Here is a 576,716-nt window from a genome sequence, read left to right as displayed (position 1 = left end):
ATTTTTAGGGATATTCATACTGATTTCCACAGTGAAAATAAATAGGACTCATTAGTAGTGTGTAAGCATAGCTTTCTACTCGCATTGGTTCAAGCATTTTTGTTTTATTGATGACAGCCATGCTAATTGATGTGAGAAGGAGTATCAGCATAGTTTTGATTTCTCAGATGTCTGTAGATGTTGTATTTCTACTCACGTATTTATTCTTATTTTGTTTCTTCTCTTGAAAAAGATGCCCAGTCAATTCATTTGTCTGTTTACCCATAGGATGATTTGATTTTGTTTAGTGATTTTTTCCTTTGTTTACTTTACTTATTTATGGACTTTAGATATTAATGTTTTATTAAGCATATATTTAACAAAGGTTTTTCCTCTCATTTTCTTCATGATGTTGACCATTTTCTTAGGCAGAAACTCTTTGATTTCAGGTGATCCCACTTGCCAGTTTTTGTGATTATTTCTAACACTATTGAAGCCTTTTTACAGGAAGTCCTTGCCTATGTCTGTATCTCATGGTTTCCTTGTTTTCCTCTAGCAGTTTCAAATTTTCAAGTCATAACTTAAGGAATTTAGCCTATGTATGATGGGTTTTTGAATGATACGAACTAATTTCATCTAATTTCATTATTTTATATGTTCACGTTCATTTCCTATCACCTTATATTGAAAATGACTTCTCTACAGTGAATGGATTTTTTTGCAACTACGTCAAAAATTTGGTGTCCATGACAGCATAGATTCATTTCTGGATCCTGGATTTTATCCCTTCAGTTTAAATGCCAGTTTTCATGCCAGTACCATTCTGGTTTTATTGCCATGGCTCTGTAGTATAAATTTAAAACCAGTTATGGTAATGCCTCTTGCATTGCTCTTTCTAGGATTCTATGGTTTTTCCATATATTATGCTTCCATTTGCACTTTTGGGTTATTTTCTCTAGTTATGGGACTGTCATTTGCTTCTTTTTTCTCCCAATTTATTTTCTTTCTTCCCATTTAATGTGTGTCTTTTTATTATTTCAATATCATGAAACCCTTTCTATTTCTCCTTTGTCCATTTATTCCTCTAAATACTTCTTCTTTCATATGCTATCACTACTAATATTGTCTTCCTCTCCTCCTCTTTTTCTTCTACTTCTGTTATTCACTAGGAGTTCTTAAAGTAATTTTCGTAGTGTTGTCTTGAATTGTTTAGCTTGAACATTTTGTTAAATATCTTCCTTTTACTGTCAATTTTATTTTCATTTGTGTCCGGTGTGTGTATGGGAGTGTTAGAGAGATGGAGTTGGGAAGAGAGAGAGAGAGAGACAGACAGACAGAGAGGTGTACAAGGGTATTCATGAGTGCCATAAGAGGAAGTTAGATCCCTGGACCCACAGTTACAGGAAACTGTGAGCCTGTAAATGCTGGAAACTGAACTTGACTCATCTGGAAGAGTGGCAAGAACTGCTTACTACTGAGCCCTCTCTCCAGCCCTAATTCCTTGCCCCTATAAATTTTAAGAGACGATTTTTCTGGGTTCAACAATATTGGTTGCTATTTATTTAACTTCATGCTTAGAAATATATCATTAACTGTTCTCTGTTGTAAACTTTCTGAGCAGAGGTCTGGTTTTATTCTGATTAGTTTTATTATATAAGTGAATTAGTGTTTTTTTTTCCTTTTAGCTTTTTGTACTGTTTCTTTAGTTTTGCATTTTTACTACAATGTGATATAGACAGAAGGTCTATCTCTTGATATACCTGTTTGGGCTTCTAATTGTTTCATTTGCTTACACGTCTATCTTTTTCCCAAGGATTGGGTAATTTTCTGCTCTATTTTTATCAAGTACATTTTCTACACTTTTAATATTTATCTCAACTCTTTCTATGCTATGAATTTATATGTCTGGCCCCTTGATCCAAGAACTCTTGAATACATTAGTAATGTTCATTTATTTTCTCCTTATTGATGTCTTAATATGTATTATTTTTCACCTTTGTATTCTATTCCTGACATTCTTTTTTCCTGAATCAGTGCATTAGTGATACTTTCCACTGTGTTTTTCATTTGGTTTTTTAATTTGTTTATTTCCAATATTTCCCTTTTAAATATCTTCAAGTTACTTGGAGAATTTCTCTTCCATATTGCTGGCTTCCCTCGTGCATTTCTGACTTTCAAATCTACAGCATGAATTGATTGCTTCTTCAATTATCTGCTTATTTCCTTTTTCAAGTGGTTAAAGTCATTCATTATTTTTGGAAGTAGATCTTTGATTTTGGACATTTCAAACATTCTGGTATCTTTGGATTTGCTAATTGAGAAAATCTAATTTCTTGGAAGCCTTTGGCTGTCTTGTTTTTTCATGGCTTTCTTTCTGAGTGTGTGTTGTAATTTATAATCTGTTGGTTTAGATAACCCTTCTGGTTTTATTTGGGGATATTCTTACTAAAGAGCTTGGTCTTGAGGATTCACCCTCTGCTAACACTCAGAGAGAAGTAAATAACTTTGGGTAAGTTTTCTGCTTTTCCTCCATTCACTGGGAGGCTGGAGTCAAATGCAACTTGTTCCTATTTACTGCATCATCCTTATATTTCTATGTACCCTTCAAGAGTCCAGTTACCAACACTGTGACAACTGATACTTCAGTTATTTATTATTCTGAATTTTCTTATTCACTGCACCACATGGAGGCAGTTATTAGTCTCCAACTTTATACTAGAATCCATCTGTATATAATCAATAGGTCAATTTTTTTTATTTTTCTTTTCAAAATAAGTATGTGAAGTAAAGTATGGTTGCTGTTGATTCTCCCCCTTTCATATCCCAACCCATCTGGATCCACTTTCATGCCATATTCTTTTCCCCTTTTCTCTGTCTTCACCACCACTTTTTCCTACCACCTGATCCCCTTTCCAGTTCCATAGCCTATAACCATGCTCACACCCATTAGTGTATGTATACACATAGATGCATTAAAATATAGGATCTGCATACAAGAGACTACATGACAGTTTTGTTTTTCTGAGTCTGACCCATCTCATTTATAAAACTGCTTTCCAGAGACATCCATTTTCCATCAGATTAAATAGTATTTTTCTTTATATCTGAAAAAAAATTCATTGTACATATGCATCATATTTTGATTATTCGTTCATCTGTGAGGGGCCATCTAGGTTAATTTCATTTTCTTGGTATTGTGACTAGAGTAGCAACAAATGTGGATTTGTAAGTATCTTTGTCTCAGGGTATAGGATCCTTTGGGAATATGCTCAGGATTGGTTAGCTGGATCATATAATAGTTCTGCTTTCAATTTTTAAAGAAAACTCCATAGAGAATTCCACAATGGTTTTACTAGCTTATACTTCCACTAGCACTGAATAAGTGTCCTTATTTCATCAAAAATAATAGCCCCAAATTTACGGTAACTTATATCTTTCAATTTCAGAACGGAAGAACTGATGTCTATGATAACTGACTTCATCAGATCAGACCTTTGACTACATGCTATAAGTTAGTACAACATTCCAAGTGTGATGTCAGGACCAGGCATCATATCAACATCTACCCCCTTCAACTGAGCTCATAATCCATTGAAAATGTCCTATTCAATTCAGAGTAACTTCTTCTTGTTTGAATCTTTCATTATCAATAGGTAATTAATCACCAGGTTCCACCTCACTGCTATAGGAATATTTTCTAATGATTTATTCTACATGATGAAAAAGTCTCCAATGGCATGATATGCATAATGTGCATTTTAATTAGAAGGCAATTTAGATATTTATTTAGGCTTGTGCTCATGTGCAAGTTATTTCTAATGATGGAAAACTGATTTAGTGGAACTAATGATGATAAATTACTAACAGTGGTTGCAAACATTAGGTGTTTATCCAAATTCATCAATAGACCAAAAGCCAAGCTTAGACATAGCTTATAGTGCTTTATATGAACTTTTCACTGGATTCTTAAAAGTTTCCTTATTGCTTCCCTTTTTTTTTATTTTTTAGCTGAGAATGTATCTTCTAAGTGCATTAAAATCTTTTCAAGACTGGCAAAGTTGCTTAAATGTAGAACTAGATGAGTTTTTATGTTATTAGATTTGAAACTGTGTACTTTCCTATAATGTACTTAATTTCAGAAAAAAAATGTGGTGCTAATACAATTTGAACTATCCCAAGAAGATTTTCTCAGAAATCAGCCTTATTTTGGTACAAAAGCTACTGAGCTTGATGGGAATCAGTTAGATAAAAAAATTAATTTTGTAAATTGTTCATTTAATTTCACATTCACTGTCAATGCAAAACTAAAGTAATTTCTATATGGCCACAAATCAAGTACATGAGAAATGTACTTAGAACCATACAAAGTCCATTTTAAAATGGGATAAAAAATGGAAATGTGCTTATGTACTTAATTTATGGACTTATGGAAAGATTGCTTGTTCAAGAGTGAAGCTGCTTGAGGCCTCATCACAAAAGTGCCTTGGTTTTGTGCATTGCTAAGGACTCTATGGTAAGAAAGACTTCCTAGTTTGGCCTGATACTTGAAGGAATAGATCATAAGAAGGAATGATAGCCATTAATACTGGGGACTCAGCCTGTCAGTATGTGATTAAGGTTTGCAGTTTTAAGTGTTTCCTTATCTAAAAAATGCAGAAGACATAACAAGTAATTCAAATCACTTCATGTCCACCACTCATTTTATGAAATAAACAAATCAAATACACACATGAAGCTATACATACAACCTTTTCTGGTTCTAGTTCCTCTTTTTCTAGCCCAAAGTAATCACTATTATAAATATAATGTATGTTATTTCCATACAGTTTTTATATTATGCTTCAAACAAATATGCATATTCATAAGCATAATACAATATTTTTAGACTTTATATTATATGGTATATATTTTTCCTGAAATATTTTCTTTTGTTTGGTTACCACTGCATACTTTTATGCATCAATGTTGCTACACACAGCTCTCACTAAATCTTTTATGTGGATTCCCACAATACAATTTTATTATGTTTATAGTTGCACATTAAGGTTGTTCCCACATTTTTCTTACTATAAATAATTGAACTTTGATCATGTTTTCCTGTAATAATATGCAAGAGTTTCTCTAGTAGTATATGTAGGAATTGGATTATAATAATATTAAACACATATACACGTTTCTTTTCATAGTATACCAATTGACATTCCCTTCAACATTGTAAGAGGATTTCTTTAGTCCTTTTCCCTTAAAAATTTATTCATTTTTATCTCGGCATTATTTGCTAGCTCATTTCCTATAATACTGGTACTTTTAATGTGGTACCAAGCCAGTCATCAGAATTATGTAGGCACCACCCTGAGAACTGAATGAATTACTTCGAGGCCCTACTTAACAGTTCAACATATATCAGGACATAATGGTGAGGAGAGGGATATTTGTCTTTGTTAAATGCTCCACTTCTTTTTCTATACTTTAACCTCTCAGTGCTCTGCTGTCTTGTCTCTGAGCCCCATTATGCTATGACCACTCCCCATTTGTGTTCTAGACAGCTCCCCTTCTCATCACAGCTTACCCGCGCATGGCTTACTCATTTATTTATTCTGTCAGCCACTCCATTATTCACCAAATGTACTGAGTACCTACAATTTCGAGATACTGTGTGGTGGTAAGGTTTAAACAGGAAGAATTGTTGTAGGATTAAAATGAAGGGGAATATTGGAATAAACAAGATATACCTTATGTGCTGCATGTTCTAACTTTCCCTTTTTTATCATCAAATCTCATCAACTGAACCAAAGTAAGAAAGAGCACATATCAATCAAGTGCTTAATATAAGATAATATATCCATGGATGAAAGCGACCTGTTCGTTTGTATATAGCATATTCATGTAGTGATATTTTTATCACTGTTCTAATGCAAAGTGGGTAGAATTTAAAACCAAATTTATGAAATGTAGTACCAATGTGTCCCAAACACAAGATCATTTCCTTTGTCTCTTTCCAAAATAACACTCTCAATCAGATAAGCATTCATTATTTTTTTATTTAGTGACTCTCAAATTCACTTCTTCAACGTCTGGTCCTGAGTGATCTAAGATTCAAATTCTGATCAAACTCTACAAATCCATTGCCACTTAGGGCTGATAGTCGGAATTTCAAACACCATGAGCCAGACAGAGAAAATGAAGTGTTCCACTCTGTTCAGGCCAGACAGACAAGATGTAATTTGCTGGTGTGATATTTGCCAAGAAAACATCAAAAGAATCTTTAATCACTGTGAGTGGGCTAAGGTTCCAATGTCCATAATAGATGGTAACTCCTTCAGGACAAGGTCATGATGCATAAAACTGAATACACTGCCCAGTCTTGTTTCATATCGTGAAAGCTAAGGACTGACCTTTGGATTCAGGTTGCCACAAAAAGTTTTCTCAGGATGTCCTAACAACTGGGAGGACCACAAAAGAAGAAGCTGAAAGGTCACATGTTGTACCTTTTCAATGTGCAGGACTTTCTTGGACTTAGCAGCAACTGCGAAAACTAGGAAAAATGACATCGTGGAGACATCCATGGGACTCAAAAAATGTCAGCTACCAACTGCTCTATTTCTATATGATGGGAGCTATAAATCGGATCTAAATTTACATGGCACTTCTTCTGGAAAGACTTCACTACCCAAGTCAGAACAAATACTTTCCTTATTTACATAAAATCATGGTTTTCCCACACCACAGGAGTGGCAATGTTGTATTACAATTTTACAGCTTCCTATATGTTTTCCCCATAGAGATTGTAAATTCTGTGAGAAGTAGCATCACACTTCTCATTTCATTCATGTATTTACAGATTGACATATTGATTGAGAAAAAAGGAGCATTCAGGGAATATAAGATCTGTGAATTATTGAATGTGTGTTAGTTCATAAGTGGGTTAATGACTGAATGAACAAATGAAATTGGGGTTAAATTTTCCATCCACATTTCTTTTCTGCAAAGTTATTCAAACATGTTTAGTGTGAAAATTTAGAAGATGCATTAATAAACAGAAAGCAGGACCTCATTGATAATCAAAATATCAATAAGCATTAGCATTTACCATATTCTAGGCATCATTCTACTTTATGTTAACCTACTTAGGACTTACAAAAATGAAACACATTTAATCCACAAGGAAACTCGAAGAGACAGAGTCAATGATTCACCGAATGCCATTTTTCTAGAAAATACTAAAACTTGAATCTGAACTAAAACAGTCACAAACTCCTAAATCAGTGTTGTTAGCTACCTGGATAAATCATATTATTATAAAGGATTTTAAAAATATTCTCTATTATTTGGGAGCCATGACCCTTCGCATGGATCTATATTGCTGGACTTAATACATTTTAAGTGTTCAAGGAAAGTAACATGCTACGATCTGTGTACAAGAAGACATGTATTTGAATAATGTTAACATTTTCCTTTGGATAAATTGTCTTAGCTTGAGTTCTGTCATCAGACAAAATGGGGTTTGAATGCAAGCTCTGACATTTACTAATAAAGCCTTGAACACACTGCTTAAACTCTGAAGCCACAGCTATTCTAATAAAGAAATAAGGCTAATGCTACCATCTATGTCAAAGAATGCTCTAGGCACCAAAATTCAGTAGATTCTGTGAAATGATTAGTACAGTGCTTGGCATAGAGAAACACTTCAACAAATACAAGTAAATCTATTTATGAGATTTTTTCTTCTTTTGAAAAACGGCTATCCTAGTACTTTTCCCAGCAGTGCTATGCAGTCTAATGAACCTTGGAGAGACCATATGTGTAGCAACAAGCTAGAGCGTGCTCTTTGCTCCTCTTTGTCTCAGTTTTTCTTCCTTGCAGTCCAGCTTTAAACCAAGCACTATACTAAAAACCATGCTTTAAAAGGTCAGCTATAACTTCCAAAATGCCAGTTCCAATGCTCTTTTTCTCAAACATCCAATTTGCCCTATCTGCTACTTCCTTTTTTTATTGACCACTTCTGTCTTATATTTCTCCTTTCTTGGCCTGTCTAAAATTACATTCTCTTCTTGTTGCTTCTGCTGTTACAGGTTCTTAGACAAGAACTTCCTCTCTTCCAAAGTTTTCAACAGAAAGTTGCCAAGGTTGCAGTTCTGGCACATTCTGGGTCCCACTGAGCTTACCCTTGTTGAGCAAACATATCCATTTCTATGGCTGTCTGAGTTTATTTTATGTGAATGTTCCACAAATTGATGATTTTGTCCTCAAATGAGGTCCAATCCTAAATCTCAGTTTCTTGCTAGATATTAAATTTGACATTTATTCTGTCTTTTTCATATTTAATACCTATTCCTATCTTTCCTTGTCAGTTAATGGCCTTTCCATCCTAGTAAGCCACCGAATCTTGAAATTCCAGTTATCTCTTTCACTTGTAGCCTTTACAGTATTTTGTTTATTTTGCTGCTGTTGTTTAAATTGGGTGATAGCTGCCAAATAGTGACTACCTTGCTGATTGCAGCCTAATTTTGCTCTCCGCCATTCTTCACTTGACCTCAGGTACATATACCTAATAATCCACTTGCACATTTGGGATACACAGGCACTAAAGGAGCAAGTTTAAAGCAATAAATGCCTTAATTGAGCAATATTAATTCAGATTTCCTTACTAACAAGACTGACCCCTTCTAGAGTTAACACTATTGTTCCCTTTAGCGCATACCAATTCTCCCTCTCTTCAGCAAACTTTTTATATTGTCAGATTATTCTGTCTTTAGACTGTCTAATACAAGTCTCTCTTCAAATATATCCACATTTCAATAGCATGTTCCTCCTTTCACCCGCCCTAAAATTTCATCATAAAAAATAGCAATCACCAAAGATTTACGTGGAGTCTCTCTCTTCCTTTCTCTCTCTCTCTCTCTCAGCTATTTACAGCTAGAGGCATAAGTTTTGAATAGCAGGATTTCTGAAAGTATAGTATGATTCTCTTGTTGGATATGCATATATGTATGCTTTATTGTAATTGAGTTTGTGGATTCTGAACATCCAGGATTTCAGAATCTTTCTCAGAAAATAATAAGCCTGAAGAGTCTCATGGGCTTCTTAAATGTATAAATTCAGAAGCCTAGCTAACTCCTCTATTCAGCCCACTGCAGAGCCTGACTATGACACTGAAACCATAAACTTAGACCCCACTATCATCAACTTATAACCGGAAAGTAAATCAGTCATAAAAAAAATGACAATTTGTAGAAATCTTCCATTGAGAGTCTTAGGATCCCACTGGTGTACCTTACAACAAACTTAAACACAGGTATTGACAACTGCTGTCTGCTCATAAAGCACAATGAGCAGCCTGTCATCATGAATTTATCCCTATTAATTCACCCTTAAAATTTCAAGTGACTTAATTATGGTAAGCATTAATAAGTCCCCATATGATAATAGTGATGACAGCACATAGTATATAAAATCTATTGCCCATATTTCAATAACACAGCCTGAATGATGCATTTATAAAGCAGTCTCTTAAGTATAGAAGGAAATAGAAATCTTCCAGTAATAGCAGTTGATAGTAATAACAGTTTAGATCTCTGTGTTGAAGTTTGTTTTATCTGTCTTTTAGCTGCTGAATCTCTGAGTAGCACCATTATGAATGCTCATTTTTCAAAAGTACTGACATGAGATGATCTTACACAATAAAGTTATAACTGCAGAATAGCCAGTTGCAAGACACAGAACTTCTAAAATCACACACCACACCCAAGTTCAGTGACCCAAGGTACCCAAGTGCAAGACATCATAATAACTGATCTATCACCTTCAGAATAGACAATTTAGAAAAATATCTGAGGTGTACCACACAAAAGCAATGCCTTCCGAGTTGCCCTTGGCTTGGATTCTTACGATTAAAAGCTTGGCTTGAAATTTCCCTTTGGCAAGTCACTTAACACCCTTCTTAAAAACATCTTATATGATAGAGGTAGTAACATTCACCTTTCGTTGAAAGATTGTGTGATATAATATGCATAAAATGCCTGACATGGGAATCATTCAATACACAGTAGCCAGTATTCTCATTTCAAATTGTTGCATGGCATAAGTCCAAAATTATAAACTCGATCTTACATAGATCAGAACACATATATGTGGATACATTTTGCAGACTATTTTTAATTGAGCAGGCACTGGGAAATCAATCCTAAGAGGCTTTTACCTTTTAGAGTTCAAAGAACAGAAAGAATCAAAAAGAGACATCCAGTATCAAGTGTCACCCATGTCGTGTTAGATACAAGTACAGGAGAGGTTAGTGAAGGCCTTTTGAAAAGTGTAGGGCCTGCATTTGGACATGAAAGTATAGCTATTGCCATCATAGAGAGAAAATAGCCCTTTGTCAGAAGCTATGTTGTAAACAAGAAATATCTGATTTTTCCATTGTAACAGACTTGACTCCCAACTCCACCAAGTCCCTGAAATAAAAGCAAACCTTTAGAGAGAAAACCATCTACTCACAATCCTGGGAGAATAGCTCAAACCTTTCTGAAAGAACAAGGAACAGGTAGCATTATTGTCTTTCCAATTGTTGTAAAGAGGCATCATGACTAAAGCAACTTATAAAAGAGGCTTATTGGAGCTTATCATTAAAGAGAGTTGGAGTCTGGGATCATCACTGCTGGGGATGTGACAGCAGGGAGGAAGGCGTGGTACTGAGGCAGTGGCTAAGAGCTTTCCTCCTGATCTGCAAGTTGAAGGCAGAGAATGCTAACTGGGAATTGTGTAGACTCTTGCAACCTCGAAATCTTCCCCCAGTGGCACACCTCCAAGATCAAGATCACACCTTCTAATCCTTCCCAAAACATTTCACCAGCTAGGAAACAAGCATTCAAATATATAAGTCCATGGGGGTCATTTTCATTCAGATCACCACAATTATCTCTCTATAATTGGGATTAGCAAATTATTTACTTATCTCAAAGCTCTGTAAAATGCCAACAAACACAGCATTTAATGCTCTAATGGCAGTGCTCTTTTAGTTGAATTTGGGCAATTGAAGAAAATTTCAATTTACTCAGGAGATTATTTTAAGATACATAAAGATTCTGACTGCCTGAGGAAATCACTATGTAAATCAAAAGAAGGAAGATGATTTTTGTCTATTATTGTTTTAATCAGTGGTTTGTAAACATGTGTAAAAGATTTCTAAGATTTCTGTGAAAGTGACTACCTGCCTGTCCCATCAGAAGTGCTCAGTTGAAATCTGGGGTTGCCAGTGCTCTCGACTATTCAATGCTGGCAGTGTGATTTATGGTTATTTTATGAACCTGATAATATTCTGGCTATATTTTGATAAGAAAAGAACTTGTATTATCACTGCATATTTTATTAGGTCTAGAGTTTAGAACATTATGAGGATTATTGTCAGTGTCATCATCATCATCACTAGCAGTATTTCCAGTAATGAGCAAGCATCACCTTAGGTTCTTCCAAATATACTCTTCTGCTCTTGGTATCATGTAATGACCAGAACAAATAGGGTTATATTTTCTGACATGCAGAATGAGAAACAACTATGATTATAACTAATGCTTAATACCATGACACTTGACTAAGCATATGCTAACATGCTTAAGAATAATAATTATTACCAGGTGCATATAATGTGTCTCACTTGGTAGGGGGCTTTCTTACATTGCACCAGGCCCTGGGCTCCATTCCTAGTACCTCATAAGCAGAATGTGGTAGTTAGCAACTACCTGCAATCCAGTCCTTAAGAGTTAGATGCTGGAAGATCTGATATTCAAAGTCCTCGTTGGCTACATAGCTAGTCTGAGGCCAGCCTGAACTACAGTATGGATTCCTATATCAAACATGATAGCTATCTACCTATCGTTACATGAATAAGCCCTAAATATGACTGTATATGTAAATGGAGCTATCAATGGTTTAGTGCAGCTCATTTTTTCAGGGAAAATGAATATTCCACTGGAAAGGTAGTAATGAAATTGGGGCAGGTTATCTTGAATCCAGCTTTACACGATCCCTTATTTTCTATTTAAAACAAAAACTAGCCAACCAATCATTCTACATATCACACTTTAGGATTTTATATTTTTATCCAAAGCTTGTTTCAAGGTCCATGAGGGGAATGTTTCTGCCTGACCGGGTTACCCAGGCAGTCCAGGGCACACTCTAAGGGAGAAGTCTCCTAATTGGCTGTCAGTGAGTCACTGTTGTCTACAGCCTTTCACAGTCTGTTAACATAGCCTTTCAGAAGCAGCCCTGGAGCGCATTGGCAGTATAGGTACAGAGTAGGAATAAGTGGATAGAGAACCACACTAAATTTGAACTTTGAAACTTGAAGGTACTTCCCAAATATTTCCAAAACAAATGTGTTTCAGTCATGTAAATTAAGTAAAAGACTTTGACAACTTTTTGTTTGACTCTGCTCTCAGCTACTGTGATCTTGACCTGATTAGTTAGAGCCTACAGGGATTGACAAGAGTGGAAAGTTCACTAAGACAGTTCTTAAATAGGAAATTCGTGATTTTGAAAAGTAGTGATTAACCCCAAGCACTCACAAGCTGTTACGCAGGGCACCACCACGTCTTACAAATTCAAGAAAGCAGAAGGGTGAAATTAAATATTTGCAGTATTTAAATATGTCCACTCTACAAATACATTTTCTTGTTTTTTTTAATGGAAACAAGCCTTTATTAAGTAACTTTTAATATCAGAAAAATAAAACTCTTATAATTCTCTTTACAGCAAATATATAATATCAGTGCTTTGGCCATCTTAAGTTAAAGGCCCTTTATCATAAAATATATGGTTTTAAACTTTACTCAAATTGAATTTATAATCCCTATGACTTCCCTACATATACATAACAAAAGAGTGTAGTAAAATTAGCAAATACTAAACTATATTGATAATTTATCATTCTTAGTTTGTGGTTTTTAGAAACAGTACACGCACCAAATATATGTCGATTCCTTGGCTTATTAGTTGCAGTGTACGATGCAACAAAATATAAAACACATGCTTGGTGACATTCGTCCATATCTACAAGACGGCAGCTAGAAATTAGGTTTCAATACTGACAATTAACTATCCTACAAGCAATTAGCATTACATCATAATATGCCATCAAGGCAACTTTTTTATACTGAAAAATCAAAATAAAAACCATTTTCTTGTTTTTAAATATGATGTTAGTACTGTCAATTGGAATTTGGACCCAACTTCAAAGTTTGCCTTTTCAATACTTGTGTGGCTTTAAGTAAGATAATTCACCTCCCAATCTTGTGCTCTTATTGTTTAAAAAAAATGTTTGTTTTGTACTTTGGTGGTTTTTGTTTGTTTTTATTTTGAGATGCAGTCTCCAATAGCCCAGACTGACCTTGAACTTGTTATGTTTCTGATTTTCTGACTCGCCTGCCTCTACTTCTCAGGTCCTGAATTATAAACATCGCTAAGCATTCCTGGATAATCAACAAAAAAATGGAATTGTGAATGCCAAAATTTGTTGTGAGTTTACATGTGAAAACACAACATAGGATTATTTGAGTTTCCATATAAAACATCTAGCACAGTAACCAATCAATACATGTTAACTTTCTTCTTTTCCTTGACTAGAATGTTTGATTTATGACTTGCTACTAGTACTAGCAAGAGACACACAACACAGGGAAGCATGTGAAACAAAAATGATCTGCCTTAATCAGTATATCAAACTGGTATTTTCCTATCTGATATTGTTTTACTGATTGCCTCAGACTTACTATTGCTGTGACAAAACATTATTACCGTGAAGTAAGATGAGAAGGAAAAAAAGGTTTATTTGGCTTATACTTCCACATTGCTGTTCATCATCAAGGGAAGTGAGCACAGAAACTCAAACATGGCAGAAATCTGGAGGTAGGAGCTGTTGCAGAGACTATGCAGGAGGGATGATTACTGGCTTGCTCCCTCTGGCTTGCTCAACCTGCTTGTTTTTTTTTTTTTTATAGAACCCAGGATGACCAGCACAGGAGTGGTCCTACCCTAAATGGACTGGGTCCTCGGCTATCAATCACTAAGCAAGATAATGTCTTATAGCAGGTCTTATGGAGACATATTCTCAATTAAGTTTTCCTTCTTTCAGATAACTCTAGTTTGTGGGTGAAGTTGACGTAGGACTGTCCAGCACACTGATTTTCCAAGGGCAATGAAATCTGTCACATCCACTGCCTGTAGAAACTTACCTCTGAGACTTAATACTCTTTGGATCTTCTTGAGCATTGATCCCTGAAGATAAAATACCTAAGTAATATTCCAGCACAATCTTTAGGCTTGCAGCATTCAGTCTTTTTAAAGTTTCTTATCCTGTTGCTACTAACTGACCTTCTAGCACTTAAGTGCTAGCGAATGTCCTTGTTTTTGAAATATCTTAGACTTTCAAATCATATTGCGTAGAGAAATGGAGTACTCAGAGAGGAAATAGGATATGACAAAAATCCAATTGAGCTCATATTTTCTCATTATTGGGGTTGCTATGTGTAGTTCAGATGTCACTAAACCTTAAGATAAAGTTCAGCCCCTTCTCTCCCCCCTCTCCCCCTCTCTGAATCATGTGTATAACTGTACTGTATAACTTTTTGAGCTCTTTTAGGACAGGAACTGTGTCTTGAATTTTGTCATAAACCTATCAGTTTATGCATTTTGTTCACCTAATTTTGTCAAAATCAATAAAAGACAGATTAAATGTTGACAAAAATCACATCTATTTTCAGCACAGCTCTTAAAGTTTCTTAGTTTCCTATTTCATTCCCCAATTACTTTCTTAAATACACTGAATCAAACATGAAAAGATAACACTTTCTCTTCCTCTCTGAGAAAAACAAACTAGTTATTAAATATTCCTGATATGCCAACTGTGCTTGCTGACCTCCAACTAAACACACAGTCCATTATTTAACCACAGGAAGAAAAGAACAAACTGAAATGCATACATTTGGCATCCCTCCACTCCCTGTTGTTCTTCAGGCTGAATATACATTGCCAATGTGCCATTCTTCTCTGTCTGGTTTGCAAGCCAGCACAACTTGACAATGACTCTCCTCACATCCTGAGCCAGCAAATCTGAAGCTGGCACCATCTGAATGGCATTACCTGGGATCCAACAGCCTAGTCAATAGAATGCCTTCCTAGGGCTGTTGAGAACTTCAAATGAGTTAGCATATATGATGCCCCCTACGCAGTCTTCAGCACTCTTGCTTGTGGTGTCTGTGAGCTAACTTTCTCTTGCTCTAAATCAGAGGGCATCAAGTAGCCTTTGTATACCTCTTTAACTTACAGATCAGTGAACCTTTAAAAAACAAAACTCAAAGCAGAATCTTACATGCAACATGCATGATTCTTCATTTGCTGTTGTTCCAATACAGAGAAATTTACTAAACAAACAAGAGCTGTATAAAATGCAAATTCATTCAGTGTTCTGTGTATGTGTGTGTGTGTATGTGTGTGTGTGTGTGTGTGTGTGTAAGTGTTCACATATATACACCATGTGTGTCAATGTGCTTTTGTACTTGTTTGCTGCATGCATGTGAAGGACAGAAGTCAATATTAATGTCTCCCCATCTTTTTTTTTGAGAAAGAATTTTTCACTGAATCTGGAGCACACAGATTTGGTAAACCACAAGGATCCTCTAGAGTCTACCTCCCAACCTCCCCAGTGCTGGAAGTACACTTGCATATTGCCATGCCCAGCTTTTACAAAGATCTTAAGTAAGGAACTCAAGTCTTCATGCTTACAAAGGCAAGCAGTTGATTGACCGAGCCAGCTCCTCAGCCCACTCTTTGTGTTTCAAGTCATGTTTTACTTAGATTTAAAAGCATCATTTCCTTGCGCTTCACAAATTTCATAGTTTTAAATAATTTATTAGACCTTTGCCTTTCTTAAAGGTAGCTGAATTTCATTTTTCTTAAGCACACTTAAAATCATAATAAAAAACAATTATGACAAAGTATTATACAATACCCATTTCTTTGTATATCATAAGCTCATTCCAATAATCCACACCCAATCCACTTGAACTCATAACTGAGCAGTTCCAGACATTACCAATTCACAATTCTATTTCTCTTGGACTCTGTTAGCACTTACTATTCAAATTCCATGACCTCATTCTTTCCAACTCACAATTTCTTTGAGAAATCCAGAGTTTCATAAACTTAGGTTTGTAATTGTCTTCAACTTCCTTTAAATTTTCTCCAACATGTTCCTTTAGGTAGTTCTTGGCACAGAAGAAGGACTTGAATGAACATGTCTTGGGGAATGATCCTTGTAACTGACAGAATTTGGGTAAATGTAGTTACATTCTCTTTGCTGTTTACATACTATAGTATCGATCATCTTACTTCTGATGGTTCCCAGCTTTAGAACACTCTCAATGCTGTTTGATCTGCCTTGGGCAGAACTAAAAAGTTACATCTCTCTTAAACACTGCTCTTCTCAAGGAGATCATCAAGAAGACAAAAAAAAAGAACAACAACAAAAAAACAGGTATTCCATCTCTACATATCTTATTTTTCAATCTGTAAAAAACTAGTAATTCATCAATTAATCCTTTAATAACACTGAAACATACAAACAAGAAATTTTGCTACATTAATGGGAGACACTAAATTTTAATTTAGCTGAAATAGAGTTTTATAGCAAATGATTACATTTGAGCCTTAGGAAAAATAAGCACATTTGGGACAAATGGTGAAAGACAACTGTCACATTATACAGATTAGAAAGCTCCATTGTAAATTAGGCCAATGGTAAACACCATGTTCAAACTAAATACAAATAATATCTTTTGTTTCCTATCTATGTAATGCTATTAGCTCCCATCAGTGTTTCCTAAAAATTCAGTATTCAGCCCACAGTTGAGTTCTGGCTTCAACAATATTGTATGCAATCTCAATGATTCTGGAATTATGGAAGGGTGCATGGCTATTGTGGAGAATCAGCCTAGTTAAGAAGGATAAAAGGAAGAAAAACAATAAAATTATCTCATTTAACATGATCTCTAAATCTATGAAATAACTACTATAATTATTTCTATTCCAGAGAAAAGGAACTAGAAATAGAAAACTCAATGGTCACTAAACGAAAGAAAAATTTCAATATTTAATTTTTGATTTATTTCACAAACTCAAAATACACAAATCAGAGAAAGCCTTTTTATTAATGTCACATAGTTGCTTAGTGGTAGTAGCAAGGTATTCTTTTTCATTCCAAGTCTAGTGTTCCAACCAATGTTTAAACTCATCGCCACAAAGCCAAATTCAATCCTTCCTCTTCACACATTTTTATGTTCACCTTTCATAAGGCCTCAATGCATTTTTAGGGTGTCACGCAAACTTTCTAGGTTGTATTTGCCCATTTTCAAATAGTATATTTAGGTGTCAAAGGCTGTGCAAAAACACTGAAGCTTCAAATGGAAAATGAAACAGTGAAGACAAAGTTCTAATTTTGTTGGCATTATTTGGAATATAATGAGAAACACAGACAATAAACAATCAGCAATTAGATAATTATGAACTATGATGAATGCAATTAAGGAATACTACAGAGGATAAGAATGTATAATAGCAAGAATAATTTGCTTTAGATAAGGTATTGCAGGGAAGGCTTTTGAGTGGGAATGAATTTTAAATACAACTCAGAAAGATAAGTATCAGGTGGCCAAGCAGAGTCCAAGATTGTTATTTGAGGGATTATGTGTGTGCTGTTTTACTTATTCTATAAAATTTAACACTTATCCACTTCAATATTCATATTTCAGAGGTCATTTAATAAAGTATATTACCATGAGGGGTTTCAACGGTGTTTGGATGGTAACTTTGGGAAAGGACTCAAAGTCAATCTTACATGACACAATTTACTGTTTCAAACATCCTAGTATAACTATTACTAAAGGTGTATGAACTTCATGTAAAGTAGGAGCTTAAATTAAGCAAAAATCCTAAAATACTCCTTATATAAATGGTCAAGTAATTTCATCTACTGGGATGCTCAACACTTTCGGTTCCTCTGACATGTATCTCTATCAATTTCATCGTTTTGTCAAGTTTATGTATGATACTGGGTAACTACTACACATAAGATAGATTAAAATCATTTAAATGGCACATTGCTATTACAAATAAAGAATGAAAGGGGAATCTATTCACATGCTTGGCCTGCATACCCTAAGCTGAGATGAATTGTCCTCATTCCAAAAATGAAATAAAATGATTCAAGATTGCCCCAAGGTCAATTGAAATTGTGCTGCACCATAAAACAAGAAAAGGGGAAAGTGAAGCAGGCATTTGAGAAGGAATGTAATTTTGAACAAGATTTACTATAGGAAACAGAAACCAATTTAAAATGGTATATTCTTTGTACAGAACAAAATTCATGGAAATTTAAACTATGGAATACGCATATGTATTATAAGACAAAGCAATTAAATTTAAGAAGGAAATTCTCTAAACAAAGGAATGTAAGAAATCAAACAATGCTGTGACATATTTTAATGGTATTATAAAGTTTCCCAGGGAATTCAATAGTGAATTTGCTCTAAATATCACCGCGTGTTACTTCTATAGACCCATTCAAAGAAAGATGCCTACAAAAAAAAAATAGTCTCCTTACTAGCAAGACATTTATTTTTGAAAAATATATGCTGTGAAAATGACAGGTAAATTCAACTTTCTACAGTAAGCATATTTAAACAACTCTGATATTACCATTGTCCCAAGTCTAGAGGTTAAATTTTACATGCAAAGAGACCTATCTTTTAAAGGTAGGATTTTGTGATGAAAAGATACAGATTACAAACTGATTTAACTTTAGCTGTCCTTTTATTCCACACAACCAATGCTCTTTTTGTTCCCTGAATTTAATTTATAAATGGTTCCTATCAAGTCCTTATATTTACAACAAAGAACATGAGGCCAGATCTTTGCATTCTTAAATGTCCCTTTGCTACAAAGCTGTAGAAAGAGATATGATATCACAATTTACTGAAAAGACATGCAAATGTTCAAACATCTAAAGCAATAGAAAAATGCACATTAAAGTCAAACTGTGACAAAACTGGGTCTTCACGAATTTTCATATTTCTTAAGTATCATTGGCATCTGAAAAGAACATTCTATCATGGGACTGTGGGAAGTAGATCTTTCCTATATGGTTAGTAGAAATACAAGATAATATACTTCTTATTAAAAGGAAACTTGTTTAACCACTTGCACATGCATTTACCATTTATTCAAAAACCTAACTCTAGAACTCTATCCAAAATATACAGCATCAAAAATGTAAAAATGATAAATACCGTAAGTGATTTAAAGACTGGGATCATGTCACATGGGTATTTGTTGAGGAGAGGTTGAATAACATGCAACATTCATACTTGAAAACCATAGGAACGGAATGAAGCAAAGCTTTGAATACTACTATGATATGACCTCAGAGGAGTATGATTTGTAAAACAATATAAAAGAGATGTCAGAGCACTATGCAAAACTAAGCTAAATTCATATAAGAAAATTTGAATGGTTAAGAATTATGGGGATATATATATATATGTGTGTGTGTGTGTGTGTGTATACTTGCTTATATTTTAAATGCACAGCATAAAAGCAAATCAAAAAACTTAAAGCAATGCTTTTGCAGAGGAAATGAGCTAATAATTGATAATAAAAATGTTTTTTTTAATTTTTTTATTGATAAAAGGAGGATAAAGAAAAGAAAAAAACAAATTTCCACCTCCTCCCACCAGCCTCCCATTTCCCTCCCCCTCCTCCCACACTTCTCCCCCTCCTCCCACTCTTCTCCCCCTCCTCCCACCCCTCTCCCCTTCCCCCCACTCCTCTCCCCCTCCCTTTCCAGTCCAAAGAGCTGTCAGGGTTCCCTGCCCTGTGGTAAGTCCTAGGTCCTCCCCCCTCCGTCCATATCTAGGAAGTTTTGAAATGTTTACTTTGTGCAGGTCACTTGAAGGTAGTCACAGTCACTGTAACTTGATCTGTGCATCCGATCTATCATATTCTCCAGATGTTTAAGCACAGACCTCAATTACTTCTGGCTCAAAATCTCCCCACTCCTACTTCACTGATCTTGAGGCTTGTACTTGATCGCTATTGGAGGTGGGAAAGTAAGTTTTCTTCAAGAATGCAGCCCCTCAGACTACTTATATTCCACTAAATGATCTTACCCACGCACACACAGGGAATACTAAGTCGATTCTGAGGAAAACAAGAGGGAGAACACATGAAATTGAATGGGAACAATGGTGGGACAGATAAGGAGGGAAATGGAAGGGAAGGAATGAGGAATGGATTTCATCAACACATGTACATATTAAATTCTAAATTACAAAAAAACAAAAGCCAGTACCAAGAATGAGAATTTTTTTTGCAAACTTTTGGACAGGGGAGTCCAAGAGACTTCCCAGACAGTGGAGGATGTTGCCATTGCCCTTGTTTGCCTCCCAGGACGTAAGTTCCTTTTTCTAAAGACAATATGTACTTCAGATACAGGTGGGGAATTAAAGTTGGAGCCATCGTAGAAGCCTCCTACATGCATATTAGTTTTGATAGTATCTAAGGTACTTTGCAAACTGAAAAGGGAGAACAATAATCTATTGATGCCCATGAAATATAACAATGCCAAATGTGGCAAACTATCTCTAATGTTATAATAGTGGCACTTACATCTTAGGAGCAACTAATAGCTGTCTGATCAGATTTAAAAACTTACTCAGAGTTCGTCATGATCAGAGAGTTCAGTTTTATCCCATGCTTTTTTTGGTAATAGTCCAGCTGGCCTTGGTGAGCTCCCAGTAGATCAGCTCCACTGTCTCAGTGGGTGGGTGCACCCCTCGCGGTCCCGACTTCTTTGCTCATGTTCTCCCTCCTTCTGCTCCTCATTGGGACCTTGGGAGCTCAGTCCAGTGCTCCAGTGTGGGTCTCGGTCTCTGTCTCTATCTCCATCCATCACCAGATGAAAGTTCTAAGATGATATGCAAGATATTCGTCAGTATTGCGCTAGGATGGGGTCATTTCAGGTTCCCTATCCTCAGCTGCCCAAGGAACTAACTGGGGACCTCAGCTTGGGCACCTGGGAGCCCCTCTAGGGTCAATTCTCCTGCCCACCCTAAAGTGGGTCCCTTAACTAAGAATTGTGGTTCCGTGCTCCCCTATCCAACCTTCCTTTATCCCGATCCTCCTATTTCCCCAAGTCCCCCCTCCTTCCCTTCTACCTTTTCTCTCCCCATCTCCCCTTACCCCCTTCCCACCCCACCCCCAAGATCCCACTTTTCTCCCCGGCAATTTTGTCTACTTCCCTTATCCAAGAGGATAACGATATGTTTTTCCTTGTGTTCACCTTCTTACTTAGCTTCTTTAGGTTCGCCAATTGTAGATTCTGTGACCCCTATTTATGGCTAGAAACCCTCTCTGATCATGACAAACAATGAGGGCTGATGAGACGCCATGGACAATGGCACGCAGTTTTGATCCTACGCAATCTGCTGGCTTGGTGGGAGCCTAGCCAGTTTGGATGTTCACCTTCCTAGATATGGACGGAGGGGGGAGGACCTAGGACTTACCACAGGGCAGGGAACCCTGACTGCTCTTTGGACTGGAGAGGGAGGGGGAGAGGAGTGGGGAGAAGGGGAGAGGGGTGGGAGGAGGGGGAGAAGAGTGGGAGGAGGGGGAGGGAAAGGGGAGGCTGGGAGGAGGTGGAAATTTGTTTTTTTTCCCTTTATTCTTTTATCAATAAAAAAAAATAATCAAAAAAAAAACTTACTCAGAAAAGAGGGATTCATGTCTCATGCTATAAACCTAGCCATGACTGGTGAGGCCAGTCTCCCATGATAGGTGAGGTCATAGAACCTAGAGGAGAACCCATTACATCTGATTTCCTATAGCAGTATAATTTCTTACTACATTTTACATGCTTTTCCTTTCACCCATGATAAGTATAGCTCTTACTCATCATCAATGAATCTTCATTTTGCAGTAGATGGAGATGGTTACAGAAATTCACAAGTGGTGAAAAGGCAGAGAACAAGTGACCATGTGATGCACAACCCAAATTGATACATCTACAACACAATTCCTATACTCTAGAGTCAGGGAATATCACAAAAGAAGGGATAGAAAAATTGTAATGGTCAGAGAGCCAGGACATCTATTGCAAGATTGTGTATGCTGTATATGCCAGGAAAGGTATGGTATATCCATGAAAATTAAAAAGTATGGCTACATAAGCAAGACATGAGAAATAACACCAGTTGGCATGCCCATGTGAATGGGAGAAATTTCACAATATTACTTTGAAATTCATACAAAAAATGTAATAAGTTGATAGATGGATAGATCTATATCTATATAAAGCAAGTATTATGTTAATTATAGAATCTAGATGGTAAATAAATATGCATGCTGATCATACAATTTAAAAAAAGAAAAAGAATAAAGCAAGCGATAGCAATAATAGATTAAAAAGAAGGACTTGGAGGTAAAGGCACAGTAAAAGAAAACACAATAAAGGATGAGAGAATGAAAATTATCAAACTACTAATTCTCCCTCCTGTGAAATATTAGTTGAAGATGTGTTACATTTGTTTATGCTGTGACATATTGGTTTAATGATGTGAAAATTTGTTGCATTCTTTTTTTAAAATTTCTTTTATTTTTAAAAGAGAAAACAAACTATCTTTTTAAACTATACATAGCAATCCAAGTTCCCACTCCCTCTCCTCCTCCCATCCCCTTCATCTGTTCCCCCAGCCCACCCCCATCCACTCCTCAAAGGGGATAAGGCACAATGCTTTGGGGAAGTTCCAAGACCCTCCCTACTATATCTAGGCTGAACAACTGATTTCTATAATAAAGAGCTGAGTGGACAAAAGCTAGGCAGGAGAGAGAAATAAGTAGGATTGGCATGCAGAGAGAATAAATAGGAAAAGAAGTGACGGATGGAAGGGTGAGAAATGAGGAAAGGGAAGGATGACAACAGGAGCCAGACACCCAGCAACACAGTCAGTCACAGAGATAAAGGGAAAGAAAGATATATAGAAAGGTAAAAGCCCAGAGACAAAAAATAGATGGGATAATTTTTGTTAGGAAAAGCTGAGTAGAAATAACCCAAGCTAAGGCTGGGCATTTATACATTGGAATGAATCTCTGTTATCTATTTGGGAGCTAGGTGGCAGGCCCCCAAAGAGCAAAAAGTTAAACAACAACAACAACAAAAAGAAGAACTACACACTCTCTCAGTAGTTTTTAGTTTCCTCAGTCAGGGATAGGCCAGTATCAAATTTCTCCATTTACGTTGAGATTCTAGCTGTTGTTATAATTGTTCAGCTCTTTTTTTTTAAGTAGCCATGCTGTTGAAATTTTATGGGTATTTCATCCCTGTCATGGCTAGGAGACACATGTGTACACAATAAAGAGATGAGTGCATTTCTATAATATAAGAATTATTCCATAAGATAAAAATTAAGTAAAGTTCATAAGCCCAAATTGATAACATGAGAATAAAATCATATTTTATATGTTTTCTACTAATAGGATATGAAAGATGATAGCTATATTTTAAGTATTGAAGATACAACACCAGACCAGATTGAATGGCCCAGACAATTTCCAGAGCAGTTCGTAAGAAGGAAAATATAGTGTAATAGCACAGTATGTTGGATAAGTTTTGAAATCTAAAGTCAGTTTCTCTATAATGCAGAATAAATGGGAATAGAAAACAAAAGAATAAATTTAAAAAAATTATATGGAAGATGGAAAATGTAGAGATAGTTTCCATATCTAAAGAAGTGCCTTTGGAAAATAGGGAAAGTTGTGTAAAACTAAGGTTAAATAGCAGATAGAAATGGCTCACTAGATACCAAATGTAAATGGCTTTCAAATGACTAAATACTAAACATGTACATATCTCTTTCTTACCTCTACAATGATAGAGTCTCACAAGTATTCACTTTTTCCCAGAAAGGTGTTCATCTACAAAGAAAATTAGCCTTCTGTCAGCTTTCTCCACTACAATACTGAAAGACTATGAATAAACTACATATCTATTATAAGCAGCAGGTAGAAAAGCAAGTGACTTGGAAATATTAAAAGCATAAGCGTAGGGAAAGGTTAGTCAGGCAAACAGAAACAAAATGAAATCTGACTTGTCAATATTAACATTCAAGGCAAAAAGTTGATTCTAAGGCAAAAATCACTTTCAGAGACAAGAAAGTCAATCTTTGCAGATGACTATTATCCTTGTGGTGTTTTTTTTTTCTACAATGTGCCAAAAAACATGAAACTGGGACAACTAACCACTTAAAATATAAACTACATATTATTTGTATCAATAACTCAACTATAAAATATATGTAACCAAGAACATGTAGAAATATCTAAGGAAAAAAAGCACACAGTTTAAATGAAAAATACAGAAAACAAAATCGAAAATATGAACAAGTCATGTTCTAGAATATGAAAACTTTACATTAAATATATTCTTTTTTTTCCAGATGTGAAAATTTAGTGCAACTCTGATCCAAAATAAATGGACAATTTTCAAACCTCCACGAATTATTTTTGAAGTTTAGAAAGAGGAAGGAAGATGAATTTATGCTATTAGACTTCATATATATTACAGATACAACACTAATATCATCATAGAAAGATTAAATATCAATGCACCAATTAAACAAATTGGAAAGCCTGGGATATATTTAAGTATTAAAGATACATTAACAATGATACCAAAATTCTCTCATAATAGACTATTTTATTTTTTACCATGATTTGGAAACTTTTCTAAAAATGCAAATTTGAATCATATATTGAATAAAAGGAAGAAATATTTTAAAGAAAATTTCACATATAGTTCTTATTTTGGTGGGGAGACTTTATAAACATTAAGAAATAATCTTTAGAGAATGTAATTTTAATTTTATGCATGTCGAATGATACTATAAATAAAATTAAAAGGCAATATGAAAGGCAATATACCAAAAGAGTTTATATATTAGATATAATATGTATTATTAAATATATGGAAAGCAGAAATGATTACTTTATAAATAGAAATATATAAACTGAAACATAAATTTTGAAGCAAGATTAATTTAACACTTAAAAGTCATATCATAATTATTTATATAATTATACCAAGAAATTTAAAGGTTATAGTGCAATGGGGACTTACATAACTATTGGTATGAATGAAATTGTACAATGTCTCTGAAGACAGATTTATTATACGTATTCTTCATTACCTGTTCCCGAAAGTCTCCCAACAAAAAAAAAGCTCAGGACCAGATGGTTTCAGTGCAGAATTCTATAAGATTTTTAAAAAGAACTAGCACCAATACTCCTCAAATTGTTTCACACAATAGAAACAGAAGGAACATTGCACAACTCTTTTTACAAGGTTACAATTACCCTGATACCCAAACCACACAAAGACATTACTAAGAAAAAGAATTACGAACCAATTTCACTCATAAACATTGATGCAAAAATACTCAATAAAATACTGGCAAACCAAATTCAAGAACACATCAGAAAAATCATCCATCATGTTCAAGTAGGTGTCATCTCAGAGATGCAGGATTGCTTCAACATGCAAAAATCTGTCAATGTATACCGCCATATAAACAAACAAGAGAAAAAATAAACATGACATGCTTCAAAAGCCTTCGACAGAATACAACATCCCTTGATGATAAAGGCCTAGAAAGAGCAGGAATACAGGAATAGACCTAAACATAATAAAAGCAATATAGAGCAAGCCAATAGTCAACATCAAACTAAATGGAAAGAAACTCAAAGTGACATCAGGAAAGAGACAAAGTTGTTTACTCTCTTCAAATCTATTCAATATAGTAATTGAGGTTCTAGCTAGAGCAATAAGAAAGCAAAAGAAGATGAAGGGATACAAATCAGAAAAGAAGTCAAACTCTCACTATTTGCTAATGATATTATAGTATACATAAATGACTACAAAAATTCTACCAAGGAACTTCTACAACTCATAAACACCTTCAGTAATGTAACAGACTATAAGATTAACTCAAAAAAGTTAGTAGCCCTCCTTCACACAGATGATAAAAGGGCTGGGAAAGAAATCACTAAGAAAATAATGGCATCTTGAAATTTGCAGGCAAATGGATGGAGCTAGGAAAAATAATCACGTTGAGTGAGGTAACCCAGACCCAGAAAGACAAATATAATATGTACTCACTCATAATTGGCTTTTAAACAAAAAGCAAAGAACAACCACCCTGCAGTTCACAGTCCCAGAGAACCTAGGCAGCAAAGAGGAGCCTAAGAGAGACATACATGGATCTAATCTACATGGGAAGTAGAAAAAGACAAGAACTCCTGAGTAAATTAGGACAGTGGGGATCACAGAAAAGCATAGAAGGGGAGGGAGGAGGAAAAGAGGGTAGCAGAGAAAAATATATAGTTCAATAAAAAAAGAACTGTACCACTTGGGTAATAATGTTACACTTCTTTGGATGATAACACTCCCTCCAGAAACCATATAGTATATTACTGAACAAAAATCCCAGTGCCAGTCTTGGGACCTCTCCATTCTAGTTGATGGTCAAGGGCTCAAGTTATTAACAAAACAACACAGGCTATTGCCATCGCCCCTGGTTGCTTCCCAGAAGTTGAGAGTAAGACCATATTGCTGAAGACATCACACGATTTACACACATTACTCAGAGGAATCAAGATGAAATTTACCTATTCACCTCCCCACTCTGGGAACTACCTCCCAAAATGGGAAACGGTGTTATACAAGCTGCCAATTGTTAAGCCTGAGAATCATAACATTGACTAGCCTGGCAAGAGATCCCACAGATTTGCAGTTGTGTCACTGACATCTTGCAGTTAATCAACAACTATCTAATTTGACTTAAGACCTATTCAATATAGGGAATTTGTTCCTGATGCGGTAAACCTAGTTATCTATCCATGTCTGGAAGGGTCATACACCCTAGAGGGCAAACTAGAACTAGCACATTCCTAAATGAAAGAAGAGGTCATGGATTTGAAAGGGAGGGTCACATGAGTTGGTGGGATAGAGGCAATGGTAAAAATGGTATACATACAGTACTCATTCATTTATTAACAAAAATATTTTTTTAAAAAATCAGGGTCTGTTAAAAAATAAGTACAAATAAAAAGCATACTATCACTAATTTGCCCCATTAGTTTAAAAACGCACTCAAAAGAGATGCACCTATATGAAGATGTTGGATTTACATTTCTTAAGACCCTTACTCAGAGAGAACATTGATATTGCCGCTTGTAGTAAATGGGTCAGCTAGCATATTTTTAAAATGTTTATCACTATTATTTACAGACAATGTATTTAAAAAGAGTTAATTCAAAGATTATATTAAGCAAAAGTCTAAGTAGGTGAATTCAAAGCTTAGCATAAACGGCCAAACGGGAATATAAGAGAGAGATGGTAATAATAATATCTTGGATTTGTACAGCTCTCATCCTCCCACAGCACTTTGTGGATGTGAGCAGCATTTGTAAAAGCCTGGGAGAAATAAATGCAAGTTTAGTTTCTGAAGCCTGGATTTCAAAAGCTCTCACAAAAGAGACAGGTCAATAGAGGATCAAATTCTTAAGACCAGTTTTAAAAGGTCCACCTAGACACATATTTCAAAAATGTCTTTACAATTCTTGTTAACAAAGAAGATTTCTCAAAATGAAGTTAAGAGGCATTTGTTAAAGTGTTAGGAACCAAATAAATAAATAAGAAATGGTGTATTGGTGCAACTGTTCTTCAGACACGATCAGTAAAATATTATCGTGGCCATAGTTTCCTGGATTGCCTGTCTTAAGGTGACTCTGAACACCCAGATGTTTCACACAAGTCTCATGAGACACACAGTCAGCACATCCTACCTGCAGTAATTTGAATTAATTATAAAATTAGTTTCACCTATCTCTCTGAACACCATTGAGAATCACTGTAAGAATCCAATAAAATCCAGATTTGGGATACTTTTTTATCAAAGAATCTAATTTAATTAGTCTTATACTAAAAACCTATGTTTTAATAAGAATTTGTTGTAATCTGGTAGGGAAATTTCAAATCTAGACCGTGTGCCCTTCTGTTAAATAGTGGCAAGGTTGACTATAGCAATTACGGCAATAAAAATGTCAAGTTGACACTTTTCTATGACAGAATTTTAAAGCCCACATAGTGCAGTTTGGGCTTAGTTACAGTTAGGGAAAACTAAAGTAGAACAAAATAGTTACTTGAAAAAAACTAATTGATAATGTATATCCTTAAATGTAGTTATACAATAGTTAAAACTACTGATTCAATGCAATGCCCATCAAAATTGCAGCAAAATTCTTCACAGAACTCGAAAGAACAGTACTCAATGTCGTATGAAAAAGCAAAAAATCAAAGATAGCCAAAACAATCCTATACAATAAAGGAGATTCTAGAGACATCACAATCCCTGATTTCAAACTCTACTACAGAGCTACAGTACTAAAAACAGCCTAGTATTTGCATAAAAACAGACAGGAGGACTAATGGAACCAAATCAAAGATCCAAATATTAATCCAGACACCTACAAACTCCTGAATTTTTACAAAGAAGCAAAACATATAAAATGGGAAAAAAGAAAGCATATTTAACAAATGGTGCTGGCATAGCTGGAAATCAACATGTAGAAGAATGCAAATAGACCCATATCTGTCACCATGAACAAAACTCAAGTCCAAATGGATCAAAGACCTCAACATAAAGCCAGCCACACTGAACCTCATGGAAGAGAAAGTGGGAAGCACACTTGAACACATTGGCACAGGAGACCACTTCTTAAATATAACCCCAGTAGCACTGATACTGAGAGAAACAATAAATAAATGGGACCACCTGAAACTGAAAAGCTTCTGTAAAACAAAGGAAATTGTCAACAAGACAAAAAGGCAGCCTACAGAATGGGAAAAGATCTTCACCAACCCCACATCAGACAGAAGGTTGATCTCCAACATATACAACAACTCAAGAAACTGGTCATCAAAAGAACAAATAATCCAATTCAAAAAGTGGGGTACAGACTTAAACAAGACCTCTAAATAAATGAATCTAAAATGGTTGAAAGACTCTTAAGGAAATGCTCAACATCCTTAGCAACCAGAGAAATGCAAATCAAAACAACTCTGCTATTCCATCCTATGCCTGTAAGAATGGCCAAGATCAAAAATACTGATGACAACTTATGCTGGAGAGGTTGTGGGGTAAAGGGAACACTTCTGCATTGGTTGTAGCAATGCAAGTTGGTACAGCCCAGCATGGTAATTTCTCAGAAAATTAGGAAACAACCTTCCTCAAGACCCAGTAATACCACTTTTGGGTATATATCAATCATACCACAAGGACATGCCCTCAACCTATGTTCTTAGCAGCATTGTTTGCCATAGTCAGAACCTGGAAACATCCTAAATGCCCCACGACTGAAGAATGGATAAGGAAAATGTAGTACATTTACACAATGGAGTACTACACAGCAGAAAAAAAATGGCATCTTGAAATTTGCAGGCAAATGGATGGAGCTAGAAAACATGGTTTTGAGTGAGCCAACCAAGACCCAGAAAGACAAATATCATATGTATTCACTCATAAGTGATTTTGAAACATAACGCAAAGAAAACCAGCCTATAAATCATAATCCCAGAGAACATAGACAACTATGAGTATCCTAAGAGAGACATACATCTAATCTATATGGGAAGTAGAAAAAGACAAGATCTCCTGAATAAATGGGGAGCATGTGGACCATAGAAGAGGATTGAAGGGGGGGGGAAGGGAGGGGAGCAGAGAAAAATGTATAGCTCAATAAAATCAATAAAAATGGATTATGATGTAAAACAACTTTTAAATAATTGAGGATTAATAGAAAACAGAATCTCTATGGCATTCAAAGTTTCTATTCTCTAACTTGAAGAAAGCAAAAATGTTTTGACCTTCAGCATTCTTTCATAGGTTCTAAATTGTGAGAAACAATAGAGCACTCCAAATCTTTAGCTTCAGGAAACTTTTCAAGACCTATATTTCTTCACACATGCCCGTGGGTCAAATATAAAGTCGAAATAATAGGCTTATATTTGTCTTTATAAAAATCTAAAAAGATAACAAAGTAGACATATAACTTGGTTTAATATCTACTGTATAAAATATTCTAAAGTAAATTCCTATGTATGGTGATACCTTTCTCTGTAAAAACCTCTTCTCTTCTCTTCAAAGATACTCTAGTATTGCCCAACCATACAATCTAGTTAATAATATGCCTTAAGATCATTTAAGACTTTGCATTTAACCTGTTTTCCTAATGTGTACTCCACCTGTTTAAGTTTAACCTGCCTTAAAAAAATGACAAAGTAATCAACCTTACGATGCCTTGTATTTCCCATTTTTATAGCTTAAGCTAAAAAGATAGTATGAGTCTTAAAATATGTACTCTTCTATGGCCCTGACTCAGAATATTGTGTGTATTGTGAGTGTGTGTGTGTATATGTGTGTGTGTGAAGAAATTATTTGCTGAAAGCAACAAATAGGTTGGAAAACAGCATTTTAAAAATAGATCCCATGAGCAGTGAAAGCAACATGCAAATATAAATTAAGAACATCTGTTTAAAATTTTGAGAGTCATTGTTGGTCAGTTGAGACTTTGAAGTAATTTATTTCTTTATAAAACTCTCTTAAATATTTCTGCATGAGAAATCTTTCCATCTTCTGATATCTTCTTAAACTTCTTCCTTCAGTGTCTTATTTTTTTTAATCATAGAAGTACATTTACTTGGTTAAGGTTTGCTAAAGATATTTTAATTTTGAGGCTATTATGAATGTTTTTGATTCCCTGTTTTTCTTCTCACATTATTTGTCATTTTTTTATATAAAAGGGTTTGATTGTTTTAGTTAATCTTGTATGCAGCCACTTTGGTGAAAGTGTTTATCACCTGTAGGCGTTCCCTGGTAGAATTTGTAGGGTCACGTACATATACTACCATATCATCTGCAAATAACGACCCTTACACTTTTTCCTTCCTTTTTGTTTTCCCTTGATCTCCTTCATTTGTCTTATTGTTCCATCTAAAATGTCAAGTACTATATTGAATAGTATGAAGAGAGTAAACAAACTTGTCTTTTTCTTGATTTTAGTGGAAATACTTTGAGTTTCTCTTGATTTAAGTTGATGTTGGTTGTGGGCTTATGTTGTGTTGAAGTATGTCCCTTTTTCCCGTAGTCTCTCAAGAACTTTTATCATGAAGGGGTGTAGGATTCTATGAAATAAACATCAAAATTTCAACACAATTCTTTAATTATCTTGACAGGACAATTTTGTACTTCATATGGAAACACAAAGATCCAGGATAGCTTAAATAATCCTGAAAACTAGAAGAACTGCTGGAGGTCTCACCATCCCCAACCTCAAAATGTACTAAAGACCTATAGTAGTAAAACTACATGGTATAAGCATGGAAACAGACACGCTGATCACTCAAATAGAAATAAGGACTCAGACATAACCCCCACACCTATGGATATTTGATTTTTATTGATTTATTTTTTTTTATTTTTTGGTTTTTCTTTCTTTTTTTTATTGAGAAAAGGAAAAAAAAGTATCCGCTTCCTCCCAGCCTCCCATTTCCCTCCCCCTCATTCCACCCTTCTCCCCCTCCCCCAAACTCCTCTCCTCCTCCCTCTCCAGTCCATAGAGCAGTCAGGGTTTCCCTGTGGAAAGTCCAAGGTCCGCCCCCCTCCGTCCATGTCTAGGAAGGTGAACAACCAAACTGGCTAGGCTCCCACAAAGCCAGAACATGAAGTAGGGTCAAAACCCCATGCCAATGTCCTTGGCTTCTCATCAGCCCTCATTGTTCGCCATGTCCAGAGAGTCTGGTTTTATCCCATGCTTTTTCAGTCACAGTCCAGCTGGCCTTGGTGAGATCCCAATAGATCAGCCCCACTGTCTCAGTGGGTGGGTGCACCCCTCGTGGTCCTGACTTCCTTGCTCATCTTCTCCTTCCTTCCGCTCCTCATTGGGACCTTGGGAGCTCAGACCAGTGCTCCAGTGTGGGCCTCTGTCTCTATCTCCATCCATCACCAGATGAAGGTTCTATGGTGGTATGCAAGATATTCGTCAGTATTGCTATAGGATAGGGTCATTTCAGGTTGTCTATCCTCAGCTGCCCAAGGGACTAACTAGGGACATCACCATGGGGTCCTGGGAGCCACTCTAGGGTCAAGTCTCTTGCCAACACTAAAGTGGCTCCCTTAACTAAGAATTGTGGTTCCGTGCTCCCCTGTCCAACCTTCCTTTATCCCAATCCTCCTGTTTCCCCAAGTCCCCCCCTCCTTCCCTTCTAACTTTTCTCTCCCTATCTCCCCTTACCCCCATCCCACCCCACCCCCAAGATCCCAATTTTGTCCCCGGCAATTTTGTCTACTTCCCATAGCCAAGAGGATCATATAGAAGGCCTGGATTTTAGCCCACAAACCTATGAACATTTTCGATAAAGGAGTTAAAAGTATACAATGGAAGAAAGAAAGCATCTTTAACAAATGGTGCTGGCACAACTGGATGTCAACCTGTAGAAGAATGAAAATAGACCCATATCTATCACCATGCACAAAACTCAAGTCCAAATGGATTAAAGACCTCAATATCAGCCCGAACACACTGAACCTGATAGAAGAGAAATTGGGAAGTACCCTACAACAGATGGGCACAGGAGATCGCTTCCTAGGTATAACCCCAAAAGCACAGACATTAAGGGCAACATTGAATAAATGGGACCTACTAAAACTGAGAAGCTTCTGTAAAGCAAAGGACACTGTCACTAAGACAAAAAGGCAACCTACTGACTGGGAGAAGATCTTCACCAACCCCGCAACAGACAAAGGTCTGATCTCCAAAATATATAGAGAACTCAAGAAACTGGATATTTGATTTTTATACAAAGAAGCCAGGAATACACATTAGACAAAAAGACGGCATCTTCAACAAATGGTGCTGGTCAAACTAGATGGTTTGAATCCAAATAGATTCATACTTATCACCCTGCCTAAAACTGAACTCCAAATGGATCAAAGACTTCAACAGAAAGTCAGCTACACTGAACCTGAAAATAAGGCAAGTACAGAATAGTCTGAACTCATTGACACAAGAAAACTTTCTGAACAGAATGCCATTAATACAGGCACTTAGATCAAAAATTAATAAATGGGACCTTATAAAATTAAAAGATGACAAAAGACAATGTCATTTAGACAAAGAAGTGGATTACATCTTGGAAAAATAATTTTACCAACTATACATTAAGTAGATTGTTTGCAGTGATATTTCATTTGTACTTTAACAAATAAAGCTTTTCTAAAGATCAGAACTCAAAACAGCCACATAGTCAGCCATACAGGCCAGGCAGCGGTGACACACACCTTTAATCCCAGCAGCCACACCAGTTAGCCATAGAGGCCAGGCAGTAGTGGTACACGCCTTTAATCACAGCACTATAGAGGAATATATCAAGAAAATAATGAGTATTTATCAGGAAAATAATGAGTATTTTGTGATTTTAGCATAATTCTTGGGGCCTTCCCAGAATCATCAATGAGTCTTAATAATGAGTAATCCCTTTAAACAATTCATGCATGTGCTGTACTTTTCTGTTGTTACTAAATAAGGAACAATGCATGAGCATGTCACCACATGATTCTGCTACATGTCAAAATGACAAAACCGAGGTTTATTAGGTGCAGTTCTTTCCAAGACTCTAAGAAATATACTTTTTCACTCAAACAGCATATTACCTTGTATGATCCTTTAGACTAAGAAACAAATACAGGGGACTGTAAAGATGATCCAATAGTTAAAAGTTAAGGCTACTCTCTTAGAGGACTTGAGTTCAATTCCTAGTATGCACATAGTGGCCTGCAATCACCTGTAACTCCAATCCCAGGGAAGCTGAACCCATCTTCTGACCTTCAGTAACAACAAGAATGTCTGTTGTGTATAGACACACATGAGGCAAAAGACTCATACACATAAAGTAGAATTAGATTAAAAAAAACACTGAAATCAGTACTAACAAGGCTGTGTCCAAGAATGAAGGACATGTGTATAAAAAACAAGGGCCTAGGCTAAGATGAATCGATGGCCAAGTAACTTCTCAAATAAAGAGCTCCCATTGAGAAAAAAGAGACAAAGAGGAGGCATAAAAAGATTGCCTTTCATAAGTCAGTACTTTTGAGTTTCTATTCCTGCCAGATTAGATGTTTTCTTCCTGTTCTCTCTAGTCATCCCTTTAGATACACAGCATCTTATTCTCATTTCACAGATAAAGCAACCACGTTTCATCATACAAAATGAGTAATCCAAATTCAGGCAAACAAAGCCTAGTTCTCTCTGAACACAACTTTAAGACCATCTCTGCAATCTATATTATTTAATCATGGGTTCCTATCTCTACATAAGAACAAAATGATTGAGAAAATCAGCACGCAAACAGCACTTAGTCGGTTCACAGGGGACAATTAAAGGATAAGGAAGGTAAGAAGCAGCAAATGAAGAAACTGGAGGTGTAACCAAAAAAGAACCCCTTCACCATATTATTATAGTCCATTTCCAGAGGGATAAAAACCATTCAGTCAGCCACATTGGAACCTTGGAATGGACTAATAGAGACCTAAGGCAGGTTTCTCAGTACCACTGGCTGGTCACTCAGTCTACATTCAGAACATCTCTGTCAGAGAATCTTCTTCTATAAGCCCCTTATGTAGATATTACTGCAACTGGCATCGCTGGCCTTTCAAACGAGTGAGTAACTAGTGTAAATATTAAATCGGAGAAAAATGGCATTGTATGAACTCTGTGTTTGTTCCTCTGCTGGCCCACTGAACATTGATGTTTGCAGAAGGAGCTGTTTACACCTGCTTACTCTGATCCGCTTGGCAAAGAACATTAGGAGAGTAGTGTTTGTGTTAGGAAGCCACCATATTGGGTCCCTGCAACAAGAGCGTGTGATAAATTTCCACTTTTTCAAGAAAGCTGAGCTGCTTTTGTTTTCAGCTTCTAATTACAGCATTTCACCCTTTCCTCCCTGAAAACCCTCACTTATCCCCCCACTATCCTTCAAATTCCTGCTCTCTTTTTTTGTCACGCATTGTCATACATATGTGTACATGCATAAATGTATTTTCCTAAATACAATCTGGTGAGTCCATATAACATCACTTGTATGTATGTTTTCGGAGATGACCATTCATCACTATACGACTGCTTGGTGTACTCTTTCCTGGAGAAGACCACCTCTCCTGCTCCCAGCGTTCCTCTGTTGCCTTTAGTTCTATGTCTAGGGTTGAAACTTTGTGACCCTTTCCCCATGACTTTGTCATATCCATTAGCATTGTTTTTGTTCAGTTTTCGTTTGGGCTGTCATGTTGGTGAAACTTCATGGGTGTAGTTTTGGACATTACTAGGTAACACAATCTCACAGCTTACTAGGTAACACAATCTCACAGCAAACTCCCTGATCCTCTGACTCTTAAAATCCCTCTTCCCCCTATTACTCAATGATTCCTGAGTCTTACGTGTAGTGGGTTTTCAGATGTATCTATTAGGACTGGGACACCCCCCCCCCATCAAGGAAACTTCTCTTTACAGCAGACCTAGACACCTTTAGAGAAAGAAAAAGAAAAAAGAAAACTTATGGCAAAGATTTCTGTGAAACAACCTGATGTTTACTGGGACTTTATGAATTATAGAAATTAGCTAGAAAAAATGTTTTGGTAAGATTGAACATCCTTTGAATATTTTTGGGATTGAATACCCAAAAGTGGTATTTTTGGGTCCTGAGGAAGGTCATTTACTAATTTTCTGAGAAATCGCCATACTGATATCCAAAGGGGTTGCAACAACATGTACTCTCACCAGCAATGCAGGGGTGTTTCCTTTATCCCACAACCTCTCCAGGATAAGGTGTCATCAGTGTTTTTGATCTTGGCCATTCTTACAGGTGTAAGATGGAATCTCAGAGTTGTTTTGATTTGCATTTATCTGATGGTTAAGGATGTTGAGCATTTCCTTAAGAGTCTTTCAACCATTTTAGATTCCAAAGAATGGATAAGGAAAATGGGGTACATTTATACAATGGAGTTCTACACAGCAGGGAAAAATAATGGTATCTTGAAATTTACAGGCAAATGGATGGAGATAGAAAATATCATATTGAGTGAGGTAACCCAGACCCAGAAAGACCAATACCATATGTACTCACTCATAAGTAGCTTTTATACATAAAGCAAAGAAAACCAACCTGCAAATCACAATGCCAGAGAATCTAGACAACGCTTAGGACCCTAAGAGAGACATACATGGATCTAATCTACATGGGGAGTAGAAAAAGACAAGATCTCCTGAGTAAATTGGAAGCAAGGGGACCATGGGAGAGGGTGGAAGGGGAGAAGGGGGAAGGGGGGAGCAGAGACAAATATAGAGATCAATAAAAACAATAAAAAATGTTTTGTTTGCTTTTTTTGCTTCCTCACAGGGCTCTACATAATCACTCATGAAAATGATTTGAGCCAGGAATTTACCAACTGATTGTGGTAATCTGCTCATTTGAACATAAAATTCCATACTTAAAATCCAATTTTTCAAACTTAAATTGAAAAACATTTTGTTCTCAGTGAAAATCTACTGGCAGTGTACCACTTTCCAGTTAACTCTTTTATTATCTGTATTTTAGCGACTCAAATTTAAAGGGTAAGTCAAAAAAAACTTACAAACATTCAGTCAGATTAATTATGTCTGTGACTCTTCAACTCTGCACTTATACCACAGAAAGAACCATAGACAAAGTGTGAACCAGTGAGTGCGGCAGTAGTCCACTAAAACTCTATTAACCAGGAAACAATTGTAAATCAATGCTGGTTAACCCATGATCTTAATAGAAGTGCTCTCATCAAAGAAGATAAGGCCCAGGGGTAGGAAAGGCAGAAAAAGTTCGGGGTCACAAACTATTATGAGTTCTATAGACAACTGCAATTCATAGAAAAGACCTACATAAAATACACATCTATATTGTTGTGTGGTGTATGCTCTTGAAGGAAAAGAAATATCAGTATCCTTTAGCAGTTTCCCAAATAATGACAACCTCACAATGAATAAAACAGGGGCAAGTATTTACCTCCTCCTCACCTGCCCCTTACATCAATCATTCTTAAAATTTCAATTACCTCCACATCTGCCCTCTCACATCTTTCCATCATCCTCCTAGAGAAATAATTTGTTTTCCATTATATTAATCATTTTAGCCATTTATTTCCTGCCATTAGCTTTGCATTTGAATTACAGATAAACATACATTCACCAGTAATAGGTTGAGTTTAAAATTTTACTAATTTTCAACCCGATCCTGGCTAATGAAAATAAAATGATGTACTTACAGTTAATGAGCCTATTAGTGTTCCACCAGACAAAAAGTCTACTTTTCATCCTCTTATTATGGAAATAAAGTTATTACAGATATACAGTGATACATTGATCAGAATCTGCTTAACTCAAAGACAGCACAACACCAGAATGTGAGAATGGGTTGAACCTTGGGTTTGAGAAGTAGAAGTTCAAGTTTTGGGTTCCAGCTTCAAATCATACAAAGAACTTGTTATCTTTTATACCTAAAATTTGAAAGCTAGAAAAGTAATCAATTTTTAAAAGGCAATTTTTAAGTGCCATAAAAGAGCTACAGTCACAGAGACAAACAACATTCTCCAAATCAGGAGATGCAGTCACATACAAAGACAAATAAGCTTAAAATACCTGGAATAGAAGCCATAGAAATTTCTTAGATGGTATAGACATAGCACAATTAAATCCATTATTTTATACAATTAATACATAGTAATAAAAATAAATTTTAAAGGCCTTTATACAATAATAAAAGGGTTGATTTTCCTAGAAGACAGAGAAAACTTATCAAATTCTTGAGTTAAAAAGTGGTAGAATTGAAAAGCTATATAAACCCATTATTATACTAAGAAACTTCAATACCCCTTTGAAAGCAAATGATACATGAATTAGGCAAAAAAAAATCACTAACTTTATAGATGACCATAATGGCACTATCAATCAACTTGATGAAATTTATATTTATAAGATATTATATATGATGTCACATTATTTTATACTCTGCTTAAGCTTACATGGAACAAGAAAGAGCATAGTCTGGGCTATAAAGTAATGCTTTAAGATATTTGAAAAAATAAAAATCATTGCTGTGTGCTAAGACTAAAACTGATTTAAAATAGAAATCTGTAATAGCAATATAACCTGATAATGTCTAAATATTTTGTGGTTAAATCACACATTTCCCAATAGCCTGTAAGTCAAAGAATAAGTCTCAATAAAAATGCTAAATTATTTAAAAATATTTTACACTTAATAAAAATAGAGACATCAAAATGCATGAAATATAGATGATAGAATATTGAATTAAAACAACTAGCATGAAATATATTAAAATATGTATAATGTTAATACTTGGACAGCCAATATGGAAATCAGTATAGCAGTTCCCCAGAAATACTGGAATCCATCAACTTCATAGATCTACTTATTTTATTCTTGGGCTTATACTCAAAGAAAGCTTCATATTAAAACAGGGACACTTGTTCAACCATATTCTTTGCTGCTATATTCACAGTATTTCAAAATTAAAACAACTTAGATGTCCCTCAACAGAAAAATGTAAAAAGAAAATGTAATATGATGTGGGATTCCCCTCTGTATGCTGTGAATACCACTGGTTAATAAAGGACTGGTTTGGACCTATAGCAGGGCAGAATTTAGCTAGACAGGGCAAGCTAAACTGAATCCTGGGAGAAGGGAGGAGGAGTCAGAGAGACGCCATGTATCCCTACCAGAGACAGACACTAGAACTTTAGCTGGTAAACCACAGCCATGTGATGATACACAGATTAATACAAACGTGTTAAATTAATATGTAAGTGTTGGCCAATAAGAAGCTAGAGCTAATAGACCAATCAGTGATTTAATTAATACAGTTTCTGTGTGATTATTTTGTGGCTGAACAGCTGGACACAAAAAAGCTACCTCCTTCCTACAAATTGGTGTGCCAACATGGTTAACTAAATCCATGTAAAACCTGAGAAAGGTTAAAAAGCAATCCTAGACACAAAAGAACAGAGTAAGGAAGGTTTGGTAGCTGCATTTTCTTGGGTGGGTTCTGTTTCCCAGAAGCGAGCAAGCAGAAGAATGGCACTTAATATGTAACGTAGAAATGATGTTCCTCAGTATCTATTAACTGGTTTGAATAATGTATAACCAAAAATATTACCCTTATCTCAATACCTTCAGAACTGAATGGCATCTGGAAAACTAACTGTGGAAACTTCTTTCATAAGCACTGCACTCTAGTTATAAAGGTGTCTAATGGTGGGGTGGATTAATTTTAGCATTTCTGTATATTCACACTGAGGTAACATAAGACTTTTAGCATTAGAGAAACAGACTGAAGACAAGTGGAGTGAGGATACTCAAATGAGTTATAAGGTAACAGATTAGAATCAATGATGTCAAGAACACATTAAAGATCACATTATGTAGCATAAGAGGTACATAGTTATGCATATATATTTGTTCTTCTTATTACTTTGATGAACCTAGAAGATATCTAAATACAGTAGAGAGCAGACCTAAAACCTAGGTCTTAGTTTCAAATATTATTGTGTAATAAAATATGACATGCCCATTATAAAAATAAAATAGACAAAATAAACGCAAAACATCTTACAACACCAGAGTTTAAGGCAGTCCTCACATACACAAATACACAAAGAGGAGCGTATCTAAAGGGCATACGAACCAACTAAAAGAGTTGCACTAGGTGCACGTGGAACAAACACAGCAACAAAATAAGTGCGTTGACACATTATGTTATTGACCCACACCACCTCAGGAAACAGCTTACTAACGGGAGTGTAGTGTTTATGAAACATATTTTCACAGCTATTCTTACAGAACTCATTCACTGCTAAAAGGACTGAAATCAGGATACTTAGCTCTCATTGTCTTTATAAATGACTTTGAACCAAAGTATCAAATAAATATCAATGAATCCACACAAATATAATTAAATGGTTGAATAACTATTAAATGAAGAGAATAGATAAATATTCCAGGCAGAACTTTTAACTAATATATTCGCATTTCTCAAAAAATAAAGCACTCTACTTCTTCACTTTAGAGCTGTACAAAATAACTTCCTTCTAAACAGAATATCATGGCAAAGGATGAATGGAATATATTTTCCTTTTTATTTTATTTTTATTATTTAAATTTAAATATATTTTGGTCAAATTCTTCCCCTCTCCCAGGTCCTTCCAGATTTTCTCCTACTCCCTACCCATGCAACTTTAGGCTATTTCTCAAAGCGGAAGAATACAACAATAACTCCCTCCAAGAAAACAAAGTAAAACAATGCCCAAAAAGAAAGAAAAAACACCAAACACTAACCAAATAAAAACAAATACATACATTCCACACACAAAAAAAATGTAGAGTCTGTGACTAGACAACTACTTCTGAACAGGAGTCTTGTCTTAGAATGGTTGCTCCATTGGAGAAAACATTCTCTCTTTAAGCAGATATAAATGATAGTTATATTGGTACTTTTTACCCTGGAATAGCAGTTCTGAACCTGTGGGGTTGAGAGTCTCTGGATCGAATGACCCTTTCACAGGGGTCGCACATCAGATATCCTGGACATAAGACATTTACAATTCATAACAACTGCAAAATTACAGTTAAGAAGTAGCAGCAAAAATAATCTTACAGTTAGGAGTTGCTACAAGTTGAGAAATTATATTAAAGGGTGACAGCATTAGGAACGTTGAGAATCACTTCCCTAGTGGCTAGGTATAACAAAAAATACATAAGATAAAACAAAATCTATCACATCAAAGTTAGACAAAAAAAAAAAACAAGAGAAGGAAAAGAGTCCACGAGAATGCACAAGAATCAGACACTCCCTCATTTACACTCTCAGGAAGCCCATTAAAAAATATTAACATGGAAGCCATAATAAAAGGGCAGAGAACCTGGTGCAGACCTGTGCAGGCCCTGAGCCTGCTGCCTCAGTCTCTGTGAGTTCATATGAGCTTTGCTTGTCTTGATTTAGAGGGTCTTGTTTTCTTGGTGTCTTCCATTACCTTTGGCTCTTACAGTGGTTCTGCCTCTTCTTCCACCGGGTTTCTTGATCTCTGAGGGGAAAAATTGATGATGGAGACATCCCATTTGGGGTCTGAGTGCTCTAAGTTCTCTAACCCTCTGAATAATGTCTGACTGTGGCTCTCTGTATTTGTTCCTATCTGCAACACAAGGAAACTTGAAAAGGAGAATTTAGCATGTGGCTTCCTGACAAATCCTTCTACAGTCAGATTAACATGAGCAATATTAAGTTCTATAATAGTATGCACCTTTACATGGCATGATCTTTCTCCCATAAACCCATACCCACACTGTCTGAGGAGTAAATTCTAACTGATGGTAGCTGCATGTTGGTAGCAGAACCTGCGGCTACAAATACCAGTTTGAAAGGATTATGAATGAAAGGTACAAAGTTCCTAAAGAGCAGGAATAAGCTCAAATCGCTGGTGCACAGTGCTGTGCTATTCATTATTGCTAAAAGTAGATTTTAAGTATAATACATTTTAAATGTTCCCATCGCAAGTGTGTCCATTAGTAGATATGCTAAGTAGCAAAATTAAATCATTGTACAAAAGATACAAATACTAAAGTATCACCTTATACTTCATAAAGACAGACAGCTATTATATATGTTAGTTTCTTTTCAGATAAAGTCTTCCTCATAGTCAAAAAAAGTTTGAGCCAACATTGTAAAGCTTATTGTAATCTTAACATGCAGGAGGAGGCTGAGGCAAAGGATCGTGAGAAGAAGGCTAGCCTGTTCTACATGTCGAGACCTTGTCAGAGAGAGAGAGAGAGAGAGAGAGAGAGAGAGAGAGAGAGAGAGAGCTCCTTAAGGAAACCAGGAAACAAATATTATATCTTTGGCAGACTCTAAGAACAGAATGAAAAAGAAATTACACAAAAGCTTAAAAAATCCACATCATATATGGACTTTAGTTAATAGTGATATGCCAATATCAGTTCAGTGGTAATGAGTAATATGTCATAACCTTTATTCCTTTATTTAAATAGCTATAACTTATTCTTAGTTTCTGGGTATTGAACCCAGTATCTCATACTTAACAAGGAAGTGCTATGTAACTAAAGTTAATTCCTACCCCTTGACAAATGTACCATAATAAAATTAACAATAAAATAGGATATAGAGTAACTAATAGTTTTACAACTTTTTGTTTGTCTAAAACTACTCTGAAATTAAATGTTTGCTAAATATTTTTAAAATGCAAACTTTATCCCAAAATGTGTATCCCTGGTCTCAAGTGCCACCATTATAACACAGAGAGTGGGGTGGGATGGGGGTAAGGGAAATGGGGAGAGAAAAGTGAGAAGGGGAGGATGGGGGGAGCTTAGGGGAATGGGATGGTTGGGATAAAGGAAGGGTGGATATGGGAGCAGGGAAGTATATATCCTAATTAAAAGAGCCATCTTAGGGTTGGCAAGAGACTTGACTCTAGAGGGGCTCCCAGGTGCCCAGGGAGATGTCCCCAGTTAGTTCCTTGGGCAGCTGAGGAGAGGGAACCAGAAATGGCCCTATCCTATAGCCATACTGATGAATATCTTGCATATCACCATAGAACCTTCATCTGGCAATGGATGGAGATAGAGACAGAGACCCACATAGGAGCACCGGACTGAGCTCCCAAGGTCCAAATGAGGAGCAGAAGGAGAGAGAACATGAGCAAGGAAGTCAGGACCACCAAGGGTGCACCCACCCACTGAGACAGTGGGGCTGATCTATTGGGAGCTCACCAAGGCCAGCTGGACTGGGACTGAAAAAGCATGGGATAAAACCGGACTCTCTTGAACATGGCGGACAATGGGGGCTGATAAGAAGCCAAGGACAATGGCACTGGGTTTTGATCCTACTGCATGAACTGGCTTTGTGGGAGCCTAGCCTGTTTGGATGCTCACCTTCCTAGACCTGGATAAAGGGGGGAGGACCTTGGACTTCCCACAGGGCAGGGAACCCTGACTGCTCTTTGGACTGGAGAGGGAAGAGGGAAAGGAGTAGGTGAGGGGGAGAGGAGTGGGGGGAGAGAGAGGGAAATGAAAGGCAGGGAGGAGGCAAAAATTTTTTCAAAAAAAAAAAAACTTAGGTCGTATTTTGTGAAGAGAGTCCTCCTGTGAATCCTATTAAAGATTGCTGCTTTCTTGTTTAACACATCAGGAGGGTGTCTTGACACTAACAAGAAAGGCAAATATTATGGGGGCAGATACAGTCAGGGTAGAGATAAGTAGGTTACATTACCAAAGGTTACCAATTCTTAAGACTCAGGCCCTGTGTTTGTGAAAACCTAAAGAATAAATAGCACAAGGAGACAAATTGGAGCAAGTCCAACTTAAGTGTGGAGAGAAGGGTCTGCTGGCCTTTGCTAGTTCTTACCTCAAGGGCCTCAGCATGGAGTCATAGGACTTCTAGAAGCATTCTCTCAAAAGAGTTGACAACATCTCAAATTAAAAGCTGTCTTTCCCTTGTGATGTATTATTTAGACCCTCCACAAGTACTGGTGGAATCTCATAGCGCTTCAATTTATTTTGTCACAAGTTAAAAGAAAGCTGGTAAAAAGGTGTTTAGGGAGTGAGTAATTATAAAATAGGAAGACAAGCTCACATGTTCTGCCTTGCAGACATGTTGCAGCACACATCAGGGCTCAGCTTGGTATGGGTGAATTCTCACTTAGCCAAATCCACAGGCTTGTGAAAACCTCCAGGGGCAAGAGTGAGATAATCAATTTTTATCAGAAAGCGTTTTCTCCTTTGGTTTCCTATCATTTTGAAATTGTTGTATATCCTTATCTCCTATATCCTCAATATGCAATGATACCTCAGCATGAATCACAATTTTCTATTTGCTTCTCTGCTTTCTCTATTAAGGAGATAAATACAAATATATAAGCAATTTAAAAGTAGAAAAGGCTTGCTTTCCACTGTTAAATGTTTTCTTTAAATAAATATTTTTTTTCTGGTTATACCATTATACCCTTGTTTTGCAAGCAAAACATGTATGATATCCTATGGGTTTTCCACAGATAAACATTTTAGAGACAGAGACAGACACTGCTCCCCAACACAAACACACATAAAAAAGCTACCCAAACCAAAGACTTATTGCATCTAAATCATCATAATTTTCTGAATAACTAATTTAAAATGTAATGTTCAGGCTAGGAAGATGGCTCAGTGAGTAAGGGTATTTACCTTGCAAATATGATGAACTGAACCCCAGAATCCTAGAACCTATATAGAGGTTGAAGAAGACAACTAACTTTAGGTTCCTCTCTGGCCTTTGCATACACATGTCATAAGCACCCACAAAAATAGCAATTTTAAAAATATATCTTCAAGTTATACTTTACACCTCCTGACCTTGAGTTTGCTGAGTTAGGGCTTAAGAATCAGTATATTTAATCAGTGCAAAATTGTGCTTGATGTCTTCAAAGCCCAACAAGGGGGCTGGTGTGTTTGAAGTAGTGTGAATGAGAGAGAAGTAACAAAGCAAGTGTATCAATTATTGTGGGAGCATTGGACTTTTCTATGAGTAATACAGGACAACAAGTAGAAGATTTTGAGCCAAAAAGTGTTATAAGATTTATATTTTAATAAGACCACTCTGGCTGCTTTACAGATAATTGGATAAAAGTAACAAAGAAAAAAATCAAGGAGACCAAGGTGAAAGATCATAACTGCCCAGACCAGGGAGAGAGCTTCAAGAAGTTAGTTGTCAAAGGTTATCCTTTTAACAGACAGACCTTGCGTCTTCTTTGGCTGATCTTATTTCATACTATTGCTACTGTCTCTAGCTCATTTTTATTATCAGTTGCTTGCTCTTGCCAAAGCATCTGGAGTCCTGTTCTAGACACAAGGTTTGGATATTATTGAGTGTTTTGAGACAGAGAGAAATGCTTCAGTGGAAGTCTTTTAGCTAGTAATCAGGAACAACAATTGTAGCATGATTAATAAAAACCCAGAGACAGATATTGGGGTTCAACCTGAAAACCAGAAAAGCAAAGCAGTCAGCCACTGGCTCTTATTTCTACCTCATTCCAAAATGGTGATCCTGCCTCCAGGAATCTCATAATGAAACTATGTCTGAGAGCTGTATCTTCCTATGTTATATTTCTCTCTAGGGCTGAGATTAAAGATGTGCACCACTGGGATTAAAGACATGCACTGCCCAGTTTCTATGCCAACTAGTGTGGCTACTGGGATTAAAGGTGTGCGTTACCACTGCTTGGTCTGTAAGGCTGACCAGTGGGTCTGTGCTCTCTGATCTTCAAAAAAAAGATTTATTTTATTAAAATACAAATGAAATATCACTACAAACACTTTTTTCCTAATAAACCAGAGACTAACCCATGAGATAGACACTAGTCACAGAAACTCGGGATGCAAGGCCCGTATCAGCAAACCTGAGTTCCATTGCCTTCTATAGTCCTAACTAAAGAAGTTATTTTGTAACACTGTTGTTTTGATGGCTTGCTATATTGCAAACATTGTGCACAATTTTCTACATAGATTATTTAATGCAAACTGATAAACGAAACTAGAGAAAGTCTACCATTACTTATTTGTGAGAGCTTTTTTATGTTTTGATATAATTAGACCATAGTACTTATTTTTTGAACCAACGGTATTAATCTTTACATTTTTATTTTTACTTGTGGAAATATTTTGTCCAGGCCATCAGCATTTAGGTACATAATTTTTGGCACTGTAACAAGATGAGAGCATCTAAAGCATTCATGCTCAGAAACTGTACAATTATGTTTTTTTTTAAAAATCTCATGCTTTAAATAAGTTAAAAAAATGTTGATTTATATTCATGGATATCCTAATTAACATGCAACCACATGTGACCTACAGGTTGGTTATGCCTAGGAAGGTTTTACGAAGATTATCCTTAATAATAGGTGACCCTTACACAATCAGTTCAGGAATAGTAAAAATAAAGATGAGATTTTCCTAGAGAAGAAAAAAAGTGCCTCAATACTGGAGCCTCAAATCCTGCTTGAGTTTCCTGTCTGCCAGGCAGCCATGCAGATTTCAAATGTGTTACCACCTACAATCACGTAAACCAATTCCTTAAAAATTGTATGTCATGTGTTCTCCTTTTCTTTGAATAACACTAACTGATACATCTTTGATAAAGAGTAGACACTAAGTCTACTTATGAAGCCCTGTATCAATTTTACTTAGACTTCTGTGAGTTTCATTAATTTAATTTCTACTCTTTGTACTACTCTTTTCCAGGCATGCTTTTCAAACAAACAAAAACTATACCGTGTCTTCTTTTCTCTGACTCCATTTCTGGCCTAAGCAGACTCCTCTAATTAGTCTCACCTGGTACAAAATGTCCTCTATTCTGAGACCAAAGTCTTTTTCTTTAAGATATCTTTACAGGTAAAGAATGGGTTATGCTGGGAAGTTGGAATGGTTAAGTTTAATGCATTTTCTCTGTGGCATAAACTCAGACAGAACCACAGGCCTCCAAGTACGCACCATGCAAAATTAACACCAATAAAAAAAAGTTTTGCTCACTAGGGAAAGGAATAAAATGAGTACTTATCACTCAAGATCATAGCTCATTTTAGTAAGTATCTACTGTTTTCTGCTGTGAAGATGACCAGTTTTTTAGACCCTGGATCTGTATTTTGTGTCTCTTCATTTTGTGTCTACTGAGATAACAATTACTGATCTCTGCTCTGCTTGGGCTAACACCTAACACTTTTAGATACTGTTGGCTAAGTTATTAGCAAGGTCAACTTGATCTTTCTTAACTCATTTGCCCATCCAAGCTGAAATGTTTTGCTGATTCCTCTTTTTCCCTTTTTGTTTTATTTTTTGTTTTTTTTTTTTAATTTAAGTCTCATAGGTCTGACTGGTCTTGAACTCACTAAGTAGCTGAGGATAACCTTGAACCTCAGACTCCTTTGCCTTTACTTCCCAATTATTGGCATTATAGACAGTTTTCACCAAACCTAGCATGAGTTCACCATTTATGAGCAAATCACAAGCTTCAATTCCTCCTGTCCATGTTCTGGTCTGGTGGTATATATTCCTTATAGTGAAGATCCTCTTGAATTCTGAGCAAATTCTCTGCTTCTATCAAGAAGCCAGTGTTGGGGGACACAGACTCCTTTTTGTGACCTTACCTAAGCCTATTCTGCCTAGACTTTGTATGAACTTGAACACGTTATTTCCAGTTCCCTACATCTACCATCAAATTTACCTTTTTCTCCTGTCCAGTACCATCAATATTTTCTACTTGATAAATTAACTCATGCTGAGTTGTTGCTTGATTGAAATATTCTGATGATTCATTCTGTACAAAATTACCCTCACTTTAGTTACCAAAGATAAAAATGCCACTCTACAAAGTGCAGAGCAATGGTAAAATGTTCTGGCAATCTAGCAGAATAGTGGAAATTTTACTTGGGATATAAGGATATAATAGTAGTGTCCTCTAGTCTACACTATAGGTGGCCTCCTGCTCTACTTACACAAAGTACCAGTACTTTTAGTTCAGGAAAGACTTTGCTCTAAAAATGAACCAACTAACATTGACCCACTAAGGCTGACTTTGCAGACACACTTTAAATACAGGGACAAATCCACAGAAAATTTGAGGTTTATTTAACAGGCTTCTCATTTTGTCTTTTAAATAAGTGGACAATAGCAAAATACAGAGAAAGGTCTATGACTCTTCCTATTTCAAGTACCAGGATCCTCCAGCTCATTCTTTTCTCTTTTGAAAGAACAATAATGGTCAAATATCAAGTCCCTATGTAATTTTGAATTACCCAAAACTAATCTTAAATACTGTCATCTTTATGAAAAACAAAAAAAATCCAGTATGTATATTTTATACAGCATTGCTTCCAAGCCATCAGGTAGTTAAGTCTTAGAACAATTGCTTGGTAAATGAACTTTTGGAAGTTAACCCATTTTGCATGTTAACCCATGTGCCTATGTTACGCAAGTGGTGGATTCGCAGTTTTTGAAACATTATCCTAGAGAAAATTTAGATAATTTTAAATCAGAAAATAATCCATTTTTCCCATTTTTGCCACCATACAATGAGAGGTATGCACCATCATCTGTTTCTGGGTAGAAGAAAATTTTGATATACAACAAATCTGTCTTTGGTAAGCCAAGGTATTTTGAATTGCCAAAGTCTCAGTGGTCTTCCACATATACACACCTTCCAAAGGGATCTTCCAAGTAATACATAATATATACATGGACTCTTCAAATGTTCAAACGAATGGCAATATAAATGTTACCAAGGGGAAAAATGGACATCCTACTTCATATTTGACTCATAGAAGTTGTGAACACAAAAAGTGATCCCTATCTTCTGTCTTTGGCATCTGTATGGCAGTGGCCAATTATCTCTAGCATGGTTTATATTCAGCCCCAGTTTAGATTCCAAGACTCTTCTCTTTCTTCCCATATAAGAAATGTCAGACTATTTATGTCACCTACTTTGCAGGAATATAAAATGACATTATAAAGATGAGGTATAACCTCCACATCAGGTTCCTAACAACTATGATTTATCATTATCATCATCATTATTATTGTTGTTGTTGTCTTTTCCATGTATATATGTGCATGTGTGTACATGAATAAATGTGGTATATGCACATGCATACATGTGTATGTCTGTGTACACATGTGTGAAGGCCAGAGGTCTGTCAAATGTCTTCCTCTAGTCCTCTCCACCTTATGTTTTGAAACAGGGTCTATTACTAATCCAGGACCTAACACTTTTGATTAGACTGGCTGGCTAGTTAGCTCTCAGGATCCACTTGTAGTGGTTATCCTAGTACTGTGGTTACAAATAAAGGTTGCTATACCAGACTTGTATGTGGATACTAGGGACCAAATTCAGGTCCTCCTGGTTACATGGCTATGCTAATTGAGTCATCTCTTCAGATCACATTTCAGTAAAACCTTTAGTCATATCCACAGACATATTTTTACTTTGTCTATAATATGATATCTTATAACTTCTATATTATGTGTCGAGTACTAATATTGTTAGTTTTATTTGTAGGTCCAATTTTTTAAATTCTTGTTTATTTTAAATATTTTATAGAGTATATTTTGACCACATTCTTTCTTTTTCCCCAGTTCTTCCCAGATCCTCCCTACCTTCCTACCTACTCAAGTATTTTAACTACCTAGCTATACTGAAAGCTAAAATCGAGATATGTCTCTCTTTTTCTCTATGATAATTGCGTATGTACAAGGGGAAACTTCAAAAATATCTCTTGCGTATATAACATTATTAAGTAAAGAATCAGTAATTAGTAATTGATAAGGTGGTAACATGGGAATTAAGAATAATACAATTAAGTAATATGTCTTAGAACTATTATTTTATTGTAGTTACTATTACTAAAAACGACAGACAATGAGTATCTACATAGCAGTCTTCCAGGTACATGACATATATGTTAACATCTTGTCCAACATTGTGCCACTGGTGTTGTGAGCTTCATTTTGCAGATGAGAAAGTTGAGTCTCAGAGAGATTATGTAAATTTTCCACAGTTACATAACTGACCAAGAAGCCAAAATTCAGGCCTAGATTACTTTGATTTATAACACAATAAGTCTACTTTACTAAGGGAAAGCTACTACCTCAAGAAATCAATAGATTTTCAAAGATAACCTTACTAAAGTGAAAAAGTATATATACTGTGTCCAGTATTTCAGTATTCGTGGTTGAAAAAGCAAGGTAGCTGTGGTTCACCAGAGCATTCCAACCCTCATTCACTGCATTTTAATTCTTAATCATCTTTAACTGGAAATCCAATATCTGTGAGGAAAAAAAGGGGCGGATGATCAAGGGGAGGCAGATAGATGGGCAGATGGCTGGAGGAGTACACGGCCATGTGGGAGAGTACAGGGACTGTTGCCTGCTGTGTCCCAAAAAGACTCAGTGTCCATCAAGGGAGGAAAGTGATTGGGAAACACTTAACAGAGCAACATACCAAATGGAATAAGAATCTATTCATCCACTTGGAGCAAGAAAAAAGTAACAGTGCCCACTGTCTGTGTGGGTGTTTTTGGCCTTTTCCAGCAAGGTGTACATTTAAAAAAAGATTAGTACAATAGGGCACGAACAGTCCTATTGAAAACAGCCGCCTGCGTAGACTTGGCAGATTTGTACTGTGGAACAGTTCCGTCTGACATTTAAAATGTGGCAAAACTACTTAAATTCAATTTAAAAATAAGTTTTCTATAGCCCCTTATTTTCTTCTTATAAGCATGAGTTCAATGAAGATGGCATCATGAGCTTTGCATGATGCCCTTCAGAATGAATGCTTGCCAAAGACAAGAATAGGTGGCACTAAGTGATGACAAGCTGATTAGGCTGCTCCAGTTATCAGGCTTGTGATCAAAAAGCCTGCTTCCGCAAGAAAGAAAATTTGTGGGAGGAATTTGGTTTAAAGTTTTGAACTGAGATAAAGCTCCAAACAACTGCAGCCAAATTCACAAAGGAAACATATGACCTGCTCTTCTCTGTGGTAGAGAGTGACTCATTTCAATGAACAAATGAGAGAGTCAATGGAACTGAGAGGGATACCTTCTATAAGGTCACTAAGGAACCATTGGTTTAAGACTACATCCTACTTCATAAAAGTGGTTGAATTGGATGAAGATTATTATGAAACCACAAAACTCCAATCTGATGAAACAGGAAGCATTGCCACTGGCCTGTTCTTCCACAATCTGAAAATTTGCAATGCATTTTGGAGACCTCATAGATAGACTTCTTTTTCTCAAGTAAGAAACTCCTGGCAAACAATGTCCACATTCCCCAGGTTACTTACTGTCCTGCTCTCTACCTGATGCTTTCTACCAGAACTCTGTTTATCTGCTAGAAAACATTGCCACTGTACTTTAAAAGGAAACTCCACCCTTTTCTCAAAATCCCTGCCTCTGTCTACTAAAGGAATGGGATTTGCTGTGCTTACCAGTTAAAGATATACACCATCAAACATGCCCCATGTAAAAACTAGACATAGTCATTTCATAGGCTGTTCATATTTCTGAGTCACCTGAACTTTAGGAAATGGTCTACAGCATTTGTGTGAGCTCAGTGATCTCCCAACTTCTTCTTACATTCCTACCTCAGGACAAACCTGGTACTCTTTTTTTACATTCCTTGTATTTCACTATATGAAGGTACTTTGGTTGATATACTTGAAGCTCTTCTTGAGGTCTGGCTCCATATCTCACTCACTTTCCATTTAACTCTCTGCACCAAGAAAGTACAACTGAATATATAGATCACAAATTTAGAATGGGGGATTAGGGATAACTAACTTTCTAATAGCTTCAAGTTGAGTTTTTTTTTGCTTCTTTTATTAAGATTTTCTGATACTATCGTCTCTAATTTTACATAGCTATCCTTGTTCTTACTCTATCCCTTCCTCCTGTCCCATACTTCTCCCCCACCTCCCATCCATTCCTCATAAGGGGTAAGGCTTCTCATGGGGAGTCAACAAAGTCTGACATTTCACTTTGAGGCAAGACCAAGGCCCTCCCTTCAATATCTAGGCTGAACAAGGTATCCCTCCAAAGAGAATATGCTCCAAGATACCAGTTCAAGTACTAGAGATAAATCCTGGTACCACTGTCAGTGACCCCACAGACTGTTCAATCCTCACAACTGTTCCCAGCTAATGTGGGATTCCCTTCTGTATGCTGTGAATATCATTTCTTAATAAAGGACTGCTTTGGACCTATAGCAGGGCATAACTTAGCTAGGTGGGGAAAACTAAACTGAATACTGGGAGAAAGGAGGCAGAGTCAGGGAGAAGCCATGTAGCCCCACCAGATACAGATACTGAAACTTTACCTGGTAAGCCACAGCCACATGGTGATAGACAGATTACTAGAAATGGGTTAAATTAAGATATAAGTTTTAGACAATAAGAAGCTAGACCTAATGGGACAAGCAGTGATTTAATTAATACAGTTTCTGTGTGATTATTTCAGGGCTGAGCAGCCAGGAAACAACAAGCAGCCTTCTTATAACAAATTTGCATGCCAAGGTGGTTGACTAAATTCGTATAAAACCTTAGAGGGCTTGGAAAGGAATTCTAGACACTAAAAAACAAAGTATAGGGCATTTATTTTCCCAAATAGGCTTTGTTTGCTGGGAGAATGCTGCAGCTCCTTTAAGAGACATTTCCCTGACTCATTGGTAGCAGAAAAAAAACATGTCTCTGAAATACCAGCTTTCTGGGCTGTGCTGCCAGCACAACCTCTGGCTCTTTCAGTAGACTGAGCATTTAAATGGGGTTTGTAAGCAGCATGCTACAAACTGCTTAATGGCTTGATATAGACCTACTGTATACCTGGAACTGGGACAATATGCACAGCTTGCAGAGATAGTGAATGGACTTCCACCATTTTGAACTGGGCAGAGCAAGGAGGCAAGGCCATATTTGTCCTAGCAATGCTGTAATTTAAATTTTTAAGAAGCAGTTAGCTTTTTAAGAAGCACTCCTGAACAATAAAGAATTACAGATACGCAATAGGACAGATTCACACATAAAAGACCTCTAAATGGGTCACAGTGTTGGATAAATGTATGTAGGCTTGGGACAGAGAAGAAAAAGAGTATAGAGAGTTATAAAAGGGATTAAATGGTTTATTAAAATAATTCAAAATTTTATATGCAAAGTACAGTCATAGTTTAAAGGAGTAAAGATAATAAGATAAATATTAAAAAGTAATAGAGTAAAAAATAATAAGCCACATATACATAGAGAGTCTGGATTGTGTATATTATTATGTTTTCTTTGAATTTTTTGACTATGCAGGAGCTAAGTAACCAACATATATACTTTAAAGGTATAGTGACCTCAGAATTTGAGTCTAAGGATATGCTGCTTTGAAAAAGAGATTCTTCTTTTTTTTTGTTTCCACAGAGGATGAGAATCTGTGGAATCCTTCCAGACTAATGTGGTTTGATGGACCAAGACCACCCAAAAAGGTCACCGTAATCACCACCAAAAATTACTTCACCCAACAAGGTCAGAATCATAGATACCTTGGAAGAGCATGCCGTTTCTTTACTTGCCAGTCTGTAAATAATGAATCTGTGTCTCAAAGTTGTCATTTGGGCACTGTACCCTCCCCCCCCGCACCTTTTGGTCACTGTCTTGTTTCTATGACCTTGGGACATTATGATGCCATGGCAATGGCTTAGCTCCCTAATTGCTTACCCTAGGAATGTGCTTTTGGCCACTGAAAAGGTAATTCTTGTAATTTCTTTATCACTTCATGGCTCCTAAAACAGAAGAGTTTTTAAGAATAAAAGAAGAAGAAGCTATAGGAAAAGGCTAAGAGAAATTAGACATAAAACAGGAAAATTAGAATAGAAGCAAAAGAATAAAGAGACTTGCTTGTAAATGCACATGTGAAAGAATTTATTCATTTGCCCTCAGATTTTTCTAATATTTCCCACTTGCCATAGCATTCTCTCTGAACCCCGAGGGAGCATTGAGGCTGGTACTCAAAGGCTCTCATTAAACCAGAATAGACTAATATGCACAGCAAAATTATCTTCCAGTGATTGAAGGAAAAGAAAAATTTTCTATGACATAAACTATAGCCAAAATTTTTTTTATTGTTTCTGACTGCAGAGAGGAATGAGCATGGATGGCAGAGAGGTTCTGGAAACAAATATGAAGCCATCGTGATTAAAACACAAAGTAACACTAAGAAAGCACAAATAACAATGAAAATTAAGAATACAATGAATGTAACTAGCACATATATCTCAATAATAACTTGAAATTCTCTGATCAAAAGACAGAGAGTGACTGAATGGATCAAGAATAAAATCCATATATCTGTTGGCTACGAGAAACATATCTTAACTTCAAAGATAGCTTATAACATAGAGTAAAAAGATAGACAAAATATTTCAAACAAATGGAATGGGAAAGCAAGCAGATGTCACTATCCTTGTATTTGACAAAAAAAAAGACATCAAACTAAAACTAACCCAAAGAGAGAGAAAAAACATTTATTCTAATCAAGGGAGCAGTTAGCAAAGAAGATATTACTATCCAAAACATAATATACCAAACTCTGTGGTGCTAAAAATCATAAAAATTATGCTACAGGATTTAAAGACATCAATTAACAATAGTCCACTAATATTGGGCAGTTTCAATACCCTACTTTCTCCAATAGAAAGGTTATTATGATTTATGGCACAGGTGACCCTGGCTGGTCCCATTGTGGGTGAGAGAAGCCGTGGTGGGTGGGAGATAAACAGATATGCCACGTGGAGAGAACTTGGGTATGGAGTTTATTTAGTGGTTACTGGGAGAGTCTGAGAAGGTAGGGGTATGGGGGCAGAGAGAAAGAGAGAGATGGGAACAGAGAGAAAGGGAAGAAAAAGAAGGGGGAAGGAAGGAGGTAGGGAGCTGCCTCTTCAGAAGAAGAAGAAGAAGAAGAAGAAGAAGAAGAAGAAGAAGAAGAAGAGAAAGAGAGAGAAACAGACAGACAGACAGACAGACAGACAGACAAAGAGAATGGAAACCAGCCTGCCTTGGCTGGAATGAGGAGATTGGGAGTGGGAGGAGTTTGTCTCTTAAAGGGACAGGGTACCCAGGTGATAAGGCAGGCCAATAAAATTATAAATATAACACAGGTCACCTGAACAAAAAATAAACAAACAAACATCAGAAATAATGGACATTGCACATCTTGTGGGCTTAGTATTTTTTCACAGAATAATCCACCCAAACACCAAAGAATATATATTCTGCACAGCAAAACATGGAAATAATTTTACAACAGACAACATCCTAGGACACAAAACAAATCTTTAAAAATTTAAAAAGGTTGGGGTATTCCCTAAATTACAGTTCTAGTGCTGTGAAGAGACACCATGACCAAGGTAGTTTATAAACAAAGTATTTAACTGAAGCTAAATTATAGGCTGAGAGATAGACTGAGCCTATGGGTTTTTAAAACTTCAAATATTACCCCCCGCGAAACATCTACTCCAACAAGAGCATTATTTCCTAATCCTCTGCAAACAGTTCATTAACTGGGGACCAAGCATGCAAACATATGAGATTATGTTGGCTAGTCTCATTCAAACCATCATACTTCTTGTATTTATATGCCCACAATGTGGTACAACTTAAAACTGACAGCAAGCAAATTTCTGGTAAATATACAAACTCATAGAGATTAAACAATTCATTACTTATTGTTGAATGGATCCAAAAAGAAATTGAAAAAGAAACTAAAATTTCCTGAAATTGAAAATGCAACACAACAAAACCTCTGAGATGTACTGAAAGCAATACTCTAAGGGAAATTTGTAACTCTAATTACCTACATTAAAAATAAGAAAAGACACATTTAAATGACTTAATAATGCAACTCAAAAATTTGGCAAAACAAGGATAAACCAAATCCAAACCCAGTTAATGTAAAGGAAAAATAGTAATAAACAGAGCAGAAATTGGTGAAATAGAAACTCTGTCAGATCCCCCAAGAAATTCCTTTTCCTACATAAGGTCAGGAATTTAGACAAAAGCCAGCATTCCCTTCAGGGCTTGAAGAAAGTTCCTACTTTCTTCAATGGTAAAAGGTGCCTTTCTCCTTACCTCTGGCAAAAGCTACACTCTTCAGTTAGCATATGACTGTGGCGCCAATTAGCATGGCAAGGGTTTTGCTAGTATTTAGGCTCCCTCAGACCCCACTCTAGCTCACAGGCTACCTTCCTTGCAAGCAGCCTTTCCACTCTAACCTAGGAGAAGCCTTGCCTCAATTCTGCCTCCTCACTTCTCTCTGCTTTCTCAGGGACAGCCTTGGCAGTTTGGAAAAAAATTTACCTTATTCCCCCATGGTGAGGCTATTTTGGTTTCTTTACTGTGCCTACACACAGGAAAACAAAAACGCCTACAAGCCGATATTCCAGGTAAACATGTTCTCAGTAAAATATTTAAAAATAAAATATAAACATACATCAAAAAGTTTATCAATTATGATCAAGTTGGTTTTATCTCTGAAATGCAGAGTTCGTTGTAGTGTTGGGGGTCAAGACCCAAACACTCTCAGAGACAGCAGTGTAACAAGGCAAAGTCTATTAAAACCAGGCCAATTTTCTTTCCTTGAGAGTAGAAGAAAACAGCCCTCAGCAGCAACGGGGGGGGGGGAGATTTTATATGGGTCCTTCATGACCTTTGCAAGCATGGAAAGTCTAATACAAAAGCAAACGTTTGGTGGTTAGCATTCAGCACAAATACACTGTCAAATGTTCTTGATGTCATTGTGGTTGACCAGTTTCAAAAAGTCCCATTTCTCAAGTCATGTTGACCTAGAGCTTAGAAGGTCTTTGTGGTCTGTTGATTTGAAAAACAGTGTGAGAAATAAGAACATAAATCTCACTTTACCTAAGAAATACAAAATATCAACATCATGGAAACAAGAAAAAGGCACAATGGCATATTAAAATCAATAGTGAAAGCAGAAATTGAGGTGTCAGCCTCCAACAGAAATAGCTGAATATTTGCAAGTCAATAAGTGTAATTGACCACATAAATAGGCTTATAGCCGTTTATTATTTGTGTTTTAATAAAGCATGCCTGAAGATCAGAGGACAAAGCAGCCATACAAGTCAGTCATACAAGCCAGGGAGTAGTGGCACACGCCTTTATTCCCAGGGAGACAGGGAGGCAGAGGCAGATGGATCTCTGTTAGTTCAAGGCCATTCTGGGCTACACAGATTGAATCTGTCTAAAACATAAACAGAGCTCACACGGAGGTAATCCCAGCACTTGCAATCACAAGCCTTTAATTCCAGCACTAGGGAGGTGGAAATGGGAGTGATATGACTCTACAGAGAGAGGAATATAAGGGAAAAGAGATAGGAACTCAGTGGAGTGTGGAGTGTGGGGTGTGGAGTTTTCAGGATTTGTGGAGACGGGATCTTGCCCATTTTCACTCTGAGGTAGAACTTAGAGCCAATGACTGACTGCTTTGATTTTCTGATTTTCGGCTTGAACCCAGTATCTGTGTCTCGGTTTTTATTGTTTGTGCTACATAGACTTAAAGACAAAAATTACATGATCACCTCAAGAACTACAGGAAAAGCCTTTGTCAAAAAAATTCTCTCATTTATTTATGATACATCCTAGTGCTAGAGGGAATATACCTCAACATAATAAAAATTCACATCCGACATCATCCAAAATGGAGAAACCCTTGAAGCAATCCCCCTTAAGTCAGGAATGAGACCAGGATTATACTATTCCCACTCTTTTTCAATATCATGCTAGAAGTACCAGCTGGAAAAATAAGGCAAGAGAAGGAAATTAAGTGGATACAAATAGGGAAAGGAGACATTTTTATAGGAATCTCAATTTGCAGATGGTATGATACGTACATTAGAGATCCCAAAAATTCTATGAGAAAATGTCTATAAATAATAAACAAATTCAGAAATAAGGCAGGATACAGAATCAACAAGCAAAAATCAATAACTTCTGTATATCAATAACAAACGAACAAAGGAGGGACTCATGGACACATTCACAATCACAAATATCCTTAAAGAAAATAAAACATCTAGAAATAAACCTAACCTAGGAAGTGAAGGACTTCTACAATAAGACTAGAAACCCTTGAAAAAAGAGAAATTCTTGATTCTGCCGTGTGAGACTAAGACCAGTACCACGATATACAAGTCAACGTCGAAGCAAGCTTTATTAAATACTAATTAGGATGATGGAAACTAGCCAGGTCCAACCCTGGATTCCTAGAGACTGGTTGCAAAGTATATTAGTCTGGTGCTTATGAGACAAAATCCACAAGGTTATGTACTTCCCACCTTCTTCCAACTGGGGGCAAGAATACATTCTGACAGATTTTCTGCCTATGTATCTCCCACCTTCTCATGATCAAGTATATTCTAAACAATTGAGGCAACCAAGATTGCGAATAAAAATAAAAAATACATGACTTGTTATTTTACATGAACAATAGCCCCAAGCATCCTAGGAAGTTATCTGTCCTTGGGCAAGTGAGGCTTAAAGGTTAGAGGCATTTTTGATTTATAGATCTCTTAAGCACAGTAATTTAAACTTAAAGCATAAATTTAGTCCTTAGTTCCTCCTTGATGTGCATCTTGAGTCAAATCCTTGACTCTGTGGTGAATACCAGTTTATATTGAGATCTAATAACATCAGTTTAATGGTATCCAGATGGGAATTTATGTATCTACTTAAGGCATTAATGATGCAAGGGCCAATAGTAATTAATAGAGGCAGAAAAACCAAAGATTGTATGAGGCTGACTTCAGAAATACTATGAGAATGCGTACTAGTCACTTATTTCATCAAGGTACTCTTTTTCCTGCAATATTTTTTGAGTATAGCCAAATTATCTCTAAAGATTAACGCGTGATTTTGTATAGAAACACCAATTTTCTTTACTAGTCCCATAATATCCTCCTTGCTCTACATAAAGCAGGTCAAGTGTTCTATCATATTGTAGAACTACCTTTTGATGAATCTACCCATTGATAGATTTGGGTCTATTTGATTTTAATATGTTCCTTTCCTGATATGTCAATGGGCACTATAAGTAGCCATTTTGTCCCCTGTGCTAGAAAGTTTCCTTCGTACCTCATAGTTAAGCCTGTTGAGAAGAAAAGCTGACATATGATCTTCTGTACCTACTTCATACTGAAATTAGAACATTATTTTCAGGGCCCACAAAGGCTGAAATATTAGTCAAAGGCTCAGAGGGGATTTAGGCAATGGGACTTTCATTAGAAGCATCTGGCTAGCTGATCCAGCTGAAAAGAAGAGGATCAATCACCTTTACTGGACTGGTTCACATCAAGTTTCAGCAAATCAAGGGTTTTCAGCCATTTGGAGAAGTTTGTAGTTCACAGCTGGATCCCAGATGATACTATCCACCAAATGGAAATTTGGTGAGACAGGTAAAGACTAGGGACAGAAGTTAAAGTTCTGACACGTAAAGGAAAAAAATATATTTGGAAATTTCAGGCCTGTATTTCTGGTAGTTAGGGGAAGGGAGGAAGAGAGAGACAGCGATCATACATTCAAGAATAGGCAAGTGGGGAAATTTATCTGGAGTCTATTGGACATCTGAAAGGTAGGTCTAAATCTTATGGTTCCCTAGATTCTCTAAAGCTTACATGATTTATTTAGTTTACAAAAAGTGATAGAAGTTTTAGATATATTATCCTTTGAGCCATAGCAAGTGATATGGCTTTGGTAGGGGGAAGAGAGAAGGGAGAAGGGAAGGGGAAGGAGAACATGAAGGAAGAAGATGATGAGGTGGGGCAAGGACAGAGAGGGAGAGCAAAGAGATATCTTGATTGACAGAACCGTTATGGGGCTAGCAAGAAACCTGACACTAGGGAAATTCCCAGGAATCCACAAGGATGACCCCAGCTAAGACGCTAAGCAATAGTGGAGAGGGTACCTGAACTGGCCTTCCCCATAATCAGATTGATGACTACCTTAATTGTCATCATAGAAACTTCATCCAGCAACTGATGGAAACAGATGCAGAGATCCACAGTGGAACACTGGACTGAACTCCCAGAGTCCAGTCGAAGAGAGGGAGGAGTAATAACTATGAACAAAGGGATCAAGACTGTGATAGGGATAACTACACAAACAGTTGAGCTGAGCTAGTGGGAGCTCACTAACTCCAGAATGACAGTGGCAGAACCTGTATAGCCCCAAACTAGACCCTCTGAATGTCGGTAACAGTTGTGTGGTTGGAGCAGTTTGTGGGGCCACTGGCAGTGAGGCTAGGATTTATCCCTAGTGCAGAAACTGGATTTTTGGAGCCCATTATCTTTAGAGGGATACCTTCCTCAGCCTAGATATGGGGGGCACCTTGGTCCAGCCTCAAAGTGATGTGTCAGACTTTGTTGATTCCCTATGGGAAGCCTTACCCTCTCTGAGGAGTAGATGGGGGTTTTGGGTAGAAGGTAAACATAGTGGGAGGAGAAGAGGGAGAGAGAACTAGGATTGATATATAAAACGAAAAAAGATTGTTTAAAAATTAAAATTTTTAAAAATAAGTAAATAAATTTTTAAAAATAAATCTTTTTTTCTCTGTACAGAAGGCTGGATATATATGGATCTATATAGATTGGACAGAGATGTTTTTAGCCCAAATGAGAATCATCTTTAAGTCTATACTTACAAGATAAGCAAAGGACAAGAAGAACTTCATGAAACTAAAAAGCTTTTATGCAGCTAAATATACAACCAACAATATAAATAATTAGCTCAGTGAATGGGAAAGAATTTTTGCCAGCTACATATCTGACAGTGAATTAATATCAAAAATATATAAAGAACTCAAAAATCAATTAAAAATCCAAAAATTGGCATGGGACCTAAATAGAATGTTTTCAAAAGAAAAAAAATATTTAAATTATGAAAATGTAAATCAAAAAACTTTGAGATTTCATCTTACTCCAGTCAGAATGGAAAAGATAAAAGATTAACATACAGCCAATGCTAAAGAGAGTAATGGCCAACGGGAACCCTCATTCACTGTTGGTAGGATTACAAATCAGTGAGGAGAATTCTCAAAAAGATAAAAAGTCTACTATATGACCAAACTATACCATTCCTTGGCATATGTCCCAAAGACTCAACATTCTATTCCACATATACTTGTTCAGTAATACCCATTGCTATCCTATCATAATAGCTACGAAAAGGAAAAAATCTAAATGTCCTTCAACTGATGAATAGATAACAGAAATGTGGTACATATACACAAATGGATATTATTCAGGTGTAAGAAAAGGAAAAAAAGAAGAAGTCATGAATATTGCAGATAAATGAGTAGAACTAGAAAAGATCACATTAAATGAGAGAGACCAGATGTTGAGTAGGATTTTCAAACTTCTTATCCAACCCCCAGTGACTCACTTCCTCCAAGAGGCCATACCTATTCCAGTAAGGACATACTTCTCAATCCCTCCCAACCAGTATTATTAACTGGGTACCAAGTATTCAAACCTATGAACCTATGGTGGTCATTCTCATTAAAAAAAAAAAACAACCACAATATCCTTCATTTTGTTGAGGTTTGTTACATCCAGTTCTACTATTTCTAGAAATTTTATCATAAAAGCATAATGGATTTTTTTCAAAAGACATTTTCTGCATCTCTTTTTTTGTGTTTTATTCTTTTTTTTATTAAAGATTTCCGCCTGCCTCCCTTTTCCCTCCCCCTCCCTCCACTCTCCATGCCCCACTCCCCTCCCCCTCCCTCTCCAGTCCAAAGAGCTGTCAGGGTTCCCTGCCCTGTGGGCAGTCCAAGGTCCTTCTGCATCTTTTGAAATTAGTATGAAACTTCTTTTGTCATTAAGTCCAATGGCTCGGGAGGTCCACTCTTTCTATGTATTGCTTTATTAGTTAATGAATAAAGAAACTGCCTTGGCCTGTTTATAGGTAGGCAGGGAAAACTGGACTGAATGCTGGAAGAAGGAAGGCAGAGTCAGAGAGATGCCATGGATCCACCACCGGAAATAGAGATGTTGAAATCTTACTGGTAGGCCATGACCTTGTGGTGATGCACAGATTAATGGAGATGGGTTAAATTAAGATGTAAGAGTTCGCCAATAATAAGCTAGAGCTAATGGGGCAAGCAGGGATTTAATTAATACAGTTTCTGTGTGATTATTTCAGGGCTAAGCTAGCCTGGTAGCCAAGAAGAGCAAGCGGCTCCCTGCAAAAAATTGGCTTTAACACGGTGGAATAAATCCATATAAAACCTGAGAGGACTTGAAAAGAAATTCTAGACACAAAAATCAAAGTTTAACTACTTTTTTTTTCAGCTGGCAGCTTTCCACAGCTCCATTAAGAAAGGTTTTCCTGATTCAGACATTGGGGGGGGGGGCTGCGTGGTTTTGAAACGTGGCTTTCTGGACCATGCTGCCAACACAAACTCTGGCTATGGAGCATCTGAATGGCATTTGTAGGCTCAGGTATTTGTGTGCCCACTCTTGGTCTAGAGGAAAGTAACTAAGACCATGGCTCAGCGCTCCCCACCTGGGCAGGCAGTGGGATCAGGTCTACTAGGTGTGTACAAGCAGGAGAGCGTAGAGGAGTCCTGCCACTATACACAGAGATATTTCCAGGTCACACAGTGTGCTTCATAGAAGATTTAGCTATTTCTCAGATAAAAAGGGTTTATGTGCTACAAACTCATTCTCAGAGTTAAAGTGCTGAGTGAGGCTCCTACCAGACCTGGCAGTAATGATATGTGCACCATTACTGAAAGTGGAGAGAGGTGGAGCCAGCATTCAAAGCAGCTACAACCAAGCTGCTTACAATTTTAAAAGCTCTTTGAGACAGTAAAGAATTACAGAAAATGCAATAAGGACAGATTCAGACGTAAAAGAACTCTAAATGGGTCACAGTGTAGGATAAATGTATGTAGGCTTGGGAGGGAGAAGAAAAAGAATATAGAGAGTTGGAAAAGAAGTAAATCATTTAAAATATTCTCTACAGAGACAAAATACAGATAGTCATAGATTAAAAGGAGTAAAGAAAAATAAGCCATGGAAAATTTACAGAGTCTGGATTATGTATATTATTGTGTTGCCTTTTTTTTCTACTGTGAATGAGCTAAGTACAGAGAGGCTTATTGTATGGGCTGCTAAGCTAAACCACCATGTATATTATAAAGGTATCATGATTTCCAAAACTGGGTCTAAGAATATGTTGCTTTGGAAAAGAGGTTCTTCTTTCCACAGAGGATGAGAATCTGTGGATTGCTTCCAGATCAATATTGTTTAATGGAACAAAATTCCCCAAAAGATTGCTGACAACACACCCAAAAAGACTTTACCCAATAAAGAGGAGGAAGCAGTTTGGAGAAACTATGCCCATGTTTCCAAATATTGTTTATAAATGTTTCTTTATATATAAAGGGGGATATGCTATAGAGATTTGCATTGGTTTATTGATACAAATTTAAGGTCAATTTTGTTATATGTGGATATATCTCTGATCTTGATTAAGGTATTGTGTTTGTGTAGCTCATTTTAAAATGTAATGTATAATTAAGAAATATAAGTTAATAGATACTCATTTATAATAGTCAAGCTTATAGTCATGTTAGTTAGATTTTATAGATGTACAAAGATATATTTCAGTTAAATAGTTATTCTTCAAATCTTTCAGAGACCTTCAAAATATGGCATTTGAAATGTTTTAATAACTTAGGACTTGTCATGAAAATGAGACACATCTGTGTAACATGAGGGACTTGTTGGAGTTTCTGTCCCACATGGTACCCCAAAGCCGGCAAGCCCCCCCCAAAATCACACAGAGATCTCTATCAGTTATAAAGCTGATTGGCCCATCAGCTCAGGTGACATATTAGCTCTTGTAGCTTATATTAACCCATTATTCTGATCTATGTTAGCCATTTGGCTCAGTACCTTTTTCAGCTGGCAACTCACATCCTGCTGCTTCAGTGGTCTGGGCAGGAGTGGGTAGGAGTGGGAAAAATCAACTTCCTCCTTCCCAGAATTCTCCTGTTTTCCTTGTATCATTTCTACTTCCTGTCTGGTTTTCCCACCTATATTTCCTGCCTGGCCAATCAGCGTTTATTTAAAACATGATTGACAGAATACAGACAATTCTCCCACACCACATCTGCTCCTGGCAGCACCAATTATTTTAAGAGGAAGATGGGCATCAAGGAGGCTCCTTAGCCATTTCAACAAAAAACTGCTCTTGCCAGGACTGCTTAACTATACATGCACAACCCACAGAGAAATGACTGCTGAACTTGCCTAAAGGTGAGATGGTCCTTTGGGGTTCTTGCTTCATGAAAGAGGCTGACAGACATTCTGCAGGATAGAGAAGAAAGTGACTGGCAAACCTCCAATATAGGTAGACCTGTATTTGAAATTTCCTGCTACATGGAAAAGTCTGTTAGATACTATGGGCCTGTAAGCTTGAAAATGGATGCCTCAATGGTACAGAAGAACTTTGGGTGACTGGCCAGGTAGCGAGATGTCTCTGTCAATTCTAGAGTTTTGGAAGTTGCTTACAATGTACTTTCTGTTCCTTTAAGTAATAGTGTATCTTTCTGGAGTCTTTGATGGAGTTGAAGAATTTATAGTTATAGTTATTTTTAGTTATGATAAAAGATAAAGTAGATATAAATATTGTAACTATAATTCCAGCTTGATACCTGTTTTGTTATATGTAATTTTACTGTGTTAAAAATAAAGCCTTCCGGGTCATCCTGCAGGGGCTATATTGCCCGATACCTCCTCTGTCTTCCTATCCCACCCAGCTTACATCCAGAACCCCCCCCCCCCGTTTCCCTCCCTCCCCCCTTTGGCTGCATAACATCTCCCAGCTCAGCCTGCTTGGGTGCTGGGACCGAATCTGAAAGGGGAGGGTGGTAGTTCCTTTGTCTCCATAGCCTGCCTGCAGCAAGCAAGGTAGGCCCTTTGTTTACGAGCTACCCAAGCAGCACGGAGATCCGATCTGGGCAACAGGAGAGCCATCCTTGGGGTGAGTGAGTGCGGCAGCAGCTGGGAACAGAGAACTCAGACATTCCTCATCCCTCCTACACTTCCTGGTCATCCTGGAGGGGCTATACTGCCCAATACCTCCTCTCTCTTCCAATCCCACCCAGCTTACATCCAGAACCCCCCCATCTCCCTCCCCCGTTTGGCCGCATAACATCTCCCAGCTCAGCCTGCTCAGGCACTGGGACGGAATCCAAATCGGGAGGGCAAACGGGAGGGCGGTAGTTCCTTTGTCTCCATAGCCTGCTGGCAGCAAGCAAGGTAGGCCCTTTGTTTACAAGCTACCCAAGCAGCACGGAGTTCCAATCTGGGCACCAGGAGAGCCATCACTGGGGAGTGACATCACTGGGAAGGTACATCAGTGGGCAAGAAGACCTGATCCTGTAAAAGAAGATCCATAGGGGAGCATTCAGAGGAAGAGATGGGCAAGTGCCAATGCAAGAATGCACCCAACAATCTGAAAAACAACATGACACCACCAGAACACAGCGACCTCACATCAGGAGGGCATGAAAACCTTAATCAAGAAGAAGTAGAAAAAATTGACTTTATGAAAGTGATAGAGGCCCTTAAACAGCATGTAAAAAACACCCTTACAGAAATGGATGAGAAGTATAACAGAAAGTTTGAAGAATTGAGTAAATCAGTGAATGATACCCTAGGAAACCAAGAAAAAACAATCAAGCAGATAATAGAAACAGTTCAAGACTTGAAAACTGAAATGGAGGCAAAGAAGAAAACACAAACAGAGGGCCAGCTAGATATGGAAAATCTAGGAAAATGAATAGAGACTACAGAAACAAGCATAACCAACAGAATACAAGAGATAGAAGAAAGAATCTCAGATTCTGAAGATAACATAGAGAAAATAAGCACACTGATCAAAGAAAACAGCAAGTCCAACAAACTCTCATCACAAAACATTCAGGAAATATGGGATACAATAAAAAGACCAAATCTAAGAATAATTGGAGTAGAAGAAGAAGAAGTGCAGCTCAACGGTCCAGAAAATATATTTAATAAAATTATAGAAGAGAACTTTCCCAACCTAAAGAAAGATGTACCTATGAAGGTTCAAGAAGCATACAGAACACCGAATAGGCTGGATCAAAAAAAAAACATCTCCTCACCATATAATAATCAAAGCACAAAGCATACAGAATAAAGAAAGAATATTAAGAGCCGCAAAGGAAAAAGGCCAAGTTACTTATAACGGTAAACCTATCAGACTTACACCTGACTTCTCTATCGAAACCATGAAAGCCAGAAGGTCCTGGATAGATGTACTGCAGACACTAAGAGACCATGGATGCAAGCCCAGACTACTATACCCAGCCAAGTTTTTATTCATTATAAATGGAGAAAACAAAAATTTTCCAGGATAAAAACAAATTTAAACAATATGTAGCCACAAATCCAGCATTACAGAAAGGAGTAGAAGGAAAATCACAAACCAAGGAGTCCAACAATGACCACAAGAACTCAAACATCTAGAGACCCTTCACCAGCACAAATCAAAGAAGGGAAACACACAAACTCTACTACTAAAAAAGTGACGGAAGTTAAAAAACACTGGTCATTAATATCACTTAATGTCAATGGGCTCAACTCACCTATATAAAGGCACAGGCTAAGAGATTGGATACGAAAACAGTATCCAACACTCTGCTGTTTACAAGAAACACACCTCAACCACAAAGACAGGCACCTACTCAGAGTAAAGGGCTGGGAAAAGGTTTATCAAGCAAATGGACCTAAGAAACAAGCAGGTGTGGACATACTAATTTCTAACAAAGGTGACTTCAAACTCAAATCAATCAGAAGAGATGGAGAGGGACATTTTATACTCATAACAGGAACAATTCATCAGGATGAAGTCTCAATCCTGAATATCTATGCTCCTAATAAAAAAGCACCCACGTATGTAAAAGAAACATTACTAAAACTCAAGGACTAAAACTCAAGGCAGCCATCAAACCGCACACACTAATAGTAGGAGACTTCAACACCCCTCTCTCACCAATGGACAGGTCAATCAGACAGAAACCTAACAGAGAAATTAGAGAATTAATGGAGGTAATGAATCAATTGGACTTAACAGACATCTATAGAATATTCCACCCAAAGTGGAACGAATATACCTTCTTCTCTGCAGCTCATGGAACCTTCTCGAAAATTGACTACATACTCGGTAACAAAGCTAACTTCCACAGTTACAAAAAAATATTCGTAACCACCTGTGTCTTATCAGATCACCATGGATTAAAGTTAGAATTCAACAACAATGCTACCCCCAGGAAGCCTACAAACTCATGGAAACTGGTCAATTACTGAACCATACCTGGATTAAGGAAGAAATAAAGAAATAAATTAAAGTCTTTCTTGAATTCAATGAAAATAAAGAAACAACATACTAAAACTTATGGGAGACTATGAAATCAGTCCTAAGAAGAAAGTTCATAGCACTAAGTGTCCACTTAAAGAAAACAGAGAAAGCACATATTGGAGACTTAACAGCCCACCTGAAAGCTCTTCAAAAAAAAGAAGCAGACTCACCTAGGAGGAGTAGAAGACTGGAAATAAACAAACTGAGGGCTGAAATCAACAAAATAGAAACACATAAAGCAATCAAAAGAATCAATGAAACAAAAAGTTGGTTCCTGGGAAAATCAACAAGATTTATAAACCCCTATCCAAACTAATCAAACAGCAGAGAGAATATATGCAAATTAATAATTTCAGAAATGAAAAGGGGGACATAACCACAGACACAGAGGAAATTCAGAGAATCATTAGATCTTACTACAAAAGCCTGTAAGCCACAAAACTGGAAAATGTAAAAGAAATGGACACGTTTTTAGATAAATACCATATACCAAAGTTAAACCAGGACCAGGTGAACAATCTAAATAGACCTGTTAGTCGCAAAGAGTTAGAAGCTGTTATCAGAAGCTCCCTACCAAAAAAAGCCCAGGACCAGATGGTTTCAATGTGGAATTCTACCAGAACTTCCAATAAGAGCGAATACCTATACTCCTTAATGTATTTCACAATATAGAAACAGAAGAGTCATTACCAAATTCCTTTTATGAAGCTACAGTTACTCTGATACCAATACCACACAAAGTCTCAACCAAAAAAGAGAATTACAGGCCAATCTCACTCATGAACATCGACGCAAAAATCCTCAACAAAATGCAGGCAAACCGAATCCAAGAACACATTAGAAAAATTATGCATTATGATCAAGTAGGCTTCATTCCAGAGATGCAGGGCTGGTTCAACATACGGAAATCCATCAATGTAATCCATCATATAAATAAACTTAAAGAAAAATACCATATGATCATTTCATTAGATGCTGAAAAAGCATTTGACAAAATTCAACATCCCTTTATGATAAAAGTATTGGAGAGATTAGGGATACAAGGGTCATACCTAAATATAATAAAAGCTGTATACAGCAAGCCAACAGCTAACATCAAATTAAATGGAGAGAAACTCAAAGCCATCGTACTAAACTCAGGAACATGACAAGGCTGTTCACTCTCTCCATACCTCTTCAATATAATGCTTGAAGTCCTAGCAATAGTAATAATACAACATAATGGGATGAAGGGGATTCGAATTGGAAAGGAAGAAATTAAACTTTCGTTATTTGCAGATGATATGATAGTGTACATAAGCGACCCCCAAAACTCCACCAAAGAACTTTTACAGCTGATAAACACCTTTAGTAATGTGCCAGGATACAAGATCAACTCCAAAAAATCAGTCGCCCTCTTATACACAAAGGATATGGAAGCAGAGAGGGAAATCAGAGAAGCTTCACCTTTCATGATAGCCACAAACAGCATAAAATATCTTGGGGTAACTCTAACCAATGAAGTGAAAGATCTATTTGACAAGAACTTTAAGGCATTGAAGAAAGAAATTGAAGAAGATACCAGAAAATGGAAGGACCTCCCTTGCTCTGGAATTGGGAGGATCAACATAGTAAAAATGACAATGCTACCAAAGGCGATTTATAGATTCAATGCAATCCCCATCAAGATCCCATCAAAATTCTTCACAGATCTTGAGAGGACAATAATCAACTTTATATGGAAAAACAAATAACCCAGGATAGCCAAAACAATCCTATACAATAAGGGATCTTCTGGAGGCATTACCATCCCTGACTTCAAACTCTAGCTACAGTAATGAAAACAGTGTGGTACTGGCATAAAAACAGAGAAGTCGACCAATGGAATCGTATAGAAGACCCAAATTTTAACCCACAAACCTATGATCAACTCATTTTTGATAAAGGAGCTGAAAGTATACAATGGAAGAAAGAAAGCATCTTCAACAAATGGTGCTGGCACAACTGGATGTCAACCTGTAGAAGAATGAAAATAGACCCATATCTATCACCATGCACAAAACTTAAATCCAAATGGATTAAAGACCTAAATATCGGCCTGAACATACTGAACCTGATAGAAGAGAAAGTGGGAAGTACCCTACAACAGATGGGCACAGGAGATCGCTTCCTATGTATAACCGCAGCAGCACAGACATTAAGGGCAACTTTAAACAAATGGGACCTACTAAAACTGAGAAGCTTCTGTAAAGCAAAGGACACTGTCACTAAGACAAAAAGGCAACCTACTGACTGGGAGAAGATCTTCACCAACCCCGCAACAGACAAAGGTCTGATCTCCAAAATATATAGAGAACTCAAGAAACTAGACTTTAAAATGCTAATTAACCCAATTAAAAAATGGGGCACTGAACTGAACAGAGAATTCCCAACAGAAGAAGTTCAAATGGCCAAAAAGACACTTAAGGTCATGCTCAACCTCCTTAGCAATCAGGGAAATGCAAATCAAAACAACTTTGAGATATCATCTTACACCTGTCAGAATGGCTAAAGTCAAAAACACCAAGGATAGCCTTTGCTGGAGAGGCTGTGGAGGAAGGGGTACCCTCATCCATTGCTGGTGGGAATGCAATCTTGTGCAACCACTGTGGAAATCAGTGTTTTGGTTTCTCAGGAAATTCGGGATCAACCTACCCCTGGACCCAGCAATACCACTCTTGGGAATATACTCAAGAGATGCCCTATCATATGACAAAAGCATTTGTTCAACTATGTTCATAGCAGTATTATTTGTAATAGCCAGAACCTGGAAACAACCTAGATGCCCTTCAATGGAAGAATGGATAAAGAAAGTGTGGAATATATACACATTAGAGTAGTACTCAGCGGTAAAAAACAATGACTTCTCGAATTTTGCATGCAAATGGATGGAAATAGAAAACACTATACTGAGTGAGGTAACCCAGACCGAAAAAGATGAACATGGGATGTACTCACTCATAATTGGTTTCTAGCAATAAATAAGGGTCACGGAGACTACAATTGTTGAACCTAAAGAAGCTAAATAAGAAGGTGAACCCAAGGAAAAACATATAGTTATCCTCTTGGCTATGGGAAGTAGACAAAATTGCCGGGGAGAAAATTGGGATCTTGGGGGTGGGATGGGATGGGGGTAAGAGGAGTTGCGGAGAGAAAAGTGAGAAGGGGAGGATGGGGGGGGGGGGACTTGGGGAAATAGAATGATTGGGATAAAGGAAGGTTGGATAGTGTAGCAGGGAAGCACAATTCTTAGTTAAGGGAGCCACCTTAGGGTTGGCAAGAGACTTGAACCTAGAGTGGCTCCCAGGAGCCCAAGGTGATGTCCCCAGTTAGTCCCTTGAGCAGCTGAGGATAGGGAACCTGAAATGACCCTACCCTATAGCAATACTGACAAATATCTTGCATATCACCATAGAACCTTCATTGAACAGAAAAGGGAAAATGGTGTGGGAGGTCCTTCTGTCTATATGTTGCTTTTTTTTAGTTAATGAATAAAGAAACTGCTTTGGCCTATTGATAGGGCAGAACTTAGGTAGGTGGGAGTAAATCTCGATTGAGTCCTGGCAGAAGGAAGGCAGAGAGAGAGGTGCCATAGATCTGCCATCAGAGATAGACATGATAAATTTTTCTGGTAGGCCACGACATCATGGTTATGCAAAGATTAAAGGAGATATGTTAAATTAAGATATAAGAGTTAGCCAGTAAGAAGGTAGAGCTCATGGGCCAAGCAGTGATTTAATTCATATCGTTTCTGTGTGATTATTTCAGAGCTAACCTAGCCAGGTGGCCAGGAAGAACAAGTGGCTCTCTGCAACAAAGTCCATTTCTGTGATTTATTATATTTATTGATTTTAATATGTTGAACTGACCTTACATTTTATAATAAAATAGATAAAAATCATGAGTATTTGTAACTATAGCCATCTGATATTTGACAGTTTGACAGAGATGACACATGCTAGAGAAAAGACAGCATCTTCAACAAATAGTGCTAGGAAAACTGGACCTCCACATTTAGAACAACAAATTCGACTAATATCCATCACTGTGCATAGTAAATATAATTGTATGTGTTATACATACATACATATATATATATATATATATATATATATATAATGTTATAAAGTATATATCTTAAAGAAAGTCCTTGAACAGGATAGTTCAAGAGATTTTCCCAAAACCATGTAGACTATCAATATAACCATTGGCTGCCTCCCAAGGGCTAAAGGTAGGCCCACATTGGTAAAGTTACTAGTAACATGCTTAGGACACTGGGCTTCGATGACTCAAACTGCATCTGACATGCAATATGCTTTTTCTGTGGTTCCAGAAAATATTATGAAAAATGCCAAGGGAGGGAAGCAATTTAACATTCCTGCCCAGAGACAACACCTGTGGATCATAAGAATGACAAACATGGCATGATATTCATAAAATTTCAATAAGTGGCACTCACATATCACTGGTAACCAATAACTCCCTAATTCAATTTATGACCAACTCAATAGAAAAGAAAATTATGCATGGTTCTCACCAGTTTCTGAGGCTGGTGAGGTCATGAACCTTAGAAAAGAATCTACTACTGACTCTTTTCTAGACCAGTATAATTTATTAATATAATCTAAATCTTATCCTTATGACCATAAATAATTGTACATATCATTTTTCATCAGAGAAGACTGTCTGTATTATAAGTGGAGGTCATTACTTCAAAACTAGGAATGATGAAAAGATCAGAGGATTTGGGGAGCCCAGTCCCCCCTAATACATCTATATCACAACTCCTGAATCTATGACTCAGCAAATATTGTAGAAGAGGGAGCAGAAGGATTGTAAGAGCCAGAAAACCAGGAAGACTACTGTGAAACAATCTCTCCTGAGTGGCTGCATAAGCATGATGGAGACAATGGCAATATCAATGGTCATGTTAGCATGGAAGAGGGAAAATATTGCAGGGTACCATCACTAGACAAAGAACTACAGGCAATAATGGCTACTGATAGAGCATTAATCATCCTCCCCCATGAATAAATCTCCTAATTAGTTATTCAGTATAGAGTGGCAATCCCTAAAACTACCATAACAAAAAACAGGCTCAGCAAGTTGCATTTATATATGTTTGTACATACACATGCATATTTATGCAATGATAAGAAGCAAAAGAAAATATGTTACCAATTTGAGTCAGACAAGCATAGAAGGAGTTGGAGAGATGGTTTCTGGGAGGGCCAGGAAAGAAGAAAAAGGGGGAGAGGGAGAGTGATGTGATTCTATTTTATTAAAAATATGCAGAAAAATTTTGATATTTGCAGAATTGATAGGCACTGTACATTTTCAGCCAAATTCCTGAGATAAAAATGATGAACACATTACCAGTATAATTTCCTTTCTGATTGTCTTGAATTGATTAGCCTTATCATATTGGAGTTCTTCAACCAGTTCTGCATTCACCTAAAATGTCACCCATAAGGTTCAAACTCCAGATCTCCAGATGTTCAAAAGAAAATATTAACATGTATCAAACAATTATTAGATACTGTTCCATAGTCTTTAGATAAGGTTTTAAATATATTTAATTTATAAAAATGTTATACCTTCATAAAAATAGGTGCTACTTTCATTCTATTTTATAGATCAGAAAAATGAAGTACCTAAAGGTACATTGTGTGACTATACAACTCTTAAGTGGTAGAGCAATAATTTTAAACTTACAAGTCTGGTTCTTAAAGACCACAATCAGTATCTATTCTATCCCTTTGCTTATTGTTGGAGAAATAAAACAATTAAAATCAATTAACTTGATATATGTAATCCTTGATGTGTCCTTACTGGGGCCCTGGGGACCAATACTATATTTTCTTAATACCTGTCATTTATTTCTCTATGAATTGTCTAAAAATTCCACAGAAATTTAGATAGAAATCAATGACCTATCATTTCTGGAATCAGGCAACTCCTTCTTTAAAAATGAAATTATCAGTGCTTTGTAATTTTATTGAGAGAACTTCCATAATTATATTAACATGATATTTTATGACCTATGACTAAGCAGAATGCTTATATATAATTAAAAGTCAACTTCTAGAATTTTACAAATATTTAATAAGTATCCTTGGCAGAAAGGCAGAAATCCTAAATAAAAATCTCAAGAAAGGCTCTAGAAACCCATTCACCAGGAGAGAAAAATGAAGCAGAAGAAAGTTTATATTCAAAGCAGACACTTGTAATTCTCACATCGGACCACGCATCTGTCTAGCCACCTTCTGTTCACAAGATGAAATTAAAACTGTTGGTGTGCCAACTTGCTATTCCTGTTAGCTAAAGTCTCCTATTTTCCCACAGGTAGAGATGTTCTGAAGGGCTATTTCATTTCCCTGACATTTCAAGCAAGTTGAGCAACCCTTCTGATTTATTTCCTTGTACCTATTATGGTCTGTTATAATTTTATCTCCAGAGAAAGCTATTCATTGCTATTTCTTTTTATTGTTATGGTATTTTGCTAAGTTTCCATGGAGTAAGTTTATGTGAATACATGATTAGATGGGAGATGGGAGAAGATAAAAAAGGAAATAAATAGCTAACTTGGCTTTCTGGATATGAACCATAGAATATTTTTGGTCAAAACTGTTCATATCTGTGTTAGTAATAATTTTTGTGATCATTATCAGCTTTACAAGTTTAAAATATAAATTTTGGAAAATGTAGATTATTATTTTTTTATCCTGTATACAAAAAGGTATGCATTCTTATTTTACTTTTAGTTACATAATAGGATGAAAGGTATACTCAAAAATTATGGGACATACAGTTATAAAATATATAATACTCGTAATTTAATAGGTTTAATACTTTCAATTATTTATAGTTTTAAAAATTTATTGTTGCAAAATAAGCAAATGTTTACTAAGCACTCATTGGTCTTCAGGCATTATTACAAAATTCTAAAGAGATGATAATGAATGAGGCAGATATGACTCCTGCCATTATAAACCTAATAATCTTCTGAGTTAAAGAGACAGAAAATATATAATTTAATTACTAAATAGACAATAATTTTAAGTAGTAATAAACGTTTTGAATGAAAAAAAGCAGCTCCTGAGATTGAGCATGCCAGGGGAAAGAGCTGGAACCACTTGCAGTAGAGTCATCAGAAGAGGCCTTTTCAAGGCAGCTATCTATAACGTGGAACCTGTAGACTGCTTCATTACTATAGCAAGGCATAGTTAGGCATAAAAAAACATGGGATGCTGTGAATGTCTGTAGACAAGAAAGAATTCATTGTGTTCAAGGGAAAACATGAGATCCAGTATGGCTGAAGTAGGATATTATAATAAGAATGATGCTGAAAAGAAAGGGAGGGGCCGGCTCATGTAGGAATTTGTAAGAACTAGAAAAAATAAATCATTTAGAGCAGAAAAATGGCTTAACTTCTCTTACATAGAAAATTTGAAATTTCATACCTTAAAGAATTCTACTTAGCACTTTTATCCAGTAGCTTCCAAGCACATTTTATTACCAAAGGTGATTATCCCTATAGTACACATAGCAACATCTTTGATATTAGCATCCTATAACATACCAGTTTAGAAAATACTGGTTGAAATAAATCTGTGTGTCAAATATCCATTATGCAGAAATATAAGAAGTTTGTGAATGTTGTGAAACTACAGATGAATAGAAATGGGTAAAGGCAGCACCACATGTCTTTGCCCTATCTCTTAGACAAAGTTGTTTATTAGACCATCAGGTTGGATTGAGTTTAAAGAAAAAGGAATTAACATACAAAATAACTCTTTTTTGTTTCTGCTCTGAAGCACAGGTATTAGCTGTCAAGATTTTTTTATATCTAGGTTTCTCATTATTTGCTCAAAGAGAGACCTGGCAGAAAAGTAAAAGTGATTGAACCAAGCTTTCCAGAGCAACGCCATTCACTCCACTTGAAAGAATGAATGAAGGCTTGGTATAACTGAGTACTAAAATATGTGGATCTGAAGTCAGAATTGGGTTCTAGGTTCCACTTTCAGTTTACTACGAGTGTTAATTAGACAGTATGGCTGTAGGAGCTCAAACTACTAGGACAGATGGAGAAAGAAAATTGTAGGTGGGGATTTTATCAGGACCACCAGCTCCCCAATAACCACACAGACACTTAATATTAATTATAGATGCTTAGCTAATAGCTTAGTCTTATTGATAACTAGCTCTTACATCAGAAATTAACCCATTTTATCTATACTATAACACATGGCAGTACATATTTTTAGTAAGTTTTTTTATTGATTTTTATTGAGTTCTACATTTTTCTCTGCTCTACTCCCTGCCTCTCTCCTCTCCCCTTCAACCCTCTCCCAAGGTCCCCATGCTCCCAATTTACTCAGGAGATCTTGTCTTTTTACTCTCCATGTAGATAAGTTGTATGCAAGTCTCTCTTAGTATCCTCATTGTTGTCTAAGTTCTCTGGGACTGTGTGTTGTAGGCTGATTTTATTTGTTTTATGTTTAAAACCACTTATGAGTGAGTACATGTGATAATTGTATTTTTGTGCCTGGGTTAACTCACCCAAAATAATGTTTTCTAGCTTGAAACATTTTCCTGCAAAATTCAAGATGTCATTATATTTTCTGCTTTGTAGTATTCCATTGTGTAAATGTACTACATTTTCCTTATCCTTATCTTTGGTTGAGGGGCATTTAGGTTGTTTCCAGGTTCCAGCTATGACAAACAATGCTGTTATGAACATAGTTGAGCACATGTCCTTGTGGCACTATTGAACACCCTTTGGATGTGTACCCAAAAGTGGTATTACTGAGTCTTGAGGAAGGTTGTTTTCTAACTTTCTGAGAAATCGCCACACTGACATCCAAAGGGGCTATACCAGCTTGCACTCCCACCAGCAATGCAGAAGTGTTCCCTTTTCTCCATCAGTGTTTTTGATCTTGGCCATTGTTACAGGTGTAAGATGGAATCTCAGAGTTGTTTTGATTTGCATTTCTCTGATGACTAAGGATGTTGAAAATTTCCTTAAGTGTCTTTCAGCCATTTTAGATTCCTCTGTTGAGAGTTCTCTATTTAGGCCTGTACTCCATTTTGTATTGGATTATTTGTTCTTTTGATGACCAATTTCTTGAGTTCATTGTATATTTTGGAGATCAGACCTCTGTCTGATGTGGGGTAAGTGAAGATCTTTTCCCATTCTGTACAGTGTCATTTTGACTTGTTGACCATGTCCTTTGCTTTACAGAAGCTTTTCATCTTCAGGGGGTCCCATTTATTGTTTCTCTCAGTGTCTGTGCTGCTGTGGTTATATATTTGGGAAGTGGTCTGTTGTGCCAATGTGTTCAAATGTACTTTCCATTTTCTCTTCTATAAATTCAGTGTGGCTGGCTTGATTTTGATGTTTTTGATCCATTGCCAAACTCTTTTTATGAGGCTACAATTACCCTGATCCCCAAACTACAGAAAGACATTACTAAGAAAGAGAATTACAGACCAGTCTCACTCATGAACATTGATGCAAAAATATTAAATAAAATAGTGGCAAATCAAATCCAAGAATACATGAGAATCATCACCCACCATGATCAAGTCAGCTTCATCCCAGAGATGCAGTTCAATACATGAAAATCTGTCAACATAATCCACCATGCAAACAAAGTGAAAAATAAAAAACCACATGATCATCTCATTAGATGCCAAAAAAGCTTTCAACAAAATACAACATCTCTTCATGAAAAAGGTCTTGGAGAGAGCAGGGATACAAGGAACATACCTAAACATAATAAAGGCAATATACAGCAACCCAACAGCCAACATCAAACTAAATGGAGAGAAACTTCCAGCAATTCCACTGAAATCAGGAACAAGACAAGGTTATTCACTCTCTCCATATCTATTCAATATAGAGGTCCTAGCTAGGGCAATAAGACACCAAACAGAGATAAAGGGGATGAAAATCAGAAAAGAAGAAGTCAAACTCTCACTATTTGATGATGATATGATAGTTTACATAAGCAATCTCAAAAATTCTACCAAGAAACTTCTATGACTCATAAACACTTTCAGTAATGTAGAGGATATAAGATAACTCAAAAAAATCAGTAGCCCTCCTGTACACAGATGACAAAAGGGCTGAAAAAGAGATCAGAGAAACAACACCCTTCACAATAGCCACAAATAACATAAACTCTATCGGAGTATCTCTAATCAAACAAGTAGAAGACTTGTATGACAAGAACTTTAAATCTTTGAAGAAAGAAATTGAAGAAGACACCAGGAAATGGAAAGCTCTCCCATGCTCTTGGGTAGGCAGAATTAACATAGTAAAAATGGTAATCTTACCAAAAACAATCTACACATTCAATGCAATGCCCAGCAAAATTCTTCACAAACCTCAAAAGAATGGTACTTAACTTCATATGCAAAAGCAAAAAACCCAGGATAGCCAAACCAATCCTGTACCATAAAAGAACTTCTGGAGGCATCACAATCCCTGACTTCATACTCTATTACAGAGCTTCACTGTTGAAAACAGTCTGGTATTGGCATAAGAACAGACAGGAGGACCGATGGAACTGAATCAAAGACCTGGATATTAATCCACACATTTTCTTTTGACAAAGAAGCAAAAAATATCAAATGGAAAAAAGAAAGCATATTTAACAAATGGTGCTGGCATAACTGGATATCAACATGTAGAAGAAATAAAAATAGACCCATATCTATCACCATGCACAAAACTCAAGTCCAAATGGACCGAAGACCTCATTTTTTAGCACTGAATGTTTATCCTGCTTCCTCTGCATCTTGCTGGCAACCCCAAGTGACTTTGCCCTTCTTCTTTCCAGCATCCTCTCAGTTTGGTTCTCCTCACTATCCTCTTTCTATTGGCCAGTCAGCTCTTTATTGACAATGAGAGCAATACATCTTCACAGTATACAAAAAGTAATTATTCCACAGCAGAAAATACTTCAAATGTCTCTGGATTTGGGAGTGGGAAGAGGAAGAATAAGAGAATTTTTAAAGTTTGTAAAAGGAAATCATACAGAAAAAAATGATTCATGAAAAAGAATTGAGTCGGAATAGCTCGGAGGTAGAGCACATGACTAGCAAACATTATATCCCCTGCACCACACAAGCAAAACCTGAGGTGAGGCTTTATGACAACCTATTCCTTGTCTTATTATCACACAAATGAGATTAGAGTCATATTAAATAGTCACCAATGGCATCTCCTTAAGAAACTTATAGCTACACAGAGTATGTACCTTCACCTTGGATCTACAGTTTCAGAATTTCTCTTAGCCATTCTTGACCCTTTTTCTATTTTTGGCCAGCATCGCTGTCTAAGGCAATGGTATCCATGTGTATACCATTTACTATAGAAAGTGGTACTTTACTTTATTGCTTCTAAACTGCTACTCCTTGTTCCAAGTAATAGTACTTGCATTTGATGGGGTTTAAGTGCTGTAATGATATCCCAAAATAATCCAATGACAAGTGAAAATCCACTTTTTTCTCTTGATAATTATGGCTACTGCAACCGCATTTGATCCTCAGGGGATTACAGGTTATACAGGCTACTATATATTTTCATGGATTGTTCTAACCTGCCTTGAAAACTGAAAACACCCAATTAATACTTACTATTAGGTAATATTTTTGCTTTTAGAAGATCATTACAATCTAAGTGTGCTATATCTAAAACTAAAAGCAGTCACTTAACATTTTAGATCATTATTTTTCCACATTAGATTCTATGGACTTCAGATCATGTCAGTTTGGATTTGAAAAACATATATTGGGAAAGTTCCAAATGATGAATGACCTGTTGTCTGATGTGAAATACCACAAAAAGAGCTGACTCTATAGTGACTTTATACATGCGTTCAGGAAACAAGATATGAAGACAGACATTGAGCAATTTAAGTTCAACAAAATTAAAGTTATTGTCTCCAATACCATAGTACTTTTTGTTGTTTTGTTGTCTCATGGTGGCTTGTCTATGATTTAGGTAAAGAAAAAATATCAACTTGAAGCTTTTTTAACTACCATCACAAACAACTGATTGAAATGATTCATGGATGATAAAGAATGAAAAATAACATTTTATTGGGCTGGTGGTTGTTTTTCTGGAACTTTCTTTGGCCTTTGAGTGTTTTCCAGTCAATCATCTTTATGTGGAGATTTTAAGTGACTCCATAAAGGCCTTTGTTTGGCCTCTTTGACTCCATCTTACCTGAGTCTGTCAGTAGAATACCAATGAATCATTTCATCTAAGACTTACAGCTTGTTAATAACACTCACCTACTACAAACTGAGTCGAAAAGAATAGAGAATGAGAATGCTTGCCATAGTCTTATATGTTTGAATATTTGATCCCACTTGGTGGGACTATTTGAAAGGGAATAGAAGGTGTGCTCTTGTTGGAGGGGGGTGTGAAACTTTTGGTGGTATTTAAGGTTTCAAAAACTCATGTTATTTCCAGTTTGCCCTCTGTCTCTCTCTATCTCTCTGTCTTTCTCTCTTTGTGTGTCTTTGATCTTTTTTAAAATTTATTTATTTATTAAATATTTCCACCTCCTCCCCTCCTCCCATTTCCCTCCCACTCCCCCTACTCCCCATGCTCCTCCCTCTCCAGTCCTAAGAGAAGTCAGAGTTCCCTGCCCTGTTGGAAGTCCAAGCCCCCCCCTTCATCCAGGTCTAGGAAGGTGTGCATCCAAACAGACTAGGCTCCCAAAAAGCCAGTACATACAGTAGAATCAAATCCCAGTGCCATTATCATTGGCTTCTCATTCCACTCTCATTGTCAGCCACATTCAGAGAGTCCATTTTGATCTTTGATTTTTCATATATTTTGTATCAAGCACTAAACTTCCTGCCTCCTTACATTTGCTCCACCATCATGAACTCTAACCTTTTGTAACTGTGAGTTCCAAATAGACTCATTCTTCTATAAGTTGTCTTAGTCATGGTATCTTATCAAAACAACAACAAAACAACTAAGGAACTTAAGGAACTATGTTTTCCATTAGGTTTTTACTGGATACTTATCATATGGGCCTTCAGGAGGCAGGCACAAATAAAAATAAATCCCTATCCTTAAGAATATAATAACTCTCTCTTGTACTGTCTTTTTGTCAACAAACAAAACATACACATATCTGTACAGAAGAAATTCAGTTGAGGAAATACCTCTATAAGGGATATTTTCTTGATTAAAGATAAATATAGAAGGAACCAAGCCATTGTGGTTGGTGCTACCTTAGAGTAGGTGGTCCTCAATTGTATAAGAAAATAATCTGAGCAAATTATAAAGAGAAAACCAGTATACAACATTCCTCCATGGTATTTACTTCAGTTCCTGTCTCCAGGTTCCTTTCTTGAGTCTTGCCCTGATATCCTTCAGTGATAGATTCTAAGCTAAGAGCTGTAAGGTAAAATAAGCCATTTCAAACACAAGTTCCTTTGGTTATATAATTAAATTAAAGCAATAAAATCTTAAGACACTCTTATATGCCATCCAATACTGATTTATCACATTCCCATCATCTACTGTGCCAGAAACTATGTTAGGTATTAGTCAGATGACATCTAAGACAGTTACATTCCCTGACCTTAGTGAACTTTTAATTTCGCAGACGTCTGTGCCTAATTTTGATGTGAGACATAGCTCATCTTGGTTTACTTAAAGTGATAGCTATTTATTTGAATATTGGCTTATGTGTCCTTTATATAATGATTCAATAGAGTAGATGACATTTAACAGTGTCTTTAAAATGTCACTAAAGAAGCATGAACAAGAAGAATTTTAGAAACAAACAACATTACAAGAGTGATGAATGAGTCTGAGATACATGAATAGTTAATTTTCTAATTACAGTAGGATTTATAAGGTAAACAAAAAAATCAAAGCTGGAAAATAAGATTAGAAGAACATCTTCTATAGTTAGAATCTAAAATGGGTTAACAGTTGGGTTTCCAGGATATTATTCTTGGAATGTAGTGTAATCTTTGAAAGGTAAGGCCTAGTAAAAGATCATTATGCGGATGCTCTTAAAGAGGATTCTATGGTTCCAGTTTCTTCATCATCTTTTTCTGGCCCTGAGATGAATAAGTTTTACTCTAGCCTAAGCACTCACTATGACAGGTTGTCTCAGCACAAGTATAAAGCAAACAAACAACCAACCATGTCCTGAAAACTTCAAAACTGTGAGCCAGTAAGACCTGCAGAAGATTGGGCTTGTCAACATTCTATCATGGAAAAGTAGGGGGTTATGAGGTCATCCTTCCTCCCTTAGAGGCTATAGGCAGTTAAATGTTACTGGGGGGGGGGGTCCCAAGGCCATACCTCTCCCTGAAAATCTATGGGTATTTAATGATGGTTGGTGAACATTTTCTTCACTAGAATAGCCACTGGTAAGCTGACCACACTTCTGTGAATTAAACCCTCACCCATGGTCCTATAAATAATCCTGATTAAATTCATTGTTGCTAAAATAAGATATGATATCAAAGTAGAAGGGGAACTAGTTATGAATTGGAAAAGGATATGAGGGAGACAAGTGAGTAAAATATGGAGTGAATGTTATTGAAGTTCATTACATATGTGTATAATACACCATAATGAATCCATTATAATTAATATATTCTAATACATTTAAAAAACAGTGATTCAAAATAAATGCTTTCTCTTTATTGACTAATTACTTCACATGTTGTTTTGTGAACTCAAATATGACTAAAGAAAAACAAAGAGAAACTTGAATCCTAGGCTGATGTGGGAGTGTCATATCAATCTGTTGATTTCTTTGGCTAAGCAATAAAGAAACTGCTAGGCCCATTTGATAGGCCCACCCTTAGGTGGGTGGAGTAAACAGAACAGAACGCTGGGAGGAAGAGTAAGTGAGGTCAGACTCGACAGCTCTCCTCTCCGGAGCAGACGCAGGAGAGACGCCATGCTACCTGCTCCAGGGAAGACGCACGCTATGAAGCTCCGACCCAGGATGGACTTAGGCTAGAATCTTCCCGGTAAGCGCACCTAGGGGCGCTACACAGATGACTAGAAATGGGCTAAATTAATATGTGAGAATTAGCCTAGAAGAAGCTAGATAGGAATGGGCCAAAGCAGTGTTTAAATGAATACAGTGTCTGTGTAATTATTTCGGGGCATAAGCTAGCCGGAGCAGGGGGCTGGGGTTTTGGGGACACAGCCCTGCCGCCGCCCCATATTACTACACTAGGCTGAATACCCTACACATAACTGGGCAAAAATGCTTCAAATATACAAGGTCATATCCGTAATATAGATTTCAACTTTACTGAGCAGAGTTGATATAACTAAATGAAAACCCCTAAGAGAGTAATATGGCATCCTGTAAACTGAATGACTATGATGTGAAGAAAGGCAATAAGCAAAAAGATGTTAGAAGGTAATAATCCAGAGAAAAGATGATAAAGATCTGTACAACACGTCAGTAGGAGTAGAAGGAATGAGTGGTCCAAAAATAAAATCTATCTAATTTAGAAATGACTAATCTTAGGTAGGAGCAATCAGAGGGAGTGCCAAAGGTGGGGTAAAAGAAAGAATTAATTATATTTTGTGTATTAGTTAAGAATTAAGGATTTGTAGTTTTAATTCTAGGACATTTCTGCAAATCTTTTCCTTTCAGCTGTGTTAAAAATGAATCAAGAACTTAGCTAATCCAGAAATCAGTGCAAATGATTAGACTCAATTCGTCATTTTCTCTGCTCATTAAGCAGCCATTACATCCTAAGCTTCCTCCAAAGTACTGGAAGATACAATAACAAAGAAAAATAGGCATGGTGGCTGCTTTCAAACTTCACAGTCTTTTTTACAATTAGACAACTTTTGGTTATCCTTAAGATGTAAGTGGTATTATTGACCATGTGAGGATTTATTTCCTTTTTGGTCATCATGTGGTTAATAGGCATCACACCTGGATAAGACCATGGATTGCTTTTCTCTAATAGAATCTTACAAAGATCTACTAAATAGAAGGGAATTCGTGTCTTAAACTGCAAAACTAGCCAACTGTCTATGGTAGTGAGGCCATGAACTCCAGAGGTAACCTACTACTGCCAATTTCCTAGACCAGTGTAATTTCTACCTGCATTGTAGATATTTACCCTTCTATCCATAGGTAACTGTAGTTCTCATCCATCATTAAAGAAGTTTCTTTTTTGCAGCAGAAACAATTAAAGACAGACACAACAGGTCAAAATGCAGAGAACAAATGATTGTGACTGCCAATAGATACTATTAACGAAAGACACTGGGCAAAATGCAGATAAAAACTGTCTTTCAGGTGTCCAGCTCTAATATATATATATATATATATATATATATATATATATATATATATATATATATATTACAATATTTATTCTTAAGGTTCAGGAAAAATCACAAAAGATGATGTGGAAGGATTGCAAGAGCCGAGGACTAGGACATCTGCTGTAAGATTGTGTCTTTTATTTATGACAGGGAAGCTGACTGTGAAACCTGACTAATACACTAGCCTAAATAAGACATGAGCAATGATAACACCAGTTGATAAGCCACTGAGTATTGTGAAAATTTCATAAGGCCCCATCTCAAATTGAAGGACTACAGGCAATTAGGGATTGCTGAGAGAAAATCTTTTTCTCCAAAAATGAGTCCCCTGTTTATTCAGTACCAGATGATCATCTCTAAAAACCTATACATCTATGAGTAACTGTAAGTGGACTCGGCATGTTGTATTTATATATGTATACATGTAACATTAAGAAAAGAAAGGAGGGTAAAAAAAAATCTTATAATCCTCTGGAGTAAGAAGCTAGAAAATAGTCATTTCTTATTAATTCAACATTTTTCATGAACATATGATACATGACAATCTCTGCTCTATGACCTGAAAACATAACAAATAAAACAGATCAAAATGCATTACTCTTACAGAGAAGTATAAGGATAGACCCTCAACAGAACCCAATGAAATGCTGATGTTAGCATAATGTAAATAAAAACTTAAAACTAAACAAACATCTTTTCTTTATTAATCTTTCAGTATTGAGTACTCAGTTATGGAAAATAAAATGGACTATGACTGAATCAGAAACACTGGAAACAACATATTTCTGTAGTTCACAGTAAGGCTCATTCTTTCACCTTGACGTTGTCAATGACTTTAAGAACTAAGTATCATGGTTTAATTTACAATTTTCAAAGGACCTCTATGTCTTCTGTTCTGACAATAGGCCCTAAAAGAACAAGAGTAAAGCATAGAGACGTGAAAATATTATTGTCTCTCATCTCTTTGTGCGAAAACATTTACTTTGCAGAAGAGAAATAAAAAATATAAAACAAGAAATTCTCTATATTGTAATTTGTGTTTAATATAGAACAATGAAACCACACTTTATAATAAGTAGTATGAAACTATAAAATTGACTATGTATGCAACAATTCATGTGACATACGTGGAAATATGCTAATTAACGTCAAGAACATAATAAGGAAAATGCTGGACATGCTTACAAAACTAAAACAAGTACAGCTTAGCTAGATTCAGAAAGTATGAAAGGAAGAAAGAAAATGTGATGTGGGAAAGAAAGGCCAGTATTAAAATGTACAGTTTCTTAACTATTAGACTTTGAGGATTTGATCATTTGATCCTGTAAATAGAATATGAAGGGTTTCAAATCACAAGGTTAAATTCCAGAATTGGTTCTAGAACTTATCAGTCATAAAACTTGAGAGAATCTATTAAGTGGTAGATATGTGGCACTAGAATGTTTGATATGATATACAAAAATGAAAACTGTAACAAGGAAAAAGTGGGCTCAAATATGTAATATGTAAAAATTTTGTAAGACATTAAAATAGAAATGTCTCATGAACACTAGCAATATTTTGAGGATTTAAACAAAGTATAGTAATGTTAGTATTTTAATTTTTTATGTGTGTCACAGTATAGTAACTATAGTTCATAGCTGAGTGTTAAATATTACTGTGCCATGGCAGAGGCAGATCTCAACTGTCCTTGACACTTTAGTCATCAAAGGTTTAGTAGTAGGTTGCTAAGTTTGTTGGGCTTGATTTAGGCATTCTCTGCTGCATTTCCAAACCATAACATGACTTAGCACTCCCTAAATCTGTACACTTATAATTTGTCAATATATAATGAAAAGAAATAAAGAGCAAGGTTAGAAATACTACTTTGGTATTCAAAAATATAGAACAGGTCTTTAGACTTCACTTTTTAAAAAAAATAAAGAGGAGTAGTAGGCAAAGTTAGTATCTAGGAAAGAATTTTGTTCAAAAATGTTTTTGAATAATTTAGATTAAATTTAAGAACTATAGTTAGAAAACAAAATAACTCAATCTGTCCTTTTCTTATTAGCCTTCTACTCTGGACAATCTTGTAGTCATGGAGATGCTAATTCCTAAAACCAGCTTGAAACATATGCAAGTATTTTTTAAATTAAGCAAGTCTAAAACAACTCCTATCATAGAAACTAAAAGTCTGTATCTAATATAAAAATTAGTGAGACTATATAAACAATTCCTATTTTTATCATTGTCATCTGAAGCTCACTCATGTTTTTGTGCCCTGTTATATATCATTCGAATGTCAGTAAACAACTTCCTTTTTACATTTTATTATGCAGGATTATATAAGGTCATTTTCATGCAAGTATATAATATACTTTGAACATAATACCCATACTCCCTACTACTTCCCTTTTTTCCTATTTCTCCTCCTGCTAGTTGCCTTTTTTCCTTAGACAGTTTCACTTCTACTTTTATGCCATGTGTACATACAGGATTTTATGTCATATCATAAATTATAGAACTTATAAAATGAACAAATAGTGTTCTCGTTATAACTTTATTTTTATTATGAAGGTATCTGAAAAGAAATCGAATAAAATTGGACCACTTAAACACCACACAATTTACTTTATGCTCCAAACTCTTAGAAATATTGTGGTATGGAAGTTCAGTCATAATGACCTTGATGTTATCTAATATATCTTTCCATGTCTGAAGTTGGGTAAATAGGTACTAAATAATACTCTATAAGACATTGTTAGAACACAGGCTCATTGACTCACATTTTGTTTCCCTGTTGAAAACTTGCCTGCTTTTTTATTTAGAGACTAAATTATCCCTATTTTGAGACATGGCCTGGTAATGAGCTTTAAACCTAAAAGTCTTTCCTAATTGTGGCTTTGTCTTTTTTATGACTTGAGGTATCACTTACTCATATCCTCCTGCCAAGCACACAGCCTACAAGATCATTCTTAGATATTACTGCTGATCTCTGATTATTATTACTGTGACTTAGCTCTGCACTCTGATCTTCAGGCAAGCTTTATTTGTTAGATCACAAACAAAATACCACTATAGTTATATGTATTCTATTTCAATTATCCCAGTTTATAAATACAAAATCTAAAGATCAAAGAGATTAAGTAATTTTCTTTGAGTCCCAAATGAACCAAATGGGAGGAAAACTTATATTTAATCACTGTCTACTAACTGAAAAATATATACTCTCTCTTTTTTATACCTATAGCTACTTTCTCAATTTTACCCCTTCTAAACTACATTTCTTAATGATTCTATCAGTGAGGAACTTGAAGATTTAAATTCTAAGTTACTGTTTGTAAAAAAACTTCTCTTTTATTCATATTAGTTATATTAGTAAGTAACAGGCTCAGCTTCAAGGATAGTATACAAAATATAAACATATTATTCCCTTACTTGCCTGAAATAAATAAATAAATATGATAGTCCCATGATCATTGAGGACTATATATCTATTGCTCAGTATTTTCTATTTTTTGCTTCCAAATTCCAGCCATCACGTGGGTAGGCCAATCGTTTTTTCTTTTCTCTTATTCCTACTAGATAAGATTTTGACAACATGCAGAACACCTGAAAGCAAATACTGTAACTTTTATGAAATATTTTTTCATTTAAGGATTTTTTGATGCTAAGTAGAGTCTTAATTAAAATCCAAAAGTCATGTGAAAGCAGGTCTAAATGTGGAGACTTATTTTCCTCTGTTAAGAATGCCGCCTGAGACAAACAAACTTTGTTGTCATTTTTGCTCAGTAACATAGAAGTTAGTTCCTACTACAGTATTTTTATGTACTGGAAATATGTAATTTCACATAGAGGAACTGGTCTGAATTCATACATGGATATTTAACCCCAAGCCTTGATTACAAATAATCAAACCTTCCCTAGGAAACACGAGGAAACCAAAGTAATCATTCATGGAAACCACTCTGAATTATATCTACTGTTTAACTTTGGCCTCAGGAAATATTCTTTCTGTCTTGAAAATCTATTGTGCCCTAAAATTCTATGTGTTCTACCAAATGCAAATGCCATGGTCAAAAAAAAATATCTGTGTTCACTAAGGCATCGCCTCTAATACAGTTTTACATGTAGTAATGATGTGGGATTCCCCTCTGTATGCTGTGAACTATTGGTTAATGAATAAAGTTGTTTCAACCAGTGGCTTAGCAAAATAGAGCAAGGTGGGAATCCCAAGGAGATAGAGGAGGAAAGAAGGTAGAACCAATGAGAAGCCATGAAGCTGCTGCAGGAAACAGACACCAGATGCCAAATAGAACCTTACCAGTAGGCCACAACCAGGTGGTGACAAGCAGATTAATAGAAATAGGTTGATTTATGATGTAAGAGCTAGCTAGAAATACACTTAAGCTATTAGCCACACAGTATTGCAAATATATAGTTTCTATGTGATGATTTTGGGTCTGGGCTGCTAAAAAATGAACAAGCAGACTCCACCAAAAGACTGGAATGCCAATCTGAGACTGACTACATCCATATAAAACCTGAGAAACCTTGGGAAGGAATTCTAGACACGAAAGAACAGAGTTAAGCATGGCTTCCTTGTATCATATTTTTTTTTTTGGATGGACTCTGTTTGCTGGCAGTGAGCATGGGCACCATGGCTCAATTAAGAAAGATCTTCCTTAGTCAGAATTAGCAGCAAAAAAAAAAAAAAATGCGGCTTCATTAAGAAATGGTGGCTTCCTGATTTGTGCTAGTTACATGAACAGCTCTGGCTCTTTAAGAAGGCTGAGTACTTGAATGGGGTTTGTGGGCAGCATGCTGCAAGTTAGTTAGGTAGCAGCATGGGCCAACTTCTTACCAGAGTTGAGGTGGGGAGCATGGCTCCTACCTGGCTGTCCCAGAGCTGGCAGTAATGGTACTGTCATATTGAAAGTCATATTGAATTCTGAGCAAGGCAGAGCCAGCATCCAGCGCTGCCACAACCAATCTGCATTATAAAAGCACTCCTGGTAAGAAAATTATTACAGGTACACAATAAAGACAGATTCAGGTACAAAAGACCTCTAATGGGTCACAGTGTTAAATAAATGTACATAGGCTTGGGAGAGAGAAGAAAAAGAGCAAAGAGACAGTAAAAGTAATATAAAAGAGTACAGACATTCATAGATTAAAGGAGTAAAGATAATAAAATAAATATTAAACTTGTAGAAAAAGTAATAGAGTAAAAAAATTAAGCCACGTAAAGATGGAAAATACACAGTCTGGATTATGCAAATTATTGTGTTTTCTTTGAAATTTTTGACTGTGAATGAGCTAAGTACAGAGAAATATTTCATTGTACAGGCTGCTAAGTAAAACAAACATATATACTTTAAAGGTATCTTAACTTCAAAATTTGGATCTAAAGATATTTTGCTTTGGAAAAGAGGTTCTACTTTTGTTTCCCCAGAGGATTAGAACCTAGGGATTCCTTCTAGACTAATGTGGTTTGATGGGACAAGGCCCCGTGATATCTCAGTGAATCCCCCCAAATACATTACCTAACAAAAACAGGAAGTAGATTGGTGAGAACTAACCCCAAATTTCCAAATATTGTTTATAAATGTTTGCTTGCATTTAAATAGGAATATAGTATAGAGATGAATACTTTGGATTGATCTGGATCTTGAACTATTAATGCAAATTTAAGGTAGATTTGTGTATATGTATTTCTGCTCTTGTTTAAGGTATTACATTTGTATAGCTCATTTAAAAATGTAGTGCATAATATGTATAAGAAATATAGGTTAATAGTCATTTATAATAATCATGCTTGTAGTCTTACTAGGTTTTCTAGATATATTGAGATATATTTCAGCTAGATAAATAGTCATCAAACCTTTTAAAGACCTAAAGAATATGCCATTTAAAATGTTTTAAGAATTTAGGACTTTTCATGACAATGAGACACATCTGCTCTTGGCAGTATCAATCTATTTCAAAAGATTGATGGGCATTAAAGAGCCTCCTTATAGAGTTTGTCAGCCATTTGGACAAGAAACTGCTCTTGCTCAGACTGCTTGATAGTATGCTCTATAAATTGGACATGCAGGACCCACAGAAAAATGACTATTGAACTTGCCCAAAGGTGAGATGGTCCTTCAGGGTTCCAATGTTATGGAAGAACTTTGGATGAATGTCCAGGCAGTGAGATGCCTCTGTCAATTCTAGAGTTTTGGGAGTTGCTTAGAATGCACTTCCTGTTTACTTAGGTAATATTATATCCTTCTGGATCTCTGTTGGAGCTGAAGAATAGATATAGTTTTCCTTGGTTATGATAAAAGATAAAGTACATATAAATATTGTAACTATAATTCTTGCTTGATAACTGTTTCATTGTGTGCAATCTTGCTATGTTAAAGTTAATGCTTTCCTTTTTAATTAGACTGAAAAGGATAGGTGATATGAGATTCCCCTTTGTACATTGTGAACAATATTAACAATATGTTAATGAATAAAATTGTTTCAACCAGTGGCTTAGCAGAATAGAGAATGGCAGGAATTCCAAGCAGATGGAAGAGGAATGAAGGCAGAGTCAATGGAAGCCATTCAACTGCCGCAGGAGACAGACACCAGACACAAGACAGAACCTTACCAGTAAACCATAACCACATGGCCATATACAAATTAACAAAAATGGGTTAATTTAAGATATAAGAGCTAGCCAATAAGAAGCGTGAACTAATAGGCCAAGCAGTTCTGGGTGGCTGGGAAACAAACAGGCAGTCTCCACCATCATAGTAGAGGTATAAATAGTATTTGTTAAATAATTACATCAGGTCTACTTGCAATTTCATAAGTTTTGCAGCTGGTAGTAAGGTGAAAATTTTCAGATTAACAAAACATTACAGGAAATGTTATACAAGAGACATACCTCAATATACCTCAAATTTAAAGCAAGTTCATAGCCAACAGCAAATTAATGGAGAGAAACTCAAAGCATTTCCACTAAAATCAGGAATGAAACAAGAATATTCACACTTTCCATACCTATTGAACATTATACATGAAATCTTAGCTGGAACAATAAGACAACTGATGGTATACAAACAGGAATGGAAGAAGTCAAAGTATCTTTATTTGCCAGTGATATGATTATATGCATAAGTTACTCTAAAAATTCCACCAGAAAACTTATACAGATGTTAGACAGCTTCAATGAAGTGACTGAATACAAGATGAACTCAATAAAATCAGTTAGCCCTCCTATACACAAATGACAAATTGACTAAGAAAGAAATCAGGAAAACAGCATCCTTCACAATAGCCACAAACAACATAAAATATCTTGGGGTAACTCTAAGCAAACAAGTGAAAAACTTGTATGATAAAACTTCAAATCTTTAAATAAATTGATGAAGATATCAGAAGATAAAATGTCCCCATGCTTATGGATGTTTAGAATTAACAGTAAAAATGGCCATTCTACCAAAAGCAAACTATATATTCAATGCAATCTCCATCAAAATTCTAACATAGGCCTTTACAGAACTTGAAAGGACAATTGCATATGGAAAAACAAAAAGTCAGGATAGCAAAATAAAAATCCTAAATAATAAAAGAATTGTTGAAGGTATTAATATCACTGACCTCAAATTGTACAACAGAGCTAGAGTAATAAAAACAGCATAGTACTAGAATAAAAACATACACATTGATCAATTTAATTCATTTCAAGACCCAGATGTAAATCCACACACTTATGGACACCAGGATTTTGATAAATAACCAAAAAATACACACTGGGAAAATATAGCATCTTTAATAATTTGTCCTTGTCAAAGAAAATGGTACATGCAGGAGACTCTAGATTCTTGCTTATCACCCTACATAAAATACAACTCCAAATGGGTCAAACACTTCAACATAAGGCCAGATACAATAAACTTGCTAAAAGAGAATGGAAAATGACCTTGAACTCATTATCACAGGCAAAGAACTTCTGAACAAAATACAATTAGTATAGATACTAAGACCAATGATTACTACATTGGGATCTTATAAAACTGAAAAGCTTCTGCATGGCAAAGGACACAATTATTTAGACAAAGCAGCAGCCTACAAAATGGTAAAAGTTTTCTAGAAACTAAACATCTGATAGATGGCTAATATTTAAAATATATTTTAATACTTTTGTTAAAGAAGGACAAGAACAAAACAAATGATTCAATTTAAAAATGGGGTACAGATCTAAACAGAATATTCGTGAAAGAGGAAACATAAATGAAAAGAAATACTTAAATGTTCAACATCATTACTCATAAGGAACAAGTAAATCAAAACTACTTTGAGATTTCATCTTACACCAGTGAGAATGGCTAAGAACAGTTAATCAAATGGCAACTCCTGCTTGCAAGGGTGTGGAGTAAGGGAAAGACTCATCCATTGCTGGTGGAAGTGCAAACTTTTGCATCCACTGTGGAAATCAGTGTGGTGGTTCCTCAGAAATTGGGAATAAACAGTATCAATATCCAGCTATACCACTCTTGGGAATATATACACACTGAAATGATCCTACAACCTACGACAGAGACACTCACCCAACCATGTTCACTGCTGCTCTATTTATAATATCCAGATATTGGAAACAGTCTAGATATCAGTCAATAGATGAATGGATAAAGAAAATGTGGCACATTTGCACAATAGACTATTACTCAGCTTTAAAAAAGTACATTATGAAATTCAAGAGTGGGGTAACTCAAACATAACTTAATTCAGCTGTTAAGTATTCAAGAAGCTGGCTTCAATCCATATAACCACAAAGGTTAGGTATAGAGTAGTGGACTGAAGAAAGAATAGAATCAGTCTAGGAAAGGGAAATAGAATAGTTATGGATAAATGAGGAAGAACTAGGAGAAAGATCAAACAGGGGGAGGTCTGGAAGAAGTGAAAGGGCAAATACAGGGAGGCTAAAACTAAAGGACAGTTGAGGGTTGTATGGAAATTTAACACAGTATAAGCTTCCTAAAATATTTGCATATATGAAGGTGTTCTGAATGGAATAATTAAGTAACAGGGGAGATGGATCCCAGGCTGGACATCTTTCATTGCCGAATGCAGACTCAAGTTCCTGGAATTGGTTGCATCTAACTGAGTTTTTGGCCAAAGGGTCCTCATAGGAACCCCCAACCAACCAAGGCGATTCCCAAGGCTATTGATTGTTCTTCACACACTGATGTTAAGGTCCTATTGCTGAAGACAATACCTACACAGATCTTTGAATGTGGAGAAGCTGAGCTGTTGCCAGCTTAAAGTTTTCACACCTAGTGACTACTGCTTATGGTACTGGAAGGTATTCTGCACACTATTAAAGGAGAAAGTGAAAAGCAAGCCAGCTACAAACCCTTCTGTCCAGAGTGGAGACCTGTATGCAAGATGCACTAGCACAATAGTGACATAAAGCTTATAGAATAAATGAACTAATATCTAATTGGATTTTAGGCCCACTCCATAAGATGGAACCCTTCCCAGTATTACTTGGATAGCCAAGAATATGAAAGTAGGTGGCTAGGAACTTGGGGGAAAACTAAATACTACTGTTCTGCTAAAGGAACATGGCAGTCAAATGATTCTGTTATACTCATCGATCGCTGTATTTCTCAGCCATCATCAGAGAAACTTTCTACTGTAGTATGTTGGAACAAATACAGAGATCCACAGCAGAATAACATGCAGAGAATGAGACACTTTGAAACACTCTGTCCTAAATGACATCTATCAATTTCTTCCCATCACAGTTCAGGAAACCATACCTAAGAGCAGGCAGAAAGGTTGTAAGAGCCAGAGGGATGAACAACAAAGCCTTCTAAACACAGGAGGACTAAAGCATATATGAGCTTACAGTTGCTGTGGCAGCATACATAGGGCATGCACAGCTCTAAGCTAAAGTGCTGAGAGGGGGAAATAGACAGAAGCCCACATGCCTAACCAAGAAGCTACTTCTAATTTACAACCACTTGCAAGTGTAAAATTAATTTTCTCCAACTGAATCTTATTGGGTATACAAATGACTCTTAAGGCCAGAACCCATGCTTAGGAGAAAATGGCCAACAGAAAAACAAAATGAACTCAAAAGTACAATGGCATTTGGGAAGTTTGTTTGGTTTGGTTTGTTTGTCTCATAATGCTTTGTCTGAGATTTTTTCCATATTTTTCTTACCATACAGGTCTTTTGCTTATTTACAATAGTTTCAGACTTTGCGCTTTTACAGGATTTCTGTGTTTGCCAATGAGATGGTCTCAGTATTTATATGTATGTCTTATACTTTTCCTTTAACTCCTTCCTTTTCTGTTCCTTTGATTCTTTTTTTGCTATTCTGGTTTGTTCTAATTTTATTATTAATTTTCTTCTGTTTTAGATGTCTGTTTGTTTGCTAATGAGGGAGACCAAGAAAAGATGTCGATTTGGGTGGGTGGGAAGATGTGGATGATATAGGAGAAGTAGGGGAGAGGGGACCATAATCAAAATAGGTTTGGTAAAAATTATATTTTCAATTAAAAAGGGAACAACAACAACAAAAAGTAATTAAAATCAAATCTAAAATGTTTCAGAGGAACAAAATTTTTCCTACATGTGTTTATCTGGAGTTAGACACTTATATAATGTTAAGAAAATTAATAATAAGAATGGATTTCCATTGAAAGTGCTTTTTAATGTTTTCTTCCAAATAAGCTGAGCTGTTGGGGATCAGAGTGATTTAATCCTTTGATAGACGGTTATTATTCATTTCTCTTGTATAATGGTACCTTGAGCAGGAAACAGTCATCAAACAGTTCCTTTCTTGGTCACCAGCCAGACAATTATGATGATATCTTGGATGCTTTGAATATATGAAAGACATATTGAAGAAATTTCATTCCTAAGTCAAAGAAATGTATAGCCATGTTACTTGTGAAGCCATAAACTTCTGTCTCAGGAGATCTTGCTACAGTTATAATAACTACATTCTAGGCAAAACAAGATCTGTTGAACTGTAGATAACCCTATTCACCTTTGATGTTATTGTTATTATTATTTTTTTTTTTGGTTTTTCCAGACAGGATTTCTCTGTAGCTTGTGAGCCTGTCCTGGAACTAGCTTTTGTAGCCCAGGCTGGCCTCAAACTCACAGAGATCTGCCTTCCTCTGCCTCCTGAGTGCTGGGATTAAAGGTGTGTGCCACCACTGCCTGGCTTGGTGTTATTCTTAAAACATAAAGGCACATCTGTTAATGACTCAACAAAATGGCCTGTACTGGATACAATGTAAGGTTTATGATTGATCCTTGCTGGTGGTTTATGGTTAACTCTACAGTAATATAAATTCCATACTGGTAGAACTTACAGTGCTCTGATTCCTGATATTACAAGCTAGGGACAAATGTGATATAGCACTGTTCAGGCTATCTAAGCAGTCAGTTTGATAGTCTTTGCAGTTAATCTAGGAAGCCTGTCTCCCATAAACTACACTCCAGTGCTGCGACTTTTGTCCCTCATGAAGATTTTTCTAAATGGTACTTTTACCTACTGGTTGTCTGTCATTGGTAAGCCAAATTGGGCTGGTTGGCCAAAGAACAGGTAAGAGCCTTCAGATTCTAAATCTGGCAGTATCAACAGTAATGAAGAGATTGATGAAAAGTCCTCCAGAGTCACAAGGATCAGAAGGTCCTTATAAACAACACTTAGAGCTAAAATCCTAAGAATTGACTCACATTCTATAGAACTTCAGAGAGTTAAGAACCATAAATCTTAATATTCAGAACTCAACTAATAGGGTATTCCTTTGAAAGTGAAGAATTTCAAAGATGACCAAGAGAAGAGATTTCTAGAATCTAAGAAAACCAATGAAAGTACTGAGAAGATAAGAGACATCAGTGAAGCTGAAACTTATTGTATTATGAGCATGGACCCCTTGTTCCATCCACATGGCTTCCTTATGCCAGAAATAATCACATGGAAATCTGTATTAATTAAATTGCTGCCTGGCCCATTAGCTTTAGTCTCTTCTTGGCTCTCACATCTTGCTTTAACCCATATCTAGTAATCTGTGTATCACCATGGCGTTGTGGCTTACTGGGAAGAATCTAACCTCTGTCAATCTCAGGCTGGAGAATCATGGCGTCTGCCTCACTGCCTTCTTCGTTCCAGCATCCAGTCCTGTCTTCCCTGCCTATCTAAGTTCTGCCTTATCAAAAGGCCAAGGCAATTTCTTTATTTGACCAATGAAGGCAACACATAGAAAGAAGACCTTCCTACACTAGTTCCCCTTTTTATGAGGAAAAGAAAGGTCTTCATTTTAACATGGTAAAATTACATATAACAAAACAGTTATCAAGAAAGAATTACAGCCACAATATTTATATCTATTTTATCTTTTATTATAACTAAGAAAAACTATAACTATCTATCTATTCTTCAACTCCATCAAAGACTCTGGAAGGATATAATATTACCTAAGTAAACAAGAAGTAAGCAACTTCCAAAACTCTAGAAATGACAGAAACATCTCGCTGTCTGGACAGTCACCCAAAGTTCTTTTGTACTGTTGGGGCATCCATCTTCAGCCTACAGACCCATAGTATCCAGTAGATATTTCCATGAAGCAGGAAATTTCAAAGACAGTTCAGTCACTTTCTGCTGTGTCCTGCAGATGTCTCAAAGACTTTTATAAATCTGGAAACCTGAAGGATCATCTCACCTTTAGGCAAGTGCAGCAGTCTTCTCTCTGCAGCTTCTTTGTGTCCAGTTTATGCAACAGTTCAGGCAAGAGCAGTTTCTTGGCCAAATAGCTAAGCAGCTCCATAAGGAGCCTCTTCAATGCCCATTTTCCTCAGGAAGTAGCTTGGTGCTGCCAGGAGCAGACGTGTCTCATTGTCATAAAAACCTTAAGTTATTAAAACATTTTAAATACCATATTCTGTTGTCTTTGACAGATATGAAGAATGCCTATCTAACTGAAATATATATTTTATATATCTAGAAAATCTAACTGGCATGACTACAAGCTTGACTATTAGAGATGATTATCTATTAACAACCTATATTTCCTAATTATACATTACATTTTTTAAATAAACTACACAATCACAATACCCTAATCAAGATCAGAAATACATATACATATAACAAAATTGACCTTAAACTTGTAGCAATAAATCAAGATTTATAGCAATTTAAATTATTCATATCTATATCATATCCCTTTTTAAATGTAAGAGAACATTTATAAACAATATTTGGAAATATGGGCACAGTTATTTCTCTCCAAACTGCTTTGTGCTGAATGGGGGCACCGTTATTTAGGTCTTTCATGGTATAAACTGTGTGCTAGGTTCATCTCAGTTGGCAGATGAGTGAAGTAATTTTCTGAAGGTGTTCATGGTGACTTTTCAGGAGGACGTACTCTATCATACCATACTGAGATAGAAACAGGGTCTCATTCTCTGTGAAAACAAAAGAAGAACCTCTTTTCCACAGCATCATATCCTTAGATGCAAATTCTGAAGTCATAATACCCTTATGATATCCATTCTGGTTTAGCTTGGCAGGCCATATAATGAAATGTCTCTCTGTACTTAGCTCCTTTACAGTCAAAAAATTAAAAAAAAAAAACACAATAATACCGACGTGGAGAACTGCATCCACAGAAAGCCTGAGAAAGCTTGGGAAAGAATAGAGTAAAGCATGTTTTCTTGGTAGCAGCAATTTCTTGGGTCTGCTCTGCTTGCTAGAGGCAAGCAAGCACTCTCGTCTAAGAGAGGCTTCCTGACTTTGCTTTAGCTGTGAAACCTTGGAGCTCTTTTAAGAGGTCTTGCCAATAAACACTTAAATAGTTTTTATAAAAAGCTGACTTCATGCTTTTCGGTTTTCAGCCATAGCAGGAAAAAAGCTGGATTTCTGGGCCATCCTTCCAGGGCAAACTCTGACTCTTTCAGGCAGGCAATCTGACTACAGAGCATATGAATGTGGTTTTTGAGCAGAATGCTGCAGCTTGCTTGCTGGCAGGGACCTTGAATTGCCATAGCCTCAGCCATGAGGCTGAAGTCATAAAGCTAAGAAATGGGCAAGATCTAGCCGTCAAAGCCACAGCTTTAATCACCTCCATACTGCTTAGCAAATTAAAGACTCCTGTAGTCAGAGAAAAAGAGATATACAATAAAGAGAGATTCAAAGACAAAGAAAACCTTTAAATGGTTTACAGTGTGTTAAAAATATATGCAGGCTAAAGGTTAAAGTTCTTAAAGTAAAATAGTAAGAAAGAGAGTAGTTTGGTGTGGTGGTACACACCTTTAATCCCAATACTTGGGAGGCAAAGGTAGATTATCCTTTGTGACTTCAAGGTGTGGTAGCACACACCTTTAATCCCAGTACTTAGGAGGCAGAGATGGGAGGATCTCTGTGAGTTCAAGGACGACCTTGTCTACAGAGGGAATTCCATGACAGCTAAAGATATGCAGAGAACCTGTCTCAAACAGTAAAAGTAAAAATAAAAGAAATAGAGGTAAAAGTAAAGCCACATAAAGATGGAAAACACAGAAAATCTGGATATTGTATGTTATTATGCTCTATTTGAATTTTTTGAATGCTGAGAAAGGAGCAACAGCTGCTAAAAGATATTGGCTTATAAATGCTGCTGAATTAATCCAAGATAGGTATTTTGAAAATATCTTAACTTCAAAATTAAAGTCAAAAGGTATGTTACTTTGGAGAAGAGATTTTGCTTTTGTTTCCACAGGAAATGAGAGGCTGTGAATTCATTCTGAGTTAAGAAAAACTAGGTTTGATCAAGGAAGATCACCTGAGAAATCTCCAGTAGGAACAGGTGGCCCAGATGTCAGAGTTCTACATCCAGATCAGATTCAAGACTGCTGCCTGAGATGATCAAGACTCACAGGATATTCCAGTCAGGACTTGATCATAACTCGAAATTTTCTTTAGGTCCCCATAAGATTGTCAGTGCCCCTAACCAGCCAGAAGTAGCTTGGAATACTATGCCCACATTCCCAAAAAATGGACTATGGATATTTTCCCTTGTTTAAAAAAAAAAAGAGGGAGATGTGGTGTGGGAGAATTGTCTGTATTTGTCAATCATGTTTTAAATAAGTGCTGATTGGCCAGGCAGGAAGTATAGGTGGGTCAACCAGACAGGAAGTAGAGGTGGGGCAATGAGAACAGGAGAATTCTAGGAAGGAGGAAGCCCATTGCTCCCCAGTCCTGCCAAGATCACCAAAGAAGCAGGATGTGACCTGCCCAGCTGAAAAAGGTGCTGAGCCAGTAAAGTAACATACCTTTTCACTTTAATTTTGAAGTTAAGGTATTTCCAAAATACCCATCTTGGATTATTTCAGCAGCATTTATAAGCAAATATCTTTTAGCAGCTGTTACTCCTTTCTCGGTATTCAAAAAATTCAGGTAGAGCATAGTAAACATACAGTATCCAGATATTCTGGATATAGATAAGAATAATGGGTTAATATAAGCTATAAGAGCTAATAAAGCCTGAGCTAATGGGCCAATCAGTTTATGATCTTATGGAGACCTCTGTGTGATTTTCTTTGGGACTTGCCAGCTGTGGGAACCTGGCAGGACAGAAAGACCCACGAGCCCAGGCCCTCATGTTACAGAAATTCAAGAAGATAAGATGCTATGAAGAATTGAAAACAGGAGGTGGGAACACAGGCTATGAAGGCTACAAGTAGCAGTTACTTGGAAGATACATCAATGGCTAAAGGTATGATGCTGTAGGACCTTTAAGTTACCTGCCCAGTTACCTTAAGTCTTTAAGTTACCTGCCCAGTTGGTCACGGCCTCTTATACTATATATGCTGGTGTAAAGCACATGTCAGGCCTCTTATCCAGCTGCAGATTTGGTTGCTGTTACCCATTCTAGCAGAGGATTGTGATCTGTGAGTTTACCCCTAAATAAATAACCCTCTATTATACTCAATTCTGAGCTAGTGTGGGATTTCTTTTAAGTGTCCTTCTTTAGTTTGAGGTCCCAATACCCAGGGCTAATGTTCTGTACTAGCTGCTAGGTTTTTACACTGTGAACGTAGTGTAAGAAGCCTGCCTTTTAACAACATAGAGAAGTAAATCCAAAGCCTTCAATTCATGGATCTATAAGCCTCTGATTCTCAAGGGGTAGAGCTATAAACCTTTTGGTTTGGAAGCAACACACGAGTCTTTGGAAATCAGGGTCACTAACACTAAGAGACTTAATTGTACCTAGTCATGACTTGTGCCAGAGTATAATAAAAAAAGAAATAGTCAGCCTTTTGTAACATATCCTGCCCTTTTCCCACATTGTTACGTCACCATTAGCATTTACTCTTACAGTTGAATTTTCAGTTTCTTTTCCAAAAGTTAATCTATGGCAAGTGTGTGCAAGTGAAGGCAAGTTAGAAAATATCCACAAAGAAAAATCCTCTGTAGTCTAATTTTAACCACAACATTCTGCTGAGAAATGAGATTTTTTTCCACTTGTATAAGTATAGTGAAGTCAGATTACGACTATATAAGTTAATTCTGACCCAGTAAAGCAGAGACGTAAGAGTTTATCAGAAGTTTCCTTAGAAAGTTTCTTCTAGATAATTTCCTCTTATCAACAGGGGTCCATATGTGACCTATAAGTGATAACAGTACCATTTCCTACACACTTTGGGTATCATGTACACTTGCAAATGTTTGTGTTCAGTAATTTATTTACACATGTAGAAACTGAGAGGTTAAGTAGTTGCCAAAGACCATATAGATAAGACACAACTGTGGTTTCTCCAAGAAGACTGGCTTCCAAGTATGTAGGCTTAATGATTGTGCTATGATACCCATATTTACTTGTTCTACCTAAGTCATAATTCTGTTCTACCCAGAACTGTATTGATAAGAAGAGAAAATAACTATAGTGTTAAAGAGCTTTATTCTTTCATTAAGAAGCAAAAGTTACTCTGTACAATCATGTTCCATTGGCTTTGTCACAATGGGATTTGTCAGAACAACTGAATAAATGTGAATAGTGGTTCAAGCACATTTTTCAAAGCATTTTTAGCTCACTAGACCACTCAAATTTCTATTGCAATCTTGGGAAGTAAAGAAGAGAGTGCATTAACTCACCTAAATTGAGATGGATGATGCAGTGAGCACATATATAGTATCTGTCACCCAAATATTTCACTCAAAAAAGGTAGAAAATTTGTTTTTAATACAGGACTCTGGGAGTTCTCCAGTCAGGAAAATGACTTAGTTGGATACCCATCAATGAATGTATTACACTAGCTTTAAGTGGCAGCTGGAAAGGAAGATTTAGAGAGCAGTTAGTTTAAAGTTAGAAAAATCACTAATATATCCGGACAACATATCAACCTTGTTCTGAGTTTACTAAACTAAATAAATGGAGCTCTTTAAAGGCGCTAAGGATGATGCTTAAAGAATGCAAATCTATGCAATTTCATTATTTTTTTTTCATGTTTTCCTAATGACTCAACTGCATTCTCACACTGCTGTATGAGAGTGCTTTTCAGCAGTTAATTCTATAGTGATTACAGATATTAACCATTCAACACACTGAAGAAATATCACAATGAAGGGTCAAATGTGAGATACAATTAGAAGATACTGTATATAAAATCTAGCAATGTTTTTTTATAAGTCATATGGAATTGGAACCAATAGACAAGTAGGAAAAGCCAGGGATGCTTGCAAAAAAGGAAAAACTCCCCTGCTCCCATATCCACCCTTCCTTTATCCTAAACATCCCATTCCCCCAAGCTCTCTCCATCCTCCCCTTCTCACTTTTCTCTCCCCATCTCCCCTTTCCCCCATCCCACCCCATCCCCCAGTTCCCAATTTTTGCCCAGCAATCTTGTCTACTTCCAATATCTAGGAGGATAACTATATGTTTTTCTTTGGGTTCACCTTCTTATTTAGCTTCTCTAGGATCGTGAATTATAGGCTCAATGTCCCTAGACGATGGGGCTGATCTAATGGGAGCTCACCAAGGCCAGCTGGACTGGGACTGAAAAAGCATGGGATAAAACCAGACTCTCTGAACATGGTGGACAATGAGGGCTGATGAGAAGCCAAGGACAATGGCACTGGGTTTTGATCCTACTTCATGTACTGGCTTTGTGGTATCCTAGCCTGTTTAGATGCTCACCTTCCTAGACCTGGATGGAGGGGAGAGGACCTTGGACTTCCCACAGGGCAGGGAACCCTGACTGCTCTTTGGACTGGAGAGGGAGGGGAAGGGAAAAGGGAGGTGGGGAAGAGGCAGAAATTTTTAATAAAAAAAAAAACAAAAAACCAAACAAAAAAACCCAAAAAAAACAAAAAAAGGAAAAACTCATAAGAAATATGCACTGTGTAGCAGTCACTGAATTTAGTTTATTAACACATAGTATGAATTTATTGTACTTAATATAAACAAAACAGTTCAGCACAGATTTCATTACTATCTCCATTTTAAAGAAAAAGAAGCAAAGATGCAAATTGATGAATTTTTTTGGTCATATGACAGATCAGTACTAGGGCTGCTAACTGAACTCAGATTATCGGGATCTAGAATACACTCTTAGCTATGGTCTTATTCTGCCTCTCATGCAAAACTGGAAATATTAAAATATCATTCAGCAAATGTTTGTTGCGTTTCTTCTGTATGTTTCTGCTTGCATGAGGAGCAGTGCACAATTAGAGGAAGAGTGATGCTATTTTCTAGACACCTTGAAGACTCAGTGTCACTTTCTTCAACACGATGGTTTCAATATTAATATCTGTTTCAGCAGCAATATTTCATTTTGATATTATTCAAGATGCTATACAATAAACATAGTTACATATAGAATCTTTATTCTAGATTCCTTCATCTCTCAATGGAAATTCTTACATTGGAAGAATACCTCAAGTAAATTTATTTAATAAGTTTTATAATCCCTCGATTTAATTGTAATTACAAGCATCTAACATGATATCAGATTATTTTTTTTGTTTTTTTAAGACAGAGTTTCTTTGTATAGCCCTATATGTCCTAGAACTCACTCTGTAGACCAGGCTGGCCAAGAAGTCCCAGCAATCTGCCTGACCCTACCTCCCAAGTGCTCTGATTAAAGGTGTATGCCACCATCACTTGACAATATCCGATATTTTAAGATGCATGATAATATAGAAGATACACTTTGTGTCAAGAATGAATCTGTGCATCCCTGTTATGGTTCTCCAGTAGTGGCAGGGAGCCTATATAAACTTTTCTTTCAGCTTTTGGTTATCATTTGAGATTTGGTAGTACTTTGAAAGACCAGTCTCCATTCCAGATTCTCCTACATGATCTGGGAATCAGTCTAGTACCTGGCACCAAACAAACACAGTGCTCATTATCACTCTATATATACAATACAGAAGAGGTCACTTCTGTCACTTATTGTGTCTCTTTTTCTTTTTCCTCTATATTTTATCATCCTTCTTTTGTATTTCTACCAAATAACACAAGCAGACTTTGTTTACAGAGTTAGTATTTCAAAGCCCTGGAAATGTATCTGTATGATTGTAGCACACAACTTTACTCTTCTGTTCTCAATCAATCTTTAATGAAAACTCCCATGTCTCAATTCCACACACACTTTTTTTCTGTGTTTCAGCCATTCATCTTTCTATGTATGTCTCCAATGAAGAAACAAGGGGAGATTTAAAAAGTTCTAGAACTGGATGAAAATGAAGACACAGCATACCAAGACCTCTAAGATCCAATGAAGACAGCTCTAAAAGGAAAGTTTATACCTTCAATTGGTGAAATTTCAAAAAGCAGAACAACCTCAAAGAAATAAATCAATGAAGCATTGGAAAGATAATCATAAACCAAACCTCAAATCAGTAGACAGGGAGAAATAACTAACTTAAGAGCAAAAAATAATGAAAAAGAAAGAATAAGTGAAACAGAATTTGTTCTTTAAAAGGTAAACAAGATATATGAATTATTATACAAATTAACCAAAAGAAAGGAAGAAAAGACTAAAATTTATAAAAATTAAAGATGAAAAGAGAACCATCACAATAGGTACCTATAAAATCCAGAATATCATGAGGACATACCTTAACATTTATAGTTCATGAAACTAGAAAATCTAAAAGAAATGAATTTCAAGGTGCATGTAATCTTTAAAAGTTAAATAACAATTTAATAAATTATTTAACAGGCCTGTAACAAGCAACACGAATTTAAACAGTAATTTAAAAATTTTCAACTAAAATAAGTCCATGTCCATATGGATTCAGTGCAAAAATTCTACCACACCACCTAAGAATAACTATTATTAATACTTTTCAAAATAATCCATATAAAGAAAATAAAAGAATGCTTCTAAAATCTTTTTTGCAAAACTAATTTTACCTTTTTAAATGTTTTTAATTGAAATAGAATTCTATTATTCTCCCTATCCCCTCCCTTACTCCAGTCTCTCCAAACTACCCTTCCTCAGACTCTTACCACACACCCTCACTCTCAAATAGACAGACTCCTTTTGCCTGATTAATGCCATTACATATATGCATATGAGCCTATTTTTGTTGTTTGTGTGTATATAGTTTCAAGGCTGGTCACTCCAAATTGGACAAGCAGTAAGGGGACTCATGCCTGAGAGTAGGCATAGACAGAATATATATCAACTTAACAAAGGCTATCTATGATAAGTCTATAGCTATAATCATAATAAATGGATAAAATCTTGAACCACTTCCACTAAGGAACAAGATGAGGGGATTCCCTCTTTCCACTTAAAAAAAGACAAGGGGACACATTCTTCCCACTGTAACAAAGACAGTTAGAACTCTTATGAAGGACAGTTAAAATAATAAGACAGGATACATTGATTCATTTATTTTTATTTTAAATTTTTTTCATTTATATACCAACCACAGCTCCCCCTACCCTCCCTCCTCCCATTGACCCTTCCATCTTTCCCCAGCCTCCATACACTCCCCAGAAAAGGTAAGGCCTCCTATGGAGAGTCAAAAAGCATAGTATGCCAAGTTGAGGCAAGACCAAGCCCCTCCCCCCTGCATCGAGGTTGAGCAAGGCATCCTACCTTAGAAAATAGGTTTCAAAGAGTTAGCTCATGCATCAGGGACAGGTCATGGTCCCATTGTTAGAGGCCCCACAAACAGAGGAAGCTATACAACTGTCACCCATATGCAGAGGGCCTATGTCGGTCCCATGCAGGTTCCCCAGCTGTTGGTTCAGACTTCCCAAGAGCTCTGGGTGACCTGTCTCTGCGGGTTTCCTCAGTCATGATCTTGATAGACCCCCCTTGCTCACATAATCCCTCTTCCCACTCTTTGACTGGACTCCCGCAGGTTGGCCAGGAGGACAAGATAAATTTAAAAAGGAGATATGAATAAGAAAGGAAGAAGTTAAATTATTCCTATTTGTAGGTGGTATGTTTCTGAGCATGAAAGACCCTGATGATGCCACCAGAAAAATCCTAAAGCTAATAAACTCTTTCAGAAAAATAGCAGGTTACAAAATTAACATAGAAAAACAATACCCTTCATATATATATGTATATATATATATATATATATATATATATATATATATATATATATGAGATTGAGAAAGAAGGGAAAGATTCTCATTTACAATGGCATTGTTTAAGTTAAGGTTTCTATTGTTCTGAAAAAAATTACCAAATCCAACTTGGAGAGAAAAGGGTTTATTTCAGCTTAGAGTTCCACAGCATAGTCCATCACTTAGGGAAATAAAGGAAGGAACTCAAACAGGGTAGTAACCTGGAGGCAAGAGCTGATGCAGAGTCTATGAAGAAGTATTGTTTACTGGCTTTTTTGGCCTGCTTTTTTATACCATCCCAGACTACCTTAACTTACCATGATCCCCAGTAAACTGGACCCACCCACATCAGTTATTAACATAAAAGTGCTTTACAGACTTCTCCATAGGCCAATATGGTGGGTGAGTTTTCTGAATTGAGGTCCCATCATCCAACATGACTCTAGCTAGTATCATGCTGACATAATATTAGCCAGCCCAAGGATAAAAACTATATATTATAATAAACATATTCAAGGAACAAAAGAACTGTAAAATGAAAAATTTAAAACTCTGTAGAAACAAACTGAAGAAGACACTAAAAATAGAAAGACCTCCGATACTCATAGAATAGTAGGATAAATATCATGAAAATATTAATCCTAAAGCATTCACAAGTGTAGTGAAATACCAACAAAGAATTCAACCAAAAGGAGGGAAAGTGATCTAATCAGAGATTTCTCCAAAGAAGAAACAAAAATAACCAATAAATATCTGTAAATGTGTTCAGAATTCTTAGCAATTAGGTAAATACAAATTAATACCACTATAATATTTCATTCTACTCCAGTCAGAATGGCCAATATCAACAAAAGAAATGAAAGGAAATGAAATAATAGCAAGAATGCAGAAGGGAGAACTCCGAATCACCATTGGTGTGATACAAACTGGTGGAGCCACCATGAAAATTGGTGTGCTGAATTATCAAAAAGCTACAAATAAATCTACCATATGACCTAACTATTCCACTCCTCAGTGTATTCCCAAAAGACTGGCTATCCTACTCCACAGATACTTGCTCAGACTAATCCATTGCCACACAATAGCTAGGAAACAACTTACGTGCTTCAACTGACAAATTAATAACAAAAATGTGGTATGTAGACACAGTGGAATTCAATTCAGCAATAAAGAAAATCTGAATCATAAAATTGTCAGGCAAACAGATATAGAAAATATATACTGAGTGGGGTGACCCTGGCCAAGAAGAACAATTACCGCATGTTCTCTTATTTATTGATCTTAGTTCTGAATCTTTACATGTGAGTATATGACCTGGAGTAACTGAAGAAATCAGAGGAAAAAGGGAACATAGATGGAGAGAGAGACAAGAAACTCCTGACAAGGGCGTAGTAGGGCACTTGTACTGTAAAACAGATGGTTAAAAAAAATATCCAATGTGGGGAAACTTGAGGGTAACACAGATGTAAAAGGAGAGAGAAGGAAAAAATAATGCTAAGAATATTTGAAAAATCTATAGGGCCTGGTAAAATCACCACTTATCAGTGAGTGCATCAGCCGGAACAGATCCTGGCAGCCCTGAAACATCCCAGATCGTCCACCGCTCAGCCAGACCTACTCACCTGTGAAGCAGAACAAGGAGCCCTGGATAGTGAAGACAGAGGAAACATTAGCAAAGGATCCAGAAGAGTTCTGGTCTTTGTTCCTGAGACAGAAACTTAGAGAAGAGCAACAGGGAAAATGAATGCTCCTCTGGTAAATTCTCCCCAGGGTCTGTTAACAGTCAGGGATGTGACTGTGGGCCTCTTGCAGGAGGAATGGGAATGTCTAGACTGTGCTCAGAGGGGATTGTACATAAATGAGATTTTGGAGAATTATATCAATGTGGTCTTTTTTGTTTTTATTTATTTATTTATTTATTTATATTTATTTAAGATTTCTGTCTCTTCCCGCCACCGCCTCCCATTTCCATTCCCCTCCCCCAATCAAGTCCCCCCCCCCCCGTCAGCCCAAAGAGCAATCAGGGTTCCCTACCCTGTGGGAAGTCCAAGGACCACCCACCTCCATCCATGTCTGGTAAGGTGAGAATCCAAACTGCCTAGGCTCCCACAAAGCCAGTACGTGCAGTAGGATCAAAAACCCATTGCCACTGTTTTTGAGTTCTCAGTAGTCCTCATTGTCTGCTATGTTCAGAGAGTCCGGTTTTATCCCAGGCTTTTTCAGACCCAGGCCAGCTGGCCTTGGTAGTTCCCGATAGAACATCCCCATTGTCTCAGTGTGTGGGTGCACCCCTCGCGGTCCTGAGTTCCTTGCTCGTGTTGTCTCTCCTTCTGCTCCTGATTTGGACCTTGAGATTTCTGTCCGGTGCTCCAATGTGGGTCTCTGTCTCTGTCTCCTTTCCTCGCCTGATTCAGGAGGATGCCTATATGTCTTTCTTTGGGTTCACCTTCTTATTTAGCTTCTCTGTTTTGTTTTTTGAGGACAGGATTTCTCTGTGTAACAGCCCTGGCTATCCTGGAACTCACTTTGTAGACCAGGCAGACCTTGAACTCGTAGAGATTCACCAGCCTCTGCCTCCCGAGTTCTAAGATTTAAGGCGTGCACCACCACTGCCCAGCGCAATATGTCTTTTTAATACTGATACAGGGTAATTTTAAATCTTAGTCTTTAGAGGCTGAAGTAAGAGGATATGGTGAGTTCCATGCCAGCCTGTATTACATAATGAGTTCTTAGCTGACCAAGGCTACACAGTGAGTCTTCCTCAAAAACATAAATAAAAAGTAGAGAAATATTCTTTATAATGTCCTTCAGAAAGTACCTTTCAGTTTTGCTCATCAACTATTGTCCTACTTTCTCCAAGGTACACAGTATAGATAAGAAGGAGATGGAGAGAAGGTGTGCGAGAAGCCAGTCATGTGCCACTGTGTGAGGGGACAAAGATGTGAGGGAGAGTTAGGAGAGATACGAAATGGAGCTGCATGTGGGCCGTGGAGAGAGCTTGACTAGAGACATGACAATGATGAAGGAGTGAGAGAGGGCTGAGGTCAACAGTGGAAAATGCCCTGGCCCAGCAGGCTCAGTGGGGTAGTGTCAGTAGAGTGGAATTGCAGATGAAGACTGCATCTTTGATCACATACTGCCCCACTCCGGGATAGACCTGGCTCTGGCAATGAAGAATGGTTTACTTTCTAGACTGAACTTCCTTGGAGGATCACTGTGATCCATGATGCCATGCGAGGCCATGTTGGTGCATGTGGCCCATGCTGATGTATGTGGCCCCAGTCTGTGGTGAAGTTTAAGATTCATGTGGACGAAGGTTAATTTTCAGGAGGATGACTATATGTTTTTCTTTGGGTTCACCTTCTTATTTAGCTTTTCTAGGATCACGAATTATAGGCTCAGTGTCCTTTATTTATGCCTAAAAACCAATTATGAGTGAGTACATCCCATGTTCCTCTTTTTGAGTCTGGCTTACCTCACTCAGGATAGTGCTTTCTATTTCCATTCATTTGCATGCAAAATTCAAGAAGTCATTGTTTTTTACTGCTGAGTAGTACTCTAATATGTATATATTCCATACTTTCTTCATCCATTCTTCCATTGAAAGACATCTAGGTTGTTTCCAGGTTCTGGCTATTACAAACAATGCTGCTATGAACATAGTTGAGCACATATTTTTGATGTATGATAGGGCATCTCTCAGGCGATGAAAGGAGACAGAGACAGAGACCCACATTGGAGCACTGGACAGAAATCTCAAGGTCCAAATCAGGAGCAGAAGGAGAGAGAGCATGAGCAAGGAACTTAGGACCGTGAGGGGTGCACCCACACACTGAGTCAATGGGGATGTTCTATCGGGATCTACCAAGGCCAGCTGGCCTGGGTCTGAAAAAGCCTGGGATAAAACCGGACTCGCTGAACATAGCGGACAATGAGGACTACTGAGAACTCAAGAACAAGGGCAATGGGTTTTTGATCCTACTGCACGCACTGGCTTTGTGGGAGCCTAGGCAGTTTGGATCCTCACCTTACTAGACCTGGATGAAGGTGGGTGGTCCTTGGACTTCCCACAGGGCAGGGAACCCTGACTAATCTTCGGGCTGATGAGGGACGGGGACTTCATTGGGGGAGGGGGAGGGAAATGGGAGGCAGTGGTGGGGAGGAGGCAGAAATCTTTAATAAATTAATTAATTAATTAATTAATTAAGAAAAGATTCATTTGGATGTACCAGGTCTCTGCTGCTGAATGAAACCATGGTGATTCACTAAGGCTTTGCTGCCTCAGGGACCATGCTAATGTGAGTGGCTTATATAGCCACCTATGGCCATATTGAAGGTGTTGTCTGTGCTGCCACCCAGGGCTTTGTCTGGCTCTGATGTCCTACTATAGCTGGGATCTGTTTTGATGTAATGGCCTGTGTTCCCACTGAAAGCCATATGGATGTCCGTGGTCTGCACTGCCACCTGAAACCACTTTAATGTCTATGGTCCAGACTGCCTCTGAGGGCCTTGTTTAGGTCCGTGGTTTTAAAGCAGCCCAGGGCCATGTTCATAGCCTGTTGCTCGAAACCATGTGGAGGCCCATAAACCTGTGCTCCTGCTGACCCTGATGACCAAAGAGGCTGCTTTTACTGTGATGATTATCAATGATGGCAGATATACATTTGAGAGTGACAAACATGGAAAGTTTCTGTGACAACCCCTACTCTCACCTAGCCCCCCCCCCCCGCAAAAGTAACAACCTAGAGAGGAAGTCATGAAAGAGAACTCTTTAAAAAGTATGATGGGGATGCTGAAGTGTAGTTCTTCACAACTGATGAGTTGTGCCAGGGGAGTGGGAAGGGAGATTCAGTTCTATTTAAAGGGCAGGCTATTGAGAGATTGACAATACCCCAGTGAGTATATAGATGACACAAGCTGGATTTTTTCCTTATGTTTCATTCTTATTTTTACTTTTACTTTTTTTTTTTTGGTGGGAGAGGTCACAAGGGTGGAGGGAGCGGACATGGAAGGACTGTGAGTATGATTGGGGTTTATGATATGAGATTCCCAGAGAATCAATAAAAATGTAAGGTTTAAAATAAGGAAAATCTATAGAGGAACATATCATTTTATGTTTAATTATAATGCATATATAAGTGTATTTATACAGGTTAAATGACATTTCACCACTTGAGATAATAATACTTTCCCAAGAACCACAGACCATCTAAAAGAACTACCTACATGAACCATGAACTATTGAACAAAAACCTAAATACTAGGCATGGGAAACTTCCTATACTATCTAATAGACTATAAACTATCTTCCAGACCTGGCAAACTTTATAGACTATCTAATAGACTGTAGGCTGTCTATTAGAACTAACTACAAGAACTATAGACTATCTAACAAAAATCCCAGTGCCAGGCATGGAAGTAGTCAGGAGAGTTCAAGAGATTTCTAAAACAATATAAACTATTTCATTATCTTTGGTTGTCTCCCAGAATTTGAAGGTAAGACCCCATTGTCTGATCCAACAGACTTGCCTTTCCATACTTGGAGGAAGCAGGGAAGATTGATAAAGAAATAGAAAAGAAACAACAGATAGAATCAGGAGGGCATCCAGTGAATACTGTGATCTGTCTCAAGTTTATTACTCAACGTTCTTATATACCGCAGTCCAAAAGGGGGAAAGCAAAAGACTCCCTTACCATGATATAAAGAACAAAAAAAATTACCCCTTCGCATCTCAAGACATCAAGTAACCATACCCTAGGTCAAACATCCTTCTTTATAGGCTAGACATCCTCCAGTCTCACCTTAGGTCAAACATCCTGTCATGTAACCTCGAAGGAGCAAGAATAGTTCTGAACTCTCTGATCTTTAGTCATGGTGGAACAGATGCATGTCTGTGGGCCTCTACAGCCCATTGCTTTAAATAGCACACATTTTTTGACACAGGGCATGCTGGAATCAAGATGGATCTGATGTGCAAACCTCCTACCAGAATAACAATTCTCATAGTCTCCAAAAGGGCCATGAAAGCTGCCAGTTGAGAAAAATCAATCACTATTCCTACCCAAGCTGAGATACCAATGAACTACAACAATGAACAGATCAGCAATATATCCCCAATGGTGCAGTAATTTATGGTATTTATATTTGGGGGCTAAAGAAACAGCTAGCAAATTGGATTTAAAGTGAACTCAATAGGAAGAAATTTAAGCCTGATACTGCAAACATAGCCAACAACTCATTCACAGGTGGTGAGATCAGGACACTAAAGGGAATGTCATACTAATGTCACCTTCCTAAGAAAGTATAGTTTCTAACTGTATTTTAAATATTATTTGTATAAACACAGAGAAGTGTGTCTCTCAACTCCTCATCAAAATAACTTCTTTGTGCAGATATAGAGACTGTTACAGAAATCTACAATTGATTAAAATTCAGAGAACAACATTACATAGAATGCATAAACCCAACTGATATATCTACAATGCAAACTTAAAACTCTGACTCAGTGACATTGGGGAAGGTGGCACAGAAGGACTGTAAAAGCCAGAAGACCAGGACATCTGCTGAGAGACTGTGCTTACTATATGTGACAAGGATGATATATCCATGAAGTCAGTACCAGTTGAGACGACAGTACAAATAGGAGAAATTTCAAAATGCCTTATGCCTAGATGAGGAACTACTGGCAATTAATGGTTTTTGAGAAGGAGCATCGGTATTTGTGAATGAGCCCTCTAATAGGTTGTCCAATCACAAGTAGCTTAACTACATATACACATGGGCAAAACTAAATGGATTTAGTAGTTGCATATAAATACTGAATGAGGTAATTCAAGCACAGAAATACAAATACTAAATATTTTCTCTCATCTGTGGTTCCTAGATCAGAAACTTTAGATTTAAGTATGTTATTGGGAGCAACTATAGAATCCAGGAATATAGGAAGATTCCATGGACATGAAGAATGTAAGACTTAGCAAGGATAGTATGACCAAGGTACTATGAAGAAGAAAATGGGAAAGGGAAGACTTCAACTAGGAAATGGAGAAGGAAGACAATAGAGAGACAGAGGGAAGATGGATAAAGAACATGATAGATGTTTGAAAAATTCAGTGAACCACATTATTTACAAGGTTGCTTTAATATACATACTATATGTGTATATACATATATGTTTATAGTCTAAATGGAGTTTATAATGTTCCCTTTAGACCCACAGACTATCTATAGATCTATCTATGTTCCAAGAATTGTCAAAGTATATCTCCCTTTGAGTTGTTGTTGGTCAGGCAACTACAAGAGACACTCCCAACAGACTGTTGTCTTTACCCTTGGCTGCTACCCAGAGCTTAAAAATAAGAATGTTTCTGAAGACCACACGCACTTTGGAAAGAAAAATTGGAGCTATCAATCCTTCTCCCTGAGGGCTACCTCTCATAGTATTTGGAAAGTATAATATATGCTGCTAGGGGTAAATTAATCAATAGTCCTTTCTAGCTATAAAGTGTGTAAACAGCAATGACCAGCATGGCAGTATGCTCACAGTGGTACAATAGAGTCACTTTTATCTTGGAGGTCCCCAAAAACTACCTAATTGAAATTAAGACCCACTTATCAGGAGTGAAGTCATGCCTAGTACGATAATCTAGCCGGGAACCCATGGCTGGAGAGATTAAAGATCCTAAAGGAGAACCCACAACTACCATTTTCCAAAAATGCTATAACTCTAACTATATGTGGTGGTTTGAATGAGAAAAGGTCCCCAAAGTCTTGGGTATTTAAACACTTGGTCCCCAGTTGATAACACTGTAAGGGGAGCTTAGGAGGCACAGCATCATTGGAGGAAGTATGCCACTGGGAGTAGGCCTTGAGAGTTTATAACCTCTCTCTGCTCCAAGTTTGCTTTCTCTGCTTTGTGCTTGCATTTGAAAACGAGTTCTCAGCGTCCTGTTCCTGTCACAATGTCTGCCATTTTTTGCTATGCCTCACCATAACAGACACTTGTCCCTATGAGATTGAAAACAAAAATAAACTCTCTCCTCTATAATTTGCCTTGGTCATGTAACCACAACAGTAGAAGAGAAATTAGTATATTATATTATAAATAGTGACCCATATACTCAAAGATAAATGAGCCACTTGCCTCTCATTAAAGAATCTACTTTATACAATCTCTACTGTAGAGACGGAATTTACAACTTAAATAAGTGGCCATGGGCTGTCCAACCCACATTGGCACAACTGCAGCACAACCCCTAGATCTAAGGCCCAGGAAACATTTCCTCCATCCCTGCTGGCATTTTGATATATGTGGCTATTATGCAGGTCTTGTCTAATCAAGCATACAGTTGAGGTTATGTATAAGCACCCCATCACATCTAGAAGACACTATCTTGTAGCAGGCAGGTGTCTTGATCCTCTGAGTCTTACGATCTTTCCATCCTCTCTTGTGCAATGTTGTCTTTGCCAGGCAAACACAAAATCAGAATTTGAACCTACTTCTGCTTGAAATAAGAGTTTAATAACTTCTCTGATCAGACATGAAGAAAAAGCTGAGGGAAATGTAGAATAATTATAGGGGATTTCTTTTTCTTAACTGAAAGTTTGAATAGAGCAGAAGTCAGCAAGCTGATTAGGTAAATGTAGCTAGAAAAGAAGGCTGATGAGCCCAAAATTACATGTCATCACAGTTTAAGTATTTATAAAATTGTATATTCTTAAACTTCTGGCAATATTCTAAGGAGTTCTCCCTAACCTGTGTTCCTTTGGTGCCCTTTCATATTGCCTAAGGTTGATTGCTTGGTACTAAGGCTGACTGTATTGAGTCAGGGATGCCCCTTTTAATTGGCAGTGCACACATGAGTGGCAGATTAGGGGAAAGGGTGCTATTTTGAGTCTTTGAAAAATCTACATTACCTGCAGCAAATACAATTGTCAATAGAAAAGTGTGAATTAAACCTGAATGACTACATCACCCAAAAATCTATGCATTGAAACCGTAGTCCTCATGTTAACAGTGCTCTCAAATTAGAGTCTTTTAAAAGTGATTATGATGGAGAAGCCCTTCATGAATAAGATCAGTACCTTAAGAAGAGACCTCAGAAGCCTTTTTGACCTTCTATGATTTTGCTATATGACAATATAGATGCCATAGCAGAGACTGCTGTCTGGGAAGCAGATCCTTGCTAGTCACTAAATCTGCCAATTCTTTGGTCATAAATTTCATAGCTTCTAGAAAAAAATAAAATAATACATTTTTGTTGCTTATAAGCCATCTGGATTTTGGTATTGTTACAGAAGTCCAAGTAGACTAGCAATGACCATCTTATTAATAATTCATATAATTTTTGCAGTGGATTCTTTTGATGTTATTTGGATTAAAATAGTTCTGTGTCAATTTGGGACAATAATATATAGAACATTTTATAGTTGTTTTTATTCAGATATTTTTACTCCCAGTGATTATTTATGTTTTGTTGTTGGTGGTGTTTCACTTTCTTCCCCAGAGTCCCTAAAGATAGAAAATAAAGGTGAGAAATAATTAATATTCACATTATTCCTTAAGGTACCAAAAACAAAACCAAATAAATCAAATTAAAGAATTTGCTGTGGGGAATTCAAAAACAAGTGAACAAAGGCAAAGTGAGGACAATATTCCAGAGATTCACATACAAATGGTAGAAATCTGTGCTGACCACTATATCAATACAAGCTCAAATTACACAACTGGTAAAAGAAGAAAGAAATATTAATTATAACTCCTTCAAAATAATTGCTGCATGCCCACCAAGAGTAAGCAAGTACTATGTCCTAGGTATAAGCAACAAGAAAGTATATTCTACATAAATAATTTAAAAACTGGCAATGGCATTGACTTTACCTCTTTTGCTTTTGTTTATGAATATAAGTTGGGGCTTTAAAGTTTTCTGTGATGGTTTAGAATTATTGCTACCTTGAGAACCTTGATTCAACAAAGACAGGTCTAGGTCTAGGAACCCCTCTATGAGCGAGTACCAAGATTAGGTTAATTGAGGTGTGGTGATGTGATATTTTGAAAACAGCTCCTATTTTCTAAGAGACTGAAACTTTTTCTGGGCTTCACAGTGAAAGTTAGTAATCCATCTTGAGGTCACTTAATATTGTGAGCATACTGTGTACTCAAAACTGTTTTCTTAACCTGCCTTTAGAATAACAATGTAACATAACGATCAACTGCACTTGCCTAGGATTCTCCATGTAAACAGCTTTTACAAGCAAAGGCTACCCATATAGCTACAATCTCTAGTTATGTACTCTTCTGTGCCCCTTGTTGGCAGAGGCAACTGTTTTGCTTCCAACCACTGATGGAAGAAGGTCATTGGCTAATAAAGAAACTGCCTTGGCCCATTTGATAGACCAGCCCTTAGGTGGGTGGAATAAACAGAACAGAATGCGGGGAGGAAGAGGAAGTGAGGTAAGACGCCTCAGACAGACGCCATTTCCTCTCCTGTCTGGGGCAGATGCGATGAAGCTCCAACCCAGGATGGACATAGGCTAGAATCTTCCTGGTAAGCGTACCTCATGGTGCTACACACATTAATAGAAATGGGACAATCAGTGTTTATATGAATACAGTTTGTGTGTTGTTATTTTGGGGCATAAGCTATCCGGGTGGCCAGGAGCCGTGCTGCAAGGACACAGCCCGCAGCTCCCTTCTACAAACCACCCTGACTCAAAATAATCACACAGAAACTATATTTTTAAAAACACTGCTTGGCCAATAGCTTAAGCATATTTCTAGCTAGTTCTTATATCTTAAATTAATCCACATCTATTGATCTGTGTATCGCCATGTGGCTGCGGCTTACTGGCAAGGATCTGGTGCCAATTTGTTGGGGGAGGCTGCTTGTTCATTCCTGGCTGCTTAAACCCAAAATAATCACTCAGAAACTATATTATTTGTAATACTGTTTGGCCAATAGCTTAAGTGTATTGCTAGCTAGCTCTTATATCCTAAACTAACACATCTCCATTAGTCTGTGCATCACCATGAGGTTGGGGCCTACTGGCAAAGTTTTGGCATGCTCCAGCGTAAGTGTCTGTCTCTGGCGACAGCTATATGGCTTCTCTCTGACTCCACCTACTTGCTCTCTATATATCTCTGTTTGGATTTTATGCCTGGCTTTACTTTGCTAGGCCATTGTCCAAAAGTAGCTTTATTCATTAACCTATATAAGCAACACATTTACAGAAGGACTTCCCACACAAGCCCCTGATCCAGAGTACTGCATATGTTTCAGACAGCAGCAAAATACAGAAGCTGAGAGAAGCTTCCTAAAATCTGTCATAAAGGTTGAAAGCATCCATTTATGTTTATTGGTTGATAAACAATAATGTTTATTGTCTGGATCAGTTAGAGCTATTGACTTAATCTCTTATAAAACTGTTAAAGATTTATGTAAAGTATCCCATTCCTTTGCCATATGATTCTTTCTTATGCTGTTCAATAAACAAGAACAAAGTCCTTCATCAGATAGAGGGAGACACATAGAGAATGTGAACATGGGAGTCAGAAAGTAGTAAATTCAAATCTAAACTTATTCTTTGTTAAATGACTGCAGATACTTTTCTTTCTGCCCTAAATGCTACATTAGTACATTATTGGTAACTCAGAGTTAATCACCAATGCATTACAATCCACGGGAAGAAGCACCTTAAATGCCTTAAATGTGGGTGACTTTATTCCACATATTCAGACCTGGACTGAATAGAAAGGAGAAAGTGAGCTAAGCACCAAAATTCATCTCTTGCAGCTTCCTGGCTGTGAATTTAAGGTAATTAGTTACCTTATGCTCCTACTACTGTGTCACCCTGACAAAATAGACTCAAACTGTGAGAAAAAAAAACCCAGGTTGCTTTTGTAATGCATTTTGCAGTAATGAGACAAGTAACTAATGTAACATCAGAGAAATAATTTTTCTCTCTGCCTGAGAGGATCATCCTATAAACCTCATTCCCATCTCCAATGCTAGGTGAACTTCTATACATATCTTTGTGACTAAATTTCATAATCAGTCAATGGAAACAGTAACATTAGAACATTAAGGCCAGAGTCTACAGTAAGAAATATACTTGCTGTTATTAGCCTGTGCATGAATGTGTAACAAAGATAGATGTCAGATAGATAGATATATAGATACATAAATACATACATACATACATACACATATACATAGATAGATACATAGATAGATATATAGAATTTCCACATGACTCAAGTGCAAGTTTTATCAAGTAATAACATTTCTACTCTACTTCACTAAAAAAGAGAGAGAAAATGAGATCAATATTTTAACACTAAATTAATTTTACAACTATGGTCCTACAGTTTGACAAACACCTCAGTATAGTAAAATATACCATTGCTCAGAACCACAATGATAAGAAGTATCATCCTAGATGTAACAACTAGCAAAAGGAATTCTCAAAGTACCAAACTGTAGGACTAGATTGGCACATGCTACAAGTCAACTCTTTTCCTCTATATGTGCTCCATATAGCTTTTCCCACCATACTTCAATGCACCTTTGAAAAGCTGATATTTTGATTTTGCTTCATTTTGCTCTGTTCTGTTTTTCAGCCTACCTACAGTAGTCAACTTGTTTTCTGACACCATTCTGGACTGCAGTGACATGGTAAGCTTTTGAGGCAGAAAATGAAAATCTTAATTTGCTTGTCTTTGAGGGGAAACATCTTTGAAATTTATTCAGAGCAAGAGCCAGGCAATAGGGAAAGAATATACACTGTAAATGCTCAAAGGAATAAAACATGAATTGAATTAATATTTCTTCAGGACATAGGATTCTCTTCTTATGAATAAAATCTTTTGAGATCAGGTAAGTAGTTGTAAGCATTTTTCTCTTTTATTACTTTTTATGATACTTTGCTTTGAATATTTAGTTTTATATTGGCAGTGACTGGTGAACAGCAAAGTATTCTATGTAGTACCACCTTGTTGGGTAAATTCTATTCAGCACATTACCTTTTTTAGTATGAACAACTGATGGAACCAGATCACATTTGTTACTCCATTTGGTTCTATCATTTAATAATTTCCCTTGACCATCTTACAGGTTCACATGCTCATTCATGCATTTATTGTCCATATGTATGGTTCCTGATTACATGGAGACTGGAAAATCTCATTCATTTTAAGTGACTACTTTTATGAAGACATGAAAACAGTTGCCTAAATAATGCCAAATAGCAGGTCAAAATTCAAAATGAATCAAAGAAAGAGGTTGATTAAACATACCTATGGTTTGAGGAAACTTGGACATAAATTGACAAACCATTTTGATTTGCTTAAATTGACCAGTCAAAGGTTGCCCTGCTTGTTATTCTGGTGAAATTTTATCATGCAACCTAAGTAAGCTAGCTTATGCGGAGCCTTTCTGTCATGCACCATTTAAACTGACTCTGTCTGGGTCTGAGTGTCTTGTCTGAAAAATATTTTAGTTAGTAAGAATGGAGAGAAATAATGTTTTTATTAAGATGACTATCTTGCCTTCATTTCTCTGTTGTTGTACTATGCTAGCTTAGTTCTTTGACCAAATCAATTAGTTTCTTACATAAACTAGTCAGTCAATTCAATCTAAGTTGAAATAAATATGACATAGAAAATTCTGAGTATAATTTATTGAAATCTAATAGTTACATTTCTAATCACTTATTTAAAAAAAATGAATGGACTCCGTTTTTGAGTTTACCAGAGGAACAGAACCAATAGGAACAAGATGAATGGACAGAGCAATAGAGAGGTAGAAACAGTATCAAGATTTTTAATCATCAAAATGAAGACCATTGAGAGAACACAGTTCCTGAAGGAGTTTGAAGGTCTAAGAATCAGAACAATTGACAGTCAAAGTTCCAGTGAATCTCTGATCTCAAGAGGAAACAATGTTTCCATCTGAGTCCAAAGACCAGAAATGACTAATATCTTATCATAGGGGAACAGGTGTTACCTCTTAACCAGGCTTTTACTTTTTAACTCAGGTCTCCAACACTTTAGAGAGGGTATTCTGATTTACTCAATATACCCATTCAAATATTAATTTTGTTTAGAAACACTATCATAGATTACACTCATAATAATGCTTAACCAAGTGTCTGGGCATTCCATGACCCGAGCAAGTTGACATGCAAAATAAAATATCTCACTCTCCCTGGTTGTTTTTCTTCTGACTTTTAGGGGAACCTTGTCCTATTATCTCTTAATGACATTATACACATAAAAAAGACCTGGCTTCATTTGTAGCTTCAGTCTATAGCAGGTTAAATGTCATAATATAATAATGGGGTGTGAAGATATGCTTTATCTCTACTTACCAGAATTCTTGAAATTCCAACTGAGAGTTCTTTGGGAATAAAGCAGTGTGAGTGACAATCACTAAATTGCAAATGGCCATGGAAGGCAAATACACTCTGGATGTAGATTTATTTTAGGAGTTGCTTGGTGATTTAAAGAAGCCCCTTTGAAAATAGAAAATCAGAAGAAGAAAATGTGGGGAAAAATCTAGGTAATAGCATGCTTACAGGCATTGGGGTTGTAATTTTAGAGGTAAGTGAGCAAAGTCGGCAACAAAGAAGATACATGTGAAATTACAGAAATTATAGGAATAAATGGCAGAGACTTAAGGTTGTGTACTAGTATAATTTTTTCTGAACTAGTTCTGTTAGTGTGATGATAAAGATCAAAACTGATGAAAAATAATGCATCAATGACACTTTCTATGGCTCATTTCTATTGCTTGGTGAATAATAAAGATGAAAACAGTAGCTTTCCATCCAGCAATGACAATAGTATCAATCTGGCCACTCCTATGCAAATGAACTTCTTTTCTTAAACATTGTCTGTCTTCCAGCCACTGTCACCTCACCTACTGTCTCCCTAGTACTACAGTTCCTCTTATTTGAAGTTTATAACAAACAGAAAAATCCCCCTGGTTAAGACAATCTAAAGTGCTCATCATTTGAGATGGGAGGAGCACACAGTAAAATTGTTCAAAACCATGAAGCATTAATGAAGCAGGAGGAGGTTGTTCCAGTGGATATATTTAGTGTTTGCTTAATTAATCATTAGCCAAACACCAGCACTATGTAAGACCCAGCATGCCCTACCCAGAAGACCTACCACAAGTTTAAATAAATTGTACTTTCTACAACTTTACTGGCCAAAGTAGAATGTTTTTCAAGTGGTCAAATGATATTAATTATCTACAACAAAAGGAAGTGTGTTCCTAAATGGACCAAAACATAGAATTCAGACTAATATATTACTCAGAATGGATTCCCAGTGAGCACTAATAGTCATTATAACTGCTGCAGCAGAGACTATCTAGGTAAATACAGCAATTAGTTTGTGCTCAGTGGGAAGAAGCCCTGTGTGCAGAATGAGAAGTATTTGTATCTTTTTCTTTCAGAAACAATTTAGAATAATAACAAAATGGAACAGGAAGTAAGAAATCAGTAGACCCGTTAAGCTAGTCAGGAAATCCACTTCAAACCATCTTGGACTCCACAGACAGATTATGGAAAAGAACATTGAGGCAGTAGTTATAGCTATTGAATCAGTAAAGAGCCTAAATTAATATGAAGGTTTAAGATTATGCAGTAATACAATTAGGAATTGTCCCTGGTTTAAATAAAGGCTCATTCCAGCAAACACATTTTCATGTTTACCTTTTTCAAATTTTGGTCTATGCTCTGGTAAGACAAATCAAACAAGGAGACAGACGTTACTTAAAATGCCTCTAAATAATGCTATTTTTGAGTGTCTATTGATTACTAGATAGGATGTTCTTAGAGGATAATGATCAGTAAGGGAAGATTTTGCCTTTACAAGGAAATGGGAAACATAAATATGTTTAAGTATATTTATAAACATAAATGTAGACAAATGAATGGCCAAATCGACTACCCCACCCAAATTTTTCTTAACAACTGAACTTAATTTCTCTCCTTCCTGTTAACTTCTATGCTAACCACTGTGTCACACACTTTGTGCTTAATCATGCACTATTTTACAATGTCATTGTCCAATGGGAAAAGATACGTTCATTGATAATTAAGTGCAGAAAATTCTACAAGACCCAGCTGGTATTTTTAGTGTCAAATAGAAGAAGACAAAGTATTTAAGAATCATGATCTCTAGGAGAACTCAGTAGTTGCTCCCGTAAAGAAGACTGCAGAAACTGTTTTGGACTTGTGAAGTTAGCTGTCTCTCTGATTAACTAGTGAAAAACTACAAGAATTAATGAGATCTGTATTATGATAGATGCTCAAAAAATGTTGGCAACTTCTTGACTGATAAGGCCTAAGAATCATCTAACACTGGGTTGCATTAGATGCCTTTTAAGTTTTAGAAAAATATTTTCTATAATATATATAATATAATGTATATTATAGAAAATATAAAATAATATATGTTTTATATATTATATATACATATGCATATATCTGCCTGTTATACCAAAAGTTTTCTCATTATTTTATAGGCCAGAATACATACTTTGAGTAATACAGTTCTGGGTCTTCAATGAGAGCACTATTATTTTTTCTTCACTTTAATACTCATAGTAGATGAAGGCCATTAGCAAATAAACCACCACCCTCTAGGACAGTTATTCTCAACCTCTGAGTTATGACCTGTTTGGAAGGCAAATAAACCTTTGACATGAGTTGCCTAAGACCATAGGAAAACACAGATACTTATATTAAAATTTATGACAGTAGCAAAATTACAATCATAGAGTAGCAACAAAGATAATTGTATGGTTGGGGGGTCACCAAAAATGAGGAACTGTATTAAAGGGTTGCAGCATTGGGGAGCTGAGAACCACTGCTCTAGGACTTTCTACTACCAGTAGGCAAGATATGACTGGGCAATTTAGTGCTGAAGACATGTTACATTCCTTATATTTTACCATCATATTATTAGGGATCCAGTATTCCAAGACAATAGCCCATGGTATGTGCTTTTAGAAACTCATTTCCATGTTAGCACAAGTTGTCAACTCTCCAAGTATGCCTATCCTATCTACTATCTCTAACCTTGACTGTGCCAATAAGAAACCTCAATATTCTTTCCTACAACTACTCTTTCCATCCAACAGTTAAAATTTCCTGTATCAACTCTTTATTTCACTAGAATAAAAAATTAAGTAGTAATACACGGTGGTCAGTCCACTGTGCCATCAGGCTGCAGGGGTACTAGGTAAGGTCCTTCTGCAGGCTGAACAAGCAGGGATATGCCTGCATATCAAGTTGACTGATTAAATGCTTATTAATTAGCATCTTAAGGTTAACATCAGAGAAAAGCTATAGCCTATGAACAAAGCTTGTGATTCATGATTTCCTCCTTTTAGCTTTATTGCTATTACCTCACAGGAGACCACTGTAGTAAGATAGTTAAGCACTGAAATGCCAGTTGAATAAGTAGACTGAAGAGTCCATTATGAAGAGAGACTTAGAGCATGCTTGAGAAACAAATTCTAATTAACAGAATGCAAAGTTAAAGCCAAACAAAACAGGAGCAGCACAATTAATTGCAGACAAATTCTTTCCCTTCAGCTTCAGAGTATCAGCTACAATGACCCTCTTTTTTTCTTAGTTGTTTACCTATAATAAAATCTTGTTGGATGCACTTAGTGGTGATTATCTGACTTCAAGGATTATACTGTGTCTGGGTATGCAGATGGTAATCATCTTTATCTATGACCCTGAATTCACACCTACCAGACTATTAGTGTCTGTTCTGCCTTGAAATCTCAATAGTTATAAAGAGTGCTTTCAAACACTTGATTAGTCCTCAAAATGATCCTCACACAGTATGTTTTGTCTAGCCTCATATTTTATTAGTACTGATATTGTGTGGGAGTTCAACGCTTGAGTTGAATGAGCCAAGGAGTGACTTTTTTTTTCTGTTTCCTATGTTGAAAATGACTTAAATAATTCAATTGAAATTTGGTAGCTTGAGGTATTTTGTTAAGAGATTTTTTTTTTGTTTCAAATACCAAAGGCTATGTTAATATGCACAAATTAGGCTAACTAAAATCAAAGAACTAATAGAAACTTGAATTCAAGCAAGTGAAATGTTATGAATAGAAAGTAGTAGAGATAGCCTTCATACATGTCAAAAACATAATTTAACTAAATTGTTGATCTAATTGGGACATTTTTATTGGCTACTGTAAAGGCACAATTAATGCCCATATCATATTTTTCTTTAAAAGGGTGAAAAAGAAAAGAATACATTATGATAATGGTAATATAGCCTTTATCAAAATGCAGAGTATATAGAGGCACTTGTAAATAATTATTTATCAACAAACATGTCAAAATATCTCTTCAAAATTGCAGCCAAACTTCACATATTCTCCAGCTCCTGCTCTATTATCTCTTGTGGGGAAGCTTAGTCATATTTACATGGAGTCAAAATAAACTTGTCTTTGGTTTATTGTTGTTGTTTCTAGAAACATTTCATTACCACTAGCTGAGTTCAGCCCCTTGGTATTTCATATGTCAGCACTTTCTGGTTAGGTTATCTATTAAACTTCATGGAGAATCAAATAAAATTATCAACTTTTTTCTGGAAGAAAACCACCATGGAATATAATATCAGTATTTCATTTCAGGAGAGCCATAATTTACCAGGTCTTTAATAATGTAACTCTTGCAGAATGAAGAAAGGTCAGACTTCTATCCCTAAATCACCTTTATGATAATGACAGTTTTTTGTTCTTCTCCAGTGTTGTGAAATCAATCCCAGACATACAGAGGTCAACGTTTTTGTTATTTAGTGCTTGGGTATGATTTAGATGCCCTATTCCCTAGTTTTATCTAATGCCTTCTACAGTGTATTTCTGAAAACCTCAGGCAGTAAAAATTTGAAATAAAATGCATTTGGAGTGTATTTCCTCAGTTTCTCCTCACTGAATGCCATATAAAGAAGGAATATATAACCACCACCCTGAACTCTGTACTCAGAAAAGGTATTAACTAAACTGAAAATGAGAGTTATGGGTAGGCAAATTATTAAGAAATGTCTAGAAACAAGGATGTTATCCAATAGCATTAACGTATATTTAAATAACTTTGGGTTAAATAAGCAATTCTGTATTAGGATGCCACATATGTATACTATTCACCACACAGGAAAACTCCAACTTTATCATATTTATCACATCTCAAGACCTACCAAAATGAAGATTTCATATGTCCGTGGTCCTCAGACTTATAGATAAATTATTTAAATCTCAGATGTTATCTTCAGATATTCTGAATTGGCTAGTCTGGAAATTTATAAATTAACGTGTTTAATATATTGCTTCAAAGTAAGTCCAATGTAGGTAGATGTCAACTAGTCATGCTGAAAGATAGCAGAAAGCATAATGAGTATATTATTTTGCAACAAAGTTCATTGACTACTATTGATGCCAGAAATTTGGTCATTTGGATTTCAAAACAGGATTATCTTAGCATCCATTATGCTAAAATAAAAAATTGTTTTCTTTTGACAACAGAGCCAATTGGAAAAGTAGCATTAAAGTGACTGGAAAGGGAAACTAAATTCTATGCTGCGTAGAGTTTGTCCTATTGTTTCCAATAGGCTATACACTTGTTGAAGGTGCAATCGCATCTGAGAAACAAGTTTCAAAGACAATGTTTGATAAGGTACTCACTAGCAAGACAATGGCAGTATGTCAGAATTGCATACATACTCGGGAATCATAGAAGTTAACTTACATGTTCCATCTCCATCCCTGATCTCCATTCAGTTCCTACTTGTGTGACCCTCACATTTATTTAAGGAACTATTGTCTTCCATTTGTTTTCACAATCTTATTTCTTTTGTCATTTAACCTAAGTACATTTTAAATTTTTTAAAATTGAAATTATAATTACATAATTCCTCTTCTTTCATTTTTCCTTCTAATTCCTACCATGTTTCCCCCTCCCTCTCTCTTTCTGTCAAATTCCTGGTCTCTTTTCCTTTATTGCTGTTACAAACACACCTATACATAAATACAACCTACTCAGTCTGTATGTTACTAGTATGTGTATGTTTTCAGAATTGACCATTTGATATTGCATAGCCCGTTGGTGAGTCGTTGCTACGGAAGACTATCTCCTGTCCTTAGCATTCCTTATTCGCTTGTAGTTCTTTGTTTATTGCAGGGGCCTTGTGATATTTCCTCCTCCATATTAGCATGTCTATAATCTTATTTCTTGGTTACTATTTTAAGCTCCAGACTGCCCAACTTCTACTGTAGCATGTATTAGAATGATACAGCTAATAATTAAGAATTTACTTGATCTCTTCCCTCATTCTCTTACCAGCCAATAATCTTCTATAATGTTTCCTTTCCTCTCTTTGATAATGCATAATATTTTACCAAGACTTTTCCCTCAAGTAATAACTTTGGACATTTTCTAGTGTTTAATTTACCTTCCATGTCAAAAAAGGAAGGCAGAGACCCTCAATACCCACAGACAGTAGAATGGCAAGTTCATCTTCCATTGCCAATTCTTGGTCCCATCTATGGCTACTAATGAATATGTTCAGAGGACACGTTGTTCAAGCATTTGCAACACTAGCCTCAACACTTTGGGTCCAGGTTGTAAAATCACTACTATTTTAAAATTTTTTCCTCCTCACAAAGGCCAGTGATATTTTTAAGCTCCATATTTTCCTGTGGGATTATTTAAATGATCATAACGTTCCAAATGGTTGCTCATTCTGCCTACTTGGAACACATTCATAACTAACCTTATAATGTAAATGTTCATGCTCTTTCAGGTAAATATTAGTTTTTTTCTAAATGAAGAAGAGGTAGAAGTGGGTGTCCATGAATCATGTTCCCTTAAGCTTTCCCCTTACTTTCCTTCACCCATAACTGGTCTTGTGAGAAGTCCATACAATTCTTACATCCTCTACTGGATACTGTAAAATAAATGAGCATAGGTTTCTCAGAATGATTCTTAGTAATGTTTGAACAGCATTTGCATGTTGGAAAACCCACTTGATAGATGAAATTAAGTTAAAATAAACAATTGACTATATTCAAAAGTTCAAGCATGCTTTAGGGAGAGACATATAAGTTTGTATGACTGCATACCCAAAGCAGTATGTTTCCATTAAAGGGAGAGAAAACTATCAATAAGAACAACTGCAGCTTATGAGGAAACATTGTAATACTGGGAACCATAGCAGGTACTTTATCTCGCATATTTCTTTTAAGGTCCACAGCATCCACACCAGGCCCCTAGGAATATTCCCAGTTTACAGATGACAAATTCCTAATCAAGGAAGCTAAATGGGACATCTATGGAGAAAACTAGGACATATTTCACTAGCTGTAAAGCTTATTTTCATCATCTAGTGCAACACTGAAACCTCTCAATGTAATGTCTAAGAAACATTTCCTTGAAATGCCATGTTTATCATCAGTAGAAACAATGTAGCAGTAAGGCGAGGAAATTTGAAAGTAAAATGTGAGCCAAGAAGCAGTGGGCAAAAGCTACAACAAGCTGGCTGTTTCAAAGCAAAGGAATCTAGTGTGTGGCATATCTTTTCAGTGCTGAACCACCCAAATGCTCTCTAATCAGCAGTAGTGGAGATATTTTGGGTTTAACTTTTGAGATGAATGTAAAAACTATGGGTCTAGTATCGCAACACAGCTGTTTCAAATCCCCTGAGGAAGGACATTGAGAGAGAAGGTGGGCATAGTGGAGATTTTGCCAGATGGTTCCTTTCCACATTAAAGTCTTCTCAGCGTATTTCGTTTGCTTAACCTTATCCTGTCTGGTACCTCAGAAGAGATAGTTTTATTCAGAAGACCATTTTTTCCTTTACAGTTATGTTGGATTTGGCATTTCAGAGGATACTGCTGTATGTTCGGGTTTCATTTTCAAACCATGTTTCTTTTCTTCTAGCTCAGGGAATCACTTTTCCAGAGAAGGATGTTTGTTCCTGTAGTCTGCCCCTTATTTATTCATGGAAGTTCTGAACCTGAGGTGAGGGTCTCTCGCTCTCTCTCCTTATTAGTCTCACTCCTTTCTTCTGTCTCTGTGTTCTTGGCATTCCCTGCAGTTCTGAGTCTTGTGCTTTATAACCCATAATGACCGTTCCTTTTCTTTCCCCTAGGACATTTGTCCTATTTGCTTTGTCTTGAAGTCTTCAAGTTATCACCTACCCTGAACTCCTACTTTCCAGAAAGCACTGGTTTCATTTTCTACTTGAGAATAATTCCTAGCTGAAGCCCATACTTCTCTCAAGTTTCTGTTTTAGAATATTGCCAATATTCCTTCCCCCTTCATTCTTAACCTTAAGTTTTTGAGCCCCACATTAAAGACTGTGGATTCCTACATTAATTCTATACTCTTGTGTTTTACAAACTACCCAAGATCTTTAGTTGTCCTACTGAGCTACCTCTACAGGCCTTATTTTGTTAAAAAAAAAAAAAGTTCAGGGGTAATGGATAAGGAATCCCCACTTAGGAGAACTTCAATAATAGGATCTCCATTTGATTTGTTTATTATATTGAACTTCAAAGAATTTTTTTTCTTAAAATTATCTGACAAAATGAATTACAATATATGTATCTAACCTTTATTGCTAACATAGATTTAGGTACTCTGACTCTAACTTATTCAATAATCCATAGTACTGGTATCAACAACTAACAAACTACATATTCTGTGAAGAAGTATAAGACATTAGACAAAAAGATCACTTTGTCTCCATACTGTCAACAGTTAATATTGTTGAATTTGAGGTTTAATTCAAGAATTAAGTGCTAATAATACTCTATCATTTGGCAGATGATAAAATAGTACAAATAAAATAAAGGCCTTAGGGATTCACTTCCAGAACCAGCCAAGGTACTATTGTTTGAAATGTTACAGAAAAGAACTTTGAGTAGTCATATCAACCTAGCTATATCATAATCTAAATGTCCTCCTACAAGAACTTCCCTAAGCCTGGGGCAAAAAGAAAATGGTAGTATGGATGCTAAGGAAATCACTATGGCTACACATTTTTTTTTTCAGAATAAAGTAAAGTGAGGTTAAATGTATTCGGGCTTCAGAGAAGATAATATCTGTAGCCTTTGGGTTTTAAAGTCTGAAATGACGGAACCTCAGTCTTCAAATATGTCTGATGCTTCTTTTGATTGTTCAAGAGACTTTTGACCTTAGTGACTGAAGTGTATGCCACCATAAGAGTTCCACTTAATAAACACACAAGATGATGTTGCTCCCAGGGTTAGTGATGTCTGATTTGATTACAGGAGAAATCATCAGAAAGTTAGGAATTCATCTAGCTGCGAAGAACAAAACTTCTTTGAATATAAATTATAGAAAATGCTTTATCTATCTTTTCTTTTGGATACAACTATTTAATGTATACAATGCAAATATTTCTGCATTTATCTGTGACTTTTCAAGCCTATTCTCAGAGTTTCTACTCATCACAGATTTTAAGACTATAATGATTGATTATGGCTTGAATTGAAGATTAATTACAAACTGGCCTAGTGACCAAACTCTGCTTTTGATTACTATATGGCATTCAGTAAGACCCTTAAGCACCTTGAGCTTTATTTACATTTAGAGCCAGAAGACATAGAGAAATGTACATGGATGTCAATCTAGAATACTTTACCTACCAAAACTATCAGCCATAGTTTAAGAAAGGAAATCATTCCATGATATAATCAGGCTAAAAGAATTTATGTCCACCAGTCATGTGGAGACTACTGGAAGCAATACTTCAGAATGAAGAGAGAAATAAACATAGCTAATACACTCTAAAAAAGATAACAAATTACTATAATTATTAAAATAAAGTATACAATTAAAATACAAATAGCAAAAAACACAAATAACTGTTATCAACAGAAATTTTTCAATGATAGCTTTAAATATTAATAACACCAACTCATTAATCAAAAGATACAGGATAGCTGAATGGATTAAGACATAAAATCGATCTTTATAAAATAAACTCATGTTAACTTTAAAGTCAGCATTTCCTTAAAGTAAATTAAAGTAAAAGTAGTCCAAAAAAATGGGGCCAAGAAGTAAACAGGTCTTGTTACCTTAATATCTGACAAAATAGACTTCAAAGTAAAAGTATACAGAAGTCATAAAAATTAACAAAAACTTGAAAAAAATCCAAATGGATCAAAGGCCTGAAGTTGAAAACAAAATCACTGAAAATGTTAGAAGAAAGTGTAGGCAGTACTTGACACGATACAGGTATAGGAAAAGATCATCTGAAGAGTACAGCATTTGCCCAGGAATTGAGGCCAGTAATTTACAAGTGGGAACTCATAAAGCTAAAAACTTCTGCATAACTAAGCAAACAATCAATTGAAAGAAGAGAAAACTCACAAAGTGAGAAAAAAATCTTTGCTAGCTATACATCTGACAGAGGATTAACACCCAGAATATATAAATAGCTCAACAAAGAGTCAAGAAAGCAAATAATCCAAGCTAAAAATTGAGTTATGACTCTTAACACAGTTCTCAAAAGATGAAATAAAAATGGCAAATAAATATCTTTAAAATGTTCATCATCATTAGTAATTATGGAAATGAAAATTAAAGCTATTTTGAGATTTCCTCTCACCCCAGTCAGAATGACTAAGATCACAAAACAACTGAGAACAAATGCTGGCAAGGTTGCAGGAATGGGGAAAATTCATACACTGTCAATGGATTGCAAACTGGTACAGCCACTCAGGAAATCAGTGTTTAGCATTCTCAAAAGCATAAAAATAAATCTAAATTGTGACCTAGGTATACCACTCTTTGGCATATGCCCAAAGGGTCAACAGCTCATTCCACAGACACTTGTTCAGCAATGCTCATTGCTTCTCTATTTACAATAGTTAGGAAATGGAGAAAACCCAGACATCTCTTAACTGAAAAAGTTGATAGTGACAGTGTGGTACATATACACAATGTAATACTACTCATCTGTAAAAAAACAATAAAATGAAAATTGCAGGAAAATGGATAGAATTAGAAAATATTATGTTGAGTGTGGTTACCAGACTTAGGAAGACAAATGCATGTTCTCTCTCATCTATGGCTCCTAGCTCCAAATCTATAGAGATGAGTATATAACCCTGAGTAACTGTAGAAACAAGGAATGTAAAAAGGAACCATGAACACAGGGACAACAGCAGGATGCAAGTGGTATGAAGTAGAGAATGGGAAACATGGATAGAGGGGTTTTAATTGGGGAGGAGAGAAGGAAGACAATACAGAAAGAGAAGTATTGAGGAGTAATAAAACCAATGATGCCTGAAAAAGTTATAGAGAAACATCATTCTATATTTACATTATACACACACACACACACACACGTTGGTTGCCTCCCAACATTTGAAGTTAAGTCCCTACTATTGAAGACACCATGCAGTTCAGACACAGGACTTGAAGGGATCATGATGGATGGCACTCAAAATCTCCTCTCTGAGCATGAACTTTCATGGTACCAAAAGGTGATACACAAGCAGCTAAGGAAGAAAAGCAGTTAATAGTCCTATCTAGATGAAATGCCTATGATCCAGAACAGTAGCCAGCATGGCAAGATGTCCCTAAAGCAGTGATAGTGGCATATATATGTTGGTAGGTCCCAACAGCTGTCTAGTTGGACTCAAGACACATGTAGCAATAGGGAAATCATGCCCGACTCTATGTGTGTAGTGAATCATGGATCTCGGAGAAGAGATAACATCACATTACTAGACCAGCATAATTTTTAACCGCATTATACATACTTACCCTTCTATCAACAGTGTGGACCTAAAGCCCTCATCAAAGAAGACTCTCTTTGCATCATAATGAGACCATTACAAAAAGCCACAACTAGTCAACATGCAGACAACTGACTGGGAGTCCTGAAACAAAGGTTGGGGAATATTATAGAAGATGAACAGGAAAGACTGGAAGACTTAGAAGACTGGAAGGCCAGGAAGTTAGCTAAAAGACTGTGTCTTCTAGTTACGACAGGGAAACTATATATGCAGCAGCATGGCTGCCTAAACAAGACCTAAATAATCCTTACATCAGTTGACATCCAGTGTAGATGGAGGAAATCTCATGTGGCCCTACCCCTAGATGTAAAGCCATAAGCAGTTGACAACTGCTGAGAGAGGTAGAACTAATCTTTGCCAGAGATGAGCCCCCCAGACTGGTCATGCAGTACCAAATGGTAGCCTAAGAATATTTACATGCAGGCCACACTGAACTAACTCATCAGATTATATATATTGTAATTATGTATACTAATAATTTGTTTTGCTTTTTTAGAATGTGACGTAATTATATCATTTACCTGCTCCCATCTCTCCCTTCTAACCTTCCCTTTGCTCTTTCAAATTTGTGGCCTTTTTTTCTTTCATTTTAATTTAAAAAATATTGTGACTTTCTAGCGACAAAATAAAGTGCTCCAAGCAAAAAGGATGCATTTGACTATCTAAATGCTCGAGTCAGAGCTTTCACTTGGAGCAGTAGTTGACCAACAGCTCCAATTTCTGTAGCCACTATTCCATTTGTGGTGACACATGCTTCCCTGAGATATTAAGCTCAGTAGACTTTCTATGCTAGAATCTGGGCTTATTTAAATGGGCATCTGTAGCTCCAGGATTCCTCTGAGCTCCTTTGTACATCATATTCCTTTTCTTCTCACCCCCTTCTACCAGCTCTGATCTGCATTACTTATTTAGGTTCTTGATGCCCTTGCTTGTCTTCTCCTACTACCATTTAAGGACATTGTATCCCACATGCTCTAATTTCATAATGACATCTGGTCCTTAAAGACACAAATTGACATCAAGGGAATGATTATATCAATGATATTAAGAGACAAATTAGAAGGAGGAAGTAAAGATGTCACCATTTGCTCAAACGTGATTATGACCATGTAATGTTAATTTGACTTGTTTTAAAGGATGAGAATGATACCTCTCTTAGGGGTGAGTTTTTCCCTTTGATTTTGTATGCAGAAAAGACACTTCTGAGGAGCAGGAAAGGGAGATATACAGATCCAAGACTACAAAGTAGTAAGTAGATAAGGGAAACTAACAAGTCCAAAGAGATGATCTACAACATGGCCACCATAGTTAATAATTCAAAGTATTATTAATCTAAATGCTTCACTCAGAGCAGTAGCTGATCAACAGCTCCAATTTCTGTAGCCACTCTGTCATTTGTGGTGACACATGCTTCCCTGAGACTAAGCACAGTACAATTCCTATGCTAGGATGTGGGATTATTTATGAAGTCTACATTCAACACTTTTACTAAATTAAGTAAATTAAGATTGTTCTTGACACAGGAGGGTAACTATGTAAAGTGATGTTTAAGTTAAATATGTTAAATATATTTATCATATAAACATTTAAATATGGTAACTATTTTATCATAGAAACATTTTATAAAACTATGCTGTACACCAAATATATAACATTTAGATTAAAAAATAATATACATGCTGGCAAGATGGTTTAGTGGATAGGATAAAGATACTTGTTGCAAAGTCTGACAACCTAAAGTGTGTCTAGAGGGCCTGCATGATAGAAGGAGAAAACCATTTCTCTTACCTTTATACAAGCATTATGACACACGTGTATATACATGCACGCACACAGACATGCACATCCTTACAAAATATAGAAGTAAAATGCATTTTTAAATATTTTAAGAATAATATAAAAATAAAACCTACACATGAGGTTATGTTGGAGCTTGCTCAAAAATAACTAGCAGATAAAGACACTGAGTACGACCGCTTATTTTAGGAGATCTGCAATAAAATAAGCAGAGTACTGGGGTGGAGGCTGGGGGAGGATGCTGAGTAAATGTTGAAAAATTTTAACCTGGAACAAATTACTGCATGATTGGATGATGATAATAATGATCTCTGAGAAATCTTGAATTCTCAAGAGAAATAATAGCTAATTTCTATTTAAAAATGGTTGCAAAGGTGCATGCATGCATGATAGAAGATAAGATCTAGGATGCATGTAGAGGCTTGGCTTTAGGTGAAAGCAGGCCTAGCTTGCTTGTTTTTGCTAAGAAATCATCAGAGGTCTGTTAGTAGATTTGTTGGTTGAAGAAAAATACCTTCGTCCAAGTTGCCCTATTTTATTACTCAAATTGAGGAGCAAAGGACTTGTTGGAGATTTGTAATGACAGCAAAGAAAAATAATTGTGCTAACTATTGAAGAAGAATTGACTTCAGAAGTAATCAGAGTTTCCAAATATTACACTCAGAAAGAGGACAGCCAGTTTGGTTACTAGGAGTTTGACAGAAATTAGGTTTTGAAATGAGGAGGGGAAAGAAGCCTAACAAAATGTGGGATGTATACGGAAATGAGACAACCATTTGGAAAGGGTATTAACTGAAGCAGCAGAAGATTTTAGGATATTAGTGATAAAAGGCAATGAGTTGTAGTGAGCGCATGAGTATGAGGTAAGATTGGGTAATAAAAGAGGATTGGGATATTGGTCAGATCAAAGGAAGCATCACTATTTTACTGAGAAAGTCTCCCTATATAATATTGGATGGCCTCAACTTTGATTTTTTTCTCTCTCAGGCTCATAACTGCTGAGTTGTTTGTACTACAAGACTTGTACCAACATGCACCAGTTTCAAATTGGGTTTCTCTTATTATTATTATTATTATTATTATTATTATTGTTATTACTATTACTATTTTCTCATAGTGAACTTCTTTCTTCCCTTTTTTATGTTATTATATGAAATGATAGGACGCATTAGAGTATATAACTTTTCTTTGTTTTCATTTATTCTCTTCCCCCAATATTCTCCTTCCACCTCTCAGCTCCTCACTAACTGGCTACTTTCCCCACTTCAAAGTGTTCCTCCTCTATTGAAGGGCATCTAGGTTGTTTCCAGGTTCTGGCTATTACAAATAATACTGCTATGAACATAGTTGAACAAATGCTTTTGTCATATGATAGAGCATCTCTTGGGTATATTCCCAAGAGTGGTATTGCTGGGTCCAGGGGTAGGTTGATCCCGAATTTCCTGAGAAACCAAAACACTGACTTCCACAGTGGTTGCACAAGATTGCATTCCCACCAGCAATGGATGAGGGTACCCAGTCCTCCACAGCCTCTCAAGCAAAGGCTATCCTTGGTGTTTTTGACTTTAGCCATTCTGACAGGTGTAAGATGATATCTCAAAGTTGTTTTGATTTGCATTTCCCTGATTGCTAAGGTGCCCAAGCTGAGGTCCCCAGTTAGTTCCTTGGGCAGCTGAGGATAGGGAACCTGAAATGACCCTATCCTAGAGCAATACTGACGAATATCTTGCATATCATCATAGAACCTTCATCTGGTGATGGATGGAGATAGAGACAGAGACCCACACTGGAGCAATGGACTGAGATCCCAAGGTCCCAATGAGGAGCAGGAGGGAGAACATGAGCAAAGAAGTCGGGACCACGAGGGGTGCACCCACCCACTGAGACAGTGGAGCTGATCTACTGGGAGCTCACCAAGGCCAGCTGGACTGTTACCGAAATAGCATGGGATAAAACTGGACTCTCTGAACATGGCGAACAATGAGGGCTGATGAGACGCAAAGGACAATGGCAAGGGGTTTTGATCCTACTTAATGTACTGGCTTGGTGGGAGCCTAGCCAGTTTGGATGTTCACCTTCCTTGATATGGACGGAGGGGGGAGGACCTAGGACTTACCACTGGGCAGGGAGCCCTGACTGCTCTTTGGACTGGAGAGGGAGGGGCAGAGGAGTGGGGGGAGGGGGAGAAGGGTGGGAGGAGGGGGAGAAGAGTGGGAGGAGGGGGAGGGAAATGGGAGGCTCGGAGGAGGTGGAAATTTTTTTTTATTCTCCTTTTATCAATAAAAAAAGTGTTCCTCCTCTTCTTATTTTACGTCACCTACATTTTATTATTGTCTCTTTTACGCCCCTTTTCCTTATTTCCTATCGGCCAAGGGTTGGAGTGTTAAACATGTTGTCACTGTGACAGGGTAAATTGAAGAAAGAGAACACTTAAAGAGATAGAATCTAGTGACAGACCTTTTGGGGGAGTTTACTGGGGGTATAGTTTTGAAGAAGATTATGAACTCAGACAGCCTTTAGTTCCTTTTGCTTACTGCCACAAAACGAACTCTTTTGTTTTGCAAAATGCTTCTGCATAACTCTGCTTCTGCTTGTAGACCCAAATCACCACAGTGACCTAATCAAAAACTGTAACTGTCAACATGTGAGGCAAAATACATTTTCTTATCACAAGTGAATAGCTCACATATTTTTGTCATAACAGCTTGACTACCACAATTCTACTGCTCATTGGTTTTCATAGAGTCAATGTCCAAAGGCAGTAATCTTCAGTAGTTTAACTTTAACTTCCACAGTGAACCACTAAGCAAACGCCTGAAGACACTGGGTGTTTTTAATGATTCATTATGTACAGTGAATATTTTTAATGAACAGTTAAATATTTTGTCCTTATATCATGCAATATATACCTAAAAACTTACATAAGGATTTTCAAGACTAACCATGAGATATGAACAAAATTAAAACTAATAAAATTACTGGCTCCATATCAATGTTGACTTTACCCATTTACACATCCTCCCAATTTGACCTAGTCATAAGATTAAAGCCTTATTGATCATAGTTGTATAACAATTTGATTGTCATCATAGTAAAAAATAATAATGAAAAGCACCATTATCAATTATTCAGCATCTTCAAGCTTCATTTTATATAGTACAAAGAATCACATTTAGAAAAAAATTATTTGTCACTTTATCTGTCCTATCACACAATGGAATAAAATAGAGGTTGCACACTTTAGCATGTACTTCCTAAAGACTGTTGAAGCTCCCTCAAATATTTTGTATATGCATCATTGTTGAATATCATTGAATTTTCTATTAATTTATTCATGCGCTTTTGGAATGGGGAAATATCTCCACAACGATATGTGTGTGTGAAGATGACAGAACAACCTTTGAGAGCAGGGTCCTTTCACTCTGTGGGTTCCAGGAACTGTGTTCCAGTCATCAGGCTTAGCAGCAGGCCCCCCTCTACCTGTAGCTTCCTTAACCTGCTGAGGCATAGCAGTTGAAAACATATTGTTTCCTTTCCTGTCTAAATTAATCCACTCTAGAAGTTACTTAAATCCTGCAGTTAACTAATTGTGATATAGGGACTTAAAGCCATTACTACCCAAAAGTTGGGATGAGGACTAAGAGAATGAGAGGGTATCACAAGCATGGCTCAAAGCCCCCTCTCACTTTGCTTCAGTTGTGGTGAGCATTTCACATAATTTTATGTCATATGATTAGAAGAAAAAACCAAAAATCCCACAAGTTGACCTAATACACATATACCCAGTGTACTGTACTAGATAAATTTCATTCTGGTGAAATCAATACTCATTCCAGGACATTCTCTAAAATGGATTTTCCTCTTTCAAATTTCATCTTCAATCATTGCTTATCTTTTCTAAAAAGCAAAACCTACAGGAAAAGTGCATTTGTTTTGTAGTTAAACTTCAAAATAGATAACAGAGTAAATATGTTTGAAAAATATACTATATAAAACATTGTCTTTAACGACAAATATTAATATAAAACCTATTATATGCTGGGAATAGATAAAAATTCTAGCTTGGCTCTATCTGTCTGGATCTAAGTAGGAAACAGATGGCATGATGAAACAGAGCAATTGAAAATTTAATAAAGATACCATTCCCAATCAGGAGAAGAATGTTAAAGAATGGCATATTATACCAGAGAGAGATATAGCTGCATGCCTTTTACCTCTTTGCTGAACAATCAAGAGTATAGGGCATGTAATAATAGGAGACTGCTATCTGACAGGAGCTGTGACCTTCGTCATAGGAACAGTCATTGTCAATTCATGGCAGACAAGCATAGAGGAAGCTGGAGGGAAAAAATATATACCTACACTCCACTTCTGACTTCTGACCTTCTGCTTGTTCAATCTCTCCAGAAGCTAGAAGCAAAGCAACCTCTTGATGAGAACTATGAGAATAAAATTAAGACAGAGGCAAGGCTATCAAGTAGAGAAAGGGGACTGTCTAGCACACATGTGTTTTTGAAACACCACAGCATCATGTAAAATTAGGACTACTGTAGCCTCACTATTGAGATAAATAAAATTGATGCTTAGAGAGAATGATTTGCACAGATTCACTGTGCACACATTTGCTCAGATTCACTACATAGAAAAAGACATTCATATTGTGCTTTGTACTCAGGGTTAGTGTTCCTATTGACCACTACAACGTCACACCAAAATGTCTCATGGAGTGTTCTTAAGTCGTATCTTTCTTAAGCTCACCAAATAGCAACTGAATCAGAATGTACTGGGGAGCCTTGGAAGGCTGATTTTTAAAAGCTCCACAGATGATGGTGATGCACGTGAGCAGTGAGACTCTGGGTTTTGTAAGGCATTTCCTCCACAGCCATGTTGGATAAGTCACTTCTTCAAGTTCTGATTATATCACCAATATTCCACAGGCAAACTGTTAGCCTATGTAAAAAAAAAATGCATTTACTGGTAAGATACAAGCAAGGAATTAGACTTGTAAGATAACTATTAAAATTAAATTAATTAGCCGTCAGTGAACTGCAAACTACAGCTCACCCCAGTCCCACTTTTGACCTACTTGTTGAATCCCTCTAGAGAGTGAAAGGCAAAGTTTCTTCTTAATATGAACTGTACTAATTAAGACAAACTATGTTGAATTAAGGCAGCAGCAAGGATCTAGAGAGTGAAGTTGATCCTGAGACTCTGCAGCCACTGCTCTTCATGAAACTTCTCTCATTAAAGCTAATAGCGGTGCTAATCTATTGTTATAAATTTTCATTTTAACTTTTTTTGGACAAGAGATACATAAGCATAACTCAAAACCCTCTCTTACTTTGTTATCTACCTGTTGTAAGGAACCCTCTTCTTGGTTCCCAGGTGCTCAGCCCTGAAATAACCAGACAGAAACTGTATTAATTAAATCACTGCTTGGCCCGTTAGCTATAGCTTCTTATTGGCTAATTCTTACAGCTTAATTTAACCCATCTCCATTAATCTGTGTATCACCACATGTCTGTGGCTTACCGGGTAAAGTCCTGTCTCCAGCAGGGCTACATGGCTTCTCCCAGGCTCCTCCTTCTTCCTCCCAGAATTCAGTTTAGTTTTCACCGCCTAGCTCTACCCTATCAGACCAAGACAGTTTTCTTCATTCATTAACCAATGGTATTCACAGCACACAGAGAGGAATCGAACATCATCTACCTAGAAACTACTCTGCCCATTCCCCATGTAAAAACTTAGTAATCATGTGTCCTTAGAGTGTTTTATATATTCACAGAGCAACAAATGCACAAAATACTATGTTATATAAAAATTAAGAATTCAATTAAATGATGAACTGTCAAAGTTTTATTAGTCAACTATGAAAATATGAATTTCAGAAAATGAAAACCTAGAGATGAATAAGAAATTGAATACAACATGATTGCAACTTGTCTAAATTATTGACACTTTAAAATAAATTTAATTATCTTCTATCATTCACATTTAAAAGCCTTTCATAATTTTCAGGTGCAAAATTGTTAGTTAGTGGTCTTAGCCTTTAATAAGACTATATAGTAGATGTTTATTAGTTGCATAAAATATATAATTAAAAAGAGGGAAACAGTATTATCTTAATCATCCCACATTGAATTACATAATACTCACACATGGTTTATTGGTGATATTTTTTAGTTCTGTCAGTGAAAGAAAGCTTTGGGAGGAAATGGTAGCCAGGAAGAACAACTGAAGGCAATCTTCAGTTAGTGTACGAGTCACTGTTATGAAAAACTGCAACTTTAGAAGAAAAATATATTAAAAGCTTTTGAAATTAGATACATAACTGTAACCAAGTAAGCACTTCTATTAGGGTAAATCAGAACAGTAATTGAGATAGAAACTATTATTTTTTAAGGTTAAGGTTTGTAAATAAAGTCTGTGAACCTAATAACAGGTAATTTATGTATCACTAAAAGAATTTTCATTAAAATAACACAAAAATAAACATGGAAATCCCTGTAAAAGCCTTTAATGAAAAAAGTAGGAACTAAAAATGTTGTGTTGTAATTCTCAAAAAAAGTTAGAAAGTATGTACTTAAATCATAATTTAAAAAAAATACAATAAATGGTGAGTTCTTACATGTTAGTAATATCTGCAATTTTTAATTGTATTTTTAATTGTATTTTTAAATTTTATAGTTTGTATTTTAAAATTTTATAGTGTTTATAGTACTAACAAATTTAATTTTAATTATTTCTTTTATTTTTTGAGACTATAATACAAACTTAATACCTTGCAGTAGCCAAATAAAACATAAAATATTTATACTCTGACTAAAACACTGGACCTGAGGTCATAGGTTATAGGCCCTAATGGAAAACCTACTGCTCTTATTTTGTTAAATAGGCATCATGTGCCTGTATAACAGCTTCTAAATATTTATATTTATGCCCAAAGATTAGTGCTGTTGTCACCTTTATTCAGAGAAGCTCCTGCTAAAGAAGGTGGTAGTTTCTACAGAGATGCATTATTGAGAACAAGTGGCTGTTGAGTGCTCTGCCCTAAATGGGACATCCATATCAGACTCTCAAAGATTCAGGAAACTGCAGAGGCAAAACTGGGAAGAATGTTGGGAGCTTGAAGATCAGATAAGATGTTGTAGGATGATGTGATCCAGGCATGATGTGGCCATTGCACTCTCGAGCTTATCCTGTCTGTGGCTACCTGCAAAACAACATTTCTTCATGAAGCTGATCTCATTGAGCCCTCATCAATCGCTGAGGATCGATTGGAGCTTAATGGTTGTTGAAAGAGGTATAGCCATTGGTCAGGTACCCATATTCCTGTAAGAAATCTTAATGAAACTCACTGAGTCACCAAAAAATAAAGTAGCTGGGAAGAGGAATAGGACCATCAGGAGTAGAGGGAGGACAAGAGAGAACAGTGGGGTTTGGATATGAAAAAAAATATTTATGTGTATATATGAAAATCTCATACTGAAATAATGTCCATATATAATTAATATTTATTAATGAAAGAAAAACTTACAATTCTACTTCTGTCCCTTTTAGACTTTGTCACCACAAGTCTTCCATCCTTGAATAACTAGAATAGCTCAAATTTTTAAAAAGAAACTTACTCAAGAGTTTAATTGTTACATGGTTTTCTTTAGAGGTAATGAAAATTGTTTTGAAACATGAGGCAGAGATTTCAAATCATGAATACTATATTCACATCATGAATATAATAAATGCTCCTGAAATTTTCATTATAAAATGGTTAGTGTCACATTCTGTAAAACTGACCTTGGTTTTTTGTTTTTTTTTATTTTTTTCTTAAGCAGTGGTTTTATCAAACAGCCAGGAATTGAGGAAACAATGCAAAAGGGATTCATTGAGGGCAATGTCATTTCTATGCTGTCAAACTCCTTGAAACACTTGCTAATTCACCAGACACCTGGTCCCATCAGCTCCTAAATTCATGCATAACCTTGAGCAATCTATTAGGACTGGGCAGGTTTAGGAAACTATTTTATAATTAGAGTCCAAAGTCTACCAAGAAGAGATTGTGATAAACAAACATCTTAGTACATTACATAAGACCTCTGAAGGGCTGTAACCCCTTCACAGAATATCATAAATGCAAGATTTTACAAATAGTTTTAAAGTTCCATATGAAATTATCAAGTATATCAAAATCAAGACTGAGAAAAATACCGATAAAATATAGTGTGTTTGTGTGCAGTAGAAATATTTACAAATAAGTGCATATATGCAAAATTGCTCAAGAATATTTAGAGAGGTACAATTAATAACAGATAAAATGAAGCAACAACTCAAAATGCCATCAACAGCACGAGAGATAAAAAGTCATACGTTCACACATTGGAAGCAATGTAGCATTGAAATGAATGGATTATTAATTGCATTCAACAAGTATGCATCAATCTCCCAAATATAAAATTGGATGAAACTGACATCAAAATATATAGCATGTACATGAATTTCAAAAGCAGGCAAAAATAGTCAATGCTGATAGATATTAGTTGGCTTTGGGAAGTAAGGTAATGACCAGGAGGTTGCCCATATAGGCTTATAGGGTTCTGGTAATGTTTTATCTCATCATCTGGGTAATGATTACACATATGTGCATATGTTACAAATGTTTTATGTTGTCCATTTATGACTGGTGTGCTTTTTCCTCTGCATGATACATTTCACTTGAAAAGTTTGCATTCAAAATTAGAAGTAGAGTAACTTGTTACTAAAGGAAACGTCTGTGGTGTGTTTAGCTGCCATTCACATGGTGTAAAGAATTACTACAGCCTGTCAAGTTCTGGTTAAGTTTCTTTGGAGGCTGAAAACCCTGAAATACAAAACAATCAACCTGTATTCCTCTTTTCATACTTACTACCAATTCATCAAGTTATGTGTCCTAAATTAGTACAATTATTATAGGCCAGTTCAAAGTAAATAATTTTTTCATAGACACATGGCTTCTGTCTCATGAGATATGTGTTACAAGAAGAAAGTCTTCTAAACAATTCCATCAGCTTATGGCATTCACAGGTCTTCAAGTAAGTTCCTTTATATTCTAAGTTCTCTAAGCATTATAGATATCTCAGGAACAGAATTATTTTTATTGCTACACAATTTTGACAGGAACTACTTTCTCTATGAATATACCTAGAATTGACTTGGTAAATTATTAATCTCTCTTATCAACATCCTATCAAAACCCCCAAAATAAGTCAATACTAATGAGTACACAGAGAAAGGGGAAATCACACATTATGTATATATAATAGAAAGATATTAAACTCTGAACGTTAAATCACAATGCTGAAAATAGCATGGATGATCCTGGAGGACATTATATCAAATGAAATATGCCAGGCCCAGAAAGATAGATACCATGTGCTTTCATTCAAACATGCTGATCTCATAAAAATAGAGTAAGTTAGTAATTTACAAATGACTGAAAAGAATATGAGGCAGGAGTTATAAATAGTTTGGGAAGTCCTGACGCTCAGGAGCAGTTGGCCAAAGCAAATAAGACTTCATGTTTATTTGTTTTTAATGTGTTTTTCTTTGCTGGTTTTCTATTTTGCTGTTGTTTGGTTTTCTTTTAAGAATAAGAAATAACTTGAGTTTGGCAGAGGGTGTCTAGGAGTTTTTGGGAGAGGGTAAAGAATATAATCAAAATGTATTCTATGAAATTCACAAACTAGAAAAAGGGAATCTGAAAAAAGCAAGAATATGTTGGTTAACCAATACAAACACATAGTTGAATGAGAAGCTTAAGTAACCTTAATTCATTGTCTGTGTATCATTATTGTATTGGGGTATCGCTGTGCCTTAAAAACTAGAAAGCTTACTGCAGAAATTCCTATGGATATTTGTATTTCAGCAACATTCACAATAGACAATTTGTAGTGTGGTGTAAATTATAAAATTACTGGATGAAGAGAACATAGATGATGGTGTTTTACTTAGCTGTAATAAAAAGCAAAAATACATCATTTGCTGGAATCTAGAAGTTCATAGTAACTAATATCTGATTAAGTTTTCACACAGAGTTTTAAATAATCCAAATGAGAACATTTCTATCTAAAAGATGCTAGAAAATGGATGATTTCCTAAAAATAGGTGCTTGCTCACACATTGGTCTCCTTTCCACATAAAACTCAACTGTAATTTCAGTAAAGAAGTTTTCAAAGTCAAATGCACTAAGGCAGATATCAATAGAGAAGGTGACTGGACACCCCAGTGAGATTTGGGAAGACTGAAAATTAAGGTGAGGTAACTCATTTAGCAGAATAGAAGATGCTACTCTAATATTCTACAGAGGGGGGATGGTTTCTGTAGAGGGGAAATGAGTTTTTCCTGTAGAACAAATGCAATTCTGTGTCTTAGAAGCACTAGGTACCACAGAAAACAAGGATGATATATGTCACAATTAGACTTCAAAGACCCATTCACTTTCTACTCCATCTTATAAAGCAGAAAAGGGGGTTGTATTTGAAATCCATAAAATCTGAGAGGCTGTGAATATGGCAACATTAGATATCAACACCATATATCAATGAGGATTTAAGATATCTTGTTGATTAAATACTAATCTGCATGTCTACTGATAGCAAAATTTGAGTTCATAAAATGCAGGCTAATATCAGTCCCTCAAGGGTAGTCAAGTGAAATTCTTAAGACAGAAGCTTGTAAAATTGAACCTTTTCATATCCTGTCAGCCCTAGCTCATAATCACCTGGTGAGTCCTACAATTAGTTTTCAATTTATATTCACACTTTCTTGTCTTCCTGAAACCATTGGAGAAGGATAAAGAAACCATGAAAACAATAATACATAGGATCTATAGTCTTCATCACCTAGATTCTACCTCATTCTATTCATAGGATTTAGGACAACTCAGCCTCTCTAAGCTTAAGTTTCTATCTATAAATTGGGAATAATAAAACTAAGAACTCCACGTTAATGACATTATATAAAAGATTTAAAAATATTTATCATGGATAGACTCAAGATTCACTAAATAATATTAGATGTAGGTATTGGCACATTTGAACACTTTGAGTCCTAATTCAAGACATTGCAGTAAGAACCTGTGGCTAGACAGTCATAAACCTGGTGGAAGAATCTGCTACTATTATTCCACTAAATTATCATAGTATTAAACTAACTCTAATACCCTTGGATCAAACCCTCATCTGAAAAGCTTCTATTTGCAATATACATTGAATAACACATAGACCCATAACAGCCCAAAGTACAGAGACTAAGAGATTGTAGAATGCTCAGCCCTAAATGGAACATTTATCTACTGCATCCTCTCTTCCAAAGGCTCAGGAATCTTAGCTGGAGAAGGGCTGGAAAGAGGGTAAGAGCCTGAAGTAGTGGATAGCTATGAGGAAACAGTATCTTCTGGGAATAGAAGGACAGTAGCGCACACGAACTCACAGTGGTTAGGACAACATGCTCAAGACCTGTGCAAATGCAAACCAGACCAAATCCCAGCAAGAAGATGGGAGCAGGCCATACTCCATTGGGAAAGCACATATCTTTGAATAGCTGTGTGTCACAAATTGTCCTTCATGAGTTTTTAAAGGACACGAAGCTGTGTGGGTAGCAAAAAGGGATGGATCTGGGAAGAAGAGGAGAGTGAATACAATCAAAATGCCCTTTAAGAAACTCTCAAAGAACAAACAGGTAATGTAGTGACCGACAATAAATTGTCAGGTGTGGTTTTGCTACTTCTTATGCTTGGTCTTCAATGAGAAATACAATCACAATGGTTTTAGTCCAAAGCACCATCCTGGGGAGGATCCCCTCCTAAAGTCCCACAATTTATATGACATTGTTTTCTTTGAACTATGACCACAAGCTCAACTTTGGGCTTCTGACCTAAGCCAAGCTATTTTTTTTTACTTTCTATAAACTAATTACAGTTTTTGCCCTTGTCAAAAATTTCAGCCAAAAGACACCAAATCTACAGTTGCAGCAGACATGATTAGGCAGACAAGACCAACAGTGATGTTGGGCAGCAACCAGGCTGTCAAAAGAAGGAGAGAGGAAGAAAAAGAAAATCAGTTATGAAAGGGTATTTGAACTGGTTTTCACTATCTATTTGTGAAAAATAATTCTGTACAGCAAACAACCAGAAAATATTGGAGTCATACAGTAACCATGTACTTTTCTTCATAGTTCTGTATATTGACTAGAGGAATATATTGATCTTAGAAGACTTTCATGAGCTCACACATATATCTGTGGCCAACTTTATATTGGGTAGACAGCTTTACTGGTATTAGCTAGATAGTCTCACAAATATAGAGGTTCAGCTGTACAGCCAAACTGATTTGGCTCTATTACATGTGTCACTGACCTACTAGCTAACCTTTGTATGAACTCATGGCAAGTCAGAGGAATGGGACAGAAACTCGGCACACACTTTCAAAGTCTGTGTACATGATGTGTACTGATAGCCCACTGAACAAAATATGCCAAAAGGCTCAGCCCAGAGTCAGAGTAGGAAAGCATTTCAGGGCTAAGGACAGGGAATTAGATCATTCGTTAAAACAATAGTACAGTCTTCCATAGCCCATTAAAAAGAAGAGTCTATCTTTTGCTTCTCAGCTCCTCTATTCAAGAGCTGTGTTTATACAATGATATCTAGGCATATAACCTTGGCAGTAATTCCCTTAGAGAAGAGGGCTCCTTATCAAAGCTGACTTGAGTAGAGTTCAGGTATTTTGCTTTTCAATCAAGGAATGATTAAAAGAATCCTAAATTTGAGTGGGAACAATTTGAAAATCTGACAGACTGGCACAAAATTGGAAGTAGGTGGTTTAACGTGAAATTTCTGGTATTGTTAATGAAGCCCAGAGCCTTGTCATTGCCAGCTCAGGAAGTGAGCAGCACTCCCACCAAGGAATCTCTGATCTGTTGGTCAACTACATCAAATGATTAAATAGGCAGGCACTGATGAACAGGTATTTAAAGATGCCTTATTTTTCTTTTAGTTCTTTTTTTCTTTTCTCTCAATCTGCCAGAAGTCAAAAGAATACAATAATTTTATGGTCAGTCACTAAATCACAGTACCCCTGATAGTTCCTGTGTGGTTTCTTCTTTAAATACATGCTGTCCTACACAGACAAACCCAGTCCTGCCAGTTATCTATTTCCAAGCTGCCTGTTTCAGCTTCGGGAGATATCTGGGAATATTTCACTCGCTTCAGAACTTCCATAAATATTCAATGAGTCTGAGTGACCAGAATAGATCTGCACATTTCTTCTCTTTGCAGAACATGTAAAGAGCGGAGAGACGTTGTGCTGATTTCCAGCTTTGATTCAGAAAAATCTTGGCTCTCGGAGCCTTGAGCATCTGTAGCTCCACACCCACCTGAGCTAATCTTGAATCAGCTGCTAAGACACGTCCAAGGCTTTGAACATTCACACAGACTCACTAAAACCTCTTCATGTGTGCTCTCTCATCCATCAACTCTTACTAATGCAACATTTAATAGAGGCTGCTATTGAATTACTAAAGAGCCTCCACTCCTGTTAGTTATCTAAGCATGGTAAAGTGTGCCTTCCATGAAGTCTAAATCCTGGGGTAATTTACTCTCATTATATTTAATGATAGATTCTCAAATAATTGATTTGCATTATCCCCTTCCAATAGACAAAATAAGACATTGTGAAATGAGCGTAGCTATGACAATATTTTTCACCTTGTCTGGGTTCTCACAACAAAATTTCAGATTTATTGATAGTTTTAACTCTGAGAGCTGAAAACTCCATCCTCACGAAATGCCATAGATTCCTATACTTTTATGCTTGGCAAAGAGCTTACTGATTTAAGAATGGCTACCCAGAGACTAGGAAACATATTTCCTATGGGGAAGAGAAAGCAAAAACTGCATAGTACAAAGGAGACTGAATATTTTCATAAATGCTCTACTGACACTTATGTAAAGCATATGTGCAAACACAGCCCTGTCCTTTAATTTCTAGAACATCTATCTCATCTACTTTGATCATGGAGACAATAAAGGAAATCTCTTCAGTTACAGTCACAAGATGTTAAAAGCAGTTTAGGTAGTATTAATCAAGTTCTTTTGTCATACATAAAATATCTTCGCAAGATCAAAGAACACAAAGGGAAAAGGGTGCAAAGAGAGAAGCACAATGGAAACTTTGAGTGGAATTATTTGCTTTATTCCCTCAGAAAAGATGAGAGGAGATGAGAGGATTCCATGATCAACTTAAATAAGCTTAGGGTCTCATTTCTATGAATTCTATGAAAACATCTCTCTGAGTAGCCTATTCCTCCTACAACAGTAATGAAACGAAGCTCAAGTGTATGGACATTTTGACTCAGTCACCATAAGTATCTCTGATGTAACAAGTGAAGCTGAAACAAACTATTCTGCTTAATGTGTAACACATGAACCACATGCTGTTGGTAGGGATAGGAGCATCCCATCAAAGTTTTTGTCGGGTGGAGCAGACATTGTATGTTGAAGTATGTATGCTACCCCAACTCTTTATACTTAAAAGTGTTTTGAGACCTGATGGCATAGCTCAATGATAAACCATCTACTTAGTAAACATCAAAAGTCCCTGCGGTGAATAACAGCACAAAATCACATGTATTGTCAGTTGCTCCTAACACTAGGATGTATTCCTTCTCATGTAAGGCCCTTCACAATCTTGCTCCCTCCTTCTTTAGAGACTCATTTGTAGCTATTTTCCTGAACTTCTCTGAACATAATGTCAATACATGCTTCAAATGAACCAAATATATTGAGGCTCTTTACATTCAACACTATCTATTCTCTCTTCATTTAATGTCCTAGCCTTTGTAAGCAACCCTAGAATAAGCAAATACATTCATACCACTTGATCTTAATTTACCCATCTCTCTAGAATTTAATACATTGTAATGTTTTGCTGATATGCACCATGCCTTAGTAATTATGCCTGTGACCTCAGCTTTGGGCATCTAATTCACAAACAGGTACATTTATATACATACTTCCTGGATATAAGAATCCATTTCACATACACTTCACACTCTCAAGTGTCATACAAAATAACTAGCAGAGGTGAGATAATCAAAAAGATGGCAGAATTTTTGATAGATAAAAATCTAGGATATATAAGCATAGATTTACTTTATGGGCCTTCTTGGAAGTAGCTAATAACTTGTTTCCAAGTGGGTGTGTTTATATTAGAAATACACTAATGAGATGTAAATGTGTGTCCATCTCACTTAGGAAGCAGATTCCAAGCTATAGCCTCAGTCCTGTATGCTAATCAAATTAGTACATGCCAATAAGAAAATTTTTCAATATGGCAACCTACATGTTGTCATTATTCTCTCATTATTGAGCTGTCTGGTCCCTAGAAAATAGATCATGGCTTGGACTGTTGCTTTGTTATTATTATTGGTAGCTATGTATGGGGGGTAATTTCTGAGTTCTTTAACTCATCTCCCATTCATAGCGCCTTATATGCAGTTTGGAACATGCAATGTCCCTTTTTATGACTCAGTTGGTATTTTAATTATTTTAATTTCAAGAGACAGCAGTGACACAATGATTTTTAACTATTACTCAGAAACTTCCCTATTCAGAAAATCCATTCTTATAGGTAAATGAATTTCATAACGAATTGACTTATGTGTCAAGATAAACAGATGATGTTCTATCACATGACACTGATATTTAAAGATTTCTTCAAGGCCTTCGGAAGCTCTGCTACTGTTAAAGATGGCAGCATTTGCTCCAAAGCTGAAGAAAATGTGTTTCTAATAAACTTGTAGTTGTGATGGTTGTCCCTCTTTCAAAAGATTCATGCCTATTTTAGTCAAGATGCTTTAGAGGAACAGAAGCAAGGGGATGAATGTCTGTGTACGTGAGATGGGGGGTGGCTTGGGGAGAAATTATGTAGTATGTGTGTGTGTGTGTGTCTTATGTCAGAATTTAATAAGTGAACTTAAACTAATAACAACAACTAAATCACAACTGAGAACCCAGTAGTTGTTGCATCATGGAGTCTGAATGGCCCATCACTTGGAGTAATGCCAGATTAGTTGTCTCTCTCAGTAGATGGGCAACAACCAGTTGCTCACTCCACAAGGACAGATACTTCCAAAGTCCCATTCTTGCCCCAGAAGCCCAGAAGACTCCTGGGAAGCCAATGATCCCTAGTCAAAGCTGAAAGGTTAGACATGCTAATTCTGATGGAGAGAGGAGTCGGCAGCAGCAGCAATAAGACAAATCTACACTGATACAAGAAGGACAGCCAGGCAAGCATTAGGCAAGGTGATCTTCCTTTTGACAAACTTAAAAACAATCCAAGTTGCTACCAAAAGATGCTGCCTACAATAAGGGTGGGCTTTTCCAGACCAATCAAAGAAATCAGGATACTTCTTCAGGTAAGGCTTCCTGTTCAGGCAATGTTAATTTGTGGCAAGTTGATATGCAAACAAATTATAACAACCCTCCAGAAATACTGAGCAAATCCTGAAAACCAAATATATCTCTAGACTTTACAGCACCTTGTTTAATATCAGCTTCAAAGAAGAAACAAGTAACTGGGGGGGTAACCATTAAACTCTAAGGAAGTCAAAAGAAAGTCATTTCTAGTGACTGCAAATGAAACAGAAGCAGCCAACTAACCCTCACTCCTTGAAGGTCTAATTCATTAATGTATATATACGGATAAAATGCATTTAATGACACATTTAAAAATTATTAGTCATACATCCATTCAAACGCACAAATACACATAAACAACACACAAAAATTACCCAAAAGTTTTTTTGTGTGTGTGTACCATAAACCTAAGTACAGGTACCAAAATCATAATAGCACACTGTGGTCAAGTCAAAAAGGATTGACCATCACCTTGCTTTGAACTAGGAAATTCACTTAAAACATCATGGGAAATAATAAACACTAGTCAACATCAGTATGTCTTTCAAATATTGTGATATTATGAAGACACTGAAGATAACTCTTACTTGTTATGGTATCAATACAGGTAGGCTTTCAGATAAATGAATACATGAGTGAAATATAGATAATGGTAATACAAAAGTAGACAGATAGATGATAGATAGATAAATAGATCACTTCTTATAAGCCTCCATGTTTAACAATTTTTATAGGTATCATTTACATATATTATTTATATAATATAAATCCAGAAAATAAAAAGGGAAGTAGCATATCTTAAGCTACTGAGAATTTGTGATGTATATTTCACAGAATTAATAAGGCCAAAGTTTACCTTCTTTGTTCAGAATTTTGCAGACCTTTAACTCTTCTAGAACTCACTATTTGACAGAAGATATTTTCTTCAGGCATCCCTCTGACATGCATAGACAGATATACAGCTAACCTCTCTAAACACAATCTAACTTACAGTTACATGTGCATGTACATATATCCCAGTATAGTACCACCCTTTAACCATCACATCCAAGGCACTCATCAAAAGTGCCAAAAAAGAGTTGAAAGTATAGAGTTCCAGGAGAAACTAAGGCCAGGGCCATAATCAAATATCCATAACACAGTGCACTTATCAATTGGAATGACTGAGTTTGAATTTCAGAACTTATGCTTTGCTTGCTTTGTATTGCATGCCTGCTTTTGTGTTTATTCGCTTTTCAAGTGTGTGCTTTCCTGCTTCTTTATAGATAAATTATCTTGCTGTAACACATGATAGATATATAGATAAATAAAAACCAATAGTCTTTTAACTCTGACATCCAAGATCTCTTAAAAAGCCAAAAGTATACTTTCTATGTTCAGAGACTGGTCACAAAAAGGATAAACCTTCTAAAGGCTTATTTTTATATTCTAAAAGTATTAAATAGGTGCATTTGATGTTATACATGCCTACAATCTTCAGCAGTGGAGCAGCAGGATTTATATTTCAAGTTTGCTTATTCTTATTTGCAACAACTCACATCTGGAAAACCCTCCTCAGTTGTAACCACATAGCTGCTTTCAAAGACTACTGTTTCTTTGCTTGAACTTTATTAAAAAGAAACTTCCACTTTTTAAAGGGCATTTTACTGTGCTCTTTGGATATTTCAATGTTAGCCGGGATGACACAAGGCTAAATAGAGCTAGGACAACAGGTATAATTTCATACTTCATCAAGGGAATCTGGACTGCTCTTCATTTTCGAGAGGGAGGGGGAATGGAGTGGGGGGAGGGGGAGGGGAGTGGGGGGAGGGGGAGATGTGTGTGAGGAGGGGGAGGGAAGTGGGAAACGGGGAGGAGGCGGAAATTTTTTTTTTGCAACAACTAAAAAGAATAAAATAAACAAAAAATAAAAAAATTCATACTTCATCAAAACAGCTTAAAAACTCTTCCAGAATTAATGTTGATTAGTCCACACTTCAGCACAACTCATACACACACTTAAGCAAATGTGTTAGCCTATTTAGTGATCACTATACCCCTTCATCTAGAAATCAGAAGGAATGGTATTTTATAATTGAATACCTGATAACACCTTAGAAAATAATGATACAAGAGGGTAATCAAGCAACAAGTGTTTACTGTAGACTTTCAGAGCCATTTACAGTGAAGGGTGAATAACAAAGATATTTGGAGTGGTCAGGGGAACTGTTGATTAACATCCACTGGATACAGAGGAAAAATTAAGCTTCATGAATAACTCAAAGCAATCAATTGCCAGAACTAACTTGGCTGCTTATAAAAATTCAAATTCCCAAATTCACCACAAACTCACAGACTCAGAATCTCTGGTGGTAGAAATGAGAAATCGATCCTTTTAACAAATAACAAGTTCTCCTAGTAATTCTGATAATCAGTTGAGTTTGAGAACCACTAAAATACATACAGCACTAAAAGGGATAAAAAAAAGAGTGCTAGATAAATTCCTGTTGGAGGAGAATCAACACACTACACGTAATTAGAGAAGAAAAGCATTGGTGAAGCAGGAGTGATCTGGAAAAATTCCCCAGACCAGTGCTTCACCGTGAAGGACAAGTGAGATTTGGACTCACGAAAAAGGAAAGAGATGACATTTACAGAGGGATAATGCAGCATGGTCTCAACGGTGAATGTGAAAATGAAGAGCTGCAGAGCACTCTAACAGACCAGCAGTTTCATAGTGCTGCTGTCGAGAAATAGTGAGAAGAGGTTTTTTCTTTTACCTATAATGAAATTTAAGTTCCCAAGACCAACACATTAGTGATGGCTAACAGAAAAAAAAATGGTTCTTTGGAAGAGCACCATAATTTTTTTAGTCTTTTTAGCCATATATTCCTTTGGTTGTAGAATACAAGGTATAGGATGGGTGAGGAGAATAGGACAAAATAAGAAATCAAATCTTTCCATTCAGTACACAAATTAGCCCTAAGCCCTACAGCAACTCTCCACAACCCACAACCATTATAAAATAGCTGAAAGGAAGTGCCTAAGTCTTCAATAACTTATCATTTACCTTGAGATAAAGGCTAAGCTTTAAAATATAACTTTTTGTATTTTATAATTTGTCCTTGCTTATACCTTTCAACATGACTCTTGTAACGTTCTTCATTACCATCTATGTCAAAATATTCCATGCTCTACTGTTTCTTTACCTGAAACGCTGGCTATTACTACTGCTAAATTTTACTTACCTTAAAATTCCCTCCTAATATTTATTTTTTCCAAGCGGTCTTCTCTGACCCTTCAAGTCCATGCTTTTATTATTTCCATAACATTTAGTACTTACACTATCACAGCAGCTGCCCTAATCTCTATAAGGAACATCTATTTTTAATGTCTTTTGCTATAAAAACTTCAATTAGTTTACAATATACCCTGCTTACTATTATAGCTGCAGTACCTAAAATTGTGCTTCGTATATATTAGGTGGCTATAAACATCTAGTAAATGAATTATATTTTATAATTTGTTTCTTGAATAAATGACCAGATATATGAACACAAAGAACACTAAAACAGATCACAAGATTGAATCATTACTGACAAACAAAACCTCCCAATCATTGCACAAGTAACAAAAGAAACTCAAGCAAAAATTCCACACACTTGCTTTTTAAACCAATGCACCAAAAATGTTTCAGAACTTTCAGTTTCCCTTTTACAGTATCAATAGTTAATAAATATATAGATCAAAACAGAAATCTCAAATGAACATGCAGACAATACATGAAGTCAAGTGCATCATTTTCTTGTTCTCTGCAGTACAAATTTGCTACCTCAAATGTTATTGATCAGTCAGCTACTGCTGTCACACCTTCTGTCCAAAAAGCTATGACACCTGTCTTTTTTAGTGTAAAAGAGGCTGACACCTTTGCAAGACCTAATAACATTTTACTCAGATGTTACATTTATCTGGCTCTGGTAATAGGGTTTCCATCTTTGACTGACTCAAGCTCAGATGCTTCTCATTTTGTATATAATGCAACTGAGACAAATTGGAAGTAATATCGTTCAGCAGTTTTAGCCTTCTATTAAAAATTCAGTGCCCTCCAACATCAAATGAGGTGTCATTTCATATCACAGATGTTCCCTGATTAAACTAAGGTAATATACAAAACATTCTAATTCATCTAAAGGACCCATTTGAAAGTGAATAGTTACCTGCTTTTCAAAATGAGACAAGAATAATTTCTTTGTTTTTTAAAAGGATTCATAGTACAATAGAATGTTCAGTGATTCGCCCCTGAAAGCTGAAAACAGTTTATTTAGAACTATCCTATTTAAATATGTGCTCTTAGAAATATTGTACAGGATATCAGAAAGAAGAATCAATTTTGAAGACAAGAGACTCTAATACTCACCTTCGCACTCTACCGTTTACTAGCCTGAAGTGTAAGAAGGTTAAACAGCTAATCCAGGTTCCTCATATGTAAAGTGGAAAATAGAAATACAAATGTGTGTACTTCTTGGAACTAATGCAATGATGACATTCAATAATAAATGATAACTCTTAGTGAGTTTCAACTTTTATAACTTGCACCTTGTACTTTTATTTTTATCTTATCTTATTTTTATCAGTGTGGGGAGCTGAACTCAACATGCATGCATACATTCTTTTGTCCAGGGGCATTTAAGTTGTTTCCAGGTTCTGGCTATGACGAACAATGCTGCTATGAACATAGTTGAGCACATGTCCTTGTGGCATGATTGAGCATCCTTTGGATATATACCCCAAAGTGGTATTGCTTGGTCTTGAGGGAGGCTGTTTCCTAATTTTCTGAGAAATCACCACACTGATATCAAAAGGGGCTGCACCAGTTTGCACTCCCACCAGCAATGCAGGAATCACAGGTAGTAACAAGTTCTATATATTATGAGTTTTAGTCTATGCCCCTACATTATTGAAATATAACATTTGAGTACATCTGTTTTCGTTTTTTATAACCAAGTGTCTCCTTTGTATCACTATCATGTACACCCCCCCACCATGGCACCATTCTTAAAATGTGTGAATCCTGAACTAATTGCTGAAATACAGAAGTATAACTGATAATAGGAAGCTAATTAGTGACTAATGGGAGGGTAGTGTAAGAATTCTAGATGCACTTAGCAAAGAGATTATTTATGACCTAGTTGAAAACAATGGACTATTAAAAATTATATAAGATTTCACTGGAAGACTCAGAATGACATGCTCAATAAAATCTCATTTTCTGAAAATTTGTATTTAATATTTTCAAACAGTGATTTCCCATAGGCAACTGACACTGTATTAAACCGCTACATAGAGAGCAATGGAATTCTCACCGAGAACATGTGCTACATATGAAGATGAAGACACATTGACCTGAAACCTCATGCTGAAGGAAGGGAATAAAAAGATGGTCAAATTATATTATTTTAACTAAAAGATTATTAGTTGTAAACCATTCATTAAACTCTATAGAAAAAGAAGTTTCACCAAGTAGCTAAGGTCATCTTTCTGTTGACATATTTTCTGCTCGCTGTTATCAGCCCAATCTTATTCTATTGTTTCCTAGATGAAATTCTACATTCTGCAATCTTATAAAGTAAACCATGCGTGATTAAGTACAAAAGGAGATACATGCATGCCAGGGGAAGAGCTCTACTGCTAATCTGCCCCCAAGCTCTACCTGTTTTGATTTCATAAGTACTTACTCAACAGCATAGTATTAGATGATGCATGGGCTTTCAAAACACATAGCACTGAATTCAAAAACCAGTTTCATTATTACCTAATTTTATAACATTGTTTTTCTCCATTTTATTTTTTAAAAAACTACCTTTTCTCATTTTATAGACCAATTTCAGTTCCCACTCTTGTGCCCTACACCTTTCCCCCACCCCACTCTCCACCCACTCCTCAGACAGGAAAATGCACATTGTTTTGAGGAAGGATCAAGGACCTCGCTACTATATCTAGGCTGAGCAAGGTATTCCTCCAGAGAGAATGGGTTCCAAAAAGCCAGTAAAAGCAGTAGGGATAAATCCTGGTCTCACTACCAGTGGCCCCTCAGTTTCCCCCAGTCATATAACTGTCACCCACATTCCGAGGGTCTAGTTTGGTCCTATACTCGTTCCTTCCATGACTGGGCAGAGTTGTTGAGCTCCCATTAGCTCAGGTAAGCCATATAACATTTAAACAAGTTATTCAAAGTCACTTAGTTTTCTGTAAGATTGGCTAAAGTCAAAAACACCAAGGATAGCCTTTGCTGGAGAGGCTGTGGAGGAAGGGGTACCCTCATTCATTTCCTATTTATAAAATGCACTGAATAAAACCTCTTTCCTCAATGTTCTTGGGAAGAATGAAGATAACATTTAAATGCCTATTCATCACCATACCTGATACCTTGAAAAGCCTCAGTAAATGGCACCTATTATTATTCTTGTAATTACTGATATCATTTATTCCATAATGAGCTATATTTCTGTTTAATTATTAAAGGAAACCTCAATCATGGCAAAATAACAACAACGAAACTAAAGCTATTTCAAATGCTGATTTAAACTGTATGAATTTTTAAAATGAAGAGTTGATTTGGTAAAATTAGAAAGAAATAAGATAAAATAGAGTATTCCCTCTAGCCAATGGTAGCTGAGCCATATGGACTAAGAATTTGTTCAAGAAACTGTTGCTAACAAAAAGGAACAGAAAAGTGTTTCACTGGTTGTGCTACCCACAGTGCACAGCCAGTCTGATCTTAGTATTTGATGTGGCTCAATATACCTTTAAGTAAGAATCTACATTCAGTTTTAGGGAGGCACATTCCAATGGGCAGGGAGATGACAAGAGGTATAATATGGCATACAGAGAATATCTGCACTGATCAGAAGTTGACCTAATAGCTCTAAAATCTCTTGATTTTGAGTCTCTGTGCTTTTCCTTAATCTCACTTACTATGAGACCATGATGAAGCAACTTCATCTCTGTGAGTTTGGAACTCTTATATGTAAAACAAGAGAATTGGAACTAACATCCTATGACTTTGTTTTAATTATAATCATCTGCTATTGCCAAAGGTCAGAAGAGCTGACACAACTCTTACCCTTAGCGAAATCAACTCTAGAGAAAGCTGTAGAAAATTCTTTTACCTTTTTTTATTATTCTCCCCGTTGTCTAGGAATAAAGTTATTTCTTAAAACATTACAATAAATCAATTACTCATTTGCTCTACAAATTCACAAAACACCAAAATCATATCAATACATTTGAGAAATACAATTTACTATAGCAACGGTGTTCCATTTAGTATGAAACTGTTTTAAGGAAATCTATGCTGATAGGGCACGAGAGGAGTTACCTTTAGAAACATTATCAAATATAAGAATTCATATTCCCCTGATAATAAGACAGGAAACAACAGGTAATGCATTTTATAGGGATAACTTTGGAATTTTGATTTTAAATATGAACTGAACACATTGCAGAAAACTAAAGGGGACACGATTATTTTAGTGTGTTCAGTGATGCTCAGGAAAACCTATATTAATTCTAAGTCTTTCATTGCAAATCTCAAATATTACTATGTTTTTCTTGCACTCTCTTCCAAAGAAAATATGGGAAGTTTTCAGACACTCTTATTAGCACTCAAGGGATGACAATTGTGATTATGGCACTGGTTTAGACTTTATTCAGCCAGAAATGATGACTATCAGAAATTATATATGTGTATATTTTGAGGATTAACTTTATGTCAGACCCTGTGATAAGTGTTTATTAAATATAGTCTCATTCAGGGTACTAAGACTGAGTGGACCAGTCAGAATACAATACAGAATCCACAAGATCCAGATGCTCTGGCATAAAAGGTTGTATAGAAGTTCTGACAGCTACTAGAGCAACTAAAGCATTACGTCTTTCCTAGTCAGTGTTCCAAAGAATGTAACCACAACCTTTTGAGTTCAGTTCCTACAAGTATGCAACAGAGTTCCTGGAATCTCAGTCTGCTCCTTGGATTTTGTTTATGCTTCTGGTACCTTTTTGTTGACTACAGCTTTGAAGTATTCAACACAAGACCAGTTTTCAAGGCTAAGCAACAAACCCACTGAAACAAGATGTAGAAGATACAATGAGGGACAATAATGGAAAGTAAGAGATCAGATAGGAGACTGTTAAAATGAGTCAGGTGAAAGACTTTTAAAATATGGCAGAAGTACTGAAATGGAATATAAATGACTCCAATGAGCATAACAAACTGTCATGACATTTTCAAGGAATTTATCCCACAACGAGCATCTAATTGTTTTATGTGATTTAAGTGTTTTGTCAACTAGTATGTTTGCTTCAGCACGTCAACTGTAGAAAGGCCTGCTTTGGAAACTAAATTTCTCAGTTTTAAATACTGTGATCAATATGTAGAGATAGCCTAATACTTAATTCCAAGAAGAGTGACAGAAAGGAACAGGAACTTCGGTGATAATTCTATCTGTACCAGCAGAAAGGGTATAGCATGCCTCAATCTAAAACCTTCTTTCATGAAATATTAATATCCTGAATGACAAGCAAGACTGCCTAGGATGCATACTGAGTGCTCGTCAAATGGCACCTGGCCAACAAAAGTTCTTTTTAACACCATTACATTAAGCATTCTATAAAAAAAAAATTGTTTACTGCTAAAATTTGTTCACAAAAAAATAGAAATAGAATCGATGAAGCACTTTGCTCAGCTCTTGCATATACTAGTCAATTTGTATTGTTATTTTTCATCCTCGCTGGAAGGACTTTGATATTGCCATTTTAATCTCCCAGGAGCAGAAATTCCGAAGTAATCCAAATATCCTAACAATGACCTGTCTCGTGTATTCCCCTAGCTATTTTGATACAAAAAGTCTGTCTCTAAGCCATGAGACATCAGAAGGAAAACATAAATCCCATACAATCATTCAGCCACTTAAACTTTATGGTATCTAGAAGACCTGCATGTTTCCTGACTTCCCTTTTTTATTTTAATCCAGTAGTTACTGTTTCTGTCGCCATTCTCCCGTATTTGCTTTTTGAGCTGACTCACTTCAAGTTGCCTGTGCTCTTGAATAAAATACTCAGGGATACCACACAGGTCTTTGGAAGATTTCTGGCAGATGATGCAGTGGCAAAATCAATCATTCCATACTATTATATCTGTTGATCATCGGACTTTGATCAGGCAGTCATTAATTTAGAAGGAAACGTCTAGATTCCTTACACTGAACTCTGAATTTGTTAGTTTAATTGTATATTTTACAACAGTTTCTCAGTGGTTTTGATGGATGTCCTAAAAGAAAATCCCCTAGGCAAGAAGCTGGCACAAATATTAAAACCACTTGACATGATTGCTCCTAAGGTTCTGCCTTTCAGGGAAATTTCATCTCCAGATCTTATTCAACTAGTAAAAGACCCACATCTTTTTATATTCTAACGTTAGCCTATAAAACCCATAGTTATAGTAACCAAGAGAAACCACTTAGCTCCAAAGAATTATCCATTTTGAAGCAATGGACTAACTTTCTCAGCTTCTTTGCTACCCAAGATGCTTAGGGACTTAGAAGCAAAATAGTCTACTATTTTTTCTTCATCAATACTTTCAAATGGTAATCAATATACCAAAATGTCCATCTTCTGGGGAATACTGATCTGATTTTTATGTGTACACCTGACATGTAAAAGTAAGCAGCAGAGGAGAAAAACATAAGATGTCAGCTATGAAGAAATGCAGGAATGACGGAAAGCATACAAAAAGAATATTAAGAGAAGATCATGCAGAAATTGTATATATATAATATTTGTAAGTATATATACATATATATGTATGTGTGTATTCATACATTTCATAAATATATATAGTTAAAGAAGGGAAGGTTTGGAATGTGGAAGGGAGTGGGAGGATACAAAAGAAGTTTGAATGGGGAGAAGTAGGGGCGAAATGATGTCAATACAAAACTCATGTATGAAATTAAAAAAAATTAATTGAAAAAATAACATTGCCAAAACAGGGGAAAGCACCATTAGATATAAAATGTTCCAACACTGCAACCCCTACTTGTCCTGCTTCTTGCAGTTGCAGCATGATATAACACCAAGCTGATAAAGAACAGTGTACAGCATGAAGAACCTAGGCTATCCTGACTCCCCTCAGCATCTGCATTCAGTTCAGAATCATTTTGTGATGACCCACAAATTCATTTCATCCCTTTATGTGAAAAGATAGTCTCATAAAAGCTTTCCCATTATAGTTTGACAATATAACAATTTCATTGCCATACGACTATCTAACATTTGCAGAAAGAAAATCACTATTAATTCTAAGAAGCCTTTCCTAGTGCTTATAAAAATAGGTCAAATGGGTCCTTCTTTGCTGCTTACAGCACCTGCATGATCTTCAGATACAATAGGTGACAGTCACAGAAATAGGAAAATTCATCATGAAACTTTAAATGGTAACCTATTACCAGACTACACTGGTAATATACAATAAGATAGTAAAGCTGTAAATTCTGTATAATTATCTTACAGATAGCACAATTATATTTACATTATAGTCTTAATTATGTTCAAGTGATTCGCTTATCAAATGATTGACTTATAGTCAATGTTTGGAATTTCTTCTGTGGAATCTTTAGAAATTTGTCCCAGTGCTTCAGGATATGTAGAATTTGGAGGTCCTTCCTAGTAGCCAAAAAACGCAAATAGCATTTACATCTATGGATTGTAATAGCGTTTCCACTTGGCTAACTCACTTAAAGAAAATGTTCTCACCCATGCTGGACACCTAGCAATTTTAAACACCTAGGCTCCACCCTCCTCAATTGAAATAAAAATGCTGGTGAAAGGTCCTTGCATCTTACTTGTGAAGTGTTCTGTTAAGTGATTCTTAATGCACTTTGAAGGACGAAAGACCTGTCTATAGAATGGGAGCTCCACTTAAGGACAGAATCAAGTCTGTCTCACCTTGTTTGTATCCAAGATGACCTCAGGTCCATCTCTCCATGTTTCTGAACTTATGGTTTTGTAATTTTCAGCCAGGAATTTCTTTCCCGTTACCAAATAAGTGTTCTCTGTACCTGCCTGGGATAACACATTTTAGGGGGATTATTTAAAAATTCTTTTCCCAAAGCTAGACATTGTGGTACGTAACATTCCAGCACTTGGGCAATGAGGGGAGAGGTTGAGGAATTGAATGTCATCATTTGCTATACAGCATATTTCCAGGGTAGCCTGGGATACATGATCCCATGTTTCCAAAGACAACAACAGAAATCATGTCTCAAATCTCCATTTATATTACCGAATCATATCCACTTGACTGGAGCTCAGAAATCAGAACTCTTTTAAAGTGCTAAAGACAGATGACAGGCCAGGTCAGGATGTGGTGGCGCATGCTATTAATCCCAGCACTTGGGTGGCAAAATCAGGCAGATCTTTGAGTTTGAGGTCAGCCTGGTCTACAGAACTAGTTCTAGGATTGTCATGGCTACACAAAGAAACCCTGTCTCGAAAACCAAAAAAAAAAAAAAAAATAGTGCTAAAGACAATTATTATTATTAGTTTCTCTGAAATCACTGCATTGCTATATGTCAATATCGTTGCAGGAAACCTTACTGAGTTCATCGTTCTTTGATCTGATTCATTTTGCAACTACTTTTCATGAGATATTTTATGTTGAGGGAGGGAGATTTTTCCCATACAAATTAAACTACAATTGTCAATATGAAATAGGTCATTCATATCTGTTGTATAGACTACACATTACCCACACCATCTAACCTAATCTGAGCTCTTTGCCATGTTCTGCACTGTAAACAATTCATAGATGTTAAGAGTTCACCAATTCTAATGCTCAAACCTATCCTCTAGTACCCTCAGCCTTTCCCTCTCCATCCAGCTTAGGAAATGTATGTTTTTGTACCTGAGATTAAACTGAGCTCGCCAGCCTCCTTTTTTAAAAAAAAAAAAATCTCTGGTTTATTTTTAAACTACTTTTCCTTCTCTTCTGTGCTAAAATTAAACACCTCTAATAAATCTTGACTACCATTCAAAACAGTGGCACTAGACTGCTTGCAAGTTTCCAATTCTCTAACAGAATTCCTTTGGTCCTCTATATTGCTTTCATACCTTAGTTTTGTCTCCTCATTTTTCTTCACCTAAAGAATGCAGCTACTTTTCTAGAACAGTCTTTAGTTAGTCCAGCCTACAGACTGCCACATCACAAAGCTAATGTGTTCTTGACTCTCAGACTATTACACATTTCCTAATTACCACAACAAACACATATTTAGAAAAACAAGAACAGGCCCACGATTAAGTGGTTGCCCAAAGAATGGAATTTAGAACCTTCTAGAATAACAATAATGGAGTATCTGGCTGAGTTCTTTCCTCAAGAAACTAATTTAATGTACGCCATGCTATTTCAAATTATGCCTTTCTGGATGTATTCCTGTGATGTAACATTGTCAATACGTATGTACACAGACACATAAGTGTGAACACACACACAGGGTAGTAATAATCATTTAGTCATGCATTTGCAATTTAACCAGAATGATTTTTGGAAATTCTGTTTTATGATGAAAAAACAAAATGAGAGCTGGGGAATATAAGAATCTGTGGGATGAGAAGGAGAACAATTTACAGGATTGGAGAAACTGAACATGAATACGAAGTTAAGCATTCAAAAGACAACTTTGCTATAATTTTCATTTTGAGTGGGATAGACTTAAGAAAAAACTTATATTAGCAATGAAAACAAGTTCCACTTTCAGATGCCAACTCTCCTGCCAGCCAACTCTGTAATCAGTAGCCACACTGGTTTTTTTTATCATTTGAAGAATGATAAGGTTTACTTTCCTATCACTTGAAGTAGAGGAGTCCCCTACCCACTGCCTAAAGAATGCTTGTCAAACAGGAGGAATGTGGAGAAAGGGTGTGGGCTAGATGCAGCACTGACTTTCGTCCAGCTACAAACTTTGTCACTCAGTTGCTCCCTTCCCTAGCAGTGGCCATATAAAGTACTAGAAAGAAAATGGAATCCCAAAGGGAGCTATATTCTCACCCTTCCTCTTTTGCTTCTCCCAGCTCCTCTATCTCTGCCCTGGCTATTAATATTTTTAAAATGACAGATGACAGTTAATGAATTTCTTCTTTCTATTCAAGAAAACATGCAGTCTGGGTGGTGGGTGTGATTGTGGTTTGCTTTCTTGTCACAGGTTCATTAGAGTCATAACCTTCCAACTGCCTCCGAATATTGTGCCTAGCTTTAAAGAGCCATTGAGCACTAGGGAAGGTTCCCAACTTCTCACTCACTTCCTGGTGCCATGTAGGGCTTGACCCTCTACTGGCCGCACGATCTGGTTTCTGCCTCTGTAGACTATTTCCTGACACCAAGTGCGTTATCCAAAAGGCAGGAGAAAACTACATAGATTTCAACCAATTCAAGAAATGGCTTCAGAGAACTTGGAAAAATACCAAATAATAAGTTCTGTCAATGCTCTAAAGTGTCTGATGATTATATGTCCTAGTGGTACTTAAAACTTCAAGTGTGTGTGTAGTGCGTGTGGGAGGGGGCAGGCAGGAAAAGAGCTAGAGAAGGATTAAAACTCCTTTGCTTAAAGAAAATCTCACGTAAAATTCCATTTTCTAAAAAGACTTTTTATCATGTGTGCATGTGGTTTTGGTGTGTGTGAGTTTGTGTGTGTGTGTGTGTGTGTGTGTGTGTGTATGAGAGAGAGAGAGAGAGAGAGAGAGAGAGAGAGAGAGAGAGAGAGCATGTACGTGTGTTCATGTGCGTGTGTGCATGTGTGGGCATGTACATGTGGAGGACTGGAGGTTGATTATTTGGTGACTTCTTCTATAGTTCTTCTACCTTGGTTATGAGTCAGTGTCTCCCAGTCAACCCTAGAGCTCATAAACACGGTCTGACAATATTGTTAGATAGCTTGCTTGCCTTGGGGCTTTGCTGTATCTATCTTGCAAGGCTAGAATTAAAGGCATAGTATCATGTCTACTGGACATTTGCATGGGTTCAATGCATCCTGACTCCAGTCCTCTTGCTTAGCAGGCTGAACCATCTCCCTATCCCTAAAAGAGAATTTGTAAGTGAACTTGCATCTTTAACTGAAATAATCTGAAATACTTAGATTTCAATCATCCAGGCCCCTCTTATGCCTCCCTCAGATACCATGAAACCCAAAGATCTAAGGCTTCCTAGAACCTTGCTAAAAGACCACAGATCTGTTAAAAATCACCTGTTAAAAAATTGATGTCAACACCAGGACACACAATTTCTCTAAAGTCAGACAACAATTTATTGGTGGAATGAGAAGGAAAACAAAGGTCATCTGGTAGCCAATGCAAAGTCATTTCTAAATACCATGTAGCAAAACCTGAGCATGGTGGTAGATGCCTGGAGTCTGTGCATTTGAGAGGCAAAGACTGGATATTCAGGAGTTGCAGGAAATCCTCAGTTAATAGCAAATTTGAAGCTCCCGTTAGATACAGGATTCCTTAAGAAGAAAAACCTACCACAAATACTTTAATATAATTTATTCAACTTTTTCAAAATATCAAGAAATAAACCTGGAGCTGGAGAGACAGCTCAGCACCTAAGAGCACTATGTGCTCTTCCAGAGGACCTGGGTTCAATTTCCAGCACCCCATGGAAGCTCACAACTACAGTTTCAGAGAATCCAACAGCCTCATAAAGACATGGGCAAAGAAAACAACAACATATATAAAATAAAAATAAATAAAACATTTTTTAAAAAAAGAGAAAAAATCTACTGCTCATTGTAAATAATTTGGAAATTAAATGAAAAACAAATGAAGTAGTAGAAAATATTTCAGAATTCTGTCACTCAGAGAAAACAATTTGAGTTCTCTAATCCTTTGACATATACAAAATGTAATTTCAATAAACCTTACAATGTGTCTTATATGACATCACTTTAATCATTGAATATCATTGTATTTTAATAGATTGCAATTTATTCAAATAATTTTTATTTTAGTATAATTTAGAAAAGAAATGAATCATCTGCATTAAATACACATATGCTTAAAAATTATGGAGCTTAATACAACATATGTTCTTAGGTAGGCTAACTCAAAGGAACCACAAAATTCAGCCACTAATAAGTAAAAGTATATTATTCATGTATTTTAAACAGGCTCATAAAACAATACGTTTGCCTGTGACTTTTTCAAACATTGTGTTATTTATCACACACCCTTCCTTTCCCTTTGCATTATCATCGCTCCCTGTCCTCGTTTCTTTCTGATGCTGTGATAAAACACTGAGCAAACGCATCTTGGGAGAAGAAAGGGTTTATTAAACACTATAGGTCACAGTCCATTATTAAAGGAAGCCAGGACAGGAACGTATGGCAGGAAAGTGAGACAGAGACTATGAAGCCTGGCTTACTCAGCTACCTTCTTCTACAGCCTTAGCCCATCTGCACCACTCACAATGTGCTGGACCCTCATCTAAAAATTAGCAATTAAGATCTTAGAACTTTCATCTGGCGATGGATGGAGATAGAGACAGAGACCCACACTGGAGCACTGGACTGAGCTCCCAAGGTCCCAATGAGGAGCAGAAGGAGGGAGAACATGAGCAAAGAAGTCGGGACCACGAGGGGTGCACCCACCCACTGAGACAGTGGAGCTGATCTACTGGGAGCTCACCAAGGCCAGCTGGACTATTACCAAAAAAAGCATGGGATAAAACTGAACTCTCTGATCATGACGAACAATGAGGGCTGATGAGACGCCAAGGACAATGGCACGCAGTTTTGATCCTACGCAATCTGCTGGCTTGGTGGGAGCCTAGCCAGTTTGGATGTTCACCTTCCTAGATATGGACAGAGGGGGGAGGACCTAGGACTTACCACAGGGCAGGGAACCCTGACTGCTCTTTGGACTGGAGAGAGAGGGGGAGAGGAGTGGGGGGAAGGGGAGAGGGGTGGGAGGAGGGGGAGAAGAGTGGGAGGAGGGGGAGAAGAGTGGGAGGAGGGGGAGGGAAAGGGGAGGTGGAAATTTGTTTGTTTGTTTTTTTCTTTATTCTTCTTTTATCAATAAAAAATGCATTTCCAAACAAAAAAAAAAAAAGAAAATGACGGAAAGACATGCTCACAGTCCAATCTGATGGAGGCAATTCCTATCTGAAATTCCTTCTTCCTAGGTGAATCTAGTCTGTGTCAAGTTGACAAATACCAACCAGCACACTTTCCAAATTCAATTTAAAGCCACCCTTGGTTTTCTACTTATCCCCTTCATGGCACCTGTATATGGGGTGTGTGTGTGTGTGTGTGTGTGTGTGTGTGTGTGAGAGAGAGAGAGAGAGAGAGAGAGAGAGAGAGAGAGAAAGAGAGAGAGAGAGAGAGAGATGGGGGAGGGGGAGAGAGAGAGAGAGAGAGAGAGAATTTAAATGAAGTTATGCTGCTTGGGCTGACTGTACCCACTACAAGAGTCCTAGACTTTTAAACAAAATCCTTAAGTACCAGGCATAAGAATCCTCCTTTGAGTTGTTAGTCAGGGGAGTTCAAGAGACTCCCAAAACAATATAAGCAGTTGCTGTTGTCCTTGGTTGCCTTCCGGAGACTGAGATTCAGTTCCTATTGCTGAAGACACCATAAACTTCAGACACAGGATCCAGAAGATCAAAATTTTATCTCTCTGGAAAACCTCTTCCCTGATGACTAGCTTTCATAATTTCAGAAGGTACTAAGGGACGAAAGCAGACAATAATCTACCATGTTGTGATACCTATGGACCTTAACAAATATCAAAAGCACCTGCAATGATGCAATAGTTGCACTTACAGCTTGAGAATAAATGGTGGTTGGTTTTTGTCATGAATTCCAAAGGGAATGAGAGAAGGGGACAAGTGGAAGCGGAAGAAAGTGGGGTGGGAGTGGTGTAAACACAGTACTTATGTATGAAATCTTCAACCAAATGTGTGCCAATATCTTTGAATGAGATCTTTTTGCCCTAACTAGAAGAGAAGCTAAGTTCAAGAAGCTTAGTTAATTATATCTTCCTACTGTCTTTAAAGTACATTCTTCAAGAACTACTTCACAACTCAACCTACTTATCCATCCTTCTAGACAGGACACAGCTATTTCAATACAGTCTCTACTGTAGCAGACTTTCTCTTTGGCCACCAAGCAGCTCCCAAATCGTGACACAGAGTCTTATTATTAGTTATGAATTCCGGGACTTATCTTATGTGTCTCCCATTAGCTCTCATAACTCAATTTAACCTGTTTCTCTTCATCTACATTTTGCCTTGGGGCTCTTGTCCTTTGTTTCATTCCGTATGTCAAACTCTTTGGCTGGCTGGCTGGTGGCTGCCTGCTGGCTGGCCCCAGGCATCTCCCTATCTCCCTTGTTCTCCTATTCCTCATTCTCTAGAGCCTAGATTCCTCCAGCTACTTATTCTCTCTGTATACCAGTTTCACCTAGGCCTCTACTACCCAACTACTGGTTATTCAGCTTTTTATTAATGTCTTAGGCAAAGAAAAAAAACAAATGCAACACATCCTTACATAGACAAATGCAACATAAACAAATGTAATACATCTTTGACTAGCTAAAGTAATATTCTACAACACTCCACCCTGATGGATATTTTAAGCAAGAATCTGTCATTGGTAATCATCATCATCATTTACTAATATGTTGCCACTTCTTATTCATGGCCCCATGACTTCAAATTTATACATAGTTAAAGTAAGTAAAAAGTGAGACTTTATGGAACCCTGTAATGTGATTTGGAACTGACTTTTCACTCATTCCCTAAAGACCTACTGAGATTGATCATTGAAAATAAATAGGTTGTTTTTTATGTAAAAGAGAGAAATAATTTGAAATTGGATGGGTAGGGGGCAGGGAAAATCTGGGTGGAGTTGGGGGGAGAAGAAAAATAAAAATAATAATAAAAATCATATAATAAGCTCTTATTTGGGGTCTGACATATACTTAGCCTCTTAGTCTCAAACGGGAAACACATAAGCAGTTTAATCTTAGCACTGCTGTCTACGAAATTTCCTTAGACCTGTAAGCTCAGTCTTCATTGTGGTGATATATCAGGAAATTATATCTTGTATTCTGAAAGACTAAGTTTGCTGGACTTCTCAGCTGAGTTACTAACAGACTTTGAAGCAAATTAGGACTTATGACTGGTATCCTACTGTGTACACAGTCTGCTTGTTTAACTTGTCTTTGTGGGAACAATGTAGCCGAACTTACTTGTCTTAGATTTCCATGTAGTCAACTTTTACCGCCTAAAGGAATTCAGACCTTTAATATTAAGACTCTTCCATACCTCTGACCCAGAGAGCAATGTATGTGTGTCTGTTCATGTGTCATTATGATAATAATTGGCTGAAAACAAGTTGGATGAAAGTGGCCTTATAAAATAAATATGCACCATAAATGTTGAAAATAATATACAAATATTGCTTAATAGCATATATTTGTTATCCAGATCAGCTGGGATCAGTTGGAGTCAGTAAAGTCTCATCTCTTAAAAAACTCTGTTAAGGATTTCTGTTAAGTATCTCTCACTCCTTCTCAATGTGATGGTTTCTGTGCTGTTCAATAAAAGAACAAAAAAGATAGATACAGACAATACTGACAGCATTCAGCCAGGACACAGATTAAGAGTCATGCAACAAGCATATTACAGATAGGCCAGAAATCATAAGCAACAGAGAGACAAAAGACACAGGAACAGAAGAGAAGAGAATTCAAATCTGGGCTCATTCTTGGCAAAACTGGTCAAAGAAGTGATTTGCTCTCTCTCTTTAATGTGACACCAGCATATTGGGAATTATGAGTAGATAACTAATGCAGTAAACAAACAGATTGGTGCCTCATGTGAGGACCCTTTGAGGAGCATGCAAGGAACTTGTAAGGAATTTCCAATGCATTGAAGTGGACAGAATTTGGGTGGCTAGGTTTGTCAACCTAGGTTCTAGGTGTATGATTCACTATTGCCCAATTTCTCCTGAGTATCTTATTCAACTGTTCCATGATGCCAAACAGTTTATGATCTTCAAATTTTTTTGTATGTGGGGGGGGATTTCAAGACAGGGTTTCTCTGTAGTCTTGGTGCCTGTCCTGGAAATAGCTCTTGTAAACCGGACTGGCCTCGAACTCACAGAGATCCACCTGCCTCTGCCTCCCAAGTGCTGGAACTAAAGGCGTGCGCCACCACTTTAATTCACTGGACTGTGAATGCTTGTTTTGATGGCTTCTTGTGGCAGCTCCCTCAAGGACCTGCAACTGACTGTTCATTCCTCATTGCTTTTGTGATATTGATTTTTAGGAGGTTAAATATGCATTTAATTTCTTTTCGGAAGAAAACTACATTTTTCCAATATCAAATATTTGAATCAGGATGTAGTTTGATTCATTTGCATGTGATATGTACTCAATATATGAAATAGAGATTTGCAGATAGTCCCACCAACTTAGAGACAAGCATTTCTAAATTCTTACATTATCTAAATGAAATACCAGAGAACATATGTAATCCTAAAATTTCAAGAGCTAAAATGAATCTTAAAAAAAAAGATGGAAGTAAATAAACTGATTTTATTCAATCTAATACCAAAATAGCATTATTTTATATATCATCAATACAAAATTATTAATGACTGTTTTACATATTTTACACAGGGATTTAGGAGCAAATTACAGGCGTTCTATTACTAGTTAAATTACTAGAGTTCTATTTGGTAAATTTGGTTCTATTACTAGTTAAATTACTAGTGTTCTATTTGGTAAATATCCACATGTATCCAGTGGCTAGCATATTTCACAAAGCTGGTTAGGAGTATATCCTTACAAATATTTGCGTTGGTACATAATTTTTCTTGGATTTTTGACACAGGGTTTCTCTGTGTAACAGTCCTAGCTGTCCTGGAACTAGCTCTTGTAGACCAGGCTGGCTTCGAGCTCACAGAGATCAGTCCTCCTCTGCCTCCCAAGAGGTGGCATTAAAGGCATGCATCACCATATGGATGGTATATAAATATTTTAAAATATGCTGATTCACTCAAATGCAAACATAATTTATATACTTTTATAACTACTTTTTGTATGTTGCAGATATGTTTTCCTAGATTTTAATTATTGTATGCAACTTTTGTTGATTATTTTAGCTATGTAGAAGATTTTTTTAAAAAGTAAACAGATACATAAGCAGAAATTAGAATGAAGAATCATAAACAGTTTCCCTGTTTAAGAAAAAGAAAAGAAAGAAAGAAAGGAAGAAAGAAAGAAAAGAAGGAAGGAAGAAAGGAAGAAGAAATCCAGAACCTGATGGATTTATTGCAGAATTCTACCAGGACTTCAGAAAAGAATTAATATCAATTTAAATTGTTCCATAAAATAGTAAAGGGAAGAAGTAGTCCAAACTCTTGCTATGAAGCCAATATTACCCTGATACTAAAACAAATAAAAAACCCAACTGACAAGAGGAAAAGAATTGTAGTCCAACATTCTTGGTGAACATAGATACAAAAATTTTCAATAAAAGACTTGCAAATACAATTCCAGGTCACATAAAAATGTCATTAATCATGATCAAATTGCTTTCCTTCCAGCAATGTGGTAGCTAAACATACATAAATCAATAAATATAATTCATCACTTAAATAACATAAACGACAGAAGTCACATGATCATCTCCATAGACACAGAAAAGGCCTTCAAGGAAATCCAATATAACTTCATTATAAAAGTCATGGAGATGCTAGGCATGTAGGGAATATAACTCAACATAATACTCTATAGAACAAAGCCCCTAACTTATATCATTCTAACTGAAAAAAAAAATAACTCAAAGCATTTCTGTTAAGACCAGGGACAAAATATATGGTGTAGACTCCCTCCATTTATAGTCAATACAGTGCTTAGAGTCAGCCAAAGTTATATGACAAAAGAAAGAAATAAAAGCAAAACACATGGTAAAAGAAGTAAAAGTAGCCCTTTTGTAGATGATACTGTAAAATTGCCTGAGTCAAAAGCAGGGAAACATTTTAACTTATAGGCACAGTTAAGGACACCCTCAAAAGATTCCAATTTCATAGGAAATAAGACTAACAACTGAAAAATGGGATTTAACAAAAATACATTCTTCTGTACATCAAGGAGAACAATCATTGAAATGAAGAGGCAGCACAAAGAATAGAATCAAATTGTTGCCAATTATACATGTTACAGAACGTTAGAACACAGAGTATACAAAGAACTACAAAAACCGAACACCAAGAAAACAACCAGAGGCTGGAGAGATGGCTCAGTAGTTAAGAGCATTGTCTGCTCTTCCAAAGGTCCTGAGTTCAATTCCCGGCAACCACATGGTGGCTCACAACCATCTGTAATGAGGTCTGGTGCGCTCTTCTGGCCTGCAGACATACACACAGACAGAATATTGTATAATAAATAAATATATAGTAAAAAAAAACTTTAAAAAAAAGAAAGCAACCAATCTAAGGAAAGACTATAGAACTTAATAGAAATCTCTCAATAGAACAAATACAAAGTACTATTAAATACTTTAAAATATGTTCAGCATGTTTAACCACCAGGAAAATGCAGATTAAAGTTACATTAAGATTTCCTCTCATCCGTCAAAATGACCATTATTAGGAAAACAAATGACTACAAATTTCAGCATGTATGAGAGGAAATGGGAACGCTTATTTTTCTTATTCATGAGTCAAAAAGGAAATGAAAACTCTTATATGTTATTGGTAAGAGTATAAACTACTGAAACTGCTTTGGAAATGATCTAGAGGTGTCTTGTAAAAACTAGAAACTGATCCACCATTTGATCCACATGTACTACTCCTTAGTATATGCTCAAAAGGCTTTATATCTTACTATAGAGATATTCAAGCATTCATGCTCATTGCATCTCTACTAACAATAACCATGAAACTGACTCAACATAGATCTCAATCAACTTATTAGTAAATAATAAAAATCTAGTAATACACACAATTACTCAGCTGTGAACAAAAATGCAGTCATGAGATTTGAAGGTAAATGAATGGAATTAGAAGAAAAAATTATTATGTGTGATTTCAGCCAGATCTACAAGGACAAATGTAGAATTTTCTCTCTTACAAAAGATTCTTAGCTTCATATCTTTTGTTTTGTCTGTATAGCATGGGGTACAGGTTGAAACTAGGAAATTGAAAATGTGTCATTTGTCAGGGGGATGCACTAGGAAAGGACACTAGTAGAATATAGTTAAAATGAATATAGGACAGTAGTGAATTGGTGGCAGAAATGCTTAAGTGATATGGGAGTGTCATATATCAATCTGTTGATTTCATTGGCTAAGCAATAAAGAAACTGCTAGGCCCATTTGATAGGCCCACCCTTAGGTGGGTGGAGTAAACAGAACAGAATGCCGGGAGGAAGAGGAAGTGAGGTCAGACTCCGCAGCTCTCCTCTCCGGAGCAGACACCTCAGAGAGACGCCATGCCCAGCTCCGACCCAGGATGGACTTAGGCTAGAATCTTCCCGGTAAGCGCACCTAGGGGCGCTACACAGATGATTAGAAATGGGCTAAATTAATATGTGAGAATTAGCCTAGAAGAGGCTAGATAGGAATGGGCCAAAACAGTGTTTAAAAGAATCAGTTTCCGTGTAATTATTTCGGGTAAAGCTAGCCGTGTGGGCGGGGTGCTGGGGACGCAGCCCCGCCGTCGCCCCTATTACTGCTTAAGCAGGAAGTGCAGTGATTGGGATGGGGAAATGATAGGTCAGTGAAACCTTAACCAAAATGGAGTGTGCTTGAAAAAATATACATGTAAACCTATGATCTTTAAATCCATTTTAAAAATATACATAGTAAGGGGACAATAGAATATTTGTGACATTCAATAACAGGGAGAGAATACTAGGAGATAAGGGTTCAGGGAGAATGAGGACTTGGTAAAGGAAGGTAGGTGTGGGTTAACCAAAATTAAGGATGTAGGAAGAAGCCTTATGAAATGCCACTAGTTTAACAGAGGATGAGAGATCCTTTTTATCTCTTGGTAGCTCTTTGTAATGATAGCTTGCTCTTGTCTGATTGATACAACAACTTCTTAAATGCATCAAAAATAAAATGAATTGGAATTTCTTCAAAGTCATTTCCTGTTTCCTACATTAACTCCATTTTGGTGAGAGCAAACTATTGATTATTCAGCCTAATCTCCCTCTATCAAATAAGAGATTCTGTCTGGAGTTCTGGTGATTTTTAAAAATTTTCCATCCGTACCCAAAAGCAAACTAAGTAAACCAGCATCAATAGACTGAATCTGCAATATCCGTACTAATCATTGTGAGAAGCTCTTCCCATCTTAGAGAGGAGGACTCCAAAGAGATGATTTCATGGCATGAACAGCTACTCAACAGACTTTGGTTTAGATATTTTAAAATCTTCCACTTGTGTGCCTTTAACAACCACTCTTTCAAGCAGTGCCTTTTTTTGACCTCCGTTGGTATGATTTTTAGAGCTCATTATGATCTGTTGGTATAAAAGTTGGTGGTGGTGGTGAGGAGAAAAGCGCTTATTGGGAAGATCAAAATTGTTAGGGAAAAGAGGAAGCATTACATCCCCTGCACTAATCGGGGAGTACCAGAATACGGAGGGAAAAATACTGCCAGAAATACCGGCCACATTAGCAATTTCAGCCCCAATTACCCAGAATACTCCCAACACTAAGGGATGCCTAAAGATTAATGTGCTGAGATGCCAGGGTCAGAAAGCCTGGGTTTAAGCAACTACTTAGCCAACTACTAGTTGCATGACCTTGAGAAAATTAATTAACATGTTGAGATATTTTTTTTCTTTTAAGACAACGATCATACTAGTGTTTTCTTGATAAAACTATTATATATATATATATATATATATATATATATATATATATATATATATATATACACACACACACACACAGGCTGGCAAGATTTCTCAGCAGGTAAATGCATTTCTTGCCAAGCATAATGTCCTGAGTTCTATCCCATGAGCCCACATAGTGGGTAAGAGAGAACTTTCTTCTGCAAGATGCCCTCATCTCCATAAGTGCTATCCCCAACACACAAATAAATAAATAAATTTTATTTTAAAATTTTAAACGCATGTCCAATGCATTGCAATTCGTGAAGTCCTTTAATTTTCTCCCTCTTTCATTACTGAAAGGTAGTTTCAAATTGACTTCTTGACACTTTAGTTTGGCTACACATAACAGAACAGGCCAGCCAGTTGTCACGTGTTCTATAGCCTTGTTGGCCTTCATGGGACTTAAACAAACTGACTTTCCATGACAATCTAGATCAGACTGAAAATGGCATGTTTTATGCTGAGTTATGCTATGAGCATTTTATTTGGTTGAATTTCCCCTGGGAGGAAAACACATAATGAAAGTCAAGTACTCAGGTTTCTATTCATCAAATCAGAATGCATGGCATAATCTTTGCTGAATCTTCTTCTACATTCATTTTGTCTGTCTGATCAATCTAATTTTTGCTATATTTAAATTGATCTTGACAGTCAGTATCCTTAAAATTCATCATCTATTTAAATGAATAAAATATCGGATATCTTCATCATTTTGAGATTCAACTCATTTTATAAGTCATCCTTATGGTGAAAGGAAGTATAATATTATAAATAATATTTGTTTTATTTTTGCAATACATACATGGAATAGAGACAGGAGCTTAAAAGGAAAAGAGGAATACAGGAGTCCTATTGTTGGAGAAGGAGTGGTTCTGCATCCCTCCTAATGTACCCTTCCATGGAAGTGTCTGCATTAGCATAACTATTTTAGTTTCACTTTGGCTGCTGTGAAAAAAATACTTACATGGTTATTTCCACTAACAGATCCAGGTTAGATCCCATCACTATAGCAAAGTTAAAGCAGAAGTCATGTCACATTCACAGTCAACAGAGGAAGAAAGAAATGAATGCATACATGTGCTCACTTGTTTGCATTCACTTCCCCACTCTTTTTTAAAACACCTTCTGATGGTTTTAATTGAGACAGAATTGTATCACTTCCTCCCCCTCTCTCTCCCTGTCACCTTTTCCTAGCTACCTTCCCTCAAACTCCATCCCCAAGTTGAGAGCCTTTTCTTCTTTCTTTTAGTGCTATGTACATATATATGTTTATGTATCTGTAAGCAGAATATGGACATACAATCTGATCTGATGAGTCTGCTTTTGTTGGTGGTATGTGTATAGTTTCAAGGCTAACTCCTTGATACTGGACAACTAGAAAAGGGAGTTCAGTCATAGGATAGGTTCATTCTGCTTCTCCAAGTAACCATTAGTTGTCTAAAGTCCTTGTCTAATAATGGAATCAGGTGAAAATTTCTCCATTAAATATTAGCATGTCTGTTGACATGGCCATTGTTCTGATCTTGTTCATGCAGCCATTTCTAAGAAAGGCTGTTTCCCAACAGACTTCCTATAATCCAGGTGTGGCCATGCAACCCTTTAATCCCAGCACTCAGGAGGCAAAGGCAAGCAGATCTCTGTGACCTCATGTCCAGCCTAATCTAGATAGGATGTTCAAGGGCAGCCAGGGATATATAGCAAGACCCTGTCTCAAAAATAAACGAACAAATGAACAAAAATATAAGAATGTCAACTTAAGAAATTAGCACCATGATTTCTCCACTTTCAGACAGTTCAGGACACCTAGAGAATAGTGCTACTCACAGTGGGTTCAATCTTGTCACATCCTAATCAAGACAATGCACCACAGACATGTTGCCCACAGACAAACCCAATGTATACAAAGAGGCTTCATCAAGCCTCTCTTTCTAGGGGACTCCAGGTTATTTTAAGTCGATGGAGTTAAATATGAAAATGAGAATCTCCAAAATACAATTAAGGAAATCATAAGAGAAAAAAAAAACCTCCAAACCTGTTACATAAAAAAAGTGAGGAATATGTTTTTAAATGAAAAATCATCTTGAAAATTCAAGATGATGTTACAGTTACATTATCGCAGGCATCAAAGTGATACATAATTCCTGTCCTGCTTAAGATGTTACAAATAATTTAAAAGCAAAAAACTATTCTAACCTACTTTTGAGTTCTAAGAAGTCTGTGCTATGTTAGCATATTTAGCTAACATACATGAGAGGTCTAAGTCTTGAAAAGTAGTAAAAATAACCACACCATGTATATTACAGTGTTTGATGAGCAATAGAAACTAAATTAATTTCAAATTAATGAAAACTGACAAACCACATTTATTTGTAATTACAAAAACCAAAAGTAGTAAGCAATTCAATTTAAAAGTATGGTTAAAAATTAGTGTTGATTATTATCTCATTTTTCTAAAGAATTCATAAGTATCTTAAAAATAAGTATACTTTACAAAATGCCATTTTAGTTATGAATGAGATCTATATTGTATCTTCTCAAAAATAAAAGAGGAAAATATATATTTTTCCTTTTATTGAAGATAGATTTCTTTCACCTAATATATCTTCATTATCATCTCCCCTCTCTCTACTCCTTAGAGTCACTCCCCACTTTTTTTCCATCTGTATCCAACCCTTTTCTGTCTCTCCTTAGAAAACAAACAGACTTCTATTTGAATAAAAATAAAATATATAAGACAAGAGAAAAACTAACACATTGGAATTGGGCAAAACTAGAGGAAGAAAGACAGTCCAAGAGAAGCCACATATAACAGAAATTTATTCTTCCACACACCCAGGAATCACATAAAAACAAAGAACTGGAAGTTATAAGATATACATAAAGGATCTGTATGGTAAAAAGAGGGAAGTGTGTGTGTGTGTGTGTGTGTGTGTGTGTGTGTGTGTGTGTGTGTACATTACAATGAAAGCAATAGGATTTTTTTTTAAAAAAAGTAAAAACTCTGGCAGGATATGAGACTAGAGTCTAGGAACTTCCAAAAATGCCCTTAGATCATTTTCTGTTGGTCATCTACTGCTGGGCGTGCAGCCTACCCTTATGGGTCATTTGTTTCCCTGAGGAGACTCCCTTGGAGAACAGTCAATTTTCATTTGCAATTGGAGATAGCTTCTGAGCTAGGAATGGGTCCTTGTGTCCACTTTCCTTTCAGCTCTAGCACCGCATTTGGTACAGACTCCTGCAGACCCTGGGTATGCTGCCTCAGTCTCTGGGAGTTCATATGTGCAGCAATCCTATTGATTGAGAAGGCCTTCATTTCTTTGTGTCCTCCATCCTCTCTGACTCTTACACTCTTTCTGCCTCCTCTTCTGTGGGATTTCTTAATCCTTGAGGGCATGGGGTTTAAGGAGACAACCTTTTAAGGAAGCCTGAGCGTCTCAAGTTCTCTCACTATCTGCATAATGTCCAGCTGTGGGTATCTGTATTTGTTCCCACCTGCTGAGGGGGGCAGTTTCTCTGACCAACAAGTATAGCAAAATGCTATTAGGAGGCATTTTATTGATAAGTTTTATTTTGTGGTTTGTTTTTGAAAACATTAGTATTTGGTCTCATCCTAGATTCCTGGACTATCTAGTCTCAGTGTCAGATATGGGCTCCATTTTGTAAAGTGGGCCCTAAGTCAAATCAGATATTGGTTGGTGACTCCCACAAGTTCTGTGCCACCATTTCCCTAGCATATTCTGCAGGCAGTGTTGGTGCTTGGTGCTAGTTCTCCTTTGAAAGTTTGGTAGAAATTGCTACTAAAAGCATCTCAGCTTGGGATACTTTTAATGACTGCTTCTATTTCATTGGGTGTTACAGGTCATTAAATTGATATTCTAATTGTTATTTACCTTTGGTAATTGGTAAGTGGTGTGAATCTTTTAGATTATCCATTTTGGTGGAATACATGTTGTTAATGTATGTCCCTATGATTCTCCAGATTTCCACCATATTGTTTTGCCCCCTTTCCATTGCTAATTTTGTTAATTTGTATACTTTTCTCCCCATTTTAGTTAATTTGGATAAGGGTTAATCAGTCTCATTGATTTTTCTCAAAGAAACAGCTCTTTGTTTTCATCGATTCTTGGTATTTTTGTTTGTTTCTATTTTATTGATTTCAGCCCTGCATTGATTGTGTCTTGAGTCTACTCCTTTGGGGTGTGTTTTCTTTCTTTATTATGGAGTTTTCAGCTGTTCTGCTAAGTTGCTAGAATGAGATCTCTCCAGTTTGTTGCTGTTGACGTTGTTGTTGTTATTTAGGTAGGTGCTATAAACTTGCCTCTTAGGACTGCCCATAAGTTCTAATATTTTGTTTCTTCATTTTTATTCAATTCAGGAAGTCTTTAATTTCTTAATTTTTGTCTTGACCCATTTTCCTTACAGTACCAAGTTGATCAGTTTCCATGAGTTTGTGAGCTTTCTGTTGTTTCTGTTGTTGCTGATAACCAGTTTTAATGGTCAAACAGAACAGTGAAGTGAAGTAGAGAATTTTCCTTAAGTGCTATAAAATTCATGAAGCAGAAAAGCAAACTTGATCTCAAGACATTGGATCTAGTATCTCTAGTCCATTATTGCAATACACTATTATCTTAGGGAATTGCACAAGCAATTCGGGGAATAAAGTGTTTATTTTGTCTTACAACTTTCATGCCACACTCCATCACTGGTGGAAGCAAGAGCAGGAACTAAAAGCAGTATCCTGTAAGCAAGAATTGTAGCAAAAGCCATGGATGACTGCTGCTTACTGGTGCCTTCCATATGGCTTGCTCAACCTTCTTTCTCATACAACCAGGACCACATATCCAGGGATGGCATCACCCACAGTGAGTTGAGTTAAACACTCCCACAGAAATCAGTACATAAATTACCCCCCCCAAAGACTTGCCTAAAGGTCAATCTTATGGAGGCGCTTTCTCCATCAATATTCATTCTTCAAGCTGACAAAACAAAAGTACAGTTACCTTTACAGGAAAGCAAATGATTGGCCAGATTCTGCCAGCACACATACTCCTTATAAGTATAAGACCACAAGAATAAGTGTCCAGTTTCATAATTTAATCCCTGCGAGGTGATTGTATCCTGAGCACCCAGTTCTAGTCAATAAATCATTGCTGCTTGTAATCTTAATTGAATGATACTATTGGGAGGCAGAAGAAAGCAGGAGGCAGGTCCCAGCCGAATAAAGCTGATCACTGAGGGCGTGCCCTGGAAAGAGAGACCTGAGCTACAACCCTTTTCAATCTATTTTTCTACTTCTGAATTGGCAAGAAATCGGCAGCACTACTCCAACAGACCCTCGTGAACAAGAACGTTCTGCTTACCTCAGGCTTAAAGCAATGAAGCCAACTGCCTATAGATCAAAACCCCTGAAACAATATGCCAAAAGAAACTGTTTTCTTCTTTTTAGCTGTTTATGCTGGACATTTGGTTATACCAATGAAAGTCTGATTAATCCACTCACTAATCAGAACTTTATCATATTAAGTCCTGATGGAGGAAGGTCATTGGTTAAAAAAATAAAGAAACCGCTTGGCTGGCCCTCATAGGTTAGAATACAGGTGGGTGGAGAAAACAGAACAGAATGCTGGGAGGAAGAGGAAGTGAGCTCAGACTCGACAGCTCTCCTCTCGGGAGCAGACGCCTCAGAAGAGACACCATACCCCACTCCCGGGCAGACACACGCGATGAAGCTCCAACCCAGGATGGACATAGGCTAGAATCTTCCTGGTAAGACCAGTGCTCACAGATTATTAGAGATGGGTTGATCGGGATATCAGAATTAGCCAGTAAGGGCTAGAGCTAAAGGGCCAAGCAGTGTTTAAATGAATACAATTTGTGTGTTGTTATTTCGGGGCATAAGTTAGCCAGGCAGCCAGGGTGCTGGGGACGCAGCCCTGTGGCTCTGATTACTACAAAGTCCAATAATTTAACAAGCTGTATAAAATGTTTATTGTATGCCAAGCATATTGACAAAGGAAGATGAATAAGTTAGTACCGCTAAACCTATAGAATTGTTATTTTGAACTTTGAAGGATAATAGGAATTATATGGTGGGAAAAATAGGAGAAATATGTAGTTTAAATTAGAACATTAAAGGAGACCATTCAGAAGGAAGGACATTTAAGCTAAGTCCCCACAATGAATGGTTGTTTCAACAGGAACTATTACAGTCACTCAAAGTTCCTATGTTGGGATCTTAACACTCAAAGTGATAGTAGGTAGGATCACTTGGGGTAATTAGATCATGAAGCTAAGGAATCACAGATGTAATTAATCTCCTTAAACCAAGCTCCGGAGATGGCCTCCCCCTTCTATGATGTAAGGCCAGAAATTAAGTCTTTTATGAAGAAGTAAGCCCTCACCAAGGATTCAATCTGCCACTCCATTGATCTTGGGCTTCTAGTCTTCAGGTCCATGGAAAGTAAAGTCTTATTATTACAAGCAATGCAGTTTATGACATCTTATAATAGCACTTCAGACTGATTAAGGTACGCATCTCACAAAAGCAAGTAATTTTCTATGTAATACAATATATTAATCTGTCCTCTCTCAAACCTGTTCTTTATTCTCCTTTGATAACCTTTCCTTACGCTAAGACACTGTGAAGTCTTACCTATACTTTTCTAGCATTAATATGGTCCTTTCTGTTTGACAGACACTATTCTTACTACTTTACATGTATTAATTCACTTAATCCTCCCAGCATGCTTATCATCCTCATTTTATAGATGAAGACTATAAGACATGAAAACCTTAATATGGTGAAGATCACACAGACGGCATCTGATGGTGCCTGAATTTAAATCCAGGCATTCTTATCTGAATTATACTATTTTTAAAAGGTTTCATTTCAATTTTTATATTAAGAACATTTATCTACAACTTCTTGGTGATAGTACGAAAGGTTTGTTTTCTTCAGTTTCCTTGCTATTCAGTTGTCACATTATACCTAGTTCAATATATATTCTTAATGCATATTTTAAGAAAGACAATACTCCACATCATTTTCTCCCATTATTCAAATTTCTGCATAGATGATGGGAGATGGTCTTCAGGCTTCACCTCTTATTGAAGAGCAATAGCTTCTAAGGAAATGAAAGGCATTCTTTTCTGAGAGTGTGGCCACTCCCACATGACATATTATTGAATGGATGATTCCACACTCAGGAACATATAGGCAGAACTAACTGGACTCTGTAGGTTATCACACAAATAAATGAACACATGAAGTTATGAGGTGGTGTATTAGAAGGGATATGGGAGGGAGCTAGAAAGGAGAAATGGGGGATTTATAGTACATATCATTGTATACATACATAAAACTCTATAAAAATAAAGAACCACGAACAACTACCAAACTTAAAACAAACAAAAACTATTAAATTCTAAGCAAGGTTGGCATCAACTAATTATAATTCCAATCCTTGGTAGGCTGAGATAGGAGAATTGCTATGAGTTTGAGGCTATCCTGCACTATGTAGAAAATCCTAGTCTCAAAAGAAAGAAATGAAAAGGGGAAAAATGGGAAAAGCAAAATAAAAGAAACAGAAACTTCTAATTCTAAATACTAAATTCTTCCAGATTTAACCTACTCTTTGGCGTTCAATTATTCTATCTGGCCAATTTGGCCACCTCCATGCAGATAGCACTGCAATAAAATCACTGTATCTTGAAACAAAGGAAGATTCTAGCTCATTTTTTTCATTATCATTGAAATATTTTTATTTACTGTAAAATAGTCATTTACTTCCTTATTAGCAGACAACAGTACTTCTGTTCATCAGTGCTTCCAGGGAAATCATTAGAGTTCTACAGTAATACTATATACTGCAAGTTAGACAAAACATGTGCTGAATACTTATTCGGTTCCATACATTGTGATGGGTGCTATTAATACAAATGAATAGGATGTGCTCTTTGACCTAAGAGGAATTCTTGTACAAAAAGGGACAGAGAAATCAGCGGTGACTATGAAGCAGGCTGGTAGTGGCAACTATAAAGTGGATGTGCATAGATGAGGAGGGAGACAATGCAAATACTAGGAGTGTCAGTTCATGAAGTCCTTTCACAGAGAAAGTTCAGCTTAGGCTAAGTTTTATGTGACAAGCTAGAGTTAATAGGAAAAAAATGGCGAAAAATCATTCAAGACAACAGAAATACTTTTTCTGAGGGCCAGAAACGCCTGAGGAACTATTTGTTAATATTTTGCCTGGGGAACTGAGTTTGTATTAGTAAATGACAACTTGTGACCATTGAGATGTAGACACATATCAGTTTATAAAAAGATTTATATGTAACAATGTTTACACTCAGAAGGTGAAGGGAGCTAAAGGTTTTTAAGTAGAAAAACATATAGGCATCCTCCTGAATATTAACCTTCATCAGGCGATGAAAGGAGACAGAGACCCACATTGGAGCACCGGACTGAAATCTCAAGGTCCAAATCAGGAGCAGAAGGAGAGAGAGCACGAGCAAGGAACTCAGGACCGCAAGGGGATCACTAAGACAATGGGATGTTCTATCAGGAACTCACCAAGGCCAGCTGGCCCAGGTCTGAAAAAGCCTGGGATAAAACCGGACTCGCTGAACATAGCGGACAATGAGGACTACTGAGAATTCAAGTACAACGGCAATGGGTTTTTGATCCTACTGCACATACTGGCTTTGTGGGAGCCTAGGCAGTTTGGATGCTCACCTTACTAGACCTGGATGGAGGTGGGTGGTCCTTGGACTTCCCACAGGTCAGGGAACCCTGATTGCTCTTTGGGCTGAGGAGAGAGGGGGACTTGATTGGGGGAGGGGGAGGGAAACGGGAGGCGGTGGCGGGGAAGAGACAGAAATCTTTAATATATAAATAAATAAATAATTTTTTAAAAAAAGAGCTAACCCTGAAAAAAAAAGAAAAAACACATGATTTTCTTTTATGTGTCACACTAGCGACGTTGACTTATGGGCAAGTGTCCAAAGTTAATAAAATTTGATACAAAAATCCTGAGGAATGAATTAAGGATAGATTAACCCAAGTGTGTGGTTACAGAAGTGCATCACTAGTAATTCAGTACTGAATTACATGCTCCCAGGTCCTGGGAAGCTACCAACAATCTCCTCAACACTCTGGACTGAAGTGGAAACACTTTTTTTTCTAAGCAGCTCTTGTATGGAGACAAACGTCCACATTGGAACTTAGCTACTAACGAAGATTCATTGAGATGGCTATAGTTTTTGAGACAAGATCAGGAAAGAAATTGTTTCAGACCAACTTCTGATCTTTGGTGAAGGATCCCCAGTTCAAAAGTCTACTGAATCACACAGAGAAACTAAAGCATACTGTTGAAATTAAGCAGTACCCTTCTCTTGGCCCCAGACTACTGAAGAAATAGAAATGATATTCTTAATACATGATCTGGTAGCTTGAGTTCTGTACCAGCCAGGTTTAAATGATATGTCATTTCACTTTATAGACACAGCTTTTGAAGACCTTATAATAATTAGGACTATCTGAATTCTGATGACTAGAAACTCCATCCAATGCTGGTCTTTCCAAATGAACATTTTTAGAGGGGATTCAAGACTTGATGAGTCATATAAATGCAAACTTCAAGGGCAGATCTTGCCAAATAAAAACTGATCTTGATATACAGACTCAAAAGATACCAAAATGATTCTCACGTTCCTAGTATGAATCTGATTTATTCTAAGAATAATAACATTTGTTAGTTCTCTTATTTCTTTGTTATTTTTTTGTCTGACTGACCTGTCTAGTAGTGAGAATATAATGTGAAGTCTCCCACTACTAGTGTGTGGGGTTTAATGTATGATTTAAGTCTTAGAAGTGTTTCTTTTACATATGAGGGTGCCTTTGTATTTGGGGCATAGATGTTCAGTATTGAGATTTCCTCGTGATATATTTTTTCTGTGACTAATATGACATTTCCTTCTTTGTCTCTTTTGATTGATTTCACTTTGAAGTCTGTTTTGTTAGATATTAGGATAGGTACACCCATTTGTTTCTTAAGTCCATTTGATCAGTATATTTTTCCCCAGCCCTTTACTCTGAGACAGTGTCTTTGCGGTTGAGGTGTGTTTCTTGTATGCAGATGAATGATATATTCTGTTTTCATATAAAATCTGTTGCAGAGGAATCTAAAATGGCTGAAAGACACTTAAGGAAATGTTCAACATCCTTAGTCATCAGAGAAATGCAAATCAAAACAACTCTGAGATTCTGTCTTACACATGTAAGAATGGCCAAGATCAAAAACACTGATGACAACTTATGCTAGAGGGGTTGTGGCATAAAGGGAACACTTCTGCATTGCAAGCTGGTACAACCCCTTTGGATGTCAGTGTGGTGATTTCTCAGAAAATTAGGAAACTACTTTCCTCAAGACCCAGTAATACCACTTTTGGGTATATATCCAAAGAATGCTCAATCGTGCCCCAAGGACATGTGCTTAACTATGTTCATAGCAGCATTGTTTGTCATAGCCAAAACCTGGAAACAGCCTAAATGCCCCTCGACTGAAGAATGGATAAGGGAAATGTGGTACATTTATACAATGGAGTACTACAGAGCAGAAAAAATAATGACATCTTGAATTTTGCAGGCAAATGGATGGGGCTAGAAAACATCATTTTGAGTGAGGTAACCCAAACCCAGAAAGACAATCATCACATGTACTCACTCATAAATGGTTTTTAAACATAAAGCAAAGAAAACTAGCCAACAAATCACAATCCCAGAGAACCTAGACAACAATGAGGACCCTAAGAGAGACATATATAGATCTAATCTACATGGGTAGTAGAAAAATACAAGATCTCCTGAGTAAATTTGGAGCATTGAGACCTTGGAAGAGGGTTGAAGGGGAGGGGAGAGGCAGAAATGGGAGCAGAGAAAAATGTAGAGCTCAACAAAAATCAATAAGTAAAGAGAAAAAACAAAAATTATACTAAAATGAAAAAAAGAATAATAAAATTGCTACATTTTTGCCAGACTTGTATTATCTTAGTTTAACATGAAGGTGAAAATGGGCTGAATTTTATTTTTTAAACACATATTTTTAAGGGTTTGTGTGTGTGTGTGTGTGTGTGTGTGTGTGTGTGTGTACAGAGGTATGTGCATGAAAGTACATGTGCATACAGAGACCAGAGATGGTGTCCGTTGGGACCTGGAGTTACAGGCAAGTGTGAGTCACCAGCAGGGCTGCTGGTTACTGAAGTTGTGTCTTCCGCATGAGTTGTCCATGCTTTTAACCATTGGCCACCTCTCTAGCCACTTCTTCCTGATTCTTGTGGGTGAATCTGACTAACCAAATTATTTATCCATCACAAGAGCCACCCAGATAAGGAATACAATTAGCTAGAACACTCCTATGACTGGGGGTAAATGGAAGGGAAATGACAATGCCTTAAAAAAAAAAAACTGATGGGCTTCTCTTTCTGAAGCATAATCAAACCTGGTGACAACAAGAGAACACTGAAGCCCACGTAAATTCCCCAATGTTTTTTAAGTGATGAGTGGGAAAAGAGGAAATAGCTCTTCTAAATATCACAATCTTAATAATTTAATATTAAATTTTAATGATAAAACAATTAATATTAATTAATTAAATTTAATAATAGAAATTTTAAATTTTATTTTAATTTTACACACCAGCCCAAGTTACCCCTCCCTCTCCTTTTCCCACCCCCACCACCAACCCCATCCCACCCCCATCCATTCCTCAGAGGAGGTAAGGCCTCCTTTGGGGAGCCAACAAAGTCTAGTATGCCAAGTTGAGGCAGAACTAAGCCCCACCTCCCTGTATCAAGGCTAAGCATTATATCCCACCATAGGAAATGGGCTCCAAAAAGCCAGTTCATGTGTCCGGCATAAGTCTTGGTCCCACTGCCAGAGCGCTCCCACCCTACACAGATCAAGCACATAACTGTCACTCACATTCAGAGGGCTTAGTTTGGTTTCATGAAGGATTCCCAGCTGTCAGTCCAGAGTCCGAGAGCTCCCACGAGCTCGGGCCAGCTATCTCTGTGCACAGTTTTCCCCATCATGATCTTGACTCCCCATTGCTCATATATTCTCTCTTCCCTCTCTTTAACTAAGCTCGAGGAGCTTACCCCAGTGCTTGGCTGTGAATCACACAAGTGCCTTTGTTTGTTTGTTTTAGTTTTTGGGACAGTGTTTCTATGTGCAGCTTTGGAGCCTCTCATGGAACTCACTCTGTAGAACAAGGTGGCCTTGATCTTAAAGACAACACAGTGTCTTAAAGAATGTTTTTTAACTGGCCATTTCAAAAAAGCATGAAACCTGAATTTATATAATCAGTCAGATAATAGAAGAAAAGGTAAATCCCAAGAAGAGACAAATAATTCAGAAATCTTATTGGCCTTGAAATATTCTAGACCCAGAAGATGACACTTTATTAGAGAAAATTCCCTTATTCATTGAAGAAATAGACACTTGGATCCTGTATTAGAGGAACTTGGAGAACATATGTGTCTCGTTTTCTATACATTAATTCCATGTCCGAGAAAAAGAGTGCATACTCATGGAGATTTCTTAAAGAAATTCATTTGTCTATAAGGTTTAGAGTACACACTTTGAAAGCAGAAATGAATTGTAGTCGGTGTAGCCACTTACTTCCTGCCTGACCCTCAGGCTTCACTTATCAAAACAGTTTCCAGTTCATAGAGTTATGATAAGTAGATGAAATGTAAATACAAAAGAAGTACCCCGAAAGCAGAAATTTAGTGGCCTTTTGATTTCTTGATTGGTGTGTTTATACAGTAACTTTTTGAAACTGGGTTTCACTACATATCCCTGCTGACCTGCAACTCACAGAGTTCTCCCTGCCTCAGCTTCTGGAGGGCTGGGGTACTGGGGTCAAAGCTGTGTGTCACTATTCTCCACTGATACAGTGAATTTAAAAATAAGATGCCTCATCTAGATAGGTCTTTCACAGGTAAGGTAATTTATACACTTTAACCACCAATTACCTGTGGTTATCAAACAAGCAACAATCTGTCAGTAATGTTTCCCATTTGAAGAACTTTGCATTAATTCCCTTTGTAAAGTGGTGATGTCTCTTGGGGCACGCTAAGTCAATCACTAATTTGTGTGCCTTCTATCTTTGTATATTCTGATGTTCAGACACATGCTTTCTTTGAATCCTGGTAAAGGGTTTTCCTGCCAATGATTTACAGACCTTTCACTGACCTTTTCAGTAGAAATGGCTTCATTTTCTCAACCCTGTCATTTAAGGGAAACATTCTAAATGCATTCTGACCACCTCTTTAAGCAAAAAATGCACTCTGTGATGGGGCAAAGGCTACAGGTCTAAGACTGGGTCAGGCACTAATGTACTGAAGTCACAGAGACAGCCCGGGAAGGCCAAATGATTGAAGATGGGAGAAATATTGGTAATTAGAGCATCCCCGCTTTATGACATTAATAATACTTAAGGAACACTGAGATTTACACACACAATTCAATAGCCTAGTTAAGAAAGAGTGCAGCATTTACTCATGAGAGGGAGAAGGACAAGTTTTCTTGATAAATTATGGTTTTGATTGCATAGCACAGAGCCAAAATACATCTGAAAGTCATTTCTTTCCATTTCATTACAGTTTACAAATTCTATGCCTAATTTTAGGCATTAGCACTCCAGGCTAGTTGTATAAAAGCCTCTATCTAATCCTCCGAGCCATTACAACACAGTTTATAGTATCATCCACAAGAGCCTGGTGGAGCTACATTCTGCTTATGAAACACAGGACAATAAAGCAGATGGGGGACCAGTGAAGACTGCAGACAAACCACACCGAGAATGCAGCACTGAGGCTTCACTTCAGCTGAAAGTCCATGACAGATAAGACACTAATTTATACAATTTAAGCTCTACCATGACTTGGAAGGAGGAAAGAAACAGACATAAATTTAAGAGATTAGTAATCAAAAAAAGAGATGGAAACATAGTTTTTATAAACTGTCAGTTAAATAACAAAACATTGGAGAAAACCTTGCAATGTAAAAAATGGTCTCCTTAACAGTTATGTTTTTTTCTGATAGTTTTTCTATAATTTGTACCATTATGTCAGAAATTTCTTCAAATAAGGAAAATGCTAACAATAAAAGGAAACTGCAAAAAAAGGTCAATTCTGTGACCAAGAAAAAAAAGAAATACAAGACATGAAAATTATCTTTCAAACAAACTTGATAATATTGAAAAAATCTTTGACTTGAAATACACTAATTTGGAATCCTTTAAACCTCAGCTACATAAAGCTGTGAATTAATATTATACTATTTTTTAAATATTGGTAAGCCGGCACTGGAAGAAATATAACAGCACTATATTTAACTTACCTATAAAAATTATGTACTATAGCAATGCTAATAACCAAATAATTGGTCCTCTGATTAATAACAATTCTTGTGCTTATTAAAGCCCACTTAGCAGGGCCACTACTTCATGACAATGTAAACTGGCTGTTTGCTTCTGGCTGTCAAAAGCGGTACAATTTACCTTTTCAAAACTGAGTTTTGCACTCACTTCAATGGCCTGGATTATTGTTGGTGGTCCATCAAAAATCAGAACAGCAACTAATATGCATGCAGTATCATGCACACATAAAAAATAAGTACAATAGATACATTAAAATGTAAATACTATGTAAGACTGGATGATGAAGCTGCAGGCGGTATCTTTTCTTTGTACTTCTCTTTATGTTCTCCGATAAGCGTGAATTATTACTGCAATCAGGTGGGCACGTTTGGCTGCTTAAATTTGGCTTTCCTCCTTCAGTCTATCTTACACAAAACAATAGAAAATTTTCTTGCAAAAGCTATTTGATCACGTCAGTCTCTTAAATAAATTAATGCTTTAAAAATATTGAGCATCATCCCTACAGTATATACAGAATTAACTGTAAATTTTTTAGCTTTGGCATGCGAAGTCTTCCCCCAGCTGATTCCAAATTCTCTTTGCAGACTTATCTCTCACCACTCCCTACAGGAACCCTGCATTGCAGACAAACATTCCCTGTGTGTTTCCATCTCGGGCCTTTGTTCTTACTCCTTGGGCTTAGACAGGCCCTCTGTGCATCTCTGCTTACTAAATCATACCGGCTCCCCAAAGCCCATCTCAAATGCAGCACCCCCAGGAAACCTTTTCAGAATTATCTGGCTACATGCTGTCTCTCCCACCTCCACATCACCATAGCATTTTATTCATTCCTGGTGTGGCATTTCTTATACCCTGCCTTATGGTAATTAGTTGCATAATTAGCTTTTCCTAGCCAAGACTGGGAGAACCTGGAAGACAGAGCGGATCTTACTCATAGCTGTATTGCCTAGAGGGCCTAGCAGAGTGCCATTGCAAAATAGCTAAACTAGTTGAGTTAAATTAACTCCAATGCTGCTGCAATAAATATGCTGTGAAGTTAAATTATGAGGCAGCTAAATCAAACATTTGGGGCCAACGAGGCAAAATAAGAAACCTTAGAAAGGTAGGCTCAGAGAAGTCAATTTATTCATCATACTTTTAAATTGTAATGAAATATAGTACTGGGATAAGAAACTCGTACATACTTATCTGTTCTCAAGATTTAAGCATGGGGAAACAAAATCAACATTCTCCCAAGCTAAAATTCTAAAACATGGGATTTTGCAAATTTTGCTGGCTTGAAGGAAGAAAAGGAGAAAAAGGGAGGAGAGAATAGAGAAGGAGGGAGGGAGGGAAGGAGAGGGAAGAACAGAGATGAGGGATTCCTAGGATTGGCTAGGAAAACTGAATTAAGAAGAAAGAGGGGGGAAAGGGACAGCTGGTACCTTATTCTTGTTTCTCTAAATCCTGAGCACAAGACTATCACATAAGTGCTTAATTAACATGTTGAACTGAGCTGAACTCCTATACTAACAAAAATAAAGGATATTGAAAAAAAATAATTGTTCAAATACCGTAGTTGGAGCAAGGGTTTACTACTCTTTGCTTTTAGTATTTATTCAACAATTCATATCTACTGCTATTATTCCACAATGTAATTCTAGCATTTAATCCATGGCTGCCTTTTCATCTATGTGAAACTAGGAGGAATCTTTAAAACTCAGGAATGAATCATGTTCAAGACTACCTCTCTATTTCATTTGCTCCGGGAAAGCTTTTCTGAAAGCAGTGGTCTCAAGGCATAGTTCTCATATACATTTCTCTCTTAAGTAAAAGAATTTGAGACTTGAATTTCAGATCCCAAACAAGTATCTGCAGCCAAAACTAGCAAGAGGACTCCTTGCTGTGTGATGGGTGTGTGTGTGTCAGGGTGGGGGGTGGGGGCTGTGGAGGAAAGAAATAATCTAAAACACGTTATGGTTTCTAATGAATTGCTTGGATAATAAGCAGTAAAGGGTGATTTTTCTCTTTAATGAAGAAATGGAAATAATATGTTCTACAGCAAGATACAAAATTATTCGAGAAACCCAAAGTGACATACAGAGCATGGTTGGCATGCATATCACAGAATATGGCTTCTATTCTTCAAATTTTGGAAGCAAAATATTTTAGCCCAACATTCTTTCACATCTGTCTTTAGAAGTCAACATTGACACTTCATCACAAAAAGTATTCTCCTGTCACAAGTAACTGAGCCTGAAATGGAATGAACAGAGTTTTGGCTTATGTATCATATATGTCGAACAAATTAGCCTTCAGGATTTTTTTTTGCGGGGAAAAATAGTGATAGTTTTTGAAAACCAGACTCTGCTGAAAAACCTGACCTTTCAGTCTACAAACACACCATTTAATTTACAAGAGAAGTAAACCCTTTTGAATTGTATTTACCCAGTTACTTTAATAAAGGTTAGGCCTTTCCAAAACAATTGTAAATGTGGCATTTAGCTTCTCATATTTTCTGAAGCATTACTTGAATCTTGGGACTCAAAAGAAACAACCACAAAAATAATAATAAAGCAATATTATGGTTCTCCCTAGAGTGGAATAAAATGCACAGTCTACAGATTAAAATCACATATTTAGAATTTTATATTTCAAAGACTCACTAAGGTCATTAGATTTCAGAAAATATTTTTAACATCTCCTTTGGAGAAAAGATGACCAATATATTCATCAATTCATTCATAAAGCAAAACCAATTATTGATACACACTGGTATTAGTTACTAAAAGTTGATGATTATTAAAATATAGAAGAACCATTGGGTAATGAAAAATACAGTAATTAAAACCAAGGGGTGAAATCTCACATTAAAATTCAAAAACATTTTATTTTGCTTATGATTCTATACAAAAGAAGTCAAATGTAAGCGATTCTAACAAAAACCACTGCAGTTTAAAGCAGTCATGATTTTTAGTGGTTTTTTTTTTAATTTGGCAAATATAGTAGTGCAATCTTTTAGAGCATGAGTAACTTCTGTCGTTCTTTCATGGGATTTAGAAAGTTGGAGTATGTAATCTGTCCAAGAATACAGATTATTATTGAAAGAATGTTGATTTTGGAGACAGCAAGATGAGAGTTCCACTCTGGGCTCTGTTACTTTTCTATGTGACCTTTTATGAAAGCCATCCAGCATCTCTGAGACACATTGCTTTATTTCTAAAATGAAGACAAAAGCGTTCTCATCCAACCAGATTGCTGAGGCGGTGGTGTAGATAAACAATGCAATACTAAATGCATAAATGGTAGGCTATTATTTTCTTTCCATGCCTTCCCAGAGTAAGCAAATCAAATGTATGCCATTAAAGCAAATAAATAAGAATTCAGAGCTGTAAAGATGGCACAGTATGTGAAGTTCTTCTAGTGGAAGGGTAAAGACTTAGGTTCAGTTCTCCAGCACACACGTAACAGCTGGTTACAGTGGCACACATCTGTAGCCTCGGCATTTGGGACCTGGTCAGCTATTTTCTCCAAAATGGTGAGCTTCGAGTTTAGAGAGAGACTGTCTCTAAAAAGTAAAATTATTGTATATAATGATAGAAAAATATACCCAACCTCAGCCTCTGGCTTCTGCAAAAACACTTACAGATACACACACACACACACACACACACACACACACACACACACACACACACAGGCATAAACCCCCAAACAGAATTCTAGTACTAGAAATGCACAGAAAAAATAGAACCTGAGTGTATCATATGAACTTCTATAATACTAGTTTCTTTCCTTTCCCCAAGTAAGCGTCTTTTAAATTACAAAGTTGTCTATGCTAGACCATCCTTCAGAACAAAATCACATGTCACAGCTGTATAGTTCCCAAAAGTTACTTGCTGGCATGCCTAGAGAAAGATCACTCAAGTTCAGTGCTTAAATTTGATACATTTCTTTCATTTCTGGGGGAAAAATTACATGAACATACAAAATTGTACAAGCTCCTGCCTATTTTTGAACTTTCTTACAAGGAAAAGAGATAATTTCAGAGTAAGGAATTTCACTCTGTGTTGTTCAACATATTATTAAAGACACATGTGGTAGAAAACTATGTGTAACAATAGGAATAACCAATTTTTTATGGTGCTCTTAATGGTACTCAGGGCCATATATATAAATCAACTTCTTTATCACCAAGCAACTTCCTATGACAATGGGGTACCTATTGAATATGCAAATTCGTAAAGATTTCAAAGTATCATCAGCCTTTTACTTGAAATTCGTGATCACTGACTTCACAGGGTGATCCAACCACTGGTACTGCTACAGCTTCCAGAGTGTAGAGCCTTCGTTTTACCTCCTGGCATGACTTGGCCTTTCTGGACTTGATCCCATTTCTCTGTAGTTTTATGGAACCTGTCAGATGCCTCTATTTGGCTGTACTTAACATCTAAGTATCTCTTGGCGAGGCCCAGTTCCAAGTTCTGACAGGCCCTTTCTGATTTCTTCTACATTCATATTCTTTAAATGATGGTAATTTCAAAAACACTCAGAAAGGCTTTAAGAATATAAATGATTTAACCAATGTATTGTGTGGATGGCAGTAAGTTGGTAGACATACATTCAGTCAGCAAAGACAACATATTAAAGAAGAAAGTGAAAATCTTGGCCTGCCAGAATTAACCAGAGAATTGAACGGCTAAACATACTGTGTAGGTGGGGTTATTCAGCAGCCGCTCCCAAATAACTGCTCAGGGACTTATTATTAATTATAAATGCTCAGCCGATAGCTCAGGCTTGTTGCTAGCTTACTTACATTTTAAATTAACCCATGTTTTTTATTGATGCTCTGTCATATGGCTGTACCTTCTTTCAACATGGCACATTCATCTTGTTTCTCTCTGTATCTGCTTGCAACTCCCAAGACACAAGCTTCTTCCCAGCATCATTTCAATTTGACTCTCCCACCTAGCTCCTACCTATCTAGTCATTGACCAACCAGCTTTTTTATTAACCAATGAGAGAAACACATATTTACAATTACAAAGATTATTCCACAGCAATATTGTCATATTAATGCTGATCTTACAGTGATTTACTAATATTTATTTGCTAATACACAGTTACTAATATTTGTTAACTAATACCAATTAGAAATATAAGCACTGCACCAGATATTAAAGTAACACAAGTAGTCCAACTCACAAATTCTATTTTCTAAGAAAATATATAGAGTTTTTTTTTTAAGTAATCGTAAGGGAATGGAGAGATGGCTCAGAGGTTAAGAACACTAGTTGCTCTTCCAGAGGACCAGGTTTCTTTCGATCTCCAGCATCTACATGGCAGCTCGCAGCTCTCTATAACTCCAGTTCCAGGAGATCTGACACCTCCATACAGACATCCACTCAGGTAAAAAAACACCAAGGCACATAAAGATATAAATAAATGATTTTTAAAAAATAGTAGTGAACATAGGTATCTCCCAGTTGTTTGGTCTCACTCCCCTTCACAAAATAAATAACTAGATAGGTAGATAGGTAGGTAGGTAGGTAGGTAGGTAGATAGATAGATAGATAGATAGATAGATAGATAGATAGATAGATAATTATAACCAATTTCCTGTATAGTAAGTGAGCAAAAGATGTATTATTGGTCAGTGGTAAACTGTTTTCAGGAATGAATAAAGCGCTACAGCTTGATCTTAAGTTCGCATCAGAATTTGCTTACAACATGCCACTTACCTTCTGTGGAGATTTTTCCATCTATTTCTTTAACTGAGCACTAAGAACCCTTCCCCATCTTTTAGATCTCTACAGTGTTATCATCTTGCTGCTTCCCCCTCTCCACTTTCTTGGCCTTACACAATAAGAACTCATAAACAAGTTAGTCAAACAAAAGCCAGAGGGATGGAGTAGTAGTTATGTAGCAGAACACTTTCCCAGTATGTGTGCAACTCGGCCTGGGGTCTTTCCCTAGCACACAAAACAAAAACCAAAGATCATAGTTTGCAAAATGTGAACCCAAAGGCTAGAAGCTTCCCACAGACATGTTTTGTTTGGCCTGCAGAGCATTGTAAATTGTGTATGTCAATGCTCCTAGACTAGATGAATGTATTCCAGTGCACAGTTTCCACAATTTTGAATTAAAGAACCAGCCAGTTTTCAGCATTCTTACCTATTCAAAATTTTGAGTGTTTTATTTCATCAGAGCCTGGTACTGGCTATCTGTTGCTAGTTTATATGGGTATAGTCCTTGAAGAACTCAGTCTTTCCTACAAACATCAGAGGCACCATGTTTATTCCCATAGATTTCCTTCTGAAAGGTCACTTAAGGTTAGCTGTACCCATAAACAGAATGTCACTATTCCCTCCAGCACAGTCTCACTTCCTTCACCCTCTCCTTCAAGCATTGGTGTACATGCCTTTCTCTCATATTTTGAACTCTAATCTTTTAGTGACAATACCTCTATAGGTACTTGTTCTTTTTCCCATTTTCCCATGAAAATAAGATATTTTGTCATTTATTTGTATCTTTTATGGTTTCTTTAATGTTTTACAGTCTCTTTTCAAAACTGACTTTCCACCATGTTGTTATATATCCCATCCATACCTATGTAATTAATAAGCCTTCCTCGAACACCCTTAATTTAAATAAGCTCTGTTATGAGAGATCCTGACAAATATACAATAGCTCCAAAATATTTATGAATGATACTTCTATTTATAATTCCCTCATATGAATCAGAAATCCCTTATACAACATTCATAGCTCTATTGATACACATATGCCTTGAATTCTTCAATAGAATATAGAATCCTTGGGGACAAAGGACATATTTGGTATGGCTAAAGCCTAATAATAAATCTACATATTAAGATTGAGTGGAAATTTTGGAGTTATGCCTGCTGCTGGTAATGCAGGCCATAGGAGAGGTTAATTGAAACAGATAGGTTGAGCAACAGGTAATAGGTAGTAGTTGAGATAATCAACTGATTTTAGTGTCCAAGACACAATCTCCTGTTTAACTTTTCACTCATGACTTAAGGCTCATCCATTCGCTTAATTTCTCACCTACTGAACTACCTTCAGGGAGCATATGAAAAACCTTGAGGTACTTGTGAAATTGATATAACAGAGGAACAATTCCTTCCTCAAATTATATAGATGATAAAATGGAAACCAAAAATTTAAGAAAGAGTAGCATTTGTATAGTCTCTAATGCTGTCTGTAAGCTTGTTAGCAGCTAGCAGGACCCAGACACTGAGCTGGAACTTGAGCCCTCAGTGTGAAGGAGCAGGCAATAGTGCAAATGAAATTAAGGTAGGGGTCAATTCTAGGGGATAAAAACATTGAGCAGCTACCAACATAAGGTTTTAAGCACAAGAAATAAAACAGTAATCAGAGCCAAGATAAAAGGACTGGCTCTTAGAATAAAAAAAAAATGGGTCAACTATCAGAGTGGAGGGAAGGGCAGGACCAGTCTGGCAATAAGGGGAATTGAGGACGTGTAGGAGAATGTTGTTCTAGAACTGCTGAATGCCTCTGGCAGAAATGTACTCTGTAGCCCAAATAAAGTCATTTGTACTGACAGAGGGATGGGGAGGGAAAGAAACCCCACCAAAAAGAATGATACTAAGGCTTACCAGTTACCATGGAGTCCTTGTGAATGGCTAAGTGGTTAGTGACCTGCCACTTAGGTATATACAAACACACAAGAGAACTACAAAATACCTTCTTCACACGGAATACAGCCCTTTATAAAAATCAGAGGGAGAATCATCAATTTAGTAATGAGAATTCAAATATCACACATTCAGTACCTTATAGCATTTACAGAGTTAATACAAGCTTGTACCATTTAGTACCATAAATGTCCTTGAAAACTGTAAATTTCTTTTTACAAAATCAAATAATTTTAAATTAACCATGGGGACTTGCTATTTAAGCAAACCATGAAATTAAACCTTTTGTAAATTTGAGACTCTAATGTGTTATGCAAATCATTTCCCTCCTGCTTAGGTTCCTATATTCGTGTGCTGGAGCCCCTTACTGTGAGAACCTTTCATGATAAGTGGCAATGTTGGACTTTAGTCCCACTCCTGAGAACTCAACATGCCCAACACTGTCAGAATTAGAATATGACATTTAAAGGACAGTGATTCAAGGTCACTTTCACTGCTTCACAGTCCAAACAAGAAAGACACTATTTGTATACAAATGTACAGATGTGACTAAGAAAAATACAGACTCATATTGGGAAATGGTAAAACTGATACCAGGAACTGAGAGAATCGTATGAGGATCCAGAATGTGAGGCTACACAGAGCCTTGGAGCTGCACAAAAATGGTGCTTGTAAATATATGTACCAATATATAGACTGAAACCTCAAGACCAGGGTTCTCTAAGAAATCAATCTGTATTGGCAGGCGGTGGTGGTGCATGCTGGTAATCCCAGCACTCGGTAGGCAGAGGTAGGCAGATCTCTGTGAGTTTGAGGTCAGCCTGGTCTACAAAAGCTAATTTCAGGACAGCCTCCAAAGCTACAGATAAACCCTGTCTCGGAAAATAAAAAAGAAAGGAAGGAAGGAAGGAAGGAAGGAAGGAAGGAAGGAAGGAAGGAAGGAAGGAAGGAAGAAAGAAAGAAAGAGAAATGAACTTATGATAGCAATAGCAGCAACACTCATTCCTCCTTGCTACCTATTTATTTTCTGGATAGCTCCTTCATCCTCCTCTCCAAATGAGAAAATTACGTGCCCTGTTTCCAGATAAAAGGAGTAATAAAGATTATAAGCCAGTGGGAATCCCAATCTTGGAAACATCCAGAATTCAACTCAGGTTGAACAGGAGGGCTAATATATTAAGAGTATTCCTTTCCACCTGTTCTCATTCTCTATAAAAATAAATTAGGATACATTAGCTCTCTTGGAAAAAAAAACATAATGTGGTTTCCCTTCCTAGAAAAGGGAGAGTTCGCAATTAGACGCTCAGTAAAGAGAAACTGGTAAAGTCAAATTCAAGTCAAATAGAAAGAAAATACTTGTCTCACTGAACTTTTCACCTTCCGTTGATACAGCATGGCCCTATGTAAGTGAGAAAAAGGTTAGAAATGCAAAGGGACTCCTGTAGGCAAACGTGGGATGCTGATCATCAGCCAAGAGGAGAAGAGAGTACAGCTTCATTCTGAGAATTATTTTCAGGACAAGGTCAACCTGACTCCTCTTCTATTTGTTGAGTCTTCTGGAACACCCTGGGCTTCTCCATGTATTCAGTGCCTAGCTATCTCACTGTGCTCAGAGTAGCAGCATTCTGTGGGAGTAAAACTGCCCAATAAGGTAAAGCCATTCCCCCAACACACTTTCTAATGTCAATCCCTTAGTAATCAGCATCTAGTTGATATATAACCTAGCCAATATTTAACACTCACGGAATGTAACTAAATTTAGGAAATCCAGAAAATGAAATTGACAGGCTTTCTAAGATGCAGTTTAAACAGGGAACATCCAAAACTAGCTGAGACACTTCCCCACATTGGAAAGCTAAATTTTTGACTAAAGAGGCTTCCAAAGCTTAACCAAATAAAAGGACAAAGAAAACACATTTGAAAAAAATACTGATGAGATTTTTTTTTCCCTTCTAAAACTGGTTTCTTGAGAATAAAGCTTGGAGGAAGCATACTTGCCTGGTAGTGTGAGGACCTATGTTCAAAGAATAAAAACAAAACATAAATATGGCTTCTATTTGTACCTCATGATTTGAGCAAAGCAAATTTATCTCAACTGTATGCCTGAAATGAAAATCTAATAGTTGGTTTTATTGTTATTGTTTGTTCTTTTTTATTTAATTACTTTTTCATTTTACACACCAACCCTAGTTCCACATCCCTCCTCTTCCCCTGCTTCCCCACCTTCCCCCATCCCACCCCCATCCACTCCTTAGAGGGAGTAAGGCCTCCCTTAGTGAGTCAACAAAATCTGGTATACCATGTTGAGGCTTGACAAGGTCCCTTCTCACCCTCCTAACCTACCTTCCCCCCTGCATCCAGGCTGAGCAAGGTATTCCAACATAGGGAATGGTCTCTAAAAAGACAGTCCATGCACAGTTCAGGCATAGGCCCTCTTTAAAAGTGGCAGCCTTTTAAAGCAAATATCTATCATTTATGTGAAGTATTACCTCTGTCTACAAAAATTGCTTAGTTCAAATAGCTTAGCAAATGAAGGCTTTGTATGATTAAAAAAAACACTTCAAGTCACTGAAGAAAGAAATTGAAGAACATATCAGAAGATGGAAAGATCTCTCATGCTCATGGATCACTAAGATTAAGAAAGCAAATGGTCATCCTACAAAAAGTATCTACAGACTCAATGTAATCCCCATCAAGATCCCAACACAATTCTTCACAGATCTTGAAAGGACAATTCTCAGTCTCATATGGAAAAATAAAAATGTATGGAGACCAGAAGATCCATCAGAGAGGTGAGTGTGTACCTGACTGGCCAGCAGACACCCATCCCCGAGCACAGACACCCTTCAACCCCCTAAACTTTCTGGTCATTCAGCAGGGACTTCTCTCCCCAGCTACTGCCCTTCTCTTTGTATCCCATCCCAGCTTGCTCCCAGGCAACCCTTCCCCTTTGGTGGGGTCATAGGATCCCCCAACTCAGCGTGCTTTGGGGCTAAAGGTCTGGGGACAAAGTGATGACTGCAACTGCGCAGGAGTTCCTTTGTTTCACTGAGTCTGTACACAGCAAGGCTGCCCTTTTGTCTGCAAGGTCCCAGGCCAGCAAGTAGCCCTGATCCTGTACCAGAAGATCCATCAGAGGGCATTTGAAGGAAGAGATGGGCAGGCACCAATGCAAGAATTCCTACAACAATCTGAAAAACAACATGATAACACCAGAATCCAGTGAACATACAACAGGAAGACTTGAAGACCCTAATCAAGAAGAAGTAGAAGAAATAGGCAATGTGAAAGTGATAGAGTCCCTTAAACAGGATATGAAAAACTCCCTTAAAGAAATAGGTGAGAAGAATAACAAAAACTTTGAAGAAATGAATAAATTCCTAAAAGATACCCTAGGAAACCAAGAAAGAACAATCAAACAGGTAATGGAAAGAGTTCAAGACTTGAAAACTGAAATGGAGGCAAATGTAAAGCAAAAGACACTGTCATTAAGACAAAAAGGCAACCTACTGAATGGGAGAAGATCTTCACCAACCCTGCATCAGACAAAGGTCTGATCTCCAAAATATATAAATAACTCAAGAAACTAGACTTTAAAATTCTAATTAACCCAATTAAAAAATGAGGCAATGAACTGAACAGAGAATTCTTATCAGAAGAAATTCAAATGGTCAAGAGACACTTAAGGTCGTGTTCAACTTCCTTAGCAATCAAGGAAATGCAAATCAAAACAACTTTGAGATATCATCTTCCACCTGTCAGAATGGCTAAAATCGAAAACACCAATGATAGTCTTTGCTGGAGAAGATGTGGAGTAAGGGGAACACTCATCCATTGCTTGTGGGAATGTGAACTTGCGCAACCACTTTGCAAATCAGTGTGGCGGTTTCTCAGAAAATTGGGAATCAACCTACCTCAGCAATACCACTCTTGGGAATATACCCAAGAGATGCCCTATCATACTACAAAAGCATTTGTTCAACTATGTTCATAGCAGCATTATTTGTAATAGCCAGAACCTGGAAACAACCTAGATGCCCCTCAATGGAAGAATGGATAAAGAAAGTGTGAAATTATATGCATTAGAATACTACTCAGTGGTAAAAACAATGACATCTTGAATTTTGCATGAAAAGGATGGAAATAGAAAACATTATTTTGAGTGACATAACCCGGACACAAAAAGATGAATATGGCATGTACTCACTCATTAGTGGATTCTAGCCATAAAGCAAGGACATTAAACCTATAGTTCACAAGCCCAGAAAAGCCAAATAGAAAGCTGAACCCAAAGAAAAACATATATAGATACTCCTGGAAATTAAAAGCAATCCAAATTGCCAGGCAAAAGTTGTGAGCATGGGGGTGGGGGCAGGGGTGAGGTAAGGTTGGAGCAAAAGGATGGGGAGAGGGAAGGGAGAAGGGAGGGACTGGCAAGAGATGGGGGGTGGGAGGGTGAAGATGGAGGAAAGGCGGATATAGAAACAGGGAAGAAGATACCTACATTAAGGGATCCATTTTAGGGTTGGCAAGATGTTGAAGGAGCTGCAGGTTGCATTCCTGCAGCCCTGCTCCCAGCTGCCTGGCTAGCTTATGCTCCGAAATAACAACACACAAACTGTATTCATTTAAACACTGCCTGGCCCATTTCTATCAATGTGTGTAGCACTGAGGTGTGCTTACCCACAAGATTCTAGCCTACATCCATCCTGGGTGAGAGCTTCATCGCGTCTGCCCTGGAGAGCAGCGCCTTGCATCTGAGCTCACTTCCTCTTCCTCCCAGCATTCTGTTCTGTTTACTCCACCCACCTAAAGGCTGGCCTATCAAATGGGCAAAGGCAGTTTCTTTATTAGCCAATGACCTTCCTCTATCAGCAAGAGACTTGGCTCTAGAGAGGATCCCAGGTGTCCACGGGGCTGTCTCCAGCTAGGTCCTTGGACAGCAAAGGAGAGGGTGCCTGAACTGTCCTTGCTGCACTACCACACTGATGATTATCTCGAATATCACCATAGAATCTTCATCCGGCGAAGGATGGAGATAGAGATAGAGACCCTCATCAGAGCAACAGACTGAACTTCCAAGGTCTAGTTGGAAGGCAGAAGGAGGGAGAAGATGAGCAAGGAAGTCAGGACTGTGAGGAGTTGGTCCACCAACTCAGGCAGTGTACCTGTTCTAATGGGAGCTCACCAAATCCAGCTGGACCGGGTCTTAATGAGCATGTGATCAAACCAGACTCTCTGATTGTGGCTGACAATGGGGGCTGACTGAGAAGCCATTGATAAAGGTACTAGAACTTGTTTTGACCGCATGTTCTGGCTTTTTGGGATCCTAGTCTATATGGATGCACAGCTCCCTAGGACCAATGTAGGGGGGAAGGCCTTGGACTTCCCACAGGGCAGGGTACTCTGCCCTGTCTCAAGAAGAGAGGGAGATGGAGGAAGGGGTGTGGGGGAGTGGGAGGGGATGGGGGAGGAAGAAGTGTAAATATTTGAATGGAAAAATAAAAAATAAAAAAAGTAAGATGGGTAAAACAATCCTAAATAATAAAAGAAGTGCAGGAGATTTTGCCATTCCCTATTTAAAGTTATACTACAAAGCTATAGTAATAAAAATTGCATGGCATTGGCATAAATACAGACATGTTGTTGAATGGAATCAAATTGAAGATGCCAACATAAATTCACACACCTATGGACATCTGATTATTGATAAAGAAGCCAGAAATACACAGAGGGGGGGAAAGACATCTTCAAAAAACATTGCTGGTTAAACTTGATGTCTGTATGTAGAAGAACGCAAATAGATTCATATTTATCACTCTATACAAAGCCTCAAGTCCACATGGATCAAACCTCAATATAAAAACAAATATTCTGAACCTGATAGACAAGAAAGTGGGGAAGCTTTGAACTCACTGGCACAGGAGACAACTTCTGAACAGAACACTGATGATAGAGCATGTCCTAAGATTGAATATTAATAAATAGAACCTCTGTGGGTTTCCCTGCCATGATCTTGACCCCCTTTCTCATATAATCCCTCCTCCCTCTCTTCTACTGGACTCCTTGAGCTTGGCCCAGTGCTTGACTGTATATCTCTCATCTGCATCCATCAGTTACTAGATGAAGCGCTCAGAGACTCTGGACCAGCCCTCTGCATGTGGCTGATAGTTGTGTGGCTTGGTTTGTTTGTTTGTGGAAAACCAGGCAGTGGAATCATGAACTATCCTTGTTACATGACTGGCTTTTTGGAGCCCATTCTCTATGGTAGGATGCCTTGCTCAACCTTGATGCAATGGGGATGGTCTTGGTCCTGCCTCAACTTAATGTACCAGGCTTATTGACTTCCCATGAGAGGTCTTACTTTCTCTGAAGAGTAGATTGGAGTAAAGGAGATGATGGGGGAGTAGGAGAAGGGGAGGGATGAGGAACTATGATTGGTATGTAAAATGAATAAAAAATTTTGAAAGAATGGAGCCTCATGAAACTGAAAAAGCTCTGTAAAGTAAAAGACATTTAGACACAATGACAGCCTGCAGAATGGTAAAGTATTTTTACCAACTACACATCTATTGATAACTAATATCCAAAATATATAAGGAACTCAAGAAAAAAGATATAAAAAGCCAAATAATCTAATTGAAAATGGGGTACAGTTATAAACAGTGTTTGCATTCTGAATTAGTTCTCAGTAAAGGAATTCTCAATAAAGGAAACTTAAATGACTGAGAAACACATAAAGCACCAACATCCTTAGCTCTCAGGGAAATACAAATTAAGACTACTTTTAAATTCTATTTTACACTTGTCAGAATGGATACGATCGATAATACAAATGACAGCTCATGCTGGTAAGGATGTGGAATAAGGGGAATGCTCATCCATTGCTCATGGGAGTGCAAAACTTGTTCAGCCACTAGGAAAATAAATATGCTGGTTCCTCAGAAAGTTGGGAATCAATCTGCCTCATGATACAGATATATCACTCTTGATCATACACCCAAAGAATGCTCCATCCCTACCACAAGGACACTTACTCAATCATGTTTATTGCTGCTCTATTCATACCAGCCATAACCTGGAAACAACCTAGATGTCCCTCAAAAGAACTGGTAAAGAATATGTGACATATTTACACAATGTAGTCTTACTCAGACATTAAAATTAAAAAAAATAACATCATGAAATTTGTAGACAAATGGATAAAACTAGAAAATAATCATCCTGAGTGAGGTAACCCAGACCCAGAAAGGTAAATATGATACGAGTTCACTTATTTGCAATATTATTCATCAAATAAATGATAACCAATCTACAATATGTAGATCCAGAGAGGTTAGTTATAGAGGAGGGATCTAGGAGAGAATACATGGATCTCTCTGGGAGAGGGAAATAGAATGGGTTTTATGAGTTGACGAGAAGCAGGCCAGATATGAATTCGAGAATCAGGTAGGGATAGGTAGGGGACATAGGGTTGAGGAATGGAATGTAAGGAGACACATCTAGAATTGAGAGGCAGTTGAAATATGTTATGGAAACCATAGTGCTGTGGAAAATCCCTACAATATATGAAGTCAATCCTACGAGGTCTCCTAATAATGGGAGTTATGGAGTCCCAACTGAACAACTCTTGTCACTAAATGAGTCTTCCAGTACCAGTAATGGGTTGGATTTACTTGAGTTTTTGGCTAAAGGGTCCCATGGAAATCCACAAAGAACCTGGGCTGTTGATAAACAATTGGTTGCTCTCCACAAACTATCTGCAGGGCAACATCGCTGTAGACAACATACTTTTTACAACTCATTGGAAGTTAAGGTGAAACCTATATGGAGTCTTAACTCACATATTCTAGTGTCCTTGGTCTGCAAAGGTATTCTTTGGGGTACCTGATGGAGGAGAGTCATCTGTCTATCTGTTTCTTTCATTGGTTAATATAGAAACTGCCTTGGCCCTTTGATAGGACAGAAAATTAGGTAGGCAGAATAAACAGAACAGAATGCTGGGAAGAAGGCAAGTGAGGCAGACGCCAGGCCTCTCTTCTTCAGGACAGACACCATGGAGCCAGCTGCCAGGTCAGACATACTGAATCTTTCCCATTAAGTCACCACCTCGTGCTGCTACACAGATTATTAGAAATGGGTTAATCAACATGTAAGAGTTAGCCAATAAGAGGCTAGAACTAACGGGCCAGGCAGTGTTTAAAATAATACAGTTTCCATGTTATTATTTTGGATGTAAAGCCACCTGTGCATGAACCAGACAGGAAGAAAAGCAGGCCTGCACTTCTCCTCACTATAGGTACCTAAAGATAAACAATAATAACAACACAGCCACCAAATTTATGACTCATAATTCTTGCTACTTATAAGATAGGACATGGCAATGATGGCACAGAATTTGTGGGACTATGTAACCAATGTCTGATTTAACTTAAGTCCAACTCTATGAGACAGAACCCGTACCTGATGCTATTTGGATGACCAAGAACAACATACTAGATAACCCAGACACCTAGGGTAAAATCAAATACTACCAGCCTAAAAAATTAACAATAAAATAACTCCTAATGATATTCTACTGTGCTCGTAGACTGATGCCTTATCCAGTCATCATCAGAGAGGCTGCCTACTGTAGCAGATGGAAACAAATTTAGAGACCCACACCAAACATTACTGAGAGAGAGAGAGACAGAGAGACAGAGACAGAGAGAGAGAGACCTTGGAACACACAGCTCTAAATGTGATATCTCCATTAAATCCCTCCCCTTAGAGCTCAGGGAACCCCCACAGAAAAAGAAATGTAAAGAGTATAAGAGCCAGAGTGGATGGAGGACACTAGAAGAGCAAGGTCCTCTGAATCAACTAAGCAAGGCTCAAATAAACTCACAGAGAATGAAGCAGCAAGAACAGAGCCTACATAGGTCAGTACCAGGTCCTCTATGTATACATTATAGCTTTTAGTTTAGTATTTTTATGGAACTCCTGGGTGTATGAACGAGTGAGTCTCTGACTCTTGTGCCTACAAGTGTTATTTTCCTTCTGTTGAGTTGCCTTGTTCAGCCTCTATGTAATGGTTTTGTTTTTATCTTATTATATTTTATTTTGTCGTATTTGGCTGTCATTTTCTAGAAGCCTGTGCTTTTCTAATGAGATACAGAAAAGGAATGGATCTGGAATGGAGGGGAGGTGAGAAGAGACTGGGGAATTAGAGAGAGTGGAAACTGTAATCGAGATATAGTGTCTAAGAAAAGAATCTATTTTCAATAAATGAAAAAAATAAAAAAATCTCTTGGTTCTATGAGGAAAAATGAGACTTCACTAACTATAGAAAATTGACATTGCTTTCATGTTCTGTCATTATAAGTCCCCATATGTTAAAATGTGTCAGAAAACTCTCAGCAAAACATTTGTCTTGGGCCAATAAAACCAGTTTTCCTACCACCTACCTTATGTCTTCTGTCCCTTTGTGTTCCTTCCTTTTCCTCTCACTCCTCCTTCTTTCTCTCCTTCTCCTTCACACCCTCATGCACTGGTTGAGAAACTTTTACACCATTCCTAATTTAAAAGAGGAATTTGAAGAGACAAACAAATAATAAGCTAAATTTCATATTGTCTTTTCAGGTCACCAGTATTCTCATCCATTTGCCTCTCTATACTGAAGAACCTTATCCAATGCAAGAAAAATGCTGAAAAAAAGAAATGACATTATAGTACTTGCAAGCATTTTTGAAAGAATTTCAGGTCCCAAAGTAGATTGTCCTAAAGACTCATCACTGATGAAAAATATCTAGGTTTTGAATATATTCACTAACAAGAAGTAAGAGTTCTTCCTAACAATTCTTATTTACTTCTTGTGTGGATATATCTGAGATCCCTAGAGTTTGGGACTAGCAGTGTGTGCATGCCTGACCCTATCTATCTATCTATCTATCTATCTATCTATCTATCTATCTATCTATCTATCATCTATTTATCTACCTAGTACCTCTGTGTGTGTGTGTGTGTGTGTGTGAGAGAGAGAGAGAGAGAGAGAGAGAGAGAGAGAGAGAGAGAGAGAGAGAGAGAGAGAGTTGAGAATGGTGGATAAAGAAGATGGAGAGAAAGGAAGAAAAAGATATCAAAAGTAGAGAGTAGAGTGGGCATGTCAAAAAAGGATAATTGACATCCTGCGTTTTGGGTCCATTTCAGGTGTGCCAGAAGAGAAAGAGGAGTCTCAAAGTGTCCCCCAAACCCCTCCCTTAGACATTAGGGATCCCACATCTAATCTATCACTAAGAATGCTATTTTGGTCAAGTCATCTGTTGCCTCTTTATAGGAGAAGACAGTAACAAATCCTCAAGCCAACTGAAAGAATTTATTTTGCTGTATTTTAAGCCAAGCTTCTGTCACATCATGTGTCAGCTGCAGAAGATAGCAGCCTCCAGCATAAGACTAACACAATCCAGCTGAGCCCCAGTATCTTACAAAATTTTAGCAAGTTAGTGTACCCACCCTAACTATCAACCCCCAAAATAAAACTTTCTAATTATGGATAGGAAGTGAGGGAGGTGGCAGGATACTCAATTCCCATAGATACAGACAAAAATACTTTGAACAAATCAACTAATTCTCAACTATATTCCTGGGATGAATGGCTAATTTTGTTTGTTTCTATGGTCTATAATAATGACCAATTCTTTTAAATTGAGATCCATCATTTATATGAAACAGGATCTCTTTCTACAAAATTGCTTGGTTCTATGAGGAAAAAAAATGAGACCTTCACTAACTATAGAAAATTAGCATTGCCTTCATGTTCTGTCATTACAAGTCCCCATATGTTAAAGTGTGTCAGATCACTCTCAGCAAAAGAAAAAAAATGCATTAGGCCAGTAAAATTATTTTGCTACCCCATATCTTTTATCTTCTGTACTTTTGTGCTCCTGGCCTGCCTTTTCTGCTCACTCTCCCCTTCTTCCTCTCCATCACCTCCTTCCTCCTCCTTGCCACCATCTTCTTCCTCTTCTCTCCTATCTTACTTATTTACATGGATGCTCAGATCTATACTGACAGTCTAACCTTGGGCACTTTTCTTCTCTTTTTAGAGATGCATGCCTCAGAAGCTGTCTGCTACAGAGAATATAAAATAACTAGAAGTATAGTTGTAAAAATAGTAACAGGAATAACTGTTCTGAGGGCAAGATGGATTGACATGTAGGAATTAAGAATCCTGAAAGATCCATATGCTCTCATTGAGCTACCAAAGGACTAGTTCTATAATAAAAGGTTATTAGATGAATTCAATGCATAGCTCTGAACACCTAACTAAACAATAACAGAGAAAACTCTTACATTTTTAAATGGTAGTAATATAGTAATAAAGACTACTGAGAAAATTAAAAATGTCATTGTGAAAACATATATTCTTTCTTCCTTCAAATATTTCCTAATGTTAAGAGAGGGAAGGCATAATCATCTTTTATATTTCAAATAAATAGGACAGTATATACTTGATTTTAAACAAATCCTCAGTATGGCAGTCAATGCCTATTTGGCTTCTTTCTCTGTTGATGTAATAAACTACATTTAAAAAGCAATTCAGGAGAGAAAGAGGTTTATTTCAGAATACAATTCCAGGTTATCATGCATCATTGTGGGGAATTAAAGGTAGAAGCTTCAAATAGTCATATCACAGCTATGTCAAAAGTAGTAAGAGATCAATATATGCATGGTTACTTTCCTAAGCTTGGTTTGATTTTCACTCCTATACAGTTCAGGATCCCTTGCCTATGGAATGGTGCCACCCACATTAGGCTGGGTCTTCCGACATCAATTAACCTAATTAAGACAGTCCCCTATAGATATGCTCATAAGTCAATTACGGTACAGACTGTCTCTCATTGATACCTTCTTCCTTGGCAAGTCTAGATCCTGTCAAATTGATAGCTAGAGTTAACCATCACGGTGCACAACCAAGAAATCCGAAGCTGTTAAATTACACGTCTTGATTTATTTATAGAAATTATAATGTTTTCATTTTGGCATTATCTCTGCCCAACAGAATAAGTCCCCTTTCCCCTGACATACTTCCCAAGGTCAATGACTTTGTAATCAGTATAAAGTTAAGATAATACCTAGTAAATTCAGTTGCTTTATTTCTAAAAGTATTACTAATTGAGGGAATGTCAGACAAAGAAATTTATGCCATTTAAGTAGTTTCATATTTTTTATTTTTCTGACATATAGTAGTTGTACAAAATAATGTATTTCCTTAGGATACTTTCATACGTATGTATAATGATGAGTTTCGCTCCCATATTACTTCCTCTTGAAACCCCTTTCCCATTCTGCTGTTGTCCTTCCCCTTCCCAAATAGTCTTCCTTATAGAGAAGATACTTAAGATAAGAAATTAATTACAAGGTTGGTGGAGGAACTTGAAAACTACACAAAGGAAAGTGGGATGCAACATCCAAAGGCCACCACCACCTCTATGATTAAAAGATAAAATGGAGGTCTTGCCAGAATCCTTGAAACAGCAACATTTAAAAAATGTAGAACTTCGATGGGCCTAAGTCATGGGAACTAGATCCATGGCCACCAATGGAAGTCCTGCTGCAGTACTGGGTGTGGACTAGCAGTAATAAAACAAAACATCAGGATGTTTCTTCTCTTGCCTTTATCTGTATTTCCTTTTAGTTGAACATAGACAGAAGCTATCTGGACCACCTGGAAAAATATAGCCTGCATGTATTACAGTTCCTATGCTGCATATGCTAGGGTTCCTATGTTCTAGAGCAAGGTTATACTAGTACCTCACACCTCAAGAAATCAAGACACTCACATTATGGAGGATATGTGAAGTGTCTAACACTGCTTGCTTAAAGCAGCTTTAAGCCCAAAGACTCAAAATTTTATGTTTTGGGTTTTTTTTTCAAAAATTCCTGTCTACATAGAACTAAACACTATTGATATAGTAATAAGCCCTTGTTTATATAACACAATTGTCTATATGTACATATGTGCTAGATTTTTAATATTACCCTTGGAGGGAGTAAAGTTATTTCTTTCCAAGAGGTCATTTTATACTTTCAGACTAGTTAGTGTCTCACTTTACCACAGAAGCTATGTTCATTCCTGATTTGGTTGTTTGATATGTTACTATGAATTAATTTCTCATAGGACATAAGTTTGTAATCACTGATAGTCCAGATGTAAAGGAGTTAATGAGTTCTACTAGTGAATACTAAAAGGGGACTTTTGTGAAGGAAGAAAGTCCCTCAACAAAAGGCTAACTGAAGATAAATGTCCCCACTGTCAAACACCAGCTGGGCCCAAAGCCTTCTGTTTATGTTAGAGAGACCTCTGTCTTATAAATGTGTCCTTCAGCCTCATAGAACAAGCATGAATATTTCAGCAAAGAATCTTCAGAAAATGTTTTCTAGCCCCTTTAGAAAATAAAAATGCAAAGATTGAGGCAGGTGGAACATTTGCGCTTCATTCATTATTTGTATTGTGAGATGCTGATCATAGATGGGAATTTGTGCCTCAGTCACCTGTGCTTCCGCTTAGGAAGTTTAGTCCTTGGGGACACAGATATTATGAGCCTTTGAGATGATATTGACATTTAAGTTTGACATAGAGAAATGGTGACTGCAGAATTGTTTGGGAGATCAATGTTGTTTGCAGCATTGGAGAACTTATTAGAAGTATTTTCTCTTTTCTGCACTTCTCCCCCAGCTCCAGAGCTGTGAAGTGGATTCCCAGGGGGAGCAAAGTTGGGTTGAAAAAAAAAGATACAAGTGATGTAAGCTATCTTATTTCTAAGAAGCTCAAGATGCTTTCTAGATAATGTTAATAATTACAATGAGAGAGGAAGAAGTTTTTAGTTTAAAATAATGAAAGTAAGGCCATGCAGAATGCAAGCATTGACTTAGAGAATCTGGAATACTAATTTTCACTTTAGTGAAACAAGTAGCTGAATGATTTTGGTCAGTCACACCATTCTGATTCATTTTAGTTTTCAATATATCCATAAATATGTAAGTATTAACCAATGATTTCTGAAGTTTCTAGTGATGTTAAGATTCTCTGGTCAGTAGATCTAATCTTTATGTTCCTAATATGTGATAAGTAAGGTACCCTGAAAGCACGGGAGGTGAGAGAGCTCTTCATATTCTCTTTGAGCTAGAATAAATAATGATCTCCTTTATATAAACCAAAAACTTAAATCAGCAAACTAGATAGACAATGTAAGTAAGGACATACAAAGATTAGTCTTTGATTATCTGAACTTTGTCTTAAGTATATATAGTCAATATCTACATAGAATTCCCAGTTCCCAGACACTTAGCCCTGCATGCTTTAGATTTGCCTTTGTGAAAATAATAAAATAAAAATATGAAATAAAATGAAAGGAAATAATATGAACCTAAATATTGCAGCTACTTAATATATCACCATGTTAGAGCATTGTCAATACTAAATGCAAAGATACGACTGATTTTTTCCAATAGGGAATGACAATAACTGTTAGCCTAGAGACATCCCCCAAAAAATTTCCAACGCCACTAGCAGTTGTGATGTTCCAGTTGCTACTGCAGAAATTCCCTGTTGAAATTGTCCTAACTTTCTAAGCTATTTGTTAGATGAAGCAGGATGAGATCCTTGCTCTGGAGTCTGCTTCATTTCTTTTAATCATTCTTCACAGACACACACATGTTGTGAAATACTACTTTAATTACATAAAGGTATGTTGCATTTGTTTATGCTGCATTTGTTTATTGATATAAAGATGTGTTGCTGTTTCACCTTATCTGCCTAAGGTACCTGATTTGTCTAATGAAAAGCTGAATGACTAATTGCTAGACAGTAGAGGAATAGGCAGAGAGAAAAAGTAGGAGGAGGGATCTAGAGTCCAGAGAGAAGAGAGAATGAGAGAGAGAAAGAGAGAGACGCCTGGGGCCAGTCAGCCAGGCATCCACCAGACAGACAGACAAAGAAGAAACAGAGAAGTTTGACATACAGAATGCAAGAAAGGTGAAGAGCCCCAAGGCAAAACATAGATAAAGAGAAACAAGTTAAAATAAGTTATAAGAGCTAGTGGGACAATCATAAGATAATGTCAAGCATCATTCATAACTAATAATAAGTCTCTATATCATGATTTGGGGACTAGTGGTCATCTACAAACATACAAACACATGTTCTCCCTCCTTCTGCTCCTCATTTGGACCTTTGGGAGCTCAGTCCAGTGCTCCAATGTGGGTCTCTGTCTCTATCTCCATCCATCACCGGATGAAGGTTCTATGATGATATGCAAGATATTCATCAGCGTGGCTATAGGATAAGGCCAGTTCAGGTACCTCTCCTCAGCTGCCCAAGGAACAAGCTGGGAACATCTCCTTGGACACCTGGGAACCCCTCTAGAGTCAAGTCTCTTGCCAAACCTAAGATGGCTCCCTTAATTAGGATATATACTTCCCTGCTCCCATATCCACCCTTCTGCCATCCCAACCATCCCATTCCACCAAGCTCTCCCCATCCTCCCCTTCTCCCTTCTCTCTCCTCATTTCCCCTTACCCCCACCCCATCCCTACCCCCAAGTTCCCAACTTTTGCCTGGCAATCTTTTATACTTCCAATATCCAGGAGGATAACTATATGTTTTTCTTTGGGTTTACCTTCTTATTTAGCTTCTCTAGGATCCCGAATTATAGGCTCAATGTTCTTTATTTATGGCTAGAATCCACTAATGAGTGAATACATACCATATTCATCTTTTTTGGTCTGGGTTACCTCACTCAGGATAGTGTTTTCTATTTCCATCCATTTGCATGCAAAATTCAAGATGTCATTGTTTTTTACCGTTTGAGTAGTACTCTAATGAATATATATTCCACACTTTCTTTATCCATTCTTCCATTGAGGGCACCTAGGTTTTTTTTCCAGGTTCTGGCTATTACAAATAATGCTGCTATGAACATAGTTGAACAAATGCTTTTGTAGTATGATAGGGCATCTCTTGGGTATATTCCCAAGAGTGGTATTGCTGGATCCTGAGGTAGGTTGATCCGAATTTCCTGAGAAACCGCCACACTGCTTTCCAAAGTGGTTGCACAAGTTTACATTCCCACAAGCAATGGATGAGTGTACCCCTTACTCCACATCCTCTCCAGCAAAGGCTATCATTGGTGTTTCCTAATGTAACACAAAACTCTGTAAATTCTACTAACTTGCTCAGTATGAAGCATAGGGTATTAAATTATTTTTCAAACCTAACAGAAAATGTATTTACTTTATTCCAGAGCTTACATTTTAAGCATATGCTTAAATAAATTCTTAATATCTTTACATGTTATTACTAGGCCTTCCTCAATAACCCATTTTATTGACTGATTAGAGTAAAAGCTTCACTGAACTGAACAGAGAATTCTCAACAGAAGAAATTCAAATGGCCAAAAGACACTTAAGGTCATGCTCAACCTCCTTAGTGTTCAGGGAAATGCAAATCAAAACAACTTTGAGATACCAGCTTACACCTGTCAGAATGGCTAAAATCAAAAACACCAATGTATGTACATGCAGACCACACTAAATGGATTCTCCATGTTGAATTTAAAGTTTAATTAGTTAAATATTCTTCATAATTGTATGAACTCTATACTCTTTGGTTTGACTAAGATCATCAATGTTTATAAGAATATTGATGGAGAAAGGTCATTGGCTAATAAAGAAACTGCCTCGGCCCATTTGATAGACAGCCTTTAGGTGGGTGGAGTAAACAGAACAGAATGCTGGGAGGAAGAGGAAGTGAGCTCATATGCCTTAGCTCTGCTCTCTGGGGCAGATGCGATGAAGCTCCAACCCAGGATGGACGTAGGCTAGAATCTTTCCCGGTAAGCACACCTAGTGGTGCTACACAGATTATTAGAAATGGGCTAAATTAATACATGAGAATTAGCCTACAAGAGGCTAGATATAATGGGCCAGGCAGTGTTTAAAAGAATACAGTTTGTGTGTTGTTTTTTCGGGTAAAGCTAGCCAGTGGTGGGAGCTGGGTGGTGGGATGCAGCCTGCAGCTCCTTCAACAGGAATACCTTTGAAGATATATTTCCAAGTATTTTCTTCTTTTAACAGTAAGCAAATATATTATTTGTCAAAAGACAGTTTTCAAATATAATTTCAGAAATTAGAGATTCTATGTGAATCCTCAACAACTAAGTTGTTAGTTCCTTGTTGCTAAGGAAGCCATTGTGTGTAAATCACCAATAGATCTAATAAATAGTAGTTAGATTGTTGTTTTTGGGGCAAGTGCCTCTCTCCTTTGAGATTAGAATATTATATTACCTTTTGACAGGAAAGAACAAGTCATGTGGATTTATAATATTAATGCAGTAAACCTATCGTACTCATTTTCTTCCTTTTGATTTAGTCATGGATGAATAGGCAGGGGACCCAGTAGCTTTTAGAAACAACTGACGTCCACATTATGCTTTCTTTTCATTCACCACCATCTCTTTAATGGACTCCTTCCTTTCTTTTCTATCTTCATCACCTTGGTCCAGCCCTCATTGCCTTGGATAATGGCTGTTACAATTAACTCTACATTGGTCTCTTAGTGCCCATGCTCTTTTTTTTAATTTATTTATTTATTAAGAATTTCTGCCTCCTCCAGGCCACCTCCTCCCATTTCCCTCCCCCTCCCCCGATCAAGTCACCCTCCCTCATCTGCTCCAAGAGCAATCAGGGTTCCCTGACCTGTGGGAAGCCCAAGGACCGCCCACCTCTATCCAGGTCTCCTAAGGTGAGCATCCAAACTGCCTAGGCTCCCCCCAAAGCCAGTAAGTGCAGTAGGATCAAAAACCCACTGCGATTGTTCTTGAGTTCCCATTCTTCCTCATTGTCCGCTATGTTCAGCTATTCCAAATTAGCCCATGCTCTTTTTTTAAAAATGATGTTTTACTCTTCATGCTATGTGTCAGACATCATTGTTCAAATGTTTGCTCTATCATTTACAAGCTGTGTGCCCCTTAAACAAATTGTGTAAACTTTCTATATCTTAATTCTTGGAAGTCATAATATCTATCTTATTGTTTGTTATAATAAAGAAATGCCGGATATATAAGCTCTTCATAAAAATCAGTCTCAACAATTTGCCTGAGCTAATGGGAGCTCACCAACTCCATCTGCACTGCGAGTAAATGAGCATGGGATCAAACTAGTCCCTCTGAATGTGGTTAACAGTTGGGGCAGACTGAGGGATCAATGACAGTGGCACTGGGATTTGTCTGTACTGCATGTACTGGCTTTTTGGGATCGTATTTTCTTTGGAAGGATACCTTGCTCAATCTAGATATAGTGGGGAGGGCCTTGGACTTTCCAACAGGACAGGGTGCCTTGCTCTCTCTTAGGATTGGAAGGGGTGGGAAAAGGGTATGTGGGGTGAGTCGGAGGAGAGTGGGAGGAGGGGATGGAATGAGAATTTGGATTGGTATTTTTAAAGTAATAAAATAAAAATAATAAAAAGAGAAACAATCAGTCTCAATACTTTTCTTAAATGATCACTTTCATATTAGTATTCTCTTTGCCTGATTCAAGCATTTCAGTTGTTTTCTACTTAATTATTTTCTTGACTGGATACCTTGAGCCTTGTATGTAGTCTATATGTATTCTGCTTCTAAATTTCCATAACTGTCTGTCAGAGTTTTCTTAGGAAGTAGAAGTGTGTAGTGGCAAGAATATAGAATTGAGAAAAAAAATTATGCCTGGAGTTGAATTCTCAATTACTTTATCATCTTAAGCTATTTGTTGCTCAGTTTCTTATTTTATAAGTATATAAATAAGTGCCATTCTCTTGGATATTATTTTGAATATTAAGAAAAAATAATTATAGATACTCATAGAATGGTGTTTCACAGTAACTACTTCCTTCCAGCATTCCTTTACTCCTCTTCAGACATGGTAATTATTATGGGGTAAACTATCTTGCATGACCACTTTGTATGTTGAAGTTATAGCCCTTAATACTTGAAAATGTGACTTTAAAGTGGAATTTAGGTTAAAATATGGTTGTTAAAGAAGGTCCTAACTCAATATAATTGAAGTATTTATAAGAAAAGGAAATCTGGTACTGGGGATGCAGCTCACTTGGTAACGTGGTTACCTAACATGCAAAAAGTTCTGGATAATATCTCCAGAACTCAGTTTGGTGGCACATACCTGAAATACTAGTAGTACTTGGAGGTGGATGCACTAGGATCAGGAGTTCAGAGTTATTCTTAGTATATATATATATAAAGAGTTCATGGTCAATATGAAGGTGAGAGATAATCTGTCTCAAAAAATAAGAAATAAATAATAAAAATGTAAACACAAAAAAAGAAATCTGAATAAATAGAGATACTCCAGGTATCTGTACACACAAAAGAAAGATATGGGAAAGGTAGCCTTCTAAAGAAAGGAGAGAAGTTTTAGGAGAATGAAATACTGATCTTAGACACAGCAGATAACGACTGAACTGCCTTTGAAATTTCCTGCTTCATGGAAATGTCTCTGGATACTATGGGCCTGAAGGCTGAAGATGGATGCCCCAGTGGTACAAAAGAACTTTGGGTGACTGTCCAGGCAGCGAGATGTCTCTGTCACTTCTAGAGATAGAGTTACTTGTTTACTTAGGTAATATTATATCCTTCGGGAGTCTTTGATGGAGTTTAAGAATAGATAGATAGTTATTGTTTTCCTTAGTTATGATAAAAGAAAAGTAGATATAAATATTGTAACTGTAATTCTTGCTTGATAACTGTTTTGTTATATGTAATTTTACTATGTTAAAATGAAAGCCATCCTTTTTGTTTAAACAGAAAAAAGGGAAATGATGGAGGAGGGTCATCTGTCTATCTGTTGTTTCATTGGCTAATTAATAAAGAAAACTGCTTGGCCAGATAGGTCAGAACATAGGTAGGCAGGGAAGACAGAACAGAATGCTGGGAGGAAGAAGGCAGTGATGCAGATGCCATGGAGCCAGGCACCAGGTCAGACATGCTGATTCTTTCCCAGTAAGCCAACACCTTGTGGTGCTACACAGATTATTAGAAATGGGTAAATCAAGATGTGAGAATTAGCCAATAAGAGGCTGAAACTAATGGGCCAAACAGTGATTAAAAGAATATAGTTTCCGTGTAATTATTCTGGGGCTAAGCTAGCCGTGCGGGAGCCAGGCGGGACGAAAAGCAGGCCCACTCGCCTCGTCTCTACACCCTAATATGTTTTTTTTATTCCTTCCCCTTCACACAACTCTTTTTTTACTTCTTCCTACCACAAGGATGTATATGCACACACACATACACAAACACACACATACACACACACTACTAAAGTCCTTTCTTTTAGTAGAATCCTGTTTAATTTTTAACTTTGCTTCCGCTTTGCCTTCAGCTTAAAGGGCAGGTCATAAAAATTGAGTGCTACCATTTACTGAGAAGGAGTGGGCTTCAGAGAATTACAGTTTGTCCCAAATGGCCCTACCATTTCAAACATGGCTGGATCTTCCCAGTCATGTAAAAATAGAGAGTGATTTATGGGTTTCTAGGAGCTCTCCTAAAAGAGATGTTCTAAACTGAATGTGATAGACCATCCCATTTAGATCCTGTCTGTCAAGGAACATACATGGAAACATACTGAAATTTTCAGTCACCTGTAGACAACCTTGTGCTGGCTGTTTTAATGTCAAATTGAAACAAGCTAGAGTCATCAGAGAGGAGGGAGTATCACCTGAGAAAATGGTTCTGTAAGATCTGTCTGTAGGCGAGCATGTTGGGCGTTTTTTAGTTAGTGATTGATGTGGGAGTGTCCAGCCTGTAGTGACACCCCTGAGCTGGGGGTCCTGGGTGCAATAAGAAAACAGGCTGAGTGAGCTATTAAAGAGAAAGTCAGTAAGCAACACTTTCCTACAGCCTCTGTAACAGCTCCTGCCTGCAGGTTCTTGCCTTATTCAGTTGTGTCCTGACTTCCTTCAGAGATGAACAGCAATTTGGACGTGTAAGCCAAATAAACCCTTTCCCAGCTTGCTTTTGGTCTTGGTGTTTCATTACAGTAACAAAATCCCAACTAAGACAAATCAAGAGGCAAATGAAACAGTTTAAATAGAAGTAAAAAAAATCCAGAAGACATGGGATAAAGATAGTTGAGAGACAGAAACCTTCAAGTCGTTTTTAAGAGAGTAACAATCTACAGAGATGCAGGTACAAAAAGCAAAAAGGTAAAGAAATTTTTGAGATGTGAAATAATAACTAGTATTTAGTAACTCGTCAGTTAGTATTTAGTAATTAGTCAGTTACTAACGCTGTGTAGATTAAAGATATTCAGGATATCTGAAATATCTTAAAAATAGTTAGGGTGTGGAGCTTATAGCACTATTTGTTATACCTCCTACATTGTCTCATAAATTTAAAGGGCCTGAGTAAAAAGAAAAAAAATAATTACCTCTCCTCTTTACATTTCTAAACCCTGCCCTCCTTCCCTTTCAGTCAAAGGGCTACTATTCCCATTAAGCTTGCTTTGGCTGACTTATGTAGTTAGAAAATATCTATAGCACTTACTTTACCATCTGGCCCTTAGTAGTTAAAATATTTTTTCTATTCGCATCTATGTGTGTATGCATTTGTGTACATGTTCATGTGTGTGCATATATGTGAATGTAGGTTAGAGGACAACTCGTGTGGTGTTCACACGAGACTCAGACTTTGTTCACTTTTGGGGGAGACAGAGACTTTCTCTGCCTAGAACTTGCTAAGAAGGCTAGTATAGCTGACTATTGATTACCAGGCTTCTATCTTTTTCTGCATCCTTAGTGCTGGGATTAAAAGTACTCAACATACTTTTCTTAATATTGTTAGTGTGGATTCTAGGGACTGAAGTCAGGTCTTCTGCTCTATAGACTGAGGTCTTCCTAAGCCTATATTGGCAATCCTAAAATATTTATTTATGCATCAAAGAATCCCAAGAAAACATCCCTAGATTATGGATTTATACTTTCCAAAAACATTAGATAAATGTTTGAATGTCTTAAATCCATGTGGATGCACAAATATGAAATTTAGAATTTTACTACTTAATCGCAATCCCTTCTGTTTTACTCAGATTTTAAGACGTATCAGGTCAACTTCATATTTTATTCTTCTTCATTTCCAAAATAGTTCCCAATGAATCTTCCCTTGGCAACTATCTTTGTATTTAAAGGTGTGCCATTTAAAAGAAGTTTGAAGTCACTCTTACATAAATTATATCAAGGCACGATATTTATCTGCACAATTATGCTTTAAGACCAATAGGTCAACACTGAGTCCTGAGATGATCTTGTTATGTATCTTTAATAAAGTTAAGCTGAAAAAGAAATAATTGTGTCTATTTCTTTCACACTACTCATTGGGATAGCCCTCTTTGTATTACTATGCGAGCATACTGAATGTGTAATTCCTTGACTATTTAGAGGAATAAAGACAATAGCAACAGCCAGTTACTCAGCTTTTGGTCAGGCTTGTATAAGCTCATCTTCTATGAATTAAATTCTGAAGGAACTAACAAGCTTCCTAGGAATGACCTGAGAAGCAAAGGTGTTTCTGAGATGGAATCTAAAATGTCATCTGTTCTGCAGAATGAGTTGTGTTCCTGCCCAGGCTACAAGGATAGATGAGAAGTATTGAATCTGACCACTCTGTGAAAGTTTGGTGTTCCATGATGGTGGATAGATTGCAAAGAGGATTTTATTTTCTATGGCTGCTAAGAATCTAGAAATAGTGACTGAGAAATGCCATCATTAAACTAGTTTCTAAACATTTTTCAAGTAAATATGCCCTATAATTTGTACAATGTCTGCCGTTCGAGAAGACTAGGAAGTTATTTTAAAAGAGAATCTTCTTTCACTGCAAATAGTTAATCATTTGCATTAGTAATTATATTAAAAAGCACATCGATGATGTCCCAATTCCTCACTTCACAGTATCAATACTTACATAGGTATCAGCAGAGGCCTGTAAACCAATTACGCTTTCTCTGGTTATATATCTTCTTTAGTTTCTTTACAAGAAAGCGATTATCAGGAAAATTCATTGAAAAGCACTATTACTTTAAGAAGAAAAATTTGGCTTCTCTTTCCCCAGGCCAAATTCTACAGGAATCATTGACATCATCTTTATTCTGTGTGAATCCCCTGGAACAAGAACATCTATCCAAGAGCTGCAAAGTGGCCCCTGTTAACTTTTCTCTGCCCAGGGCTCTGGTTCCCAACATGAAAGTATAACTAGACTTTTAGCACTTATTTATGCTCTCCCAGTCCTTCTCAATATTTGTTTTGTTGTTGTTGTTGCAAGTAAAATAATTGCACACAATAAATTTTAAAATGCTACCATCCATTTAAGAAGCAATGTTTTGCCAAAATGAAATCAACTTTTTTTGGAATCAAACTGTTCTGGATTTTAGCCATTTTATTCAATGCAGAAATTTAGGTAATTTAATTTCTCTCAATTTTTTCAACTGTAAAATAAGGAAAATAATATATTATCTCATATGTTGTTATGGGGATTGCATGAAACAATGCATATAAAGTTTGGCACAGAAATGAGTAAGTATTCAATCTAAGCTAGCTATTAAAATATTAATAGTGGTAAATTGAGCCAATGGAAAAGCTTTTTCTTTTTCTTTCTATTTTGTCTTCCATTATAATAAAGTTAAAGAAACAATAAGAACAATTTAGAGATATGTACATTTCCTCACGCTCTGAAAACTCATAGCAAGATAACCCCTTTTCTTTACCTTAGGAAGATTCTCAAAAGAAAGACAGGAGGGAAAAGGATAGTTTGGGGAGCCTCATTCTATTCCATGAAAGAAAATTTTGTCTGTTATATCTTGACAAGTTCTGAACTACTTTCAGTCAATATTGAATCTTCCACCATAAGCCGGATTTTGCATCTTTTCATTCCTTCCACCCTCGGGATTAATGACCACCTGCAGGTATATATTGGAGGAGCCTAAGGAGACCATGAGAGAGAACAGTGTTGACTTTGTGTGCTTACTACTCCACTTATAAGACATTCCATTTGATCCTCAGCACACATACTGCAAATTCCTCTCGTGAATGGTGCATCAGTTAATGATTGCTGTGCAACAGACCACATAAAACAGGGTGGCTTCGTATAACAATTATTTAGCTCCCAACTCTATGAGTCTGCAATTTGGGTTGAAATCAGCTGGATTCAGTTATGCATTGGTCTCCAGTCAGCTGGCAGTTGAGGATGTCACGTAATGTGTCTGGAAATTGGCTGGCTGTCAGCTGGGATGGAAGTGTAACTGGACCACATGTTTTTTCATAATCCAACAAGCCTACTGCTGAGTAATCAAGAGTTCTAACAGAATCCAGGAAAGGAAACCCCAATAAGTAAGTATTCCAAATTTCTACTTGCCAGTATATTTCATATTGTCTCATTGGACACATTTTGCTACGTGACCAAGGCTGGAATCCAAGTTAAGCTGCTACCAGAGTATAGATGCTGGAAGACAGCAATAAATTAGAAGATATTGCCACATGAATCAAAACAAATGGAAATTGCTTGTTTTATGGATATTTAGTGGCAGTTTGGCCTTATACTGGTGAGCCAGTGAGAGGAATTACATATAATAAACCATAAGAGTCCATATCATATACAGAATCCTCACTGATGAGCTAAAGGCAACTCACAGACATTTTGGCATGCCTTCTCCTTCTCTCTGGCAACTTTGCCACCTAAGTCAGACAACCATACACCATTTCCCATGTCACTTGACGATTCATAAAAGTTAGGGCTAGGAGATGGCAGGAGGTATAAATATTAGATAAATATTCTCTCTTCTTTTCCTAGATATCCCTATTTTAAGAGTATTGCACTGTATGAGAGATAAAAGTGGATTACTCATACAAGACTACCAGATCATTGGATCCCCACCTCCCTGTTTAAACTTAAGTCTTTCCCTTGGTCTTTGAATAGGCATCACCACTATGTTTTAAGCATGAGTTTTGGTTCAATGTGATAGCAAGAAAGAACAATAAGCCTTAACCCCACACAATTAATTATAGGCAAATAAGAATGCTGAAAGAAGGAAAAATTCTTCCCTGGGGAAGAACACACCAATTGGTCAGCCCTGAAAAGATACATACAAGTAACATCAATGAACTAAGTAAGCTTTAGTTAGGAATATATGCATAATACATGTTCATATATACATGTAAGAAAAATTAATGAAGAAATAGGCCATGAATTATAAAGAGAGCAAGGAATGGTTTAAGGAAGGATTTGAATGGAAGAAGCAAAGGGGGAATTTATGTAATTACACTATAACTTCAAAAATAAAAGAAATAATAAAAAAACTGCTCTTGATGATTTTATATTCATCCTGAATTTCCCTTTAGCTGCATTTAAACTAGTGGCTCTTTCTCAGTTTCAAGGACTCAACAATTCTTATCTTCATGCTCACAACTCATTCTAATAACTAATCCTATGAATTCTAAATATTAGAGTTATTATTCTAGACACACAGATTCTGTGTAAATATAAGTCTCCTCTGAATCATGAAACAAACAAAAGCAGAGCCTCAGCAAGCTCTTAAGAACCTTTCAAGAGCCTTGAATAACTTCTGGAGATGCTAAAGGGAGAACAACTCCATTGAAGTATCCAAGTGCAATGATTTACTAGGAAGAGGAATGGAGAGACATAATATCTTGGCGCATTAACAGATAGATTTTCATTCTCTTTTTACTCCTCATTACCCCTCAGCATTCCCCATTAAAGTTAGACCTTGAGGATGAGACTTATTGCCTTGGACAAGAACCCAACGCATAAAACAAAGAATCATAGTCTTGGAGTTTACTTTGAAATTGTAACTCTGAAACTCCTTACAGAGCCACTGTCTTGAGCGATAAGGATTTGGAGTATAGAAAGCTAAGATTTCTAAGGGATAAAAAAGGTTCTGAGTTTCAAAGTATAAAACCTTAGTGCAAAGCCAGTAAGTTCTCCAATAAATAAGAGATTTAGAAATAACGTATGATGAAAGAGATGCCTATGCTCCACATTCAAAATGAAATTAAGTTAGATGGCTGAGGAAGGAATGAGAGTAGCAACTAATTCCTAGTAAAAGGGATGAGGGAAGTACTAAAATTCTTTGATAAATTTGAGAACAGATGCTTGGGCCTTACTTCCATGATGAAGCTCAAGAAACAAACGTATAAAACTGTGCTAGAGAGGTCTAGACAGAAAACTCCTAAGGCCTTAATGCATAGGAAGATATACTTATCAGAAAGGTAATTTGAACTATGACTGAGGAAGTCTCAGCTACACAAAGATCAGTTCTTGTGAGGGACCAAAATAAATGCCTATGAGCATAGTCTCTACACAAGCTTTATCTTTAGCCACTAGGCACTGAGATGATCCGAGCTGCTCACAGTACATTTAGTACTGATTGGTTGGTCCTTGAACTATATCAATGGTTAACCATTTTTAATATCTACCCGGTTGATAGTAAGATATTAGGAAATGCCACCCTGGTGGTGTGAGTAAATCTCTTGAGTGTAGACATCAATAGAGCTAAATGGAATAAATCAGGCAGAGCCTTGAATGATTAGGTAGGTGAAAGAGGTAAATAAAACTAATATCATTTATACAAGTATCCTGGATAACATTCAAAATTGGCAAGTATTCTCAGCAATCAAACACCATGTGCTGTATACCTCCTGGATCTTCTTCTCTGTGGTTTATAAAAAAATATAGGTGATTCTGTTCAACCATCTTTTTTTTTTGGCCAGTTTGTTTTAATGGTAGGAAGGTTAAAATTCAGTCTAAAGAAGCAAAGACTCAGGATTTTGATGGACTATTTGATTTCAAACATGCAGTAGTGAATTTTCCATTCACAAATGATTTCTATGATTCAGTAAAGATTATAGTAGCTGGCACAAATCAGAAAACCTGGGGTTTCACTTGATTGCTATCACTGCTTACCAGTCAGCTGCCATAGGCATGACATGATCCAATAACTACAGACAGAATACAAGCATCTTAATAAGTTCTTGGTGTCACAAGCTGTTTAGGCACTAGAAACAGGAGGATGGACAGTATCACACAGTTTGGGACAGTAGGTCTCACACTTCACATGCACTTACAAATTCTTTCATTATCTAATGAAGTACAGATTCTACGTTTCTGCTACAAAGAGAGGTCCTAAAACATCTTCCTCAGAAAGTTCAATTTACAGACTTTGGGGATACTCATAAATAGGAAGAAGGCATTTTATTGTGAGAAGGACTCACAAAGAGAAGGTTATCACATTTGTAATTAAATATAAAAATCTTCAGCGCCAAACACTGGCTCTCTGCATTTCTGATGATTAATCAATCACATGCGCTTGCTCAGGCAAACTACCATGTAAGTTAGCTTATGCACAAACTAAACTATGTACTGCTTCCATTTTGAAATTCCCATGTGGTTACTTCTTAATGTTATCAGCATCATAATTCTTGTGTATGCTTACTTAGTGCAATGGCTCTTGAAGGAACCTAGATTAGATGAAAAGGGAGTAAGAGATGCTCAGTCGCCAGACTAAAAGGTACTTCTCACGGTTTCCTTCAACTATGAAATAAACAACAGACTATGTTCTGTTGTGTTAGAGGTATCCTTTGTGCTTGGGCCCTTTGAAATTTGACATCTCCAGATAAAGTATGCTTTACTGAAAAATTCTTCTACAGGAAATTGGGTCCCACATAGCCCTTCTAGTTGACAATGATGATTCTGTCTTCCCAGCTATAGGTTCCAGACCTATAGGCACTCAAAACAGGGTCAGAATGAATCCTCAAACAAATGAACTCGGCATATTTCACTTAGGGATAGATTAAGCAAAATAACAAAGAAAGGAATGAAGACACTGAGCTGAGTCAGATCTGCATTTTTCACGACATAAAATTTACACCATTGAAGTGTACCGGAAGAACTTTAGAATAAACATAAATTCTAAACGGATCATGAAGTCGGAGAAGAGGAGCCTCTCTACTCATGAAGTTCAAATGTAAAATGGTCTGAAATTCCACAGCATTGATGAAATTATATCAGAAACCATCCCTGACTGTAATATTGAAAACAGGAATCAGGAAGTAGGATGAATGAGGATATTTTCTCTATCCATAAGAACTAGTTACCTATGCTTTTTTTGGTAACAGTCCAGCTGGCCTTGGTGAGCTCCCAGTAGATCAGCTCCACTGTCTCAGTGGGTGGGTGCACCCCTCGTGGTCCCGACTTCTTTGCTCATGTTCTCCCTCCTTCTGCTCCTCATTGGGACCTTGGGAGCTCTATCCAGTGTTCCAGTGTGGGTCTCTGTCTCTATCTCCATCCATCGCCAGATGAAAGTTCTAGGATGATATGCATGATATTCGTCAGTATTGCTCTAGGATAGGGTCATTTCAGGTTCCCTATCCTCAGCTGCCCAAGGAACTAACTGGGGGCCTCAGCTTGGGCACCTGGGAGCCCCTCTAGGGTCAAGTCTCCTGCCCATCCTAAAGTGGGTCCTTTAACTAAGAAATGGGGTCCCGTGCTCCCCTATCCAACCATCCTTTATTCCGATCCTCCTGTTTCCCCAAGTCCCCCCTCCTTTCCTTCTACCTTTTCTCTCCCCATCTCCCCTTACCCCCATCCCACCCCACCCTCTGAACATGACGAACAATGAGGGCTGATGAGACGCCAAGGACAATGGCACGCCGTTTTGATCCAACGCAATGTACTGGCTTGGTGGGAGCCTAGCCAGTTTGGATGTTCACCTTCCTAGATATGGACGGAGGGGGGAGGACCTAGGACTTACCACAGGGCAGGGAACCCTGACTGCTCTTTGGACTGGAGAGGGAGGGGGAGAAAAGTGGGGGGAAAGGGAGAGGGGTGGGAGGAGGGGGAGAAGAATGGGAGGAGGGGGAGGGAAATGGGAGGCTGGGAGGAGGTGGAAATTTGTTTTTTTTCTTTCTCTTCTTTATTCTCCTTTTATCAATAAAAAAAAGGAAAAAAAAAGAACTAGTTACCTAGAATTTGTCAACACATAACCTCATTAACTTTAAGAAATCCATCTGTGACCATTACGCAGTCTTAGTTGGTGACACACCCACCCATTTGGAGCTATGTTTGTGGTCAGTAAGTCCAAAATGCCAGAAAAGGGAAAAGGTAGCAGAGCTCCATAAGAAAACACAAGTAAGGAGAGTCTACCTCTGTGGAACTTTCCTACAACCCAACTAGCAGTTTAGCATTATCCTCATCTCTACTGAGGTCAGTCTGTAGTTCATTTTCCTTATCTGTATTGGACCCATGCAAGTAAGGGGTTGTATATCTCCCCCCCCCCCAAGTTGATCTCCATTTATACGAATTGGCCTGACCTGGCCTATCCTTCTTGTACTCAAGCAAAATCTTTAATCCACTATATTAATGAGACTGAGAAAAGTCAAGTACTTTGTGGAATCAACTATTTGCTTACAGGCTACATACAGTCCTTAGTTGTAAATGCATATGTCAGGGAAAGAAATGAAAATGGCTTCCAGTAAACTATATTCTTTTTGAAAAATGTTGCTTTGAATACTATGTGAAGTTTTTGATGTCTACTGGATATTCAAATAGACACTAAAAGTTAACATGTATGAACATTTAATTTAAAGATGACAGGGTTAGAAATACAAACATTCAGGGCCATTGACATATAAATCAGGGTGCAAGGTAAGATTAGTTTTATAAGGATGGTATGGATAAAGATAAGTCAGGACTGAGTCCTGGAACATTTCTACATTTAGAAACAGGACCACGGAAAGGAGCAAGCAAAGAAGAGTAAAAAGCCCCTAGTTCTGAAGAAAAAAAATATATAATGTCCTAGGAACCAATGGAAAGTAATTTCTAGTGTAAAGCACTTGTCAGTTCTGTCAGATGTTTATAAAAAGTCAGCTAAGATGAGGATTAAATGTTGGACATCGGATTTGGAAATAGAATTCAGTAAACTCAATAATGGGTTATAAAGATTACAAATAGAGTACACATATACAATGCCATAATGAAATCCATTATTTTATATGCTATCTTTGAATTTTAATTAAAAATTATAGGTATGAAAAATGATGATAGCAACTATAAGCAAATATTTTCAAGAATTTTTAATGAAGAATAGAAAATGCTGCAATATTTAGAGAGAAATATATAATCAGTAAAAGCACAGGAATGCATTCACATAGATAGTAGACAATCAAAAGATTAAAAAGAAAACTGATGATGCAGAACAGAAAGAAAATAATAGCAGGTTAAAAGTCCTTGAGAAGTCAAGAACAGAACAAATGAAAGGATTAGCCTTGAACAGAAACAAAACACATTAAAATAGGTTAGAGATATTTGATAGAAAGATAAGGAAAATTCTTAAAGAATACGTATATATGTATATGTAGATATATGTTTTGGTTTTACTTTTTATTAAATAGAAGAGTTTAGAGGTCTTTCTAAAATAGTAATTTCAGGGTAGAAAAGCTTAGGAAAGCAAATATGCAAGGGTAATCTAATAGAAATTTTAATCAGTTTTAAGTTTGAAATTTGAGGACATTAATTTTTAAAAAGACCTATTAACAGATGGATTCATTATCTACCACTGACGTAACAACTAACATTTTACCTTAGAGCTCTATGGATCAGAACTGTAACATAGTGATACCCAGATAAAACTGAGACATCCTTTTTGGATGCTTTGGAAAATTTTCTTACCTCTTTGAATGCTTCTTGATTGATGTCCTGCCCTCCCTTATCTTCAAATGTAGCAACATTGAGTTTATCTCATACAAAAATCTCTATTTTCTTCAACTAGATGTTTTGGTTTGATTTTTTATAAAATAGAAAGGTTATGTGCATCTTACCAACCATAGCTGAGAAACATTTTCTACTTTTAAGGTCTCATAAAATTAAATGCAAGAAATTCTCCCTATATCTAGGTCTGTAACCTTAATCATATACATAAAATCCTTTTTGTCATAAATATTACAGAGCCAGATTTTCTGAAAGTGGTCTGTAGACATGGGCTTCTTTTTTTTTAACACAACACAGGATAGTGATTTTTACATTTTATATGTGTTGCTTTTATTGGTTAATAAATATAGAAACTGCTTTGACCTGTGATAGGGCAAAGTAGAGATAGGTGGAAAAACTAAACTGAATTCTGGGAGAAAGAAGGTGGAGTCAGTGAGACGCTGTGTAGCTGCCTCCGCAGACAGACACACTGGAACCTTGACAGTAAGCCACAACCATGTGGTGATATACAGATTAATAGAAATGGGTTAACTAAAAATCTAAGAGTTAGCTAGAAATATGCTTAAGTGGTTGGCCAAGCAGTGATTTAAATAATAGTTTCTCTGTGTTCATTGTGGGACTGGGTGGGATAGAAACCTCCTACAGCAAATTGGCCTCCAGTCAAAAAGAAGTCATGTAGCCCCCCCAGAGACTGAGACACTGGAACCTTGCTGATAAGCCACAGCCACATGGTGATACACAGATTAATAGAAATGGGTTAATTTAAGATATAAGAGTTAGCCAGAAATATGCTTAAGCTATTGGACAAACAGTATTGCAAATAATATAGTTTCTGAGTGATTATTTTGAGTCCGGGAAGCTGAGAAATGAGGCTGGGTGGCTGAGAAATGAAAGAGCGGCCTTTGCCAACATTCCATGTTCATGTGCAGGCCTACAATAGGTAGAGAACTTGATGTTAGCAGGGCTTGAGTTTTACAAACAAGTATGATTGAAAGGAAGATGGGCAAAAGAACCAGCAAAAAATGTGAAAAATAATGAGATTTTGAAGATGTTTTGCTCATCTTTGAGTCATATACGTTAAACAATATGATCCTGAAGATGTGGATATTAGACAGAGCCATCAAAACAATGATTAGAGATCTAGAGATAATAAAGCTGAAGAAATGACCAGTAAGAATAGTGCATGTATCACTCATGGAATATTAAGAATAATATCAACATTAAAGATGAATAGGGAGAAAGTAAACCATGTGTTAAATATCTTCACTGAATGATAATGAAAGATTGGCTGAGAATACAAAGGAGAGGTAGAACACAAGAAATTAGGATGGAAGAAGGGACAAAAGGCCTTGGATGACATACAGAATGATAAAGATCAGTAAAACAAATAACAAATGCTGGAGGGGGTGTGGGAAAAGGGAATTCTCCTTCACTGTAAACGTTATTGCAAACATGTTCAAATGCTCTGGACATTAGTGTGGAAAATACTCAAAAAGTGAACAATAAATCTACCATAGGACCTATCTCTCCCACTCTTTGGCATATGTCAAAAGAACTGGACATCCTACTTCACAGGTACTTGCTCATTCATATTCATTGCTGCTCTATTTATAATAGCCAGGAAATTGAAGCAACTAAAACTAAAACTAAAAACTATCCAAGGAATGGATAGCGAAAATGTGATATATATGCACTGTGGAATACTATTTGACTGGAATCATCAACCTTTTAGTTAAATGAATGGAACTAGAAAAGATAATAGTGTATGAATTAACCCAGACCTAGAAACAGAAACATAGCATGTGATTTCTCAATGGAAGTGCCTAGTTACAAAGCTTCAGATTTGAGTACATATTCAGGAGTAACTGGAGAAAGCAGGAAGAAAGTTGTATGAAATAATTATCAAGTAAAATGAAATAATTACCAAGATCTGAGGGTTAGAGCACAAGTAGAGCATCCATGTACAAAAAATCTGATCTGGAATATGGGAACTCTAATTAGGGAGGAGAGAGGAACATATATAAGGAGAGGGGCGATAACAGTGAGGATGTCTGAAAAATCATAAAGAATGATAGTATTTCCTATCTACCTAAATGAAATTTATAATACACATAAGAATATGTATAAATATGTACATAGTTTAAATAAAATTTTACCATCTGAACTGGCAAATCGCCTTCTAAGAGCCAAACACCTTTTAACAAAAACACAACACCAAACATGAGAAGCCCTTTTTTGAGTTGTTGGTTAGGGTTGTCCAAGTGACTCCCAAAATATTACAGGCTATTACTATTGCCTTTGGTTGGCCCCCAAAGGTGGAAGGTACGTCCTTATTCCTAAAGACACAGGACCCTCATCAAAGAAATTTATCTTTGCAACAAACAGCATTACAGAAAAAAAAAACCCCACAAGGAATCAAAGCGCAGAGCAGTGGAGCCATCCAAAGGAACACATACATCTACAACACAGCTCCTACACCTAGAAGCTCAGGGGTCATTGAGGAAAAGTCAGTGAAAAGATTCTAAGTGCCCAAGGATTTGGGGGTGTTGCTGCGAGACTATATCTCCTCATAATGTCAGAAACTGCACCCATAAAAATCTCACCAACATGAATGTGAGGTGAACATGGAAAGAACAAAAATCAATATGGTGGAAAGACCATGAGACCTCAACCCTACACAAGGATTCCTGGCAACTAAGGAATGCTAAGAAAGGAAGAAATAGTCTTCCCTAGGGAAGCACACCAATTTGTTATACTATACCAAATGGTCAGTCAGTTCTGAAAACATATGAATACGTCATACAGATGGAAAAGATTATTTTTAGGAGTGCAACTACAATGAAAAAAAGAGTGTGAAATTTAAAGAGAATGAAGATGAGTATACAGGCAATTTCCTGGATAAACTGGGGGTGGGAGGGGATATGGAGGAATGGGAACATAAGGGATCTGGTTGGATGAACTAGGGCATGACAGAGAGGGAGACTATTGAAAGAGATTTCTTGACGGGGTGCGGGGGGAGGTGGGGAGGTGCATCTCCAAACATGAGAGTTTGGATGGAGGAAAGGGAGAAGGAAATGATGTAATTATAATATCAATAGCCAAGAGAATTTTTATAAAATAACCTGGGGTGAAATAACAGAAAATGGGAGAAAGGAGTAAGCATGAAATATCTTCCAACCATACTGAGAGACAGTCCTATAAACTTCAGAAGAATTCTGACCTTCTAGAGGACTTAGGTATAACAAGAACCTATTGCACAAAAGAACATTCTAAAATAGATTTATTTTTATTTTATGTCTATGGGATTTTGTCCACATGTGACTGTGCACATGGGTCTACAGTGTCCTCACAGGCCAGATGTTACTGCATCCCTTGGAAGTCGAATTACAAATGGTTTGAGCCACTACGTGGGTACTAAAACTGAACCTGAGTCCACCGCTACAGGAGCAAGTACCCTTAACCACTGAGCCATTTCTCTGGCCCTAAAAAAAGCTTTTTTCATAACAGAGATGAACCTCAAAATTATATGTATTTTATTATCAACAATATCAAACTCCAGGCTCAGTGTTGAAATAAATTGTTTTTTACGTGAATTTCAATCTCAAACTTTGAAATACCAAATGGACACATATATACTTCAAACATATTTAGCGTCTGAATTAATTATTTTTTCTTTCTATAATAGACTACCTGAAAGTAGCAACCTAAAGGACTGGCTTATTTGGGTGCATGCTTTAGTGATCAGTTTTTCATGATAGGAAAGACACAGTGCATCACTTCATCTACTTCCATCCGTTCCTGGATGAAGGCTCCATGATGAAAATTAGGGGAGTCACCAATCTGATTACGGGAGAAGGCCAGTTCAGGCACCCACTCCACTATTGTTAGGAGTCTTGACTGGGGTCATGTTTGTGGGTTCCTGGGAGTTTCCCTGGCACCAGGTTTCTCGCTAACCCCAAAATGCCCCCCATCAAGAAATATCTTTCATTATTCTCCCTGCCCATCACTTCTGAATCTACCCAACCAGGATCCTTCATGTTCTCATGCCTCCAAAACCCCTTCTACCCCCCGTTTACCCAAGAAATCTCATCTGTTTACCCTTCCCAGGGAAAAGCATGCATCTCTTTTTGGACCTTCCTTCATTCCTAGCTTCTCTGGAGCTAATAATCACTGTGACAAGATATCCGGCAGAAGTAATTTACTGAAGGAGGTTTATTCGGGCAAAGTTTTGGAGCTTTAAGATTGGAAAAACACGATAGAGTTCCTCTGAGGAAGCAGACCAGAAAGCAAAAGGTTGAACCAGAAGAAATGCCAGAATATAACCCTCAAAGTCCTTCCCCTTAGTGGTCAATGGCTCCCAATTAGGTCCCAATTCTCAAAGGTATCATAATCTCCCAAAACAGTATTACCTGTTAGATACAAAATCTTCAAAGACATGAACCTGTGGAGGACATTTTAGACACAAACTCTAACAGTGTATTTCAAATTATGTATAATTTGATATATCTATTATTATATGGCGTGATGGACCATAGACCAGGAATTTAAGACATCACTGCTCCATCTTATCAACACATTGATTTCATGAGTAAAATATTCTATGTACTAATATCTGTGCATTTGTTTGTAGAAAAGGTAAGCATTCTTGATGTTAAAGTCTGAAATATAAAACTGTTTTGTAATTTACTTATTGAAATTCTCATTAGCCAAATAAAATATAAATGTATATGGATTATTAGAAAACTATAATTATAAAATATAATTGTAATGAATGTTGATTATGGAAACTATATTACATACAAAACAATTATTAAATATTTCTAAATAGTAACATAAATATGGATGTAGATTAATTAATGTGACTATTAAGAGATTACATTAATGAGATAGCTTTAGGTAGAATAATGTACATGTTAATTCACAAAATAAGGCAAATACATATTTGATTATAGTGTAGCAAGGCAAATAAGTATTTAATTATAGTATAATAAAGCAAATGTGTATTTAATTATAGTATAATGATTATAAAATCATTATTACATGACAACTTGATGAACTAGCTAAACAATTTCTGACTTTCAATTATTTAATTATATCTAATCTAAGCCAAAGGTATAACATATTATGTTCATTTTTATGAGAAAATTTAAGATTGAATGTCGGTTTGTCATCACCAATATGATGACAAGAAGAAGAATTTTTAAAATAACATACAAAAACTTCTAAGAAAAATCATCTTTGATCCAGGTATAATAAAAAACATTAGGCATGAATAAGGTATTTGAGAAAATGGGTCACCTTATAACTATCTTTTTCTTCCACAAGCTTTATCATAACTTTATCTTATCTTTATGTCTATTGATAATAGTAGAATGGCCTCAGGCATTATCTATCTTTGAACAGCCCTAAAGAATTATTATTTCTGTGTTATGAGGTCAAATATTTTACTTTATGGCTATATAAATAACAAATAAAATTGAAATAATAACTAGGGGTAAGAATTTCAGATGGCTATTCTGTCATAATTATATTGGTTTTGGTTGGTCTTTGTATTGACTTTTTAATATTGCTTATTTTCAAATTAGTTAAGTGTTGAATGATTTCTTAGGAGTTGTTGACCATAGTTGTCCTAGGGAGAAATACATTTTGCTGAAGGTATCACTTACATTGAATTCAGAACACAAAAGAACCATACTGGAACTGATTTGGAAGCTTCTGCCCTGCTAACTAGCTTTCGTAGAACCTGAAATTGCTCTGGAGGCAACTGGAAGAGAAAAGTCAGTAATCCCTATCATTCAAAACTTTGGATTTTGCATGGTACAAAGCAAACTACACAGGTTAGATGTGCCTACTGGTACAATAGTGACATAATGGTTGTGAGTATAAACAAGGGATTTCTGATTAGACCAGAAACATGTTACACAGGAGGGAGTTAATGCTGAGTACTATAGAACCAAAAACCAATGGATAAGTTCATAAGCAGTAGTTCTGAATCTACTGCTCTTGTTTTGTGAACTGAACATGCTATCATATAACCTCCCAAGTATTTGTTTATACTTATAGACTAATGCCATCCTCATCCAAGATGTCTCTCTCCCCAGAAAATAGGAGGTAAGACATAGACATACAGCTGGTCAAGGTGCTTAAAACAAGTGACAACTGAGTGATTAGCCTTAAACAAAATGTGCATATTGTCCTACTTACTGTTCTATTGCTGAGAGGAGACTTCATGACTAAGTCAATGCTTATAAAAGATATACGTAGTTGAGGGCTTTCTTACAGTTTAGTTTCAGAGTTTAAGTCCATGATCATCACAGTGGCAGCAGGCAGGCACTCAGGGTCCTGGAGAAGTGGCAGAGAGCTTATATCTTATTACTAAGCAGAAGACAGAGAGAGTAAGACTGGGCCCAAAGCCCACCCTCAGTAATATACCTCCTCTAAGAAGGTCACACCTACTCCAACAAGGCCACACCTCCTAATCCTTTCCAAACAGTTTCAACAACTGGGGACTAAGCATTTAAATGTATGAGCATATGAGAGCCATTTTGATTCAAACCACCACATTTTTTCAAAGAAAAAATGGAGACTTAGTGGGAGGGTAACAATGAAGTGGGAGAGAATAAGAGAGAGTAGAAGAAGTGTGAAAGAACAGATATATTTTTATATATGAAACTAAGAAATAATAAACTCATTCTTTACTCCAAGTAAAATTATTCCTTTATACTAAATCTTTTCTTAAGCCAAACAAATGTCTTAATATTTATATTTTAGGGTTTACAAATCAATAGTATATAGTTGTGAAACAACGTTACTACCTAATTCTAGAACATTTTCTTAACACTAAAAAGAAACTCTATTCCAATTAGATTTTACTCTGTAATTTCTCCTACCCCATGCCTCTGGCAACTATTAATCTCCCATTTATCACTATAAGTTTAACTATTCTAGATATTTGATATAAATATTATTATATAAAATGTGACGATTGTACTTAGTTTCTATTACTTAGCTTGCTTTCAAGGTTTCTAAGAGCTATATATTTTATTATACCTTATTCATATTTATGGTTGAATAATATTTAATGCATATATAAACAATATATCATTCTTTAATCACATGATGGACATTTAGGTTGTTCCTACTTAGGAACCATTATGCATACAATATGTAGTGTGTATATTGTGGTATGGGCTTTCATGAGGATATATTTTCATTTGTTTGAGATATATACCTAATAATATAATTGCTGAGTCATATATAAATAACTAGAAATTTTTTCTAAAGTAATTTACAATTTTACATCTATATAAGTAATTCATGATGAGGTTCCAATTTATTATATTGGTCACTTCTATATACAAGTTTGCTGAAACTAAACAGGATTCCATCATCCCTCCTGGAATATTTGCACAATTAGAGAGAGTTTTCTAGATAAAGTACCCTTTGGACACATCCCTCCTTCTGTATTGTAGCTTATTGTGTTCTCTCCCTGAAAATCTTCCTTTGAGTTTATGCCATGTTTTAGAAACTGTCATGATTGAGAAGATAATGAAGCTATCTGATTACTTGAGAATTTATCAACATTATCACTCACTCTTCAGTAGTTCTGTAAAGGTTAGAAAAGGAAAAACATTATTTCATTTAGTATTTACACAGTAACAATATGGTAAGTATCATTATTCTCATTTTAGAAATAAGGAAATCAAACCTCAGAGATGTTAAGAGATACAAATATTACAGATTTCTAACTGGTGGTAAAGTCAAGTCCCAAGATTTTTATCCCTGTAAATGATACTTGTTTCGGTTCACTGATTGACCTCTCAACTATAAAATCATTCACATTGATGAAAAATAGTTTTCCAAATTATTCTGGAACCTCCAAATTTCTCCAAAAGCTTTGAAAGAATTGATCTAGCCTTTCTATGATAAAGCATTGTCAGACTTACAGACCTAGCACCTTTAATTGATTATTTTGAAAGAAAGAATCATTTTAGACTGTAGATGGGGAAAAGCTTAAACTTGTGATGGCCAATTAGCAAGTTCTATAGATTCTTCCATAAAATCTCACTTCTTAGTCATCTGTTTCAATGTGTGACAAGGCAAGACAGTGTGGAGGTTTCTCCATCTTTTATTCTTACTGAGGCCATTTCAGGTTTAAATGGAATTTGATCACCTTGAGGGAGAACTCCATGGAAAATTACCCAATTTTATAATAAGACCCAAGGCAAAGATGCTGCAGATAACTGCTTATCTTGGCTTCTGTTAAACTGCCTCCTTACATAATACCCCCACCCCCACTTGTCTTAGCTTATTAAACTGCTTTCTTGTGCAAACCTCCATCTAACAGTTGAGTTTTAGCTTCTGTTAAACTACCTGCTTGTATAGACCTCTCTACTTCAGCTGCCAGCTGCCAGCTGCCAAGTGAGACAAAGATGTGGTCTTTTGCTTTAAAAGTCCATGGTCTAAAAGCTTGGGGCTAAAGTCAGGACCCTAATACCCGAGTGTGGTCACAGCCAGCTGGAATAAAGGCTTCCAGTTGACTATAAGCTGCCTGAGTGGACATCTCTGGCAAGCTCCCTGTAACAAAGATTTGCAATGCTTGCATACCCCTACTGTTTGGAATCTCTTATGTCTCAGCTTAATATTGAGAAATTCATCAAATTTTAAATTTAAAAAAATCTTTTCTGTCTCTTTCTAATGATGACATTGAGTATTATAATAATCTCCCAAGAAAAATCCTTTTTTTCATTGAAAATCCATTTAACAAAAATCCTTAATTAAATAGAATAATTTTTGCATATAAGTTTTGAGATAATGAGATAAAAATATAAACTAATTTAGATTTGGTGGTACTTCACATATATAAGACTAGGATTTCACATATACTAAGCATGTACTGCTCTATTATTGATCATCTCTTAGCCCACTTATTTATATTTCAATCATCTCTTAGGGATTATTTTGACCTTAGTAGGCTTCAGTTCTATGCCCAACATCTTTTCTAGCTATCTCAAAAAATAAACACTATTGCTTAAAATACATGTATGAATCTGCAAATGTAACAATGTCCAGTATATGCTGCTCAGTGAGAAAGAATGTAGACTCCCATTTTAGAATTTCCAAGAATGTGAGTTCAAAATAGAATTTCAATTCACCAATAAAAGCAAGTTTTTAAAAAGAGTCTCTAAAATGCAGAAATCAAGTTTTAATTTTCTGTGTCTTCCCTGTGTTATGGTGAAGCTTCAATAAGGAAAACCATTAACCAAAGCTTTTTAAGAGATCTATTTGGATACTTTATTTAAAGTCCCTCCAAAGGCTGAACATGTGTATTGTGAAAGCACCATTTTACAGCTGCACTCACATGTACCTCTTAATAATTGTTTTGTTAATTTCTCCCTCAATCTAGTCTGCTATTCTCATTGGCAGCCATTCATTTTCTTTTCCTCAGGCCTACTATGCAAGGCATACTTTCAGTAATGCTCCATTTTTCTTCTTTTGTTAAGAAAACTCAACCCTATGTGTCCTGCATTAATAAGTGAAGCTCTAATACTGTGTCTTATCCCTATAAATGAAAGACTTTTGTTATTAAAAAGAATACAAACATTACCAGGGCTTGATGAAAATGCAGATCCTTTATGTTGGTATTTATTAGATACAATAATTTTACATGGAGAGTTTGTGCATACTATATGAAATTTCACCAGACAAAAGTCCCAGTTTGGAATGTCTTTACATTAATCACTTTTTCCAGCAGCATAATGATGCTAGAAATTAGGAAAGCAATGTAGGATTCTAAGTTGGACTTAATAGGCTCCAGCACTTTGCTAGCACACTACAGAGGATCAATTGAAGTTAATTATTATACAAGATTAAACCCCAAGTAACTAGAGTACATCAAACCAACAAAATACTCAAGCTCCAGCAGAAGAAAAAACAAACATGAATTCTGGAGGCAAGACTTTCTAAATAGTCCTTAGCTTACTATGTTGCATAGAAACATAATGGACTAAAGCAATATGAAATCCAGCAAGAATACTAAATTCTAAAAGTGAAATATAAGTTTCACATACTCTCTCTATTGGATACTTAACCTGCGAACCTAAAGAAATAGATATGAATTTTCATAATATTTCCATTTATTTGTAGATAGTTGACTTGTCTTCTGATATTTGTCCTGATTTACATTTTTACCCACCAGGAACTCAACCTTTTATGATCATTGACCATTCTAAGAAAAATAAGTATCTGAGAAAGCCACAGAAGCAAATAAATGAGATTTCACATTTATTCACTGCCTGAGTCTCTTCAAGGGAACATGGACAAAGCCTAGAACAGGTGCTTAATAAATAATTGTTGATAAGTTGAAAGCATATTTTCAATTCTTCGGTGACTGAACTGAGAAAAAAGCTTATCAGAAATGAGAAAAGCATGACAAGGCACGTGTATGTTAATCTGTATTGATTAAGAAATGCTGATGTTTCAATGGCAGGATAACATTTTCAAATACAGCCATTTCTTGCTGAGAATTCTTTTTTTTTCTTTTCGCCCTTCCCTTCATTGAACAGTTAAATGATTCTGTGCTCATTTTGCTTTGACAGAAAAAAAGCAATAGGGAGCAAAAGTCTTCAGAGGCCTAGCAAAGAGCTCACAGTCTGTACAACACTTGGTAGAAAACAAAAGATTACCTCTATTGGCTCCTACTAGAACAATAAAAGAGGATTTCCCAGGATGACAGAACTAAGGGAGGTTAGAATGGATAGCATAAGACTACAAATGTTAAATGATCCCAGAAAGAGGACAAAGAACAAAAGCCTCAGCAACTCTTTTATTTCCAAAAGATAGGACATTTGTCCTCCGTTTTCAAGTAAACCCCTTGAAAGACAATAACAGATACCAGAGACTCTCACCTGTGGTTAGGCTGATGGGACCATAGAGAACATCACAGAAATTTACTAGGCTTCATCGTGGTGTGAGAATAGCTAAGTAATTCCCCAGAGTGTAATTGAAATACCAACCTAAAGGAACCACAAGATTTATGGTTGTCTGTGGACTTTTGATATAGAAGGCTTATGGATATCTCAGAAGATGACTATATGGGCAGATGATATTGACATGTTCGTTGGCTCTAAAGCAACCTAATCCTTCATCCATTCTAGCAGAGTTTTCATTCTTTAAAAACTAGGAAATTACAGGAAAATATACATGGGTCTATTCATGAATAACTATGCAAAAATTATTCCAAAATCCCAGATTAAATGCTAGACAGAATTTTACACCGTACAAAAACATCATCACATAGTGGAATTAATTTCAGGAACACAAGGCTGTTCATAATCTTTGCCTCAATAATTTACTGGCAGTAGAGAAGTTAATACTATATGCTTGAATGGTGAGAGATATGTGGAATAATCTGGTGACAAGTAGTTGTCTTTACAGAAAGGAACTGGCTGGTCACTAAAACAGGGTTGAAATGGAAACTCACTGTATAGAATACATTTTGTGGCTTTAAAATGCATATGCTATACAAATAAGATATATTCAAAGCAATTACTGTTAAGTTTTAAGTTGTGTAGCCTATGTTGTTTCATTCACTGTAACCTTACTGGCTCATTGCCTAAGGATACAGTAATATACAAGGAGGAAACCATCAGGGTAACAATTTAGGAAAGGTGGCCAGAGTGCAGAAATTTTACCTCCAGACATTCCTATCCAATGCTATCCTTGAAGAGGCAGGAAGACAGTGAAAGCTGTGCTTTTTGAAAACCCCCAAAGTAATTTAAATGGGTAGCCATGTTTGGGGACAACTTAATTTTTATTTAGTTTACTTGAGGAAAATGTCTAAAGAGAGTCTTAAGTATATCTATGACTGAAAATTCTCCAAAGGATATAATAGTACTTGTTGTCCTTTTTCCACAACATTTAGGAAGGGGTCAAGGACTGAATGAATGTCACATACCTAGAAAATCTATTGAAATACCTGCACAGCAATGAAAGAACATCTTAGCCAGGCTCCAGGACTATAAACACAGCTATTTAAGAGACTGAGGCAGAAAGACAACAAGATCAAAACTACCTAGCTAACAGAGTGAGTTACAGGCTAGTAACAACTTTCTGAGCATTAGTTTAAAAATAAAAATGAAAAACAAAAGAAAAAAGCAGAGATTACTAACAACAGACCGAGCAAAACATGTTATGTCTAAAGCAAATATATGTGTGTGTGTGTGTGTGTGTGTGTGTGTGTGTGTGTGTGTGTGTAGCCCAACCATTTAGCGCAGACAGAGGTTGGCTATCTATACTCCATTGAAAATGCCCCCTTCATTCTGGTTTTTCCTCAACCAGCTGCTTTCTAGGAACCACAGTCTACCCCAGGACCCTCCTCCTTTCCTTTGAAACCAGACATACTCTAGACCTCTCCCCACCAGGAACCATCTAGCCTGCCTACGTGGCATAAAGACACAGCTAAGCTATCTATACTCATGTACACAGCCTCATCTTACACAGCGGCATCCATTTTCTGTTCGTTTCACAGCTGCTTACCAGGGACCTACATACTCTCCCAGCTGCTGTCTCTAGATCACCAGTTCTCATGATACTCCATAGAAGTGAATCTAAACACCACCCATGGACCAGAGACATTTCACGATACATCAAAGCCTTGTTGGCTGCCTGGCTACAACCTTTCCACTACCCTATCTACCCTTTAGATTTAAGACCTAGTCTTATCTTGGACATTGTCTGGGAAAACTTGTTCCAAGCACCTTGCCAAAGATGAAGAAGTCACCAGACTGTAGCAGACAAACAGAAGAGATGAGAAAGTGGTTGTATCTGTAAATATCAGACAAAAAGAAGAATCTGGCATCCCAATCCTGCTATGAATCAGCCTCATTTGTGAACATTGTAAAGACATCTAATAGAAGCAGGAAGATAATTTAAAGAAAAAAAGACCAAACTAACAAAAGAAGAAAAGACTCAAGAAAAAAAACAACTGACTCCAGGTATGCATTTCCCAACTCAGGAAAAAGAAACAAAAATAAAACAAAATGGAAAACCAAATAACATGTCCCCACACTTCTTCCATGTCATCTACATATGTACAAACAGTAGCTTAAACTATGGAAAAGTTCTTGAAGTAAGAACAGAAAAAATCTATTGGGAGCTCACCAAGGCCAGCTGGACTGGGACTGAAAAAGCATGGGATAAAACCGGGCTCTCTAAATATGGTGGACAATGAGGGCTGATGAGAAGCCAAGGACAATGGCACTGGGTTTTGATCCTACTGCATGTACTGGCTTTGGGGAAGCCTAGCCTGTTTGGATGCTCACCTTTCTAGACCTGGATGGAGGGGGGAGAACCTTGGACTGCCCATAGGGCAGGGAACCCTGACTGCTCTTCGGACTGGACAGGGAGGGGGAGGGAAGTGGGGCATGGGGAGTGGGGGGAGGGGGAAGGAAAAGGGAGGCAGGGAGGAGGCAGAAATTTTTAATAAAAAAAGAAAAAACAAAAAAATAAATAAATTGGTCAAGTTGAAAAGAAAAAGGAATGTGGGATGGTCAACCCTATATGAGACATCTACATCATGCTCTTTTCTCCCAAGGCTCAGGTATCAGTATGGAAGAGGAGAACAAAAGACTGTGTGAACCAAAGGTTGTAGATGACTACAAGAAAACAGTGCCTTCTGGGCACAACTGGGCAGCTGCATAGCAATTGTGACAGCCTGAACAAGACCCATGCAAACAAAATTTATCCAGACAAAATTCCAATTAGGAATGGACAGGTCGGCATCTTGTGCACCCCAAGCAAAGGAACAATTGGAAATTGATACCTGTTGGCAGAGGGGGAGTCAATTTTCTTAAAGAGTGTAGCTCCTCATAAGTCATCCATACTCAAGTGGAAGTCCACAATCCAAGAATATACAGACAATGAATTTGAACTTGAGGGTTTTTTTTAAAAAAAATCAGGACACAAATCTGAGGGTGGGAAGGGGGATAGATCTGAGAAGGGTAGGGGGAGGTGTCAACATAATCAACACACTTGGTAAGAGATTCTCAAGGGACTTGTAAGAATAGTCTTTAAAAGACATTAAAGCAGCATTAAACTTCTCTTCTTTGATACAAGAAATTGGAGGACATTAGAATGTATGTATACTTTTAGGTGAAAAAACACTTAATCAGATATTTATACATGAGCAAAACAAAAAGTATGTATAGACATGAGTTCGGAAGATATACAGTAGAGATACTTCATGCAAAACAAAAGTACTCTAAAAATTATTTTTCCAAATGAAAATTATGTACACTAAACAACACAAGACAAAGATAATGTGTACATATAAAAGTAATAAGAAACATATCTAAGAAAATTATAATTAATGTCAAGATGATTAGAAACCTGAAAATAGTCTACTATATAAATGCTAATAAAAGTGATTTAGGGGATGGGGAGATGGCTCAGTGTGTAAAGGGCTTTCTGTGGAAGCATGAGAAACTAAGCTTGGATCCTGAAAGTCAGCATAGCAACACACATCTGTAACCTTGGCACTTGTGGGATAGAGAAAGATTAACCCAGCCAATGCAGACAAAACAAAAGCTCCAGAATCAGAAAGAAACTGTATCAAAAATGAGGAAGGACACTTAATGGAGGAATAAATCTGTATATACTCTGACTGTACCCACTATATCTTCTATTAACTTTGCGCAATTGTGACTGTAGCCATAGCCACATCGCACCTCCACACATAGGTGTACACACAGGCATAAATCACACACACCCTAAAAATGTGTCTGACATGTCAATATATCTTGTAAATAAATATAAATACATAATACACATGTGTTATGAATGAAAATCACATGTCTATGGAGTATAGACTGACATATGTATAAGTATAGAAAGGAATATAACTTATATACACACATTGTAGAATAATCAAAATGAGATAGCATACCTTCACTCTTACTACTGATAGTTTCTATGGTGAGCGCACATAAAACTCACCTTTTAAAAGATTATGGGACAGAAATATCTTTTATATTAAGGACAGTCTCCATGACATGCAATGGATTAGCAGAATTTGTTTCTAACTGAAATTACTTGTTGATTAACATCTTTCCAAATCTTCTTTCCAGCTTATGGTAACTATCATTTTATTGTCTCTTTTTCTGAGTTTGATGGTTTTAGTTTCTACACGAGTAAAATTGTGTTGCTTGCCTTTCTGTGATCAGCTTAAGATAGTGATCTCCAGTTCCATTCACCTTAGTCCAAATTAGAGGATTGTAACTTCATTTGATGGATTGGGAGTGGGAAAGATTCCTCCAATACGACCAAGACTAGCTTCAGATCTTGAACTTAATAGTATCCATCTCCTGATTTCTGAGATTACAGGTGTATATTACTATGATTGCCTCAAGTTTACAATCTGTTTAAAGGCTGCATTCCATTGTGTAGATGATCCATATTTTCTTTACACATTCACCCACATAGAAGTTTAGGTTTTTCCATCTCTTAGCTATTGTAAATAGTTCTGCAATACACGAGGACATGCAACTATCTTTTCTTTTTTTTTTTGGATGTACTTATTTAATTTTTTTAAGTTTTATTTATTTATTTATTAAAGATTTTTGTCTCTTCCCTGCCACCTCTCCTAATAAAGAAAACAAAAAGAGAAATAAAAGGAGGAAGTTGATGCAAGATATGAGGGGGGATTTCAACAAAAAAAAACCCACAAATATTGAAGGAAAACCGAACTGAAATTCTGGAAATTAAAAACATAAGTCAAATAAAAAGCTCCTAGCAAAGTTTCCCCAATAGAATGGATCAAGAAGAGGGGAGAATGCTTGAGCTTAAAGACAAGGCGGAGGAACCACCAGAACAAACAAAGACAAAGTTATGGTAATAAGATTATAAAACAAGAGTTTTCTCAGTGCCTTACAGATACAAGCATGATGCACATATGAATTCACAGAGATAGTGGCAGCACACACATGGTCTGCAGAGGCCTAACCTAGACAGAGTCCCAGCACTGAGAGGAGTAGACACAAGCCCCCACCCCAACTCAGAAGTTATCTCCAATTGACAACCTCTTACAAAAGAAAAATTAGTTTTCTCCTACACAAAATGAACTCAATGGTATTTTTATAGAATTTCTTGCCTCATAATGCTTTATTTAGGCATTATTTTTACCTTATTTGTCTTTTATTTATCTATACAGCTTCCAATTTTGTGTTGTTATATGTTTATACATATGGCATATGTGTGTATCTGTGTGTGTGTATGTTTCTCATGCTTTTTCTTTTCTTTTTATTTTTGATTCTTTTTGCTTTGCTTTGTTCTTTTTTTTGGCCTATTCATTTTCTGGAGAAGGGGAGAAAGAATGTGAGGAGTTAGATGGGTAGAGATGGGGAGGATCTAGAAGGAGACAGGGTATGAAAAATTGTCATCAAAATAAACTGTATACAAATTATTTTTAATTAAAAGAAGTTTCCACATTCTCAGTACTAGTTATCACTCTTCTAACCCCTTTACCTGCCTACCCTCCCACTTAAACCTCTCAGCCCCATTATTTCCTCCCCTCTTTCATATAACCTGTGTCCCGCTATCATCCTCCTTTTTTTTTTTTTTTGGTTTTTCGAGACAGGATTTCTCTGTGGTTTTGGAGCCTGTCCTGGAACTAGCTCTGTAGACCAGGCTGGTCTCAAACTCACAGAGATCCGCCTGCCTCTACCTCCTGAATGCTGGGATTAAAGGCGTGCACCACCACCGCCCAGCTGCTATCACCCTCCTTTAAGAAACTTCACCCCCATACACCCTGACTTCTATAGATCCTCAAAGTTTAACATACAAATCTAAAGAGGCAACACGGAGATTCATATATAAAGAGAATGTGTGGCATTTGTCTTTCTGTGTCTGGGACAACTAAGGTAGCAAATTTCATAACTACATTTTTCTTTATAGCTGAATGAAATTCCATTATGTATAAGGGGCACAATTTCCATATAAATTCATGAGTTGATGGACGACTCAGTAATTTCTGTATCCTAGCTATTGCAAATTTAGCAGCAATGAACATGGATAAGGTTTGTAAGTACATGTGCAGATGTGGTAAAGCTGGCTCATAGGGTACATATATCATCTAGATTTTTGAAGAACAACCACACTGATTTCCATTGCTGTTATACAAGTTTGTACTCATATCTACTATGAATAAGAATTCATTATCAGCCTGGTAGTGATGGTGCATGTCTTTAATCCCAGCACTCAGGAGGCAGAGGCAGGAGCACCTCTGTGAGTAGAAGGCCAGCCTAGTCTACATAGAGAGTTCCAGGACAGGATCCAAAGCTAAACAGAGAAACTTTGTCAGATACAGAGAGAGAGAGAGAGAGAGAGAGAGAGAGAGAGAGAGAGATTAAAAAAAGAATTCATTGTCTCCACATCTTCACCAACATTTGTTGTGGCTTATGCCTGGGTTTTCAATTCAATTCTATGGATATATGTATGTCTATTTCTGTCAATACTATGATATATTGACTACTTGAAATCAGGAGTGATGATACTTTCAACAGTTTTTAGTGTTAAGGATTATTTTTGTTACCAGAAACAACTGGAAACGAATGACTGCTGGAATAAGGAAAATAAGCCATCCACAGGAATTAGCCCCCAATTCATTATATAATACCAAGGCATGAGCCCTCAAATAAAATACATATAAGTAACATTAAATGGAGTCAACAGGCTGCATTTATGTATTTATGCATTTGCATGCACAACAATCAAAGAAAAAGAGGCCATTGATTTAAGTGAGAGTAAGGGGAGAGACTTTCAAGGGGTTGGAGGGAGGAAAGAAAAGGGGGAAATTATGTGACTATAGCACCATTTGCAATAGTAGCAACTAGAATATAATAAGTTACAATTACACTTAAGCAAGGATATCAAAAGTTTATAAAAATGAAAAGCTCTGGAAATGAATAAAGAAGACAAAAAATAAGTGAGAAAGAAAAAAACCCTGTTTCTACCCATGGCATTTCTAGAACCAAATATCTGGGAGGGAGTTTCTCATGCCAAGTAATTCTCCAATTCCCTATGTATCTGAGAGGTGTCCAGTTATTTTACTGTTTCTTGCATTGGTAACCCTGGGTTATTAGGTTCAGATACTACATGAGTCAAGAACTCAGTTCCACGAGCTTACTCTTCCATCTTCAAAAATCAAATGCACATACTGTGTACCCAGCTAACTCATACTTCAATCTGACTTGGTAACAAATAAGAGTTTTTATGACTCCTCCTCAGTTTCAATATTTTGCTACAGTAGGTCAAATAATTCAAAAGAACATTTTTAATATATGAATAATTGTGTCATACTGGGAAGAAATTAATAGTCAACTTAAGTGGTACATAGGACTAGTTCCAGCACAGCCCCACGTTTACACTCTTGTGTACCCATAGAGTAATGAGTATGCCAGTACTCAGCATTGAACAACATAGAATCTCCCCAAATTCTACTGTTAAACATTTTTATTGAAATTCTTCTATGTTGGCATGATTGATTGAATTATTTGTCGCTGGCAATTGATTCAGTCTTCTGAAGTTCCTCTCCCCTCCCTGAAGAACACAGACTAGTTTGAACATTATACCCTCTCATGGCTACTCCCTATGTCAAATTTAGCACTTCTCAATGTTATCCAAAGAAACAGCTATGAGTTGTCTCATTAATATACCAGAAATCAATTACATCACACTCTGAATATTATAAAAGTCTTAAAATATCTGTCAGGGAGTAGAGATGATGACCATGTATGACAAATGATCTTAAGAACTTGTATAAGTTACATGTCAAGAACCTGGGCAATAATAGAAAATGGAATATTTAATTATTATGCAAAGTAATCTACAGAGTTAATGTATTCCCAAACAAAAGTACAAAGACATTTTTATAGAAATAAAAAAAATCGATCCTAGAATTCATAAGGAATCTCAAAGAAAATAAAATATCCAAAACAACCAGGGAAAAACAAAGGTAGAAGACTTGTTCTTTGGGATTATAAAGCTCACTTAGTTTCTATAGTCAAAGAAGAATGAGAGAGTATGATATAAAAATCTCCAACAACATGACACCAACATAAAGACAGATAATATATGTTTAGATGTGTGGAGAAGAATGGAGAACCCAGCAGTCAGTCTTCACAAAACTATTTTAAATAGGAGTTTTATAAAAAGCATTCAATGTACAATAATTCATTCAAACATATATTTATGCATATACATATAACAATATAACAAAAGTAAAAGAGGCTATGAATCTTGAGTGAGAACGATGAGGGGGAACATGGGAGGTATTGGAGGGAGAAGACAAGAGATAGGTTGGCGGGAAGATAGAAAATCAGGGAAATAGTACAATTATATACAAATCAAGAAATTTTAAATTATTAAGAAAAAAGTGACAGAAAACTGAATAGCCATACACAACAGAAAGAATAAGACATATATTACGTACAAAAAATAATTCAGATTTGATCAAAGATTGAAATGTCATGGTTAAAACAAACAGAAGGCAGCCAAAAACCTCTACAACACTGGATTTTTCTCTAGATATCGATATATACATGGATATATAACCACTATGGAAAACAGCATGATATTCTTCAGAAGATTAAAATTCAAATTACCATATGATCTGTCAATTTGACCTCTTGGTATATACACAAAATGATGGGAAACAGTATCTTTAGAGACATATAAGCACTTGATGACACCATTATTCACAATAGTCAGAAAACAAAACAAGCAAAATACCCTATCAACAAAAGAATGATTAAGACAAAAAGGTGGTCAGTCGGTTTGGTAGTTGTTGGCTTCTTGAAAAGAGAGCATCTTTTCCAGTGTGGGTGACAGGTGTCTTGCAGAAGTTAAAAGGAGGGAATGGAGGTACGGCCTAAATACATTGTATATTTTATGAAATTCTCAAAGAAAAGACAAAATAATTTTTAAATATGGTGTATTCACACAATGAAATTTAACTGACTGTTTAAAAAGCATGAGCACAAATATAAGCTAAAATATAATTGAACCTTCAAATGTCCCATTAAGTGAAAAAAAAAACAGTCACATTTAGCATGATTAGTGACTACATTTAAAAATTACTTGGGAATATAGAAGGTTAAAAAAAGTTCCCAGCTTACTTTTACAGAGTTTCACAATCTAAACACAAAACATTATATGCATGCGAAAGTTAAACTCATTTGTTAGACAAAGGTAAAACTTGTTTTATGACCACTCGAGAAGTAAACTCTAGCCAAGAGATACCCAGCTTGCTTGGTGAATGTCTTGCTTAGTCCTTGAGGACTGTAAATGCCTGAAATAGGTTTATGTATTGTCTTTGGATTTTTAATAGCTATTCATGATAGAAGAATAAGTCTGTTGATACTATTTTTTATGGTCTGAGTCACAAATCATTGTAGTAAGAGGCCACTTGTACATTCCTGGCTACCCAGAACACAAAATAATCACTCAGAAACGATATTATTTGTGGTACTGTTTGGCCAATAGCTTAAGCATATTTCTGGCTTACTCTTATATCTTAAATTAACCCATTCATATTAATTTATATTTTACTATAAGGCTTGTGGCCTACTGGCAAGGTTCCAGTGCATCTGTCTCCGGTGGCAAATCCACCTTCAGTGGATTCAGCATTCAGTTTAGCTTTTCCCACCTAGCTCTATTCTATTGAGCCATTTTCCAAAAGCAGCTTCTTTATTAACTAATGAAGATAAAACATATTCACAGCCTAGAGGGGAATCCCACATAAAGTCATGGCAATATTTGATTTTGAAATCTATAAAATGCTGTGTTGATAAGTTTTGGGAGAAATATATTCTCTAACCATTGGTAAAACCATAAATAATTGTTACGTTAAAGAATAATAAATAACATTTGCTGAGATTATCATGTACCTCAGAATTAATAGGAACTTTATTTTTTATTTTTTAATCTTTTTATTGATTTTATTGAGCTCTACATTTTTCTCTACTTCCCTCCCTGCCTCTTCCCCCTTCACCCCTCCCCCAAGGTCTCCATGCTCCCAATTTACTCAGGAGATCTTGTCTTTTTCTACTTCCCATGTTGATTAGATCTGTAAGTCTCTCTTAGTGTTACTGTTGTCTAAGTTCTCTGAAATTGTGGTTTGTAGGCTGGTTTCCTTTGCTTTGTGTTTTAAAACCACCTATGAGTGAGTACATGTGATAATTGTCTTTCTATATCTGGGTTACCTCACTCTAAATGATGTCTTCTAGCTCTATCCATTTTTCTGCAAAATTCAAGATGTCATTATTTTTTCTGCTATGTAGTACTCCACTGTATAAATGTACCACATTTCCTTTATCCATTCTTCAGTCGGGGGGCATTTAGGTTGTTTCCAGGTTCTGCCTATGACAAACAATGCTGCTATGAACATAGTTGAGCACATGTCCTGGTGGCATGATTGAGTATCCATTGGATATACATGCAAAAGTGGTGTTACTGAGTCTTGAGGAATGGTTGTTTCCTAATTTTCTGAGAAATCACCACACTGACATCCAAAAGGGCTGTACTAGCTTGCATTCCCACCAGCAATGCAGAAGTGTTCCCTTACCCCACAACCTCTCCAGCATAAATTGTCATCAGTTTTTTTGATCATGGCCATTCTTACATGTGTAAGACGGAATCTCAGAGTTGTTTTGATTTGCATTTCTCTGATGACTAAGGATGTTGAACATTTCCTTAAGTATCTTTCAGCCATTTTAGATTCCTCTGTTGAGAGTAATGGAGAATTCCTGAGAACTTTATATGAATGTGTACTTGTTTTTTTTTTGTTTTGTTTTGTTTTTCTTTCTTTTTTTTATTGAGAAAAGGAGAAAAAAAACAAGTTTCCACCTCCTCCCAGCCTCCCATTTCCCTCCCCCTCCTCCCACCCTTCTCCCCCTCCCCCCACTCCTTTCCCCCTCCCTCTCCAGTCTAAAGAGCAGTCAGGGTTTTCTGCCCTGTGGTGAGTCCTAGGTCCTCCCCCCTCCGTCCATATCTAGGAAGGTGAACATCCAAACTGGTTAGGCTCCCACAAAGCCAGAACATGAAGTAGGATCAAAACCCCGTGCCATTGTCCTTGGCTTCTCATCAGCCCTCATTGTTCGCCATGTTCAGAGAGTCCAGTTTTATCCCATGCTTTTTCAGTCACAGTCCAGCTGGCCTTGGTGAGCTCTCAATAGATCAGCTCCACTGTCTCAGTGGGTGGGTGCACCCCTCGTGGTCCCGACTCCTTTGCTCATGTTCTCCCTCCTTCTGCTCCTCATTGGGACCTTGGGAGCTCAGTCCAGTGCTCCAGTGTGGGTCTCTGTCTCTATCTCCATCCATCACCAGATGAAAGTTCTATGATGATATGCAAGATATTCGTCAGTATTGCTCTAGGATAGGGTCATTTCAGGTTCCCTATCCTCAGCTGCCCAAGGAACTAACTGGGGACCTCGGCTTGGGCACCTGGGAGCCCCTCTAGGTTCAAGTCTCTTGCCAGCCCTAAAGTGGCTCCCTTAACTAAGAATTGTGGTTCCGTGCTCCCCTGTCCAACCTTCCTTTATCCCAATCCTCCTGTTTCCCCAAGGCCCCACCTCCTTCCCTTCTAACTTTTCTCTCCCCATCTCCCCTTTCTCCCATCCCACCCCACCCCCAAGATCCCAATTTTCTCCCCGGCCATTTAGTCTACTTCCCTTAGCCAAGAGGATAACTATATGTTTTTCCTTGGGTAAATCTTCTTACTTAGCTTCTTAGTGTCCTTGTTTTAATGTTAGCACTGACATACAAGAAATTGGTTAAGGCAAAGGAAGTGGATAACTCATCCATAGTTACACAGCCAGTAAGTAGTAAAGTCAAAATTTCTAGCCTTACACCTTCATTCTGGTTCCCATCCCTTTGACCATTACGTCATACTTCCAAGCAACAAATATGTAATTGAAATCAAAAGGCATGCAATTCCTGGCTTTCCCCCAGAAATCTGGAGCCACTCTGCAAGCCGTCATCATGCCTCTGACTAGAGATCTTTTATGCATTTCCTTGGAAGAGGAAAAGAAAAAAAAACATAAGAAGAAACATCTTGTTAAGAGTCCAAATTCTTATTTCATGGATGTGAAATGTCAAGGTTGCGACAAGGTGACTGCAGTTTCAGACTTGTTCAGACAGTAGTTCTTTGAGGTGGTTGCTCAACAGTATTGTGCCAATGCACAGAAGGAAAAGTCAGGTTCATAGGAGGCCATTCTTTTAGGAAAAAGCTACCCTAATGCTCTAGATAGCTTCCTGAGTTAATATTTTCTCTGAGAAGGCCTTATCAAGTTCAGTTACTCTAACAAGACAATGTAATTATGGTTAATTTTATAAAGTATACAACAATGATTTTCTATTTTGATGTCAGTTTTCAATATGGTTTTAATTATGGTCCAAAAAAAAACCATGTGCAATTCACTTCACAGAGTTTGCCAATTAGATATAAGAATCTCACTATAATGGACAAAGTGGTGCAGGTCTGTAGTTACAGCTATGCTTACAGAGGCTTATGCTGAAAGGTTACAAGTTCGAGAGCTGCCTAATGAGAGTAAGGCTAGCCTTAGTAACTTAGCAAGACCCCCATCTTAAGCATTTTTTAAAAGGGGCTATAGTATGAAATTTGTACAAGGAGTGAGGCCTTGAGTTCCATTTCCAACAAAAGGAAAAAAGGCACTAGAATACTAATATATATGTATAAACATGTTATTATAACATGTATAATAGTTTTTAAAAATCATGGAAGCAATGTGAATGCTCACTATTAAGGAAATGGTTAAACTATGGTACATTTGAATTTAACACTGAGTGATATTAGGTTACTAAGATTAATTCATATAACATATTAAATATGAAAAACAAATTAGAGAGTTCTGTATATAGTGTGGTTCATAAATGACTCACCTAATTTATTCAGATCTAGCACAGACCTCTCCCTTGAACTTCAGACTTCCTACACAGTGTTTCCTCTTCTAGTCTCCAAAGCACTGAAAATTCAATATATCTAAAAACTGGGTTTATAGACTTCTATCTCTAAACTTAATTGTTTCTTGGACCTACTTTTGCACACACACACACACACACACACACACACACACACACACACACACATGAATATATATGTTGTAAGTCTAGGACATAACTTTGACACCTCTCTCACCCTTCTCCAATGCACTTTCTTCACAGACCACATTGTGAAGTCTTCAAGTTCCATTGATTGTACAACCTAATTTCTACTCTACCACCCTACACCACATTTCCAACACCTACCACCTACATTGCTAAAATCTTGAACTCAAAGAATTTCTGTACACCATTTTCACTTATTTTAATACATCTTCTATCCTCTATGTGAAAGCAAAGAGAGCTGGCAATCCAGAAAGCTTTTGCCCTAATCACTCTTGATCAGACAGAAAGTAGTGTAACATTTTCATAATGTCAGGTTAAAATTCTGAGGTACCTTTTGTTTTTGAAAAGTATCAATAGCTTTTTGATCTGAGAAAGATGAGCTTCAACATAAGGGAATTAAACTTTCACCTAATAATGTGTGTCTTATGTTCCCGAGGACAGAAAAAATAATGATAGAATGCACTTAAAATTCTTTCTGAAAATGTATCCTTTTGTGAGGGGTATAAGCAAATGATTCTTTCCAGAAAGTTCCTCGAGCAGCCATGCCCTATTTATTCATCTTACCAGCTTGGCCACCAGCTCAAAGGTATTACAGCAGAAAAAATTTTTTTTGTTTTTTTTTATTCACCCTATGTAATTACTGTTACAGCTTGAAGGGCCCTGAGTACCTGAGGCATGACAACCCTTACAGAAACCTGCGATTATCCTGGGTTTCCACTTTATTTCCTACTTCGAAATTCATCGTGAGTCTCCTGATTAGGACCCCAGTGCTCCTGGGCACAGAGTCTTCCATTAGTTTTCTAATCCTACCAATAGACAGATCTCATCATTGCCTGGTGAGTCCTGAGGGATTGACTGTCATTTGATTCCTTATGGTGACGCTTGGAACTTCATGCCGAACCACGGCTCAGAACCCTGATAGGTTTCTCTATAATTGCCCTTTCCCAAAGAGTGATTTTATGCCCTGTCTTGACTATAGTGTTTCCTGGATGTGATGTACTCCTCATGACTCTTGAAAAAAATGAGAAAACTCTAGAAAAGAGGGCAGGACACCTGTTATCAACACCACTTTCTAATTGATGGGAGACTGGATCTAGCTCTAAGGAACAGTTTCATTTGACTTTTGAAAGACTTGAGACTTTCAGACATCTCCAATATAATATTTAACATAATTCAATACATACAATACTATTTTACATTTATTATTGCCAGTTTTTATGCTCTTTGATGTTTTCACAATGTCATTTTTGTTTGTATCTGCTCTAAAGCAGATCTCATACACACCTTAGAATAGATATTATGGGAATTAAAAGTCTTTTAAGGTCAAGAACTGAGTCCTCCATGATTTGAATATTCTGGAGCAACTGTCACAGTGGTTTTGAATAGCACATGCAATTAGTTTTGGATTTACCCACATGTTATAGCTTGATAAATTTAAGGTTTAAAGATGTTAAGAAACACATATAAGGATCCATAGCCAATTATGCTTCTCAAACCATTCCCAGGGCTCCTTTCACTAGTCCACTGCTTTTCAAACCATTTCTTATGAAAACCTTGCACCTAGATTTATACAGAAATAGGGGTGTACAAAATCATTAATACACAGACATTCTAATTACCTCATCTTTACATTCATCCATTTTGTATATTAATATTTTATGTCTATTTGTACTTAAACCAGCATTCTACAACTAATTATTTTCCTTTAAAACAATCAGCAAGATAGATAGATAGATAGATAGATAGATAGATAGATAGATAGATAGATAGATAGAGAGAAGGGGTGGACTTGTAGAGAAAATAGACCAATGGAAATAGGAGCAGACAATACTATTAGGTGAATATGATCAAAGTACATGATACATATGTAAGAAAGCATCATAGCAAAACCCATTGTTTTATACAATAAACATAGGTTGATATTTTTTAAAAATAAGCAATAATTTACCTATGCTAACTTATGTTGTCATTTATAAAATAATATACAATTTTGAGATGGTCTCACATAAGTCTGGCTGGCCTTGACCTCACAGAGATCCACTGGCTTCTGTCTTCTAATTGCTGGGGCTAAAGGTGTCTTCCCCCACACCCAGCTCAATTTGCATCTAGAACTCAAGTAGCCATGAATGGAGTAGAGCTCATGAGTATTTGAATTGGTCAGAGGTAGTTATGAGCCACCCTCAGGGGGGCACACCCTCAAACCCTTGTATGGCAAATACACTGCACAACTCCATGTGACATCATACACATAGAATGCAGCTGCCCTGCCTTCTGCATAATGCTACAAACATCTAGAAAAGCATGTGTGACTAAAGACATTGTGCCCTGATAGACACTTGGAATGAATAATACAGCATCAATTTTTAGACCCATACAGAGTTGCTAAAAGCTGCTGTGGAAGATTTCAAGATGCTTATTGCTACTGTTTTAGAGTCCAAACACCTAGCATGTTTCGTTGCCTTAGTTACTGTTAGGCTTTTTGAGCTCAAAAGGGTAAAGGAAAAAAGAAGTATGACTGTGAGTAGGAGCTAAATAGGAGTGAACTATTGAGGTTGGTATATTAGCACCAAAACAAGTACAGAGGGCACAAGGAGGCAAATCGCAAAATAAGAATGGCTAAAAGACATAAAAATGATCAATCTTTCTATTAAATAATGACAAATTCAAGTAAAACCAACATGACTGCTTATTGAGAAAATTTAGCAAGCATAAAGAATAGCCAGAATTGATAAGATTTATAGACCTGAATATTCTCAAACACTGCTTATAGGAACACACACAATAAGGAAATTTAATAATAAGTAGAAAGAGTTCATAGTCTGTTCTTTGACTCTGTAACACTGTATTCAGAAGTGTAATTCAACTGAATACAACAAATGAGAGCAGAGATGTATGTTAAAAGATTTACATTGCAACATCGCTGTGGTAAAATATTGGAATAAACTTAAATAATGAGGTATTGGTTAAATAAAATATTGTAGGATGATATATCTGGCTTTTTGAGAATATTTGCCTAGCATGATGCCCTGGGTTCAATCTCTAGCACACCAAAAATTTTAATAAACCAACTGTGGTGTTTTGAAAGAAAATGGTCCTGAAAGGGAACGGCACTATTAGGAGATAAGGCCTTGTTGGAAGAAGCATGTCACTGTGGGAGTGGGCTTTGAGGTCTCTTTTACTCAAACTTCCCTCAGTGTGACTTTCAATCAACTTCCTGTTGCCTTCAAGATGTCGGACTCTCAGCTCTAGCACATCTTCCTGTCTGCCACCATGCTCCCTCCCGTGATGATAATGGACTAAACCTCTAAAACTGTGAGCTAGTCCTAATTAAATGTTTTCTTTATAAGAGTTGCCGTGGTCATGGTGTCTCTTCACAGCAATAGTAACCCTAAGACACCAGCCAATTATAAATCACACAGCTATTTAAAACTGCCTTATGTGATGTGCAAATGTCATAGAATGCAACTTTAAACATATTGTTTAAAATATCTGTTGAGGGCTGGGAATGACACATTGGTTAAAAGTGCTTGCTGTCCAAGTATGAGGACCTAAGTTTGATCACCAGCACCTATATAAAAAGTCAAATGTGCTGACACATGCATCTATAGCCCTAGCACTGTAGGGTGGCAGAGGCAGGGTTTGATGAACAAGGTTTACCAGTCAGTGACTCTAGCTGGAACAGTGAGCCCCAGGTTCAGTAACACACCTGTCTCTGAATGAAATAAGGCAAAAAAACAGTAGAGCATGACACCCAGTGTACTCCTATGGCCTTGCCACACATAGCATGGGAATAGACCACACACATCACACATTCATAGTGCATATTGTATGTGCATACAGATAATTTAAATGCAAGCTGTACAATAGTTTGTAGAGTATGATATTTTAAAATTCCCATGCTTCTCATAAACAATATGAGTTCATATATAGCCCTGCCTTAGATGCTGTTTTCTAAAGAGCGACAGCATGGATCAGGATGGAAGGGAAAGGGGAGACCATAATTAGAATATATTGTTTGAAAAGAAGTCTATTTTCAATATAAGAAATATAACTAAATAAAATACCAATTTTTTTCAAAAATAAAAATCAAAGTGGATGTCTTAACAAAAGTTTTGTTTCGTATTTAACTTTGTTCAATGTGTCACTATAGAGATAATTGATAGATGGATAGATAGATAGATAGATAGATAGATAGATAGATAGATAGATAGATAGATAGATAAAAATAAATGTCCTGCCTTAACTATCATGGAAATGTGTGTTGAAAAGATCTGTCATCTTGGGTCCATAATAGTTTATGATGCCTATTCTCTTTGACCATATATGATATACTATGAGTATTAAAGCAAGTTTTTGTTGTATGAAGCCAGTGATACACGTATGCATGCTTTTAAAAAAGGAAAGAGGGGGAAGGAGGATAAGGAGAAAGAAGAAGAGACTAACTAGTCAGATATAAAATAATACCAAAAGGAATCAAGGGAAATTTTCATTTGTACTGTTGTACATATTCTCAAATGCTAAATAATGAATGAGTTCAATTTTTAACCAATAGACTTTATAGAGCAGTATTTAGATTAATATAAAACCTAAGTCATAACACAGCATTATCTTAGACTGACTGTCTCCCACCATACACACAACCTCCCCATTATCAATATCTTATACCAGAGTAGTTTCACCACCCTAAAATTCCTCTGTTCTATAATTATTCATTTCCCCTACACAACCCCCACAAGAAACTGATCTTGGTACTATTTCTATGGCCGTTCCTATTCCGGAATGTCGTGTGGTTGGACTCATAAGGCACATAAGCTTTTCAAATTGGCCTCTTCACTTACTAATGTGGATTGGGCTTTCCTTCATGTTTTCATCGCTTGATACTTCATTTTTTACTGCCGAAAAATATTTTCTCAGTTTTGATGTACACAGATTATCTAGCTATTCGCTTGATGAAAGACATACTGCTTAATTTCAAACTTTGGCAACTATGGATAAGGATGTCACAAACAGTCCTCCACTGTATCATAGAAGATACCATCTTACACCAATCAGAATGCCTAAGATCAAAAACACCAATGATAAATTATTCTGGAGAGAATGTGGATTAAGGGGAACACTCCTCCATTGCTGGTGGGAATACAAACTTGTACAACCACTCTGGAAAGTAGTTTCTCAGAAGATTGGTAATCAGTCTACCTTAGGACCCAGCAATACCACTCTTGGACATATACCCAAAGGATGCTCAATCATACCACAAGGAAACCTCCTCAACTATGTCCATAGCAGCATTATTTGTAGCAGCCAGAACTTGGAAACAACCCAGATGCCCCTAAACCAAAGAACGGATAAAGAAAATATGGCATAGTGATATCTTAATTTTTGATCCACTCTCATAATCTTTACCATTTTACTAGCATATTTATATCACTGAAATGTCAGGTGATATTTCTGTAGTTTAATTAATCATCACCATAATGTTTATTGCATTTATTAATTTTTATATTTCTGTCTTCTATCATTTTCTTCTTGTGGATCTAATTGGGTATCTTATAATTCAATTTTCTTTCATTTTTAGCATATTAATTATAATTTTTTAAAGCATTTTCATGGTTGGTGCAGTTTATAATATACATTACAACTAAACCAAGTTTACCTTCAACTAACACTCTCCTATTTCATTGGTGATACCATGTTTCTAATCTCCTTTTCTTTGTGCCATTGCTAATATTTCTTTGGCTTATACACAAACATACATAAGTGTGCATATATATATATATATAACATCTTGATATACATTTATATGTATATAAAGATTTCTTTATATAAAAGAAATAATGGAATAAAATCATCACTACTATTTTGAACAATCTAGTATATGTCATCATAAATAATAAAAAACTTTTAAAAATAAATAATTTTGTCTTTACTTACTCATTTTATGATGTCTTGCCCTTCCCTTTACATAGTTTAGTCAACATCTCCCTTCTTGTCAAGAAATTCATTAATAATGCCTTCAAAGCACATCTATTGGCACCAAATTCCCTCATCTTCATCACACAAAATATTTATCTTTTATTCTCTATTAAAGGCGATTTTCATTGACAATTAATACATAAAATCAGCACATCTCAGTAAGCTATAATGCAGTGTTGGATATCTGTTTAAAATGTCTAAAAACCTATCTAAATAGTATTGTGCTTTAAATCTTACTTGGTTCCTTGCTTTCTTGGCTCAAAATTGTAGTATTTGTAGCTACCATATCACCAAGCATAGAGCTAGATCCTTTTAAATATTCTAGAGTATTCTGTTGTAGTCACAGTTTCTATTTGGATGAACATCTTTGTTGTCTAACTCCTCTATTGAAGCAATGAATTTTATAGTTCATCATCTTCAATCTCTTCTTATAACTGGGCAATAGCTTCTGTAGGACATAGGATGGAATTGTTATGTCCTAGGTGTGTGCTCACCCAGCTTCAAAAAGTACTCCCAGGGCCTCCTGTGGCTGTGACTTGACATAGCCTCAATTGGCTGTCTACTGCCAGGGCCTATTGAATATTTGTTGTCACCAGCTGTATGTGAGGACTCTGATTTCCCCATATCATCACCAGTCTTAGCGTTCTCTTAGCTCCTTGTTAACAATATAAATACCACTGGGTGGTGGTGGTTCACGCCTTTAATCCCAGCACTCGGGAGGCAGAAGCAGGTGGATCTCTGTGAATTTGAGGCTAACCTGGCCTACAAGAGCTAGTTCCAGAACAGACTCCAAAGCTACAGAGAAACCCTGTCTCAAAAAACAAAAAAAAAAACAGAAAAACAAAAACAAAAATTAGAAGTATGTAAAATACTTCTTGACTTAATTTTTTTTAATATATATTTCTTTGTTGGACATGTGTAAAACCACTCCAGCTAGTTTTATTATTAAATTCATCTGTGTGTATGTCAGTGTGCATATACAAGAGTCAGTGTGGATGTGATGGTCAAAGGATGCCTTGCAGAAGCCATTTCCCTTCTTCTACCATGAGGGTCCTGGAGAACGAACTTAGGTTATCAGGCTTGGTGGCAAGCACCTTTATCCATTTGAGCCACCTCACTGGACCTCCAGTTAGATTTTCAGTAAGAAATCTTTAATAACATTTGCTCTTATAGTTTTTTTTTAAAAAAAATGGTTTTTTTTTAATACTTTTCTATGTGACATATAATTAAACAAGTACATGTATGCCATTAAGACTGCTGTATTCTACCGACTGAGGTATCTGGTCACCCTGACCTGTGTCATCAAGATGTACATATTACCCGGTTGGGGAGATGACTCAGCAGACATGGATGCTTCCTTGACAAGCATGCGAATCTGAGCTTAGATCCCCAGGACCCACATAAACAGAGAGTCATGGTTTGCATGGTTACCCTAGTGCTGAGGAGTGGGGAGATGGTGGAGTTGCTGTGGGCTTGCTGGCTGCCAGCCTACCCAGAAAGAACAGTGAGCTCCAGATTTAGTGAGAGATGATCCTGTTGACAGAGGATACAGTGGATACTGACAGAGGAAGCCTCTGTATGCACGTTCACCTGCATACACATATACACACACATACAGAGACAGAGAAACACACACACATACACAGAGAGAGGGAGGGAGGGAGGGAGGGAGGGAGGGAGGGAGGGAGGGAAAGAGAGAGGGAGGGAGGGAGGGAGGGAGGGAGGGAGGGAGGGAGGGAGAGAGAGAGAGAGCAGTGAATGATGAACAATCCTTATTCTAATGTTAAGGCATTATACATATAACCCCCTTTCTATGTGTAAATAAATGTAAAATTTTATTAGCTGCTTTGTTGGAGTATGAAGAAATGAAAATCTGATTAAATCTATGCATAACTGAATGTGAAAAAAATAAAGTGTCTAACATTCAAATTACAATAAACATATCTATTTAAATATTTATTATTTATTTATGGTGAAAACTTTCAAAAATCCTACTTCTAATTTTTTTAAGAAATGTACAATATAATTTCTATAGTTACCCTACCATGAAACAATCACACCTCCCCTTTCTTCTCCTCCTCTTCCTCCTCCTATCCTTTCTCCTCCTATCCTTCCTCCTCTACCCTTCCTCCACCTATCCTTTCTCCTTCTTGTTTTTGAAATTTTGAATGTCATGGCCTCATGTATAGAGCTTCTCTCCTGAGCAAGGTCCAGTCTACTACAGAGAATGAGTTTACTAGAAAACACTCTTTGTCTCCCCGTTTCTTGTTCATTCCTCCCTAGAAAAGTTCATCTCTCTGTATTATCCAGCTATTTTTACATAATCTGTACTTTTCCACTAAACCCTTTAATATATTAATCATAGCTTTCTTTTAAATTCCTGGTGAATTTCTCAGTATTCCTAATATATCTGAATCTGGTACTGCTAATTGCTCAGTCTCTTCAAATGTATAATCTGCCCTCAGTATGCCTCGATGTTTTTTGTTACTCTTAAAAAATGGACATAGAAAAAAAGAACCATAATAAATAGGATTTATAGCAACACAGCTATATGATATGGAGGAGAAGAAGCACTGTAGTGTTCTGATCAGATCTCAGTCTTGCAGTGTGTCTGTCCCCCCAAAGTGAACTTTCCCAGTGCTTCATAGGAGTTCCCCTTTACATAGAATAAGACAGCAAAAGATAGCTGAAATTGTGTATTCCCTTTCCTCCACACAGGCTATATGCTGATAAAACTCATCAAACTGTAGAAGTACCGTATAATTAAGTTTTTCTGGAATTTTCAACTCTCATACTTGCCTACACTAAGCCTCCAGTAATTTGCCAATTATTGTTAGACTTTTCTACCCTAGGCACTGTTTCCCACAGAGCTTTCAGCTCTCGTGTTTCTGTTCCTATAGATTATGACTCTTGCCTTTCCAATAATTGGAGGAGTAATTTGCCCTGAATCTTACTCTTCTCATATATTTTATAAAAAAAAAAAGTTGTTGAATTTTCAGCTTTCTGTTGGTTTGTTGGTTTAGGATACAACAATAGTAGTGATATCCTTTACAAGCAAGACAAAAAAAAAACCAATTATAATTGTCCTTTGAAACTGATTTCCTAATGAGTATATACACTTTAAGTTTGAAACCTTATTTTCAAAGAGATCTACATGAGGAAGTTCCTAAAATGAAGGGCTGGGAATTTTATATCTAATAGGTCTTGTCCATCCTCTGGGAAATCAATGCTTTCTCATCCCAAGCAGACAAAAGGCAATTCTACTCCCAAAAGAAGGCAATCATTTCTGGACTTCAACCACTTTAAAGTGAGTTCATGTTCCTGCCTGGAGCACCTCAGGCACAAATCTGGATTATTTGACTTTTTTACTCTTTTGTCAGGTTTAACCATTAAGAGAAGATTTTGTACTACTTAATCTCAAATTCAAGTCAATCTAAGATGATGGCACAATTCCATAGAGCATGTCACCTAGATGTTGGCAGTAGTCTTGTCAAAATACATTATAACTTATCCAAATTTGAAGGCCCTGACAAAGACAGGCCTGATTGATACCAGCCAGACTATACTGGAATACTGACTGTATCTTCTATTCAAATGAGCAACCCTGGTTGCCAAGGTGCCTGAATTCCCATGTTTATCGCTTCTTCGTTTCTTTAACATAATTATGCTTCTAGAAGTCCATTGTATAAATATGAACACACTGCCTAGGGAAGTGAATATATTAAATTTCCTGCAAAAAGTAAATTCCTTAGAAATTAAAATAAATTGAGAATATTTAAACCTTAATGAATATGAGAAAAGGAAAAAAAATCCAGACATGAAAGGAAACTGTGCACTGAGAAGATATAGAAAAAGGAGGGATACAACAGTTAAGGAATATACCAAAAAGGAATTTAAAGACTGACAATTTATCCTCCAGGTCACAAATGGACAATGTACTACCTGATTGTTTACTTCTACTGGAAACATGGGATGTGGACGAGCATCATTTTGGCTCTTATCTGTCTTTCAGTCTATGAAATGGAGGTTGGGGAAACAATTGTGGGTGATAATAACTGAATAAATAGAAGATAAAGAAATGGACTAATGGAACAAACAGACTACAAAGGTGCATGTCTCAGACTTCCAGTCTCAGTGGCGCTATTTGGAAAAACTCGCTTTGATTAAAGCATGGTTGACTGGGATGAAACTTCCCAGATTGGATGATCTGTTTGATATCTCATCTTAATAACTAATAGTGTTCCCCTCTAAACTCAGAAGTTTCCCAGTCTTGGTGATCAATGCCATATTTATCTTTGTAAAACTGTGGTGGTGTTGTGTACCTAGATTAGTAGTGGACTCAGCCACTAATTTCTTTCAGGCTCATGTCAAAGTCACTAGAGTTTCTAGACTTACTGACTCACATTCAGAGGACTTGACCATGTGTCATGATGGAGAAATAATGGGAAGACTATACCAAATATGGGCACCACAGACATTTTGATAGAGGGCCTCCCAAAGAAGTGGGATAAAATGAGAATTTCAGAAAGTACACGGTCTAGAGGTCAGGTTAAGAGGGGAGCAGAGAGCAACCATTAGCAGTGATTCAAATCACACTCCATCAAAGGAAGCACTCCCTCACTCTGCCTAGATGTAGGGTTAGATCTGATCCATGTATACAAACAGCTGCCAAGCCCTGCATTTTTACTCAAGAAGAAAATGATATTTGCTCTAGACAGGGTCATTCAGCAACAGACTGGATTGACATTCATCGATGAGTCTGGCATTTATTTACCCTGCAACTTGTTAGGAAGACATTAGTCCTTGTAGAATGCCAAGCCCAGGACAGCAACTAGAACAACAAAAGAGGAAAAAGCTTAATAGCCTATTCACATAGAAAATGCAATATAAAAATTGCTATACCGATGTATTTTTTTAAGATTCATTTGATTATAAACATTGAATTCCAGCTCTCATAGCACCAGGGAGGAAATCATTCTAAAATTGATAACTTGTGTTTTTCCTTCCCAAAGTTCGTGTTCCTATCCAAATTGCACTAAATCTTTAGAGACAATGCCTTCTAAGCCTAAAACCTATTTCCCCACCTAATTCTCGTCTCTTGGTAAATACTTATAATGTATCTAGGAAATCAAAAGCATAATTTCTTTTTCAATATATGCAAAGACGTTCATGTCCTGCCATTGAGGGGGTGAGTTAAATGCTACAAAAACTCAGAGTACAGTGCATGGCAGCTTTAGCGTGGCTGCCTGTCCCTCTGGCACTTCTTTTATTTCCCAGCAACAGCACTGATGGAGGTGGGGGCAAGGTTCTGGCTTCCCCGTTGCTGTCAGAGAAAGAAAGAAAAAGCCACCGTTATCTCATTGCACACCGAGGAGCAGGTGAGAAGAGAAAAAAAAAGAAAAGATAACGAAAGCTTCCCACAACCTTTTTGCCTCTAAAATCTTAACCCTAATCCCCAGACCCTGCTATTCTGTCTTATGCTGTATACATGGAGAACAAGCAATCAGGAAAGCTAATCAAAAATGCATTCATTATGGCAGAGCGACAGTGAGTAAGAGAGGCTGAAGCTTTCATTTGGCAGGTGGTTTCTGGACTGGCACAATGTGTGCTCCACAGCCGTTTGGCAAACCTTTTGCACCTCCCTACTTTCCTTCTCCCTCCCCACGGGCCCAGCAATCTCTGTCTCGTGCAATCCTGATTTTCCATTCAAGAGAATCTAATTCTTGGCATTGACAATGCTTCCCTTCAGTCAGCACCACAGCCCTGCTCTGTAAGAGCTACTTTCTGTCTACTAAGGCCTCGGAGTAGTTTTCTAATCCTTTAAAGGTGTTTTCTCCCTTGCAAAATACATTTTTCTTTGTTTTCAAAACAGGAAGCCATGGCTTGCCAGGGCTAAAGAAACTCAAATGCTGACAGAATTTGTAAAGAAAATGCCTGTGTTGCTGTCTCCAACTTAGCAAAATGGTCTCCCAGAGCCCTCCGAATCCACAGCAATTCTCCAGGGAACCAGGCTAAAATTTGCAGTTATGTTAGGGACTGACAACAATTACACATAACAACACTGAACATTGATGGAGGTCAGGTCCTTGATCTCATTCAATCCTCCTGATAGCCTTGTGAAGTGTGTATTCCTGAACTCACTATGCAAATAGGCATGATGAGATTTGAGATCCAATCAACCTATATGCCTTGGTCAGTATACACCCCAGCCTGGCTATGAACATGACCTAACACAAAAACCATAAACTTACTTAAAGCATGATGAGGATTTTTTTTGCTATTTCTTAATGCAGCTAGCTTGGTTATTCAATCCTCCTGATAGCCTTGTGAAGTGTGTATTCCTGAACTCACTATGCAAATAGGCATGATGAGATTTGAGATCCAATCAACCTACATGCCTTGGTCAGTATACACCCCAGCCTTGCTATGAACATGACCTAACACAAAAACCATAAACTTACTTAAAGCATGATGAGGATTTTTTTTTTGCTATTTTTTAATGCAGCTAGCTTGGTTGTGCAGTTTATGATGTCATGTCTCGGTGCCAAAAAGATGGAAATGCCTGATTACTAATCACAGATATGGGAATGTGACCTCTGACAGAGCAATTCTTGTTCTGATTCATGGTTTTGAGTGAAAGAGACAGTTGTACCAGTACACATGTTAGCTCATCTCATCTGAAACCATGAAGTTTACCAGGCATTCTGGTTACTTTTCAGAAAAATAATTATTTTACAAAGCATATAAATATTACTCCTTCCCCTGGAAAAGTATCCACTTTAGCTAAGGTCCAGAGAGAGAGATTTATGAGAAAAAAATCTCTTTCCAAAGTTTATGTATATTGTAGTATATGCGCACTACTGACCAAAGAGTCATTGAGTTCATACAGTTATCTGCTCCCCATCCTTTGAGAAGACAGAGACTAGTTGGAATGCCGACACACACACACACACACACACACACACACACACACACACACACACAAGGAGGGGCAGAGAGAGAGAATGATTCGGAAGCATGTGAAAAAAATAATTCTCCTGCTTTCCAAGCTTTATTTCACCTCTGCCTCTTGGAGCTGTGCGACCCTGAACAAATAATAAATGATTATTATCATTGTTATTATTTCTGTTATAATACATGACACGAATGGGAACTATTCATATTGGATGAGGCAATATATTAGAGCACTTTGAAAATGGCTTATACAAGTATTTGATAAACAATAACTCCCACTATAAATATTTTCACATATAAAAGATTTTTAGCTTACATTGTAAAACCAACGCTTTAATAAAATAATAAATGGTGATTTGGGTTGGGAGGGGACTCTGATGAACATCTTTTGTTGCTTCAGAGCTACACTAGGAGATGATAATGAACTGAAGTATCAGAGATTTGACAGAGCCAGAATCTTCCTTATTCAAGCTTTGGTATCAGAGAAGTTTTGAAAACTAAATATTCTAAAACCCCATCATTTTAATTCCGAGGAATCTTTCCTCTACATTATAGGAGACTATGTTTTATTTTTAGTACAACACTCAGGAAATCATAAAAATGACAAAATAGCCAATTTTACTTGAAAAAAAGTTTGCTTTAGAGTTTCCTTAAGTGGCAAGCACCTGTCCTGAATTTAAAATAAGATTAAATTTACCTAATTCATTTACCACTCAAATTTTAAATGCATGAGCATTGCATAAAGCAAGATTTTTCCACATTATAATGTATAGAAGCAAATTGCTGATGTCCATTTCCGCTTTGTCGACATTTACAACCTAGACTCTTATCATGCTGTGGCCAGCTCCAGACACAGTCAGCTACTTTCTATAATCTTCAGAAACAGGAAATGTTACCCTACCTCAGACCTTCAGTTCTCAACTGCCAACTGTCTCTTAATAGTAACGCAAGAACTGCTTTCCCCCAAGAACACTGTGGGATATACCAACTACTTTTATCTGAGTACCCACAAAAAGAGAGGAAAATGGGGACATTTTGACAGTGAGAACGCAGGAAGGACAATGCATTCTCCTGTCCTCCCCATCTTGTTCCAGCCCCAACTCTTGCCCATAATGCTCTGTACTTCAGGAGACCACCTTTAACTGTAATATGCAGCCATGTTCTTGATCAACTAGACATTTGATCTCTTCTCTCTAAGGCCAGCTCCAGAATTGGAACATTTTGCTACCTTACATTGTTGTTGATGAGTTAAATAAAATGGCATTGGTTCTTGCTTTTATTAATTCAAATGCCCATATAATGACTAGGAAAAGAAATATTTAGCATATGTTATGTTCCAGGCATTGTTCTAGGTGCTGGGATTATGTCAATAAATGGAACAAATGGCCTGTAAGTATAAGTGAAAGTTTTTATAAGAATCCTCAAAGACTGTAGATTCCTGTTCTTTTGTCTCAATAGTATATGAAAAAGAATGCTTGAAATACTGCTGTTACTGCCAGTGTGGTCAGTAGGATTTGCTGAAGGAGGTGGAGGCAGGAGAATCATGAGTTAGAAGCCGGCCTGATCTACAGAGTGAGTTCCAGGAGAGAACCCTCTCTAGAAAAACCAAAAAGAAGAAGAGGAGGAGGAGGAGAGGAGGAGTAGGAGAAGGGAAGAAAAGAAAGAAGGAAGGAAGAAAAAGAAAAAGAAAGAAATTTTGCTGTTATAATCAAGGACTCTTTATTGAAACTCCATTGCTAATGTCTTTTATCTCTACAATATATGTTATGCCAGTCTATAAGTGTTACGCTATAAAATAAGTAAGAGACAAATGAGTCCCTACTTTTTGAATGTCACAATCTAAATCAAACAAAATTAGTTAAACGTTTAATTAAATTATGAAGTTATAGTTCTAATATAAAATTTGAAATAGATTATATGACTATAAAATATCTGCATTTTAAAATATGAATTAAATATAGAAGTGTATATATCCTATTATTTTATACATTTATTGTAGTAATAGGAATGGCAGGGCTGCGTCCCCAGCACCTGGCTGCCCACATGGCTAGCTTAAGCTTATGCCCCAAAATAATTACACGGACACTGTAATCTTTTAAATACTGCTTGGCCCTTTAGCTCTAGCCCTTACTGACTAATTCTGATATCCTGATCAACCCATCTCTAATAATCTGTGAGCACTGGTCTTACCAGGAAGATTCTAGCCTATGTCCATCCTGGGTCGGAGCTTCATCGCGTGTGTCTGCCTGGGAGCGGGGCATGGCATCTCTTTTGAGGCGTCTGCTCCCGAGAGGAGAGCTGTTGAGTCTGAGCTCACTTCCTCTTCCTCCCAGCATTCTGTTCTGTTTTCTCCACCCACCTGTGTTCTAACCTATGAGGGCCAGCCAAGCAGTTTCTTTATTTTTTTTAACCAATGACCTTCCTCCATCATTTCCCCTTTTTCTGTTTAAACAAAAACAAAGGAAGGCTTTAACTTTAACATAGCATAATTACATATAACAAAACAGTTATCAAGTAAAAATTACAATAATCTTTATCATAACTAAGGAAAACTATAACTATAACTAACTATTCTTAACTCCATCAAAGACTCCAGAAAGATACAATATTACCTAAGCAAACAAGAAAAAAGCAACTTTCAAACTCTAGAAATGACAGAGACATCTCGCTGCCTGGACAGTCATCCAAAGTTTCTCTGTACTGTTGGGGCATCCATCTTTGGCCTACAGGCCCATGGTATCCAGAGACATTTCCATGAAGCAGAACATTTCAAAGTCAGTTCAGTCATTATCTGTTGTGTCCTGAAGAATGTCTCTCAGACTCTTTCATGAATCAGGAAGCCCGAAAGATCATCTCACCTTTAGGCAAGTTCAGCAGTCCTCTCTCTGCGGGTTCTCTGTGTCCAGTTTATGCAATAGTCCAGGCAAGAACAGTTTCTTGCCCAAATGGCTATCAAACTCCATAAGGATCCTCTTCGATGCCCATCTTCCTCTTGAAGTAGATTGGTGCTGCCAGGAGCAGAGTGTCTCATTGTCATGAAAAATCCTAAGTTATTAAAACATTAAATGCCATATTCTGCAGTCTTTGAAAGATATGAAGAATGTCTATCTAACTGAAATGTATCTCTATATATCTAGAAAATCTAACTAACATGACTACAAGCTTGACTATTACTGATGATTATCCATTAACTTATATTTCTTAATTATACATTGCATTTTTTAATGAACTACACAATCACAATATCTTAATCAATAGCAGAAATATGCATATACATATAACAAAATTGACCTTAAATCTCTATCAATAAAGCAAAATCTATACTAATACAAATTATTCATATCTATATCATATCCCCCTTTAAATGTTAAAGAACGTTTATAAACCATATTTGGGAACATGGGCGCAGTTTTTTCTCTCCAAACTGCTTCCTGCTGAATGGGGGCATCGTTAATTAGGTCTTTCATGGTATAACCTGTGTGCTAGTTTCATCTCAGTTGGCAGTTGAGCGAAGCAATTTTCTGAAGATGTTCACAGCAACCCTTCAGGAGTACGTGGTCCATCATACCATATCGTAATAGAAGAAATGAACAGGGTCTCATCCTCTGTGAAAACAAAATAAGAAACTCCTTTCCAAAGCATCATGTCCTTAGATCCAAATTTAAAATTCAAGGCATTTTCAAAATATCTATGTTGGATTAGTTCAGCAGCATTTATAAACAAATATCTTTTGGCATCTGTTGCTCCTTCCTCAGCATTCAAACAATTCAAAGAGAGCATAATAGCATACAGTATCAAAATTCTCTGTCTATTTTCCATCTTTGTACAGCTTTGTTTTAACCTCTATTTCGTTTATTTTTACTTTTAAATTTTTGCTTTTTGAGACAGGTTCTCTGTATCTTTGACCTAGAATAACTCTGTAGACCAGGCTGTCCTTGAACTCTCAGAGATCCGCCTGTCTTTGCCTTCCAGGCATTGGGATTAAAGGTACACTACTATACCTTGAACTCACAGAGATCTGTTTGTCTCTGCCTTCTAGGCACTGGGATTAAAGGTGTGTGCTGCCACACCTTGAAGTCACAGAGGTCAATCTTCCTCTGCCTCCCAAGTGTTGGGATTAAAGGTGTGTACTACCACACCCAACTACTCTCTTTCTTCCTTATTTTTGTTTTTTACTTTAAGAATTTTAACTTTTAGTCTGCATATATTTTAACACTGTAAATCATTTAAAATTTTTCTTTGTCTTTGACGCTCTCTTTACTGTATCTCGGTTTTTTTGACCACATGAGTCTTTAATTTACCAAGCAATATCAGTAGGACTAAAGCCGTGGCTTTGCCGGCTAAGTGTAGCCCATTCCTTAGCTTTCCAGCCTCATGGCTGAGGTACTGGCTGTAGCCATGTTTATAGCCACAACTCTATGGCGTTTCAAGGTCCCTGCCAGCCAGCGAGCTATAACAGACAACACTCAAGTCCTCTCCTGCCTCAAACAGTCAGATTTTGCCCTGGCAGGATGGCCCAGAAAGCCAGCATTTTTAAACGGCACAGCTTTTTTTCTGCTACAGCTGAAAACCGAAAAGCATGCATTCAGCTTTTCATCAACACCGCCATTAAGTGGCAGGACCTCTTAATGAGCTGCAGGGATTTGCAGCTAAAGCTGAGTCAGGAAGCCTCTCTTAGATGAGAGTGCTTGCTTGCCTCTAGCAAGTAGAGCAGACCCGAAAAATCGCTGCTACCAAGAAAACATGCTTTACTCTTTCCCAAGCTTTCTCAGGCTTTCAGTGGATTCAGTTGTCCACATGTCTGGGCGCCATTCTGTAGTAATAAGAGCGGCAGGGCTGCGTCCCCAGCACCCGGCTGCCCACATGGCTAGCTTAAGCTTATGCCCCGAAATAATTACACGGACACTGTAATCTTTTAAACACTGCTTGGCCCTTTAGCTCTAGCCCTTACTGACTAATTCTGATATCCCGATCAACCCATCTCTAATAATCTGTGAGCACTGGTCTTACCGGGAAGATTCTAGCCTACGTCCATCCTGGGTCAGAGCTTCATCGCGTGTGTCTGCCCTGGAGCAGAGCATGGCTTCTCTTCTGAGGCGTCTGCTCCCGAGAGGAGAGCTGTTGAGTCTGAGCTCACTTCCTCTTCCTCCCAGCATTCTGTTCTGTTTTCTCCACCCACCTGTGTTCTAACATATGAAGGTCAGCCAAGCAGTTTCTTTATTTTTTTTAACCAATGACCTTCCTCCAATTTATTAATGACAGTATTGCTAATTCAAAATGATTTTGAAGTAATCTAAAGCAAAAGTCACAGAAGATTATTACATTATTTTTTATTCATAAATCAAATGCCAAAGTAATATGTCAGAGGAGAAATGAGAGGGTCAATAGATGGGGTCACTGTGGCTTCCTGCTTGAGTAATTTGTCTGCAATTATTGGAAACGGCCACTTGATGGTGGTAATAATGCCTCAGTTTATAACCATATGAAATGCATGGAAAGAAACAGGATTTACTTGGAATAATGAGGCAGTGCATTTTTCCAGCTACAAAATTTTGTTTTCAAAAGCTTTGCAGCTTAATTCATGATTAAAGAGTTTTAAAAGCTTAGTTGATTTAATGAAAAAGTATTTGTCAAGTAAATACGAGGGCTTGAGTTCAGATCCTCAACATCCAAATAAAAGCCTGGTGTGGCATACCTATGATTCTAACACTAAGGGAAGTGAGGAGAGGCAGCTCCCTAGAGTTTGCTGGTCACTGAATCTAACTGAACCAGTAAACTCTAGATTCAATGAGTGACACTGTCTTAAAAATTAAGGTGGCTGGGCATAGTAGTGCATGCCTTTAATCCCAGCACTTTGGAGGCAGAGGCAGAAGGATCTCTATGAGTTTGAAGCCAGTCTGGTCTAAAGAGTGAGTTCCAAAACAGGCAGACAGAGTTACACAGAGAAACCCAGTCTCAAAGAAAAAAGAAACAAAAAAAATTAAGGTGAAGAATAACAAGGGAAGACACCTGACATTGTTCTCTGGCATCTGGGCAGGTACACACACCCAAATACATGCATGTACACCCATACTCAGAGAGAAAGAGGGGGGAAGGGAGAGGGAGGGAAGGAGGGAGGGAGGGAGGGAAGAAGGGAGATAGAGAGAGAGAAAGAGAGAGAGAGAGATTACAGTATATTCATGAAACAATTTTCCTTTCTACTTTGAGACAGGGTTAGCTGTATAATCTACAATAACCTAGGATTTACTCTGGTAGCCCAAGATAGCTTTGTGCTCTAATACTGCTGCCTCCTGCCTTGGGAGCGCTGGATTTACAGGCAAGTATCACTACACCCAGAGTCAAGAAAATTTAAATGTTGAGTGAGACCATGAAATCTCTCATTCATTAATTTATTCAAGACAACTTTTATTGAGACATCATACATTATACAGAGCATTTTAGAAACAATTTTGTATACAAAAGAGTTTAGAATAAGGAAAGTATCTTTAAAAAGATGAAAATCAGTGCACGTTCTAACTTGTTAATAATGGGAACTGTATAATTACTTTCCATTTAACATCTTTTCTTTGATAGATGTTTTTATGAATCTCTTTCTTTTCATATTTGTATGAAATGCTTCTAATTTTATTTTTCTTGAATCTAGGCATATTTATAATGCTTACTTCAAAAAGTTGTTTGTTGAAAGGGTTCAGTGGGACCGTACATCTAAAGCACTTACCCGAATACCTAACATTAGGAAAAAGTAAGTATCAGCAATCATTGTCATTATCATCATGATTATTGTCTTCATTATTATAATACCGTCATCATCACTAGAAAATTCTTCGACAATTTGATAAAAAGTCTTAACAGTACTCTTTAGACTGTAGAAGATAAAGAGTTATTTGGTTTGGTTTGGTTTTAAAGTTCCTCCACAGACCTTCCCCAGTGTAGTAAACAGGATCATAGAATAATCCCCTACCCCATGCTGGCCGGCACCCAAGATCAGTATATTAACATCCTTGACTGGCCTCTTGCCAAGACAGAGAACAGCCCAATGAATTTCCTTTTTCTCTGTACCCTAAAACTCCTCTTGAGATCAGAACTATGTCCTAAGGGAGGTCAACAGAAGCAGCAAGGAGCTATTGGTGGCTTCCCTAGCCTAAGTTCCTTCTTTTACTTTTGACCCTCAGGGACTCATGAGCTTAGTGAATAAACTTGCTCTCTGGTGACTGAAGTCAATAGCCTAGGAAACTGAGGAGGACCTGCTCTACACCAGACCGTTCTCATATAGAGCAAGTACTGCCCTCATGAGTGTGACTTGTGTAGTTCCTTTGCTTTCTCTGCCATAGAATTCTTAATGATGTTTGAACAAGGGGTCCAGTGTTATATGCTCTGCATCCCACAAGTTAGTCAGTCCTATCTGTAGTGAGTAGGTTGATTAAAAAAAAAGTGAGCTAAACACTGAGCGGGCCTTGGTCTCTTAGTTTCCTTCCTTACTGCTGCTACACGCCCCCTTTCTCTTTCTTTGAGACAGCATTTCACTGTGCAACCCTGACTGGCCTCAAACTTTCAGTTTAAACCAGGCTGGCCTGAGATTCTTGGCAATCCTTCCTGCCTCTGCCTCCTGAGTGCTGGGATTGCAGGCATTAAGTAAGTATGTACCACCACACAAGATGACCTTGCATTCTACATGTGAGTCCTTCTAACTGCTGTAGAACCTAACTGCTTTCCTCTTTGGAGCCCTGAAAATAACTGCAGAGATATTTTCATATTCTCATCTCCATGCATAGTTTCTCAAAATAAATGAAAAATAAGAATAAGAGTCCTTGACTTAGCAATAGCTCTGTAGCAAACTTTTAGTGAATTTGAGTAAAGAAGCCAGAGGGGCTGAAATTCTGCTTGTGACTTGGGAAAGTGTCATATACCTTGTCCTTCCTAACATCTTCATCTACAAGCTATCACTTGCAAAGTCTCTATGAATATCTCAGCTAATTCCATGATATGAAATAATCAATTAGCAAAGTTAATGACACGGTATTTACTGGATGATATCAGTGATCTGCTTCCCTTCTCTTCCTTCGTTGTCCTTCTGTCTCCAATGCCTCATATGTAAAAGCAGAATGTTTCCCCATCTCATAGAAAAATTCATTGAGGCTCAGAAAGTTAAATGGTGCCTGATGTCACGTTCATAATTGTTTTGACAGAACTATGATTAGAGTCGAGGTTTTCAGAGTATTAGTGTAACAGTCATGTTTCTAAAGACATATGTATAAAATACCACTTTAAAAAAACTCTCTTGTGAACACATGGGAATTCGGCTCCTCAATAATGACACAGTTGTCATTTGGAGCTAAAATGTCCTTTATTGTGTACCACACACTCAGTGTTTGATCTGTGTTTCCTGGGAGATATAGTGGCATCCATGGACTCTCCCTTCAAAGTGCCTGGAGTATTTTCTACTCTAAGCTTCACGACAAAAAGCCTCCCCAAGTATCATCACTTATCACAAGCACCTGAGAGTAATCCAACCCAAAAAGTTCACAACCCAAAGAAAACCTTTTGTGAATCTTTATAAGGTACAAAACTCCCCCCAAGTTCATGTTTTCTCATACTGGATAGACAGCAGATTTTCTTATTTGTTGTTTAGCTTTGCTTTGTTGTATTTGTAGACAGGGTCTTACTGTGCATCTCTGACTGACCTAGAAACTCACTGCATCATTAAGGACACTATCAAATGTATAGTAATCCTTCTGCCTCTGCCTCTGCCTCTCAAGTGGTTAAATCAGTTATGCATTTTCAAAAAAAATCACTGATTTTAGTTTTGTGGGTAATCACCCAGAACACTGAAAAATGTTTAATACTTTTTATCTTTGCTTCAAAATACTACTACTATGCTTATGAAATTGATATCACAATGATTTAACAGGATATGCCTACAGCACACAGATTATAACAGATTAAAATTTTATAAAATCAGCAATTGCTATTCCTCCTTAAGAATTAGCCACAGGCTAAAATTTAACTGTCTCCAGTTATCTTTTTCATTCCTCTGAAGACTCCAAATTCTCTTTCAAACAAGAAACCCAAAACTTCCTACATCTAAAGAAATGTTTAAAATTAATGTATTCCTCAAGATAGCCACAATCAATGGTCAAACTGTTAAATTAAGGCAGCAGAAAATTAAGAAGTGGAAGTGGTAAGCCAAACATAGAAAATCCTCTGCAGCCAAGCTGGCAGAACCTCTGAACTTACCACAACTCCATCAGAAAATCCACCAGAGGCCACACCAGAGGGCCAAACCACTGGCCTGCCCACAACGTGGATGAAAGCCCTCTGCTCCACTAGAAACCATGCCCACCACCAGAACCGCAGCTCACAAAGAGGCCACTACTACCACCTGATCTACCCACAACTCTAATGATGCATTCTGCTCCAGTAGAGACCATGTCATCTGATAGAACCCCTGCTCAAACAGAGAACCCCCTACTTGACCACAGGCCACTGTGGTCATCAGAAGTTCAGCCCCCAAGTCAGATAGAGGTACTCTACTCAACCACAGGCCACCCTGGCCAGAAGACCAGAAAGGAAACAGAAACCAAGGAACAAAATACCCATCGAACAAAGACAAACTCAGAAATTTTCACCTTGACATAAAAACCTAGATGTCTAGACACCAGTGTAAGAATACAACCAACAACAGCCAGGACAATATGTCACCACCAGAGCTCAGTGTTCCTACTACAGCAAGTCCTAAATACTTCAACACAACGGCAGCACAAGGAAATGAACTTAAAATCAACTTTATGAAGATGATTGAGGCCCTTAAAAAAGAAATGAATAGATCCTTTAAAGAAAAAGAGGAAAAGACAAAAAAATGGAGGAAATGAATAAATTCCTTTTAAAAAGCCAAGAAAAAACAAACAATTAAAAAAACAAATAAAACTGTTCAATACCTGAAAGTAGAAATGAAAGAAATAAATAAAATCCAAACGGAGAGAATTCTGGAAATGGAAAATATAAGTGAGTGAGCAAGAATTACAGACTCAAAAATCACCAACAGAACAAAAAAAGATGGAAGAAAGAATCTCAGGCATTGAAGACACTACAGAAGAAACAGATACATCAGTCAAAGAAAATGTGAAACACAAAACATCCAGGAAATCTGGAATACTATGAAAAGACCAAACCCAGAATAATAAGAATAGAAGGGAAGATTTCTAGCTCAAAGGCCAAAAAAATATTTTTTAACAAAGTCATAGAGGAAATTTTTCCTAACCAAAAGAGAGACATACCTATAAAGGTACAAAAATCTTACAGAACACCAAATAGATTGGACCAAACAAAAATGTTCCCTTACCACACAATAATTAAAACACTAAACACACAGAACAAAGAAGAATATCAAAAGCTGCAAGAGAAAAAGGCCAAATAACATATAAAGGCAGACCCATTAGAATTACACCAGACTTCTCAGTGGAGACTCAAGGGCCCTGGACAGATGTGATGCAGACTCTAAGAGACCACAGATGCCAGCCCAGACTACTATACCCAGAAAAACTTTCAGTCACAATAGATGGAAAAAACAAGATATTCCACAATAAAGTCAAATTTAATCAATCAATATCTATCCACAAATCCAGCCATACAGAATGTATTAGAAGGAAAACTCCAACCCAAGGAAGTTAACTACACCCATGAAAACACAAGAAATTCATAACTTCACATTAGCAAAACCAAAAGAAGAGAGAAACACACACACATACACACTACCATCACCACTACCAACAACAACAGCAAAATAACAGGAATTAACAATCATTGGTCATTGATATCTCTCAATATCAATGAACTCAATTCTTCAATAAAAAGAAACAGACTAACAGAATGGATGTAAAAACAGTATCCATCATTGTATCTGCTACATACAAGAAGCACATCTCAACATCAAAGATAGACATTACCTTAGAAAAAGAGTTTCCAAGCAAATATACCTAAGAAACAAACTGATAATAGTCTTTCTATTATCTGTCAAAATAAACTTCAAACCAAAAATTAATCAGAAGAGATGGGAAAATACACTTCATACCCATCAAAGGAAAAATCCACCAAGATGATATTTCAATTCTTAGCATCTATGCCCCCAATGCAAGGGCATCCAAGTTTGTAAAGGAAATACTATGAGATGTTAAATCATATCAATTATCACACATTGATAGTGGGATACTTCAATACCCTACTCTCACCAATGTACAGGCCATCCAGCCAAAAGCTAAACAAATACTGGAGATAACAAAAGTTATGAACTAAAATGACCAAACTAATATCTATAGAAATATTTCACTCAAACACAAAAGAGAACACCTTCTTCTCAGTACTTCATAGAACATTCTCCAAAATTGATCACATACTCAACCACAAAGCAAATCTTAACATATAAAAGAAAGTTGAAATAACTCTCTGTATCCTATCAGAACACCACATATTAAAGCTGGATATCAACAACAGAAGAAATAACGGAAAGCCTACAAACACTTGGAAATTGAACGGCTCTCTACTTAATGACTTCTTGGTCAAGGCAGAAGTAAAAAAAAGAAATTAAAGACTTCTTAGAATTCAATGAAAATGAATGTACACCATAGGAACACAATGAAAGCAATGCTAAGAGGAAAGTTCACAAAGTGTTTACATAAAGAAATTGGAGACATCTCATACTAGCAACTTAAGAGCATACCTGAAAGCTCAATAACAAAAGGAAGCAAACACATCCTAGAGCAGCAGAGGGCAGAAAATAATCAAACTGAGAGCTGAAATCAATAAAATAGAAATAAAGAGAACAATACAAAAAAATCAAAGAAACAGGGAGCTAATTCTTTGAGAAAATTAACAAGATAGAAAAACCCTTATTCAAACTATCTAAAAGGCACAGAGAAAATATCCAAACTAACAAAATCAGAGTCAAAAAGGGATATATCAAAAAATATGAAGGAAATCCAAAGAATCATTAGATCATACTTTAAAAAATTGGTACTCCACCAAAAAATGGAAAATCTAAAAGAAATTGATAACTTTCTTAACAGAAATCATTCACCAAAGTTAAGTCAAGATCAGATAAACAATTTTAATATACTTATAACCCCTAAGGAAATACAAGTAGTTATTAAAAATTTCCCAACTATAAAGAAAGAAAGAAAGAAAGAAAGAAAGAAAGAAAGAAAGAAAGAAAGAAAGAAAGAAAGAAAGCAAGCAAGCCAGCCCAGGGTCAGATGACTTTAGCACAGAATTTGCCAATACTCCTCAAATTATTTCACAAAATAAAAACAGAATACTGCCAAATTCATTTTATAAGGCCACAGTCACCTTGATATTCAAACCACGCAAAGATTTAACAAGCAAAGAAAATTACAAACCAATTTCCTTCATGAATATCGATGCAAAAATACTCAATTAAATATTGACAAACTGAATCCAAGAACAGAATATATTAAAGAGATTATCCCCCATGATCAAGTATACTTTATCCCAGAGATTCAGGGATGGTTCAACTTATGAAAATTTTTCAACGAAACAAACTGAAAGAAAAAAATCACATGATCATCAGCACCATTAGATGCTGAAAATGCCTTTGACAAAACCTAATACCTCTTCATGTTAAAAAAGATTGAAGAGATCAGGATACAAGACAGATGCCTAAACATTAATAAAGGCAATTTACAGCAAGCCTAGAACCAACATCAAATTAAATGGAGAGAAACTCGAAGCAATTCCACTAAAATCAGGAACAAATGCCAAGTCTTATTGTATCATATTATACCATGTTTGGTTGATATCCCTGGGAAGCCTGCTCTTTTTTGAGGGGAAATGGAGGAGTGGATATTGTGGGGTGAGGGACTGAGAAAAGGGGAGGGAGGGGAAACTTCAGTCAGAATGTAATGTATGAAAAAAATGTAAAAGCAAAAGAAAATTATCTACAACCACATTGTATCCACTGGATGGACTGCACAGGTTGACATCTAAGCTCAAGTCAGTTTTGACGGTGAAAGAAGGCATTGCTGATAGCTGTCCCAGGAAAATGGGCATAAGCTGAATGATCTTGGGCAAATAAGACATTGTGGTTGTTCTCGCCTTAGTTCACATACAGAAACACCACTGCAAGACTGTAATTAGTTATTAATTTGTAGTGGCTTAAGACCATCTGTCACTTCTCACTCACTCATGGAAGACCCAGACTGTGCCCATAGGCAGTAGAGGTTGAGATGGATCTGCCAGTCTCTGTATGCCTGTGTGTCAACCATAGTGGCTCTGTTCCACAGATCTTTCATTTTACTTGGACAACAAAGTACCTCCCCCCCACTCAGGACACAGATCAAAGATAAAGATACCAAGCAGAAATACAGGAATTACAAAAGCTGGAATTGGTATACTGTCAATATTTTCATGGGAAAGTCACATGATCACATTAAAGGGTAACAAAATAAAACTGCCAATAATAATACCATGATAAATGTACAGATTCAAAAAGGGGCAAATAGTTAATAGAAGTTATTTGATCAAACACACGTATTTCCCCTATCCCAATCCTAGTGCTACCTCCCCCTACATACACGTAGGAAAAGGCCGTTTTTCTAAGTTCTTGTTATCTGCCCATTTCTTAGCATGCAGATATATAAATTTCAAAATCCATCAAGTAACCATAAATTTTTCCAATTCAATCTAAAGAAGAACTTCCTAAACAATTGGTGCCCAGAATTTCTCAACATTTCTAAATGCAACCTTTCCAAGGTAGAGCTAGCAAGTCAGGCTACTTTAGGTTGAGGGGTTAATTTACCCCTGATTTACCCATGGTGTGTTCCAGTGACAATTTCTAACCTTCCCAGAGGATTAAAAAAAGTGTACACTAATAAAAATGTCAACAATATCATCTGTGGGAGATAAGCTGGAATATTTCACAATAAATTAACACTTCCCATCAGAGAGATGTTGCAGCTTATACGAATGTCATTCTGTGAGAATTGGGAGTCCCGTAACCATGTGATTTCCATCTGCAGGTTTCAAACCCATTCAGAACCCACCAGGGGATAATTACTTCTTAAGATGTGCCCATCCCAGCAGAATATTTTTGTTATAATTCAATTTTCTCACATACTCAGTCTCACAGCATGAGGAAGACTCTGGTTTGCTGGATAAAGCCCTAGAGGGAAAAAAGACTCATTCTTCACCATTCAGCTGTGTGACCTTTGGGGTTCACTTAACGTCTCTGATTTTTTTTAGTTTCATTGTCTGTGGATTTCAATTTATCATGACATTTTGTAAAATAGGAATTAATTTTTATCAGTTTCTCACCTTGAACTCTCAATATACCACAAGTCTCTCAGATCTAATCAGTGAACTATCAAACTGTAACACACCAAAGACTAAACTAAAGTAAGTTGTCAGGGTCTTCTAAAATTTCAAGAGCAAAACGATTACTGTTCACATTGGCCAGGGGAGCAAAATATGAAAAGATACATTTTAGGAGTTACTATGGCCATTTTCCAGCCTCCACATTTTTTACCTAGACCCTGTGCTAATCACCTGAGTTGGTTGGGGAAGCAGAGAAGTGATCTTACACTGAGCCCTGTGAATGGGACATAGTCAACACACACACACACACACACACACACAATGGTGACTTATTCTGATAATTTAGGGCTAAATAAGTTATTATTTGGCTCTGGATTGGATACTGAAAAGTCATAGTGTTTTGTGTGACGCGACAGAGATTTGAAGCTAAAGAATGCTCCAGCCATTTTGCCCTCATGCAAGAAACAGATAGGAAGTCAGGGAGAAAGGAGATCCTGGATCAAATTGGTGAACTACTGAGTCAAATCAATTGTGAAGCGAGCTGTACCTCTTGGCCTTCCAGGTGTATTAGCCAATGCATCTCTATTATTGGTTATACGAGTTTTAGAACTGTGTGCTTGCCTGCAGCATGAAGCATCCTTAGTGATATAGGAGATGATAGGGTCAAAGTGTGGTCACTGGCGCTGAGGATTTTTGAAGAAGGCACTGTAAAAGTGTTTAGTGCAGGGAGGAAAGTGGGAGATGAAGGTTATTAAAAGTAAAGGATCACTTCAAAATATCTGTATTCCAAAACCTCCTAAAGATGTTGTGAGGGCAAAATTTGACCTCTAAATACTTATGCATTATATAAAAGCTAAACCATTCTAAAAGTATTTCTGATAAACTATTCCTTTGCCTACTGTTCACTTGGTATGACTACCTTTTAAGGAAGATGCTCTAGCTCTACTTTTGGGCACAGTAAACCCAATTCAAAAGGCTTCTCTACTGGCACACAGATTTATTCTATTAGAAGAAGTTCCAACTTAGCCTATGTCTGTCATTTCAGCCACAGCAAAGTCTACCCACGTGCAGAATTCCAACAAAGTGTCCAGATAGTTTATATTGCAGAAAAGATAAAATAATAGAGAAATCAAATAGCAGGTCTACGGTTGTTTATGTGTCTTATTTAACCCAATGAAGCTCCAGATATGGCTGAATTCTCTGCTCTTCTTAAGAACAAAAAAGGTAAACAAACAAACAAAAACCTAGACTTAGAAATTTAAGAAATAGCCATAAAAATTCATTTGTTCTTGTATTCATGGTTTGACTAGCATCTAACTGAAATTTGGGCAGGATTTCAGATCTTGGAACAAGTCTAGCTCGTGGGATTCCAGGAGTATAAAACAAAAAAGCAGAAGAGAGTTTAGAAGCCACCTTGTTCGTACTGGTTTTTGTGGAGTGGATTGAGATTGAATCAAGGTTGAAAGGAAGCCTTGATTCCCATATACAAACACTCTCGTGTGTGCTGTCATGGAATCTAGTGCATGCCATTTTCAGAACACTTACCATATTGCATTGTTATTGCCAGTGAATAAATCTGCTCTAAACTTGAAATTCATGGAAAGTAAAAATTTCCTCACTCTTTTCTGTTCCCGGTGATTAGCATAGCCTGTCATAAAGCAGGTGATCAATAAGTGTTTGTTGAAGAAATCGAAGTTTCAAGTTAAATGACAGAAAAATTATCTTCCTGTAGAGTAAAGGGGGATCTCTGTTTTATGACCTTTAAGAGGTATAGAAGTAACCTTTCAATGGATCAGAATGATCTTGGTTGATGTTTTCCTTATTTGTTAGATATCAAGTTAGCAAATATGAGGCTTAATGTATATAGCTCCCCCACCCCAAACCTTATCAGCCAACATTTTTTTCTGCTTATCCAAGTGTGCCTAACCCAAACTTTAATGAACTATAAATCTCATGAAAAGAAGTACTATTTTCCCATTTCAATAAAAACTGTAATCAAGCCAGGTAGTGGTGGTAATGTATGCCTTTAATCCCAGCACTTGGGAGGCAGAGGCAGGCAGATCTCTGTAAATTCAAGGCCAGCTTGGTCTACAAGAGGTAGTTCCAGGACAGGCTCCAAAAGCTACAGCAAAACCCTGTCTCAAAAAAAAAATGTAATCAACTGGGGTTGGGTATTGAGGGTTCTCTTGTTTGGTTCTGTTTTGTCTTTTACTACTTAAGCTGTATTTTAAATGAATCTTAAATTTATGTTATAAATCATAAAAGAAGCATGCAATCCTGAGTCCAGTGATGGTCTACTTATTCACCAAAGGACAGTTGAGATTTGAGTCTTTGCTGGTTATTTCTTTGGCTGTGAAGCTACAAATCTACTTCTACGCCTTGCATTGGAATATGAGATGTGAAGTTCTAACTGTGTCTCATAGCTCCTTTGCAGAAGGGGTCAATATATAAATAATTCACATGTGTAACACAATCTTTTCAACCAATAACAATATGCTTCTTCCGATGTGCCTGCCCCTCTTGGCTCAGATAAGACTAGACAAATAGCTGCCACTGAGAGCTAAACATTGCGAGATGAGAAAAGAGGAAAGGATAATAGGCAGGAGAGAGGAAAACAGAAGAGATGGGAAAGACTTCTGGTGATGACGGTGACAGAAGCTAGATTTGCTAATATAGAGGCACTGAAAGGTCCCCCTTTCTCTCGTCTTTTGTTCTTGACCTGCTCTCGGTACTCTTTAAGTCAGATGACAGTAGAGATGGCCGAATATTGCTTCTTCCACCTTTGTTCATAGCTAGCCAAGCGTAGAAAGGAACCCGACTGATTTTGAGAGTGAAGTGAGATGTGCTGAAAGACATCCCCCAACATGAAGTACATATCCGCCCACCTGAACTTAAAACTGAAAGCTACTCATTGGAGTTATTTGGGTCATGGCATTCAAGGTTCCTACTAAAACACCAAATATTTTATCTTAAAAGGAGGGGCACATAGTCTGCCACAAGGGGGAGGGTCTCTATATGTGGCATTTTAATAGTAAATTGTCATTGCCTGCCATTAAAAATTTCATACAGATTCATCTACTAGATTCCATCTAATCTTCAGGGACACCCAAAGAGTCCTTATGGGAAGATTTTGATGTGGAACACTGGTAAAAAGGTAGCCGAGTCTGGGGTTGTACAGAGGGGGGTGAGCAAAGGGCCGATGACAACACTAGGAATTTCTGAGAGCAGTTTGTAAGATAAGAGAGAGGGAGTTTGGAAATTAACATGTATTGATTCTACTGTGAGGCAGATAGTAAATTAGATATTTGTGCATCCATTATCTTATTCCATTCATACAATAGCTCAACAAAGAAAGAAAATGTAAAACAAGAACACTAGAATGTAGATCCCTGAAGCTGGTCAAGGTCACATACCCATGTGTGATGGAAGTTAGATTTGAACCTGAACCCAAATCCTGGGCCTCTGATCCCCAATCATACTGCGGCACTCTCCGCATTTGTCAAGGGCTAGTCAACATTGCCTCTGCTCACCCTATTCCTCTAATGTTCCTTAGACTGGAAGAAGGAGACTGCCCAAGTCTTTCCTTCACTCCAATAATGGACTGTCAAAATGGAGACAGAGGATTTATGTGAAAGATGGAGTTAGAGATTAGACATTGTCAGAATTGTCAGCAATGCGAGAAGAGCTGAGAACTACATTTCTTGTTGCCACAGGGTTTCGAGGCCATTGATTCTTGGCTCCAGTCTCTGCACTGGTAAAGTCAAAGATTTAGAGTAATGAGTGTAAGTCTGCTGTTCCTCATCCCTGGCCCCATGTATAAGAGTTTGCTTTCCTCTGGTATACAGTCTCATTTTCGCCACTTAGACCAGAAGCGAAGAAAAAGAAAACAGAAGATGGGGGGGGGATAAAAATCCGGGTTTTAGAGATTAGCTCTAGGGTAAGAATGAAAGTTGTGGCAGAAGATACCTTTTCTCCCAGTAGGGGAATGGAGTTATGGGGAAGAGTGTAGGGACAAAGGATCACACAGGAGATGCTACTAAAGAGACTGCTCCTCACCAAGACCCAGGCTGAACTGTAGGAGTTCCTAGGTTCTTTCCTCCTCGTTGCTTAGAAAAAGGAAGTGGAGTTGGGGGAGAATGGGAATCTCTGTGGTCTGTGCTCAATAAGGGAGGGAATAGCCCATACATCTAAAGTCAACATTAAGGGAGCAAGGCAGCTAGGAACAGTTTCCACCAACCCTAACTTTCAACCCCCACCCCCATCCCAGCTCGCTTCCACACTTCTCTCCTTGGTCTGCAGGATTGAGCGTCCTTTTCATTAACCTTTTAGCTCCCACATTCATGCACATACAATTTTCCTATACCTTCCAAAGCAGTCAGCAGTCACAAGCCCCTGCAATTGGCAAACCTGCCTCAGCACTTGGGTAGGGGGGAGGGACACACCTCCCAAAGCTGCGGGAACGGGGGAATGCGGGTGGGGGTTGTTCATTTGCCCTCGGATCTCTGCTGTAAAAGCTGAGCGGCAGAGACCAGGCATGCGCAGCATCTTAGGGCGCATTGTGATGGGAACTGCTTTTCTGAGTCCCTTCACAAAGACTCAAGAGTAAGCACTAACCGCCCCTCAAAGACCCCTCATCTTTAAGACACGCATACAAATGTAGAGACAATGCAGCTTTTAAAATGAGGAAACTGGCTGTGGCTTGAAAGTCTGGTCCACGTGAGGACTGGTGTATTTCTGTTGATCCCATCTCCGGTGTTGACAAATGCCAGCGCCTAGCCTTTGCAGTCCAGAGCTGCAGTTTGCAGTGGAGCTAAGCGGTGTGCGGCTTTAATTCCACGTCAGATCAACTTTGATCAATATCCCCCTACCGGCCCAATTGGAAGAACCCAATTCACCAGAGCTGAGCCTTTGAGGCTTTTAGCTCTTTTTTTTTCTTACCCCCTCTTTAGATCCACCATCTTCGGGGCCGGGGGAGCCCTTGGGTTTTCTTTATAATTTCTTTTCTATTTCTTTATCTCTTGCCTTTTGTTTTTGTTTTTGTTTTTCATTGTTTTGTTTTCGCTCCGGTTTTCATTCTCTCTGTGTCTCTGTGTCTCTGTCTCTCTCGTTGTCTCTCTCTGTCTCTGTTTCTCTGTCTGTCTCTCTGTGTCTGTGTGTGTGTCTCTCCCTCTGTCTCTCTTTCTGTCTCTCTCAAAGAAATCGCTTTGGGGAACCCAGCTTGCAGCCAATGAACCAGCCTTACAGATTGGTGTGAAGACAGAAGTGAGGTGGGGGGGTGGGAAGGGGGTGTGAGAGATCCTGGGAGAGAGAGGGGGAGAGAGGAAGAGAGGAGAGAGAGACACACACAGAGAGAGGGAGAGAGAGAGAGAAGAGAAGAGAGAGAGAGGGGGAGGAGGCGGCGGAGGAGGAGGATTAGTGTGGGGTGGAAAGGAAGAGTGAGCGAGCGAGCGAGAGCAAGTTGAGGGGAGGGGGTGTAAGAGCCAGTGAATTCTTTTTCTTTTTCTGTTATTATTTTGACGACTCCCGAGTTGCGCCCATGCTCTTGTCAGCTTCGCTTTAGGCGTAGCACGGACAGGCAGAAGAAAATGGGGCAAAGCGTGCTCCGGGCGGTCTTCTTTTTAGTCCTGGGGCTTTTGGGTCATTCTCACGGAGGATTCCCCAACACCATCAGCATAGGTAAGCTTTCCAGAGCCAGCCAGAGGGGCCAGGCTCTTCTGCATCTGAAACCCACTACCCTAATGGGGCTGGGGCTATCGCAGCGCGAGTCGCTGTCCTGCATGCTTGGGGACGGTGACTGGAGATGGGGGACTGAGCAGAGATCTTGGGGACCTGAGTCGCAAGGAGCTGACTAGTATGGGGAGCATCCGAGATGAGAGAGGGGGTCTCCTGGGGCTAATGAGGGTGGGTGGTCGGGTTTTCTGAGCTGACCAAGGAGCAAGGGAGTCAAACTGGAGGTTGGGATGCTGCAGGAGGCTAAGAGTCGCGGCTCTTCTCCTAGCTGTTCTGGACTTTGCCACGGCATGCTTGCAGCCGCTGGAAGTTGTCCCAGGGTGATACTGCCTGTCTGGCCGTGCCAGGACGCATAACCTGGGCCCAGGTCGCCCTGTCCCGTGTCTCTGGCTTCAGTGAGACAGGATAGTGTTAGAGGAGAGGGAACCCACTTTGAATCCCCCAGACCAAGGAAGTAGCTGGGTGGGTGGAGGATGGGGTAGGAAGTGGGGGTGACACAGGAGTCGGGCAAGCAGGGAAGTCACGCAGACTAGGGATTCATGAATTGCTGCTGTGTCTGTCTGGAGACCAGCTCCAGTAGCCGGAAGGGAGTTCTCTCCGCCTCTGCCTGTTTTTACAAGTAGAGAAGTTAGAATTGTTGCTTTTATTGAAGTAATCCCCTGTATTGTCATGGGGAAAGGTGGTTCATGGAGAATGGGTTGGGACAGCAATGGGAATGAAACTGCTTTTCTTCCCACCCTAACCCTGTACCCCAGGAAAGAAAAACGAACCAGCTGTGGGGATCAGGGTGGGGGTGGGGCTGGAATCAGGGTTTGGAGGCAGACTCTAGCTTAAGAAAGAACCAAGTCCCACTTTTAGTTCCTTCATCTCACCTCCAGCAGCTCCCCCCAACCTCCTTTTTCCCTTCTCTCTAGCTTCCTGGGTGTACAAAAACTCAGGTTTTTCACAGTGGAGATCCGAGTTGATAAGTCTGGAAAAGACACAGGTTGAAAATCAATCTTAAGCTTCCCAGTCACACTGAGGGGCCTGGCATCTCCTGTTTGCTACTTTGTAACTCATCCTGAAGTGGGGGGGACACAAGCCAAATCTTGATTGCCTTTGCTTCTAGGTGGACTTTTCATGAGAAACACGGTGCAGGAGCACAGTGCTTTCCGCTTTGCCGTGCAGTTATACAACACCAACCAGAACACCACTGAGAAACCCTTCCATTTGAATTACCACGTAGACCACTTGGATTCCTCCAATAGTTTTTCTGTGACTAATGCTTGTAAGTAGATCTGCATGGCCTCCCTTTGGGACCTTAGAGGACCTCATTTGCATTTTACTTGTGATGCGTGGGGGTCTACGCGTCTGTGCACTTAGGGGGCAATTGCCTCAATAAGCAGTCTGAGGCAGGAGTCAATCCTGGGTTCACGTTGCATAAATCAACCTTGAAGGATTTTGCTGCGGGGCTAAAAGCAGTGGGCAAAACTCTGATGAATTATGTTTGATGCAAAACTTTCACTTTCCTCCCTGCTAAACTAGTGTTCCCTCCCCCGCACCCTTTTCTGTTGGGGGAAAAGAAAGAAAGAAAGAAAATAGCATGGTTGTTCAGGGAAATTTCAGATGGGATTTAAAAAAGAAGCAACAGCAGCTCCTTGATTGAGTCAATGCAGGGCGTACAATACTTAAGTGTTAAAGCTGGGTCTGGTGGGAGGACTGAGCTGGGTTTGATGATTGCCTGACACATAGGAACAAAATATGAGAACCCTGCGAACAAGTGACCTTGAGGCAAAGATGGGGCTGGATTCCCTGGCCTCTTTCTGTCCTACCCAGAGAGCTCCAATAGGAACTGATAAGACTACAAACTGATTGCAAGTGATGAATGCTGTCAGCCTGAAAGGAAGAGGAGAGACAGATCTCAGGTGAATTTCTGGAAAGCCAGTCCTGTCTGTGCCAGCGCATGAGAGTGTGGACACATGCGTGCGCGCTCCTGTGCGTGTTCGTTCACACACACACACACACACACACACACACACACACACACACACACAAAATTGTTAAGGACAACATAGTTCTTAATTTAGAGCAAGAGGTTGGTTGTGGGGAGAGGCTTGAAGCAGCTACACTGAATACCAAAACGGAGGATTTCCTCAGCCCCAAAATTATTTCTGAAATCTATAGTGGTACCAAAAATGATTATCTCTGTGCAAAAGGGTGACTTTAATGTAAAATCACAGGAACTCGAATGACTACTAGCTTGTTGGACACAGGTTTTTGTTTAGTTTTGTCTTGTTTGTTTTTTTTTAACTTGAATGTTTTATGAGAAATGCTGAGTTCTTCATCTAAGCTTACTTTATTTCACTAAAAGTTTCTCCCAAAGGATGCCAATTAATGGAGTATGTCTTATTTACGTGGATGGTGTACTTTGAAATCTGAAGTTTCATTCCATTTCGACAAATGGTATTTGTGTCTGGTCAAGTTTAGCTTTGCATATGACTTTCCTCAAATCCTTTCATCTCAAAAGATATGTAATCCCTAGCAATTACTAAACAAGGTGGCAAGAGCACATTTTCTTTGGATTGAAAGACTAGGGCTGAAAGGAAGAGGGAGTGAAGATGTACTTTTCAAAACATGTAACAGCTACCTGCCTTAAGAAAAAAATAGCTGACGATGCAGACCCTTTTATGGACATGTTCTGAGATACTATCTGACACTCTGGCTTTCCAATACGGACAAAAAAAAGAAATTTATTTATTTTGGTTAAGTGTGGAAGCTACAAGATGTCTGGCTGTACCTTGTGTCTTAACGTCCTCTCTCCAGCATTTACAAAGCATATCTGCTTCTTATTCCTACTGCACTGTGATTGCTTCAAGAGGCTGAATCTCAGATGCAGGTTCCTAAATATCAATTAGAACAGATTCAAAATACATGAAACTAGCGGGCTGTGCTAACAACAAATAATATGGATTTCATCTCCCTTCATTCTCTTTCCACTGAGGAACACTGGACTAAGAGATCCAGTTGGCTTCTCAGGAATAATTGATTTCCAACTCTTTGAGTCCTGTTCTTATGATCAGACTGGTCTGACACTCACAAGTCTATGGCTATTAGAGCCCTACCTGAACAAGTCAGGAAATGATCTTCACCATGAGAAACTCTCAGGTTTAGGAACAGGCAATAACTCATTCATATTGGTGTTTAATTGTCTTAATTCCTTACCTCTCAGAGCAATGAAGAAACAATGATGGGGAAGGAAAAGCAATTGATCAAAATCTGAACTTAAATCTACAGCACTTTTACTTACAAGGCCAGGCTATGGTTACACACTTGAAAGTGTGAGAGGAGGGGTAAGACTTAGTAGGCACTAAGGGAACTGCCTCCTCTGCTATGCAAATACACATGTGCACACGCACAACCACAAAGCACTTGTGGGAGAACTATCTAGAAGTCAGTGATATGCCCCTAGCTGCCTGTTGCACTCTCCAACTTTCGAGCTAGCTCAGAACACAGAGGAGCAAAGCTCCCATTTTCTGTGGTCCCCGAAATAGTCCTACCTGGAATCACAATTGTTGAATGGCAGTCCGATGCCAAAGCTGTCTCCTGGAAGCTGCTGCTTGGTGGCTTAGTGTGAGACACATATCTACCTAGCCCAACTATGGCTTCTGGAAATAGACGTTCAAGGGGGCAGAGGAACCGTAGAAATGCCTGTTGTCTCCCCCATAGCTTTGATTGTTCTTTTTCTTGTTGGAGCACAAATCAAATATCTCAGATACATGCATACAATCCTAACAGCACTTGAACCTAGCAAATGATTGCAGATCCCGTTCCTCTAAGTGATTAGATTACCTCACTACACAGAGGAAACAAGTAACTCCAGTATCCCCTGATCTTCCTAGCTGAGAAAATCTAGGGGAAACCTCAGATGAGGCCAAATCTGGTCATCTACCCCTCCTATCTAGTTCAGTGTGGAACTGGACTAGCAAAAACTAAAGACTCTTACTTATTGTCCTGCAGAATTATTGGTTTCAGCTTTCTTTAGGGCTAGAGTTACTCTCATCTCATGATCTTTTCTGCAACCTCAATCCCAAAGCAAGCATGTACTTTCTAGGGCACAGGAATGCAGGTAAACAGAAATACGCCGGGAAACAAACAGCAGTGCCTTCAGCACATGCCCCTGCCCTCTGCTCTGCCTCTGCATTGTCACCTTGCTCCATACAATGTATTCAGAAGTCATTCTTACAATGAATCTAAGGCACCAGTTATTTAAAGACTCTACTAGCAAGCAAGCCTTTTTGCACAAGCCTCAAGAGGTTTGCTTAAGACAGACTCTAACTTCATTCTGTGCCTTAAGAGGCCAATAAAAGCCTCCCTGGCTTTGAAAGGTGGTTCAGTTGGGATCTTAGCTCAGAAGAGAATTGAAGTTTCGCAGACAGCCTCATCTGATTTAGAGCACACGCTCCCATTTCATAGGAATTAATAGAGTTCACTGCCTTCCTTTGCAGTTTAGCCGGCCAAATGCCGAGAGAATGGTGGTGAGGCTAAACCGGTTTCAGCATGTATGACATAGCCATGCATAGGCACACACATTATTAGTGCATATGAAAAACAACGCATACACTTTTTTTTTTGCAAGTTACAGATCTAGCTTTTACGGGAGAAAAACAAACCAATTTGATCATTCTCAGGCTGAGAAGGGTATGGAACTATCAGGAGACTGCTGGGTCCCGTGGTGTGACTTTGCTGTCCTGGTTCCTCAGGAAATCCCGCTGATTGCCTTGAAGTCCCCCCCCCCTGGGTCTTGCTGCCGTGCACTTGTAGTGCACTGCACACCACACCGCCCCAGCCTCTGCAGTGTCAGCTCATTAGCACACAGATCTCATATTCCCTCTCCGCACTGTCATTGCAAAAATTGCTGTTGTACACCTTTACAGCCAACAAATGCGCTCGCCGATTCCGTACTGTTTGCGAGGAGCAGGGAAAAGGCAAACGTAACCTTAAAGGTTATTCACCACGGAACTGTGCTCTAAACGCCTTGGCTTCAATAACAATCTGTTGACGGAAGCTCAGCCTTGACAGTGGGACCGGGAGTGCGACTTCAGAGTGCAAGCTCTGATGGAGCCCCCCCGCCCCCCCCCCCCGGCAAAAAAAAAATCTCTTTTGTCGGCTAAACCTAACCTACTAACAGCACAATTTCCTTCTGTTAATTTTTACATGCGACTTGAAAGATACCTGCAAACTGAAAACTTGCTCCTTTTATAACTGAATGTGTTTTGCTACCAAGTGTACTTAGCCGAGACAGGCTTCTATCTCTTACCCACAGAGTCACAATCTAATTATCTAATTACTCTAATTGCCAGGAAGGAGCCGCTTAACCATTTAGGTCCTTTTGGAAAGAAAATGCCTCCCTTGATCGCAAGTTCTGCAATTGGATGCGTTTTGTTTGGGCTTTGTTTGAGCATTTGTTTTCTTCATATCAGCTCAGAAACTCAGCTGAAGACCCCGACATCAAGGTTCTTGTCTTCCAATAGAGTTTCACGTCCTGAGCATTATCTTCCCTGGCTCCACCTCCCCCATCGCCGAAGGATCTTTGTACCTTTGCTGCCCTGCCTCCCTTGCTGCCCAGCCTCCCTTGCTCTCTTTGCTGGCTCAGGAAGCACACTGGCTTAGCTCTCTTCTCTGTCCTGGTCCTTTTGGCCACTGAAGCACAAAGGTGTCACCTCAGTGGTGCCAGTCAAAGACTTAAGTCACCTTCTCCCAAGGTTTATTATCATTTTTTTTCTTAATCTGCATTTTGGAGTGGAGGAGGGAGGAAGGTGAGGCTGTTCATTGGGGCCATAAAAATAGATGGCAATCAGCAGGCTGTAAAGGTGAGCTTCCTGCAAAGTGTATTACCTCTCATAGAAGAAAGCTCCCTATTGATCTAATAAGTGGAGGCAGGGGGAAAAGGAGGGTTTGGGGGAAAAGTCGAAAGAGAATTACTCTGTCATTCTACCTGTGCTTACTAACAAAATGGGATTTTTCTTTCTACAATTTAAACTTATTTTCTTCTTAAATGAAATTAGTATTTCATATCCTCTGATTTTTCAATCTCAATAGAGGTTGTTTTCTTAATTGTACACTTCCCTCACTAGTTTCTACAATTGACTTGAGAGGAATGAGAGCTGCCTTAATGTTTTTGGCCCCGGAGATAGCTTTAAATTTCATTATTATGGGTACTCAGAAATGATTGGCTGGTTCTATTTTGACAGATTGAAAAGAAATGAAGGTGCTGAGGTGTCATTGTTTGTATGCCTTTCCAGACAGGAGATTTGTCACATTTATACAGCTGGTTTCAGGATTAAAAGATGACAAAGATTTTCAGAGATGACCAGACATTTAGGAATGAGAATTCATTACTTAGGAGCAGAGAACTAAATGTTCTTATGTAAATGATTTTCCTTTGAATTTTTTAGATGAGGACCACAGATATATTTTAAAAGAGCTTTTGTAAAACTTTCTACCTCCTATGAAGATCAAGAAGACCAATTTTAAATGATGTTTTGACTCCATTCCTTTGTATTTGACACTTTGGGTCTAATTAGATGAAATGTCCAGGAGAGAGCATCATTAAAATAACCAACAGGGCAAAGGGTGTGCATCAACAGAACGAGAGGGTTGGACATGCATAAAAGCAACTCTCTCTTTCCTGAAAGCTGCTTAGGTAACACCCAGGCCCCAGCCACAGAGTTTCAGATAGTCTCAGACTAAATTGCACAATCAGCACAGGTTTAGGGACACTGTCTCCAGAAAGAGTCAATGCTTAGCAAAATGATAATGTGAGCAGAGTTTGTCTTTCATATTTTTTACTCCATTTATTGTTTTCTTTTCTTTGCTGGATGTTGACCAGCCTATTAGCTGGTATCTAATCACCTATGCATTACTGGCCCCTCCACATCAACTTAACATCAGGATTATTTATACATCAAAAGTCTAAATCTTTCTTCTTCTTCTTCTTCTTCTTCTTCTTCTTCTTCTTCTTCTTCTTCTTCTTCTTCTTTCTCTTCCTCTTCCTCTTCCTCTTCTTCTTCTTCTCAATGTTCTTGTTCTTAGTTTATTCTCCTTAAAAATGATATACTACTTTGGGGATACCAGCTTTTTCCTGAATACAGCAATATAGCCAAAAGTGGTGGAATAAAGGATTAAAATAATTTAATTTTAAAACCTGGAACTATAAGAATCATTATATCTCAATTTCAAGAGAAGATACTCAAATGGGAGGATCTTAGGACACGATGCTCAGATTGTCTGCTTACCTATATCAAAGTTAGGTGGTTTTAGTTATGGAAGGTTTTTTTTTCAGGGAAAAGGTAGCTACCCATAATGGGATGAGTATGGGTACAGCAAAACCATAGAGTCGTTTTCTCTGTGCACAACTTCAAAGTCTTTGGGACAGTTTTGGGAAGCAGCACAAGTACATGGGGTTTCCTTTTATCCAATGGAAGTAATCACCATATTCTCTTCTGGACTCACACTACACATTAGAGAGAAACACAAACAACCTCCTCCTGCTCGGTGGCTCCCAACTGCCACTTGCTTTTTAAACAGTTATCCTCAATACAAATACTATTTGTTCTCCTTTGCACAAGTCAAAGGAGCATGGATAAGATACAAAGCACTTCGGTGATGATCTCTCACCATATTGGCACAATTCAATGCAAAGTGGCATTTAGCAACCTTTCGTGTGTCTGAAGAGCATGTTAAAGAATCTGATTTAAAAGTTTCTAGCAAATTCCCAGGTGATCTTAATGCTGATGGTCCTGAAATCACACTTTGAACAAAAAGAGTCCGAACCTGGGAGACCATATTCACCGAAGAAAAGGCTCTTTCAGACATAATTTTATCATCAAGATTTGTACCCTTTCACTAACTAAATGAAATTCTGTAAAAGATACATTTGGTTTTATCTGGCTCACAGATGTCTCAATCATATTTCCAATAATCTTGTGTCCATTTCAGACAGGAAGGTGGCTTTTTAAGAACATACACTTCAAACTGGTTCTAGTAGGAATGTGGAGAGGGGAGGAGCTACAGGGCAGGTGGAGAGAATGCAGTACAGGTGTCACAATGACAGTTTCTTAGTTCCTTGCCACACCTTAAAGTGCCACAAGTAGAAACTACATATGTAAGAGATATAAGGTTGGTTTGTGGTTCCAAATCTATTTCCACTTTACTTCTCTGGGTCAAGACATGCTAGAAGGAGGCATGTAACATCAGCTTTTAGGAAGCCTGAATACTCTTTAAAAGGGTTTTAAACGAGAAGTGTCACGCAATTCTATCTTTTGCCAGAAAAGAATGAAAAATTGACTCAATTTTCAAGATACTCAAAGTGAGGGGAGAAGTTAAATGCTGCTTTCCAAAATATCTTAGCTGAGGGATGATCCAAGGAAGACATTAAAAGAGTATTCAATGACATTTGAAGACTAAAACTAATACAATCCCACCTCAAAATATTGTCACTCTACTAGTCTTCCTTTAGTCCTAAATTTTACGATGTCGCTTATCTGTGTTATTGCGTTAGAAACCTGCACTGCAATGTTCGTGCGCTATTTGGAAGGGCATGAGCTAAATACTTATTACCTACTAACATTTAAAGCAGATTTATTTATTCAGATTACCACCTATTACCTTGCAGAGTCCTCAGAAGAAAATATCCAGGTCAGGTAAGTGACCAAAATAAAATACTTATTTGTCAAAGGAAGTTGAGCAAAGATGGCTCGTGGACATTCAGGAGGTAGTAGGAGATCCTTGATGGACGATCGGTCAGTGAAGTGGCGACTATCTCTTTTTCCATGGTTGTCCTCCATAGTAAACTTTGGTTCTTTGATCACTAGAATCTTATCTCTATTTGACTATTTTAGTGGCTTTTGACACATGTAGTCGCCCCCTTCTGATGTAGTGAACCTGCTGCCTGCTCTGTGAACGGTTGTTTGTTCCCATGGCTAATTGCGATGCTAGGATTTTCTGTAGTTACTGTGGAAAGCATTCAAAAGTGAAATCTGTTTGTAAAAGAAGGTAGTCAGTAACTTTTCAAGTTTTTGAACACTGCTATGATAAACACACACACACTCACACTTCAGTTGCCCATGGTTGCTTGATCGGTTGCCAATTACTGCTAGAAAGGCCCATTTTTGTTGTTGCCCTAAATGGTTCAGGAAACGGATGAAATGGGTAGAAGATCAGGACTCAGCCCACAGAAAGGTAAGTATATTGGTAAAGGTGTTAATATGGTGCTTTCTGTGTAGGTGAAATGTAAATTTAAGACAGAAAGGCCTCTGACATTTGCAGTCAGCCAGAACCTGTAAGAGAGCCTCAATTACCCTTTCAACTCACTGCAGTGTCCAAAGCTACTTGTCCAATACTTTAAAACAGTGTGTCTTGAATTAGGTCATTTGCATCAGCATCACCAGGGATGCTTATTAAAGATGAATTCCCAGTTCATGCCTTCAATGTGTGAATCAGGAAATATATGGTAAACCTATTTAACAAGCTTTGTGGATAATACTGCTAACATTCACTCAATTTGAGAATCATATATCTGATAATTCCTGATAGGAAAAACAGAGTTATGCAGATTCAGAGTGAAATCTATTAAACATCCACTAAGCAACAAATATTGTGCCTATTCTCCTTCATACATGTTGCTTCTCTGTGTAGTTGAAGTACTCTTGGGCCATGTCATCGCTAGCAAGTTTGGCTCTCAAGCTGAAAAATTAGGACAGGTCTTTGAAAAGCTAAGAGACTAGCCTATAGTCCCAGGAGCAAATAAAGCAACAACTCTGAGATAGCAAGAAGAAACAAGGAAATGATTTTCTTTTTCTAGTGCATCTTCCTGTCTTTGCTTGTTAGCCAATGATGGTTCCTTAACCATGCTATAAACTAGATGTCATGGCAAATGTCAGTCCATTTATTAAAATGGATGTGTTATAATCATTTTCTGTAGCATTCACTGTCGCCCTCCTCCCCATGTTTGTTATCAACATATTTAAAACTAGAGCTGAGATAATAACTAGCAATCATTGATGCTGTACCAGGTGGAAAGCATTGTCCAAGGAAGTTTATATGTTCCATCTGAAGGAATCATTACAGTTTGAGAAGTGAGGCATTCTCCCTCCAATTTTACACAAACTAGAAATCAGAAGTGTTTCAAAATTCATAAGCAGCTAGCTCAAGGTTACACAGCTGGCTACATGGTAGCACCGAGGAAATTTCCTGCCTCTAGAGCCTTACTCAATTTCAAATGGAGTTGAGACCTTAAATGATTATAAGGGCCAGACACATCACGTAATTGACGTATTAGACAGGTATGTTTAATAAGGGATAGCGAAGCTTTTGATGACCTCTATGTTCTGTGCCCCATTTGAATATATACCGACCCCATTTTTAAGTTACCCTGAAAGAAACAAGATGCCTTCAGTAGCCCCTAAGATGACTGGGTGTGGAAGGTGCATGTTTCTGACATCTATTCCACAATATATGGTATACTCCATTTAGCAGCTAATTTACTGGTTTGTGGAAAACTGTTAACTGCCCATTATAACGAATGAGAAGAGCAGAAAGAGAAAAGCTGTACTCAGATGGCAACAAAAACCATTTGTTTTTCCCTTCTTAACAAAACATTAAGGTATACCAGCATAATTGAATTATCTGTCTCTTGTGCACATACACGTAAGTAATATTACATACACAACATTTTATATATATATATGTATATATATATATATATATATATATATGTTTCCTGTAAGTAATGCCACCTCAACTCTAACCTTCCATCAGGAAATGGTGAGGTTTATAGCAAGGGTAGAATGCTGGCCTGGGGTCACTAATCTATATCTGGCAGATTAGAAGAGGTCTTCTGATGGGGCTTGTTTGTAGAAAGTGCTTAGGGTAAGATCCTCTCGTGTATTTCAAGAGAGAGGCTTATTGTCCAAAATGGGCATGTATTCTTACTTCTTTGGAGCTGCAGATCAACATGAGCTAACTTGATCATGCCCCATCACTAGGCACTGCTTGCTTGTAGGCTAGCATAGCTTGCGATAGTAAGAAGGAGAGCAATAAGTCTTCTCATTATAGCTCCATTACCAGAAATAAGTGCAGGGCACAGACAAATGTTGTCTCTCATTGAAATAGTAAATAAGAAAACAATTTGGTATTCTGTTCTTGGACTCAGTCAAGTTCGGTTCCCTGTCGTTTTAGGTGCGCCAACAGTAGTATGTGTGCCGATTCTCTGGAGGCCACAAAACAACAGCTAGTGGCAAGGGTCAGCTAACCACAAACTCCTGTCAATAGTTTCTTTCTTTTAGGTTGAAAAATGATAACCTTTGACACACGTGTACCCAATCAACAAACACTGGCCACTATTAATTCACCGATGGGAGATTGAATGAACAAGGCCTTCGTTGTTAGTTGGAGATAAATGACTGAGTGCCTATAGAAGCTGTTCTTGATTAGATAACTACTCCAGAATGATGTGCTTTTCTACAGAGGCCTGCCTAGTGTGTGAATGAAGACCAACCTCTCACATATACCACTATACAATTTACTTTGAAGTTGTAAAGTAAAGTATAGAAAAGTGAGCGCTTTGGCTCCCATGTTTCTGTTTCTTTGGGAAACAATGAAAGAGGAACAGAGGTTTATGAGAGTGAGAACAGAACCAGGAGTTAAGACAGATATCCAGGTCTAGTCTTACATTAACTGCCTCAATCACTATGGGCCGGTCTCAGTATCTCTGACACTAGTTTCTGTAATTATTAGAGAGGTCCTTATGGATGATATGATGATATCTGAGACTTTTTATCATAGATAGCCTATCACTAGGACTTATCAGCCCTCTTCACTTCTAACTGAGGAAATAACATCCGAATGGAATCTCTCAACATTTCCTGTATCTAGAAAGTTCCATTCATGTCTATTGACATCGCCTACACTGTTAGGTTCCATGATCAAGTTATCAGATCATTAAAATAGTGGTTAGTGCTTCTAGTTATTTATCACTAACCTTTGCTCACCCAACCTCTATTACTTATTAATTATGAGACACTGAGCAAGTTACTTAACATCATTATGCCTTTGGGATGTTGGAGTAGTAGCATGTATATTGTTTAGCTAATTAATCTCTCTCTCACACACACGCACACATACACACATATACACATACATACATACAACATGAGTGACGACAATATAGCAACAACCCTTATAGGTTTGCTGGGAGTTTGAAATAAAATCAAAAACTCATATAAAACACTATCTCGCTGTCCAGCACTCGTGGGTCATTATTATTGATATCATCATTAATTCAAGATTATTTTGAGCTTTTTGTCCTAAATACAGAAACCTACTTTCACTTGAAAACTGAAATCACTTGTCCCTTCAGAAACCAGATTTCCTTCCTGAACAGCTGTTCTCTGCACCTTTCTAAGTTCTTCCTCAAACCAAAGATGACTTTTTTTTCTGCCAAGAAACCCATCGAGACACCCCCTCTTATTTCCAGCCCACCAAACTAACCTCAAACATCTCTCACACATGAGTTCAAGTTTGTACATCCAGTTTAACTCTTGGCAGCAATAGCTACCCAGACAGTTGATCGACAAGAAACTCTGAGTTGCATATCTCTGCACAACCTAAGACAAAATTGCAAAGGAACACCTATGGTCTCGCTTCCCAAAGAAACTATAGATTTTTGTAATTGAATATGCTTTTAATCACAAATTGTGGCATCTTTATGAGGTGGTGTGTGTGTGTGTGTGTGTGTGTGTGTGTGTGTGTGTGTGCCTGTGTGTCTGTGTGTGAGAGAAAGAGGGAGAGATTTATTAGTCAACAGTATACATGTTAACACTCCAATTTCCCAAAGGTCCAGGATGCATCTATTTGTCCTAAGAGAATGATTCGAAAGAAACTCTGGCCAAGTCCCCAGCAGACTGGCTTTGAAGGCAGGGTCTAGAACTTTTCTAGAAATGGGACTGCCCACTGAGGAGCATCAGGAAACGCAGCAAGAAATCGCTTAGGGTTCCTCTGGCCATTTCATTCCTATGGGCATTGCATTAGTGGGCGAGCTTTCTTCCTGGGTCCTATATCAAAAGCCTAAGGAACTGAGGAGAAAAACAATCCACACATTCTCTTCCCTGGTAGGCACTGCTTTGCACACAGTTGTTTCTCAAAAATCTCTCAGTTCTTTCCACCCCTTGCTACCACTAAGCCCTTGGCAACTCTTTTTTTTTAAAAATCGTTTTATTTTACATAACAACCACAGTTTCCTCCTCCTTGCTCACCCTTTTAATGCCTTGCCCTAATGATGGTGAAAGTAAAACAGAGAGTCACTTTGGTCATATTTCTGAGTCTGCGCACTCCTCGAGTACACAAGAGTTTAGTCCATTCCCCATGATCGGTATTCGTGTTGTTCTTTGGCCTCCTGGTTTCTGCCAAAACCAACTCACTGCCCCTGATTCTTCCATCTATAGCCTATAGGAACATGAGGACACAAAAGCAGTGAGGAAAACAAGCTGTAGCTTCCTGGGGATAAAAGTGACTTGGAACTGCCCAGATTTTTAAATACCACTCACTCCTGGTTCTAGTGTTTCCCCCTGTTACACTTTGGGGCAAAGGGTTGTTATTTAACCTTTCCTTCCTTCGTGGAGGTCTGTTTCCCCTATTCTGTTTGGGAGCACTTAAAGGACAAGAGTAGCTCTGAAATGGAGTGTTCGAATTGGAATCTCATCTCTCTTATTAGCAGTGGCCTGACCTTGGATAAATTACTTCACACCCCTGAGCCTTACTTTCCCATCTGTGAAATAAGGATGAATATAGCAGGAAATATGTTATACAGATGCTGTGAATACTAAATAGAAAGATCATTCATGCGTAACATTTATCACGCTGTGTGGCACATAGTAAGTGTTGAGTAAAATGTTAGCTACTATTAACACAGAATGATGAGGTGGTTGAAAAGAAAGACTTCAAAATTAATCTGGGGAGGGACTTTTCCCCATCTCTCACCATTCTCCAAGCCCTGCATAGCAGTTCATCTCACCCGTGACTCTATAGCTGAAAACAAGCTGGCTGAGACAGACTTTGAATACTGAACTGCTACCTTGAGTATGAGAAACTTGGTTTGGGAGCAAAAAGATAGAGGAAGACTTTCTGTGATACAACAGAAAATTAGGCTAGCCGGGGAGGTGGTGGCTCATGCCTTTAATCCCAGCACTTGGGAGGCAGAGACAGGCGAATCTCTGTGAGTTTGAGGCCAGCCTGGTTTACAAGAGCTAGTTCCTAGGACAGGCTCCAAAGCTACAGAGAAACACTGTCTCGAGAAAAACAAAAAGAGAAAAGAAAAAGAAAATCAGGTTATATTCACTACGAAGCCTTAACCAACCATACAACAATTGAGAGGAATTCTGTAGGACAAAATCCTTCCCTATTTACTGTCTCAGAACTGGGTATGATCTGATTTCTGCCCATGGTGTTTTGGATACAGGATCAAGCTGCTTTGGATCCAGCAATATGGAAACTGGCATAACACTGGCACTTGCTGGACTGGAGAAAAGAACAAACTTTCTTGCAATATAAAATCTGTTTTGTTTTAATGTTTTCAAAGTAGCAGGGTAGAAAAGTGAACCCAAGAATCTTCACACAATCTAGGGGAAAAAATGTAGTACCAATTGCGCTTCGTTGGGCAAAGTTTCTGTAAATTCTTTAGTTTCAGGTAACATGTGCAAGATAGATGTTTAGAGCATTTCCTTTTGAGTGGATGGCTTTTTCTCTTTTTGATGGTACTTGCCGGAGTCAGACTAGAAATAGCAAAAGGAGGCAATATGAAAAAGGTTAACAGAGAAATTTTGCTAGCGTGACTTTTTCCACATTTAAGTCCCCTTCTCTCTAGAGCAAAAGGTTAACTATCTAATTCCATAGGCACAGATTCACTAGGGAGGACGGTTCTGAGGATCACCAGATAATGCACGCAGCTAAGAAAATGCTGTCCCCTGTCCTCCTGTCATCAGCAGGCTGTCTCCAGCAGGCTGAAACCTGGGTCATGACCAAACGCAGGGTGGTTGTTTTCTTTCGTATCCTGAGATATCCAGCTGGTTTGTCTCCTCTTCTCATTATTACATGAGCTGCTGCTGTTTTTCTCGTTCAGAAAAAGGAACTGAGGGATCCAGTGGCTAAGTGACTATCCCAAGGCCCCACGGCTAATAGCAGAAGTGGGATTGCAGTCTGGCTCCTAACTCTTGGCACTTCTCTAAGACGTCTTCTTAACACAGCTCATCTGCTCTGAGCTTGCACTGCTGCACAGTCACACTCTGTACCAAAATGACAACCCTGTCAGTTTTAAATAGGTGCTAGAAAGAAAAAATAAATCCACAGCAAGTCAATTAGAAATGCAGCACAGTTGGTGTTTCAGGGGCCATAGTTAAAGACATCTTTCATTTAGTGCCCCCAGTGTTCACTTCTTGGCATTACTACCCTTTGATTTATAGTCAAGAGTGAGCAAAACAAAGGTGTAGAGTCCATTTACACATTACAGAATTTTGGAGCTATATCAAGTACTTCTAGTCCAACTACCTCATTTCGTAGATGAGGAAAGGGAGGATAAAAAAAAGGCATTTGCCAGAGATGACACAACTCCCCAGAAGCAAGATGAGAATATGGACTTTTCAGTGTGGTCTCTCCCATCATCCTTTGCAATCTTCCCACTGGAAAGCTATACTAAACCATTACCACACAGCCTGTTATTTTTGCTTTTATTTTTTTGGCATCTCTTTTCCTTGAATTACGTCACATTTGTAAGCTATAGTACCCCAAACCAATTTCCAAATGTAATCAACCTTTTAGTGATTATAGAAATTAAATGCCAAATTAATTCATGATTAGAGTTCTCAAAATACTTAGAAACTATAGAAGACTAAAATTAACTGCATAGAGTGAAAATCAAGGCTGCAGATGTAGCTCAGTGATAAAGCATATGCCTCTCGAGGGCAAAGCTCAGCTGAAAAGGAAGGAGAAGGAAGGGGAAGGAAGGGGAAATAAGGAGAAGGAGGAAGAAGGGAGGGAAGGTAAGAAACATTGACTGTTACTATATTTTGGGAGTTCATATCTTAATTATATTGGGAAGATTTTTCTAGACCTCCTAAATTTAAAAAAAATGATCAATTACTATATATACTTACTATATCACAGTTATTTTACTACATATTTGTGATACATAAAACAACTATCCTACATAGAATTATACATACAACACTGCTACCAAATTGTGCGCTTTCAGGGATGTTCATTCTCAGTTCACAGACATTTGCAATTATGCACCAATTTGCTGTAGCACCAATATTCCAGCTCAGGTTTGAAATTATAGCAAACATGTAACAAAGAGTGACTTATCCTTTCGGCAGTTATCACTATTCTTCCACTGGACACAGCAGCAAAAGAAAGTGGAGCAGCACATGTCTAGAACCCTAGCACTCAAGAAGACAGAGGCAGAAGGATCATAAAACTCAGTCTAGGATATACAATAAGACTTTGTTGCAGAAAAGGAGAGAGAAGTGGTTCCCATTTTACCTCATCAATACAACTGTCTCAACAGAATCCGACCCATAGGCATGCTATCATGGAGAGGAAAAATCTCACAGGGCCTTACCAATGCTGAGACAAGGAGAATTAGTCTTTCCCAGGAATGAACCCTTTTATTGGTTATCTGATACCAAGTGTTCAGCCCTGAAATTAAATATGTGCTGTTTTAGTTAGGGTTTCAATGGCTGTGATAAAACACCATGAACAAAAAGCAAACTGGGGAGGAAAGAGATTATTTGGCTTACACTTCCACATCATTGTCCATCATAGAAGTACAGGAACTCAAACAGGACAGGAATCAGGAGGCAGGAGCTGATGCAGAAGCCACGGAGGGGTGCTACTTACTGGATTGCTCTTCATGGCTTGCTCAGCCTGATTTTTTTATAGACCCCAGGACCACCATCCCAAGTGACACTACCCACGATGGGCTAGGCCCTCCCTCACCAATCACTAATTAAAAAACTCCCTACAGGCCTGCCCCCAGCCTAATCTTATGGTAGCATTTACTTAATTGAGGTTTTCTACTCTCAGATGACTTTGGCTTGTGTCAAGTTGACATAAAACTATCTAGAACACATACACATAACATTATATGAACTCAGCATGTTGTGTTTAGATGTTTATGAATATATATACATGTGTGTAACAATAACTAAAGAGAAATAGATCATGAATTTGAGAAGGAACAAGGAGATGTATGGGAGGGGTTGGATAGAAAGGAGGAAATAATATAATTATATTTTAATTTAAAATAAGAAAGAACAAAAAGAGACAGGGTAGATACATTATAAAACTCAGGCAAAACATATAGAAAATGCAGTTATAATCTGAAGCCAAATCCCTGAGCTCAGTTCCTATACATTACATCTAACTTTATGTACTTCACAGTTTCCAAAGCACCTTTCCATACATTTGCTAATCTGATCTTCATAATGCTCATGTAAGGTATACAGTCCAGGTATTATTGTCCCCACTTTGTAGATAAAGAAACTAAGATCAAAATTAGTAAAGCATCTGTTATAGGTTGTAGAGTGGCTAAGAAGAAAATAGAACCTAGGTTATTTTTTCGCCTTCAGGTGTCCTGGAGACTATGAAGTGTATAACGTGAGATGTAGCATGCAGCTGTCATGAGAGAGTTAGGCAGATGCAGATGGTGGTGACAAGAAGGCTGAGTAGTGAGAGCCTCCGAAAATGTTTTGTAAGGAATGCTATAAACTGCTATAGACAAAAAAAAGGACCTTGGGATCATGTAAACCAACATCTTTGTATTATATATAATCAGAGAGAGACAGAGACACAGAGACAGGGAAACAGAGGAAGAGACAGAGACAGAAAGATCTAAGTCACAGCCCCACTCCCAGAAGTAGGACTAGAACTCACGTCTTCCACATTCCCAGAGTCCCAAACAATCACTACATCATTTTATTTGTTGACCTCTGTTAGAAAAGCGTAAGGAAACAATGCAACTTTTTATAGAATCCACGTAGGCAGGAACTAATTAATTGGGATTTCATCAAAGGATAAGGAAAACGCCACATAACTATTATGTCTTAAAATGCGGGTTTCATTCCAGGTGTGGGAGAGTAAGGAGTCAGGAAGGTGAGAGGCAAACCAAGCAGGAGAGGTGCTTAGACTCGGAAGGGCTGGCAGTTCTCCCCAGCGATGACCACTGCAGCAGAGGACTGTTCTTTGATTATTAATATTTTTATCTTTGCAGCTGCTTCTCAGTTAGGTGTTTTAAAAAAACTTGGTGAAGTAGACGAAAGGGCCAGTTCCTTAAAAATATGGTTTTCAGTTCTCTGAAGGGGATATAGCAGTCACTGCCAGAGGACTGTCTGTTTTACGGTACTGTGCATGAAGTCCACACCAGGGAAGGACTGCATCACCAATAGCACCTCGGCTCTCACTACACCTCTCGGATTTTATGGCTCTAGGGGCTGAGTAAATATGTGTTGGGCACTTTGATCTTTCCATTAGTTGTTCCAGCTGAGGCGAGAGCAAATAAACACTTGTGTCTGCCAACCTTTTCAAGTTCAATGGTACAGAAAGTTATTAGACGAGAAACAAAAACAAGGCAAGAATTTCTCAATGGCAGGCTACAAAGATGACTATAAATGCCATCTAACAAGGCAGCCCATTAAAATATGGAACATGCAATGTGTTAATATGGTAAACTCAAATGAGGTCTCACTATTCTTAGCTGTAAAGTTCTTTCACTAGCTGCCACTAGAGCCCAGAGAGTCTCCATCAAGGTCCATCCTCTTCTCTCAAGTTGAAACTCTCCTATCTGCCTTCTAGTTGAAAAGGACCCTAGTTTCTGAGGCAGCTGTCCTTTCTTTGGTCATTCTGACAGCTCCTGCAGAGATGGACTACCTGTCTGCTCTGGCTTAGGAGCTTTGGAAAAAGCAGGGAGAGAGCTCTATCGGGCTGCATGAATCACAGGGAGTCTCTTGCACCTGTTGTTTACCAGTTACGAGGCAGCTGAAATCAGGTCTCCTGAATCTGGAGTGGGTGATAAAGCTTTGGAATCACCAAGTGGGGCAATGCCTTTTTCTACTAGTGTTGTTACGTTATGAAAGGGGATCCTTCATGGACCCTTAAAAGGAACAAATTCCAGGCAAATCAAAGTCAGACTCACTTTCCACCGTGGGAAGTAAATATAGGAAAGTCCTTAGCTCAGGAAATATGAACACTGTCAGAGAGGGTTCAATACATTTGTGACTGCTAAAGCAATGATAGGTTATTATGGAAAGTGAGGCTGTTTGGGGAGAGGTTTAATCTCTGAGCTCAGAATCAGTGAGGACAAGCAGATCCTCCTACCGACAGCCTCGTGAAGTGAGACCTGAAAACGTGCATGCTTCCAGAACCGCGGCTGGAGTTTCCCATGAATAAGGGGGTAGGGAAAGATGTGGTATTTCCTTTGGTTGTCTCAAACTGAGATGCTAAAATCTCCCATTTGCCCTAAGTAAAATTTTCACACACATGTTAATGGGGCAGCAGGGAAAAGAAAAAGGGAAAAGAAAGAAATGCCGGCACCCCACCCACTTCTTCCGCACTACGAACTAGCTATGTGATGACTGCCTCCTGAAGCACCACCTTTTTCCATTTGGAAAATAAGGTCATTAGAGTAAGTGACCCCGGGAGTCCTTCCTAGTTTCAATAATATTTATTTCAAATGACAACCCAGGCTTCCTCTGGAGCGCTGAGGATTCCTTACTAAGGACTACAGAGCTTTCCAGGAGCTCAGATACTCCAGGCTCTACCGAACTGTAGAGTTAGCTGCCTTGGAAATAGTTGGCGGGGAGGGGTTCTGTCACTTTCGGCTGAGAGATTTCACAAGTTGTCTAAGTACCGTTTGCCTCAGTTTCCCCGTTGGTGGAATAACAGTCATAGTATTGTTCCTCTTCTAGTGAAAACATCAGGATTAAATGAGGAAATTCATACCAGATGCTCAGCATAATACATGGTACACAGTTTATTCTGTCATCTGTGTGCAATTTTGTCAGTATCTACCAAGTAAATATCTACCTAAATTTTAAATCAATAAATTAATAAACACTGAGGCAATAAGTCTATGTTGTTCTTGTTTCAAACAGGGTCTCACTATGTAGCCCTGGCTGGCTTGGACCTCCTCATATAGACAGACCACACTGGCCTTGAACCCACAAAGATCTGTTTGCCTCTGACTCTCAAGTGAAGAGATTAAAAGGGTTTGCTACCATGTCTGGCAATACCAATAACGTTGGAGCAGAGACTAATTACTTGGCTTCTCGGGCTTTGTGTGCTTTGTCTCCTCTAATGATGTGTATATATTTATCAGGACTATTTTGGAAACTGGACAGACAATCAAGAGAACTGTTTTTTGATGAGGCTGGCATTCGGGTAAACCTCCAAACATACTACTAGGTAATGTTACTTTCACCTCCCATGGACAGTTGAGTCTATAGGAATCCTACAGGGCGGCTGATACAGAGGAAGGTTACCCAAAACGACTCCTTGAAACAGCTCATGTGTTCATGGTGCTATGCAATATTTCACCCTTCCTGTTGAAGGTGAAAAGTGAAACTGAAATGGGGGGAACAAGGTGTATGAGGCCACCGCTATCTTCTGGCTTGTTGGGTTCTTACTGTATGGCTACCATGGGGAGAGAACAAAGAAAGCAGCTTAGCTTGAAAAGGCAAAGCCAAATATTTTCGGGGTGAGTCCCCCTAATTTTTGAGACAGGAGAAAATGCTTTGTGGAGGCTAGATGATATGATGAAGATGAGGTAAGCCAAGATTAAAGTTAACAATATTGCAAGACAGGTTGATAAAGGAACATTAGTTATAGTCTTATAGGGTGTATGTGTGTGTGTGTGTGTGTGTGCATACGTGTACACATACTCAAGATTTGAAAGGGGGAATGACAAGAGATATGGAGGATCAGCTTTGACATGGAAACTCCATTGGTCATCTTTAGGCCATGGTTGCTTGGTTTTTCCCTTCGTTCTTATGACAGCTTAGTACATAATCTCTGGAGCATGAAGCAAAGGAAGATACTGTTTACCTCATGACAACCAAAAACCAAAAAGCAAATAAAGATGCAAAGAGAGACCAAATTCCAAAGTCCACTTCCAAGACATCCTCCCAGTGATAGAAGCTCCTCTCTGGGTTCTCTGAGTAAAAAGGCACCAACTTTTGGTGGCAAGATCCCATTAATTAACTGGGATCTAGGAGTGAAGTTAAATATACCATAACAATTAATATACCAGGTCTATGTTGTCTTCGTTCGCCTCGTGTTTCGGTAGATGTGATGATGGTGAAACTTTGTGGTTGTAGCTTCTGACATTTCTGGGAGACTCAATTTCACAGTAAACTCCCTGTTCCTCTGGTGTGTACAGTCTTTCAGCCCCCTCTTCTACAATGTTCCCTGAGCTTTAAGTGTGGGCGTTGTATTGTAGATAAGGAAAAGAAGTGCAGAAGTAGAGATAGATGATCTCTGAAACTGTGTGTCACGGTCATAGTGAGCAAAGATGAGAAAGTGCATGGCCTACAATGATTGCTGGCATTCTATACAGAGAACACTTGTTAATTAGACACCTTTGCATCACTGTAATGAAATGCCTAAGATATTCGACTTCTAGCAAGAAAAGGGTTATTTTGAATGGTGATTTAGGGTGTTTAAATCCATGGTTGCTTGATCCCTTTCCTTTGTTCTTATGACAACTTAGCTTAGGACATCATCTCTGGAGTTTGGAGTAGAGGAAGACTGTTCACGTCATGGCAGCCAAAAAGCAAAAAGAGACCAAGGTTCCAAAATCCACTTCAAAGGCATGCTTGCTTCCACCAGTCCCTTAGACAGGTGACTAGGGTTGCAATTCATAGAACCCTGGGGAAAATTCAAGGTCCAAACCGTAAGAATCCAGGACCCTAGTTAAATAAATCTATTACACAAGAATGTTAGCAAGGAAAATATCAGCAGTGTCTACATTTTTATGATTAGAGGAACAGGTTAGGGAAGCTGAAGCACTGTTCTGAGTAAGTGTCAGATTGGGATGCAAACCTAAGTCTAATCCTCTGCTCTTCCATTCACCGTGCTCTGTCCATTTAACTAGCTTTATGAGGGAGTGAGGAGTTCCAGCTAAACTAATTTTCCAAATAATTGAAGCAGTCATCTTTTGGCAGTGAAAGTGCTATTTTTATTTGAACCATTTTTTGAAGAAAAACTGTCTACAATAAGTTTCACACCCCTAGGCCTTATTATGCAGAAGAAACAGATTACTTCACTTCTAATCTCCCGTCTATTTTCACAGTCCTTTCTCTCTCTCTCTCTCTCTCTCTCTCTCTCTCTCTCTCTCTCACACACACACACAATGTTAACAACTTCCTACGTTACTCAAGTCAGTGTATTTGAAATGGGGTCCTTCTAAGTGCAGAACTACTAAAATATGGTAGCTGTCAGTAAAGGGAGAATATACAGACTCCCAGCTACAAAAGGCAAGCAGACTGGGTCTGTTTCATACAGGGACATGTAGATCAAAATGGTTAAATAGCTTCAAAAACAACAAAATTGATACTGGAATTGAAATTCTCAATAAACACTCAGAAACGTCAATAGAAGATTGAATTGTGTTCATTCTGCTGCACTGATCCACCATGGGGAACAAGAGATGGGAGAGGCCCATCCCAGATGGGAGGAACATTTCTTCCACCGGTATTGTTTAGAAGTGCCTGCCCATTGTAATAATAACAAGTATAGCTATAGCATTCAAATTCTGCACACACAATCAACCCTCTCATTGCTTGCTCCAGGGCAGACGGCTCCTCCCACTTCACCACTGTGCTACCATGTTTAAAAAGCCAGGAAAGGTTGGTTTCAGAAAGATTTTTCTCTAAAGGGGTGAATCTTCAGTGATCTGGAAAACATGTCCCTTGTATGATGCATAGCAAATTATTGTGTGTTTAGCCTGTCACTTTCCTTTTCCTTGTTCCACCTGTAATTTCGTAGGGAAAAAAAAAAGGAATATCCTATCTGCAAGCCCTCGTTAGCTTGCCAACCCGTTGGCCTGCTGCAAGTGCTTGGCTCTTTTCAGATTCCAATCAGAATGAGCTCTGCTTTGCCTTCTCCATCTCTGTCTCCTCTGACCCGACAAAGTTTCCCATCTTTCATCCTGTCACTTAGCTAATGGTGTGTGTCCTTCTAGCATACATTCCATAGTCACTGGTTCCTTTCACTAGTGGAGTCGTCAGCGAGATGCTCGGCAGATGGCTCACTGGCTGCCGCTCTTGTCCCCTCACTGCAGCAATCTGTTGTTCTAAATCAAAATGTTAATGAAAAATAAAAGCACGCAGTGCCAATGTCTGTCGGATTTAAATTAATATAGTGTCATACCTTTTGAGGCAGGTTTTACAGGCACAAGGTTCTCCATACAGGCTATGCATGCTATGTGTTTTTCCTCTCTCTCTCTCTCTCTCTCTCTCTCTCTCTCTCTCTCTCTCTCTCTCTCTCTCTCTCTAATTAAAATTAAGCACTTTCATTTCTCCGAGTCTCTCGTGGCACCCCCAGCCTGTTCTTTTTAATAATAACAAAGGCCTAACAAACATTCCATTTCAGTGTTTCAGGGAACGGCATCTCACCTGAACATAATTTTGAGATATTATATGTGATGTCTAATTATAAACATGCTTTGATTAGATGCTGTTTTCAATACTGAAATGACACGTTTACTAAATGCTTCAAGTGCAGCTCTAAGTTAGGCATGTAGTTATTGAAATCTCTTTCAATCCATTTGTTTTAAAACTGCTGGCAAAATCATTGCTAATTTGCTACTTTATTTACAAGGGCCCTTCACTTTCTATGCACTCAGCACAGTATTCATTTCTGCTGCAGCAACAGGACTGCACCTCTCTTTAGGGAAAATGGATGTGTGTGCAAGATCATCATCTATGGGAGACAAATTTTTCAACGTCAATATAGAGAAGGGAACACAATGGTACTATCACACCTAAAGGAGGAAAATTGCCTTGTCTCAGCTTAGAAAAAGTCTAGGCACCCAAAAATTGCCAACCTCAACCAATCACAGAAGACCATACTGTCCATTTATTTCCCCCCATGACTTCTTTATAGACACTCTTAGGAAGCGTTACCAAGAATAGCAATAGCAAACCGTGCTTGCTATATAGCACACAACCCTGTAAGTGATTTAAATTCATTTAACTTCATCAAAACAACCATATATAACTTTAGTTTGTCTCACAAATAAAGAAGCAGGTGCATAGTTCGATCTTTTGCCCAATGTCACCCAACTAGTAAGTCATAGAAGCAGAGAATACACAGCTCAGCTCCAGGACCTTAACTTTCAACCACCATTCTGTACTGTAGGAAGGGCCACAAATCCCTGCATCTTTTGAAGTTATTGTTTTCTTTTTCATCAACAGGATGCTTTATTTGCTCAAACCTGTTTAAAAAGGCTTCTACATCAGTGAGGCTTGCACCATGCTAAACATATACGCTACTTTCAAGTGTCACTGCCTTCAAGTCTAAAGTGACTCAGGCAAATCAAGCTGAGGTGTCAGGGCAGGTGGAAGAAAAGCTTGGGTTTGAAGGTAGGAAGTCTGATGCCAATCACTAGGCCCATCCTCTCGGCCCTGTAGGGCTGACAAAAGAAGTCCAAAGGAGGCTAGGCCTACCAAACCCACATGGGAAATAAACTATTAGTTCAGGGCTCCCTGCTGAGTCTCAGTGGGTCAGGCCACTGAGATACAACCTCAATGTTTCTGGGGGGCAGAGCAACCACACAAAGGAAATACCTTAGAAACCCAGCCTTACTCCTGCTGCTCAGAAACCAGATAAACTATAAAGCAAGCAATAGAAGATGGTTCTTCCAAACAAAGAGAAGCACTCTATGCCTAGGGATTTATTTGTTTGAAGGAGTTGTTTGTTTGCTCCTTGATTTTGTTTTGAGACAGGATCTCAACTAGTAGTTTAGACTGGTCTCTGACTACACAGCCAAAGACAATGTTTTCCTCCCCTAGAACTGGGAGTTTAGCCCAATTTGCCTAACATTCACAAGGCTCTAGATCCCTAGATGTGATGCTTGACACTGCAAATATGATAGATAAATAGATAGACAGATAGAAAATAGAAATAAAGGAAAGAAAAATCCCTAAAGTGGGAAGGCATATAGCAGAACGGCTGTCTTTCCCCTCCTTTCACCTTACTTTGTCAGTGTATTTTTCTGGCCTCCCTAGGGATTAAAGAAAAGTAGGAATTTGAAAAAGGGATGTTACTAGATTGCAGGAGATGATAATTCTAAAGCTATGTTTCCTGGCTTCCATTACCCACTTTGTCTCTAACATAGCATGGCCCCTAAAACTCATGCAGGTCTTTTGTAAACTCAAAAGGCCCTATGAAGGTCTTTTCAACATCAAATCTTGAATGATTTTAGCCTTTCCCACTCCATGTTGATAAATTCCGATTTTTCCCCCCTCTTTAAGCAAGTAAGCACAAAAAATTATTTAACTGAAAGAAACAAACATTTGATCTGCTTTGCAGTCTTACTGACCAACTCAGATCACTGGAGCCAGTCCCAGTTCAGACATAGCATTCGATAATTGTTCTCCCCTCTGAGTCATTAAATCATAGGCTCTTTGAAACTCTGAAATAAAAAGAGCCTTAAAGGTCATGCCTTCCTAACCTGCTGAGCTCCCATTTGCCTAAACAAAGCTGATCTAAGTAGTGGCACTAAAGCGGGCTGCAGAGCAGCAGACGTCCTGCTCACCTGGAAGCCAGTTGCAGGTGTTGGGTGGAGCCCTGTGACCTTAGGCCCTGATTCGGTTTTCCTTCCTCAAGAGCTCTGATTCAGAACTGTCCTTCCCCTGCTAGTATTTCCTGATTCCAGGATGCCTTTAATCTAGGGCCTAGACTTTTGTTCTGCCCTGAAGCAAACAAGAGAGAAATACCCACGTAAGCGCATATTTCACAGAGAAGAGAACCTGAGGACATAAAATACTTTGTGAAGAAGAAAATGAACTTCATTAAGCAAGATGGCAAGGAAGGATGGAAACACTAATGTGGTAAACTAGTAGGATGTGTTTGGAGTCGACTCTGGGTTTACAATGCAGTCACATTATACAAGTAACTATCCTACCTTTACACCCCCGTGACTCAACTACTTACACACTCTAGTCTTAGATAACATCATCCGTTCCACACAAGTGATGAGGCTAAAAAACAATGTTTGCTAAGATATAATTACAGTATACTTAAGTACATTTTTGGTGCTTAATCTACAGTGTTATTGTACTTTGATGGCTTTTAAGGTGTTTGTCCTTGACTGTGGCAGTGCCGTACTCATGGGTTCAAATGCTGTTGATGCTCAGATCTGTGCTACCTGTAATACATTTAACTACCATTATCATCCTTAGAGAAACTGAAAACTGAGTCAAAAACTAGTCAGAATATCAGGTACCAAGCATCTAAAATGCTTCCCTAGAACTTTATGAAGAACTGCAACCACAAAGAGAGAACTTCCATGTTCACCATTTAAGGGGATCTGATGTTTTCAAGCCTGTCTCAGCTTGGTCCAGTTACTATGTGGTTTTCCCTAATTATCTCTAACCAACAGTAAACATGCATAGCAGTTTTCTTGAAAAATGATTCCCAACTTGTATTTCAATCTCAGTATGGTAAAACTAAGTCAACAAATGAAATGTTAAGGTTTCGATATGAATTCAAAGTTTGGGGAAAGGTGCCATCTCCGTATATGTGTCAATGACAATGACAGGAAGGTTGGGGGATTGGATTCTCATAATATTGCTGGATAGTCTTGAGTTCTGGTTTCTGACCTTGCCTTTATTTTATTCTATTTTTGAGGTTGCATTTTAATACATTTCGCCCTTCCCTGTTGGTTCTCCAAACCCTCCTGTATACCTCTCCCATTTCTCCTTCATATTCATGGCCTTTTTTCATCAGTTGTTCTTTTTTTTACACTACTTGTTAACCTGAATGTTGGTGTGGGACTGCACCTGGCTGTGTCTTTTCCTTTCTTTGAAATAGATTTTGATTTGCCAGACTAATCAACTCCAATGATTAAATGATTACTCTGGACCTAAAAAAGAAATTAATTCAATGATTTTTTAAAAAATCACTAAATTTGGGGCCTAGAGCTCTTGCACTTCCTTTACTAAACATTTTCTACTACTGGTCATAGTAGCACATACCTATCATCCCAGAACTTGGAAGGCTTAGGAAGGAGAATCATGAGTTCAAGTCCAGCCCGAGATAGGTAGTGAGACTTTGTCTTAAACACACAGGGTTAAAGGTATAATTCAGTAGTAGAGTACTTGTCTAGTATGTACATGCTCTGGGTTCCGTCCCTAGCATTGAAAAAGATGACCAAACAGTTTATTTTAAAAAACTATTATTTCTACTGGAGAGATGGCTTAGAGGTTAAGAGCACTGGCTGCTCTTACAGAGGACCAGGGTTCAATTTCCAGGTCCCATATGGCAGCTCACAACTGTCTGTCACTCCAATCCCAATGGATCTGACACCCTCACATAGACATGAATGTGATAAAACATCAGTGTCCATAAACCAAAAATAAATTAAAAATTATTATTTTATCTTGCTGTTTTTTCTCATCCTCCTTTTCTTTTCTTTCCCCCCTTTGTTTCTTTCATCTTCCTTCCTTTTGTTTCTTCAGCCTCTCTTTTCTGGGAGTTATGTGACTCACCTCCACTTCCTGCCAAACATTCTGTTTCTCATTGTTAAAATCTGTTTTCCCCACTAAATTACCAATGTTTCTTTTTTATGTCCAGCACTAATCATGGTATTACTAATCCAAGGTTATTTTTAAATTCTTTATCCTCCTCAGTCTCTTCAGGGGTAGTTAAATACTGGTTTATCCATTTTTTTCATTTTTATTAATTTAAAACTTATCATGCACAATAATCGATTTCATTATGAAATTTCAATTACATAATACTGTATTTTACCTGCTTTTACCTTTTTGTTACTGTTTCTCACCACCCTCTTCCATACAACTAGTTTACTTTTTTTCCTAAACAGTCCCACTTTTGCCTTTATATCATATTGTGTGTTTAAATCTGGATTCCACACTAAAGGAAGCATGCAATATTTTAATATTCTTCTCTTGAATCCATTCTCATAGTCTCTCTATTTCTCCCCCTCTATTCTTTTTGAGGCACTTTTTTCCTTAGCTTCTGCTGACATCGTTTGCTAATTCTCCTCTAATTTTCAACCTGCTCCTTCCTTTCTGTGAAGAAACAAGTAGCTTCTTTCTAGGCCTGGGTCATCTTCATCAGTAAACACAAAGGTTTGAAAACAAGATACTATCTAATGTCATTTCCACATCAACCATTCAGTGGCTGAGAGTGAATGAGATATGCCTGGGATTCCTGAGTTGACTAAAGCTTGCTAATACAGTTCAATGTTTTATAGCCTCTCTTGTCTATGTTAGCAGTTGATGTATGTGTACAAACTACCCTAGATTGGAGTTTCTCTGCTTTATGCATATTTATGTTTTCTTCCCTTCTGTATTTGCATATGCATATTTGAGCTCATGATCTCCTGAATCTGCCTCCTTCAGCAAATCCTATCTTTGTGTGTGACCACAACTGGTGTATATACACATTTGAAATATGTGTATAGTACATGGTGTCTTCCTTAGGAATAAAGGGAAGGTCCTTTCTGAAGCAATATCCTGTTGTTTATGCTATATATATTTTCAAATGTATATTGACAGATATTCTCTTCTGTGTTTGAATCAATTTGGCTACTTAGAAAATGTAACATTTATTTAGCCAAGTGAAGGCATGGCAAAGTATAAGAGCCAGAATTCACCAATGTCACTAAAAAATAGTCACAATTATTGAAGTTGTATATCATATAGAAATATGCTGTAGTGCCTTAGTTAGCCCTCCTATTTGTCCATGTAATATCCCTTGAAAATGTTCAAAAGGATTCATTATAAAATGTTTACTGATTTTCATTCTCTCTCCCACAATTTAAATGCTATATGTGATACTTTCAAAGGGAGCTTGAGAACACAGAAAAAAAGATTGGCTACCTATGTCTTAATCCCTGAGCGATCCCCCCCTCCCAATCCTCTGAATAAGAAGTTTTTCTCTTTTCAACTGAAAGGCAATAATAAGGCAATTCCTGAATCCAAGGGATGCACATTAAATACATCTTAATAATGACAAAATGGAAAAAAGCAACTTCAAGTGTATAAAACAGAGAATGCTTGTCTCTGCTAAGGAAGCTGGTTAAGAGGGGAAAAGGGTCCTTAAGATGCTCCCAAAGCTTGTCATGACATAAGAGAAGCAGCCGAGGCTTTGTTGGTTTCTTTTTAGTTTACCACCAAAGAATGGGTGAATTTCAAAGATCTTGAGCACTAAGGAGCTCTCATGATGCATGGGACATAAATGTGTCAGTGCATTGGCAAAGGATGATATACTGCTGCCTCTACCCCAGCAGGAGAAGCTCGGTGGTTATGTCAACAGACCCCATATCTCTGTCAAAAACTACAAACAGATGAATTTACACAAAACATGACACACCCTTGAGCTCACCCCCTCCCCCTGATTCTGCCTCCACTCTGCACTCTCACCAGTAAACCACAGACCACTGAAGTGTCTCTCAAAATCTGCCAGATAGGGTGATTTTTTTTATTATATTATATAGTTTTATTGTTGAGCATTTTCCAGGCCAGGAATACTCAATTAGTAGACTTGAGTATTAAAGTTATCACAGAAGCACTAATATGTCCTGTCAGGTGAACCAATTTATAAGAGTGAGAATAAAATAGAATTTGCTCCTGATTTAAAAATACACTGCATGAAGTGATCATTCATATGTGATTCAACAATGCCCTAAAAGATCTTCACATCATTAAGTCAAAGCTGCCACCTTTGAAATAGTGGTACCATGAGTGCCTATTGGGGAAAAAACTGATCCTCAGGTCTCTAGGAAAAGAAAACAGTCTAGAGAATAAATGTTACCAGAACTGTCATAAAATACCAATACAATATGGTTCTGGAAAGGTGGTTCAGCAGTTAAGAGCATTTGTTGTGCTTACGGAGGACCCAAGTTCAGTTGCCAGCACCCACTTGGAGACTCACAACCACCTATCGGCAACAACTTTAGTATCAGGGGAACTGATGCCTGCTGTTTTACCTACATTACAGTGGCTGTGCTTTAAACTGCTAGTGGCCTGGTACTAAAGCCATCATAGCCTGGGAAATGCATGGCTCTGTTGCTGCTAAACATAGTTCTAAATCTCCATAGTTCTAATAAAACTGGAGATTCAAAGGCTAAGGTGAAAACCTGAGAGCTCAGAGAGTAGTGCAGCAATTGACTAACTTCTCTCTTTGCTGGTGACGCCAGAAGCCACTCCCTTTCACACCATACAAACTGAAAAAAAACCTACCCTAAACTCCTCCCTGTTACCTCCTGTCAACAAGTTGCTAACCCCGCCTCTTTGAGCCCAGGTTCGTTTTATTTAATTAACATAAATGCAACACATTTTTACACAGTTGACAAATGCAGCACAAACAAATGTAACACAACTTCACAACGCTGACAAAGGCAGCATAGACAAATGTAACAAAACTTTCCAATGCTAACAAAGGCAGCATAGACAAATGTAACACACCTTTGCCCAGGTAAAATAATATTCTACCACAGATGCCCTCTTTTGACTTCCACCCACATTACATGCTTATGGCACACAAACGTACATGCAGACAAAGAACACACACACATACACACAGTAAAAATAAATACATCTAAAAATATTACCTTGCAATTGTAAATTCAAATATTCCTGGTATTTCTCTTACCGGCTTTTACTGTTGTATCAGAAATCTTAATTTTCTGCTTTGAAAAATGATCTTATTTTAAAGTATTATTTACTCTTCTCTGAGAAAAAAAGCTTTAGGGTGTTTGTGATGTTACCGTTAGAGGTCATCCTACCATATTGCATTGTCACAACTTCAGACTTTAAAAGGTTCTACAAAAGCCAATTTATTCATCACAAGCTCCAGGTGGGTTAGTGCCAATGACAAAGTGTATGTTGTTATGTGCCAAAAGTTATATTTAAGTTTCTGGCACAAATACTAATTACTTATAACTTTTGTAAAAACCAAAAAAAAAAAATCATCTCAACACTCTCATTTATAGCAATACCATCTTTCAAAGTTTGGGAAGTTTTTATATCATTAAGGACAAAATGGATAAAAATAATACCAGTAATAATAGCAACTAAACATTGATTTATGCTATGTCAAGAATTTACTGAATGCTTTTACATGTATAGTGTCATTTAAATCTATACAGCAGTCTAAGAAACCAGTACTAATGTGGGTCCCATTTTATGAAAAGGGACTTTGAACCTACAAAAGTAAGAGTATATACAGGTCTATAGGATTATTCAGACAGAATGACTTCACCACAGAACCATTTTAATTGTTTATTATGAAGAAACAATATTTAGTAAGCATGTACCATGTGCCAGGAACTGGGCCAAGGACTTTATGTAAGTTGATTCACTTAATGTTCTCATCAGCCTTATGGGGCTGTTATTTTTAGACATATTTTATAGATGAAAGAAAGAAGGGTACAGGAAGTTAAGTTTTCTCAAGGTCTTAACACTAGTGAGGGTAGAACTAGGGTATTAATCTAAATAGGTTGTATGCTGAAGTGGCACCACTTTCTACTACAAAGAAACTACAAATAAACTCATGAACATATTTTAATTCCCCATTATTTTCATGAAGCCGAAATCTTAATCATGAAAGTCAATCCAAAGTCACTGCCAACTATAAATTGTATACACATCCTTTTTAAAAATCCTATGGAATGCAAGTCTTTAGCATTCTGATCAATTTTATCTTTCAGAGCAGAGAGTGGGAACAGATTGAAACTACACTCTAGACATATCCATCCAGGTAGCTTTTGGGGAAGATGAATTAACACTTTTGTGCCGTTAGTTTTCCCCTAGAGTATAAGAATCCAGCCCCTCTAGTCTCATTTGCCTGAAAGCTTTAACAGCTTGCTCAAACAGAAACATTATGTCAGCATCTCTCATTGGAATGCCTTGAAACTATTGTTAAAAATAGCAGATTCTCAAACCCAACTTCTGAGAGCACAACTTCTAAGTCTGCATTCTAACAAGTGCTCCAAATCACTTGGAACACAGCTAACTTCGAGAATCACATGCAGTGATAAAACTCTCAGGCTTCATGTTCTGAATTTGGGATGCTCAAACATAAATCAGATGAATTTAGCTTTATACCATGCAAGAGCACAATCATGACATTAAAAGACCCTGTGAAGTAAATTTGCATACTGAAACCTCCTTTTGAACACTCACAATACACATGAACATATCAAGGGCTCTAAGAAATCCTGAAAGAAATTAAGAAACTTCTTTCTTAACTCATAGCTACTAAGTATTACTTAATCATCTGTAGTGTGGAGAATGTGCTGCTATGCACCTATGTTCCTCGGTATTTTTAGTGGCCTTGGAAAGTGACATCAGGGGCCCTACCTCATATGTTATCCATCTCTCTCCGGAGAGCTCCTTGAATCTTGATTCCTAAGGAACCATCAGTTGTTCCAAAGGTCGCAACAGTTGAGAACATCGTTATAGCTGCACTAGCAAGGCTGACTAGAAACTAAACAAATTCCAAATATGGAAACTACCTGGTAACTACATTTTGATGCTTGGTATTTGCCATTTGATCAGTCGAACAAAGCAAAGAAACAAACAAACAATAACACCTAAAAAGAGCAGCTTGCTAATACAGTGTGAAGAGCTTGCCATTATGTAACTCGGGTCCAGAAATCATACATAGAACAGGACCTCAGTTCTTCAGCCACCTCAGAGTGTAGTGGGGGCCATAGGTGGGTTGATTCACCCTCCCACTTGCCCTGTAGGACTTAGTGAAAGCTACTTCACCACTCTTAGTTTCTTCCCAGAGGCCACAGTTAGAACTAAAGGAGGCAATGCACACCAATCTTTTATCTCAAATATGAAGCTTAAAATATGGGCCTACCTATTTCCCCTGCTCTCTTCTCCCGGCCTAGCACTGTGATGTCAGCTTCGTTAGAGCATCAACTAGACAGGGAATTTTTGCAGTTGGGTTTGGAGCAGCTATTCTCTTCTGAGGACAGTCTACTTTAATGAACTCCAATGCTGGTAATTCAAGGGCAAGTGCAGGGTATTGAACTAGCTCTTCAATTCCACCTGCAAGGAAACAACATGGACTGGGGTTCATAGACATGAAAGGACAAGTTCTGGCCCTCATGCAGCTCCAAGAAGAGTGGTAACAAACCCGAGTGTGCCTAGCTGTGGCAGAAACATGAGCAGTTGTGGGGGCCCGAAAAAGAGATTTTAGCTCGTCACAGAGGTCAGCGAAAGTAATGGAAACTGCATTCCAGCTAAGAAAAATCAGTGCACTCAAGGACATCCAATGTCATCTTTATCTACCCAGAAAACAAAATAGAAGAAAATACACTAGCCTAACCTAGGGCTGCAGTTCTAAGGCTGAGTTCCAGCAGCCAGCACAAGGCGGGTCACAGGCTGCCTTGTGCTTTTGTGCCCGGTGCTGTGCTACCTATAGGAGAAAACCAGGAAAAGTGGGGTGACCTCTACCCTCGCAGAGGGAAAGCACTGATGAAGGCAAACCACTAGAGCCCATGAATGCAATAAAAATGCCATCACCGAACAAACGGATACGTATCAGCTCACTTCCATCAGTCTCTCTTTAGGTTCCTGTCCATTTTTGTCGAAGAGGGAAAATCTTCAATGACTCAAAAACGAGGTGATCTCCAAGTCCCCAGTCACTTCTACCACTACACCTTGTCCAGGGATTTGGAGGTCATTGTCATTATTGTTAAAGCATTGATTTCATCAGAACTGTTTGGCAGTCAATTGGTCAGGCTAATTTGGGAATAGAGGTTTTCTAGCATTTCTTCCTCTTTTAGCCATTATTTGTTCGTTTGACAAGTAAAGAAGGGATGGAATGGCGGGTCAGTTCTAGATATGCTTGCATGAACAGTCCCTTGCCTGTGAGTATTCCCATCTGAGTCTTAAGCTTATTTAGTCAGAGGAACAAATTCAAGGAAGCTGCTGCCCTTCCCCTCTCCACCTGTATTTCTTCTCATATCCAGCAGAGTCTGGGAATCAACAAGTGTGGGACTCCTCAGACTTGGAGCAGAGGGGGAGCAGTGTTTGAGAGGCAAGGCTAGACTCCTGCACTTTCTCTTCACACTTTGGTCAGGATTCCACCACCACCATGAGGGATAAACCATGCCAGAAATAAAGAAGACTCTACATAAATAGCACAAATGTTTCCTTCTCTCTCTCTCTGTCTCTCTCTCTGTCTCTCTCTCTGTCTCTCTCTCTCTCTCTCTCTGTCTCTCTCTGTCTCTCTCTCTCTCTCTCTCTCTCTCTCTCTCTCTCTCTCCCTCTCCCTCTTCCTCTCCCTCCCTCTCTCTCTCTTTTCAAGACAAGGGTTCTCTGTGCAGCTTTGGAATCCATCCTGGAACTCTTTCTGTAGCCCAAGCTAGCCTTGAACTCACAGAGATGAGTCTGCTTCTGCCTCCCAAGTGCTGGGATTAGAGGCGTGCATCACCACCGCCCGGCTAAGTGTTGTTTCTCAAGTAGGAAAAGGAGTGGCAGACTAAGAGATTCTATTAAGCAAGCACTGCTTTTCTCCTGATTTTCCTCCAGAATTGCGTATAGGGAGAGACGACAATAAAGAGCTATAACTGAATGAACACTTAAGAGTAAGCTATGTAAGACATCGGCAAACATTAGCGAGGTATGAAGCTTGTACAAACCTCAGCCATTCAGCCCAGAATCCACTGAATAACTGTGTTTCCTTCCTAACTGATGCTTATTTGAATCCTCAAATAGATTTTTAGTACTATCTGATGCTGTCAAAGGGCAAAAGGTGCTGATGGGACTACAGGCATTTCTGCAATGCCACCCTCCCAGCAGAACAAATAGTGTTCAGATCTTGCAAAGTCGACAAAACTACAGCATAGGTCAGATGCAAACTCCCCCTAACCAGAGACCTCCCTGAGCCAGCAAAGTCAAAGCCATGAGCTCAGGGCCCTCAGAAGGTCGCTGGAGAGGACAGTGAGTCTGCAGGATGAGTCAGGAGAATTGAGAAAGCCCAGCCAGTCCCAAGAGCCAGACCTCTAGCACAGCCGCCAAGGCAAAAGCTCTGTAAGAACCTGGAGCATCCTGATAATGGGGGTGGGGGCAGAAGAAACAACTGAAAAGACAAACTACCTTTTCTCTGCACTGGTGAAAGAGGGAAGGAGATGCTCTTTATCCTTCATATGTTCCACTTTCAGTGCTCTCCTCAGTCTAAGATGTTCTCAATGATGACAGCTAAGCTGGCATTATCTATACCACTCCCAGAGAACCACTATCCCCTAAGAAATTCACCTTTCTCAAACTCTCCCCACTATCCAGCTGTCTTTCATAGTAATGGTTCCTTCATCAGCCATAGTTCTGCCTCGCCATTTCCTTAAAACTGTTCTGGGCCAGTGCAAAATTCATGAGTCAGTTTAGTCCCCACTTGAGTCAAATATTGGCAATTAAACAGTTGCCTCTTAGCAACTGAGTACTTCTACTCAGAAGAGCATATGCAGGGAAAGGGTTTCCGATAAAGAGTGGATTTAAGAGAGAAAGATCCTGCAGAACCTGACATTCAAGACTATGTGAAGCAATCCCTCCCTCCCTCCCTCCCTCCTTGGTTAATCATAAACTAGCCATGCAACTAGCAGCTGAGCAAAGAGCCTAGATGCAAATTCAGACCCTGGTGCAACAAGACACCTTCTTATATAGGCCTCAAGGCACAAGAACTTCATCTGAACTATTACCAGTACATTGTAAACTGCTAATTTGTAGTTTGATCACTTTGGTACCTGGGAAGTAGATATAGGGATTAAGAGGATTAGATGTGTTTCAAATTGTGAGGAAGAAATTATTAAAAGAAAAAAAAACAATCCACTTTATGCTGAAAATTGCCTGCAAAACAAAAGAAAGGAAGAAAGGGAGGGATGGTGGGAGGGAGGGAAGAAGGGAGGGAGGAAGGAAGGAAAGAAAAGAAACCTTGCACTGCTCCACAGGTGCTAGATAAGAGAGTATATAACCTGGAAAACCTACCTAAGGCTTCAGTTTGTGAAGCTGGCACTTGGACTAGACTAGACTAGAGAGCATGGCTTTGGTAAAAAGAATACAGGCAGTAATTAGCAATGGGGGCTTTGTCCTGAGATGATTGAGGGTGACTTACATAGCTGGCATTTATGATTTGGGTATTAGAAGCTATTGACTACTGAGGAAAACATTTGACTTGTGATGGATATGATTTCCTAGCATACTGTGTCCAGTCACAATTGAGGATTCCAAGCAAGGCATCTAGTTAAGCATTTTAAATCCCAGACCAAGAAAGCATTTGGAGATGCTGATTCTTTTTAATGAGACTTCTCTGGACAAAGAAAGTGTGATCTCTGTGGCCTCCAAATGGACTTGCCTGAGTAGGACCACACTTGTCTCTGGTTTCTTTCCCCACCTATCCTATATCTCAGTCTCCCTATACTCCTGCCATTGTATCCCATTTCTCCTGGGAGTTTAGGGTTCTCTTTAGCTTTTTGCAGGCTAGATGGCTAAGGATGCCTTCACAGTCTGCAGTTCCTTATCTCTTTGCCCCCCATTCCATAGTAAGATTCTGTCCCTGTCTAAGAATCCTGATTCCTCCTTCCCAGAGAAACAGCTGTTAAATTCGTTGTGGTAAATAACAACTTAAATTCCTGGCCCTTCAAATTTAGAGCAGTCTGGTAAAGAGGGAATACACTTCTAGATAGCATTTTAAGGTGTATGTTAGGCTTGTGGCAATAATAATAATGATGAGATGAACAAGGGTATTAGCGATGCATCTTTCCATCACATGGTAGAAATGGCTAACTATATTTCCCTAAATATAGGGTATGAGTGGCTTTGGTTCATTCTAGTTTTTAAAGGTTGCTTAAATCAATGAGAATCTATTCCTCTTATCCTGTGTCCATCACTAAATAATGCTGTGAATTTTTGCTTTTTTTCTTAACTTGTGCCTTTCTTTACTGAAAAGTTGCTCAACTGGTATTTTATTTTTTCCTTACTAATATCTTGAAATGTTCCTACTCCTTACTTCTAGCCCTCAATTCTTTTATCTCTTCATTTTTTTTAGTTTTTTTAAGTGTGCATTGTATTTTGTCTGCACATATATACGCACAGCACATGCATGCAATGCTCCGGAGGACAGATGAGGGTAGCAGAAACCCTGAAATTGGAGTTGCAGATTGTTGTGAGCCATCATGTGGGTGCTCGAAAACAAACTGTTGTCCTCTGGAAGAGGTACAAGTGTTCTAAGCTACTGAGATCTCTCTCCAGTCCCCACCCCCAACACATTTTTGGGACTCCAGAAGTAGGCATCAGGGCTTGGAAGAAAGCTCAGTTAGTAAGGGCTTGCCAAGGCTGAAGGCTAGGATTTCCAATTGTCATGTAAATGTTGGTTGAATAGGGCAGTCCCACTTAATTCCAGAGCTCCAAAGGCAGGAGATTCCTGGATAGACCTAGCTAGCTCTACAGGGCAAACTGGCAAGCTCTAGGTTCAACTGGGAGACCATGCCTCAACACATAATGGAAGACGGCTGACATTAGCCTCAGGTCTCCACTATATGTTCACACATATGCGTGTGCAGTCATATATATACAAGCACTCACATACTTGCCTAAAATGTACACCACACACACAGAAACATGCCCCCCCACCAAAAAAACCAGAGACGCAGATTCTATTTTATCCAAGAATTGTATTACTAAAATATGGCATGTATATGGGGAAGACAATATCATAGACACCTCATTAAATCAATCTAATGAAATCTATCCCAGTAGTGATAATCTGATGCATTTATCTCACAAATAAGCAAAGTACTGATCTTTAGCCAAATTGAGCAATAAGGTACAGCAGTTCTTAAAATATTAACTCCTCCTGTAACAGCTGGTAAATAGCCACTGGATGCTTCAGACTCTACTCTGCAATCTCCAGAGCTCCACAAGATTCAGTGACTAATAGGGTGATGCCTGGCACAGTCTTTAAGGCTATTCCTGGAATGTATTCTGACTTGCTTCTTGTGCCTTCCCACGTGAATATCATCCACAATGTCAAAGCAACTAAGCAGCAGGTACTGCCTGTGTCCATGAATGTGGACCACCATCCCTTTGACTACAGATGTAGTGGTGACACTGACATTTGTCTTAGGACACTCTGCTCCATGCATTTCTATGAAGCAGAACATCACGACCTTCAAAAGATGGACGACTTGATCCTTGTTTCCAAAATAGCACTTGGCAGGCAGCCTAGACTCAGATGGGGACAGGAGACACAGGCTGTGGGCATTATGGGCCAGCCCCCTGTCACATCACCTCAGGGGATCCTCAGTCTCCTGGGACTCACTAGAAAATCTTTTACATTTGAAAAGCAGAAATTATCTAGTCCACCTGAGCACCCTGGGAGCAGGTCTGTATTCTTAGCTTCCTGCTTCAAGCGCTGAGTTTAGAACAAAAGCTACTGTTCAAGGTCATACGATGAGTCAGTCTACTGAGTGGGGTAAGGAAGAACAAACAGCCCCACAGCAGGGTCAAATTGAGCTGTTGAGCTACCCCACTCCACCAGAAAGATCTAGGGAAACCATTCATGTTCTTCACTGGTAGAAAACTTGAGGAATTGCCTTGAAAGGGTATTAGTGAACAAAGATGGGGGGATAATGATAGTGTGGGTCCTTTGTCATCAAGTGGCTTGGAGAGTCAAACTGTGGTAGTAGTGTGATATACGTGAATAGCACAAATAAATACTATGCCTGCTGCCTTTATTTGTATCTCTAGAAAGGACTCCTTCATTCTTTCTCAGGAACAGTCTGACTCACCTAATGGACCCCTCTACTGTCAACTTTGAACTAACATAACTGAATTCTCGGTGACAAACAGAATCAACAAAAGTCCTGTCTGAATTTGGAAAGTCTGAATGTACCTTTTTCTCAAAAGATTGAGTTTGTCCTTATGTGTGTGGGCCTCAGTGTATTTTCGAGTTCCATGTAAATCCAGATCCACACAGAGACCACAAGAATGCACAGGATCCCCTGGAACTGGAGTTACAAGTGGTTGTGAGCTTTCTTGCATGTGGTTTGCTGGGCACCCACAGTTGCTATAAGAGCACCAACTGCCTGTAACAACTGGGCCTTCTTTTGATCTTCACATTTAACTTTTGGCTCTACTAACTCCCTTGGTAGCATTAAGAGCAGCATATCTTTGTGTTTCCTCTTTCTCTTTAACGAAATATGGTGACACAACTACCTGCCTTATGGGTTGGCCTAAGAAAATATTAGTATTGATAAGCAGAAAGCAGAAAAACATTTGAATATCCCAATACTCTCCAAATGTACAAAAATATATTCTCTGTCTTTAGAAATACTTAAGAGGTACATGAAAATCAGCTTTTATCAGGCATCTATTATGTGTCCAGTATTTCCACATTCATTAGTTTCATTAATCCTGACTGCAATCCACTGAAGTGGATATTGCTTCCTGCAAGTAAAATGATAAGGGATAAAAATTATGATAAAATACATTACTGTATTCCAAATCTGGTTTCGATCTTATAAATAAGCAAATTTCATTCTAAAGAAAAGCAAGATGACACACAAATAATAGGATCCCAGTTACAAATGACAATGCCACAACAGGTCAATACAGCATTAGTTTGTATCTAGAATGTGAAAAACCACGCGGTGCTTTCGATAATTTATGTTACAGCAGCATAACGTTTAGAAGATATTCAGGGTAAAGATGAGCACATGGAAGGAGTGTTTAAAACAGGTGCCAAATGAATCAAAACTCCTTAGGTGCACATGGTAGGCGTGGAAATACGGGACTCTGTTAAGATAATAGTTGCAGCATTTCAGGACACACGTGAAAGAATCCTCAGGACACTGCAGATCTGAGCTTTCTTCCCTGGCAAATAACAGGCTATGGCTATGGCGGAAACCCTGTTACTTATTGTCATTCAAACCATAGACAAATTTAATCAAAAATTATAATACAAACAAGATAAAAATTGAGATAAAGCTAATGGTTAGTTGTTACTAGAAATCATTCATCTTTCCCAATCACTAACTTTGCAACATTTGCTCTAGTGTCTCATCTAATAGCATCAATCAGAGGAAGTAGAAGACATCTGCCCTCTTTCTGCCTCAGTTTCCCCATATTAAACCCAACTGTTGATCTAGAGTATTGTTTTTCAGCATCACCTCGGGAGCTTTTAAAAATGTGGATGCTGAATTTTAGCCTTGGGGTTTCTGATTTAATTGCTGGTGGCAAGGCCTGAACACTGATATCATTTTTAAATTCCCCAGTGAGTCTGATATGCTGCCAGGGTTGAGAGCCACTGGGTTAGATGATCCCTGAGGTTTCTTCTTACTCTGGAAGTCAATGTGCTGAGTATGGCTGGATCTCTCACGGTACCAGAGCTACTCTGCTTACCTGCCTGTTTTACTCTCCCCTCTGGTCCTACACAGCACTTCATCTATCCTATCATTTTGCGGCAACCCGTGCACCTATTGACTTAAAACTTTATTTGCTCACTTTACTTACTGCAGAGGCTCCCAAGCAGTGCTATTTAAATCTAATTTCTAATGTTATGTGGGTCATTTTGCCTCCAAAGAAGGTTCCCTGCTATAGTATTTGCCTTGAATGCATGCGCCGACCTGCTCCTGCTTCCAGGTTGGGAAAACTCAACTAGAAAGTGTGAGCAGTCCAGAGGGCTCCCACTGATCTGGAAGGAATCTATAAGCACAGTTCCCAACTTTCCTTTTCATTGGATTCTTTCGTGGCAATCAGCCTGCTCATTCTATTCAGCCCTTTGTCAAGAATGTCCTTGACACTAAAGGAATTGATTTCTTCTTCCTTTGCTTTAAATAATAAGCCAACAGTTATGCAGGGGTTTTATAGGATATTGATTTAACATACAGACTGCATTATGGCCCTTGAATGCTACAGCAAGGACCAATACCTCATCAGCTAGGAACACCAATGTAGTGACATCTTAGCATTTTCTTTACTTGTCAAAACACCCATGAGCTGTGGGCTTGTTGTAGAGGAGACATGTCAAGGATTTAGAAATGTCAGCTTAAAATATTCTGGGCTATTTTCAAAAAGGCATGAGCATTTTTAACCAGTAGCATTCTATCAACAATGCTTTATTAGAATACAGGGATGCTAAAGAATAGTGTATTATTCAGGCAACACAAAGTACTTCAAGGTCATAAGATGGCATCTCTCTAGAAGCACTCTAGACATCTGCTCATAACATCTGCTTGATCTGTGTATAGATGATAAGGGCTGAAACAGTATAGAATGGAAAAGAACCTATAAAGGGATCTGATTTTTTTTAAAAATCCCTATATTACCGTGATCCTAAGATATAAATTTCAAAATTTAGAATATGGCATGGCCCTTTAGCTGTATGTAATTCAGAAGCGCTTTGCAGCTGGATAAGAACAGAGGTTCTTTGTTGTAGGCTTCTGGTCAAATGCCCCTGGGACATAAGTTTGGTCTTGCCTTCATTGACAAATACTTTGAAAGAGTAGTAATATATCCACCTTGATTATGTGTTCCTTACTTGCCACATAATCTACATTGTAGAAGAGAGTGACCCATTAATAGCCACATCCTGCTGTCAGCTCCAAGTCTTAAGTCCAATTGGCATCATTATTGTAACTATTTGCCATTGTAAACCATCTCCTCACTCCTTTGTTTTGACACCCTCTTTCAGGTTTCTCTACCTATCTTTTCAACTGTTTAGATTAGTCTTTCTTTATCTATCCCGTAGATGCTGAACATTTTTCTTGAAGTTATTTCAAAATTTAAGCCTGGTAATGATGAGGCATGCCCTTAATCCCAGCACTTAGAATGCAATCAATGACAAACAGATCTCTGAGTTCGAGGCCAGCGTGGTCTACAGAGTGAGTTTTGGAGCAGCCAGAGCTACACAGAGGAAACCCTCTCTCAAAAAAACCAAAGAGCAAATATAACCTTAAATTTTTATTTTTGTTTTCATTTTATGTAGATGGGTGTTTGCCTGCATGCATGTCACTATACCTCATGTATACAGTGACTGTAGAGGCCGCAAGAGGCTGCCAGATCCCCTGGAACTACAGCTTTGCATGATTGTGAGCTACCCTGTGGGTGACAGGAATCAAATCAGGGTCTTCTGCACTAACACCAGCGCTCTTAAGCACCGAGACATTGCTCCAGCCCTCTATTCTCACTTTTCGAAGTTCATGCATTCTGTGATTTACAGGACTCTCCAAGTCCCACCCTCCTTCCTTTTCACTCCCTCCACCTATCTCCATGTCTCTTTTGCTGCACAGCCTTCAAGACTCCAAGCCTATATTGTCAAGCCCATTTTGGACATTTTCATTAAAAATCTAATGAACCCTTATCCCCATTTTAAGCTCAGTTCCTCTCTTGTATTATTCCACTTGCTATAATAACTTTATAACTTGACCACAAACCCTGTCTTTTTTGAATGGCTTATTTATCACCATCATTTTTTTTCAGATTTTTCTCTTGAAAATATAAATGTACATCTGATATTGCTCTCTATTTTTTTAAACAAAATTAATAGGGACTAGTTTGATCCTATGCTTGTTCCTTCCTAGTACAGATGGAGTTGATGAGCTCCCATTAGCTCAGATAAACTGTCTCAGTGGATGAACCCTTCATGGTCTTGACCTCTTTGTTCATATTCTCATTCCTTCTACTCTTCAGCTGGACATTGGGAACTCAGTCCAGTGCTCGGATGTGGGTCTCTGCCTCTGTTTCCATCTGTTGTTGGACGAAGGTTTTATGGTGATATTTAAAATAATCATCAGTCTGACTACAGAGCAAGTAAAGATTGGGCGCCCTCTCCTCTATTGCTTAGGGTCTTAGGCAGGGTCACCCTTGTGGATTCCTGGGAATTTCTCTAGAGCCAGGTTTCTGCTAACCTTATAGTGGCTCCCTCAATCAAGGTATCTCTTTCCTTGCTCTCATCTCTGTCCTTCCTCCATCTAGACTATCCCATTTCCTCAAGTTCTCCTCAACCATCCCCTTCTCTCTTCCTCTTCCTCTTCCTCTTCTACCCTTTCTTCTCCCCCACCCCATGCTCTCAATTTTGTCAGGTGATATTGTCTATTTCCAGTTTCCGGGTGGTTCTATATATGTTTTTCTTTGGGTTCACCTTATTACTTAGCTTCTCTAGGATCATAAACTATAGGCTCAATGTCCTTTGTTTATAGCTAGAATCCACTTATGAGTGAGTGCATACCATATTCATCTTTTTGGGTCTGGGTTATTTCACTCAGGATGTGTTGCTTGGCTGAGGCCGACTGAGGGGCCACTGGCAGTGGTATTGAGATTCATCTCCACTGCATGTACTGGCTTTTTGAGATCCTATTCTCTTTGGATGTATACTTTGCTCAACCTAGATGCAGTAGGGAGGGCCTTGGACCTTCCACAAAGCAATGTGCCTTGCCCTCTCTTAGGATGGTAGGGTGTGTTGAGGGAATGAGAGGGGGAGAGAGAGTGGGAATTTGGGTTGGTATTTTTTTTAAAAAAAATATCTAATAAATTAAAAAAAAAACAAAGACACCAGGAAAAAACAAAAAAAGAAAAGAAAAATAAAATATCACTTATTTCTAAAGTTAAAAAATAGTAGGGCTTCCTTCTGCCATAGAATGAATCTACCCATTGTCACACAGTAGTCTAGATACCCAATAAGCTGTACCCCTTTTGTCTTTCCAGTTTTACTTCTTTTAATTGACCTGCCATCACCCCACTCACAAACAACTCTTCCCCACTTGTCTTATGATGTATTACTTCTTAAATATGCCATGCAAACTCAAGTAATGGTGTTTTCTTTTATACTACTTCCAGTAGCTACAGAAACCTTCCCCATTCCTGTTTCCAAAGAGGATTTTTAAAATATCACCTTGTCCAATTAAAATGTCAATTCCTCTGTAAAATCTTCAGGCAGGATTAATTATGGTCTCCTCTGAACTCTGAACTTTCTATAGCTCATAATTCTAGCACTCATCTCCATTCTTTTTATAATTAACAATATGAGAGCTCTTTATTTAAGGACTAGAATTCTACCTCAGCCTTCATGTTTAATACCACAGACTGATAGAGATAAACCAAGAACTGACTATTTGTGCTCATAGTTATTGGATGTATGGTTTTAGGCAAGTGAACTGGTGTCTCCTGATTCTGGTGTTTGGTAGAAGACTTAGGCAAGCACAGTGTTGCAGGAAGAATAAATGAGGTAATCTCCATAAAACAATTACAATACCAAGCACACAATAAACACTCAACACATGTTAGCTGTGACTATTTTTCTTCGGTAGCTGACATATGGCCTTTAACAGAATGAGTACTCAATAAATGAGCATTGAATAAATTAACAATAGCATGGATGCTCTGAGAACACTTGCTAAGTGGACAGTTTCTTCCTTTATTGATTTTTGTATTCCTTTCAGCATCACCAAAATTGGGATATATATTGAATTTCTTTCTCTGGCATCATTCCATTGTATTCATAATTGTGATAACTAAAACCTTTCTAAATGCACTATGTCATTTGAACCTAAAACTGTCTCATCATTGTTTCCAACAAGTACGTATTTTGAAGTATACATTTCAAATTTTTCTTAGATAAATCTGAAGACTTTTTTCCTACTCTTTCATTGGAAGAGGATGATCCAATAAATGTGATAGTTATATACAACAAACAATAACTTTTAAGTGCAATAGTTTTTGAAAGCAGTGTTTTTAAAAGTATCATTATTGGAGCAATATGCAGCAATATGTCTTGCAGTTGGGACTTTTGAGATTTAGTTCATTCTAAACTTCTTTACCAATAAAAATTTTGAGTAATGGTATTTCTAATTTTTCTCTCTTTCACCTATTTTGATAGTTTGACCTCTATTTTAGTTGCAAATTCCTAAAAGGTTACATTTAATACTCAGCTCACAGTAATCTGTTTAATATCCCTTGACAAAGAACATCCTTCAAAAAAGTCAGATTTCAGGGCTGAGAAAATGGTTCCATGGATGAAAGTGATACTATGTAAGCATGAGCACTTAATTTCAAGTCCCCAGAATCCAGACGAAGCAGAGTGTGCTATCACATATCTGTAACCCCAACACTCCTACAGAAAAAAGTCGAATTCCTGGGAGCTTCCAGGTCAGCTAACCTGATATATTGCAGTGGTAAATAGCATGAGATCTTGTGTCAAACAAGGTTAAATGCAAGGACCAAAACCAAGGTTGTCCTCTGACTTTCATCGATACACACATGCACACACCTGCAGATGTACACACAAATACTCATGCACAGATGCATAACATATTTCTGAACACACACATGCAAAGATAAAGATGAAAGCCAAATTCTGGCATACTCTAAATAAAATGCTTGTTATTTGAGGGAAAAAAAAACACTATTAGTCACTTTTCATTAGTGTTAGTAAAAGGTCCAGAGGAAAATACAAAGATCAAGTCAATTGTGAGTAAATACAAAAAACCAGACACTTGAAATGTTCTCTTCACCATCCTGATCACTGCTGTCATCATCATCATGGTTATTAATTAAAACAATATAACACCAATTTAAAAAACTCTGGAAAAGTATTTTAATTCATCCAAATACAATTAGCATTATTTGGTGATAGTTTTCTGTTCCTACATATTTGAAAATTCTATCTCAGCCGGGCGGTGGTGGCTCACGCTTTAATCCCAGCACTCGGGAGGCAGAGGCAGGCGGATCTCTGTGAGTTCGAGACCAGCCTGGTCTACAAGAGCTAGTTCCAGGACAGGCTCCAAAACCACAGAGAAACCCTGTCTCGAAAAACCAAAAAAAAAAAAAAATTCTATCTCAAAGCCTACATCCTGAGCACTCCCAGTTACATTTGAACGATTTTAAGAATTTCAGAAAAAAATATAATGTAATTCTCATTGTATAATGATTGTCTAGAAGGTTTCTCACAGTTTCAGTTTTTCAGAGAAATATACTCAGGAGTAGAGATGCTATACTCCAAGTCTAAAGAAATAAAATTTCTTATAAAATATCTGTACATGAGATCCTTTTAAGCACAAGTATTAGGAATTCGCTGGTAAAGAGATCTTTGGTGTCCATCTGAAAACCAACCATGTCTATTACTAGCCTGAACAAAGATTGGCGCTAGCACTTTATATTTCAATTTTGATTGTGAAAAACATTTGGGATAAGATTATGAAAAATATTTAGGAAGAAAAAGATGGAAAATCTCCAACGATAATAACATTAATATTGATATTTAAAAATGAGTATTAAATGTGGAGAATATTGAAAATTTCCACTGACATCCAAAAAGAATAATTCAGAATACAAATAATCATTTTTGTGTTCACTTTATCATTGATTATCCATCAGAGAAAAAAGGATCTGATGTTTAGAGATATGGTAAATCATAGTTATCGGCAACTTTTAGCTTTCTATACCTCTCCATACACACAGCTAAGAAGCCAGGTAATATTTTAGTACAATAATTTTATTAATTCTTTGGCAATCTAATATGTACATATATCATGTATTGATCATATTCAGTTTCTACTCCTCCTCTAAACTCCTCTTAGACTTATGTCTCTATCCAAACTTCATATCCTCTCTGTTTTTTATAACCAAAGTCTAATTTATGCTGCTCATATAGTCATGAGTGTAGAGCCATCCACTGGATCACAATTGACCCACCAGGGCCACAAACTTAAAGAAAATCATTTTGGTATTATTTATTTTAGATCACATTTTTATGTTCATGAAAATCTCATAGGGACATTAATGAAAGCTTAGACTTACAGCTTTCTTTCTCTTGTTTCTCAAATTCTCTTCCTTTATTATCTTTTGTACCTCCTACAGCCTATACATTTCTCCTCTTTTGATTTCCCCCTTCTCACTTAATTGTCTGGCTAACTAATTTGATGCTAGATTTTAAGATTGTATTGACTTGTCCTTAAATCATTTAAGTTTTTTAAGGCTTCTGTTCTTGACAAGATCATGAAGTTTTCGACAGTTCCTACCTGTTATTCCCTTTCTATTTGCTGTGATACTTGTCATGCAGACTATGAGCTACTTCAGGAAAGCATTGTGTCATTTTCATCCCTGCCTCTCTAGCAATTATTACAGTACCTGACAGTAGAGATATTCACCAAAGTAATAGTTGGATAAATGAATGGATGGATAAGTGAATGGATGGATGGATGGATGGATGGATGGATGGATGGATGGATGGAAAGATAGTGTATCCAAGGAAAGTTACTTAGTTGGCTGATTAATGGATTTCACAGCACACTCTAACAAGGAGCGTGGTTAACAAGTATTAATAAATCAGTTAAGAACAGTTATTGAAAATTTACTGTCTGTCAGATTCAAGCTATTCTGGAAGTAGTAGGGAATAAGGTCTAGAATTGAACATTGGTTGGATATATAAGTCACAAGTGAAACTACCACGCCATTAGTTGAGTTTATGTCATTATCTGTGTGCAACTCAGGAAAATATTTATCTATGACACATGAGGTTTAAAGAAATAGTCAGAATATTGCCATTTTTGCATGAAGTTCTTGGTCTTGGTTTGTAGAATGCCTCAATTATAGGAACGTGTAATTTGTTCTATATCTTCCCCCCCCCCCAATGCTTTTCAGCCAATGGGAAATGAGTTTTGAGGGACATTGTGACTTCTAGTGAAACTGTTGAAGCCAACTGGCTGAAGACTAATGGAGGACTTAGCATATGAGGATAGAGTAACAATCAAGGGTTTTTGTTGGTTTTTTGTACTTTTCTTGTTATCCCTCTTCTTCTATTTTAAGTACTGTAGCCTTCCAAATTCTAGTGATATTCCCCTGGTGCCTCTTAGGGAAAATCTGCTTCAATAACAGAAGCAGGACAGCAAAACTGAAAAATGGAAATTATCATAATAGCATGGGCTTGTTGCCCCAACACTATCAGTCTCTCAACAGTCAACCCCACAGAGCTGCCCTATGCTTGTCAATGAGAAGATAAAAGGGATATGGAGGAAACATTTTATGGGACCATTTCAGCTGCTCATTTTAAATACACCCTTCATCAAATATAGTGAGCTGGGACTTGGAGATCACAGACAGCTGGGCTGCTTTAAAAGGGAAACTGTATTATGGCAAATTGTGTTATTGTACATTTACTGAGTTCCAGGGTGTCTAGGAGGGACCCTGAGGTCCAAGGGAACATTTCAAAGCAGTGTTTTGAAACACTGCCATGCTGTGGATAAGCCCATTGGGAGCAAATGCATTCAGTAACATGAAACTTTGGTGGCTGTGGCTGGGAATTTGGTTAAGGGCTAGCATAGATATTTTTAAAGATGCGAAATACTTGGCAAGTGAGACAGAATGGATATTTTTCATGAAAAGATTTAGTAATTCCACAGTAGAATGTCTGGCTTCAGTGAGGCTTTCTAGTATGAAGGATCCATTCAGAAGCTGATGTCTAAGTCTGTGGCTTTAGGGCAACCTATCACCAACTATGCCAGACATCATTCACTCTCATCCCTCACCCCGCAGTACTTGGGTAGCACAGATAGTGCAAAGGCCAACAAAGAAATTGTCCTAAGGAGGCTAGGGAAGTTAGATTTAATATGGGAGACATGGAAAAAGCAAGATGTTTCTGATGGAAGGAAGTCAGGGTTGCCAGAGGAAGAGGGCAGCTCAACACAAAACTCCATAAAGCAGAGCATTTAATTATCGGACACGTGTTTACAAATTGGGGCACATGTTTTATTGAAGCCGGATAGCCAAAGGCAACCTACTTGCTTAATTTAAAAGGAGGAATGTCTCACTGGGGGAGAAATATTAGAAATTCTGTTCAACCCACTAGGACTCTGCTTAAATCCATGTTGGGTCCAGAAAGTTTGCAGTAGAAAACATAAGAGATTAGACACTAAAGACTGACTTCTCATCTTTCCACCTAGAAAAACTGAGGCATGGAGTGTATCTAAGATTTAATCCCCAAGAATAAGAATTAAGTCACTTTGACCCCCAAAATGTATAAACTTCTCATTCTTTTACATATAATGCTTATATGTTCATCATGACGATCCTGAAGCTGTAGATGACCCTAAAAATTCCAGTTACTCCATGTTACCATAGCCTGGTCCTACTATTGCCAGTATGCTATGATCGTCATGGCATTTCCTTCCTTGAACTTCCGTGTCTAAAAGAATTCACTGCTAACTAAAATTTGAAATGAACCTGGACAGTAGTCCCTACCCTGACCAGTTTGCATTTTCTCTTAGTAACAGTCCATTGGTTGATCCCAGAGCTTCCCAGTTTACAAAGCTCTCCTAGAAGTAGAGAAGAGAATCATGGGCTTAGTAAATTGAGTCTTTGTGCTTGCCTAGATCCAAGTTTAGATGATATGTAGGCGCTTAGCATGGTTTCTGGCATAGAGTAAGTGCTCATCAGGTGGTATTCATTAGTGTGATTATTATGAAGCAAAATTGTGTGCTAGGGGGTCTGGATCATGAATCAGATACTGGAAAGGACATGAAAATGCTAAAATAACAGGTCTAGGATCCAGGATAGTATACCTCTGTAATCCCAGCCCTCAGGAGACAGAGGCAGAAGGATAGTGAGTTCAAGGGAAGCCTGGACTATAGAGTAAAGTAAAGTTAGGGTCAATCTGAGCTAGAGAATCATCTAAGAGAAAAGGAATATTTACTAAATGCTTGAATTGGGGAAGTAGAAAATACTGAATGCTCCTATATTTAAGTACAAATTTTCAGCATTTCCCCCTGAAGTGTACAAGACCTCTTGTCTCTGTGTAGTAGTCCGAGGCGGTTGTCATTGCACCAGCAGGCTTCTGGAGACACTGCCCACTTCCGGAAAACAGTGCCTCATGTTGAACACTAGCTACTTGAAGGAAGCTTACTGGGACATTGCCTAATTCTACTGACTTGCTATGATCTTCCTAATTTACCACTAACTCCCTAACACAAACTGAGCCATGTTAAAGCAGGTGCTGTAATGTGCACTTGTAACCCCAGCACTTAAGATGCTGAGGCAGGAAAATGGCTTTGAGTGCAAGGCCAGCCCCAACTGCATGGCAATACCCCACTCAAAGACAAAACAAGAGCACCCAACCATCTCGTGTCTCATGCCTTCAGGACCCTGCCCTTATATAATACAAAAACTTAATTCATTCTGAAGTACTAATGATTACTAATAGCCTTTTTCATTCTGAAGAGTCTGGATGTAATATTTTCATTTAATGAGCCCTTTGTGCCAACATAATTCAGTTTCATAGAAATTTCTGGAACCTGAGTAGGCTGGCATGGGAGCTATTCATGGCCATATAGGAGCATTTTAGTAGCCCTTAAACTATACCATGTGGGCAGCGCTGTTTCAGATCATTCTAGCAAGTTAACTGAGTATAAATTATAAAAATAACAAAAAATAGGAGAAAATTGCCTACTCAACCTATGTGCAGGGCCTCCCAGCTGTCACTATATTTAATTGTGTAGACATTTTGAACACCTACTCTGAACCTGGCACTGAGCTGGCTGCTGTGGATACAAAGACGACTATGACACATTCTGCAGCTCCTAGTTCTATGGTCCAGCTGGGGCCCAAACAAAACTTCAAGCTACTGATTTGATTGGCAAAGGAAATAAAACAGCAGGGAAAAAGGCTAGCAGCTGTTCGCTTATAGTCCCTCACCACCGGAGACTTCCCTCCCAGGTTTAAATACTTCTCTTTGTCTCACACACAAAGGCAAAGAGGTACTTTCTGTGAGAGCACCTCATCTAAAGCTAAACGCAGAGCAAGTGTTCACAGAACTGACGCTGTTTCCTCTAAACAAACCAACATGGCATTAAGCTTTGAGGAGGAACTTACTAACAAAACATGTTTCTACCACGGCCCTTCAAAAACAGGGGCCACAGATACCAGGTAATATTTAACTGAAATCATTTCTACCATAAGCAAGAACTATCAACTTAATTTTAATGGAATTTTAAGATGTCTGTGGCAGAGGAAAAAAAAACCTTAGACATAAATGACATACCTTTGGCCACATACCTAGAAAATGCAAAAGGGCACAGAATTGAATGGGCTTGAACGTTTATTACTAATTTGTCTCCTCAGTCAATCAAATTTCTTGTGCACCTACTACGTTTCACACATTGTACTAAGTCGAGGTTATGGGAGAGACATATAGGTAATCCTTACTCCCGTCTTTATTGACAGATGTTAAACAAATTCATTATTATCAATATGATCCTCACTCTATGAGTAAAGTACAGGAAGCTATGAGACAATTTGGCCTCTTGAAAAAAAAAGAGGAAAGACCATGATTTAGGCTAAGAAATAAAAAACAAAGAGTGAATCCTGTAACTGAACACAAATTGCCACATGGCTGTTGATGGAGGGCCAGGGAAGAGAGCATTCTAGACAGCGTGGCCCAAGTAGTCCAAAGCTATCCCAACTTTCTCGTGCTTCTCCGTGCCAGTCTGTGCATTTTAAAAAGCAGCAAGATTACCAATATGTTTTTAAAGCATGGGTGTATAGTGGAAAGAAAGGCATTATAGCCATCTAATCACATTAAAATACTTACCAAATCAGTTCCCTGATTAACCAGTTATTCATACTCCCCAAGATCATATAGCAAAACATATCATCAGTGTTTTAAACCTTGCTAAAGGGCAAATGCTCATGCTTTTGTACAACACTAAAAATTAGAATAAGCTTCTACTAAAAGTACTTGATTTTCAGGAATGCTTACTGAAAATGAGCCCATAGATTCTGTAGAAATGAGGGATGATGGAAATCTTGCACATATGTATATATTACAATTTGTTACCATGAAGCAACTGAACATCTATCCCTCCTTTCCAGCACAAGAGCAAGTCACTGAAATTGTATGTCAGGTGCTAAGTTCAAAGGCTTGGAGTCATGCATCACTAGATGTGGCATGATAATTCTGAAGTTCTTATGGGTCTTCATCCTTTACTGTTACCTTGGAAGTACCAACAGCCTAAACTCTTACAATCACCTAAGAATAAAATTAACTGTTCATAAGAAAGTAAATATGTTTACCAGGGGTTGAAAATAAGGAGAATGAGGAATGCTTGTTTAATAGATACAGTTTCAGTTTTAAAACAAATGAGTAGTGATGATGAATTTCTATTAATATATTTAATACCATGGAACTATACACTTGAAATGATTGGGGTGCTAAATTTGATGCTATCTGTATTTTACCACAATAAAATGGAATCTACTAATTTTTAAACTATAATCATTCACAAGTAGTATGGCCATAGTCAAAGCAACTCTGCAACAGCCAGTACTTCTTTTATATGAATTGTACTGTTTAATTCTCACAAGATCTATTCCTATAAGGAAATTAGCTCTGTGGAAGGAATTATTGTGTTTGTCTTGCTTACTGACCTAGCCTCAGTATGGAGAATACTTACCAGCATGAAGCAAGGGCTAAGTAAATAGTTGGTGGAGTTGGAGTCCAACCAAATCAGTCTTGTTCTAGAGTCTACTTAGCCACTGGGCACCTCCACCTTCTCTTTCCTGTAGGCCTCAAACTTAGGTCTTTATTATTTCTTATCTGGAAACTACAGTATCTTCATCATTTCTTTTCTTCACTGCCACTATTCATAGTCATCTCAAGTTTGTATAACTCTTCCTGACAGAAGATTTAAGCCGAACGACAAACTCTGGGCACACTTTTCCACAGACCCAGTTTCGTTTACATCCTAGGTCTAACATTTGCCTTCTATTCATGTGAAATTCATGAAGTCATGCAACTTCTGGGATTCAATTTCTGCATCTGTAGAATGGGGATTCACATGGAAAATCACTTCTTGTCCCTGAGCTTTGGTTTCTGGTTTGTCTTCTAGTTATTTCCAAGTACCCACATATTCATGGGCAACACACTAGAATCCCAAATTTCTAGTTCCTAACAGCTTACCTCCCCTGACAGGAGTCCCTTATAAAAGTCTTGAAGATAGGCCTGATAGCTTAAGAATCTGCTAGACTTTCTGTTTCTGAGGCATCTGTTAGCATGCACCAATAAGCAGAATCCACTGATGTCTTGCCTGTTTTGAAAATTTATTCCAACTATTTGTGCCTTTATATTTACCAAAGTCCTTTTATGCTAAAGATGTAGAAATGAATGAATAAAATGCCTTCTCTTCAGACAGAGAGTTATGATCAGAAGTTGAGGCCACGAATATTAAGTATTGGAGGAGAAGCATTAGCTCTATATAGCTGTTACCTGGAGGCTAAGGCCTAGAAGGGCTTGTATGGATAGCTCTTACATAGATACTCTTTTTCTATGTTTACTTCTTCTCAAGAGAAATAGCACACCAATGTTAGGAAAACAATAGTCTCTGTTTTATATTCAAAAGTATTCCACTCATTTTTTTCATGCTTCCTTCCATGTCCATAAGTAATAATGGGCTGCTAGAAAAATAATACAATGTTAAGAGCTGACATTTCTGTAACAGGCTTGCTTACATATCTTCTCTTCTGTGCCCTTTTCTACATTTGAGCACCCACTTATTCAGATAGCTAGCACTCAGATGCTGGGGCTCTACCTACCTGCCTAGTAATGGAACTCTAACTGATTCATTTGCAAGTTTCCTTGTGACTTTGGCCTCAGCAAGACAGCCAATTTCTAGTCTCTTCATTATCTCTGTGTCCATGGCTATTTCACAGAGCAACATCCTTGGCCATGACAAATACCCTCCTCACGCCACTCCTCCAGGTTTCTTCTTTGAAAGGATTTTTACCCTCTCTTCTGGAATCTAGTTCACAACTGTTCCTCACTCTGAAGTTCTGATGGCATTATTATAAGCAGAGTGGCAAAGTGACATGTGGAAAGGCTAACTCCCCATGTGGTGGGCCAGTTCAGAGGGAGCTCTTTAGAGGAAGCTGCATTCTAAGCAGGCAGCTCGCACTGCCATCCTGGCTCTTTGAAATTGAATAGGTGACAATCCAATTACTGCAATGTATCTGATCGTTTCATAGACTGAGGAAACACGGTGAGATCAAAAGACCCTTCATTTCACAGGCCTGGATCGTTCCCTTCCACACTTGGCCTGCTCCAGATGGGACCTTAGCACAGGAATAAGACAATGCCATCTAGTAAAATAACTCTGTTCATTAAGAGCTAAGGCATCCACTGGTAAATGTGTTATGCCGTCGAAACAGTATACCAGGGAATAAGGCAAGCAGATGCAAAATGACAAACTCTCTTCTAAAGAGGCCTAACTGGACTGCAAACTCAAATAGCAAATATGCATTGAAGGCCAGGATAATTGGTTCTTTATCTTCTCCTTATAAAAACAAAGGTTTATTTGCCCTTTAAATGGTCCAATAAAATTAAATTGGCACCCTGTAGTGTGTGCTGAATACATAATCAGAAATAAGAAACAATAACAAAAAAGAATGAGAGAGCAACTACAAAAAATCTAAAATTTGGGACACATAGCAAAACAACGAAGAAATGTAACATTGTTTGCATTAACAGCTCCTTGTCGTATGGTGAATCCTAGAGTGGCCACTTGGGAAAGTTGGACAGTCCCGCCTGTATCCACGATACTTCTGAGGCAAAGGCTGCCTGACTTTGGAGCACCCACAAAAGACAAGAGGACCAAGGCAAGGCAGGGCTAGAAAAGAAATGACTTTCTAAGAAGGAGAAATTCAGAACACCTTAAAAGCAAATGCAGTGTTCATAAAAGGGAATGCTTTCTTATATTCCGAATGTCTTTAAATGTATATTCCCTGTAATCCTTCTAAAGCTGCTTGTGTTAAGATCTTCAGAGAAAAAGGCGCAACCAAAAGCCTCCTAATACATACGCATGCAGCAGTCCAACCTCCAGAAACTCAGATAGTGCTTGCTAACTGATGAACAGAAAACAGAGGCACTACTATCAATAATGATGAACGCTTTGCTTTCTGATTTCTAATTTTGATGGGCAGCCACGTAAAGATTTATTTACTGAGTGACAATACACTTCAGTATTAACAGTGTGGATGAGAGAGATGGGAAATTGTGTCGTCATTCACTTACGTTTTGTCAACAAATGTATTCATACATTCAGATATTCTGGAAAGTAATCATGCACGAAAAGGATTTGACTTAGAAATTGCAGAAGGCTTTACAAAACTTTACTTTGCACAATGGTTGAGGCGCTCAGGTAAGTAAGGAAAGGGAAAGACAGATGAGACTCAAAGAGCGCTTCCCTTAAACCGTGTTTGCTGGAGGTCCACGGGGAGGGAGAGAGCTACCTCGAGGTCATCTCTCTCCCTCCACACTGGACTAAAGAGAAGTGCTCCTGCATCTAGGGAAAAAGTTCACATGTATGTTGACAGACAGTTTCTCCAAATTTTATTGGGGCCTCTTCAAGAATTTCATGGGCCCAAAGATTCTTCCATAGTGAAAGTTTTATTGTCTCTATAACCTTCTCAGCACTCTGCCCTTACTCTGCCAGCCTCGAATCCTGTCATTGCTGCCTCGCTGACACTTAGATTCAGTACCCACACCACTCTGGATCTGTAACGCCTTCCTAGAGGTAGATGGAAAGCAACGTGAGAAAGAGTTTGGGGATGAAGCAGAAGCCACAAGGATGAAGATGACAGCGTTGCTTCATTGTTTTAGGGAGACTAAGTCTTGTAAAAATGGATTTTTAAACCAACTTTTCCATGTAAAAAGCCAAAAGACAGCAAAACCCAAGTTGTGTACAGAACCAAAAATCACAAGCAATGAAAAAATACTCATAATTGCCTAATTGCTGGTATGGAACTCTGTTTTCCCCTCCCCTCAGAGAGGGTGCCTTCTATATGACTTGGGGAACAATTTAACTAACTACAACTGTAATTATTATCATTCCTATAATAATGGGTTTCCCATAGATCTTCATATTTTATATTCATTATGGATAATACACAACATCACGTTAGGGTATATAAACACTGCCTCTTTCAGCATGCTGCCTAGAAGCTGACGCTCAGGAAAAGGTGAAATGAAGGTCCCAGATGGAGTCAGCTGTGACATGGGAAATAGAAATAGAGAAGTTTGCTTCTCAGGACCAATGTATGCCATCAGTTCTTAAGAGTCTAGAGTATGAAGCAAATTATGCAATGCCTGACTCAAAATAAACAGAGCACATTTCTTCACTCTCCAAAAGCTTCTTGGGCATTGGCATGTTACTATCCAGCATGGAAATGAGGATATCAGGATGAGCGCAGCTGTCACTCAGAGAAAGAAAAGGCCTCGTAGAGGCCGAGGGAGCTACCTGTGGCTCCATGGAGGGAAAGTTTCAGTTAGGCTTCTGAAGGTGAGCAAAAATCAGAATAGCAGAGACTTCATGGACTGACATTTCATGATTAGCATGCAGCATGAGCAAACAGTGGAGAAGGCATAGAAAAACCAGTTAGAACAGAAAGTGTATGAAGACGAACTATGGAAAATAAATTTGGATAGTTCTTAAGTTTTAATAATGGGGAGCTATGTAATAGAAATCAAGCACTACTTTCTGAATACCTATTATGTGGCTATTGCATATAGCTTCTTGCTTCATGTTTTCTTAGCACCAATTTTAAGATGAAAGATTTAGACTATATCTAATAAGCAATATGGAGCACAGGGCCCAGGTTCTCCGAGTTCCAATACCTAAAATGAGAGTACTCAGTATCTTCCTTGCATGTCCTTAGACAACCTCTGAGGACTATCTTGAATATTTTTTATGACTGAATATGCAGATTTTCTTGGGAAATGCCATTGTTACTTGAAAATCTGAAGCTTTTAATTTTGCATGGCAATTTTCAAGAGAATCACAGAGTCCTAATTCCTCTTTCTCTTAAGGAAATGGACAACTTTGATGTAGTCAGATGTATTCACTGGTAGCACACAAAATTTACAAGTTCACGTGTGACTGAGCAGCAAAGCACTGGAAAGTCTAACTTACTTCATCTGCAAAAGAAACTACATGCTACACAGTTCATGTGCTTACTGGATGCTCGCTATTTCTAGCTATTTTTAGTAGTTAGATTATTCCCCATGGAGCAAGTTAGGTGCTTCAGAAGATACACACTTCCTTTAAAGCCACCGAAGGAGCAGCTGTGGGGTCGGCAGAAGAAGATTCAGATGTTGTGTGTTGCAGCAAGAGGTTAGAGCGGGAATCCATTTAAATGATGTTCTGCATCAGTGGCTTCTCTTCTCGCTTCACAAATGGATTGAGTTGGAAAACAAGATGTATAACTTGGCAGACATGCAGGTGGCCTTGAGTGCCAGAGATGCTAGTTGAAGCATATATAGCTAGGCTGGAACTGAAGGCTGGGTGGTGTAATGAGCAACCCAACCCCATTACATTCAAATATTTCTGTGGGAACATGTGTTCATCTTCTTACCTCCAAACTTCCCTAATCATTGCTAGCTGAGTCAGAAAGAGAAGAAAGCCCTTCTGCTCTCATCATCAGACACCAATTCAATGATCTCTCAAGTGTGTGAGGGGCAATGCATCTAGAAGGTGCTCAGAGGGTCTGGAGAAGAGAGAGGGACTGGGGGAACAGGAAAAGGAGTAAGATGTCACCTCTCACAGGCTATAAGCAATGAAGGTACAAATTCTGTGTAGGAAGCAGTATTCAGCTTGGGACAGAGTATGGTGGCACAACTGTGTGAGCCAATAAAGAAACACATTTAACAGATGTGTTTGATAACCAGTGCTTCAGGCTCCGGAAACAGTATTTCCATTTACCATATAGTTACTCTGTAGCATTTTCCGTCCTACTTCACTTAGTTTTTAGATGTTAGGTCATGACTCACTATAATGATTTCATAAGTCACTAATGGGTTGTGTCCTGCAGTTTGCAAAAACATTACTATAGGGAAAGGGAAACAAGGATTAGCTTTCATTCACTGTTTCCGTTCTCCCTGAACTCTCCACCTTTGGTCTGAAACAAACGGAAAGGAAGGATGGTGAAAACACGAAGAACACACACACATGCAGAGACAGAGACAAAGAGAGAGACAGAGAGAGCAGAGAAAAGTAAAGAACAAGTGTGAGGTTAGGTTGCTGCCAGAAGCTCCCAGCAGGAGGTCTTACAAAGGGGAGCTTCTCTATGATTCCCTGATACTGCTCAATAAAAATGTAGTTTACAAAGTCTGCAGAAGTGCCATGCTCAAAGCACATAGCTGGTTTGAATTTCCATATCTGCTCAAAAGGGAGAGAAGATCAGAACTTACCCCTGGCAGATGGCAGTGGTGACAGGGGTTGTTGTTAGCCAGTTTACCCTTCTTTGTCTCTGCCACCTAGCACCCAGCATTGTTTTCTCAGGCGAAGTTTCACCCTACCGTGCTATCTCCAAACAGAGAGATGTTCTCCTAGGAGGCCCAGATATTTTCTTAGTCTGCTGCTATGTTTTTTATTTTCTTAGTGCGTGGTCTCAGTCAGATGGCAAATATAAGCCAATGAGACTGAAGAAGTTATAGGTAGTGCAGACTTCTATGCTCACCTTCCACCCCCATTTGCAGCTTTGTGAAGGCCTTCATCATCCTAGCTAACGAAAAGTCATTCTCCACCTTGTAGTTGTCAATAGAGAAGACAAAGGCAGAAAGCTTTTTCATGGGCTCTTACGGTAGACTCCAAGGTTACTGAGTTACTAAGTGCCTCCACATTGCAGTTGTCATTAATCTTTAGACACTATCCCTGTCCTCGGCAAAGGAGGATAGGAAAGCAGCTAGCACATTGCCCAGAAGGAGTACTGAATAAGTCCAGAGTAAACTAGGCTCTAAACATGTATGTTAGTAGGGATAAGGAGAACTTCAATAGGACCTGTTAGTCTAGTACTATCTGTGATGATGGACATGATTCACGGTAATTGCCCATTCTGGAAGTTACTGCCCATGGACCATGTGAAATGTATCTAATGTGACCAGCAAAGAGAATCTTTTACTGTATTTACTTTAAACTCACTTAACTTTAGTATTTTAAAGTGTGTGTATGTGAGAGATATGGAGTCAGCTGTCTCTCATATTTTTCTTTTTTTTTTAAAAAAAGTATTTTTTTCATTTTACATACCAATCCCAGTTCCCATTCCCTTCCTCCACCTTCCCCCTCCCCCCAGCCCCCATCCACTCCTCAGAGAAGGTAAGGCACATTGTTTTGGGGAAAGTAAAAGGCACTCCCTACTATATCTAAGCTGAGCAAGGTATCTATCCAAAGAGAACTGGTTCCCCAAAAGCCAGTACACACAGTGGGGATAAATTCTGGTGCCATGGCCACTGGCCCTAAATTTTTCCCCAGCCATACCACTGTCACCCACATTCAGAGGGTGTAGTTTGGTCCTATGCTGGTTCCTTCCCTGTCTGGCTGGAGTTGGTGAGCTCTCATTAGCTCAGATAAACTGTCTCAGTGGGTGTCCCCATCATGGTCTTGACCTCTTTGCTCATATTCTCACTCCTCCCATTCTTCAACTGGACTTTGGGACCTCATCCCAGTGCTCTGCTATGGGTCTCTTCCTCTGTTTCTATCAGTTTCTGGATGAAGGTTCTTTGGTGACATTTAAGATATTCATCAATCTGACTACAGGGCAAGGCCTCATCGGGCTCCCTTTCCTCTATTCCTTAGGGTCTTAGCTGGGGCCATCCTTGTGGATTCCTGGGAATTTCTCTAGTGTCAGGTTTCTTGCTAGCCTCATAATGGCTCCCTCAATCAAAATATCTCTTTCCTTGCTCTCATCTCAGTCCTTCTTCCATCTCAACTATCCTATTACCTCAAGTTCTCCTTCTCCTTACCTCACTCAGGATGTTTTTTTCTAGTTCCATCTATTTGCATGCAAATTTCAAGATGTCATTTTTTTTTTTTACCACTGAGTAGTACTCCATTGTGTAAATGTACCACATTTTCTTTATCCATTCTTCTCTTGAGCGACATCTAGATTGTTTCCAGGTTCTGGCCATTACAGATAATGCTGCTATGAACATAGCTGAACAAATGTTCTTGTAGTGTGATTGAGCATCCTTTGGGTATATGCCCAAGAGTGGTATTGCTGGATCCTGAGGTAGGTTGATTCATAATTTTCCGAGAAAATGTCATACTAATTTCCAGAGGGGTTCTACAAGTTTGCATTCCCATCAGCAATGGAGTAATGCTCCCCTTATTCCACATCTTCCCCAGCATAAGATATCATTGGTGTTTTTCATCTTAGCCATTCTGACTGGTGTAAGATGGTATCTCAGAGTAGTTTTGATTTGCATTTCCCTAATGAATAAAGATATTAAACATTTACTTAAGTGTCTTTTGGCCATTTGAGATTCTTCTGTTGAGAATTCTCTGTTTAGTTTTGTATCCCATTTTTAAGGGGGTATTTGAAATTTTGATGTCTAATTTCTTGAGCTCTTTATATATTTTGTAGATCAGTCCTCTGTCTGATGTGGATTGGTGAAAATCTTTTCCCCTTCCACAGGCTTCCTTTTTGTCTTGCCTGTGCCTTTGCTTTACAGAAGCTTCTCAATTTCAGGAGTTCCCATTTATTTATTGTTCCTCTCAGTGTTCGTGCTAGTGGTATTATACTTTAGGAAGTGGACTCATGTGCCCACGCCTTGAAGACTACTTCCCACTTTCTCTTCTATCAGGTTCAAGTGTAGTCAGATTTGTATTGAAGTCTTTAATCCATTTGAACTTGAGTTTTGTGCATGGGGATAAATACGGATCTCTGCATTCTTCTACATGTTGATATCCAGTTATGCCAGCCAGCACCATTTGTTAAATATGCTTGCTTTTTTTCCATTTAATACTTTTTGCTTCTTTGTCAAAAATCAGGTTTTCGAAGGTATGTGGATTAATATCTGGGTCTTTGATTCAGTTCCATTGGTCCTCTTGTCTGTTCTTATGCCAATACCAGGTTTTTTTTCAGTACTGTAGCTCTGTAGTAGAGTTTTAAATCAGGGATTGTGATACCTCGAGAAGTTCTTTTATTGTACAGGATTGTTTTGGCTATCCTGGGTTTTTGTTGTTGTTGTTGTTGTTGTTTGTTTGTTTTGTTTTTGTTTTTGATATTTTGCTTTTCCATGTGAAGTTGAGTACTGTTCTTTGGAGGTCTGTGAAGAAATTTGTTGTGATTTTGATGGACATTGCATTGAATCTGTAGATTGCTTTTGGTAAGATTGCCATTTTTACTATTTTTATTTCTGCATGGAAGATCTTTCCACTTTCTTGTGTCTTTTAAATTTCTTTCTTCAAAGATTTGAAGTCATGTCTTCCACTTGTTTGGTTAGAGTTACTCTGAGATATTTTATGCTATTTGTGCTATTGTGAAGGATGTTGTTTCTCTGATTTCTTTCCCAGTCCTTTTATTATCTGTGTACAGAAGGGTTACTGATTTTTTTTAGTTAATCATGTATCCTGCTACATTACTGAAAGTGTTTATGAGTTGTAGAAGTTTCTTGGTAGAATTTTTGGGGTTGCATTTGTAAACTATCATATCATCAGCAAATAGAGTTTGACTTCTTTTTCAATTTGTATTCCCTTGATCTCCTTTTGGTGTCTTATTGCTCTATCTAGGACCTCAAAAACTATATTGAATAGATATGGAGAGAATGGACAACCTTGTCTTGTTCCTGATTTCAGTGGGATTGCTGGGAGCTTCTCTCCATTTAGTTTGATGTTGAGTCCGTTAATATTAAAAGATATTAATGACCAGTGATTGTTAATTCCTGTTACTTTTCAATGGTAGTGTTTGTGTGTTTCCCGTCTTTGGGGTTTGCTGCTGTGTGGTTATCTGTTGCCTGTGTTTTTGTGGGTTCTGTTAGCTTCCCTGGGTTAGAGTTTTCTTTCTAGTACTTTCTGTAGGGTTGGATTAGTGGGTAGGTATTGTTTAAATCTGGTTTTGTCGTGGAATATCATGACTCACTTTTTTTTCTAGATTGAAATATTTTTTGGTTTTGGTTGCTTGTTTGTTTGCTTTGGGCTGTTAGGCCATATTTAAAGGAATAGAAACTGAACAGGGCAGCACGATTAATTGAAACCCAGAAGGAGAAATTGGGGTTCAACCTGAAAGTCAGAAAAACAAAACAGCCAGACACTGGCTCTTACCTCTACCTCCATCGGAAATGCCTATCCTGCCTCCAGGAATCTCAGAATGAGACTGTCTGAGAGCTGTCTTCTCCCATTTTATATTCCTACCTAGGGCTGGGATTAAAGTCGTGCACTACTACTGCCCGATTTTTATGGCAAACTAGTGTGACTACTGGGATTAACATGTGTGTCACCATTGCCTGGTCTGTAAGGCTGACTAGTGGGGCTGTTTTACTCTCTGATCTTCAGGCAAGCTTTATTTATTAAAATACAAATGAAATATCACTACAAGATAGATTTCTATTGGAGTAATAAGGTAAATTTTTTTATGAACACCAAGCCTGGGTTTTATGAGAGACCTGATGACTTTTCAAGAGTAGTGTTCCATCAGGACTGCATTTGAAAATCTTCACAAGGTTACTTAACTTTTTTTTTTCAAAAAAAAGAGTTTTCTGGAAACCTGAAATGTTGGGGACCATGGAATTTAAGAGCTGGTCAGGTAGCAGTTATTGTACCTGCAAAAATGAGCCAGTGATTTGATTCAAAACAGTAAAGAGTACTGAGTCAGCTTTCGATCTTAAGTAATAACACAATGTTCGAAATTCTAGGAAGAAGGGTGTTCCCTTATTTTTCACCAAAAGACACTTCTCTGTCTCAATATCCCCTTTCCTCTCAGAAGATACATGGTCAGAAGTGGTGAGAAAATTATTCCATCTTTGTGCTTAGGAGCAGGTTGAAAAAAAACTAAGGTCAGGGTCAATCATTTTTACTGCCTAAACTCCAAGTGTTTGAAGGATATATTTGCAGGACTAAGGAACTCTAGTCAGAGTATTTATTACCTAATCCTCCTCATCCTGGAAAGTTTAGGGGTGAAGAAGGAATTAGCTCTCTGAGCAATACAGTCCTTAACTATACCATCTTTAGCATTTCATCAATAACTTAGATATCACTATTTAAAGCTAGCTGGTCAGTTTGCAAATGACGTATAACTGAGAACAACAGTGAATAAACTTATTAATCAAATCAGGTTTTAAATTACTCCCAAGAAAATGGGTCAAAACTATGAAAATATTTTAAAGACATAGAAGTCTTTTAAGTGCAAAAAAATGTTGACAGCATATATCCATATTTGTGAGGTACCTGCCATGACAGAAAATTTTTATATGTCTGTAGGTGTAGAAGACCATGAAAGCTGTAAGAAGTCATTGGCTTCCTTAAAGCTGGAGTTACAGTCAGTTGTGAACTGCCCAGAATGGGTGCTAAGAACTGAACTTGGGTTCTCTGCAAAAGCAATAAGTACTCATAACCCCAGAGTTATTTCTCCAGCCCCAGAAATTCTTTTTTTAAGTTTTTTTTATTGAGAAAAGGAAAAAAACAAGTTTCCGCCTCCTCCCAGCCTCCCATTTCCCTCCCACTCCTCCCACCCTTCTCCCCCTCCTCCTATCCTTTTACCCCTCCCCCTACTCCTCTCCCCCTCCCTCTCCAGTCCAAAGAGCAGTCAGGGTTCCCTGCCCTGTGGAAAGTCCAAGGTCCTCCCACCTCCGTCCATATCTAGGAAGGTGAACATCCAAACTGGCTAGGCTCCCACAAAGCCAGCACATTAAGTATGATCAAAACCCCGTGCCATTGTCCTTGGCTTCTCATCAGCCCTCATTGTTCGCCATATTCAGAGAGTCCGGTTTTATCCCATGCTTTTTCAGTCACAGTCCAGCTGGCCTTGGTGAGCTCCCAATAGATCAGCCCCACTGTCTCAGTGGGTGGGTGCACCCCTCGTGGTCCCATCTTCTTGGCCCATGTTCTCCCTCCTTCTGCTCCTCATTGAGACCTTGGGAGCTCAGTCCAGTGCTCCAGTGTGCCCCAGAAATTCTTAATAATTCATATGATTTATACATTCAAGACCACAAAGTAAGAAGCTATTCTATAAATCCTTATACTATTGTAGGCAGCACTGACAAATATGTCATGGGTATACCAACATGAGGGTGACAGATCAGTTAGGTTTTATATTTATTTGTTTTTTGATGATATCAACCCACCAGCAGTTGTACTCAATCCTGGCCACACACTCCAAGTAGGATGTGAGTAGGATTTGACAAAACGGAACATATTCAGAGGGGGATGGGTAGAGTGAGGGTGGGCCTGGATCTGGATCCATTTTACACATCTGAAGAATAGCTGGTACAAAGGGTAGTTAGTCTGAAGAAAAGGAGTCATATCTGCATATGTCTGATGGTGTGCTATTAAAGTATGAATTAAATATTTGAGCTTCAACCCCTGCCTCTAGAAAGGATCAACAGATGGTGAAAGCTACAGGAAGGCAGATTTGTGCTCCATAAAATAAGGACATTTCTAATAGAATCATGTAAAAATAGAATGCATTGTTTTCTGACAGGCCAAGGCAATAATCATTAGCCTTATTTAAGAGGACGTGGTATGTCAATCTAGTTACAGAGACAATATTAGAGGGGTTAGCCAAGCCTAACAGATACATGAAAAATATGAGAAAGGCCGGGCCTAATGAAACACGCCCATTATCACAACAATGTAAGAGGCTGAGGCAGAAGCATTGCATGAGGACAAAAGTTCAAAACTCAAGTGGATAACAGAACTATAGAAAGGCTCTGTCTAAAGAAAAAGAATGTGTGAGAAAATTAAAACAGAATGTGAATTTGTAACTGATAATTAGACTATTTTATTACTTTATATGACCTTTAAATTGTGAATTTTTCAAGTTTATAAAAATGACCTACAGACATAAACTACAGTAAACCAAAGAAAATATTTTAAGAATTGCTTTTATTTGGAGGCCTTCTCTCTCCCCCACAGCATGAGCTACAAAATGAAAGAAACGTTTTTCAAATCATTTATGGCATGTTACCAAGCTTGAAGCTCTTACCCATCCATGTCAAATTCTAGAGCTGAATTTAAGGCACCATAAGAGCATCTGTTTTCCACCTAGCTATAGAAATTATTTTATTTACTATGAACGGATCAGTGGCTCAATTAGTTTTTCAATTAAGAGTCTTGATAGTTCCCATGTTAAGTGAGTTGCAAGTCAAGATGGGCCCGTGACTATGTTCGATGATTGACAGTGATACGTGGTAATGGCAGAGACCAAAGCTGAGAAGAATGAAATCCTGCTGAGTTATTTATAAAGACCATGATGATTCCTAGGAACTCAGTACCAATACTGCTTACTCACTGACACCCAGAGAGCAGTTTTGATCATTTTTCTAAAGGAATTTCAGCTACTTTCATTTATTCTTTGCATACCCCTATGATGTAGGCAGGACAGATGTTACAAATGACAGGCCTAGAAGTTCAGTGAAATAACAGGCTCAGCGAGAGGCAACCAAGGTATCTGGGGTTGTCATGAGAGCAATGCTTGTCATGTAGTAGAAATTCAAACTTTATTAGATGAATAAATAAATTAATGAATAAACAAACAAATTTTAGACATGTATCCTACTATCAAGCTTTAAAAATTTAAAAGGTGTTGACCCATTTCAGTACCTTCCTGGACATTTCTAACAGTGTTGTTTTAGAAAGACCATTTATAGTTAAAGGTGAAAAATGAATTTTCCAAAATACATGCATTTGTATGTTAATGTTGTGTTTATAAGCCATTATATTCAAGAAAGATAAAATGTTGATAATAAGTGTTTTCTTTCTTGACATTTAGATATAAAAGCCACATAATTGCAAAAATAACTAGTTAGACTGTCAAAAGGAAGTGCACTCCTGAGAGCAGAACAGAATGTTCAAGGAAATTAACCCTAAAACAGTAATTAGACCATGGAATCATCAGCTGGAGAGTGGGGTTGACACCTTGTTCTGACTCAAAACTATGAACACCCATTACAGTTATGAAACTACAAGACCAAAGGCCATTGCAGCTAGTGGGAAGTGATCTGTATAAACCCAGGGCTGCCATAAGCTAACTTCCTTTCCACACAAGCTCGACCACATCTTTTTTCTATCTAGTTGCCCTTCTCGTCCATCCCCAGATTAAATATAGACTATCAAAACTCAAGGCCAGGGATGTAAGTACTTCTTTGGTAAGTTTTGAAGTCTTTAAAAATATCTACTTTCCCTACGCTTCCACCATTAAAAGGACCCTTTAGGGATTTTGTAGACGTCTATATATTATCATTTGGGTTAGGGTTTTTTTTTCTATTCAGAAAAGAAGTCATCAGCTGAATTTATGTTTCTCAAAGTGTGGGACAGATAGAAGTCTCCTGAAAACAGCAAACGGGTTTTGAGGCATATTTGACTTATTATCACTGCAGTGAAGAAATATTCATGAATAGAGGCCAAAGATGTTACTAAATACCCTATAGTGTATAAGACAACTCTCATAATGATATCCAAAACAAAATGCCAATAGTGTCAAAGTTGAGAAACCTTGAGTTGACCCATTTGCAAAGTTATTTTCACTGGTCCATTATTAACTAATTTACAGGAGTAAATAGAAATTAAGATGCCTATATTTTGACCAATCATTTAGAACATAAATGAGAAGAGGAATGTGAAAAAGGAAAAATACTGCAAGCATAAGCCCAGTTAAGAGATTATTGTCCATATTATAAAAAGACTGAGAGCATGCACTAAAAATGAATCAAGGATAAATACTCTTCATGCTTTAAGAACAGTGGTTCTCAACCTGTGTGTCACGACCATTTGGGAGTCAAACGACTGTTGCATAGGGAGGGGGCCCTTGTTCCATCCAGCCGCCTAGCTAGCTTACACCTGAAATAACCACACAGAGACTGTATTCATTAAATTACTACTTGGCCCTTTAGCTCTAGTTTTTTATTGGCTAATTCTTACATCTTGATTTAACCCATCTTTATTAATCTGTGTATTGCCACGTGATGGTGGCTTACCAGCAAAATTCTAACCAGCACCCGTCTCAGGCAGGAGATCCATGGTGTCTGCCACTCTGCCCTTCTTCCCAGCATTCAGTTCTGTCTACTCCGCCTACCTAAGTTCTGCCCCATCAGGCCTAAAATAGTTTCTTTATTCATTAGCCAATGAAAACAACACATAAGCAGAAGGATCTCCTACACCAAATGACCCTTCCACAAGGATTGCCTGCAACCATCAGAAAACACAGATATTGACATTATATTTCACAACAGAAGCAAAATTAAAGTTATGAAGTAGCAAGAAAATAAATTTTATGGTTGAGGGTCACAACATGAGGAACTATATTAAAAGGTCTCACCCAGCATTAAGAACCACTGGGTTAGAAGCTAAGTATATGAAGCATTATAAAATAGTAGAACAAAGGAGTGGGGGAGAAAGTGGGGGCCAATATGACCTTTCAGACTTTACACTAGATAAAGAGTGACAGGTTAGGAGAAACATGGATAAGAGAGGAGATTCATGGGATGAAGATGTCAATAAGAAAACAGTATGCTCAATCTGTGATGCCCCTGAGTTGTTTAGTGAGGAGTTAGAAATCTAGATCTGGAACTCATAAGTATCTACTTAAAATTTAGTCACATGGAAGTAAAATGAGTTGAAATTTGGCTGCCTGGCACATAGTAGGGTTTATCTTTTGTAAATATTTGTTGAAAGAACATTATGTTTGGTATAAGAGGGCCAGTTATAATGTCTTTGAAAACATCTTTATTGAACAGGTGGAACAAGAGAACAGCCAGGATGGTTACACAGAGAAACCTTGTCTCAAAAAATCAAAAACAAAATAAAACAATACAAAGAACAAAAGTATGTGTGAGGACCTGTCCTATGTGTGAGTTGTCATTGAACTAATAAATAAAACTTTTCAAGTGAGTTTGTCTGAGTATGTCTCCCTGTGTATGACATTGACCTTATCCCCAACATAACACGCACACATACATACCCACACACACCACAGAAACACACCACACACACATACTCATTTCACCAGACTGGAAATCCACAGTGAACTAATGGAACAGCTTCAGAAATCATTACTTTATATGATCTCTTCAAGTGTCTCCAGTGTTGTGCTTCACTAATCTTCTAGAATTCAGTATACTCTGGTATTGTATAAAGAAGCTTCTTATGATCCATCTGGATCAGTTCCTTCATAGCTCTATTGTTCTGCTTTATGTTTGCTTCACATGTTAAGTCAGCAAGAGACTTCAGTTTCATTTTTTCCATTTGATTCAAAGGGGTATGAAAAAATGTTCTATAAACCATCCACAATATTGTTATTTGGATATTTAGAATAATTGAGTTGTTTGACATTTTTAATTACACCTTTTGGAATACGTGTGGTGTAATTAGATACTATGCTGTACATTAATGGTACCTGTCCCAGTCTTACAGATTTGGGGAACTATAAATACAAGCATGACAGCTGGATCTAGCATTGCTTGTCACTCTCCACTGAAGGGAGCACAGCTGGAACATTACAATACAGTCCCTAGGAAAGCAGGAGATAGTCAAAAATGACATCTTCAATGGGAAACACTTAGGTTTTGTAAGTGGGGAAAGATGGAGATAGGCATTCCTAAGAAAAAGACAACTAATCTTTTTCACATCAAGAAAGTTCAGAGGCCACCGGCCAGAAAAGCATTTTACCTGCACACTGGCATTATACAGGGAGAACAAGAGGCAGAGGACAATAGCACATTCTTGAGCCAAATTAGCAGGATTTCTTTTGTAACCAATTATTACCCAGGATCGAGATGGAAAAGAGCAGTGAAGAAATGGATTGAACAGGCAAGAGAGAAGCCAGCCTGTGCTACCTAGACATGCAGTGTGAGATTGGGGGCAATGACTGCTGGAGGGGGAGACTATGATAGAGTTAATAGAGAGTAAAGTATGCCAAGGGAATAATAGCTGACTATATGAAGTTAACATCCTTTCATGTTTTACCTATTTATATCATTTGTTAGACTTTCCTGTCAATAATAATTAAGATGTATGAGAAGATGATAGTTATTCATTCCTCTATGAGTGCCCATTCATTCCTCTATTAGTTGAAACCCAATTAACATTTTGAGAAAATTAAGAGCTAGTATTAAAGGAGTATCTCTATATACCCACACTAGACGCCTCTCATCGATTTACTCAGTTTCATTTTCACAATGGTGCTAACACAGGTACTATTACTGTTTCAACTCTATAAAAAAGAAACAAGGTCAAAGTCACAGAACAACTAATAGATACACTATTTGAACATCTATGCTTATATTAGTTACTTCTCCCATTGCTGTGAAAAAAACTGACAAAAACAACATAAGGAAGAGTTTATTTTGACTCCCAGTTCAAGGGTAAGTCAAACATCACAGGGAATTCATGGGATCCTGGAGCATCAGATGGCTGGTCACATTGTACCCATAGTCAGGAAACAGAGATAGATGAATGCTGGAGATGGTTTTGGTTTGTCCTTTTTATTCAGTCCAGGAAACCAACCCATGGAATGGCGCCACTCATGTTTAGGGTGGCTCTTTCCATCTCAATTAAACAGCCTAGCAACTCCATGCCCACCGTTTTTACTCCTGGGTGATTTCCAGATCTTGTCAAGGTGGCAAACAATACTAATCATCACAAGAGTCTAATTTGAAACCTACATATATCACAGAGCTCCTATCCAAGGATCACAGATACTAACTAATCAACATTAAGTCATGCTGCTTATTGGAATCAATATCTGCCTGTCTTAAAAGATATCTTCTTCCTAATGCCTTTATAACATTACCAAGATAAATTTCTCTTCCGTCGGTATTTTACCAAGGACTGTCTTCTAGGATGTAGAGGAAATGGGTATGGTTCACTAAGGATTCAGCAAACAGACATCCCACAAAAAGTCTCAAGTACCAAAAGTGTCACCAACCTGCCACTGGCTCTTGTTGGTTCTGGGGGCTGGAAGGGGCTGAGAAAGGTAGCTGGGATACATCTATATCCCTTTGACTGAGAGTAAAGAATTGAAGGTAAGTTACTTTCATGATAGGCAAATCCTAATCCACACTGCCCTAGATAACTCCGGAATAGGGATGCTGAGGACATGCTGGTAAAGCATTTCTAAGAGCCTTATTCATAATTCATTGTGCAACCTTAAAGAAGACACTTTTTTATATCACAGTTTCTTTATGGTAAGGAATGTAAGACCAGTGGAAATCTCTTCAAACACATGAGCTCCATTTCGCCTCTTTTATATATTTATCTTTCTATATAGGTATTAGACTTTCACACATAAAATTTCATTTCAAGCAGGGCTGGTGACATATGTCTTTAATACCAGCTCTTGGGAGACAGAGGTAGACCGTTCTATGTGAGTTTGACGCTAACCTGTTCTACATAGCAAATACTAGGACAGTCAGAGATATATAGTGAGACTCTATCTAAAAATTTTTATTTCAAAGGTTTCCAACACCAATAACTATGCTTGAAAAAGCTATAAATAAGGAAAGAGCTCATTAGATTCCTTCCAGTTCACTCTAGGAATCTAAAAACATACTTTCTGTTCAATTAAACTTCTGAGAATTTTATACATAAGTACAGTATTTTCATCATATCTACCTCTCTACCCTTCTAACTCCTCTACTTCCCCTAACTCCCTTTCAAATTAACAACCTCTTCTTTACAATACTGATGTTATATATTACATATAATTAAGTACAGTAATATTAATATTGATATGTATACACATATACTGTGTGTATGTGTGTGTGTGTGTAAAATAGAGATTATTCTGTGAGTAAGTTCAGTGTTCCATTTCAGTTGTACCCTTTGTAGCCACAGAATATTACAAGAATCTCTTATGAGAGGCCCCACCAAGGTACTCTGTGTTCCAGCTTCTTTCAGAAGCTACTACAACTGTCCTCTTGTGCCAGCTCTCCCCACTGACCTCATGTTCTCTAAGCCTTGTATTTGTGCTATCTACATTTACTGCAGTGTATGGAACAAAGGAAACCCTCTAGAAGTGTCAGTATTTGCTAGGCCTTTGCATTACATGTGAAGACAGTAGAACATTTACTGAGGTTCTCTTAACACTTGCTGATATCCACCATCACATGTCTGTCTTTAGGACTTGGGAAAAGTTTGTCAGACAAGCCAAAGAGAAAAGACACATACAGCTAAAAAGTCATTAGCTATGTTACACTTCTGGGATTGAGTGATGAGTTTCTGGATATTTATTATACTCTAAATAAATAAGCAAATTCAATGAACTATGAAAGCTTCATAAATGACTCCTTAGTCTCAAAATAATAGATATAAGAGGAAAACAACACTTATTTTTCTATTATCCAGAATCTCATCACTGTAATTTCCTTTCATTTTTTTGTCAAAAATAAACTAGTCAGAATGGGATTCTCTATGCTAAAAACATGTCGTATTTCTTCAAAGCCTGTTTTACGCAGGGCCCCTGGGGTCTTACTTTTCAGGTTTTCTAGTTAGTATGGAGCTGACAATTATCAGTTTTCCTCTGAATCATTTTGTTTGAAGGATCATGATTGCTTGTTAAACCTTTTAGCTCCATAGCCATTCATAGGGACATCTTTCTTGAATTATAAGTAAAATAAAGATGTTCAATTAGTTGAATTTAAATTTCAGATAAATAACAAGTAAGCTTTACTATATGAATTTGAAGCATGCTTGTACTAAAATTAATTTATTATGTATATTAAATGAAAATTTAATTGGAAATCTATATTTGCTAAATATGAAAACTATCTCATACACGTGAATATTTATTTAAAGATACTGTTGGATTTGGACTGCAAGGATTTTAAGTTTCAGAGTGCTCATTTATTTACTTAGTAACTGCAACTCTTTTGATCTCTAAATTAGCAACTGAATAGTAAAGGAATCGATACTTTATAAGGTCCATGGAGAAATTAAGTGAGATTAGAGTTGTACTAGTAAACACAGTCCCTAGATAAATATTATTTATCACTCACTGATTCTTCTTATTTTAAATAACTATGACTGTTACTGCTGTGTGCTTTTTTATCATTAGTATGCCTATAAGCATTATTATTGGTCATTATTTGACCTGATATCACAAACCCTCCATTTACATGATTAAACTTAGAATGGAATTTTCCTTAGCATTTCCTTTCATGATAACCTTAGTATTTCCCTGCATGAAAACCAAAGATCTTTTTGGTTCTAAGTACTCCCTTTGGCTCTCATCTTCTAGCACCCCCAATCAATGTACTAGTTGCCATTCTTTAATTAATATAAAGAATTTTCCTGTCCATATGTCTTGAGGTCATTTAGAATTTCTACAATTAAAGGAGGTGGTCTACTATGCTGGAGATGGTCCTAGAGATGAGGGAGTAAATGATAATCTTTGAGATGTCTCCCTCAAGCTAATGACAAGTTGGTTTGCTCAGTGAGTGACCCTAACCAACATAGATTTAAACAGCATGTATGGAGAGCAAGATACCACAGGTATCAAGAACTCGATTTCTCATAATGTTATGAGGAAATTATTTGGATTCTTCTCTACTTGCCTACCTTCTACTTTCAATGTTTTCTTTCATTATGTTGCTGAATGCCTTTACTATTTCTCTTCTCAGGGAGGATCTCAGACATGATCATTCTCTTCTCTGACCCACTCATTCCAATAACCACTCATCCTTCTGCTTTCCCACTAATCTCAACAACTAATTGGACATATTAATTTGTTTCACCATAATAATGGCTTTAATGATTCTACTTAATCCTTCTCCCAAGCCACAGTCTTTTTTAACGCCATAAAAGGAAAGAAATGAGCCTAACAAAGAAATCTATGGTTTCATAGCAGATAAGGGAGACCAGGCAGGACCTCTTAAATCACATTGCATTATGCCTGTTATGTCTGCTTCGCATGAATGGAAGGGAGCAGTGGTGCAGATAATCGAAAGATCATTTCCACTTCGTTTGGGAATGCACCACACAGTGTTGTTGTAGCTGATTTGCTTTGCTAATTATGTTCTACTGAAGCTAATATTGAAATTGGTTCAATTTCTTTAAGCTCCTCTGGGCTAGAAGAGAGAAGAGGCAGTGGCACGGTCCACTTTGAAATGAAGGAAAACTGACAACAATGAGGGGGCAAAGAAATTTTTCTATTTAGGCTAATGAGTCCACTAGATAAATGGAATAGGATCAAAGTAGAACTTGGCCAATTATGGCTGGGCAGACCAAGCAGCCAACTGTCTCCTGTGGTTCAATAGCCACTGAGAGGTCATTCATTCCCACAGCCTGTCCACAATCCGAAATCCTCTAAATTAGTACTCTACGTGAAGGGTCTTTGTCATAATACAGCCGTGGTTGTAGCTCTATTTAACAGCAAGAATAGCACATTTCCAGGCAGACACATTGGCGGTTAGTCTGATTCAAACTGTATCCACTGTATTGACTTAGAAAGAAAAGAACTGAAGGCGAGAAAGACAAGTGTGCCTTGATAGTTGTACCACCACACTAAGGGGTCATTGGGCGACCATTGTGGGAAGATAAGAGCCTGAAGTGCCATGGAGGTGAGCAGGGAGACGTGGAAGAAATAAGACAACTGCTGCCTCTTTTCTTTCTGAGTTTCTTGACCACTGTAGACACAGATATGTAATTCTCGCCAACAAACATTTCTCTTTCTTATTTTCCAGCAGGGCAACTGGACTTTCAGAGGGTTCTATATATTTCTCTAGAGGCTTGGCATCTTATTTTTGGTTTGTTGTTTGTTTGTTTGCTTGCCTGCTTGCTTGCTTTTTGACACGGGTAATTTAGAGATTAATTGTGCATTGGCTTTCTAACCTTACAAGCTGCCATGGGGGACAGCTGACCTATTGAAATGCATTTCTCTCTTTCTCCTCGCAGTCTGCTCCCAGTTCTCCAGAGGGGTGTATGCTATCTTTGGATTCTATGACCAGATGTCAATGAACACCCTGACCTCCTTCTGTGGGGCCCTGCACACATCGTTTGTCACACCGAGCTTCCCCACTGATGCAGATGTGCAGTTTGTCATTCAGATGCGCCCGGCCTTGAAGGGGGCCATTCTGAGTCTGCTGGGCTACTACAAGTGGGAGAAGTTTGTATACCTCTATGACACAGAACGAGGTAAGAAGATGCATCTAGTTTACTCTATGGGTATTCATGTGACAGTGATTTTTAAATGTCATCACAGTGCATCCCTTTCTTCCAGTAGATACAGTTTAATTCTCCTTTAAGTTTATTTTCAGTATTCAAAATAAATGAAACATGGGAAATCAATTGTAATCTTATAACCTAATTATCCAAGCCATATACAAAATTCCTCAATAAAATGTGATTTGGGATACACCGTGTAAATAATTTTTGTAAGACAACTCATCAAGAAAACTTGGATGGAAAATAAACGAGTGTAGAATACTATCAAATAAAGTTTTTGATCTAAAAAATAAAAACCTCCATGTACTACTATGTGTGCATATGTGTGGTCTACTGTGCCACATAGGATATGGAAGCCCAATCTGGAAGGTGTTAGAAAATGAATCTTGCGAGACTGTGATGATTGTCCTTTCAAGATATACTAATTAATATGTTGAAACATACACATAATAATACAACTAAATGTGCCCTCCCAATCCAGTTGTTTCTATTGTTTTCCAAAATGAAACTGAGGGCCCTTAATTATGATGTTGTATCAGTGTTCTGATATCAGTTATTTGCCTGTAGACTAAATATCGATGGTTCTCTCTGAGTCTACCACTTCAGATTCAGAGGCAGAAGAAACAAATGAAAGGTCTTTCTTCCTGGTCCCTGGGGTAGCTAAAGAAAAGCTCTTTCTCATCAACATAATTTGAAATGCTAGCTTGCTCCTGAGAAGCAAGAGCATTCTTCACATTCCTCTGATTTAGCTGCAGCACCAGATCATATCATAAAACAGGCAAGCCTGCCTTTGCCTCCGATACATACCAGCAAAGAGGGGTTGAAACTCACCAATCAGGATCTGAGAATTCTGATACTAACTAGATTTCTGATCTTGACCAAGTCTCTGGTACTCTCTTGAACTTGGTCTCCTCACCTAAGGCGTGTCCCTTTTTTAATATATAAAATTCTATGGTTCTGTGATCCCTTTTGATAATATACCAGACACAATAAACTTTGTATCTTGGAAATAATTGTAACTTAGATACTATCAATGAGTCAATCTAATGATTTTGCAAACTACTATCTATCTTTAATGGTGTATTCTACCTCTAAGACAGAATTACATAAAATATAGTTCCAATAGGTGTGAGCAAAAAAGATCATTTATGTGACAGTTCATGCTATACTAGATTCTGATTGCTTTAAATATTGTGAAAAGGTAGCATTCAAGAAAAGCAGAGTTTTCAGAGACAACTCCTTAGAGTAAATGAACCTCTACAGCAGGATTTCTTGAAGAAGGGAAAGCAGGAACATCATGAGGCCTCAACTCTAAACAAAGACCTACCAAGTAGTCAGTCCTGAGATCATATATCTATACATAACATTGCATGGACTGAGCAGATTATATTTATGTATTTGGAAATATTTTTATATGTGTGACAAGCAGTTTAAAAAGTAGACCATGAATTTGAGAGATAGCAATGCATGAAAGGCTGCAGGGAAAGAAAGGAGGAAAATAATGTAATTATATTATAGATTCAAACCCAAAAATTTTTATGTTTTTAAAAAGAATAGAGACAAAGGACAGAGTACAAAGCTCTGTGTGTTCAAGCAGAGTCTTAATTCTCTAGGGTAACAACGTTGTTTAAACATTGTTTAAAAATGTCTAATTCATGATGTACTCTATTTTAATGCATTTCCTTCCATTCAAAACACTGAGAGTGAATTAGTTAATTTCCATATATTGCATGTAATGCAATTTGGAGCATTGTAGTTTACAGAACTAAAGGCTGAAAATCATCAGTTTCTCTCCTGAAGCTTCTTTTTTCCATTAAATATCAGTTCTCTTAATGCTATAACTACATTCATTTCAAAGAAGACCCAATGCATGCATTCTCTCACCATCACCTATAAACAATCTTTGCTGATTAGACCTCTACTGTGAAAAAGAAAGCTGACACCATCTAAGTCTGCTTCTTATCCCTCCTTTAATCCTTAAACCATCTCATTAAACAGTTGGAGCAATTCTATGATCTGACATCCAAAAGAAACATTTCCGATTGAATGTTTATTTCCTCTTTAGCTATTTACCAGGTGGGACTAACTTATTATGTTTTCGAGAAATATATTACATAAACATGAACATTAATGTCCACTTTGGAAAGTGTTTTCAAAATGCTGTACCAAGAACTATCCCAAAATTTTAATAACTTTCTACTACCCACACGAGAGAAAATACAGTCTATTCTTCAAGATTCAGTATGCTTATGCCTGAGCCCATTAACTGTCAAGCTCTCCCTATGCACCCTCCTATTTGTCACCATTGTGAAAATGTGCCACATCCATGCCTGTGCTTTATCAACTTCACTTATTCTACTACTTCCTGAAACACTCCCCTATATCTTAGAAAATTGTTTCAATTTGTCTAACCCCATAACAAACTCTACCTCCCTCCTTATTCATTTACTAGTTATTAAGCTTCCAATAGTAAATAAGACACATATGGTTCCTACAGTCATAAAACTTATCTTCTAAGAGAGACAGAAAAATCAAGTAAATAATAAATAATTGTTGTACATTTAGATAGTGTTCTATGAAAGAAGCAAAGATTATAATGCTTGGATCTAATTTGTAAAGGGTATTCATGGCTAGCCTTAATGAGGAATGACATTATAGTCTGGTAACTAACAAAGTGAAGGACACAGCCTAATGTGGAAACAGTCAGTGCATAGAACCTGTAGAAATTATTAGAAGATTAATATGGCTCAAAATTAGTGAGAAGAAAGGAGGATGGTTGGACAAAAACTGCAGAGATAAAGGAGAGCCATATTTTAGTCACGGAGTATGACTAAGAAGCACGGTAAAGGGAGTGGATTCTTCAGGGCAAAGGTATTGCAAGATTCTAAGCAGAGGGGTCAAACAAATTAATGTAAGCTTTTATAGCAAATAGAGTGGGTGGTGAACTAAGGAAAATCAGTGAAAAAACTGCCATTATAGTCATGCAGGTCAGAATGATGACAACTTGAGCAAAGCTGGAGGGAGAGAAAGGTATTAAGGAGTAAAAATGGTGATGCTATTGACTGAACCAGTTTGGAGGAAAAGAAATCTTGCCTACCTCTGAACACCCAGAGAATCCCCTCTGTCCACACCATTCACTTAGCATTTAACATAATGGCTTCTGCACTGTTACTTCATTTGGTCTGATATAAACTACTCCAACCTCTTATCTCCGATGTGATAATAATCAGTTCTTGAAATAACTCAGTAACGTATCTGTTTTATTTCTTTTTTCTTCAATGATAATCTATTACATCAGCACTAAAATGATGGGGAGATATTATAGCATCAAATATAATTTTATAATAGTTTAAATTACACTAGATGTGGAAGACAAAGGGAGATCCCTCTTTATGTTCAAATAAGCTAAATATACAGTGTTGGAAGTGCTCTAGTTTGGTCCAGGAATGAAGAAGAAGCCAAAGAATGGGTTAAATCTTGGAGGTCGTTTAAAAGATATGTTGCACAAACATGACCATTTTTCTCTTGTGTTATCAAACACTGAATGAATTTGAGGTATACCCTGGCTCTGCTCTGATTTCTGTCTGTAGAGGAAGGTCTGATTCAGAATTTGCAAGTCACTGCTTCACTTAATAAAAATGTCACCTTGCTTCATTAACAACAAGTTAGAAAATATGCATTTGGTTCTATCTACATAAAAGGTCAGTTCTTAGGAAAATTATGAGACTAAGTATGTCACCTACCTTCTCTATAATCTTTCCTTTTATTAGCTTCCCTGTTTCTTGTTTTCCTAATGTTCCTCACCGTACATCTCTATGCCTGCCCTCCCTGCTAGAAGCAAAACTACATCTCTGCCTATCCTTCTTCCACACCTTCGTGTCCTGCATTCTGTTCCCCCTGATAAATAGTCTTTCTCTGCTAATGACAACACCTCAGCTCGCCAATTTATTCATGCCAATTGATATGGTTCCTAATGACTTAGTGTATTCAGGAGAAAAGAAATTTCTATTCAGGAAGGAACTTCTGTAGAAACAGAACCTTAATCCAAAAATGTTTCTCTCTTTATTGTTATCACTTTTAATTGGCACACACTAGTTATGCATATTTATGAGAGACAATGTGATATTTTGATACATGTATACATTGCACAGTGATCAAAATTGGGGTAATTAGCATATGGGTCACCTCATCTATTTGTCATTTCTTTATAGAGAACACACTCACAAAAGTCCTTTTGGTTATTTTTGAAACACGCAGAATGTGGTTAACTCTACTCATGTCTCTGGGCAACAGAACACCCAAACCCATTCCTTCTTTCTAATTGTAACTGTGTACCCATTAACCAACCTCTATTCAACTGTTTTCCCTCTATATCTGGTAACCACTATTCTGTTCTCTACTTGTACAAGTAAGCATTAATCCTAAGCTCTCAGGTACCAGGAATCCAACTTGGATTCCTATACTGAAGATTATAAAACCATTCCAAGAATATGGCCACTTCTTCCAGTTATTACACATGCTTTTGGGTGCAAACATTCTAAATAGTAGCAACTTCCTCCACGATAGTGACACACCTGAGAAGTGAAAGCAAGAGTACATGAGGCCTCTTCTTAGCTTCAATGGGCAGAAGCCACAGGGATGAAAGAATATGGCCCAGCTGTGACTGTGAGCTTAGATAATGAGATAAGAGTCTGGGTGCCATTTGAGACAACTAGTGCCAACCCTTCCCAGTGTTCAATAAACTCCTGCTGTCTCCCATTCTGAATCTGACTCTCCCTACTCAGTTCCCAAGAAACTCTCTGAAAGACAACAACCTTTTAAAGAGACATTGCCATCTTATTTGAAAGGCTGTGGCAGGAACTGGGGAAGCTATACCAATCATTCTGTTGGTCAACATTCAATTATTGAGTTTTCTGTAACATTAGATCACTCTAGCTCACTCACGGGATTTAAAAGAAGCCAAGTTAGTCTCTGCTGCTGAGGAATTGACAGTTCTACTGTGGAAACTGATTTGCTTCGTGGCTTCAGGAAAAAAATTAAAACCAACTGTTGCCATCCCTACTGGTGACATTTGCATTCATTACAGCATGGGCCTTGGGCAAATAATAAAGTTTCTCAGACAGTTAAGATGCTCAGAAAGTTTTGGAAGGTCCTTGAGGTCATAAGTAGTAAAGAGATTCCCTAAGATAATGAGAAAGAGGACTTTCCTCAGAGGATTCTGAATGCTTTCAGACTGGTCGAATTTGAATTCTCCCGAGATGACCAGGGCTTCCTTTTCTCACTTTTCTGGATGCTGTCATTCAGACTATTCAAATGGCTTAACTTCATAATGCTATTTTTCAAAATAAGGCAAACAATCTTTCCTTTTACCCTGTCTTCTTTCTCTTTCATGTCTCTAGGTTCCATTTCTTCTTCTTCTTCTTCTTCTTCTTCTTCTTCTTCTTCTTCTTCTTCTTCTTCTTCTTCTTCTTCTTCTTCTTCTTCTTCTTCTTCTTCTTCTTCCTCTTCCTCTTCCTCTTCCTCTTCCTCTTCCTCTTCCTCTTCCTCTTCCTCTTCCTCTTCCTCTTCTTCTTCTTCTTCTTCTTCTTCTTCGTTGTCGTCGTCTTCTTCTTCCTCCTCTTCTGATTTTTCTCTTTCTCTTCACACACACACATGCAAACACACACACGGAGTGAAAACTAATCAGGAATTCTCATGTTATTGTCTCTATATACATTTTCTCACTCTGCAAACATGTGTGAGAGAATGCATGCTAAGAAAGCTTCTACCACGAAGGTCTTTGCCTCGATCTCCAAAATATTTTATTTCAAAAATGTCACACTAGGTTGCCCAGGCTGACTTTGAATTCACTTTGTAGCTCAGGTAGACATGCACTCATGCTGGGGTATACCATATTTTTAAAATAAGAGCATTTCTTAACTATTTAATAATACTAGGTCTTGAGATTATAGATTATCACATTTCATTATAGTAACCTCTATACATCTCTACAACAGAGGGAACCAAGGCAAAGAAAAAAACCCTTCAAATAATGGTTCTTACAGTTATATAACACCAAAGTAATAAAAGCACATATCACCCTAGATCTGCCACACTCCACAGAATATGTGCTTTTCTCTGACTGGCATACTGCTTGCCACTGTCTTAATATTTAAAAACACTAGTTGTGTTTCCCTTCATTTTTCCTGTAGCAGTTCTTCAAAGGTCATGCTACTAACGTCCTCTCTACTTCAATTGTATCTGTGTAGATGCAATCCAGTTCTCAATTTACTTCTCATAGAATGGTGCTCACAAATAAATACAAATATCTTTTGTTGCTCTTATTTTGTTTTGTTTTTTTTATTTTTAAGAGACAGTTTCTCTGTGTAGTTTGGGCTGTCCTGGAACTCACTCTGTAGGCTAGGCTGGCCTCAATCTCATCCATCTCTGCCTCCCAGGTGTTGGAATTAAAGGCATGCACCCATCTCCAGTTGGCTTCAATACTATATCTTATGGCACCAGAATATCAGGGATCAATATTGACAGAAGGTAAAAGCCCCAAATTAAAGGACAGATGAGTCCAAAACCTGGAAACAATTGAAAGAAAAAAGTTCTGGATGCAGGCAGAATGTAAGTTCGAATGGACAGCTGGGATGAGGCCTGAATTTAAGGCAAAGAGAATTCCTATACTCATCTTTGTAGCTAAGACCTCAGAAAGACATAAGCCTGAATGTTCCTACTGCTAAGGGATGATGCATGGTTGAGGCAAAAAGCAATGAATGGTTGGGTAACTTTCAAAGATTGCCTCAGTGTGGCAGCCAGGTATTGTGCGCGGTAGGTGTCGCCAGCAAAACAAACCTGGTTGGTTTTTTTTTTTTTTTTGCTTTGTTTTGTCTTGTCTTTTGCTCATCCACTTCAAGAACTAGGGAAAGGATGGGCAAAGGTAAAAAGATAGCTCCAATTCTAGTCATGGTCATTTGTCTTCTGGAAAAACCAAAGTCAATAGCGTTTTTTTTTTTATTGAAATTCAAGCTACTTTATATATGAACAAATTAGGAAGGCCCAGAGAGTACATTATCCTGTGAGAGACAGATACTAAATTTCCCTCTTTGAGCAGCAGTAATTGGGGTTGACAGGACCTAAGACACTTGGTAGTTTCTACAGGCTGCTTAATCTATTGTGATGAGTCTTCAACTATGAGAGCATCTTGAGAGACTGTACAATAATATTAGTGAATGAATATTTGGACTGGATTGTGAATCAAAGACTATACATATGTCTATAATGAGGGTTTCATTGAAAATGAAAATACTGAAGCTGTCATATTTTTAATACTTCGATTTGCACATCCTTGACTGCTTTGGGGCATAAAAAGAGAAAATGCCGAGCAATTTGTTGTCAGCTCTCGAAATAAATTATCATTTAAACACTTCCTCTCCACAAAGGTTATTAGCTTAGTAGCTCCTTCATTCCTGGGGTTGGACTATCTGTAAGGGAAGAATAAAAAAAATCACAAGACATTAAAGTATCCCTTCAAAAGCTGAATATTAGTTACTGTGGAAATTGTTCTCTTAGTGGCTTAACATATTTTTGCTGTAGCTCTCCAATGCTGCAGATTAGACTGCAGCAACTATTAATAAATACTGTCATATTTTACAGCTGTCATGCAAAGCTGAAAAAAGGCTTCGCTGTGATTAGATCCTGTTTACTGTAATATTTCCAGCTCAGACTCAGAAAGGCAGTTTTCCTATAAAGGTATTTCCATAAGTAGAATATTTTTCCATCAAATGACATGACTAATTTTAATATATCGTTAACTCCTTGGTGGCAGTGAATTTGGAGTTGAATTGATTCCACAACCAGAGGTGCATTCGTCTCCAAAGACACATTAAACAAAAATGTCAAATTCTCTCCCTTGGGTTGTCCTTCATATACAGAAATGGTACTTCCTCTCAGAAGGTTTGCACTGAGTGTCCCCCTCTCTCTTTGAAGGAGAAGTATACACTGTACTACTTGCCAGCTTTGACTCTGCCATTCCTGTGACCAACTGTATTGTTTGCTAAGACAGATAGTCAGGATTTAGGGAAAGCATTCCTTCAATAGACTAGCTAGAATTATTGCTTCTTGCCCCAATGTCATCACTGGAGCAAAAGAAACAAATCTTTCTTCCTACCACCACCACCACCACCACCACCACCACCACCACCACCACCACCACCATCAGCTTCAGCTGTGTGGAAGTGTTTCTATGTCTGGCAGAGGTTTTGGTTTTGTTTTGTTTCCTCTGACCTTCCATTGCTTTCATCGAGTTTCTTGAGGAATTAACCTTCAATAAGCCGAATATCTAATTATTAATGAATGAATATTCTTTAGACCAATAGGGGCTAGCTGGGATTTGCTACAATTACTGGGTTTTAGCCTGAGAGGTTCTTGAAAGTGAGATAGATTTTGTAGTCATCCTGCAACTCTGACACTGAGGTTTGTCTCTTGGAGCCCCGTAGACATCAATTCAAGTGAGGGCACAGGATGGGAAGACAATGTATATAAAGTCTTTAGTACCCAGCTGAGCAGAATACCATGTTCAATGAATTTTAGCTCTTGTGTTTATTATAGTTTCAAAACTTTTCCCTCGAGAAATGAAATTTACCCCCTCAGGGGACATATGGCAGTACACAGACACATTTTAGTAGTGGGGAGAAGCCAGGAATACTATTACACGTTCTGTAATGTACAAGAAAGTATCCTCTCTCTCTAAGCATGGAATTATTTGCTACAAAACGTTTATGGTGGGAAGGCAGTATTGGGTAAAAGGACTGGCTGCAGAAACTCAAAAGATTGACTATGAACCAACATAAAATTAATTGAGAGTTTCATTGTGCCTGCATTGGTGTTAACAATAATGTTCAAATGGAATAATCTTTGAGTATGAATAGTTCACACCATGATAAGAGAAGTGTGTTCAGAGTAATGCCTGTGAAATAACACTGAATATGAAATAACATAAGGCAAGAGCTATATTGTGTAGTATGGATTTCAAGTTCCAAGGGAGACCAAAGAAGATAGAGTTCCTAATGGGCAGGCTAGAAATATCAGGGAAGGCTCCATGGAAGAAGATATGTTTCTGAGCCCACAATGGAACTGCTTCACCTAGAAAGGACCCACCTCCATTGTTAATGCCAAACTTGCCTCCAGAACCAAAACAACATGACATTCCCATCAACGCTCTCCAACATAAGAGATCAGGACAAGACACATAATTAAAAAATAAAAAAAGGAGCACTGTTCCTTTTACAAAATGGAAAGCAATTACAGGGCTGTTGAAAATAGGCAGTAAACAAAGAAAGGAAGGGCAATACTGGCAAAATTCCATTTTCTCAACTAATGCTCCAGCAAAAGTGCAATTTGCAGCAAAATCAACAGAGCTCTCTCCCCTTGTCTTGCAGTCAAAAACATTGTTTGGTATTAGCATGGCTATACAGGATGCCTCAACCGAAAAATAATGTACAAAAGCAAGACAGACAAAATGTGAACTGCGTAGGAGGTTGAGGGGGCAGTAGGGAAGATGACTAGGAATTGCTATGGCCGGTGGGGGCAGGGCATTTACATGGAACACAGTTTGTCTGCTCCGCAAATTCTCTGTGGAGCACCTCAGTTCATGGAAAAAGAGGGATTCAAATAAAGACTGCTTCCCCGTTTTCCTGGATTCATTCCAATCATTTCAGTTGCCAGTGTCGGCGGCTGTCCTGCTTTGTCGACTCCACAAACGATCTGCTGAATTCTCTGGTGCTAACTGCCTCAGCGGGCCATCTCACCAGTAGAAGAGAGGCTAATTAAGATCATGTCAAGCAAGGAGTTTGACAGGTTATGTTCATGGTCCATACTGAGCTTTTAGATGGTGTTTCAGCTTCACTGAAGGCAGGCAGCACTTGGCTAGGCACTGATTTCATAGTAGGCCTCTTAGTTGCTTCCACATGCTCTTGTATTACTAGGCCTCCATTTACTTAAGGATTTCCCTCCTTCTCCTTAGGGTAATTAGGTGCCAGTGTGTTTGCTTTCAATTGCATTACTCTGGCTCTCTTTCATTTGAATTTTTAATATGCTTGTAAACAAAGACAACAATTCATAGTAGGGTCATTTTTCCTACTAAACCATGCGTTTGTGCACGGTGTGTCTTGCCGACATACAGCATCTAGAGGTGAGCTCAGGATAAATAAAGGAAACTCTGCTTCTCACAGAAGGTAGAAAATGGGAGAAGCATATGGAACTCATTATACCAAGTGGTAGATTCGACTGAAAATATAAATAGCGTCCCCTCCCCCAAATAAAGGTTTAGATAACTTTGTGAATAACATCTCTACAGTGAGTTATTAAGAGCAGAAGAGATGTTTGGCGGCTTCTCTGAACTGAGGATGTCACAAATCACATAGCAGAGTTTTCTTGAGGCCATACTTACCTTCTTATAGGCATACAGTCACATGGAACACTGGCATTCTGTCCCCTAAGATTTAAAGATTTAAAACATCTAAGAGGTTTGAAGGAAAGCTCAGGAATAGATGCAAGTTATCCAGGAACATTTTGCCTCCTCTCACATAAGCAGAGTCTCTAACCACTGTCAAAGGTAAGCACAGCTGGACACCCCGCGCACAACTTTTAGTCGGCACCATACGATTGCAATAAGGAAAGAGTTCAGCATAAACTGAAGTCGCCTTCAATTTATACAAAAGTTCCTGGGTGTTTTAGAGAAAAAGTGAGGAAATAGGAGCAGCTGCATAGGGTTCTCAATCACATAAGTGAAAAGTTACAAATAACCAGAAAGCTTCGTCTATGGGAAACTCATGCAGTTTTCATAAGTGGTACTTACTGAACTCAAGCTCTTACCATCCATTAGATGTTGGGATACATAGGCATTATATTTTGCTATATGACAAATAAGAAATTCATTTTTTTTCAGCCTGGAGTTCCTCAGGCAGGCATTTTAAAATGGGCTATGGTCAACCTAGGAATGTGAGCTTGCGTTTCTAGAGATTATGTCAGAGCTCTTTTCAAGTTCTGATAGAGCAAACTTGGAATCCCTTCAAGTAGAGGGCTTAGAGAAGTCTGCCAAGAGTTTTAAAAGGACAGAATCTTTGTCACCATACAACAAGAACACCCTGTTGTAAAAGGTGAGTGGTTCGGTTAATGGCACTGATAGAATGGATCATCAAACCAGAACTGGTTCTAAGTCCATCTCTGCCACCAAATAGCTGTGATCAAACTCAAGTCACATGACCTTTTTAGCCTCCACTTTCCACACTTGTAAAATGAAGGAGGGAGTCTGCCATCCTGCAATTAAAACTCTCCATCAGTGCACTACTGGGGTTACATTAAGTGACTGAACTAGAGTGCCTCTTCATAACAAGCCCACAGTTTAGAAAGACATTCTAATATGTAAATCAATAGAATCTAACATGAATGCTAAGTGCTGTAAAATCCTGGTAGCTACTATAGAACTTCTGTTTATAATGAAACTAGAACTGCCTTTCAAATGACTACTCTTATTGGGAGTTGAATATGCAAGTAGCTATCTACATTGACTTCTTTAATTCAGAGCATCCACACGTTTCTCTTTTTGTAATCACTTAATGATCAACCTTTCACCTTATTAATGTTCTCTGAGATGGGGCGGGGGAGGCAACAATGCCTAGATGATAGAATAGGATGTCTTAGTAGATCTGAAAAATCCTTCCAGGTAAATATCCACACCAGTGACTACCATAAGGCACTCGTGATGGGGTTTCTCCTGACAAAGTTTGCTGGGTTTCTCAACAGTGGCCTTCCTGCCATGCAAAGCCTGTTTTTCCAGCACCCTTTGGCATCTTAAAACATGGTCCCATTGTCATTTTCAATCTCTAGGCTTCCTAAGAAGGAAAGAAATACCTCTTGCTAAAAATTATATGAAAAAATTCTATAATTAAAGTTAAATAAGCTTTGTTTCTGGAATATATCCAGTTTCTCTAAAGATTCAAAGTGCTACACTAGGCAGAATTATACAGGGGCTCTGACCCATTCCCAATGATGGGTCTCTACATTTAACTTCCCCTTAACCATTTACCTTGATGCCCTATCTAGACTTCTTCTTCTTCAGTAAACCCTTCTGCTCCATGTACTTCTCCAGAACTCTCGTCTTTGAATCTTTTAGATTTATTTTATGTGTATTAATGTTTGGATGCATATATGTGTGTGCATCATGTCTGTGTCTGGTATCTGAGGAGGTCAGAGAGCTAACAGATCCCTGAGACTGGAGTTATGGGTGATTATGAGCCACTATGTGGGTGTTAGGACTCAAACAGGGTCCTCTGAAAGAATAAGTGCTCTTAGTCACTGAGTCATTTACATCCATTAAACCTCATCTCTAAGCCTTCCCCTACCTCCGCTCACATCCCACTACCATAAGCTCCTCTATACTAGTACTCCATAATTGTGAATGTTCCAAAATGCCACATGGAAGATACTCATTTCAGTTTTCAATTTTTTTGCATGTGGTGTTCTTCTTTCTGTCATTTAGATTGCTCACTCAATTTCCCTTCAAAACACACACACACACACACACACACACACACACACATATAAATATACATCTACACAAAACTCTGGAAAATACCTTGTCCTCCAAAGTCCTTCACAAATAAGTGTTTCCATTAGTGTAGGTATCTGTGCCTACTGCTCTCTGCTCTCTGCCCTCCAGTTCTTTGCCTAGACCTCTAATACAGCATTAGACAGAAAATGGCAGGATTATCATTTGTTTACATATTTGTCTTCTAAACAATATTGTCAACTTATTGAAGATGACGTTTCTGTCTTACTCATCTCTGCAAGCACTGTGTTAAGTGCTAGATAAAACACAGTTACTGGTCGTTGCTATTAAGCAAATAAAAAAGTGAGTGAAAGAACTTTAGCTAAAAACAGAATGTAGAATTACATAAGCTTTGTAAACATAATGAAGGAGATTGAGTTCTGAGTAGACTATGTTCTCAAATCATGCCTTAGATAGCTATCTATCTCCCGTGTATTAATTAGCCTGTGGCCCAACCTCTGTACAAAATATACCACTTTCCTAGCCCAACCAACTAAGAAGCAATGCAGATATTTGAATGCTAGCAACTTTAGTTGGAGGCTCTAGGTAATGGACAGATTTTCAAGACTCTGCATGGTTCCTGAACCTTGCCAATACAAAGCCATTTATTATTGAGGACTCTCAAGGTGTAGGATGTAGCTGTTGTACTATTTCATGCAAACCACATGAATTCTCTGAGGATGAGAGTAAAATGACATTAATCTCCACATATCCAACTATAAAACTAAAGAAAGAAAATTACTTCAAAATCTCTCTGTAGATGATGCTACAAACACAAGAAGTGATATGAGAGCTATGTAGTCAGTTCTTGGTTATCCACGCGAGAGCAAAGCCAGGCCCTGATTATCTAAAGGCTATTTATGTCAGAATAAAAGAGTATCTTGTGAAAACAGATCTTCTTTTTCATTCCAACCTAGTAAGGCTTGCCTATGTATGGAAAGTAAGGAAGAGATTCCAGGGAAAGAAAATTTTCGGATGCCACTTTGATTATAAATTTTCCATGGCTATTAACAGGACTCCATAGAACACAAAACAATGATCTATGAGACCAGAATTAGTTAGGAGAGGTGGAGACAAAAAGGAAGCAGTATCAGAAACATCAAAGCAGAGAAAAAACAAACAAATGCTGGTCAGTATTATACCTGAAATCATGATTAAGTGATAGCAATGAGGAGCAAGGAGAATGAGCAATAAACACTTGTAAGCTTGTTAAGTTTGGCTAAGGATATTTGCTATAAGACATTTTATTCCGTAATAAACTCAAATTGTATCACGTGTGGAAATTCCAGGTTTCCACAATCAAAGCACAGAATTCTTCCAAAGATGCACTTTATGCCAATGAAGGACTGAGACAAGGCTCCCAAAGCTTAGTTGGGTTGCCTTCTCTCTCTAGAAGCTCTCAGCAAAAGTATATTCCTGCTGAAAGTCCCAAGGAAGACTTTCTGGTTTCCACTGGGCACAAAACATGGAAGGCTACAGAATAGTACTATTTACTAAAGCTACCCATTTTTGACTCCTTTCAATAACACTAAGGTGTCATAATTCATCAACAAAAAGGAACTGCAACTTTATTAAGTGACTTTATTCACCTAGCAGAGTACTAAATAGTAACGTTAAATTTTTTATTAGACATGTCAAGCTGGAAAGGCTTTGAAAGTTCTTAAATTCGGAGTTTGGAATTCTAAAAAATGAATCAGTCCCATATTTTGTCATGCTCATGAGTCTTCTAATCTGTAATTCTACTTTATAATGTGGTATTCTAAAAAAAAATTAAAGGCTAGTCCAAGATTTATCACATTAAGCCTTTTCTACCCTGTTTAAAATTACCTGCATAATGATGTGTGTGTGTGTGTGTTATACCCTTTCATATAGGAATAAAAGAGAACGATATGATGTAAGCTAAAATCAAATGTGAAGAATGACCAGGCCATTTCCTAAAGCTAAATTAACAGCTCTGTAGATGAGTGGTTTGGGTGTGAGGACTCATCTTTTTGTGTCCACAGAAAAACAACCCTATTTATAAAGTTCTACCCAATCAAACTGAAAGAGTTAATGGAACTTCCTATGTTCTTCATGTATTAACCTGATGAGGCAATGCAACCAGGTCTAGCCATTTTCTCTGGTAATTAGCAAGTCAAGTCAGTTCATCTAATAAAAAAAAATCTGCAAATGATTATCAGACAAGGGATCCCTACAATAAATGTCTTGGGTCATTTCATGGATGCCATAATTTTCCCAAACTCCCAGGATTGCCTCATGCTTTAGATGTGTAAAAGGTACCTAGAACAGTTCCTGGCACATGGCTTCTGTAACTGGTACATTGTTACTGACCTCTTACCAGGGCCACAGGAAAGTGGTGCTGCTTCAGTAGTGAATGAAGAGCCCTAGTTCCCGAACTCCCCTCGACCTGTGCCACAGTGCCATGCTGCCCATTCTTTCATTGTGCTAATTTGGGTTCTACTCTATTAGATTCAGAACCTGTTCCCATGAAAAGAGCTTGAAAACTCACAGAAGATGGCAGATATGGCCCAGGGACAGTGGGTTTAGATATGACATTTGTCTAATTGCAAACACCCTCAGGCCCAAAGGAAGGAGACCTTGGTCTTTGAATTACTAGACTGATGATCAAGAAGTAGGGTTTGTTTTTCCCCTGTTGTCTTGACTTCATGGCCAACCTTCCAGCTACATATTACTAAGAGTAAACGCACTGATGAAAAACAGTGTGGCTAGAGAAGCTCAGACCCATGCTTTTTTTGAGGGTTTACTCAGCGTCTATTTCAGAGAATAATAAAGCAAAAAATATACTTTGTATTTTAATTAAATAGAAAAGCATAAAGGTAACATCCTGAGCAGATAACTTCTTCAGAAGGTACAGAAGTCAGTGACACCGCCCAAAATATACATATACATTCCTTCTTAACTAAGCTGAGAGAACTCGGTGTGTCTTTTCTAACATATTTTTAAATTTACCTAAACTATAGTATGCAAAACAAAAAATCAAGAAACTGGCAGTAAAGCTCAGTTTGCAATCTTTCATTGGTTTGGCTTAAGCTGCTGCATATTAGAAATTAGGAGGAATTAAATTAGAATCTAGTTCCGAGTTCCCTCCCAGATTCCCCTTTGCCTACAGACCATGTCCTTGATGTTATTGTTAAATTGTTGGATGGAGCCAGTCATCTGTGTATATTAACCTGAGTGGGGATATAACAGGAAAGCAAACAACAGATATTAGAGAACATGTAGAGTCTATATTCATTTTATGAAGAGCAAGGAATTGACTATTTTGTGCTCTTAAGGGTCAATAAAAAAAGATATGTTAATAACTATCCTCATTAAAGCTCTGAAGCCAGTATCCTCCAGACAGTAGCTCCTCTCATCACTTGTTCTTGTTTTATTCTGTTTGTCTGAGACTGGGTTTCTGCTCTGTAAATGAGTGTCACTTCATACTCACAATCCTCCTGCCTCAGCCTTCTGAGTGCTAGGATTACACTTAAGCACCATTATGCCTGGCTTTGTGACTTGGACTTAAGGGTTGTTTCGACCAAGCAGATGTTCAGAAATCTATAGTACACTAGCATCTTCTCCAAATGCAGAGACAAGTGGTCTGAAAATAGCGTTGTTTATTTAATGCAAATCTTAGGATTCAGTTTTCATCGTAGCATCAATCAGCTGTATGAAGTTAAGCTACAACCTCTCTGTGTATTTGTAAAATCCCAATGGTTATAATCTCCACTTCTTTGAGCTGCTATAAAAATTAAATGACATATGATAAACATGCGTGGTACAATATCTGATAAAAGAAATATGCTCAATAAGTGGCAGTTATTATTGCTTATGATAATGGTTAAACTCCTTCAAAAGCACCAATATTAAACTATACTTACTAAATGCAGCAATCGCCTTCATAAAAAAAGAAGAAAGACACACAAAATTGGGACTGCCACAGAAAATTCCAGGTGTTTTATCACTCACTATATCTATCTATATACTTTCCCCATAGTTTAACAAGGCATCTTAAATGAAATGATGGAAAAATCCAAAATTAAGGCAAAGGCAACATTCTTGGCCCCATAATTCCCTGTAGCCTCTGATAAACTATCTGGAACTCTAGGAATCGGATTTCTATTCCTATCCCCTGTCTATTTTGCTCTCTGGGTGTTCCAGCCTGAAATTAACAAAATATTTCCATATACTACTTGCTTTCATGACCTCATCCAATATATAACTTTGAGATAAAAATGTTGCTTGATGAGAATCCATTGAAATGGAAGAACATTTAGTTATTCTGATTAATATTGTTCAAAATAAAGCCCATCATTTTCCACTTCCAGGCATTTTTCCTGGGTCTTTTATCATTATTCATATCCAGTGAGGAGGGCAGGGCAGGACAGAACAGATGTATTGTTGGTTTGGAGATAAAAAAAAAGCCCTCTATCTCCAAACATAAGAATGATTTGCCTGAGGTTGTACAACTAATGAAAAATAAAAGCAAGCAGGGCTGGAGCCCAAGTTTCCAAACACTCTATCCAGAAATCTTTCTTCTCCATCAGACTGTCATATACCTGTAAGGCAAGGGGTTATTTTCTTAAGGACCATGAAAGATTCAGGCTTGAGGGGAGAGTCTGAGAGCTAACGAATCACCGGTTCCTCAGACTAATATCCACCCTTGATGGAGCGCTTGTTATGTGCCAGCCTCTGCAATAAGCCTCCAAAATGTATCACATCCCTCAATCTTCAGAGCGGCTTTAGCAAAGAGGGATTGCTGTGGTTCTCTTACAGATGAGGAAGTAGAGGCATGAAAAGGTTAAGTGATTTGATCTCCCATAATTCTCCTAGAAAGTGATGGAGCTAGCAGTATGCATTCTGCTTCTTCTGTTTAAAATGTTCTTCCTACCACTCCACATTGACAGCCACCTTCAGCTCTTCTATTCACAAGGAAGAGATGTTATTTTTAAAGATGCTTTAGGGCAGGAAGATAAGTGGTACTCTCTCAATTCCTCATACTGATAGAAGGGAGAAGTACACAAAGCACATCTTGTCTACTCCGAAAGCTGAGAATTTGCAGCCTCAGAAGGGCACTCGGAGTGCAATAGAGGTGACTTGGGCAAGGGGATATTCTGTTACTCACACCCTGGTCTCCCTATACATGGTTCTCAGAACAATTGAAGAGTGGAAGCACCTTATTTAATTCTTAGCTTCATCTACTTCTATGGGTCTAGGCACATCCCCACTCATCCACATCCGTTGTCAAAACTACCCTGTTTCCTTTTATCAAGAAGTCTATCAGCAAGATCCACATGCTCGTAGTTGATGAGGTCAGTGTGTCCCCATCTCAATGCTTTTCTTAAGTGCCTGGCTGCTCTTCCAGAGAACCCAGGTTCTGTTCTTCTGACCCACATGGTAGCTAACAGCCATCTGTAACTTCCATTACAGAGGATCTGACACCTTCTTAAGGGTTCCCTGGGTACTGTACATATGTGGTACTCTGGCATAACTGCAGGCAACGCACCCATACACATGAAATAAAAATTATTTTCAAAAAATTGAGGGGAGTCTTCTGGGCCTTTACCTTTAAGCATCTAAACAAGAAGAAGCAGGGCCGGCTAGGAAAGAGGCAGCCAGGGAAGGGTTGTCATGCCTAACTCACTAATTATTGAAGTTGACCATTTTCATTTTCTTGCTATCATAAATCTTCCCCTGAGGATACAAATCGGTGCACATCACTCTAAAGACAGGAAAGGTGAAGCTCCAAGTGAACACTTAGACTGGGAAAGGGAAAAATCAGTCCATTATTTTAAGATCTCTTGAGATGCTGTAAATACACAGGCAACACAGAACAAAGATCCCTTTTTCCCCCCTTACATTATTTATGGGCCATCTAAAAATTACATTCCCGTTCTCTTTCCAGCTCTGAGAGAAAAACATGCATATTCATGATCTGATAAATATTTAAGTGGGATTTATTTAAATGAGAGAGACCATTTACAAACATTCCCTGGCTCTCAGATCTTATCCTGGGCACACAGAGGGAGGATAATTCCCTCTGGTAGATTCAAAACCTCCGCTGGCCACCTGTCCCCCCAAACTTGGAGCTCTTCCTTGAGAACTGGTGAATGTCACCCGCAGTATTTTAAGGGAGCCTTCTGCACCACCTCCCTCCAGTCCTGCCTTCCTGTTGTGAGATCATGTCATAGGATTCATCATTGGCAAAATTCTGTAGCTGGAAGTTTATGTGGCAGGGCGGGGGCTACAAGTTCAGTCATGACTTTCTTTGCCTGTGCCTTTCTTTCCACAACCCAGTAGTCCCACAGCAACACTCAGCGCTAGTAGCCACTCTGCCTATGGGTATAACCCTCCACACTCTAGGAGGAGAGTTAAAAGATATTCTTGGTAACTTAGACTATTTGGTTGTTAAACAAGAAATTTTGATGTGTTAGGAGCATTTTATAGGTGGGCTAGCAAGATGGATCAGCAGGTAAAATTGCTTGCTGTCAAACTTGATGACCTGGATTCTATCTGTAACACCCATGGTAGAAAGAGAAAACTGACTCCTAAATGTTGCCCTCTGCCCCCTGCATGTGCCTCATGGCATGTGAACACATGTACACTCGATACCTCCTTTCAACAATGTTAGACTTTCAAGGTAAAAATCATTTTCTCCATCTTAAAGACTTTTTTAAGTATAAGAAAGATGCTGTTTGCCAAAAAAGAATCATACAGCTTGTAAGTTGCAGAATTAGGACTGGAACACACGTCTGACTCTAAGATCCGGAGTCTCAGCATACCTCTGGCCTATGGGAAGGCTGGGAGAAAAAGCAATGATAACCCAAACGGAAAGCCAATGCTGACATAAACAACACTGCAACTACAGGAACAGCGGGGCAGCACCTCTTCATTGATGCTGTGCAGTAGGTATTCTTTGTATGAACAAAGTCTGGCCTCTCCATTCTAGTATCCATTCTTAGGTACCTCCTAGACCTAGGTGTAGGGCAGTTTCCACTCCCCTAATAGAAATTCATCTATTTTGTGTCTCATTTCCACAGTTTATGAAATGTCCATTTAACTCATCTACTAAATTAATCTGGTTAGGGAATTGCATACTAGTTAACATCTCAATGCACAACTCATCCCAAGTAATACACATGTTTTAATGGAAGTCTCTAATTACTTAACTCAGGGACACTATACATGATTAGGATTGCAAGTAATGAGCCAAGCCAGTAAAAGAAAAAGGACTGGGTTTCTCAGGTCCAATAGTTTGTACTACCTAAATGGCTATCTAAACCACCCAATTTAGACTTGCGAGATAAAATGTAGGTATCCAATAAAAATTTATTTTCAGATCAATAAAAAACAGATATTCTTCTACTTTAAGTATAACCTAAATAGAAGGGTCATACTTAAACTGAAATAATGTTATTTGAAGTTCAAATTTACTCAGGTTTGTCTGTTTGTTATTGTATCCAACCGAGATTTAATTCAAAGTCCTATTCTAAAGAGAATCCCCGTCCAGAAGGGACTATCAGGTATCTACTTGCTTATGACCCTTGCCTGTAACTAATTCCAAAACACAAGACTGAAGGACTGAGGGCTGTAAGTGGGGAAGAGATAAGACAGGGGGAACTGTCACATTGTAAGACTGGTCCTTGTCACCTCTATATGACAAAAAAATGTAGTGCCATTGAACCATTTTACACAACAGAACTAGCTTTATCTGTCTTTTACCATCCATCTTCCAACTTAATGTGCTGTTTGCCTGTATCATTTTCTGTCCTTTGATATATGAAAAAGGAATACATATTGGCATTGCCAGACTCTGTGTTCTCTGGGAGTGATCTGGGCCTCATAAGGCACATCACAAGCAAACAGCAAGACAGGCTGCAGGGTGCAGCCAAACCACCGCACAGACATCAGAGCTACTCAAGTGTAATTAAGTGCCAAGCACAGACCCCAAGAGTGACAGTGGGAAGAGTTCCATGACCAAAAGAAAATATATTAGGGAAGTGGAGTGGAGAATGCTTACAAGCCTAATTAACAATTTGCACAACATCAAAGTTTAAGATGTTGCCAGTACCAGGCAACTTTGTGGCTTCATGTTGGAGAAGCCAAACTGAACCCAAGGGAGGGGATCATATTAAACTCTTGCTAGTCAAGCTAGTCCAGTGGCTGAGGCATCTACCAAAACTTTGAAACTGAGAAAACGACAAAATTAGAACACCAACAGGGGGGCTGGCTCACATGCAAGACAATTACAGAGGCTGAGGAGTATGAACTCCAGAAATGAAGCTGTTGAATGGTAATCATAATAGTGATGATAACGACAAAAATAGCAGACCTTACTGAGAGCTTATTATGTTCCAGGCACTGCACTCTGTACTTTACATGAATTGACTCACTTAATCCTGACAACAACCCTATGAGGCTTGTCACCCACATTTTATGACGTGCAGAGAGATTACATAACTTGCCTAGATTCACGCAAGTATTGAATGATGAATCAGACAAAAATCAAACCTAGGCAGTCAGGTGCCAAAGCTCACGTATTTAAATGCTAGGCTCTCCCATTCCTCTAATATTGTCTTTTGTTTGTTAGTTTGTTTGTCCATTTGCTTCTTTGATTTATTTTTTCAAAATCTTGCTAAACTAGCACACAGCTAGCCCTGTAGACCAGACGAACCTTGAATTCAAGGCCTGTGTCTGCCTCCCAAGTAATCTCTTTTTGAAGAGACTTTCCAAAACTTGGATAAGCATTACAAAGTCCTTCCCAACACCCTTAAGTAGGTCTTCTTAGCACAAGGGACACCCAGCTGGTCAAACAGACAAAGGTACTTTATGGGCCTAGAACAGAAGGAGCCTTCTCAGCCCCACCATGCTCTCAATTCATTAACAACTACTCTTTTCTTGTCATACAGCAGACGTAAGATTTTAGCATTTGGCTTTGGTCCTTGTGATATGAGCTAGATCATACATAGCTACTGGTTCTTCAAGAGTTTTGAGGTATCCTCAGCATCATATGAGTCTTCTGATATCTTTGTTGATACCCTTTGAGTATCATCTTAAATAACATCCCCATGTCTATGAGGCCATTCTAATTTTCCCCTTTCCACTTATATTTCTCTCCCACAACAGTTACACTCACAGAGAGAGAGAGAGAGAGAGAGAGAGAGAGAGAGAGAGAGGGAGAGAGAGAGAGATTTTAATTAAACAAAGTTATTCTAAATTGTCATTTTTCATATAAGAAGACAAAGGCCAGAAGAAGAAAAGTCTTCAGCACTCATCCTCGCGTCACGCTCATGGACTATCATTTCACAATCAACCCAGTACTCCATCTCCTATCCAAGGATACCTTCCTGGAGAATCTAAATGCGTTTCTCCCCATCTCCCACATTCTTTTCTTCTAACACTTAGGCTTTTAGCCCAAGAACTTCTTGCCTCAATGTTTTCATGGCTCATTTGGAAAACTCTGATTCCTTTTCCTACAGCCCACCCTTGAAATCACACCTTCAGTGTCTTCTACAAACTCCTATGTGGAGGGGCTGACCTTCAGAATATCATATCATTACACTGACAGGTCCAGCTGCTCCGGTGCAAGAACTGAGAAGCCTTGGAGCCCTGCTTCTTTCCTCCCCAACTCAGCAGCATAATCACAGTGCACGGATATTATCTCATCCTCACAATAACCGTGTGGCCCAGGCAGTGTTATTTTTCAGGCAAAGATCTCAAGGTTCGGAGAGCTTAAGTGATTCCTAAGATTACACAGCTCATAAGAGATACAACTGGAATTTAAACCCAGTCTATACTTAGTATCCATGCTCCTAGTCTTTATTCAGCCCACTCTAGAGTAACTGACATACTGCTGTTGCAAAAGTGCTTTCTGGAAGCTCTGCTGTTACTGTGTTCTTCCCTACTGCTCCTCAAGCTACACTCTCTAGTACAGTAGCTACTAGACACATATGACTGCTTAAATATAGCTCTAAACCAGCTATAATTATAAATGAATGTTAAACTGCCATTCTTTAGACTCACCAGCCACAAGGCAAGTACCCAGAAGCTATGTGAGGGTAGTGGCCACAAAATTGGTCAGCACAGAGGCTACACTCACAGTCCCTGGTAAATCCAGCTCACCCCCACAGGTACCTAGACGCAAATATTTTTGAAATAAAATAAATCTTTTAAAAATTGGACAGCACACAAACAGATTATTGCTATTATTGTACAAACGTCCATTGGGCAATGTTTCTGCAGAGAGTGAAATTTCAACTCCTCTGCCTAGTGTGTCAACCGCATCTTGATCGGAAACCTGCTAGCTTGTCAGCACAAAGACAGGAAAAAAAAGAGGAAAAACGTGAAGCTGAAGAAAGGTGTGGGAGTCTGGGGATGATAGCCCTGCAATGCTACATCAAACAAGTGAGGCCAAATCCTATTGTATACAATGGACTTCCTCCCTGAAATGGAGAGAGCCCAGCGAACATCGACACTAGGCTCAAACGTGACTCTGTGAGAAAGCCTGAGAGCGAGGTCTTAACATCACACTGGTGACTGGGTGCTCTCCAGCAGCGACAAGGATTCTGATGTGTACAGAAAATGTCTGACCTTTGAAATGGAGTCACGGAATCTATGGTCAAATTCCAGCTCTGCTAACTATCAGTCACAACTTTGCTTATTATTAGAAATGTAATGTTCATCCTGGCACTTCGCATTACTGGGCTTGTTTGCCTGTCTGTAAAACAGTCGGTAATACATATTCTCCCGAGTTTTGTGATAAGTGTGATAATGAGGCAGGTGAGATAATGGTCTGGACTTCAACACATACTCTAAGTGATTTGTGGAGCAAATACAGTTCAAACTCTTCGAACCAGATGATCTTTGAAGTCCCTTCAAGCTTTGAAATTCAAACTCTGACCCACACTAAGAGAGGTCAGCAATCAGTTTCGACAAAATCCTTAGGAAGGTCCTTACAGCATGCTGCAGGCTTCATTAATAAGCAATGTTTCGGCCATCATGAATAGCTTGGATTTCCACATAAAACTGCCTTTGAGAGACTGCAGGGTCCCTCCCCACCAAACGATGGATGCTCCTAGAATCCCTAGTTCAGGACTATAATACCATGGATATTTATTAGTCTGAAAATAAGTCATTTAAAAGAACCAGGGGATGTAGGATTGGGGTATTGGCTCAAATGTTGTTCCTATCATATATAATTGCTTTACTCCAGGGAACAGAAGATTCAAAACAGCAGGCAGATGGAAGTACAGAGATATGCAAGATGAAGAGGTGGCAAAGGGAAAGAGGAATGGGAGGAGAATATTCTGAGTAATTCAAATAGCATCTTGTCAAGGCCCAGTTGAAGAGCACAGCAAACTGTTTTTCCTAGCAATTTAATCCTCCACAGACTTCTCTACGACCCAAGATTTTCTTCCACATTCTGGCTCAGGAAATTTTCAAGACCCTGAAGTGTCTTCTTAAATTACCAAAGAAAGATAAAAATTTGCTCAGCCTGGTGCAATACGATTACTTATACTTTGCTTTATATTTACTCCATGGAAATCCCAAAGTTCTGTCAGGCTATCGAAACACACTCAAAACTATTTGATGGATCAAGACATTCTATTTCCACTGTGCCTAAAACTGAGCCTTTGCAAGATTACAAGGGCTTCTAACTTCATCTTTCAGCTGAAGGAGAAACATCACATTGTAAATCAGGAGTTTCTGCTTCACAAACAAGTGGTAAAATTCTGGAGGACAAAAGCTCCCAGGCCAAAGCAAGCATCACCATCTTGATTCCCAATCAGAGTGCCCTCCTGGGTTCATCTCGAGAAACCTGGCCAAGGTTTTGGATACCCAAACCCAAGCAGATCACACAGACATTTCCTTTATACTCTATAGTTTGTCTCACTTTATTACTTGCCCAACTGTTGCCCCAAGACTGTACCGAGACTGCTTCTTCTTTTTGTGTGCTTTTTAGTTCAGCTGCTGAAGCAGTTCTGTGGCAAAAAGCCAAATTAAATATGCTCACTTCTTTTTATTAAAAAGAAGGCAGCTGAGGATTAGTCCATCAAAATTCTCAAGGAATGAACTGTTCTAATTAAGAGTCTTCTAATAAATGCTTGAGCTGGAACTGAAAGTATGCTGAAATAATTCATTTAGTTTGGACTACTTTTGACAATTTTCTGATGTATCTTGTTCTGTGTTGTGCATATAAAATATCACTGACTTTCGCATGGAACTTGAGCTACCATTTTGAGCATGCATTTTCAAGGTTCAGAATTACAAGGGGAGAGGTTATAACAAAAACTTGAACTAAGCCCAGGACACAACTTGGGGAAAATATCCAATTTCAGAGGTTTATAGTTTGTTGCTTCTTTTAATAAGTTCATGGCATGGTGAATTGGTGCACTTTTCTATTGCTGCGATAAAACACCATGACCAGGGAAACTTACAGAAGGAAGGATTTATCTGGCTTATGGTTACAGAGGAATAAGAATCCATCGTGGTGAGAACGTGCAGCAAGCATGGCTGACACGAACAGCTGAAAGCTCATAACTCTAACCACAAGCAGGAAACAGAGGATAAATTGGAAATGGCATGATACTTTGAAACCTCAAAGCCCACTTCCATTGATATAATCCCTTCGGCAAGATCACAACTCCTAAGCCTACCCAAACAGTACCACTAACTCAGAAGCAAGTATTTAAGCATCTGAGCTATGAGTACCATGCTCATTCAAACCACCACACATGGGAATGGAACAATATTGTTAACAAAGTTTCTAGTTACATAAAATGTAATACTTCTAGCATGTCCATACATTTCCTTGCCTAAACTCTTGGGAGACAAATTTCTTATTTATAAACGGACGTGGAAAGATGCTAAGGAACTTGTCCAGGGATGATATTAATCCAGCTTCTGTAACTTCAGACTACCAATTGTTTTGGGATCACCCCGTACTGTGATGTCTATGACAACTCTTCCCTTTCTACATCTCATCGGCTTCCTCTCAAGCAGTCCACACTGATGGGGCTCAGCTAATCTCACCACAGTAGGAGTAATATCTGAATATGTTCTCAGCTTCAGTAGCACTAAGAATAGCTTAGGTGAAAGCCATGAGTTAGATAATAATGGTTGCCATAATAATGTCCTTAAGTATCCCAGTTGAGAGCCATTTATTTTGCATAATATCTTGGCATGCTAAATGCTCATTTGCATCTTTCTTCTGAGGACACTTGTCTGTGGGATATTTTTTTTTCAGGGAGGTTTTAGTGTCTCCCAAGAATAAATACACTGCTCTGTTTCTCAGAGGCTAAAGCATACTATGTGAAAAGCAATAAAATATGTGTTCTGAGATTGTTAGTGTAGCCTTTAGGTGATTAAAAAGTAGCCATCTTCATTGTTTTTTTAATTACTCTTTTGCAAAAGTGCGTCCTGAAGCTTGCCTATATCTCTAGGGTACCTTATCAGGGGCCACATAATGGTGTTCCCTGTGGTATTTAACAAAGCTCACTTATCATGAGTGTGCCCTGGAAGTTTTCTACGAACCTGCTTTCCCAGATTTATCTCTGACATACTGAACATTGCGCACCCTCCCAAATTCATATGCTTACTATGAAGATCAACTTCTATAATTTTATTCCTAGGATGGAGGACATTAAGATACTAGATAACGGAAGCTACTTCAATCATCAATTTCATAATCACCTACTCTGCAGTCAGTCCTAGATCCGTAATTGGAAGTTGAATGCGAATGGAGACATTAAAGGTGTAGAGGACTCAAGGATTCAATGTTGGTCTTAGGGTTCTTATTACTGTGAAGCAACACCATGGCCGTGGCAAATCTTTTTTTTTTTTTACTTTTTTTTTATTATTGAGAAAAGGAGAAAAAAAAACAAGTTTCCACCTCCTCCCAGCCTCCCATTTCCCTCCCCCTCCTCCCACCCTTCTCCCCCTCCTCCCACCCTTCTCCCCCTCCCCCCACTCCTTTCCCCCTCCCTCTCCAGTCCAAAGAGCAGTCAGGGTTCCCTGCCCTGTGAAAAGTCCTAGGTCCTACCCCTTCCGTCCATATCTAGGAAGGTGAACATCCAAACTGGCTAGGCTCCCACAAAGCCAGCACATTAAGTAGGATCAAAACCCCGTGCCATTGTCCTTGGCGTCTCATCAGCCGTCATGTTCGCCATGTTCAGAGAGTCCAGTTTTATCCCATGCTTTTTCAGTCACAGTCCAGCTGGCCTTGGTGAGCTCCCAATAGATCAGCTCCACTGTCTCAGTGGGTGGGTGCACCCCTCGTGGTCCCGACTTCTTTGTTCATGTTCTCCCTCCTTCTGCTCCTCATTGGGACCTTGGGAGCTCAGTCCAGTGCTCCAGTGTGGGTCTCTGTCTCTATCTCCATCCATCACCAGATGAAGGTTCTATGATGATATGCAAGATATTCGTCAGTATTGCTATAGGATAGGGTCATTTCAGGTTCCCTATCCTCAGCTCTGGGGACCTCGGCGTGGCAAATCTTATAAATGAAAGCTTTCCATTAAGGTGGCTCACTTCCAGTTTCAGAGGTTCAGTTCATTGTCATCATGGTAGGGAGCATGGCAGCATGCAGGCAGACATGGTCCTGGAGAAGTAGCTGAGAGTCCTAAATCTTGAAGGCAACAGGAAGTCGACTGAGACACTGGACAATATCCTGGGGCATAGCCCATCCCAGAGTGACACACTTCTTCCAACAAGGCCATGCCACTCCAATAAAGCCACATTTCCTAATAGTGCTACTCCCTATGAGATGACAGAGGCCAGTTACATTCAAACTACCACATACATATATAGATAGATATTTAAAAAATTCTAACATGCACTGGATGATGGTAGCGCATGTCTTTAAAAGAATCCCAGCACTAGGGAGACAGAGACAGGCAGATCTTTGTGAGCTCGAGGCCAGCCTGGTTTACAAGAGCTAGTTCCAGGACAGCAAAAATTGTTACACATAGAAACCCTGTCTCAAGAAAAAAAAAAACTCTAGTGTGCATTATATGCATGTCAACAATTGACTTAAATTCAGACCCTGCTTCAGTAGGCTAAAGGAGCTTCCCCAAGAATCTGTATCTTCACAAATTTCCAGGCAATGCCAGTGATGCTTGTTCAAGGACCATAATTTGAGGCATGGATATTATTTAAAATCTTGTGGCTATCATAACACCTAAAGAAAATATTTCAGAATATATGTGAGAGGAAATCAGACAAAAGGAGACAGAACAAGCTGTGATGTATGCCCACACCCTCCTTTCCTTAATTGCCCACAAAGGGTCATGTGTCCATGCTTCTCAGTCACAGGAGAAATCTTCCTGATACCTTGAAAATTATCACATTTTTACCACAATTTCATGGAATGGAGCCAGTCCAAATGGAAGCATTTTCTTCCTTCCTTTCTCTAGAGCTAGAAAGCCTTCTGCTTTGGATTCGGCAAGGGCACATCAAAAGGGGCACCTCTCTTCTCACTTCATAGGATAGTGTTTCTCAGAAGCACATTCCCAGATGAACAGTGCCAGAAGCACTTGGTATATAATGAGAAACGGACAAGAAAAAGCAGAGTTTCCTGAAGTGACACCTAAGACTCTGAACTCCCGAATGCCTCAGATTATTGGGCATTTCTGAAGCACGCTCACATTAGAGAGCTGCTCATATCAAGAATAACACAGTGGGCAAGAACTCTAAACATGATCTCACTTCTCTTAACTGACCTGTAGTACCCCCTTCCTGAATTTACGGATAATTAAACCTCACAAAACTGTGATGGGTGCAGGTCCTTCCATCATTCAGTTTTCCACAGGATGCCTCACCTCAATCCCATATCACATGAATCCATGCCTGGGCTATATCTCAGGTCATTAAAGCACATTGTCCTAAGGGCCTGACCAGTTCTAGCTTGAAAGAAAAAGAGTTGTATTTAAAGGATGCCTTTAATCCATTTTTGTTCTGTGCTTTTGTTTTCATTTGGTTTTATCTCTAATACTTCTTTATGATATACTGGGGGTATTCAAAGCCTTTGAAACCATAATGATATGCCCTACTATTCCATATCACTTTTAATCTTTTTAGTATTCTAAGAACTCTCTCTCTCTCTCTCTCTCTCTCTCTCTCTCTCTCTGTGTGTGTGTGTGTGTGTGTGTGTGTGTGTGTGTGTGTGTGTGTTAAGACAGGGTATTTCTCTGTAAGTATTTCTCTGTGGCCCTGTCTGGTATAGAAATCAGTAAGTAGCCCAGGATGACTAAAGAATCATGACAAACCATCTGTCTCTGTCTTGTAATTGTTGTGATGCCATAGCTTATACTGAAATAATCAATTAAATTATGAGAGAGAGTAAATTCAAAAATATGGTGAGGAAATAACTGAACATGAAATTAATTAGAAAGATGACTAGATACAAAGGCCAGACCTCTCCGCCCACAGCACTAAATATTGTCTGTCCTATCTCTTCCTCTGTTTCTAGAGTTGGGAATGACTTTTCAAGTTTGGAGATAAAATGTAGTCTTTTCACTAGGGTTGACAGCTATGAGTCTGCCTGTATTTTCACATTTTGCTTTATTGTCAAGTCATGGCAAATACATATACTGTGTCTTCTGGGACAGTGGCTGTATATCATGCACTTTCTCATTACGGATGTCTTGATACAATACTGCATGAAGGTGCATTTACTAATGAAGTTCAGAAAATACTGTGACAGACACCTAAGTTGCTAAGACACAGATCTAAACAAGTGAATCCACTTTATGGGCGGGGTCCTACATGGCCCAGTGTTCAGCTTTGTCTTTTAAATTCTGTCCTCCGTCTCCAGAACGTCATGAACATATGTGCATGAGTACGTGTGAGAAAATATATTTCCCCTAGACATCATATAATCAAGTGTGTTCTTAATTTCATACAAAAGAATTATTTTTCCTCAAAATGTATTGACCCTGTAGGGAGGGGAAGAAATGACATGGGTGGAGGAATGTGTTTAAAGAGGATGTAGGTGACAGTCATCAGGATGCATTGCATACATGGATTTGATTATACAAGAACAAATTAAATTTGTAAAATTTATTAGCATTGTACAAAGTAACTAGATTTTATCATGACATTTCTATACATCTGCATAAAATACTTCAATCATATTACCTCCTTTTCATACCTTTTTTTTCACCTTTCATATCTGTTAACAGCCTTCATTTTACTTTCAAGCCCTGTTCTTGCTTTCTGAGATTCTACACATAAGGAAAAACATTAAATGTTTGTCTTTATGAATACAGTTTACTTTTCTTAACACGACGAGTTTCAGTCCCATCAACATCTTCTGTAATTTTGTTTCTTTGGTTTCAGCTTTGCATTCCCATCCAGAATTATGCAAATGTTGACAACCTGAATTAAAGTCTATGGATGTAATATAATGTTATCTTCACAACACTTCCAGGCAAAGCCACATATTTGGAAGGTGGTCAATTGCAGGATGGAGTTGATGGGGCACTCAAAATCTTTTTCTGACTGCAGTGCATCCTTTGATACACCTGCCACAGCCAACAGTACCAACTGCCATAGTCAGAAGTCATCCTGTGAGGTTAACACATTGAAAACGCTGCAACACGTTAAGGCTTTACACATAGACATCTATTTGATTGGTTTGCATCACTTTGAAAGGACTTGAGGAGACGGGACATGCAGAAAGCTAAACTTTGGTTTCAGTAGTAGTGGATAAGAGTCAGAACAGCTGGACAAAGTGCCCAAGTAAAGAGCGCCAAGCTGGAGGCTCTGGAAGCCAGGAGGTAGAGAGAAGAATGTCCATTTGTATATATTAGCTAAAACTTTCAAAATCTTACCAGTAGCTTAAACATATAGCAGTCATTTTGCATGATGAAGCCTCTCACTGGGCAGTTGTGGGCATTGATTCTACTGCACATGAATGTAATCAGAGACCCAAGTTCTTCCTTTCTGCTGACTTACCTGAGTACTTGTCAGCTCTTTGTCACAAGGTGACTCTGACATCAATCCACTTAAGAGACAGGAAAATGACATAAGGAAAGAATATAATCATGTCTGTTTCCTTTTAATCAAAAATAATAATTTTTTCAGAAATTCCCAACACATTTTCATTTCAATGTCTTGGACCAAAGCAGTGCTACATGTCCCACCCACTCAATACTATGGCACAAAAACTTCCTTGTAAAGAGGGCATTTAACTCTTCCCATTGCCTTCAGAACCCTCAGCAAAGAGGAAGGAAATTGGCACTGAGTGAGAAACAAAAGTCCATCAAAAACTAAAACTTGGTCTTGAGCGCTCTAATTCAATCCCACACAATATTTGTTGGGCACCTAGTAGATGTAAAATACTGTCATGGGCTTGGAGGTCAGACTTTTGTTTTAGGCTGACCAAATTCAACTACACAAAATTTTTCTACAGAGGTACAGTTCCAGGGCAAATGTCCAACTGTATATACTTTTATTTTGTTCCTAGCCACTGACGCACACTGGATTTTGGAACTATAATTTATTCAGCTCTACCCAGTCCATATATGGAGCTTCTCAAAGAAAGGCCTTTGAACTGTAGCTATCAGGGTCATTTTTTCAAAAGCCATGCATTGGAGTTATTTTATGCATGCAAATCCCTCTCTGCTTTTTAATTGGATTTATGCCTGGATGTGCTGCAAATTGCTTTTGAAAATGGACTACAGAATAGATTCCAGCTATGGACAGCAATACAATGGCACAAGTACTTTAGGTGCCAGCTCACCTCCGCACCATTATCTCTACATAGCTTCCAAGCTCATCCTAGTTGCTGAATGTGCAACACAAATGAATTCTTCTAATCTAAGAGAGGTGTAGAGGCCTTTGCCCTTGCCTTACCACTCCCAATAAAAAGAAAGCAAAGAAAAAATATGAAAAGTTCTGGAATTATTTCTATTAAAAGTTCATTCTCTGTGAGTCTAACTCTCCAAGAGATGATAAATAAAGGACTCTAGAAGAGAACGAGTCATTACAGTTGTTTTGATAATGATATGAATAATCAGAAGTGTCCTGTGATGTTAAACCCAATTTTCATAGCCACTTGTTTTTAATCAGAGTAGGAAAGAACACTGGAAAAATCAGTAAAATCACTTTGCATCAACTCTTCAAAATCAAACTTGCTATAGTCTGGTACGATGGCCTACGCAATGTGATTTGAGAGGAAATTTTATTTCCAAAAACTTCTTTTTCTTTGGCCTACCATGATGAAAGTCCCACGAATATTATTCTTAGGGACCGTCTGAAAATAGGTTTACTCCTTTCCCACAAAAGAAAAATAGCCTGGATGGAATTAGTTTCTCTCCTTGTTCTTCTGTCTTCCAGTAAAGATCAGACCTCAAAAGCTATGGTAGCCTTCAGTAGCACACTTCTGTCTTAAGAGTAAGGAATATGACGGTTTGTAATTTGGGAACCACGCAAAACTCTGTGGGAGGCCTTAGGAGAAAGTCCAGTTTAAATAAGGAAGAACAAATGGCCCCTAGAATCTTAGGGAGTATATTGAAACAAAAGCAGGATGAACTAGAACCCAGCTCAGTCAGTAAGCTGTTCAACATGAAAGCATGAGAAACTAATTTCAGATCTCCAGTACCCACAGCGATACATGCCTGTATCCTAGCATTGGAGAGGAGAAAACAGAGGGATCCTTAAAGTTGGCTGGTCAGTAAGTCTAGCTATATTCATGGCCACCAGGTTCAATGGCAGTGCCTTTCTCAAAATGAAGTTGAAAGAGCAATTAAGGAAAACACCCAGTGTCAACTTCATTTTGAGAAAAGGAGTTCAACATGCATAGGAACACACATACAAGTGCACTGGCGTAGAGCTGGGCATATGACCACACAAACATGTGTGTGTGTATATATATATATATATATATATATATATATATATATATATATACATACATACATATACACACACACACACGTACACACACACACACAAGAGATAGAAGTGGGCAAGAAACACAAGAGAAAAAGAAGGGACATTGTCAAACTCTTTTTATGAGGCTACAATTACCCTGATACCCAAACCACATAAAGACATTATTTTTTAAAAAAAGAATTACAGACCAATCTCACTAATGCATATTGATGCAAAAATACTAAATAAGAACACATCAGAGCCATCATCCACCATGATCAAGTCAGCTTCATTCCAGAGGTGCAGGGGTCATTCAACATTCAAAAATCTGTCAATGCAATCCACCATATAAACAAACTGAAAAATAAAAACCCCATGATCATCTCATTAGATGCCGAAAAAACTTTCAACAAAATACAATATCTCTTCATGATAAAGGTCTTGGAGAGAGCAGAGATACAAGGAACATACCTAAACATAATAAAGACAATATACAGCAAGTCAACAGCCAACATCAAACTAAATGAAGAGAAACTCCCAGCTATCCCACTGAAATCAGGAACAGGACAAGGTTGTCCACTCTCTCCATATCTACTCAATATAGTTCTTGAGGTCCTAGCTAGAACAATAAGACAACAAAACGAGATCAAAGGGATACAAATCAGAAAGGAAGAAATCAAACTCTTATTATTTGCTGATGATATGATTGTTTACATAAGTGACCCCAGAACTTCTACCAAGGAACTTCTACAACTCATAAACACTTTCAGTAATATAGCAGGATACAAGATTAACTCAAAAAAAATCAGTAGCCCTCCTTTACACAGATGATTAATGGGATAAGAAAAAAATCAGAGAAAACATCAGCCTTCACAATAGCAATAAATAGCATAAAATATTTCAGAGTAACTCTAACAAAACAAGTGTATGACAAGAACTTTAAATCTTTGAAAAAAGAAAATGAAGAAGACACCAAAAAGTGGAAAGATCTCCCATGAAGAACTAGTAAAAATGGCAATCTTACCAAAAGCAATCTACAGATTCAATGCAATGCCCATCAAAATCCCAGCAAAATTTTTCACAGACCTTGAAAGAACGGTACTCAACTTCATATGGAAAAGCAAAAATCCTAGGATAGCTAAAACAATCCTGCACCATAAAATAATATCTGGAGGCATCACAATCCCTGACTTCAAACTCTACTACAGAGCTAAAGTACTGAAAACAGCCTGGTATTGGCATAAAAACAGACAAGAGGACCAATGGAACCAAATCTAAGACCCAGATATTAATCCATACACCTTCAAACACCTGATTTTTGACAAAGAACCAAAAAATGTCAAATGAAAAAAAGAAAGCATATTTAACAAATGGTGCTGGCATAACCGAATATCAACATTTAGAAGAATGCAAATAGATCCCTATCTGTCACCATGAACAAAACTCAAGTCCAAATTGATCAAAGACCTCTACATAAAACCAGCCACACTGAACCTCATAGAAGAGAAATTGGGACATACACTTGAATGCATTGGCACAGGAGACCACCTCCAAAATATAACCTCAGTAGCACAGATGCTGAGAGAAACAATTAATAAACGGGACCTCCTGAAACTGAAAAGCTTCCGTAAAGCAAAGGACATGATCAACAAGACAAAACAACAGCCTACAGAATGGGAAAAGATCTGCACCAACCCCACATCAGACAGATGTCTGATCTCCAAAATATACAAAGAACTCAATAAACTGGTCATCAAATGAACAAATAATCCTATAAAAAATGGAGTACAGACCTAAACAGAAGAATCTAAAATGGCTGAAAGACCTTAAGGAAATGTTCAACATCCTTAATCATCAGAGAAATCAAATCATAACAACTCTGAAATTCTATCTTTCACCTGTAAGAATGGTCAAGATCAAAATCACCGATGACAACTTATGTTGGAGAGTATACCACTTTTGGGTATATATTCAAAGGATGCTCACTGTGCCACAAGAACATATACTCAACTATGTTCATAGCAGTACTGTTTGTTATAGCCAGAACCTGAAAATAGCTTAAATGCCCCTCGACTGAGGAACGGATAAAGAAAATGTGGTACATTTACACAATGCAGTACTACACAGCAGAAAAAATATAATGACATCTTGAAATTTGCAGGCAAGTGGATGGGGCTAGAAAACATCATATTCAGTGAGATAAGCGAGGCACAGACTGAAAATTATCATATATACTCACTCATAAGTCATTTTTAAACATAAAGCAAAGAAAACTAGCTTACAACTCACAATCCCAGAGAACCTAGACAACAATGAAGACCCTAAGAGTGATATACATGGATCTAATCTACATCGGAAGTAGTAAAAGACAAGATCTCCTGAGTAAATTGGGAGCATGGAGACCGTGGGAGAGGGTTGAAGGGGAGGGGAGAAGCAGGGAGGGGAGCACAAAAAAATGTATGGCTCAATACAATAATAAAATAAATTATCAGAAGACAAACATTAAACAAAAGACTTGAAACACGGTTTTGGACAATTTGACAATGTAGAAATTATTTAAATGGTAAGAAATTATAAATTTATAATATAGAAACACAATGAAATACAAAAAAAGAAGTGGGTAAGAAAACGGTAGACCCATGGAATAATTCAGAAAATCATGACATTTGTTTTTGACAAAGTCATACTAAACTCAGAAGAGTATGCTTGTCTGGAGTATTTAACCCGTTTCTTAAATGAAACGTGGTGACGCAAAGCTCTAGTACAGCGTCTTCCAGACCCTGATAGAAAATAAATGATGAATCTGCATCATGAAAGATCTCATAAAGAATTTTAAGAGACAGGATAAAGTTGATGAAAGGACAGAACGTTCTTACATCATTCATTGTGCATCCTCTGGGTTTTGGTTCGTCCACACCTCATCTGAAACTTGACCTGACATCTCTATAGATACGAGTCATTGGAATCTGTAGCTAGGAAGAGTGGTAATAGGTTCTGGTGTGGATGGAAAAGATCAGGTAAGGGAGGGGGAGTAGAGAAAGGAATAAATGAATTTGTTGATGCTTAAAGATAAAAGGTAGATGAATATGACAAGGTAAAAAATATAGAAAGAAGACACTGGATATTAAAGTAATTAACACTAAAACTATCAATAAAAACATTTATTTAATTTATTATATGCCTTATAAACCCTGTTGGAAGTACTCAGCACACATAAACTCATTTAAATCTTTGCAATAATCCTATGAAGTTCATTCATTATTAGTAGTACACTTTACAGACTTAAGACAATGAAGGCACAGATTTTTTTTATATTAGCATACTGAGTAATAGGTTTCATGGTGGCATGTGCAACATACTTCATTTTACTGAGTATCCTCTTCCACTCCCCTTTCCCATCCCCTTCTCCTTCCCTTGGTCCCTAATGAAGTGCAGAGATTTAAGTCAAAATTCTGTATTTGTAAAGCAGAGCCAATGGAAGAAGAGTAAGAATGATCTTCAGACGTGACGTAAGCCAATAATCATTTTCTTAAGTCACTTTAAGTCTGGTTTCTGTCTTCTATAACCAAAGGAGTTCTTAGTTAAGTGAAATGAACAAGCTCACTTAATCTTGACAACTCAATGCATTAGGTACTGCTATTATTATTCCTGGTTTGAAAATGAAGAAACTAGGGCACAGAGAGGTTAAATAACTTACCCTTAGTCATGCAGCTAATAAGTAGCAGAACTATGAGCTGATCCCCTGCAGCCTGACTCCAGACTCAGTGTGTTTAGCAACTATGCTAATCTTGGGTGAAAAAATAGAAGACCATGCCACCAGTTAGCGGTGAATAGTGGAAACCAAAGGTAACTTCATTCCAAGCATTTGATTTAATGAGTATCCTGGCAAACGTATTTTCATTCTTTCATATTCTAAAGAAATCAGGAACTACACAGGTAGAGCTTCTACTTAGAGGCTCCTTTCCAATGGGAAACCAGAATTTCTGATCTTATAAATCTTAGACTCTCCAGCGAGGTATCCCTTTTTTAATCCAAAGCTCACTCCAGGATTCCCTGTGTCCTGTGGCACTCCCTTCCAGACTGGGGAGGTAACTCACTGGTGGATGGCTCACTTAACTTGTATAAGCCTGGAGCTTGATCTTTAGCAACACACACACACACACACACACACACACACACACACACACACACAAAGAAAGAAAGAAAGTCTCTTTCAGATAGGAAAAAGAAATTATGATGAAGACGTATCTGTTGCTAGTATTGGAAATATTTCTTAAAATAAGAAACAGCAGCATGACACCTTGGGAAGCTCCATCCTAAGATTCACAAAGCCAACATCAATTGAGCAAAGCCTACTTTTGATCCCTACATGCCTGCAGCCTCTCCCCTCAGAGGCTTGCAGCATCCTTGGAGGCTTTCAGACAATCCCTGTGAGCTCTGCTTCTTCCACAAGTGTCCTACAGTTAACTGCAGTAGCTTCACAGCGGAAGAATGTGAGCACGCCTTTAAAGCTTTTGTTGCTGTTGTCTTAATGTGCAGAAAGCCAGCCTGCTGGGGATAAATGTTGGCCAAAGAATGATCATTTGTCCTACCAGAATTCAAATGGTTAAAGATTACAAATGCCTTCCATTAAAAAAAAAGACTATTAGGTGGCTCCCCAGATAATTTCCAGCTGATTTATATCTGTCTCTATTTCTGAATAGACAGCATTAAAAATGTTACATTAAGTTATTTCATATTAAAACAAAATCAGGATCTACCTCACTTAAGAAGCAAACAGTAATTTTTGCCAGTCTGTTTGAATGGTTCTTGTTACCCATTCATTAAATGCTTACAAATTTTTAGAGATTGAATGATTAACAGTATAGAAGAGATGTGGAGATGTTTTTTAATCAATCTTTGTTTATACTGCCATTCCAAAATATGTCTGCATGACACAATAGATCTTCTCCATGCAACCAGTTAATAACCGGGATTCTGCATATTTTATAATTATGTGAACTGCCAACAGTGTATAGTTGGATTTATTGTGCCCTGAAGTCCCCAGATCGAGAGTTGTGCCTTACATGCTCTATTATAATGAATGGTGTTGTAGTGTTCTTTATGTCACAGGATGCTGTGTTAGATATTTAAATAGCATGCCCCGGAAGTGTTCTGAGTTATGGTGGTGCCGAGAAAGGGACACCATCTAAAGTACACTGTGATTTAAGTAAGTTGGCTCATAGCTGTAACTGCAGTTCATTGCCTGGGGGATTAGGACCTATCAAATAGAAAGTTAAAATTATTCCAATAAAACTCCAGTTGACTAGGAGAATGCTGGGGAGCAACATTGATTGGTTCTGATTTTTTTCATGCAGGAAGCATATCATAAGCACACACATAAGGCTTATAGTAATATTCTTTCAATAAGGAATGCAATTGACAAAATTTGTGGAAAACGATCCTATCTCCTATGGCTCTATTTTCTCTCCATTCTTTATGATGTTGGAATGTATCACTATGATAAGCCATAGGTGCATAGAATAAAATATGTCCTTTCCCTGAAACAAAAGATATTTACCAAGTGGGTTTATATTTCTTATTAATTAAATTATAATTTAAAAACCCTTTAAAATGCCAAGTAAATAACTGTTGTTTGGCACACATTTAAATTTTTCTTCCAACTCCATATGTGTGTATGTTATACATATATAATTATGTGTATATATAAAATGAAAAACCAAAGGTCATTCTCCCTCCATTTCAAAGTGAGAATAGAAGACATTAAATGTGTTTAGCAACATACCCAGCTCAATGCTTTAATTATTGAGATATAATTGTACTATTGCTCACTTTCCTTTTCAAATTCAAGGCCTCTTTTTCTCTAATTGTCATTATGTGCCTATATGTATGTGTGTAAATATGCATATATATGAATATATATGTGTGTATATAACTCATATATAACCTGTTGGGTCCATATTACTTTATCTGGATATATCTTTGGAATGACCATTTGGTCATACAACCAATTGGTGTGCACTTCCCCATTGTTTCTCCCCTGCTATCTTCACTTTGTATACCACTTTTAGTCATAGCCTACTATTCTTAGACAAAGTCTTTGCATCTGAACTTTAAACACTGGTATGAATACATCACCAGACATAGCGCAGTAAGGCAACTCTCCCATGATCTTTCAGCCAAATGGATGTAGAGAGCAACTTAGGTTGTATGTTCCCTGACTTCTGGCCCAATGTCTTTATTTGTGCCTCCTATAACTCGTCCTGCTCCTGGTTAATTTAGTCTGAGAAAAGTAAAAACTTCTTGGATATTGTTCTCTTATACTACATTTATTAATCAAGCTTTCCCTTTCTCCCTCTCACATTCTAGTGCCACTTTCTCCATCTTCTTCCCCCAAATCTACACATCTGTCCTGGTCTCCAGCGACTACTCAACACACTGAAATCCTCAGATTACTTGAACGGGAAGAGAAAAATCATTCTGTATGTCCCCAGAAATCTGGCACAATTATTCCAATAATAAACAATAGAAAAGCCAGTTTTAATTGACTACAACCAACAAATCTAAATAGGCATAATTGGCATTACTAATGCTCATACACAAATAAATAATTACACCACTTTCCATCCAAGGTCCATTTAGGACATGAAAAGTCTACTTAGTTTACAGGAACACAAAGTGAAAAACTTTACCAGAGCCAACAATGCCATCAGAGTGTGTACCTTGGGCCTATCTTTATTTTGTTCATAAGAACTGTTAGCACACAGTCACGCATGAGATAGGGTCCTTAAGGATGGCTTAATGAATATATGATTGTCCACCACTAGTCCCTTATATTGGTTCTTACACAAATAAAATGCTGGATTTCACTTTATGCAGTGATATATCCTTACTGCTTATCAAATGCAGTCAGTCATACCTCTTCAAAAACATATCAGCTATGCACCCTTTCATGGATTTCATAGGGTAGAAACATAGCTGCCACCTTCATACTTTTTAGATATAAAATTCTAGGCCTATAAAAGCAGAGTCCATGTATAGATAATTGTGTAATTCATATGTGCACTGCTGTAATATCTGCTTATCCCACTACATAGTAGCAGCAGTCATACTGCATGCTCCAGTTTATAAACACCTCCTAAGTAAGGCCCTCTGACTTTTTAGAAAATACAATGGCAGGGGCTCAATTGTCACCTAGGATAATCTATACTCTAATCCCACATTTGTAGTTCTTATTGCAATAACGCAATCATAGAGGAGATCTGGTGAACTGGCTTATTGATGGAAGGCTATTGGGATGAAGAATCATTTAAAAGCTATTAGTGTTTGGGGATATAAGGAAAGCCAGAAATAATAGCTAATATTTACCAAGTACTTATTTGCTTAACAATGCCCATGACTAGACTTTTTCCATATACAATCCAGTTTAATGTGTTAGGAATTCTACAGTAGCTAACTCTAGCAGCACTAAAATCAGACAGTCTGCATTTAAATCCTGTCTTTAATATTCACTGACTCTGTGATCATAGGCAAGATGCTCAAGTTCCCTGTGCCTTGGCATAATGATTTTTAGTGTAAAATTGTTTTGAATTTCTGCTAGATAAAAATTATAAACTATCCTTCCATACTGTATCATTTCTTTAATCATTTTATTACCATTAGTACAAAACACTTTGACCAGCATATAGTAATCATCCTATAAATATCCAAGGCTACCATCTTTATGTTATAAATGGAGAAATTTATGTACAGAGACTTTGAAAAGCTTTTCCAAAGTCACACAGCCTGTGAGTGGGCAGAGCTAGAACACGAACTCACAGTGCAATACAGAACTCACAGTGCTTAGCTGTACATTGCATGGTAGACAAGCTTCCTCTTCTCTCATGTCTTGTGTGATAGAAATAAGAGACATTGGGACTTAATGTTTTGCCCTAACCTCTAACACCACACCCCTCCCTGGGCCTCACTTTTCTCCTACGTATAATAATAATATTCACACCCACTGGCCTCAGACTATAGACAAATGGGAATTTGATGTAACTGAAAGCATTTAGCCAACTTGTGTAGAACACTGCTAACTTTTGGAGAATCCATACACGTGTTTGATTCTATCCGCTTTGAGCAGTAGCTTGTGTGTCTCAAGAGCTGTCAAGGTCAACATGGGTCCATGCCCTCTCTTAACCCTGATATCTTTCCCTACAAACCAGAAAGTTCCACTGAAGGTCTTTAATCTCCTGACAAGGTCAGGGAAATGCTATGAAAATAGCTACTGCAAAGGTCAGCGCTTTCCCTTGGCACTTCCACGATCTGTCTAAACCTTAAAGGGCCAGTGTTCAATACTACACACTCACAATTGGATTTCTTTTCTATGCCCTGGGTTTCTAAGGACTATTTCCAATCTAGGTTTCAAAGCAAAAAAATTCTCTAGTGAATCCGTTGAGCATTTTTCACCTACAAGTATATCCTATTGCTTCCAAGGATTCATGAAAAAATATATAAATCAAATTAATTTTGATGCATTTTAATATATATATATATACATATATATATATATATTCTGTGGAACTTTGGGGGAAAAGGCAGTCTGAGGGACCGAGAAAGAGCATTTTCTAAGTTACTGGACAAGCATATTAAAGGCAAGAATTACTTAATAATATTAAAACCGTCTAGATTTATCATTGACTCACCGAGTTATAAAATCACCCACTTGTTTTCAGGGCAGTATTTTGGTCCAGATAAGAAAGCTTTTTTTCCCCAAGACTAAGATCATTGAAATAAATAAAAGACCTTGTCCAGGGAATATGTTTTACCTGTGTTTGAATGACAGTATGGTGTGTGCGGGAAATAGTATTAAGAATATATAACTTGTTCATAGGACAGCGACTGCTGGGAATAATTTCTCATCCATTTATGTGAATCACAAGATATGCCAATTAAACATTGAAGGAAACATGTACCTGGAGAAGTGCTGTGATTTCAGCATGTCAGCCTTTCCTTGAAATCCCTTTGGAGATCCCAGCTTTGCATCTGTGCTCATTCTAAATAGGGTCACTCTGAAACAAGGTAGCATTCTTTGGGTCCACATTCTCTACACCAACTTCTGACCTCCATACACCAGGAACGCGCTTCAAATGATTTCTCCTTTGGGAAGCCTCTCTCACCAATCCCAATCCCAAGACCCTAGTTTTAGCACTAAGCCCAGGGAGATTTTGCTGAAAGTCTGTAATGTGCCTACCTATTTTCAGATTCCAAAATAACACTAGGTTTTCTTTTCTGTTCTTTGTTAATGTTTCTCATACAATTCACATATTTTGATCACACTCTTTCCCTTTCCCCAGCTCCTCCAAGATCCCCTCTATCTCTCTTCCTTCCTCCCTCTCAGAAAAAAAAAAAACTAAAAGCCAAAACAATCAAGAGCTAGTAAAACAAACAAGCAAACAAAATGCTGGGCACCCCATGCCCAGGATTAGTTGGCCAACAAGAAATAGGCTCTAAGGTTTTTTTTTTTTCCCTTTATAGTTAAAGTTTCAATAAACCAGACTCTAATGAATCAAATGGCTGGAATTTCTATCCAGATTTAAAAATGAACCATTTGCAAACTATGCTAGGCAGCAGCACGGATTTACCAGAAGAGGCAGTTTCCTTGTGTTAGTCCAGGGTTAGTGTACGCTTGCCTGCTTTCCTCCACTTTTCACTTCTCCAGATCTGAGTAATTAATATCTATGTTGAAATGATAATCCCAAGATACTCAAAAATTCTCAGGCAACAAAAACAATATGCAGTATTTATATGATTATATTTATTATGAAAGGAAACTATATATATATATATATATATATATATATATATATATATATATATCATGTATATTAGAGATACAATAGGATTTCAATAACATAACTACAAAGAGACTTTCTTTTTAGTGTTCAGGTACCCAACAAATCATCAAGATATTACTGTAAGTTACTCCTCAAGCTCCCTTCTCATTTACATTTTTTTGGGTATGTCACATATCCTCTGGCTTTTAGTGCATGCATTTGTAAAATAAAAAAGTTTAGACTAGATTAGATGATATCTAAGGTTTTTCCTAATTCTGATGTCCAATAATTTTGTCATCTTTGTAATTCCTTGGTTGACCTCTGTATATATAGCATTAAGCACAATTCTAAAAGAATCTACCTCAAATGAAACATAATTCAGTCAGTGACCTTATGTCATTGGGCTTTGAAATCCCAAGGGCTAGGGAGCAGTCTCAGGACTGTTGGCAAAAAACTGACCAAGACATTTTGCTTATCCCACCTATGGAAGGCTACAGAAAGTCAGTGAAGAATATCTTTGAAATGGGAGGACCACTCCCATAGAAGGCTGGGATGCATCTATCTGACAAACACAGGGAAGCAGCTTGGAGAATTCAATAAAGGACAGTTTGGTAGCTGCTTCCGAAAAGCTACAGTGGTCTCAATACACTGTGAAATTAAATTTGTATTATTAATTGGAAAGCAAGAAAAGAACTTTAGAATATATCAGATAAAAAATACACAAATAATTCTACTTACTGACAGGAACACCACAGGCAGTCTTGGCTTTTGGCCACAGTCTTAACAAAATACTTTCAGATTTCCTTTGCCAGTAGGTTCAAATATATTTCTATATCCTCTCTTCCCAAAACAGATATATATCTAAAATGCCAAAAACAATCCCCAAAAGGTCTGCAAGTATTAAATATCTCTAAAGACACAATTTACTCCCCCAAGTAGTGGTAAGCCTGCATACTTCCTCCTACAATAAAGGAAAATGTCTAGTTGCTTACCTGAACCACATCTGTTAAATGTAGGACTCGGGCTCTTATCGTATGAAAAAAATTACTTTCAAATCAAATGCATAACATCTGACATGATTTTGAACCCCACACACCCAAACACAAAGTAATATTCTGTTACCAATTCTGCCTAGTGAGATAAAACAGGAAAATGTCAAAACTAGCAAAACAATAGCAACAAACAAAAAGACCAAGATATTTTTAAAGATTCATGACCATTACAGTGTCTCTATCAGTTCTATATCCCAATATAGGAATTTCCTACACAGATCTTTAGAAAAATACTTCATGTACCAAAAATAAGAGCAAGACTGGAAGGCTTGTTTCCTGTATCAAAAGGCATTAGCTCTTTATAGTACCACTATGTCTCTGAGCTGCATCATCAAAATCTATTTTTCACAATTCCTTATTTTTAATCCCAGGCCTGTTGCTAGTGGCCTGCTTTCATTTAAGCACAATATAAATTATAGAAGGTTGTATAAAACAAATGTGCAAGTTAATGTATTATAAAATATCCCTCAAATCATTGCCAATGAGAAATCTTGCTAGCTACCTTGGAAGTCCTCTATGTATTGCCAAACACCACTTGTACTTGTTTTCTTTATTTATTTTGGTGGACATGTGGATAACATGCAATCTTTTTTTAATTATTTGTGTGCATAGTGTGTGTAAATGTGTGTGTCTGAGAAGGGAGAGACAGAGACAGAGAGAGGGATGGAGGGAGAGGAGGGAGGGAGAAAGGGAGGGAAAAGGGAGGGAAGGAGGGAAGTAAAGAAGGAGAAAATAATTACAATTTGTTTGGAACGAGATTTCTCTTACTCCCTGTAACTTCACACATCAGGCTAACTGGCCAGTGAGCATGTGAATATTGTCCTTTCTCTGTCTCCTCCATCTCCCTATTGGTGTGCTGGGACTAAAGATGCATGCAATACTGTATTGGATTTTTACATGGATACTGGGAATCTGAATTCGGATCATCAGGCTTGTGTGGCAAGCACTTTATCCAATGAGCCATCTCTCCCCACACATCAAATGCTTTTTCAATGCCACAAAGTTTCCATTTATTTTCCATTTCTAAAATTTACTTTCTCAGTTTGACTTGATTGATTTCTTAATTTTGGGGCTACTAAAGGTTGAACTGAGGACCTTGTGCAGGCTAAGCAAGCACTCTGACACTGAGTTACACCCCAGCCCTTCCAATCATTTCTAAAGCTGGCAAATATCCTGTCTGTACCAGAGGGAGTTGAAAGGAAGAAATTCCACATGGGTGAGTACTTTTATAAGCCTAAGAGATGGAGATAGAGAATGTTGAGAGTCAAAGGAAAAACATCTATGAGAGATAAGTATAAGAAGCTGGCATCATTTCCCATTTCCTCCAGGACCATGTCTTTTCAGTTAAATAAACATCCCCACATCCTGTAGATAGGTTCAAATACAAAATATAAAAATCTAGTAAAATTAAATACGAGTAAATTTAAGTGCATGTCTTATGTAATACTGTCCATACCTTGGATTTCCTAGCCTTGCTGCAAATACTTAAAAGTAAATCTCAAAGACTGGCTAGACAGGACAGCTAGAGAAGGAAAGGCAGGAAGAAGCAGGGTTGATAGACTAAATGTGTAGTGAGACTTCTATTTTCTCGAGCATTCTGTTAAGAGTCATTAGTGCTAGTGTTTTTGAACTCTTCTGTGTGGATGAGGCAAACTGTCATACACCCATAGACAGATCTCTCAACAATCTAAGGACTATTTTGGAAGATTTAAGTTCTTATTAATTCCATAGGTATGGGGATAATTTAAAAGAATATCTGTCTGACTAGTTGTCCAGTTTGATTTTTAATACTGAACAATCAGTAATCAGTATTTTAGCTTTATCCAAGGCTTTATGCTTCCCTGCATCACCAGATCACAAACATATAACAGATATTACACAGAAATATATATGAACAGATATCATACATAAAAATGCAGAAAGTGAAGCACAAAGAGACATTCTTTTGTCTTGATCATATTCTTTCCTAATAAAAAGGAAGAGGTAAATCAGCATGAGCGAGCACCTACTGTGTAACAGACACATCTCATCTAAAACATGTTTTCTAGAGGTAGCTGGATTGATCTATTCTGATATTAAATGGCTCATTGGAGAAAAGTGTTGCCTCTGGGAATCAAGAAATGCAACAACAAAACATTGAGCCAGGAAATCCCACAATTCCCTGTCTGAGGAGTATGCCTTGTAAACAAAAAAGATACTATCAGAGCCTTAGTCACCTGAATAAAAGAATATCATGAAAGGCTGAAAATGATGATGTCTTTTGAAATGCTCAAAACGCTAGTATTTCCCTGAGCTTTCTTGACATCCAAAACAAAGTAGGGAAGTTTGGGGCTGAACCAACACAGTTATCCTGATCGAGCTGTGCCCCTTGCCTGCCACTTCCAGATAACCCTATCTCTGGCTCTGGTGTACAGACTGTTCATACACTATTTCCTGAAAAAGAAGTCCCTTCTGTTGTGCTCCAGGGACTTTGGCAGAGGACTGGAGAGGATGCTTTGTGATTCCTCTGGCATTCAAGTAACTTTCTTTTGCCCAACATGCAGAGCAAATGGGGGTTTGTCCAAATGTCTGACCTAAAAGGACCATGGTTTTACTTCTTTTATAATTAGGATAATTAACCTCCCCTGCTCATTCATTTTATTCCAATCCAAAAAGCTCAAATTAAAATGGCACAGGGGACTCTCAAGCTCTGGAGACAGGAAATACTTTATTAATATCTTTCATATTCATTTCAGCCACAATTATGGCAAAGCCAGAACAAAGTTGGCACAGCAACCCCCCACCCTTGACACAACCTGGAACCACTTGAAGGCCACATTTAGAGTTTGTCAATGCAAATATCTCATGGTCTATAATATTGTGCACTACCACATATCTCTTGCTAACTAAATTGTGCAAGCGGTAGGCAGGGTGGAAGCTTATAAAAGATATTATTTCTCTTTATTGTCAAATGGGTTTTTTTGTACTTTTTCCAAAATAGACAAAAAATGGCTTATAAATTGACAGGAATTGACATGAGATTTACAGAAATTATTCCTTCAAAATAACCACTGAAGACCAAATTTTGGGTGAATTTTATAAATTGGAATCCAGCAGTATTTCATATAGCACAGGGGCTATGTTGCTTTAGATTTTCCCCAGGTGGCTTTAATTTCCCACTCTCCACCTCCGAGCTAGTCTGAAGTTTCTCTAGCAGGTGTCTTCCTCCACCATGCCACACATGCAGAGAGAAGAAAATGAATACAGTCCCACTAGATTGCTTCTCTGTGCTCTGAGCTTCAGTCCAAGGGCTTCTCTGCATACAACTCTTCCTACTTGTATAGGAAGCTGCTATACTCTCTAGTCTGGCTACAGATCTGTAAGAGCATCCATGAATTGGTGGGAAAGACAACATAACAGACAAAATTTGGATGTCTGCTTGAAATGAGTACAGAAGGGTCTCTTTCAGCCCAGTGATGCTGGGGTTTCCCCTCATCTGCTTTGCTTGCAACCCTGAACTATTCCCAGAAGGTGAAGATCCTGATGTGCTGCTTGGTATGCCACAAGATCAGCTGCATACATTGCTCAAAATGCTGCTAAAATGCTTATTGTGGGCATATATTAAACAAGCTGGCCATTCTGAAAACTTTGTCAATTCATGACCCAGTTTCCCCCTAACTCATCAATGTTCATTCTCTCTCCGTTATATCCACTGAATACTGAGTCTTTCATACACCTGAATTGCCCATCTATGTTAATAGTCAAACTGTGGGTTTGAGTAATTTATACAGTAGTGACAAGACCATTAATACTCAAATTGCAATGTGCTAATGAATCACATGGGACATTTATTTAACGTGTATTCTAGTTCATTAAGTGTAGGGAGGGACTGAAGGATCTGCATTTCCAACAAATGGCTTTGACGATGCCAATGTTGTTCATCCATAGGCTATATATTAGGTTCTAAAGGTACAACATTGAGATAGAGATTTCTGAAAGTAGAAGGAACATATATCCCATCTATAAATTAGTTAAACCCAACTAGTGTGCTTCAAATACGAGGCTGGCACAGCACCATTTTTTCTTAACAATAGCTTCCTTTCCTATTAAGGCTAAAAGAAACATTTCATAGGCAAATTTATACAGAGGTGTGGTAAAGTGAACCCTGGCCTAGACTACCCTTCTTTGGGTTTGTTTTCTTAGTATAAGTCATCCTGAGTACTTTCTCTGCTTTTAAAAGCCAACTATGCAGACCAAACTCGTTCTCCAGCCCAGAAACTGCTTTTATCGAATCCGCTTTCCCAGTGGCTCTGGATGGCTGCTGCCACAGTGTCACTCATGCTGTGATCTGGATCAGTGGTTAAGATAGAAGTAACAGGTACATCATACAAGGCACAAGGCATTTATTTCATACTGAGAAATAGTCTTCTGTACAAGTGGGCTCAGCTAAGCTGGGCAGTTGTCACATTTTTAAGGCTATAGGCAATGTGCCTTTTACACCATTGGGTTCTTCCATAGACAGCAAAGTATCCCTTGAGGATAGTCCAGGTGCCATTAAGCTTGCCACTATAATATTGCACAGAAAAAGTCCATTTCTCTTCTAAGGCATGAACTGTAAAACTCCTGAAGTTGCTAAAACAAATTTTCAATAGAAATCGGCTGCCTTGTTTCTCTCCTAAATAATTCCCAGATCACCATCTCATGTATTGCTGATGGTTGTGTTCTTCACTCAAAAGAGGTAGTGACTCTTAATGAACATCTGAACCACATATGTTTCAGCTTCTACAAGAGCTGGTAGAATGTGCATAGACATGGGGGAATGATTAAATCTAAAGAATAAATACACACTATCATTAGTTTGTGGTGCAAACACCTAATATTCATTCTGTAGTTTTCAAGAATTATCGTTATTAGCTATAGACATGTTTATATACAACATATCTCTTGAAAATAATTAATTCCTTCTAATTGTAACTATGTGTCCTGTCACCAATACTAACTTTTGACCTACCCTTATACCCACCCATCCTATTTTACTCTCTACTTTCATGGGACCAATATTTTTAGAATCTATATATGAATAAGATGGTATGATACTTGGTTTTCTGTACCTTGCTCATTTCAATTAAGATAATACCCTCCAGATTCATCCAAGTTGTTACAAGTAACAAGATGCTCCCTTGTTGATATTTGGAGAGTTAAACACTACAGATTGGAAGGTTTCCCTAAGAAGATTCCAGAGCATTATGATCATTCGGCTGCAATCCAAAATATAAACATGTTTTATGGCCTAAGGGAGTTGTCAAACAGTTTTAAGACACACTGGCAAATTTAACACAGATTTAAAAGTAGGCCAGCTTGAAGATACAGAACAGCTCTATGCCTTCACATCCCAGTGACTTCATGGAAACAAGTGTTTACCATACAGATCCACTACTGCCTCTGGTGGGGTCTCCACGCTAAAGAAATAAACATTTACCATTAACTGATTCCCTGTGTTCTATATCTTTTCCCTCTCTAGGTAAATACCTAACTCTTTAACAGGTCAATACTTTCATGTACATCTGACTTTACAACTCTATCTCTCACTCAAAATCACACGTAAGAGCTAGCATAGTGGCTAGTAAAAATCAAACTTTTAGCTAAGAATTCAGTCATTCTCTCTTACTGAGTATACTGCCTGAATGAGCATAGAAGCTTTGGAGTTGTGTCTGACTAGTCTCTCAATTAATCAACAATTGTAATAACTAACTTTATGATTTCTAGATGCATTTTATTCAAGTAAATTGCTAGCCAGTGAACTTTCCCATCAAGCCAATATCATAGGTAGGACCTTAAGTGTCAGTGACTATGGACTTGACCTCTGTAAACCCCCTATATATTCTCGTTGCCTGAAGCACTTCTAAATTCACTCACAGCCATGTGGTTGTTTATCCTTTGTGAAACATTCGCCCCGCTGGATATATCCTGTGACTAAGTGAAATCAATGTCAGAACTGATAGTGTCATTTAGATGCTTCCTGTCAAGTCTATGAGTCTATACACTTTCCCTCAAGATCGGCTAGCCAAATACTAAGCTGACTTTAAATTTCATTAATTTAAACCCCAATAATTCTAGTCAAGGAACCAATTTCCTAATGAAACAGAAGCAGGAAGACTAAGGGTAGGTGAACAGAAATGTTTAAAGTGTTATTCTTATTTTTTTCTCCATCTCTAATATCTATCTTCCACTTACCTCTTAGTGCAATTGAATTCTTTTCATCTATGCTTCAAATTCTGTCTTGTTGTACCTATTTATACAATCATTAGGGAACCCCGAGGACTAGAATATCATTTTACTTAAGGAACTGAGTTCTAGAATGAGAAAGTAAGAAACCACAAGCTGATTAAGTTTAATTATTTCCCTAAGATTTTCTTGGATAGTAAATCCTAATTCGCAAACAAATTAGAACATTTTTAATATCTGCAAGGAAATAGTTATGAATATTTTTAGAATAACATGGCTGTAACATAATCAGAAGGCTAAGCAGTTTGAATGGAAAGGAAAGAACTATTGGAATAGCCCAAGCATATACTAATAATAGCTTGAAGGTGGTACTGGGGATGTAAAGTAGAAGCAGACACATGAAACATGAGTTCACTTTGCTTCACATATGCTTAGGGCAATGAAAGAATGCAAAGTAGCACTCAGAATTTGTAACTAAGAGATTACCAAAAATAAAGAAGTCAGAAGAAATAGATGGATTGGAAGCAGGGAAGCCTCTGAGGCAATCTGAGAAATACCAAAAAAATGTAAAAAAAAAAAAACACCTAGTCTACAAAGAATCTGTGAATCTAATGGCTCCAAATAAATTCTCTAGGTGATGAGAGAAATGTCATCATGCAGAGAAACCTATGTTAAGGATATGGAGGCTCTTGATATCTTGATTGTTTGATATGTGTTCTCTTAGACCCAAAATACCTGAAAGCATTTTTAAGTAGTTACAAAACACCACATTCTAAAACTGTCCCCGCATATGAGAAATTTATAATGAAAATAAATAATTTCCTGAGCCACATAAGCTAAGAACACATAAAAGTATTCCAAGATCACCTTATTGTGATTGTTCATTTTCTTTCATTTGGGTTTGTCCAGAAGGGGAAAAAGAGTGTATTTAGCAGTACAAAGGAAGATTACAAACTAATGTTTCATCCTGTTCATCTTAGCCTCCAGACAAAATGATGGATTTGTGCCTGAGTTGCAAGACATCAGGCTGTCTGAGGTGAACAAAGGCCTTCCATGTCTTTTACAATTTTAAAATATGAGAACCAGAACTAATGATAACCTTGGTCTCTTCAGTGTGTATGTGAGAAACTGAAGACCAGACAGGAAAATAGTCTAGCCAATTATAGGTCCTATATTCATGCATTTTGTCTTTTATTTTTAACTTTCAGTGTTAATGTAAAATGACATTTCTGATGTTTTCTGGGTAGGGATTAATTTTGACACACAGTAAAAGCTTAAATTCAGAAGTGTTCTGACAGTTACATTCCTCTTAGCTTTGCCCGCAAGCCTTTCATGACTTCCTCGTGGAATCCATTCTTCTTTCATTTAATACCTATGTATGGAAAAGCCAGACAGTCCACAGCAAGTCTAGGCATTAAAAAATAGTTTCCTGCCATTACACACTGAGACTCCTATTTGGTACTGGGGCCCACTGTAACGTACACAGCTGTTAAAGCTTAGCCTTGGCTCATCTTTCTTAGTGTCACAAATTCTCATGCATTGCCTGTTGCCTGTAAATCTCTATTCTCCAGTGGTTTCTTTCTTTCTTTTTTTTTTTTGGCTGCCTTCTTAGCAAGGCTTTATTTACCTCCATCCAATATCCTTCTATTCATCAAGACTCAGGTCATATTTACCAAGGAAAATATCTGCTTGAGACAGTTTTTCTGGGCTCTCACATCCATCCTATAGATTATGCTAGGGTGGCCACCGTCCCTAATGGGTTATGGTCCAATTCCATGCTTAAATTATGGTTTATGTGAAAAGTTTTCTTTAAGTATTGTGATATACAAAATTTCAGCTTAATTCCTCATGTTTTTATTTTTTAATTTGTTTGTGTATGTATGTTTTGCATGCAAGTATGTGTGTATGTGCAACGCATGTGTGCTTAGTACCTGTGGACACCAGAAGAAAGCATCAGATCCTCTGAAACTGGAGTGAGTTATGGATAGCTGTAATCCACCATGTGGGTTCTAGTAATTCAACATGGATCCTCTACAAGAGCTACAAATACTCTTAACCATTGAGCTATCTTTCCAGCCCACTTCCTCAGATTTTAAACTACACTGGTTCCTTCCTTCCTTCCTTCCTTCCTTCCTTCCTTCCTTCCTTCCATCCTCCTTCCCTCCCTCCCTCCTTCCCTGCCTCCCTCTCTTCCTCCTTTCTTTTCTTCATTTCTTTTTTTCTTTCTTTGTCATGGTTGGACAAGATAAGGAACTAACAGTTTTTGAATACCTATTTTAAACTGGGCACTGTGTTGAACAATTCTACATCTCAACATATCACATTTATTATTTTCAACAACACTAACAGCTATTCTAAGTGAACAGATGAGAAAAATGAACCTCAGAGGGTGTTCTTGTGTCCATGATAAATGTATCTCACTAATACAGTTTGCAGGTGGGATTATATATTCTCAGGTTTGACTTGCAAGTTGATATTCTCCTTTCTCTTCATCTGTGACTCAACTTATACTGACAGGTTCAGTTGTCCAGGGAAAACAGAGTCATACTTTTTTGTTGTCGTTGTTCTTAGGACTTAAATTTTAGCCTTTCTGTGTCCTCTAGGCAATAGTTTGCACTTAATATTACCCTTCCCTCCAGCAGTATTAAGATCAAGAAGCCCCACCAATCCAGGAATGGCCAGTAAGCAGGACATTCCATATCATTTTGTAAGCAGATCCAGACACCTTTCATCCTTGCCATAAATCTTCCCCTATTTCTCACTGTTTGCCACCGTTCTATTCGCACATCTGTAGTTCAAAAATGTGAAGAGTTTCATCATAGAAAAAGGCTCCTGTTTAACAGAAATCAAGCACATATTTTCCAAGCTCAAGTTCTATTTGGGTCAGTTACACTTGAATACAGGCACAGGGCACAACATAAACATTGTGACAGAAGGGAAGATTAGAGTATGGATACTTACCATAAAGTATGTTTGCTTCTGGAAACACCATCAAAGGTCATCCTGTGATGCAGGAGGGGTAAGAGAGTGGGTTGTCTCTTTAATTTGTAATCACTGGCTTCTCTCCATAAGAAACTGCACCTGGGATGAAGATGCATTTTGGTCGGTTGGTAACAGTTCTTCCCTCACCTATAAATAGGTTGTTTTTATTTATGTGTGTGGCATTTCCTTCACCATCATCCAATTTAAACTGCCGAGCACATTTCCTGGTTGGGTTTCATTGCACTCCCCATCTCCAAGTACCCAAGAAACGCTTAAGCCACTCACCAGTTTCTTAGAAAGGAGACATAGTCACAGAATCGAAGTTGGAAATTATTACTTCCAATGGGGCTAAGAAACCAAGTGAGAAAATATTAGTGGGAAGGACCATTTATTGGAATTAATCTACATTGGTTGCTTTTCTCATTACTATGAAGAAATCCTTGTCCAAAAGCAGCTTACAGGAAGAAGAGTTTATTTTGTCGTGTGGTTTATAGGCACAACCCACAGTGGGGAACACATAGCACAGGGGTGGAAGTCTGCTCACTCTCAACTGAGCAGATAATAAAGCAATAACAGGACAAGATTTCCTCCGGTTACCCTCCTCTAGCTGGACTCCGTCTCCTAAAGGTTAGAGAACCTCGCAAAACAGCACCTAAGCACCAAGCATAAATATAAAAGAACTATACATAGTACTGTAGGAATGCCTTTTGATCTAAACCCCAGTTGCTTTATAATTGTATATCAAACCTAGAGTGACTGGCAATTAGAAGTTTGCCTATTCTGCTTCTCCCAGACACTGAGCACATCTCCAGATGGTCTTCTAAATTCCCTTGCACCTGATAATGTGAAACAAGTGTACATTCACTCAATGAAACTGACGTATCTCTTTGGGCATATTTTCTCAGTTTAGAGTGAGAAAGAAAATGAACTACATAATTCACCAGCAGACAGACAAGGTTCATAATGATGAATCGCAAAAAAGGAGAAAATGGAAAATGCAGGATTATATTCAGTGCCAGCTTGAGAGGTGCCCTTAAACTTGACAAGTAGCAGTTGCCTCCTTTTGTAAGATATTGGGGTAACTGGAATTCCCAAAGTTGCCAAACAATATGCTATCAATTATTGTTGTCTAGAAATGCTCATTTAAAACTTACTTCTTTAGGACTTTTAATTCCAAGTTAGTGAAATATAAATTCTTCAGGGAATGGGGTTCACAATTAAAAGTATTGGACAGTCTATTAAAGGTAAAGATCATGCTTTGAATCAAAAAAATATTTTTGGGAACAGTTAAAGGACACAAAACTGGAGAGCACCTTTTGTTCATTGAGTCCACAAATGGAGTATGGGCCAATCTAATGATGCAGCTATAAAAGAGAAGAGATTTGCAGAGGGTCAGTTCTTAAGCCAAGAATGACTTATCAAACACAGTTATAAAGAATAAAGACTTCCGGGAAATCTTAATTTACATGAGTAAATTGGGTTGGGTGTGAATGAATAGTTGTTTTTATCATATTCCATAAAATTCACAGATTGGCATCCATATGCAAACAGAGAGAGGGTTTTGATCTTTCTATCTAAAGCACCTCACATACTGAGCAGTATTAACATCTCATGTTTAGACAATCATTATATTGATTTATATGATACTAAACTGTGCAAATGAAGCTAAAACAACTGATAACAACAACAAAACAATAAAATATATTCCAATTATGCTATGGGACCTTTCCCATTAGTTATTTATAAGGCAAGGTAAAATTTGTGATATGAATAACCATCCTCTGAATCATTGACTCTGAGTTCAAATTTTTATACATCAGGCCTCGTAGATGTGGCAAAATGTAATGCCAAACGAGTGATTGGGCTCCTCATCTTCTCTCTTTCCTCTGCCTCTGTTTTCACTGCTCACTTCTGTCCCCGAAAACACTTTCATATTCTATATCAAGCTAGCCCATGTCCTTATTTTGCCACAGCATACAAGATAAATTTATTTCAAAGTCCATGGAGATCAAAGAAGTTTAAGAAATAGAGAGTATAAAGTCGTATAAGGTTAGCTTTGCAGCCCAGGCAAGCAGAGGCTTAAGAATAGAAGAACAATTCTCATTTGACTAGTTTCATCTGAATGAAAAAGAATACCAGTTTCATAAAAATGCTAGGCACTTGCTTATCAAAATGTATTGGAAGCAACATTAGAAGTACAATATACTGAGTTAAACTAAACATTGCATATATTACAGATGCAATAAAAACATTAACATTATTAGAAATGATTTTAAAAGAAGATGAAATAAGTCATGCTCAAGGAATCAACTTGAACCTAAAAAAATGATACTTAAGAAAGAAGGAAGGAAGGAAGGAAGGAAGGAAGGAAGGAAGGAAGGAATAAAGGAAGGAAGGAATAAAGGAATGTAGTAATATGAGCGGCGGCGGGGCTGCGTCCCCCAACACCCCAGCCACCTGCCCTGCCCCGGCTAGCTTATGCCCCAAATAATTACACGGACACTGTATTCTTTTAAACACTGCTCTGGCCCATTTCTAATAATCTATGTAGCGCCCCTAGGTGCGCTTACCGGGAAGATTCTAGCCTAAGTCCATCCTGGGTCGGAGCTGGGGCATGGTGTGCGTCTTCCCTGGAGCAGGTAGCATGGCGTCTCTCCTGCGTCTGCTCCGGAGAGCGGAGCTGTGGAGTCTGACCTCACTTCCTCTTCCTCCCAGCGTTCTGTTCTGTTTACTCCACCCACCTAAGGGTGGGCCTATCCAATGGGCCTAGCAGTTTCTTTATTGCTTAGCCAATGAAATCAACAGATTGATATGACACTCCCACATCAAAGGAAGGAAGGAAAGGGAAAACAGTAATATTGCCAGATATGCATGTCTGTACTCCTAGTACTTGGTGATTGTAAGGTCAGCTTTGTCTAATGTAATAAGTTCAAAGGTAGGTTATGCTATATGAGATTCTAGGAGACAGAGAAATTAGTTAGGAAAAGTAAGCATGTGTAGCCATTAGAAACTTTTGAAATTTTTGTCACAGACCCTCTAAGAAGCCCTAGGTACAAGGTTGATAAATACCAATCAACACTTCTGTGAAGTCTGTTAATAAACGCCAGATTCTTTGGGATAATTTAGCACACTGTAGAGACCATGTCAGAAGTATATACACATGTGACTCTGAGTACAAGTTCTGAGTAAAAAGAGGAGGTGACAGACCCTACTTGAAGACACAAAGCAGAAGGAAGTTCATTGTTGATCTGTTTTCTTGGATGTCTTCATTATCAATTTCTATATGCCAAAATCCTGTTGATTGTTCCTCTGACTTTTTGCAGACAAAATGCTGAATTTGTTCTGCATGAAGTATTTTTACACTTTGTTTAGACACTGAAAATAATTCTGGCCCTTTTTCCCTGGGAAAATGATTTTGACAACGTAGATTTGAGAGCTGTTTTGTATCTACTGTCATCCCCTTTATGAGGTCAAACTAATGGTCATGGATGGAATACTCTAAGAGCAGAGATGTTGAAATGGCCATTCACATGCCAAAAGGTTCTTGGCGAGTCTACTTGTTGGCACCATTTGCAAGAAGAAGAGAAGCATGAAGTTGGCCAAGAAGAGCTGTGCCACACCCATGATAAGTCGTTAGAGCTCTGAAGCTGGGATGGCCCATTAGCTACCCCACTGGGAGTTTGGGATGATTGTGCCTTTATACTTTGCTGCTACCAGTCATTGGATGCAAGAAGCCCTGGGGAGGAGATGCAATTTTAAGTCAGGCATCACTCTTCCACCAACAACTTTCCCATCAGCAGAAGAAATAAGCCCCTTTGGTAATGAAGGATGATCAAATTGTACAGCACAGCATCCATACACAGCCTTTAATCAAGACAGTCTCCTTGTTTAGCCATAGCAGCCCAATAAGCGGTGCAGTAGAATTCACCTGGTCATGGCTATGACCCAGTTCCTCAGGACTAATTGCCCTGTCCTTCCTTTACTGCCATACTCCCTGTTACTTTGTTCAAATGCAGAGGGTATGCTTGCAATCACCCAGTTCAGCTACATGGCAACTCCCACCATTTAAAATGAGGATGAGCAAGGGAAGGAACAGCAATGGTGGTCTGGAATCCAGATGAGATAATTTGCTACTCAAATCAAAGCAGCTTTGAGACTTGCAAAGCTGGGCATGTGAAAACTCATGCAGAGTAGATGACAATTCGGAAAGCTGCTAAAACAGCAGGCTTCGTTTTTTACAAAGCCAGGGTTTTGTTGCAAACCTCACCTCCTACAAAGGATAACACCTGGTTTGGCTCTGCCAAGTCAAACATTTCTTTCTTTTTCCCTCAAGCTTCTATTTGTGCTTTGGTCAGCTGTAACAGAGTCAGTGAAACTATAATAAATTGGGTATGAAAACAAATAAAAAGATGTGCATGAATTGCTTGCTGACATATACTGAACTGAGCTGACCATTCCCCCAGAGTTCTAGAGTGCAACAGCCTCATGCTCAAGCAGACACAGAGAAACTATGCATGGAAAATGATATTCCCGTGCTAAGTCAGAGCTGTGACTTGCTCTGAGAAAAAAACCCAGATACACACTCATCAAAAATCAGTGTGCCTTGTCTGCTTAGGTTTTGATTAGGTAACACATTCCCATGGTTCAAAGAACAGAAGTTTAAAAAGATCTATAAAACCGTTGCTTATTAAGAGGAATCACATAGCAGAGTGTTGATTTGGCATCTAAATATTCTAGCAGCTTATGTTCTGAGGCAACAGCATGAGCCGGACTTTTAAAACATTATCGGTTTTATCCTTGCAGAGAACAATACCTGCTTCTTGTAAAAAGTCAAACATTACATAACCAAATGACAGTGAATTTGGAATGTCTTCATAATCCTGTGTCTCTGAGAAAACACTCGCAATTCTTGCAGATTTTTTTCACAACATATACAATTGTGAGTCTTTTTAGCCATAAAAATAAAATAAAATTACATTATACATTATAAATGATAAGTTGCTAGGTTTTTCAATTCTACATTGCATAGTATATTATATATAGTGGAAATCTTTCTTGTTAGTATATATACACTGTTAACTATTAAACTTTAGCATAACATTCCCTGTATGTGTGTGTATACTATAATGTACCTAGTCCGTTGTATTTTACATTTTTAACACATCTGCGAAACAGTTATTCAAACTGCTTTTTCATTGTTTGAAATTTATTTATCTTGAATTCAAAACAAGTCATTTCTGGGGAAATTAATGAGCAGTCATTAAAGGAAGCTTTGTAGGAAGAGAAGAAACTCCCAGAAAGGTCTACAGGTAGTATAGCATGCTTGGTAAAGGGACAAATTCACAGTTACACTAACCAGCCAACAAAGTATATGCAAGTAGGTGATACCATTTTCCACACTTGAACGAACAAGAAAACAAAATAAGTAGGGACCAGTACAGGTAGAGCAAGTAAAAAAGAAGATAAAAGTAGGTTAGAATGGAATAAGAGGTGGAATGTTAATAGGCACAGAGTAAATTGCTAGAGTAAAGCTTTATCAGAACTAGCAGGTTTTGGCTAAATCTAATCTTGAGACAAATTAATAAAATTTGGCTATTTAAATATATTACTAATTCAGGATGTAACTATGTCTCAGTGGTAGGGTGCAAGTTTAGCATTCATTAGGCCCTGGACTTTGTTCTAAGAAGTTTTATGCTGCTAAAATAACCCACAACAATATAAACAATAATCCCATCATCATCCACACTCACTGTTCAGATAATATCTAAAATATTAAAATCAATAAAATATTGACAAGTCAACATCCTGTCATGAGTATAGAAGTTTCAGTAAAGATCCACTGCTCCCTAAGAGCGTCTAGGCAAATAATAGTATCCAGTGTGGAGAGACATTTAATCATTATTAAAGGTGAGAGAGACATTTCCTTTAGTAATGTAACCACTAGTAAGAAGGCCATGCTCGTAGGAAGAACCCCTTACCCATATATCCCTGTAAGCAACCATAATGAAACTCATAGATTATTTTTAAAGATATGAAAATAGATGGAGACTAGTTAAGAAGATGAAGGAGGTAGTGGGATAATAGGAGATAAATATAATAAAAATGCTTTGAATTCATGTATGAAGGTGTCATCATGAAACCTGTTATTATGCAAAGTTAATGTATGCTTAAAAATAATGAGAATCATCGATTAAGAAAGAGTAGAATTGAAAGGAAAAGGGTTATCATTACCTAAAAGGAATTGTTGAAGGATTGAGACACCTTTACCTGAGGAAGAGAAGGTTAAAGTAAGACATGTTAACAGCTTTCAAAAATGTGGAAGATTGTCACATGGAAAAGAGAGTAATCTTGCTCCATGTCATCTCAAATTGTGGACAAGGTCCATTAAGAAGAGATGACAATACTTTAGATTTTCTACTAAACATGTGAACACTTGTGTTTTGCTAATGAGCCTTTTTGAAAAAGTTTACTTTATATGAAAGACTCTGTTATGCAATTCATCACTGTTATTATTCAGCCAATATTTTCTTCATAAATAGTCCAGAAACAAAATTCAACACAGTCCTTGCTGAATTTTCATAAATTCTTAATTAGTGGCATTCAAAATAATGAGGCCTTATTATACACTGCTTAAGAAAGATTTTCACATGCTTTAATCTCTTTCTTCCTATGTTTATTTCTTAATCCCATGCCTTGGCCCACTATGTGCCCTCAACTCCCTCTGAAGCAGAGAGTACATAGAAAACCCACATGAAAATGTAAATCTGAGAAATAAATATGCGTGGTTGGTTTTATAAGAGTAAGAATTAACATTTAAAGCAATGGTAATTTACTCTGATCTGTAATTTTGAGCTCCTGTGCTGAAATTGCTCATTTGGAAATTACCAAGTGCTTGGGTCTCGTTTGTGATCGTCTTCCTGCACACATCCAGCACACAAAGGAGTTATAATGACCAGCTGAGTCACTACCGCCATCTCCCCGAAGCATGTTCTCCAAATGTCAATACCATTTTCTATGGTACAGTGAGGACGACTCTGAAGCACAGCCTGCTTACACCACAGAGTAGGCCCAAGACAGCAGAGAACTTGGCGTGTATTCAAAAGGCATCGCCATCTCCCTCCATCCTCTGCTTCGGTGGTGGTTGAACTGCTGTGTTGCAGATAATTTGGGATTTGCAAATCATCTCTGTCACTCACTCCCATTGCGAGTAGGGAGATTGTTTTGATAATGTCCCAGTAAAGCTGTCTCTTCTTGGTGAAATTATACTCAGATTATAAATTCATACAAGAAGCACAACTGGAGATATATAGAATTAGGGACGTGACTACTATAAAAGAGTATGTGTAAGAAAATGTTTGTGCCTTTGTGTTTTGTACTTTAGATACACTGCTCTTGGGGCTTCGTTTGTTTGCTAATTTGTCTGTTTGGTTTGCTTTGGTTTTGGATTTTTGAGACTGGATCTCATTGTATACCTCAGGTTGGCCTTGAACTTTTGGCAACTCTGCTTCAGCCTCTCCATTTCTGACATTATCAACATGAGCTGCCTATAATTCCCAATAGGTTAGCCCAAACTCAAGCATCCGATCTTTCCTTTCTTTGATCAGGGCGCAGGTATGTTAGTTGCTAATGGTTGTTGGATATAAATTAGCTAAATTAGGAACTCCTGGTAAGTTTTATTCAGGAAAATGAAAGAACTCCCCAAAACTAATTTTATTGAATATTTTATGGACTCTATGTAATAAAAGAGTAATGGTCTCTATTGGGGGCTGTCTCTCATAAAATTATACTGATATTACCCGGGAGATACTATCTTTTTGAACAGTTACATCCATGTATAGCTCTATCACTATTAAATTTATTTTGTTGTATATTTTTTTAACATCTAATTCTGAAGAATTTTTAAGTGAAAGATGAAAGAAATGAGCTTCAAATGCAACACATAAAATTGCAGTCAAACATAAGAAGTTCTTGGCATTCATTCCGGTTTTTTGATATTGCATTTCGAAACAAAAGTGACTTCGTGAACACCTATCCCCATGGTGCTCACAAATGATAGAATCTCCTTTACTTAAAAAAAAAATAAAAAAAAATACCAAAATGGAGGTGTCAACTATCTGGAGAGTTGGGGTTGAAGCTGTGAGCTCACCTGCTCTCTCCAGTGAATCAAGTTTGAAAAGGCCCAATGGACTGTGAATGGAAACTCAGTAGAATCTTTAACACCTTCAGAAATATTTTTAAAAAGAAAAAAATAGTATAGCTGTTTTTCCTTCCTTTAGGGTTTTCCATCCTACAAGCAATTATGGAAGCAGCAGTGCAAAACAACTGGCAAGTGACAGCAAGGTCTGTGGGAAACATAAAGGACATTCAGGAGTTCAGACGCATCATTGAAGAAATGGACAGAAGGCAGGAAAAACGGTACTTGATTGACTGTGAAGTCGAAAGGATTAACACAATTTTGGAACAGGTATGTCTGCGATTTACTTCACTCCCAGCCTGCATGCTAAAGCATTATCCTGAGGCAGTTGCCATATCTGCTAATAAATTAAGCAGCCAACACACTAAGCATGCCAACCATTTTCATAACCTCTCTAATCCTTTCTTCCTCCCTAGCGGCTGCATGAAAAAAAAAAGGAAAGAAAAGAAAAGAAAATTCTAAGCTCATAAAAAATTGCATCGCATGATTAATTTGAATGTCTCTACAATTTAATGCTACATATCAGATAAATCCACCCCTCCACTCCTCTGTTTAATAGATAGCTGGTTATTTCAAAGTAATCCCCTTCTTTTCTTATATCCTCTTCCCAACAGGGAACAGACAATATGTTAGGTAGGCTGGCAGGTAGGAGTTTTGTTTCTCATTACTAGAATATGTACTTCCCCAAACCTTTCTAGGGAACATCAGCGATTGTTGATGAATGTGGGTAGATACCACTTACCAGGTTCAAATTGCCTAGATTATTCTAAATAAAGCCAATTTGTTAGTAGAAGAGAAAGATAATAGCTTGAGATGTTTTTAATTTCACAAACTTTATTATAAAAAATCTTGCAAATAAATAAAAACATTAGACACCAAAATTAACCAGACTTCTATATAGTTAGAATTGGCATTTAGAACAGAAACTGTGAATAGTCACACTAAAATGTACACATTCGGTATCAAACCTATTTTATGCATTTATCCACCACCAAAACTACTAAGATCCAAATTGAGACTTAGAACTAGGAAAACAATTAGCTTTATGTCCTCTTTCATAACTGATGTTCATTACCTGTCACCAGCCCTTCCTCATTCCCTCACATTTATGCTTCTTTGTTCTCTCTCTCTCTCTCTCTCTCTCTCTCTCTCTCTCTCTCTTCCTCCTTCTCTCTCTCTCTCTCTCTCTCTCTCTCTCTCTCTCTCTCTCTCTCTCTCTCTCTCTCTCTCTCTCTCTCTCACGTTATACTGTAGCATTCATACAGTGCATTAAAAAATAAGATGACATACTAAGGAAATAGTTTTAAAAGTGTGAACTTTTATTTTTAAGAAGGGCAAGGTAAGTAGACATAAGACTTATACAGGTTCAAACCAGACAAAAACCCCAGCACACAGGGGGGTAATTGAAGACAGAGCCTCACCCCTAAGCAAGAAGTTATTGATACCTGCTGGGAGAGGAAGTCAATTTTCTCTAATAGAGTGTCACTGGATATATCAACCACACTCCAGGACAGGCCCCATTCCCAGGAATAGTTGTAGTTGTTCAAAACAAGTTGAATTCCATGTGTTTTTCTGGGGTTTTTTTTAGTTTCTGCTTTAAGAGAGAGAAAGAACAAGAAGTTAGGTGAATAGGAAGGTGGGAGAGGATCTGGGAGGAGCCAAGGAAGGGGAAAGAACTTGTTTGGTATATACTGTATGTAATCCCCAAAGAATAAAAATATTTTAAAAGTATAAACAATTTTTTTTTGGTTTTTCGAGACAGGGTTTCTCTGTGGTTTTGGAGCCTGTCCTGGAACTAGCTCTTGTAGACCAGGCTGGTCTCGAACTCACAGAGATCCGCCTGCCTCTGCCTCCCGAGTGCTGGGATTAAATAAACAAAATTTTTTAAAAGTTGAATAAGATTAAGGAGAAAATACAACTTAATGGGCCAAGATGTTTTCATTATTAAGCACGAACATGGAAATTTTAAACTAAAATTGCTGGAAGTATTTGCCCTAAGCTAGAGGGAAACTGTGTTTGGGACAGAGGGCCAAACTGAAATGTGTTGAAAGTTTACGGTTTTTTGCCTGTTAATAACAAAGTGCCTGTCTTTCCTTGAACAAAACTGTAAGGGAAACCTTCGATTCTAATTCAAGCCCAGTGTGCCTGCGAGCCAAAGGAGCTTCAGAGATCAAAAGTACGGTGAGCAGCCATTGCCTGTGAGAGCTGCTTTGTAGGAAATGAAATATTAACAGTTTGCCAGATCTGTCCCTATTGAGACAGAAAGATGAGAGAGAGAGAGAGAGAGAGAGAGAGAGAGAGAGAGAGAGAGAGAGAGAGAGAGGTGGGGAGGGGAAAACTGCTGGTGCTTCAGGCTAGAAATACAAAGCTGCTCCCTTGTTAAGCTCAGCAGCTCAGCATTGCTTTTAATGGATGGAAGTTTACAGAAAATGTAGAGCCCAATCCTGGTTAGTTCCTCAACTAGCATTCTCCTGAGCAACACAAATGATCCAAGCTCTCCCCCACTGGAAAAAAAAATGCCTTTTTTTGATTTTCTCCAATCTTAAAAATGAAGAATCAGGTCAGTGATGATGCTCTATGTACTACATGCCCTCCAAAATGTTTAGACCAAAATAGCCTTTTAGTGGGTGACCTACTTAATAGGGCCAAACAGAAGAACATCTTTCTTGCCACACTTTTTTGTTTCCCCTCTTCTTCATTGGAGACTTTGGATTCATGAGTATTCAGTATTCTCTGAAAGGTGTGGACTGTGGGGCTTTTCAGTTCTGCGTAATGGAAAAAGTGGTGGGGGAAGCTCGGAGTTCTATATACCTCTGAAACCTTGGGCACTTAGCTGTCTGTACAAGCTTCCTCATTTACATGATGGACAAAACAGAATCCGCTCTACCACACAAGGTTGGTACAACCACCCTAGAAGGCATAAAATTTTGGAGAGAAAAATCAGTATCACAGGAGGAAAATCAAACTGCTAAAACTAAAAATGTCTGTTTTTCATGGCTCACTTTTCTGTCTTCCTTTCTTCTTTATGTACTTTCAAAATATCCCCCAGAATACCCTCTGTGCCATTTTATTCATTTCTTCTTTAAAAAATGAAACAAATAAAAGTGTAAAAGCATTTGCTCTTTTTTACCATTGAGTAGCTCCTATGAGACCGTATGTTCTACAAAGTTGTGGCTAGAATGTACCACAGAGTTCATGGCAAACAGAAATGGAGGAATGGTAGGGTAGACACTCTATGACACACACCTTAGTACCTTTCACTAAAACTTGACTACAGTTCCATCCAAAGCAGTGGTTCTCAACCTTCCCAATGCTTTAATATAGTTCCTCATGTTGTGCTAAACCCCAACCCCAAAAGTATTTCATTGCTACTTCATAGCTATAATTTTGGTATTGTTATGAACTGCAATGTAAACTTCTGATATGCAGGATATCTGCTATGTAACCCCCAGAGGGGTTGCAATCCACAGGTTGAGAACCGCTGATGCAGAGAGAAAAAGAACATGTAGTCATATAATGTGATTGGTAGAACACACATTTTTAAAATAGTCACTCTGCTATCTCTCCCAATGATAATAAAATTGCTACTATTTATTTCCTTTTGTTGAAATTTATTTATAAAATAAATTTCTCATTAAACAAATGTCTTCAGTAAACAACTTCACCATGGCATTTCTTTAAAGACATGCTTTTAAAAAGCAATTGAATCCTTTCATGGGAGTTTAGCCATTCTTCTGACAAACATCATGATATAACACACAGATTTTAGTACAACAATAACATTCATAACTCAATGAGTATAAATTCTAAAAGACAGCCTCATATTTTAAGTGTTTTCAATGTCATTTAGTTTTTTTTTCGTAAAAAAGCTCCTAAAGTCTCTACAAAATCAAGTTTCATTTGACTATCTGAAATAAGAGAGCCTCTGGTGCCGTTCTAACACTGTTGTCAATAGATCAGATTTATGCATGAAGTTCATATTGTACTCCAAACCTGTCGGGTATTAGTTAAAATATAGTAGTGTAGTACAGTTATTCAAATATCATCAGATTTTCTGTAGTTTTATATAACATAACAGCAATACTACATCATATACATTATTATTTTCCTGTAAGTATTGAAATAATTATAAGATCCATAGAAATTTTTCCAACATTTTTTCCAAAGTCCTTTTTTTTATTGAGAAAAGGGAAAAAAAAGTTTCCCCCCTCCTCCCGGCCTCCCATTTCCCTCCCCCTCCTCCCACCCTTCTCTCCCTCCCCCACTCCTCTCCCCCTCCCTCTCCAGTCCAAAGAGCAGTCAGGGTTCCCTGCCCTGTGGAAAGTCCAAGGTCCTCCCCCCTCCGTCCATGTCTAGGAAGATGAACATCCAAACTGGCTAGGCTTCCACACAGCCAGAACATGAAGCAGGATCAAAACCCAGTGCCATTGTCCTTGGCTTCTCATCAGCCCTCATTGTCTGCCATGTTCAGAGAGTCCAGTTTTATCCCATGCTTTTTTCAGTCACAGTCCAGCTGGCCTTGGTGAGCTCCCAATAGATCAGCCCCACTGTCTCAGTGGGTGGGTGCACCCCTCGCGGTCCTGACTTGCTTGCTCATGTTCTCCCTCCTTCTGCTCCTCATTGGGACCTTGGGAGCTCAGTCCATTGCTCCAGTGTGGGTCTCTGTCTCTATCTCCATCCATCACCAGATGAAGGTTCTATGGTGATATGCAAGATATTCGTCAGTATTGCTATAGGATAGGGTTTTTTTAACTCTCCTATCTTTTCATGTAATAATAGAGAAGAAGCAGTTACATGTTTATCTTTCATTAGTACCTCTGTGTAACTGTTAAGCTACAAGGAAGGTATAACACATTTACAACTGTGAGAATTAATAGAAATTGACAGAGATAGAGGCAAATAAGACCATGCTAAGTAAGTTATTAGAGATCAGTGAATACAAAAAGAAACTCTATAGATCATAAATCCAAGACTTAGGGCACTATTTTGTTTCATTTTTCCAATTTCAATACTTTTTTAAATCTTTTTTGGGGTTATAATATAATACAACATTTCTCCTTTCGCTTTCCTCCCCCCAAGCCCTCCCATATACTCTGCCAACGATCCTTCAAATTCATGGCCTCTTTTTTCATTAATTGCTATTCCATGCATGTATACATATGTATACACATGAGTATGTGTGTTTCTGTGGGAGTTCACACATATGTGAGTGCATGTGCATCTGTGTGCATGTGTATAGAGGTCCATAGTTGATATCTTGTATCATTCTCCATCAATCTCTACTTTTTATCAAGACAGGTTCTCTCATTGAACCTAAAGCTCACCCTCAAGGTAATCTAGCTCCTCACTCTGTGCAAGGAATATAGTCTGAATGAGTTCTGTCACTTATTAGCTTTTAGACAAGGGGCAAATAAACTAACTGCCTTCTAGTATTTCTATTTTCTCATCATAAAACATAAAAATTATACCAGATGAATTAATTTGTACAAGTCATTTGGAAAAGTCCCTGATTCATAGTGTTGGTATTCCACTGTGATGCCAAAACAAAGCACTTTTACACAAATGGTCCCTTTTGAACTTCACAATTGGATGCCAGCAGGGAAGATGTCTTTATTACAAATTTAGAGTTGATATATTGGGGATTAGAGACTTCTAGATGACTTGTCAAAACTTGACTTCCATTTCAGTACCAATATATGACGGAGGCAGTGTAAAATGTGGGTCTTCTGACTCCTAATCTAGTGTTCTTGTGCTAAACTGCACCATTTCCCTTCATTTCTAAGTTACTCATTAAATAAGTCATCAAACTCAAATGTGGCCCACTCATCAGGTTCAATCTTAAAATGATGGCATAGAAATTAAAGACGATCCAAAGAAGAGTGGCAAGAAAATGATTGAAGCGTTAGAAAACAGGCCCTATGAGGAAAGGCTATAGGAGTTGGGGTGGTTTTTCCTGATGAAAGAGAGCCAAGAGGCAGTTTAATCACCATGCCCAAGTATAAAGTGTTAGCATAAAGAGGGTACTGAGCCACTCTTCTGCATGCCTAAGGACAGTACCAGAGCAAATGAGCTGAGCTGGACTAGAGAGACAGTTGGCACTAGGAAGGATTCAGAAAGGAGAGTGGAAGAAAAGAAAACCTCCCCACTTCAGAGTGCATGGAAAATAAGACTGTGTTGAATTGGTGGAAAGTTAACATTAACCAAGTCTTCGAGATTATTTTTCTAAAACGCACAAAATTTCAAGTTCCTACTGTGTGCTAGCAAATCAAGATCCTTAGAGAAGACTTAATGAGTAGGGGAGGGGGCAGAAGCATAATTCCTGGGTATCTGTGCTTGCAGGACTCATATCAGGTACAAAAGCCCATAGATGCCCCTTTTATAAAACGGCATCACATTTGTATGTAACCTATTCATAACCACCTGCATAATTTAATTCATTTCTACACCGCTGATAATGAATAATGTATGCAATTTTTATGTTATTCATGGGATAATAGCAAGCAAAGGGTCTGTATGTATGTAGTAAGTATGTGAGTTTTTAAAGGTATTTTTGATCCCATGTTAGGTGAAGTTATAGATATAGAACTAGAAGTTACAGAAGACTGACTGCAATTTCTAACATGTCTGTGTATCATATATCCAGAAAGTTAACCCCTAAAAGAGAATTAAATGTTCTCTGCCTGTTTGTTTGTTTGTTTGTTTTAGCACATTTGTTTTTTTTCTAAACAATGTTATTAGTATACCCTCTGCCTGAATTACAGCATAGCAAAATAGAACCCAAACAAATACGTTCTACCAAGCAAAATTATAGAATGTGTGGATTTTCCCCCCAATGTTTTCTCATGCCAAGGCATCCCTTCTTGGATGATATCAAAAAGCCTGTTACATAAACAATACAGAAGCAGGCCAAGCCCCAGCCCTTATTCTCAGTTTTGACAGAACAGTAAGTTGAGTTACGAACTTATAAGACAATCTGAGTTAGCCTCTAAGAATGATTTTCTTTTTGAATAAACATACGCTTTGGAAGCAAAGACACATGAGTTCAAATCCTAGCCTCCCACTATCATGTGATGTTGAGGAAAATACCTGTTTATTTAAGACTTAATTTTGCAACTTAAATAACTCTCTCACTACCATCCTTCAACTATTGTTGAGGATCACATTGGGGAATGTGTAAAAATTATATAACAGTACTTCAATCCTAGTAGTCCCTCGACATCCGGTAACTGTGATGATTTGCTCATGAGGAGTTTCTTTGCTTAGGAAAATAAGTCGCTTAAGGATGATCCTTCAAGAAATAGTGTCATTTTGGATTTTCAAGCTATCGGTTCCATTTGGGGTCATATTTCATTTGGATCTCACTGATTTCATCATGTTCAAACACCTCTGCTTTTATCTTCAGTGTAACTTTAGGGAACACATGTTGATCAATCAACTTGAGCACTATTTGAGGATCAATTAGATTTTCAGCATCACTTAAAATAATTAAAGGAACTAAAAATCTTGCGCTACATATGATAATTGGGCATTCTTAATAACAAAAAGTACTAAGTGAGTATAGTATTCCAGATATCACTATGCAATAGTAATATATATATCAAGGTAAAATATATATACTTGTGTATTATAGTATATACTTATATTTACTAATTACTTATATACTTTTTAACGTGTGTGTGTATGTGTGTGTGTGTAAAAATGCATATATCCCTATAAGGTAGATTGAAATATTACCTTCAGTTTTAAAGATGAAGAAAAGAAAACCTAAAGAGTCACACAGCTAATAACTGGTGAATCTAGAATTTGAACCCAGGGAATCTGGCTGCATATGCAATTAATCACTGCACTAATTGGCCCTGCATCTGACTGAATTTTTCAGTTGGAAGTTATTCAACCAAAAGTTATAAGATAAGCATCCTGATGAGGCCTGAAGTGGCTTTGTTTACACAACAGACATTTCACAGATATTTTCTCCACTTGATGAGGAGTCATATCCCATTAACACAGAGAATTGAGAACATACCATCAAATCGACACTTTCCTGAAGTGCTCATTTGTAACAAACAGGTTCATTTACTTACAGTACCAAAATACCCATGGTTTGGAATGCGACCCACAGAGGCATATATTGCGAAAAGTACTTGCCTAGAGTGCTCTGTATATAAAACTAGCATTGCTAAAGAATAGGCCAAGAATTGTGGCCTCCATGGTCTTACCAAAGTCTTCTGGCAATATGTGACCAGCAATGCCTCACCCCTACCCCACCCCCACCTTAGCACCTAGAAAGCCAAGCATGGAGTAGCAATGTAAATATTTATTGGAGACACATTTCAGGTAGGTGCTTAGACTTGAGCAAGAGGACAGCAAGGGCTGTCGTTCTCCCTCCTCCTGCCACTACCACTAGACCCTAATGAGAGGAACCACTTCCTTCAGGGGCAAGCTTTAGAGGCCTCCTCCTACCACACACTCTGAACCACAAAGATCTCTTCTTTCCCTGTGGTCTTAGAGTGTTTGAAAGATGAGTAGCATGCTGAGCATCGGGGGACAAGGTAAAGAGGAAAGGGATACAAAAAACAAAGTGGACATGCCTAATTAGAACACACAGGCCCAGGACATTTCAGAGGAAGCAAGACAAAATAGGAGAAAATAACAATTGGTGCCATAAAACAAAATAAAATATACCGTGTTTCGAATTGGCTTTCCCAAACCAAAGAAGAATACTTTAGGGTCTAGGTTTCTCAAATTACTTCATTCTTTATCTCTATACTACTTAAATGACAAAAGTTTGGAAGGCATAAAGAATGATTTGACAAGACCAAGTCAGAAAAGAGAGTTTTATGGGGATCTTACTAGCTTCTTAAGAGAACTTGAAAAAAGCACCTTCTCAGATGGAGGGTAGGTTTAGCCACCATAAGGTCTGAACACAGGTCTTAATTTATACCCTACCCTGCCCTGCCCTTCCCTACCCTGACTCCCAAGATTCCTGTATATCACAGATAGGAGAGTCTGTCTTGAGGAAAACCTTATTCTATAAGCTTCTTGCTTTATTTATGGAAACAAGTTATAGAACACTGACTGGACACACAGGCCAATCCAAAGCATACCCCATTTTAGGAATTTTAGCATCCAGCTATGTCTGTGACCCTTCACTTGTACTCTGTTGTATGAGGAGGCCACTTGTTTGTTCCTGATTGCTCAGCCCCGAAATAACCACACAGAAACTGTATTAATTAAATCATTGCTTGGCCAATCAGTATAGCATATTCCTAGAAAGCTCTTACATATTAAATTAACTCATTTCTACTAATTTATTTTTTACCATGCGGTTTGTGGCCTACTGGCAAGGTTTCAACTGGCAGCTACATGGTATCCCCCTGACTCCACCTTCTTTCTCCCAGCATTCAGTTTAGTTTTCCCACCTTGCTCTACTCTTTTGTCCTATCACAGACCAAGGCAGTTTCTTTAATCATCAACCAATAAAAGCAGCACATAGACAGAAGGACTTCCCACACCAGTACTCTGGCTATGGGCCCAGAAAATATTAAGAACAAGTGTGCTTCTATTCATCTATAGTTCTCATTGTCTAAAGACATTAATTCTGTTTAATATGCATTTTAAGAGTCAAGTTTTCCGTATTTCCCAGTCTCTTCCATCATAAATGTAGCTCTTAAGTTGTCTATAATGGTATTCTTCAGTGAGTCTGGGTTTAGGAAAGTGGCTTTTTTCAGTAGTGGACTCTCTTCCCTACTAATATGACTACTACGGAAAATAAATTAGGCATCTTGTAGAACTGGAAGAGAGAAATACTCTCATTACTTCTTTGGAAGATAATGCCCTTCCATGGTCTCACTGGAGTGAGTAAAAGAGAATCCCAGAGAACTTTCCTGATGCCCTCATATAATTTTGTTTTAATCTCTAGCCATTCCCTTTTATGCTACTGAGAATGTGGAAAAGAAAATAGTGGTAGCTGCCGAGAATCATAACCTTTCAAAGTGATGAGAGTAACTGACTCTATGGGGGGTACAGAGGTGTCTCAGCAGTTAAGAGCACTGGCTCCTCTTGCACGGCACCAGCATCCACATTGAGTGGCTGGCATTTCATGTATACTGATATATTCTGACCTCCTCTGGCACCCACATGCACGTGGTGGTGTGCATACTGACAAATAGGTATGCACACAAACACATCAATCAAGTTTAATAAATAATTCATTGACCGGTGAATGCTCAGCCATACGTGGGACATGTCTATTACACCCTCAATGGTTCATGGAACAGCACAGAAGACAAGGTCAATGGCAGAACAGAAAGAACGAAAGAGCTGGAGGATGAAGAGGTGGATCATTGTGTTGTGCTGTTCTAGTATAAAAGGAACTGGCAACAGCTGTGATTACCCACAGGCAACACACAGTTTTTGTTCAATAGCTTCTTGCTATGAGGGAGGAGGGGAACTCATGAGGCCCCACCCCTCTCTGAGTTTCTCTAAGCAGTTAATCATTACTGAGGAAGGAAGAAACACTTTCTTCAGTGGTGTAGTCACTGGTTAAGTGTCCATGCTCTTATGAGAAACTTCCTTTTTATGCTTCTGTCAGTAACCTTAATGAAATTCATTGGGCCACACAAAAAAGCATGTTATAGGGCAGGTCTATTCCCTATTGTCAGTGACTATCTAAATCATGCAATATGTTCAGTGCACAATGTTAAGCAATATAATAAAACATCATGTCTTTAGGTTAAGAACTAGAGACCAATAGATATCATGGTTGAATAAGTAACAAAAGGAGGCTTCACAAAAGATTAATGAGACAAGCAAATTCTAGAAAGAAGCTTAAATTTGTTGAAAATGGGGAAAGAAATGACACAGCCAAGTAGCACACACTAGGAGATGAAAGGAGGCCAAAAAGTATTTTTTCTACAGGCTGATCTATATTTGAAAGCTCGTCCATAGGACATTGGGGAGGAGGGAAACAGAAGAATGAGGTCTCTTTGGCTGCTTCTAGATTCAACAGTAAAAGAAAAGATACGATTCTTCTTTGTTTTCCTGTGCCATTTATTTCTCCATTTCCATGCTTAACATTGTGGAAACACTTGAATGAATATTTTGAAGCAAAAATAAATGCACCTCCAAACTATAGGACAGCATTGCCAAAGCAAAACATATTACTGGATTACCTGAAAACATATCCACTGTAAGCATGACTTCTCCCAATGTCAACCTAATGTCCTCTCCACCCTTAAGTGAGCGGGTCTCTATACTTGTATTGAAACCTTTCAATATGTTAAGGGACTTGGACAATCACTGGCAGTCAAAAACAAACTTGCTCCCTAACATGCAACAATGCATATCCCGGGAGCTGGTAATAGACAGTAGTATTCTACATTGAGGGACTTTAGCTTTAGTTTATTTTTTTAAAAAAAAAATGGCTTGATTATCTGGTCATACTTCCACTAGACTGGCTTGGTGAATATTTAGAAGCAAATTCCTTCTGGGAAAATAAAATGAAAAAACTCATTCACAATCATTACTTTGAAACACAAAGACTCTCGTTTGTTTCAGATGATAGAAATTGTTGGCCCCAAAAAGGAAATGTTCCTATTATACCAACAGTTTTTTCTTCTCATATTTAAAAATCTGGTAGCTCATTATTCTCTTATTTCCTAGGAGGCTTGGAGGGGTATATTTCAAATCAACAAAAATTCAAATTACTTTTCATTAACTAACTTCAGAGTTCCTTCTGAAAATTCTCAAGGACTAAGACTCTCTGTGATGAAGGAAAATATTCAGGAGTTTTAGAAAGCAGAATATACAAGCTTGAGGCAGGAGACCTGGATTTTATCACCAAGCCATTAGACTCCAAAATGTACTTTATTGCCTAATCCCTAAAGCAAATGTGTTAAATGTTCCCAGAGACTTCCAGGTCCAAGAAGCTACGATTCCCATTGCTTTGAAAAACAAGATAGAGAATTCAATTCACAAGATATCGATGGAGGGAGTAGGGATAGTATATCTCGGTGGGATAGTATGTGTGATACTCTGGGTTTAATCTTCAGCACTGTGATGAATGGCAGGGGGGAAAGAAGCGGTGAGAGAGAATGAGGAAAGGTAGAAAGGGGAAAAAGGAAGGAAGAAAGATTAAAAACAGAGAGAAAGGGGAGGAAAAGAAAAGGAGAGAGAAAATAGTTCCATTTTATCTTGCCTCATGCTAAACTCAGTAAGTGGAAAAGAGTAAATCTACCTTTCTGAGGAAGTTTACAATCTAAGAAACTGACAAGGAAACACAATAATTCTGGAAGGCAGAATATAACAGCTATCACAAATGTGTGAGTCAACTTTCTTGCTTTCTCGGATTGCCAGCTAGTGATGGTCATTAAATGGTTTTTGCTGACTGAGGTTCTTGAAAGCCTGAGCATCGGGGAGTTTTCTAAGACTTGGGAAGACAGACGATAAGGGAAATGAGATAGTATACCCTTAAGACAGCAATACCACTAGGAAGTTCATCATGTACCTCTATCCTTAGAGCCCAGAACAACATGCATCTCTGTTAATAAGAGTTTATGTTTGATCCAAGCTAGTACCACATATATATATAGATATGAATATCACCTCAGTACTTCCAGAAAATGCCTAGGGAAAATTTCTATTAATTAAAGCCTTCTGATTGTTGGGTTCTGACTAACTGATTTGTTTGTTCATTACAAACCTATCCTAATTCCCTGGCTATATCCACAGCAACTACTCTCCTCCTGCTAGAGCTTTGCATATAGAAACATTAAGAGGAAATCAGGGGGGGGAGGTATCTTAAAGACAAACTCATCCCTCCCCCTTAACATCAGAATTTTAGGACTAAGTCTGGTACTTTATTCCCAGATTTTAAACATAGGAACCAATGTAAGTATAACAATAAAACTGGTGTAAATATCACCTTTGTTTTTAGTTGACCCTGTTACAGATCAAATGGGGATTTAAAATAGCTATATTGAAAACCAGAAATAGAAGAAAGCCTTAACCAAGTATAACCATGTCATCCCTCTACAGAAAGTGCGTGTATTTTCTATTGGCACAGAAAGAAAGCCTATGTCTGAGTTTGTGTTGCTTCCACTGTGAACACCTTGGTTAAGTCTTTGCAAACTCTGAGAGTATGACAGTCCTGTGGGTTTCAATTGCTGGCTTGGAAACACTAAGTATTTTTTAAATCACCATTGGGCTTTATTAGGAAATTTTCTCAGATTAACAGCAACAAAAATGTAGCAATTAGAAAGTTTGTCATGCAGCTGCATGATTACGGGAGCCCTTTCCCAGATTCTAACAGATGTTACAACAAACTGTTTGAAGAAAGCTGCAAGAACCACAGTTCAGAAGAGCAACACAAAAGCTAGCTATTGTTCAAACCCACGTTCCCACAGGACCCTTATATTTAAAATAATTTAGACCTCTAGGATCCCCTACAGAGAGGCACCAAGCAAATGCAAAATAAGAACAGTAACAAAAAATAAAATCAAATGTGTAGATTTGACTTTCTCACCATGCAACCATGAGAGGCACATGCAAGTAATAAAGCGGTGCAAATATTTGGACTTTCATGCTACTGAATGTGGGATCAGACCTAAACAAGCATTATGGCACTGTCATGAAACACCCTCTTGTCTCTTCCAGTTAAATGAATTTTCTTGTTGGAACACCTTTGCCTCATTTCAGAGATGGCAGAGTCAAACTGTCTTTGCCCAAAGGTCCCAACAAAGTGACAACTGAAAGGAACTGTGTAATGGTCTAGATAGGGCAAGGGATTAAGTAGATTGGTAATACCCAGGGTCGTTTCACTAGGAGTAGAGCTAAAATAGAAGATAGTAGGCAAGTACTACTATTCTATTATCAACCTTTTCTTTCTTTCTTCCCTTTTCTTCTTTCTTTCTTTCTTTCTGTCTGTCTATCTCTCTGTCTTTCTTCTTTCTTTCTTTATTCTTTTTTTTCTGAGACAGAATCTCACTATGTACCCCTGCCAGGCCTGGCATTAGCCATATAGACCAGGCTTGCCTCAAACTCACAGAGATCTGCCTACCTCTGCTTCCTGAGTACAACACTATGCCCAGCCAACTTATTTTTAATAAACATATATGGCTACCAAATAACCTCCCACCTGAGCAAATACCACCCCTATTCCACTCTGAAAAATAATAGCACCTGATGAAATATCTTCTGAGGGAATACAGCTCGAGACCAAAGATTAAAACTCTTCATTAAATTTTTTTTCAAAATCATGCCTGCCCTTGCACAGCCCCCTCATCTTTTGTCACGTTAGTGATGTCAGCCATGAGATATAAAAAGACAAAAATCCTTCCTTGCCCTACCATCATGACTTTAGGATGAATCAGGCAGTTTCTCTAAGGCGTTCTAAGATGCCTATTGACGGCAAGTCTACAAATATAAGGGATTATAATTAGAATCATGTACCTCTCACTTCATGAGGAGGAGTAAATGAATGAAGGGAAGAACTTGTAGCCATGCAGCCTGAGAATTCAAAAAGGACTTACACACATATAACCTTATTATAGGAGAAGGTCCCTGTGTTTCATCCCGGTGCCTGGCTAGTTTACACCCAAAATAATCACACAGAAATTGTATCAATTAAATTACTGCCTGACCCATTAGCTCTAATTTCCCATTGGCCAACTCTTACATCTTAATTCAACCCATTTCTACCAATCTGTGTAACACCACGAGGTCGTGGCTTACTGGGAAAGATTCTAACCAGCATCAGTTTCAGGCAGGAGCTTCATGGCGTCTGCCACTCTGCCCTTCTTCCCAGCATTCAGTTCTGTCTACTCCACCTACCTATGTCTGTCTCTATCAAAAGGCCAAGGCAGGTTCTTTATTCAACCAATGAAAGCAACACATAGAAGGACCTCCTACACCATAACCTGAAGGAGTCTGACCTGGCTGAGTCAGAGAGAAGCTCAGTGACACATCTGTGAGAACCACAAGGAATGTTTCCAGAACATAGGCTCTCTTCCTGTTTGTCTGTGCACCTTGATCCTACATTCCCAAGGTCATTGTTAAGGTTTAGATTTGAGAGGGGCACCAAAACAGGGACAATTGTTTCATTTTTATTTGCTTGTGGTGCAGTAGACAAAATACATCTTTCTTAACTCAGTGAGATGAACCGGTCCTTCAAACCGGCGTTCAAACTAAAGGGCATGTGCTGAAATTGTTTTCATGTCTTTAGTTGAATCTCTTGTAGAAATCTTAGCTGTAGTTATATCTAAATTATTGTGAAGAACTGGGAAAGGCCAAGCATGGTGGTACATGCCTTTCATCCTAGCACTTGGGAGGCAGAATTACTTATAACTCTGAGTCTCTGGCCAGCCTGTGATACCAAGTCCCAAGCTAGCTGGGTATACATAAAGAAACCCTGTCTTTAGAAAAGCGGAGCAAGAAATGGGACTCCTAACAAAATTCACTATTGGTAGAAGATATGCCTGTCAATATTATGACCACAAACATCAGGAAAAGGAAAAGTAAATAAGTGATTTTTGTCCATCGTAAACTGCATATAAGGTTAATAGATACCTGCCCCTTTGAAGGTAAATAAGAGAAAAGAATCCAAATACAGTCTGACCTCAGTACTACAATGTCTTGGATTAAGAGATAAAAATCAGACACTTTAAAGAAATGTCTAGACAGTCAAAGAGGATACTTACAGAAAGCTTCTTAACGGTCACTCCTAAGTGCCATGCTTTCAACTAATGTCACTTCAACAGTTCTGAGAGTCCTTTGCACATATCTTGACGTATTTCAGACTACAGCTGGTTAACTTGAGAACATTCTCCCAATAAACTGCCCCTCCTCCTACTTCCTGGCCAAAAGAAAATCAATTGTTCCTTGATGGGCTGCTTTGTTTCAGTTTGCTCAAATGTGCAAAGGAAACACATCCTCTTTTTTACACACTCATTAACTTAATTTCCGTCTCACCCACACAAGCACAACACAATCCGTCAAACCCTGACCTAAACCACTTTGCCATTTGGTATCCATGGCAACCACCACCAAGCTGCTCAGAGAGAGCTGCAAGTAGTGTCAGGAAAGTGCCCCTCCCAGCAGAGCTGTTAACTCTTCTGCATTAGCCACATCAATAAAGGGTGGCAGCAGACCCATGCCTGAATCCTAAGGCATTTCTGTTTTCAGAGATGAAGACTGCTGTTCACACCATTTTTCCAAGTGGTGAGAGTTGGGTTCAGCTGCTTTCATTCTCCACCTGTTGAAAATAAAGCACAAAGTGTCCATGTTGGAAGGAAAAAAGAGTTTTTCTTGAAAAAGCTTCTCAGTGTTACATTTCCCAGGTGACTCTTCCAACTTCAGCCTCCACCAAAAACCCTGTTAATTAAACTATAGCCAGGGATCAATCAACTAAACTATAGTCTAGGATCAATCTCTGCCTTTGTGTGTGTGTGTGTGTGTTCGCGCACGCATGCACACATGCACATGAAAGACAGAGGTCTTCCTCAATTGCTCCCCGATTGTATACTTTTAAGGCAGGGTCTCTCACTGAACCTGTAGCTTATTGATTCATCTAGACTAACTGCCCAACAAGCTCCATCCAGCCATCTTTTTCTCTCTGTCTCTCCAGTGCAGTAAGCAGTGGACACACTCTGCTGTACCTCAGTTTTATGTGGGTGCTATGACTAGAGTTCACTAATTTGGGTAGCTATGCTAGCTGGCTAGCAAGCCCTAGAAATCCTCCGGTCCCTACCTCAAGCCCTAGAAATCCTCTGGTCCCTACCTCAAGCCCTAGAAATCCTCCGGTCCCTACCTCACAGCGTTGGAGTCACAAGCATCCCCAGCAGCACTGGTCTTTCACATAGGTTCCTTGGTTCTGATATTAGGTTTTCATGTTTCTGCCAAAAGCACTAAAACCCCTCTCCAGCCCTATAGCCAGTGATTTTGAAATCCTACCTAGATAACATACCTGAAATCCTACTCAATTTCTTCTAAAGCTGTTGTCATTATAACAACTGTCACTCATCCTCTTGACTTTCTTAACCAATGTCAAGAATATACACATGAATATAGCCTCTGATAGGACAACTGTGCTCCAGTGGAAGGTCACCCATCCAAGAATATTTGGGCAGCACAAATTTTGATCCTACTGGGGGGGGATTACAATATTGCATGGAAAGAGAATGGGGAGGAGTGAATCTGTGAGAATTCAGGCAGGGAAGGTGAATATGCTCAAAATTCATTGTGCAAAATTCTCAAGGAACTAATATTAAAAGTAATACTCATGTAGCAAATTATAACTGGTGACTTTAACAATGGTCCTGTTACAAGAGCATTTATAAACAAATAGAAAATGTTCCAATTTCTCCAACTATAGAGCAAGTCATCGTGCTGGCAAAGTTTCTTCATGAGTTTCATAATATTTGCTCTGCTTATGGTTTTAGTGAAAAGTTGTTAGAAGGTAATAAATTTCCATTTACTATACTCTAGAAGAGGAGAGGGTTGGTTTCTGGGACTGGTTCTCTCTGCAATAAGACAGTTCAACATTACTTAACATAGACACTTTGCATAAAGAGAATCAGCTCAGACTCAGTAGTTTATGGTAAGGACGCATCACTTAAATATCGTTTTCATAGATTCTCCACAATAAAAATACTTTGTGAAATGGAAAGAACAAATACATAGCTTTCTCTTCTTATTTGCATCAAAAGAAGGAATGAGGAGACCACCATCCCAATCCTTCCCAGTGGATCTGCTGAAATACAAAGAGATGGCTTCAGCAAAACAACATTCCATTTTCCTATTGCTTGTCTCTCAATTCTTGAGTGAAAACTAACCATAAGTTTAAAGAAATGGTGAAAAAAGGTATCTTTCATAATAATAAAAAAATAAAGTAAAATAAAAAAGTCTTTCCATCAAAAAAAAGGTATCTTTCATTCCTCAAGACTAGAGATTCATCCCAGTGAACTGATAGTTGCAATCCATTATGATAAGTGTATTGACAAAGGAGCACACAGGTTGTAACAGGAAGGCAAAGAAAACATAGTTAATTCAGCCTGACTTAGCCAAGCAATAATCCTGTTCCGTCATGATTGAGCTAACTGGCTAATCAAGAGCCAAGTGAAACTCACGATTTTGTGGAAGGGCTGCACACTTCTATTTGCCTGTGTATGGCAATGCTCACTTACTTATCAGGATGAATGTCAATAATCAGCAACAAAATAAAAATTGAGGTTTATTAATATGTCATAAAGTAAACTGGTAGAAAGCGTCTACAGATAGCATGGACTATGGGGGCTATAGAGCAATTAAGAGCATGTACTATTCTTGCAGAAGACCTCAGTTCAGTTCCCAGCACCCACATCCTTGCAACTCCAGCTCCAGAGGGCATTTGGCCTCCAAGGGCATCTGCAATCATTTGCACATACACACAGGGAGACACACATGCATATACATAAATAAATAAATCATAAAAATATGAACTATACTGGTCAGTGAAGCACAATTAATGAAAACTCAGAGTCAAAACTTGAAGTTCAACCTGAAGATCTGAAAAGCAAAACAGTCAGCCACTGACTCTTACCTCGACCTCAGTCTGAAAGGGTGATCCTGCCTCACAGAATCTCAGCATGAGACTGTCTGTTGAGAGCTGTTTCCTCCCATTTTATAATCTTCTCTGGGGCCGGGATTAAAGACTTGCACCACCGTCATTAAAGGCATGTGCCGCAAAATTTCTGTGGCTACTGGGATTAAAGGTGTGTGTCATTATGGCTACTGAGATAAAATGTGTGTATTACCATAATATGATCTGTATGGCTGACCAGTGGGACTGTTTTTCTCTCAGATTTTAGGCAGTCTTTATTTATTAAAATACAATTGAAATGCCCCTACATGTCAAAACATAACTTGACCTTTGCATCCTCTAGATGCAATTGTTTTTTCTGCCAGCCAATAGCATAACATGGTACCAGAAATGACAAGATACTGCTTAGGCATTCATCTACCTTTTCATTTTAATTGAGGTGTTAAGAGAGGGACTAGCATGCATAACTGTATCACAACTAGAGAATGAAGGAACAAGAACTTATGAGTATGATTTCCCTGGTCATATTCTTTTAGATACCAGGTTATGCCAATACAAGGACTGAATAGCCAAGTGTTCATGAGTTTTGTCTTCTCCATCCCATAGTACCCACTTCCTACCCAAACAAAGGGAACTGGTGCTAAGGTTAAGGATAGACTATTCACATAAAATCATATCACGCTAGAAAAATAACATGTCAAGCGAGTCCCAGGATCCATCCTTCTCCCCTGTTTCTGTATCCTTTCCATTCTTGTCATCCACAATCATACACTGAATATTTATCTATGGAGCACTACATTAAAAAACACATGAAGTAGGAAACTGGGGTTCTCCCCTCAAGGAGTGATAAGGCAAAGGAGGATGGTGGGACACATATCTGTATGGAGTAACTAGATAGTAGACTGGATAAGATAAGAGTTCAAGACCATATCGGAATCTACCAAGCACAAAAATAAGTGAGCATTAGACAACTGAAAGAGAAGGTGGTGTTTGTGAAGACAGGGTTTTGTGATTTTCTCATGCTGTATCCCCAGCTTGATAGATAAGAGGTATTGACAAACATTTGGGGTCTATGGTTAGTTGGGGTTTTTTGTTTGTTTATTTTTGTTTTTGCTTTTTGAGACAGGGGCTCTCTATGCAGCCCTGGCCCTCCTAGAACTAGCTAGATAGACCAGGCTAGCCTCAAACTCACAGAGATCCACCTGCCTCTGCCTCCCAAATACTAGGATTAAGTTCATGTACCACTATGCTCCTTAGTAAACATTTGCTGGATTAACAAATTTATATCCTGACTTTTTGTACTGAGGAAGAGGGGGGAGCATCAGTTGTCATTCGGATATAATCCCCAGACCTATATGCATTGCATACATAATGCGACTTTTACTTTTGGTGCACAACAGGAGCCTTCTAGATGTGTAGATATGACCACTGTACTTATGACTTAAACATTTATAAATTCCCACCAAAGCCATGTATAAGTATTTCCTTGTAACATAATTAATAAAAGCCCAGAGACAGATATTGGGGTTCAACCTGAAGGTCAGAAAAGCAAAGCATCCAGTCACTGGCTCTTACCTTGACCTTAGTCTGAAATGGCAGTCCTGCCTTCAGTAATCTCAGAATGAGACTGTGTGTGAGAGCTGTCTTCTCCCATTTTATATACTTCTCTAGTTCTGGGATTAAAGGCTTGTAACACTGCAGCCTGGTTTCTATGGCAACTAGTGTCACAACTGGGATTAAAGGTGTTTGTCTCCACTGTCTATCAGTGTGGCTGCTTTACTCTCTGATCTTCAGGCAAGCTTTATTTATTAAAATACAAATGAAATATCAGTACATTTCCTAGTGGTAAAGATTAATATGGATGCAGGGCTCAGTCTTTAGAAATACATTTCAAATAATTTCCAAATAGTCATTGTGTGCATCCCTAAGTGATCAAACTACTGCTCTTCCAACACGTTCCACTACAGTATAATTTTTTTTCACTTACTTCATTTTGAGCATTCTACAGATTCTGTTTAATGACTTTTGGCTTCCAAGGCTTTGGAAGATAGAGGCAATTAGACGAAATTTGGCTTGTTTAGTGTAGTATGGCCACAGACATAATATGTGCAAAAAGAACATATCAGAACACTAAAGGGAGACCTAAGTGGTCATTTAAAAAAAAGAAGTAAGAATAAAGCCATCCCACTATAACTCTGACTTACTTTCATCTCAGGTACCACAGTGTTGTTTTAGCATGCAACACCAAGGAAAATATATTTTAAATATTATATATATAAGAATTAATGTTTGATATGTTTAATATATTATGTTAATAATTAATATGTGATAATATGTTAAATGAATTGGGTCTAATTTCACTATGTTAGGAAAAAAACCTAAACATGCGTGCTCTGCTCTAACTTCTTCCAAAAACTCCAGAATCATTTGGAGCTCCAGGGCTTTTAAGCATTAGAGAAACCCAGCTCACACACTGAATGGTGCTGAACATACTATGCACTCTGTCCTGGCCACCATCTTTCAGGCGTGGTTAAGAAAAATACTTTCTTCTTAGTGGCAGAGTTTGCCATGGTTTTAGAACATTTTCACAAGATATCATTTTGACCCTCTGATGTAGGTGACACTCGGAGTGAGTTCATATTTTCCATTACAGTGAGAAACAGGCACACAGGGGTTAAATAACTTGCATAAGATCACATGTTTAAGATTGTTGCCTTCCATTCCTTATTTCCTGAAAACTTCAATCCGTTTTATGTACCACATCTAAAAGAATGCATTTGGAAAGGCAGCAATGGAATTCTTCTTGGACAACATTAACTGGGCCCTGCCATTGTCAGCTCCCTTGCTTTCCAAAGGTGTGGGCAATAACCTTTACTTTGTGCTGAACCATTTCTCTCCCCACCACCTCCTCTGTTTCCTCAACGAACAATTAAGATCCATCTGGGACTAATTATAATGATTCTTGAGTTTGAACTTGCAACCATTACCCAATTGAGGTCACTTATTTTAAATTAACTTGCCTGGTCAGAACACAGGCTTGGTTATCTTCAAAACACAGTATAGAGAGGCCCTGGCTCACTCAGACTTTTAATTAACTAGCTAAATAACCCACACTGTGACAAGCTGCCTAAGATTTGATGGAGTTGTTCATTTGCATTCAGACAAGGATCAAAATACATTGTCAGAGCTTCAGGGACTGAGTCCTCGAAACCTTCACACAGTCTCTTGTTCAAGGCTGTGTGTTTCTTCCCTTTGGTTCCCTCTAATTATTTTTCCTGTGCTTTTGTTCTGATTATCCAACATTCATCACAAATGCAGCTTGTGATTCAACAATGACAATTCATGTCATATGCTGAGAGGGAATCAAAAATTGGAGTCATGATCATATGAGCCAAGCACAAAGCTTCATGAAATAATTAGGGGAATCAAAGGGAGATTCCCAGGATATCCAGCTACAAAGAAGACTTTCTGAAGAGTTGGGCCTCAACTGATCGCCACTTAGGTAATCATACATAATAGCAGTAGACAGTCTTTGTTACACAGAATGCATGATGGGAGCTGATCATCCTACAGTAATAACGATAGTAATGACAATTCTTGTCAACAATGATTCATAGTAGCAGTATAGTAGTATGGCTGTTAACATTGACTAGGCTTTCGAATCAGTTAAACCTGATTTTGACCTCCATCTCCAACACTGTATGCCTATGAGTCTTAAGGCAAGTTGTCACACTTTTCTGAGCCTCAGTGTCTTAGCCTGAATAATACATTCACAATAGAACCTACCTTAAAGGACTGTGGTGAAGATTCAGAGAAATGAAATCTCTGACTCAGTCAAGTGCTTGCTGCAGAAGCCTGAGGATGTCAGTTCAGGTCTCCCAAGCCCATGTTTAGATAAACAAGTCTGGTGGGGTGGAGAGAGTGGGATCCCTAGCACTTGCTGGCTAAACATTTTAGCTGAGTAAGTGAGTTCTTGGTTCACCAAACTCACCCTTTTACCATGTCTGTCAAGAATAAGATGGAGAAGGAATTGAGGAAAATATCTAATGTTGACTCTAGCTTTCACACACACACACACACATGAGAGAGAGAGAGAGAGAGAGAGAGAGAGAGAGAGAGAGAGAGAGAGAGAGAGAGAGAGAGAGAGAATCTTAAAGGTGCTGTGGTACACTCCTTTAAGTTCAGTACTTGAGTGTCTAAAATAGGAGAATTACTCTATGTTTAGGGTCATCCTTAACTATATAGAGATTTTAATCCAACTTGTAATACATAGTGACATCTTACCTCAAATGAATAAATAGGTGATAGATAGGTAGGCAGGCAGATGATGATGATGATGATAGATAGATAGATAGATAGATAGATAGATAGATAGATAATAGATAAAAAGATAAACATTTAAAAGAGTGCTTTGTTATAGTCACTTTTTGGTTGCTGGGATAAAACTCCATGACCAAGACAATGTATACAAGGAAGAGCTTATTGGGGTTTAGAGTTTTAGGGCAATAAGAGTCCATCAAGGCAGGGAGGCATGGCAGTAAGCAGTAGGCATGGTGGCTATGACAGGCTGCTGAGAGCTTATATGCTTTACCATGGGGATGATACAGAGAAAGCACTGGGAACGTTATGAGGCTTTAAAACCTCCAAGCCTGCCCCTAGTAATATACTTCCTCCATCAAGGCCACACCTCCTAATATTCCCCCAAACACTGCCACTCTCTGAATCCCAAGTGTTCAGATGCAGGAACCTATGGGGGACATTCTCATTCAAACTATGCCTCTTCTACACAAGTCTTGAAAAATACTAGCCTATAACAAAACTAGTCTTCTGTTATATTCTACCTAAAGGCCTTTGCTAAGGCTTTTCCCATCTAGACTCATTACTTTGTAGATGATTTATCACCACATTTTGCAGCTACATCTTCAACACCCTACTTCCAATTGCAAACCTCTGTTCCTTCTCTCTCATTCCCAGTATTATCCTAATAACTGGCAAGAGCATCCCTCTGTACCTAAGCACTAATGCATCTCCATTCTTCTCACTCCATAGCTGCAGGGTGTTGTTGCTTTGTTTTGTGGTTTGTTTTCTTGGTATAGAGGGACATGAATTCAAGCAAACCTTTATTCAGGAGGCTGCCTGTGAACTGGGTCTTGAGGAATGGATATGATTTCTGCAGGGAAAGATAAAGTCAATTAGGAGCTTGAAAAGAGCATAACCAATCAATATAGGACAAGCACTAGACTGTCTTAAGAGCTAAAGATATATTTCACACATTTCTTACTTTGGTTCTATGAAGTAGCTATTAGTGATAGATGCTTTTACCAAGTAGGCTACTCAAACCTAGAAAGCATTAGTTAATTGCTCCAAGTTACATTGAAAAACAGAATCTCTAACCCAGCAATCTTCTTTGGTGTCTATAATACTTTATTCCTTTATGTGATTATATCCCCTATATTTCCTATTTTACAGATGGAAACCTAAGGCTTGGATATAATTTAACTTGTCTAGGATCATAAAGCTAATAGCTGATAAATCTAAGGCATATTGCCTTTAGCAGATCCCCTTTAATTTGCTATCTGACCATTTACATGGCCCTTCTAACTTAGCTTCTCCCACCATCATTCAATCACAACTTTTTATATAACACCTGGCTACCTCACACCAAATACTTCCCTTATAGTTACCCCAAATATAATTCTCTCCTTTAAGAACCTATTGCTGCCATTTTACTAGACCAGTAAAATTCCTAACTGCATTCTAAATGTTATTCTTACACTCATAGATCAGTAGAGCGCTCACTCCTTATCAAAGAAGTTCTTTTTTACAGCAGATAGAAACTGGCCAAAATGCATGGAAAAAATTGATTATGGGCTGCCCAGTGCCAATTGATACATCTGCGATACCACCTCACGTCTAAGGCTCAGAGAACATCTCTGAAGAGGGGACGGAAAGACTGTAAAAGCCATCCTTGAAATGGCAGGGATGCTATACCCAAGAAATCCCAACAGTATGGCTGCCTAAACAAGACCTAAACAATTCCAACTTCATTAGATTTGCTAATATGAAAGGGGAGAAATCTCATGGGGCCCCATCCCTATATAAAAAGCTACAGTGTATTAGTGACTGATAAGAGAGGGAGAATTAGCCTTCCCTCAGCAGGTCCAATACATAGACTTCAACAAAAATAATTAAGTAGAGGCTGTGTATTTGAGAGGGAATAAGGGAGGATGGCACAGAAGGTATGGTTAAGGGAGAAAAGGTAAGGGGGAAATGAAATAATTATAATTTAATTTTGAAAACTGCAAAAACAGATTTATATGGTAGCACATGCCTATAAGCCTAGCACTTGGGAGGCTGAGGTAAGATCATGAGTTTGAGGCTACTCTAGACTATAGAGACCTTGTTTTAAAATAAACAAATATTTTTAATTTAAAAAAAAACCTCTCCTTTAGGACTGAAGCACTATAAAACAGCAAGACTCTCCTGAAATCTGGAAAAATAGCCTTCTACAATAGATCTCTCTTCATTTTCAAAATAGCATTCTATTTAAGTTACCTGTTTGTCAGGTTCCCACTTATAAAAGCCAAAGGAAAAAATTTTTTAGATTTCTCGTTGGAGACAAAGTGCTTTCTATCTATAGCAGGTTGAGTTAATCATTCTCTCCTCAGTTGTACTTTGTTCATATTTCTGTTCTCGCACTTCTCCCACTGGATTATAATCATCTGTTAACTTGGCTGTCTTTCCCATTCAAGCATGACAGCCTCCAAACTAGGGCCCAGATTCTTGTGACCTCCGTCTTCCCGTGGTCTATCCCCACAATTGGCACAGCTGGGCCCTCAACAAATATTTATTAAAGGGAAAGAAAATGAAAAGGTGGTTGATAGAGGCAGCTTTCCGTATAGTAGGTACTTTAAGGCACACTTCTTCTGAGGCTGACAGTATGCCAGAAAACGAACTATTGTCAAAAGACAAAAGGATCCGTTTGTAGTATCAACTCATTTCTGGGTTAATAATTCCAGCATTGCTGATTTTAAGCTACCCATGGTTTCGTTAGTGGCTCAGAAAACCGGAATATTCAGCGAGTGCCATTTAGAGACTCCCTGTGCTTGACTGAACAGTTCTTCCTAGGCAGTTCTTCCTAGGCAGTTCCTAGGCAGTTCTTCCTAGGGAGCTTGAACTGTCTGCATGCCAGTGTGATCATGAAGGTAGATGAGCTGGAGAGCAGGACAAGATGGTGCCAGATTCAAAACAAAAAAGCGAAAGGCCAAAGGAAACATTTCTGAGTGTGGAGAACTGTATGTTTGTCCGCCCCCACCCCCACCCCCAGCCCCGATGAACTAAGCCTCAGTCATTTGTCATCCATTTGCAAATTGAGATCCACTTAAATGACATGGCTCCCAGAAGAGGAAGAAAGCTGCCAACTAAGCAATTACCCTGAAAATTGCATTGGGTTTCTGCGAGATATTTCCTTTTATTTGAAAATATAAACATGGTCATTCACTTCAGCTATCAAACGTTTTTACAGATTACTGTGTCAAATACTGAAAACACTTCACAAATGGAAATGTATTCAAAGAAGGCATCCCTATTCTAGTCTCTGTAGCCACACCAGGTGCTTTCTCTCTCCGTTTCCTATCCGGATGCTTCATCAGTCTAAGCTACACCTGTGTCTCTAATACTGTATTGACACCCTGATTTTGCACACAATAATGAAGCTAACAATTAAACAACAGGATTTGAATCCAGGACCACATAACTTAAGGTTCATGGTTTTTTCTAATACATCACCTTTAATAATTATCAATTTCCTACAAAATGATGCATTGACAAACACTGTACCTTTTCTTGATGTACTCAGTCCAGAAGACCTGTTAATGTACCCTGTTTATATGGGAGCTTTAATATACTTATTTCATTAGATAATCAGAAAATATTCCATTTTTAAAAAATTCAAATGATAAGGATACTACCATTCCAATGCCATCACCCATAAAGTCTTCCCAGAAGGTCCTTGTCATAAGCTCACAAATTATAATGGTTTGAGCATAAATGTGCATACAAAACACACAGAGAAAGCAAAGCCTTGAATAGGCATTTAAAATAAAGCTGTGCAAATCAAAACAAACATCTCTGTGAAAGTAACTATGAGGGTCGCCTCAAGTTTAAGGCCAGTCTGGACTATACAAGTAGTTCGTGGCTAGTCAGGATTACATAGTGAGACATTATATTACAAAAGAAGAAATATAACTCTAATTAACTAAATGTATTTTAAAATGTGTGTGTACACACGTGTGTGTGTGTGTGTGTGTGTGTGAGCACACACATACCATGCTACAAATGTGTAAGGGAGAGGACAGATAACTTGCAGGAGTCAGTATTCTCCTCCCAACCTGTGGGGCCAGGGTTCAAACTGAAGTCATCAGGCTTGGTTTCCATATCTGCTGAGCCACCTTGCTGACCCTCTCTTGCCACTTCTTATTAAAGCTTCCAAATATTGCATTAAGCTATGATAAATGGAATACGAAAGTCTGGGAAGCACAGAGTTACCCCTAAAGGATGATCTTTGGTAAAATTCTTACCCTCTAATCCTGCCATTCTAGAATTTTGTTTCTTGCTTCTTCAATTCCTTTCTTTCCACACAAGCTTCCCTACAGACAGTGCACTTACTGACAAGATTCCTCTATTGTATGAATATTTGTCTTGCTGATGAAAACCTTCAGTCTCTGTGTGCACAACATTCATACCCTCCACTACCATTGGACTGACTTCAATATAGGTTTTCTCTACTACTCTAGTCCAGCACACTCACTTAAGATGGCTGCTATATAAAGCCCTGCTATTCCGACATAAGAGAGTAAGTGTGCGCACATTAAACTTACTAGGAAATAACTCTAATGGAATTTGCTTCTGATGTGTTTACTAGGACTCAAACACTGAGGAAGATGAACACCTTTGATCACATTTAAAAAATCTCTTCTCAAAGGTGTGGTATGTTCACGGCCGGTTTCTGCAGCATATCATTTGTTCAGCTCCTCCACACTGCTGAAATTATATCCAGTGCCAAAGGAAAACAATGCTTTTTTTTTCAACTAAAAAAGAGAAAGGGAAGGCAGATGTGAGCCTGAAAAAATGTTTTTTCATTGAACATAGAGGATGTGACCTAATAGTTTTTTGTTTTTTGTTTTTACTTACAGACAGAATATCCATAAAGTAAAGGAAAACTGCCTGGTGAATTAAACCAGGAATCTTCCCCTACAAACCCAACCTTCTCTCCCAGATCCTCTTGCCCAAGCTTTCACATGATACTTAAATCAAAGAGAAAGAAATTAAGGTGAACATCAAGGCATGTTCTCTACTCAAAGCAAGATCAATCTTTCTCCATAGATCTTTTTCTGGCGCTGATGTAGAAAACCAAACATGGAACTACTTAGGTCTGCAAATAACCTAATCTGCATACCAGATGGATCCAAGGGGGGGGAAAACATACACACTTCTTCACACACATATTTTTTTTTCTGAAATGTGAGCATAGAAAAACAGATGCTTTTGCCTCCCAGAGGATATGTGGGCCTCTCTCAAGTAGTCTTGTGGAGCAATTTCATCTCAAATTTCTAAAATTATGAAAATGTCTAGATTAAACATGAAATTGGAAAAGGAAGGGTCTCTTTGAGGAAAAAAAACACAACTAAATATCTTAGAAATCATTTTGAACTCCTCAGAGATACTCAGTTTCACAGACAACTGGATGAAGGGCAGGTTAAAAAGGGAAAAAAATTCACCCCAAATCAGGAAACCATGATTCACTGATTTCCTTGGCAGGAAGTTTGACACTGTCTGTATGGCCCAGTGTTAGTATATATGCGGTCTTTCTTCTGCAAACAAACCTCGGCTCAGTGAATGAGAACTGTAGATGGGAGGGGGGGTCCCCTTTGAGATGGTAGAAATGTAGGTAAAAGTAGATTTCCCTAAAACAATGAATTTTATCTCCACTTCACACATTTTCCCTTATTACATTTATCGTGCCTGCCATCACAGCAGGCCATCTATCATCCACAGCACATCTTACAAAAGCAAAGTGACTATAGAGCATAGATGTGGGAACTTGGTATTTCTTCCTTAAATGTCACATCTGAGTGTAAAAACAGCTTTTTATCCTTGAAGTTCTGAAACTAATTCAGAAAGATCTATTATAATTACTGTAAAAAGCAAAGTTGAATATTCTCTTGGCTACCAGAGTCATTAAAGAAGTAAGGGTACAATTTATGCCTCGTTCATCTGTAACAGATGGAGAAAGAATAAAGATTGAGGATTAGCAGAACAGGAACACGCCTATTAAATATCCAGTTCTTTTGTGCACCATATTATCCCCAATATCCCCATCCCTCCCTATTTTCATAAGCCTCTCCCAGAAAACAAGTCTAAAAGTAAAGGGCAAGCAAAAAATATAGCGCATTTCTCACTGAGGCCTCATTTAACTCCCATCAGTAGGAGTATAAGCAACTCCACAGAAGATCTCAAGACAACTGAGGCTCACTCTCTTAACAACTAGGGGAGCATTTCTGTTGGAAACGTTCTATGAAACATATTGCATGTCCCTGGAATTTTCATCAGAAATTTCTGATCAAAGTAAACTATGGTCTGATGACTCAGGCACTCACAACAAATAGCCATGATTATACTGTGCAGGAGCACAGTGTTGCCTGCTTTTCTCTCGTTGTTTCTTCCTTCTCCTTTAAGGCAGTCTGTCACTTCCTCTGGTACTAATGCACCTCTCCTAACATCACTCCCTGCCTCCATACACTCCCCTTCTAGCTTGTAGTGTTTAATTTACTGGGATTGGTAAGAACTGTATGTTAAATCAGAGTTAAAAAGGCACTGAAAGCAAGGATGAAGAATTAATTATGGGCTTCAGTGCAGCAGCTTTGTGACACCTAACTGTTCCTATCTTTAGATAACTTTCCCGTCTCCTCCAACTTAAGGCTAACTCAAGAAAGGGTGATGGGCGAGAACTACCTTCCAAAAAGTCCATTTGTTCTGAGCACACCACCTGGGCATTGACCAAAGCAGTTATTCTAACAGCTCCAAGTTTTCCTGAGGCTGAAAATGCAATGTCTTGATGAACAATAACCTCTTTCTCTACATGGAAGTACTGTGGCATATTTCATTATTCACATCTCAAATACATTTGTAGATATTCTCCAGTTTGATCATAGCAACTCTGCTAGAAGAGCAAGTACCAAACTGTGGATAAGTTGATAGAGGCTCAGAAAGCTGAGTCCAAAGTCAAGAAGTGAGTGCATGACCAAAACCTAACCTCTGGATAGTCATCCAGGGCTTTTGTAATGACGCTACCAATGGCTACTGTTCTTTCTTGCCTTTCTCTTGTGGAAAGGCACAATAAACATGGCCTCCACTCAAAACTGAAACAGACTTTCTTATTTTTCTCTGCATTTGTCGCATGTCCTTAGGAATATTGCTCATTTTTCTTGAAGAATTCAAAACTTTCTAGTTTTATTATGTTGAAGGTTGTCAGTGAATTAAAAATTCAACAAATGTATGGTCCCAACTTGCCACCAAAAGTTAACAAATGTTACCAGCAAGGATGTTTCTCACAAGCAGACACTGAAGAATACATCCCAAAAGGCACCTAACAGCTTATTTTGTGTCATGGCAGCATGAGAAATCACCCCTCAAGACATTCATTAACCTTTCTTTTCCTTCATAAATAATCAGTCTGAAATGTGGTTCATATTTTAAATTAATTGAAAACATCTCTCTTGTGCTCTCTCATTCTCTCTCTCTCTCTTTCATAAACAAAGAGAAATGGCTTGAGTCTTATAATAACAGGAAAGTAAACATGATACTCTACTCAAAGATACCATTCCATTTCCATGGGTCTACCTAAACCTATACCCTCCATTGGACCTTCCCTTTCTGCTTCAGGCCTTAGATATCTTGTCTTCTTCCTCTTCAAAAAATAGAACAATCTTCAGCATTTAGATTTCATGAAATGATTAGAAATAGAAAATATAGTAAGTGAAAATGCAGATAATAGTCGGAACCTATCTCTAACCCTAGCTTAGCCTAATCTACTTCAAATAAGCTTAGAGCATGTATATTAGCCTTTAGTCAGGTGAAATAATCTGACACAAAACCCCTTTTATAAGAAAATGCTGAATGGCTCAGGTAATCTATTAAATTCTGTAGGGAAGCTGGAAAACAGCCGGCATGCCTAAAGTATTGTTCCGGATCTGTCGATGGCGCTAAGGAAGAGAGCACTTTCCTACCCGGAACAAAGGTTCCATCACTTATCAGTTCTGATACATAAAGTACAATCTCTCCTGCATGTATGTAATTTGGACACCACCATGAAGTTGAAAAATCATGAGGCAAATTGAAACATGACATACAGTCATGCTGAGGGTACTGGCTCTACAGCAGTACTCTAACTCTGATATTTACCAAAGTAGGTAGATGTTTAAGGCCTTTGTTTAAAACAGTGTTCTACTTGCAAAAATCCTATTAACATCTTTCCATATTTTTAAAATAACAAGTACATTACTTATATTAACAATTACTACTACATAAATATGAAACAACTAGTTCTACTGCATTGCTTGGGAGAACAGAGAAGAAAATAGTTTGCATACGTTCTATTTGAAATGATTTTTCAGATGTTTTTAATGTGGGATTGTTTCTATGTGTGAATGTGGAAACCAAAGATCTGGAGGGTCTAACTGCACTGTCAGCATATCCAGAGGAAAAAGGCCAGCTTTTAATTTCAGATTTACCATTTTTCTGCCTATATGGCCTTGGAGAAATTCAACTACCTTCGGACTGTGATCCTTCATGTGTAAAATTAGACTTCAGATTTTCTGGAAATTACTCAAACATACAACATCTAGTACAAGGCAAGCATATTTTAGACATACAATAAGGGCAGTCGTGATAACTAATATTATTCAGACTTTCATATATACTTGCAGTTTGCTATGTGGACAATACGGCACCTTGTCCAGTTGTTTTCAAACCTCTGACAGCCAGACCCAGCTGTATCCAAAAAGGAATTCATAAAGCTTAACCCTAAAGCCTCTATCTTGCATTACATCCTTAAGACCTGTTCCAAACATTATATTCATAGTTCCCCTTGTTTTACTTATCATACACTTAGCTTCAGATTGGTCCAAAACTTGAGCGCACATCAGGTTGTTCCTTTAATCTGTATACTACTCCCTTCCTTGATCCCTGTATCTAGGACAGATGCAGTGCCTCAGTGTTCTACAAAATTTTGCTGTACTTTGTTACATGAAAATAAACCTTTACGTGTAGAAAAAGAAAAAAAAAACAGCTCATTTGGTTGGAAAATATTTAGCCCACTGACATAACGAGACAATGAAACGCACTCTGTAAACTGAAGGCCAAGTATGTAACACAGCATTGCTGATGAAAATAATGGCAACTATGATGACTGAGGAAATGTTTCTCATACTCACTACAGCTGCCATTTGAGACCAGTTGTGGGAAATGTCCTAAACATTGGAAGACATCTAGCAGCATATCCGGCTTTACCCACTTTATGCTAATAGCAAACGTCTCACTAATGGCAGTCAAATATGTTGTCTGACATTGCCAAATGTCCCCTGAAGGAAAACCCCTCTGAATGCCCTGGGGCATTGCCTTCAGTGTCAAAATATATACAGATGGTCACACATTGTTCATGTTAAGGCAAGAAAAGGAAGGCAAGCATTTAGGAAAGTTTTCAATAAGCCAAACAACCTCAGTTAACCTGAAAATCCCATTAACCCCATTCTTTGAGTGCTCTATTCCCTAAGCTTTCCAGATAACAAAAAAAAAATGTACAGTACATTCTATTTTCTAATTTGTATGCTAAGTTCAGCTCATTTTCCATCTCAACAGCTAAGTACAGAAATCCAGTTCATGGGTGAAGGATCATCAGCTTTGCTTTTGCCGTCTATTTTAAGTGACAATGATGCTACTGACCTGGAAGTTTCAAGTGTTTTTATCCCTTTGTTTTGACATTTTAACTTTGATATTGGCAACTCTTCCTATTTTATCTTGCTATAAGCGAAATACAACAAAAAAAAGGTTCTAGTCTAATTAGCAACGGTTCTACTGTATGTAAAAAAAAATCAGCACATTGTGGTCATTTAAAAGCATTTATTCCAGCCATCCCACTGATTGTAGAATTGAAAAAATGCCCCCGAATAAGCAATATTTCTCATTTCTTTTCTCTGCAGGTTGTGATCCTGGGGAAACATTCAAGAGGTTATCACTACATGCTTGCTAACCTGGTAAGAACAAAAAAGAGTTCTGGTGTCCCTGGGCAATATAGTCCATTTAGTTTGTGTCATCTATAATCGGCTATAAAGGAAATACAGGAAGCACCTAATATGTTCCCTAGATGCTTAGAGAAATAAATTCGGTAAATACCCAAACTGGCCTATGGTAGCTTTGTATTCGATTATGCTGTCTTTTTCAGCAGCAAAGCTATCTTCTTTTCTTATTTAAAAGGTAATTTGAGTTGGGCCTGATGGCACCGGCCTATAATCCCAGCTACTTGGGAGGCTGGGGCATGGTCAGAATTCAAATTTTTCTGTGCTGCTGAGAAACTTCAAGGTCTTCCTGGTAAACATAGTGAGGTCCTGTCTCAAAATAAAAACTTTCCAAAAATGGCCCAGGAAACAGCTCAGTAGTAGAGTAGCATAGGAAGAAGCAGACATCGGTTCAAATCTCCAAAACCACAAATTATAACAATAATGATAATAGTAATCAAATACACTTCCTCACTATTCATAGATTCAATTTGGGTGTCAACACTTTTAAATAGGTTTGAAAAGTAAACCAACAGACAGAGGACTTAAGAAGCTCACTCCTGATAAATCCAAGTATACATGAACACCAACACTTGCTTTGTGCTGTCAGAGATTAACCAATCTTTTCAAATCAGATACAACCTGATGCAACTTTCTACTTATACAAAACACAACCTTGATCTGCATATTCAAATACTCATGGCTTTAAAAGTCGTGAAGCTAGTGTTCCATCGACGTTACCCCATGCTTCTTCTTATTCTGAAAGGACAGCTTGTTTTAGTGAGTAAACAAAATGGCTTATACATTATAAATGACTATTTGGTGAAGATTCTATATAATACTGTCTCTATGGAATGAAAAGGGGATGCTAAATTATCAGTACACTACTAAGAATCTATTAAATTATCACGAGTCCAAACCATAGCTTTGTTTCATCAGCACAACAAAATTGAGATCATTATAAAGCTCTTAAACCAAAAGAATAGTAGCAATGGCAAATGATTGGTGTAATTGTGCTCTTGGCATTCTTAAATTAAGGGGAATATCTTGTTTTATTTACAAATATTTTTAAATGAGAAAAGAAAGGCTGCTCAAGCCTCTTTCTTAGAAAACAGCCAAATGTTACTAATTTCTGATTCAGTGTAGATCCTCAATCTCAATAAGATGCTCAAAGTGGAGCACTTCATCCAATTCAAGGATAAATGAATTGATCTTTTAGGAGAAAAGAATTTCAATCCTTAGTTCATATCTAGGGGGCAATTTGAGTTAGGACAATTGAGAAGGGATATTTTGAATTAGTGAGGTTAGACTAGGGTTTGGCATGAAATAATGGGTGCTACAGAGACAGTTTTGATAAGTTTCTCAGTTTCTTCCTAACCAATAGTCTGTTTTCCTTCTTCCATTTTCCTACCTTCATCCCTCTCATTTTGTTGTTCCTTCAGTCTTATGTGTTTCACAAGGCAGTTAGATATACAACGTAGTCTTCACTATGTGGGGTTTTATGTGTTTACTGACAGTGTGTAGGGTGACTTTAGGCAGTGCACCAGTATTTCCTTAATGAAAACTCTTACCCTCAATAAACATTGGAAAATAATTCGGACATTAAAACCAAAGTTGTTCAGATATTGCTTCCCATGGAGCTAAAACAGATTTAACAAAAGTGAAATAACGGTTATGTTCAAGTCAACAGTAGAATGTGGTTTCTTCATATGTCTGCAAACCATAGCTATGGCTTGCAGAGTTGACTGAAGTTTGAGAACGAATATTGAGTTGGAATTTAGAATGTCTTGGTCTGCATGAGTAGCCACAGAAACATCAGTTTCCTTACTGTGGATGTAGAGGTGGGAAGAGAGGATTTCTCCCATGTGAGACCCTTGGTATTGATGCTAAAATATGGTTATAAAGGCAAGGTATTTCTTGAGAGTGATACCTGTGAAAGACAAGAAAGAGATACAGTAGTTGGAAGGGAAGGCCTGAGGCCACACTATACTGCTATTATCACTGAAAAAGGAAAAGAGGTAAAGCCATCAAGAAAAGCCACAGACTATGGTGTACCTCTTGGTGTACTGTATTGATCAGAACAATTTCAAACTCCTTTGCGAAGACTGCAAATAACACGTCATTTCAGCCTCACTTTGATGATCAACCATTGGCTGGTAGAACTCAAGCAAGTATTTCTTTTGAAAGTGATGGCACCTGCGGCTAGAGGCTATCAGCTCATTGGACTTCTTGAGGCAAGTTGTGCCTGAGAAGATTTGAGCCCATTATGTAAATGATTGTCTCAGTTGGTATAAGATAACCTAAAGAGACCCTTCCTATTCTAAAATTCCAGGTAGGCCTCCTTATGCCTAATAACAATCTTTAAGATATGTTTTTCTTTCAACATTGAGATCTAAACCAGACACTCACCCTAAAAAAAATAGCCTACAGAGTGATGGAACAGCAGGAGAGAATTGTTATCTAGCATGGCGGTGTACACAGTAATTAGAAGGTACAAACTAGAGGATTTCAAGTTCAAGGCCATTCTAGACTACATAGCAAAACCATGTTGAGGGTACATTGAGTAAGGATGTAGTTTCATTTTACAGTGTTTAGCTAATATCCACAAGAATACAAAGGCTTGGGTTTGAGAGAGAGAGAGAGACTGACAGACAGACAGACACAGATACACAAAGAAAGTACAAACCAAGAGCAAGAAAAGGTGAGTGCAAGGGACACAGAGAAACAGTGGGAAAAAAAGATTACTACAGTGTCCTAGAAATGAATGGTGAGCTGAATCTGGAGCACACTATTCAGGATAATGAGACCTTAGGGAGAAGCCTCCTACAAGAACAAGCAAAATCTGTTCCTTCAAAAAGAAAGTAATGTGTAGTATCATGTCAGTGTGAGTCATGAAAACATGAACTCATTCATTGTGCTTTGAGCTGCCACTTTTTCCTCTAGTGACCTTCTTTCCATTTGAACTCAGCCATGTACTTTCCGTAAGTCCCTGCACTCTATATTATTTGAGCAATAGATAGAGAAACTGCTATTCATTTCTGATAATAATAATGAAGCAGATAGTCACTATCATGGTTTCCAGAAATTTTAAAGCACATAAAAATAATTCAAACACCTCTAGCAATGACATACACTTAGAGAGTAAAGTAATACTATTTAGAAGTCATTTGGATGGTCAAAAAAAGGAAGTGGAACTAAGACGTTTCCTTCCAAGATGAGCCATCTGGCCTTTCAAGAGGAGCCAGCTGGGTGAAAACTAAGGATGTGTATATACTTGGAGAACAAACTCTAGTCAGTCTTGGTGTTACAACAGCACAGAAGAACTCCTTTCTCCTACAAATGCAAATTCAAGAACACTCAGCCTGCCTGAGCTTCTTATAATCACCTGCACCATAGCTCCAAGTGCCCCGTTTGATCCTAAGCTCCACAGATCCATTTAAGGTTTCCATGTCCTTTTACATAAACCTCCTTAGAGGAAGTCCTAAAAGGAGAAGGTGGGAATTTCAAATGCTTCAACAGAGGCCATCCACAGGTCAGTAGGTACACACTAAGTGGAAAACAAGCTGGAGAAAAGCTTCTCTTGCTAAAACCTCTGGGAGAAACAAAGAATTATACCAGGAACACAAGCCAGAGATGTGATCTGGTCAGGCTAGAAGTAAACATTCCAGTTAAGCAAGTAAGCCTCTTATAAATTCCATATCCGTTGGTAGTATCTTTTCTTGCTAGGGGTTGTTCTGTAATTAATTACTTTATCCTCTAGAACAGTGCTATTACTCTGCTCTAGTCCCTGGGGGTAACTATTATATATGGAACCCATCAGTTAAGCATCAACTCTTTCCCATATGGCAGGGTCCTAAGTCAGGACCTTTTTTTTCCTATTTATTTAGTTATTTAGTAATGATTTCTTTTTGTTTGTTTATTTATTTATTTTATTGGAACAATTTTTTTTATTGAGAAAAAGGAAAAAAAGTTTTCCCCTCCTCCCAGCCTCCCATTTCCCTCCCCCTCCTCCCACCCTTCTCCCCCTCCCCCCACTCCTCTCCCCTCCCTCTCCAGTCCAAAGAGCAGTCAGGTATTGTCATGCATATCATGTATCATGATTTAATATTTTTATATATGTCAACAATGGTAGCTCAGATATTACATGTAAAATATCATAGGTTAAAATTAGGGATTGACATTCTGAGTAAGGTAATCCAGACCCAGAAAGACAAACATGGTATGTACTCACTCATAAGTGGATATTAGCTGTGAAGTAAAGGATAACCAGGCTACAATGCACACACCCAGAGAGGCTAGCTAGCAAAGAGGACCAAAATAGGAACACATGGATATCTGAAGAAACAGGAAATAGAAATTATCTTCTGGGTAAACTGGGGGTGGGGTGAGATGGAGAAAGAGAGTACTAAAAGAGACGTCTTCATGCGGGGGCATTTGGGGGTTAGGGAGAAACCTGGTCCCAGGGAAACGCCCAGGAATCCAAAAGGATGACCCTAGCTAAGACTCCTAACAATATTGTACAGTATTCCTGAACTGGCCTTCTCCTATAATCAGATGGGTGACTATCCTAATTGTCATCACAGAGCCTTCATCCAGTAACTGATTGAAGCAGATACAGAGATCCACAGCCAAGCACTAGGCCAAGCTCTGGGAGTCCAGTTGAGAAGGAGGGGGGGGATCAAGGTCATCACAAGGGAACCCAGAGAAACAACTAACCTAGGCTCATAGGGGCTCACAGTCTCTGGACTGAAAGCTAGGAAGCCTGCATGGAACCAACCTAGGCCTTCTGCATGTGTGTGACAGTTGTGTAGTTTGGTCTGTTTGTGAGCTTCTAGCAGTGGGATCAGGACCTGTCCCTGGCACTGGAACTGGTTTTGGAGGGCCTGTTCTGGGTTGCCTAGCTCAACCTTGATACAGGGAGAGGAGACTGGTCCGTGCCTCAACTTGATGTGCCATGCTTTGTTGATGCTCAAAGAAGGCCTGTCCTTTTCCAAAAGGAGATACAGGAAGAGTGGATAGCTGGAATGGAGAGGGGAAGCAGAGAGTGGGAGAAGAGGAGGAAGGGGAAACAACAGTCAGAATGTAAAATAAATGAAAATATTTAATTAATTAATAAAAGTGTTATATTAAAAAATGATTGGGGATTAATGTAAAGGACGAAGGTACTATGGTGTGATACAAACCATAGCAATGGCCTTTGAACTAAGAGTCAAGTTTGAATTCTAAAAATTTATTAACTAGCCATATCTCTGCACCTATTTATCAGTTTGCAAGATGGAAGACTGAGACAAGATTACTATTTCCAGAATGGATCATTTGTATGAGCTGTTGTTAAGTAGTACATGGCAAAACCTCTATAGGGCTTATTTGTTTTGAATTTATATTAAATATATATTTAAAATAACTATCCTATCAAGTCTGTGATTTCACAGACACAATTTTTAGAACAAAGCAGAAATAGCTGTTTAAATCCCCAAAGCATAGTCAATGTAAAAAATATTACATAAATTTTGGCTTAGACACAGAAAAATATAAGGTGACATGTTTAAAACTAAAATGCTAAAACACTCCAGGTCACTTCTGGCTCGGGATTTCTTCCTTCTTAGATGTCACCCAGATTGGCTGTGAATGAGAGAATGAACACAGCACCTGGGTGGATGCTACATAGGTAGGGGAGCAGAACCAGAGGCCAATTCTCCTTAAGGCAGGCTGAAGAATTGAAATCAGTCCAGATGGGCAAAAGCCAAGAGGACTGTGAGTGCCCTGAGCTAACTTCTAAACAGAGATGAGGATCCAAAGAACTAATCAACGTAATCCAGCCAGTGATAAAAGACAAATTAGATCCATGTTGAAATGGTCCAACAGCAGATGTTCAGGACACCCCAGAAATCAGGCCAAATAATCCAAGCACCTGAGGTGCCCAGGGGAAACCATGAGGCACATGAAGGGCACATTCATTGCTGAAGCATTTAAGGACTGCTTTAGAAGACCTGGCAGTTCCTCAGCGTTGGGGATAGCTACTGACCCTGCAAGGGGAAGCGAGGTAATGTCAGCTGTCAGTGGAGAATATCAAGGACAGGCAATCAAGCAGCATATTGTGCAGGGGACAAAAGGGATAGAAGTTAATGTATCTTTAACTCCTCCCTGCTGTGCTTGCCATTTTCTTGGAACTTCTTTGATCTTAAAACCTCTCATGAGTAGAGACTTCTTGCCTACCACCTTCTCAAATCATTTTTAAAATCAAGAAATGGACTCAGAAAAGATACTCCACTTCAACTTGCCCAAAAGAATACAATCTGTTTGTGAAGTGACTTGAGCTTCCTGCTCAATCCACCTGTGTATCTTAGCAAGACAAAAGGTCAGCTTCACAAAGGACACATAATAGTTTGTGCAAGGATGGGCTAGTGGAATGGCTCAGTAGAGGTGCTTGCCCCCAGATCTGATAACTTAAGTTCCATCCCCAGGACTTACATGATAAAGAAAACAGACTCCTAAGGGTTGTCCTTTGACCTCCACATATATGCAGAGATATAAAAATATGAAACATACACTATAAATTTATGAGAATGAAGTGATCAAAGACAAAATCGATTTATAGACAAGGACAGAAATCGGAGCATGGTATGATGGCCATATAGACTGAGGGCTTAGGAGGTGGATGGGATAGGATCCTTAAAATGAAATGCTGATTCAAAAAGTAACACACAAAACTAAAACAAGGAAAGCATTGTGAATCTGAGTTTTAAAACTGTCCAAAAATGAAATGTATCTAAACGGCATATTGTGTCCTGCCACCTCCACTCCCTAATCCATCTTGCTCAACCACTCTTGGTCTCTCGCTCTTCTCTTCTATAGCTCCCTCCTCCCTTTTCCCTCTTGTCATCTTTTTTCTCTACATCTCCCTCACTCACATAAGAGCATGTTAGGAGAAATAGGGAGAAAGATATTAGATGATACCATTTTTTTTAATTTTACTAACACAAAAGTCATCACTCATAAAGTAGAATGCAAAAGTACACTTAGGAGCAACCTAGGCTTGAAGAAATGAGTGCTGTGCTTACCAAATCTTGGGGGTGAACCTAAACCAGAAAAGAACCTGCTTTGTTTCAAGAGAAAGCAAATGAGATTGAGTCATGCTTCTGGACTTGCCAAAACCAACTCATCCCTTCTGCTCCCTTCCCCTTTCAGGTCTTCCTGTTCTGTTCTCTGCTTCTCCTTCCTTTGTTCTCCCAATTATAATGTTCTATATAAAAATTCAAATGCTCAAAGCTTTGTGTTGTGATCTTCTCAGCAGATGGCATGTAAATACAGAGGTCACTGGGTTGGAGCCTGGTTTTGCAAGCAAGAGAAGTGGGCTTCAGGATGGGGGGGAGCTGCCACTGGTCCCAAATGCCAGGAAACACAGCCACCTCCCCTGGGTATACAACCTCTCTGGTAGCTCAGGATTCAGTTTCTTCTTAGAACAGAGATATAATACAGCAAAATGCCAAGAGACAGAAGAATGGCGATTTATTTGTCTGAAGTCTAAACTCCTCTCATGTTGTTGAGGGCCACAAGCATTTGCCAACTTAATGTATATTACTTTAGCTACTCATTCCTCTTCCTGCAAAATGCTTCCCTATGTCTCTCTGCATCGCCATCTCTTCCCTCCTTCCTGCCTGAAATTTATAACAACAGATCAGCCACCTAGTCAATTTTATACAAGATGAGTTGGTAGAATTATATCTTCTCTCCCAAACTTCTCAATGCTGTCTCTAAAATATGGCTACATGGCAGATTTATACACAGGTGTTCCTTGATTTTATGAGGTTATATCATAGGTTGAAAATACCATAACATGACAATGTGTTTAGTAGCCTAAGCTACTGAATTTCATAGCTGAGCAACACAGGACACTGCAAAGCATTATCATTGACTCTGGCAGCTACATGACTGAGTAGGAGCAACTCATTGTCTATCTTTGCCCAGCATCACTACCCAGGGTCACACCACTAGCCACAAAATGTATCCAAACTTAAAATATAGTTTGTACAATGCATAACAGTTTCTCACAATTCAAAAGCAAATAAAAATGTTAACTTGGACCATCATCAGGTGGAAACTGGCTTTATTTAGACTGTAGTCTCTCGGTCATTTATGAGAAAACTCGCTTGCAGTTTTCAGATGGAAAATGTTAGAGATACTAGAAACTAGTTATTAACTCCTTTGCCAATAGGGTTTTTCTTTTATTCTGACCACAGTATCGTCCATAATATATTTTCCTGATGTTTTAACATTAGCTCTTTTTTTCCCTTCCTCTCCTTCTTTCCAAATCCCATGCCCCCACCTCCACGATATGGAACATTCAGTTGTTTAGATATCAGCCTATGATTTCTTCAGGGCTCACCTTTGGGTGAGCAGAACCAAGTCTATTTACTTAGCAAAGTCTACCTTTTCCTGAAGAACTGGAGATTGTAAACAGCAATTCATTGTATATGTTAAGTATTGAGTAGAGTTAGTACTCCGCCAGTTCTTATTCCTTCTCCCCTTTTGCTTGCTTCATTGCTTTTATCCATTTTCTTCTTATGTCAAAAATGAAATGCTTCAGGACATCTGTTTTGAAAAGAGAGCTTCTTAACTACTTATAAAGATGAACCCATTTATCCGTAAATCTTCATAGACCAATAGAGTATAACAAAAATAAATTACTTAAAAGTGAAATAATCAAATGCAGACACATCAAATATAACTCTAATATTTTAGTATCATGTTCAGTAAACATAAGCCAAGTCAAGCAACTACAAAGATTGATGGTAATTACTGTTTCCTCTCTCCTATAATCTGGCTGGCAGCATTCAACAGTAAATGAACCAGCTCCAGTCTACTTACATTTGGGATAGTAGTACCCTAAAAGTATACACAGACTCTTCTTATCTTTATTTCATTTTTAGTGTATAGGAGTTGGGTGGGAAGAACACACATATGGAGGCCAGAAGACAACTTGTGGGAGTTGGTTCTCTCCTACTCCTATGTGGGTTCCAGGTACTGAATTCGCATCATCAGGCTGGATGAGAAGAGCCTAACACTGAGGCAACTCTCCAGAGCCTAAGATTGTGTGTGTGCCCCAAATTGCATTCACCCCACTACAAAGAAGACAGAACATCGTGTCCTCAAGAAACTTAGAATTAAATTGATGAGAACAGTCATGGCTAGCTGTGTTAACTGGTGTGGAGCGAGACAAAGAATGAAGAGAAGGCACAATGTAAGAAAAGGACTGCATGTACTGTAGTCAGAAAATTTTGCAGAACTGTGACACCAAAGAGATGCTCTAAAAGATGAGAAAGATCCGTTTACCTGACAAATCAGGAAAAAAATACATCTAAACCGAACATCGCATGCCAAGATTCCAATCACCCTGTTTTCCCTGAATTGTCAAAATGCAATTTTATTCCGACCAGAGCAAGGCTTCTCTAGGCAGGTTAAAGAGCAGTGGAAAGTCATTGATACGTTTCGTGCCGGGGAGGGGCATGACCTGGTTTATGCCTCGAAAGTCATCGGAGACAAGTGGATGAATTTTACAATAAATAAATCACACCTCAGTAAAGCTGTTAACAATAAAATAAATGATATCAGCGGCTATTTCCTCAGTTATAACGTCACTTTTTTCTCCTTATAAACAACTCCAAGTAGAACTGAAGTCCCATTGGGGTGGTGTTGTAGCTCTCCATTCTAACCACTTAGAAGATTTCAGAGTATATTTGGTGATTGAGTTACAGGAAAAAACAGCTAGTAAACAATTCAAGTAACCTGTAATCAAGTGCTAATTGGAATGGTGCAATCTTTCACTCTTTGAATTAACCCCACACCTGCTAGAGGATGAATCTGCTTTCCAGAAAAAGACGTGTGTCTTTCATTAGGAACCTGGTAACTTAAGCCACTACAATTACTTTGCACTTCTGTGTTGAAGCATCACCCAATGAACAATTCAAATAGCACTAAAGACAGAGCCAGCCTTCATGCAAATGACAAGACAGAGTGTCGTTTCCTTGGCAGCCTTCCAAGCCCACATTCTACGGCTTTTCTTCTCCCTCCAGCAGTATACTTTCCATTTCTCACCCATGATCTACCATCAACTTAGAAAAAGTCACCTACCTTACCTTGTGCTTGTTTTCCTCAATGTACAAGATGTACCGTAAGGACAATTCTATATGCAATAAATCCTTGTATAATATGTTGAAAACAAATACTCTAAAAGTAAGCCCCAAATGAGTTATTTCCATGTCTAAGCTATCTACAATACCTGAAGGAAAATGATTTGCTTACATGTTAACCAATGGACATTGGATAATACCAAAGTCATCTGAAACTTTTTAAGTTTGAATCATCAAATTAGGGACAGACTGTGTTGAATGCCAACTGTTCAAACATCAAATTTGTAAATAATGGGCCTAGACAATTAACCAAGGACTGTTTACAGGACCTAGAATAAACTTCTAAGCACAAAGTCATGACTCACACAGCTGAACTCAGATATGAGAAAAAATGCTCTGGATTAGAAAGCTGCGGAGTGCTAGACAGGTAACATCGTTGATAAAATCTTGCATAACTTTCCAATCTAAATGAGTATCTTCATTGCAGTGACAAATAGACAGATGCACAAATATTTAATACCTAGACAATTTTAAATCACCCTAAATAATATGAGCAGGAGGATTCCCCCCCCCTCTATTTTCCCTTATAGTTTTAGGTTCTAATCACTTCCCTATGCAAAGTTCACTGAGACAACCAAAAGAAAAGATACCACTGTGGCAATTAAGCAAGTAGCACTGATTTTGATGTTTAGTGTAAGCCCACAGAAGTAATTGAGTATCTAATCATGAGTTGTAATTGTTAAAATCCCCATGAAATAATAAAATGGGCTTAACAGAAATTCCACTTAGTACAACAGGGACCTTGGGATCTTGAAGTAACTTAGCAATGACATTGTAGAGTACGTGTACAAATGTACTTATTGTACAGAAGGGAATGTGATAATAAGGAAGACAAAAGTCCATAAACAGTCATCAAAATGTACACGAGCCCAAGAAATCATTAGAGAAAGAGCAAGGGAAAGAAAAAAAGAAAAAGGAACACAGTGTTTGGTAGAAGACACAGCAAAAACGGATCTAGAGCTTTCTTAATCATTTTGTCACTAATTAAAAATGCTAATGAAGAAGTAGAAAAAGGATAATTCTTGTACATGGTTAATGGGAATATAAAACTAGCATGGTCATTTTGGTGTGTGATACAGAATTTCCTCAAAAAAAATCTCTAAAAATAAAACTACCATGTACCCCATAATTGCCCCTTCTCGGTGTCCGGATGCTCCTTTATGTAGCGCTAAATGAAAACTGCATCTCAATCAAGCCATGGCAGCGGCAAGGACGTTATAACACCTGATTCAGGTTGATTGTGGGTTCAAAGCCATCATGGGCAACAGAGAAAGAATTTGAGGGGGAGCGGGGAGGTACAGAGACAGAGAGAAACAGGGACAGGGAGGAAAAGCGCTTTCCCATGCCTACCTCACTGAGCACTATAGCTTGGCTCCACAGTCCACTGAAGGTTCTGCTTGTTGACTCTTAATGGAGTACCTAGCTGGGAATCATGGCTCGCTGCAGCTCCACAGCATCCTAACAGTATCGTACTGCATACTGCTAGCTTATTTATTCATATAATTGCACACAAACTGAATTCTTGTCTGTCAACTCGGTTGAAGTAGTGCTTTGCTGAGGCTTTGGGAGGAAGCAGGCCACCGTCTGCAAAATGCACTAGAGAGTGTCTGTTTCTGCCTGGAGCTGTAGCTCAGGATTTGTGAAAGGAATTGAAACTTATTCTCAAATGATAGGGACGGATGGAGAGCTCCAAATTGGGCAGATCTCCCCTCAACCAGCTACTGTCCCTTGCTTCCTTCTTTGCCTCATTTCTCTTTGCCCTTTTATTAATTTACCCTTTTTAGCTGTCTGGTAGCCATTTTTATCATGTAATATGTTTTACAGAAGTTTGTAGAGATATTTGACATTTGTGTTGGTTTGAGTAATAATAGCTACCATGGGCTCATGTTTAAATGCTTAGTCATCGGGGAATGGAAGTATTTGAAAAAGATTAAGAGGTGTAGCCTTAGAAGAAGTGTGTTTCCAAAGTCCATGTCAAGTCCTGCCTTTCTCTTGGTCTACATATTAGGATGAAACTCTTAGTTACTTCGCCAGCACCATATGTGTCTGCTGTTATGTTCTCTGTCATGATGATAACAGACTAAACCTCTGAAACTACAAGCAAACCCCCACTTAAATGCTTTCTCTTATGCGAGTTTCCTTGCTCATGGTGTCTCTTCCGAGCAATAGTAACCCAAGCTAAGCTATTTATATACAAACTTGAAATTGGTGTGTTGGCAACACCAAAAGAAAAATCCAGTTAAACATTTTAATAAAGGAAATGCCTTAAACACAGTGAAATTTTAAGTGAGTAGGATCAAGCAGCTAGCAAACTCTTCCTCGGAAACGTGAGCCTTAACTTCTGTTACTAACTTTAACCCTGTATGTTCCTTTACATACTTTAGGTGCTCAGTGAATATTTCCACGGTGCCATTGCTTTCTGAGGTTCAAGTGAGACTTGAACTCAGTATTCTCACGTGTTCTCAAGTGTCCAGCTCACAAAATAAAATCTACAACTGAAGAAAAAGTGAAATGTCTTGAAAAGTTATGGTAGGAGGCAAAGCAGGATCAAGGACCTGCAGCATCTTCCACCATACGAAAGCAGTCAGACCCCTTTGGACATACCCCCATTCTTTACTACAATCTTGGGAGGTGGTGTGGTTATTATTGCCATATCATTGTCCTTGATGAAGTTGTTAGGAGACACCTATCTCAGTTTACTCATATACACTCCAGAATGCAGTAACATATACCAGAAATGACGGCATGCTTTGAATCGTGTTAGAAGGCAAGCAGTTGGCACCACCCTCTCACCTTCTTTCATTCTCCCCATGGCCTTCATATACTGGTGTCTCCTGTTTTGCTGCTGATTATTGCTGTCACTTATGTTACATTATTTTTATAGAGATTTCAGTGGGACTTGGAAAAGACTCCCACTTCTTTAGATGATCAGGAGAAATCAAACTCAGGACAGATCTGTGAGCAAGCAAATTAGTGGCTCCAGCTGATTTGATCAAAAGACAAGTGCAGCAAGACCCAGTCAGCTGCAGCACATATAGAAAGTGATTCTGCTTTGCTTATTCTACTCCTTAGAATAAACCTAGCCTTAAAAAATATAAATTTTTGTGACCACTTTGCCGAAGTTGCCCATCCAATCTCAGTTTTCTGCACCTACAGGTTGTATTTGTGCAGGCCACCCATAAAATCTAGCAGACGGATGGAAAGGTACCCAGATTTGGGCCATGTTAGAAAAAAACAAAAAACCCAGCAATAATTGCCCAGTTCCTAGCCTTACTTACTAAGCCGTTACCTCCTGACACTCTTGTCTCTACCAATAACCTTCACACACCTAGGTTTGCATTTCACCTTCCAGGTGTGGTGTTGATGTTTCTGCTGTATTATTTTATTTATGGCCTTTTCAGTCAACTCAGCACTGGGCCTATACATGGTCATCTCAAGAACTGAAACTTATCCAGAGTTTGTGGAAATGCCCTGACGTGGAATAAAATAAGTGTGAGGAGAAAGGCGACCTGGGGTGAACCTCGCATCCGCCGGGCCCTCCCCAGCAGCCAACACTGTTGTCTAATCTTCCTTTGTTCTTTTCACTATCCCCCATTTTCGGTTTTCCTTCTGCCTCCCATGGAATCAGTTCAAGTTTCTGTTCTATTTCTTTTTAAAGAAAACACACTGGTTTCAGTAAATTTTAGCCAAATAATCTTGTCAGCACAAGAAGAGAACCTCGTTTTACAGTATCTATGGATATTCAAAAGACCTGAACATGTTGTAAAAGGAGGCAAAGCAGGAAGGAAACTTCTTCATACCTGCCTTTAACTAAAACATTAATCTCCAATATTCCCCCTTTGTGACAATCACCCACTTCTTCCTCTTCCTATACCTTAGATACTTGTCAGTAAGCTCCCTTATATTAATGTCTATTTACAAGTTATTCAAATAATCTATTTCTGTATCTATAGACTGTATTTACACATATCAAAATGTAATCTAGAGATAGGATCAGAAGCACAGTACAATTTGAACCACGTAGAAGGGAAACTCATCTTTCCCTTATCTTCCCGTTCACTCTCTTCCCATGGAGATAATTTTGGGTCACCTCTTTCCTCATGTCTTCTTTGCTAAATTTCTCCAGACAATGAAGTCTCTTTGTTACTTGGGATTTTTACCTGCAAATGTCAGCAATTCAATCTAGTATTATGTAAAATAAAGATAACATCTTTGAGTATGTGTTAAAATGGCAACTAGTAAGCCATAAATAAACAGACCGCCTTTGTCTCTTAAATATCAGTTCATTATTTTTCATTGATATTTTCCATTTTTATTTACCTATTTTTTCATATGGAATTTGCTATCATCTCTATGAAATTAGTATCTTACCAAAAATTTAGAAGAGAGTCCCTTTCAATATACTTACCTTTTACTATGAGGTCTGACTGACAAGTTCAAGCAGTGAAATCCCTTTAAATGACGAAATAACAGCAAACTGTGAACTATGACCATCCAACGCCTGACTCCACATCAGACTATTTCTCCTAACTTCCCTCATCCTGCCACTGTGTCCTACCTCTAACACTCATCCATTGTCCTGCTCACATATTCTTGTTGCTATCTGGGCTCCTGCCTTTCATCACTGTCCTTATATTGCTTTTAAAGATTAGCACCAAGCTTACACCCCCAATGGCAGTGAATGCCTTACATGATGAAAATTACATAATAAAATGAGACAGAAATAGATATTTCCCTGACTATGTTGAATGTTATTCACTGAGTTTCAGGAGCTGGACATCTCGTGCCCTTAACTGAGATCCTCAATCCTAAAAGAAGTGGAGTCTGTCTTTTCCTCCACTGTCTCATGATTGTTAAATGATTCATAGTCATCCCTCTTCTATCAAAGTCATTGGTAAATATGTGGTGAAATCAGGCTTGATTCAGTCCTCAGAGATCACACAATATGAGCTAGCCGTCTATAAAGGAAAGCAGGGACTGCACTGCTAAACTGAATCGGAATGAAGTCAGTCCAGGAGCTAGCTGAATCCTGCAATTTGGTCAGCACCTCTGTCCGAGCCTCCCTTGTTCGACCACTGACACGCCTCCCTTTATTTTCTCTTCCCTGTCCAAGTAGTCAGTATTGATTTTCACACTTGCAGAAATTTTAAAAATGTATGGTCTCATTATTCTTAACTTACTACCAACTCTTAAAGATAAACTTGGTAAGAACTTTAGACAAGTTACAATGCTGAGAAAGTAGATGAACCATGCACCAGGACTCAGCCATCCCCTCCCCTTATCCAGTATGTGTAGCCAAAACTTCATGTTTTGAGTGACTTTCATCTTTTCTCTTTTTTGTCATCCAAAGTTTTGAAGGTTTCTTCTATAATGTTATGTTTATACACTCTTTAGATAGACTTGGCCTCAAAATCATCCTCAAAGTCTCTGGCAAACGAGCAAGAAGTAAATTTTGGACAGTTATAAACAATCACAATGCCCAGTGTCTTAATCAGATGTGTTAACAAAGTGAGTTAGTTGCCAGTCAACTTCCTTTCTCCAACTTCATTATCTTACCATACGCTCCCTGTAAGCATCATTTGATTCTGCTTTTTGTACATTCTATGTGTTTGAGGGTATCCTGTTCTGTTTAGTGTCTTTACTCTGGTTTCAGCAATACACGACTTCAATAAAACACTCTAAAGAGCTGTGTGTGTGTCCAACCCAATGACTAATATCTAACCACAAGCTATGACAATGCATAGTGCCTTAAAATTTGGGAGATATAAGTCTAGTGGTGTTGCCTTTAAATCTGTACTTATTTCTGCTTCTCTGTATTCTGCCCAGGCTTGTCATTCCATGTTTTTAGTCTACCTACTATATGTCTGATAGTCAGATTTGTTATCATAGTTATTTAACTAACTGTTGGTAGTTTGGGGCCTCAATTTATAACTTTGTCAACTATTGCTGTACACAACAACAGACTCTAGTAAGTTATTTAAAAATAGAAAATGAAAACAGGTTTTCTAAAAGAAGAACAAATATAGAAGGCAGAGCTGGAGTCACCAAAACCTTTCTTGGCTGTCTTCAGCCACTGATCCTTCCTCCACCACCCTTTTATTGAAACTTTTTGTCATCAATGTGCTCATTGATTACTTGATGTGTCTTTTGAGAGAGATTTTAAGAGCCTTATCCTAATTTGACCACTGTGAAGAGTGTAGTTCACCTACCTAAAGAAGAAATCTAACAAAAGCACTTACCCTTTACCTGTAATAGCATGCAAATAGGCAATTAGCTTTCTTGTGCAGTATCTGATACTGCCCAATGTGCTTTCACTTGTAAAATTAAAACTATTAATTAAAGTAATATTTTCTGTTTTCTATTTTTCTTTATTTGGGGAGTAGAAAGTTGAGTAATTGACTTTCATAGCAATGATAGCCTCTGCTAGGTTTTATACACAAGCTTGTTTCTCTAGTGACTTTAGTGCAGGGGTTAGCAAATTGGAGGAAATAATGTCTTAGTATCTCTCATGAAGGGTTCCTTTAGGATAAAACTCATCATAACAACTTAATATTATCTTTAAAATGCCTCGTGGTTATTAGAAAGGAAAAGTAATTTTTAATATGCAAACCAATCTAATTGGTTCCTTCTCCAATCTCCTTAAATTCATATCTCACAAGAAATGGAAGATGATGGGGATAGTAATTACTGAGACAGTGTCTCACTAAAATATTTTCTAGGATGATTTTCAGAGTCATGTTAAAGAACTCTGAAATTAAGAAAGTAAAGTCAGAGTTGGTGATTAGAGAGAGACACATGGGGCATTTCTGAGTACTGGTTATATTTGGGGCTCAGCACTTAAAGATATGCACAAATCTCTTTGTGATTATCACACTTCAAAGAATATGTTTGAAAATGCAAAGAGAAAATAAAAGAATTTATAATAATATGGCAGGAGGCAGAGGCAGGCAGATATCTGGGAGTTCGAGGCCAGCCTTGTCTACAAGAGCTAACTCCGGGACAGGCACCAAAACTACAGAAAAACCCTGTCTCAAAAAACCAAATAATAATAATAATAATATGGGTAATACAGATATTCACATTTATCAAAACACATTGAAAGTACTTTTATGATTTCTGTGTTTCATTAAATATAAATTTTATCTCAAAAGGAAAAAAGGAGGTTGGAAAGAAGACATACGCATGTGGGCACATCTACTTGCACGTACACATGGCCACACCCACATGAACACATACTTATACCACAAATACAAAATGCAAGGGATAAAAATAATTATAAAAACACGAAATTCTAGCTATTGGCATATGTATTAAATCTTTGAAGGTAAAGGATACCAATAGCTGCATGTAATGTTTATTTTGTTTGAAATATATTCCAAAAATGAAATTGACTTGTGGGTAAGAGAATATGAGTAGTAAAATATGAATATTGACTAGAAGGGTCACTGCATATTACTTTCAAAATTTCTATATAATTGAAATTTCCTACACAAAAAAAATCTTAGAAGTGAGTTTGGGCTAGAAGATTGCTCAGTTAGAAAAAGTTCTACATAAGGATCTAAATTCAAGTCCCTAAAACGCAAGTACAAAAGGTGAGCATGGTGGTTCATGGGTGTTATCCAAGTTGGGAGCAGGGGAACTGAAAACGACAGGAGAATCCCTGAAGCTAATTGGCAGCCAACCCAGCTAATCAATGATCTCCAGGTTTGGGGAGGAAAACAGTGAACAGTAATTGAGGAATACAGTCACTGCTGACCACTGGTCTCCTCACATATGTGCACCCCTATGTTACATGTACATTCATACGCTTAAACACGTAAACACATGCACACACACACAAATTGGAGGTAATCTGAACTTAGAATCTTTATTTTTCTAAAAGATTTTCATACTTGAGTACTGTATTTACATCATTTCTACCTTCTCCCTCTCCTTCCTTTTCTCATTCAACTGCCTCTTAAAATCAATATATTCTCCAAATTTTGGTCTCTTGATTTTTATGAGCAGTGAAACTGCCATAAGCACATCCCAAAATTTTCCCAACTGAAAAATTAATACACTTTCTTTACTAATTTGTTTTTCTTGTTTTCTTTTTTAATGCAAGAGCAATAAGGTACATTATCTCTAAATCTAAATTTTTGTAATAGCCATGTTGGAGGAAAACTCAGAATTAGACAACTCCTGTATTTGAAATACGAAGGAAATTCCCAGCTGCTGGTACCTTTTGCCTTCTTACAGCCACAGAAGTCTGCTGCCTATAAGCACGTTTTTTCTTTCTTTTACTGAAAAGGTTTTTTTTCATACACTATATTCTTCTTATGGTTTCCTCTCCCCCCAACTCCTCCGAGATTTCCTCCATCTTCCCTCCCATTGATATATATAGAAAGGTAGTATCCATTCATTAATGATTCTAACACATGAGCAACAAAGCACAGAAGATTCATCTCCAATAGAGGTAGCAGCAGTTCCTGGATAAGGTATCCCAGAAGACAGCAATACCCAATGGAGTTGGCAGTGCCCATGTGGAAAGGCTTAGGTGTGAACCCTGGGGAAAGTACTTTGAAGAACTTAGGTGACAAAGACACCAGATGGTAACCAGAGCAAGCTAAGGAGCAAATGGTGGATGCTATACAGATGTCAAGACTCATTTATGGATTCATGTGAGACGCACCCTGGGGTTTATGTCATCATATACAAGCAAGCTGTCAGCTTCACTCACTAGTATTTCTGTGAATCACAAATGTCTAAATATTCATCACAAGAATCTGAAACACTCTGCCATATTCAGCATGTTAAGGTGAAGAAAGAGTTTTTATAGCACTTCTTAATGGTCTTCAACACTCTCTAGTCACATAGCATAAATATAACTATGTAGAAAGACTGAAAATACAGGTAAATGAAAAAAATATTCACTTGAAAGCAGGGCCTGTGTTGGTTTGTGTGGTACTTAAAGTCACAGACAGGAAAATGGAAGTGTGCACCATTTCTTCATTGTGCATATAGCTTCAAAGATATGGTGTCTTATGAATTAGTTTCGCATCAAAGACCTTCCTTACTGCTAATAAGTAATCTCAGGAAAGGAATCCTTCCTTCTATCCTTAGTCTCCAACAGATGATGTAAGCAGAAACGTTTGTCTCTCACAGTCATGATCACTCTCACTGTCTTTTCAGGGTTTTACTGACATTTTACTGGAAAGAGTCATGCACGGGGGAGCCAACATTACAGGTTTCCAGATTGTCAACAATGAAAACCCAATGGTTCAGCAGTTCATACAGCGCTGGGTGAGACTGGATGAAAGGGAATTTCCCGAAGCCAAGAATGCACCACTAAAGGTAATGCTCCATGACACATAGACCATGAAGGCCAGCTTTCCAGGGCTTTTCAATATGGACTTTATATACTTAGAACCATCCTGTGATCAACTGGTCTTCCTTTGGAAGTATTCAACGAAGCTTAAAAAAACAGCAGCACCTGATTTTATTATATAGCACCACCCCAACTTTTATGTGTGTGTGTGTGTGTGTGTATATATATATATATTAAGATCTTGTAAAAAAAAATCTGGTGTTGGAAAATAAATTAACTTTAATTTTTGAATGGAATTTCATTTCTAATATTCTCATAGAAATTTACACTATTGCAAGAACCTGCATCAGGCAAAGGGTGGAGGCGGTGCAAATAGGTAAAGAAGATTGATAGCCTGAAACAGAAAATTGGATTTTACATTATTTATGTGATTGCTCCATGATAATAAGTTCCATGAATCTCAGAACACCCAAGTGAATTAGTCTCTAATATAGAATATGCATTACCTATATGTGTGGAAATATTGAACAGAAATAGTTGCCTGTCTACAAAAGTGTCTTTAAAAATACTTAGGTTACCTAAGCTGCTCATTTTCCTGAAAATCTAGATAAGAATATTAATAGTAGAAAGTTAAAGTGCATATTTTCCTATGTGTTCCCTATGGTTAAAGATCCCATTATTTACTCACATGTTTAAAACATAAATTATGGGAAATTATTCCTGTACACAAAGGGTCTTTCTAATAGACAAACAGACAGATAGGCATGCAGACAGATACTTTAATTAGTTTTCTGAGGGAATGAGTGTATACCAATTCAAGTATGAAAATAACTTTTAGTTTTTCTTTGCTGCTATAGTGAATATGTGTACTATGTCCACAGTGTAATATAAGGAATCAAGTACTGTCAAAGTCTTCATTTTATAGAGGGAAACTGAGGAAGTTCTCCTTTCTCATACTTTCAAGTTCTTCTCCCCAACAATAATGGGGCAGAGAAGAACAGTAGAGGACATAGATGAAAGAAGCGACGCACTCCGTACTACTATAAATGGGTCACATCAGAACCTAATACAAGTAAAAATTTTAAACAATTGAAATTCTCTAGAAAATTCATGAGCTAAACATAATTATACAATTCAATAAAGTCACTTACTAGTTGGAAAATAACTGTATGGTTGTAGTACAGACTATATGTGCCAGAATTTTCCAGGGCAGTTCCATTTTAAACCATTCTGCCCTTTGGTCAGACCAGATGTCCTAATTTGGCTCAGGGAATATGGTCACATTCCCAATGAGGAATGTTTTATAATCAAATCTTTTTTAGTGTACTAAACTGGTATGATTCCCCCTGCTTTATTTAGGTGAGCTTATTAAAGCTTATATTTCCATGAAACTGCCTAACCACGCTGTTTTGTGATGTTTTGATTTAGCAGCTATAGAAGACAAAGACACATTTGTTCATTATTTTAAGGGTTCTCAACAATTTTCAAAACACGGTGTTAGATGTAAGAAAATGAACAAGGATAAGAGATAGAAAGAGAGATACTGCAAAGTAGATTATTTCTGCTCTGAAGATATATAACTTATAGAAAAGATAATGAGAACCATCTCAGGTACCCATTAATAATGAGTGTGTATAATGCAAAATGCTAGTGTTTACTAGAAAGAAATGCTTAGTCTTATAAAGAAAATCCTAGAAATGATTTAAGAAAGTATTGAGCCTTGTACTGAGTCTACTGAAGAGCCCCCTTTAATATTTGATGCAGAATATATAGAGTTGGGGAAAATGATTGAGAAATTAAAATCCAGATGCTATTTAATCTATATTTTATAAACATTTCATTTTATGGTTTATTTTAGATAAAGAGGGCAATCTTATGCATGGGTAAACAGAAACAATAAAGCACAAAATTAAACAGTTCTTTTAGCATGGCTTTAGAATAACTGCATTAAGACTGGTGACAATTTATGCTGTTGGCTGGAAAAAAAATTACCATGGTTGGCTTTAGGTAGTGCTAGGATGGGCAAACACAAAGATTTTTCTTCATGAAAGAAAATATGTTCCTATTGTAGTCATATTTGATGACTTGCTCCTGAAAGAAAATAACATGAGAAAAGTAAATTGATAGTTGTGGAGACAACAATGTATTCACTCCCAATTGTATTTGGACAGACTTTTATATAGTAAGAAGTCCCTGTAGGACATTTTGTTACATTTTAAAAAGTCAATAAGATACCATATTCTACAAATATTCATCACCTTTGCAGAACAGAGGCCAGCTTATTTTAATCATGTTTTTGTTGATTCACTTAATAGAAAGACAGCCACCACTTCAAACTACAGATAATCAAATCCCTTGTGTTAAGTGACTAGTCTCATCCCAAGTAGAACATATCACTGTGCACAAGGAACAGAAAGTAAGTATTCTTGCCAGAAAGAGGTAGCATCATGAAGCATTGCCTACAAATTGTTGACGTTATCAGATTTAAAACTCAATAACAATTGTAATTTTCTACAATTGAAAAGCATCTTTGGTTTTTGCTACCCCCTGGGAAACAAAAACTGATTTATTGCTGGCCAGAGGTCCTAGCTTGCTGCAAACATGGTCCAGACAGAAATGATTAATGTTTCCTTCCAAATTAATTTCAAGCTGTCTAACTTAGCTATTTCCATTTTCCCCCTAAGTAAACAACAGATCTGAATTTTCTATTACAAACTGCAATAACTCAGCTTTGCTTTAGGATATGCTCTTTCCACTCTAATCTATACATGCCATCCCTTAACATCACATGCATTTCTTCCTTATAAAGAACCCAGCCTTTTATAGTCACTCACTCAATACGAAGCAGTATTGAGAACGAGAAAGAGATTTCCGTGAGCCATTTGATCTTAATAATCCTAACATGTGCACACATGAGGTAAGAAGCATCATTGTCAAATACATCAAAGCCAGGCTTGCCCAGAGAGAATTTCCAACTCAAATAATTAGGAGATCTTTGTAGAGCAAATGATCGAGGTGGATAAAAATCATAAGGAACAAGGCAAGATTGGAGGGTGTCATTTATCATGTTATCTTGTTTTTCGTGTGTCTGTTTTAGTATACATCTGCATTGACACACGATGCAATACTGGTCATAGCCGAAGCCTTCCGATACCTGAGGAGGCAGCGAGTGGATGTATCCCGCAGAGGCAGTGCTGGAGACTGCTTAGCGAACCCTGCTGTGCCCTGGAGTCAAGGAATTGATATTGAAAGAGCTCTGAAAATGGTAAAAACAATTGTTTGTTGGAGTGGATGGGTCTTATAAAGACACACACACACACACACACACACACACACACACACACACACAAATGAGACCTAAGTCCTGAAAGAGAGTGTACTAAAAGGAACAGCATCTCATGCTGTACAAAAAAAAAGATAATTGTGGATGGTCACTACAATCTAGAATCCCACCGAAAGTTCTACAAGGAAGTTTGAAAAAATAGAACAAATTTAGGGTCAATAAATTTTCGGTTTTATGCTGCACTGAAAATGGTAAATGAAACTTGGTACCCTCTAAAATTATAGATTAAATGCATAAGTAGGTTCAAAAGAGCATATCTTCTACAAATGTCACATTTGTAAGGAGACTCTCTCTTAGAGAGTATAAGATATTCCTAACTTCAAGATAAGCATTACAAAGGACAGCAGCATCCTTAGGCTCATCAGACAAATTATGAGCTGGATGGACTGTGGAACTGAGCCAGTGTGATAGTATTTCTGTTGTCAAAAAGAACACTTGTACTATTCTGCATGGTAGAATGCAGGAACATGAATCATTTCTAGGCCTACTTAAGAGGCTTTTGCCCAGTGCCGCAAAGAAAAAGCCTAAAGAAAAGTACAAGGAATCAATGGATAGACCATCAAATAGGTCACTTGTTTTTAGCATTTACTGGGTAGGAGATCATTTAAGGCTTCAAGCAGTGTCCTTTGAACAGATTCCATTATTTACACTAGGAGCAACATCACCCATTCATTGCAGCTTTCCAAGCAAGAGCTCTTTCCTGAATATTTTACTTTATGCCTGCCACATGTGCCTGCATGCATTAAAATGAGCTTTCAAGAGTACAAGAATCTCTTCTTTCCAACTAATTATCTTGATATTTGGGACATCCAAATGAACAAAGAGATAGGCCATCGTAAGATAATTCAGTGCACAACCCAGCAGTGAAGAATTGGGAACAGCCTCATAACGTACATCGTTTTGTGTAGTTGGCTCGCTTACTGCCGCCTTAAATTTGCCAAGTTGGACACATTCAATCAAAAGAGGTTAGTAGCCTCTGTGTCTTTCTCCAAGAAAGAGATATGAGTCATTCTCCTATCATGCAGACTCTTATGTCGTTATGTCAATTCCCTAACAAATGCCCTAAGTGTCATTTTATGGAAGTAGCACCACACGATTTTGAAGAGCAGTTAATTAAATTCAACCTTACTAGCAGTTACAAGATTTGTATTGTCAGGTGGAACATAATGATGAGTGAAATATAAAACTTCCTCAGAGTGAATCAAAAGGAGCTTTCATTTCTACTTGATTGCCCATTCATAATATAAACCACCACCTTCCCCCAAAAGAAAGTGGCCACCAGAATAGAAAATAAAAAAAAAAAAAACTCGGCTACAAAATAATTAGACCAACTATCCTGTCGCACAGAAAAGTTTCTGCATTGTGTAACTCACTGGTCAGTTCAAACGATAAGACAAAAAAAGTCACCTGCCTTTCCAGGCCTCAACAGTCACTCACCTGATCATAGGGATTCCTCAACTCTTTTTACAAAGCAATGTGTTTCCACTGCTCCAAAAACTCTGGAAAGCAATGGCCTTTTCCAAAAGAATATGGGCCCTTAGTAATACTGTACTATTCAGACTTGAAATAGATTGATCTAAAAAATACTAAATGCATTACTACATTTTTTTAAAAAAATCCACTTTTACTTGAGTTATTAAAAGTGAGATTATTTGATGCTCAAACATCTTTTCTATGACTAACACATAGTTTCTCCATAAATCATTTTTCCCTCTAAAGAAATCTAGAAACAAAATCCCTATTTTTAGATAGACGCATGTTTGGGGCATCTTGACATGAATATATAACCATGCCATCCATTCTGCATTTAGCAAGCCCCTATGTATCAGGTTCTATATTAGCATGCACATGTATAAGAGAAGCTAAGGAGATCTCGTATTTGAATTGCATTGCATTCAGTGTCGAAAACATAGAAAATGGATGTCTCTTATCTTCAGATGCTCCCAATCTAGCATGGGAATCAGAAAGATATGGATGTTTAAAATTATGGGTAAATCACATGCAAGGGATTCTAGATGAGATAGTAGGAATCTATCACTGACATTTGGTACCAGACCACATCCGTAAAAATAGACTTCACTTAGAGTGGTAGTCCAATTCTATTCCTGTTCACCAAAGACTTGAATCATGGTTCTAGCATCTCTAGGTTACCTAGTGACTTGGTCCAGTCCATAAGTCAAGTTCAGATAAGCTGGGTCTTTTGCAATGTGTAATTCTTAATGAGACTTTGAAGACCTGAGTATGTAAAGCAATGAAGAATTTCTTAAGAAGTCCTATGCAATTGTCTCTGCTCTGTCTGTCATCACAATATGCACCAGTTCCATCCTGCTAGATAAGTCATTTGTGCATCAACTAAGGTCCATTTCTTTACCTAGAACCGTCTTCTCACGTGGTCTGCAAGCTTAGTGCTCAGGTTTCTTTGGTTCAATGGACAAGCTGCCATATCAGAGTAGTTCCATAGTCTCCTACTGGTACTAAGAAATCCCCTTCTTTTAAGCCATGTTATCAATTTTCTCGTTGGCAGTAGAACCCCGTTACTCTTCCTGACGTGTTTGCCAGCCCGTATTGTCTAGAAATGAAGGAAAGGGTATTTTACCAGTTTATATCAAGAAAACAAAAGAGTTTCTTTTTCTTTGAAGTCTCTAACTTTTACTTAGAAAGTAAATAATCCAGATAGATTGACAGACAGACAGACTGTCTTTGATATCTCTGAACTATAGAGCAGAGCAGGAAATTTGTCAGTAGATACAGCCTCTTATATTCATAAGACTAGGCCCAGAACATGAAACTACTATAGCACATGTGGACTCTGAATTTGGCATCTCAATCCAGGAGTGCAGCTTTGGGACTTCTTTCTTGTTATCTATCATTCTACATTCCTGATCCCTTAAAGCCGACAGATTTTATCAGTCTTTGAATTATCTCTCCATGGCATCCATGCTCTCTGCTACCTTGGCATATAGTTTAAATAAGGGGAAAGGACTGCCTTTCTCACTGTTGAAGTCAATAAATAGGCAATCCTCTTGAAAAATAGCTAAATTCATTTTGGTTAGCAATTAATACAGCTTGGATTTGGCAAGAAGACTCCATGGGTTAAGGTGTTTGGTGCACAAACCTGATGACCTGAGTTCAATCCCAAGATCCCATTGGAAAAGGAAAGAATCAACTCCTAAAAATGTCCTCTGACCTACACACATACTGCAAAACATGGGTGCCTGCGTTCCTACATTCAAATCATACACAGAGAATATTAATAAATAAATTTAAATGTCAATATATCTAGACCACACTATGATATTTACTATATGCCCGACATTACTTAGATCTCATTTAATCATCTAAATAGTTCTGAAAGATAGGTACTTCTGGGATTTCCCATTTTACAGAACAAGACCACTGAATTATTTTCAAATATTGGAAATATGTATACACAATAATGGCCCCCAGAAAATTAAAATGCAGAATGCATTAATGTATTCAGCCTAAAGTATACACTTAAGAAGGGAATACTAGAAAAGTCTGTGAAACAGTGGTTATAGATGTCTCGTTGCATTAGACAGGTAACCACTTCTTATGCCTTCTCAAAGCATCATAACTTAGAGGCAGAGAAAAACATATTGCTCAGAAAATAAAGCTCTGTGAAAACTTGATCCGCCACATGGAATTCAATGACCTAAAATGAAAATCCTCAAAGATTTCATCCTAGAGCCCTAGTGGCAACAATGAAAAAGATAGTGTCACTCTTTGCCTCTTTCCTTTATTACCAGGTGCAAGTCCAAGGAATGACTGGAAACATCCAATTTGATACTTACGGACGTAGGACAAATTATACCATTGATGTGTATGAAATGAAAGTCTCAGGCTCTCGAAAAGTAAGTAGCCAAAAGAGACAATATGAGAAATGTCTCTCCAAAGGTGAGAGCGTTCTCACACAAGAAGATATTGTGGAAAAGTCCCACTTGGTGTTTTTGTCTTTACATTTGCCTTTCCATCTGCCAAGGAGCAAAGATGAGATACATAGAGTTTTGGAAGCAGAATGACCCAACAATGTTTTTTAAAGGAGGATGACCTTCTGAGACTAGTCGCATAAAACTTAACACTTTTCTGAACAAAGGGAAGGAATCACCAACTTTATAGGAGAATCTTCCCAAGTACATATGCTTCTTAGCAAATAAAAATGAAAAATAGGTCTCTTTCCGTTTTGCCAATCCACCACCAAAATTCTTGGGACAAAATTCCTTTCTCCATAGCTGAATTTTATATGGCCAGTTGGCTTCTACTTTATTAACAGTTGAGTTAGACATAAAGAGGATTTCATAGCACTATGATAAACTCTTAGACTATAAACTAACTTGTGTTACATCTACAGGCGACTAACTGGCTTTCTACTCCTATATAGCAGTATTCTGCAGTTCTAAACATTTTTCTACTATGGAAAATTAATGGCGAAAAATATTGATTACACAGTGGGTTAAAGGATTTTACAGGATGTCAGTAAGGATGAGGTGAGGAAAGGAATCCTCAAGATAAAGAAACAATAAGCGCTCCTCTGTGTATATCCTTTTTGTCCTGAGGGCGGTAACAGATAGAAACAGAGTATCAATCCTTGTAAATCTCAAACTCATTGAAGTTCACTTTGTATTTCTTGAGAGAAAAATAGTCATCTGGGTCAAATGTTCTTTCTAGGCTGGTTACTGGAATGAGTATGAAAGGTTTGTGCCCTTCTCGGATCAGCAAATCAGCAATGATAGTGCATCCTCAGAGAACCGGACAATTGTCGTGACTACCATTCTGGTAAGTGTGGACATACAAGAAGTAAACTTTCTTAACACCATCCTAAAAGTATTATTCAGTTCTAAGTACTCTGAACAGGTCTAAACATATTATTCAGCCAGTGTTGTGTTTATGCATGCAACAGTTACAACAAAACAGCTGTTCTGGAGCCCTCAAACCCCTCTCCAAGATGAACAAAATGTTGCAATACACAATGGAATTTTACTCATCCATAAAGAAATATTAAATTGTAGGATTTCCGGGAAAGTTTGCAGAACTGGAAAATATTATGGGTATTGGTATGATTGAGGCTCAGAAAACCAGATACTACATGCTCTCTCTCACATGCAGAAGTTATTTTCCAACTGTTAAGTGGGAGTAAGCATGAGTAAAGGCCAAGAAATAGATGGTGGGTCCATGAGAGCAGAAAGATGTTAATGGACAGGTGTAAGGGAAACTGAGCACATGTAATATCAACACAGAAGGGAAAATACTACAGCCAAAAGGGCACAGAGGGAATGAAAATAGGTGTAGAGGCAAAAAAAAGAGGTGGAGAATTGGCCACAACTAAGTACATATTTAAGTTCCATCAGAAAATTGAGAGGAAGGAAGGGAGAGAACAACGGTAGGATGATTCAGTGGGTAAAGTTGCTTGCCATGAATCCTGATGACCTGAGGCTGATGTCAAGAACCTATAAGGTGAAGGAGAGAACCAACTCCAGCAAATTGTCCCTCTGACCTCTACACAAATACTATGATATGTGCTCACTTGCTGTATACACAAATAAAGAATGACAGAGAGAAAAGGAGAGAATAGATGGATGAATGAATGAATGAGGAACGACAGAGAGAAAAGATAGAATAGATGGATGAATGAATGAATGAAGAACAACAGAGAGAAAAGATAGAATAGATGGATGAATAAATGAATGAATGAGGAACGACAGAGATAAAAGATAGAATAGATGGATGGATGGATGAATGAATGAAGAACAACAGAGAGAAAAGATAGAATAGATGGATGAATAAATGAATGAATGAGGAATGACAGAGAGAAAAGATAGAATAGATGGATGAATGATGAATGAGTAACACTTTCCCAGTGTCCTCTTCCAATTTTCCCCCCAAAAAATGGTGCTTCATCCAGACATAAAATCTAAGTCTTCATTGTAGAGAGTTGTCATCGTGTGAAAGAAAATCAGTTAGAATTCTAATATGGGACCTAACTCTCCTATGCGTATATGTGCAAGTTACATTTTTATCTAATTCTCAGGATCTTATCTTTGCTATTTGTAGGATGGAAATAAATAATAATCATCTCCTACCTATGTCTTAGGACCACTTCAAGGCACAATTAGCCACACATTCTACAAAATTCAACACACTATAGACATTTGAGGGAGTAGTTCCAGTTTTAAAATAGTTTTCCTAAAGATGCTTTTAAGTGAAGTACATAACTCAGTTTAAAAGAAGTATGATATTTAAAGAGTATGTATCAATTACTCTCCTTCACCTTATCCTAAGAATTGTATACAGCCCTGCAGATGGAAAAAAAAGTCTGCACCAAATGCTCCAGCTTCACAAGAACCAATGTTTCTCTATGGCCAGCCAGAGTGGGCTGTACCTTCTTCCTAATGCATCCTTAGAAACGGAAGGCAGTTAGCTTGTCACTATGTACTGAAGGAGATAGCACTTCCGATTCAACTAAATCAAAAGACTTTGCTGCTGAAAACTAGTCCTACTTTCAAACTTTAGGAAAAAGACTTAAATGCTTCCCTACTTCATTAAATTATCTGTTAAGGACTCCAAGGAATACATGGTTCCATGAATAGCTGAATAAGTCAAAAACTTAAAAAATCATATCCATACACTAAGCCTCAATAGCAACAGAGGGGAAAATGTATTCCTCTTACAATTACTATCTCTAAGGGAAAAAATGGATAGGAGTAATCTTTTGTTCTTTTTTCTGGTCCCAAAGGAATCACCATACGTAATGTATAAAAAGAATCATGAACAACTAGAAGGAAATGAGCGCTATGAAGGCTATTGTGTTGATTTAGCCTATGAAATAGCCAAACATGTAAGGATCAAATACAAATTATCCATTGTCGGTGATGGAAAATATGGTGCACGGGATCCAGAGACTAAAATATGGAATGGCATGGTTGGGGAACTTGTCTACGGAGTAAGTATTTTTGGTTCCATTGTTGCTTATTTCTATGATTTTCAGTTAACAAGAAAATGAGGGATTTAATGTTCAAGCTTAAGATTTATCAGATTTCAGAATTTATGAATCTGTAAAATGCAAGTAGTTTTTCATGAAAGGTAGACTATTGATACTATCCTTTGAGTGACAGGGCTATTTTGTGAAAAGGAAAATAGAATTGAGGGAAATTACTCAGCCACCAAATAGAATTAAGTGAAATCCAGCACACCCTGCCCTCTACTAAGCGTCTATTCCTTCTATATTTCACTGATTCCGGTGTCAGAAACACACACCTTTGTAGTTGCCTTAGTAGTGTCGCCATCTTTCCTCATCTTTTCTGGTTCATGTCTAATGAAGCAGAATGCACTATGAATTCTACTAAGTCTCTCAAATCTAACTGCACTCTTCATGCCAACCAACAGCATTACCACCTTAATTAAAATTTTTACCATTTGTTTACCATTTAGCTGTACATCTTGTTTCACACTAGCAAATCAGATCTACATTGCTGCAATTTCCCACTTTAAAAACCAGGATAAAACCTTAAGAAGGCTACAGTGGTATCTTCACAGCTCCTTGGTGACTTAGTTCTAAATGGTTTTGCTCTCAGGAAGCATCAGATCTTAGGAAAACCAATGAGGCATATGAGGATAAGTACAACTGACCAGCAGAATTACCTATTGGGTAAACCAGTCTCTAATAAACTAACCAAAGTGCAGATCAGGACAGGAAATATTTGGTTCTAATAAACAAGAATCACTTGCAATGATTAGTACCCATCCAGGCAACAGATACTGAGAAAACAAATGAATTGGGGTGGGGGATTGCTGAGAAGTCATAGATGGTAAGAAGTAAACATCCATGTATCTATTGGACTGAAGATCAGGAAAATGATTTCAGAGGTAGCCCGTACAAAATAGGGTGTTGCTCTTCAATCAGAAGAGACTACCGGGGTCACTCAATGTGGTTTTTAGAATAGGCCTTTGGAAACCAGCATAAAGGAAGAAGCTTATTTCTAAAAATAAGAACACAGAATGGGAACTAAGGCTTAAAATGAGGCTGGGCACCAGGTATCAAAACTGGGACACTCTCCTCTTGCCAGACAAACAGTACAGTAACTTGAACCCCCGCCTCCATCTGTGTGGCTGGAGCCAGTCACCACCTGTCTTAGGTCAAGGTTGGCCCTGGGAACTGGGGCAGGACTGAGTTGCAGATGAAACACAAGTCAGTCCAGAGATGAGAAAGAGGTTTTCTACTTCCAGAGAGGGGCAGACAACCCAATTGATTTCTGAGGACCTTGAGTCTCTCTCAGTCTCTCTCAACCATTATGACATAGTACTAGTCTCTCCCTTTCTGAGTGACAGTGGGTTTTTTTTTTTTGCTTGTCCCTTATTTCTACAATGCTCTAAAGGTATTGGCATGCCTACAATTCTCTCTGCACTTAATATATCATCTTACATGTAGGGAAGTCTCACTTTTTGTTCTAATGAATCAAGATCCGTACACAATAATGGTTGACAAAGGTTCATTAATCTGAGCTCATGGTGGGAAAAATAAGGTAATATTTGTGTTATTCTTAGCCAACACTTATAGCGTATTCACTGCCTGCTACCTACTGTGCTAAGTACTTTACAAACATTATGTACCTTAATCCTCACAACATGCATTTGAAGAAGTTCCATTAGTAACCTCATTCTACATGTGAGAATACTTAAGCTAAGAATTAAAGTCACATTCCAGAAACCAAATACCCTGCAGGGCCTGTCTTTGTTGTTCGGGCTGCTATAAGAAAGCATATTAGACTTGTAAACAACAGATAGTGATTTTTCACCAGTCTGGAGGCTGGAACATGGATAATCAAAGATTCCATTGTCTAGTAGTGATGAACTTTCTGACTCATAAATTGTAGCTGCTCATAAATTGTAGCTTCTTGTTGCATCTTCACATTAGGGAAAGGGCAATGGGTCTCTGTAGCCTCTTATTCTAGATATCCTATTCAAGATAATCCTATTCATGAAGACTGTGCTTCATGGACTAACTACTTCCTAAGTACCACATTTTTTAGTAACACTACCTTATGGGTTAGAATTTCAACATATGAAGAGGGACACCAACACTCTGAACATAGCAAGAGCACAGTGCTTTTAATCAGGTCACTATACTATACCATAGCTAAAGTGTTGTCTCAGATCCATTGCATCTGGAATGAGAGTTGAACCTTATTATAAAAGGCATTTGATGCCTTAGCCATTATGGAGAGAAGTTATTGAGGCTTTTTAGTAACATGACAAAAAAAATGGGGGGATGTCAATTTCTACTGCTCCAGTCATCTGATGTGATGTAGTCCATACGGCCACAAGCCCATCAAAATGGAATGGTCAGAACTCTGTAGTGTCTCCAAAGAAACATGGCATGGTCTGAAAATAGACCAGCACACTCCTAGCATTCAGCAAGACATGATGTTGTAGGGTAAGAGATTTCCCAACATTGTTCAGATGAAGTGCAGTTCTCTCGTGGTGTTTTGCTTTTTCCCCTGGGATGTCCTCTCTGCTGCATAGTTTAATCTCTACACATCCCTTTTTCTTTCCACTTCATCTATTTGTAAGTGAAGGAATTCGAGAAGTACAGAGTTCTTGGTTTAGTAATTCAGACCTCATCTCCTCAATTTTGAAAAGGTGAGATTTCTGGAACAGCCTTTCTCTTATTTCCCTGCTGCTCTGGGGAAGAGCTTTCCTTTCTGCCAGAGAGGGCTCTTAAAGGAACATCCTCTCCCCTCTCCTGACCCAGAAGAAGTCTCTGATGTTTTCTGAGCTGAATAATACAAAGTGATTCTGGAGAACTGACAGCAAACCAATCCACTGAAGTGGACTGTCAAACTCCACTTTCCTCTAAGACCTAGGAATATAGAAACTAGGCTTTCCTGTCATGCGTGGAGGAAAAGCTTGCTGTCAGATAAATCATGAGCTAAATGTGCCCTCATCTTCATGTTGAAGTTTTAATCTTTTGACTTTAGAAGGTTTTCAATGTCTCTGTTCATGATAGAAATAGATAAAAATAAATGAAAACACAGGCTTGCATTTCTGGCAGACTTGACCTCTTGTGGTTTGCAAGTTGCTTCAGAAGAAGAAAGGAGGGTGTGTATGTGCCGGGAGGGGGCTCTGATGATTTCCCAGAGTGCTTAATGGACAAAAAGAAGAACAGGGAATGACTACTTGCATTTAGCAGGAAAACTACCCAGATAGACACTGCCTTGTCTTCCCAGTGTTGCCTCTTAGGCCTTTTGGATGTAGTATGGATCAGAGCAGGTAAATGGTGAAGGAAGGCAGAGCTGGGAAGGCTTTGTCAGAGATATTTCTGTATCTTCCACGAAGTCCCAAGAAAAAGTCAAAAAGAATTAAATTTGTTAAACAATAAAGAAGTCAATTAGTCTCTTTTCAGATGATTCCTGAATGTTTTCTTTTTCCCCTAAAGAAATTCAATCAAAGTTGATGTTGGGGCACCTTGTATCTCTAAGAAGGTTATTTTTGAAACAAACGTCAGCAGCATACAATAAATGTGTCCCGTTACATAAGCCCTTCAGTACATCGTGGTCTTGAAACTGTCCACCTGGTTTTAGCAATTTTGATTTTTGAGCTGGATTTCTGTAACACTGCCACGTAATAATCATTCCAGCTCAAATGGCTCACACACCATCAGTTTTTACTGCTCCCAAGTAGCAAATGTTTCAAGAGGGCATTCTCCAAGAAGATTTTGTGGCTATCAGGATTCTTAAATATTTCTTAGGCAAACATCTAATTCATTTTTACAGATGACTAGGAGATCCACCAGGGACTAAATATTATTATTGACCATTGAGTAAATCAAGAAATTGAAGCTTCATGGAGAACAAGAGGGACAGGAATTTCTCAGGGAGAATGGGTAGTAGCAAACTTTGACAATATCACAAAAGTCACAGTTTGACAACTCGGATGCCAGTCTGCCTGGCCGAGTGCTCTGTCTGCTGGTTTACATTGGATCAGTTCACTAAACTTGTTAGCTTCTGGGTATCTTGATGTTAATTCAGTCAGATATGCCATTTCTTCCTGGCTTTGGGGTATAGGGCTTGAATTCTAGCTGGATTATGTGCTATGCCATCCAAGATACTCATCGCATTTCTATGTGCCCTCTAGGACAATGCAATACAAACATCTAGTTACCTCTTGAAATATTTAAAAATACAATGTAAATAGCTGGGAATCTCTGTCCTCAGAGGAGACATATGACCTATCAAGTTTTTTTTAAAAAAAAAAAAGGCAAGAAATGGGCTAGAGCAAAATTGGAGCCCCAGTTATGAAGAGGACACCTCCCAGTGGGCCACTGCCACGTTCCTTATGTTCTTAGCACCTAGAACTAAGAATAAAGAGTACGTGGGATTGCTTTTAAGAAAGGCCAGGAAAGATATTATTCAGATTCGTTCATCTGACTTAGAAGATAGCAGAAAGCTCAGAAGTGGAGATGGGATTGGCATATGTTGATTGCAGATCACAGTCCTTGGCTGCCCCAGACCACTTCACACTCCCAGGAGAAATGGAAACTCAACAGATAACTATTTACACCATTTCTTTGCTTATAAGAAGTTACCTTGGATTGTCAGTATCCTATAATAGATTTATTTTCCGTTAACAAAGGCAGAAAGTCAATCTGTCCTTCCAGTTAAAGGCAAAGAAGCAAGGATCCAATAACAGTATGTATGTTATGAATGCATGGCATTCACTTCTAGTCTTCTGATTACACGGGGCTCTAGCAGAAAGGACTGATGACTTGATAAAAAAGTGATCCTCTCCTGAAAGAACATAGACTCCAGGGAGGAGCATTAATGATACATGAAAGTCTGCTATTCTGAGCGGAGGGGTAGCGAAATATTTCCAACCAAATTTAGCATCACACGGCCTTTTTCCAGTTCCTGGGATGTCCGTTTATCTTCACTGGGTCTTTAAATCCCACAGCTCCCCAAGGACAAGGAGTCCAAATCAATAGAACCATACTGGGACATCTGTTTTGGATAAAGAAATGAGGAAATCCTGTTGTGACCCTGCTTGTTGTTTCACTGATTTAAATAGGCCTCATCCCTTTCCTCCAGATCTTAACAATGGCAGACAACAAATATCTCATAGAGTACAGCCAATAAAGCAGTTTAATCCGTGTCCACAACACACAGCTATTATATTCCTTTGTCCAGTTTAATTCTGCTCCACTTCTTTTTCTAACACATTTAAATTTTCTGGGGAAAATGTCTGCCCAAGGCCACTAGCACTTTATGCCTATTCGGGGAGCAGGGAGGAGATCACATTTACTCCTCTTACATAGTATATGGTATGGTCTGCGTGATACATCTCCTCCTTTCTTCCTTTGCCCCCTGCTATCAGAAAGTGCTCTGAAACCATGGCTGACAAGCTCTTGCTCAAAAATGATCTCCAAATGGGATACGAATTTTATATCAGCTAAACAGATGAAAATACTTTAAGATGTAACAAGCCTTACAGCTCAAACAATTTGTACAATTACAGTTAAACTAAATGTCATCTCCGTTTAAAGCTCGTCATCTCCTTAAGTGCACGGTCTCTGTGCATAGGAGTCTGTCGGGGGATTAGATATTAGGAAACTGACAACTTTGGCCACCCACCTGTGAGAACAATTACAAACGCCCTCAGGCTAAATCCACTCCAATAATGCGGTTGCTTGGGCTTGCCACTGGTTAAATGGGAAAAAAAACAAACCTAATTTAGTGTGTTTACTGAGCCCACACAACCATTCTTAAACTGCTTGATTAAAATCCTTTAAGTAGTCAAAATGCAAGTTAAAACACAGTAAGAGTCTCCTCGTAAGCTCTTACCATTTGCTGGGTTTCCTCTGTCACCTGCAGCACACTCATATGGAGCACTTACCCACCTAGGGTTCTAAAATGACATTCCTGCTGCAGTTACCAGCACAGGCTTGATGACAAAAGGCGGCTTGAGTGGTTTGGGACACGAGAAGAGAGACACTTGATTATTAAACCAGAAGCTCACCTGCTACATAGTCCTAGCCATAATTCTTCATGCTTGACTCCAGTCACAGCTGACTTACATTAAGAACAAATATCAAGGAAGGGATTTCAGGGTGGTGGATTTGATCCGCACATGTTATATGCATGTATGCATAACAAATACAAATATTTTAAAAGAGGATTTCATTTGGGTGGTTGCCTATTTTAGTATCTTTCATTTTTCCTTAAAGTAGCCTCTTTTGTCCGTATGCCATGGCAGTCCCAGGAGAGCTAACTGAGGATTTTTGGACACCTATTAGTAGTCTGTTTCTCCACATTCCCGTTAATAATCAAACTGATTATTTCCCAGGCTTTGTGACAGGTGGGTCATAAGCTCTGAAATAACCCACTGTCACAGTTGTATTTTATAATATGGAGGGAGGAGTAGTGGTAGGAGAGGGCAAAGGAGTCTCCGAGGCTGGTTCTGAGCTCATGTGCCAGTTCTGTGACTTGTCTCTCACCAAGGACACAAGAGAAAAAGTAAGGACTTCTCAGTCTCCCATAAATCTTATTGTCCTAGAGGCTAAATCAGCAGCTCTCTTACCTGTTATTGGTAGATCCTTCTTCTAGCTACTTGCAGCTATCCCTCTGTCTTTTTCAATCTATAGGTCTTTATTATGAGTTCTTAAATATACATTGGAAATTCTTGTTTTAGAGCCAGGTCACATCATCAGTGAGAATTGAAGGAGCCCATATTTAACACCATCTTCCATTAGAGTAGTTACATATATATATATATATATATATATATATATATATATATATATATATATGTGTGTGTGTGTGTGTGTGTGTGTGTGTGTGTGTGTGTGTGTGTGTGTTATGTAGGTATATATATAAAGTTATATATGTGTATGTTATGTATATATATAAAGTTATATATATATTATATATATATTGCTTCTTTTGAAAAAGTTCCTGAGATTCCAGAACTTGCTAGACCAAGACAAGAGGAGGATTATAACAAATTTGAGTCCAGTTTGAGCCATGAAATAAGTTCAAGGTTAGCCTGGGATACATAGCAACATGCTATCTCATAAATGGAAAAAAATGGAAAGAAAAGGCTTCCCAGAAAGAATTCAGAAAATTAGAAATGCTAGTTTTAGGGAAAGAGACAAGTACCTGAGGGGAATTGATTTGTCCTATTGGGTCTTTTTTTCTGTTTTGTTTTGTTGTGGTGTGTGTGTGTGTGTGTGCGCGCGCGCGCGCGCGCACGTGTGTGTGTGTGTGTGTGATTCAAAAGTATTTTAAACTCAAAATGGCCTCCTTTGGGAATCTGTTCTTTTGTTAAAAGTCCCTAGAAACTAGTCAATGAAACGACGGTTCATTCCTGCTCTGTCTAGTCATCTTTCGTTAGTGTTTGGTGTGCTCACCATGTGGTAGGTGTTGCAGTTACTGAGTTAGTTTTCTTTTGTGGGTTTTTTTTTGGTAGGGGTATTTTTATTTTATTTTGTTTTTATATTTCAACTGTTATATCATTCTTTCTTTTTTTCTTTCTTTTGAGATTACAATATAATTACACCTTTTCCCCATTCCCTCCCCTCCCAGCAAATGCTCCCAAATATAGGATGGGGTATAGTTTTCCATTTAAAGGAGAGCAAGTGCCTCAATCTTCCATTCTGTACCTAACTGAAAAGAGCTCAGTTCCTTTAAATCCAGTACAAATAGAGTGACTATTTTTACACCAAATACCCTCTTACTACTACCTTTAAAGACAGAAAAAAATAATAGCAATTTCTCCTAGAAGGATCAAGAGTTACATGATTTAAAAGGGAAAGAAAAAACTAGTTAAATTAAATAATTAAATTCAAATAAGATCAAATGGGAACTTACACTATATATGTATGTGTATCCTCCAAGCGGGAGGCAGAAACATGTTGGCAGTGAGAGGAAGTGCCTTTATGTATGAATTATCTTGGCATGACAAAACTCTACCTGATTCAAGCTGTCTTTGCCAAAAACCTAGTCTAGCTTTCTGGCCAATTCCATTCTTATCAGCAGTCATTGTTCCTATGACTAGGTGTAGCCCTTAGCCAAAGGATAAAATAGGTAAAAATTTGTCATTGGCTCCCATCTCATCTTCAGTGTGCAGCTAAACTAAGGAGTTAACTGCAATATGATGAGCATTGAAGCCTTAGATGATAATGCTGAAAGAAGAAAAATAAAGGACAGAACCTTGAATGATCTGTCTTATTCCACAAACCTTCAGTGATTACCTCCTAAACCAGACACTTCTGGAAAAACAAAATACACGTTGGAAGAGAAGGAAAACTTGGAGGGAAAAAAATGCAAAGAATATACATAGAGGTAGGAAGAGAGTCTGTAGTCTTTAGTGTCAGAGAGCCAAAGGAAAGAGTATATAATGCAAAAGCCCAGTAATGTCACATGAGCCACCGATGTCTGACAGGATATGTCTGAGTCTGGCAACCAAGTTTACAGCTCAAGAAATAATTTCAATAAGTCAGAGGGCCTACAAATTAAATCCTAAAGCAAAAGCACTGCTTTAATTCAGAGATAAATTAAGTCATAGTTTCAAGACCATTGATGGTGGTGGGTAAAGGTGCAATATGGGTAGGGTAGTAAAAGGATTACAAAGTGAGAGGGATGGTTTTTGGTAAACAGAACTGCCTATGATTTCAACTGAATAAGTATTGTATGACTTTCCTTGGGAAGACTTGAACAAATGGCTACTCATCCCCAGTACAGTACCAATGGCAGGCAAAAGCAACAATTCCACCAACATCCATCTCAGCAAAATAAAGTTTTTATTGGGGTTACTTATAGGAGTTGGGGGCTTTTGTAGAAGCATGGGTAACTCAGAAGAGCTACATCATCAAAGAACTCACTGATTGTAGATCAAAGTACTATAGTACGTAGTACACATATGCAAGTGTCAATTGAAAAAGAGGAGGCTGGTTAAGAGAGTGGATCCAAATTTCAGTACCAGAGGTCTAATCTCAGCCTCTCTTTCCCATGCAGTATTCAGTATAAGCCTTGATTACTGCCTTGTCTGTTAAAATGTACATTATTTGAAAAGAGAATGGTAATTGTATCAACCTCAAGGTTGCTAGGAAAATGAAGTAAAATAATATGTACAAAGTGCTTGGCATAGTGCCGCATTCAGAGTAAGCACTCAATAAATGTGACCAACTGTTCATCATCTGCGTTTCCCCTTAAATAAGGAGCACTTCTCAAGTGGTTTGAGTTGCCCTGTACAATCCACCAAAATAAATATCATTTTTGGTAAATATACTTTAGTTCAAGCTTCATCATTCATCCTCCATCCCTCCCCACAGGTAAAGATATTGAAACATAACTATATTTATCACAGAAAAACTGAACCTACTTAGTAATTTACTACAAAACTGATATACCATACTTAAGTCATCCCCTAGTTATATACATTTTCCCACATATATATTTTAAAGCCTCTTTCTACACTAAAACCCACTATCATTCTAAAGGAACAATTGTAGAAAAAATAAGTGCAGAAAAGTCTAATGCCTTATTTTCCTGAGAATAATATAAAAAGGTGGCATACATGCCTTTACATGATGAGTTAATTATTCGGTGCACTGCTAACATTTATTTATCAATCTGACATGCGTGAATGTGGTACTTGTATTTATCACCAGACAAGACAGCTTACTTAATAAATTAATATATATTCTAGTAGCTGTTCTATTCTTGTATATCCAATTCAGAAATGTTGCATGTTTTCGTCTATTATGTTCAACAATCAACAACTATTTAAGGAATCTACATTTTTAATATTGAATCAATCTACTGCAATAACAGATACAAAACCAAAAGACTGGGTTCCTGTCTTCAGATGATATATATTTTAACCGACAAGGCAGTAATCAAGTCTTATACTGAATACTGCAAAGGAAAAGGGAAAAATATAAGAAATGAAGGTTATTGTACACCGTGCACAAAAAATTACAGTCAAATAAGGGAGATAGCATAAGAACATGAATATTAAAATAAGAAAAGTTAAATTAGATATGTCATAAAGAAGTAAAAGTTGAGGTGGTGTGAGTTAGCAAACAAGAAATTAGAGGCCATGGAATTAGTTTCACCAAGCCAATGTGCTTCAGAGGACAAGAGGCCTTTTTCCTTATCTCACCATCAAACTAAAGCAATTTAGAACCCATTGAATAACCTTGCCTCTCTAATCTTAGCATTGACAAATTGGCTGGTTATCGTGATGGAATATATTATATTTCAAGCAAAAACATTTACTAAATGACAAATGATAAAGGAAATGCTGTCTTAAAGGTGCTATGTGTCTTTGTTTTTCAGAGAGCTGATATAGCTGTTGCTCCACTCACCATAACATTGGTCCGTGAAGAAGTCATAGATTTTTCAAAGCCATTTATGAGCCTGGGAATCTCCATCATGATAAAGAAGCCTCAGAAATCCAAGCCAGGCGTATTTTCGTTCCTGGATCCATTAGCTTATGAAATCTGGATGTGCATTGTCTTCGCTTACATTGGAGTCAGTGTAGTTCTCTTCCTGGTTAGCAGATTTAGCCCTTATGAATGGCATTTGGAAGACAACAATGAAGAACCTCGTGACCCACAAAGCCCTCCTGATCCTCCGAACGAATTTGGAATATTTAACAGTCTTTGGTTTTCCTTGGGTGCTTTTATGCAGCAAGGATGTGATATTTCTCCAAGGTTTGTTTTGTGTAATGCAGAATAGCTACTTGTATCTTGTGGTCACACTCCATTCATGTCCATCTGCTGTGCGCCTGCATCAACTTCAGAGTTCTTTCATTTACCATTCCATCCAATGACAAATTACCATCAAGCCATTTTGTTTGCTTATGTTCATGAGGTGAGTGTGTCTCTGGTGACGCTTTGAACACCTAAGGTTTGCTACAGTGTTCATAAATACACAAACTCTGGGTAAAATTAATGGGCACATAATATTACTCTGAAAGTTTCCTCATTAATTGAGCTGAAACATTTTCTCCTTTGTCAAGAGACTGAGTCTAGACAAGATGTGAAAGAAGATAGAAAATTTCTTTAAAATCCTTCCGCCTTCCTCTATTGATATTGTTTTTTTATTTTGCTCGCAGACTGCCTAGAACTATGTATCTACTCAAGTTCCTTAGATGAAACTGTAGAATTTCTCAAAAAAGGAAAACAGCAGAAAATCAGTGTGGTTCTTAGTGATGCAGACAAATTTGAAAGTAGTCTAGCCATTTCTTAATAAAGTTTGGCATAGAATTAAAATGTGACACAACAATTTTACCGCTATTTGTACCCCCAGAGTAAAAGGAATGAATGTCCATTGTAGCTTTAGTTTTAATAGACAAATGATAGAAACAAAGCAAGTGTTCAACTGGCAAATGAATAAAGAAATTGTGGCATATCCATTCAATGGCATACTACTCAATTAAGAGAACAGAAATGCTAATGTTGTACTAACAGATCAGATGAACCTTGAAAACATGCCAAAGTGAAATACTTTAAACGCAAAAGGCCACATACCACTGAACTGTATTTGTTGAATGTCCCATAATAGATCATTCTGCTTATCCCAGATAGACAAATTTATAGAGACAAAATGGATAATTAGTGATGACCAGAGTTAGAAGGGAGAAGGAAAAAAGATAACAAAGGCAGGATTAGAGTCCAGCAAGTACAGTTGAGCAGAACAAGTACAGGAGTCAGAAACAACTTATATACGTTTCTCATATCTTCTTCATTACAAATTTTTTTCTATTTGATTTTTTAAAAAAATATAGCACTAAAATGCTGTTTGTCTGGATAAGAGCTTGACACTCTCTAACATTTGCTTGTGGGGCATGCATCTTACCTGTCTTACTCTTTTTCTGACCCTGCAAGGATTAACTACAAAAGGACACGAGGGAGCTGATAGGGGTGATATGAAAATGCTCCAAAAATAGATTGCGATGGCTGCAGAGCTCTACATTTACTTAAATGGTGGAACAAATATGATTCTCATGAATATTAATACTTGTACTGGTGGATGGTATAGGATGCAAACTTAGCAAACCTATTAAAAATACTGAGCATGGTTTGGGATGTAGCTCAGTAGAGAGCTTAACTAACATATGCAAGACCTCCAGGATCTGAAGTAATGTTGAAGGTGAATGTCCTGAGCCTCACCAACATAGCAGATTAACTTAACCCAATCACAAACAGTAGTGAATTCATATTCATACAATATTCTAACTGAATATGCCATATTTATAATCATCAGCATTATTGAGGGATTAGGGAAATGACTCCAGTGGAGAACAGCACTTCGTATGCAAGCATGAGAACCTGAGTTCAATTAGCTAGCACCCACATAAAAAGTCAGGCATGACTGCGCCTGTCTATAACCCCAGCATTGTGGGGGAACAAGCAAATCCTAAGAGCTCACTGGCCAGTCAGCATAGGCTACGCTTCAGTTTCAGTGAGAGACCACATCTCAAGTCAATAACATGCAGAGAGATAAAGGAAGATACCAATATCTTGCTCTGGCCTTTGCTTGTTAACACACCCGTGCTCTCCCATGCATGCCCTACATACAAACACTGTACACATACAACTTTCTCTCTCTCACATCTATCTCTTTTTTTCTCTCTCTCTCTCACACATACACAAACACACACACTAGAGTACATACACAGTACACACACTAAAAATTATCAAACAAAACACTGCAACTTTAGCCAAATTAAACATTAATCCAGATATTGACAAGAATCAATAACGTAAATATACAAGGGTTTTCAGTTTTTAATTAAGGACTTGGGGCTGGAAAGATAACCTACCCAATAAAATGTTTCCTTTTCACTCATGAAGACTTGAGTTCAATCCCCAGAACCCACATAAAAGCTAAGCATGCTGGTGCTTGCTTCTAAAACTAGTGATGGCAAGGTAAACATAGGGTGATCCCTGCAGCTGACCGACCTGTCAATCTAACCTAATTAGTAAACTATAAACTAATAATATACCCCATCTCATAGGAGGGGTTGAACAGTGTTCCTGAAGATGACATGCAAGGTCTTCCTCTCTTCTCTATACACAACCCCCCCACACACACACATAGAATATAAGGATTCAGAATGGCCAGATCGTTTTTACAGCATATCTCTTTGTGAGATAGTCTTTGAGAGCACTAAACATTTACAGTAAACTGTAACTAACTGACTAGCCATCTTTGACCACTTTTTAGAATCACCTGTGTGGGGCTTTCCAGCTTCATTCATCCAAACTACTCCTTTCCCCATTTTTCTATTAAAAAGAATGCCACCCTCAATCTGCTTGGTTGGGTTCTTCAAATTATTCCATTTCCTGTTCCTTTTGTGTTCGGAATGTGTCATTTTGTGATATCATCAGGGAGTTCATTTGATTTCCTAGTTTCTTTTCTTTTTTTTGTGAAACAGTCACTTCAAGAGACTGTGGCCTCTGAATGGGTCCATAATTGAAAGATTTCTAGCATGGCTGGTCATCAGCATTGAAACAATGCTGATGAATCATTAGGGCTGGAGATTTTTTTGGTTCCTATAAGTCAATTTTCAAAACTACATTTGTGATATTCCCACTGGAGTGCTGCCTACTATGTTGCATACTCAAACAGGTCTCTTCAAAAGCCGTTTTTACAAGTATTTATGCAGGTTACTTCATTAAATAAGAACCAAAGCTGACACCGAAGATTACAAGTTTGACCAGTTTGGGGTTTTGTTTTATTTTCAGGTGGCAGAATTTCAACTATGGCTTTCCTGTCACCCTGAAATATAGCAAATGCCTTTTCTTTCCACGATATAGATTTTAGTATGGTGCTCAAGGGCTCATCATATAGTGCAATGGCTTCCATTTTTTTTTAAAAAAAAAAAGATTTCATTATTTTTTTATGTACTTTGTTGGGGCTTTGCCTGCATAGGGATGGCAGAACCCCTGGAACTGGAATTACAGACAATGTGCCAGATCCCCTGAAACTGACGTTACAGACAGTTGTGGTCTGTCATGTGGGTGCTGGGAATTGAACGTGGGTCCTTTGGAAGAGCAGTCAGTGTTCTTAACCACCGAGCCATCAATCCAGCACCAGCTCCCAATTTTTTTTAACATCACCCACAGTAAGAAATAATTTTTCCATCTTAAATCAATATACATAAACATATATGAGCAAAATTATACCAGACATTACCCACGTGCGATGCTATGCATGCTGATATCTTTCTGTCCTGTTGAATTGTTTTTAAAGCTGGTCATGATTCAACTCACTAAGGGCATAAAGCCTATAGAACATTTGTCTAGTGTAACAACTATTTTTTGTGCTTCCTAGTGAGAAGTCATTACCTCCAGGAGCTCTATATTTCTTCACCCATGAGGAATCACTCCTCTGATACCATCTTTTGTGCCCTACAAAAGAAATTGTCTCTTTAAATCTTTTACTAAAATATTATGCCTCTTAGCATGTGTATTATACACTAGAAAGAAAGAAACATGCTTCTCCTTGTCTTGTGAGCTCTACTGATTGAGTGTATATTTGTGATCAACTGTGTGTCACTGTAATATAGCAGATTTAGAAAGTCCTGACAATAGTGTAGTTCCTCTGCGAGATGTGGTTGCTTTTTCTGTCAGCATCAGCACTATACTTTGCTTAAGGACCTCGCTCAGAGTACAAACTCTCTAGAAATCCAGGAATGTGAGCATAGACTATACACTGTCACTTTCATCAAAGTAAAACAAGGAATTATCCTTGAGATTATCTTTAAAAAATAGAATTTAACAAGTCTTAGAACAGGAACAAATGTCAGAGAAAAAAAAAATCAACCTAACTGCTGCTGCCCAACCTCCCCGAAGTCCCACTGTGTGTGGACACATTACCTACAATCTCACCTGGATCTTAATCTTTAAACCACTGCCATGGTGTAGGCATCATGCTTACTTTTAAGTTGAAGAAAGTGGCGCAGGTTAAATCATTTGTGAATTTGCCTAGTCACACTAAGAAGCCAGGTAGAGCTCAACCCTAACTCCAATCCCCGAAACCTTGTTCTTTCCACTGTATGCTTCCTTGTTCATATCATAGACTACAGTCATTCCCAGAGAGCAGACACAAGGGAACACAACTTCACAGAGATTTTTAAGAGCCAGTAGTGCAATTGCTTCCACAACTCCTTCATACTGCCAGTCCGAAGGGACGCTCTTGGTTTCCTAGCTCCCTTCATGCTTAGGTACCAAAACTGTTCTCCCATTTCTGTCCCTAAAGAGATATAGCACTTGTGGTTAGTGAAAGTGGGCAGTGGGAATTCATAAGGCTGCTGAACATGTGCTCGCTCAGAGCTCAAGGCTGCAAAATCAGCAATAAGGCATTTATGAGGGAAACTGCTGGCATCATTCCGTTGCCATCAAATACAGTTATTGACAGTTACCCAGAAACTTAGAGATTCTTCCTCAATATTAGGTTTGATATTTGAACTGTTATAATTGTTCAGAGTGAGTTACTTTGTTCTATGCCAAGCTGTAGGCTGAGTCAACATTAAAGAAGGTAATCAATGTAATAAGCCGAGGTTATAGTCATACATCAACTGATTTATCAGGGAAGTCCAGAGATGGTGTGAAAGCATTCAGATTAACCCTCTTCATTCTGAATGTGCACTGGGGGCCAGACGGGGTGGGGGAGACAGCCAGATGGAGAGGGCAGAGCAGTTAAGCAGGAGGTGCTAAAGTTACCTTCACTGCCTTCCAAGGCTGCTCTGGGGGTTGTGTAACCTGGGGCAAATTACTAAGCCCAGCTAGACCTCATTCTCTCATCAATAAAATGCAAAGCACAGTCCTTGGCCTATGAGCGCAATAAATGTTAGCTATTGTTATTATGAAATTGGATTATTCTAATCATCCTAGTGTAGTGTATATGCCCATTAATATTGCATATGGTCAGAGTTCCTAAAACTGGGGGTTGATAGCGCAGTGCAAGCCTCTCCTTTTTGAGCCCATCTAGTGCTTCTAAGGATTCCATTTCTCCAAAGTGTTGTGAGCGTGGGGTTCCGTAATGTGTTGCTCACATTGACAAGAGAGTATAACTTTCTAAATTCTGAAATATGTTTCCTTTGTGAAGCTTGGATAGAGCCACTTGTGCCATCTAGAGACTAAGTCCAGACAAATGCTCCCCCTGCTGACTTTCTGTGAAGCTGCAGGGAGTACTTGAGGGTGAGCCAAGTGGAAGGCATGAAGGCTGGGAATATGACCAAAAGGAAACTGACGAGCAAAGGATAGACAAACTGGAACCTCATTACTGAGTAAAGATTATTCCAAAGATATTTTTTATTAATTTTTCAAGATAGCAAGTCCTTTGAAAGAAGGAGGCAGGGCCTCTGTCACAGTTAGACATGGGCTCTCCACACAAAGGTCCTTCTTTAAAGAAAAGGTGTGTAGAATAGCAAAAGGTCTTAGGAGTTTGAGCTGCATCTTAAGTGATGTACCTTTTCCTTTCATGGTGTATGCCACTCTTCATCCCACCGCAAACTCACGTCCCAGCAGTAGCAATGCAGTGTCATGTGAATAATGTAGAGGCAGAATTTTTTATGACAACGATTTCATGACTCTGGCTGAAAAGCTGCAGTTTTCCGTCTTTGGGGTGTGGTTATCTATTTCCATCAGAGAAGACTGTAAGAAGCAAGGATTGATTCTGCACATTTTTAGAAGAGCCTATCACCGTCCTGGCACTGTGATGGAGAATGGAACTGATGCATACTTTAGGAACAGAAGAGAGGAATGATAAAGAATTTAGACGGAGGCAAAGGTTTAGTTACCCTTTGCCATCTCATAAAGCTAGGATAGTGCAGATTACAAAATTTGCTTACAGGATGAAGGTTATGGTCCATAGTTCACTTTTATTGTTATTTCAGATGTCATAAAATACACTTTATTATTAATGTAGGGACTCTAGTTTCTTACTATTACAGTAAAGAACATTATCTATTGTTTGATATATATTTGACAATATTTTGCATGTGTTTTTTCTTTTGGTACTAATTTATTTTCATTAACTTCAAACCTATTACCCTTTTGTCAAAGGTATGACATGCACACTATTTTGTGTTTTAGAAACATAAGTGTGCAGCATTTTACAGCCATTTCATTATGCTAACCTTGAGATCTGTCTTGTGCAACAAAACTACTTGAAATGAATGTTAAACAATTTGCGGCTGCATTAATGGAAAGAAAGGTACTGAGAAAGGATAGGCCTCTCTAATTCAACTCTAAAGTCTTGTCTTATTTTAATAGATCCTTTAGAAAATGTGATGGGATTGACCCATCAGTCACCTTTTGTATATTCTCTATGTGAAACATGGGCTTAAGCAGCTGTATTTTTACTAATGCAAAAAAAGAGAAATACAAAACTGCTTGCGGAGCTTCTTTCCCATGGGTTCCACTGCATTTTTCCTTAATAAAAAGACTTAAGCATGTATGCCAAGAAAATTGAAGAGGGCTGATATAAATTTCACCAAAGCCTTTGTCAAATCTACTTCTGTCTTAACCATTATCAGATACAATCGTTTACATTCTATACTAACCACATGGAAGCTATTTGTTTAGATTTGAAAGGCTATTTTATTATTACTTTAAGAATATTCTCTCAAATTTGCCATACCCATCCATACCAGCATTCCTTGCAACATAATGGATTAGTTCCAGGACCCCTGTCAGATGACAAACCCTGCACGTGCTCAAATCCCTTATATCAAAGAGCACAGAGTTTTTGCATATAATATATGTACATCTTCCCATGCCCAGTAAATCATTTTCAGATGAATCATAACACCTAAAACAATGTAAATGCTAAGAAAATAGTTGTTTGACCATTGTTTGGGGGAATCTCAAGAGGAAATGTCTGTCCATATTTCAGAAAGATAGCATTTTCCCAGATATTTTCAATCTGCAGCAGGTTGATCATGTAGATGTGGATCAGGAGGATGCAGAGATCTGACTGTATGCTATGAAATTAACCACATAATCGCCAAAGTTAATAACAAGTAGACAAGAAGACACTAAATTGGCCATTTTGCACTTTGGCTTCTTTTTAGGCATGTCAACAACCGATCTCAGCTGAGTCATTCTGATAAACCACACACTGATCTGAGTCAGTACTGAGGTGACCAAAATAACCAGATTATGATGTGCAGGGCTGATTTAAAACCAGACAGACACAGCCACAGTCCATTAGCCTCAATAAAATGACACAATGTAATTTCCATAAATTCCTGTATTTTCCTCCACATTTCAAGCAGGCAATGCATAAACTGCTCTTAGTATTCATAGCGTAATAGACCTCTTCCCATAGCAAACTCCAAGTCTGGAATTACTCCAAGCTAAGGCTTCAGCAAAACCCATCATTCCACATCAGGATAACTTTTACAGGTGCAATCCAAATGAACAACAAATAATAATAGACAAACATTTCTTAGTGTTACTTTAAAATCTATTATTTTCACACCATTATAAATTTTCTTATCCAAACCTTGTTTATTTTATACTACAAAATATCTGGGTATTTCTCTTCTTAGGTTTTTTTAATCTCCTTATTCTTATTCATTTATTTTTTTATTTTACAAGTGGATAGAAGGTGTGTGTGTGTGTGTGTGTGTGTGTGTGTGTGTGTGTGTGTAGTGTGTATGTGGAGGTCACAGGATAACTTGTGGGAGTCAGTTCGATCCCTCCACCATGTGGGTCCCAGGTATGGAAGCCGAATTATCAGGTACTTTTATCTTCTGAGCCATACCGTCAGCCCTGGGAATCTCTTTCCTACTATGAAAGTACAGACGTTTTATTTTCTGATTTTCCTCTCTGTATCAGTTTATCTATAAGATGCCCTAGCTTGCTTATCTGTAACATGGTCCTGGCCAACAGAGATGGACGATGAAAAACGTTGGTATGTATAAGGCAATTAGAACAGTTTGTCATAAAGGATTTGTTCAATAAGTGACAACTTGCATAATCGTTTTTACTACCCTACTGCCACGGATGCCATTTTGAAGCATTAATATTCTGTGAAGTAAAGTAATTTTCAGAGTCAGATATGTCTATGTGTTTAAAATTTGAATATATCAAGCCTGAAGATAATTATGAAAATGTCTAAATTCCTAGTTGAAATATTCTGTATACTTTTAGCATTAGGAAGGGCGACACATTCTTTTCTGACTCATGCAGATGTGTTTATCTCTTCTGATTTAAAGAGAAATGTTTCCAGATGCAATTGTAAGGATGTAGCTATTAGCTAGAAAGAACTCTGTTTCAAAGCAGATTTTCACATCTAAAAAGCTAGAGTAATTATATTTGACTGTGTTTTAGGCATCCAGAGACCAACAGAAACTGCAGACTTAGAAGATAATCAAATAGATATTTTATAATTAACCAGTAAATAGTACTATTATTTATCAAAACACTTGCTAGAATTATCGGACTGTTTCCCATAAACAGCTGAATTTTCCACATGCTAAGAGCAAGGGGTTATCTTGGGACACGGGAATTTGAATTTGCTTCAGAGTGGTAAAATCATAGTACATGCAGAGAAAAACCGGATTTGTCAGTTCTCAGCCCAGAACTGCCCTCTTCCCACAGAGCCTGGAGATGTGCCAGGCACCTACGCTTATTCTTTACTTTCTAGCAGAGTGGGTGCTCTTTCTGTGAGCTTCTCTAGGCGTGGAGGAACATAGCTAGCCAGGATGGAGCTGTGCTCTGCACTAGAACTATACTAATGATGATGCGGCAATGTTTTATAAAACCCTACAGAGCTGATTTCAATTTCTATAGACCACACCAGCCTCCAGCAATACTGCAAAATAAGTAAAGATTCCAAATCACAAGTCATTACCCATTGTTGAGCATCTGTTACCCTCTGAATTCCCACAGTCCCTCTCCATGATGAGCACTTGTGATGGAGGGATATAACTTACAACTCTAATCTCTTAAATTTTTATAAAATATGCCAGCACCCAGAACTCTGAACTTTTCTAGAGGAGACTCTCAGCAAGGTTTTGTTTTGCTTTGATGTCTTTGTTGGCTTGGGTTTTTTTGTTGTGTTGTTTGAATTTGACTCAAGCAGATGTTCTTGATACACAGGCAAAGCTGAGTCTGTTCATCACCTGCAACAGAATCACCAATGATACCTAGGAATCATCTATTCATGGACAAGGAGATATCCTGAATCTACATTTTAGCAACCCTACCCATAAATCCAACAAACAGTAATGTTGACAAAACTTTCCTTTTAAAATTTATCCATATTTGGCTACAGTCCCTGATAATTAGATCAAAACATTGAAGGAAAAGTTCAAATCATTAAAACTTACCTACCATTTCCACGCTAACTGAATACCATTAGAGCACAGAAGACCACACACAGCAGTGGTTCCAAACTTCCTGATGCTATGGCCTTTTAATATACTTCCTCATGTTGTGCTGACCCCCACAACCATAAACTTATTTTCATTACTACTTTATAACTGCAACTTTGCTACTGCTACAAATTGCATCTGATATGCAACCGCTGCAAAAGGGTCGTTCCACCCATAAGGTTGAGAATAGCCGACATAGAGGGTGGTTTGAACAATAAAGAAATCTATGGTAGGGTGAGTTTCTTCATCTTAGGATTTCAGAAGAAGAAAGAGGCCCTTTGATACCTCTCAACCCATATGATAGAGGGAGTTTCTTCACTCAGGACTATCCCCATGTGTGAAGGGAAAGTGTTTTGATCTCCTGATCCTCATTAACCATTTATGTGAAGATGAAAAGGAACATTATCACTTGGTTCCATGCCTCATGGGTGATGAGCTCTACAAAAGAGCTCTGTCAACATTAGTTTATGGAACTCAAATTAACAGTGCTCTTTTGCCAGTATCTTCCCATTTCTCTTCAAATGTGAAAAGATTTGTGATCCTGTCTTTTGCATATTGCTTTATGTCACTTGATCCCTAAATTGACCACAAGTATTGACTTGTGCAATATTAGAAGTTCAGACATCTAGATATTACCATCCAAGCTTTGATGTCATTGATCTTGGGTCGACCATAGTATTCATTCTTCCATATATGTGCCCAGAAAAGGTCATAGAAAGCAAACATGTCATGTGAAATTATAAATGAGAAGGGCTAAGAGAAAGGCATTTTATGTGACTGAAAGGTTGGATTTTCAATCTGGGCTAGTCTTGAATCACTGAAATACCAACTGCAAGGCGGAAATGTTTACTCTGGCTCATGGTCATGGATTTCTAGCCCATAAGTACTTGGCCCCTTTTCTTTGAGCATCTGGTGAGGCAATACATTCTGACAGAAGCATGTGGCTGGTGAGACCTGTTCACTTCCTGGTGGCCAAGAATCAAGAGAGAGAGGAGGGACTAGGTCCTATCATTCCAGTCAAGGACACCATATCCTGTGACTTAACTTTCTCTAGCTAAGTCCCACCTCTTAAATGATCCACTAGCACAACAGAAAGAATAGCAGCCAAACTTTCAGCATAGGGCTCTTTTGGGAGACATTCAAAATCCAAACTAGAGAAAACATGGAGAGGACCAAAGGGTGTTTGCCCATGTCATCATCATATACATGGTGTGGTCAACACGTGAGCTTTAGCTGTTGTTTTGATTGCATTGTATCATCACTTCCCTCCTCCATTGCCTATGATAAAAATCTATCTTCTTTCTATAAGTAAAGACAATGATTTAAAAAAAAAACTGAGATCTGGGCCCTCTGGGTCTGGACTTGTCTCTGTTTTGTTTTGTAGATCACTTTCTGGGCGCATTGTTGGTGGGGTTTGGTGGTTCTTCACCCTGATCATAATTTCGTCCTACACTGCAAACCTTGCTGCTTTCCTGACTGTGGAGAGGATGGTGTCCCCCATTGAGAGTGCTGAAGATTTAGCCAAGCAGACTGAAATTGCATATGGGACCCTGGACTCTGGTTCAACAAAGGAATTTTTCAGAGTAAGTGCTTTGCCATTAATTCAGCCTGCTGGTTTTCATTCTAGCTTCACAAAGACAACGCTGCAGTACTTTTAAGTGGGGCTTGTAGGAAAGTGGAAATTTTTATCAAAGGACGGTGTCTTAAATACTGTTATGCTTAGTTGTAACTGGATCCATTGTCCATTAGAATTAAGACTCATGGAAGACAGAGCAGGTGACATGTTGAGAGTACTGAATTTGAACCCCAGTGTTTGAATCTCAACCCTGCTATGAAGTGAGTATTTTTCCTTGGGCAAGTCATTTAACTTCTGTAGGCTTTTGCCCTCTTACTCAAATAATGAGGGTATTGAACTAAATAATACTTCTGTCTAGCTTTTATAAAAGCAGAAAGATTTCTTTTGTCTCAGTGGTTCACACAAGTTAGATAATTAACTGTAAGACTCTGACAAGTGATGGACTAGGAGAAATTATATATTCTATTTCAGAGTTGGTTTTCTGTTGAAATGTGTTATAGTTGTTTCAAGGATATACATGATGATAAGGTTGTTTTCAAAGGCACTTCATCACTGTTTTCATTTCTTGAATAGATTAATTTCCTCTGCATCCTAAAGGCCAATACTTATTGAGGAAAGAAAAAGTTATTCATGAGCAAGAGTTAGTAAAGCTCTGTAAACTGCATTACCATTGGTAAGAACTCAAATTTTTAGTTGTACCAGCAAGAAAAAAAGGGCTTGGCTTAAAATGAGTCAATAGTGCCACTGCCCTCTTCTAAAGCCACTATAAGCTATTGTAGCAATGTTCCAAACATCACTTTAGTGTGGACAGGAAAACTTTTGTCACTCTCGACAAACAATAAACAAGTTACTGGGTGGCACGTATAATTACTGACTTTTCCTATCAGGTCAAGAGTAAACAGATGTCTCTACTCTGACTTGTTTTAATAAATTAGTAAGCAATATTTTTTCTATGTACACTGTCATGAGATTTCATGGAAAAGTAGGAGGTGTGTGTTTCTTAGCATTACAGCAATTAACTAAAACCTGTTTCACTCCCAGAAGGCTAGGAGGATAGTTCTGGGACCCATAGAAGATTTTTCAGTGCCTCCACTTATCCATGTCTCACCTTTACCTCCTGTTTACAGAATAGACCATTATGCCCAACTAAGGCAGCAGTGTCAAAATGATGTTAAGCACCTTTGGAACTGATATGGCTTCTATGGCAATCCCAAGAGCTTATTTAGGAACAGTCCCTTACCCCCCATGAAATCACTCACATGTGTCAGGGCTGGAAGCCAGAAATTTCCATCTGGTGAGTACTTAACACATAATCAGCTCCATGGAAATCTGGTTTGGTATCAACCTTCAACAGAGCTTATGCTCACTGTCTCAATAGATATCTGATTGCTGTATGAATTAATTGACCACTTAGGATATCAAAAAACAAGCTAGGACCCTCTGATAAGAGGTATTTGTTCTACAGGAAAAGCATTTTTCCTTTAACAATGATACAAGGTTAGGGAGATATGTATTAAATGGTAATCAATACATAACATCAATTTCCATTAAGCTTTCAAAATCCATCTATCAGTACTGTTTGCAAAAGGGGCATTGTTGAGATTTGTTAGCAGACAGCTTGAAACTGCGGCCATATCATCACTGTGCCCCGGCCTCATCCCCCATGTACTTTGTGTCTGTATCTACTGACCCATGTGATGAAGGTTTTATTAAAGAGGATCACGTGACTGCAGCTGATCTGAAGCTACATTCAGTTCTGAACAAAGTTACCATCCCATTCTAATTGGTTTGTGGATTCCAATATTCACAAACTACTGTGACCTTGGCAGCCAGTGAGTAATTCCCATGAAGATGGAGAAAAAAAAACTGATTAGAAGCAGGCAGATGTAACAAAATGCAAATCGCTTCTGATCCCCTGAATGACACTTTCTTTTTCCCCAAATGGTCACTAGTGACAGCATTAGACCTCTGTAGAGTGGTTCACAAAAGCAAATAAGGGTTGGTGATCTATGAGCGAAGCCAAGTGGTGTACAAATGTGGATATTTTAAGACTGCTTATACTGAAAATGTTCTATGAACTGAGCAAAGAGAATACTAGGTGTTCATACAATACATGAACCCAACCTACTAGTCTCCAAGGCACTTTTCCTCGCTATGTTCTCTACTCCACTGCTCAATGCAGAGTACCCCACCTGCCTCAATGGGGCAGAAGAACCAACCTGCAAGAACAAGGACTTGATGGCTATAGTCAATATCCCTTCACTTTCAGCCCCTAGTGATCTTGAGGTATCACAAAAATTTTAGGAACAGCTCGAACATTTTTTTAAAAAATGGAGAGCTCCGATAGCATGCCTTCTGGATTTTAGAAAATGAAACAAGACCACATGAAGCATTAACAAACATAACATGAGCTCGTTTCTCTTCCCTTTTACACCATCCTAAAACCACAGAGGCCACCTAGTAATAACATAAAACAGCCTAGGGCCAGCCCTCTAGATCTTCCAGTATGAGAAAGAAAGAAAGAAAGAAAGAAAGAAAGAAAGAAAGAAAGAAAGAAAGAAAGAAAGAAAGAAAGAAAGAAAGAAAAGAAAATTCTCTTCTAATTGCCCTGTGGACATGTTTTTACTCATCCTGGGTAAGGCTGTCATTAAAATGATGGCAGTTTTAAGTGATCCCTTTGTTTGCTTCATTTTCTAAGCTTTCCCTAACTGTTGTTTTACACTCACATAAAGTCATGGAAACAGTGGGGCCTGCCCCGTCAGGAAAAGAAGGAAGGAACTGAGCAAATGCATGCAGGTGGAAGGGGCATCTGGAATATTACCATCAGCCCCCTGGACTTGAAAATTGATTTCCTTAGACAGCAGCTCCCAGTGAAAGGTGGAGGCATACATGCTAAAAACCAAGCTGACACCTTTATTGTCACAGGCCAGAGAAACACCACTAATGGCTGGGAAAGCTACACCAAAACAGTAATTCTCCACTTGTTTCTAAAAATTTAACCTGATACAGGTTTGTACTAAGAAGCAGTACTGTGAGGAAAAAGCAACTGCAAATTCATCTCTGTCTTCAGACCTTAAACTACCTCTTCAAATGCTTGGCAACATTGCCATTTAGCACAGATTCAGGGCTAAAAGGAGGGATTTTAAGTGAAATCTTTAAGAAAGTGAATGTAGGAGCTGATAAGATGGTTCAGTCAGCGAAGTGCAAGCATGGGGACCTGAGTTCATTTTCCAGTACCTGTAACCCCACCACTGTGGAAGTAGAGACAGACTCACAGATCCAGGAGCTCCTGATCCCACCTGCCTAGACAAACACTGAGCTCCAAGAACAATGAATGAATGTCTTCAAAATGTTAGGTGGGGGGCAGTTGAAGAAGACACTCAGTGCCAATACACACTGAAGGCGTAAGTCACAGACAATGCCACACCAGTTTGGAATTATGATTAATAGGGTGGTATTTATTTAAAGGGGAAAAAACTTACAGATCACCATCCCAGACAACAGCCCTCTGCGCAACCAGGAAGGGAATCTAGTCGCCTGCGGAGCAGGAAGTGAAGAGAGAGAGGAGAGGGAAGTGGCCGCTTTTTTTAAAGGGAGAGAGACCACACCCCAATGGGCTGGCATCTCAGCGGCTATAGGCTGGAGGAGCAGAAGGACCTCCCGCAACAACACACATATTCATGCACTTGAAAATGTACACAGTGTGCATGCACACATGAACAGACACACACACAGGAAAGTAAAAGGAATGCCGTGCAATGAGTGGAGACTGTCCTTTGTGTCCTAGGATAAACAAATTAGCTGGCCTTTAGTAGGAAACCGTTGAGGACACCTTCTTTGTTTGGAGTAGAACACAGTGTAAGTCCAGCAGAACACCACACAAACACAGTTTCACTTGGACCCCACATTTCTTCAGTATCTGTCTACAGCATGATTGTTCAAGTGCATGAATAAAAGAGCAAATTCCTTCCACAAGTACACCTGTGCCGTGTATGTTGACATTTTGAGATGATTGGGAAAAGTTACCATTAATCTCCCTGACTTCTTCTACATTTCCTGATATTAAGTAGCACATCAAACTATAAAAAATATTTTTGGGAAAATTTGTGTCACTTAATACTATGTTGCAGTCAAAGTTGTGACTTACAATATTTCTGGGTGGGTTCAACCAAATGTAACTAGCTTGAAAACACAGCTGGGCGTGGTAGCATATACCTGGCATTCCAGCATTCAGGAGACTAGGGCAAAAGGGTTACTAGTTTAGGACCATCCTAAGCAACACAGCTACCTAAGGTCAACCTGGGCTACACAATGATCCATTGCCTCAAAAAAATGATGTGGCTAATGTTCGAGAATACAGTCAAGCCAAATACAAGAGAACACGTGACAAAAACAAAAAGAGGGGAGTTGACACAAACTGGTGGCAGATTGGAGATATAAGCTATACATACTACAGAGTAGTTTTAGAAAATAAAAAAAAAATAGTATTACTTTTCTGTCATATACTACATTAGATAGGAAAGGTCAGAAATCAACCTTATAGGTCAAGATTGGAGATCAAGTGACAACCACACAGTGAACATGCTGAGGCCTCAGAAAAGAGATAAAGACGTTGAGATGGCTGTTGGATTTCCCCATCCCTTCCGAAGCAGATATTCACTCAGAGAGCACATTCAGCTGTATCATTTTCCAGTTGGTCTTTGTTTACACTGCCGGTGGTAGAGGAATCTTAGCCTGCTGTAGTGGCACATGCTGACAATACCAGCACCTGGGAGGCGAGGGTAGAAAAGCCACAAATTTGAGGCCAGGCTGGATTATGTATAAGACCCTGTGTCAAAAAGAAAAGTGCAAAAAGAAAAAACCTATACTTAAAGAAGATTGTTTTCCCATGCTCTGACAACTTCAAACTGATCCAAATAAGGAGGCATAGAAAGGGAAGACATTTATAAAACTCAAAGGAATGTTGTACGCACAGTAAATTCCTACCATTACATGATTTGTTACACTTTCTGACATGCTAAGACTCACATCATGCATGGTGGATACAACAGAAAAGAAAAACAGAATGAAATTGTTCTTAGTTCTCCACCCACCAATAACTTCCCTATTTTTTCCTTCAAAAGAGGATATTGCTCCTCAACTCTCAAATTTGTCAGTAATACTAGTCCCTGCTCTACTTCCCTCACAGGGTGGGTGAAAGCATATCACTAAATGTGTTTTAAAACTATGAAGGGTTCTATAAATCCCAGGACATATTAAGAGAAGTCCCCAGAAATAGGGCAATTAAAATAAAGTCACTCCAGAAAAGGCTCTGTGAAGGGCGTTTCTGAAAAATAGAATAAGAAATCTTCCACTGCTTTCTTGGTGGAAGAGATGTAATTTTTTTTTCTAAGTCTTGTGAGGTTGTGGGGGTGCTCATTTGTATCCTCTCCCCATCCTGCTGGTCCCACTTCTACTTCTAATTATAAATTACTACTGATTCATCTGCGAAGCAGTCCACCATTAGCCATTCCTTTGGGGCCCACAGATTTGACAATTTTAACGTGCACGATTTAGAGCTGCCCTTCAAGACCACCTAGAAACTTTAGGTGCTTTCAAGGTGGCATGCAGGCCATCTGCCCAAAGTGCCCAACCATATGGAGGTTATTAGCCTATCTCTGTTCATCCTCCCAGGTAACCTACTTGCTTATGAGAGCATTTCACAGCCCAGAAAGCCTAAGGGGGTTAGATCTCAGTTCTCCTTGAGGCTGCCAACTCTCTCTGACATCAGGGTAATTAACATCACACAGGACTCCCAGATCTTTGCAAGAACTCTAAAAGTCTCTTCCCAGGTATTCATCTCCGGAGCTCACTTTCTGTTTTTCACCTGACAAAGTCAAATCATCTGATAGCCTTCCAGTTAAGGGAAGAGGACCCATCTGTTCAATTAGGCTTTCCTTGGGTTCACCTGGCAAACTTACACAAATACATTATTTATAATTATTCATGATCACCATGCAAGACGCTGAATACTTGACTGTAAGACTCAACATCTCAGTATACTTAACCTGTAAGAACAATGAACTTGGATGCTTAGATGCATTCCACTTTTAAAATAAAAAGGACAAATCACAAACAAAACTTTTGGTTGGATTTTTTTTCCTCAAAGCAAGCATGTGTTAGTCTATGGTCATACTCATTTCTATTATCCACATCTTCTATATTTTTCCCAGAGTAAATAAATAAGTATCTACTATAGCAATGTAGGCACTAGGAAACTGTATAGAAATCTGACCAAATCCTTGCCTCCAAGAAACGTGCTTCTTTTGGGTAGAGAGAAACAATGAACATGCAATGAAACACGTTTGTAGAACAATTTTAAGAACTGCTAAGAGCTCTAAGGTACAATGGAGAATGGCCTGAAATTAGATATGACCATTTTAAGTGGAATCCCGAGGGTGAAAGGACTCAGGGAATGTCTCTCTAAGGAGTTAACATTTAATTCAAGAAGAAAAGTCATGTGAAAATATGACAGGTGAGAATCTGTCTTCCCCCCCCCCCCCCCGGCAAAAAAAAAACAGGAACAATCGCAAAAATGCTTTAGGGGACAGGAAACAAATCAGTGTTTCTCAAAAATGAAAGTCCACATTAAAGTTACAGGAATGGAGACTGAATAATAGACCATATTTAAGATACATTTTAGTAGTGAATTCATGGAATACACCAATGAGTGTTGTGACAATTATGAATGAAAAGAGCTAGCCAAAGATGGTTGGTTTTGACTTATATTTCTTTCCAGTGACCACTACTGAAATCTTTAAGTGTTACATTTTTTAATGACTCGGACACTTATTAAACTATGACCACAAAGGTTAAAAGGGCATACTAGAATTGTATTGAAAAAATTTACCTGTCTGAAGAGAACATTGTCTCAGCTACAACATTTGTTTTAATATTACAAGTAATTTCATATTACAAGTAATTTGGCATATAATTATGTATGTAGTTAAGGAATGTGTTGTTCTATTATAATCATATACATATATGCAATCGACAATGATCAAATTAGGGTAAATATGTTTTCATTGCCTTAAAATATTATCATTTCTGTGTGTCAGAAAACTTGAAACTCTTCTCATCTAGTTATTTTGAAATATATAAATAAATAAAACATCAGAAATACTTACCCTACCCCATGTACACTGTATTATGATACCCATCACTCATCCTCTTGCAAGAAATGACTTGTGTATATGTTTATAAAAGAGGGAGTTTTTTTTTTAATTTATTTATTTATTAAAGATTTCTGTCTCTTCCCCGCCACCGCCTCCCATTTCCCTCCCCCTCCCCCAATTAAGTCTCCCCCCAGCCCGAAAAGCAATCAGGGTTCCCTGTCCTGTGGGAAGTCCAAGGAACCCCCACCTCCATCCAGGTCTAGTAAGTTGAGCATAAAAGAGGGAGTTTAAAAGTGATTTTAATGCCAGGGAAGTGGTGGAGCATGCCTTTAATCCCAGCTTTCCATAGCCTGACCAGGCAGAGCTCTGTGAGTTCGAAGCCAGCCTGGTCTACAGAGTGAGATCCAGGACAGCTAGGGCCACACAACACAGTGAAACCCTGTCTCAAAACATGAGAGAGGTGTTTTTTAAAGTTTTCTCTAAAAGATATTACTGCATTGAGGCAATTACAGTAGAAATCAATACATAAACTTTCGAGGGTAGACTGAAAATTGTTACTCAAGTCAAAAATCCTCTAAATTTCATTTTAGTTCTAATTTTATCATTTACATTTAATATGTGAAGATGAGGTTCATTAAAACAATACTCTCTGAAAAATATTTTACAATCTTGGAAATGAGTCTAAGGAACTGACATTGAAAAGCAAAATCCAAACACAGTTTGACAAATCATATCAAATGCAGGAAGAGTTCATAGCAAATGTTTCATATTTTAAAGCAACCCCATTGCATTAGGTCTTGTTTCAAACAAGGTCAACAACCCCTTTCCTTAACATGTAAAGAGTATGAATGGAGTAACCACAAAGAGACTCAGAATGCTGTAACCACAAAGGAACTCAAAGCCCTCTTACACAGTTTTGAGGTTTGATTTTAGAATGTTTGGATACTGTCACTATCCTCACATAAGGCCAACAGAAAGACACCTTCACACATACAATTTGGACGCTTGTGATTACTATGTTATCGGAGCCTATTATGTATTATAATAGGAGGAAAGAAAGTGCCCTATGAGCCAGAGCCTAAAGAATGATTCTGCTCCATTTGCTCAGTCTTGGATTTCAGTCAATTTTATAAACAAAGTTAAGAATTACACAGTCGATACTTGAGAAGTCTAGGGATGTGGCGAAGTGATAGAGCAATGGGCTGGCATGGGCTCAATCTCCAGTAGTGTCAAGGGAGCCAGGGTAAATGGTGAACATTGAGGATAAATACAAATAAACTCCAGTAGACTTTGATAAATCCATATTTCTCAGAACCAAGGAAAGGTGTCTAAGGTACTAGATAGAGGCTGGAGGGACAACTTCAGTTTTTGAGCTGATATACAGAAAACAGCCACAACTTCCCATGGTTGACTCATGATCCTAACTTAAAGTGTTGCTGTCTGGAAGTATCCAACAACTAACTCAAAGTGACAGGATCACAAGTTTTTGACATTGTTTCCCAGCGTTACACTTAGATAAGACATTTACCCTAAAGAGACTATGTAGCAAAATATACATATTAAAGATGATTTTTAAATGTTAGAAAAATGAGCATTTGAAAAGGGGGTTGGGCTTATTCTGCTGGACATTCAAGGACAGGAACAAATGTTCAAAATGTAATAGCCAAAAATAGAGATTTCAGAAAAAGGCAAAAAGAACATTCTAATAGAGCAGTGGTTCTCAGTGTTTCTAATGCTGTGACCCCTATTCCAGTTCCTCATGTCATGGTGACCCTAACCATAAAATTATTTTCATTGCTACTTCATAATTATATTTTTGCTACTGTCATGAACCATAATGTAAATATATTTGGAGATGGAGATTGGCCAGAGGAGCCCCACGGAATGAGAATCACTGGACTAAAACAATCCAAAGAGAAGATGGCTGTCCTTATAGTGAGCTGTATCACTGGCAGTCTTCAAGAATAGATTAATGGCCAGTTGTCAGAGATGTTGAATAAGGGACTCAGTCTGTGGGTGTCTGCATGTAAAATCACTTGCAGAGGTATTTTATTATTCTATTCTACTTTATTGAGATAAGGGATCTTGCTATGTTGCACAGACTACTTTCAAACTTTTGGGCTTAACTGAACCTGTTACCTCCCAAATCTTGAAGCTGAGCCTCCCAAATCCTGGGACTACAGTTACAATCCAACCCAACCTTCAGTGTGATCTGTGTTGTCGCTGTTGTACATTTTTTGCTGTCGTTTCTTGTTTTCTGAGTGAAGGCCTCACTGTATAAACAAGGCATATATTGAGCTTGTGCTTTTACAGGCTTCATCTCCAAAGTGCCAGGATTATAGCCATGCATCACCACAACAGAGATGGGGGCTTTTTTAAAATCCAGAGTACTAGGACTTCCCCACGCAAGATGCTGGTTTCAAATACAGACTACTGGGTCTTATGTCCCCACTCAAGATGCTGGTTCCTAAGTAAAGACCTCTGTAGTGATTCCAAGCAATTCTATTTAGTTGCAGGCTGAACAGGAAGAACCCTGGAAAATGACAAATGGGGGGATGAAACTACAGGTGAATAATTCCCGAAGACCTCAAAATTTTTCTTATTTTGACCTACGTTTTTTTCCTTTGAGGCAGATAACCCCCTTCCTTTTTCATTGCCTTCTGACTGGATAGCTCTGGCTTAAGCAGGACTGCTGTGTTTATGTCTATATGGACCATACTGGGAGCCCCATGGTTCAAAATTCCGCTCCTGAAAGACTGTGGATAGTCAGGTCCAAACACAGGTTAACAGTGAAATCTGTCAGTCAGTATGACATAGGTAATAGCTTGGGCGACTATCCCCAGATACTAGTCGGTATGGGGAAACAGAAGCCATCAAGTCTAGAATGAAAAGTACACAAAAAAAATTCATAAAAAGAACGAAAATGAGATCGAATAAGTTAAATACTCAGGAACTTATAAATCAAAGCCTGAATGTGAAGGTTGCTCTTTCCCCATATAACGTGTTGGATCTCAGGGGATCCGAGTTTATGCAGCGGTATATGTAATTTTGTTATTACATTTGTACTTGTGGTAGGGGTTGGGTGCATGTCCTATGGCAGGTGTGTGGAGCTTGTTGAACAACTTGAAAGAGTCAGTTTTCTCCTTCCATCATACGAATCCCAAGGATTCAATTCAAGTCACTAGCCTGCCATTCCTGTAATAGTGTTTTTAAAGATGCTGAAGGCAATCCCAAGCTTCAAAATTCCCCAGTCTAGAAACCAGTAAGTGATAAACAGAGCTGGACTCCACACGTGGTAGCTTGAGTATTAAAACATGGTTCAAATCTCTGGGCAAGCGAAATGTCTTTTAAAATGAAAAAGGACACAATGAGGAATTACACCAGCAGCTTTGAATTCTTAATCATTGCCCGAAACTCTCTCTTATTATTGCATCACCCTTCCCTTTCCTCGTTCTTTTACGTACCTTTTCTGATGAGACAGTTCTACAAGGAGCTCCATGGCTCTAAGTTCGAAACTCAGACAGTGGTATTTGTGTAGGCGTGAGCCAGAGCACTTGGAAGAGTTCAAAATCCAGAGGAAGTCAGTGACCTCAGGAATATGAACAGAAGTTAAAAGCAGTACAGAAGGGAAAGTTGGAATCAAAGCCCAGAATCCCCTGCCCTTTAGCCAAAAGCACTGCCTTAATATACCACTTCCTATCCTTTATTCCCCTTTACCTATTTGTGGGAAAGCCTACACACACACACACACACACACACACACACACACACACACACACACACACAATTTTTATCTGACCCTATTTAAGTCTGAAGCCTCCTGTGAGTGAGTGGATTTGACCGACCAGTAAGAGGACTATGAGCTGAAGTTGCCTTTAGTAATATGATCAATAGCAGGATTTCAGGCCTTAAATGAATCAATGAATCCATAAAGGCTACACAGATTATAAAATTTATCAACTGCCTATATATTGATTAAAATGAGTGTGGAAATCGTTAAAAAAATCTCTACAAGGTTAAGCCACAACTCTTAACGAGTTACATAGAGTGTTCATCCACAAATCATTTGTACTTCTGACAAAAATTTAAGAAAGAGCCTGCTCCCTCTTCGTAGCTTTCTTTTGGGTATCATCATTCCCTGAAGAAAAAACTGTGAGTACATAAAAGAGCCTTCTACTATAGCTGGAGAGTAATTTTTCTCTCTTTCATAGAGACCTGCTCAGTTTTTGTAGGGCTGGTCCAGTTTTTTTTTCCACATTTTGTTCCACTGGGATTCTTATTGTTACCATGGATACCTCTTTCTGCCCTTGGCACTTTGGGGATGCTGCAGAACATCCATTATATCAAGACCCCCCACCTTGAGTCACTTTGTACTGGCTTTTTTTTCTTCCCAAGCAATTTCTGGGCCTGCACTTCTGCCAACATACAGATTAAGGAGAACTAGTTAAAACATTAATGCTTTGATTCCCTTCCAAATCTTTACCTATACAGTGTAGCTTGAAGTCTACTTTAAGTAATCCATCTATCATAAAATTCACAACAAACAAAAGAAATTAATGGAAATTATTCATACTGGAGACATATTCTTCCCTGGATAACAGAAATCTCCTAATGCATTTTGCTGTTTAGAGATCATTAACTACTTCTCAGAGAAAGCTAGACAGAAAATTTCTGAAATAAGCATAGAATAGCTCATGCAGTGGTTGAGAAAGAAAATTTGATTTTCAAAAAAAGAATCTGCTGTATGACAACTTTTCTAAGATTTATCTGTTATAAGGCATACTCTTATCTAAGCAAAGCAGTACAAACCAGGGAAAGAAGAATTCAAAGATGTTTAGATCATACTTACGTTGAGTCAGTTACATTGGCATGGTTGTGTTATTCCGGTAGTCTAATAGTTAATCCTGGATGCTCCTTTTTACACACAGGTCATGTTTTCAATATTTTTGAATCTATGCCTTACTATATATGCAGCAGGAACCATCATGGTGCTAAGGCTGAAACACTGAGAAACTCCACAATTCTGCATTCCTTGATTTTGTTGAAATTTGTAAACTTAATGGGCATTACTAATGGCCTGCTTTGCATATCTGTTTGATTGTACCATCTTAAGGATTCATTTAAACCTGGGGAGGACAGCGTGACTCCTACCTGCCTCTCATTAATAACATACTTTTCAGCAACCAGATAATGAATGGGTTGGATATAAATCAGTGGAAATACAGATTGCCATTAGGTAGAAAAAGGGGGAGCAATCTCCAAATAACTTTGAGACTGAAGGGGGGAAAAGCGACACATCATAGAGAGAGATGACTACATAGGAAGGCATGCAATCAAATATTCTGCTGCTTTCACATGGCAGAGAGTGAAAGAAAAGTTCTCCTAGTAGAAATGAACTTTCACAAATGGCTTTGAATTTGGGGGATTAATGGAAACAAGTAGTTTAATCACGGGGAAGAAAACAGCCTGGTTCTTGGTCACAAATTATCCTAATGGCTGAGACAGGGCTGTGTATGCAGTTCTTTTTTTTTTTTTAATTTTTTATTGAGAAAAAGAAAAAGAAAGTTTCCGCCTCCTCCCAGCCTCCCATTTCCCTCCCCCTCCCACCACTCCTCTCCCCCTCCCTCTCCAGTCCAAAGAGCAGTCAGGGTTCCCTGCCCTGTGGAAAGTCCAAGGTCCTCCCACCTCCGTCCATGTCTAGGAAGGTGAACATCCAAACTGGCTAGGCTTCCACAAAGCCAGAACATGAAGTAGGATCAAAACCCCGTGCCATTGTCTTTGGCTTCTCATCAGCCCTCATTGTTCGCCATGTTCAGAGAGTCCGGTTTTATCCCATGCTTTTTCAGTCACAGTCCAGCTGGCCTTGGTGAGCTCCCAATAGATCAGCTCCGCTGTCTCAGTGGGTGGGTGCACCCCTCGTGGTCCTGACTTCCTTGCTCATGTTCTCCCTCCTTCTGCTCCTCATTGGGACCTTGGGAGCTCAGTCCGGTGCTCCAGTGTGGGTCTCTGTGACTAGACTTTAAAATGCTAATTAACCCAATTAAAAAATGGGGCACTGAACTGAACAGAGAATTCTCAACAGAAGAAGTTCAAATGGCCAAAAGACACTTAAGGTCATGCTCAACCTCCTTAGCAATCAGGGAAATGCAAATCAAAACAACTTTGAGATATCATCTTACACCTGTCAGAATGGCTAAAATCAAAAACACCAATGATAGCCTTTGCTGGAGAGGTTGTGGAGTAAGGGGCACACTCATCCATTGCTGGTGGGAATACAAACTTGTGCAACCACTCTGGAAAGCAGTGTGGCGGTTTCTCAGGAAATTCAGGATCAACCTACCCCTGGACCCAGCAATACCACTCTTGGGAATATACCCAAGAGATATACAAAAGCATTTGTTCAACTATGTTCATAGCAGTATTATTTGTAATAGCCAGAACCTGGAAACAACCGAGATGCCCTTCAATGGAAGAATGGATGAAGAAAGTGTGGAATATATACACATTAGAGTACTACACTTCAGTAAAAAACTGTGTATGCAGTTCTTAACTGTGTTGACTTTCATGTAGAGACACACTTGGTAGGGACAGGCAAGGAAGATCGTGATCAGTAATTACAGCTGATAAAAGTCTGTAACTGGTTGATCGGAGTCAGCATAGAAGACAAGCAGAAGCATCTTAAAGGAGAAATACATAAAATGTATTATTGGCCTACTCCACTCTTCTACAATAACAACAGATAATAACACTCTTGCTCAGGATTTAGGGGGCATGCTTTTCAAGTTACTGTATTTCTTCGGTGATAAGTTGCTGGCACAAAAATGAGGATTTAAGGGAAATGCATTTCAAAGCAATGACTGCCAATAAATTATCCCACAGGTCCCAAGTTTCTTAGGCACTAGCAAAAACATAAAATTTGGAAACACAATCTTTGCTTTTAATTTCCTTTTATTTGTAAGTCCTTTAAAATTCATTATGGTTTCTTCCTATATTTTGACTACTGATCTTTACTGAAAGAAAAAAAAGATGATATCAGAGTCTACCTGAAATTCAAGTCAAATGAAACAATAATGTGATAATAATGTGATCTTGTTAACTGTAAAAAGTTTTCAGATTATGAACTCTTTTATTCTTTGAGAATTTCATACAGTACATTTTTATCATATGCTTTCCTATCTACCAACTCTTCCCAGATCCTTCTACCCGCCAAACTTCGTATTCTTTCCTCTTAAAGAAAAGAAAAAATGCAGATTAAAAACATGGAGTCCAATTTGTTAGCTAATGCTCATGAGCATGAGGCCTGCCCTAGAGTTGGGTTGATAAACCCAGCATTACTCCATTAGAGAAAACTCATTTTCTGTCTTCCAGCAATTGTCAATCGCAAATAACTTCTTTGCTAGGAGAGGGACTATGGACCTACTTCCATTTTTGTGCAAGAATTTTGTCTGGCTTGAGCCCGGGCAGGTCATAGTCTGTGAGTTCACATACGCACCTGCCATGTTGTGTCTGGAAGATGCTATTTTCCTGGAATCATCCACCACCTCTTGCTCTTCCCATCTTTCCCACATCTCTTCCACAAAGATTCAAGACCTTTGGAGGAGGGTATGATAAATCTCTCCCATTCAGGGCTAAGCAGTCTAAAGTCACTCACTCTCTGCATGTTTCCAACTCTGATTTTATTTCTGCTCAACAGTAGCAGAGACATGAGCAGGGCTAAATGTAAAGCAATCTAATTTTCTAGTTGAGCCTGTAAACCAAAAGCAACTTGGCTTCAGCTCACTATTCTGCTTCCTGTTCTATTGTTGTTATTTGTTCCCTAAAGGGGTTTAAGTTACAAATCTACAATTTGGCAGCATTTGTTTTAGTTTGGGACTTTTGAAATAGCTTGCTCCAAGTATCTGGTGACTGTATGACAGAAACCAAGCCAAATGACTTTGACATTCAACTTGCCTGATTCCCAGGGAATTAGCACCATAGAAAATGTTAAGCCTATTTTCCCCTGGTGACTTGAGGCAAATGTACAGCAGTAACCTTAACACAAATGTAACCTAGGGCGCGCAAACAACAGGTAAAAGCCCCTGAAGCCACTGAGCAGTCACTTAAGATTTTAGAAGAAAGTATCTCTGAAGGTCTACCGCTTTTAATTTTGGTAATACACAACATCTCAACCCATCTAGCAGAGCAGATAAAGGAAAGAACTCTTGAAAAAATAATGGGGGATTTTTGAGCATTGCTTCTTGGCTGCTCATCCCCATTATAATTGTTCCCTTGGGAAGGAGACTTGAAGAGATGCAGTCCAAACAACATAACAACTTCTAGAACCAGAGGAAGAGTACCAAGCTGGCTGGAAATTTAAATAGCTATCCCAATTTTTTTCTAACAAGCATTTTCTTGTGTAATAATCTGTTTCTTTGAAGGAAAGTGTGGTTCTTGTTTAGATGTAATAAGAATATTCTTTCATAGCACACCTAGACATGGGAGGTCATTTATTTTCAATTTTCCACAAATAGGTTAAGTTGAAAAGAAAGTCTCAGCATGGGTGTGAGGAATTTTTGCTCGTATAAATATCACAACTTTGCTTTCTCTGGAGAGGCTTTCCATAAACACAGGCTAGCTAAGCAAAAAATAAGTGGGAGGTCTGTTTCTCCATTTGATGCAACCATTGCCTCCGTCAAGAGCAAAAGGCAGGAGCATGTTACACAGTGGACAAAAAGAGTCCTTTCTGTCTTCTTGCTGCAATTCTAAGGCTTTGCTCCTCTAACTACTGATTATAAATTAATTAAAAATGAGCTTAAAATTCTCTTCTTTAGCAGCACTAGCCACACTTCAAGTAGGACATGCATAGTCAGAAACTAGCATAATGGATAACACAGCTCTAATGAGATCAGTTTCAGGACACTTCTGCTAATTCTTTGAGCTTCTTGAACAGAAGGACCACATCTTATATACCACCATTCCCTACTGTGTCTAGCACGGTGTCTGATGCAACTTAAATGGTGTTTTCTATGTTGTCGGGAGTTATGCTAAATTTGTTATTGGCAGTCTTTGATTTCATCATTTCAAAAATACTATGAGATAGGTCCTATTATTATTCTCATTTTTCAGATGAGATCCCAGAGGTTTAGTGAAATTAACTGATTTGTCTAACATCACATAGCTAATAGGTACCCAAGCCAACTCGGTGTAAGATCAAGACCAGTGTCCTACAAAGAAAAACACCACATAACTGCAAGTTTCACCGTGACCAGGTAGTTGATCCACAGTACTCATACTGGTTAGGGCAGAATAATGGCAGCTTGGGATCTGTCCATAAGCATGAGGTTTATGGGTGTAAATGAATATGCTGGTGTGTGTTTAGGGGTTAGGTATCAGATTAAGTTGTTATTTTGTACTTATCTAAATAGATTAACAAAAAATTAGTGGTTTTGTTTGTCATTTTTCATATGGAGACCACTGCTTTGACCCCATTGACGAACCTTAGTGAAACGTAATCATTCTGTGAAGTCACCCTCACTTGCTTCATTTACCAGAAGGTTCTATGGGCTTCCATGCAGCATATTTGTGCCAGGACATGCAAATGCCAGCAAATCAATTTTGCTGCAGCTTTCACAGTCAGTGCATTTGCCAGACAAAACCCCAGCCAGCCACTTTTTTCTTAAAATCAGCATAGCGCCTTTAGAAATACTTACTGGAACACTTCTAACAGAAAGGAAGAAAAGACTTAAATCTAAAGCCAACTATTCAAAGTGGTGAGCCCCAGGAAAGGGTGAAATGTGAATATATTGAGCAGTTAATGACCCCATTTGACCTTCTGAGATAGTTTTTACCAAGTATCTAGTCAATGAGATCTGATTCAATCTGTGCCTCAGTGGCACTGGCAACACAAAATCTGTCACCATCTGTACACGTGCCATCATGTACCCCAATGTTGTCTGCCTTTCGTTCCTGCATTAGTTACTTTTCTTGTTCCTGCAACAAAATACATTACCAAAGAAACTTAAGGATTTATTTTTGACCAACAGTATCAGGAGATACAGTCCATCCTGGCAGTGAAGACATGGGAACAGGAACACAAGTGTATAATCTAATTTATTAAAGATTTATAATATACTAGGCCCTTTGGTAGGAGTTTTTATGAATTATTTTATTTACTATCCTATCCCTTTTTCAAAGATAGCTATTAGAGTCTTAAAGAAATTTAAGTAACTTGCCTAAGTCAAGAAGAAGGCATTATCTCTAACAGTAGGATATAGAGACTTGTGAGAAACTAGCAAGTTTAAATTAATTTGTGCCTTTTAACTCAGGTATGTGGCTTCCAAAAATGAACCAGTGGACATGATTAAGGCCACAGAAAATCGCACCAAAACAGTAGGTCAATTGAATGTACAGTATCCATTGGAGCCTATGGGGATCGTCAGGAAAGGCAATGATTTCTCCTCTACCTGAATCTCATCAGTAGCAAATAATTCAAGAGTATAATCAGAATACATTTATGCATGTACAAAACTGCAAAATAACAAACCATCAATATAAGAGCAAACCAAAGGGAATAATAATTTTAAAATGAGTCAAAGAAATTCTATTTCAACCAGTTCACTGACGTTTTGGGATCAGTCTCATCATAGTAATTCCTCCACTAAGAGGCAGCTTGGTGTGGAGGGGGCACAATGATGGAATGCATCATTCTTTCCGTTTCCATCTCTGCTACCTTAGAATTAGCATTTTCCCTTTCTCAGCTATAGACATAGAGAGAAGGTAGAGAATCTATACTTCCTTGTGAAACAATCTGAGTTTACATTTCAACTGTTCATTTATGTATTAAATTAACATTTACTGGTAGTACACTCTGTGACAGCCATTGTTCTAAGCGCTGAAAATGGATATTTTCCCATTATGTTGACTGAAACAAATGAACAAGATAAGTGAATGTGGCTCCAGATTAACAACAGCAAATAATAGTATATTTTCATCCGGACTTAGTGCAATGAAAAAAGAAGTAGGTGAGCCAACAAAGTGTTAGTGGTGCCATTTCCTCACAGCTGAGTGCAGAAGACTGTTTCTGGATACCTAACTTAAGTGAAAAAATGGGCTACTTTCAGGCAACTGGAATATGCTTAGTCTCACTTGGCAAAAGAAGCCAACAGTAAATTGAATCAGCATAGAAATCTGACTTTGTATGCCAGCAAGGGACACTAGAGAGGTCACTGGAAATTTCGCTGAAGCTACAGTTTGGAAAGGAGCCATCTAAAATAACATTCCTTAAGGTAGGAAAGAAGCTGTCGCGAACTGTAGAAGACAGTGTGAAAATGTTAGGCAAAGGCATTTGCAATGAGTTCTTGACAGTTGAGGGCAAAGCTCAGCGTCAGAGCTAAAAGTGAAGTCTAATTCCACTGAAGTTATCTAAGTGCCCAGCCCCCAAAATAACTCAGACAGGGTCACAATCCACCAATAGAAAAGCTAATAATAGAACCCAGGAAGCATTTCCTTCTCCTCTTCTCCCTGTTCTTACCAATACTCATGCACAAGGCAGTCGTTGAAGGAAGCCGAAGGAAACTGAGAGACAGTGTTTGTCTGAATGTTTGAAGGAAGGACAATGAAATTGGGGTTTGAGGCATGCTTTAGAAATGAAATCACTTCCTTGGTTCTAATAAAAATAAAAACTATTTCCTATGTTGGGTGGCGGTTGTGAGATTCAGTGGTTCCCAATGCACCTCATCAGAAGTACTGACTTCTTCAAAGCCCTATCAGATGTGTTTTTCTACATCTGCCTCAAATTGTCTTGTTTCTTTATGTAATGCAATATTAATTAATACTAGGGGTCTATAGCAGGGTTAGAGCGAGTAGCAGGATTATTCTTGATAGGAGCAGGCCAGGAGTAATTTCGAAGTTATTACCCATTCCCAAAAGTTCTGAAAAGCCCTTTTAGAAGGTAAGTTGCTCTCTTTTATCAAAGAGGAGTATGGTCAGTGTTCCAGTAAAGCAGATGGGAAGTCCAGGGGAAAGGTCTGTCTGTAGCCTCCAATTTAGCAGACATGGGTAGTGTCTCAGCATCATTTATCATTGTGTGATCTTAGAGAAATTGTTCAATCAGCAGCAGATCTTTAAATTTCCATATCCTCTAAGGTGGCATGCTGCTTGGGACTTGCCTGAAAATTAGCATAGATTTTTCCAAGGATTGTCTATTTGAAGTGACTTTATGGTAAATGGATAGAGACAAATAGATAGGCTAATGTCTTTTCAAGCATCTCTTGCCCATTGCCCTCTCCCCCTTGATTCCCTAATTCATAAAACCAGAGCTCATTGTTTCATTCCACCAATATGCATTGAGCCCTACTGGGTCCAGACTCTGTTCTTGGCTCTCAGGTTCCATCAATGAACAATAGCTGCTGGAGCTACCTCCAAGGGATTCGGAGGTGTATAATTGAGATGATGACATGTGTAAAATCACCTTGGCAGTCAAAAAAGTATAAGCCAATATAAAATTTAAAGATATCCAACTTTCTTCTGCTTCTAGCAGTGAGAAATCGAAGGACCCTCTGAATATGGAAAGGAGACACCTGCAAAGTTGTGCGGCAGGCAAAATTCTTGCCACAAAATTCCCCCCTTCGTGTGCTTAAACCTACTCTTAGAATCCTTTTCTTTTTAGTTAGACCAAAATGGGGAACTGTTGGAGATATTTGATTACACTTTGTAAAGATATGTCACTGTGATTGGCTTAATAAAAGGTTAAATAGCCAAAAATAAACTACTATTAGAAATTTCCATTGTCTGAGTCACAACTAAGGAATGTCTGGAGCTTGGTGGAGTGGCAGACACCTATAACATGAGCACTCAGGAGAGTAAGACAGGGTTGTAACAGGCTAAGGGTGGAGGTCTACTACCTAGTGAGTTTCAGTCTAGACTACCCAGTATGGCGGTATAGGAAAAACAGAAATACAGTAAAAAAGATTCTGTGGGGGTGAGACTTCTGACTATGCTACAGAACTTGATGAGAGTCCTACACTATTCATACCTGATTGTACCTCTTTGAGTCTCCTACCTGCCCACCTCACTAGGACATACATGAACAATAGTCTCTTCTAACCCCATTGGACCTTAAGAAAGACAAAGGGGATGGGGCAGGGGGAGGAGCAGAACTCTCCAAAGCAACTGCACCATCAGCTTCCTTTCCCCCTAGCACCTTGACATGTAAAGGTCACCGATCTATATCCCAGTATTTGATCTCAAGGTAGCATTTGCTTGTAAATATTCGGAAGGACACACATAATACATAGATTCAGGAAGTGCTGAGTTCAGGCATGGTGAAGCCCAAAGATACCTTTTTGACTTTGTAACAGCTGTCAATAGCACATGAACTCTCATTTAAAGGAGAAATTTCACGCGGGCTAAGCAACACAGAAGGAAACTCATAGTTTACAATTATGGTCTCTTAATTAAAGGTTCAGTCTAGAGAGGAAGCTGAGTAAACTGTCAAACAATATCATACATTTAGAGGGAGGAAAATGAGTCCTTGGAACTCTTATCTTACTTCCCTTGCTTGCTGTTCTATACATGATGGACTAGTCATAAATGGAACTGTTTAAAATGCCAAGAATTCCATATTCTTTCTGGGGACATGAATCTCCCATTCAAATAAAAATGAATTCCTTAGAAAACACAGAAGCCCCTTTAATATCAGTGAACCCCTCCATGATGACCAAGGATGCTATTAAAAAAAAAAGATATGGGTCTCTGAGGGAGTCTGACAATTATATTATGAGGAAGGTAAAAGCTGAGCCCTCCAAAGCCAAATCTAGCCCTTTTGTGGTATTTGGATATGAGGTTAGTCTTGCACAGAAAGCAATGTGGTTTGGTAACAACAATCACCAAATAAATAAATAATGCCTATTCTCCCTTCGGTAACACTGGGCATAATGTGCTCAAATCCAGGTTCCCTGACCTTATACTGACCTTATACTATGTTGTCAAACTATTCATTCATATGTGTTTGGGGCATAGAGAAGTTATAAGCCTCCAAACTACTCTCCTTAGAAACAACATAGTACTTTGTCCTCTGATAGAAAGCTAATACAATAAAACAAAATTGCATATTTTTCTTCTGTTGACAGTGATGTATTGGTCTGTTTGATTCATTCAATTAATTCTAGATTATCCATGTGAGGAAAAAAGTCTATTGAAGGGAAAAATGTTTTCATATCCAGATCATGAGATGAGATAGTTCCTTTTATATTTATATATCAAGCACATTTATATTTACATATCAAGCACATTTGTGGTCAAGTATGGTGGCACATTTTAGGAGCAGACTTTGAAAAAATTAAAAACACATCTGAAAGATTATGACCAGAAAAGGAAAATGAATTAGGATTCTTGTCAGGCAAATAACCAAAAAAGGGTCCTTATATGCATACCCTACAAAAGAAGTAATAAGCGGGTAACTGTGATGGTAGACTTCAGACTATCCATTGTGTGGGAAAGAGAGCACAACAGAAAGACATTTCTTTCAATTTGACCTTCCCCATTACAGAGAAACCTACCTTGTAAGAACTAAAGATACCTCATCAGGAGAGGCATTTGAACAGAGGGGGCTTCATTGGATGGGAGGTTGAGCAAGAAGGCTTTGAAGGTGTCTCTGAGCTCTGCTACTGTATTGTTCTACTGACTCCAAGTGGATGTTCTGTTGACCAAGTAGATCTTCCAGTTTAACACAGGGAAAAAGAAGAAAATCATACTAAATAGGTTTCCTCAGGAATAGGGTTCTGGTTCATCAATATTTTAATGTATAAGCTTCAAACATAAATTTTAAAAGGGAAATAGGCTGATGAGATGGCTCAGTGAATAAAGGCATGTTCTACCAAGCCTGATGACCTGAGTATAATTTCCAAGATCCAAATGGTGGAAAGAGAATACCAAGTCCTGTACATTATCCTCTGACCTCCAAGGCATGCCATACAGGTGTGTGTGGGGGGTTACTAAATAAATAAATGTAACTTTAAATTTTAAGGAAAAAATTGTCACACTACCTTTCTTCCTCCACCAACAAAAAAACTAAAAATCAAAAGTCAAAGGTTAATAATTTTTGTTAATGGCAGATCACAGATGTTCTATAGGATTATACCTAAAAATCCAATAATACTTAAACATGATAGCATTTATAAGATAAAGTCATGATTCTGCAAATATGGGACTAAAGTAATTTATGATGCCATTGAAATATATCCTGCCACTAAAGCAAGTTTAGAATCTAAGAATGCTTTAACCTGTTGATTTCTAATAATCTTTTGAAGTAGGTATTTAAAACCCATACCATTTTACAGATGAGGAAACTGAGATGTAGAGGCTAGAAAATTTATGCACCTAGCAAGAGAGATTCAAACCCAAGCAGTTGACTCCATTGCTCTTTTATATATATTCTTTGGAGGTTATATTTCCCTTCTTCCTTTTCTGCTGTCCAACCCTTCCTGTATCATCCATCTTTTGCTCTCTTCCATAGTCTCCATGCTCCTACCATAGCACTATAGGACCATGCTGTACTTCCTTGTGTCCACTGAATAATTCTTATCACTGAAGCACCACTGGCTTGCATTAACAAGGAACAAATGCCACCATCACAAAGATGCACGGGCAGACTGGTGACCTGAGTGGCAAGTGAGGCACTAATCTCTGGCTTCCCCATAACAGATTTGCGGGTCCCAGGATTCAAATTTTCACTTGCACACATGCACACAAAATTTACATCTTTGACCTTCATGCTTTATTGCATACAAATAGAAGCATGGCTGTGGAAGTCATTGATGCTAGAGCTCTAGCTGATCTGCTCTGGTGGATTAATTAACGTGTTCCTCATCCATCCATATATTTCTTCTTTGGATTTCCTTTGCTAATTACCTAGCCGTCTTATCTCTTGGCTTCACTACATAAGTGATTCTATTTTTTCCCTTTTTCGACACAATATGGCACTCTATGGGATGAAGGAAATGAATCATGGCAGGTTGGGGGAAAAATGAACTTGTTATTACAGATCCAGCCATAATTTTTTAAATTAAAGTTCAGATGACTAAACTAATATTCAATCCCTTTTATTGCTTTTGGTATTTCAGCCAAAATAAAAGTCTCTAAAAGAGAAAATTCTAATATTTATTTTGTCTTCTTTTTTATCTGAATATGCCATACTGTCAGTAAAATACTAGCTAGTAAGATAAATGTCTTTGCTTAATTTTTCTCTCTTGTGAGCCATTTCTTCCTTTCCCTTCCACCTTTATTCAGAAACTAGTCATTAACCACGGCCCAGTCACTTCTGCCACTTACCTACTTGACGTTACTGTATCTATTAGTGCATGCTATGTGTATAATGCATACATTTCAATGTGCCCACTTCAAACATTGCCCACCATTTATTCTCCTAGAAATGCATCATTAACTAAAGGAATAAATACAATCTGTATCAGCAATCAAAAAACTCAACTATATGATGAAGTATATTAGTCCAAAACAGAACATGCTTGGAGCAGAATTCAAGGACTTGCATTTGGCTTATAAATTTATCGATGTTAGAAATGGCTGCTTTGCTAATAATATAGGATACAAATTGTTCAACAACTCCCTCCTCCCTACCATACCTCATAATCATATCCAATTGTGCCAAAATTAAGAATAAAAGAAATCAATTTGTATAAAAATCATGCCCATCATATTGCTATCTTTAATGACAACAAGGGAGAAAATTGTACATATAGTTTATTTACAGATTGAAGGGTTATATAACCATTAAAAAGTAGGTGTACTTATTCTGATAAAACCATAAGGATAAGTACAAGTTAGTAATAAAGAACAAATTATGATAGTGGTAAGCTTTGGGGAGAAGGGAGAGGTACATGACTATGGAAGATACATAGGTCAATTTTAAGTAACTACATGGCTTATTTTCTTAATTTTCTAGAAGACACATGAGTGTTCTTAAATGATATTTATATATTTATGTGTATCTTAACTATTTACTTTTTGTTAATTTAGGGTAGCAATAAGCCCAGAAATTGCTGTCGAAGTAAAGTCAGTGACCACATACTTCATTATAACACTTACAAAATTGCCTTGTCTATCAGATGGAGGCAATGTATGATATGAACATACATGTCTACGGGTCATATTTAAAACTTCAAAGACATTGCTTAGCAGGTTGATAGGTTTAGCAAAAGATAAGACCCAATAATCTTTAGAAAAACTTGAGCTCTAGAATTCTACAGTATTATAAAGCTAGTTGTGGTAGTCATTTCTAATTGTCTTAATAACTTTTCTGGTTTTTTCAAGATAGAGTATCTCTGTGTAGCCTTTATTGTCCTAGAATTGGCTCTGTAGACTAACTCAGAGATCTGCCAGTCACTACCTCCTGAGTGTTGGCATTAAAGACTGGCTTCATCTTAACATATTTTGAAATATGGTGAAATGGTGCTAACTGCCAATATGGCTAGCAAAATGAATAAGGCATAGACTTTGTCCTCAAGAAATCCTCAAATAACAAGAGGAAAGACAGACATGTAGCCAACTCCCCTTAATATGATCTAGCAAGTTCTGCAGCAAAGGACTAAGCAGAAGTCAAAGTCTATGGTAGCAGGAAAGATATTATTAGAAGTAATAGACAGCATTTGTTCTGGATCTTACAGAAATAATAAGGTAATTTGGGCAAAAGCAAAACGTAGTCAAAGGCATCAAATTGATTACAGTGAATAGTCTAGTGTGACTGGCAGCCATGATCATAAGTACCCTTGGATATCAGACATAAGACTTACAGTTTTGTTCTATAGATTTTAAGAAAATTTTGGAGAATTACAAGAAAGGTTGTAATGAGATTGGGTTTGCGCATTGAAAGGATCCATTGAATAGATAAATTAAGCAAGGAGATCTGTGGGGAGACAATAGAATCAAGACCGAAACCAAAAGATGGAGAGCTTGCCATAAAAAAAAAGATTGCAATGATAATGAAAAGACAAAAAGGACAGTCTTCACAATATTTTTACATAGCAATAGTGAAGGAAACAGGGGGAAAGCAACCCAAACTGTCTACTTTAGGTGTTCAGTGGATGAGTGGTACCAAGAGCCAGGCTTTCTAATAAAATGTTTTATAAGCAGTTATCTTTAGACTATCAGTTGGAAATGTCCATCAAAAGGCTTGTTTACTCTTCCCTCAAAGCAAATCTGGTACCTAACCTTAGGTCCACTTCCATTGATCTTATCTTAGTCTTGTACACCACCATGTGTGCCCTGAACTCTTAGAATAGCCTTCAAAGTAATGGTCTTGCTTCTACTCTGACCCTCCTTCTAGCCTATTCTCTACACAGCAGAGAATTCTTTTAAAATTTGTAATTGAATGTCATCACATACACACACACACACCTTCTCAAAATCTTCTAACAGTTTCTGATTTCAGGTAGAATAAATCCAAACCTTTTAATGATGATCTACAAGCTCTAACAAAATTATCTTCCTAAACTCATTTTCTACCAATCTTCCTTATGTTCATTCAACAATGTCCACCCTGTTTTTTTCTTCTGTACTTTATGCAATCCGAATGCGTTTCTTGAGATTTTTAGTGACTCCATGAGGGTTTTTGTGGGTGTCTAATTGCCATAAACATGAGGTTTAATTTTCATTGCGACAGTTTAGAGAATTCCAGGATCTATCTGGACAAGACTGAAAAAGTCTCAAAAAATGCATTGTTAAAGGAATATGACAGAAGAAATAAAAAATATAAATGTTTATATTTCATGTATAAAGGTCTATTACTAAAAGAAAAATTAAAAGATGCAATACAGGTGACCAAAGTTTAAAAAAGAACAACTTATCAAACAAGCTAAAATGGATACCAGGAAAACTCATAGGAGGACACTTGAAATCATGGCATGTGTTTGCGGGTTTTACCGTATTATCTCGCCCCTGGTGGAATGCCATCTGATAGTCTCTATCTAGGGTTTTAATTTTTAAGGATCTAGTTACCAATTCAATTGGAAGGTCTAGAGTAATTGTGGTCATTCTTCCTTTATATTCTCTACAGGGACACACATGGAGCTACAAACATATTAAATATTTGATACACATTCTGAACTCCATCTAAACTCAAATGAACTTTAACAGGATTAAATTGAAATGGAGAAGATAAAGACAAGAGTGACCTGGACTGACAGAAAAAACTAACAGTTTTTGTGACACTTCCACTTGAATGGAAAGGACACTATTTGTCCTATTATATACTTCACAACCCCAATTGGTACTCAATAAATATTTGTTGCAAGGATAGACACATGACTAAATACACTAATGCAACCTCAAACCCCATTATTCAAAAGTAATGCTCCAACAACAGAAAGCTAACAGTTTATTTATTCTGTCCTGGCCATACTTCAGTAGTGCTGTCTTTATTTCTAAGCACTCCAATTTCAAAGAGACATCACAAATTCAAATAAGCCTATGGTTGAAAGAGCAAAGTTCTGAGAGTTTTGAAAGCAGTAACAGCCAATAGAATTTAACCTACTGAGATTAGGAAGGGACATAAGAAAGCCCTTACAATGTTTGAAGGATCGCCATATGGAACAGTACACAGAATTACTTTACATAGTTTTAGAGGTGGTGGCAAGGAATGATGTTCTAGAAATAAAAAAGATCATCTCAAAACAAAGGAGTGCTTTCTTATCATAACTAGCCTCCCATGCCATTCCAATTAACCCCTGAGGTAAATACAGGATAAACATATAAAGGGATATCAAGGGGGGATTTCTTTATCAGGAAGAAAATTCAAATGAGAAAATGCTTCAAAAACCAGATAGTAACCAATTAGTAGGGCCATGAAACCAAGTCAGCTGGCCAGAACTAGAATTTTTAAGTGAATTTGAAAATAGGAGAAAGCATCACAATTAACGAGGATAAGCACAGTTTGGAGAAATCTATTTTAAAACAGTTTGACAGATGTCTGAAAGTGTGTGGACAGTCATAGTGTAGCTTTGATATTTTGAACTGCAAGAAAATTTGTTTGGGTGCTGATTAAGAGCAGTTGCTGCTCTTCCAAGCGACCACAGTTTGGTTCTCAGCACTCGTTTTAGGGTTTCTCTTGCTGTGAAGACACACCATGACCATGGCAACTCTTAAAAAGGAAAATATCTAATTGGGACTGGCTTATATTTTCAGAGGTTTAGTCCATTATCATCATGGTGGTGGAACATGGCAACATGCAGGCAGACAAGGTGCTGGAGAAGTAGCTGAGAGTCCTATATCTTGCAGGCACAGGAAGTGAGCTGACTCACTGGGCATGACTTGAGCATATATGAAAACTGAAAGCCCACCTCCACAGTGACACATTTCCTCCAACAAGACCACACCTCCTCCAGCAAGGTCACACCTCCTATTAGTGTACTTCCCTTTGGGGGACATTTTCTTTCAAGCCACCACAGTACCCATGTCAGGAAGCTCACAACTGTCAGCAACTCCATCTCTAAGGGATCTGCTATCTAACCTCTTTTAGTCTTTGGAATGCCTGAATGTACACACACACACACACACACACACACAAACATGTATACACACATACACACAAAAAAAATTTTAATTTTAAAAACAATTACATTTGAAAACCACTACACTGTTGTCCCTTAGAGAGGAGCTGTCATATCTGGCCAGCCAAAAAATTCTTATCTTTTTGTTACAGAGATCCAAAATTGCTGTGTACGAGAAAATGTGGTCTTACATGAAATCAGCAGAGCCATCTGTGTTTACCAAAACAACAGCTGATGGAGTAGCCCGAGTTCGGAAGTCCAAGGGCAAGTTCGCCTTCCTGCTGGAGTCAACCATGAATGAGTACATTGAGCAGAGAAAGCCGTGCGATACGATGAAAGTTGGTGGAAATCTGGATTCCAAAGGCTATGGTGTGGCAACCCCTAAAGGCTCAGCATTAAGGTGGGTGGAATAATATAACAATATCCGTGTTGTTATAGTATTCCACCTACCCTGATGCATTCTGTTGTCATTTTCTTTCTTGTGGATTTTGAGGTAACTTTTAAAGTTTAAAATCTACACTATTCCATGGAGTTAAATAAGACGGTAAATTATGGTTTCATCTATTTAATGCATCCATTTTTTTAATGTTCTCTCTCTGTGTTGTCCTCTCTGACTGTTTGTTGCTGTTTTAATTTTACAGTTCAACGGCTTTTTCAATTTAAATGGTAAAAGCCAAGTTATGGTGACGAATGTTAATTGCATGGATGTGGTGTTCTTGTTACTTTTTTTCTCAAAGACAATTTCCCCGTCCCGCACACTTCAGTTTTGAGCAAATGTTATCCTCCATGCCACCTTCCAATATTTAACCCTGTATTTGCTGTACAGACATTTTTATAGCTCCACGTTCTGTGAGATTTAGCCAATTTGTCCTCTTGTGCTCCTTTTTTATACGTTAACTATTTCCTAAGCATTTGTGCATTTTCTTACAAGTTATGTTTTATCGTTTCAAGAAATGCTGTTAACCTGGCAGTTTTAAAACTGAATGAGCAAGGCCTCTTGGACAAATTGAAAAACAAATGGTGGTACGACAAAGGAGAGTGCGGCAGCGGGGGCGGTGACTCCAAGGTCAGCCTCAATGTCACCACAACCGGGTACCCTTAGTGACGAGTAATCGGCAAGACTGTTATCTCATTACTGAGGAGAGAGCACAAGACGCACACAGAAAGTAGAATGGCCAGGCTATTCCCCTGCCTGGCAGCCTTGGGAACCAGAAAGACTTCAGGGCACTGCCGGTATTTTTGATCTAACTTGGGTCCCTTCTTAAACTCCCAGACAGAGGCTTCCTGTCCACACCCTTCTCCTTCCCTCACACGCCAAACTGGTTTCCATATGAAGGTCTTTATAGGGTTTCAGGGCCCTAGGCTTTCAAAAGCCCACGGGTGGCCTGTGAGACTCCCCATTTGCCTCAGTAGAGTTGTGTAAGAAGTCAGATTCTGCCACTGAGATGACAGGATATAATTTGTTTAGTTCTATTTTTTTCTGGGAAGTGATGATTGCTTGTAGAAGTTGCTTGAGTGTGTTGGGGTGACTTCCATTACCTGTATGAGTGATGAAATGTTCTTCTCTGTATGTAGTGGCTGATTTAAGTAGGCCCCACTTAACTTGAAAAGCAAAGATAACGATAAATTTCAAGTTAAATGGGGTCTTTCTTTAATAGGTCATCACATACAGAGACTTTACAAAAGATGTGCGTCGCCTATACTACTACTTGTGTGTGAATCCCTAATTTGGTTTTTCTTTAGCCATGTTTTTGGTTCAGGTAGGTATACTTGTTATCCAGGTTGTCATCATGAGAAAACCCATCTTACTTGCTATTCCTTTGATTCCTAATATTCTTGGGGGTCATCACCCAAACAACAGGAAATAGGTGCCCTCTCAGAAACCAACATACCAGGTCATGGAAAAACACTTCGGGTAAGTACAGGAGAGGACCTGAAAACAGAATTCTTTGTGGTCCAAAGGGCTTGAGAATGATACTGAAACATGTGACATCAACTCTTGCACAACCAAGATACCATGGGCATCTTAAGGTGAAGAACAGTGTTTCCCAACCACAGGGCAACAGACAGGCAAGTCAAAACTTTGTTTTTCCTTCAGAGACAATGGCCGTAATTCTGCTCCACTCTTTCCCTCTCCATCCCTCGGGATCCTGGCAGAAAAGCTAGTTTGCCAGTCTGCAGTATTATAATATGGGTTTGGAAACACTGATCCAGAGCACTTTCAAAGAAACAAATTTTAAAACTGCTACTTCTGTTTATAATCTTACTGGGCATTGGCGAAGCCTTTATTGTAAAACCTTGATTAACAAGAATACACCGAACCAGTGACCTGAATTATTGATCCCCATTCCAAACTTCACCTTGATGAGAAACATTAATGATACCCAAAATGAGAAGACCTCAAGGAATTGAGTTTTTAAGTAGTTGCCACGTGATAACTGCGGCTAGATCACATTCAGTTCTTTCTCCTATAACTTCTCTCCATCTGGATTGACCCTCAAATGTCAGAGGCTACTTCTCTGAGGCATGAAAGTGGATACAAGCATTTTAAGGCAACATGTCAGTAGCCAAGGATGAAACAAAGTGAATATTCTTATTAACAGTCCCATCCATTCCTATGGATTCCAATTAATCAAGGTTTTACTTTGTGCCAAAAAGCAGCGACTTCCTCTCTCGCCAATGTAAACTGATGACACTGACAATTTAGCCAATCATTTGCTTCATTTGAGTTTTACAATGGCAACCCTGATGCCCAAAGTATTTAGCACCTTCCTCCCAGCAGTTTTCTCATGTTATTAGCAAGCCACCAAGAACCTAATTCTATTATTCAAGTGACTTACAGAATGAAAATGGAGCTGGATTGGATACGTTTTTCTCATGAACTCATCATTCAGAGGAGCCATGGACTGAATCAAAATGACTCTAAATAATCCACGCAGTGTAAGTGCTCACAAGTTTTACAATAACTAGGCTCTTGATACTTTACACACACACACACACACACACACACACACACACACACCAAGACAAAACAAAACAAAGCAAAACCTGCACTATAAGTATGTGGCTGACTTACATTTCATAAAATAATTTTGGTATCATGAAGACTCCAAAATGTTAAGCCAGTTTTTTTGCTAGTATGTTTTATCTAGTAACTTTATTGCTAACTTACAATTCCAAGATTATCTAAAATTTGGCCTACAAATATGGAATATTTTAGTAGATTCTAATTGTTTCGAACTTCTTTGTGCTACCTACCTGCCAGACAACTTTCAAATAACTTTTTGTGGTCATCCCTTCGATTTACCTTTTACAATGAGTCAACCCCACTCTCAACTATGGCTAATAATTTGGTCAGTGCTACGTATCCAACAACTGCTTTATTCTGCCTATGAATTCCCAAGGAGCCTGCTTTTGTCATCATCCTTCTTGCTACCTGCTGTTTTCCAAGAGTGAGCACAAGAGGGAACAAGAAACGAACTTGACTGACTCTGTTTCACCACTGCCTTGTGATATCCAACCCAAGTCCACGGAGAAGGTAGAAATGATGCATTGAAACCTCACTAACTTGAAGTGCTTTCATTAGTAATACGGAATGAACTAGACAAGGACCAATCTACAAATTAAATTTCTATTATTATGGCTACGGACAAGAGAGGTTTGCTAAGCAAATGAAGAGTTTAGACTCTGCTGTCAGTTGAATATTTCCTTGAGAGAACAAACCTTTGTTCCAGTGTTGGGAGCACTCATCAAATATAATCATACTCATTAGAAATCTGTCTACTAAGGTAGTTCTCATGAGGCCCTCCAATAAAGCAATGTTTTATAGCCAGTCTGCATGGCAAAGCAGAACTAAAATAAGAAAATATCATGCCTCAGACTTATTTTGTAATTCAGGATTTGCTTCACTCACACAGACAATTGTTCCTCAATGATAGTCCATATCAAAGAAGTTTTAACCTATTCATAAAATGACTTGAGAATTACACTTGTTTATTGACTCTTGTCCCCAGTTAACATGGCAAATGACCACTGAATGATCCATCATTTCTCAAGGAAATTGAGACACAGAGATGGCAATGACTTTGAGAAGGTCATATATCCAATGCCATCACACAACTCTTCTGCCTTTCAGGCTCATGTCTTCTAATAATATTGCAGAGAGCGAGTTATTGCATTTACTCCACCCCCCGAATGAACAATGTGACTCTGATTGCATGTTGTATATTTCTATAAAAATCAGGTTCATTCTCAATCACCTTTGTTACTAGGCAAATGGCATATTTAAGCCGTTCTAACCCTCAGTACTGATTACTAAAAATGACAATAATCACAAAGCCTGACATTTATAAGTGCTTCTACTATTTCAGAAACACTTTTACACCTATTATCTCTAAAACCAGGAAAGGGAGGAAATACCTGTGTTACTTATCTCTCTGTCTTGCTTCTACAACCTTTAAATTATGATAAATGGGCAATTATGTTAAATTGTTGACTTTCCCTCTCTAACATGAGATATCATGCATTCGGAGCATAGTCTAGAAAAGTTACTATGCTATGGAGAGAACAGCAACTTTTCATGCTGTTAAAAATGAATACACTCTTAAACTAATGTAATAGATACTCTGTTTTCTTTCCTGAATATAAGGAATTAAGAACAAGATCATTAGCTGGAGCAGACCCTGAATCAGGCCTATAGGCTAGGATCAAAACACTACTTGCCTTTCCCAATGTCTCAAGGCAGGGCTGGTAAATGCTAACATAGAACTAAAGACCGTGGTTTGAGAATCACAATCACCCTTTTGTATTAGTGCTTTATTATAGCACATGTGAAAATGCAGTAATGAAGAGGCTGTAGTTGTTTCAGCTATAAACTCAGATTGTCAGAGCATTTGTGAGACAGCCAGTGCAAGCCTGTCATTGTAAAACACAGCAGATAAAGACTTTGCTTAGTCCCCATATAAGGGCATCAACCTTCTTCCACAGCTGTTTATCAATCAGCTCACAGTTTACATTCTTCTAGTCCCTCCATCCACCTAACTTCATGATGCCAGCTCAGCTTTTCTATATACCTTTCCTTTAGTCAAACAAAAAATGTCAGTAAAGCAAGCTATTTGTATCTGGAGTGATAAGATGTTACAAACTTTATCCCATTTCAATATAGATTTTTATCAATGGATTTAAATATACTTTCAGTATCTATACTTTTGAAGATGAAAATCAGCACATATAATGTGCCTTTGAGAACAATGAAGCCAAACGTTTAAATGGGACAATTCTGAACTCCTTGACTACAGTAAGAATTGTACCAAATGTAGGTACCTTCATTTGTAAGGCAGATAAGGAAATGAAAGACAAGAAGCTATGAAAGTAAGCCACCATTATTTAAATAAATAATGGGATGGCCCTTGTGGTATAGAACATTATTAAAGAAACGCAGTTGAAATTGAAACATATAAGAACTAGGAGAAACTGACAAATGTACGTCACAGACATGAGAAAAATTTCATGGAATTGATTTTAATAGATTCAAAGGCTCCCTGAAATTAAAATTAATTGTATCTACTTTTATCTGTGTGCTTTTAAAGTACAGTTAAAGTTTGTTCTCTTAAGAAATTCAACAGTTTGCTTCCTCTTTCCCATCTCTAGCAATCTTTTTTTTAATTCCTTTACATTTGCTTAGCAAGTCTTCTATTCAGAGATAGTAAAGAAATGGCACATGGAGATAGCCTGTTTCTAAATTCCTTCAAACCCATAGTTGGTGATACCTAGATGAATGAGACTATAACGGTTTTTCCCACGTGTATAAATAAGATCATCAGTTTTGTATGTATTTCTTCTCCTGTGTATGTCTACAGTTTTCCTCTCCTATGCCAACATCTCTTAATCGCTTCTCTTCCACACCCAGAACTCTTTGACAATCTTGGTCCTTAGGGAATGGATATGAATCTGCATCTGCCTTTATCTGCAACAAAATGGATCTTTTACTGGCAGGAGCCATTCCTAAAGGTTGACATTGTGGATTCCCAGGGTTAAGATGGATCCCAATGACACTTTATTGACACTGTTATGTGTATAGGCAAGAACCATTACAGAACGATGACACTTCCTGGGTCTTAGCAGAAGTTCCTGTGAACCCCAAGACTGGTTTGGGATCAAGGAGTAGGGTGAGTATACTATACTCTTCATTGGTTTGCATGTTTCTGTGCTGGTACTGCCTCCTGGAAATATGAAGATCTTGACAGTTTCCTTTCATGCTAGTGACTAAATTTACTCCTTGAACTTATACATGTCTTCCTCCCAAGAGCAAATCCTCACTTTCTGTCAAATGACTGCTTCAAGCAAGGGACCTGTTGCCTTAAGAACTGAACCAGTCCACTACTGCCAAAACCAATGATTTTGCAAATGATGCTAAAAAAATCAATTCTACCATTGGAAAAAAATGTAACCCACAAAGAAAATACCATTTAATTATTTCATTCTTTGACTTAAAAACAATAGACTATGTGGCTTTAACATGGTTTCTATGATTAGGACTTGATTGATTGCATATGTTGTTATCCTGATAACATGAATGTGTTTCATATTGAGAAACAACCAAAATATCCAACATCAGAACTACAAAAAGAACAGCAGGAGTGAAAAGCAAGAAGGTAAGAATGATGTTACCCAGTTGTCAAGAGGAAGGACACTGTGACCAAGGCAAAGATTGAAATGATGCATTTCTTAGCCCCTTCTTTCCCCTTGAAGATCAAATCATTGTGTTTCATTTCATTTGAAGAGGTTATAGAGCCTACACTGTCTGAAAGGTAGGACAATCATGTCAAAGAACTGTGAAAGATTTGATGCACCTAAGTTATTTTTGATTAGGGTGGGAGTTGGGGTTGGTGGAACAGGGTGGGGGGAAATGTTGTGGAAAGTTTAAAATACAGTATTTTTTAGAGAGCGGTATAGCATTTGGCCCTTGGCACGTGAGGCTGATACCCATTAGTCTAAAGTGGCAAAATGTGCTCTAATTGCTGAACTGACTTTTTTATTCAATTTTTCTAGCATTTAAATACTTTTCAAAATAGATCCAAAACAATAGAATACTGTACTTTAGTATATCATATTACATATACATATGGTTATATAATAATATATAGTATCTATACATATGTTGTGTATATATACACAGGCACTCATAGTAAAACTGCTGGTGTTTCCTGTCTAGCATCACTACTAGGAATGCAGGCAAGATGTGACTGTGTGGCTGCTAGAATGTGTGCTGGAAGAGATTGGCATGTATGTACCTTTGAGCTGACAATCTGTACCACGTTTGTAGGTCTGATATATAGCCACCATTTATTTCAATATAGATAGATAGATAGATAGATAGATAGATAGATAGATAGATAGATAGATAGATAGAAGCTAGAGCTGATTATTTGTAGCCTGAATACTTACATGTCTTCAGAGACACTCATCATTTGAGTTTCTGGCCTCTCTTGATACTGCTGGAATAAACGAAAGAAAACAGACTTACATATGATAAATGCCAACCCAATTTGATAGTATGAACTTCTCATGCATGTTAAAATGGAATTTTTTTAAGCTTACTTGGACATCAAGTGGGAGTCACATTTAAAATGGAAGTTTTCAGTGAAATATATCATTTTTCCACGTTAGTATCTTCTCTGGTCCCCTTCTCTCTGGTGGGGAGAAATCAAGGCAGTAACCTTCCCAGACAATTTAAGCTATGTAAAGTAATCCATGGCCCGTAAACATTTTGTATTCCTGTTTTAGAGGAGTAAGCCAGACAGAGGTCTAGTTTTTGAAAGAAATTCATCAGAGCAATCTATGATCTGCAGAACAAAACTTCTCTTGCTTTGAATGTGAGAGGTTATCTTATGGAAGTGCCTCTGGTTTTAACTCCAGATTTCAAGTCTACGTCTGCAGCTGCTGTGCAAGCACAGATGCTCATCAATACATTTCAGTCATTAGCATTGTTAGGCCCTTAGAAAAATGACTCAAAGCTTTCAGCTCCTAATGTTATATGCATGCATTATTGAATTTGCTCTTTGCACTTATATTAAATTATGATCCCATTAGCAAGGAGTTAAATAGGTTTGAGCTGCATTTGTGAACTACGTGGTTATAAATACCCTCTCCGAGGTGGCTTCTAGCAGCTAAGCACTGCATAACTCTGCAAATCATTGGATCTTCCTCCATGGAAATGAGGGTCACATGAGCAGTCAGAGTCTAGTAGTGGCAATAGTCAAAGGGTGATCCAAAGGCAAAATGTTTGAAATGACATAGACCCCTATTCTCCTGCAATCCTGCATGCAGGAATGCCTGTAAAAAATGGGGAGATAGAATATTTTGAATGACTCCAGACACCTGCACCCCTTAGGGAATGTTTTAAAATGTCATAGCTTCCAATATCTGGCTCATGGACAAGTAAATCCCCTCACACTACACATATCTCAAGTTAACTAACAAAAAAGAAAACAAAGGATCTCATGTTAGATCCTGTCATTCAGCAAGGATTCTTCTCTCTTTCTTAACCACCAATTTACTCCAAAAAACAAACCCTGTGCAATTATATCTGTCCCTACCTGCACATACTTCTTATGCCAACTGGTACTATGGCTTCTCCAAGAAAGGCCAGAATGAGGGACTGAGAAGGGCGGTGCATTGCCATCTGGATGACTGATCACCATGACTACCTGAAGTATTCTCAGTTTAAAAAGTTGCCAACAAGATGGAGAATAACTTTTCTCTCTCCACTGGGCTAAAGATATTCCATAAGGGTTGTTCAGAAAGGTAGCAAGAAGCAAGAATTAGCAACTTAAAAGCAAATGTTTGGAGGCAGAACAAGATGAAAGAAAATTTTCCAACTTAATTTGCAATTGTTTCCACTTTCATCACCTAGATATTGTGTTGTCTAAGCAAATTTCTAATTACATCTATAAATTCACCATCCTTGCTCATTGATTCTTTTGCTTCTGTGTGATTTTTTTCTCTACAACCTATATATTGGCATGTATATCTATCCCTCCTAAGGGCACCATTGAAGATCTTTGGGAATCATTAATTAGCCAAGCATTTGTTCTTTTAGTATTCCTGTTCAGAAACAGAAAGTGAAATCTTTAGACAGAATGTATCATTCAGTGTTTCCAATGGATAAACGACACTACACTATAGCATGGATTTCTATATTTCCCAGAATCAGAGTCATAGCCACAATTTGAACTCTTCTCTTGTGCCTTCCAGGTCACCAGATTACTTGGGAATATTGACGTGGTAATGAATTTACTAGATCCAAATTCTCTTCTTTTCCCCTATTAGATAAATAGGCTCAGCACCCTCACATAACTCCACTGAACACAGCATGTCTCCAAGCTGATCCAGTTATTATTCTACATACTTAAAAAATCAAAAATTTAAATAAATTTAGCAACTGTTTTAACCAAAAAGCTTATTTATTTAGGTTTTACAATAGGGAATCTACATTCACAGGAAAAAAAGTGGTAGTCTTATCCTTAAGCTATCTCCATGTGTAAGGTTTACCATAGCTAAGACAACATTGATTCTTTGAAATGGATAAGCCAGAGCCTAGAGTTTAGACAACCACCACCTGGATGGGCTATGTGCTGGACTATGTAACTGAGTTATTGCCAGGTGTGAATAACTGAGTTATTGCCAGGTCTGAGACAAGCAGAAAATTTTTGTCATCTAATCATATTTTTTTTTTGAAAATCCAATTCATTACAGGCTTGCCTGGCACTTAATCTCTAGTCTCAGTTCTTGGAGATAGAGGCAGAAATATAAAGAATTCAGTGTCAGCCTTGGCTAAATATAAAGGCTGAGACCAGCCTGGGCTACAGAAGAATAGAGGGAGAGATGTGGGAGGGAGAGGGCAGCGTGGGTCAAGCACTTATTTTTGAGTCTGATGACCAAAGTTTGATATCTAGAACCCACATGAAGGTAAAAGGGACAGAATTGACTCCCACAAGTTCTTCTCTGGCCTGCCCACATGTATTATCACACACACACACACACACACACACACACACACACACACACACCATTTTTAAAAACAATAAACATTTTTAAAAGGGAGAATTTTAAACCAATCAAAAATAAGTCTCACTGTTCCATGGAAGTCCTTCATACCCGTTTTCAGCTCTTCACATTTATGTGAATTTGTTACTTTAGACAAACAGCTTCACCCTTCTTCTGACCATCTTTACTGTCTTCTGGAGATTTAGATCATGCTTTCTTGTGAAAGGGTATGTAAAAACCATGAATTTACTACTCTTCAATAAATCTTCTCTGGCAAAAATATAGAGAAAGAATTAACTATCAAATCAGTATAAATTACCATATTCCTCCGATATTAAAAGATGATAAGCAAATGGCAGTTACTGACTGTAATTTTGAAAGACTGTGTAATTCATATACACCATTGTTCTCACTCCAATCTACTTGGTAATCTGCTTGATAATCATGTTTATGATTTCTATGCCATAAATCATTTTCTTCTATGGATAACTGTACGTTTTTGCCACAACCCCCAAACATTTTTTGTTTGTTTTTTGAGGTAGGGTTTCTCTGTGTAGCTTTGGAGTCTGTCCTAGAACTAGCTCTTGTAGACCAGGCTGGCCTTGAACTCACAGAGATTTGCCTGCCTCTGCCTCCCAATTGCTGGATTAAAGGCATGTGCCACCATCGCCCAGCCACAAACATTTTTTTAAACAAAGTAGAATATGAAGGTGCTTTGTAAATAGTTTCTATTTCTTCGTTTCCAGTATCTCAGGAAGATGCATATTTTAAAAAACAAAAGCCCCACATTGTTCAAAATTAACAGTATGAAATTTTTACAGTGGAATTTTAGAAATAGTGATGAAAAATGGGGCCTGGGGATATTTCCAGATCCAAGCAAATTTCACCAGAAAGCCCTCCAGTTTTCTCTCCTTCACAGCTTGCTGACCAATGTCTCTAACTGTTGAGGGTTCTGCTCAGCAAAAAGTTCATAGCAAGCCCTTCAGACAGTAACAGTTTGGCTAATTTCCGTGATAGAAATCTGACCCACTTTGTTAAATTCTTTCTGTTCTCTATTGAGGTGAGCACAATAAATATTTCTGACTTTGAATTCTCCCAGGTACCAGTCAAAAGGCTGCAGTAATTGCTCAAGACACTAACCATGAGAAGCATTACTGCCTCACAGTAAAAGGCCCCAGCTGGAATATACACACTCTTGATAGATTGATAGTTATTTGGAGAATTGAGGTCCCTGAAAAAATCGTTATGGACATCTAAGCCTGAAGAGAAAAAAAATGAGGAGAGCTACCTACTCTTGTCTACGTTTTAGTAATGCATAGTAGAGAGCTCAGTGTATATTCATTTGCCTTATAGCCTGCCCTGTGATATGCGGAGGCTTAAGGAAATTGCTTGACCTACGTGTGCTTCACTTTTATAAATTATAAAGTGAAGACCATAAATCTGCCTTCTTGGAGTGGCCATTAAACTTGACCAATAATAAAATTGACTATTCTACTTATGTAAAGGAACTAGGCTGAAAACTGAAAAAATTAAAGAGTTATCTTTGAAATGGTTATTTACTGGGAATATATAATAAAGGAGGCTACAAAAGCATCGGTTATGATCTATGCCTTTGAGAAGCAGTGTTTAGAAGGAGTCACAATACATACCAGAAATAAGACAATATGGAGGATGACAGAGGGAGAAAACTTTTGAGCTAGGAGGGGGGAAAAGGCATCCTGACAGGGATAACATCTAAAATGACAAAATACACATTTAATTCTCTTTTCTTCAAAACACCAGAATGTGTGTGTGCATGTTTGTGTGCATGCAAGCATGTGTGTGTGCGCATGCACGTGTGTATGAGTGTGTGAATATATTCAGTTGACTTGAGTTATACTTAAGAATGCAGCTAGTAAGGCACAGGAAGGGAGAAACCTGTAAGTCAAAGCATATTTACTTTGCCATTTTGGAAACTTAGTCTATCCCACAGCAACCCAGAACTGGGGCACTTTCTTCTCTCCATAGCACTCCTTACCTTGTTCAGTGGCATTTTCTGTGATTTCTGATGACAAGTATTGTGTTCCTCAGGTGTGCTGCTGCTTGAAATGTTTGGATTTGCCCTCATTTCTATTTTGAAGCTCCCAAGAACACATTAGTTCCCTGCCAAATTTCATTAACACTGGGTTATTTGGTTTGGGTTTTTTTTTTCTTTTGGTTTTTGTTTTTGTTTTTTCTAATCAAAGACTAACATTCTAGGAGTCTACGATTTGTCAGAGTTCTTTATTCTCTGTGTGTCTCAAAGGAGATATGGATGCTCTCAGCCAAAGCACTCTAGGCATTTGAACCAGAGGATGCATTCATTGCTGTAGAGACAGTCCTGTAATTGTAGGATGTTTATCAACATGCATCGCCTCTACCTATGGGATGCCTGTATCATTCCCTAGCTCATTTTTTGACAACAAAAATGACACCAGGTATTACCAAATGTCCTTTGGAGGACAAAAAAACATGCTCCATCTGCCTCCTCAAAAGCTATTACACTAAGGTAACCTGTTCTGTATGCTGGAATGGGAAATAGCTCCTAGCTGTCCTGTGAAAGCTACTGAATGTCCCAAGGCAGGTACAGGCCATTTGTCAGAAGGAGAACACTAATATGCTGAAATACTAAGTCTGAGCTTAGGCAGGAGTACATAGTTGGCAGACCCTACCACAACAAAATTCATCCATTCTCCAAAGCAGCACTTACAAAACATTCTGTTCTGGAACTCTTCATATTCTTAAAAATTATTGCAAAAATCTAAAACTATTTTTTATGTTTGTTGTGTCTATTAATGTTTATCATGTCCAAATGAAAACTACAGAATTTTAAAAGAACACATTCATTGATTTACTTTTAAAATAATACAGTACATTTCAAAATAAATGATATACATTTATGAAAACTATTTTCAAAACAACAGTTAAAAAAGTGAAACTGGCTCATTCTGCAGATCTCTTATTATTTGGCTTATACTAAAGAATGGTATTATCATTTCTGTTTCCTCATTCAATTTGTTATGATTTCACATATCCTATAAGGAATTTGTATATCATGAAGGAATAATAGTGAGAACAGTCAATTTATGCCTTAGTATCACTATAAAATGATTTGACTTCACAGATCCTCTAATGAAAGGGTTTCATTGATCCCCCAGGGGTCCCTGAAACACACTTTGAGAACCACTGCTCTAAACCCACATATCCCCCTTTTATCAATCTATGTCACTTAAATGTTTATGAACATCTTCCAAAAGCAGAGTACCTAGAGAATGGAACCCTTCAGTAACCCTAGTGTGGTAACTTTAATCAGGCTGCTCCATTCCTAAGATCTAATAAAAGCAGCAGTACTGAACAAATTGAGTGAGGTATTTTTAAGAATGCAGAACCTTGAAGGAGAATGAGGCCTGATGAGGACACAGTCAGAGAGCGATGAGAAGTCACTGAACCGTTTGAAATAAAAAGGAAGTACAGGGGAAAAAAAAGTCCTGATGAACCCAGGTCACCCCTCATGTCATTAGAAGCATCTTACCCTGTATCTAGAAGCAATTTCCATAATGCTATATCTCACACCAGAACCTGGCTCAAAGCACAGCACTTGGAGAGAAGTGATAGCGATGGCACAACAAATAATAAAGAAGAGAAAGAAAGAAATAGTAGTGGGATGTAGGGGAGAAGCCAACTCCCACCTTGCTGTCGGGACCATAGATGGTCTTGTTGACCTTTAAATAAACTAAGACATAACTTTTCCTGCCAATACTATCTTAAGGAGGCTCAAAGTTCTGTGGATGCTTTGCTGCAATTCTGGTTAGTACTTGAGAAGCCTAGGATTTGAGTGCTGATGTAAGGAACGTTTAAAAGTATGAAAGGAACTCAACTACTTGTTAAGTCACAGAATGAAGATATTCTGGTTACCATGCCCTGTACTAAGAAGGGGGTGATACCTCCTTGCTGCTAAAGGTTTATTGTTTTTCAAATCCCTAGTACTCTGAAACTGCATATTATTTTTAAATGATGATACATATCTCAGAATATCTCAAACCGAAACAGTCCTTCTGCTCTCAACTGCAATGGAAAAAGAAAGGAAAGTTTAGGAGCTGGTATGACAGAGACCAGATCTTTGTGACTATAGAAAGTCTCGTCTGTAACCAGATATGTTAATAGGTCCAACTTCTCCCAAGTAAGCTAAGAAATGTTGCAGCATGCCCATAGTTACATAAATTGTGTGACTTCCTCTTTTAAAGCCTGTGGCATTAGACCAACACACACTAGCATTGGCAGTACTGTTCACAAGAAGCTGAATATAGCTTTTTGCCTCATCATAGAATTAGGGCACCCATTCCATATAACACATTTTTTTTGCCTAAAGTTATTAGAGAAACTTTGTTTTAAATTCAAAAGGAATTTAGGAAGAAGAAAGGGTAGTGGTCACTATTTCTATTTGATAGCCAAACAAATCTCTCAGGGCAAAACATCGTTGTCGTGAGACCAGTCCAACTCACACATTGTGCTCAATGGCTTCAAAAACAGTCTTTATACATTGAGTCATGGAGGACCAAGGAGAAAGCAGTAGCCTAGCCTCCTGAAGATGTATTAGTCTCTCACTTAAAGAGGTCTTATTTTATCAAACTCTTCCCCACAGTACCACTCAACAGTGGTAATGCCAGTTGGCCATTTTACACAATACTGTACTGATACTGTACTATGCAAGACCCCGCTCCACTTTCTGGGGATCTGACCTAAATGTAGGCACATCAGAGAGACATACAGTCTAACTTAGATACCTCCCATGGGCCTGTTTTTCTCCTGTTGAAAATGCCCCTCATCAAAAATTGCAAGGTTTACAACAAGTTTACAAGGTTAACTTTTAATGTTAAGAATAGTGTGTGCTTAGGAATTAAACTGTATGGTCATTGCATGAGGATATGTGTATAGTTCAGTTCTTGACTAGATCATCTTCAACTGGGCAATAGATTTGTGCACTAGGGGACAATTAATCCAAAGGCATGCTCTTTATTCAGGACCCGTTTTCTGTTCAGATTCATTCATTATTCTTGGTCCACAATATACAAATGTTTCTTTTCTGGCCCTGTCCCCTTCCAATCCCCTCCCACACCCATAACTTGCTTTCTGTCTGGAAGTACAACAAGACACCCGGTTAGATCAAACCTAGCACGCCTCCACCACAAAGTTACTGCAAGCTGCCGCCGCCGATTGTCTCTTGAGGGGAGACCCTCCTCACTACACACAGCCTATCTGAAGAGTGCCTTTTTTTCTATCCTCATTATTTAACAGTGTGTGCCGATTACTCAAAGCGATATGGGCAGGCCCTGGTAAATATAGCGTTGCTGTAGTGTTAACTTTTTATAAGGTAATGCTCAGGTTGCCTGCAGTGTCTAAAATTACTCTGTGGCCAGGGCCCCCTGCTTTATCGCTTTCTATAGTTTTAAAGTAGTTTGAAGCTTGAATAACATAAAATAACATAATATAATGTTATTTATGTTATTTCCCACGTGAAGAACGCCTGTAAACCTTGCAGTATTGAAACTCAGTGAACAAGGCATCTTAGACAAGCTGAAAAACAAATGGTGGTACGATAAGGGGGAATGTGGAGCCAAGGACTCCGGGAGTAAGGTCAGTCGCTGAAGGTCTTTTTGTACTGATTAGCAATCACATTTTGACCCCCTGTTTATTTTCTACCCCCAAATGGCTTTCCTTCCCAACACACACACCCTGCCACAGTGGGACCCCTTCATAACACCAGCACTGTAGAAATAAGACAAATACTAGCCTCATAGGCCTGCCATGTGACATCAACCCATTATGATATAGATCTCTTCTGATTAGGGACTTGATCTGGCTCAGTGCACTTCCAAAAGTATAAAATAACAAGCTGTGTTATAAAGGGGTTTTACTGTAGTTCACATTTTGAAAGTTCAAAGAGAAAAAAAAACAACCTTAACTCAAAAAAAAAAAAAGATCCAGTTGTGACAGTACTTTATCTTAATCTCATGCAGTGTCAGAGACTGCAGTTGTAAATACCGCTGGTTATTAATATGTCTTTGTCGTCAGAAAATAGTCAAGCAAGTAACAAAGGCTGGTCTCTGTAAGCAGAATGATTAGCTCCCTCCCAGCTGCTGTGATATTAAATTCAGCATCTGTTTGGATCTGAAATCTCATTAAGTCTGTCACACTTTTCTCTTCCAAAGGTGTAATTTGAATCTTTGTATGTAATACTTTTAAAATTTAGTCGCATGCTCCTTAAGGGTGTACATTGTCAGGATTAACATCACATTGATAAGCATGAAACACTCTTCCCCGCCTCCTTCCTCTCCCCGCCCCTTGCTCCCCTAAGAAAGTTCGTTTTAGTTTCAGTTTTTGCCTTTTCCTTTTTCTGAACTAATATTGTGGTATCAGTTAATTCATTTCATGAAATGCCACTCATTTTCCCCATGCAGCGAACCATTTTGCTACTGGTTTTCTACATCCCACAGCAGGGAATTCTGTAAAACTTCAACACATGAAATTTGAAACTGTTGTTACTGATACAGACCACATGGGTTATGTAAAGGACCTTTTATCCCATTCAGTGTCATGCACGTATACATTTATGACAGTAGAAGGAAGATTCCAGAAATTAGTCTGTTTCCTGATTGACTATTAACTACCCCCTCAGCTAGCCTGGTGGGCTGCCTTAGGGAAATGACTACTGTCCAATAAGGGACAGGTGTTCTTACTATTCACCTACCTGTCATTCATTCTAGAAAAGTGACTATATGTGAGGCTGGCAAGGACATAAGGCACCCCCACACCCACTCCTAAATACAATTCAATTTCATTTGGCCTTTTTATTACAGTAACCAGGTATAGAGTTGGCTCCCATGGAAATAGAATTAGAAGGACATGGCCATTTAAGTTTATCAGGTCTAGCTGAGCCATAGTCCTGATGGCCAGCAATGGCCAGCATCTGTTTACTATGTCATCATTTAGAGAAGATGTTAAAAATCCACAGTTTAAAAAGAAAATGGGTATTCTGTTCAACTCCTTTCAGCAGCAAAATGGTTACATTTCCTCTAAAAAGACTACAAAATGCTATTTTTTTTTCAAAGAAAGACTCCTGGCCCTTGGTGTGTCCTACCTCAAGGTAGGGCTTGAGACACCAATTTTTTTCTTTCCATTGTTCAGCAGTTTGGGTTTTTTTTTCTTTTTCATGCAAGCAGACAGCTTAGTCAGAGTTGCTGTTTGATCTGAAAGGCACTGACCACCTTCTTCGATTTTTGCTCCACCTTAAATAGAAAGCAGATAGGTGTAGCATTTTTTTTAAATTAGTCCTACATTCCCTGGAGTAAAACCTTATAATGAGCTGAAATTTTTTGGTTTTTGTTTTTAATCATCAATGATCTAGAAAATCTTTCTGATTTGTGTGGAGTCAATTGAGGACACAAAGGACCTTCCTGATGGCTCCCTTAAACTTTCAGGAAGATGGAGCAAAGCCAGCTCTGTATTGTACCTTTGTTCTAGCAGCACAAAGGCTTGTTGCCCTGATTTTGAACTTAGCAACCAATTCTCCAAAGGGGCAATGTATCAGTCGCTGGGAGAAAAGAAGTCTTAACCCTTTTTATACAACTCCCCAAGAAGTAAATCTCCACACAAGAATATAAGGGACCTCTAATATTCTCACCTAGTAGCTTAAAGACTAATTGTTAAGAAAGTTTGTCACAGAGAAAACAAGGGGAAAGGGGTATTGTGAGAGAGGGGGGGAAAGAGTGCTTCAGTTCCCAAATGAAAAGAATGTTACATATGTAGGGATTATGCCACGGCTCAACTCTGGAAAACGGTGTGTGTTTAGGCTAGCAGAGAGATACATTATGCTTGTGTTTACTCTTTTGTTCCCCTGAACAAAGATCTCATATTTAGGGGTTGAACACTGTGTTAATCATTTGGAGATACTAAGAGGCATAAAGAATGAAAACTAAAGGACATTTAGGTGAGAATCAAAACTGTCAACAGAAGCACAATCTAGCATCTTGCTGGTCATTGTGAAATATCAGCCGGTTTCCAGAGCTGAGTCCTAACACTTACACAATGTTTAGTTATTTTACAATTTAGACCTTTTATATACTGTTGTGATGTCTTGTGATGTCCTATTGCCTTTGTTTTCCTCAAGAACTAATCGCCTTGTTCATTTTTCTTAGGACAAGACCAGTGCTCTAAGCCTGAGCAATGTGGCAGGCGTATTCTATATACTTGTCGGAGGTCTGGGTCTGGCCATGATGGTGGCTTTGATAGAATTCTGTTACAAATCACGGGCAGAGTCAAAACGCATGAAACTTACAAAGAACACCCAAAACTTTAAGCCTGCTCCAGCCACCAACACTCAGAATTACGCTACATACAGAGAAGGCTACAACGTGTATGGAACAGAAAGTGTTAAGATCTAGGGGTACGGTTAAGGTCTAGTAAACTAATCAGCCTTATGTTTCTGTGTGTTAACTTTTGTTATTGTTGTTGTTGTTCTGTTGGGTTTTTTTTTACTTTGGTTTGACTTTAGCACTGTGTTTTACTACTATTTAGTTACATGTAAACAATGATTGTTGTCTCTTGTCAGTGAGCAGTACTTTTTTCTGAAAGCATAATTAAAATTAAGTTATTGTCTATGGCACAAAAGAAAAAAGAAACAATTCTTAGAGCAGTAGTGTTGAATACAAATGTATGTGAGTAACATGTGTGACCCACATGAATAACACTTAACCGTTCTAGTAGGTATAGTAAAAGTAAAACAACTGAAGTTAATCTCAATGACCCATTTCACTAAGGCCAAGATATCAAAATATATTTCAATTGCTGTCAAGTAAACAAGAATATTTAAAAATGAATTTATGTTATTTTATTCATACTAATCTTTGAAATTTGGGATGCTTTTGTACTTAGGACATACCTCAAGCAATACTAGCAACATATCAAATACTCAATAGTTACATGTGCCCCAAGGCTACCATGTTAGATAGTATAGTTCTAAAGAAAGCAGATATTCTGGATCTATGGTTTAAACTAGGAAATAAAAGCAAGATCCTGCCACCTCAGGTAGGGAAGTTATGGTTTTTCTAATTAATCAGTGGGAGCATGAAGCAAATTTCTTAATCTTTGAGTCCCTTTGTTATCCCTTCCTTGGAACTGATGGTGCTCAGGTAAGTAAGGGGTCTAGGTTCCTTGCTGCTGACCAAATCAAAATTAATACTTAGGACAACCTGACCCCCAATAACTCCTCTAAGTTATTAGGCGAGCATGTATTTGAATAATGCCTCCATTCTACAAGTATATCAAAGAATAGTTTTACCACCTTCCAAGTACATTTGCCTAACTGACATGCCTATGGAAAGTGGAACAGAACAATTAGCAACTTCCTAGTCCTTATTTTAAATGGCTAGCTTAGAGCTCATCAGTCAATGTTGATATACTCGAATTTCTATTAAGACTTCCACACTTGACCCTCTTATATGTAAGCTTGCAAATAAATATCTAGTCAATTTTTAGACATTTTATCCAAACAAATCATTTGCTATCACCGTGGAAAGCACAGTTTTATTTGATGAAGTTGCTGGTTGTCCTGTTGGTCTACAGATTGCAGCTACTACACACCCAGTACACTGAACTAACCTGTTAACAAATTGTTTCCACTATATTTGTGAATGTTCAACCCATAAGTCCATCCGTCATTAGCACTATTGGCATGCAATCATTTTAACTTTCTCGTGTGCTAGTGCTTTTAGTTGATGCTACAATTCAGTTGGGGACACATTATTGGATTTTTTTGTAGGACTGTAAAGGAGCAATTTCAATCTAGCACAATTGCTGCAAATCCCAAGGAGTTGAAGTTCAATTATCTAATGCATCTTAAGAATGTATAGCAGTTTTCCCAATTCTGTCACAACTCTTCCCTCAGTTGCGATGAAACAAAGCAGGCAGTATTTTCTCTCAGGCACCTAAAACTCGATCACAGCAATTGGCTTGTCCAAGGCAATGCAACTAGGTAGTGGCAGGTTGAGGTCTAAAGTACAACCCTGCCTCCTCAATCTGTAGTCTGCTAGTCTTCGGGAAACTCGAGACCTTAGTGCAATTTTGTCAATTTGAAAAGAGATAGTAAGTTTATGTCACAATTGTTTATGGCTCAGCAGTTTTAGAGCGCTTGCTGCTCTTGCAAAGGGCTAGCATTCAGTCCCCAGCATCCACATGGCAGTGAACAGCCATATAGAACTCCAGTTTCAGGTGAGCCAATGCCCTCTTCTGACCTCCATGGGCATGGTACATATGTGATGTGCTTATAGTCACACAGACAAAACACTCATGTACAAAAACAAACATAAACAATATAGATGTCATTGAAACTCATTTGGAAAGCTGCATAGATAGACCCTTAATACCCCACTTCTGTACATGCCACTCCATATACGACTATACGTATTCCTAGTTTCCTGGAAAAGAATCTTTTACAACAGATCAAGACTCAACGAATTATGGTCATGGGGCTAGAGAGATGGCTCAGTGGTTAAGAGCACTGACTGCTCTTCCAGAGGACCCAGGTTCAATTCCCAGGACCCACATGTCAGCTCACAACCGTCTGAAGGTCCAGTTGCAGGGGATCTGACACCTTCACACAATGCACATAAAATAAAGTTATAAAAACCATAAAAATATTTTTTAAAAAAGAATTACAGTCATCAGTCATATTTTCCAATTATTATATCAGTCTCTAATTAAATCCCTAGAATAATGTGTTTTCGATCACAAATTACACGGAGATCTTCTGAGACTGAGGATCCTAACAGATTCTAGAGAAAATTTCAGAAGAAAGAAGGGATGGAAAAGGGGAACCTGGAAGAGAAAGGGAGGAAAGAATGGAAGAAGAGGGACAGAGTGGGGAGGAGAAAAGAGAGGAGAAGGGAAGAGGTAGAATTAGATTATCAATCCTTTGAACGTGTCATTATAGTCTTAAATTAGAGGCCATAGAATACCATATTCGATGGAATAGCCTCAAAACCTAGCTTGCTATAATTTGTAGCTTTCTGGCTTTCTTCTAGTCAGTTTGAATGTGCTACTATTGTGGAGCAAAATTCTGGTTAATTAAGGTAAAGATTTCTCTTTAGCAGACACCAGTACCATCATGGTTACAGCTCAGTTACCCACTTCTTTAGTAGTCATCTCTGGCACAATAAAGAAGCCCTAGAAGAACCTCTGTATAAAAGAAATTCCCAACCCATTCTGCCCATGTCATTATGGGATTTAGTGCCTCCCCTATTCACCTATGATTTCCAAACAAGTCCTACAATATCTCTACATACCTTCTGATCTCTTATCTAGTTTCTAGTTTTCTGAGTTTACCTGAAGTTTTCCTTGTCTTGCTAATTATCAGGGCCTGCCTCATGAGTTTATAAGACCATTAAGTGATTAGAAAGTGTGCTCAGTCTAAGTCACCCAGAAGAATAAGATCCAATAAAATATGTCTAATAAAAAGGCACCTCAGTAAGTCTATAGAGTCTCCATTCATTTTCTATGCCATACTTACTGGTCTCAGGAACACATGTCTCAGTTTGGGATTCTGTTTAGCATCACTTGAGAGCAAAAGTTCTCTTGACAGCCTGTTACCTCTCTAAGTTACTGACCAGACATTAGAGGTAAACCCCACCTCAGAGGATTCCCTGGCAAGTGACTTCTCCTCACTGTTCCCTGCGGATGACTGTCTTAACAGCTTTTAGAAATCGTCCAGTTTCCTCAAGACTAGACAAAACTACATCTAGCTTTTTTGGCTTCCTCAGTGATGTTTGTGAAATCCCTGTCATTGGAAAGACCTCAACAAACCTGGAACTGGGGGGAATTTCCATTTTTCCTCTAGGTCAACTCTGTTCCATTTAATTAAATATTAATATTTTCAAAGTGATCAACTTTCCTTTGGCAGCCTATATGTAGATATTCTTTGGGTGGAAGAAAGGATGCTATAGGGGCTTATTCTGTAACCCACATTGACCTAAAACTCACAGCAGCTCTCCTGTCTCAGTCTCTAAGTGCTGGGAATTATAGATGTGAGCCATCAGGCCCAACTTGCATAGACATTCTTGATGGAGATGTTTTTTTTTACCGCTTAAAAGAGTTATTTTTAAAAAGAGAAAGAAGAAAAAAAAGAGAAAGAAGAATAAAAATTTAATGTCAAGTGGAGACAAATTTCTGAATAACTGAGGCAGTGATGTTCTTTTTTTCTCAGAGGGCTTTTATCTCAGTAGTGATGCTGTTTCCCCTCCTGCTGTTTAGAAGCAGGAAACAGTCACTGAGAGGTCAAGTCCCTTTCTTAAAGTTATAAGACCAGATATGGATGTATCATTGACAATAAGAAAAAGAGAGAGTTGACTCCAGATAAGGATATACTATTGATCAACTATAAGAGAGAAGTAACTCCAGATAAGAATATATCATTGACCATTAAAAAGAGAGAAAGAAATTACTCCAGATAAGAATAGATATACCATTGACTATAAAAAATAGAGATGACACCAAATAAGGATATACCATTGACTAGAAGAAAGAGAAATATGACTCCAGATAAGGATATACCATTGACCATACGAAAGACTCAGGACTTGGGGATATAGCTTTTCCTACTTCCATGTTAACTTTTTGGCTCTTTGCACACATATTTAACATTCTCACACATTTTTATTCCAGAACCAGGGTTATATAATGATATTATTCATTCAACCTAAATTAAGGGTTCACTAAAGAGAAACAAATGAGTGTTCCATTAGCATACAGAGAAAGGTGATTGAGAAGGGGTGTGATCCTGAGTTGACAGAGTCAGGGGCAATATATCCCTACATTTGGTCAAGGCCATAAAAATGAGAGGACTACCAGTATCCTCTCAATCAGGCCACTAATTTCAAGGCAAACCACCTTCATGGGTATCACTGCCATTGCCTGTTCTCTAGAATGTGCTATCCCTTTAAACTCCTTGTGTTATGTTCAGACTTTAAACACTAAGGTTGAAGGTATTAAGAGAAATGAACAGTCCCCAATCAGGGAACAAATAAATTTCCTTCTCATAGTCAAAACGGATTTGAATTCAGTATGCAGTAACTTCGTGTACCCTGTGTCCTGGGCTGAGAAAGCAATCCTGGTCACATCTGCAATCAGAATATACTCTGCAATGTATTTGTCCTGACTACCTCTATTTAAATGTCACTAAAACTTTCTAATATACCTACACCCTGAGTGATTAAAGTCTTGAGTTAGATTTCCTGCATGTTAGTATAGCTCACACCTATGATGGAAAATCACCCTTATTTAATCTATTCCAAAGCATCTGCATCCAGTTGAAAATCTTAACCAGACCTGCAGTCAAGCTGGGGGTGGGGGAAGGCTCCAGTAATGCCAGTTAAAGAGAACAATCACTTTTTTGTTGTTGTTGTTCAAAGTGAAGTGAGCCATTAGTAAATGTCTTGGTTCCCAGTAAAATGTCCCTTCACACTGTAATGTCCCCTTGCCTTTGCAGATCCCTTTCCACTGGAAGCAGGCAATGAGAGGAAATCACTGAAAATGTGGCTGCTTCAAGGTTCCTGAGCCAGATTTCACTTTCCTTGGTGTCGGGAATGACACGAAGATTGCTGATGGTGCAATGACCTTTCAATAGGAAAAACTGATTTTTTTTTCCTTCAGTGCCTTATGGAACACTCTGAGACTTGCGACAACGCAAACCATCATTGAAATTGTTTTGCTTTGCTTGAAAAAAATTCAAATAAAACCAACAAAAAAGTGGACATGCAAGATTCCAGTATGCGAAAAAAAATATTATAAAAAAATCAGTTCAACAAAAGCCATTGTTTGATACCACTGCACAATATACAAAACCATGTTCTTTAAACACACGCCACATACACCACGCATACATGCACATACACACACACAAACACACACACAAACACAAATTTAATTCCAGTTCAGTAAACAGACCCATCTTAACTAAAAGAAGTAATTCCTCCTGATTTAAAAAAAAAGTCTGTCTCCCAGTGTTTGAGCAGACAGACAGGCATTTCTTCTAGGATCTGCTGACCACATGTGTTTGGTATTTGCTGTTGGTGGTGATGTTCTGTGCACCCTATTTCCTTTTGAAGTTGCTAAAATGTGTATAGCTTTAGAATGTAAATGTGACACTTAAGAAAATTCAAATGCTTTGGGAAAGAGACTGAATGGTGACTTCTGTTATTGACTTCTTGCAGTGTTTTCGTGAAAAACTTTAGGAGAACTTCCCATAGTGGAAGTGAAGGGATTAATAGAGCTTTCAAAAATGACTTCTGTGTGTAGCAAGGGGTGGGCACCATCAGGCAGACCTCTTGGTGCTTTCCTAAAGCAGATCCCGGAGCTTTCCAAGAAGCCTGGAATTACAGTTCACAGATCTGTTTTCCTTGATTCGGTGTGCATTTTAAGTCAACATAGCTGAGTAGTAAGCATTGAGGTGAGGGAAATGCTGCCTATTCTCCCAGTTGTATTTGGAATATCTTTCTCAGAAACAACACTGTGTTTAGCTCTGCTTTCTCTGCTAAGTATGCCTTTCAAGTGTACAACACGGAGACAGGACCGTGTTTCAAGGCAGGCCAGTGGGTTCAGACCACAGTTCTCAATCTGACTTTACTCTTGCTAGGTCTGTTTGACCAGCTGTTGCCTGTTACTGCCTGCCCGTGGCTCTCCGTCAGACTGCATGTGTCCTTTTCTAGTTTGCAAAGACTAAGATGCATTCCCAAACCTATCGCTAACCTGAAGGACCTCAGCATCACTCCCAGGTCCTTGCTTGGAGCAGTTTCACTACTGACTCACTGAAGATCACTCCACTGCTCCATGGGCTGTCAAGTAACTGTTGCACACCTGCTGTTGGCATCATCAGAACAGTCAGAGGAAACAGTCTCCGCTCACTAATTGCCTCCTATATAACGACGTATGCTTTATGTAGTTCAATAGTTTCCTCTCATCAGTAACGTGCATTGGAAAGTTTCCAGACTGTGCAAATTAGGAGCCCACCTTCATTTCCCAAGTGTGACCCTTAGATGCTTAGTTGACTCGCTGCATATTTGCTCTCGTCTTTAGAAGAGAAGAGGTCTCGTTCCAATGAAACATTTCCAGAAAGGTGTAATATAAACTTTCATTCCAGAAAGTGTGTCATAAGCAAATAACTCACCTGTCAGATTTTAAATGGTATTAAATACAAAAGAAAGCTGTTGTGTTTTGTTTTGTTTTGTTTTCATGAAACTGTGATTTTTCAACTTATGAATGCTATAATGCCCCAGTGCGGGAAGCTAACGCTGTGTGAATATGAAGTTGTATAAAACAAACCAACAAACCTAAACACAAATGTTTTCCTAGGCACTGTATAAAGAAAAATGTATGTTTATTGACTCAAATCAGTTTTTCAGAGAGGAAACTTTACTGAGATTAAGAAGCGGGTATATTGGTTTGTTATTTAAAAAAAACTTGCATGTTTAAAAAATGTTGATTGCTTCAAATTTCTACTATTAACTTCAAGCTATGGGATTTTGGCGGTAGTCACTTGAGGATCTTTTTTCCAATTCTTTTTGTTGTTAAAGCTGTACTTCAGTGAACAGAAAAATTGCCAAGCAAACTAATGGCCGTAAAAGTGTAAATTGCATGTACGGGCATAATTACTGAACCTCATTGCGATGAGGTATTGTACAAAGTTTTAATACATTTTGTAAATAAAATCGTAAAGAAAGAATTCTGTCTCTGCTCTTTGACTAGCTGCTGTTTCCAATTTACGTGGCATGGATGCCAAGAAGTCATTATTCACTAATTAACTTCTCACCTGAAGCCCTGCCAGGGCTCTAAGAGCCTCCTTACTATAAGGAGATTGCATCTCTCCCCATCCCAACTGCAAAACAGTCAGCCTTCAGACTCCAGTCCCCTCAGCCAAACTGAGCCTCACCCCCACATTTGACATTAGCTTGACTTGAAGGCTTTACCCTCTCCTTCTTCACTTTCAACAACCATTAGGGATCTTTCCCCTCCTCCACTGGAGAACCTTTATTCAATCAAGACTCACCAATGTAGTATGGGTAATGAAAGAATGCAGGGGACTAGATTGGTCTTAAATTTCTGAGGGAGACATGAAAAGCTAATCATCAAGCCTGATTTGTAGATTGTGAACATGGAATGCAACTTTATCTGACAAATGAAACAAGTTAAATACAGACCAGTTCTATACTATAGTCACCCTAGAAAACAGGCGGTGTTGGTCAAAGGGGAAGAGAGGAAATATTTTTTAGAAGAGAGGAAAGTGCAAGCGAGATGCTAAAGAGATGAAGGTACAGAGAATTTAGGAATGAAGACTCTCAGAAAATGCTAGAACCAGTCTATGAGTATAACAGAATTGGTGCCTAGCCCAGTAGTCATCAAAGAGGCTTCATCCAGCCGCTGGTGGAAACACATTCAGACCCACAGTCAAAGATAAGGCTGAGCTTGGAAAATCGAGCTGAAGAAAGGGAGGTAGGACTCTAGGAGTCAGAGGGATAAAGGACATCATAAGAAAGGCCACCGAATCAGCTAACTTTGACTTATAGGTGCTCACAAAGACTAGACCAATGAACCAGGGAGCCTGCATGGGACTGACCTAGGCCCTCTGTGAATATGTGACAGTTGTGTAGCTTGGTCTTCTTGTGGGAGTCCTAACGTTGTGAGCAGAGGCTGTCTCTGACCCTTTTGCTCGCTTTTGGGACCCGAATACTCATACTGGGTTGCCTTGCCCAGCCTTTATACAAGGTGAGGTGTTTAGTCTTACTACAACTTGATATGCCATGTTTAGTCAATATCCATGGGAGGCTAGCCCTTTTCTGAATAGAAATGGTGTGAATGGTTGGGAAGGCAGAGGGGAGATGGAGGATCGGGGCTTAGAAGAGAGGAGTGAGGAAAAACTGCATTTGGGATGTAACATAGATAGATGCTGGTCTAGTCATACTGTGGACAGCTTTGTCTGTAAGCTCCAGAATAATTACTACTGTCTTCCTCCTTCTCTGAAATGTTAATTAGCTGTCATATGACTGAGATTTTTTTTAAAAGCTTTACTTATTTTTATTTTATGTATACAAGTGTTTTGCCTGCACATGTTCACCATGTACATGCCTGGTGCCCTCGGAGATCAGGAAAGGGCATTGGACCCCCTCAAACTGGATTTATAAACAACTGTGATCCACCAGGTGGGTGTTGGTAACTGAACCTCGGTCCTGTGAAGAAGCAGCAAGTGTTCTTAACAACTTGAACCATCTCCTGACACTGTAACTTAAACTTTATAAGAACCCCTCGACTGCTTTCTCTTTCTTTTCCTTAATTAAGACACATGCGACATTCACACCAGTAGAAAATTGATTATTTGGAGAGCAGATTCAGTGACAAGAGTAGAGTGATGGTCACCTTGGGGGCTGATGAAATCAGATCAAGTTTTATTAAATGATGGCCCCAATTCTTTTAAAATAATAGATTTCCATTTTAAGGTGATTTCTAATTACTTTCCTTCAAGAAGAAGCTAATCTCAAATGTTGTGGCAGATAAGAGCGAGGCACTATTTTGGTTTAGCTGGACTCTAGGATGGAGGAAGGAGGAAGCAAAAAACATTACTTTTTATATTTCTCAAATTGGACTCTACATTGCTCTGTATTATGCTTACACTTACCATCTACGTCTGCCAAAAGACCCTGCGTTTCAAGTGACTCTTTTGTCCTATGCACAAAAGTAAAATTACTCTTGAGCTCTGCTTCAGTTTTCATGCCTTATTAAGACTCATATCTATGAGCAGGAGAGATAGCTGAGAGGTTAAGAACACTGCTGTTCTTCCAGAGGACCTAGGTTTGATCCCCAGTACCCACATGGTAACTCATGACCATATGTAACTTCAGTTCCGAGGGATCCAATGTCCTCTTCTGGTCACCACAGGCCCCAGGCATGAATGTCATGCACAGACAAAAACACTCAAACACATAAAATAAAAAGGTTTTTTTTAAAAAAAAAAAGATGTTTCACATCTAATCATGCTCTGACAATACAATAATCTTCAAACAAGAAAAGCAAATGTATTTTAAAAAGTTATTGATAAAATAATGGGCAGAACATATTGAAAAGTGTCTGTCAGCCATTAGACAGGGTAAGAGTTGTCTATGACCCACAGAGATGGGCATAGAGAACAATCTAAGAAGCAAGAAGCAAAATCATCATTAGCCAGAACTCAGACACAATCGAAAGCTACATTAATATGATATTTCACAAGAATTATAATCCACATACAGCAAAATACCAACAAGATCTATTACTAGTAGAACTTACTCTCAAAACTCGAGCCAACATTTTAGCTATGCAGAGTTATTCCTCCATCTTGTCCCTTCCCTCTTGGACTGATCTTCTTGGGAAGCATATCATCCAGCAGACATGAAGCTCAGCAATCATCTACCTGCTTGCGATTACAGGAAGACAGATTTCTGCCAGGTACTCTCTCATGAATCTAAAGGCACTAGAAAAATGTGTGTGTTTAACCTCTTTCATTCTAGCCAGAAGAATAGATTCATTCAGAATTGGTCAGAATGGTGAGTGGTACTAAATATTAGTGAAACCTGCCTCCAGATCTAAAAGTGCAAGGAGTCACCCTGCCTATCTAAGACTGCTGTCACGGACAAGTCATTTACTCTCAGAGAAGAGAGCAGTCAGTTAGAATCCTCCAAAGGTGTCTACAAGGGTCCCAGTAGAGGATAGAGGGAGATAAAGGATCACTCAGTGTCTCAAACCTACCACCCACCCCACCCTGAGCATCCTCAATTCTAGAGGATCACAAGGTTTGTTTAAATGAGGGAAGAGTTCCAAAGTGTCTGATAGTCATTGTCCTAACAACCAAAGTCATCAATGGGGTGATGAGAAGAGAAAGAAACTGTCTTTCTATTTTCACTGCATGAGGAGGAGAAACCTTGATTCTTGCCCTTGAAAGTCCTGCAGTCCTAGAGACAAAATAGATGCTGATAGACTCTGCATCAATTCATGTCCAGTTCTCTGCTCATAGAAAATGCCATAAGGACTCCAGAATGAAGACTCCTCCTTCATCCCTTCCCTTGCACTTGCTCTTTCTAAGACAGTCAGAGGGTGGGGAGAGTATAAAAAATATAGACCTTTGCTCCTGGAAAGCTATTAACACTAGCAACTGCAGAGTCAGACCAAGCACCTGTAAGCATCTAGCTGCTGGGAACCTCAGAAAGACCACTTTTCTGCCAGTCTGCCCACCCGCTAAGCAGAAGGGTTTTGCCTATTTGTTGAGCATGTTGCTCCAGCCATGGAAGTGTAAAAGAACCTGTAATGACAGCCTAAGAAATAATCCTCTCCCCATGTCAGCAGCTTTGACAAAATTACCCCTGCAGAGGCTTCATTGAGCTTCAGTCCTATAGCCAAACTGTTGATTTACAATTTTCTTAATAAATATTCATTAAACCTGAACAAGTCAGTTAAACTCCAGTGGCAGCTCACAGAAAGCTTAAATGTAGGGAACATTGCAATCTTCTCCCTTGACCGTGCAAGAATTTCCCAAAGAAAGCCAGTCTAGCCCTCCAGGATTTACATTTCCCCACACTTAGAGTATAACTTCAAAAATCTTGCTGCAACCTCCATTTCTATTTTCTCAATTATTAGTATATTCTATAGAAACACCCCTCCTCGCTGTCACCAATGAACTAAACAGGAAGAAGTGGCAAAATTTGGTTTATAAGTTAAAGTCAGGTCACTGTTTTACTGAAACACACTCATTTGTTTTTTTTATTGAGAAAAGGAAAAAAAAACAAATTTCCGCCTCCTCCCAGCCTCCCATTTCCCTCCCCCTCCTCCTACACTTCTCCCCCTCCTCCCACCCTTCTCTCCCTCCCCCCACTCCTCTCCCCCTCCCTGTCCATTCCAAAGAGCAGTCAGGGTTCCCTGCCCTGTGGTAAGTCCTAGGTCCTCCCCCCTCCGTCCATATCTAGGAAGGTGAACATCCAAACTGGCTAAGCTCCCACAAAGCCAGCACATTAAGTAGGATCAAAACCCCATTCCATTGTCCTTGGCTTTTCATCAGCCCTCATTGTTCGCCATGTTCAAAGAGTCCGGTTTTATCCCATGCTTTTTCAGTCACAGTCCAGCTGGCCTTGGTGAGCTCCCAATAGATCAGCTCCACTGTCTCAGTGGGTGGGTGCACCCCTCGTGGTCCTCACTTCCTTGCTCATCTCCCTCCTTCCGCTCCTCATTGAGAGCTCAGTCCAGTGCTCCAGTGTGGGTCTCTGTCTCTATCTCCATCCATCACCAGATGAAGGTTCTATGATGATATGCAAGATATTCGTCAGTATTGCTATAGGATAGGGTCGTTTCAGGTTCCCTATCCTCATCTGCCCAAGGAAATAACTGGGGACATCGCCTTGGGCTCCTGGGAGCCACTCTAGGGTCAAGTCTCTTGCCAGCCTTAAGGTGACTCCCTTAACTAAGAATTGTGCTTCCGTGCTCCCCTATCCAGCCTTCCTTTATCCCAATCATCCTGTTTCCCCAAGTTTCCCCCATCCTCCCCTTCTCACTTTTCTCTCCCCATCTCCCCTTACTCCCAACCCACCCCACTCCCAAGATCCCACTTTTCTCCCCGGTAATTTTGTCTACTTCCCATAGCCAAGAGGATAACTATATGTTTTTCCTTGGGTTCACCTTCTTATTTAGCTTCTTTAGGTTCACCAATTGTAGACTCCGTGACCCTTATTTATGGCTAGAAACCAATTATGAGTGAGTACATCCCATGTTCATCTTTTTGGATCTGGGTTACCTCACTCAGGATAGTGTTCTCTATTTCCATCCATTTGCATGCAAAATTCAAGAAGTTATTGTTTTTTTACCGCAGCGTAGTACTCTACTGTGTATATATTCCACACTTTCTTCATCCATTCTTCCGCTGAAGGGCATCTAGGTTGTTTCCAGGTTCTGGCTATTACAAACAATGCTGCTATGAACATAGTTGAGCATATACTTTTGTTGTATGATAGGGCCTCTCTTGGGTATATTTCCAAGAGTGGTATTGCTGGGTCCAGGGGTAAGCTGATCCCGAATTTCCTGAGAAACTGCCACACTGCTTTCCAAAGTGGTTGCACAAGTTTGCATTCCCACCAGCAATGGATGAGTGTACCCCTTTCTCCACAACCTCTCCAGCAAAGGCTATCATTGGTGTTTCTGATTTTAGCCATTCTGACAGGTGTAAGATGGTATCTTAAAGTTGTCTTGATTTGCATTTCCCTGATCACTAAGGAAGTTGGGTATGATCTTAAGTGTCTTTTGGCCATTTGAACTTCTTCTGTTGAGAATTCTCTGTTCAGCTCAGTGCCCCATTTTATAATTGGGTTGATTAGCCTTTTATGGTCTTGTTTCTTGAGTTCTTTATATATATTGGAGATCAGACCTTTGTCAGTTGTGGGGTTGGTGAAGATCTTCTCCCAGTCAGTGGGTTGCCTTTTTGTCTTCGTGACAGTGCTTTACAGAAACTTCTCAATTTCAGGAGGCTCCATTTATTCAATGAGGCCCTTAATGTCTGTGCTGCTGGGGTTATACGTAGGAAGTGGTCTCCTGTGCCCATGTGTTGTAGAGTACTTCCCACTTTCTCTTCTATCAGGATCAGTGTGTTCGGACTGATATTGAGGTCTTTAATTCATTTGGACTTGAGTTTTGTGCCTGGTGATAGATATGGATCTATTTTCATTCTTCTACAGATTGACATCCAGTTTTGCCAGCACAATTTGTTGAAGATGCTCTTTTTTTTTGGTATTTCGAGGCAGGGTTTCTCTGTAGCTTTGGTGCCTGTCCTGGAACTTGCTGGCCTCGAACTCCCAGAGATCTGCCTGCCTCTGCCTCCTGAGTGCTGTGATTAAAGGCGTGCGCCACCATCGCCCAGCGTTGAAGATGCTCTTAAATGGACTTAACATTCAAGGCTTTCTACTTCCTAACTGAAGACATGACGTGAGCAGCTCCCCCAAATCTCCACCACTATGACTTTCCAATTGTGAGGGACTGTACCTTCCAACTGGGAAAGGGAAAATAAAACTTCTCTCTTTAAGTTACTTTGTTCAGGTATTTTTTCAGAGCAACAAGTAGCTAATACAATATGGTTTACATTCATATAGATAAAAATTGAAGTAGAGTTATCATTAGGGAGTGACTTGCAAGCTCCAAGAAAGCTAAACATGGACCCAAACATCCTAAGACCCCCAAACCATTAAGGTAAACATAGTAGTTCATAAATATTGCTCCTTTTTCAGGGAGATATTAGATGGAAACTGAATAGAATCACAAAACAAGAAATAATAGCAAAAGGAAGGAAGGAAAGAAGGAAGGAAAAAGCCGGGTGATGGTAGTGCATGCCTTTAATCCCAGCACTCAGGAGGCAGAGGCAGGTGGAACTCTGTGAATCTAGGCCAGCCTATTTTACAGAGTCCAGGACAGGCTCCAAAGCTACAGAGAAACCTTGTCTTGAAAAACCAAAGAAGAAATAAAAATAGCTAAGGATGATTACTTACATGCATTCATTTTATAGGTAACTTAAGTATGTGTACTTGTTATATATGTTCAGAATAACTTTACACAACCCTTTCTTGACTATCTTTTCTTAAGCTTTGCTATGTGGCCTATCCAAAATTCCTATCTTAATCCCAAACCTCCACTCTACTGGATTTAGAGATTAAAATTTAGGAACTAAAGTTAAAAGAGATCATATTGATGAAGTAATTTTTAAATTCTTCTCTCATACAATACAACCCAACCACAGTTTCCTCTCCCTCCTCTCCTCCCAGTTCTTCCCTCTCCCCTTCAGAAAAGAGCAGGTCCCAGTGATACCAAACAAATATGGCATAACAAGATACAATAAGACTAGGTGCAAACCCTTTCATATCAAGGCGGGACAAGGCAACCAGGGGAAGGAAAGGGGACCCAAGAGTAGACAAAAGAGTCAGAGAGCTTAGGTCTTAATCTGATGGAACTGGTGAGTCTGTATGCATGCAAGGGAGGGAGGTCATGAAAGCACACTTTGTAAATGGGCCATTTACAGGCCAAAAAAGGAGGCCCTACCAGAGCCCAACTCTGTAACCAACTCCAATACAGTGGATAAAAATACATTTCTGTTATTTAAACCCTGAGTCTCTTATATTTTATGGCATCCCAAGATTTGTTGTGTGTGTAGTTTTTTTTTCTGCTTCTTTGTTTTTGCGCATGCCTCTCTATTCACCTGTTGTCGTGACTAATTTTGGATGTCAACCTGCCTGCATTTGGAAGCAACTAAAACCTGAGCAGCTAGGCTCTCCTGTGATGTCTTTTTTTAATCAGATTATTTGAAGTGGGAAGACTTACCCTAAATCTGGGCCACATTTTCTGATTGGAGACACAGATAAAAGGACATAGAAGAAGGAAACACTGCTTTTTCCCTGTTTGCTCTCATGACTGCTGGAAAGTTTGCCTGCCTTGTTTATGTGACTAGTATTAAATTCAATTTCGTGAGGATTCCAATGTAGACTGAGGCCCAGCAGCTCTCCATGGATCCTCCAGGACTTGGCAGCAGATTCTTCCTGCTGAGAAATCCAGCCTTATAGATTTAACAACTACCAGATTCTTGGCCTTCCTCTTGAGAGACTGTACCATTGTTGGAATTCTCAAGTCACACCCTATAAGTCAGGCTAATATTTCCCAAATGTTGAATTATATAGCTGTTATGACATTTGCCCTTCTTTTATACCTAACCCACGCCTCAATACTGACATGGTGTCATTTCCTATTGGCAGACTTTCCTGAACATCCATCCTCTTTGCAAGGACTAGATTAGAGAACATGTCTTTCTGCTCTCATTGCAATGGTGCTTAATTATTTTCATAGTACAAGCTTCCTTTACTGTGGCATATCTCTTAGCACTAGTCGCTGTCACCACTCTATGAGAATCCTCTGTAAATGATGGCCCAAGTTATTGTACTGTATCTCAATTACAAAATGATTCACAGAACACTCAGATTTGAAAACTCAATCTCATTTGGAGGGCCCAACTACATGATAATGGGTAAGAAATATAAATTCTATTTTAAACAAATAAATTAAGCTCTTACAGAGTGGTACGAAGCTCAGTCCATAGAAAGGACATAGTTATAAATACTTTATAATCCCCTTCTAGAAAGAAATTACCATTCAGGTATAAAGAGTATAGTAGCTGAAAGACTCTATTAACAATCTTCATCAGTTTTTGAACCAAGGCTACATTTCATGAGTCATCTCACTAAGAAAAATTGCAGTGATCAAAGTCACACTCTCTGAGATGCTTTGGAAGTGAGCTAATCCCAGCTAATGACTTAGCCAAGCAGTAGTTCAAGATCCTGGGATTCGACACTCAATGTGAAACTTCTTTAAAGAGCAACCTCTGCTTCAGTTAACAGAGACTTTTCCAGGACTTTATCAAAATCCTGTGGCTTCCCTTGATCCACCTTGCTCTCCTTGTAACATTTTCTCAGAATGTGACAGTTGGAATGAGAAACAGCCCACGAAAGTAGACCATAAGATGGGGCTTGAAGACTTAATTAACTGCCTACAGCTGGGAATGATGACCCCATTCCTGGTGAAAGGCTGTATATGCATAGGCAATCCATGGTACTTGACAGCAAGCAAAAAGTTAAAACTTTCACTTCTCATGTTTCAGATAAAATACCCGAGGGGGTGGAGAAAGATTATATTCTAATAGAATGATTCAAGAATTATAAATCTGTATAAAAGACATTATAAATATAAAGAAAATAGAATTGGTGTTTGTAATGTTATTCAGTTACACTGATACCATATAGAAAATTAAAGGTAGAGTGCCAATATCAATTAAAAGCCAAAAATAAAACACAAAAGTCTATCTAATAGTTTACAAAAAAGCCTACAATTGATGCAATGGGTGAGAAAATACAATATTTGATTATTAGAGTGATTGAACTTCAATGCCCAACTGAAGTAGATAAATTATGCAAAAGTTGAGGTCCTACTAGAGAAAGATGAAAATAAGAAACTACAGGAACCTGGCATGTGTGATGGTAACATTTTGGAATGCTCTCCCAAATTTTAACTTCTTATACTTTCATAAAATTTCTGAACCTATAAAAGTGGTGGCGGCCCACTCTTCCTCCAGCACTTCCTCTGTAGAAGGAAATACAACAAAGGTCCTTCTTCCACAAAGCAGCATGCCTATAAGCACCATAAATCCTTCCAAAAACAAGCATTAAAATCCTCAAGGAACTGGATGGTCTTACAGGAATATTCCAGCAGGAAGCAGGGCAGTACCTGTGGGACAAAGTTCTGAAGGTACTTATACAAGATGAACTTTATCATAAGACTAGTTTAGAGAGAATTTGGTGGTTTGTAAGTACTTGCTTGTAGGCAGAGACTGTTCTTTCATTTCCCAGCTGCCCAGACCCAAAATAATCACACAGAAACTATATTAATTAAAACACTGCTTGGCATATTAGCTCAGGAATCTTATTAACTAACTCTTACATCTTAAATTAGCCCATTCCTATTATTTTGTATTGTATCACAAGGCTTGTGGTTTACTAGTAAGGTTCCGGCATCTGTCTCCTTCAGCAGCGACATGGCATCTCCCTGACTCTGCCTTCTTTTATCCTCTATCTCTGCTTGGAATTACCTCCTTGCTCTATTCTGCCCTGCCATAGGTCCAAATCAGATTCTTTCTTAGCCAATGATAACAAAACATATTCACAGCGTACAGAAGGGAATTCCACATCACTTCCCATTTTCTATCTAAATAAAAAGAAAGGTTTTAACTTTAACATAGTAAAATTACATATACTAAACATGTACCAAGTAAGAATTACAGTTACAATATTTATATCTACTTAACCTTTTATCATAACCAAGAAAAACTATAATTATGACTGTCTATTCTTCAACTCCATGAAAGACCCCAGAAGTTACCTAAGTTAACAGGACGTGCATTGAAAGCAACTTCCAAAACTCCAGAACTGACATAGAGATCTAGCTACCTGGACAGTCACCCAAAGTTCTTCTAAAACATTGGGGTATCCATTTTCAGCCTACAGGCCCACAGTATCTACCACAGTTTTCCATGAAGCAGGAAATTTGAAAGACTGTTTCACCTCTATTGGAAGTTTGACTGTTACTTTCTTCTGTGTCCTGTAGAATGTCTGGCAGATTATTTTCAAGAATTAGGAACCCTGAAGGAACCTTTAGGCAAGTTCATCAGTCATTATTCTGTGGGTCCTGCATGTCCAGTTCATACAATATACCATCAAGCAGTCGAGGCAAGCAAGAGTACTTTCTTGTCCAAATGGCTAGTCTTGTCACATTGAAGGCAAATTCCATAACAAGTTTCTTCAATGCCCATCATCCTCTCTGAAGTAATTGGTGCTGCTAGAAGCAGGCATGTCTCATGGTCAAGAAAAGTATAAGTTCTTAAAACCTTTTAAATGTCATGTTCTGTAGGTCTTTCAAAGGTTTGAAGAATACCTATCCATCTTAAATAAATCCCTGTACATGTAGAAAACCTAACTAACATAACTACAAGCTTTACTAATATAGATGACTATCTACTAATCCATAAATTTTAATTATACATTACATTTTTAAGTTTTAAAAAAAGAATAGAAATATACATATAACAAAATTGACCTTAAATTTGTATCAGTAGACCAAGATCCAAACCAATACAAATCATTCATTTTAGAAATTGATTGTGACCATTAATCACTTATAATCAACCACATTTAAGTGAATACAAACATTTATAAACAATAATTTTGGAATTTTGGGCATAGTTTTTTCCAAACTACTTCGTGATGTTTATTGGGCAAAGTATTTTTAGGGTTCACAGAGATGTTTCAGGGGTAGGGAGTGTTATTCCAAACCACAATAATAGTCTGAAAGGAATCCATATGTTCTCATCTGTGGAAACAAAAGCAGAACCTCTTTTCCAAAGCAACATATTCTCAGACTTAAATTTTGAAGTCAAGATACCTTTATGTTGGTTTAACTTAGCAGTCCCCAGAATCAAATGTCTCTCTGCAGTCAAAAAATTCAAAGAAAACACAACAATATGCATAATCCAGACTCTGTGTATTTTCCATCTTAACAAGGCTTATTTGTCTTTACTCCTTTAATCTATGACTGTCTTACTCTTTTATATTACTTTTACTGTCTCTTTAAAGACTTTGTTTTATTTATACTTTTTTCTTCTCTCTCACAAGCCTATGTAGATTTTTTAAACACACTGTGTCTCATTTAGAGGTCTTTTATGTCTGAATCTGTCCTATTGTGTATCTGAAATCCTTTTCCAACAAGTAGAATTTTAAAATGGTAAGCAGTGTAGTCATGGCAGTCCTGGATGCTGACTCCATCTCCCTTGGCCTTTCAATATGGTGGGGATACATTTACCACCAGTTCTGTGACTACTGGGTGGAAGCCGTGTTCACCATCTGAACTCTGGGAAGCACCATGCAGCATATAAACCCTTTTTACCTGAGTAAAATCTAAATCTTCCATGCAGCGTGCTGAGCAACCCAGAAATATCTCGATTTATGGCCGTGGGAACCTGCCATGCTTTCCTGCCTGTGCACACCTAGAACACCCAATCCAGCTGCTTTTGCCAAGGCAGAAGTGCTGAGCAGCTGGCATGCTCTCCACTTTCTTTTCTCCTATCCCCAAGCAGCATTACAAACACCCAGACCTGAAGTATGTGGCTGGCCATGAAGGTTATCATGGGCATCATTTTGTAGGCAGAGACTGCCTGTTCGTTTCCCAGCTGCCCAGACATGAAATAATCACACAGAAACTATATTAATTAAAACTCTGCTTGTCCTATTATCTCAGACTTCTTAATAACTAACTCTTAGATCTTAACTTTTCTTTGGATGCATTACTTACTTCAATATAGAACTTCAAAGGCCACTGTAACTCAAGACTAGAGCAGCTAGGAAAGCCAGTGGCACACAGGAAGTGGTATAGAAAATCCTGAGTTTCTGTAGAAGGTGGAAGAGAAAGAGATTAAAATAATGAGGGAAGCATGTATGCTGTAGCTAATATATTATTATTAAATTATCCACTAGAGGAAGATGCTGCATTAGAGGACCCAGAGACCCACCCTTCACCTAAAATATCAGGAACACTGAGGAACATGTCATTAGAATCACCACACATTCAGTAGTACTTCTCCTCTACAAGCCGAAGTTGATAACAGAAGGGGCTGTAGGGGCTGTTATATAGATATGGCAATGATTCCCAACCCTCCCCACCACTAACAACAGAAACAAGTTGATAACACTTCACAACAGAAAGTTATAAGTTATAATTATTATTTTTAAGAGAGAAAGTGTGCAACTAGCGTGGTTATCAAGTAGGCCTGATCTGTGGAGAGTTAGAGATGTTTAATAGTGCCTGAGAGCCAAAACAGGCAGCCCAAAAGCATATTGCTAGAGGTACTACTCTAGCTCATGCAGTAGATAAAACTAAGTGGGACCTAAATGAAGACAAATCTACGCAGCAGACCCCAACTACAGTACAAACAGCCCTAGTTCACTGCTTCACCAAACTTGTGCTCAGGTCTGTTTTTGTTGCCCTGCCTAGAACACATATACATTTGTTCCTGTCTTCGCAGGAAAAGTGTGAAATTCACAATGTGTGAAACTCATATGGCCCACTGGTATCCCCATGATGCTACTTTTCTAGAATGAGAAGGGGCATATATGTAACGTGACCATATTAAGTGGTGTAGTGGGGAAACAGATTCATGGAACAGGACAAGACATAACCAGTTGCAGAGTCCTTCCATTTTGCACAAGGGAGCTGGGAACCACAAAACGCCACTTCATGCCACCTGACCCGGTTTTTACCATCCAAGAAAGAGCACGATCTCTCTCCTCTCCCTTCTCCTATTAACCAATCGTGTCTTCAGACAAGAAGCCGCCCCCGAAGGCTGATACCTCAAGGCTATGGTGAAATAAGTTCCCAAAACAAATATATATCAAGCCTACACTGAAAGAAAAAAAATCATCACCAGGGACTCTGATTTTTCAGGTATAAGAGCATAGGTCAAACTGAAACAAAACAAACAAACAAACAACAAGTAACCCACACTGTGATGGTTGATCTCGACTGGCACCTTAAAGTAATTGCAAATTATTTAGGAGAGGAGATGTTGGGCATATCTGTGAGGGATTATCTAGGTTGGTTCATTGAGATGGGAGACTCACCCAGTGCATGTGGCACCATTCCTTGGGCTAAGGTCCAGGACTGAGTATTTTGGAGTAAGCATGCTGAATACAGACAGACATTCACTACTCACCAGCTCCCTTCTTCCTAACTTTGGCTACAGTGTCATCTCATCAGCTGCCTCAAGCTCTTGCTACCAGAACTTCCCCCACCATGAGAGGCTGTAACCTGTACTCTAAGTCAAAATCAAGCCTGCCTCTCAGAAGTTCCTTTGTTAGGATATCTTATCACAGCAACAGTAAAAATAAGTAAGGCACCTGTCCACGCCAAGGTGACAATGGGATTGGCTGCAAGTTAGAATGAAGTAATGGAAAGGGGGTGAATAAATACTAGTTATAGCCCAACTGAGATCTGTTTGGTAGACAATGTTTTAGCCTATTAACAACTTTCATCTGTGAGGGTACAAGAGCCCCATAATTCTCTCTGAATAGAGAAGTTAAAAGTTATGACACAAGGCACAGACTGTGGTAGATCTGGAACATGTCACTTTAATCCCTCTTAAGGAAAGGACCTGTTCCCCAAGTTAAAGAGACTTAATAATAGTCCATCCACCTTTATGATATGGGATTTCCCTCTGCATGCTCTGATTACCATTAATAGATTAAAAAAAAACTGCCTTGGCCTGTTGATAGGGTAGAACTTAGGTAGGTGGGGAAATCTAAATGTCATGCTGGGAGAAAGGAGGCAGAGGCAGAGAGAAGCCATGTAGGCCCTACCGGAGACAGATGCCAGAAGGAACTTCACCCGGTAATCCACAGCCACTTGGTGATACACAGATTAATAGAAATGGGTTAAATTAAAATGTAAGAGTTAGCCAATAAGAAGCTAGAGCTAATGAATGGTCCAAGCAGTGATTTAATTAATACAGTTTCTGTGTGATTATTTCAGGGTTAAGTGGCTGGGAACCAACAAGCAGCCTCCTCTTACACCTTTAATGCTGGCTCTTACGTCCTCTTCTAAAAGCAGTTCCCAGCCAGTGTCTAGAATGGGTAAATGTCAAGCTGGGTCTGTCTTGAATGGGAATGTTCCAGTAAGAGTCTCCTCCAGAATTCTTTACTGAACTGGAGGAAATGATTCAGGTCTATGACAAGTCTGAGGTCTCTCTCCCTGCTCAGTCTTGATTCTTTCTCAGTCACAATATCAACCCCCAATAATCAGTCTCATAGGCTACATCCTCTGATCACTCATTCTTTCTGATATTGTCTCAAATCCTCTCTCTCTCTCTCTCTCTCTCTCTCTCTCTCTCTCTCTCTCTCTCTCTCTCTGTCTCTCTCTGTGTGTGTATGTATGTGTGTGTGTGCCTTGCGCATGTGTGTGCGTGCACACATGCATAGTGTGTAGTGTATGTACACATGCAATGACACACATGTAAAGGTCAAAGGACACAGCCTTGGGTATAAGTCTCTGTTTTCCACTGTGCTTAAGACAAGTTCTCTTGTTGTTTGCTGCTAGCTGGAGTGTCTAGGGATGCTCTTTTATCTGCCTCTCATCTTCTGTAGGAGCACTGGGATCACAGGCATATCCTTCCTACCTGATCATCTTTATGTAGATTCTGAGGTTCTGAACTCAAGTCATCAGGTTTTCTCAGCAAACATTTTAGAAAGTAAGACATTTTCCCAGTCCCTGAAGTACTCACTTTTAAAATAAAGTTCTTGGCAAGCATCAAGGCACATGTCTGCAATACCAGTATTCAGAAGGCTAAGGAGGGGGAATCAAAAGTTTGAAGTTAGCCTGGGCTATGCAAAGCCAACCTGGCCCGCATAGTGAGAGCCTCTCCCAACAATTTAAATAGGTCGGTAGGTAGGTAGATAGACAGACAGACACACACACACACACACACACACACACATACACACATTAAAATAGGCTGATTTCCAACTAGGTAGCTTGAAAAAGAACCTGGAGAGGTCACAGCATCACATCTAAACTTGACAGTGAGCCTCTTGTCTACCTATTGATATGACCCTTGTTAACAGGCTAGCACACACCTCTGTACACTAACCCACCAGAGGATGTGGCATCTTAAATGGGTTTCTGAGAAGCTCTCCAAAGTGGGTGACCCAGAGGTAGGACAGCCATGTTAGGAGGTTAGGAGGACCAGATGTGTAGGTGTAAAAGAAGAGAAAAACTAGGCAAAGGCTAGAGTACTTACATGGGAGCACTCAACACGTTTAAAGTCCTGGTGAACAGATGGAACAGATGGAACCTATGGTGTAGGTATTGTTCTTAGGTCACTAGGCCTCTAATATTCCTGGCACAGACTCACTGAGAACAAACCTCCCTTGCTCATCTTTCTGGGACAGGTGGCCAAGCCTGATCCATTGCTTACCCCAGGATGAGTATAAACTCTAGTAGCAATTCCTAAGGCACACTTGGCATTTTACTGGTGTCTAGGGGAAGAGCCTACAACTGAGATTGCTGACAGACCATTGTGCCTTTTACCTGGCTCACAGCCTGGCCCTATTTCCATGCCAGTTCCATCGCAGTAGACTGTTACAGTGCTGTGAACCTACTCCCCAGAGATTTCATTTAACCCTCTTCTGGTCTTGCTCCAGGTACTTGGTTATTTTGTCCCTGTCATGGTGAGTCACTCTTGCAGTCTTCGGAGCCAGAATCTTGCTATCTTAGGAGCCTGAGAAAACTTCCAAGCCTATGGCGCCACACTGCTCAGAAGCCAGGGACAGCATGAATGGGTAAACTCTGTGGGGGGGGTGGTTTACATTTGTGTCTGTCTGTCTGTCCGTCTGTCTGTCTGTCTGTGTCTGTCTCTCTCTCTCTTTCTCTCTCTCTCTCTCCGTTTGTGTGTGTGTGCTTCTGTCTCTCTACCTCTGTCTGTCCCTCTGTCTCTCTGTTTCTGCCTCTGCCTCTCTTCCTGTCTCCCTCTGTGTTTCTCTGTCTCTGTGTCTTTCTGTCTCTCTCTATTTCTCTTGGTCTGTCTTTCTCACTCTCTCACTGGTTCTCTCTCTCTCTCTCTCTCTCTCTCTCTCTCTCTCTCTCTCTCTCTCTCTCTCATCATTCTTGTCCACCAAGCTGGTTTTTGTAGCCCTCATTTCCCTCTCCTTCTGGAACCCTAATTGGAAAAAAGTTTTTTATTCTAAAACTTTAGCCCCCCAAAAGAGCACTTGTTATATCTCTGAGCATATCTCCTATCCCTTTTCTTCTCTATACTCCTCCTTCCATCTAGAAGATCCATAGCAGAAGCCTTTATAATCCCTCCACCTCTCTTTTTCACAGCAAAGGGCCCTTAGGTTAAACTCTGTGATTAGCTTAGGTCAGGTCCTCTTTATAAGATAAAGAACAGGATAAAGGAATTTAGAAAATCCCTTTCCGTCTTAATAAAGTCAGCCTTTCAGACTTATTTTCTTGCTTTGAACTTGAAAATCCTATTTTGGAAATGAGAAATGCAATACTATATTTTCCCTCTTTGAGTTCTTGCTAAAGTCCAGCAAATCCTAATTCTACCCTCCTTCCCACCACCTATGGGCAGGCAGATACCTTGTATCCACTAAAAAGAAGGTCATATATCTAGAAAGGTAAAAGAGGAAAGCACATTAATACAGCTTAGCAAGAACAATGATTATGTCTATTATAAAACCTTGCCTTCATCTAAACTTGGTAAGTCCTGAACCCTGCTTCTTTTAATGTCCTGTAAGGGAGAGATTTGATTTGATGATAAGTCTCCCATGCCTTCTTTTAAGTCAACTTACAAATTTAATCAACACAATCCTATAGTACTCTCACCAAGAACGAAATTGAGGCACAGGGAAGTGAAGGAAGTTTCTAAGAGTTTCACTCATAAGTGGCAGGGCACTTTAGTTCAGTCATCATGCTGAGGTCATACTACAAACGACCTAATAGCAAATCTCTGAGCCTGCTAGCAGGCTCATTTCCAGAGGCAGCACAGCGAACAGCACCCCCACTCAACATTTTGGAACATTCTTTTCTAAACTATAACCTTGACAGAGATTTTAGTAAAAAGCAAATATCGTCCGAAATAGCTGAAGAAACAAGGGCAACCCATGGGCTTTCCCCTGCTCAAAACTCCTGGTTTCTACCCAGGGGCAATAACTTAATGATGAACATTACATTGTACAAATATAATATTCCAAAACTATATCAGAGAAGCAATTGGAAAAGCTGTTGAGATGTCTCTTGTAGTACAAATTAACCTCTAACTCCTGATCCTCCTGCCTTTATCTCCCAAATACTGTGTATAAATAAGCACTATCATAACCATCTCAGGTTGCAAGCCTTAATGTGGCTTTTCCTGCTTCTGTTTCCTTTAGTTGGATTTAGTTCTTGCATAAATATTAAAATACATGTCAGATATGATGATTTACAATTATTAAAATTAAATAAGAGAAAAATCTTTGGCATTCACATTCATTTTCTTATCCAGAAAAGGCATCCCATTCTACTGATTACAATATAAATAAGTTTGGAATAATGATTGTGATATTCCATTAAACTAATGGATGCAATCTCATAAGTCATTTTTATGGATAAAATATAAGATACAGTATTAATTCCAAACAGAATACATCTGCAGTTTGTTCTAGGAAAACAGATTGCTACATGCAATGCCAACAGTCATTACTTCCTGGTGTTACTTACCTGAACCCAATTTCCCAGCTAATACCACCACCGTGAGCATGATGGATAATGCACTGCATGAAATGTATACCATGCAAAAACACTACTTATTCATATGCACGCTCCTAATCATATTATTTGTATTTCTTCCCTGACCCTATCTCCTTCCCATTACTTTTAATTTAATATACACCTGGAAGAACTATGTCACAGGTAGAGGAAAGAAGTACAAAATGAGCAGGCTATTTTAAAATTATTTCCTGGAGAGATATAAATGAGCACAAACATAATCACCATCCATACCAATGTGTGAAGTTTCCACCAGCCAGGAAGTTTCTCATCCACATGCAGAAGGTATCCATTCTTCTGATTTGTATTCCCATGGATTAGTTTTAAAATAAACAAATATTTTTAGTGTAAATTGGTGCTTTGAAAGTCTCTAACTTGAGAATTGGAGTGATTTGTTGGTAATGCTAAAACTTCTCAGTCAAAACTCCAGCAGTCCTAAAAGTGAGGCATAACAATAAGAGTATTCCACTTTTCAAGAGCCCGTTTATGTCATCAGAAAAATGTCCAAACCTGGAGAAATGGCTTAGTACCTGAGAGCACTTGCTGCTCTTGTAGAGGACCTGGGTTCACTTCCTAGCACCCGCCTTGGCTGATCACCTCTGTCTTTAACTTCAGCTCCAGGAGATCCAATGCCCTCTGGACTCCTGGGACACCTGCATGCAGTTGATGCCCATAAATGCACATAGACACACATATACATAAATATAAATACATAGGTAAACAAAAATAAATAAAGCTTTTTTCAAGTTATCCAAATACTTGAGCTGGCTCCCTCCTTCAGTATTCCTATGCTTTACAGCTGGCCACACTGAAAAGTATTACACTTAAAAGAAAGTATCATACTCTAGAAATTGGAAACTATTGCAAATCAGGATGCCCTCACCTAGATGATGATTGCAAAACATTTACCAGATCACTGACTACACCTTATACACACACATACACACACACATACACACACACACACACACCATATTCAATGCATGTCAAGTTGTCCCAAAGAACTCTGTGGATTGAAAATACTCTTGAGTTAAACTAAACAAAATTAATCAGTTTACAAGCAATTTTTTGTTTGGGTTATTTGTTTGTATGCTTGCTTTTTAATTGTGTGGTTGCTTATATGTACATGTGTGCACACATGTAGTATATACAGGTCATAGTAGTTTTGGAAGTCAGAGGGCACCTTTGGGTGCCAGTCCTCATCTGTCTTCCACCTTGTTTGATTTAGAGTCTTGTTATTCATAGCTGAATATAGCAGGCTAGGTGGCCTAATACAACTTCCAGGGATTCTCATATCTCTACCTCCCAACTCACTGGAGGGCGCTTGCATTACAGATGTGAGCTGCTGTGTCTGGTTTACATGGGTTCTGGTAATCTGCACCCAAGTCTTCACACTTGCCTGAGAGGCAGAATACTTCATGAAAGGGTAATCATGGATCAGGGAGGAGTTAGGAGGAGGTGTGGAAGTGAAAATGATCCAAATATAACTTGCATAAGTATTAAATTCTCAAAAAGGTATATTTTTTTTACTATTTTATTATTTTTAAATTTTTGGTTTTATATTCTGGTTTGATTTTGATTGCCTGTTTGTTGTCTAGAGAGATGAAGAAAGATGGCACAGAGTTAGATGGATGAGGTGATTGGGAATATCTGGGAGAAGTTGGGGCATGAGGAAATTATGATTAGAATGTATTACATAAAACTTATTTTCAATAAAAAGAAACTAGATAAAAGAAAAGCATGCTTCATAAATAATTGAAAAGTCACCTTTTGGAACAGAATTCTAGTATCTTGAGT

General features: G+C 38.0%; 1 protein-coding gene and 1 pseudogene across 3 annotated transcripts; both read left to right on the top strand.

The window, feature by feature from the left end:
• The first annotated feature begins 249,184 nt into the window (after window positions 1-249,184).
• On the top strand, window positions 249,185-249,441 carry LOC142840334 (small ribosomal subunit protein eS27-like pseudogene; annotated as a pseudogene).
• Window positions 249,442-282,339: 32,898 nt separating this feature from the next.
• Window positions 282,340-556,698, top strand: Gria3 (glutamate ionotropic receptor AMPA type subunit 3). 3 transcript variants are annotated; one of them, XM_075958406.1, is made up of 16 exons: window positions 282,340-283,255; window positions 284,418-284,576; window positions 357,450-357,689; window positions 418,522-418,709; window positions 451,272-451,325; window positions 470,708-470,869; window positions 473,941-474,108; window positions 477,954-478,058; window positions 478,873-478,980; window positions 480,938-481,144; window positions 491,535-491,911; window positions 502,979-503,177; window positions 531,017-531,264; window positions 546,449-546,563; window positions 549,125-549,372; window positions 554,467-556,698. In XM_075958406.1, exons 1-15 carry the CDS (start codon window positions 283,165-283,167, stop codon window positions 549,368-549,370), a joined length of 2,667 nt encoding a protein of 888 aa, XP_075814521.1. In that variant the 5' UTR covers window positions 282,340-283,164; the 3' UTR covers window positions 549,371-549,372; window positions 554,467-556,698. The 3 variants fall into 3 exon arrangements, with proteins under 3 accessions (XP_075814521.1, XP_075814523.1, XP_075814522.1); XM_075958408.1 differs by having other exon boundaries at window positions 282,473-283,255; window positions 549,125-549,383; XM_075958407.1 differs by lacking the exon at window positions 546,449-546,563 and adding an exon at window positions 531,816-531,930 and having other exon boundaries at window positions 282,473-283,255.
• The last annotated feature ends 20,018 nt before the right edge of the window (window positions 556,699-576,716 follow it).

Source organism: Microtus pennsylvanicus, chromosome X, assembly GCF_037038515.1.
Source record: "Microtus pennsylvanicus isolate mMicPen1 chromosome X, mMicPen1.hap1, whole genome shotgun sequence".
Taxonomy (NCBI): Eukaryota; Metazoa; Chordata; class Mammalia; order Rodentia; family Cricetidae; genus Microtus; species Microtus pennsylvanicus.
This window is presented reverse-complemented; position numbering and strand designations above follow the sequence as displayed.

Excerpts from the sequence above, each read along its gene's own strand:
- Gria3 (XM_075958406.1), top strand. The coding sequence starts at position 283,165 with ATGGGGCAAAGCGTGCTCCGGGCGGTCTTCTTTTTAGTCCTGGGGCTT. Across the intron at positions 478,981-480,937 it reads TTGTCGTGACTACCATTCTG|GAATCACCATACGTAATGTA; the intron begins GTAAGTGTGGAC and ends CTGGTCCCAAAG. Across the intron at positions 481,145-491,534 it reads TTGGGGAACTTGTCTACGGA|AGAGCTGATATAGCTGTTGC; the intron begins GTAAGTATTTTT and ends TTTGTTTTTCAG.